General features: G+C 38.2%; 2 protein-coding genes, 1 long non-coding RNA gene and 1 pseudogene across 14 annotated transcripts; 2 read left to right on the forward strand and 2 right to left on the reverse strand.

Annotated features, from left to right (window-relative positions):
• Nucleotides 1–1,234: 1,234 nt before the first annotated feature.
• Nucleotides 1,235–334,935, reverse strand: NTNG1 (netrin G1). Of its 12 annotated transcripts, none has more exons than XM_019457677.2 (10): nt 334,841–334,935; nt 325,417–326,172; nt 151,709–152,349; nt 85,996–86,168; nt 72,816–72,842; nt 62,223–62,288; nt 59,828–59,887; nt 52,073–52,240; nt 46,519–46,653; nt 1,235–3,046 (listed from the first exon to the last, which is right to left on the reverse strand). In XM_019457677.2, the coding sequence occupies exons 2-10, from the start codon at nt 325,660–325,662 to the stop codon at nt 2,817–2,819; spliced, it is 1,746 nt and encodes a 581-aa protein (XP_019313222.1). In that variant the 5' UTR covers nt 325,663–326,172; nt 334,841–334,935; the 3' UTR covers nt 1,235–2,816. The 12 variants fall into 12 exon arrangements, with proteins under 12 accessions (XP_019313222.1, XP_019313220.1, XP_019313221.1 ...); XM_019457675.2 differs by lacking the exon at nt 334,841–334,935 and adding an exon at nt 333,165–333,583; XM_019457676.2 differs by lacking the exon at nt 334,841–334,935 and adding an exon at nt 332,840–332,964.
• On the forward strand, nt 300,858–301,132 carry LOC128773843 (LYR motif-containing protein 4-like; annotated as a pseudogene).
• Nucleotides 334,936–404,479: 69,544 nt separating the features above from the next.
• PRMT6 (protein arginine methyltransferase 6) lies at nt 404,480–410,128 on the reverse strand. The gene is made up of 2 exons (XM_019457674.2): nt 408,867–410,128; nt 404,480–406,572 (listed from the first exon to the last, which is right to left on the reverse strand). Exon 1 carries the CDS (start codon nt 410,088–410,090, stop codon nt 408,963–408,965), a length of 1,128 nt encoding a protein of 375 aa, XP_019313219.1. The 5' UTR covers nt 410,091–410,128; the 3' UTR covers nt 404,480–406,572; nt 408,867–408,962.
• Nucleotides 410,129–410,174: 46 nt separating this feature from the next.
• On the forward strand, nt 410,175–432,350 carry LOC109271954 (uncharacterized). The gene is made up of 5 exons (XR_002082186.2): nt 410,175–410,268; nt 413,014–413,160; nt 417,175–417,235; nt 423,193–424,069; nt 430,522–432,350. It is a non-coding gene; the product is annotated as an uncharacterized LOC109271954 (long non-coding RNA).
• The last annotated feature ends 83,011 nt before the right edge of the window (nt 432,351–515,361 follow it).

Consider the following 515,361-nt stretch of genomic DNA (forward strand, 5'->3'; position numbering starts at 1 on the left):
AATTGGGACCTTAAGTATGTGAACAACTCAGTACCCACTTTTCACCCCAATCCTGTTCTCAAAGGCATAATATTGCAGGTGGAACCCACATGGCAAGAATGCTGGAAAGCAGCAGATGAATAAAAATCCACTGAGTTGGGGTTTCTTCAAAGGAATAAACCCTTTAAGAACTTGAGAATCCAGATTAAAAAGAACATTTCATTTCCATTTGTTATATACCTAAAAGTGAATTTTTATTAAAAGCAGATCACATCACTTCAGGAAATTCAGAAAACTATATCTAAATACATGGAACGCAAGATATTCCTCATCAATTTAGATTCTTATAGCCTCATAAAGATAAAATGCAGATGAACTGATTTAGATCAAGCCTTCATTAAATTTTAGAATTAGATTTGGAGTCCCATGTATTGAAATGTGTGGAGTCTGATTCCTGAGCACTGTGACAAAGCCATGAGTGGATAATGATAAAGTGCATCGTTGCTAGAAATAACACAGTCTGCCTTTGGTTTGTGCTAATAAACTATAAGACAACCTAAATTCCAATTTTAATATGAGGAATCCACCTCATTAGAAGTAATCACAAACTCTGTATGTTATCAGCATTTTCATGTGTATTCTTTGGTGAGTCTGAAATATAATTTGCTGTTTATGCTTCTAATGTAAATCTCCAATTTCTGGCACTAACCCAGAGCTCTAATTTATTTCCATCTTTCCTTATTTCTTACATCAAAAGAGACTGTTGGTTTGAATAACAAACATTCAATCGACTTAGACATGGGGTGGCAGGCAGCACAGGCATTACCTGTTTACCTTTTATTGCCTTTTTTGAATTGGCTTTTCTGGGAACAAAACCAGTAAGACATGATGTTCCTTCATCTAGTTTCTACCCAGGTTATCAGAAGACACCCCCCTCCCCGCCCCATGGTAGGGTAAAGAATTCAGACTAGAAGCCGCTTCCAACGTAACACTATCATGGATTATTGCTCTGCCGAGTCAGGTAGGACTTGGTTGTCCTTAAGACTCTGGCTTGGGCTGAAAATTGTTTTTGATTCCAGGAGATGCTGCTGCTAACACGCTTGTAACCTGTAGGACAACAGTGTGCCGGGAACGGAACACACACTCTTTGAGCCACTGTGAAAGTTTTCGAAGGTTCTCCCGCACCCACCTCCCCTTGCTGCCTTGCACAGTAATTGGCCTGATAAAAGGCAGAAACAATTTATTACACCTCGGGTGGTACTTAAAACAAACTTTATTCTCAGGAACAGCAGTCATGTCTACTTGCTGCTGTATATTTTGATATTTCCTCTAAATACTAAGTCTGAAGATATTCAAATTGCTAATCACTCAAATTCCCTGCGAATTTCCTGGTTCTCCAGGTTTTCTCTCATGATACTCCATGTAAACACTGTATTTGCAAAGATACATAGATCAGCATCCCTAGAGTCACACGATCACATCAATCTGTGAAAATAGCATGACTTAAAAAATCAAAGTCTCTTAGTACTCTGCCAACAGGCTTTGGCATAATCTTGGCAATCATTTAGACTTTTTTTTTTTTTTTTTGCTGTTATAATTTTTTCCCAAGTGGAAATAGTCTCATGTTTTGCAGAAGTTGTCCAAGCTAGTGAACATCAATCCATCTTCCTGGGTACTAAATTCATCAGCTGAATGTATTCAGTCCACAGAGAAACCAGTAAAGTGAGTGTGGAACTGCTCGCTGGCTGCTCCATTCATCTTAAGAAATTGCAATACAAATTCCTGAAATCATTTACGCAGGAATTTTTATTCTTTAAATCTTCCAGTGTTAAAGCAACAAGAAAACACTTAGAATGTCCTTTGGTGGAATCTTATTACACTTGTTATTATATGTAAACTGATATTCTTTGATGCCAGCACGTTCGTTGCCCTTACAGAGAGATCTCTGCACAATGAAACAAAACAGAACCGAAGAGGACAAAATAAAATGTCAGTCTTTGCTGATTCGAATTAGATACATCAACAGATTGTCTGGTAACACAAATTGGCAAGAATACAAAAAATCTACATATTACAGTATTTCAAGAAAAATAACTTCATTTGAATACAAAAGGATAGATACACTTTCTTTTTTTTTTTTTTTTTTTTTTTTTCTTTTTTTCCTATAGCCACTCTTGGACAGTGGATGTGTGCTTGCACTGGGATAACTCAGTGCTGCTAAGATATACAGGGTATGACTGGCTTGAGCTTTTGGAGGGGGTTGTTACACATGTGCATTACTAACATCAGACAAAGAAATCTTTCAACCAACAAGGGTTACAGAGCAACGTTCACTAAAGCACAGGTTGGAAGGGGTTCAGGGACTGAAGCAGGCCAATATGGCAGCTTGTAACAGATTTCCTTATACCCACAGTGCACTGCCAGCAAAGAATGCTTCTATTTGGTTGGTCCACACACCGGGCCAGTGGTGCTGGGGCACCCCGCGGGCGAGTAGCGAATGTTTTTAGGTTGCTTGATTTGTTTGTTGTCCTTCCTGTTTCAGGGGCTGTCACAGCCTTTCCGATCGGCAATAATGCTCTGCAGCTGGCAATGTGATTTGCGGTGATGGTATCAACAGCTGCCAATTCCTCTGGAGTCAGAAAGTAACAGTCTTGACTCGGGATGTGCTGTCCACGGCTGATAAATATGGCTTAGTTCAGTTAGGCCTTCTTAGTTTGTACACGGTGTTTGAGTGGGGTGTCTGAGTGTGTGTTTCCTATGTTAGCAGCGAATGCTCGCGTTGCGTTGGCTCCCCCTCCCGGGCGGGCACGCGCTCCGGCCGGTGGCTGGTGGCCCATCTAGAACAGCAGGGGGCTGGCTGTGCCCAGCAGCGCGGCCAGCAGCAGCAGCGCCGGGGAGCCGGGAGGGGGCGCCCCCTGGCCCGAGTCGGAGCCGCAGCTGCCCGCCTCCTCGCACCGCAGCTTCTCGCACAGGATGCCCGTGTACGCGGCCGGACACAGGCAGCGCACGTTGTTGTGGCACGTCCCTCCGTTCTGGCAGTGCAGGAGCTCGTTGTCGCAGACATTCGCTGCAGAACGAGGGGTGGGGGTGGGGCGGGGCGCGGGGAGGAGAAGCAGAATCAATTTAAGTTCATCTAGTACATCGTGTTTTTCAGCTTAAAAAAATCTCTATCGATCTTGTGCTTCCCCCCTCCCCTCCACAAACTAAGCATGTGACTCCAGTTTCCAAACGAATGTAGTCCGCTGCCTTTTTTTTTTTTTTTTAAATTATCATATTTGTCCTTTTCGTATAGATTTTTGCTGCTATCCTGGATGGTATCATTGTCCATTTCAGGCTATCGAATACGAAGGAATGTAATACTCCTGGTTTGGCAGTATCTTCTCTTCATAGAACTGGGACCTGTTGTGACCTCCCGGGTTTTTAAAGAGCGAGTGCCCCGTACAAGAATGCAGAGTTTTAAAGCCAGGTGAATGGAAGTTAAAATGCAAAGCAGTATTGCTGAAATGACCAAGAACCTCTAAGGGGTGGGCCATTCTCCCTGCAGGTGATTCCAGCCACTGCATGCAGGAAGACCGAGCCAACAGGGAAGCAAGAGGGGAGAGGGGACCGGTCAGGGGACAGGCAGCATGCTCCAGGCAGGCGGGCAGCCAGATCAGAAGAGAGAAAGTGGTTTTGTGGGAGGAGAGGGAGGACGAGCGGTCATATTTACCCCTGACAGCCCTATTAGGATATTCATCGCCATATAAATATGGGAAATAGAGTCCAAGGTTACCTTGATTTCCCCGAATAGTAAAAAATGCGGTGATGAAACCCTGATTACCAAAATTTCACTCTGTCCATCAATTAATAGAATCCGTTTGAATAAATCAAGCAAGCAATTCCAGATACTGCAATTCATTCATGGTCCCTGTCATGTAATTTTCATCTCTAATAATTACTTATTTCAAAGTTCTGGTTATCCTCATTAATTCCATGTCTCCTATTCTTTTAGATAATCAAGGTTTCACTGATTTAGCAGAATGTTAAATAGGACCCAGGGAAATTAAAATAATAACAAAGAGTAAAAGCCAAGAACACTTCCCAGCAACATATGCTGCTTAAGCACTTAATATATAGAACCACTCTGGAGTTGGGGGTAGGGGCAGAGCAGAAAAAATAGATTCTTATAAATTATAACATTTTTCATTTTTAAAAAATGTCATGGTCAAATTTCCCCAGGGGTACCAGGTGAATTAAACACAGACACACACATACACACACACACACACACACACACGCACGCACACACACACTTAATATTACTATCAAATGCAAAGTATTAAAAAAAAAAAACCTCCCAAGTAGTAATTCAATAGAGAATGTTGCTTGTCCATTAATCATGTTCAGCAGTCATGTCACCTTCAAAAGAAGCTTCTTACACACAAATGTGCTAATGCCCTGTGTGCAAATGAGCTGAGGAATGATGGTAGCGGACACTCACAGAGTTCATAACAAAGTGCCCTAAACAAGGCCTTCTTTTACCTTCTTCCACAGTAACTCTTTGGCAACCTCTAAGGCAGCTGCATCACTCACTGGTATAATTTTCAAATGTACCCACATTTGCTGTCTGTAAATGTCAGAAGTGACTATTAAGGCCTACCAAATCCTTGAGGCTCAAAATATTGATATACACGGTAGTGTCTCAGGGGTTCTAATGATTATTTAAGCTACCTCTCATTGGGTGGTAGAAATCTTGAATATTAGACCCAAATGATGGTATTTTATGTGTCATGGTTAAAAAAATGCCAAGATCTGTGGCTGCGAGGCAAAATCTACAAGGGTAGAATGGTTACACCCATGGTCAGAGATGGTTGTTGTTAATTTGAGAAGCATACCTAGGTTTTCAGGATTTTGTTTTGCTTACACTTCAGGAAATATCTGTTTAATTGGGGCAACATGGAATAAACAGATCCAAATAACTGTTTCCATTTAAAGTTAAAGATTCTCAGCATTTCTTGTTCCAGGCAGCAGATTGCTGAATGGGATATTTCCTTTCATTTGGGCACTGGAGGTAGGGAAATATCTGTTCCATCAATATCGATAATTGCTTGCCTTGAATAATTGAGAAGAAATCAATAGTTAATTAAATATTGCTCCCCTTAAAAAAAAAAAGCTATTTTTCTTCTTGGACTTGAATGTAAATCAGTTGAACAGAGGTTTCTTTCTTTATTTCTTTTTTTTCTTTTTTCAAGAAGCTGGTGATTAAGTTCAGATTCAATACCTTTCCTACATTTAAATAATCTGCTAGTTGATGTTGGGAAGTGTGAGAAATTCAATAAATATGCAAGGAAGAGATGTAACCCAGGATTCATAATACCGTGAATTGGGGATATCTATTTTTCTGTAGGAGGTAAACAGAAAAGAAATCAAACCTAGAATATATTTCATCACTTTACAATTCACTATAAGACATTTTACATTTAGTCTCCCGATTGTGCTATTCAACAAACACAGAACTTCAGCGTATGAACAGCACTTTGTTGGAGTCATGTGCTAGAAGCACGTCTAAACCTAACTACAGATCTTACCTGCTCTTCATACATCTATTCTCCAACTTCATGTCTTTTTGAACCAAATTTGTGATGCTTAACGAATAAACTAGGTGGTTAACAAATATCACTGAGCTCTTCTTCAGCATATGAAGCCTTGTACTGAACACCATGCAAAAGTTTTAAAAAAATATTATAAAGCGTGAACTCTGCTCTTATGGAGTTCAAGTCTGGTTGGGAAGATAAAATATGTACAAGAAGTGATCTAATATTAATTTCATTGACATGCCTTTATTGATTCCATCCATCTCAGCCAACATCTGTTGTGTGCCAGGCACCCTGCTCCGTTCTATGGTTGTAACTCTACCTGCCCTAAAGAAGTTCACAGTTTGGCAGAAAACAAATAAAATGAACATACACAAGTAACTGTGAGACCAAAGAAGACTAGAAAGGAAATATTTGCAAAATGCTAGTGGAAATAATTATTTGGGGGAAAATTAGAGAAGATTAGAAAGGAGATTGTATTTAAACAATGGTGTACTCCAGGCAGATATTGGTTGGAAGAGCATTATGGATGGGGAAGCTGTATGAGTATGGATAAGGAGACAGGGAAGTGCAGAGTGCTGGTCATTAAGCAATTGTCTCTCAACTCTAAACCCACCCTTCCTTCTCCAAATTGTCTCCTGGCTTCCACCAACAGGGGGCACTAGAGGCACTGGAGAAGGTGAAGAGATTTCCCTTTTCCCATTTGATGGCTCTTCCTAACATTGTTGCCCCACCATGGCCCTTCATCCCAATAGCAGCATTTGGTCCCAGTGCATAGCTTTACTCAGAACCAGCTTTATCTCACCCTTAGAAGGTCCCTGCACCAACCCAGCAGCATTCCTTCCCTAGAGGTTTGAGCTTAGCTCCAAGGGGCCCTTGCCCATGTTGCAGAGGTACTAGGAGCAGCCAGGCATTACATCTCCTCAGAGATGCACGTCCCATGTCTGTGCGGTCTCCCCCTATACTTCTAGTTTCTAATAACCCATCCCCTTGCCTGTAAGCCCTCTGCCTGGGAGTGGTGCTGCTCCCTGCTTACACAGTTACTATCTCTGAGTGACTTCAGGGGCTCTCATTTCTAAATTCCAAAACACCTGTTTAATGATTTCCTTTGATAAATTCTGTCAAAATGCCTAGTGTGGTTTCAGTTTCCTGACAGGAGCCTGAGTGAGAGATGCATGGGACACGCTAGTGAATGGTGAGTGGACTGCAGTGGCTGGAATGTTGGATGTGCACAGGGAAAATGGAGACTAGAAAGGTAGGTTGTGGCCTGATGACTGTGTAAGCTCTACATAACACACAACACAGCGTTTAAATAACAGGCAATGGGGAGCCATCAAAGACCTATGACCAGGGCAGGGTTTTAAGGGGGAAATAGACAGATGAGGCTTGGCCAGAGAAAGGACAGACTGGAGGCTGACCTTTGCATGGAGCCAGCCATGCAACCCAGATGCTTCAGTACAATGGGCTTGGTCTGGTTAGAGCACTGGGGAGAGAGAAGGGGAAGATTTGGACATAGGTGATTTGAAATGGGTAATTTTCAGTATTTGGATGCATTATAATGTAATTTATTAAGAAATGTAGACTGGAGGAAGACTTTGGTCAGGGATGAAAATGCACTTTTCTTGGACCTATTGACTCTGAGGGGTCTGTAGGCTCTTCTTTAGGGGTCTTGTTATTAGTTGGAAAAATTAATTAACCATTCAGGAGGTGGGTCATCTTGGAGATACAGGTTTGGAGCAGGAGTGATGGTGGTCATCACCAAGACCTGATCTTGGTGGAATACACAGCAAGGAGAAATGAAGGAACCAGTTGGAAAACTGAAGAATATCAGCATTTAGGTCATAGGAAGAGAATGAAAGATCATGAAGCGTTCTGAGAAGAAAAGATGTCAACAAAATGCAGTGATCATATGAGGGTATAAAATTAAGCCTAGAAGTTTTCCTGCTGTGGTTGACTCTGTCTAGGGATAAACAGACTGGCAGAGTATGAGAGGAAGGGCACTTTGAGTTGGGTGAAAGAAATTTAAAAATAAGCATTTGATTCTTGATTGAATCTGGTAAGAAGGGATTTCAGAATAATTTAAAAAAGGATTGAAGAAATTTAAAGAGCTAACATTTCACCGAGGTCTTTGGTTGTCAGTCTAAAGCAGTGGTTTTCCACAGTGGATGACATTGTCTCCCTGCAGACACTTGACGATGTCTACAGATGTTTGGCTGTCACATCTCAGGGCCCGCTACCGGACAGAGGCCAGAGAGGCTGCTAAATATCCCTCAATGCACAGGACAGCCCCCACAACAAAGAATCTCTCTTCAATTAACGCTGATGGTAACATGATGAATTTCTGAATGGGGGTGTCAGCCAGGCAATGAGGAGGAGTTGTCTTTACACATACTGGGCAAAGGAGAATGAAGATGTCTTGGTGATTCTAGGTCACAGAGGATTTTGAGTTTGTAGGTGTGCAGCTCGGGAGTTAGAGGCAACTATAAGTACTTGAAGTTGAAATGTAAGAGTGGATTATCCTTGGAGGGGAGTAAATACAGAAGCTTGGGATCTAAGACAGACCCTTGAGTGCTGTACATAATTAAAGAGTAGGAGAGAGGAACCAAAATCAGCCTTGTCATGTAATTTGTTCTACTTTGCCCTGTTAGAAACAGTAAAATCAGAGCTTGAGGAGACTCCAGAAACTAGGCAAGTTCTAGATGAGGAAACCAAATGCAATTTAGGGAAGAACTAGAGCTAAATCAGGTCTCTTGATTTGCAGATTACTGCTCTTTACATAGAATAGAACATTCAGGAGAAAAGCAGTAAATGGTGGTGTACAGTGTGCACCCTGTGCTCCTCAAGACAATATAATTCACCTCTGTAATCCTCAGTAGGTTGTCACTTGTATTGACCTTCATATTGTATTGTCGGCTGTTCTGCTGTCAGACCACACTGTGCCTAGGTTGAGGTGTTTGTTGACAGGATCGAATCTCACATCTTCTAGACTTCTACCGCATTCTAGGAGAGCCCCAAATACCAATCAGCTCAGACATAAATATAACCAAAAATAGCAGAGGTCTGGTTTGGGAACAGCAAATATGCTGCATATGCTGCCATTTCCTCTTCCTCCATGGAGAAGACATAGCTACTTATCCATGGCACTCTCTTGCATCACACTTCCGGATTTCTTGCAACATAAGGTTTCAGGCATCCACCACCAGCTGATAGAACTGGCATGAGGATGAACAGCCATTTACAGTCCTGTCATCATCGCCATCTTGTCTGGCATGTCACTGCAGATTAAAAATCCAACCGGGGAGTTTTTGCAGTTATCACTTCCTTTACTTGGTGCCCTTCTGTGTGGATTTGTCCTTATTTTGGGAAGTATTTACATTAAACATGTTCTGATTTTTTCCTTACCGCTATTGATAATCTAAGAGTGTGTGACCTCGGTAAACAGGGAAGGTTTGTTTTTCAATCCCTTTTCCAACACTTGATCCAGTATTGGATGCAAATTGCTATTTGTTAGACACCATTGTTTTTATTATGATACCTTTTATTATGATATCCTTAAATACTGGATAAGCTAATCCTTCTTTGGTAATAGTTTGGCCATATTCTGAAGGATAATTTTACAATTGATAAAAATAATTCATGTATGGTGTGTCCAATATCACACCATATAATCTATAACCCCCTGACATTTCAATATCAGGAATGCTTTCAAGTAGAGTGACCCAAATGATCTGTGGCCCTTGATAGAAAGGTTACAATATTAATGTTAGACCCGAACAGTTACACGGCTAAAAGATGAAGTGTGGAATCCTGGTGGAAAGTTTGTGGTTGGCAAGGTGTTATAATAGCTCTGATCACACCTTCAGTAAGCAAGCTACAATGGTAGATAAATAGGCTTCCACAATTGCTATGAGTTTCTAAGAACACTCAGAATTTTCAAAGTGAAAAAACAGGAATGCGCAGCATTTCTTCCTCCCTTTTTTGCTACTTATTTTTTTTCTAGCTTGAATAATGAGTCACTGGGATGTAGTTAACTATTCAATTTTTTTAAGTTTTTTGTTGTTGTTGTTGTTGTTGTTGTTGTTTTTTTTGAGAAAGAGGGGGCAGGGGAGGGGTGGAGAGAGAGGGGCAGGCAGAGGATCTGAATTGGGCTCTGTGCTGACAGCAGAAAGCAATGCAGGGCTCAAACTCACAAACCGCGAGATCATGACCTGAGCCAAAGTTGGATGCTTAACTCACTGAGCCACCCAGGCACCCCCAAATTATTCAATTCTTTAACTTTTTTGTAGGTTCCTTGTCATACACATTTCCTATTCCCCAACTGCAATCTCTTGTCAAAATGTGCATTATGAGAGTTTGATTCCTTTTCCCTCTATTAGTCCTTTCTGGAAGGAATGGAAAAGCAGACATAGAGAAGGATCCCTATGCTCAAAATGGGCACCAGCCAGAACTTAATGCTGCTGCTTGCTCTAGTCTTCTTTTCTTTTCTGACCTGAAGGGTCACTTATTCCCGTTATGGTCATGATGATCCATTACATTACAAAAGGGAAGTTTTCTTTTCTCTGTTTGGGTCTTGTTCAAAGCTATACATTTAGGTTCACCCTGTCAGTGAGTTGCTATGCTTGAGCAATGCTGGGTCTGTATTTATAGACTTGAAAGTTTCTCTTTTTGGCTTTGTCTCAGGCACTTCAAGGGATCGATGCAATGCGTTGCCATGACAGCCTTCCTTGATGGTTGTATTAATAAAGTGACCTCTACCTTCACCACCTGAAACAAGCCCAGGATTGCCGAGGGAAAGATGTTCCAAATTGTTCCCGTCCTTTTCAAAGAAACGTCAAAGAGTGAATAACCTCTACCAAACAGGCTAATAACAAAGGCATGTGTGAAACATTCAATTCTGATTTAGACATTTGAGATTTTGTGGCAGGGAGATGAAGAGCTATGATTATGACCCATTTATTCAGCCTTGGTGGCTGTTATACTAACTTGTGAGCTGGGAGCTATAAAACTGAACCTACAGGTTAGCTCCTGGGGTATAGAAAAAACTTTGCAGACCATGGTCTAATGGGCTTTTTTTGAATTCTGGGTACTCTAACTGCATTTCCCTCCATCTCTTCTCACTTGTGTCTGGCTATGACTGGTAGATGTATGGTGGAGAAAACATTAAGAGGCATGAAACATGAGTTTTGGGTCTGACTAGCCATAATTATGCTGTGAGGCTTTGGACATATCATGAAGCCACTTAGTGACATCCACCCATCCATCCATCCATCCATCCATCCACCCATCCATCCACACATCCATCCATCCATCCATCCACACATCCATCCACACATCCATCCATCCACACATCCATCCAACCATCCATCCATCCATCCATCCATCCATCCATCCATCCATCCATCCATCATCCCACCAGTCACTGTTCTCGACGATGGGCACATAGCGGGAGCCAGGTGGACAATGCAGCTGCTTCTGGGGAGCTTACATTCTGATGACAGCTACAGAGTTAGGGGAAGAGTTTGACATAGGTATTTCTAAAGTTCTCTTGAACTTTATGATTTGCATGCATATTATCATGGTAAGCCTATTGTCTGAAAAGGCAAAAAGTGAGGAATTCCTCTTCTTTTTGATGAAATACGTGATGATTGTTGGACGTCTCCAGTATTAGTCCTGGTGATGACTCAGGTGGCTTTTTTTGCTTGACTGGTTTTGCTTGTCAGTCTTGTCTAGTGCAGGAATAATTTTTCTCCTGACTTGTACTATAAGCATGAGATGGTATGAAGAGAATGAGGCAAAGAGAACTTGTGATTCAAGACTGGTCTCTGTAGTTAATGGGCTGCGTGAATTGGGGAAATCATTTAACCTCTTTGTGGCTCTCTTTCTTCATTTCTGAAGCAAGAGTAATAACGCTTGTCCTGTTCACCCACCTCACAGTTGTTGGGACCCTCAAGATAAGTTATGTGGAGGTGGTTTAAAAAAATATAAAACATAACCTAAGTATACTTTGTTAATGTTCAGTACCTTTCCAATCCCTTCCAAGTGTTAGAAGCCTGGGTTGAAGAGTGAGCTGTTGCTCCTGTCTCTGCCAGATGAGGATTTCATCACTACCTATTCAATTCAAGGCACTGAAGTGAAAATGGAAGCAAATGTCCTCCCTCAAAGATGCATCTATGTGTCCCCTGTGGGGTCAAATGTGCAGTCCTTGAATATTTATTTATATCCAACTGTTGTGTACTCCACAACAGTTCTGTGAGTTGGCTTGGGTGCACAGTTCCCGTCTGTTCAAAGGTGACTTGTGTACTCACAATGTACCTTCTCGGGTACTGATCAGAGTACAGAAGGTGTGTTTTCAGGGGAACAGGGAGGGTACCACCCCACAGCCCACCTTTAGCCTCTGCTTTGGTGAGGCAGGGATAGATACAGATGCAAACCAGGAGCTAGACTGCAACGTGGGGGCCATCCATTGGAAACATTTTTGCCTTCCTGCTATCAGCCTACCCTGTGTGCTGCATCTCTATCCATCTGGGGACAGTGGTGCTGGTGGCAAAATGCCCATGTGACAGCATCCAGTCTACTTGGTTTCGGTGTAATGAGGCCAAGGAGCAGAGCTGAAGGGGCCGTCGGGAACAATGTGGGAGCTGTCAGCTGGGTGCTCAGACATGTGTGGGTAATGAAGTACAGCAGGTTCTGACATCAGAGAGAAGCCGTTCTATTCATATTCATCTAATCTCAAGGCACTGATTATGGGAGTGACACTTGCTCTTGTCCAGTTCAAGGAAACACTGCTCAAAACATCATAAAAACAGCCACGTTCATTTTGAAGGAGCCTATGTTTGCAGCTTGCAGCAACACAGCCAGCGTGAGAGAAATCACAGATGACTCCAATGCAGGAGCGAGAGGCGCTGCCCAAACACCCCCCAAGTTTTCAGCTTCTGCAACCACCCCCTCCAAAAAAACCCCTCCGCTGATGTTGAGAAAGAATTAATTCACTGAGAATCCCACAAGCCAAAGGCTGGGTATCTTTTCCCAAAGCGATCACTAATGATGTATTGAAATCCTATTTAGGTCAACACCTTCAGACAGAGACACAGGCAAGGTGCTCAAAAGACCGTGCTGAGAAATCACACAGTTTCTCATCTGGTATCAGAAAACACACTTGTCTAGTTTAATAAAAAGGTGCAGCCTCTACTCTTTTGCCCGAGGTGAAAGATGGCTCCTGTTGGGAGGCTTAGTCACACACGATGCAACACACATCAGGGTCTAAACCACCATTTCAAAGGGCATGACGCTATGTCAGGAGGAAAAGCAGCACAAATGTTTATCCAGCATGATCTCCATAAGCACAGACATACACCCCTACACGTGCCCTATGTAATACAGACCTTAGAAGAAGTACTAGAACAAACTGTACCAAAATGCGACCAGTGTTTATCTCTGGCTGGTGGGAGTATGGGTGATTTTAGTAATTTTAATTTTCATCTTTAGACTTTTCACTTTTTGCAAAATGTCTAGAATATATAGTCCTTTGAAAGTATTAAAAATGTTAATAAAAGGAGCTATTGTTACTTGAGAACATAAAAGGCATCTTTTACAGAGATGATAAAGGTGATTCATGTAAGAAATGATCCGTGTGACCAAATTTTGCCACATTTCAGTATTTGTGCTATTCATATATATTTCTAGTCAAACTGCTGGTTATCTTAAATGTCTCCAAAAATTATCTCGGAGTATGTTAACTAACTGGGATTTAAATAAAAAGTTGAAACTACAAAAACAAATTATCTCATAAAAGAAAAAAGAGTTCCTACACAGTCCCACAATCCTAAGAAGGCCGCAAATGTTTTCACTCATGTGTGGAATTTGAGAAACTTAACGGAAGACCATGAGAGGAGGGAAGGGGAAAAAATAGTTTCAAAAGGGAGGCAAACCATAAGAGACTCTTAAATACAGAGAACAAACTGAGGGTTGATGGGGGGAAGGGGAAAATAGGAGATGGGCGTTGAGGAGGGTACTTGTTGGGATGAGCACTGGGTGTTGTATGTAAGCGATGAATCATGGGAATCTACCCTGAAAACAAGAGCACACTGTATACACTGTATGGTAGATAACTTGACAATAAATTATATTAAAAAAAAAAATAAGGCCCCAAGCACTGAGATTCCTTGCCTTGCCAAAGACTAAACAGTGCCAGGTATGGATGGAAGCTGTAGAACCCTTGGGGTTAAAGGGATCTGTAGCCTGAGGGCCTGCTCACTGCTAACTGGTGCAGATGATATGAAATGCATGGGCATTCTTGTATTGGCAGATCACAGTGATGACTGTAACTGAATTCTCTACTACCATCCCAGTATAGGGGCTCAGAGTCCAGCTTAACTGCCCTGGAAGAAAACATATTTCATGTGCCTTGAACCTGTGGGAGACACTTATGGGCTCCCCTCGTATGTGTCTGCACCACATCTAACATGCTCACTGTGGTTATAAGTCAGTAATGGGCACTGTCCCTGGCACCAAACTGATGCCCGATAAATTATTTACTGAACATGTAAATACAATGTGTCTTTTGTTCTCTGCCTTTTTCTGAACAGTGGGCATATATCTATTTTAGTAGACAGACAAGTAGATTGGTAGATAGATATTGATACACATGCATATAAAGCTTATTGGCTGGAATGGGAAGTGGAGGTAACTTTCCCTTAATGGCCTCATTTTGTTTCTGGGCAGTAGGAGGTAAGACTAGCTCCTGAGCTCAAGGAGACAGAGAGAGGTAAAGCGAGACATTGAAGGTAGGGCTGGAATATTTGGTAGGGAGTAGGACAGGGAAGTAAGACAGGAAGCTAACAGGGGACACCTGGCAAAAGTGCTGAGCAGCTTTGACATTCCAGCTCAGCCTGCATACCATGACTGGTCAGACCTTTCCTGCTTTCCTGATGGAGAACACTAGAAGGAAAGGCATGGTGACTTATTTGGGGTTTCTTCCTTCGATGATACAGTTTATGCCTGGGGAAGGGATGGAGGGAGGTGAAGAAGCAAGAGTGGCCACCTGAGCTCAGTCATCAGAAGCACCCCCCTTCAATTTTCATTAGGCAAAATGTATTGGCCCTTAGTATCATCTTGGCATGTGAGTAACCCAAAGGTGGAAAAGACATGGCCCTGAAGGAAATTAGTGGCTTTCCATTTTTTTTTTTTTTTTATAATTTTGTTTTAATGTTTATTTATTTTTGAGAGAGAGAGACAGAGTGCGAGCAGGGGAGGGTCCGAGAGAGAGGGAAACACAGAATCTGAAGCAGGCTCCAGGCTCTGAGCTGTCAGCACAGAGCCCAAGGCCGGGCTCGAACTCTCGAACCGTGAGATCATGACCTGAGCTGAAGTCAGACGCCCAACCGACTGAACCACCCAGGCGCCCCTCTTTTTGTTTTGTTTTGTTTTGTTTTGTTTTGATTGGAAGGTGACTAGACAAATTCGGAACATAGGCTAAAAAAACATCCAGATGGAACTGTTCTATGTGGAACTAGGATGGAGGTGATACACCATCACAGGCATATGGAAGAATGCAGGTAAAAGGATTTGGTGTTCTTTGAAATGATGAGGGAATTGTGAAAGACAATCCATATAGCCTCATTCCATGCTGAAGGCAAATCTGTAAAACAGTCCACATTCTGAGGAGAAGGTAGAGCAATACTACAGTAGGCCTTTGATATTTGGCATTAAGAATCCAAGTTATCTGCGACTGAGAGGAGATAATTGTGTCATTAATTCACATGCATGTTTTTTTTTTTTTTTTGAGACAGAATTTCAATGCCTTTGAGCACTGTGTAAAGCTAAAATATAATTTGAGGTTCCTGTTTGTCAAGCTATAGCTAAATGACTCCTTAGAGACTTAATTTTTCCTATATATATTTGGCAGGAGTGTTCTAAATATGGTCTAAGCCCTCTTAGGATTTTTAAACAGCAGGGATATTTAAGTATGAAAAATAGCTACTGAAATCACACAGCAGTAACTTTTCTTAATGATTTTTTTTTTTTTCCCTGAGAATCACTGTAATTCACTCTTGTCTGTTGTGGCCTTGCTGTCACCATAACCACCTCCTGACAATGTCGAACGAAGTCTTGGGAGGTGATTTTATAATTGGATGAAGCAAAGCCATTTCCCTGTTAATGCCAGTGTCAAAGCAAAATGAATTGGTGTCAATAAATTCAAGGTGAGGAAAACAACATTATGGAATCAAGAGAATGTGCAGAATGATGACAGGAGTCATTTAGGGATGCCAAGCTCCAAGTAAAAATGACTGCTAATTTTCAAAAATGTACTTGCTACTGCATCAGGGACCAAACATTTAAGTGTCCTAAAGTACATTAACAAGGTTCCAAACAGACAAGGGGTTACAATTATAGATGGGTCATAAGCATATCTTTTCAATAAAGTCATTGGTGACCCATTGCAGTTCACATTGTCCTTTCCCATTGATAAAGTCCCGAGACATCCAAAATTTGAACTGCAAAATTTAGTGTTTAACTGTTTACTTTGGTTTTGTCCAAAAGCCTACGTTCGAATACTGACATCACCACTCATGGCTGAATTTCTGAGCCTCTATTTTTTCATCTGTAACAGAAGCCATCTCATAGGGCTGTTGTGAGCATGAGAGATCATTCAGCTCAATGATTATTATTAAGAGTTTTGTAAGTGTGGGCTCTGTTCAAAGTCCTGCAATAAAAACATAGACTGGGAAAGCCACAGGAATGGTGTTTATTTTTGTAGGTCAATGTATTCCTTGGATAATGTAACTTCACATGGGGTATGTTCTTGTGTCTTCTAGTTCACTTTAATCATTAATAATTTCTAGCTTCTGGGGCACCTGGGTGGCTCAGTTGGTGAAGCATCTGACTTTGGCTCAGGTCATGATCTCACAGTTTGTGAGTTGGAGCCCCTCCTCGGGCTCTGTGCTGACAGCTCAGAGCCTGGAGCCTGCTTCAGATTCTCTGTCTTCCTCTCTCTCTGCCTCTCCCCTGATTGTGCTCTGCCTCTCTCTCAAAAATAAATAAACATTAAACAATATTTGAATAAAAAAATTGTTTCTATCTTCTTTGGGGCTTAATAAATACCTGTCGATTAAAAAAAAATCATCTTTCCCACCTACAGTTCCTTACACAGAAAAAACAACTGCTTACCCATTGAAAAGAAGATCTATTTGCTCATTTTTCTTTAATGAAGAGAAAGAGGGACAAAGCGTGTTCTGAGGAAAATGTTTTGGTAAGACAGGAAAGCTAGACTAGCTCATAAGTAATTTAAATAATTCTGTGCAACGTAACTTTTACCAAACCTAAACTTCAAACATGATGCAGAAGGTAAAGTTACTCAGTTCTTTCTTAACATCCAAGGGAATCTTTTCTTAATAGGTTAATAAAAAGGTGTAGGGATGAAAACAATCCAGAGTGGATGATTTGAAAAGGGGAAATAAAGTCATTGCAGGTATAGAGAAGGACATTTTAAGTCTTCTAAGAAAAGCATAGATGTGTCTCAGGAGAGAGGTGAGCTAGTCAGCCCGAAATCAAGAGGCTAGCAAGCAACATGTGTGAGCTGTGCCTTCTGGGGCTTTCAGATTCAGAGGCAGAAAGAAAAAAAAATGTAGGAATTGGTTTGGATACAGTTGGGAGGCTGTGAACATTATTTAAAACAGTGAAAAGATGTTAGCCCTCCTCTTTGAAGCAGACTAAGGCATACCCAAAGTTAGATTAAGCAGGAATGAATATGATTTGGGTGGGCTGGTTAAAGAGAAATCACACAAGAGCCTTTGAAATATACCTTGTTCTTTTTTTTTAAGTTTTTTCTTTTTATGTTTATTTATTTATATTGAGAGAGAGAGAGAAAGAGAGAGAGAGAGAGAGAGAGAGAGAGAGAGAGAGAGAGAGAGAGAGAGAAAGCGCATGAGCGGGGTAGAGGCAGAGAGAAAGAATCCCAAGCAGACTCTGCACAGCCAACCTGGAGCCTAATACGGGGTTGAAACTCACGAACCATGAAATCATGACCTGAACTGAAATCAAGAGTTGGACGCTTAACCGGCTGAGCCACCCAGGTGCTCTGAAAATATCTTGTTCTAACACGTTTCATTTTCTTGGACATTTATTATTCTTTTTTTGAATATACCATAATTTTATATTAATAATGACTTATTCTAGACTATCAACGGGATTTTGACTGTTTTGTTCCTCAATGCATGTGTGATGCCTAGAACCATGCCTAGTACCCGACTGTATTCAGTGGATGCCTGAGTATTCTCAAGTGAATGAATACATGAATTTCATAGAAAAAAGTCATATATCATATCCATTCCTCCCTTTCTACTTCTAACCTACCTTCCCACTGTGTCTATTCTCTCTCCCCAAATCAAATGCGCAGAAGTGCTATGGCCAGATTGAACTCACAGAGCTTACATGATACCCCTCGCTCACTGGGTAATGTTGTAGTCAGAATCCTTCACAATGTGCTGAGAATCTCCCTATCGTCTGTTTTTACTCCCCAACATAAACTTTCCAATGTTGGCTAATCTACTTACTGTCCTAAACACATACATATGCACAAGACAAACAAAAATAAATTATAATTAAGATACCTTTGCATATGTCACTTTGCCAAATAATTCCACTGGCCTGGCAGGATAGCTATTATTATTATTATTATTATTATTATTATTATTATTATTTCCATTTTATGGGAGATGCGTGGATTTTACCCAAGCCCTACCAGCAACCCAGCAGCAGAGGCAGGACTAGAACTTAGGCCTCTCTGGCCCCAAGCACCATTGGTCCATTCTGACCTCCTGTTCCTTGGCTGCCACATGCTGGCCCCTGAGTCAGAGCCTCTACTCCTGGTGTGTCCTTCCCTAAACTCGCACCCATCCTTAAAAAGCCAGTTCATGGACAACCCCACCATGAAGATTTCTGCCTCAGCCTTCAGACACCAGCCCTGCCTTTGATGCCTAAGATCTAGATCTAGACATAGATCTAACTCTAACTGTAGATAGAGTTTGAACAGCCTGGATTTAAACCTTGGTTCCACCAAATACTTGCTGGATGCTCTTATGAAGTCGCTCAACTAATCTTTGTTTTATTCACAACAGGGAGCTAATTTAATACCCGGTATCCACTTCATAGGACTGTTATATACGTATTAAAGGAGTTAATACATATAAGGCAGCCACCACAGTGCCTGACACACAGAAAGTCCTTCAGTAAATGCCAAGGTTTATTTGACTCTTCAAAACTTACAACGAACACCCCGTTTCCACATGCATTTCTTGTCTCCTCCGTGAAAACACATGCAATTTGAGGGTAGGGCATTGTCTTGTAGCTCTTTTCTTTGTCTGCACTGAGCAGCATGGGGTGCTTTGCACAGAGTGGAAGTCTAAACATTATTTCTTGAGGGCAGTGAACATCTCTTATCTTTGTATCCTAAGCACCTATTCTACTGCCTGGCACATAACAGGAGATTCTTCTTGGTGTGGTTTTTTTTTTTTTTTTCCCCCTTCTCAAGCAATTCTGCATTCCTAAGATCATGTGAGAGTTAAATCACTCTTGAGAATATAACTGAAAATAATCTGGTTTCATTACTGACTCCAAATAGTAGTTTCAGCAATGTTCCTTTCCTCTGTAGTTTTTAATACCTTTTGTTTCTGTTTCTTTTAATTCTTTGGAGTGAAAGCAGCAAAGACAGGGGGGCAGGGAAGGAGAGAGGGAAGGGTGATGCAGGGTTGGGTTGATCTGGAGGGAATACCACACCAGAGATGTGGTGCTGGCCCTCCTTGGGGTGGGGGTGGAAGGTCTCCAGCTCTCCTTGTTTGGGAGTATGTATTGCATTTAAAGTTTAAAGCCTTCCAAAATCTTAAATTAAAACTCTAGCTCAGCTTTAGCCTCTATCCTGGCTATTTTATTCCAAGGATGAGAAGGATGAATACGTTACATGTACTCCCTATAAAAAAAAGTGCAGAAGGGCAAACAGGTTTTTCACTCCACAAATTCAACTTTCCGACTTCTCCTTAGGCCAAAGCCAAGACCCTGACTCCAATGAACACGTTTCTTCGCACTGGATGTGCTGCTTGGTATGCTGTGTGATCCTACGTGGGTCAATTTATCTGGCTTTATTGTCCGGGGTTCTAATTGTTTTGTACCAGTTGCTCCGTGTAGGTCTCTCAGTTAATCTAAAGTTCTTTGCTCCACTCACCCCTCTTCCTCTGGGTTCCTGCTACCTGTCACTGCTGCAGTAGACCTTTCATCTGTGTCCAGGTCACTCATTTCCATGCAATGCTTGCTTTCTACACCAGGTGCCCTTAACTAGTCACATCTTCTGAATATCACTTCAGTGTATTAGAATGTTTTAGGCAGGTCTCTGACCTGTTCAATCAGGCAATTCCTTTGTGGTAATGATTGTTGGTTATAAATCTTTGTGCTTGTCAAATGCCCCTACAGTGTTTAAATGCTCTAATCTAAAGGTGCGCCTATGGCTGGCCTGGCTTCATCAAGACAAAACAGGGCAATTTATAAATAGATTGCAAAGAAAGAGAAGAATCATGAGGGTAGGGAGTGGGAAACAGAGGTTTTCTGACAATGTAATCATTTTCCCATGAGAATTCTTGGATTTTTTTTTTCTCTTGGCCTAATGCTTAAATATCTAAAAATGTCTCAATTAATGTTATGGGTTGTTAGTGTGCCGTTTTATTTCATCAATTCTCTTTTGTGGGAACAAGTATAAAAAGAAACCCAAGGAAACAAAGGTACCATGAATTAAAATTGTGTCTTATTTTTTCCAGTATTACATAACTAATAAGATGAAAGTTTATGACAAAAATTCAGTCAGTAAAGAAGAATCATGCCAAAATTTCAAATAAATGCGTTTGTATGACCAAACTACATGATATAGATCTTCTTTACAATGCTAACATCAATAGATCCTTAACTATATGGCCAAAAGCAATTATGTGAGAATAATGTGAAAAGACTGAATGGCCACATGAAAAAGTAAAGGATTTCCAGTGATTTCCAGCCTTCATGAGTTTATTTCCTAAGAAGCACACAACAAATTCCTGTTGACGATGGGTACTTGCCTAATGGCATTAAAGTGTGTCATCAATACGCACTAACCAGGCTGGGAATCTAGTCCAGGACATCCTTGATTGGAGACCAGTCAAGACACAAATGAAGACCTGAGCTTGCTGGCATGGGGGGAAAACTAACTTCCTGGTTTGTCTGATGGATCTGAGAGATCGCTGGAAGTCACCTGGTATAGTTTGCCTCTAACCCACTCTTTAGGAGAAAGGGGAAAGGCTATGATGTCATACAAAGCTGGGTCACATTTTGGTTCTTCAGCTCTTCAGCTCACTAGTTGTGGGAACTTGGGAGGGCAAGTAACCTCCCAGATCCTTCCAACGTTGTAAAACAGGCACATAATGTTTTCCCAGCAGAGTTATTTCCGAGGGTGCAAATAGAGACTGCATATAAAAAGCTTACCAATAAATGGTAACTATTTTGATTACAGTGAGGTCTAAATGAGATATAATTGTCTATGAAACATCTGTCAAATAGCAAGAGCTTCTTCAATGTTAGTTCCCCTTCTCCTTTTAAGAAATTGAGAAAATCTCTACACAGTCTCTCTTCCTGTTTGGTAACTTAAAAGAAAAGCACATGTTGATATGTCATTTGATGTATCATTTGGTCAGGGCGGGGGAGCGGGGTGAGAGAAGGGGGTTTAGTCAAACCATGATAATAGCAAAAGCTAACATTTATTTATTGAGCATTATTGAGTGCTTTTCATGCATTAATGTATTCAATCGTTTTTTAACAATCTTATAAGGTAGGTGTTCTTATCCTGATAGTTTTATTGTAGATGGAGAAACAAAGACTCAGGGAAGGTAAATCATGTATGGAAAGTCACATAGGTAGTGGGTGGCCAGAGCCTGGGATCCCACCCAGTTTTGGGGACTTAGTCACTTTGTCTAATCTCTAGGCATTACATTAATATGCTGGAATGCTGTGACAACTACTACTTGTGTCCCTCTGTTTCCTTCTCTACCAAACAGAAACCAGTACAGCCCAACTACAAGGCATCCAGGTGGTGAGGGCAACAGAAAACAGAAAATACAAAGTTGTGTTGCAGACCACCTCAAAATTTAGATTTAACACTGAGTTTCTCAGCAAAGGCAGGCACAGACTACAGCAGGTCGTGAATCCATCCACTTTCATTACTTGCTTTGCTGCCAATCCAGTTCATGCCACCAAAGCCTTCTGCCTAGACTACTGTGGCCTTGTTAGTTCAAACCTCGCCCTCTCTCTTTGCCCCCTCTACCATTCATTGCTCTCACTGTAGTCACAATTATTTATTATTTTTTAATTGAAACCCCCATATCATGTCACCCTACTGCCTAACATCCACTGTGCTTAGAAGAAAAGCCACACCTCTTCTCCTGGCCCTTCAGGGACAGGTGAATCTGGTGTCCAACTCCCTCTCCCACCTCATCTCAGACCCTCTTCTTCTGATTCACCGCACCACACTTTCTTCTTCCCACTTTCTGAACTGGGCAAGCTCCTTCCTGCCTTTCTGCTTTTGCAGGACGAATTTCTTCTTCCCTGGAATACTCTTCCTTCAGAACTTCCCACAGTGGGCTCTTCTTGACACTTGGGTCTCAGCCAAAGTGTTACCTTCTCAGAAAGGCCCTCGATAACCACTTGTCTAAAATGGTCTACACCCACTGTTCATTCCTTGCCTTACTTCCCATCTGCCTCCCACCAGCATATGAGCTCTGGAGAGCAGGGGCTGCGTATGTCTTCCTATTACCATACCTTCAGCACCCAGAACAGCGCCTGGCACAGCATTCGTGCTTAATACATGTTCAGTGAATAAAGTGAAGGCGTCTATGGCTTGTTTCACCTAGTATCCTTCCTTTAAGGACCTAAAACTATGACGGGAATACTGGATTTTGTGGAAGCTCTCCTGGCTGAGATGGATTTTAATTGCTCTCCTACTCCAGGATTAGATAAACTCTTCAGACTTTCTGGGCTTTAAGGCCCGACGATACCTCTAGAACACAATTAGCACTCCAGGCCCTCTAGAGTTACATATCATGCGATATGTCACAGCAGTGTCGTTTTATGCAGCCCCCCTCCAGTGGAATATTATGCACTTGGCAATCTGGTAAAAAATTCTCCTCAGAGAAAAGATCATTCCTCATGATGGATGAACAGTTTCCAACATCAGTTTCCACAGCTAGGCTACCTCCTAATTTCTAGTTCAGTATAAAACTGAGAGCTGAGGAATGTGGCTGCTTCCGAAAGAAAGAAAGAAAGAAAGAAAGAAAGAAAAGAAAGAAAGAAAGAAAGAAAGAAAGAAAGAAAGAAAGAAAAGAAAGAGAAGAAAAGAAACAAAACTATCAAATGATTACAGCTATTATTTCCATAGAAGTGCCTTTTCCCCCAGCAATACAGCTAAGATGCTAGGAATATAAATATTTGTAAGAAGTCAATATGAAACCACGGGCCATAGAGGAAATAATTTCATATCCCAAATAGGAACTATTGGATTTCTTTGTGAGATTTAATTGCCAAAGTTATTCCAAATGGTAAAATCTGTCCTGCCTGATAAATTATTATCAGCTCACCTCTTTATGAGTAACAGAGCAAAGGAGGGATGTCATGGTAAAAGAGGCTGCTAATGACCCGAGAGTGCACTCCTGGGAGCTGCCAGCTTGGCCCTGTGCAGAGGCACGGCTTAGTGGCATGGCACCGGGCAATGAGGCAAGCGTCATGACGAGAGCCAGGGCTAGCCATCTGTGACGCTGAGATGGGTCTCAGCCTGCATGGTCATTGTGCTGAGAACTGTGTTTTGAGGTTTTTCTCTCCTGGCAAAGCAAATTGTTTTCTACTCTCAATGTTCCAAAGACACAGAAAAGAACAAAAAGCAAAATCAGAAAAGATGAGCCACCACTGTACTTGAACCCATCGATGCATCTCTGCTCCCCTGGTGTACCTCTGGCTAGCTGGGAGGCAGGGACCCTGATTTGTGGTTTTAAATTTCTCACTGTCAAATCCACAAGCAAATGATTTTCCCTGGGAGCACCTGGTTGGCTATGTCTGAAAATGCTGCTGTGAACCCTTTCCTTCAACATTCCCTAACTGTGTATTGGAACAGCTCCCTTGTGCCAAGTTCTAGGTTAGAGCGTTCCATCCCCAAAGGTGTTCTAACAAATTATCCCCTGCTGGCTTCCCACTAGCATCACTGCATAATGGGTTTTGTCAGAAGAAACTAGTGGGGAGGCTAAGGCCTACCCCCATCTGTAAGGAATCATTAATCTTTATTGTGAATAATTTTGCAAGACTTGACTAAATAGAAAAAAGCTCAAATTGAAAGTGTAGTTTTTTCTCTTGGCAACTTATTTTTCACTCCTGCCTTGCCTCTGTCCCCCTCCTCCTCCTCTGCCCTCATTCCTTTCCTTTTCTCAGGCTGACATCTATGTATACTGGCAAGGGTATTTGTGAATACTCTCCAACAGCAATGAATGCAGAGAATGGGATCTTCAGAAAGTGTATATTTTACTTTGCAGCTGAATGAATGGCATAACCTGAAGCTGGTAGCCTCTGTGTTCAGAAAACAACACAACACAACAGAACATGTTTGTTTTTTAAACAAAGTTTTGGGTTTTACAAAGGACATAGGAATAAAGTTATCCTAAGTTTAAGACTCAGACCAAATTTATCCAATTTCTAACTCACTCTTCTTAAACAATGTATCTTTGCAAAGTTGCCTTAAAAAAGGCAATAAACTGCTCTAACCATTTTGTCTTCAGTACAATTCAGGCAATAATAGATAGTGTGAGCCACTGCTAACTAAAAATCCAATAATGACATTTTTTAGAGGCCAAGGAGATTAATAAAAATAATCAAAGAATATGCATTGAGAATGACTTTAAAAAAACATCTTTCTGCTCAGTCGGTTAAGCATCTGACTTTGGCTCAGGTCATGAGCTCAAAGGTTGTGGGTTTGAGACCCGCATTGGGCTCTGTGCTGACAGCCAGGAGCCTTGAGCCTGCTTTGGATTCTGTGTCTCCCTCTCTCTGCCCCTCTCCCGCTTGTGTTCTGTCTCTCTCAAAAATAAATAAACATAAAAAAATTTTAAAGCAACATCGGTCCTGTTTTGGTGCCTTTTGAAATTATAGAAAGTACAGCAAAATTAGGCAAAATTGAATCATATTCCTTTGTAAGAAATAACACTTCCAATTTGAAAGTAAAGTTTACATCTAACAAATAGGATTCTATATATAGGAACATTATAGAAATTGGAATGATAAATTTGGACCACTAGTTTTTGGCATGCAAAAATGTTATGCAAGAACCCATCATATGGAAACTATAACTATAGTAATAGTAATGGTAAGATATTACAGATTTATGTTCTTTTTTTTTCCTTCCAGAGTTGTTCAAAAAGGGCTCAAGAAGGCCATCAGGCTAACTTTTCAGTAACTGTTTCATGAAGACTATTAATTTGTGAACTAACTGAATTTGGAGGTCTTTAAAAGAGGAAGCTGTGGACCCTTTGCTCATTTCTGTCCGTGTCATAAATGATACCTATGTTTTAGTTTTAAGCCAGATGGTCAATGAAGGCAGTGACCTCAGTAATAGCCAATGTAATTACCTACTTTATTTTCACTGAGAGTGAAACTTCACTGAAAATAATTTTGTCTCTCAGTTTATTTATAGTGAAAAGTGCTTTTTACCTTTTGAACTTTAAGACTACTGGGCTGACTATAATGGCTGGAGATCTCCTTTAATCGTCTCTAATGGCTTCAGAGCAGGATGAAGTTAAATTTAAAATGATATAGAGTTCTTTGGCTTCCCCCAGATTGGCAGTACCTAATTTTAGAAGGCTGCCAGTGGAGTGATAGAACAGTGGAGCCAATGTGCCATCCCTATTAATCTGACTAACGGATTTAAAGTAAGGGGACTTTTTATTATACGGTGTTTTTTAATATTTGACATCAGACGCATAAGGACTAACACTCCCAAACTTCCATATGAAGACAGATTCTTGGGCTATTAGGGCAAATGAGGTCAACTTTTAAAAGGAAACTGAAACTTTTCCTTGAATATTATGAATAAAAACATACCATCCCGGGGATGGGCTCATTTTCTAATGTCACAAAGGAGTCTGGGATAGATAAAAGTCTTCAGAAAAATTTCCTTACACTACTCATAACACAAAAAGCCAAGAAATTAATGTTCTGTTTCCTTAGATATTATGGTGAAGTATTAGATTCATAATTTTCTAATACTTTAGGAAGGCGAACACATCCTCACACTACAAACTCATAAGTCTATGGATATAAATAATTTATTCTGGCAGCTTATGTATGATTCAAACTGTAATATTTATAAAAGGATGTTGCAATTTTCTTGTTACAAAAAACTTAATAAAAGATAAATTATTGTTAGATAACCCCCCAAACAAAATAATCTATTTGCCTCTAAGAACATTACATGAATAGCTGATAGACACATGTATGTCATAATTAAGCATGATATTAAACAATATTCCCAAATTTTGTTAATTGAGCATAGCACATTCAAAGTAAGCATGTTGAATGAGTGCTCACATCTATGTATATCTACAGCACTGAACACAGCACTGTGCACATGAATAAATATGAAAGGTGCAAATGGAATTCAAATGCATTGCTTCCAGACTTTTCCAAATATGTGCTGCCATAAAGTATTGGATAGAGGATTTTGTACCAAAAGAACCAGAAATTCATACTGGAAAATAAACTGAGTGATAGATGTGCGGTGTTTTCTTTCCAATCTGGATGCTGCCTGCTGGCCTTTATTTCTCTCCAAGAATGCTTTTCTAATGAAGGAGAACAGCCTGGAACAATTCTAAGTGCACGCATCTAAAACGGCACAAAAAGAATTGCGCTAGCCATACAGCCTGAGGCTTGAGATTTGTATTTTCCTCAAATGATACATCTTAGATGTGCCAGTAATTAGATTTGTGATAGAACAAAAAGGAAGACATTTTGTATGCAGAATTTCTGCAGACAGATTATTAATTCATCTGTACCTTGAGTTACACAGCACACAGTACTCCAAATGTGTAAATCTGTGGACCTACAACTTAGCATTCCAGTGCGATCTTACAGAGAACAGTTGCAGGCTAGAACCTCTGACAGCTAACGGTACATCAAAGCACACATGACATCCAACTGGGGGATTAAAGTCTTGCATCATCATAAGGCAACACTATTACAATGTATAGCCAGACAAAGGTATTTGCAGACCAATATGAAAACAAATGGAACCTGTAACCCTGGGGTATAGGGTTTCTTGGTTGGTACCAGATACCCTAATCTACTTTGGGCATAAGGATTAGATGAAGTGCAGTGTGATATCTGCAGATACATCAAAGGCTATTCTAAAGTCCAGTTAGGAGTCCCAGTAAGCAAACAAGGTGGGCTCCTTGGGGGGTCGACTCACTTCTGGTGGCAGCTCTCAGAAAAGTTTAGCTGATTTATTTGACCAAGGGTGATTTTATAATACCAGGGTCTTTGGGAGTAGGCATGGACCTACAGCAGATTCCAAAGCCAGTTTGGGTGAGAGAGAACTTGCTTATGCCTATTTTGTCTAAGTCTCACTCCCTCTTCTAAAGTTTGAAAGCAGGGAGGTGGATATCTTCTTGGTGTCCAAGGGGTTTCCATTTTGTTAAGCCCAGGCAGCCGAATGAGCCAATGACTTACCAGAACAGCCCATGGAGGACATAATTCTATTGCCTTACTACGTACTGTAAGTAATCACTCACAGCCCCAAGTGATTTTAGGATTCCCTCCATTGCACTATTTCATTTCCCCTATCCTTCATTGCTCATCCTCCTTTTCATGAGATGGTTTTCAGTTTTTGAGATGACATGAGTCTCCCATCATGATGGGTCACTGTGTTCAGGCATGGGCAATATTCTTATCTCTTCTAGAAATGGGTGCATCTTTCCAAACCTGATCGGAGATTATTCCATGACAACTACCCACGGTTTCAAAAATCCCATTTATAGCATGTGCAGCCACTATATGGAGCCATCTCCATTTCCTCTCATACACACTTCCGAAAGAGATGACAGGCACAGGACACAAGAGCTGAGACAGTGTCTGCTACCAGCAGCTAATGATTTGATGATGAAGAGATTCTTGCTATTCCTTGTCTCCAGGGCAACAGAAAGAGCCTGACCATGGAGCACTGACATGACATCATGAAAGCTGCTACCACAATCAAGGCTTGTCCACGCATTGTTCCTGCCATGCTACTCAGTGCTGTCACCTTATTTCACTGGAATGGTTGCAATGCAACAGCAGTTACTTGCCCTGCCCATCTGAGAATATTGGACCCTTATAGTGAATCAGGCATTTATTACTTTTCACAAGCACTAACACAGCTGGCGAAGAATAAGCCTGCTGCTTTAGAGAAGATGGGCGCCTTCCTGTTTCCAGCATCCAACATTCTGTTTCATTTGATCCTGAGGAGCACCACACTAGGTTAATGGACAACATTGTGAATAATGACTCTTTACTGCTCCTAAAAATCATCTTGCCAGTGTCTGGTGTTCAACAGTCTGCCTCCTCACACCTCACTTCTCACCTCACTTTCTCTGCAAGGCTCACCCCCGAGTGCCGTAGCTCAATGCTCTGCATGTGGCACTGGGCGGTGAATACACATTGGTGGCCTAGAGAGGAAGCGAACTGGGTTTGAGTCTCATCCTTTTCTTTTCTAATTTTGTGACCTAGATAGTTGGGTTCACCTCTCTAAGTCTGTAAAATGCAGAAGGTGATATATTCTCTTACAGGGATGCCGTGAAGATTATTTGATCTTCTGCTTGGTGTCCACATAGTAAGGCAACAGAATGATGCCCTCCATGGGCTGATCTGGTAAGTCATTGGCTCATTTGGCTGCCTGGGCTTAACAAAATGAAAACCCCTTGGACACCGAGCAAGATGATGCAAACGGCTTGTCATGATGATGATGTCGGAATAAGATGATCTCTTTGGTCAGATAGGGCCAGTGACTAAATATCTAACAGCTGTTTATGTACGCTGTTTCCTTCTTTGAGGTATTCACATGTGAAGTGACGTGGGATCAGCTACAGTTTGATGTCTTTATTTGAATTTCTGACTGGCTTGAGGAATTGGTCAGAAGGTATTTTCATGACCAGTTTGAGTGATTTTTCTGTGTGAAAAGACACAGGATTTTGGCTTGAATTGAATGATTTGCAACCTTAGAACCCATCCTCTTTGTTAACCTCCTCCCCTACATGAGATGCTACCTCTCACCAGTTTGTATGTTATGGCAGCGCCTCTCTGCACGCTTCTAGGCGCCGACCTTGAGAGCTAGGGATCTAAGAATATAGTTTCCTCCTTCCAAGTGAGCATGGGTGGATGAGCTGTGGATTCTGGGAAATAAATTCGCTGCACACAGAGGACAGTGAATAAACATTTGCTGCCATTGGCACATGATAAAGTGATACTGAGACACAGTCAGTAACCTTTGTCTGTCGATGCTTGTTTTTGTCCAGAAGGCTTTTTCTCTGTTGTGTGGTGGTGTCTGTGTTCATAAGCACTCCCATTAATGAGGACCGAGGATTGTTTCCATCTCACTGAAAGCAAACTGATCCTGTGGCTGGGCTGTGGTCCAAGACTACGACACCGCAAGTTGCTATTACCCTCCCAGTTCTGAAGGAGGATTGAGCTTAAGACTGCATCTATTTTGGACCCACAGCACTGAGTTTGCATGGCAAATGGGACAAGGAATCAGATCTACATCTTGGTTTTATAATAGCTCTATTGCCTACCAATTGTTTGACCAAATTTAACTCTCTGAGCCTTAGTTTCCTCATCCATAAACTGGGTATACTAGCACTTCTTTCAGGGTTATAGGGAAAGCTAATTGAAATAACATGTGTGAAGTGTTCAAGCATGCTTATGGCACATGGCATGTTTATTACTGAAATATTTTGAAATACACCTATTTGTAATAGGGGTGTATTTATTTGTAACACTCCAGTGAATTTCCCTATATGGTATTCATCTTTCCTGTTATTAAAGTCATAGCAGTTTGAAAAGAGGGACACAGTCAGTGGGAAAAGCTTAAGAACATTGCAGGCATAGAATTGGACTTATGCTGGGCCTGAGGAGAGCCCCTGGGGGTTTTAGTCATGATCTCTAGTTGTGTTTTCAAACACATTTTTCAGTGAGTAATGCATACTCTTGAGCTGGAAACTAGGCACCTGCTGAGGGAAAGAAAAGATCCCCAGTGAACACCTGTCTTCTCTTGAAAAGAAATGTGTTTTCAATGTCCTTTTTGACTGTCAGTTTCTGGATGAAGTTTTTTTAGACAGAAATCCATGCTCTAAAGGAACATTATTTTCTGTACTGATGTTAAATTTGGAGCTAGGAACAGATAGTGCCTGGCCTTTTTTTGATTAAAAAGTGTAAGACTACCTTTACCTTCAGATTTATTAACAAATTTGAAGCTGACTGTGCTATTCCACAAAACAATAAAATTCTCATTTGAAACTGGGTACAAAGGAGAACTCTTTCTTCTACCACACAGATGATGGCTAAAATTCTGATGTTTTGAGATGCTAAACTCATACCAGAGAAGTTAGCCACAATGAATGGAAGCTCTAACTTCTCCCTCAAAGACCGAAGGGGGAGTATCCAACAATCTTGAGCAAGGGTAGGAGGTTCAGGCATTTCATAGATCCTGGTCACTTCCCCAGCACAAGGGAGAAGACCTGTGATGTCAGATACCTCCTGAATATAGAACAGAATTTTCAACTACTTATCTTTTCCACATCCCCCACAAATGAATTTCAGAACATCAGGGAATCCACGTAAAGTTCTCTGTCCCCACCCAGAGACTCCCCACTTTCCCTTGATGGCTTCTGAGCACACATGATTAATTGCCTTGTCAAATATTGCTTAGAAACCAACATTTATGATTGGAATCTCCATTTATAGCTGTAATGGCTCATTGACAGCTGCAAATCCTTCCCAGCTCTTCATCAATTGCTGTTACCTACTGCAGTTTGCTTACAGTAGAACAATCTCAATAACAGTGATCCTTCGCAGAGCTCACTGGGCCCCAGGAACTGTGCTCAGTAATACAACCATTTCATTTAATTTCCTGACAACTCTATGAGATGAAATCATCTCTTTTTTTTAGAGAAGCAACAGCTTGGGCAGAGAGGTTATATAATTTACTCAACACAGGATGAGGCAGGGCCAGGATTCCAACCACTATTCAAGACAGAGCTACTTACTCAGCTAGAATAGACCTAGAGTAGTTTTCAGTTTCCTTTTACAACCAGAGTCATTAGGAGAGAACTAAATATTCTGGACAGGAAACTTCATTTAACTCTCTAATTTATGTGCTTTACCCCAATTTCGAGTTTGATAACCTCCTTGAGGGCACAGGCTGTATTAACCTTGCTTTACATCTTATATAGCACCTAACATGATGCAGGGTTCATAGCAAAAGGTCCATAAATGTTTGGTTATTTATTGATGAATCCCTCAACCCAGGGTCTTTCCTCCAACCCTGCTTATTTAGAGCTTGGTACTTTCACACCTTTTCTCCCTGCCCTGATAAATACTTCCTCAACAACTAGTACACTCATGTTAAAACATAAATTAATATGCCAATACAGCGTACAGAGGGACAGCACATTTCAAATGCACAGACTAAACCAAGATTGGTTGACCCTGGCAGTGAGTCCCCTGCTTGTTGTGAGGGACAGTCACACTTCCCTCATGTCCTCCTTACCCTTTGGAGGTTCTGTTTCCTTCTTATTTTCACATTTGGTAGTGACATTGCTAGGGCTGAAGAAATACCAACTCATCCTCTGTGCCTCAATGCCTTTGATTCACTGTTAAAATTCAGCCTTCCTTCTTTATGGGCTGGATGACATGTGGTTAAACTGTTACTCATATTATTTCTTTTAATCTTCTGCAAGAAAAAAAAACCTTATTCCCTTAAAAGTAAGAGTCTCAACTTGAGCATCTTTGTAGTATAAGAAGAGAAATCTTTGCTGAAAAAGATAGCACATAGCATGAATTTGCTAAGAATAGCAATAATAATACTAATAATAAAGTCTCCTGAGGAGTTCTAAAAAAAGGGGTGGGGGATCTGAATGTATTTCTGACATACAAATCCCTTAGGGTGTCAATAGTCACCAAGCTGAAAATGATCAATTATCACATCCAATAGGTCTGATGATGGCACAATTGATTGTTAAGTGTCCAATCATCATCCTGAGAAACTGGTTTATGTCCAACCACAGAACCCAGTCTGCTTTGGGTTGGATTAGGGGTCACCATAATTCAAGACCTGGCTAGCAGGCAGGCATTTTAGCATTACAGGATACTTTCTAGGATTTAAGACGATCCCAAAATTGATGAAGAAGTGCTGCTAAGGTTAGGGTGAATCTAATGGACAAAAGTTTATAGTGAGAGCTTTACTTCTCTATTTGGAAACTGCAAAACTAAAAGGCACTGATGTTGGATAAAATCGTAACTAAAATTTTGCATTCACAGGGGGTGATGAGGACTTGAAAGAACCACAAGAAAATGACACACTAAGTATTAAATCCCATCCATTTTTGAGGTTTTTTTTTTCTTTTTTCCAGGTAGCAGCTGTGACTAGGATTGCTTTCATTCTCATGTCATTTTGTTTGTAACTTGACTGCTTTCTTAAATTTGTTGATCCAATTCCCACCATTTTCTTTTTTTTCTTTTTTTTATTTTTTTATTTTTTTTATTTTTTTATTTTTTAATATATGAAATTTACTGTCAAATTGGTTTCCATACAACACCCAGTGCTCATCCCAAAAGAATTCCCACCATTTTCAATGAAACTTTGAGGGCGGGAACCATCACGTAGCTCACCTTGTGATCTTACTGTGAGATAGAAACCGGGTTAAATATCGTTATATTATTGAATTCTCACAGATAGTGAGATGGATCTGATTCTTAGCGTCATTTTACATCAGCAAATTGAGGCTGAATAAGGCTAACTAATGGTACAGGACTGTAATGGCTGCATATAAAATGTTCGATCGAGTCTATAAGGACTCAGGCACATTAGCCTAAGTTGCAAATGTTACATTTTGTTTCATTGTCCTTAAATTTCTGTCACTGCCCAACCAAATGTTCTTCCTTCTTTATCCCAAGATTTAAAAAATTAATAGGTGTTAATGTCTTTTAATAATCCTACTCATTTAAAAAAAATAACTGAATATAAACATAATTTTTTGAAGAAAGAATATAAAGCTATCAACAGGAATAAAGCAGTCATATTTTTTATCTTCTTATACTTCCTTTCTCTCTGTCTCAGAAATATTTTATCAAGACACGTATGCAAGGAGGAAGTTGATTTAAAAAAATGGTAATTGGGAACCTGATAAAATATACTTCAGAGTAATGCTAATCATGTGTGTCAAGATAAAGGAAATTAAGGTAGCTTAAGTTTTCAGTTCTCTTCGGAAAAATCAATTATAAAGCAGTTACGCTGCTGACACTAAACAATAAATCCCTGGATTTAGTTCATAAAAAAAAGCCTCCCACTTTTTGAAGGTTTTTTTTTTTTTTTTAATCCAACAGAAGAAACTCATAACATTGATTTTTTGAGAAAGAAGGGGCTATTTACATCAGGTATCTTGAAATCCAGATACATTCTTGATCTTAGCCTGTATGGATTAGAAATCACTTGCCATCTAGGGAATATGTCTTTATAAAGCTGCCATGGTTTACACTGCTCCTGGCCTTGGTTGAATGCCCTCTTACCTCAAACTCTAATGAAGAATGGTAAACTGGAACCCACCTTGCATTCACTTGGGGTTCAGAATATCGAGTCAAGTTCAAGGCTGGATGAAATCTCTCTGACAACATGCAGTTACTGAAAATGTAGCCCTCAGTCCTGGCTGTATATTGTAATTGCCTGGGAAGTTTTGGAGAATGCAGATGCTTGGGCCTGCCCCCAGGAGAATCATACTTATGTATGCTAGAGGGGGGCCAGCAATAACTATTCCATTTCAATTGCAATTAACCTTTATACAGTTGCTGAGATGTTCACAGTCTTGTCACTTTCTAGTTTTGGATGATTAGAATCTTGCTGTCATTCTTTCCCTTTTGTTCTCATAAAACCAATGACACAAAGGTTAAAGCCACTGAGAGGGAAAGTTTTTCAACAAGTGCGGTTCTGCTCATCGCTTTTCAAATGAGCAATTAATAATTCATAACAATTAACTGAGTTATGAGTTTCTCTTTCAATACGTTTCCAAACATGAATAGATTAAGTGGTAATTGCCATCAAATTTTATGTTCTATTTCATGTGCCCAATAAAAGTTTATCTTTCGGAACTCACTTTGTATTTCCTTTTGATATATTCATAACCAAATGCAATATACTATATTAAAATATTTATTATTAACCTATCAAATATTAACCACTTTTAAATTATATGGTGAAAGAAAACAAATAGGCTACTTGTTTAAGTTTTCATGATTCTCCTTCTTTTAATATGATTTGGATTTGTAGAATACATGCTGGTAAAAACTGATGACATGAGATACTATACGAGTTCTGCCCCTTATATAATTTTTTCCAACGTGTGCGTATGCCCTTGATTTCCCAGCTACCATCATTCTGTGAACACTAAGTCATAAAAACAAATAAGCAAAACACCTGGGCTGTAGAATCAGCCCGTCCTAGGTTAAAATCTACACTTACTATCTCATCCCCTAACTTCTCTAATTTTAATGCAAAATGCATATGAATCACCTGGAAATCTTGTTAAAATGCAGATCAGGAAGTCTGGGGGAGGGCCTGAAATTCTGATTTCTAACAAATTCCCAACTGCTGCTGAGGCTGCTGGCTGAAGGATCGCACTTTTAAGTTGCAAGAATCTAGACGTGCAGGGTACTTCGCCTCTTTGAGCCTCGATTCACTTATCTGTAAAGCGGGGATAACCGCTAATGGGATTTTATACAGATTAAACAAGTCAGGGTAAATGGCTTGGCATAGTTCCCGGCACATGGTGCCTGCCCACTTAATAGTGGCCACTGTCATCATTAGTAAATGCAATAGGGAGAGCTTATTAAAGCCCTGAACAATTTAAAGACTAAACAATTTTCATCTATGACTGAAAAATAAGGGCTAAACTAGAAAACGTCTACGACTCAAATCATATATAAGATCTTAAGATTAGAGGTTGAAGGAGAGATTCCTGTGACCAGAAAAACAAGCTAGGAAAGTGGTACAGGAGGTCTGTCTTCTCAGATTCCAACTAGAGTGGAGAACCCTCCTTAAACTGTCAGCCCTTAGAGGGAAGGGATCACATTTTCATTGCCTTTGGTGATAAAATTTAGCACAATTCCTGGTGCACAGTTGGGCTTTAATATTTTAAAACGAATGACAGTATGAATAAATGAAGGAATGGATGGGTGAATGAATGACGGCGTGAACAAGTGAATGAATCAAACAATCCTCTAGCCAGCCTGGTTTGCTGGGGAGGAAAATTCAACAGATTTTGCAAGACTCGGTTAAGAAGCCTTTCTATCACCTTGGTTAAATCGAATTTAGTAACCAAAGATGAAATTAAGGGTATAGATTTCCTATAGAGTATGCTACAATCTGACCCCATTTGTTGTATATGAAGGAACATACTGACCATGATTGATTTAACCCATATTAGATGGGCCTTGTCAATAGGTGAAACAGAAACTCCTCCATCCCAAGACTCTGGACAGTCTTGAGTAAAAATGTGACTTCAGAAATTTTAAAGCCTGATATAATCAGACAGAATTCATATGTCATATCTATGTGTCTATACATAGTTTAGCATCCTTGGTGCAAAATCAGCTCCTTTAATTTTTACTTTAATTGGAAAGAAGAAGGGTGTGATATCTCAGTAAAGACCTCATAATATATCCAAATATCTTCCATGTGGGCACTAGTTAAAGCTGGATTGGCAAGATCATTGAAAATGCAGCCACTGTGACATTATATCACTAATAAACTGCCAGATTAATCCTGGTAACAAGCCTTCCTACAAACTCCCAAGCTTTGTCTTTTTGTACTCAAAATCATGTGAACAATGTAGTTGTCTATATTATTGATTTTCATGATAAAGACTACAGATTAACATAAGACTAAGTCCATAGGGTCCAAATACTAATTAAAAAGAGGTCTCAAGGTGATTCTTAAAAATAATTACATCAATATTTCATTATTTTTGTAGTTTTGTCTCTGAGACATACACCCATTTTCCCCAAAGAGTTGTAGCACAGAAGAAACAGCTGCAATACATAATATTAATCCTGCACTTTTGTAGAACATGGGAAAGAATTTTGTGAAAAATACATTTTTAGCAATTGTTTCTATTTTAAAGCATCCAGCAATGTCTGGATGATCTTGACTGCTATCTATGAGGATGAGTCGGTGACTGAAGTTGGACGTGGAACAGATGAATCGTGTACGGGCCTGAATTTCTGCGTGTATGTGCCTGTTTTCAATGAAATCCAGTCTTATTGGAATTTACATCGAGATAGTCAACTGCGCTGTATTAACGCATGCCTCTTCTCCCACCTTGCAGCAATGGAAAACTGAAGGTTGACTATAATTTTTAAAAACAGAAAATTTGACAAAGACGAGATGAAGAGCATATAGCCCTTAAGTAAGGATGGTCATGACATAATTCTGTTCCTGGAGGTAGAGCCACATGATCCAGAATGCCCTGGGTTCAGTGGACTCAGTCACACTCAAAAGGGCATTGGGCAGAAAAGGCAGGGGTTTATGGCCCTGACATACACTTTATTTAAAATAATTATCTCTGACATCAAAGCCGATGGTAGAAAAAAAAAATTCTCAATGGGTTCTGTATGTTTTTCCTGCACTCTCCGTGTTGTAGGTGGTATTATTACTATAATTCTCCCTTAGTAGAGCTTTTTGCTGATGTTCAAGGTGATGGGTTGTTCCTGTAGAATGCAACAGAATGATTCCTTACACCAACATGAGCAATCCTGATTGTATTATGGCCACCCTGATTCCTCTTTCATTAGTTGCTGATTGTACTAAATTGATGCTAAATTGACTCGGCTGGCTCGTAAGCCTTTAAACGGCTGGCAATGACTACGCCTGTGATCTTGTCCTGGAAATTATATGATTGCAGCCTTGATGTTTCTGGAAATCCTAACTTTCTTCTTAAGGTCAATTAGGGCCTGGTAAATATGAATCAGTTAGACCAGCCCCCTGTGATACCCATATCAAGATAGAAGACACACTTTAATGAAATGTGTGCGTTTTTTCTTAATGTCCTCTTCTGTCTCCTGCTTCATACTCTCTCCGCTTTATTAAACAGGTCCTCTGTTTTTTTATTTCTAACTGCTGTGTGAGCTTGAAATAAATCAAACTATGGTCTGCAGGCCAAATGGAGCCTGTCTCCTGTTTACTATGGCCTATGAACTAAGAATGTTTTTTACATTTTTACGTGATTGAAACAGAATCAAAGGGAGAATAATATTTCATGGCGTGTGAAAACATATGAAATTCAAATTTTAGTGTCCATAAACAAAGTCTGATTGGAACATAGACACACGCATTCATTTCAACATCATGTTGGGCTGATTCGGGGCTACAACAGCAGAGGTGAGTAGTTGCAACAGACTGTGTGGCCCAGGAAACCTGAAATAATTGCTATCTGACTCTTCCTAGAAAATGCATGGTGACCCCTGGAGTAAATCACCAAAGTCTCTGTCTCCATGTTCGAAGTAAAAATGACAAAATCCTATAAAATGCTGCAGCAAACTCAATTAATAAATATTTGCTAATAACTGGTTTGCCATTTTGGCGGGGGAAGGGATTGCCCTCTTTAAATCTCGGTTTTTCTGTCTACAAAATATGGAAGATAATCTTAACCTCCCTTGTAGAATGAGATAATGCATACGTATTCCTGACACACATAAAATGTACAATAAATAACAACTTTTATTATTTTAAAATAGTTATTACTCCTCAGAAATTGGCCCAAATGCAAGTAGGTCAAACCATTTGTGAGGTTTCAGGATCACAGAATTTCAAACCAGCAAGGAGCCTGAGGATTTCACAGGAGATGCACAGAAAAGGCTGAGGTGTGGAACAAACATTCCTTGGAGAGCTGGTAGCAGTCACACCCAGAATTAGGATCCCTGATTTCATTGTGTTGACTTCTAAAATTTAGTTATCAGGAACCCTAGCTACCCTGGTTTATCTGTGGCTCCTCTACCCCAGAATTCTGTTTGATGGGGGCTGAGGACTGATTTTTCACTTATGTAAAATTTTTTCTCCCACAAATTTCAAGTGGGGCGGCCCTTTTACAATTGGGCTGACTTACACACATAGGCATTACCTTTATATACACAGCCTCAGAAGATTTTGAGATTCTCTTTCTCTCTCACACACACACACACAACACTCACTAGTGGGTAAAGAGTGGCTCAAGGTGAAACTCCATTTATGTATTGTCTAAAGTAAGGAAAGAACTTCATGTATTGTATTTCTTCTTGGCCTCTCGATCATCTCACTATCAGATAGGACCAGGCTGTTGCTTCGAATCTGGGACACTAGTAGATAGAGTTGTACCCGCATTTCTCCATGAGTTTTGGCATTTCACACACCTTTCACTGTTGAACTTGTACAGTGGTGTAAAATTGTAGAGTTTGGGCATTCTTGTCATTTTCAAAATTCTCTTCAAATAAAGGGGGAAAATTCATATGGATTGCCAAGTAAATATGGAATGTTTCTTATTGAGGTCAGAACTGAGGCCCCTCTCTGAGCTGAGCACAGGGTAGCTGAGTAGCAGGCAAACCTCAGAATGTCAGGAAGTGGTCTGGAGTTGCTGTTAGTATACCTACCGTCTGTATCTGTCTTATGCCAAGCTCTAACAATTCGAGAGTCACAGGTTTTGATTTTGAACATACTTAGGATATGATCCAACTGTGAGGGGAATTCTGAACAAGGCACTCCTTTCAAGCTGCCCCAGCCTTTGCCTCTAATGGTTGCTCCAAATGGAGTCATTAGTAATGTGAAGGGGGACAGCACTTTCCATGGCATGAGGGTAAGCCTTGGCTCCCCTGTTCATGGGTGGCATCAGGTCCCTGGTGTACTGGAGATTGGTGGGATTTTTCTGCCAATCCCAAATTAAAGTTATGCTAAGAATGGAAGGGAAACAGGACTGGAACTGGAAAGTGATGGCTATTAGCATGACGGACTGCTGTGACCACGTCCTGCTGAATCAGGAGAAATTTCACAACTGAGAGCAACCCTGGGGTTTGCTCTTCTAGATGACAAAATGAGCCTTTTCTCCCCAGGAGGACTACCAAGCCTATTTGTAATGCCTACAAATTGCCACTTTCTATCTTCTGTCGTCCTAATATTTTCCTTTTTAAATTACCTCGGGGAGGCTCCTACTGGTTCTGTTTAATGAGCACTTCCTTCCCACCCTTAGGAGTTGAACAACAGTAACATCAAGTACCCTTCCAACTATTTACTTTTCATCACTGTTATGTATGTGGTGCTCAGCAAGGGAGATGAGACTGTTGTTCAAGTTGCTAGCAAGAAAATTAAAAACTTGGATTCAGTGATGCCATTCACGTTTAGTGATACAGATGCAAGAGCCAAAATGAGTGAAATCATATGTCTGGGCCTGCAAATGCGCTGAAGCATCACGGACATCCTTGTTTAAGTGATGTGCCACCTGTCAATGGATTCAAAATGTGAGGTCAACTGGTGAAATGTGAATTGGATGTTTTAATGTAACACAGCAAATAGCAGGTCACTGCAACTGGAGGCAATTGAAAAGTTACAAGTTAGGTTCACAGTATTTGTCCAGGGAGGTATAATCTTCATCTCAGTGAAGCAATTGGAAGCATCATCTTAATGATCACAAGTTGGCAGGTCTGTAGACGTTAATCTCATACAAAACAAAACAACAATCAAAAAAGAAAATAAAAGAAAGCATCCTGATCTATAGTAGGAGAAAAGTTAGTTTCTAGAAAAAAAGGATTTACCAAGAAGTGAGGATGCAGAACATGGCCCGTGAGAAGCATGAGAATCTACCCATTGGTAAGGAAAGGCAAGAGCACAGAGGACAGCTGAATGGCTAAACTAGTTCTTAATACAACTTGAGGTATCTCATGATGCCTTCCCTTGGCCCACTGACTTGGTCTACTAGAGCCAAAAAGCTGGAAAGGTCCTAGAGGTCCTTTCACTCAACTATTCATTCAGGCAGAAACTCTCCCAAAAGCATCACTCACAGGAGCCCATCCAGCTTCTCTCTGAACTCTTCCAGAGTCTGGGGATTTATCATTACCCAAGGCACTCTCCTGTATGTTCTTAAAACAGCTGGGGAGAATAGTTGTTGGAAAATGCTGAGACTCACCTCTCTCTTTTACCTACTGGTCTCCATTCTATCTTCCTGAACCAACATGTCCACTTGTTACATAAGAGCCCTCTGAACCCTGGTTGACATGTGTCAACCTGCTTCAGCTTGCTTTATGAAAATCCCTTCACCAAAGATGGAACTCTCCTACATCACTATCTGCTGCATTATTATGTGGTCTCCCAGGACTAGACTCTTGACGTGGGCTGCTTGGGGCACATGTCAGAAGGACTGTAACTTCTTTTGGTCTTTGTTCAGCCTCAAGTTGTGTTAGCTTCTTTGCTGCTCATGACATACTGCTATCTAGAATTGAGCTTGAATGTGAGCTGAGATTGCCACATCTTTGTGACCTAAGCAACTGTGAACACAACTTTATACCATCCTACATTTTTGCAACTTCTATTTTTTAGCCTTAATTTGCAGCACAGTGTATGGCACACAGTGGGGACTAAGTGTTTGTCAAAACCCTGTTGGGAACCCTTGGATAGCCATGTTGGTTATTTTAGAAGTCTTCTATTTTGGGTCATCTATTGGGAACAATTTGTTCTTTTATTTCTTAAAAAAAAAAAAAAAAAGAGCGTGTGTGTGTGTGTGTGTGTGTGTGTGTGTGTGTGTGTGTTTAATAAGGGTCTAAGATCTTACTCCTGCCCCCCAAGGATATTTTGAATTTTTCTTAAGGTTTGGGACAATGTCCCTTAAAGGTTTTTATTAACATTTCTTCACTTATGTGATACTACCATCTCTGTACTAACCCAGTGGTAATACTAGTTTCCTGACTCCTTTTTCCACTCTTGTCAATGCAAGTCAACAATTAGTAGACCACATCTTTTAACAAATATCTTGGTATCTGAATTCCCTCAGTTTGGAAGATTCCAGAGCATCTAGATTTTCTAATTTGGCTTTGAAAAATATCTATATCTTCCAAATAGCTGTGTGGTCTATAATACACTTTACAATACCTTTTCCATAAGCTTCTTGGTCTTGACTGAAAAATATTTCACTGTTTCTATCTTCTACTTCATAATGTGAGTCTATACCTTCTTGACCCATGGCAATCTTTTCTAACCCTATAATGTATTTTTTCAAGTTAGTTTTATTCTTGCATATCTTTATTCTGAGCATGAGTTACATTCCATCTCCATGATGCCTGCGTATTTATCCTTGGCATTAAAAAATTGACATTATCAATGATTATTGTGGTAGGCAATGTTGACTGTCTTCTCAAAGATGTCTATATCCTAATAACCTGTTCTTTTACATGGCAATAGCAACTTTACAGAGAAATTACATAAGGACCTTGAGGTAGTGAGATTATCCTGGATTATCTGTGTGTGCCCAATCTAATCATGAGTCCTTAAAAGTGGAGATCCTTTCCCAGCTGTGGTCAGAGAAAGATGTAATAATGGAAGAAAGGCAAAGAGAGATAGAAAGTTCTTGGCTTTGAAAGTAGAGGAAGGGGGGCATGAGCAAAGGAATGCAGGTGGCTTCTAGAAGCTAGAAAAGGCAAGGAAAAAGATTTTACTGCTAGAACCTCCAGAAGGGTACACAACTCTGCCAGTAGCTCGATCTTAGCCCAGTGAGATTCTTGTTGGACTCCTAAATACAGAACTTTAAGAGATACACTTCTGTTGTTTTGAGCCACTAAGTTTCTGGTAGCTTACTATAGTAGCAGTAGAAAATGAATATAACTATTGTGCTCTCTCTGGGAAGGAAAACATCTAAGCCATAGAGTATTGTTCCCCAACTTTCCCTTATTCTTCTGAGAATAACTGTTGTCTTCTTTTCTTAACTCTGTGGTTTGCCACAGTGTTCAGTTTTTACAGTTTTATAAAGGTATTTTCACAATACCCTACTCAAACTTAATTAAAAATCTTCTTGATCAGGCCATTGCGTCTTCTGCTAAACACTCATTTTTCTATTCACAGTAATATATGTACTGATCCCTTCCAAGAACCCATATTCTGATATTGTAGGCCATGATCCAGCAACTGAATCTCAGCCTTCCCCTTGCTATATGTACTTAGTTCTTGATTTCCTACATGTTCTGTTATCTTCCAAAATCATAACACTGAACTATGTTACCAAATCTTTGGACTTTAGTCCAAATATTCAGACTATAAGTTCTTTTGAAAGTACCATTAGTATTCATACAAACTAGGTAAAAATGGGAGATACTTGGTAGCTTAATATACACTGCATGATATTCTAATGTGTCTTATATGTCCTCCAGGGAAATGACACACCTTCTCTTCAGTCTCATTGGTTCTATGTGTGGCTATTTCCATTAAATTTTCCAAACCAAAATACCCCCAACCTCCTCTATGTCCATCTCCTTAGAACAAGTGTTTCATTACTTCCCAATACATGTTAACCCTCCGTGTTTTATGTGAAGCATGGAACGTGGTTTCCTTTTGGATGATTTAACTTTATTCTCTGGGATGTGGTTCATCCCTCTTCACTAACTTCAGAGGGGCACATAAAAAAAACCCTCCTTCTCCTCAACATCTCATTCTTCTATTAGTAACCTCAACACTAATTTAGATTCTGCTTGGTGTCCTTGAAATCTTTTTCTTTCTCCTTTCTCTCCTAGGTTGGGTGTGCTCCATGCTGTCTAAAGACCATTCATTCCAATGGTTTTCAAGTGTTTCACCTTTTATGTCAGAGAGAGCAGCTTACATTTATGGAGCACACAATCGGTGGCCCCCTGAGGCAGAAGGTTCACTTATGAACCTAGAGTTCTTCATTTTGCCTGCTGAAGCCATAGCATTGTTTTTGGGGTCAGCTTTGCTTCAATCTCTTAAATCAGCCTTGCTTATCATAAAGGGCTTTTTAGAACTTCCTAAGTCCACAGTTTGGAATTTCAATAGTGGCCCAGCTTGCTGATGTTCTGCACTATCACTGTACAATAACTTTTAAACACAGATTCTTGCCTAGCATTTTCACACATCAACATGTGCTTGGAATTAAATAATAATAATCGAGTGCTTACTATGTACCATAAAGTCCACATTCATTACTTTCCTTGAATTTTCACAATTATCATATGTGTTAGGTCCCAGTATACCCCCATTTTAAGACGAAAAACTGTGCTTAGAGAGTCCAAGTGATTTCCTCTAAGTCTTGCAGGTAGTAGGAGGTGGAGGTGAAATTCAAACCCAGAGCCTAAGTGTGTCTGCTTCCTCCCTGCTCGTGGCTACCAGCACCACTGCCAGCCCTATTTACCACTGCTTTCTTCTTGGCATTGGTTTCTTGTTGTCAGGTTAATTACTACCACTGATAATGTGGCTAACTCAAGGATGGGTTCATCTCAGTAGAAGTGTGGGGGGTAGGGTGGGGAGGAGGGTGGAGGGAAGAGAGAAAGAGAGAATTGACTTGAGGGACTTATTTTTAGTACATTCATGTGTGTGCAGACACAGAGTGATATGAAAAATATTTGTCAACCTATAATCGCCAACTAATTAGAATGATATCTTTTATATAATACTGGTGCTGGAGGCACCTTACTATGACAGGTATTACCCTAGTAGTTGCTGGATCTTGGGGGTGGTCTGAGAGATCCTGGGGAAGGCACTTAAGGATCCTCATGCCATAGCCATTTATCAACTGACAGCAGAACTTCTATATTTTTATGTAGAATATCAGCCCTATGTGGGTGGGTCTGAGGGAAGGAAAATATATTTCAGAGTGAGAAAAAGCTACTGCATACTCAAAGGTGTATTTGAAATATGTTAAATTTATATAACAAATCCCATCTCATCCTGTTCCAGTCCTTCCTTTACAGAGCAGCCAGAATAATCTTTCTAAAACAAAATCTGACAACTTCATTCCTCTGCTTAAAACTGTATGATGGATTCCGTGTCTGTCTCCTCCCCAGTGAGAAGAAATTCCTCAGCTTACTGTTCATGAAGCCATATGATCTGGTCTCTGGTTGCCTTTTCAACATCTTCCCTCCCTCCCAACACATACACACATGCATGCGTGTGCACTCACACACACACACACACACACACACACACACACACACACACCTCATCCCCCATCACATCAAAACTATTTGGTATTTCTGGAACATAGTGGGTTAGCTCATTCACTTTTACTCAAGAAATCCCCTCCTGTAAAGCTCCTACTAATCCTTCAGTACTGAATCAAATGTCACTTCTTTGGGAAGCCTTACAATTCCCACCCGGGCTTCACTAAAAGCACGCCTATAGGTCTTTCTTAGTTCTGATCACCTTCTTTCATAATCATTGGGTTGCAGGTTAGCCTCTTACCTCAGATTGTGAACTCCATGCCCATATGTCCACAGCAGCTATCTTTCTTCATCCTTGTAGCCTCTACTGTTACCTCAATGCCTAATTCATGGAAGGTACTCAAGAAATACTCAAGAGGATAAAGCATTTGCTTCCATAATCTCATTTATCCATACATACCAAGGATGTGAGATGCTGGAGCTGAGGTACAGAGTTTTCTATATTGCACAGCCTTTATGTGGTAGGGCCATGTGTAATACAGTCTTCCAATTCCAGAAGGGAAAATTTGATGACATTATATTGGTTTATAATACTCCAATAATTAATACAGAAAAATCAAGTTAGGACCTTTTTGGGATATATTTCCCCTAAGGCTAGATTAGTTTTCCTCTCTAATGTCTTTCTCTGATTATACTACAGGAACCCATTCCTCAGGTCCTGTTGCATCAGGAAATTTACATGGATCTTTCTTTTAGAGAAGTGTGTCTTAATTGTAAAGTCTTATGCCTTATGCCTTGAGTCTTGGACCTATTTTGGGTCCTTCCTTTGTCTGTCCCTCCTTCTCTCCTTTTGGCTGCTGGCATTCTCTGGACCTCCACATCCAGATGTTCCAGGACCAATGACTGTCTGCTGAGTCCTGGCTCCTCATATGGTCCTTGGGATCCACCAAGTCATCCATACCCCTAAGGTGCCTTCTAGGAATCTATAGCATGTAGGATTTTTAACCATGGCCTTATGCAGAGCTCACGTGCAGTTGTGTTGCATGACTTCTGACTATTTGTCTTCTAATGCTCCTCTCCAGCATGGCTGGAGATGCTCACCTCCAGCTCCTTGATCCCATATTAACCTTGGCATACTCAATGGCAAATTTCTCAAACTATCACCACAGTTTTCTGCTGCCCATGACAATAGGATGGCAGTTAATTTCACTTTGGCTTTACATTACGTAGAAGGGTAGCTTACAGATAAGTATAAATTCGACAAGTGGCTGGTGAAATATTCTGTAAGGCCCTGGACTTAGCTTTAGACAGTTCCTGCATGCTGACATTGTTTTCAAGTGAAATGTAAGCAAAAACAAAAACAAAACAAAACAAAACAATCCCAAAAAGGCAGAAAAACAAACAAACAAAAAGTGTCTAGAGCTGTGCTGTCCAATATGGTAGACACATGTGGCTATTAGGCCTTGCAATATGGTCAGTCCTAATTGAGATGTTCTGTAAGAATAAAACACACACTTGATTTCAAATACAGTATGGAAAAAACATATCTTTAATAGTTTTGATGTTGATTTTATGTTGAATGATACTATTTGGGATATTTGGGTTAAATAAAATAAGACGTTAAACTCAGTTTCTTTTTCAATGTGTGTAACAAAACATTTAAAATTCCATATGTGGCTTGCACAATTTTCTATTGGACTGCACTGCTCTAGAGGATTTGCCTGGTGGCTCTTTAATATTAGTAAGCTAAATGTGTATGGATAGACTCACAAGTTAGTGCATAATGAAAAAGCAGAAAAGGTTATGAATGACAGAAGGAAGCTTCTGCTCAGATTTTTAAATTTCTGTTCCCCGAATACACCGACATGCCACCTGCCTGACAAGCTTTTAAGAAGGTCTGATAATCCTCAGAGAAATGAGGCTGAACCAAATGGCATCTGTCTAAGTCTCACTGCATGGTGCCTAACCTCAGAGGCTTAAAATCAATATTGATTTTTTTCATTATTTTACCCTGGCATTTAAATATCCCTTAGATTTATTACCCTTAGGTTTCTGGTTAAGATTCAGTGATGGGTGTGAGAGCAGGGGTGGTAATAAGTTATGTAGATATCATTTAATTTATGAACTCTGGAGCTTTGAGGTAGCTTTCAGTTCAAGAAATATATTAACCACATCCACATCACCCTTCATTTTGCGGTAAGGATTTCCACGCTGGGTCCCTATTGTGCCACTTAATTTATGGTCTGGCCAGGTACATGGATCTGAGTACAATATTTCAATGTAAGTTGCTCCTGCATTCAGAGGAGAAGAAGATGGGCTTCAAAGAAGCTGGCTGGACAGCTGATGGATTGCTCTTTCTCCTATACATAGGCTGGGGCTTTAGGTAGCTTTTAAAGCTTGTCAGTGGCTTGGGTCTTTTTCTGCTCTGAGAAGCTGCACACACCGGCCTGGACAAGCAGATCAGCCATGCTGCAGCAGGCAGAGGGCAGCTCCCAGAGTTACTTACGTTGACAGCCGTAGTGCCAGGAATTTCCCGGCAGACACTCATCACACTTAGGCCCTGTCGTTCCCGTCTTACACTCACAAAATCCTGAGCCATTACAACGATCATGGACTGAGCCCAAAGGGTTACAATAACACTCTGTAGAAACAAGACAACACACAGGCTGGAGACAAGTCTGCATGGCTTATAGGTTATCAACACAGGAGCGTCACTTAAATGCATCGCTTACTTAAAGAAAGATGTCCGCTAATGAAATGCTTTGGCAAATACAGCTATCTCAGGCCCCTTTATTTATTTCCTCAGCCTTCTGTGATGCTGTTTTTATGATATGGGAGGAAATTAACTGAAAACTTCCCGGGAAATAAGACATTATGCTCTTCATGGCTAACAGATCATAATAGAGATTCCATTTGTTAGGGCATTTTTAGATGGTTTAATGAACACCATGAGAAGTTTGTATATCAAGGATAAATCAATATGCCATCAGTGTAAAATCTGTTTTAAATTATTCAAATGGCCTTATCTGTTACACTCAATACTTGAGAACTGCTGAACGTTTTTAAAGTGCAATATGAATGCACTTTGTTCACTCAAAGGCATTTTTACTTTATGATATGGGAAAGCACTTTAACTTATTTATATATATACTGTTTGGTATGAGCTTTTAGATACTCTATCTGCTAGGCATGTTAGTACGGTTTTTATGCAGCCTAGATTAACAATCATGAAAGAAAAATAAATTTTGTAATCCCAAGTAAATTTCAACACAGGCATAATTTGAGACATATATTTCATCATAATGTCTCCTGGCAGGACAAAACAACTTTGTCCAATGAAGAGTAAATAGAGTGTTTTCTGGATTCCTCACATACTCTTATACAGGATACTTTTGCTTCTGAAACTCTGTTTAGCTGAAAGGCTGAACCTGAAGTGGGGATTCCTTAGGTTTCCATTAGTTTGAAAGGTAATAACTGCTAGTTTGCAGCTTTGGGGACTTGGGGGCCAAAGTTTCTTTCCTTGTTACCCCACTGTATAATCTTGGACAAGTCATTATGCCTCTCTGTCTCTCAGTTTCCTTTATACTAAAAGGGTCCTATTAAAAGGTTTTCTGGTTAAAAAACAAGTAAAATCATACCAGCCAACCAACCAACCAACCAATGGAAGCCCTGAGAGCTTAGCTTAACAGCATCAAGTTTAGTGTTTTAGACTGGCAACAGAGATTCAAGGTTTAACGTTATAGAGAGGACTGGACATTTTGTTCTGGTTTTACTACAGGAATTAACTAGAGAATGTCTTCAGAAAATGTGGGAGACCTTACGATTATGATTTATTTCATGTTAGTCAATTTTTGAGTTCTGCATTGTGGTGATATAAGCATTGATAAGACTAATAGTGATAGTGACATATGCAGGTAAAAATAAAACTAAATAAACTAAAATGTTCCTTCCTTGCCTGGCTTGGTTTGTATTTAATAACTAGAGTTTTAAGTCATCATTTTCTATTTTAATGTGTGTACAAGGGAGTTGTTTAAAAAGGTTTTTTTTTTTAAATAGTAATTTTGTATGGCTTTAAAATGTTTTGTGTACATATTTATACTATAAGTCTGTGCTTATACTTATTCAACATTTAATGTTTCTTACTATTTCAAGTGCATAAGTTGACAGTGAGTCACCAGCATTTTGCAAACCAGGGAGTAGAGTTATATCTAGCCAACAGGAATCCACACACCAGTCTAGTCATTTAGCCCATAGCAATTATATTAATATAAGGATTTAGATGCAAAGAAAGTAAATTTTTTTTTAAACATGGGACACCTAAACCAGTGATTGTCACAGGAAGGGTGATAAGTGTTATGTTATACAAACAGTAGGGAAAATAAGTGACAAGGAGAGGTGTGGTCTATTTACCACCTTATGTACAAATAACTTAGTTTTTAAAAGAATACCATGGTCAATGGTAGATATTGGTGATGGCCTTGGAGTACTGTATTTTATTACATTCAACCAGGAAGAATATGCAGGACTGTTAGGCTAAAAAATAACATGAAATATTTTGGAGGTTTGATTAAAAAGTTACAGTACAATTGATTTATAGGTACTAGAAGTATCCTGTCTATAGAAGGTACCTCTGACTACCTGATCTTGGGTTTCAAGGGGAATAAAAAGACAATACTTCATAATTTGAGATACGTTTAGTAGCAAATGCTGAACCCTGTGTTTCATTCTGATGTCAAGCTTGTTACCAGAGATTATTAGCAGTGATTACCCAAGGTCACGAACCACATATCCTCTAACTTCCTGCTTAATGCTTGAGTTTATATAAAACAGAAGCATGCAAGGGTGTCATCTTCATGTAATTGCTGCGTAATACAGGGTAATTACATGCATCTTTGGAGACATGGCTGTGCTTGGAATTTGTATGAAAATGGGGAAATTCACCAGTAACCAATAAGCAGCAACCACTGTGGCAACACGGAATAGCCTGCATTTTATATCTGTCATAATATAAAATGACGCAAATAGTTTACGACATGTACTTCAATGCAGTCTATATTTTGTCGAGATTTGGCCTGTTCCCTCACAGCCAGTGTGGTGGATTTCATTGTCATTTGTTGAAGAGATGGCCAAAATGCCTCTTTTCCCCCTTAAATTTAGAGAAGACTTAGATGAAGTTCAAATTTTCTGAGATTGGTGCTTAATTCCGTGAAAGTGAATTGGGTAAATATCCATTCATTTTCATTAGTGCTTTCTATACAAAAAGGTATTAAACTCAATTATTTGTGACGTATGCTCTTCAATTTAATTCTCAGTCCTGGCTCAAGCCCTTTGGGGAGCTTAACTGTGGAAAAGAGTGAATAAGTTCATGCTTTCCCTTAGGGCAAACCTTGGCAATAGGGAGCCACAGGCTACCAATGGCCCTCAGAGAGCAAACTCCAGCCTTAGCCTGGTGTGTAGGCAGCTCTTCAAGTGGGAAAAGTGGAACCCATAGCTCTTATAGGACATAGCTTTTATTGTTATTGATTCATTGTACATATATATAGACTAAAGACAAAAGATAGACTATAGCATATATCAGCTAGCTACATTTTCCAATGCATTCTTTACAAACAATTTTACGCCTTAGAAAAAAGGCAGCAATTTAAGGAATTTTGGTATGTGGGGGAATATTATAGCCAATTTTAATGGTACCTAAAAGTTCTCATCTTTGTGTTTACCAATTTACTTGGTTTGGAAAGTATAAAATACTGAATAGAAACATGTTTGCTTCAATAAAATAAAATTCCCCAAAGATTTATAATTTTAACTAACAAACTGTCTAGAAATGGAGATAACAAACGCTCTTGATTTTTTTCGGCAGGAGAAGAAATGTATATTCAGCTTTTTCATATTTCATCACTAGTTGATGTTATTCAAAAGACAAAAGCCAAACAGGCTGCCTTCCTGCCTGTAGATAATCAGAAATAGATTTACAACAGGACTAAACCTCTTAAAATTAAATAGTAAGTGCAGATTTTATACTTCATAAAATTACTTTAGGACTGGAAAAAGGCCAAAGCTTATAAGAAAGAATACTCTGAGTAAAACACTTTGGGATATTGTTAAGTTACCTGCTATTAGAAATTTCATGGAATAAAATCTTTTCTTTTAAGGCCTTTTTCTCTGATTTGTTTAAAATACTATGAAATTAACACTGTAAAACATGTTAATCTTAGGTATTTTATGAAAATGATTTTTATTCCTGCATACCTATTTATTTTACCTTTTTTCTTGTTTCTGTATTTACTGTATGACATTTATATATCTTTACAAATGACATTCAGTGAAGTGTAGCTCTGCATTCAAAATTCAGACAGCTACATGTCTTTTGGGTTATTAATAGCCTCAAATCTTTGTAACCCCGATTGTTATAAAGGCCACTGAACTACTGTTCACAAACTCATGGTGGAATTGCTACTGTCATCCAAAAAGCATACCGTTTAAGTAAGAAGTCTGACAAGTTTAGTTTTGCTAATTATGTCAGGGTAGCTGGGAGAAGATGTTCAAGCTCTGAAGTCAGGAAGCTAACTCTTTGCTAAAGCTGTATAATTTGGTTCATTTCACCTTACTTTTCTCAACTAGAAAATAGAGGAAATTATCAGTGGAATACTTACCCCCCCTGGTTTTGTTAATGAGGATTAAGTAAAAACAAAACAAAACAAAACAAAAACAAAAACAAACCATATTTGCAAGTCAGTTCACAGTTTACCAAGTGTTTCCTGGGCATTCCATATGATCCCAGTTTGTTTGACTGGGAGTTCTGAAAGGACTTACCTAAGACATACAGCTATTAAATAGCAAAATGGGACTTGAACCCAGCTCTCCGGTCTCTAAGTCCAGTGATCTCTCCACTAATTCACAAATAATAAATAAGGAGGCACTTGGAAAAATAGAACATACTGTAGACATTAACAGTATTGTGTAAACTTGGTCTAACTGAATTCACAACAACTTGTAGACCTAGTTTATGGGATTCTGGGCAAGTAGACATATGATCTTGATGACCTAATCAGAAGACAATGATCTCCGAATTGCAGATTAGATTTCTTTTTTGATGAAAAAACCACCTGTCATTTTTCTGCATTTTTAAAAAATTTACATTAGTCTTTATGTGAAAAATTCTATTTTGAAAATTAGTTGCCAATGTTTTTACCTACTGGTATGGTAACAGACACACAGGTACCTTGACCATTTCAAATATATGCATTTCTTCAAAGTAAATTATGAAGTGAAATTCCATTTATTGTTTCTTATTTTTCCATCAGCTCCCTTTCTTAAAGACTGGTTCCAGTGGGAGAAATTTTTTGTCTGTGAAAACAGGTTCTCTCTCCAGTTGACCTGAGCAGTAGTCATGGTGGGTAGGGGATAGTGCTCAAGGGAATCCTGTGGACCCAGTTTTTCCTTATTTACCTTGGAAGCTATGAGAATTCATTGCCTATAATAGTTCTGAGAAATTGCTTCTGCTTTGGGGGGCTAGGAAAATTAAATAAATGGAATTTCCTTGCTATGGATGGAAAAGTCAGGCAAACTTCTATATTACCAGTTGCTAATGATTTTCAATTCCAATTGGCAATATTGTTAATCAATCAATGTTTGTTGATTACCAGTTATGTGCAAGAGTTTATCCTAATTTCTCATATCTATAATTAAGTCCCATATAATGAGTTTTCATTTTAAAAGTTGAATGTACAACATAAGCCTTTAAGATCAGTTTGATATTACCAGGTTTTAAGATTTCATGCAAAAAAAAAGGAAGAAAGAATAATTGATAGAAAATTCTTCATCTTCTAACCAAGATTTCCAGATCATCATATTTAAAGCAACAAAAACATAAGGATTCAGAATATATTCCCCAATTCAACCGGCACAAGAGAATTTTAAGTCTACCACAAGGATGTTTTCTCCATTGAGAAAGTTCATTCTGGCTCAGCCGTGGTTCAAGTTAACAGCCTCTTCACCTTGAATAGCTCCCCATAGCTCGAAAGGCACAGAACAATAGCTGAAATTATAATGGAACTGACCTATGCACACATTCTCATCGTCCAGCTGTGCAGAAGCATTTCTGAAGTAGCCCAGCCTGCATAACTCACAGTGCTGCCCTCTAGTGTTGTGTTTACAGCTCACGCAAATGACTGTATTTAGCAGATCGATATAACTGCATCGATTGGAGTGGCCGAAGCATTCACAATCTTGCAAGGAAGAACAGAAATGTATACAGAGTGTATACAGTAGCAGAGTAATAGCACACTACATGCTTGGATAAAATGAGAAGTGGAGAAAAGATGGCAGAATGGCATTACATCTATGTGATGCAACATGACACATGGCGACCACAGGTGGTTGTGACTGGCATGGAAGTAGCATCTGTTTCAAGCAGGATAGAAAGGTTGGACATTCAGAACATGATCGAAGAGTGTTAATTCTTGGCATACAATATGAACAGAAGCATTTGCAGGTGTACACCTTTTAAAATTTGGGAAGGCTCGGTCGCCATTGATGCAAAAGTCTAATTTTTGCACAGTGAGAACTTTACTGTCTTTACATCACTTCCCCATTTTTTTCTTCATATTTGCACTCTTAGAAAAAGGGAGGGAAGTATGTGAGCATCTAGGGCCTGAGCCTGCCATCACCCATGACTCCTTTGTTTAGTGTCATTATCATTTATGTTAAGACAGTAGCTCGGTCAGTGTTTCACAGAAATTGTGGCAAATTTAATAGGGATCTGGAGGACTAAACAATTCTCTATTTTTATTCCAAATGCTAACAGGAAAGACAGGCTTTGTAAGCCTTTCATCAGGCTAAATATGATGTTTGTTTATGTGTGAGAGAAAATACAAAAAACAGAGAGATGATTTGTATGGGAAAAGTGCTCTGAAGATTTCCTTTTCATTCAAATTTCAAGCTGAGTCCACTACAAAAGAAGGATTAGGCAGCTAGTGATTACGCAGTACTCCCAGATTTCCATTCTTTGTTTTCCCAGAATGTTGGAGATGCCTCTGAGGCTGAGGTCCTGATGGTGAGAAGAACTAGACAAGGAGATGGGGAAAGAGAAGGAGAGCAGGTGGGGAAGGGTGGGGAGTGATTACATTTTCTCTTGGTTGCATCTCAGCTAAAGCAAGAAGTTGTTCATCTAATTCAACATTTTTCAAAAAAGTGGTAAAGACAAAGCCTTTACCGGTAGCAATCACCATCAAATCAGATAGAAAAAGAAAAAAAAAAAAAAAGACGGGAGAAGTAAGTAGGTAAGTAAGTAAGTAAGCTAATTTGTCTTCTCAAAATATGGGGGCAGGTGTAGCTGGATATTAATGAGGAAGGTCAACGGTGATACTGCAAAACCTTTATTTAGTTTATCCAAAAATACTCCTCTTTTTAATGTCTGACCTTTATTTTACCTCACTAGGAAGCCAAAGACAGCCACTACTTGAACCCATTCATTCATTCATTCATTCATTCCATATTTTATTGGGTTGATCTACCATGTGCCAGGCATTATGCAAGGGACTGAGTTACTCTTTTGGCTTAGATAAACTTTGGAAGTATCGCATTTGATGAGCAGAGTAACAATGAATAAGCACTGTCAAAATGAATAACGAAGATTAAGGAAGAGAGACTGGATTTTTTTTTAAACATGCTGGTACTCATCGGAATGGTGTGGATTTATTTAGTGCAGAGCCGATTGCTATAGCAGAGGGTCAAGGTCCTGACAGAATAAAATAAAATGGGGATCAAAGCAGAGGAGGACACTGGATGTAGTGACTAGTGAAAAATACCAAGATTAGGGTCAGCACCTTGGGGATTCTAGATACTCAAAAGGGAAGCAATAAGAAGGGGAGGCTCCTGAAGACAAGCTGGTTCCTTTAGGGGAGGATAGCTCTGTCGTGTGTGTGTGTGTGTGTGTGTGTGTGTGTGTGTGTGTGTGTGTGCGCGCGCGCGCACTGCGCGCATGTTGGGGGCTGGGATCAGGAGGAAGCAGAGGGAGAAGAGCAGAGTGGGAAGGAGGCCTATGCAGTAGTTAAGGTATGCCATATTAATAATAATAAAACAATAACAACAAAAATAATGGAATTACAGATCACCAAATTAAATTTTCTTAGAAAACAAACATATCACTCCAATACACTATATCTCCCTGAGTTACACCTGTTTATGCTGGCAATTCTGACTTGTGAGGAAACGTAAAAGGGCTCTAGAGCCTTTCTTGGTTGAGGATTTGGAACAGGGAAAACCTTTCTGGCCTAGAGCTACCCAAGAGTAGCGGTTTCAGGAAGGAGACCCAAGTTCCAAATCTAATTGCTTCCTAAGGACTTCTTCAGAGCTGCCTGGAACTGCTGAGGAATGGGCATCAACAGCCCTGTCCTCTGGCTCTCCCTCCTGGAAGACGTTCCTTGGTGGTTGTTTCTCATATTCCCCATCCCAGGCTGGCCCTTGGTGCACCTAATATAATTTATCCAGCTTTGAAAAAAGCTGGAGCTACAAAGAAGCCCTTGTTGTCAAAAAACTAGTTTTGTGGGTAAGACAAACATATGGTTAGAATAACTAGAAAACAAAAGAGCATGTGCTAAGAAAGCCAAACAGTGACACAAAGTGATCTAAGGAGAAGGTCATTTAACTTGAGGGGAATTAGCAAAAACTACCTTAACACTGGACTTAACAATGGGTCTTCCATGAGGGCAGGTAGGGTTTGTTAGAAAAAAGAAGTTTGGGGGAGAGAGGATGAGCATTTCAGGTGAAAAGGGAATAGAACCTGCAAAGGTATGAAGTTGGGGAAAGTGTAGAGAATAAGGCTAGAGAAGTTTCATAAATCATTTCCTTTGTGGGTATTTGAAGGGTTCTGTAAGATCTGCGCAATGGCAAGAGTACATGCTGAGCTCTATCTGACAAAGTTTTATCCAAGAAATAAAACATATCTATAGATATCCAAGTTCAACACTTTCAAGACTCAGCCCATGAATCTCCATGGACACATCAAGTGTCACACTGTCATCTACTATTACTCTGAATTCAATGAGTAGTATACATTTCCACAATGACATTATTTGTTTCTGGGTCTTGTTTGAAGACCGATTTATTAATTTTGGTAGGAGAAGATAAATAATGTAAGTTGTATAATTATATATAGAACCATACCAGTTAAATGCCCAATATTAATAAATTTATTTTAGAAGATAAGTGGATATTTAAATATCTTTTAATCTAGGAAACAGGGTAGCAACTTGATTCTTTTAAGACTTCTAAGATTCTTCTGAGACTTCAATAAAGCTGTCTTCTCTGGCCACGATATATTTGAGAATGTAAAATGACAAAAAGATCTTTGAAAATGATTTGAAAAACATGAGAGCAGTGTATAAATGCAAGGCATTTCAAATGTAATTATTAGGCTGCTGTATTATTTTTCAGTATTCTGTTAATCTACCACTCTTTAGGAACTAGTCTTTCCACACAGGCACAGAATCCTTGAATGATTATTAACAATGTAGTCTGAGTTACATTACCATATTAAGACCCTGCAGGGATGATACTAATAGTTCAATAATTCTTTGATCTCTCAACTCATTGACCTGCCATGTCCTCCTTTCCCTTCTTACAAAGTATGGAGTCCATGGTCCGTCCTTACAGTGACTTCCTTTCATACACTCTCATCTCCCTTGACCCCGAGTGTCCACTGCAATCAGTCTCCTGGGAAAACCTGATCCTGCTTAAATCCACCTCTCCATCTCTCCATGCCTACACCCCAGCAGCTAAATGTGGCTGGAGTTTTTCTCCAACTATTTTGAAATAAGTCTCATGTTAAGTTTATAACCATAAGTCTCAAAGGGACCTTTAGGGCTGCCAGGAAACCCTTCCTAAAACAGGGGACTTCTGGGTCACCACTTTCTCTTGCTTCTTCTTCTTCTCCACCCATGATTGTTTTTCCCTCTCTTTTCCTCTTGGTCCTTTCTCCTCACAGGTACTCAGGGCTTAGCTCTTGGAACTCTTTGCTCTTTAGGCTCAACCTAGAGCCTAGGGCTCCTTACCCAGTCTCCGGACTTTACACATCATGTAGATGCTGACCTTTCCAAAATAGTTGTTTCAGCCTAGATCAACTCCCCAGTTAGTGAGACTTCCTCCAGACTGACATACTGACATACTCATCTGCATTCTTAGTCTCCACCTGGACATTTACTAGATATCTCAACTTCAACATGTTCATAACAGAGCTCTTAGGTCAACCTTACCAAACCTGCTACTCACCCAGGCAGCCCACCCTATCTCAGTAAATGGCAACTCCATTCCTCCAATTGCTTAGCTCAAAATTCCTGATGTTGTTCTTGACATGTCTTTTTTCCTCATCCCTGACAACCAGTCAATCAGCAGATATTCTTGGCTATGCTTTTAAAATACACTCTAATCTCACCACCTCTTACTCTGTCACCTTGAGTTAAAGGCACTTGGATTATTGCGATTGTCCCCAAACTGCTCTCTTGGCTTCCATGCTAGTGATACCTCCTCTCCACACAGCAGTCAGAGTGACTCTTTCAAAACTTAAATTCAGTCATGACACCCCTTTGTTTATAATCCTAATGGCTTTCCATGCCATTCAGAATAAAACACAGAACTTATATGCATTCATTCCCAATTGATCTGGCCCCTGGCCTCCCTGGTGGCTCACTGCAATCACTTTCCTCCTTGCTCTTGTACAAAGCCTCCATGTTGCTCTGCAAACATGCCAGGGACTTCCCTGGGGCATTTGCTCTTGCTGTTACCTCTGTGTAGAATCCTCTTCCCCTAGACATCCCTGTGACTTGCTTCCTCACTTTGTGCTTAGGTTTCTGCTCAAAGAAAATTTTGTGACCACTCTATTGGAAATAACAGCAATGCCTAAACATACTAATCCTCAATTTCCTAATCCTACTTAATTTTTTGTAGAATTTATAGTATCTGGAAAGTATATTTAAAATAATTTTTCCCCCATACTCTGAGTATAAATACATGAGTGTGGACTGTGTTATGTTTACAGATGTAGCCAGAGAACTCAAAACATCTGTCACATGCTAGGCACTCAACGAACATTGTCAAATGAACGTATCTGTGAATATGTGATGATTCTAAAGGTGCCCTTTTTTGCAAAACACAGGCAGACACAAGAGGAAAGTTATGCTTAAATTCATGCCTCCCCCATTTGAATTCCATCAGAGTCTGGCTACATCCCATATACCCAAGAGTTTAGAAAAACAACAGCCACACCAACAACGTGTAACTGAGTTACTGATTATTTTAGCTGAAGGTTGTCTACCCGTCTATGCAGATCATTTTGGGAAGAAAAAGAGGAGACTTGTAAAAACTTCTATGGTTTTATGTAGTTTTTCAATCTCAGATTACACTGTAGATGATTTTTCATTGCTGCCGTGTAGACGAGCTAGTGGGGTCATCTAGAACACATGGCCATGGTGTGCAAGGAACTGCTGGCAGTACATATTTCCTGAGAATCACCTCATACCAGGGAACGACATGAGCCAGTCTTGCAGAGTCTAGGGTGGTTTCTCAGCCTTGGCACTATTTCCACGTTGGGCCAAATAATTCTTTGTTTTCCTATATGTTGTAGGCTATTTAGAAGCATCCCTGGCCTCTACCTACTGGATGTAGTAGCAACCCCCGAGTTGTGACAACCAGAAGTCCCCTGGGGGGTAAAATCCCCCATACGAATAGATGAGCTCATATGAAACAGTTATGATAAGATACTACAATACTTAGCAATTGGCTAGTTAAGACCAATTAAAGCTAGGGATACTTTAGAAGGAGTATTTTAGGAGGAGTGGTTGGTCTAGATCAGGAACGACCCAACCCTCTTAAGTAAAGGTTCTTTCTGACTGACACTGGCTGGAGAAGGGCTGGGCAAGGAGGAGCTGCCAGAAGCAAGAGGTTGGAGAGAAAGAGAATGGAAGAAAAAGAACGTTAGAATAGGAGGGGTTAAACTTCCCCTGGGTGTCTTCTTTCTTACTGTTCGCCATGTTGCCTTGCATCATATGTTACATGGCCTATGTAAATATAAGATCAAGTCCTCTGAATATGGCACAGGTCATTTTTCTTTTTGGCCAAATTAGGAAAGCTGATGAAAATTCATTAAAAAAGAAACAAAACAGATTTGGGGAAAAGAGTTTAGATAGAAAGTAAAGGAATGAGAACTCTCAAAAAGTATTTTCCTCTCACTACATTAATAGAGTCACCATGCCTCTGAGGGGCCTCCTCCAGGGGTGGCAGTGAAGTGGCTGTAGCATTTTGCTGGTCCTTACTCCATCCCTCCCCTATTTTGCAACCTTATGTAGCTTTTGAAGCTACATACATCATTTGATGACGATATGGATTTTTTTAAATGATAAGTCATTAGGTGGCTTCTTCCTGCCTCTGGAGATGTGTTTGAACCTCATTAGTGCTATGACCCCAGGAAACTGTAGATTCAATGATGCAGGGTGAAATTCCAGATCAAGAGGCCCTTTGTATTTCCAGTGTACTTGACGGGACATAAGAGAAATGAAATCTATGAAAGTCCCTAATGCTTCTCTGTTTCCTCCACTTCCTTGGTTTCTTTGTGTGGGTTTGCATTTTGGAGATAAAGAAAGATCTTCCCCCTGTGGCCTTAAGATGGGCACACTTGCCCAGATAGGCTTGATACTCTATGACGCTGTGGCCGGTCTGTTCCAAAGAACTTAGTTTCCCCAAATTCATATACATTTGTATTCCCCTCAAAAGGGCACCATTAATGTTTGATATGTAAAAAGCACATTGTGAGGAAAGTTTAAGACATGGTTTGAATACCATCCATTTCCCTTTTCCCATCTTTGGACCAGTTTCATCTTTTTCTCTATACGTCACAGAAGGACCAACTCAACATTAATTAAAATCTGGAAAATGATCTGACTCTATTCAATAAGGAATAAATAAGCTATTACGGTAATTTTCATCAAGTGGGTCAAACTGAATTTTGATTTTGTTAATAAATATATTTCTTTATAAGAGGTGTTTCATGAAAAAACAAAGAACAAAAAAAAACCCCACAAACCAAAAACATGACATAAGCCCAACAGTCAAGGGTGGAAAACAAGACACACCTGTCACAGAAGACATTTAAAGGAAAATGGTAAAATAAAAACAGAAGTCTTTATGTTTCCTGAAAAATCTTCATTCTGTGAATGACAGATGCTAGCTGGAATGGACTATTCATGAGTCACAGATGAGATACTGCTTGCTTGCATTTAAAGTAAGTAATGTAATTATTATTTTCAGGTCATAATCAATGCTAAACCCAGTGTAGATCTTCACTGGTATTCATTCAATTTCATTTCAAACAATGGAAATAGAAAATATAAGCTATTTCGTTTGTCCAAAAGTCAAATGGGCACAAAACATGGAATCTGCCATTCTGTTCTCATGAAAAGCATCCTTGAAACTCACTGTAAGTGGGTTTCCTTATTTTCAATGCCAATGAGCAACAATGTTAATACTCTAACATTCATGTTCTAAACAGGATCCTAAGCTGTTTGAATGTTTATTCACGTGTTAATCTTTCAGAAAACAAATGTTGCAGCAATTTTAATTTGCAGCAGTGAAATTTCTGAGTGAAGTTTTTTGTCTCTTACAGATGACATTCTCAGTACTATTTGATGCATTGATTGGTATCAGTCAACATGCCTCACCGATAAGCTGATGGGTACACTTCACAGATATTCCAGATTCATACAGTGCAATGTTTCACAACACATAACACCATGAAATCACTGTATGAATCCAAGAATTCCTACCTCTCTTGTGGTTTGCAACTTGAACAGAAGAAACTGTTGACAAAGCTAATTTGGGAGCAACTGGATAGGTTTAAAAGAATGAACAGCACATTAGAAACAATAGTGAAACGTTCAAACTGTAATAACTTATCATCAACCCACTTGAAAAGGTAGCCCTAAATGAAGAGACTACTTGTATCTGTTGTTTCTGGGAGATGGTTTCAGTCCCAAAGGAAGTCTTGTATTTGGCTGAAAATGGTTTTACATTGTCAGTAATAAAGTTTAGAAGCTTTATTTTCAGAGGCAAAGAGAATTACCATTTAAGAGTCCAGTTATGCAAGGATTATTCTGGTAACAATATGGATATTAGGATCCCCTATTGACCCTCTCTTAAAATAGTAGTTGTGCTGAGATAATTAGCAATCATTGCCTCAATTCACTGTCATTTTCTCTGTGTAACCAAAAGCTCGTCTGTGCCTCAGCCAGTTAGATTATTTTTGTTGAACTGATTAGACCTCACGGAACATAATCTCAGTGGCCAACCATATGGACCTTAGTCTCAGAGTCACCTTGAATCTGTCTACCTTTGAAAAATGTAGTCTCCTTCTCAATATTTATTACCTTTGTGGTCATATCAGTTTGTTAATGGCAGAGATTGCTCTGTTTCGCTGTCTGCCATTTCTTTTCCAATTATTCATGACGAGTTGCTTGCGAAAACAGCAAAAGCAGGTAGAGCCTGACGTTCTTTGCAGATGTTGACAAGATAAATTATGGCTGCACAGAACTGGCCTCTGTTAGAAAGTGCACCTTGAGCTAAAATTTCAAGTTTAAGCACTTTATCCCGTGCGCTGCTTCTCAAATAAATTCATTTGAACTCATTACCCACATTCTAAAAAAACTGCACCTGGTATTAGCTGAAGGTATTTCTGAAAGTTTGCTGTGCAGTGACACTGAACAGAAAACACAGCAAAATAATTAAGCAGGTGTGTTTCAGGTTTTGAACAATGCATAATCTTGTTCATCTCAAAACTCACTGTGGAGAAGTGTTAAATCTTAGATCCTGTCTTGTATAATTTGTTGAACTCTGAAATTCAATGGGAAATACTGAGTGACATTTCACTGAAGATGCTCTCATTGAACTTGCCAAGGAATAAAGCCACTAAACCTCCCCCAAATCCTCACAGAATTATACTAATAGGGGTGAGCTTGAGCTCTATTTCTTCTTTCACATATGTATGCAGAAAGTTGAAAAAATTCATTTGGAGCAGATGATTAAGATAATTCTATTTGCTACTAATATATGTATCTAGGACAGTCTCGATTTCATCACCCTGATCAAGGACTGAAAATGCAGCCCTTCCAATTTGACTCCCCAACAAATTGCTAATATATTTTGTTTGCTTAGCAGCTATTTCCTGGTTCCTCCTTTCCCTCATTTCCTCCTCCATCTGTATTCATTAGAGTTTAAAAGGAACATCCTGTATGTAATGAAAGAAGGTGGAAGCCAAAAATGTGCCTTTTTTTTTTGAGAAGAAAGAAGGCAAAAGAATACAATTTTCTATTAAAATAAACTCCTATTTATACATGTCTATATATATATCTATAGGCTGAATGTTAATGTGAATTTAACATTGCACTGCCTCTTATGAATTTCATTGCCCAGTTTTTAAAAGTTCTATTTCTTCCTGTGTAATCACACTGCTGTCAGTCTCTCTCTTTTATTTATTTACTTATTTTTGAGGTTACAAGTCAGAAAATAATTACTGCTCTAAAGACAGACAGAGAGCAGGTTGTTCTTAATGCTGCTAGAAATAATTGGTAATTTGTAAAGGATTAAAAGGGGAAGCCCCAACAGAGAAAATATACTGTGATGTGGAAGAGAGAGAGAGAGAGAGAGAGAGAGAGAGAGAGAGAGATACACAGAGAGAGAGAGATTCAAATTTCTGCCAGTCAATATGGAGAAACAGTAAAAGAAAACAAGTCTGTTAGGGGTTGCAATACTGCCTTTATGTATTTTTCCCCCGACCTTCAACACAACTGACGTACTAGTCAGTTTCGTTAAGAGGAGCAAAAGGGAGACATTGGAAGGACACCTGCAGCACTCAGAAGTTTTTAAGGCTTATTATTTATATTCTAAACTGTGATGGCAGCAAAACTCTAGGCTTCTCTTGGGAGAGACATTCAACCTAAATTTGATGAAGTGCTTGTAACTTCTATGCCATCTAATTTTCCCCTATATCTTTCACTCTAATATTTCCAGGGCACTCTTCATATTAGAAATAATATTTGAATCAGGATTCTTTCAAAGACATGGCATTCACAATAATGCTGTTATCCAGTGCTGAAAAACAGTATATGGGATTTTCCCCCTAAACATGTGGGGTTTTATATTGCTAGGAATTTTACATGCTCCTACCTTGTTTTGGGTTAGAAACCTCAAGGGAAGAAATATTCGGCCATATCCTATTAAACTTTGGAAGATCTGCATGCATCAGGAAAAATCAGGGTATGTTATTTTCAGCTATAATGTCATTTGGTCTAAACAGAAACTTATATGGACAAAGACACAAACCACACATCTGCTCTTTAACTTGGCTGTGATGCACTTAACAAAACATGACTCCCGCACCAAACAAGAGCAAGCAATTGATGATTCCCAAAACATTGAATGGACATTAAATAGATAGCCCCTTCGCTAACAAAGCTATATACATTTACTTTTGCAATAAACTAGAGTGTTCTTACAAATAACCAAATAGGGACTTCGGCATTTCAAACTGTTATATAAAGCTGGTGCCTGAAACTAGAAGATAACGTGAAAGAAATAATTTCTCACTGGAGGATTCCATTCTCTGCAATTTATATTTACAGATATGAACTGGTTGCATTAGTCTTTCATGAGAGATTCTTTGGGGTATGTTTTAAGTGTGAGCCATTATCTCTGCAAAGAAGTGGATTTATTTCCTATTTTTATTTACGCCATTTCTCAGAGAAAGAAAGGGAATACTGGTGATTTCTGGCTTCTTAGTATAGCTAAGGTTTGTATGTATGGATGTGTATATGTCTTCATGATTTTTTTTTTTTTACTTCAACCTATGTTTCTAGAGTTTTTGGCTCCAATCCAGAGGTAATTATAAGCATTGTTACCTTGAGAACTGATGTTCTTTCTTTCTTAGATTCACCAGTATATACATATTTAAAAAAAAAGACTCTGGAAAAGCAGAACATCTAGGTTTAGGATTGGATGCTTTAAAATTATTTTTGCTAAGGTGCATAACTATTAAAGCAGGCATTTTAGGACTCCAATCTACCACCCATTCAGATCAGCTCAAAACTACACCTTCTGTGTGGTCCTTTGGGACTACCCAAGTCCACAAAAAGTGCTCTCACCTCCAAACTCCTATAGCATGTTACTGTCTGTGCTCCTGATTTCTCATTGATATGGGGATAAGGCATGAGTTTTAATATTGTTAATTCAAATTTCATAGGTCTATTTCTCATCTCTGTAATTAGATTGGATCTCTTTGAGGAAGGGCAAAGCCTTGCAGGAGGCCTCAGTAAATATCTAATAATTGAATAATTGATATCAAGTGGCTAGGCCACTGTAAACAGGTATTATCAGATTGTTTCCTCCATAATTAGATTATAGCAAGTAACATTCTTGTAAGACATGGTACTTTCGTTATAACTTTGGTATTTTAATATTTGTTAGAAAAGCTGATCTACTGTGTGTGTGTGTACACAAAGGCAGATGAAATCTTAATATTGATATTACTCTGTCAAAACTGTGGAATGAAAAAAGTGTAGTAATATTTTCCACATTTGTACCCAACTGTTACTAAATATATAGATACTTAGTAACATGTATAGGGAAAGTAGGCAACTAATGTTGCTGTTCACCTGAGCATTTTGGTGCTGGGTAGATGCTGAATTAACAGAACAAGGCTACTTAAACAGTGCTCATTACCTCTGAAAAACTATAAATTTGCATTTTGAGGGAATGAATATGATTTCTAGAAATTACTTGGAAAAAAATTGTGGGTTTATATAGAAAATATATTCCTTCACATTATTAGCTTCAAATTAAGAATATTTTAGTTTGTTGAAATGGTTCTCTCCATATTTTTGTTACAGGAGAGGCAAATACAGGTCATAGTGGGGCTGCTGTTTGTAAATTTGATGTTAGGTATTTAGTGACTTGATGAAATTAAGCAATATGATTGTTTGGTTAATAAGCTCTGCCAAGAAATTTAAGTAAAGACCGGCATTTATACTAAATCAATTTAAAAGTGAGTTTTGAAAATTAGCTTCATAAATTAAACTGTATCTCATATTCTATTAAATATTTGTTTATGCCTATTTTTAGCATACTCTTTTCCTAGTGTTTTATAATTTTTCCCCCTAGGATTCTGAGGTTCCATGTTAAGGAATGTATAAAATATATAAAAAGTTAACATAGGGCATTCTACTTTTGAATCGTTAACTACCTGACTGTATGGAATTATCGAGGTAGACAGCTCAGTCACAATCTGATCCGTACCTGGAGTGTAACTTTCTTCTGTATTGTGTACTTCAGATGGCTTCTTGGGGGGAAGGGGAGAAGGTAGCCCTTGTATTTGCCTGGGAATGTAATTAGACATTCCACCCCCCTGCCGCCCCCAAAAGTTCCATTATGTGGGATGCCTAACTTTCCTGAACACTCAAAACTCAGAACCACCAGCAGTGATCCCATTGGAAATCCCAATCTAATCTACACATATCTCTGATGGGACAAAATTTTATGTGCTGTTTTTCCCTTGGAAGGAAAAATGTCCTGAAAAAAAGGCACTGAAATTTGTGTCCTCCCTCCCCCCAGACTCCTATAGCATGTTACTGTTTGTGCATGCATGTTCCAATATTTGGTCCCCAGGAGTTTTTAATTTAATATCTCATCTTATTTTTTAAAAATTTGATTTTGTCTTATAATTGCAAGGCTAAGTAAGAAAACAATATTAGGCAGTTACTCTCCATTTACTCTTGTTACTCTAAGATCCTGGCTCAAATAAATATTTAATCAATATTACTAACAAATGTTTAATTCCCAGGAGTAAATTAGGCACATTGAAGGTGATTTTAATAGTATAATTGAAACAAATTCTATGTTATCATAGCCAATTCTAATGAAAAATTTTTGCATAACATGTAGCTTCTGATAATTTTTAGCCAGGGGGCCACTTGTTTTGAGTAGGTGGAAATTGAAAATAGAAAAAAAAAATATCTATCTATATCTATATCTATATCTATATCTATATCTATATCTATATCTATATCTATATATTGCATTAAAACTATTGTATTGCCTCTTTGGGTGACCTGAGGCAGAATTTATTAATTTCACTTTTTGACATATTAACTAAGGTATATCTTTGGGCCAACATGAAGGTCTTAAAGTGGTGCCTTGTTGCAGGGCAAAGGTCACCGTGAGTCAGAAGAATCAGGTTTGGTCCCAGTACTGCTACCAAGGAATTGCCTGGCTGTTAATTTCTCTGGACTTCCATTTCCTTATAAATAAAGGTGCGGGACTAAAAGATCTCAAAGGTTTCCCTTAGGTGTTAATTTCCATCCCTCTAGGAGTTCTCCAATGGTCTAGCAGGGCCCCCACTCAAGTTCATGGGAGGATGAGGCCTATTGGGATGAGGTACACGTTCTTTGGAGACTCTAGAGGACTAAGAGGGAAGGGAAAATTATTGCTGCATGTTTTGACAGTGGACCTTTCGACTGTCATAGTGAAACCCAAACTGGAGTTGAGAAATTATTATTGGGGTGAGGGGAGGGATCCCTCCATGTGTCCAGTGGGGTTGTAGATGGCTAGTCATTCAAGAATAGCCTTCTGTGGAAATCCCTATTTCTTAAGGATGCTGGCACAATACATCTGGGAAAATGGACTGGACTCATTTTGATAATCTCCTTGACTAGATTCCAAAGACTGGCTCTAGGAGTATAGAGACCATAATCACATACTCCATAGCTGTCCCCTTACAAAAAACAAAAATATCTGGAATGTCCATCAGATCCAATTACTCTCATTGTTGAATTTTCAAAGTGCATCTATGGGAAGCTTAGAAAATAACTATTTGGGGAAAATTTTTTGAGATATGGTGCAGGTAAGTAGAGTTTGGGCTGGATTAAAATCCCAGCTCTACCACTTGGACAAGGAACTTGTCTCTTTCTTGATCAAAAAAAAAAAAAAATAAAAAAAGGAAACTCTCTTTGTCTTTCTCATCTGTAAGTTGGGGATGATGACACTATCTGCTGGTTGTTTTCAAGACTCAATGAGTTAATACTTGCTCGATATTGTGAGCATTTAAAAAATGTTAGCCCTTATGATACCATTTGTGGTTGCTATTGTAACAAAAATCAGATTACTGTAGTATTAACAGTTCTTGCTGAATTGAATTAGAGAAAATAATGTGCTCCCCCTATTTTTTGCAATCTTAATTATTCCCAAAGTGAGTGGCACTGATAGGTAAAAAAGCTCACTTAAGATGTAGTTTACTTTAGGCCAGTTTTAGGGTCTCTATTGATTAATACTATTGTTCAGAAAGCAATGGAAATAGTTTGGGATACTGTGAAAAAGATTTGATTTTTAATATTAATAGTTAAATATATAATGTTAACTTTCAAATTTCTTTCAGTTTGGGGGCACATCAGTTTAGACTATGAATCAAATATATATGTCATCTGAATTCTGTTTTTCATCAGGGAGAGAATTCAGAAAACACTTTGGTTGTGGCACTTGAAACTCACTTTCATGAATCAGAAAAAATGAGATTCTAGTTACAAGAGTGAAACTTTGGAGGAAAATTTTTCTCCTCTGTGCCCCAAGGAAAACTCTGCACTATACATTGGAGGGGACTATGTTAGAATGGCTGAAATTGACCATCTATTGCTGATGCCATAATTTGTCAAACTGGAAAGCAAGCTTGAAGCAGAAGGCTGAAAATATGTTATTCACATCAAGAAAGCTTTAGAGGTAGGGTTGTTTTAGAATATTAAGTTGTCCTCTATCATCCATAGCACTCAGTTTGCATGAACTATAGGCAACTTTCAACTCACTTTGTGGGCACCCTTTAAAAACAGAGTAAATTGTGACCATGATTTCCCATCTTTTTCTAGAATGGTGCACCACATAGAATTTCATACTTTAGTAGTTTCATCAAATGAGAAGGTGAGTTCTAATATCAGGGTAGAATGTGAAGAGTCCTAATCTGGAAATTGGATATTGAGCTGGAATCCTACCTTGGCCACTGCCCCGATGACTTAGACATTTCATTTAAGCCTTTGTTGCCTTATATACTGTAAAATGATGATGTTGAATGAATTCTCTTTAAGTTTCCTAAAAATACTAATTTTTAAATAATTTTTTGGTTCTAAAATATGGTGGGAAGCCACCATGGGTGCCACCATGGATATGAAAATCCACTCCTGGGGGATGTTAGTGAGCCTTCATTAAACATCCTTCTTCAAGGAGTGTGAGAGGGAAATATCAGGTAGAGGCAAAGTCACAAGGTCCTTTGGGCCTTATATAGTTAATGCTTCTGTTACTCAGGGAATCTGGAAGCATTATTGATGCCTAGAAAGGAATCTACAGAAAACCCTAAAGCTTTCCAGAAGAAATCTCTAGGGCCTTGGAGGTAATCTTACCATCTTTATAGCAAGCTGCCTACCCTCAGAACTACCATGTCATTAAACTGATGGGGAAAGATATAGTTTAATGTGATAGTGGTAGGTCTGTCCTAGAGATGACGTATAGAATTTTATTTTTGCTATAAGTGACTATTTCAATAAAGAAAAAAATTTGGATTTTTACTGTCATACAATATGAACAAACATGTTTCATAATTTGCATAGAAAATTTCATGAGCTGTCTTGCGATCTATAATATACCTGACATCTATACATCTCCCCTCTTGCTTAGCATACTGAGGATGTTTAGCGGTAGAGGAAGGGCATATATTAACGTGGAGGTCACAGTTCTCTACCCCTTCTACTCAGACATGATGCTGGTAACTTCTGTTGACAACACAGTGAAGTACCAGAAAATGAACTTCTGTTTTTCTCCGGAACACTAAATTTCTCTGTGCAAAAATGGGTCAATTCAGAGATCAACAGGTCTAAAGTGCAGTGTGGTAGACTAGAAAAAGTCTGAGTTAAGAGTCAATAAATCTAGAATTTTTCCTTCTGAGCTCTTCCATTTGGTGTAATGTTATGAGCATAACTTCTGGAGTCAGATGGGCCTTCCTGCTTGTATTACACTGGTCAAATGACTCGGCCCCTCTGAGCCTCAGATTCACCATTTGTAAAATGGAATTCTGTAGATATGTGGGAACATCTCCCTCCGGTTGTGAGCAAAAGCACTGCCTAACTCTTCCTGGGAAGTGAAACACTTAGTTGACCAGCTCCATATCTATACTCCAAGAAGATGTCAATGATACCCACACTCTTAGCACAGGAATTCACAGTTACATGTTTGAGGCTCATCATGGGGCCTTTCAGAGATCTTGCTAAATCTTTGTTTATGCTAGGAATTTCCAGATGCCCCTACACAGAGATAATAGCAAAGGTGCAGATAGCAGCTCACACTTAAAAACTGGTCTGGCACTCTAAATTCACCTGGGAAAAGGTTAACACATGAAAAAAGTCAGTTTGCTCAAGGTGGGTGATTTTTGATAACATTACTAAACTTCCCAATTCTTTTTTCTTTAGGTAGGGGGTACTTTGCCTCCTTCACTGTAATACTTGATTTATTCTTCAGGATTAAAGCAGCAGCTATATCCTAATGTTCATTCAATTTTAGGATAACCACAAAGGTTTCATGAATGTGAAATGCTAGTTACACAAATATGAAATGGATCTGTGATGAGGATACTGGGTACATGATATAACAAAGTCCCAAAGGCATTTCACCTGGGACCTGAGCTTTCCTTCTAGAACATCAGCAAACAGTTCAAAATTAATGTAGCACACCATGCAATTTGCCATATAGCTACACTAGCCTGATAATTTTTTTCCTCATTATATAAAACCTAATTAGTTAAAGGGCAATTCAAATGAAACTTTTATTTGGGAGATTTAGAAGTATTAAAGCAAAGGGGAAAAAAAACAAACACTGCAGATGTCTAGATAGATGAACATGATTACTAATAACCCTTGGGTGGGGAAATGATTAACCTCATTATTTTCCTCATGATCCAGGTTTCTACAGCAAATCGGTACCAAACAGAAATATCTGGATGCTGTATGGAACAAACTTTTACAAGGTCTCCAACTGGCATCAAATATTTTCAAGTATGAAAACATCTCTGGGCTTTCTCAACAGGCTATTGGATCCCTGCAGCTAGCATCTCCCTTGTTCCACAGTCCCGTCAGTTAAATCAAATTAGAGATGAAGTTTAACTCCATGATGAAGGGAATGCTCATTATAAGAGAAAACAGGAAAATGGAATATTTCCTGTAAGTGAACCATGATTTCTAATTGAATGAGGTAGAGAGGAGAGGATATCCAAACACTTCCACCAGTATTCTATGCTTTATATATCATGGTCTCAGCCACTTAAAAGTAATTTAAAGAAATAATGTATATTTGGGTTCACAGAATGTTTACATCTCTCTTTTCTTTTGTTGCTTTTCTAAAAATATCTTTACTTATTAAAAATTTTCAAGTTGTCTGAAATGGTGTTTCCTGATGTGATCTTCCATTTCAGTGGCTGGCCTACCTTTAACCTCGGACTCATCTGTCATCTGCTTTCTTAAGTGATAATAACCCACACAAAGCTATGTGCACATTAGGCCAGTTCTTATTCTAATTATGGTCTGTATAATGTTTAACATATTAGGGAAATCACTTGCTTTTCAGGACTAAGGATCAGATAATATATGCTAGAAGGTAATCATTAGTTTATCACTCTAGCAAAAACATCCACACCAAACCAACTCTTAATTTGCATCATCAGCATCAACAAATGTTCACTTGGGTAAAATTGTGAATGTTTACTTATCAGTGTGTGATACATTTTATTAAAAAAGAATGAAACTTGAATGAATTACTGCCCCATTAGGTAAAGTAGTAACAGAGATCACAAGGCTCAAATGAATATAGATATATTTTTGGGATTCATTAATTGCTGACAATATCACCAGTATTTTTTTCAGCCATGGTCAAAAGCACATCAAAATGACCAAGTTTTAAATCAAGTACCTTTGAAATGATTGGGAAGCCTATTTCCTAATAAATAGACAATGGCAGGTACAACAAATGATCTTAATGAGAAATTTGTTTCAAAAACATTTTTAGCAGATGATCGGAAAGGATGACCACTCTGTCGATGCATTTGAACCGTAATACTGGTATTGACAGTTTGAGATCTATACTGAAATCTATCAGGGCTTGAAAATCTTTAGCCATTGTGTATATAGCATACGTATGTGAATTTATGGTTACATAAATCAATAATTTACATCAGTAGTATATATCATTCCCTTTCCTTGAAATATGCTTTGGTGATGGGAGTCTCATGGGTATTACATCTGTTATAATGGCATTGTCTATGTACTTGGTGGAATTATGCTCATTGCTTCTTTCTTTGGGATAAAGGCGAAAGAAAGCCCTGGGAAACACCCAAACTTAGTTAAAAACCCAAGCAACTCCCTCTTCTCTAGCTTATACCTTGGAAACCTCCTTCCTGAACCCTGTGGAATAGGCCGTGAGTCCTCTATGCAGGAATTCTTGCCCTTTGGAGAGGAAAGGAATACACTAGTGCACACAAGGAACACCTTATGAGGAGCACCACAAAGAAGGAATGTGCAAATGCCATTTAAGCAGCCTAGAAGATACAATCATGTTTGATGGTTTTATCGTAAATCTCTTGACTTTAAAGCCAGCAATAGGCAAGCTAGTTGTGTGTGATGTTGGGTGACTCCTGGAAGCTTTTACATCCTGTTTGCTGGAGAAATCTGAGGAAACACCCACTGGGCTCCAAACGGAGCTGCCAAAGGCACAATGAGGTCAGGTTACAAACTATCACTTTGTTAGAGGGTTTTCACTAGGCATTAAGGAGTTAAATTTTCCTAGGCTCCTGATTAAAAAAAGGTTGATACATTTGCCAAAGGCACAACAAAGCATCCTTTCAGGTCACCACCCATTTCAAAATAAAACAAAGCCAAACAAAAGTGGGATTTCCTGAATCAGGGTGTAAAAGGTCAACATCTGCTGATGCTCAGAGATGGGGCATGTGGCGGAGGCGGCCGAATGAAATGTCCAGTGAGCTGTACAGTCAGAGATTCCATGCAACACATGACTGACACCGTGAACAGAAACACACCCCAGCGCCAAAGAACTACTTTCCATCCATCCATTTCTGAAGATTGGATAGGCCAGACTGCCACAGCAGCCTCAATAGTCTGTGCCAGCTTGCTTCCATTTGGTTCCCTTTTGCTCACAAATGCATATGCAAATGAAATTGTCAAGGCCTGAAAGGAGCCTACTGTGGGGTATATGTATGTGTATACACACACACACACACACACACACACACACACACACACACACACACAATTAGGCAAATGCCAGAGGAGATTCTAAAGCAGAACCCGGAGACTACTAGAGCTGAACTTTCTCCATCTGCAAGTCTGTAGCACTGATGCCGTTTCAATAAGATCATAAAGGCCATGCTGTAGCATTAGGCCGGTATCTAAAAGGATGTGGACACTACTTCTATTTACAGAGCTGCTGATTTTCATGGCATTTAATATGCCCCGTGCTTAACAAAGCTGTGTCTGGGCCTATTCACAAGCTTAAGTACACCGGGTTGCTTTACAAATTGGAAGACCTGCCTGTGCATTTGTAAGAAGGAGGAAGTTGTTTTTATCCAAATGATCAGAGTATTGCTTTCACGACGGATGTTGGGTTTTGCAACACCTCAGCGGCTGTTGTTTACAATGCAATCACCCTGGGTGGCACAGCACCCATGAGGAAGTCTGGGAGGGGTGAGACCACAGTGAAAATTCTTCCCTTCACTTACAGCACATAATCTTGGCTTTCTCAGTATTCTATTTTGAATCAGTTAATCTAACAATTGTTCAAAGGTTTTAGCCATCAGAGCGAAAGGCTGAGATATATAAAAACCCTGCTCCACAAAGCTGTGGGGCATTTCCTTAATGAGCATTTCAGGCTTGGTGTTGGGGTGTCATTGTTTTCTATGTGAAGAAGGAGCTATAGTCTGTTTCTCCTATGACAGCTGGGAGGATGCTGTCTGCCATGGTAGTGGGAGTTTCAGTTGCTTCTATTTCTACTAAAAGATTTCTTGCAGGAATTCTAGTAGCCGGATTCCTAAATTCTGCATATATTTTTTAATACCACATTCTCTATCAAACTTAAGCCTAAGTAGTCAGGAAAAGATGGATTGCTGTATTTTAGGAGGGAGAAATGGACATACATTCTTTCATTCCTCCAGAAAACTAATGGTCGCCAACCTGCCTCTTTCAGGCCTTCACAAAGACTGGAGTGCAATACATTACTAAAATTCCCTCCCCCTGGTTTTCTTGGGTTCTAATAAATATGCCTAAAGCATTTGTTGGTATTCACTCTCTGCTTTTAAAAATTACAGTAGAAATCCATACCCAGTCCTAAAGAGAAAGTTGAGTTTGTTGTTGGTTACTGAGTATGAGTACACAGGACTATTTATACTTTTGCTCATGAGCTATGGTTACCTCAGTAACTGCACCTCTGTAAAGGTAGCCTTCATTGATTAAAAGTAGTCAGGAAAACTGTGGTATTAGAGGAGTTATACATGGATAACTGTTTTATCTGTGCTCTCACCATATCTGTGCACAGAACAAACACAACAGTTCAATTCACAAAGAAAATACCCTTTCCATCAGAAATGGACACTGGGAAAATAGGTCTTAGGAGCCCAACAAGAAAACAGAACTAGCCTAGACTTGGTTTGGTGATTTTCTTTTTTTTACTTACTACCAATACTGGAAATACTGGGGATACCTGGAAAGAAAGAAAACAATAAAGAAAAATTGTTAGACAGTTATTAATACATGATATCTTTAACTTAATATAAAAATCTCAGAAACTTAACACTAAATAACATTCAGATCATTAGGAAATATGCACAGAAACAGAAAGACATATATTCATCCATCAAAACCATTTTTGCTTTCATTCTAGAACTCCTGAACTTATCAGGGTTGGGAAATTAATGCTCAACTTCAACAGCTGGTTCAAGACCGCTTCATGACATCAAACATTTTGTGCCTGCCTCTAAGGTCAATAAACATTTTGTGGCACTGTATGTGGTTCAAAACAGATTTTAAGCTAGGCTTATGTTCCGGGCATAGAGTGCCAAATATACACTGTGTGGACCTGTGTAAATATCTCCACACGTGCAACAGATCTCTTTACATGTGTTATGAGATGCATATGTTACCTGTTGAAAGTCATTTGGCCCTTTATTTGATTAATTTTGCATAACCATCATTTTTAGCCCTCTTTTACTTGTCAGATATGTGGATTAAACTCTGTAATAGAAACTTAATTGAGCAGAATAATTCAAGAATACATTAGGTTGTTCATATTGATCATGCAGTTCATCAATTTTCTCAGCTTCCACTTTAATTTACAGGTTGTGCTAAGGTGGTGGCACCATTGCAGAATGCAATGGACTTGGTACAAACGTGGACATGAATTTAGTCTGTCCCGAGAGCAGGGGCATGGCAGCCAGGCTGCCTGGGTTTGAAGCTTTGCTTTTACACTCACTGACTGTGTGACCTTGGGCAAGTTGCTTACGCTCTCTGTAGCTTGGTTTCCTACCTCTTAGGGTTGCTGCAAAGATCACTCAAATTGATACATGTAAAATACTCAAAATGCTGCTTGGCAGGTAGTGTGGACTACATCCGTCTTTACTATGATTACTGTTATTGATATAGTGGGTTCATCAAGCAAGCAATACAATGAAAGATACTGCTAATTAAGAGTCAGAGATTTATATCTTCTCCACTAAAGTTGGGTAGGGGTATGGATGGGAGCATGAGATGGGAATCAGACAGAACTGAGAGGCCAGCTTTGCAACTGATTAGCTGGGTGATGACTTCAGGCAGGTTCCCAGCCTCTCTATGCCTGTTTCCTCAACTGAAGGGGGCTAATACTACCTACTGCATAGGGCTGCTGTGAGGATTGGATGAAACAATCCATAAAAATGTCTGACACATGGTACACTGTCAATAAGTGATAGCTGTTAAGGGGCTGTTCAGACTTGTTCTCCACATCACTGGAGTGTGCTCCAAACAGGTGGTAAATGTAGGAATCATTAAACTTCTATTTTAGTATTTATCTTTGAACAACTGCCCTCTGCTTGTTTTAACATCTGACATTTGGCATAACCTACTTAATCATCGTAACTTACTCAGAGATTTCTAGCTGTGTATTCTTTAAAACCAAGAGCCGTTTTCCTATTTCCTAATGGGGAGGGGTATGAAGGAATTAAAGCGTACCATGATTTTTTAAAAACCTTGGAAGGAGTGAAATTTTATTTTCAGTTATTAAATACATTCCAAATCTCTTGATTTTTAAATGCACAGGGTTTATGGCGCTTCAGCTTAATTACTGATCACTCTTCGACCCAAACTGGAAATCTAAATTTCCATTTCTGTGTTTTAACTCTGTCCTCTGAACTGAATTTCATGCTGAAAGCAATCTCTTCAAAGGACTGCTGAGTTCCTGACCGATACTTTGGCAGACTATCTTTGCTGCAGCGTGACAGTGACTTGGTACTGAATCAATCTTTCTTTCTTTCTTTCTTTCTTTCTTTCTTTCTTTCTTTCTTTCTTTCTTTCTTCTCTCTCTCTCTCTCCCTTCTTTCTTTCTTTCTTTCTTTCTTTCTTTCTTTCTTTCTTTCTTTCTTTCTTTCTTTCTTTCTTTCTTTCTTGCCTTCTTTCTCTTTCCTCCCCCCCTCTCTTCCTTTCTTTCTTTCTTTCTTTCTTTCTTTCTTTCTTTCTTTCTTTCTTTCTTTCTTTCTTTCTTTCTTTCTTCCTTCCTTCCTTCCTTCCTTTCGTAAATCCCCTGTTGAGTGAGGTATAATGGCACCATCACAATTTTAGTATCAATGGCAGAAGCTCCAAATTCCCCTATGATTGAAAATCCTGCTCCATCAGAACTGGTTGCCTTTTGTAATCCGTCAAAGAGAATGGAAGTTAGGATGGCAGAAAGAGACTTTTCGGGCGTTTTGAAACTTACATGGAGTTAGAGGGCCATGCATAATGCAAGGCGGAGTTCTCAGGATGTTTGGCCAGGCAGCTGGAGAGAGAGCGAACCTGCAAGACTATTTAATGCAGTACTTGCTGCAGCTGAATACATTAGAACGATGCAGAAATGTTTCCATTCCTTTGGGGATGCTAGCGCAGGAAGAAATGTTCACTGCAGCTGTACAAAGCTTGCCAAGCAAGGCCATTCTGAGATCTTATTTTCCTCATGAAGATGTTTTCCATTACCTAACATTTTGGATGCTTAAAGTTCAGCCCCTTCCTCATTTTGTGGCTTACAATTTTTTGGGGTAGTGTCAGGTGAGTCACTTTCTATTCCATTGCTGTAAAATGGGAATTCCTTAGAAAAGCCTTTTAAACTGTTTGCTGGCATAAAGATTTTTGAAGTAGAAAATATGTGAACACCAAGGGATAGCCATTAGTACATTTTCGAATGTTATTATTACTATTATTTTTCCAAATGTTCCTTATTGTACTGTCCAAACACCTTGGTCTGGGTTCTCCACAGACAACTAAAGAATTTAATAAACCCATTACAGTCATTAAAAAGAGTAAGGTAAGCCATGAGAAGCCTTCCAAGAGTAAGACAAGAGGGCTGTCATTCATGAAAGGTGGGCTTCTTTGGGGTCTGTAAAGGATGAATAAATGAATATAATTTCATCTGACAACACAGACAATGCCCATGAACCACGGGGATGAGAGTCAGATTATCTAGACACATGTTGGCAGTTCTTAAACACTCCCTGTGAAGTAATAAGTATTAGGTAAAGAATATTTTTACCCTTAAAATTGAGCTTGGAAGTTATTCTTTCCCTTCTTTTTTCATCTCCCTGATGTGAAATAGCCACTCCCTGTGATCACACACCTCTTTGTACAGGCCTCCCTGAAAAACTTATCAACTTATTTATAATTGTTTGTGTGTCTGTCTGAGAGGTCTGAAGGATAGTCACCATGTCTCATTCCTTTCTGTATTTCTAGTATCTGCCTGGGACAATGCCTGGTACAGAAAAGCTGCTCAAAGTATATTTGAGCAAAACTTTATCACTTGTTACCAAAACGGTTTCTATCAAATGAAAATACTTTTGGCCATAATATGATCTTGTCCCCTATAAAATGTTCAACTGAGATATTTCTCAGAGTTCAGAGTTAATGGGTACTTTTGTTCTCTCTGAACATTTACTTCATTCTGATAGCCAGAGTTATATGATATTCCTTGCCTTCTAGAAAGTGTAGTGGCTCAGAACACAACCTGGTGCTCAACTGGGTAAACTCATTTAATATTTGGCTTATTTGCCTTCCATTCCTTCTTTCACATCTTTTTTTAACCCTCTATTTGGATACTCTTATTTGTATTTGTCTTTTCCCCTAAGCCACCCAAGGGAAAGTACAGATTTTGTGGAGGTCTAAAGCATATTCAAATCTGGGAGCTCTCTTTGAGAAAAAGAATATTAACTTTAAAATATAAAATTAAAGATAAAATTTATTTTTTTAAGGTTAGAAGGATTCTGATGAGGAATCCTAAAACTCAAGCTTCATTAGGTTAAACCTCACCTCTGAAACAACCTCAAAAATACTTGGGAAAGATAAACAGATGATAGGTAGACAGACAGGAAGCACGATACCAGGTAGGCTAATTCAGAAAGAGTAATTTAAAAATGAAGAGCAGACAGGGAGTTAAGAAATAATCTCATCGAGCTTTTCATTTTAGAAAAGAGGAAACTGAATGCACAAAGAGAAGAAAGAGAGAGCCTTGCCCAAGTCAACACCTTTAAATTCAACATTGGAACAGTTAATTCCTAATCCTTGTCTGATTAGACACTGCTGAACTTGCACGGAGGAAATGAAGCACAGGTATGCATGAGTTTGAGAGGAAGGTTCTGCAATACATGGTATATGAGTTTAATACTCCTGCTTCTAGAATAGAAAATGCTCCTTCAGTCAGAGATACACACACACACGTTGAATAAGCCAAAGGGTTTCGTGTATCAAAAGAATGAGAAGGCACTTAGGGCTAGTCCTTCCTCAACTGTAGGCACTTATGGCTAGTCCTTCCTCAACTGGCCCTTCCACTCCTGTATTTAGTTTAATGTTTGTTTTAAAGGAATTTGCTACAATTAGGGGGATGAGAACTTAGTAGAATTATACAATCATTTTCTTCTTCCCGTTCTCCTCTTTCTCCTTCTCCTTCTCTTTCTGTTTTCAATTTTACTAACCCTCCCACCAAGTAAATGGCTAAAGGGGGCATAGTTAAGCAACATGATGGAGATCGCAAAAATAAACATCCTAATCTTCCAAAGCAGATTAATGCAGTGCTAAGAGTCATAACTCCTTCTGAGAATCAATGCAAAGTCGGCAGCTTTTCATCAAGAGGAAATCAGAAGGGACACAGATTTGGCATGCCTCAAAATGAGAGGAAATATTACCACTGTTGTGATAGATGGTTTGAAAAAAGCCCATCAAGTAGATGGCTAGATCTTCAGGGGAAGCCAGGCTGCGGCCATCGGGAGCTATAATTTCAAAAAACCCAGTTGAAGAAGAGGTGGGTGATGAGGAAGAAAACACTCTGCAGCCTCATTTGTATTCTGGGGGAATAATTTCCAATGTCCTTCCAGCCCTAATCCCTGGTCCCACTGTGTTGATAGGAGGCACAGTGAGTTGTCTGCCGGGAACTTGAAAGTAAAGGAAATAAGGTTGCCTTTATAGAATTATAGTGTGAAATCACCATATAAATGATCCAATCAAAGATAGCTAAAGTCATCTTACAACAGAAGGACCTGAGTGTATGTGATTGACTTGACATAGGTGACATCAACCTGATGTAGCCTATTGACAGATCTGAAGAATGGAAGAATGGCCAATCAGAAGGGGGAGGCCTAGAAAGGAGCAGTATCCCAAGGCATATGGTAGCACTGCTGGCCCAGCACTGTTTCAGGAAGAGGGAGGGGCAACCTGAAAGCTTTCAGTCCTGCAGTGTTCTGTTGGCATTAAGGAGGCTGACTCTGTGGCAGGATGGATGTGTCAGGATGTTTCAATCTCATGTTATTAGCATTAGAGTCATTTAAATTTCCTGATGCCATGCTCACCAAGCAACCTTCTGATTATTATCTGGCTCTGCAAGGAGTCTCAATTACAAGGGAGAGAATATACTGGTCATGAGGACTTAAATATTCTGAATACCATAACAGTTATTTCATATTCTACATGAATAAGCTGGGACCTGGACATAATTTATCTCCCTACATAGCTGTTATCTCCAAAAGGAGGATTTACACATCCGGCTGGGATGAGTCCATGTGTTAGATCTCAGTGAAATTATAATGACAATAGCATCTCATTCCATTGTGTGCTTACTATGTGTCTGCCTCTGTTCTAAATACCTTACATGCATTTGGGGCACCCGGGTGGCTTAGTTGGTTGAGTGCTGACTTCAGCTCAGGTGATGATCTCATAGTTTGTGAGTTCGAGTCCCGCTTTGGGCTCTGTGCTGATAGCTGAGAGCCTGAAGCCTGCTTGGGGTCTGTGTGTCCCTCTTTCTCTACCCCTCCCCCACTCGTGCTCTTTCTCTCTCTCTCAAAAATAAAATAAGAAACATTAAAAAATGTAAATACCTTACATGCATTAATCCATTTAATTTTGATGACAACATTATGAGGTCAACACTCAGGTTTATTCTATGGATGGGAGAAACTCAAAAACAAACAGCTTGCCTAAGATCATCTCTTAAGGAAACTGATTTGAATCCAGAGATCCAGGTTGCAGAGCTTGCACCTGTAACAACCACTCTATACCATCTCTTAATTTATTTTAGGTCCCTATCTCTTATCTCCAATCTTCAAACAACAACTCTGAAAATTAAAAGTTTTTTTTTTCTCCCAAATTTACCTCCAGCACAACATAACATGCTCTGAACTAATTTGGTGGTAAAACCTGAGTGAAAGGGGCATGAGGTGAGAATAATCAGAGGTTTGCTGCAGAAATATTACAATGTTTTCAAGTGGTGCTACCTCATATTGTGCTGTGAAAATGGTTATAATATATGTCTACAATATATGTATTACCTTTTAAAATCCCAACAGTTTTGAATTCCAAGTCATATTTGGTCCCATGAGCTTCAGATAAGGACTGTGTGGATTGATGGTTATACATGAATAATTTGGTATTCTGGTTTTGTATATTGGGCTGACAGCTTGGCATGCATATATATATATATATATATATATATATATATATATATACACACACACACACACACACACATACATATATATATGGCTCTGAGAGGAAAGTCCTCTCTTATTGTGCTGTAGAATCAGGGGTCTCAGCCTGAAAGGCTGGTGGGCAGAATCTGACAGTGCTCAAGTCAGTGAGGCCATGAATGACATTTGCGGAAGTCTGGGAAGCTCAGCCAGCCAATGTGCCATCTCTAGATGGTCAGATGGGTTATGAGTACCCTTGAAAAAAAATGAGTCTTTTCCCTGTTGTATTTCCTCCAAGATGGCTGGCTCTTCCTGTAGGAGATTGAAGACCTTTGTGTTAGAGCTGCTGAGCTGTGAAGACCATACATTCCAGGAGACAGGGGAAAATGGATGGGAGGTCAATGTACCGCATGCACATTACAGCCTTATTTAGGTTTTCTTAGTCATTCACAAAATAGTTAATTCCACAAGCATTTATAAAGGCCAGAAATACAGTATGGTACTGTTCTTAAATTGCTAACATTTTAGCTCCTGAAGTCATATAGACCTGAGTTTAAATCTTATTCAGTAAATCAGGACACTATAGATGCTGGAGAGGATGTGGAGAAACGGGAACCCTCTTGCACTGCTGGTGGGAATTAAAACTGGTGCAGCTGTTCTGGAAAACAGTGTGGAGGTTCCTCAAAAAACTAAAAATAGATCTACCCTACGACCCAGCAATAGCACTGCTAGGAATTTACCCAAGGGATATAGGAGTGCTAATGTATAGGGGCACTTGTACCCCAATGTTTATAGCAGCACTTTCAACAACAGCCAAATTATGGAAAGAGTCTAAATGTCCATTAACTGACAAATGGATAAAGATGTGGTTTACACATATAACGGAATACTATTTGGCAATGAGAAAGAATGAAATCTGGCCATTTGTAGCATTGTGGATGTAACTGGAGGGTATTATGATAAGTGAAATAAGTCAGGCAGAGAAAGACAGACACCATATGTTTTCACTCTTATGTGGATCCTGAGAAACTTAACAGAAGACCATGGAGGAGGGGAAGGGGGAAAAATGTTACAGAGAGGGAGGGAAGCAAACCATAAGAGACTCTTAAATACTGAGAACAAACTGAGGGTTGATGGGGGTGGGGGGAGGGGAAAGTGGGTGATGGGCATTGAGGAGGGCACCTGTTGGGACGAGCACTGGGTGTTGCATGGAAACCAATTTGAAAATAATTATATTTTTAAAAAGTAATAAATCTTGTTCTGTGACGTATTTGCTGTGTGACCTTGGAAAAACTTACTTAGTGATCTTTGTGTGCCTGTGCTTTCTTATCTGTCAGATGGAGATAAAAATAGCACACACCCCATGAGGATTGTTATAAGAATTTAATGCAAGAAAGCACTTCACAAACTATAAAAGCCTGGGGTAAACTTAATAAATAGAAGCTACCATTATTATTATTACAATCTTGGTCATAGAAAGTCAACCAACTGTAAGTGTACACACGTTATCAAAAATCTAGAGCGAAAAGAGCAGTTAATTTTGCGTGGGAGAATCTAGGTAGGCTTCACTGAGGAGTTGACATTGAGGAGCAGTTTTGAAAAAGGAGAATTAAAATAGAAAGTGAGAGAAAGGCAATTTGGAGAAAGGAATAAATTCAGTGTCCAGCATGTGGACTTTGAGATCTTCATAGACAGCTGGAAAAACCAGTGTGGATTCATTAGAGCAATTCTAGGCTGTAATTGGCTGATTACTATCAAACCAATAATACTAAGAGCTAAAACCACAGGAATAGACAGGAATTGTAAGGAAAAAAAACTGTAGACTGAGAAGAAGCAGGGGTGGGGAGCTTGAAAATTGAAAGCAAGGGCAGATGGGGAGTCTCTGAAGGCAAAGAAATAACAAACAGAAGTCTAGGAAGAGAAGTAGGAGAGACCAGGTTTAGAGAAGACTGACTTGTTTAAGCAGGTGTCAGAATGTGCATACCCCAGTGGAGAACAGAGGAAGTCATTAAACTTTAACCTGAGAAGCAATATAGTACAATGTGCAGTCCTTGGAGTCAAGATATATGTGGGTTCAAATCCTCCTGCTCACCGTGACTAGTCATGGAAACCTTAATACTCATCCTCAGTAGTCTGCAAAATCCATGTCTGTAAAATGAAACTAACAGCATCTACCTTATAAGAATGTTGTGAGTTAAGAATGAGCTAATGCATGTAAAGCACTTAGGAAATTGTCTGGATAATGACACACACATGTGTACACCTGGGAAAATATAAATTGGTCAATGTGAATTTAATACTAGAGAAAATAACAGAACGATCATCAAATTATTTTCCATTACTCAGAGGAGACCTAGATATTGTGTAACAATTCAAGTTGGATTTCTGAAAAAACAAATAATGTCAATGTCAGACCAATTTAATTTTCTTTCTTTGAAGAATATTAGACTGTGTAGGTAAGAAGAAAGTGAAAGATTGAATACAGTGGAAGTAGATGGGCTTTCTGTCTGTCTTCATGACATTTCTATCACTAGGCTGTAGAAATTGTTTAGTGCAGCAGATTCCCCCAAAGAGTGTTTTACAGAAAGTTATTAAATGTTCCATGAACAGTTAATTTTGGGAAACTAGGGGTAAAATAGGTTACTTTACTATAGGATTCTCAAGTTTTTAATAAGGTAATATGAATATCTTAAGAGTCAGTATAGTTTATAGCATTTTCCAAACTTATTTGACCATGGAATTCATTAAAGGGTCATAGAACACACTTTGGGAAGCAGAGGTGTGGATGGTATTGTACTATCTTTCTTACAGTTATAGTTCTTAAAAGTTAATTATTGAGTTTTTAGCATATATATGTAGAAAAATATTGTGTTATTCCACAGGGATCAGAAATTTAAAGATGTGGTACTTAATACTTTTATTCATGAGCTGGACAATAGCAATCAAGTGAATCATGATGAAGCATGAAGTTGGACAGAGTTGCCATCTACTTTGAAGACAGAAAAGAAATTTAAAGGACGCTGAGAATACTATCAAAAATAGAATGAAGATCAATGGGGAGAAGATGCCTTACAGAGAAAACATAAGCTTTGTAGAAAAACAAGGAAAACATTCTGATATATATATTTGGCTTTAAAAGACCAAGAAGAAAACACACTGGTCTTGAATAAAAAACATGGTGAATAAAAATATAATCACAAGAATTATTACTTCTGCCTCTACCAAGCCTATGGCAGTGAAAAGCATAGGGAAATGTGATGTGTCTCACAGATTATAGGGGTGGCTCTATTTTAGAATGTTGGGGATCTGTATTCTTCTCTTCTGGCTCTACATGCTCCTTACAAAAGTGGCCTTGGAGATGCTCCAGAATTCAGGACTTCCAAAGTCATAAAATTCCCAGCAAACTCCTGGTTTACAGTACCTCTGGGTGATGGGTTAATTGTCTGTGAATGGAGATCTTCTAATTTTCTAGTTTAATGAAGTTCTCTTAGTTCTTTTGCTGAGAGTGGACAGGAATTGACCTTCCTACTAAAAAATTACTCTGGGGGCACCTGCGTGGCTCAGTCAGTTAAGTGTCCAACTCTTGATTTCGGCTCAGGTCATGATCTTGTGGTTCATGAGTTCGAGCCCTGCATCAGGCTCTGTGCTGACAGTGCAGAGCCTGATTGGGATTCTCTCTGTCTCCCTCTCTCTCTCTGCCCTCCCCTGCTCTCACTCTCTATCTCTCAAAATAAATGAAAACTTAAAAATTATCCTGGCTGCTGACATTCTGCTAAATCAAGAGATTATCCAGATTGCATAGCCTTTCTAAGCCATTGAGGAGTTGATGTTGAGGGCTCAGAGATTGTAGCCACTCTTTTTTTACTTCTTAGGTTTTGTACTGTTGTATTAGGATATGACATATCCTAAGTGTTCCTCTTAAATAACTGATCTGTGATGCACCACCTAGAGTTGTGTGTGTGTGTGTGTGTGTGTGTGTGTGTGTGTGTGATGCACACAAAAGCACGTATGCATGTGTGTAAGAAAAAGCCGGTATGAATAAGAATCACAACAGTGCCAGAGTCTTGTGCTTGGCTGACATTTTCACACTAAAAAATTAGATGACTTCTAGGGCAAGCAACCCCATAAGAGACATGAAAATCTTATTATATGAAAAAGGATGATGATGTTAACCTGGAGAAGAAAAGAAACAGGGATCATATATTCTTTCACTACTTAAAGAGAAAAAAACCCACTGGAAATTAGGAGATAATATTGATATTAATAAATAAGTTTTATAACAATGAAACTGTCCAATAATGAACAAGCATGCCTTATGAAAAAAATTCCAAAATCAAAATTATTTTTGAACACTTATTTGGTGACAGGTGTTATGCTGAACACATTACACGCAGTAGGCCATTCAATTCTCTCAAAATCCCTATGAGGTAAGAACTGTTATTATTTTCACATTACAGGTGGGAAACAAGTGTTGGAGAGGTTAGTTTAACTTTTTCAAGGTCACACAGCTAGTGAATAGATAAACTGTATTTGATCCTGGAACCTGTGTACTAAACCACTGAATTGTTTATTTCCATCTTTGGACATTTTAAAGCACAGTCTGATGTATCAGAAATTTAATTTAAGGGGTTCTTTCCACTGTAAGGCTTTTCCATTGCAAGACTGAACCACTGCAGTCATCTCTAAAATCTTTCATTTAATTTCTGCATACTAAAGACTGAAAGAAACATTGACTTGAGCCCCCTTGGGCATTATGACCCCTGTCATCTTCCTACTGTAACAAAGATGGGGAAAAGTCTGCAAGTATAGAAAAGGCCAGTTGAAGACTAAGGGGTTGATAAGCGATAGAATCCACAAAGAAAATTGGAAGAGGTTGCATTCCTTTGGCCAGGGAGTAATTGGTGATCTTCTGCAATGTGCAAAAGATGATGGGTAGGTAAATCATGTCCATGGAGAATACAAGAAACCCATCACAGTGAGAAAGCTTGGCTAGCACAAGAAGCTCTTCCCAGTGAAAAGGTCTTGAAATAAACAAGACTTCGAAGCTCAGTTACAAGCAGAAGAAGTCATGTTAGAATAGCAACCAATGCCATTAGTAGCAGCCCACTCCAGCTGCCTTTCTGGTAGCCTTGTTAAGCTGGTCAGTCCTGAGGATGAGGTAGAAGGCTGGCAGGTGTCTGTGAACTTTCCTCTGTTCCATCTTGTCCCACTAAAGAAGCAGCAGACACCAAAAATGAAATCTGAGCCACTTTCATTTTGGGAAACCTTTAAAGTAAATATGACAAGTGTGGTGATAGGGACCCTTGGTAGGCAGCCACAGGGTCTCACAAACAAATAACCTTTTGATTCCTTCTGAATTCATGAGTCTATGGCCCTGAACAATTGAGGATGGCCAAAAGAGTCTCTGTGAATAAAATCACCTTGAAAAATCAACATTTCTGTTCAATAGAGTTTTATGTATTAATTTTAGGAGCTAGACTGTCAATTTTTCTTTAACCCAGAAAGAAACTGAATACCCTTACAAATAGGGATTTTTAAAAATCTTTTGAAGAATTTTTTTTCTGCCTCATAGAAATTTGATCATAATTTCATGCCCCCTTACTTCATGGCTTGTTTCTCGCTTCATTACTCTTACATTTAACTTGATAAGGTCCTGGTTCCTGTGATACTAGTTTTTAGATTTTGGTTTCTCACAGCTGCTGCTTTGAAGTACCTGATAACATTCTTAGCCTTGCACAGAGTGAGTGGCTTTTCAAGCCCTCATTCTCCCACTGCTCACTGTCCTGCTATTTCTGTTATTTCTCACTTACTAGGTATATTCTCAACCTCACCCCTCCTCTACTTTTGAAAGAGGGCAAACCTTTGGCTTTTACAGGTGGCTAATCGGTCCACCCATGGAATTGGGCAGTTTATTCTGAAAGTAATCATTTCTCTGCCTGAGCGTGTCAGAGTGTGTTTTCCTATGGATGTTCAGGGATTTTAGTGGGGCATACACATGAGTGGTAATGGGGCACCTGTTATGGTTCCTGTAAACACAGATAAGGCCGATGCTCTTTTCACATACACACAGACGTTCCTTAACTTAATGTAGCACCTGCAAGGCCTACAATCACACTCTGTGTCAAAAGGTGACTTTTGCTAACAGGATCCATGCCAAGCATGACCTCAACTGCTGGAATTTGGAAAAAGCCAATTATTTCACTGGGCATAGCTAAGGCTATGCTAAGATCAGACAGGGAAGCATCTTCTGGACAAAGCATCTCTCAGGTTACCCAGTAGGGGAAATGGGATTATAAACATTTAGAGAATTTCTGGAGTTGTTTATGGTTAAAATTAAGTTACCATTGGGAGTTTTGAACGCTGTCGTTATTTTAATTGGAAATTAATTTGGTGGAGAAAAACAAACATCTCCTGTTTCATCCACTTAGCAAAATTTCTCCTGATTTCCTTCATTTCCCAACACATTTGATGTGAATGTTGGAAGACTGAATTGAACAGATGAGCCAAGTGTGAAAATGTGCTTACAAGTGGTAAAATAGGGACTAGAGCTTCAGCTGCATTTTGAAGAGGAATGGGACAACGGTAAGAATAAAAACAAAAAAAGCACAATCGCAAGTGAAATTGAGCAGAACTCTCAGTTCATCTCATCGTGCACAAAATATGGTGTTACAGAGCAAAGCTACTCACAGGTATTTGCAGTGCCCTTGGGGATGGGGAGATAGGAGCCTGGACTCCAAGGCCGGCCCTGATAATTCTTCTTGCATTTCCCACAGTCTGGACCTGTAGTGTTGTGCTCACATTCACAGGTCAATTTGCTGTTGTCATACACACACACAGTGGCGTGGAGATTACATTTGCACCTAAAGAGAGGAGAAACAAGAGTTCATTGTTAAGTCAAGTTGGTGATCACAGAGGCTTTACCCATCTATCTCCTGGGTGGTAGTTCTCACACCCTGCTGTGCTTGGATACCCACAAGCTCTTGGCAAAATACAGATTTGGAGGCCCTACCCTCAGAATCTTTTCAACAAGTGCCCTTGGGGGAAGAGGTGGGGTTATGATACAGTCTGTCTCCTCCCACACTTTGAGGAATCCTAATACCAGTCAGTCTGTTCAATGGGGACCTGAATATGAGGTAAGACAACTGTGCTAAAAAATCAAGGGCTTTCCAACAGGTATCCAACTACTTAGGGAGCAGTTTTCCTATAATATTATCAAAACTATGACGATTTCATCTGGGTTTGAAGAACAATTTTATCTTCTGTTTTTCCTTAAATCAGAAAGGCAATCTTTCTTTGTTGAAAAGGAAATGTAACCATTAAGACAATTTGCTATTCAGACCATTTTATAGACCCAAGGAGGTCATAATAAGATATTCATATTCCGGGCTCAAAAATGACCTTACCCCAGATCCAAAGTTTTCTCACCAAGGCTTCTACCCAATCTGAGTAGTCCTTAGATTCCTCCCTCACAGCAAATAAGACAATTACAAAGTTCTCTCAGGAATGGTTCAAATGACTCAGAAAAAAAATGCTTAGAGGCCTAGAAAACAAAAACCTATATGTGGCTGGGTTATTGCCTTTGGTGCCTATGAATAAAACTGTGATCTATGAGAGGCCACAATGAAATATGCAATTTCCACAAAAATGCATCCCCCTATCCAAAATCCTGGACTGTAAAATTGCAAAGGCCAACTGGATATTTGTTGAGGTAGCAGATTATAAATTGTAACTTCTCAAGCACAGGTCGCATCCTGTGGAAAAGTAAAACCTAGGTTGACAGGATGACCATGGCCAGAGGCCAGAATAGTGTATGCAGGACGCCATGCATCCACGCAAAGGGGAGAGCTAGGACACCCAAGCTGAAGGATAAAGGGTCAAGGTATGTCAGAGTCAGAATCGGGAAAATGTAATTTGTGTGTGTGTGTGTGTGTGTGTGTGTGTGTGTGTGTGAATTTTTAAATGAGTCTGGCCTCTCCCAAGAAGTAGGACAAAAATATAGAAAGCCAAATTTCATAAAGACAAAGAAATATTGTCGTGCTTTACATTTGTTTTCCTTTGTGGAAAGTGTCATGAATTAGAAAAGGTAACAGTAGTCTTTCTTAGGTAGGAAAATAAGGTTCTTTAAGAACTGATGTGGGTTTCTATGTTGTCTGTACAGCAACATCCAAGGTTCTCCCTTGTGCACTGATGATCTGTTTGGTAGGCTGGCCCACACTTATGGCAAGGAAGCAAAGGAATGGCTAAGACCATTACTGAGAGCTGTTGGGTTCTCTTCTAACCAAAAGGCGTGGCCCCTAAAGCAATGCCCACCCTGCCCCCCTCCCTCAAACCTCCCTGGGTAAAGACCACACCTCAGCTTCCTCAGGGGTCTAGCACAATTCGTAATACTTGTAGCTACACTCTGCCTTCTGTATACTTATAAATTGTAGTAAATTGAAAGGCTGCTGTTTAAACAATACCTCTTCAACTTAGATACATAAACAAAACCTTTAAAATTAACATGTATGCAGTCTCATAAAAAGATAAGAGAAAAATAATTCGGTTAAGTGAAATAGTGTTTAATTATGAGCTAGGTCTTACAGCAATCTCCTCTATGCAGGGAGGGAGTCAATTGTGCCAAGTTGTATATGGAAGGATCTTTATCCATCAACATTAGCACCTTTATTTATGGGTGTGTTTGTATATATGGAAGATGTTAGAAACCTAAGTGATAGAAGCACCAGCTTATACTGATTTAGCACCCTATCTGGTGTTAAAAATTCCAAATGGGGAAAAGAATAATGTGACCCCAAAGGATATGCTGGTTTCATGTAGGAAGACCAAGAATACAAGAAGTAATTGTAGGTTGGATTAAATGTCTTGTAACTGTTAATGCCTTCATATACTTGTAGTCACTTTCTGTGTTACAGGCAATTTCCATTCTAAAGACCTTATATTTGCTGAGAAAATATTCTTTGAATAACAAAAGAAGGTGAAAGAGGAACGGATAAATGTTTAATCTTATTTCTCTCAGATTTCTTTCAATTAATGGTTCATCCTCACCTGTCCAAAAGCTAATCATTCAAAGGCTCAACTCAATTCAAACTCTTCCCAATCACCTATGCTACCAGTGTAGGCACCCTGAGCTCTATTCTTCTGATCCCCTTAAATGCTTCTGTGTATTTGGTTTTGTCAGTTGTTCCTTAAGGCTCTTTGAGCTTTTAAAATGTTGACTCATTGCACAAATCTCTCCCATCTTAAGCGGGGGTGGGTGGGGGGTGGGGGGGTGGATATCTATCCTGTACTTCTTTTCTACCTTGTCTTCATTTCCAGCTACTTCTTTAACAATCTCCTCTCCCTTCTTGAGTTTCCTGTACTTGAATTTTCCATTTTCTCATCTCCCACTCACTCTCACCACCACAACCTCTCTTGCCATGACCTCCTTGTTGAAAATCCAATGGATACTTCTCTTTACCTCATTTGACCACCCAAGGGTATTTGAATCTCTCCCTTTGATTGAGGTATTGACTACTCCCTTTCTCCTGATACTTTGTCCTCACTGGATTCTCAAGTGCATTTTCAGAACCTTCTTCTGTGTGTTCTTTTTATATGCTGTTCTTGGGGTTCTGGCTCAGAACCATCAGCCTAAGTGAGTCTTTTCAGACACTCTTACAAAAGGCCGTCCCTTCAATTTCCTCTGTGGTCCTTAACTACCTTTGGGTTACAGCAAACTTGCATTCTAAAACAAACTTCCATAATCTTCCCCACCCTGAAATAATAAGCACATGAAAGATAAGCTTTAACATTTGAAAACATTTTAGGAGATTCAGAGATTCTTTGTTACCCACAGAGATTGATAGAACCCTTCCCTCCACTAATTACTAGGTGAAGATTACCTGATTGACATATTGATAAATTCTGGATCTATCATGGATCTCTCTCCTGGGCATGTCAAACTCCACAGATCCTGAACTGAAGTCTGAGCCTCTCTTCCCCACTGACTCCTCCTTCTGAGATGTCTGTCTCAGTAAACTGCATCACCTTTGAGGCAGTTGGTTAAGAATGCCTCTCTTCCTTTCCTATCACATCTAAGTTGTCATTGCTCCATCTCTCACCAAATTCTGGAATTCCTTCCTCTTTGATAACTCTCAAATACACATGGTTCCAGCCACCCATTGTCACTGCCCTAGTTAAGCTTGTCATCATCTCTGATCTGCTTTATTACAATGGCTTCTCAACAGACCTTACTGCCTCCAGTCATGCTCCTCTCTAGCCCAGTCTCAACACAACAGTCAAAATAATCCTTTACACAAAAATATTGGGGTCACTGTGGCTTAGAACCATTTAAAGACTTGTCACTATTCTCAGAATAGAGTCCAAACTCTGTCATGTGGCCTCCAAGTCCCTTTGAAGTTGGTGTCTTCTCCCTTCTCTAGATTCATCTGCACTGCCAGCAACACTACTTAGTTTTTCAAACTTTGCCTTCAGGTAATCTTATAAGCTGTTCCTTCTGCTTGCAACATTCTGCTCTACCATTTCTATTCCTTTCATCTGCAAAATTCTTACCATTCAGGTGTCAACTTGGAAATTTCCGTGTCTGGCTGCTAACTGACATTCAAAAAACATCTGCTGGTCAATTATCTGAGTGCTTCTCTGACCCACCAGAATACCTTTCCCATGTGCTCCTGGGACACTGGGTCAGGCCAGTCACATGATAAAGCCCACACTATCTCTGCCTTGCTGCATTCTCATAGTTTCTTCTTCTAGCATGTTTACTAGAGTAAACTCCTGGAGGCAGCAGTCATGTTTGCCTTATTTATTGCAACATCCCCAGCACATGTCAAGGTGCTTGGCACGTAGTAAGTACTTAAAAAAAAAAAAAAATATATATATATATATATATATATATATATATATATTTGACAGATAAACAAATGATTGTTAAACAAGTAAACTCTCTGAAAGCAGGAACTTCATGGGTCTTTTCTACTATGTCTAGCACGGTAATGGACTAAAAACAGAATTAATAGTATTGTAATAAATCAAAAACTCCTTGACATGTGCTCAAAACTACCACATGCCCTTATCATTGGTTTACATAACTAACCTCATAATGGGCAAAGAGAACTCTATAAAATTGGTAAGACCTTGTAAACACTATTCAAACTCCAGCTAATTTGCCAAATGCTGGAAACCTAACACAAGAAAAAAAAAGCCCGAAAATAAATGCCTCAAAGACTCAGGAAAACAACACAGTTTAGAGGAAAAAGAACAAGATAAAACAAAAACAAAGCATTTGTGTAGCATAATTATTCTGGAATGTTCATCTTTTGGCTTCAACTTCTCATGGAAGAATGGCCACCTGGTTCAGGTTCAAGTTTGGCAATCTTGCTTGAGTTCTGGCAAAAACTGGAACTTGTCCAGTATTCATTCTGCTGACCTAGCCTAGCTTCTGGACTGTGTTTCCTCCATCCTGGTGATGACTGTTGTACCTGGGCAGCACAGGTGAAAGTGGACATTGAGGTACCACAACACTGGCTGGTATTTGAAAATGATTCTCTTTCCTTCTCTACAGCTTGGTTTATTTGCATCAGCCCATTCCAACCAGCCACTAAGATTCTTTATTTAGAGCCCCTGCCAGAGTATCTTTTCCTCCAGCAGAAAAAAAAGAAGAAATGGATGTCACAACGCCAGGAAATTGCTCTCAATTCCTGGGAATATGACCTCCAGCCTTGTGATGGGATGGAGGTCAGATTTCCAGGGCAACCACTTGTCTCTGACAGATTCATTATCTATTTCCATGGTCATCCAGCTCCCACGTCTACCATTACATCAGGCAGGGAAGGAGCTGTACAAATGGAGACCTAACAGGCTTTGCTAACAGTGAAATATCTGATGTTCTGGAGAGCTAAAACCTATTCACTGATTCTGTTTACACACATAGAACTCACACCAAGACACTCTAGATGGAATTGACTTGCTTGTACCTCAAAGATCCACTTGTGCATAAGTGACAAACTACATACACTGTCAAATAAAGGCATTGCTAAGACGGACTTACAAAAAAAGCGAGCTCTGTTCTTTGATGCGAGTGATGAAAACCAGTGTATTCTTGCTTTCAACCAGGTCTGCACTTCCTGTATTTTAGTGACCAGCTGTCATGAGTCAATTTAATCCTGCTTATAAAAAGGCTCCAACATTTAGATGTGTGCCACCTGCCAGTAGGTACGAAAAACCCATACAGTCTGCCTGGTTTTTTTTTTCAAGATAATTTAATATATTTATTCTGGGAAACATGTTATCCACCAGAATTTCCTGTGAGTTAGAGATCTATATATATAATCTATCACTAGTGTTTCAAATAGAGGCACCAAGACACAGAAGTTTGAAACTGGCCCTTTCTGAAGCAAAACAGGAAGGAAAGCCAGGCTTGCTGCTTTGCAGGTCAGGGATTTGACTACTTTTGTGCCAGAGGAGGATTCACCATGAAGCGAATGAAGTTTAGCATCACGGCCTTTTCAGGGCCTTAAGGAGGACCCTAGCAATGCTCTCATGTGGTCATGTGCTTTTGTATAATTTTCACAAATAAGATATTTTTGCATTTTTTAAGTAGTGAAGGCTTTCCCTTAATGAGAGCACCCTTCCATTCCCAAAGGTTGTAAATTTTGGGCATGACAAAACCTGGCTCAGTCTCTGGTTGCACCCTCTGGCTTGGATTGGCAGCAGCCACACAAATGCTTCTAGAAAATGAGTTCGCACAAACACTGGAGCTTTGAAGATGTCTTTTTCAAAAGGTGATAAATTACAAAATGCCTTTCACATATTTTTTATGCCTCTGCAGCCCCTTGACCTTTCTCTTTTCACTTTGACACATGAATTGTTGGTTTCTACCTCAACAGATTATTTGAAATAGGAGACCCGCAGCAACATAATTTAGAAATTATGAGTTATTGATTATTAAGTCAGATAGCCTGGGTTCAAATCCCACCTTTGCCACTTGTGAGGCCATTGGATAAATGACTTCACAAACACACACGTAAACAGAACGTGTGGAATACTTCCAAGTAGCGGGAACGGTGCTAAGCATTTTTTTTTGTATAGTTCACACGGACCTCACAATAATACTGCGGGATTGGCATTAATTATAGATGATGTATTTGCATATTGACCAGCTAAGAAACCAAACCCATCTCTCTAGCTAGAATGAGACAGAACAGAGATTTAGACTGTGGGCAGCCGGCCTCCAGAACTCTGCTCTTACCACCAAAAGTGGAAGGCTGTCTAAGTATGGCTAGGTCTCAGCTGCCTCGTCTGTAAAACAGACACAATAAATGGATGTGTTTCAAAGAACGGTTTTGGGTATTGAATAGATAATGTATGCGTGCCTTTAGGATAATGTCTGACACAAAATTCTTAATAAATGTTATTACTTCTATAGTCACTACTGCTACTACCACGACTGAAATGGGCTTATTCATTCTGTAAGACTTAATTAATAACATATTCTTGGGTAGCACCATGAGAGGGCCCATGGGATTCAAAACCAGAAGATGACAAAGAGTCCTAATGTCCAAGAACATACAATTTTTGAGTAAATAAGATGAAATACACATAGACTACAAACCTTCAAGAGGGCAATACCGAGAATGCCAGGGACCATGGGAACAAGCCCCAGGTGAAAAACATTATATACCTGGGGCATTTCATGTTGACTATTATTGCTAAGCTGCTTCTCTTACAGTGCAGAACCGGGATGCAGACTAGTATACAAGGCTGACTTAAAAACAACAGCCATAGCTATGTCCTATTGGCACAGAAACAAACAGGAGCCACAAGCCTGAAAGACCCCAGCTCCAAAAGACACCAATAAACTGTCTTAGTTGCTTGCCAAAATCAACCAGTCAGGACAAGGCACTTTTCTATCCTTTATTAGCATAATGGACCTGGCAACTTTCAGGGGACTTTATATAAGCAGGGCCTCCCCTTTGTTTGGAGAAGCCAGCCTAACTCCTGTGTGTTCGTGATGTGTCTCCTTCCAGCTAGAGCTATAGCCCCAATAGAGCCTTGCCTGTGCCTTGGTCTGGCCTCATTTCTACCGTTGTGGGGCCCAAGATCTGGACTCCAGTAACAATGCTTGATCTAATCATGACAATATAGGAAAGTAGGGTAGTAACACTCACTTGTCCCTCCACTGATAATGCTGTATTTGCACAAAACAGAGGGACAGCCCCTAACGCTGAAGGCGGGTAGAAGAAAAAAAACAACACTTAACCACGTCCTAATATAGATCTGGAACTGTGATAGATGCCTTATGTATGTTATTTCACCTCCTCCTCATTACCACTGGGAGAAGGAAGTATAAGTATCTGTAATTTACAGATGTGGAAAGTGTGGTGAAGAGCAGTTAAGTGATTTGCTCAAAGAAGCACTTCTGGTAAGTGGTAGTCAAGAGTCAATTCCAAAGGCCAGGTTTGAGCTAGGACATCAGTCTATTTGAGGCAGAAGAAAGCAAATTGGTTTGTAGAAGGAGAATTAGACTCATGGTTCCCAACAGCGATATTAATACTTCTACTAACACTTGCTACCTAAATTGAGGTCCCTGGATCAGCAGTTTCAGGATCACCTGAGGGCTTGTTAAAAATCTCAGGCTTTTCCCAGACTTGCTGAAGAAGAATCTGCATTTTAACCAGATGGCCAGGTGATTTATATGTAGAGTAAGGGCTAGAAGCACTGCTGAGTCACCAGTGTGTCAAAATCCTGGTGAACAGGGGTGCCTGGGTGGCTCAGTCGGTTAGGCGTCCGACTTCGCTCAGGTCATGATCTCACGGTCCGTGAGTTCGAGCCCCGCGTCGGGCTCTGTGCTGACAGCACAGAGCCTGGAGCCTGCTTCAGATTCTGTGTCTCCCTCTCTGTCTGACCCTCCCCCGTTCATGCTCTGTCTCTCTCTGTCTTAAAAATAAATAAACATTAAAAAAAAATTAAAAAAAAAATCCTGGTGAACAGGAAAACTAAAATCATGGGTGTGATCCATATACAAACCTTACTTCTGCCTATATTCTGTTGGGCAGTCTTTGGCCTAAAATCTGAGTAGTACTAAGGTGCTAGCTGTACTCACAAACTGAATTGACCATTTTTGTTTGTGAATTCTGTCAAGGCTATCAATCTGCAGATTCATATATCACGGAATACTTAAATAATTCAACTATATTAAAAACTGTTTATACTTACTAATCAAAATCGTATTTCTATCCAGAATATATAAGGAGCTCTTACAACTTGAATAATAAAACGACAAAAAAAAAAGTTAGAAAACGTGTAAAGGATCTGAATAGATAGGTCTCCAAAGAAGATTTATACAAATGGCCAATAAGCACAGGAAAAAATGCTCAACACCATTAGTCATTAGGGAAGTGTACATTAAAACCACAATGAGTTACCACTTCACATCCACTAGGATGGTTATAATTTAAAAAGATGGTAAACACTGATGATGATGTTGGTAGGAATGTAAACTATAAAAAAATTTTAATGTTTATTTTTGAAAGAGAGAGAGAGAGAGAGAGCAGGGAGGTGCAGAGAGAGAGGGAGACACAGAATCCGAAGCAGGCTCCAGGCTTTGAGCCATCAGCACAAAGCCTGACATGGGGCTCAAACCCACAAACTGTGAGATTATGACCTAAGCCAAAGTCCGACGCTTAACCGACAGAGCCACCCAGGCGCCCTGGAATGTAAACTTTTTTAGCCGCTTTGGAAAACAATATGGCAGTTCCTCAGAAAGGTAAACATAAAGTTATCATAGGATCCAACAATTCCACTTCTAGGTATTTACCCAAGAAAATTGAATACATGCCCACAAAAAACCCTGTACACAAATGTTCATAGCAGCATTATTCATAATAGTCAAAAAGTGAAAACAATCCAAACATCCATCAACTGATGAACGGAGAAAGAGGATGTAGTATATCCATATAATGGAATATTATTTGGGAGGAAAAAAAAGGAATGAAGTACTGGTACATGTTACAATATGGAAAAAACCTTGAATACATAATGCTAAATCAAAGAAGCCAGACACAGAAAGCCACAAAATGTATGTTTACTTTTGTATGAAATACTCAGAATAGGCAAATCTATACAGATAGAAAGTAGATAAGTGGTTTCCAGGAGCTGGGGGAGGGGCATACTGACAGTGACTGCTGATGGATGGGGTTTTCTTTTAGATTGATGGTAGTGTTCAGGAACTCAATAATGGTGAGCGTTGTACAACTTTTTGAATATACGAAAAACCACTGAATTGTACATTAAATAAATGAAAAAGTAAACTAAAAAAATATGGTATTTGTCCACAGAGATGGCAGAAAAACGGTGGATAAGAGTTTGGGCTCTGAGGTCAAGTAGTCTGGCTTTAGCTGGAACTTAGGCAAGTTCCTTAAGCTCATTTTATTCCTCTGTAAAATGAGGATAATTAAAATACCTACCTTAGGGGTTGTGGGGGCCTTAAATTATAGATTACAATACAGCAGAGACTGCTAATTGATGTATCTTTTCTTTTTCCATACCACTACAGTGTTAGCTGGGTGCACAGTCACACGTATTAAGACTATGTTTCCCAGTACCTCCTCTAGCTAGGTGCGGCCATGTGACTATGTCCCACCATTGGCATATTAGTGGGAGTGATGTCTGTGTGTGACATTCCTGTTGGACTACACTCCTTCCTCCATTTCTAATTTACTTCATGGAACACGAATGTAGCGTTGATCCACTTTGGACAACATGGACCATGGCAGTAACCATGACTAGTGGAACCTGGGGCCTCAGGCAGCCTTCACTGCGGTCATAGGGAGGTAGGTAAAGATAGAGCCACCATTCCAGCCATGGAGGACCTACCTCCCAAGAGAAAGGAGAGAGAAAAAACTTCTACTTTGTTTAAGGCTCTTATTTTTTTTTTAATATATGAAATTTATTCTCAAATTGGTTTCCATACAACACCCAGTGCTCATCCCAAAATATGCCCTCTTCAATACTGTTTAAGGCTCTTAGAATGTGAATCTATCTTACACACATCTGAACTTATATTTGAGCATAGCCCCTGGCAAGTAAGCAGGTAATAATTATAAGCTATTACTATTATCACTTCTATCTCATAGCAAAAGGCCAGATTTTCAACTATCAAATGGGTCTGCTGATCCTGATCCCATGAAGAAAGAGAGAGCTCAAATCTTTCCAGCATTCTCCTACTCCTTCCTCCATTAATAAAACCTGCTAATTGCCGTCTGACAGTAGTTACCACTGGTGAGCAAAAATGTTTTCAGAAGATTTATTGTTATAAACTATGCAATGGCCAAAGTTCGATGTGAAATAGATATCTACTTACAACAATTTTTGGAAAGCAGCCACACACTAACATACTAACAAAGAGTCTGGGCATCTAACTTGGGTTTGCATTCCTGTATTATAGGAGAAGCATAGAAGAAAGAGAGGCGCTAGGACTGTAGGTATCCGCCCTGCGAACCCAGAGGACAGATTTCCACATAGCTTTTGAGCTCATTCTTTCACAATATATTGAGTATCTAATATGGCCCCGTGTTGATGGTGGCTTTCCTGTCCTGAGGAAACTAATTGAAAGAATTAGTTTTGAAAAGTTATTGGTACAGATCTTTTTTTTCTTTTTTCTTTTTTTTTAAGCAAAGAAATATACAGTTACACAGTTTTCTCCAGGAGTGTGAAATAAAGCCTGAGACCCTTATCAAGTTCTTCACAGACACTGGGATCTTACCATCTTTTAAAAAATATGTAATTTATTTGCTCCAAAAATTGATGGAACAGGGGCTAGAAATCCTTCTTGTACATTTAAGCAATAAATGACTTAGACATCCTTATGACATTTAAGAAACCCTCTAAAATTACACTTAAATCTTGCTTGAAACCCTAAACCGACCCGTAGTGAAACCTCAGATTACATGACTCGCTAAACTACTGGTTCTTTTAGATAATCTTAAAAATAGCTCTTTTCTATTTCTAAAGCTTGCCAGGGAGACTAGCATACCATGACTGTAAAATAAAATAAAAATAGGAGCTTATAAATTTGAGATAATGCATTCTCTAAGATTGGAGTAGGTATATGATGGTGCTCTGTGACCTGTTTATTACACTCATGAGGAATCTGGTTAGACAAGAGGTGCTGAAGGATAAAAGACATAACAAGATAATTATCTCAATTGAGACTGCCACTGTTCTCTGCACAACCAATCAATCTGGAGATTGGGAGGTAAAGAGCTTGTTAAATTAAAACTAAACTAATCCAAGGCCAATTAGCAACTAACAGATGAACCTAGATGTTTAATATATCCATGGTGAACCTTTCCATTCTAATTCTTTTGAGAAAACAGAAAATTTAGGGGTCTCCAGTTCCAGAAATAGAGATGATCATTGTTCAAGGAACCAGATAAGAGAGACAGGGCAACATGGTGTTAAGAGCTTGGACTCTGGAGACAAAGGGTCTGATGTCAAGTCCTAGCTCTGCCATGAATCTGGTGGGTGTCTCCATCTGAGTCTCAGTTTCCTCACATATATTTTTGGACTGTTATTAGTACCTATCACATAGAATTGCTATGATGATTAAATGAAATAGTTCACGTAAAGTATGTATCACAGATTCTGGTAAATACTAAGTATTCAAGCTGTTATTATGGAGAGAGATGGGAAATTCATGGCTTGGCCATCTAAAAGTCCTTTTCATCCCTTTCTCTCTTGTTTTTTTCTACAAAACATGTGAGAAAACTACAATACTCATTTCCCAGGCTCCCTGACTCTATGGTTGACCATGTTATATAGTCTGACCAGTGGGATGTGACCAGAAGTCACTAGGTGGGGTGTTCCGGAAGGTTTTTATTTTTATTTATTAATTTATTTATTAATTTATTCATTCATTTATTTTAAAGTTTATTTATTTATTTTGAGAGACAGAGAGAGTGTGGGGGCGGGGCAGAGAGAGAGGGAGAGACAATCCCAAGTAGGCACCACACTGTTAGTGCAGAATGCCATGCAGGGCTCAAACTCGAAAATGGTGAGATCATGACCAGAGCTGAGATTGAGAGTCTGACGCTTAACTGATTGAGCCACTCAGGTGCCCCTTGAAAGTTTTTAAACAGGGACAGCTTAAAAAGAATCATTCCTTCCCCTTTCTTTTTTCTTTTTTCTTTTTTTTTGCCCCCTTTCACTTTGCCATTTCTTCCTTCTTGTCTGGGATCCAGACAGAAATGCTAGGGGGACTCCAGGCTTTGCAACCACAAGAATGGAAGTTCCATTTAATGATGGGTAAGCGGGAGGCCAGAAGGAAACTAAGGCCTGATGGTGCTCTTATACCCTGAGCCCCAGCCTGCCCACCTCCCATGTGTTCTCACTTGAAGAAAACACACTTCACCATGTTTAAGGCAGTCAGCTATCCTGTTTTTGGAAACCAAATATATTCCTGATATAAGAAGCCATTATAAAGGTTGTTGATGTAATCAAGTTATTATTTTCACACATATTCATCCATTTTGCGGTTTACAGTAAACAACTGCTAAGTTACATTTCTTTTTTTCTCTTTATAGAACTACATAAGTGAAATATTTCTTTCACCTATTTTTTACTTCCAGTTGATTTGGACTATACTATGATAATTTCTTATATACTTCTTGGATTAAAAAAATATAATTCTCCTTTTTTCTAGGAGAAACTGGGACAAAAGAAAAATAGGACAGGAATAAACCTAAAGTCCTCTTGTGCTCTGCAAAGCCACACCGTTCAGTAAAACTCTGGCTATAGACCTAAGAACCCTCTGACACTGTAGGATTCCGCTATCAGGTTAGATTGTCAGGTAAGCTTGGGGGCCTTTTAACTAAGTACACTCATCCATTCAAAAAAGGTCTTATTTCCTCAAATAGTTACAGTAGAGTCTGATTAAAAACGAACCAGGCTGAATAAACAGTTTTATCACATAAAAAATAAAGTCACACCTGTGCAAAAGAATACACTACAGCAACCTGATTCTATATTTTTACTTTTCACTACAAAATTTGAGAGGAAATTGAATTAGATTCCCATGGGTGGTATGGAAAATTGGGGGAAATAGCTTTCTTCTAATTCTCCCTTTTCTGAGAAATAAAATAATATCCAATAGAGAAGGGTACACCTAGCAAAGCCTTTGTTTTTTTCCCCTTATTTGGTGGCCTACTTTTGTCAGCAAGCCTTGAAAAAGTTGAAGTTTAAAAGTAAAAAAAAAAAAAAAAAGAAGATAGAAGAGAGAGAGAGAAACAGAGAGAGACAGACACACACACAGAGAACGGAAAGAAAAAAAAAAAAACCCATCTGTTATAAGAGACTGATCTTACTTGCTGTGGCCGATGACCTGAACTGTATGTCACTTAAGATTAGACACAAAGGCTTTAAAGCAAAGAAATAAAGAACTCTGAGAATAGAAATGAAGAACAGCAATGAACTCTCAAAAGATCCAACAGATAGGATGTGGTCAGGGAAAAATAACCAGATGGTAGCTACGAGATTAATAATATTGTCCCCATCACCATCTCTTCACTTATATAATGAAATATTCAGAGGTGGGGTCTGCACCAAATGTATGAGAAGTGAGGTGTCGTGAGAAGTGAAATTTCAAATAATGTAATATGGATCATGGTCATATTTTAGAGTTAAGTGATAGGTGATCAAGAGACCCGGGCTTAATCACTAGGTGATTCACTTTGGGTGGGTTACACTGGCTTGAGGGACTAATTTCCTTGAATTGTGAAAAGTTTGGTCTGTGCTTGAGAAAAGGCTTATGTTGGCTGTGTGATTTACCCAACCTCTGGCAATATCTAAACTGAAATGGGGGTGCACATTGCAGTTTTTGCACCCCCAAATTCCTACTTCTTTTTCCTTTGGTAACAACGCTGTGGGGCTGCCCTTTTTCATCTTCATGTTGGGAGGTCGAGGTGGGGGATTCCAACCTACAGCTCCAGGGATGAGCAGAGAGGCTGAGCCCAGCCTACCAATCCATTCCATCTTCTTGGACACATGATGATTTGGTCAAGGATGGGAGTAGGACCTAATCCCTGTGAAAACGGACCCTTGGGCCTTTGCTGAGAGTATGAGGGTAAAAAAAGTCCTGTTCCTTGTGGTACTGATACCCTGGTAGCAGGTGGCCTGGAACTGCTCATGGCCATCTTGTCCACGACATGGAGAATCTCAGCCTAGAATAAAGCCAAGACGGAGGAGAACAAGCCAAGAGATAGGGACAATATCCTGATGACTTTGTGTAGCTCATGCTGTCAGCCTGTCTGAATCTAACTGTGTCCCAGATTCCTAACTATGTGAGCCAAAATAGTCTCTATTTTGTTTAAACTAGTTTGAATTACTTATTTATTTATTTTTGGCACTAGCAACCAAAAGATCCTAATACAATATGCCATGTTAGTTCCCCATGATTCTTCCACCTCCCAAAATGATTGAACTAGACTGGACCTATTACCCATAAGCAGTCATTACAGAAATTGCTCAACAACCCAAAATTTATGGCCTGGCTTGGAAAAGTCTGGCCAACCAGATTTTTCTGCCAAGGATTTAGACTTGCAAAACAGACATATGTTATCATTAGGAGGTAGGCATTAGAATATGCTGGATAATTTCAAAGTATGCTGGTTCTAACCTTACATGATTTTTATAAAAAGTGTTTTGTTTTGTTTTTGTTTTCTGTAAAATGAACTGACTTTTTAAGTTAAGGTGCAAAAATCGTGCTGTATTTTGGAGTAGAAAAGACCTAGATTTGAATATCCCTATGATCACTTTTAAACTCTTTGACCTTAAGCTAGTTCCTCACCTGTAACATAGAGATGAAAGTGAATGACTTTGTTAGGCTTTATTTTATTTTTTATTTTTTAATTATTTAATTAATTTAATTTTATATCAATGAAACTAAGAGCTGGGTCTTTTTCTCTTTTTTTTTTTAATATTTTTTTAACGTTTTTATTCATTTTTGAGACAGAGAGAGACAGAGCATGAATGGGGGAGGGTCAGAGAGAGGGAGACACAGAATCTGAAACAGGCTCCGGGCTCTGAGCTGTCAGCACAGGGGCCCGATGCGGGGCTCGAACTCACGGACCGCGAGATCGTGACCTGAGCCGAAGTCGGCGCTCAACCGACTGAGCCACCCAGGCGCCCCTGGGTCTTTTTCTCTTAATGTTTATTTATTTTGAGAGAGAGTGTATATGTGTGTGTGTGCCTTGGGGAGGACAAAGAGAGAGAGAGAGAGAGAGAGAGAGAGAGAGAGAGGGAGAGAGAGAGAATCCCAAGCAGGCTTTGTGCTGTCAGTGCAGAGCATGATGCAGGGCTCCATCCCATGAAGTGTGGGATCATGACCTGAGCCGAAATCAAGAGTCACACACTTAACCACTTGAGCCACCCAGGTGACCCTTTATTTTGACTTTTGAATGAGATAGCATGTCAAGTGCCACCATGAACAGATCATAAAAGGGTAAACTTGATAAGTTTTAATTCCCATCTGTCATCATCAATCATTATGAAATATTTGTTAAATGCTTATAATACATAAGATCCGGTGGCTAAGCTTATACTATTTCTGAACGATATCAGAACAATAATCCACAGAAAGAAGGGACCTGCTGTCTCACCTCAATTACTCTAAGGTCATGAGGTCTTCTCATTTTTGTTTTATATTTAACAGAAGAATGAGAAGAAACTTGAGTGCGTTGTGAGGCACTACAGTGTGAAGGAAAGGGATCAGGACTCTGAACTTCATGAGGTCAGGTGATGGGCAGGCTAAACCCCCAGTTCCTGAACAGGACCTGTTATGGTGCCTGGTCTGGAGTAGGCTCTTTGTAAGTATTTGTTGAAAGAATTATCCAGTCCCATTCCCTCACTGTGGAAATGTGGGAAACACAGGATCAGAGAAATAATAATAGCAATAATAACAATAAAATAATAAATTGGCTAGCAGCTTTTGAGCTTAATTTCTGTGTTTAAACGTACATTCGTTAAGAGTACATTTTTCTGGCAGTGTTTTATTTCATCTGTATGGCAACGTTGTAAGAGAGAGGTGGGCAGGTATCACTCTCCCCATTTTATAGATTAAGATAAAACTCAGACTTAGAGAATTTACATGTAGTAATATATAAAAGCAAACTTGTTTTAATATTCCCACTAGCAATACTTTAAACAAATTAAGCCAGTATTTTTTTCTTCAAGTTTTCAAAAACTGAGCTCTTTCTACTTTGCTTTTAGTTCCCAAAGATTTTGGCTCTGGTTTTAACAGGTGATCAAAGCCTCTCCATAGGAAGGAACAGAGAGGGGGATAGGACTTGGGGTGTGAAAGGATACAAATGTATATAGTAAAAGCATCATCATTGTCCCTGCAATGATCGTCATTTCTTGCCTCCGCATGCTTGGTACTTGGCGAGCAAATTTTACAAGGGAGAGGTGAATTAACTCCCCAGGAGCAACCCCTGGGTGTTTGAGGATAAATACTCCAGTTTCCCTGCCTCTTAGGGAGCCAGTTCTGGGAACAGCACCCTGATTGACTTTAATCCCTGCTCCATTTATTCCCCATTTCCTCACAATGCTTTCCTGAATTACTTCCCAAATATATCATTTGCATCCAGATCCTTGTCTTGGGGGACTCTGAACTAGGAAGACAGAAAAGCATTCGTAGACTGCAAGAAGAACCACAGAAAGGGACACTGCTAGATTGTTGGGTCAGTGTTGTCCTAGTAGTAAGAAGCTCTCTGCACACGTCGTGTATGTCTGTTGATCGTTTAGTTAGCACATCGGAGTGTGTCTTGTTCCTTATGTAACAGGGTTTTACTGATTGACTACTTTTCCCTGGGATTCTGAATCTCTCCTGGGGTGTTCAGGAAGGAATTTTATACCTCTAGAGGCTAACAGATCCAGCCTGATAACTCTCTAGAAATAGGATGGGTAATTAGTGAAGTACCCTCATTGTATATACAACTTGTCCAAATGCATTAGGATCCAAACTTGTATTAGGATCTTCTGTCTCTCAAGTTCCAAAATGCCTCAGTTTGGTTTCTGGCTCTACTACTTGCTTGCAGTGTGACCTTGGGCAGGTTACCTAACTTCTACATGCATCAGTTTCATCATCTGTAAAACTGGATAATAATAGTACCTGACTCAAATGCCAAAGTATTATCTTCAAAGCAGTTTTAAAAAATATTTATTTATTTATTTTGAGAGAGAAAGAAAGAGAGAGGGTGCAGGGTGGGGCAGAGAGAGAGGGAGAGAGAGAAAATCCCAAGCAAGCTCCACACTGAGAGAAAATCCTGACGCAGGGCTTGAGTTCATGAACTGCGAGATCGTGACCTGAGCCAAAAATCAAGAGTCAGACAACCGACTGAGCCTTCCAGGCGCTCCTTCAAAACATTTAAAAACAATGCCTGGCACGCAGTAGATGTTGGCTGTCATTATCACCATCTTCATCATCACCATCATCTTCATTATTCTTGTCATCATTTTGGTTGTGGGAAAGGAACTAAAGAGGCACCAGAGAAAGCCAGACCTTCCAGATTCCTAACTTGTAGAGTTACATAACTAGTGCCAAATTATCACACAAAAGATTTCTGGGTCCATGTGGCTGACAGAGAGCTCAAACTCTTATTGATAACACTAATATTTTCTGCTCTCACACAAATTGCGTAGTTTGGACAGGATTTTAAACTTTTGGGTGCTTGAACTGAATCTGAAGAATGAAGCTGTTGATCCCTAAACAATAGCACTGGAGGCAGGGAGTGAGGATTTGTCATCTGAAACTGAGGTGGAAGGTTCCGGAAGTTGTATAGGCCCACGGTCCTTAGATTCTATAGAGATGGCCATAGAAATGAAATGACCTGTGCTTTTTCTCATAAAAACCACATGATGGTGGCAATAACTACCACAATGCAGTCTTGGGCTTTGAGGTTTCCTTTCGTTTGGGGGCCCGCCCAAAGAGCATCTCTGCAACAAAAGTAAATAAAAATTGCTTCTCCTGCAGGACTGGAAATATCAAATGCAGAGTATGGTGCAGCCTTTTAATCCACAGGGTAGCAAAGTAAAGGTCAATTACCTCACTTAGAGGAATGAAAGGCATGTAGTAAAAGTCAAATAGATATGCCATTAGATAATATATTTCAAGCATGGAAATGAGGATTTTCTATTGCAGGGTTATATTTAATGCACTGGTAAACACAAGAGCTTTATGACAGAGAGTAAGATACGAGGCTGACAGTGAATCTGCCCGACAGAGTGCCCTCTGTTCGATGAAGGTGTCTGTGTGGGACCGAGCGGTCACCATTGATTGGTGTCAGGACCCTGCCGGGAAGCAAGCAGGCTGGCCCCACAACCTGCCAGACAGAGCCAGGAGGAACAGGTGCCTCTGCAGTGGCTCTAGGGATTTAAGGCTGTCAAGACACTCAGCTGTGCCAGACTAGTCTCTCTGTCTCTAGTCTGTCCTGATCTGTGAACCTCTACCTTTGTTTTTCTCCTTCCCTGATATTCTACTTGTGATCCTGACATTGGCTCAAAACCCAGTTCTGCATTCCTGCATTGGCGCATTTGGTTTAACAACCTTATTCCCAGTTCCCAGGGCTGTGACTCTATTCCAAAGCTGTCCCCGCCCCCCCTTATGCATCTAAGATTCTAATCTCCACGTTTAACCAGGATTAATGTGCATGTATCCTGGTTTCTGAATTTGTTGACGATTTGATTTGGAGTCTTTGACCCTGATGTATTCATTCTGATCACTTCCAATACCCTTGTTCTTTAGGAAGGGCTCTTTCTCCTAAAGCAATCACATGGCTATGTCTCTAGATTGAGCTTCTCCCCCTAGCTATGGCCTCAGTTTTTCACCTCATCAAAAATATCCTTCAGGGTCACAGGCAATATGCTGAGAGGCTGTGTGTTTCCGTTGCTGACACAGGCAGTCCCCATGACCTGCCATTTTTTCACTTGGGGAAGCACCTTGTTTATTGGCCACCGCTTAAGAAGATGTGCGGCTTTAGAGACGTTGTTTAATTTCTCTGAGCTTCAGTTTTTCACATTATAAGCATTCAAAAGAGTCTCATTTTTCATTTTTTAAAAATAAGTATTTACATTAAATTAAGATATTTAGGAGGAAAGGTATGTTAATACTTATTGAAGCTGCAAAACGATCACCTGGGGCCTCAGCTAGAAACATCTGCAGTAGATTACATCTACATAGCAAAATCTGGAAAGCACACTTTGGTGAACTTTTCATTCATGAAGAGGAATGCCAGGACCTGCCCACTGTTTTCAGGAAAGCTTCGATCCTGTGAAATTAACTCAAATGCAGATGCTTCAGCTTGCTCCAGTAAGATTTCTGGTTGGTGTAAATTTGGTGTGTCACCTGCAGATCCAAGCCTTTGAAGAGCCTCCCCACTAAATCATAAGTCATGCTCACTTGCCCCTGGGAGACATGTGTATCCTTTCGCCCAAGCATTTGCTCGTAGGAAATTAAGGGAGTATATGAAACAGGAGGAATGTGGTGGTCTGACCTCTTAAACACTTTCGGGATAAAATGGGGAATGGGACAAACTGGGCACACCCAACATGACTGGGTGTTGGTGCCATAAAGATGATGTTATGGAGGATGAGGCAGACTTGAAGACACGCACTGTTGGACGGCTCATCTGTTTTCACAAGGGCCAGGAGGTGTGATCACATTCTCTAGGTAGGGGTGGGAATTTCTCTTGAAGGAACTGAATGTTCTCAGTCTTCCTGAGGCAGGAAATTAGATGGGCTTTGGAGAGAGAAACGAGGTTTTTCTTCCCTCTCTGCAGCCAGGAAGTGGGGAACTTGGAATGTGAGCTGTAGTGGTGGCTGAAGATTCCAGCTGGTGGTGACAGAGATGCTCCTCTCTGCCCAGGCCACCATGTTGCCTCTGAGTGACGCCTTTCGGGAAGTGGGAGCCACTTAAGATTGAACATGAACTCTAAAACTAGTCATTCTCTCTCAGTGTGATTCTTCAGTATTCTCCAAATCTTCCACAGAGTGCTTTTAAATTTAACAACTTTGTTTTAAGGGAGACGGTGTCCATAATTGAGGGAAACGGGTATGTAGCAAGCACCTGATGAGCCCCTTGTAAGCAGGTGAGAGGGGTCAGAGGGACCCCAGATTCACATATATCAGCTCAGGGGACTTTAATCTCCTGGCAAAGCTGCATCTTCTAGCTCGCTCTGCCTCACTGTTAGTCTAACTGAGGCTGTGCTGTGAAACTAATAAATAAAGGGGAAAAGAAGAGGTATTATTTAATTGAGGAAGAGGTATTCCTCCGATAGTTCTGAGTGAACAGAGCTGTGACTGTGAAGAGCAGGGGACGAATGTAAAGAGCAAGCACTTACAGGTGCCTGGGTTGCCAGCTGGGGAGCAGCAGGAGAAGCCTAGAGGTTGGGACCGAGAGAGCCGAGAAATTATTGAATGAAGTTCATTTGTTCAGCAACCAGGTTAGAAATCACCTCATCATACAAAATAAATTCAGAATAAAGCATGTCAGAAACTCAGAGAAAAAGCAGACTTCATGATGGATATACATTCTGAAGTGCAGAGGATCTGGGCGGAAGGTAACAGAGCAGAGTGGGTTGGGGCGTGGGCACCAGGGCAGGGTTTCCTGTTTGGAATGCCGGCCTTGGACAATCCTCTTATCGTCTCAGTGCCTCAGCTTCCCCTTTTATAAAATGGGCATAATAATAATATTAGTATTATATGGATGTTGTGATGATTAAATGAGCTAATAAGAGTAAGTGCTTACAAGAGTTACTAGCTCAATATAAATACTTAATACACATTAACCATTGCAATTACCATCATTATTTTCTAGGCAGAGATGAACTAGGAACAACTGATTAATGGTCAAACAAATGCAGAAAAAGAGGAAAAGGAACAAAAAGAATGGGACGAATGGAAAATAAATATCAAGATATTAGAGTTCAACCTAACCATTAAATCCAAATCACAACATCCGATCACATTAAATCTAAATCCTAACAGCCTATTAAGATACAGATCAGGGGCGCCTGGGTAGCTCAGTTGGTTAAGCACCGACTTCAGCTCAGGTCATGATCTCACAGCTGTGTGTTCAAGCCCCGCATGGTGCTCTGGGCTGACAGCTCGGAGCCTGGAGTCTGCTTCGGATTCTGTGTCTCCCTCTCTCTCTGCCCCTCCCTCGTTCATGGTCTATCTGTCTCTCTCTCTCTCAAAAATAAACAAACATTAAAAAAAGAGAGAGAGATCAAAAAGAGCAACTATATGCTGCTTACAAAAGGAAAGAAAAAGATGTATCCTGCTAACACTAATCAAAAAGAAGCTGGGATGGTATGTTAATATCAGATAAAATAATACATGTGAAAGATCATAAGAATGTTGTTACACAGTGCTCAGTGAGTGCTCACTGTTAGTATGTCACTTATGTGGTAGTTCTAATGAGGGAGGCAATGAATCATAGCAGACTTAGAAGTCAAACATAAGAGTAGACCAGGAGTCTTAAATTCAACTCGTAGCACTTTATTTATCATCTGTGAAACTTTAGATAAGTTACTTAACTCCTCTCAGCCCCAGTTTCCCTACCTGTAAAATGGGGTTAGCAACAATGCTTACCACACAGGAATGTTATGAAGGAAGGTGAAATAAGCAACATGTATTAAAAAATTCTGTCACCCATTCTTTTTCCTTTAGGTAAAGGAAATTAAGAAATGTGGTATTTTGCACACCTGAGATTGTGGACTGAGATTCATCCCAGTTGCACACACTATATTCATGTGGTGGAGAGGGGAGGGGAGGGAAGGGAAAAAAGAGAAGAGAAGGGAAGGAGAGAGGAGAGACACAAGGATACACCAAGGGAGGAGAGACACAATGAAGATCATAGAAATAGGAAAATGGAACAAAAAGTAATTAGGAGATAGAGAAATTCTCTAAGAACCCTGGAAATGATGTATTTGGGATAGAATAAAGGGTTTCCTACTATATGTTGGATGGATGTTTTGGCCATTTTTATTTAAAGATCTAGTATAGAGTAACTAGGGGATACCTAGATGGCTCATATATATTGGTAATATATTTTGTTTTATTTATTATTTTATAGTTTATATTTGTACATTTATATTAATATATATTAATAAATATATAAATATAATATGCTATATTAAGTTTATAATTTATAATCATAAACTTGCCTGTTTTACAAAAGAAAAAAGCTGTCATTCTGTAAGAATACATTGATATTCTTGGCTTGTGATACACTAGGAACTTATATGTACAGTGATATTCTAGCACAGGAAAACATTTTCCTGAGGGTAAATCTGGTCACGGTTACACATAAAGTTTGCTAGGCCATAACAATAATGGTTCAGTCAACAATTATTTGTTGGGTATCTGATATGAACCAGGCATACTGGTGTTCAATATTCAGAAGATTCAGTGCCCTTCTTCAAGGAATTTCAAATCTGCATGTTTCTACTTCCTACCTCCATTTCTTAGGGTCCTGTATATTTAAAAAATAAAAATCGTTTCTGGGCAACTATTAAGATCTACACTTCCTGCTTTGGGCAGGAACAAGTTTCAAATGCCCTAGTCCCCGTTCAAGTTGCAGTTCCTTTTCCAATTATATCTGTAGGACAGTAGTGATTTATCATATGCCTTAATGTCATTAAACATTTATTAAGCACCCATAGTGTGCTAGACACACAGAGAACAGCTGAAAGACATTGTTCCTGCTTCGCAGCTCTTTGTAAAAGAGGACTAATGAATATATGCTTATTCAATAGATCAAGCAAGCAATATACATTTTAAGAAATTTATAAATATTCAATCAAGATGCTGTACAGTTACTCTGACAGAGAAACCAAGGCTTCTTGGATTACAAAAGTGGATTCTCAATGACTAAAAATGTAAAGGTCTACAGCTTTCATGGACAAAATGAGTTGAAAACATCTTGAAATAGGTATGTCAAAATTATTCCATATAATTTCTCCTAATTTCCCAGAAAAAAAAGTTAAAAATTAGAAAACATCTTAAATCCCCAAGAGACAAGATGAATTAACTCTGCATCGTTTCAATCTAGATATAAAGTATGGAAGATTTCCTATTATCCCAGTAGCTTATATGTTAATAACTTGGAAAAGATTTGAAGTCTGACTTTATCCTTTCATTCTGAGTGACTTTAAATATAAATACTCCTACACGTGTGCGCACAACCCCCCCCCCCCCCCCCGGCCTTACTGGAGCTTTTGCCTACAGATCTATAACCCTAGGTTGGCATTTTGTGACCCTCTGGAATATCATCCTTGACTCTAAACCTTTTTGTTCTAAAGTTAATTTTAGCTATGAATTTCCAGGTCTCTGGAGAGAATGTGTCACAGCAAACTTTACTTTGAGACAGATTTTTGGGTCTATATTTAATTAAAAGTGCCCTTACATCTGCTCAGTAGCCATCCTATAAAAGTCCTTCTGAGATGGGAGTGATGACCCAAAACTTCCGATCTATATTTGTAGGTAGTATTCCATAGCAGCAACTGCCAGCTGGTACCCTGCACTCTTCTCCCTACCGTGCCACTGAAAGGGAACAATTCGTTGTGTGGGAGGTCTAAAATTGTAGAGATTAAATTACCATCTGACTGGACATGGTTACAATACCATTCAAAATCTTACTTAACTCTCTGCTATGTTTTTATTCTGCAACCCCCTACTCCCCCAAAAGAACTACCCAGGAGAGTTGTTACAGATCTAGGCTGACTGCTATTGTTGACTAGAACAGAAATGGGTAGCAGGATCTTTATCTGTCATCAGCTTACTGAAGAGGTAAAGTAGAGAAGGTACTTTGACACAGTGGGGAATATAGTACATTTATGAACTGAAAGAAAATTGAATTTCTGTTGAATTGTTTACTGCTGCTGGAGAAACAAGAGAGGTTAATTTCATACTGTTTAATATAGCTTTGAAAGAATGTAAAATAAAATAATGCTTGAACATAACAGTGGTATGCTTAAAATCTGCCCTCCCCCAAGCAAAACAAACTCAATGTAGTTTTAGACCTTTAAAATACATTTTAAATTCTTATGAATTCAGATCCTGAGGGATTATGTTAAGTAGTTCTTACAAATCATACCTTATGCCAAGTGGCATATAGAAAAAATATGCAAAAATATGATTATGTTTCATTGAAGATTCTGTCTATTCCATATTATGGCTGAATTTGAATTTTTTTATTTATAGGCATCATTACATCACATATGGTAAGTGATGGTAAAATATGCATATATAAAGTTTTATTGGTTTACCTATATGCAAATGAATAAATATATTCATTCATGTGTATAATTTTTTTATTATAGTTTGACTTCTCAAAAATAGGGCCCTTTTCTTTTTTCTTATGGGCTCTGGACTGCCAAGAAGGATTTATGTGTAGCATCAGTAAATCATTCACCACTGTGGTGGTCCTCTGGCTGTCTTTTATTGGTAGGTATCATCTTTTGAAATTTTTATTTATTTTTTTGATGAGGGAAGAGACAATTCTTATTGCAGGTTCAAGTTACGGAGTTATAGTGTGAATGAAGACAAATTCTAGGATTGACTTTGAACATTTTGAATGAAGTTTTTCAAGAAGAACTATGCTCCATATTCCTAGCCAATACACTGGATCTCAACTGTTTTTTAGGTCAGTACTTTAAAAAAATTTTTTTTAATGTTTATTTATTTTTGAGAGAGAGAGAGGCAGAGCGTGAGCAGCAGTGGGGCAGAGAGAGAGGGAGACACAGAATCCGAAGCAGGCTCCAGGCTCTGAGCTGTCAGCACAGAGCCCAATGAGGGGCTCAAACTCACGAACTGTGAGATCATGACCTGAGCTGAAGTTGGACGCTTAACCAACTGTCACCCAGGCACCCCTAAGTCAACATTTTGTAATAAAAATGTGGCTCACATCACAAACGCAGACACAAACACTCACATGACAAAGCCACAGACGCAAACCACATATATAACTTAGAATTTCCTAACTAGCTACATTCAAAAAAGTAAAAAGTAACAGGTGAAATCAATTTTAATTATATTGTTAATCCAATGCTATTCAAGACACGATTGTTTTAATATTTTTTAAATACTCATCAAAGTGAATATATAACTGCATTGTGTAAAAATTTTTTGCTTCCCATCAGTGCTAAAGGTGCTATATTTTGGAAAATACTTTTTGAAATAATGAGTGTGGGTGATAAAAAAAAAAAAAGAGAAATTATTAGGTGTGTATTGGACAGATCTGGATTGGGACTCCAGGTTCTGTATTTGACGATATAATTGACCTTAGGCAGGAATGTAGTGCTCTGAGCCACTCTTACCTGTAAAAGCATAATAATAATAATACTTGATTCAAACTGGATAATCAATAAGTATTCAAAGCACTTAGAACATTGCCCAGCACAGACAAATTGCTCAATAAATGCTAAGAATAAGATGATGGTGACACTTTCTTGATTGGGAGGTAAATTGTGGTCACTCCTCCAGAAGCTTCCCTTGAGAGTACTCTATATCCTGCGCTACACATTGTAAATGGTTGTATAAGCCCCTTGTAAAGCAATACATAACACTTAATATGAATATTAAATGTGTCTTCTTACCAAGTCAACTCATTCCTAGAATGTATCTGAACGAAATAATTCAAGTGAAACAATTAAAAAAAAAAAAAACCAACCCTTTGTTATGAAGGTCTTCACTGAAGTGTTACAAATGAAAAATAAATGGGAAAAGGTCAAAAGTTTAATAATGAGTGAATAGATTAATAAAACTATGGTTCTCTCATAAAGGGAATATTATGCTGTATAGTATTGTACAGGTAACATGATAATCATGGAGATTATGTAAAATTACTGAAGTGATTATGCCAAATATAAATGAAAATTCAGAATATGAAATGTAAGTACATTCTGATAATGATTATATAAAATATTTATAGACGTGGGAAAGGCATGGAAGGTAATTTGCAAAGGTAGAAATAATTGTGTTAGAGTGAAGTGACTTAAACTATTATTTAATATCATTACATCACACTTTCAATACAAGAAGTGTAAACAGTTTATTACATAAGTCCTCATACATTCTTATTATTCAGTTAAGCACAAAGATTTATTTAGCATCTATTCTATCTATGTACTTCCCTTCACTGGTCACAGTGGGGCAATCCAAAAGAAAAAGAAAAAAGGGAAGTCCTCTACAAAATAACATAGTCAAAACAAAAATGAAAATTGTAAGATAGACATGTCATTGTGTCTTATTTAGTGATAAAAGCATTGTATATAATGTCTCAGGAAATATATATGTATCTATATCTATACAGATGTAAGATGGTAAAGTTCGGGTAAGAAGGAAGAACTCAATGCAGATGGTATCTCTGGGTGGAGATTAGCTTGGAGCTGAAGTTTAAAGTAGGCAATCTCTGTATAAACGGAAAGAGAGGATCCACATTCTATTGGTGGAAAAAGTGAATAAAAGCATGATGTGAATGGAATTAATCAGAAAATAGACTAATGATATTAGAAAGTTTCTTTTTTGACGGGGAAAGAATAGTGGGATAATTATTCAATTTTCTTAGCTAACATTTATTAAGTGCAAACTATAGTTCAGATAAGGAGTCACCAACTTAGGCAAGATATGGAAAGTAGGTTATGTCACAGGTTAAATCATGTGTCCTGTGTATTCTTGATCCGTGATCAAGTTGGACTGGATGGCCCTCCATACCTTTCATGATTACGAGATTCTGTGAGGATACACCCCATGCCAGTTTCTGACGCAAAGACTATGTAATGCAGTATTCTCTTCATAGGATTATGTCAGGATGATGTTCTACCACATCTGTACTTGAAATAGGGCTTTTTTCCATTGAGTTCTCCAGAAAACAATCCAAAATATAAGCCCTGCCTTTACTCGATCATATGCTAATGAAATTTATATGAGAATACACTTTAGTTTGAGATGTATGATTAATGATTAATGTAGATGACTTATATTTACAAAATAAAGAAAAAAACTAACTTCACTCATTTGAGTAATTTTTTCAAAGAAGAAACAAAATGATGGAACAGTGATGGTTAATTTGACAATATACACAAAAGGTTCTTCAGGAATACTTGAAGTCAACTTCCTGCGTGACCAGAGAAAGCCCAGAAGAAATGCCAAGGCACATAAAGGAGGAAGAAGGTGAGACACTGAGATAAAACTCATGCATTTGTTCAGAAAAGTCTCCTGAGAAACTCAAGTAATCAGCCATAATAAAAACAGATTGTCAAAAAAGGTAGAGAAACTTTAAAAAGAAAAATCTAAAAGAGGATCTTGAAATCTTCATCTGCCCTTATTCTATTTTTGCTTAAAATGAAAATAGCATCATTTGCCTTGTGCTTTACAGTTTACAAAGCATTTTAACATATATTCTGTGTTTAGATTTCACAACAACTCTGTGGGATTTTACAGATGACGTTAAGAGTCTCAGAGACTGAGGGACCTGTCCCATGCCTCTTTTTCCACAAGCAGTGGACATGGAGGGCTCACCTAGGTCCTTGAACTCCAAAGTTCTTTCCACGGCACCACACCAGGTGCCTGTCAGCTTTGGCTTCACGTGGGCTGGGATAAGGGACAGAAAAATTTACTTTCCTACTTCAGTTCCTGTTTCACTGTAGTGGTGGCTAAAATGAGGATTAACTAATGAATATCCAGTCTTCAGTAATGAAAGTAATAGAACTGCATAGCATTTACCATGTCCAGTCAGGGCAGTAGGCAGTAACATGTACTTAATAACCACACATTAGACATCACATGGTGGTATTCCAGGGGGATCAAAAGGCATCTTGTCTGTAACTCTCTTATGTTGCCTCCTATTGCATCTAGAATGTCACCATTCAAGTTATTCCTTTGGAGAAGGTATAAGCACCTCTTTTAAAAAGCAGTTATGTTATTGAATGGAAATATCATGGCAAACAGACTTGGGAAATTTATCAGAGAGAGGGCTCTGAGGAAAGCGGATAGAGGTCAGAGTAATTCTGATGGATGGGTTTCAGGGGTGGATGCTTTTGAGAGGAATATTCAATAATACCTTATATTATTGTATAATATAATATATGGTTATAATTATATTGTGTATAATATAATATGTGGTTGTACAAGAGCACTGCATGTATGACGTGTGGATGTGAGACGATTCTTTCTGCAATTTTGTTCAGGGCTTTCCCTGTCCCTATCCTTGTCTCTGTCATATGTAAACCAGCCTGTTCTTGCTCAGTGTTCCATGGACCCTGCCGGTCACACTCAAAGATTCTACAAAATAGGGTAAGAGAAGCCATGATGCTAATTTGCTACAGCTCCACAATTATGAAGTGATCCTCAGAAGTGAAACAGCAAACACGATCTTTTATTGAGTTACTGCAGTAGGATGCAGACTTGTTTATCACTTCTTCCATATAGGAATCATTTCCTAAGCATCAAAAACAATATCAGCTTTCAGCAGGATGAGGAAGTGCTGGCAGTGATTAAAGAATCTGTTTCCTCAAACTCATTTCAAAGTTCTTTTGCCTTTTTTTTTTTTCTGGAGCTGTGAACTTTCATATTGCAGTATGCTTTTCTTTAAATCAAGGTAATTAATAAAAGAGTAAAAGGAGTGACATAGGAGCTCCATTAGAAGCAGGTTTATGTGTCATAGTTATTGATCAATAACAAAACTAAGGTTCTTAATTTGTTTTTTAATAATAGGAAGAAAAATGTAACAAATGTATTTTGGAGACATGGCAGAAAATACTCAGTGACAAGTGAATGGATGTTAGAAAATGGTGTCTAAACTTTTTGAGCCAGGCACTATGTATTAAGTAAACTTTATATTGTGAACAGAACTTAGCATAGGACTTTGCACACAGTAGGTGCTCAATAAATGTTTCCTAACATATTGTAACTAGCTAAGCAGATTAAGAATCCAGCTAAAACTTCAGGAGCATTATTTAATTTTACAAATATTTTAGGAATTTAAAATGAGTTGAAATATTTATGTACAAATAATCCAGTGAAGAAATGGGCAGAAAACATGAATGGACACTTCTCTAAAGAAGACATCCGGATGGCCAATAGGCACATGAAAAGATGCTCAATGTCACTCCTCATCAGGGAAATACAAATCAAAACCACACTCAGATACCACCTCATGCCAGTCAGAGTGGCTAAAATGAACAAATCAGGAGACTATAGATGCTGGAGAGGATGTGGAGAAACAGGAACCCTCTTGCACTGTTGGTGGGAATGAAAACTGGTGCAGCCATTCTGGAAAACAGTGTGGAGGTGCCTCAAAAAATTAAAAATAGATCTACCCTATGACCCAGCAATAGCACTGCTAGGAATTTACCCAAGGGATACAGAAGTACTGATGCATAGGGGCACTTGTACCCCAATGTTTATAGCAGCACTCTCAACAATAGCCAAATTACGGAAAGAGCCTAAATGTCCATCAACTGATGAATGGATAAAGAAATCGTGGTTTATATACACAATGGAATACTATGCGGCAATGAGAAAGAATGAAATATGGCCATTTGTAGCAAGGTGGATGGAACTGGAGAGTGTTATGCTAAGTGAAAGAAGTCATACAGAGAAAGACAGATACCATATGTTTTCACTCTTATGTGGATCCTGAGAAACTTAACAGAAGACCATGGGAAAAGGGAAGAAAAAAAAAAAGAGAGGGAGCGAGCCAAACCATAAGAGACTCTTAAATACTGAGAACAAACTGAGGGTTGATGGGGAGTGGGAGGGAGGGGAGGGTGGGTGATGGGCATTGAGGAGGGCACCTGTTGGGACGAGCACTGGGTGTTGTATGGAAACCAATCTGACAATAAATTTCATATTAAAAAACAAACAAAAAAGAAATATTTATGTACCACTTATGAATAAAAATTATCGATTTATTACCATATAAGTTAAATTACTTGATTTTCTTGCTGAAAATCTTCCAGTGGCTTCCCCTTGTCTTGAAGTAGCCTGTAAGACCTAAGCAATCTGGCACTTAAGTGCTTCATCACAGTGTATATCACTTTCTGCCTCCACTGCTCCACACTGGTCTACTTCCTGTTTCTCTTCAGGGTATTTACAGTTGCTACTCCTCCTTTTGGAAAGTTCTTCCCCCCGATGTTTACAAGGCTCACTCTTTTACATCACTTAACTCTTGCTCTGATATCCTGTCCTCTGAGAAGTCTTCTTAGACCATTCCTAAAGTGGCTGTCCTGTGTTCTCGCTCTGTTTCCTTAACTGAATTTATTTTTCTTCATGGTATGTATCGCTGCCTTAAATTATAAAATCTTTTGTTTGGCTTGTGTCAGGTTCAGTACCTGGCATATAATAAGTTACATTTCAGCAACCGTTTTCCTCAAAAAGTCAATGTTTCCAAATCAATCTATTGGATGGTGTTAGACCACGGCGGGGGGGGGGGGGGGGGAGGGGGCAGGGAGGTGTCACAACTCAACTGCCTTCAGCTGTCAGGTAGGTAAACACACCTTGTATCAGACAACAAGGTGTGGAGGGAGATGGAACTACCTGGAAAGTATAGGCTCCATAAAAGGGCATTCAAATTTTAAATATAACTAAAACACTGTGTTGGCCACATAAAATACATCTAAGGACCAGACTGGGCCTTACCTTTTTGAGTTTACATAGTATATGAATTTATAGATAATGGTAGTTGGCTTTGGAGAAAAAATATTGTTTCCAATAAATATTTATTCCCATTTCTCTTCCTCCCTTTCTTTTGTCTTCTTTACCTTAGCATTTTAAGTTAGCACAGTTGATGTGCTTAATTCTTGACTATTCAGCAACCTAATGTTATAAGCAGTGACCACAAATGAAAATATCTCTAGCTTTCTAATCACAGAAACAGGGAGCTCCAAACTCAAGAACACAGGGTGAGTTATAAAAATGAGAAGGGAAGGGGCTTGCCAAACACAGACAGAAAACAGAAAATGCCACCTCTAACTTCTGGTACCTACTCTCACGTCTGCAGAGAAGGCTAATTGCCAGAAGAATGATCATCTTATAGGTATGAATAGGGCTAATGAGGCTATGAAGGCTTCACTGGACAACTGGACCCGTTCACTCCGTATTCGTGTGGTCTCTTCCTAGGAAGCTAAGATTGATTTTAGGTGGTGCTTGGATTTTCTGATGTCTTAACTGGTCTGTGATAGGGTTCAGATTGAGTCAATCAATCTGTTATCATCTGCTATTCATATTTCTCTGCAATCAATGTCCATGCCACGTTGCTTCAGGCTGTGATTCACAATCATAAACAGTGGTTTATAGTTATCAACCTTGGTTATAAGAAAAATTGAGCAGGCAGGATGTAATTACATTGTCATAAACTACTAGAAGACCAACACTGAGGATCACAGAAGTCAGGCACATTCTCCCCATTAGCTCCGTGTGTGTGTCCACATCTCTATTTCCCCACCAGCCTTGAGGGAGCTGCAATTTCCTGTGGTTTTACCTGCCTTGTTCAAGTTTCTACCAAATGGGAATAGCATTTTGTGATAGAGATGTCAGCATTTTCAATAGTACTTTATGATTTTTTTGCAAGACAATGATCAGGCTTGTAGTAGTCTGCCATCATTTAGATTAATTTATGGCGGAGCTGTCAAGCCTAGAATTAACAGGGAAAACCTAGCAAAAAATGAATCTGTCAGTTCAAGGCACAGACCTCAATCCTTTAATCACAGCTAAACTCTTACTTCTGGGGCACCAAAGCTGTCCCCACAGCAGGGTGCTATGGCAAGTTTATAATGTCTAAAGGGTAGAAATATGCTCAAATTTCAGTTTGTATTGTGTGTTTTCAAGCAACCTCAGCTTGCGGATATTGTTAAACTCTCTGCCTTTTTTTTTTTTTTTTTTCCTGGAATGATTTGATTACCATCTCAAGGTGCTCTTTAGAATTCATTACTTTCAAAACAGATATTCGAATTTAAGCTTTTACTCATAGGATATTACTTTGGGAAAAGATGACCACATTTTTAGTGGGCTAAAGCAACACTAGAGATATAGCAGATGAATTGGAGATCAAGAAAAATGTTACTGTTGACAGAGTCATCCAGAACAAAAGAACAGAAAGCCCCCAGTAGTGACCAAACCTGTGTGCAAGCTGCCATGTGCTGTTGATTAATTCTAGCTTCTTCACAGACGTCAAGAAAAACAAATTACATCCTAGCTCTTCACACCCATCTATTTTCCAATGTTCAACTGTGTGGAGTATCACCTTTATCAACAAGACTTGATAAAGTAAACTTTAAAAATAACTCAAATTGAGGTGCTCCCTGAGTCAAGAAGACAGTATTTTCTCCCAATTACTTTTTTTCTCCACAAAGATAGAAAAGCCATATTTTGATATTTACTTTCAGATTTTGCATATTGTTGTACCCCAAATCTCTATCACATTCTTAGGATGTGTAAATATTTTCTCACAGAGTTTAAGATGGAGTTCACAATAATAGTTCATCTAAAATTCAATATATCTCAAAATCCTAATCTTATATTTGAATGAAATAATGTATTCCTTAAGAGTAGTCACAAATTTAAAAGAAGTAATTTGCCCTACATAGTTGAGTAGGTTATAATGCTATAGATTCTACCATTAGAGTTTCCAAATGTTTCTTAGATATGTGAAATAAAGCACAGCTTCAATATTCTAACTGAACAACTCCATCTATATTTCAAATGTTTTCGATCAATATTTTCCTTCATTTCATATTAACTTACCATTTTAATCACATATGATTGAAAAGCTTAGGATCGGATAACCCGTTGTAAATAATTTATAGTTGTCTCTGTGAAAAACAAATTGTTATATACCATGAACAAAAACATTATGTTTATCCCTTTGTGTTAAAAAATACATTTTTGCCCAGTGTCTCTCCTTTTCTCTTAGCTTTTAAAACCGGCCCATCTTCTTTCTTTCAATGTAAACTTTGTGATCTAGAATTTCTGGTCACTTCTCAGTCATATACTTGACTAGACCAGTCAAGTAAAGAATGAAATCATTTCAAATTTTTAATAAACCATGAAATGTCTATAAAAGAAGTAAAGTAGTGGGGCGCCTGGGTGGCTCAGTCGGTTAAGCGGCCGACTTCGGCTCAGGTCATGATCTCACACTTTGTGAGTTCGAGCCCCGTGTCGGGCTCTGTGCTGACAGCTCAGAGCCTGGAGCCTGCTTCGGATTCTGTGTCTCCCTCTCTCTGACCCTCCCCCGTTCATGCTCTGTCTCTCTCTGTCTCAAAAATAAATAAACGTTAAAAAAAAAACTAAAAAAAAAGAAGTAAAGTAGTTAAAATTTAAACTTGGCTAAGCTTGTGTAGGGATTCTGGAGCCCAAGACTGCCAAATAGATACTAGGATTTAGGGGCCCAAAACAGATGTTATAATCTGGAATCATTTTCCACCACTGTGGAAAACAGTATGGAGGTTCCTCAAAAAATTAAAAATAGAACTATTCTATGATCCAGTATTTCCAGTATGATCCAAAGAAAATGAAAACACTAACTCAAAAAGATATATGCATTCTATGTTCACTGAAACACTATTTATAATAGCCAAGAGATGAAAAAAACTTAAGTATACACCAATAAATAAATGGATAAAGAGATTGTGGTGTGTATGTATATATACATATATATGTATACATATACACATATATACCATATATACACATATATATGTATATGATACATACATATATATGCACATGTATAAATACACACAATGGAATTGTACTTGTATTTAAAGTGAAAGAAACAGCCATAAATATTTATAAAGATTTCTGTTTCTGCCATTATGGCAGTCTAGTATACACTAGCCTTACAACACAAGATCTAAAAATATTTGATACATATTTTTAAAACTGTAAGAGTATAGAGAATCCACTGGAGTCAGGAATAAACAAACAAACAAAAAACAAGGAATCAAGTGAATATCGGCACCACTGGATTATTAGATTTCTATGTCCTAGAGATTGAAGGTGGTGGTGGTGGTAGAATTAGACCAGTACTGAGACAAGACCTTGAGCCCGGTGGATCAAAGACTACCTTAAATAAAGATGGAATCCAAAAAGGATTAGGGTCTTGCAGAAAAGGGTAAATTCATGCGTGCATATATATGCAATGGAATTATTCATCCATAAAAAAAAGGAAATCTTGCTATTTGCAACAACATGGATGGACCTTCAGGGTAACACAATAACGGTAAGTGAAATAAGTCAAACAGAGAAAGATAAAGTATGGTCTCACTTACATGTGGAATCTAAAAAAGCCTAAAAAATAACAACAAAAAGAAGCTCATAGATACAGAGAATGGATTGATGGTTTCCAGAGGTAGGGAGTGAAATGGGTGAAGAAAGTCAAAAGTTATAAAATAAATAAGTCACGGGGGTATAATGTACAGCATAGTGACTATAGTTAATAATACTATATATATGAAAGTTGCTAAGACAGCAGATCTTAGAAGTTCTCACCACAAGAAAAAAAATTCTATAACTATGTATGGAGATGGATATTAACTTGACTTATTCTGGTGATCATTTTGAAATATACACAAATATTGGACCATAACATTGCACATCTAAAGCTAACATAATGTTATATGTCAATTATACCTCAATAAAAATAAATAATTTTTTATTTACTTATTTTTTTAATGTTCATTTATTTTTGAGAGGGAAAGAGAATGTGAGCAGGGGAGAGGCAGAGAGAAAGGGAGACAAAGAATCTGAAGCAGGCTCCAGGCTCTGAGCTGTCAGCACGGAGCCTGATGTAGGACTCAAATTCATGAACTGTGAGATCATGACCTGAGCTGAAGTTGATCACTTAACTGACTGAGCCACCAAGGCACCCCAATAAATAAATAAATTTTTAAAAATAAAAATAAATAAATCCATCACACACACACACACACACACACACACACACACACACACACAGAAATTGGAGATTGATTCTGAGCCCAGATGAAATAGTCAGCTTTTAAAAGGAATTCTTACAAGTATCAATATGAAATGGAATGGGTCCAGCTCTAGCAAGGCTGATTTATCTATTTTAGGCACTCTAGTATACTAGTTTCTGGTGTGCTGTAGCATAGTCTGTGAAAAGCTTAAGTAATATTGCCTATTGATGTAATAATAAATATATTTACTTAGATATTTCTTTGTCCAGTTCATACTTTAATTTCTTAAAGAATAACAGATGATGTCAACTTGTTTTAGATCATTTTTAATTAAAAATGAGATTAATATTAATAAATGTCATTGGATATCTATGAGATACCATACGTTCTATTTTCTACTTTATTTCCTAAATTATATTAATAGATTTATTAACCTCCTAATATTGAAAGACCTGACATGTTAGAAAATCAGCTCTATTAAGTATGACCAAATCACCTCCCATTGGCCTTGAGAAGATAAGCAACATAATAAATATGGTCAAGCAGGCCTTGGAATGTTTGCCTTTTCCTATCACTCCATTTCCTGCTGCATATAGCGAGCGCTGCTGAGTAAGTTTTTACTATATTGGTTACTTTGACATAATTATATTTGAATTGATGTGGGATGATTCTTTAAATAAAACTCCCTTTCAGTAAGAAAAAGAAAAAGAAGTTGGAATATTCAGATCAAATACGAAATAAGTATGTTTGATAGCCTTAAGAAATAAAGAGAAAATTGAAAACACAAGTTGGGAATGAGACTATCAAAAGCATTCAGGTAGGTCTGGGGAAAAAAAAACTAAACTAAACACAATTTTAGATAATGCTCATTGAAATAAAATCAATGAGAGTTTTATCTAGAGAAAAATCCAACATAAGGCAGAAGTAGCATTGCATATCCAAAGGAAAAGATGAATGTTACACACTAATCGTTCCAAGAACCCCACAAGGCCAGTTATTATTCCCATTTTACTGATGTGGAAAATATAGCTCAGAGAGACAAGGCATTTGCCCACATTATCCAGAGGTAGTAAATGATGGAGAAATGGATTTGAGCCATTTCCAATGGGTCTGTCCACCTACAAAGATGACCATTAAATAATACAAATGGTGTGACTCTGGTGTGAACATTCTGTTCTCACTGGAAATCTCCTCTTCCTGCTTGCTCTGTCTTGTTCTTGTTTACTTCCTTTGCCTTTGTCCCTAGTATATGCTGCAACTGCTTCTGGTGTACCATTTCTCAGGGTCAGTGCACCCCTAAAGAAAGAACATGTTTTTTTTTTTCTAGGGCAGAAAGAGATGATGGCAGAAATAAGGGACTAAGATAAAACTCCTACTACGTGTAGGTTCTTTACATGTGCAAATACAAGATAAGAAAGTCCTGGCTGTTATGGGGCAAGATTAAAGACATAGTTAAGCAATTTGGAAGGCATGTTTTAAATAAAGATTGCCTCGCAATAACTTCCAAATGCTATTCTGGTCCCCTAAGCCTGATCAAAGCTTCTTTTTAAACCAGGCACTGAACATTTTATCTTGGATATAAATTTTTCACTTGTTTTGACATCTCTGAAGATTTTTTTTAAAACTTGCCAAAAAAAAATCTAAATATATAACGCATTTGTGAGTGCACCTTGAGAGAAATGTATTCTGTATCCAGAACAGCCATCCCACCCCGTGTAGTCAAGCTGTTATCCAAGGAAGGGGCCACAGGCCGTGCCTGTGCTGCTGCCTGGAACACACTTTCGGGCTAACCTCTCACTTGACATCTGGGCTGCTTTCAAATGACTGGTCATCTTCTCAGCCTGCAATCCCCAAGGATGCCAAAATGGCTTATTCAAGCCCCATTTTACCCCTGGCCAGCCAACTATACTAAATTCATGCTTAGAGCCAAAGAAATGCAGTTTCCTCATAGACCTGGTGTTTCCAGGGAGCAATCCTCTCCCAGAGCTGTGTTACTGATGGAGAAAACCTTCAGTCACTTTAGGTTGGCTGTAGGTCAGCATTTCTCATTCTGAGACATATCTCCTTTTTGAAGCCTATGTAAATTGCAGTGCCTGGGAAAGTCAGACTGCAGGACATCAGCCACACACACAGGGAGACTCCAGATCCCAGCCCAAATCCAGGTTTCTAAAGTGAGCCTGTTTTGTTTGTTCCTGGTTGCTACAACTGTACTTTTTCTGATGTCCTGGGGCCTATGCAGCCTCAGGAACCCCTTCTCAGAAAACAGATCAGCAAATCACACAATGTATGCCAGGAGAACATCTTCAATTCTAAGAAGACTATACATACCCTCAGTCTAGAAATGGGAATTGGGTATTACTCACCATGTCAGATACATGATCTAGAAATAAAAATCTTTCAATTCAGGAAGTTTTTTATTAAAAAAAAATTTTTTAATGTTTATTTATTTATTTATTTTTTTTTCGAGAGAGAGACAGAGACAGAGATAGAGTGCGAGCAGGGGAGGAGCAGAGAGAGGGAGACACAGAATCGGAAGCAGGCTCCAGGCTCTGAGCTGAACTGTCAGCACAGAGCCTGACATGGGGCTCGAACTCACGGAGTGTGAGATCATGACCTGAGCTGAAGTCGGATGCCCAACTGACGGAGCCACCCAGGCACCCTCAATTCAGAAAGTTTTTAAAATAAAAAGAAAAGCACTAATGTAGGGCAGTTAGCACACTTTTTATATGGGGATTTGTTTGGGGGAAGAGTCTCCAAGTTCCCTAAAAAATCTGCATTCAGACTATTGGCTATAAGGATAGTTATCCATCTGCAGGTGGGTCTTCTAGAACAATGGTTCTCGCTTGAAGCGTTGCCATCATGAATAATAGGAAATGCCATCTGACATTCTCATCCCAGAAAAATGGCATTTCAAAGGATAAAGCCAAAGTAACTTGATGCCCCTTGCTGCTGTGTTCGTGACTTCTATGCCACAGCATCTCACACCTGTCCAGTGACCTGCTGATCATTGATCCTTACAGAACTGAAAATCACCCTCTGGGTTCTTTGGGTTCACACAAAGAACACCAAGGTTTGGTTATTCTGAACATTACATAACAAGATGGAGTTCCTGCTTATAACCTATTTTAAAATGTTAGCCACCCCCCCCCCTTTAAATAACTAATTCTGGAAGCAAGCAGTATGGAGATCAGATACTACCCAGATTTTCCATATAGCTTCTGAACACTGGATTTTAATTCCCAGATAAATAAATCAGACTAACTCAAACATTTGGAGAGATTTTCATGATCAAATCTATGACACAATGTGTGATCCCTATTCTCTCTTGGAACTATTGAGTCTTACCCTTCTTAGAAAAAAAAAATTAGAAGGGACATTTTGGAACTACTCTATAACTATCAGTGTTTGAATGGTTTGGGACTGCTTTTCTTTTTAGTACAACAAATATACTGTTTTGATCTGTTTTAACTAGATATTTTCCTCACAGGTCAACCTTTCCTGCTATTTTAAAGCAGAATATCACATTGTAAAGGACACGGCAAGGTTTTAAAAACATTACTCTTATTATAAAAAAATGAATAAATGTCTGCCTTCACCTAACTAGACAACTTGAACTTGATGACCCAGAGGAGTTTTCAGAACGAAAGTGAGATAAGTATTTTGGAATTGAGGACATTGCCAGTATAAAAAAGTATTAAGAGAGGGCTATGAAATTCTGCTTTGCATCACTGAGATACCTTTGTGCCCAAGAAGCGGGCTCAAACCTCCAAAAGACAACAGTGTGACAAGTTTGCTGACAAATACCTCATCAAGTGAATTTGAAAAAAAATTAAACCACCAACAGATGGAATGTGTCTGAATGCCCTCCCTGCTGGTGTGTGTGTCACTGAATATCAGCACAGTGTACTGGGGAGGCCCCATAGGATCCTGCCAAGAAGGAAAGCAGCAATGACCCAAATGCACTTCCCTATACAAAACACTCAAGGTTGATGAATACCATGTCTCTGCAACTGGCTTTTGTTGGCTCTTCATATTTCCCTGGGTGCCCTTTCCTCTCCTTAAAAAACAAACAAACAAACAAAAAAAACAAAAACAAAAAAAAACCCACCACCACCAACAACTCCAGAAAATCAGACGATAATTTTGGATCAAAGAAACTTTCCATTTATATTTCCATGAAAAACTGGTAAATATCATCTGTAGGTTTAAAGAATCAATCCTCCTGTTCCCTGTAATTAAGTGGGAAAATGAATTAGTGAATGTTTCCAAACACAAGCATTAAAAACAATAAATATGCCTCCATGGTGAAGTTTTCCTTTTGGAGGGGAAGAAGTAACAAAATCTAAATTAAATTAAAGTGGTGTTCTGGGAGCCAAAGTGGTACTACAGCTCAATAAACTAATGTAATTAGACAACCTAAGATTTTTTTTTCTTCTAGGCTCCAAATCTAAAACATGGGCTTTGTAAAGGTTCAGGATCATTGTTAGAATCCAATTCAATATTCGAGCTTCTCAAATTCACAGCCGGCACACTCTGCCTTTAAGGTATTGCCTGTCTGATTATCCTGCCAGTCTCCCCATCTCCTAATGGTTTTGTGTAACTTTCAAGTGCAGCAGCCCCCTTTGGAAACTGACAAGTGTTCATTTGGAAATGGAGTCATCAAATGCACGCAGCCTTCAGGAGGCTCCTCTTTTCATGAGAACAAACAAAGGGAAATGTTTTTAGTACAAAATCCCTTTTTAACAAATAAAAAGCCTGTATTGCACTGCAGGGCTGCCCACCTCCACAAAGCCCCGGCTCTTTTTGGTGGCCCTCAGAAGCAAGCTTTTCATTGTATAATTCATCCACGGATAGAGCATCTGCTGGGCTAATGAGCTCTCCTGCAGCCTCTTCTCCCGCAGGCGAATCCCCAAAAGCACAGTCTTAAATCAGATACTGTAAAAGCCAAAAGAGAGAGGAGTGGGGGTAGGGAAGGAGAAAAAAAAAGTAGGGTAGAGAAAGCCAAGTTAGCAGTAAGCCAATAATCATACCTCGCATCTGGCTTTAGTGAAGTTGTATACTTAAAGATTTTCATCCACACAGTTAATTTCTAAGCTTGTTCTTTCATGGCCAAAGTTCTATTTTGAGTATTGTATCACTGGAGCACACCTCCAATGGAGATTAATGTAATAGATCATCATGGCAGCTGGCTCTTAAATATACTGATAGCAACCTTGACCAGGAACTGATTAGAAAGGGGAGGATTAAGGAGCATTACCTTTTTGCCAGAAAGTGGAACATGACATTGGAAACCTGATGGCTCTGATTCCTGTCCTATTACTAATTTTCTCATGTTTTACACTGTCATCAGTGAGTCTGGCGGACATTATTGGGAAGCTATGTGACAGCATCTAATAAAGTATGTTGGGAGAGAAATCATGGCTCCCCTTTGCACTGATGATCTTTTGGAGAAATACAGTATTGTGGATTATGGGAGGTGGAGGTTGCAAACACTGATGATACCCATGGCAATTCATCATCAGCCTGCAACTCGCCAGTGATCTACAGCTATAAAGGAATACCTTCCAGGAGGGACGGGGATGGAGAGTCTGTCTTATTCATGTTAGCAAAGATGTTCTAGAGAGGATTGTCTGATTATTTATTGGTTGTTCTAAATCCCTGAACACAATTTTAGGACACTGTCCATCTCTGTGCAGTGTGAAGCCTCTGTAGAATGTTCTGCCTTTAGAAGTGTCCAACGGGGTTGCATTAAAACAGCACAGACTGTGTTACGAGTGGTTTAGTGATGAATTTGTAGGATTCAAAAGGCCAGAGGAGCATTAGTAATGTTGGGGTTAACAGAGGCAGCTCATTTTAGAAATGTGGTATTTGAGTTTTTCAACATCATCCAAAGTAGGTTCACCACATTCTTTTTAACAAACTCTCCAGCACAGAGCAGATGGTTCCTCTATTAACAACCATTTGCATTTAACATATTGCAATGATTTATGTACCACATGCCACTGAGCAAAGCAAAAACATTCAGTAGCGACTAATTAGTTGACTGTAAAGACACATATCTCAATGTACAGAGCCCTCCTCTATGTTTTTTTTTCATTTTTTATAGTTTAGTATTTTATCTGTGTAAAGCATTTAAATCTGAACTATGACATTCATCTTTCAATTATGGTAATGGTGTAATTATGGTTTTATTAATGCCTTTGTTATACTCTTTTTGGGGTGGGTGGTTGAGATTTGTATGTCAAATTTCTCTGGGGACTGATCGGTCTGTCACATTTTATTGCCAAGGTGGTAGAACGCTTGTAAGTTACTCCCGAACCCACCAAAATGCTTATTTTAAGAAGTCCACTTTGCCTTTAGAATAGAATAGAATAGAATAGAATAGAATAGAATAGAATAGAATATATACTAGAGATGAAATAAGACTACTAGTCAAAAAAGATGACTTACAAAAAGTGATTAATTTTAATTGGATTTGAGTGTCATTTATTAATACACAATACCTTTTGTATCAGATCTTCTCCACTATATTGTCCACCTTAGTGAGCTCACATAATTTTCTTCCCTCCCCTGCTAAATCCCTGCTTCAATTCCCTCACAACTCATGGGTTTGCCTCTGAACTGGATGTGGTTCTTAAGTTGGTAAGCCCTGAACTTCCCCAGGACACAAGGGGTTTTGCTGCCTTTTAAAAGCAGATTACCTGAAGCCAGAGAAGAAACTGAACTACAAATTGTATTAATTCTTGCATTCTATGGAAGAGAAGTCTTAAACTCTTTTTCTGTCTTAGATGATCCTGAGACATTTTCGTCTCCTTTTTGCTGACCAACAGGGTCAACGGACATTACAATACTGTCACTGTGTGTCAAGGTGACAGCGTTAGGACTGTAGGATGAACCAATGAATCTTTAATACCTACAGTTTTCATTCTCAAGGGTTATCCATGCAAAATGTCAAAGTAGGCCATCCATCATCGGGAGGATAAATGCATGTCTGCAACCCAGAGGAAATGGGGTATAATATAACTGCATTTAGCCAGGACTCAAGGAGCCAACCTTAGAAAACCTGAACTTGCCCTGCTCTTTTTACAATTCCCAGTTTTAATTTTCATGGTGATCTCTACTGACAGAGAACCCTAGAAATATGGTAATGATAAATTTAACCTGCTTAAGTCTTTAAAGGGAAAGGAAGCAATAAAGACAGAGAATGTAAGTGCATTAATGAAGGTACAATAGAATATGAATTATATATTAGTATAAACAGTCCAGCAATATAAGAAAGTGGAAAGAATTAGTAGACAAAAAAATATTAATGACTGAAGTCTATCAGGTACCAAGTGGAAGAGCTTAGATTTGAACCCAGGTCTTTCCTGCTTCAAGCCCCCTCTACTGCCTCTCCATGTAAACCAGAGTTGGTTAGAAGCATATGCTTCAACTTAATATTTTCTTATTTTAGTTTGTGTCAAAAACTCAACTGTGGTGTGATTTCCTTTGGCATTTTATTTTGGTAGTAAAATAATATTGGAATCTTTAGATATGCTGTTGTTAGTAGCAAAATCTAATAGAATAATCAATATCAAGGAAAAGAGCAAATAATCAAATTGCAAAGAAGACTCTTGGTTTAAATTCATCAATGCTAAGCAAATATAAAGTGTATAACCCTGAGAGATATCTTTTTTGCTTCTGCAGGACTCTAGTTTTCCATAAATAACATTTATATTTAATGAAAACAGGATTAACTTTGTATTGAAAATTGAGCCTGTCATTCAGTCTGATTAAACAACATGCGGTCTTGCAAATCCACATTTTACTCAGTATTTTTGTGTGTTTCTACTGTGAATAAATTTTCTGGATATACCTATATTAGGGAAAGAAGAAGGAAAACATGTCTTTCTAAGTGTGTACTGGTACTTAAATAGGACACTGGACAATTTCACCCATTAGATAATATTCAACCATTTTTAATCAATTAATAACAACTTCATATGGTTCAACCTAATATATGGAAGTAATTGTTTAGAAATAACCCTGATGCAGGGTGCCTGGCTGGCTCAGTCGGTTAAGCGTCCGACTTCAGCTCAGGTCATGATCTCACAGCTCATGAGTTCCAGCCCTGTGTCAGGCTCTGTGCTGACAGCTCAGAGCCTGGAGTCTGCTTCAGATTCTGTGTCTCCCTCTCTCTCTGCCCCTCCCCTGCTCACTTCTGTCTCTGTCTCTGTCTCTCTCTCTCTCTCTCTCAAAAATAAATAAACATTAAAAAACAAATTAGAAATAACCTCAATGCAAAAGAGACTATCAGAAGGTCCTCTAGAAACCTTCTCCCATCCCACCCTCCTCCTCCTTACTAGTGTTACTACAGTAATCTTATCTGTATCCCTATCACTACACAGATCACATGGCCTTATAATTTTCTTTGTGAAATGTCTATCAGTCCGTGCAGATGGTAGCAGTTTGAAGACAGGGACTGTGGCTTTTCATTTTTGTATCTACAGGAATTGGCACACTATCAGGAACAAGTAAGAACTAAACATTTAAATGCTTGCATTTATTTGTATTGCATTTTGTGTCTTCTTCTTCTTCTTCTTCTTCTTCTTCTTTTGTATTTTTTTCAATTCTTGAAAGGGAGGTAATATAGGTATCATTATTTCTCCAGTTACAGTGCTGGAACTAGAGTTTTTGTGATTCAATCCTCAATTAAATGATCTTTTACCCTTTTTTTCTTACATATTGTCATGTTCTCAAAAAGACTTGTAATATCACTTGTACTTAACTAAATATAACTAGTTTTTCTATTCACTTTTAAGATATAAGCAAATTATTATTAAAACTGCAAAATGTCTCCATTGCATTAGCATGTTTAATCAAATGGTTATGCTATTTCCAAAAAGGACTCCTTTCCTTTTCAAATTACCATATATTTCTGACATTCCCGTGGCTATTTGAAGTTTTTGTTATGCTTTATGGGATTTTGCACATTTTACATTCTATGTAGTGCTAAGGTTAAATAAGTGGTTGTCATGCTCTCATTTAATATCAACACTACATACTTTTCAACATGCTTTATCTCTTCCTCTAAATGGGTGACTCTGGAACACAGCAAAGGCCCCACCTTATAGACTATGTTCTTCTGACTCCCAATCTCATAATGACTAGAGAAGTGGGCAGAGCTGTGAGAAACAAAGAGCATTTGAATGGCTCTGGTGAGTTGGGGACATTCCTCTCAACCAAGACGGCCATATGCTCTACCCTTTATTCTCTCTGATCTGTAATCAGCCATGAAGCTGGCCTATAAAAAGTGCTTCTGAAGTGGATGAGATTTCCCAACTGATCTGCTCATCTTGGGTAGGAGTGCAGAAAGATGCAACATGCTATTAAAGACTTGCAAGTTACAGCTTTCCTGAGAAACACCACAATTTTTTTTTCTTCTTTTTAAAATGTTTATTTATTTATTTATTTTGAAAGAGAGAGAGAGAAAAAAAGAGGCAGAGAGAGGGGGACAGAATCTCAAGCAGGCTTCATGCTGAGTGTGGAGCCCAACATGGGGCTTGATCTCATGACCCATGAGATCATGACCTGAGCCAAAATCAAAAGTGGGACACTTAACCAAGTGAGCCACCCAGGCACCCCTAATTTTTTTTCTTTACAAAAATTTTCCCAAAGGAAATAAAACATTCCATTCAAAATATTTTTGTAATATACTTTCCATCTAAAATCCTATTTTTTATGCTTATGGTATGCTTATTGGTATACTTTCTAGCTGAGCTGGAAAACTCATTGAAGAGTCCAACCATTGCCCTAAATACCAGTTATTAATGGTCTGAATGCATTCAAGGTTATACACAGGAAAAGAATACTTTCTAGGTATTCTGGTGTCATTCAGAATTACTGGGTTGCAATCAACAAAGATATTAATTATTGCTATCTGCTTGCTTCTAAAAAATATTTTTCCATTGATGGAATTTTAAAATGTAAAATAGCAATCTATTTTATTTGTAGGTCATCAATAAGCCAATTTGCTCATGTAGCAACTAACAAATACTTATCATATCATATCATATCTATTTCATGTTCTTACAGTCTCATGATTCCAATTTCCTATAGGTCATTACCACGTTAAAAAAATTTTTTTTTACATTTTTATTTATTTTTGAGAGACAGAGAGAGACAGAGAACAAGTGGGGGAGGGGCAGAGAGAGAATGAGACACAGAATCCAAAGCAGGCCCCAGGCTCTGAGCTGTCAGCGCAGAGCCCGACGCGGGGCTTGAACCCACGAACCATGAGATCATGACCTGAGCTGAAGTCAGACACCCAACCGACCAAGCCACTCAGGTGCCCCATTACCACGTTTAAAAAAAAATGTTTTTATTTATTTGGGGGGGGGAGGGGCAGACAGAGAGGGAGACAGAGGATCCAAAGTGGGCTCTATGCGGAGAGCAGAGAACCCGATGTGGGGCTCCAATTCATGAATCGTGTCATGAGCCAAAATTGGACACTCGAATGGACCACCCAGGCACCCCAGGCCATTACCACTTTTGAGTTAAGTTAAAATATGAGCTCACTGTAGTCTTAAATAGGTGTCCATTTCAATTTCTAAAATATTAGTAATGGCCCCATGACCCTTCTAGCTCCCTGGGATGAAAAATTTGGTCATACATTGTAGATACCTCTGTCTCTTTCTACACTTCACCATTGATGTCCTCAGGTCCCCGCAGAAAGGGTTACTGCCCTGCACTCTGACTTTAGAAGGTCCCCTATATCACAGTATAGAAACATTTTTAAAAAATGTTGTTTTCTTAAAATTTTTTGAAAGTTTGGTAACAGATCAAGCAGTTAGGAATCATGGAGGGGGACTTGAGATTTTACCTGAACCTCATCAACATCTCACCAGAAGATTTAGGGCTGAGAGAGCTTCAGTAGCTATGTTGGGTGTAGGGGGAGTGGAAGGCGGGAAGAAAAATCCAAGCCTCTGCTTGTATTTTTGTTTTTACTTTTAAAAAATACTGCGCACCCCAAATTACCCAAAGTAGATGTCTAGGCAGATAGGCTCCCCAGATAACTGTGCTTCTTCCCTTTCCTGACCTTGGGTGGTATAGTTTTGTCTTGATTACATATTCCATAAGATTTACATTTCAATTTGTCCATTGGTTTTTAAGATATTAAAATTATTGAATCCTATTATTTAATTATTGAATCACTGAGTTATTGTTACTGATAATTCTTCTAGAGATTATAATGTATACCCTTAGTTTTTCATTACCTACTTGGAGCTAACACTGTACCACTTCATGTCAAATGTAAGAACTTGCAAACATATAGATCCATTTATCCCCTCTTCCCATGCTTTATGCTGTAGTTACCTTATGTTTTATATCCACATGTTATAAACCTCATATTAAAATGCTATACATTTTTTACACAACCATATATTTTAAAGAAATAAAGTGGAAAAATATTCATATATTTTCAATTTCCAGTGTTCTTCATTGCTTCCCAATGTTCTAAGATTTATCTGGTATCACTTCCTTTTGGCCTGAGAAGCTTCTTTCAGCATTTCTTCTAGTACAGGCCTGCTGGCGATGAATTCTCTGGTCTTCTTTTATCTTTATTATTCTTTTAATAAGCCCTCATTTGTAAGAGATATTTTCACTGGACAGAGAATTCTGGGGTGAGAGGGTTTTTTTCTTTTTCTTTTTTCTTTCAGCCCTGTAAAAATGTTCTTCCCCTGTCTTCTGGTCTTGCTTGCTTCTGATGAGATTTTCAGTGGTCATTTGAATTGTTGCTTGCTCATATGTAATGTGTCTTTTCACCTCTTTCTGCTTTCAAGATTTTCTCCTTATCATTTGATTTCAGTGGTTTGCATATGATATGCCTAGAGGCTGCTTTCTTGATGGTCCTCTTGTTTGGGGTTCACTGTAACTTTATGCCACTGGGAAAATTTTGGACATTACTTCCTCAAATACTTTTGCTGCCCCATTTTCTCTCTTTTATCTTTCTGGGACTCCTATTACATATCTATTGGACCTTTAGATATTGTCCTAAAAGTCCCTGAAACTGGATTCATTCTTTTTTCTACCTTCTTTCTCACTGTTTTCTGATTTGGATAATTCTACAGATGTATTGTTAAGGTCACTGATGCTTTCTTCTATCAGCTCCAATCTACTCTTAAGTATATGTGGTAAAATTTTATAGAAAAATATGCTTTTTCAGTACTAGAACTTCTGTTTGGTTACTTTTTATATTCTCTGTTTCCCTGTAGGTATTTCATATAATTATTTATTAACATCACATTCTCCTACATCCTTTGGTATTGTTATAATAACTGCTTTAAAATCCTTGTGTGCTAATTCTTATACTTTTGTCATGTAGAGTTTGGTCTCAGTTGTCTATTCTTTAGAATGTGGGATATCTTTTTCTGTCTTCATATATTGTGTAATTTTTAAATTGTATCTGGATATTATGAATGATACTTTGTAGAAACTCTAGATTCTGTTATGTTCTTCTGAAGAGTATTGATTTTACTTATTTGTTTTAGGGGGCAGGGACTGTGACTAAATTCAAACTGCACACTGTAAACTGTTTCCTATGTGATATGAGTCAAAATCTCAGTTCAGTTCTTTTAGCTTTAGCCACGCTGCTTGGAGGCTGTCCCATGCATTAGGGATTCAGGAGTTCACCAGAGATTTAGGCAGAGTTTATATATACAGTATTTGAGGTTTCTCCATCTCTGCCTCTCTCCTTTTCATATTTCTGTCTTGACATTTTAGTTGTTGTGGTGGCCTCAACCTGTCCTCTGGTATTTCAAGCCAATAAAAGAAGAGGATTTTCCATCCTGGTTTTAACTAAACCCCGTTCCCTATCATGCATGGCACAGACTGAGGCCTGCCCTTAGGGGAAAAACTGAAAAGAGGTGAAAGTCCCTCAATGCCTTTGACTCCCCTCCAGTATCTGCCTGCTTCTTATCTCTCTCTAAAGTCTTCAAATAATTGTTTTTATTTTTAGTCCATAGTTTGTAGTTATTACTGGCAGGAGAGTTAGCATGATAGGAAATGCCATTACCACAAGGAGAGCACTTGGTGTAATTTTGGGAGGTTCTTAGAACTACCTGGAAATCTTGGAATGGAGAAGTGAGAATGGAGAGAAGAACCTTCTTGCATTGGTTTGCTCGCCTGGGTAGGTTTCCATCCCAAGTTCAGGCAGATCAGTCACCACTTATGAGTCTTGGACCCAGATACAGTGTCTACTTTCCTCCAGCAGTACCATGTTGCCATCAATCTTTCACACAGCAGAACTGTCTGGGTTTAGATGGTGGCTCCTTTAATTACACATTGGAGAGTGGGCTATGGGGTCCACGGTGGGAAAATGGGCCAGTCAGAGGTGTAATTCAATGTATAACATTATTATTTAGGCATATAGTATTTCATTTGTATTCTTTCCCCACCTTGCAAATATTAGGGACAGACTTGGGTATTATTAAAACCTATTTTTCATCTCTCCTTCTATTCTGAATGACAGCTTTGCTAGGTAAAGGATTCTTGGCTACATATGTTTCCTATTCAGCACATTGAATATTTCCTGCCACCCCCTTCTGGCCTGCCAAGTTTCAATGGACAGGTCTGCTACTACCATTATGTGTCTACCCTTATAGGTTAAGGCCCATTTCTCCCTAGCTGCTTTCAGAAATCTCTCTTTATCTTTGTATTTTGCCAGTTTCACTACGATATGCCATGGAGAAGACCTATTCTGTTAAATTTGAAGGGAGTTTTCAGTGCCTCCTGGATTTGGATGTCTGCCTTCTTCCCTAAATTAGGGAAGTTCTCAGCTATAATTTATTCAAGTAAACCTTCTGTCCCTTTCTTGCTCTCTTCTTCTGGAACTCCTATGATACAGATATTATGTTTCATTGAATCACTTACATCTCTAATTCTCCCCTTGTGGTCTAGTATTTTCTTACCTCTCTTTTTCTTGGTTTCATTGTTTTCCATAATTTTATCTTCTATTTTTTTTAATGTTTATTTATTTTTGAGAGACAGAGAGACAGAGAAAGAGACAAGGCACAAGTTGGGGAGGGGCAGAGGGAGACAGAAACACAGAATCAGAAGCAGGCTCCAGGCCCCAAGCCTTCAGCACTGAGCCCGATGCGGGGCTCAAACCCGCAAACTATGATATCATGACCTGAGCTGAAGTTGGAAGCCTAAATGACTTAGCCACCCAGGCGCCCCCATAATTTTATCTTCTATTTCACTTATTCTCTCCTTTGCTCCCCCCACCCTTGATGTCATGCATCTAGTTTATTTTGCACCTCATTTATAGCATTTCTTAATTCATCATGAGTATTTCTTAGTTCCTTGATCTCAGCAGCAATAGATTCTCTGCTGTCTTCTATGCTTTTTTCAAGCCCAGCTATTAATCTTATGACTATTATTCTAAATTTTTGCTCAAATATGTTGTTTATATCTGTTTTGAGCAATTCTCTAGCTGTCATTTCTTCCTGGAATTTCTTCTGAGGAGAATTCTTTCGTTTCATCATTTTGGCCAGTTTTCTGTCCCTTACGTGTTCTTTAAATTTTTTTTTTTTTAACGTTTATTTATTTTTGAGACAGAGAGAGACAGAGCATGAATGGGGGAGGGTCAGAGAGAGAGGGAGACACAGAATCTGAAACGTGTCCCTTACGTGTTTTAATAGCTCATTATGTGTCCTGCACCTGCAAGCACTATTATATTAAAATGGGGTCATACACTGTCTGGGGCCTGGCCCTCCAGGAGGTGTTTTTGGAATGTGTTGCTTGTTCTCTGTTGTTGTGACTCTGGTTGCTTTATCTCCCTACTCATAGTGGTGGTTTGGACCTACCACCAAGTGTGCTTTGATTTGTTTTTTGAAGTAACCCAGCTATATGACCTTGAGAAGACTACTTCATGTATATGAGCATGAGTCTCCACCTCTCAGCCTCCTGGAAGTGACTGACTAAGGTTTGACCCGACTGGGGTATAACTTAGGGTGCAGGCAGCCCAGGGTACTCTGGCCTGGATGCTGCCTGTGGGAGCTGTGTAGGTGGCCAGAGGAGTGCACAGCCCCAACTCAATGGCTCTGCCCATTTCCCTGTGCCTCCACCATGCCGGCTGAGGCTTCCTTTCTACTGTCACAGTCATCATCTTTCATGATGGTTATTGCAACAGTCAATAAGGTTCTTCTTTCAAGCCATTGTACACACAGACAGTAGTATAATCTTCTTAGTGTTTTTTAAAATATTTTCATCTTCCCCAATATACATTATACACAGACCTACAGTTTTTCCTCATTGCTTACTTCAAGCAATGAAATCAAAACTCAGTCTGATATTGAATATCCTCTACTACTATTACTGTGCCTGCCCTTTAAGCCCACTTTTGTAATTGCTCTCCATCTCTCCTGTACACAGAGAATCCCCTCTGCCCATTAACTATCTGTTTGACAAAATATGGTTTCCTCCAACTAGCATGTATTCCCTTCCTCATGAAGCCCCTTACAAACTCAAAACCCTGCTCAAAATCTTTCTTCATCTCAAAGCCAAGAATAATATTAAAAATAGCAAAGGGCTAAGAATGTTAAATATGTTAGAATTTCTGTGCTTTACTTGAGTCAATAGGTTTTATGTTTTTGCTGTTACTTAATTTTATTTACTTTTTACGTGGTAAAATACACATATCATAGAATTTACTATTTTAACTATTTTTAAGTGTACACTTTTGTGACATTAAGTATATTCTTATTGTTGTATGACATTCACATTTGTTGTTGGATTGTAAGTTTGTTATATTTTCTGGATAACAATTCCTTACCAGATATATGATTTGCAAGTATTTTCTCCCATTGTGGGGGTTGCCTTCCACTTTTGATAGTGTCCTTCAATATGTGAAAGGTTTTAAATTTGATTTTTTCTTTTGTTGCTTGTGTTTTTGGTATCACATTCCAGGAATCATTGCCAAATCCAATGTAATGAAGTTGTCCCCTTATGTTTTTTCCTAAAAGTTTCATAGGTATAGCTCTTATATTTAGGTCTCTGATCCATTCTGATATGGTTTAAGATAAGGATCTAAATTCCTTTTTTTTGCACGTGGATATCCAGTTTTCCCAATACCATTTGTTCCAAAGGCTGTCTTTGGCCTTTGAGTGGGATTGGCACCCTTCTCACAAATCATTTAGTTATATGTGCAAGGGTTTATTTCTGGACTCTATTATACTCAATTGCTCTATAAGTCTATCTGTATGCTGATATGCACTGTTTTGATTACTATAGCTTTGTAGTAAGTTTTGAAATAAAAAAGGATAAAACTTCCAACTTTGTGCTTCTTTTTCAAGATTGTTCTGGCCATTCAGAGTTACTTGAGATTCCCTATGAATTTTATAATGAGTTTTTCTACTTTCGCAATAACTGTCATTAGGATTTTGATAAGAGATTGCACTGATTCTATAGATCTCTTTGGATAATACTGACATCTTAACATCTTTCAACTCATGAACATGAGATTTCTTAATCATTTCTTTGTCTCCTTCAATTTCTTTCAGCAATGTTTTATAGCTTTTAGTGTTTTAGTTTTTAGTTTTTTAGTTTTTAGCCTTTTTGGTTAAGTTTATTCCTAAGTATTTTATTCTTTTTGATGCTGCTGTAAATGGAACTGTTTTCTTAACTTATGCTTTGGATTGTTCATTATCAGTGTATACAAGCACAACAAATTTTTGTGTGTTGATTTTGTATCCTGTAACTTCTAAATTTTAACTTTATTTTTAAAACTAATTTTATTCAATGATATGTCCTATGAATGAAATGTGAAAACTACAGAAAAGCACAAATAAATAATATTACCCACAATTCCATGATTCTGAGCTAGCCATGCACTATGTTCTTTCATTTTCTTCCCCCCCCCATCATAACTATTAATAGTTTTAGTCCCATTCTGTTACTTAAGAGCATATAATGAACTTGAGTTATTTTAGTAAAGACATATGTTCATAAAAGGTCACTGCCTGTCTCCATGTCTCCTCAGCTCAAATTTCTTGAAACCCAACCCTGACTCTATCAATATTTAAAGGCCTCATTTACAAGTTGTAAGATGGTTTTTATATAATTTTTAGCTCTTTAGTTGTGGAACCCAAGAGACAAACCTCATTTGAAGACAGCTTTGGGACACATAGTGATATTGTAATTTTACTAAATATTTCTTAAGGGTGGACAAAAGGGTCCACTTCTTTTCATGGACTTGTTCTCACCCAGGGAGGAAATTATGAGTCAGAATTTTTGGTCTTAAAGCACGAATCAGACGATAATAAAAGAAACGTGTGTGTCTGGGTAGAGTGATACTCATTTATCCCGAATAGATATATGACTCTGATATCTGAAATAGATAAATTTTATTCTCTATCTTTTGACAATTGGTTGAAGCTTTGCAATTTTGGTGTTTTAGAAAAGTGGCATTACCAAAAATTTGGGCTTGGCTCCAGTTCCCTTATGGTCTTATTAAGGAATACACAAATGTGGTCAAAGGATGTCAAGTGATCGCTTCTTGGCCTTTTGGCTAAAATCAAGTGTAGGATGTCAAGTGAAAGGGTATAGATGCTTAGAATTGTTGTTTTACATGATGTTCAAAAGGGTATTCCACAGACATTCATTCATTCTGTCAATAAGTATTTATTGAATCCCTACTATGTGCCAGGCCCAGTTCTAGTTACTGGAAACAGGTCAGTGGATAAAATACAACAAGTTCCATCTGGCTCTAATTCCTGATTATGCAACAGTATCATCCTTGGCTAATTGACTTAACCATTCTGTTTCACATTTGAAAATGAGGGAGTTAGATTATATTATCTCATGGTTTCTTTCAGTTCTAAAAGAAATTATTTCATAGTGCTATGATTCTGACTATTTGGCATACACACTGCCCATATAATTCCAGTTCAGGGTTCATAATGCTATCTACTCCCAGTTTGACAAATTGTTGACTTCTCCTCCCATCATCTCTTGGCCTACCCTCCGCCTATCTGTTCTCTGTTCCCAGCAGCACTGGAAAACCTATAATTACACATGGATATCACCAGTATGTTATAATAGCTTCACTTCCCTGATGTTCTGCTAAGACCAAATGAGTAAAAGCAGACAGGGCAGCAACACAACTTCCAGACAAGGTGATATCCCTTAGCTGTACACTATTTTTATTTTTACTGGGCTCTCATTTGTTATTCATTAGCACTCTTAAGGGACAAAAGAAAGGCAATATGCATTTAACTAAAATCAGCCCGTGGTTTCAAGAATATCTTCCAAAGCAAATGAAAAAAATAAAAAAGAATATATTAAATATGAGTTAATCTTATTTTCCTTTAAATACATGATTTTAGTTTATTGCTGTAATTAGAGTTTGAGAAGTTTACATTTGAGAGAAATAGAAATCTTCCAACATCTCTATTTATCTCTGAAACATACCAGATTGTACCACTTGGCATTTCATTTTTTACATCTTTGCTGACTCTTCCATCACAATTTCTCAAACTTAAAAACAAAACAAATATCCCTATCTATTCCAATACTGTACTTAATTTCCTATCTTAAAGAACGATACACAGTACTCCCCTAGGTTCAAAAAATAAGAGCAACAGTTAAAAAAAGAAAGGCACTCCCTATCAAGGCCATACTTTCCTTAAGATAGTCTCATTTTTTCACTCAAGGTAGCAACAATATAGGAAAGATGATAGCTAAAATTAGACTTTGCTGGGAAATATCAATCTGTTCTCAGCACTGCAAATAGTTCAAACACACACACAGACACACACACACATGATGTTTTCATTTATTTCCTTATATCATACAAAAAGTCCAATAATATTAGAGACTTAAGTGAAGAAATTTTGCTACCCACATGATTTCTACTGATGCTAGTTATATGGGGTATTAATAGAGGCTTTTTGGCTAAGTTTGGGAGGCTCTGGGTAAGTAAAATGGAAATGTTTTCCTTATTATAGGATAATCTGCTAATACATATTGTGATTCTCCTAGAAGGAAATACTGCAAACATTTCCAAAATATATTTGACCATTATGGGCTTTATTTGAAGAGTAATTCTCAGAAACTAATGTAGTGTAACATTCTTACTTTGTAGATGAGGAGACTTTGCTCACAGTTGCTGGGGCTTGCCCTGAGCTCACACAGTTATTAGCATAATAGAGCTAGAACTATTTCTCTTGACTCCTAGCGAATGTTTCCTTCTAAAGAAAGACAAAAATGATTTGAGATCCTAATGTTTTGTCCTCTGTCATCTCAGTATATTCCTAATACAATATCAGTTGTCTTAGTACCAGTCACAAAGTTAGCAAGAGTTGACACAATAGCTATCCTAATTGAACAATTTTCTGGATTGGGATCTGTGAACCAATGGGATTTGTGAAGCTCCTATATCACAGACTTAAAACCTAGTCTATCCATTCACTCAATGATTTTCAAGTTGAATTTCAGGAGAAAATTCATTTCCCCAAACATAAGTATTTAAATTTCTTCCTTTTCCGCTTGCCACTGATTCAGTGACCTTATTTAGATAGTTTTCTTACCTATAAAAAGGAGGCAGAAATAGCAATGATTTATATGTGGTGTAGTCAGTTCTGGTTAAACTAAAATATTTAATTCTAAAAGTCACTTAATTGAAATATAGACCTATATTGCAATGAAATCAACATATTTTACATAATCAAATCACTATGATAAAACCCATTACTATGAAAAAAATCCATGACATTAATACATTTATTCTTGTATCTGGAGAATGAATGGAAATAGTGTCTCTACTGAACCATTGATTACATAATTCCACACAAACTCTTACACTAAATATCAACCAGTGGCCATGACCTCCTAATTTGTCAGGAAATACCTGTGATCCTAGGGACAAAAAGTCTAAGACCTTCCAAAGATGCCTACCACGGAACTAAAATGAAAAGCATAGCCCCAGAAGTTGGACATAAGAGCTGAGTGCATCCCTGTCTTCCATTGTTCGGGCATGCAGATGCAGCCAGAATGTAGCTTTTTCTACAAATGCTAAACTAAGTGAGGGAGGAAATTATTTTACTTTTTAATTATGTGGTATTTTGCCTAACTATCCTTTTGTTTCTTAAAAAGGAGACAACTTTCCTTTAATGACCCACTAGTTTAAAAAAATCTACGGCACTGGGGAATTAAGGATAAGGAGACAAGCTCTTAAACTGGGTTGTTTTTCTGCACACTAATGAAGTTCATAATTTAATTGGAGGAATTATTAGAAACATTCTCTCTTTATAATGGTGCAAACCTCAGAGGAAAATGAGCTGCTTAAGCATATATTCTCCTTGTAATTCAAGAGATCCTCAAGGATTTAAGAAATATGTTCCAAATCAGAATGGCACTCAGTTGTCCACTTAAAATGGGTTCATACCATAAATCTTGATTCTAAGCATTTCCACTGGAGTTAATGCTTTGTGTTGTTTTTTATTTTCAATTATGGTTACTAAGCTTTTCATTTGAGTGCTCTTATTTACTGAACTTCATTCTCCCTTTGAAAGAAGAGGAAATTAAATTTTAAAAATTTGGATGGTAAAATGTTATTTATGTATTTAACTTGAATAAAAGACTTAAGGATAGAATCATTGACTGCAAATTTATGAAATGCTATCATATGAAAGAGGTAGTACACTTATTCACTATAGTTACAGAAGAGCTAATGTAGTCTAATACATGGAAGTTAAAAGGAAAAGCAGATCATTCTCAATTGAAAGGTAAACTCTTAAAATAAGCTGGTGTAGTTGGTAATTTCCAAGCTTATCCATTAATATTTGTGGTTTGTTTTCATGTTTGAGGATGCACCTTAAGCAGAAGTGGTTGTGGGTATTAAAATTTATGGGAAAATATGGGGAAAAATTAACATTTAGAAAATTCAGTGCATTTCTTTATTTTTTTCTCCCCTTAGAAAATGAGACACTACCATGAGAATTTTATTTTAGCAGTGAAGCACCTAGAGCTAACACAATATGTCAAATAAGCCCAATCAAACATATAAAAATGAGTTAAGAAGTTAGGATTCAGATAAACACAGTGATCTGATACAGTGAAATACACCATATTTCAGCTGAGAGTCATGGAGAGGGTGACTCCCAGAACATTCCAAGAAGGGCAGAGCCATAATTTAAATTGTGTCCATTTAAAGATGGCTCCTTTAGGAATATTCTGGGTCTCCTATATGGATTGAGCTCACTACAGGCTAGTGTGACTATATTAGCACAATGCAGAGAGCATGAGGTTTGTAATTAGCAACATGACTTTGTCACTTTATTATTACATATGGGATGTTTAAAAAAACAAAGTCATGGAACTTCTCTGATCCTCAGTTTTCTCATCTGTAAAATAGGGTTAAACAATACCTTCCTTAAGTTTCTTTTTTTTTTTTTTTTTTAAATTTTTTTTTCAACGTTTTTTATTTATTTTTGGGACAGAGAGAGACAGAGCATGAACGGGGGAGGGACAGAGAGAGAGGGAGACACAGAATTGGAAACAGGCTCCAGGCTCCGAGCCATCAGCCCAGAGCCTGACGCGGGGCTCGAACTCACGGACCGTGAGATCGTGACCTGGCTGAAGTCGGACGCTTAACCGACTGCGCCACCCAGGCGCCCCTAGTTTCTTTTTTTTTTAAGTTTATTTATTTATTTTGAGAGACAGAGAGAGAGAGAGAGAGATAATGAGCTGGGGAGGGGAAGACAGAGAAGGGAACAGGATCCGAAGCATATTCTGTGCTGACAGCAGAGAACCTGATGCAAGGCTTGAACTTACGAGCTGTGAGATCATGACCTAAGACATGAAGTCACGATCTGAGCTGAGAGATCGTGACCTGAGCCAAAGTCAGACGCGCTTAACCAACTGATCTGCCCAGGTACCCTGCCTCACAAATTCCTTATGAGGATTAAAAGAAAGAAAGAACCTGCCAAGAACCTTGTAACTGAGTGCCACACAAATGTAAAGGTTTGTTACTTAAATATTCATGGGGGCTATTAGAATTACTTAATTCATTCCCCCCTTTTCTGATTTCCTCCTAGTTCTCAGATTATTTCAAAATTTCCTTCAGAAATTACCTCTTAAATGACAGTATTCCACAGAGTTCTGTAAATGTTCTGTAAGTGACCACAGTCATTTATAACTGTAAGGGAAAACACCATATCATATCATATCATATCATATCATATCATATCATATCATTGTCATCCATTCCTTAAACTTCAACCATTACATGTAAGGCATAATTTTCAAACCTATATTTCTAACTCAAACCTCTTTCTGCAACACCAGAGCAGTATTGTTAAATCCTTGACTAAACTCTCTACTTGGATTCCTACTGAAGTCTTTCCTTCAGCCCTTCCTTCCTCAAAATCTGATTGAGGCCATCAAGTTCTATTGACTTTGCAAGCAAATCTCAAACCCTCATGTGATGATGGCTTTTGTGGAACTTAGAGAGCTTTTCTGGACTCCTCATTTGGGCATCAGGACTTGGAGTTCCAGCTTCTCCACCACTGAGCAATGTAACAGCTCTTCTTGTCTCTCCCACAGTTCCCTGCTAACCACAGCTGCACTGAAATATCCTCTAAAACCATTGCCTTAGCATGTTTCTCACCTGCAGGGGTGCCTGGGTGGCTCAGTCAGTTGGGCGTCTGACTTCGGCTCAGGTCATGATCTCGCAGTCTGTGAGTTTGAGCCTGCATCGGGCTCTGTGCTGCAGCTCAGAGCCTGGAGCCTGCTTTGGGTTCTGTGTCTCCCTCTCTCTCTGCACCTCCCCCACTCGTTCTCTCTCTCTCTCTCTCTCTCTCAAAAATAAACATTAAAAAAAAAAAAAAAAAAAGAATGTTCCTCACCTGCGCTTAGTTGATATATGAGAATCCAAATAATCCAGTGAAGAAATGGGCAGAAAACATGAACAGACACTTCTCTACAGAAGACATCCAGATGGCTAACAGGCACATGAAAAGATGCTCAATGTCGCTCCTCCTCAGGGAAATACAGATCAAAACCACACTCAGATACCATCTCACGCCAGTCAGAGTGGCTAAAATGAACAAAGATGTGGAGAAATGGGAACCCTCTTGCACTGTTGGTGGGAATGAAAACTGGCGCAGCCATTCTGGAAAACAGTGTGGATGTGCCTCAAAAAATTAAAAATAGACCTACCCTATGACCCAGCAATAGCACTGCTAGGAATTTACTCAAGGGATACAGGAGTCCTGATGCATAGGGGCACTTGTACCCCAATGTTTATAGCAGCACTTTCAACAATAGCCAAATTACAGAAAGAGCCTAGATGTCCATCAACTGATGAATGGATAAAGAAATTGTGGTTCTTCATTGTGGAAATATACACAATGGAATACTACATGGCAATGAGAAAGAATGAAATATGGCCTTTTGTAGCAACGTGGATGGAACTGGAGAGTGTTATGCTAAGTGAAAGAAGTCATACAGAGAAAGACATATGTTTTCACTCTTATGTGGATCCTGAGAAACTTAACAGAAGACCATGGGGGAGGGGAAGAAAAAAAAAAAAGAAAAAAAGGTTAGAGAGGGAAGGAGGGAGCCAAAACATAAGAGACTCTTAAAAACTGAGAACAAACTGAGGGTTGATGGGGAGTGGGAGGGAGGGGAGGGTGGGTGATGGGTACTGAGGAGGGCACCTGTTGGGATGAGCACTGGGTGTTGTATGGAAACCAATTTGACAATAAATTTCATATTAAAAAACAAAAAACAAGCAAGCAAACAAAATAAAGAGAATCCACATAATTTTAGATTTCCTATGACATGGAGGGCTCAGAGGCCAAGATACAGGATTCCTTCAATGTTCTTGGAGATCCAAAGAAAGAAGATCCACAGAGAGAAGATGGAAGGGCATCTCCCAGGATTTGTCCATCCCACCAATTCCCAACTATTCAGAGGTTCTTAACATGCTGTGTTGTTCTTAAACATAATTTTTGACCTAGAATATACATTCTGCCCTGGCTACTTAAAATTCCGAAGCACATATTTCAAGATACCATGCAAATGTCATATCCTCATCAAAACTTTTCTCAGGCTTCCCAGATTAAATTAGTATCCCCTTCCCTGTCATCAGGGCACTTTACACTTTCACATGGTAAAAGCACTTAAACCAAGCCATCATCATTTTTTGTTTACACCTCTGTGCCCACTCTGGTTTCAGCTCCTTGAGAACATTGACGATGCCTAGTACATCTCTGTTATACTCACTGTCTATCCCAGCGTCTGTCCCAGGGTGGAGAAGGAGTATTTTTTGGTGACAGAAAGAAGGAGGGTGTTATAAAAGCAGAATCTGTTAAGTAGTAGTACAGCCCAACCTCAATAATTAGGACTAATTGAGAAGAATGAACGAATGCCAGGTCCAATGCTTCAAAAGCGCCTTGCAGGATGCCTCTCACAGGAGAAGTGAAAAGTAAATATTGTGGTACATTTATTCAAATTGTGGCTAGGAAAAAGAGAACTTGCAGGGTAACTGGTAAACCTTTGGTAATTGGCAGACCACTTTCATATTACATGATTTTTCCAAATTATTTGAGAAAAATTGAAGGGATGCCCTACTGCTTTGATACTTTTAAACTTCCCTAGTGTTCTTGCTTACCTAATATCACATGTTTCTGCACTAAATATTTGAATGCCTAGCTTTAAGAAAGTGAATTCCAACCTCACTTCATACTAAGTACAGCAAATACCAAGGCAGTGACATTCGAAGAGTAAGCATTTGCAAATAGATCTGATTCCTCCTGAGGGTGAGAGTGTAGTGGGGGGAGGGGGGTGTCTTTCTCACTCCAGACACCTAGTTAGAGTGGTTCTGTTCCTCTACCTTTGCAGATCTTGGGATTCGGTAGGGAGGGTGTAGGGAGGGAGGGTGTGGTTACGAGCTGGAACAACAATGAAGTGAAGGAAACACCCAAAAAGGTAGCACATGGAACTTCTGAGCTAGCACCCCCTGGCTCCTTCCTTGGAGATAAAAAATAAGGGGACAGAAGGCAAAATCAATTCTGTAAATAGTAACAGACAACCAACTACTTGTGAGGTGTTTGGGTAGGTGCTGCAACGGGTAAGGAATGAATAAGCACCAGGGAGAAAAAATACATTGATAATTATTTTTAGAAATATTGTGTAACAAGGCGAGTAATGGAGATGTGGGTTAGAGTTTTCTAGGCCACTGAGAAAAGTTCTGACAATTCTGTCCTAAAGTTTTTGAGGTCAAAAATGATTTTCTAGGGGCACCTAGTGGCTCAGTCACTTAAGTGTCCAACTTTGGCTCAGGTCATGATCTCACAGTTTGTCAGTCTGAGCCCCATGTCAGGCTCTGTGCTGACAGCTTAGTCTGGAGCCTGCTTCAGATTCTATCTCCCTCTCTCTTTGCCCCTCCCCCACTCACACTCTTTCTTTGTCTCTCAAAAATGAATAAAAACATTACAAAAATTAAAGAAAAAAAAGAATATGATTTTCTATTATCTTAAGTCTGAAACCAGTACCCCGATACATTGCTGGTAGCAAATCTTACAGATAAATGAGCACATTATCAAATGTTCATTTGTCTTTCAGATTTAACAATTATTACAATGAATCACATTACTTCCTTGAAACTGTTCATCTCAAAGAAACAATAAATTATGCTGAGTTTATATTCTATAAAATCTACACATCTGACAAATGTGATGTTCAACTTTTCAATTAATTTAGTTACGAAAGCTTGGAAGAAAACGAAACATTTAAAAATCAAAACTTCCAATTGTGCAACTAAGAAAACATTTTGGACATTATCTCTATTTAACAGCCTGTGACTTGAACTCCCTGTCTGTGTAAAAAGATGTTCAGAACAAATATCTACTCTTCATTTCTCCTCTCACCCCTCATCTGGGTAGATTTTATTTATGCATTAGATGACCTTTTTGGCCATTAGAACCATCTTGCTTCAGCAGTTAATTAACACAAGTACCATAATTTAATACAGTTAATGCTACTTGATGCCCTTTAATGTACCTTCCATTAGTGATATTATTGTAGTATTACCCTGTAAATTAAAATGAGATCAAGTCTAAGAGAGCCACTCTTTAATTAAGGTACTGGCACACTGTACTCGTCTATTATTCACTAGAGAAAATCACCCTGATTTACTGAAGTAGGACATCCATAAGTCAGAATTAGTCCATGAAGATTATGAGGTTTATTGAACAATGTAAGTACTACAGAGTCGCTGAGATTGCCAACAGCCATGTTTCCTCTTTTCCTTCCATTATCTTAATAAATACACAATGAGAGGGAGTAAATGGAAGCAAAATAAGTATGTGGCCAAAGAAGAATAAAATTTTTATGATGGGATTATAGTTTTTGTCACCAGTAAAACAGGTATGAGGTGTATCACATGCTAAAAGGAACATAAATGCTACATTAGTCTAATAACAATCAAAACATCACCTTTACAGCAAACAATACTAGTGTAAAACATAAAGGCCAGGGAGCCTGGTTCAGTCTGTTAAGCGTCTCACTCTGGCTCAGGTCATGATCCCATGGTTCATGGGTTCAAGCCCCATACTGGGCTCTTGGCTGCCAATGCGGAGCCCACTTAGGATCCTCTGTCCCCCTCTCTTTCTGCTCTTCCCCCACTTGTGTGCTCGCTCTCTCTCTCTCAGAAATAAATAAACATTAAAAAAATCCATCAAGGCCACGTGCACATGTTGCACAAGAATTGAGAATTGGAATTCACAGTCAAGTCAAACAAAGACTCTCCTGTTTTTGTTTCATAGCTTCATATACTTCCAGGTGAAAAATCTTGTATTGCCTGTCTACTCTTCTATGGATATTTGCCCACTTTCCCCAAATAATAATGTCAATTCCCACACTATGACATGGGTGGTAGTAGAGTGATAAGTCAATAAACATCATTATAATGATAAGATATGGACATGAAATGACACATTAAATATTGCGGCCATTTAATGGATGGCCAAGAGCAGGTTCAGGGCAACAAAGGGCTTCTTATACTTTGGAAAGTTTATAATGATGAGGTCTTGGAAAAGGAACCCTTAGAACTTTCTTTTGGACATCATCAATTAATATTTAATCATTTTGTAGATGATTTGTTCTATAAGAAAAAGTTAACCCTACCGAAGTTTTCAAGTATAAAATGTATGTATCAGCTTCTGTGCTGAAAGGCCTGTGTACCAGAGGCAGCTCAACAGCTCTCTTTAGTGCCTCCATTTCCCTTATATAACTTAAAAGCTGGAGACACGCCTGAGCCATCAGGCCTTGCTTCCTTAGTCCCTCCCCTAAGACTAAAAATACCCCAGCCATCTGGTGCCTAGCACAGTACACGCCAGCATCAGTTTTGCCCTGAGGAATTTGGACAGAGTTTAGAGGTGACAGAGAAGGACCTGATGGAAGGAGCTCACCTCTATTGGACCTTTCTCTCTTGCCCAGCTGCTTCCTCACTAGCTTACATTTGGTGAACAGGAAAAGGCAGAAGAGGGGAGTCCCAGAGAAGGGAGGATGGTTCCTGCCAATTTCCCAGTCACCAAAATGCAGTTGGAGAATTCTAGTAGGACCAGGGATAAAAGAAAAGTGGTAAGTCTGGTGGGAGTCTACATTTCAAACATGCCACTTTTAAGAGATAGTATGTCTGACCTCAGTAGAGAATGCATCAAAAATGCCTATCACTTTATGGGGCGCCTGGGTGGCTCAGTCGGTTGAGCATCTGACTTCGGCTCAGGTCATGATCTCACAGTTTGTGAGTTCAAGCCCCGCGTCGGGCTCTGTGCTGACAGCTCGGAGCCTGGAACCTGCTTCGGATTCTGTGTTTCCTTCTCCCTCTGCCCATCCCCCTCTTGTGCTCTGTCTCTCTCTGTCTCTCAAAAATAAATAAATAAATGTAAAAAAATAATGCTGTCACTTTAAAGTGTGTTTATACTCTCTTTTTTAATCAGAGGAAACAAGAATGAATGTGCAGTAACAGAAGTAAGTCCCAACAATGGTTATATCTTAACCAAAAGCTGCACAAGATTGCCTTCTTTACAAGTGGAAGATGACAGTGTTTGCAGAAGTTGGACTCTAAGGATTTTGGCTTGGATTAAAATTTCTCAAACTGCAAGAAAACTGAATTAGATGATACTATCTAACAGTGCCGATCACACTAGGATTCAAATTCAAATGTCAGTTTATTAATTCTGTAGCACTCATTCTTGTAGATGAACAGAATACTTGTTACTTTGTTGTGGAATGCTATTGTTAATAATACCAACATCAATTATTTTTATATATTATAGTCCCCCAAAATAAGAACTGGAAACTGATTATCTTTTGCTAAGATATTTATGAGTATGATAGCTACCTTTTATTATAAATAGCAAATTCATATTTAAGGCAACAGTTCCAGATTGCCCACTCGTGGTGCCCTGCTAATACATAAACATTCCTCTACACCCTAGAACCCATAAGCTCAATAATGTACCGATACATATTTCTCTCAGAAATACTACTTTGTTCTAAAGATATCTTCATCATATGTCACCAAGACCCTACTTAAAAGTTTTTATTTGTATTAATTAATTAATTAATTTTAAAATATTTATTTGGGGGGAGGTGGGAGAGTGTAAAGGGGGAGAGGGACAAAGAGAGCGAGACAGAGGATCTGAAGCGGGCTCCGTGCTGACAGGCTGACAGCAGTGAGCCCAATGTGGGGCTCAAACCCACAAACTTTGAGATCATGACCTGAGCCGAAGTCGGATGCTCAACCGACGAGCCACCCAGGTGCCCCCGGCCTTAGTTAAAAGTTTTTATTTTCTATTTATTTACTTATTTATTTTTTTATTTTTTTATTTTTTTAATTTACATCCAAGTTAGTTAGCATATAGTGCAACAATGATTTCAGGAGCAGATTCCTTAATGCCCCTTACCCATTTAGCCCATCCCTCCTCCCACAACCCCTCTAGTAACCCTCTGTTTGTTCTCCATATTTAAGAGTCTCTTAAAGTTTTTAAAGAGGTGCCATTGCTAAAGATTCTAGACTCTTCCAGGAGTAACATGAAGCTGGAATAAAATTGAGAGTAGGTGGCCACCAGTTCCTGCTACTTCCCACAGTTAAGATTGTGAAACCTTTACTACTATACAGAGGTCATGTCCACCACTCCATTCTGTGTGCCTGCTATGGTCTTTACCTTAACATCAGTGACCTCTTCTTTCTTCTCGTGCACAAGTACAACAACACTATCAAAAGATAGGTCGAGTCAACTCTTGGAAAGACCAGGGAGTCTCAATTCTTCTCCAGTTTGTGAGGACAGGGTTGCCTTAAGGGATGCTGAAAGCCAGTAAACCTAATGGAGCCTGCCTTATTTGTTTGAATTTTATAATTGTTAATTAAATCTACATGATTTATGTACCATTTATATTCTTAAGTTCATATATTCTGACTTAAAGCTATCTTGGCGTTGTTAGAATGATTATTGCTTTGTTTTGCTGTTTTTTCCATTTTGCTGTGTATTTCACTCATCTTTAGTTTTCCCAGCTAATTACCTCATGCTTCAATTCCCATCAGTTGGTTATTCGGATAACATACCACACTTAGAAATCTGGTTGAACAGCTCTACATTAGTAGCCCTGGTTCTTATTACTTGAGGTTTTCATTAACACATCCTCAAAATTCTCAGAAACTTGCTCATGTGTGTCTCTGATGTATTCTCAGAACCAAATATATGCTCAACTATGACCATTCAGGTGTTTAAACTCTGGTCCATCTGTAATTGACCCATAAAATGAAGCAAGCCTGCCTCAGGTCCATATTTAAATGGCAGCCTATCTTTTTAAGACAGTAACGACCAAAAGCCTGAAAAGTAGAGCTACTCCTTTTTAATAAATGTGTGACATTCCTATTTGCATTTGGCTCTGATTTAATATATTAAAGGAATATAACTCACATTTCTGAAACTTTTTGGGGGGCCATACAAGAAAACAAAAACAGAGTTGTACCATGCTGAAACCCTCTCTTGCACTTGAAAACAATGGAAAGACAAATTTCTTATCTTTCAGTGTCTTTTATAGAGCAGCTGGCTTTGTTTCCCCTGGTTTCATTGTCTTAAAGACTTAAACCACCCCCTGGTCTAGTGAATTCCTTGGTCTCAAATAAGATGCTATTCTTTTTTCTTTTGTTTAAATTCTAAGAAATCCTGCCAGGTTCAGGCTCAGTGACAGGGAGTCTGGGATTGCAAATGACTGCTGAGTAAGAAGGGTCTCAAATTTCCCCAAACCTACCTCCAGACTGGTGTTCCTGAGAAAATGGTGTAGTAGAAAGTGACAAATGTCACTCTCCAGCTGTGGGGCCAACACACTGGCATTTTCTTTGAACAACCGTTCTCACTCAAGTCACACAGATGTTTTCTTACCTTCCGTGAACCTTTATGTCTGAGATCGCATAAAAGTAGCGTGCCAAGTGTAGCTCATCTACAAATATTTCCCCAACCGCTGGTCGCAAAAGCCGTATCCTCAGGTCTGTGACTGTAAAGAAATCTCTGAGTTTCTTGGTTGTATCCAGCTGTCCGTAGAGAGAAGCCATATTGCGTAGCCATGGTCCAGCAAAAAACGCAAACCTGTCTTTGATTTCAAAGTGGATTATTTTGCTATTTGTCATATACCCCGTAGAGTACTCTTCAGTGCAAATGATTTCTAAGACAGTATGCTGTGATAAATCCTTCACGGATTTAGGGTCCATGTGAAAAGCGTCTAAGCAGTCTGTGGCATAATACTGATAGGGCTGCCATGTTCGTCCATAATCAAGAGATTTCTCCAGGATCATTTGGTCTGGACGCCCCGATTCGAAGGTAATAACTATGTTGTCTGTGAGCTCAATGGTTTTGCTCCAAGACAGAGTGATGTTAACCTGGAGAGGCTTGGGATATTCCTTCCAAGTAGCAGACTGCCAAAATGTGGATGGATGTCTTCCTTCAAAATCAAACATCAGCTCAGGGGGATGTGCCAACTCGGGGGTACTTGCATCACACTCATTATTGCACATGTAGGGGTTGCCCTATGGAAGAAGAACAAAAGAGGGTTCATCAAAACACTGGTTTGACACAAGTCTTGCCATATTGCTGTTGCTGAGTAAAAAGCTAGGAAAGAAAGAAAGGGGGGGGGGAACCCTGTCTGCAGTAATCATTTTTATTTGCCCTAACTGGATTCTCCTTTTTAATAGCTTTAAAAAAAATGAGGCAATATGGTAATTTTCTTGTCTTGTTTCCTTCCATGGGCTTTAAGAAATGAAAACAGTTTATTTATCCCATATGTGTTAGACCCATAATGCGGTCCCAGAAGCACAAAGACACTGAGCAACTGTCTAACAGCTCAATACCTCTGTGTCCTCTTAGAAAGATGCTATAGAAAAGCAAGGAAATTCCTCCATGCCTCAAGGACGTTCCTCAAGAGCATAGTTCTTTAAAAAGTCATTTTTCAAGCAAACCTTTAGAATTAGCAACGAACTGTAGATACCTGTGTCCTGTTTGGGAAACAATACCCCCCTACAACATCCAGTTTCTTTTTGCTTCACCTCAAATCCATCATACTTAACTAGGTCTCTGCTTCATAAAGCCTTCTCTTAAAGCATTTACTTTGTTCACCACAAATCATTAAAATGTGGTATACTACAGGCTCTGGGGCTTGGTCCAAACATCTGCCATCCTATTAGCTAGAGGCAAGGGGATTGCACAGAAAAGACTTGGGGCAAGGGTGTGCTCCAAGTTATCAGGACAGGACACCCCAGTACTTAATTAGAAGTATAAGCCATGGCTACTTGAGGTGTTACTCTGGGCCGGCCCATAGTCAGCTGTCTGTCCATGGATGTTGGCCATTACTATAATTTCCCTCTCACAGAAGCTAGTTCCTTCACAGTCCACTCAGACAAGAAGCTGGAAATAAATCTTGTATCACAACAAGTTACAACACCACTTATGCTACACTTAATAGCTGCTTTCAAGCTTTCATCAGATGATTCTTTGGCAAACAGCTGGCTCCCCGATTTTTGTTTATTTTGCATTTAAGAAAATAAATGGTATCATTTGGAGCCAACTATCCAGGCATTTCTCTCTAATCCTCTATTGGGTAATTATAAGCATGGATGGGTGAAAGAATCGACCCTCTGACATTGTCCTCAGGCTTTCTCTTGTAATTACAATTAGATTTTTTTTTTCTTTTTCATGAACTGAGAACTTTTCATCGTATCTGCAGGATGCATGGGCCAGGTCTCAAATAATGAACTTACACAATGGACCTTGGTGCTCAGTTACCAGCTGACTCCCATGAAATGTGAGATGGACACTGGAGAATTGCTTTGGCCTCCCCAGAGGCGATTTCTCCTACCCAGTCAGCTAATACTCTCACTCTCTCTTTCCCATTAGTGCAACTGAATCCTAAAGCTGGCAACAGGTTTGGGGGACTCAAGTATAATTGAGATGGGCAAGAGAAAGGAGAGAAGGTACATTATCTGAGGAACAGAACTGTTTTAAAAATACATCCGAGGCATCAGTGATAATGGAAATGTTTCTGTACTTCTCTCTCGAATTTCAATTCCCTATTCCTGATCCCAGCGTCTGTGGCACTATTTATAGTAACCCCTTCAAGAGGAGCCAAGGGGGGAAAATACGTTTCTGTTCCAGGTGGAATAAATCACCAAATTTATTATTATTTAAACTCTCTTAAGCATACCAGAGAGCCAAATGCAAAGCTCTGCAAACTGGCAAAGGCTTTTTATGGAGGGCTATAAATATTGTGGAATCTGTCAAGATTTATAAGTTCTAAATATATGTAAATGCACATTTTACTGGAAGGGGTCAGGTTTACACAAATCACACCTTCATTTGAAATTTACTGAAAAAATACGGTCACTTCAAAATCTACCAGCATGTAGCCATCTGCACAATCATTAACTTGGATGCTACCACCTTCCTCCTGACAAAAGCATCTTCATCTGAGGTCAAGGGTATCAAAACACAGGAAATCAACTCTGCAGGATACACCAAAGTGAGTTATCAGGCATTTGTATTAAGTCATGTTGAAAGATAGCATTTCTTCGACTTCAGCATTGATGTGCAGATCTTCTCAGATGGGCATAGGGTGCCGAGACAAAGAAGGAGGTACAGTAGACTGATTCTGGGTATGGGTCGATACTAGCAAACTCGTCTTAGGAAATATACTTGAAGGTATCTATCTAAAAAGCATTCATTCCTACATTCAATAAAAGGCGTTGACAATAACCACCATTTATTTAGCACTTATGGGTCACTTTACATCCATTATCCTGGGTAGTCCTTTGCACCCCTGCTATATGGAAGAGAAAACCGAGGCATAGAGAAGTGTTATGCAACTTGCCCAAGGTCACATATCAAAGTGAGTAAGGGACAGAGCCAAGACGAGTTCCTTCTGCCCCTGCCCTGACCTGCTTAATTCCCAAGTCAATGGAGTTACCTATGATGCAACCCAGTCTTAGAAACACAGTTGGCTGGTTAGAAAGCAAGGGCCTAAAATCAAAATAGGTTTGGGAAACAGCTTAAGATCTTCCTGCCTTAGAGAGCCCTAATGAGCATTATCATACATCTCAGATGTTAAGAATCTTCCTCAGCTTCATGTAAGACCTAGTTTCAGAAACTTAATTTGACCATGGAGCCCCTTTTTGCTTTAGTAACCCCTATTTATATGCCACAGAAGTAGTGTTCTGGAGAACATCCTTTGAGATTCCCTGCTTTGTATTACTCTTAAAATTGTAAACGTGTGGATGCCAGAGAGCACTGCAAAACTCAAAGTTTTAGTCCTTTAGTGAAGACATGGCCATACAAAGCACTTAGTCTCTGCTTTTGTTCCATAAGGATACCCTTCCACAGGGGCTCAGCAGGACAGCCAGCTCAGGATAAATGCTTATATTTACATCAAATTGTCAGCCATCAAAATGCATGCCAGGACAAGGAGACAATTTTATTGCTTTGCACTGATCTGGTGCTGTAGGCACCTGAAAAATGAGAAAAAAGTTTCATGCATGCAATAATTATTTATTGATTGCCTACTATACTACTATATTTAAGGCACTTGTCTTGGCTTTCAAGAGGCAGTAGCGAACAAATCCAAGTCCCAGCTATTAGCATGGCTTCCATTTTAGTTGGGGGAGATGTACTAAACAAATATATAATGTTCTATAATGTTACATGGTGATAACTACTAATAAACCAGTTAAAGGGGAAAATGATGTTGGAGGAGGAATACTGATTGTAATTTTATACTGGGAGGTCAGAGAAAGTCTCTCCTGGATAATGTGACATTTGAACAGATTAAGAGCAATTCCCAATTTACACTGGAGATGATCAGAGTTTGACCAGAATGACAGTTTTGTCCTTCATCTGACTCTACTCTTAGAGATAATTTCAGCAGCATAGCAATTTATTGAAATGGATGAGTAAACAAATCATTTCTAAGGAGATTCTACACCAAATGGCTCACCCCCCCCCCCAAAAAAAAAATTAATTGAACCATTCTTATTTCATAGACCTCATGCTCTTTTAGGAGATTCATGATTTGATGACCATTAACATAACTTACTGAGAGACAATGATACTGAAAGAAAATTACTAGAGAAAAACAAAGATTTCATTTTGCTCCCCTCAGAAAAAAGCTTACATTTGTGGTGAGAGAGAAAAAAAAAGAGAGAGAGAGAGAGAGAGGCAAAGAAGCTGAAAACCTTACTATTCTAGAAAGAGGAAGCTAGAGGAGAGATTATATGCTAAAATATTTCGTGTAAATATTTCACAAGGGTGTGATTGGTAATACTGTTGTTACAGAGAATTATCAATATGAAAACAATTGCTGTTAAAAGGATTAGATTAATTAAATTTTCAACTACTTCAACCCCACCCTAATCCTCCCTAATACCATTAACAATGAAATTTATATAAGAAAAATAACTTTCCCCTACTTGTGAAAGCAAAGAACACTTCTTGTTGCTAAATCTAACAGATTCAGGCATTAGCAAGTGTAAGTAATTATTTTGTGGCCAGCAGGCAGCTTTAAATAGATCTTAATTTAAGTCCTACAAGTAACAGATCCTTAACTGATTGTCTATGGACAAAGCAGAAAATATTTATGACTGTGCTGATAATATTTACACCATTAAGAGATGCCTAAATAATTAAACAGATATTGCTGCTAAATGTTTTTGTAACAATTAGAAGATGAAGATTGTGATGCTTAATTTCATTTAAAAAATGTTAATATTTTACCTCTGGGAGAATTGAAGTTAGTTATTAATTAACACTTTGTAGCCAAAGTGGAACTGTTATTCTTCCTTAATGCGCTTTCAGAACTTAAAAGGATAAATAAAATTTGAGACATGTTTCTATTGATGGAATTACCTTCCTTCTGTCAAGAGATACTTTGACAAGAATAGTCATTTCAACTCAGATCTGCTAGACCCTTCTGAGTTAAAAAAGAAAACCTGCATAAGCAGTAATCCTTGTGGTTCCAACCATTTTGAACTTCTCCTTCCAAGTTTTACCCATTGGGAAAGACAGTTGGAAAGGTAGGGAATTCTCATGAGAGGTTTGCCACTGAACTGTACATTACATGCCAAGTAGGCATGTACTTACAAGTGGTCGTGAGAAGGATTTGGGTTCACACTTATACCGATTATGAAAAACAGTGAGACAGAGCTGCCTCACACCCATTTGCATCTGGCTCATCCTTGCTTGTTTTAAGACTAGGTGCCATTAAAAAAAAAAAAAAAAAAAAAAAAAAAAAAAGACACATAGGTAAGGGAGCAGACACAGTATTCTGGGATAGCACTCCCAACCTGTTTCTATTGTGATTTTGAAATAGATATTACTATGTCGTTGCTAATGCAAGGCTTTAAAAGGGTGAAGAAATAGGTAGCATAGTCTACTGCTTGTCTCTCAGAGAGATGAACCATGAGCACCATGTTTTAACTGCTAGGCTGGGCTATCATCTTGAGGAGATGGCTTCCTTTTCTTCCCTTTCATTGGTGTAATTTGTGGTAGTTAGGAGCCCCTACTCCCCAGTCCCTTCTTGGGACTTCTTCATCACTCCTTTCCCTGAGTCCTCAATTCTCGGTTGGCTATAACACAGAAAGGCCCCTCTTTTATGACTCCTTTTCTGAGGAGCCCCTCTCTGATTTTTATGACTACTCTGAGTCTGAGAGCTGATCATTGTTCAGGCTGAGGTGCCCCCTCCAGGTCTTATAGCTTTGTTACTCGTGATAGAAAGAACAGGAAGAAATCAACCAGAGTTGTGTATAATTCAAGATGGTGGATACCTTCTCCAGAAATCTGAAAAGTAAGTGTCAGCATCATCAGTACTGACAGGTCTTGCTGACCACAGCTATGGGGATAAACTCTTCATGTCCTCAGGTAGGTCCACAAGGCAGCATGTTTCCATTATCCCTCTGTACATAAAGGGCAGCAATCCCTACAAATGACAGTGTACTCTCACTTATAACCTGCCCTGTTAATTGGCATGTTGGATCCCAATGAGGGGTACACACAGGGCAACAATATAGTCTGAATATTTTGGGACTGTCCAAACTTTAGTCTGAAAATGTCGGGACAAAATTACCTATATATTTGTCAGAGCATGAGTGCCAATTTTTGCTTTGGAAAATATGGCCACTCTAAGAATAATAGAGGAGAAAGAGTTTTGTTTTTGTAACTCTGCAGTTAAACACCAACTGCCCTGTTTTCTAATGGAACCCTCTGTTCATCACAAAGATTCCTTTCTGGCATAGACACAGGCTTAAGGCCTGATTGAAGCCATTGCTTGTTTCAATCTGCTCCCTGACGATACTAACACCATGTGGACTTTTTTACTCAGGAATAAAGACAGGAGGGCTTAACCTTTCTGCAACGAGAATTCTAGAGGCCATATTACAGAATATGGGCCATAATACACACCTGTGTAAATCCCCACAGAGGATTATGGCCAGGATTTTCAAACTGGTGAAGGCTGCACAGATCAAGATGACCAAACTTTTAAGAAGGAGCCAAATACATTCTCAAGCCACAGTAGCCACAAAAGTGGATTCTTATATACCAACCCAAATCATTATTTTGCATGAACTGGAGAAGAAATAAATATTCATGGAGTCGAGTTAGTTTGAAAGTGAACGTCTATAGAAAAACACTGTAGTAATGTGACACTTTTATAACTGGTAGGGAAATTGCTTTTTAAAATTTATTGTCTTAAAAAATATTACTTAAAAATCCTTGGCATGGTGTTTTGCCTTATAGGTCATCTTGAAACAGAACCTAAGTGTTGATAACACCAAGTTGAAATGGACTTTCAGCATTTTGTTAAAGTAACTTGAGGGGAGTTTAAATATCATGAAGGTGGGAATGTTCTGAGTCTGATACCATCATGCACTGTGAGAGTTGATTTGAACATTTTGAATCCTGAAAGTTCTGACTTGATTCTCAAAAAGTGGTTCCTTCCTCTCTCATATGAAAAAAACAAGTCCAAGACCCACTTGAAGTCCATTTTCTGCAAGCCTCCAGCTTTCCTGTAAGAGAGTATAGGAAGACCAAAGCATTCTCTGTTGAAGTGATCACTAAACCATGAAAGGCATGAAGAGAACTTTCTAATGTGGCACTTTTCAAAAGTGACTGGTTTCTGGTGAGTCTATTCTGATTTCTCATACTCTCTATTTCTTTCAAACTCCTCTCTTCCAAATTCATTAGCTGTTTACTGGGAACCTACTCTGTTAAAAACACTGTGAAGAACACAGAAATTATACAACAAAATGTTTGCAATTTGGTAGTGGAGACTAGATCTGTACGCGCAACAATCATGTTTTTCCAATTGGTTATTCATGCTCCTAGAGAGAGCACTAGGTGCTCTTGAGGGGAAAAAGACTCACCAACAACATTGTGTAATTTTCTGGAGGGTCCATTTCACTACTTGCCAAATAATTAAACAAATATTTATATTAAAAACAGACATTTTAAAGTATGGAAAGAGCCCAAATGTCCATCGACAGATGAATGGATAAAGAAGATGTGGTGTAAGGGAAAAACAAATCAAAACCACACTCAGATATCACCTCACGCCAGTCAGAGTGGCCAAAATGAACAAATCAGGAGACTATAGATGCTGGCAAGGATGTGGAGAAACGGGAACCCTCTTGCACTGTTGGTGGGAATGCAAATTGGTGCAGCTGCTCTGGAAAGCAGTGTGGAGGTTCCTCAGAAAATTAAAAATAGACCTACCCTATGACCCAGCAATAGCACTGCTAGGAATTTACCCAAGGGATACAGGAGTACTGATGCATAGGGGCACTTGTACCCCAATGTTTATAGCAGCACTCTCAACAATAGCCAAATTATGGAAAGAGCCTAAATGTCCATCAACTGATGAATGGATAAAGAAATTGTGGTTTATATACACAATGGAATACTACATGGCAATGAGAAAGAATGAAATATGGCCTTTTGTAGCAACGTGGATGGAACTGGAGAGTGTGATGCTAAGTGAAATAAGCCATACAGAGAAAGACAGATACCACATGGTTTCACTCTTATGTGGATCCTAAGAACCTTAACAGAAACCCATGGGGGAAGGGAAGGAAAAAAAAAAAAGAGGTTAGAGTGGGAGAGAGACAAAACATAAGAGACTGTTAAAAACTGAGAACAAACTGAGGGTTGATGGGGGGTGGGAGGGAGGGGAGGGTGGGTGATGGGTATTGAGGAGGGCACCTTTTGGGATGAGCACTGGGTGTTGTATGGAAACCAATTTGACAATAAATTTCATATATTAAAAAAAAAGAAGATGTGGTGTATATATATATATATATATATATATATATATATATATATATATATACACACACACACACACACACACACACACACACACACACAATGGAGTATTACTCAGCAGTCAAAAATAATGAAATCTTGCCCTTTGCAATAACATGGATGGAACTAGAGTGTATTATGCTAAGCGAAATTAATCAGTCAGAGAAAAACAAATATCTTACGACTTCACTCATATGTAGAATATAAGATACCAAAGAGATGAACACAGGGAAGGGAAGCAAAAATAATATAAAAAGAGGGAGGGGGCAAAACATAAGAGACTCAAATACAGAGAACAAACTGAGGGTTGCTGGAGGGTTGTGGATGGAGGGATGGGCTAAACGGGCAAAGGGCATTTGGGAGGACACTTGTTGGAAAGAGCACTGGGTGTTACACGAAGGAGTCGTATATGAATCATTGGATTCTACTCCTGAAATCATTATTGCACTATATGCTAATTAACTTGGATGTAAATTTAAAAAAAAAATAAAAATAAAAAAACAAAATAAGGTAAATGAAAAGTGAAAATAGGCATTTTATGGAGTAAAATGCAAAAAGTATTTGCAAGCAAATTTTTAGGAAAACACACAAAAACATTTCATGCTTGGGGCAAATTTGGAGGTATGTGTCAAAACCACTGAACTAGAGAAGGAGGATCTGGGGGTTTCTGCTCAGTGACAGTTTATTCCATTCCACCACCTGCCTGCATATGATACTTCATCCAAACCACCTTGGAGAGGTTGTGGCAATACTAGCTTTACCAACACTGAGAATGGTGATTTAAACAGTCCCAGCATCAAATTCCAGCCTGAAAATATTTGCTGCACTCTACCATGGCAATCTGGGTGGGTACTGCATACACTAAAATCTCTATACAAAAAGAAAATTTGCCATCCTTCCATCAAGTTGAACATACAGTATGTACTGTGGTAATATACAAACTTTAAGGTGCATAAGAAATACTTGGTGAGTCCAATCCCCTTCCATCAGGAATGCCACTTCAATAGATTGGGTGGACCCAGGAGCCTAATTTGACAACTACCCTAGATGAATCTGATGCAGACAACCTCTGGACTACACTTCCATAAACACTGGTGTGATGTTTCTAAGAATCATGGCTCTGGGTTAGATCTGCTTAGGTTTGAATTCCAGGCCTACACTTAGTTATTAAGTAATTTTGGACAAGCTAATTGACTTCTTGAGCCTTGATTTCTTCTTCTTCAAATTCCATATAATATGTACTTCATGATATTAACGTGAGAAAAAATTACATAATGCATGTTAAGTGTTCAGCATCTCCTTGAAATGCAGTCAGTGCTCAATAATTAGTAGTTAGCATTAAAAATGCTCCTCCTTCTGCATTTCTTGACTCTGAGAATGACATCAAATTCTTCCATGTCATAAGCAGGAAACATGGAAATCATCTTTTTTCCTTCTCTTTCCTCAATCTGTTTACCAGCCAAGCTCTCTAGAACCCATCACTACAGCTTTCTTAACACTGCCAATGTTTTCTTTAGTTTTTTCATGTTTTAAATATTTAAAATCTATTTTTGTCCTGAATTACTGTAACACCTTCTTAAATGAACTCTCTCCAGATTATACTATCCTCTTACAATCTATTCTCTGCGTAGTTTACAAATGTACTTTTATTATGCCCCCTTCTTAAAGCTCTTTAATGGGTTTCCATTACCTTGAGGGCTACAATTCAAATTCCTTAGCCTAGCTTGTAAGATCCTTCAAGATCTGGCCTCTGTGCTTTTTTTCTTTTTCACTCACTCATGTTCACACCTTATGAGTCAATCACACCAGCCCATGAGTGTTTATATATATGCATTATTATGCAATTCATCATATTAAATTCTAATTGTTTATTTTTACGTCTTTCCAACTAGAGTTCTATGAGAAGCATTGGCACATAAGAAGCAAACAACACAACTTTATGAATATAAGAAAAATAATGAAAGCAGAAAGACAGGAAGACAGGGAGAAAAAAGGATAAATTAAGTTGGTTTGACAGTATGGAATAAGATGGGAGGGATTTGCCCATAGGTTGGTGATTAGGGATCAAATAGACCACCAAGCTTAAAGGACTATCTAACATCCTAAGTTGTAGATGAAATTAGTAATGATGTAATATATTGGGTAAAACAAAATAAAACCAGGAAAACATCAAGAAGTCCAACTCCAAAGTGCAGAGTGCCTGTGTCTGTGATTGATATAGTTACTGGGACTTCTGGTGAGGTCGGAGGACAAAGACAAATGGCATGACTACAGTCATGTCCCAGTCCTTTCCTGGTGTTCATTTCATCTTCATTTTTCTCCATCAGTCACAGCAGTGTTTCTTCTAGTGGCTTTAGGCTGAAGACCTCTTTTCCTCATCCCACCTTGCCTCACTTATCCAACCTATAGCATCCTTCTGAGTTTACAGGAGTGGCTGAACATCAAGGGTTTGATTGGGCAATTATGGAGAATAAAATAAAAATTGAGGGAAGAAGCAGTGAATGGGGAGGTTATAATTTAACAATGCTCAGGCATGGAAATGGTGCCTGGTGCAAATCCTTGGGAAATGTAAGATGTGGTAAGTGGAAATGGGTGAAGAACCAGGAAGCAGCACAGTCTGTTACAAAACAGGAAATGGTCTTCATTTATTGTGCTGCAGCTTACATGGCTCTCCTAATTACAGAGGTCCTGAAACTTCTACCTGGCTCCAGAGGCTGACTCATTAGGAAGCTAATGAAGCTTATACCTCAGAGCCACTCAATTACACTAGCTGCCTCTTAGGTCTAGTACCTAATTTTGTGTTTGAAGCTTTGCATTTCTCTTTTTAAAAAAGGGCCCCCAGAACTGTATAGGCTCCAGGCTCATAAAACTTGGTCTTACCATGGTCTGGGCCATAGGTAGTGTTTCGGGGCTTGCTGAACTAAAATAACTCTCCCTTCTTCCTTCCTTCCTTCCTATTTCTTCTTTTCAATCGATTTCCTTCTCTTTTCTCCCCTAGAATGTTCTTTTCTCAACATTTCCAACCTTGAAATAACTTTCTCTATTTTTTTTGCCCAAGTTCACACTTGAGGGGTGTGTGTGTGTGTGTGTGTGTGTGTGTGTGTGTGTATGTGTATGCGTGCAAAATAACATACCAATATTTGTTATATTAACACTCTTGGTATATTGTCAACAATAAATGTAATTCATTTATTTGTAAGTCTGAATGACAGCTTACCAGAGCCACCATCATGAACCAGAGTAAATTAAATGACAAAAACTATCAAGCAGCTATCATGTGCCAAGCATTATGCTAGCTCTTATAGATTAGTTTATAATAAGGTTGATTCTTCCTTATCAGCTATAATGTAGTGGCACGATAAAGTTAAGGAAGGTGTATCAGTTGAAAAAAAGAAAATGTATTATAGAGGGCTATTTTGGGTAGGTTATATAGGAATGAAGTAGCAGCTAATAATATTCTAATATGCAGGTAATATATGCAAAATGTATTGTTAAAAAGAAGTATAAAAGTCAGGCAGTCATGATGAAAGAGTTAGAGTAGGCAGAATCTTAGTTTTCAAAGATGTCTCAGATTTGCATAGGTGAGGAAGGCATTCTCTTCCTGGAATAAAGAAGGGATCAATGATCATTGAATACCTTTTATGGTTAGGAATTGCAAAAGGGGCTTTATATGTGTCCTCCCATTTAATCCTCACCATTACCCATACAGCAGGTGTTATTCTAACTTTACAGATGAAGGAACTGAGGTTCAGAAATGTCATGGAATCTATTCCAGATAAATGGGATAAGTCTGTCTGTAAAATGAAGATGAACCTAGTGTTTGAGAGGCTGGAAGGTGTTAGGAGAGAATTTTAAATATACAATGTGAAGTTGATTTTAGAGAGTACTAAAATCTGGGTAGGCGTATTTGTGTGTGATTAATTGGAGAATAAAAAGCTACTGGTGGTTTTCAGAGTAAGTGACCTGTACAGTTAGCTTTCTTCATTAGTTTTCCAGATTCCTTTCTAGAGAAAATATCACCTTGAGTCCAATATTAGGAGTTAACTCAATCAAGTCATGAAGAAGAATCAAAAAGCAAGAGTTACAATTCTCAGAGTGGGCACGCAAATAATTCTGGACACACCTCATTTATCTTTGTATCTAGCACAATTCCTGGCACACGGTAGACAGTCAATATATGAGGAGCTTACAAATGAATGTAAAACAAGCTGCTTCTCTAACTAGCTTTTCTGTTTAACAAAATAAGAAAATTCTCAAAAATGAAGAAGAAGCAATTAAATGTCTTCTAATTCAACTATCTGCTGCGTAAATCACTTCTGGGACTTCAGGTAAAGAAGAAGCATGATCTTTGATTTTTCTCTTTATCTAGAGAGATACTGCCCAAATCTCAAACACTCGTTCGTATTTCACCTACAAATCAAGAGATTCATTATGGAAGTGGAAAGGGTCCAGAACTGACTTAGGGCCTGATGACTCTATTTCCAATGAAGTCTAGGGTATGGACTGAGACAGCCTCAGAAATAGCAGAATGTCACAATAACTGCAGTGTGGGATATAATGAAAGGAGGTAAGACTGGAGGTAAGGAAGGAAGCTAGGAGGTAGCTTTAATAATGTAGGTGTGAGAACAAGGAGCTGATTAAACTGAACAGAAAGGTAATGGAAGAGTCAGCAGGAATTAGACTGATTGGAAGCAGAGAGCAAAGGAAAACAAAGAATCAATGGTGACACTGAGTTTAATGCCTGCAGACAGTAAAAATGGTGGTGATAAAGTTTTCGACTAAAACTAGTATAAGACTGGGACTCTTTTATTGCCCCATCACAGCAAAGTTCCAGTTGCAAAATGTTAGTGTGACATCTAACATTACTGAAAAACCAATTACTGAAAATGCCACAGAGATTCTATTCATAATGTACAAGATATTTAATTTATTTTTTATTAAAAAATTAAAATTTTTTTAGCGTTTATTAATTTTTTTAGAGACAGAGAAAGAATGTGCGTGAGGGAAGAGCAGAGAGAGAGGGAGACACAGAAGCTGAAGCAGGCTCCAGGCTCTGAACTGTCAGCACAGAGCCCAACGCGAGGCTTGAACTCACAAACCACAAAATTATGACCTGAGCCGAAGTCGGACGCTTAACCAACTGAGCCACCCAGGTGCCCACAACATGATATTTTAAAGCCCTCCATTCTCATCTCTCTCTAAATAGCCAACATGCGTACTTATTGATCTCCAAATATTTCCCACCTAACTTTAAGTTCCCATTAACTTGGTCCCAAACTTGGTCTGTACAGGCTTCCTCATCTCTCTTGGTTTCTCCTCCTTCCCCTCTTTATCTTCTTTTAGTTGCTGCTTATTTCATTGCAAATCCAGCTATTCTCCTATGTACAACACTAGTTTATAAAATGAAAGCCGAGGAGCCTAGAGAGAGCAAAATAGAACCCTTAGGAGCCAGTGCAAGAAGCTGTGAATATTATTAAGGGGCAAAGTGGATCCAACTGTATTTTAGACAAGAGGCTAGAGCTGGGAATTACAACCCAAGGAATGAACAAGGTATTTTATCTTCCCCAAAGTAGTCCACAAAAGAGTAAAAGGCCAAGGATAAATGTCCAAGAGGAAGGAACTTGGGTGGAAGTGTGACTAGGGCTAAGTGTTAGAAAGTAGAAACCAGTAAAAACAGGAGCAATAACTTAAAAATAAGCCCTGTTAGCTACAAACTAGTGATGCATGGGGGCATTAGTGCTGGACAAAGAATCAGCATTTTCAAGCCTGGACATCTGGAATAAATAGTTATTCTGTCAAGGAGTATCAGCCTCTTCCATAGTGAAGATGAGCACATGTAATTAGAATAATAAGGGATACTCTCACAGCATTTTTGTGAGGACTAAATAAGCTCATAAGTAAAAAGAGTTCAAGATGGTGCTTGGCCCATAGTAAGACCTCAGTACATGTCAGCAATTACTATTATCATCAACATTGCCATCTCTATGACCCTTACAACTTGTCGCCTCATAAAAGCCCTCCTTTTCAGGGTCCATTGTGCCACCAAATAACTCAGCACTCAGTTATTCAATGTGAGCTGGTAAAATGGAGGTGTGAAAGTTAATCTCCTCATAGAATTCATACGATAAGTCAACCTCTTAGGGATGCACATGCAAAAATACCATTCCTATTATTTACAGTACAGCTTTACAAGGTCTCAAGGTACCTTTCGTAACAAATATAAAAATACCTCCAGATGGCTCTTATTTTTAGAATCTTTTTTAATGTTTATTTATTTTTGAGAGACATAGAGACAGAGTGTGAGTGGAGGAGAGGCAGAGAGAGAGAAGGAGACACAGAATCTGAAGCAGGTTCCAGGTTCTGAACTCTAAGCTTTCAGCACAGAGCCCGATGTGGGACTCGGGACTCACAAACTGCGAGATCATGACCTGAGCCAAAGTTGGACTTTTAACCGACTGAGGTACCCATGTGTCCCCCAAGATGGCTCTTGTTGAATGCAATATCTACGTCTCAGGATCAAACCTGTTGTAGTAGCTATGGTCAATGTAGAGCAAACCCAGAATCCTCCCAACCGGACAGCTAACTCAGAACCCAGTGTAATTAAAATGAGGATGGGAAGAGGGCAAGACTGAGACTGCATCCACACTCTTGAATTTATGAGAAGAATCAACCTGGGGAAATTATCTAACTTTTCTGAGCCTCTGTTTGCTCAGGTATACACTAGGGAGTACATCTCACTACCTGGTGAAGATTAGAGTATCCAACACATTAAATACACACACACACACACACACACACACACACACACACACACCATAGAAAGTGAAATAGAGCTGGGAATAGAGATTAATTTTCCTCTTTTTATTATTTCTTAATGTTTTATTTATTTTTGAGAGAGAGAGAGACAGAGAGACAGAGTATGAGCGGGGGAAGAGCAGAGAGACAGGGAGACACAGAATCCAAAGCAGGCTTCGAATCCACAAACTGTGAGATCATGACCTGAGCCGAAGTCTGATGCTTAACTGACTGAGCCACCCAGGTTCCCAGAGATTCATTTTCTTCTACTTCTATCCATTCTGTCTTCTTTTTAATGGTTCACACCTATGTTTTCCAATATGGTAGCCATGAACCCCATGTGCTTATTAAGCACTTAAAATGTAGCCAGTAGGCAGTCCAAAATGAGATTTGATGTAAGTCTAAATCACACACTGGATCCCACAGACATAGTAAAGAAAGAAAAAGAATATAGAATACCTTGTTAATAATTTCATATTGATACATGTTAAAATGACAATTATTTTGGATATGTTAGGTTAGATAAAACATATTATTAAAAAATTGTTTTAAGATTATTTATTTACTTTGAGAGAGAGAGCTGGGAGGGACAGAGAGAAAGAAAGAGAGAGAATCCCAAGCAGACTCCACACTGCCAGCATGGAGCCCGATGTGGGGCTCAAACTCATGAGCTGCGAGATTATGACCTGAAGTGAAATTTAGAGTCTGACGTTCAACTGACTGAGACACCCAGGCACCAAATTAAAATCATTTTTACCTGTTTCTTTTTACCTGTTTCTTTTTACCTTTGATAAATTAAATATTACTTATATGGATACATTATATTTCTATCAGACAATACTGGTTTAAACAATCAACCAGATGTGATGAAGGAAACAAACATTTGGCAAGTGAAGGTTCATATGGTCCTTTTAACTTCTCATAGCCTAGATTGAACTGACTTTTGTCATTGATGCCAATAGGCACTTGAGGTCTCTTTTGGGCAGGCATCCAGAAAGGAGAATTAAGCACCCTGCCCACACACAAGATAACATTAACATTAATAATAATAATAATAATAATAATAATAATAATAAATAGAAGTATGAAATGGCATGGAAGGCACAGCCCGACCAACTGGTGAAAACAAAGCCTGAGATGAGAACAGAGTGACAGGAGTCTTTGAAAAATTGTCTGAGCCTTGTGTTTTTCATGATTGTGAAGACCAAAGACAGATCAGCCACCAAGGACCAAAAAAATCTTTAAAAATTACATGAAAAAAAATGAACTGGATGCTAAAAATGAAACTGCAACAAGAATGCATTTATGCCTACAGAAAGGTAATTAGAAATTCTTCGACTACAATATCAGCAAGTTATTCCAGAATTTAGGAGTATAAGAGGGAATTACTCTTTCTGGAAGAACCTCTTCTGGACCCATCATGTAGGCTATTGATCAACTCTCTTGGAAGAAGAAGAAAGAGTCCATGTATTTTGTCATAAATGTGAAAATACCATTTAGTTAGAGCTGGTTTTATTGGCAGCTTACAACCCATATTTGAGTTAATAAATGTAAGTTAGGGCTCACTAGATATTTTAATATATGTACAAGGAGAGAAATAAAAATTTAATCTGACCTCCAAGAAAATGAAAAGGCAATTCAATATCCTAGAGAATAAAAAACAAACAAAACAAACAAACAAAAAACTTCAAAATGCCAGAAAGAAAAAAAAAATTGTGTGATCAATAGTGCCAGATACTCAAGAGAAGATAAGGAGCAAGAAAAATCTTTTGCTCTGTCTTGTAAAGGGTTGTCAGTGACCTTGGAAATACTTGTTATGATTGATGTTGATCCAGAGCCATTTTACTAGAGAATGTGAAATGCTAAAAACAAAAAGGGAGAGAGAGATTCAAAACACTCACTGGAAAAGTCTCAAAACAAAAGCAAGCAAAATGAGATAGCTTAAATGGGGAAGAAGATTAAGTAATGCACTTTTAAGAATGATCAGTGTTTGGAAAAAAAAAAAAAGAATGATCAGCGTTTGCTGACAGAGTGCAAAGAAACGTAGCACAAAAAGAAAGAAGGGTTAAGTGTGAAACCAAGTTGCCAGTACCTACCCTGTAATTTTGGAAACAAAGGATATCTTCTCAATGCAAAAAACTTATGGCTAGATCTTTTCAGTGAGTAGCCAAGATGCTTTACAACTAGAATTATTGGATGAATGTCTCCTTTGTTGCTCACCTTCTAATTTCATTAATCTGCTGTGGTTAAGGCTCACTAACAGGAACCAATATAAGAATTGATTTTAAGCAATTTCAAATCTTCCTCAATATTAGTTCAGGACCATATCAGCGGAAAATTTACTTGTCCTGAATGGATTGCACTGGTCTACTCAAGTGAGTTCAGAACTGGGAAGTCAGAGATATTAAGTTTTAAATATTAGATTATTTTATATTGGACTTTGGATCTAATATTAGATATTAAAGTGTAAAATCACATTGTCCTTATTGCTAGCCTTCTTTTTTATCTTGCTGCAGGATCAGTATTATTTTAGTACAGTATTTGATGGCTCATGAGCCTACAGGGTAAGGGAAAATATTTACACTACTTACTGACTGGTGGACGACCTAAGCTTTAAGATAAATGTTGCCAAACTTCAAATGCACTAATTTATTAATGTCTGATGACCAAATCATATTTTACTATTGTAGCAAAAATATCAAACAAAATGAAACAAATCCCAAGCTAACTTAAAGAAGTAATGAATGTGTTTATGAGTCATTTGTAATGATGCTTTCAAAAAGAAGCATTCTGCATCTATACAGTCTGGTATGCTGACACCATAAAAAAAAAAGGTAGTAAACAAAAACAAATATAGAACAAAATTATGAGGATCCAAACTTCAAAAGCAAATTGGGTCAACACTACTTTTCAACTATACTATTGTGAAATATATTAAGAATAATCAGTATTAAGAAATACTTAAAATTGGGGCGCCTGGGTGGCTCAGTCAGTTAAGCGTCCAACTTTGGCTCAGGTCACAATCTCACAGTTCGTGAGTTCAAGTCCCTGCATTGGGCTTTGCGCTGACAGCTTGGAGCCTAGAGCCTGCGTCAGATTCTGTGTCTCCCCCTCTCTCTGCCCCTCCCCTGTTCATGCTCTGTCTCTCTCTCTCTCTCAAAAATAAACATTAAAAAAAAACTTTAAAAAGAAATATTTAAAATGATTGAAAGCAGAAACAAAACATGCAATTTTAGATCCTCAAATGAAACACAAATACCTGATTTTTATTGAACTGCAAAAACAGCCCAAGTCTCTTCAGAAAATACCCAATGCAATTGTTTAAAACAACAATAGTAAAAGTTTTTATTATATTATTATATTTATTGTGGACCTATTATGTGCAAGGACTGTTCTAAGTACTCTATTTCAAGTACTCTACATGTATTGAATCATTTGTCTCAAAACAAACCTGTGAGGAATATACCGTTATTCTAACTTTGCTGATGAAGGAACGGACTTAATTGCCCTGCCAAGGTTGCATAGTTAGTAGTGCAGAATGTGGATAGACCAAATCTAAGTTGCTGTTGCTGTTGGGCTTTTTTTTTTTTTTTAATTTTGTTTTGTTTTTTGTTTTTTTGTTTTTTAATGACCAAAATACTGGTACACTACAGTAGTTCCTGAACAGAAGCTAACTTACATTTTACTTTGTTTGAATTCCAGATACTCATATTCCCTGTATAGCAAGGATTTAAAATATTTTTCATGAAATGGTCTGATACCAGGCAGGTTAGCAATCACCTGGTTATCATCACTGGAATAAAAAGTGGGGAACGGGTCTTAGGAATAAGAAGGCTGCCAAAATAGGTGTTCCTATGCATGATCAAGACTAAGCAGGAAAAGTGAATTTGTGGTGAGTTGAATTGTGGAGTAGATCTATTTTAAATCCCTTTAACCAGTACCAAGATTCATCCTAGAAACTGGAGTGAAGCTAGGCTCACAAGTTTTGTCAAAAGCCAAGATAGACTAGTTGCATGGATAACAGGAAAGCTGAGGCTATGATTCAAGCAGGGCTTATTCAAAAGCATATCAGGTTCTGGGTGCAAAGGGGAAAACATGGTCCTAGAAAAGAAGGAGACAATAAGTGAGATGAAAGGACAAAGAGGTTGGGAATTGGTAAGCAGGATCTTTTCAGATTTATATGGGAACCCCATGGAAAGAACTGGCAAACAGCAAGCAAAGATGATCTTCAGGAAACTTGAATAGATGGGGGTTTCCCAAAGGAATCTTGGAGGAATACTAGCCCTATAGTTGTTCTCCCTTGTAAGGACTCACAAAGAGTCATCTGTATTAAAGATGGGAAGTCACATGGCAAGGAAACCTAACTTTAACCTAGCATTTCCCAAACTTACTTGACAATTACACCATTCCTCATACTTATGATGACATTAAGCTGGTGTTGCATAGAATAGACTCTGGGAAACACTGAAATGGACACCATTAAGAAGAGGGCACCAAGCCTATAAAGGGAGTTGAAGAAAATACTGGAATATCTATTTCTACTTGTGTTATCCTTTAAAATTTCTTATTTTGGTATGTTTCATAATGTACAAAATGTATTAGTGCAGTAGAACATATATTCCATTTTTATATAAATGAACATATGTATACTAGAGGCACATGTCCCCTACTTCTTACTGATTAGGTGCACATCAAGTGGGTTTGGACACAAGCAGGAGAGGGATAAGACCACTTTTCTGGTGAACATTCCCTACCAGAATGCAACCCTAGTCTATACAGATGGGGAGACTGATCTTTATTCTTCCTCTACTTCTATTTCTTTTGGTGTTTGTCCCGGATGAGTTCCAGCCCCCCAGAGTACCACCATCAGCCACCGAAAGCTGTTGGTAATAAGGAGCAATATCAACCTAACCAATGCTTTCAAAGAGAAGAATTTTTGTTCCCTCAGAGGAAATATGAAAATAAATCTAAACATTACATGGTATTTTATTGTTATTTCACTTTTTAAAGAAAATAAATAAGCCAATAATAGGACTTCTGAGTAGACACCAAGGTTACTTCTTTTCTTTCTAATACTGATATCTACTTAGGGTCTAATAATGGGTTTTAATTAGCAAAAAACCTTTTATTTTTTAAAGTATTTATCTCAAAAAGACCCCAGATTTTAGGTAGAAAAAATGAAAAAGAAAAGAAAATCCATTCAGTTACTGTAGTTATTTGGACTTAACAAAAATCTCTTTCCTCCCAAAGCCTTTAAAATTCCCTCTAGTAAGTTTGCTGGTGTGCATTTTATTTTATTATTTAAAAAAATTTTTTAATGTTTATTTTTGAGAGAGAGAGAGAGAGAGACAGCCTGAGCAGGGAGGGGCAGAGAGAGCTGGAGACACAGAATCTGAAGCAGGCTCCAGGCTCTGAGCTGTCAGCACAGAGCCTGATGCAGGGCTTGAACTCATGAGCAGTGAGATGATGACCTGAGCATAAGTTGGACGCTTAACCAACTGAGCCACCCAGGCGCCCCTGCTGATGTGCATTTTAAAAATATAATCTGGATTCTCAAGAATATTATTAACCTTTAAATATCCAATTGTAGCTAGTTACTAAATCTCAACATTTTAATGTTGATCTGACATCAGGGTACCAACAAAATGTGAAAGTAGAATATAAAATCTGTTAACTTTTGAGATACAAATATAACTCCCAAATTTAGAAAGAAGTGCTCCACCGAGCACTTGCTTGATCTGGATCCCTTAAAAAACACAAAAACAAAAACAAAAACAAAAACAAACCTACCAATATAATTCTGAACATCACAAAACAGATGTAACCACTGCTTCTAACTTAAAAAAAAAAAAAACCTAAGAGTTTACGATTTGTCATAGTTTATGTTTTCAAGTACATGGCTGTCTGAATTATAATAATCATTTAGGTTTGAGGTCCCAGATCGAAAGCCCAGAGAGGGGCCAGGCAGGCAGAATCAACCCATGAAGTGCACTGGGTGCAAAAGGAATGGAGTGTTGGGGTTAAGTGAACTGGGGAACTAGAGCAACCGATAGGTCCATCGCACTGTTGCCATTTAAGAATTAAGATCCGGTTCTGCCCCAAATCCAGACTTTAGGGCATCTCTTAGTATTCAAACCTGACACAACTGTTAAAGAAATCATTGCATGTGACAGACCCACCACATATATAGACAGAATTGAACTGCAAGCTGCCAGTGTGTAACCTCTGCCCTGGCAACATGCTTCCCTTTGGCAATCAGTAATTGTATCTAATTATCTTTGATCAATCAAAGACCATTGGCTTCAGATGCACCTATATTTAAGTCTGCAGTCTTATTTTGCCACATACTAGTTCTGGAACTTGGAACAAGTTACCTATCCTCTCCAAGCCTTTGTTTCTTCAGCTGTTGCACAGGAAATTGGTAATGAAGCCCCACTGTGATGATTAAATAATATTATCAGCCCGACTCTCCTTTAAAACTGACTACATTCCTTTTCTTTTATTTCCTGCCATTGTTGGCAATAATGGGAAATTTGTGCGGTTGTGCGTGTGTGTGTGTGTGTGTGTGTGTGTATGTGTGAAGGATCTGCATATCCACGATATTGTTTTTTGTTGTTGTTGAGACCATACAAAGTAAAAAGAATGTAGAATAGGATTGGACTATATTCTATCACTAACTTATTACATGCTTCTTGCTAAGATACTTAAGTCCTCTGGGCTTCAGTTCCTCATCCACATAAGTGTGAAGGGAGCACCTCATCCTAAAGTCCTTCAGAGGCAGTGACAGAGTGATGACGGACTTGGCCACTGGAGTCAGACTGCCTAGATTTGAATCTTGGCTCTGCTACTTACTAGCTGTGAGATATGTATCACATTACTTATCTTCCCTGTTTTCAGTTTGCCCCTCTGTAAAGTGAAGATAGTAAGAACACCGTACTTTTAAGAAATAAGTAAGATATGTAAGGCCCTTCAAAAAGTGTCCAGAACATAGCAGATGCTTAATAAATAATAGTTATTTCTATTATTCATAGAATATAAGAAATGCAATTGTATGTATCTCTAAAGAAGAAAAAAATCACTTCAAATTAAATTGTGACACATGCTTTCTCATTAGAATTTTTATTTTACATTGAACAAAAATGGTTTCTAGGTCTTTTGTGCATCACATGCTACACTTTTGCATATATAAAGAGAAAAATATAAATTTAATTGACTAGATTGACTTTGCTGAATCAGTGCTTTTCTACCCAATATCATCTTCTGAGTAATGAAGAGTATTAGGAATGCATATCTCCTCTCCTTCTCTTCCTGCTCCTTCTTCCGTCTTCTGATTTGTGAAGACTTTTCATTTAAAAATATTTCCAAGATGCATATTAATAGAGAGAACAGTATAATGAACTCCTATATACCCAAAACCCAAGGCAACACTCAACAAAGCGCTTTTACCATCTGCAGCTTTTTTCCCAAGTCACTAACATCTATTTTGCAACTTCTGATGCTTACTTTTTCTTGGTCTTTCTAGGAGATGCAAATAGAAGCTTTGTAGGCAAGAATCAGGACTCATATTTCTTCCTCTTGTTCGCCTCAAATGGTTTGTTTTTTGAAACATCAAGGGGCTGCCCTTATTCAGTCATGTCAACAGGAATCCCAGCCAGGTTTGTGCAAGGGCAGGAAATGACAACTCCCACCTGTCACACAGCAACTGTAGGACATCATTTATTAGAAGACACATCCTGACTTCAGTGATGTTAAAATGAGGTGGGGAAGTGCAACTTAGGTTCAATATAGTAGAATATTATCATAAAATATGACCCAGAGGATATCAGACCCTTTTCTTGATTTCTCTTCAGTGACTTTAACTATTTGTTACCAACTTTGGCAAAACATGTTCTTGGGTAACATATTCTCTGCTACATTACATATCCGAGGATGTTTTTTTATATGAACAACTCATGATTTCTCTGTAGGAATGCTAGAATTAACCCAAAATGCAAATGAGGCCCATGAAGAAAGGTAATGATAACTCCTGTTGAAGAAATCTAGGCTTTTCTGTTCTGAAACTTATGGAATTCATCATCACCTTCTTCTGTAATTTAGAAATTATAACAAGAAACAGCGTGTGTCATTACCCTGATTACTAAGTTACCCAGGCCATGATACAGTTTTTCAGTTGCTATTTTTTGGGTCTCTTTTTTCCCCAGAATTGTAAAATACATGTTATTACATCTTTAATGATTAATTTTGATCCATTTGTTGAGTCTATAAGCTTTATCTTCATGACTGACCTCTAGGCCCATTATATTCTGTCTCATCTTTTAAACCCATGATTTCATTTTCTCAGTATTCTGGGTATGGCTGATTTGATTATCTGCAATGTCAGGTCTGCTTTTTACTACTTTCAAATAAGATTTTTATTTCAGTTATTGTCATTTTCATTATGTAGTGTGCTCTTCTTACCCAGGCCTGCTTTTCCTCAACGAGACAATGTCCTCTTTTATTTCATTAGGAATAAAAAGTAGATAATTTCTAAAACCATGTCTTCTATTTCATGAAATAGATCAGATTTATTTCTGAGCCTCTATAACATGGCTCTGTCTGTGCATCTTTGAGATGGATGCGTTGATATTTCTATCCGGAAGTTAAGGTTTTCTTTGGATGTCTCGAGTAGCAATTGTTGTTTCGGTTAGAGATAGATATGATCCTGCTATCTTAAATCTCAACCAGTGGTTCTTAAATATTAAAGCACACAAGATTCACCTCGAGAGCTTTCTAAGAATGCAGAATCCAGGGCTTTATCCCCAGGGGTCTTGATTCAGCACAACTGAAGTGGGGTGCCAGGAACTGTTATTTATTAAATAGTTAATATGAGATTTTCAAACATACACTAAAGTAGAAGAACAGCATAGTGAACCACCCTGTTCCCATGATCCAACTGTAATAATTATCGATAGCTTACTCATCTTGTGTCTTCTATCACTGGTGCCCTTACTTTATCTTTTTCTGGTTGTTTTTTTTTTTTTTAGTTTTTATAATTTTTGCTACACTAATTTAGAACATATCGCAGACATCAGTTATTTCAGTTTTAAATCTGTAGAATGTATCCCTAACTGATGAGGACTTAAAAAAAAAACAAAAACACATAACTGCAATGATGTTATCTCAATGAAAATCACAACAATTCCTTAATATCTCACATTGCATGATTGCATTTGAATTTCCTCTTGTGATTAAAAAATTTCTTTCACAGTTCGTTTGTTGCATCAGATCCCAACACCATGCATAGTTTGCATTTGGTTATGTTGGTTATATTGGAGCAGCTATTCCTAAAACTTGTCCTCTAGAACCTGGATAAGATGCTGGCATAGGATCCTTCCAGAAGTGAAATGGTTTCGTTCACAACACAAGAAGATAAGAAAGACAAGGTTTGTCTTTAGCCCTGATGAAGATGGACATAGAGAGATCAATTCAAGATTTGAGTCAAGGAACACTGTCCAGGGGTGCTCAGAGAAGGAACTATCAGTTCAGAACAGGCTGTAGCACAAAGGATACTTGCTATTCACCCCTCATGCTATTAAATGATACAGTATATAAAATGTGCTTAGGATGACCTAGCATATGGTAAGCTCTCAATAAAATGCTAGCTGTTGTTATAATTACTCGGTGGGACACAAAAAATAAAGTTTAGAGGCCTGGTCAGTGACTGAAACAAAACAAAAAAAACTAATCAGCATTTAAATGTCTTCAGTGATTTAGAGCAGAGTTTAATGGCAGGTGGCAGAGGGTAAGTGCAGGAGAGAGAGCTGAATGGAGAAGTGGGTGACTGGTTCTATAGTAAAAACAAGGCAGGCCCAGAAAGTGCAACACGGGCAATGAATAGAATTCTCTATGGTGTCCATACCTGTCCCGTTGGTATTTCAAGCACAACAGAGACACAACTTAATTCTCATTAGTTTTTACATATGCTGCTGAAGCATCTTTACTTAGTGTCTCATAGGTAGTTTAAGTGGAGTGAGGAAGGTGGAATGCCATAATTAATATGCAACACTGTGTGTTTTCTAGGCACTGGAAATGATGTGGGATAAATGATGTGAAAACAAATGAAAGTTTGCTCTCAAGGGGCTCATGCCCCAGTGGCAGAGAGGTAAGTGAGAATTTATAAAATAATGAGACTTTATGAAACAATGTGATAAATCTAATGCAGAAGGGAGTGCAGAGGTCTGTGGAGACAGAAAGTAGGGCATGCTTAGCTTGGCCTATGAACAAGAGGAATTTAGGTAGAGTGATCAAATAATGTATCGTCCAATGCCCTGTGAGTGAAAGGTGGTGCCAACATTAATCACAGGGAGACAGCAGCGGTAAACTAAGACAATCCTTGACAAACTGGAATGGATGGTCACCTAGATTAGGCCAAAGAAGTCTTTATAAGTCAGGTGATCTATGAGCTCTGATGGGAGAGAACACAGTCACCAGGGAAGAGTGTCTTTCAAGTGCAGGAAGAGTGTATATAAGGACAGAGAGGTGTGAGAAACCTAAGATGGTTATGGGGTCAGGATATAGCTTAGAAGTGGAATACTGCAGTATGAAGGATGTAGAATGGGCAATGATGAAAGAAGAATCTAGAGTTAGGGCCAGGCCATCAGAAAATGAAGTCAACTAAGCAGCCAAGACTGAATTTTATCTTTAGCGTTATTGGGCATCATCAAGGGGAATGTGGCACAGTCAAATTTGCATGGAAAGGTACCAGTAAATAAATTTTACTAAAGTGTCTGCCTATCATATACATTTCCAAATTTAATGTTTCAACCACCTGACAATATGCATATAGCTATCCCTATTTCACAGCCATATACAAGTTCAACAATTTGCCCGTGAGAGATGGAACTGGCAAATATAGGTGTATCTAATCTAAATGTAGGTGTGTCTACCTCAAAATCTAATCTACACTCAACTGTGACTGAAGGTTTGAGAACACTGTGGTGAGGAGCCAGGCGAGTCCAGTGAAGTGCCCGCTGAAATCCAGGTAGGAATCATGACAGGCATTACATGTGGAACAGGCAGGAGAATGACTGAGAAAGAAATAGGCATGCCATATAAAAAGAAATAAAAATCATAAGACTTGGTTTCTTGAGTGAGTAGGAGGGGCAATAAGTAGATTCAAAGAGTCTAGATTTCTAGTTTATATGTCTGAGTAAATAGTGATACCACTCACCAAGATGGCCAATTCACTGAAGGCAGACGTTTTATGAAAATTCAATAGGTTTTCTTTTAAAATGTTGGTATAGGATTATTGGGTGGTACTTAGTCAGTAATTGGATATATGAAGCTGGTGTTTACCATTGAATTAACTGTCAAATCCATGGAAACAGATTATATAAAATGGAAAGACCAGAAGGTTGAAAATGAAACTTGGATAATACCACCATTGAGAGGATGAGCTGAAGCAGATAAGAAAATAAAAGTTACAGGGGCACCTGGGTGGCTCAGTCGGTTGAGCATCAGACATTGGCTCAGGTCATGATCTCACCATTCAGAGTTTGAGCCCCGCAACGGGCTCTGTGCTGACAGCTCAGAGCCTGGAGCCTGTTTTAGATTCTGTGTCTCCTTCTAGCTCTCTGCCCTTCCCCCACTCATGCGCTCACTCTCTCTCTCTCTTTCACTTATAAACATAAAAAATTTTTTTTTTTAAAGTAACAGAGATAGATGAGCCAAAGGGATAAGAAGAAAATAAGAGGAATGACTCAAGAGAGTAGGAAGTTTTGAGAGAGCAAAAGTGGTTGACAGGGACAAATACTGCAGTATAGTAAAGCAAAGATGTTAAAGTGTCTTCTGAATTAGGCATCTAGTAGACCAATTTGGGAACCTAAACTGAATACTATATCTTTGTACCTGTTAAATGCAATACTTGCTGAAACACGTTTGAATCTCAATTCTGTCATCTCTTATACCAGCCAGCTTTTTCTGCTTTGTGTCATCCATACACTTTATACATTAATACCTATTTTACTTATACATTCATAATAATAGATACAATTCATAAAATGCCTACAGTATCCCTGGTTCTTCATATAAATTATCATCTAATTTACAAACAAGCCTGCAAAATCCATATTCTCATCTCCATTTTAAAGATGAAGAAATGGGGTGTTCCTATAGCTATGATTCAAAGAAGAGGGGAAGAAAGCTAATTAGGGAAGATATTGAGGCCTGTTCTCTATGTACTTACACCACAAGCCCATCATTCTCTTCAGGTTTCAACTGCATTAAGCCCATTTCAAATGTATCTTCTTTATGGCACAGGAAAACTGGTGACAAACAGCAAAGTTATTTAATGTTTCCATTCCATGGAAGAAAATGGATTATTTAATCTACTATAGAAGCAAGAGGATCTGCTAACTGAAGCAAACATGGAGATACCCACATCCACAATGAATGAACAAACAGAATGTACCGAAGGTACAGGTAATGAAGCTTAAAATAATCACATCTAAAGGGAACCAGAAGAAAAGAAACAGGGTTGGGTGAGACCTACAGGAAAATCAAAGTGACACAGCTCGCTCCATTGGGCTCCTTTTTAAAATGGCAAGAGCACAAATGATTCTTCCCGCACATCCCAACCAACTCTAAGGTAATTACATAACTGCTTCCTGACACTAAAAACCGAAAACAGTGCAAAATCCACAGGATGATTTTAATTAAAAGTTATTTTCAAAGACAAACATGAATGGATTTTACAAAAGGGCAAGTAAAAAATCAGATGTGTAAGGGTTGCAAAGATTTCACTTATTGGGTGCACTTAGGTTGACACTATTTTGGATGGAAAAAACTTCTCACTCCCATGGGGTCAGCTTCATTTTATATGTTGTAACACCCTGAATTTCAGGTGAACTCATCCCTAATAAAGCACATTATGTGCTTCAGGTAATGTTACAAAACAGTGGACAAATAAATGATACCAATGAAAACATAAGGAAAATGCTGAGGGGTTCCAAATGAACACTAAACAACCATGAACTCTCACTAATCTCTATAACTCTGTTGGAAACGCCAGAGTACCCTGCCCTCTTAAACATGAACCCATTAAACTGATGACTTTTTAAGATCACCTGCTTCATCTGATCTTCATCTACCACCATATATAGCAGTCAGGTCTCATTTCTTCTTCAAACATGCCCTCTTACTGTCTAGCAAAGGTACTATTACTGACTTACCAATAACAGGACGTTACGTTTGGGGTTATTTGTTTAATAGTGTGTGGGGTGGAGTGGAGAGAGAAGGGAGGAGACAATTTGTTCCTTTCCATTCATGCTCCAAACTGGCCCAGTCTTGGTTAGACATATGGCAACAAATGGACATGTAGCCTGCAGGCACACAAATGGCTAACTAGGGAAGTCCCTTGGGGATGATGTCTGGAACTTTGGCCTCATTAATACCATGCTTTAGCCCAAGGATTCTCAAATTTTGGTGTGATTTAGAATCACAGGTGGGATAGTTATTAAAAATTCAAGCGCTTGGATCCCACGTCAGTCCTACCAAATTAAAATCTCTGGAGGTGGGGCCCTGGCATCTCCACTGTCATCAGGCTCCACCGTTGACTCAGACACACATCACAACTGCAGAACCACTGCTCTGGCCACCAGGCTGCACCTCATCAGCCAGGACTCTGACTACTCGCTGTGTGGCAGATGGTGCTGGCTGACAGTTGCTCTGTCCTGGTGGCCCACGTCCTGGCTTCTGCTGCCGCCTGTCTGATTTACATTTTCTTTTCAGAATCCTTTGTCTGCTTTCTACCATATGGAAATGAAACCAAAACAAAACACAAAACCGGTATACTTTAAGAATTATGAAAGGAGAAAAAATTACGAAAGAAAAAAAATCACATAATTGCAACATTCTGAGATAACCACTGTTAATGCTGCAGTCAATTATTTTCACTGTATATTTAGACAGTTACAACCATCCTTTGGAGGAATCACGTGCCTCATTAAAAAAATAATTTTTATTGAGTGCTATGTGCATTGCGCTAAGTACTTTATATTCATTATTTCATTTAGTCCTCATGGCATCCCTGTAAGGAATGCACAAGCATGTCCCCTTTTATAAATTAAAAAAATTGATAGCATGGAGAAGTCATAGTAGATGGGGGGAAAGTGCTGGTTTCAACCCTGACACACAGTATCTTGTCTCATTCTGACATTTCATATATGTGTGTTTCAAAGATATTAAAAACACTTTGTAAATAACATGTATAATGACCACATACTCTTCTACTTCAGGACTCTACCATTTGCTCACCCAATGCTTAGAATCCAACTATGGAGTGTAAATTGCTCTAATGCTGCAATACCTTCATAAACTTAGCTTTATCTGTGTTTCCAATGATTTCTTTAGGAGAAGTGCCTAGAAAATGAATCACTATGTCAAAGAGTATAAATATTTAAAAAATATAATTCTTGGTTCACATTACCAAGTTGCTTGTAACAGAAAATTGGAAAAATTTCTGCATGCTTTTTTCATTTGCCCTGGCCAAAATGCTTAGGGTAGCCGTTTCTCATTTTTCCTGATTGTAAATAAATCCTAGGTGACTATATTTGTACATTTATCTTTGCCTACATTTCTGATTATTTCTTTAAGTTCCATTTCTAAAAGTGGGATTGCTGGAGCAGTGGATACACATATTTTAAAATCTGTTAATACTTATGGTATTGCTGAACTGTCTGCCAAAAAGATCACAATGATACTCCCACTGGCAGGGAATGTGAGTGACCATTTCACACCCTTGTCAACACAAAACATTTTGTTTCTATTTGAATTTTTAAAAGCTGAGGAAGTAGAACAGTTTTTCACATGTTTATTGACCTACTGCTTTCCTCTTTCTTTTTTTCTTGTAAATTTTTAAGTTTATGTTCTTTGCCTTTATTTAAAAAAAATCTTTATGTTCAAGTCTCTTATTAATCATTTATTTGGAAGAGTTCTTTATATTAAGACTATTAGCTCTGTCAAATCCATTGCAAAATGTCCCCTGTTTCTCATTTGCATATTTCTTAGTAAAGTTTTTGATGTAGTACAGTTTAAATTTTAATATGGTCATGTCTATCAGTATTTTCCTATATGGTGTCTACCTTTGGTTTTATGTAGAATTTAGAAAATGTATTCTCACTGCACTAAATATGAATATTCACATATATTTTCTTTTATTTATGGCATCATTTAATCTTTAAATCATGTGGAACTTTTTTGGTGTAGGGTATAATATAAAAACTCTAATATATTTCAAGTAGTTAATAAATTAAGTGAGCAATATTTCTGGAAAAAATATTTTCCCTATGTGAAATGCTATTTTTGTATTTATGAAAAAGACCCATGCATGTACATACATACAAATTGTGCATGTGTATGTATAAATACACACACACACATACACACACTTGTTTATATACATATAAAACACTTAATATCTTGTGCGTGTAATAAATATTTTAAGCACCTAATTCATTGATTCATCTATCTAGACTTTCATTTATTTATCCCGTGCATATTCATGAATATATTCTACATGTAAGCACATAATTAGATGCTTTAAACTCAGTCTCATTATTATTGTATTGACAGGGAAGAGGTCTTACCATTTAATGAGAAGTTCTACTTTTCTCTAAACTCTATAGCACTGATGGTCCCTTCTGTTCATTAGGCACTTAATCATCTCAAGTACAACAGCATGTCTTATTTAATTTTAGACTGTTTTGGTGTGGGTCCATATGAAGAAGATAAGCTTTGTGGAAAAGGACTTTACCTATCATCTTAGTATCCCTTACAATGCTTCAGAAATGTATGCTTATGGGGTCCCTGGGTGGCTCAGTCGGTTGAGCATCCGACTTTGGCTCAGGTCATGATCTTGTGGTTTGTGAGTTCAAGCCCCATGTTTGGCTCTGTGCTGACAGCTCAGCCTGGAGCCTGCTTCAGATTCTGTGTCTCCTCTCTCTGCCCCTTTCCCCCCAGTCTCAAAAGTAAACAGTAAAACATTTTTAATAAAAAAAGAAATGTATGCTTATATGCACAGTACATTTTTGAGACAAATGTATTCTCTTAACTAAAAGTTAAGTGTAAATCACTTACACTAATTTTACAAATGAAGCAGATTCAAAGGGGTCAAATGACTTATCCAAGATCATACAGCTAATCAATGATCATATTAGGATCAGGACCCTGTTTTTAAGCTGTCACTTTAGGGACCCTTCTGTCACCACATTCTTTTTTTTTTCTGGCATTTTACTTGGCTCTTCTAGATGGGCTACTCTTCTAAAAGTCTTGGCATAAAGGCAATGCCAGTGGCTCTTGAGCCATGAGTGAGTGTCAAATCATGAGGAAACTCTCCTGGGTTGTGAAACAATTCTGTTCTATATTTTAATATGTGTATACATAAGCATTCTGTGTCTGGTTGACTAAGTTATTAGTAGCATAGAAGAATTAAATACACAAACTGAAAAATTAAATACATATGGCAAAGAGATAATGCTTGTGAAAGCAAATATAGAAATGTTAAGGATGGTTATATCATATGTTGAGGTCAACACTTTCTCAGTGGAAACATATTTGAAATTATAATTGTGCTTAGTGAGAAAAATGACTTCATATGAAAATATTCCTTGCTTTCCTCCTAAAATGAATGTAGAAAAATCAATTAATGTAAAAATCAATTAAATATAAATTTATTCTTTTGATAAATTACATTATAATACATGTACTAAGGAATCTATTAATGAGAATCTGCAAAGAATATTCAACAAAAATTTTCTGAATGCTTACTCTATGCCAGCTTTACTCTATGCCAGACTATATGTAGTATTCACTATATAAGAATGAACAGGACATATTGCCCTTTCTTTATGAAACTTAGAGTCTCTTAGGAAAGAACAAGAAGTGACTAGAAGTGTAGTAGGTATAATAAAGAAAAGTTTCAAGTCTAGGACTGAGACTCTTATGAAGAAGTGATGTTGAAGACTGAAAAGGTGAGTATGAAGAAGCTCGAGGGGTTAGAGAGGTTGGGGGCAGGAAAGAACATTCTAAGTATGAACATTTTAAGAAAAGGCAGAAGGTAAGAAGTGGTGTTATATGTAAAAAGTTGGCCAAACGTTATGAAGCTACAGAATTAACATCAACTTCTCTATAAAACAGGAGCTGGAGGAATATAAGGAGTAAAAAAGGGGGGAGGCTTTAAAAAAGTGTAGTAGAGACCTGAGCTTGCTTGATGACTGATATAAAGAGGTCAATGTGAACTTGCATATATGTGAAGTGAGGAGATGACTCAGCACAGATTCTGGAGAAGGAGGGAGGAGAGAAATGCTGTGCAGCAGGTGCCGGGGTCTGCCTGCTGCATTGTGAAAAGGGAAATGGAATAACCAGGAGACTCAAAGGCACATACGTTTCTAGATTTGATGGTGGGAAGTGGAAAGAGTCAGCATCTCTGCTGGCTTGTGTTTTCTCAATGAAGTAGATTGCCTGATGGGAATGAAGAGAAGGAAGAGAAAGCTGGAAGAATGCAGAAATTTTGAAATAATCATTGATGGTCAATGGAAGAGACAATGTGAGGCTTCTTGTGTGTATACCTGTATTACACAAAATTTAACTTGGCTTTAATCTATGAGGTCATCTGAGAAATTGGGGAGAAAAAATAATACAAAGAAAATCATTGAACCCTGATTCAAAAATCACGTCAAAACAACCCAATGCGATTGAATGTATATACTTCTTGTAAAATAAATCAATCAAACCTCCTCAGAATATAAACGTTTTTTGAGCTTCCACTCACTACCAAACTTCTTGAAACAATATTTCATACATGTTTCTAACTCATTCCTCAATCCCTTGCAAGAGCAATTGAAGTTTTCAAAGGATATAGCTGAATTAAATGAAAATTCTTCGGATTCATCCTACACTGTCTTTCCTCAGAACTTTACATCCTTGAAACTCTCTTCTCTCCTACCATCTTGAAATGTCCTCATTGACTCTTAAGATTATTCTTTGCAGAAATTTATGTTTACAATAAAATTGAGAAGGATGTCCCATAACTCCCCCACTCCCCACATTTATAGCCTCAGTCTCCTCCATTATCAACATCACTTACCAGAATGGCATATTATTTCTAATGTTCATTTATATTTGAAAGAGAGAGAGAGAGTGCAAGTGGGGGAGGGGCAGAGAGAGAGGGAGATACAGTATCAGAAGCAGGCTCTAGGCTCTGAGTTGCCAGCACAGAGCCTAAAGCGGGGCTCGAACTCACACACCATGAGATCATGACCTGAGAGGAAGTCGGACACTTAACCGACTGAGCCACCCAGGCGCCCCATAGAATGGCATATTTTTTTTTTTTTTTGCCAAGGATTACCAGAATTATTTCCTAAATTACAGGTGTAATCATGTTACTTCCACATCAGAATCCTCTTATGGCTTCTCATTAGTGATAGCTGTCATTTATCAAGCTCTTCCTTTCCTAAGTTCCAGTCAGTTTACAAAGCTTGCCTAATCTTACCATATATTAGTTATCTGCCTCATCATCACCTAAGAGTATCATCCCCATTTTGCAGGTGACAGTACTGCAGATCATACAGCCCAATTAATAAGAAAGCCAGAATTAAAACAAAGCATTAGATTAACTTTATTTCCTTGCTCCTAACTCTGACTCTCCTACCTGGAGAACAAAGTAAAGGTAAATTCCCTGCTTCCCATTCAAGGTCTTCAAGATGGGTCTCAAATACACATCTTCATCATTTTGTTCTACTTTCATTCTTCCCAACTTCATTGAGTTTAACTACATTTCTGGCAGGGATCTCAAGCACAGGAAAATCTTTGAGGTGCTAATTCTCCAAAGAACAAGTAGTTATTAACCAAGGGCTATGAAACTTCAGTATTCTATGCTACGCCTGATTGAAATAGTGAAGAACTGGTTATACTTTAGGCCAAATATTTTTAACAGTTTATTATCTCTACCTTTTTTACTTGAAGGGATATTCTAAAAGATGGTAAATAATTATTGTAATACTTTATGCAGAGTAATATTATTACACACAATGCATATTTTGCTGGGCTTCAGCTTCCACAGCTGGTAGAATTTGTTCTTCCTTTTATAGATGAATACACCTATTACTCCTTTGTATCAATAAAAATTCTACATGCGCAAGAGGAGTCTCCAACATGCTCTAGAAAATCAAATGCTGTAAGTAACTATACAGATTTTAAGAGTTTTTAGAAATGTAAAAGCATCCTTGTACCTATGTGTGAAGGATACATTGCTTAGTGTCATTTGAACACCTCAAATCTTGGTTGGCCTGAAAAGTGTATTAATATTTTGCATAAATTTGGATGATGAGATTTACATTTTTTTTGGCAAAATCTCTGGAGTTGGAATAAGAGAGATTATGGATGTCATGATGAATCACATCAATAACCAGGAATTAATATTTATCTGCAAGCTTTTCTATACAAAGAAACCTACTATCAGCAGACAAAAGATAGCAGATTTACAAAGGCATTTACTCTGTTGAAATATTCACCCTAAGGAAGTGAATTTATAATTCATTTCTCTCTTCTTGTTTCCACCCATTTATTATAAAATCCTATTTGCTTCTCAAAATGTATAGCTGCAACAAATATTCATACAACACTGCTGCATAATCTGTGGGAAATCAGATATAAATTACAGAAAGACAATGAATGAGAAGCATGCAATCCTCCATGGTGTTCATTAATGGGTGCTTGTGACAAGGTATTGTCAGCTTTAGTTTGCTAATTTTTCCTTGGATGGTTCCTATTTCTTCAGCAGAAGTCACAGGCATTGCTAAGTTAGCTCACCATTGGTAGCAGGAGTGAAATGACTCTCGTCAGAATGGACATGCTACAAAGCTTAGCGGTATAACTGAAAGACATGAATGAGGTCCTCAGGTCTCACTCAGTTAGTGAGTAGGAGAAAACTGTATACCAAATAATCCTCCTTACACCTTCAGCCACTTCTACACCATTGAGTATTTCTCATTTTCCCACAAGCATTTGGATAATTACAGAATTAGCTTGGGAGTGGCTCCTAGATAAATCCAGATATAGAAGCTGAAACATAAATAACTCCCGTGGCCTTACATCCTTCCTGAAAGGAATTTGCAACAAACACCTTCACAAATGACAAAGCGATTACAGGTCTCTATCTTCACAGTCTCTTCAGTGTGCTTCCCTCTTTTAGGAGGAAAAGCTGACATTTATTCTTTATTGTGAATTCTATTGCTAATTCCACTGGGTAGAGGTGAGAAGCTCCACAGATCCAGATGAAAAAGAGAACAAAGGCAAAAACAACAAATGAAGGTTCTTTCCCTCCACTTGGGATCTTTGAAAGGTACTGCTGGGATTGTCTGCAATTGTGAGCGTTATTTGTGGACTATTGATTCCACACCTGTGGATTCCATGCACAAGTCAAGTTTCTAAAATAACCACAATTTCATGGCTGATCATAAAGCTCTCATTGTTTTCGACAATTTCTGACCTGCTCCTATGCTGCCAATATGTCTACTGCCATTTTTAATAAGCTTTAGAGCTGGTGGATTAACACTGAATGTCAAGCACCACAATTGGAATTGCTGATCGTATGCAGAAACACTATTTTCATATATTAAAAAGCTGCCTTATTCTTGCCATAAAATTCAGCACTCACTTCTGTTGTATTTGATCATTCTTACATGTACTTTTTAGCTCTCAATAACCCTTGTGTGAATACAAGCCTTTGAAAGGGAAAGAGAAAGTCAACATAAATAAAACTGACAATCAGAAGTGGAACCTAATTTCCTTTCACTTTTCTAAAGGGCGCATGGACTCTTTAGCTGTTCATTTTTCCTATGATTCATCATCAACAACCACATAACCCAAAACCTATAAAAGAGCACATTTGAAAGCTGGACCTTGACAGAGTACAGTACACTTCCCTAGCATGAGTTGGAGTTGGACTTCTTATATTCTCAAATTATGGAGTATATTTCTCTAGGCAGGGGTGATGTCACTTACCCACTCTACTTCAAATTATTCTAGATACTCATAGAAAACTGTTTCTGCATTTAATCCATATTTTTCTACAGCATCCAGTAGTATAAACTCAGTTTGGGGGAGAACTCAGCATTTTCCAACTATCTCACAAAAACTTTACATATGTCAAAATATTTTTGATATGTGTGAGTGGCAATCAATGAGATACAAATTACTTATGGAGATGTCTCCATGACTAATTTAATGAAAAACAGATTTAAAGCAGAATACTATACTCCTCCCTGAGGGACTCCATTCTCTGCCATTCCAAGTCAGAGGACTAATCAACTTAACAATAGCTATCAAAGAGTTAGATTTCTATTGGATATTTTTTCTTCCCTTTTAATCCATTTTTTAAATACAGTATTGTATATCCACTAAAGAAAACTTAGAATATGCAAAATACTATAACAGAAAAAACACTCATCCCTGTGGCACCACACTTAAATATTAACATTTTAGAAGTATTTCTACCTTTCTCTCAAATCTTTTCTTATGCATATTTACAAAACAATCACAATTAAACTATACATACAATTTTTATCCTGCTCTTTTCACTTGCATTATGTAAATATTCTTCACGTTTTTGTAAACTATGAAGTATAATTTTTAATGGTGATAAAATTGACCACAATGTGAATAAATTATTAGGTCAATTATCTTAAGCATAGGTTTGGTAAAGACTCAGAGACAAAACAAGCATTTCTAATTTTCCTCAGTTCAAATACTGTTATTTGCATGCGTATATTAAAGGCTTCTGAAAAGTATCCGTAAGTAAATAATTTAAGATAAATTATTGGAAGGGTGCCTGGGTGGCTCAGTCAGTTGGGCATCTGATTTCATCTCAGGTCATGATCTTACAGTCCATGGGTTCAAGCCCCACATCAGGCTCTGTGTTGATAGCTCGGAGCCTGGAACCTGCTTCGGATTCTGTGTCTCCCTATCTCTCTGCCCCTCCCCTGCTTGCTCTCTTTCTCTCTCTCTCTCTCTCTCTCTCTCAAAAATAAATAAATATTTTTTTAAAAAGATAAATTATTAGAGGGGGGGATGCTCAAGCCTGTAGTTCAGTATCATAAGAATTAAGTTCTGTCACCAAGAGTGGCCCCTTTTTACTCCTTGCTTTAGTTCAAACTTTCACAAACCTACTTCATTAAGTGCCCATCTTAATATTTACTTTCTTGGTTCTTCCTTAGTATGTAACAATCAATAAGTAACTCACTATTTATTGAGTGTTTTCCATATGAAAAATATGTTAGCCACTATGAGTGAACACTGATGCATGAAGAGGCAACCCATGCCCTCAAAGAGATAATACCAAAAAGAAAGGAGATAAGTGCACTAATAAGTAAGAGGAAATTAAAGTAAATAAAGAAGTTCAAAAGAGAGAAAGATCACATTTGGATGATCTAATCATATGAGGTTGTCCTAAAGAGACATCTGAACTGAGCTTTGGAGGATGCATAAAAACTGAATCAGTAGAAAAAGGGAAGACACATATAACAATAAGAGCAAAATTAAACATGATAATTAAGGGAATGTGACTAAATAACTGAATTAGCCTAGAGTGTAGGAATCAGTGGCTGAGTTAATGATGTAGCTTAATCATCAGGCAATGATTCTTGGACTCCGTATGTTATGCCATAGGGAGCCACTATAGGTTCTTCAGCACAGATATAAGGATTCATGCAGCAAATTAAGAAACTTAGTATCTCAGGAGTACATACCTTGGATTGAGCAGAGAAAAAGTAACAAGATATTTAGGTCAGATCTATTGAAATGGCCGAGGTCTGACAAGGCCAAGTCATTGGAAATGGTAAGAAAGCAACTGATCTGACTTACTCATTCCAATGCAATTGTTAAATACAAAGGAATAATGTTACCATAAAAGTGAGTAAGTGACAAACTAAAGAAGTTATTTCTTGTAACATAACTCATGTTTCTTTGGCATTCCTAATCACAGGTATTGGGCAAGGCAGAATTTACAGATTAAAGATTTGCAAGGCTGGAGCAGGATCTATGAAGTTGTCCCAAGCAGTGCCCTGCACCAAAAAGGCATCCTGGGAAAGATGAACAGGTAGGTACCAAGAGAGAACAGAGCTATAATACCTGAGAAAGGTCACAGAGACTTTAACCAAGTTAAACTAGGGTGTAGCCTGTCCAGTCTTATGTGAACTGAGTGGTAAAAGTCTGAGGGAAAGTGGTCTCTATAGAGAAGGATTACATGCTGTTCTGTGAATGGAATGCAAAGATGGTAAGAGCTCCATTTAGAAAGTAGGCCATTCCAGGATGGTCTAGAATGAAACTGAGGACAGGACCACAACATGACCTCTGGAATCTGGAGCTAGCTGAAACCAGTGGTAAACTGGCACTAGACAGTGAGCTATGGTTTGGGTGGGTTTTATCCCTAGGAGAAAAAAGTGTTCAAGACAAGAACCATGGAACTCTGAGTGCCTACAGAAGGGGGCTGATCAGTGCCTGGTTATGCCATAGCTGTTTTCAGGAGCTAGCATCTGCTCAATGGCATTGCAAAAAAAGATGGAGAGATTATTTCCAAACTCTGAGAGGACTTACAATGGAAGACAGATATTGATATACAACTCACTACCCACATCACTATCAAAATACACACAATGGTTTGTAGATGTCAGAGTATTAGTTAGCATTAGCTGACATGAAGTCTCAGGATGGGAGCTCTCAGGAAGAGATCTAGGACAGGCAAGGGTTGGCAACAAGTAGAGTTCTACAACAGTTATGGCTACTGTCTCATTGGCAACTTCAATGGTTGTTTTCTATTGAATATATCAAAGGAGCTTATAAGGTTTTGCCAGACTGAAAAATAACAAAACTTGCACTGTGAGAAATTAGTAAAGTTCCCTTATTGCTTTATTAATGAGATAAGTAACTAATCATCCTATCTGTGAATGATCATGGTAGTTTTCAAATTTCATTCCAAGGAAAACATGTGTCAGATACAACATTTCTTTAATGCCTTATCTGCTAGGCACTGTTCTGATTTCTATCCGTCTTCTCAAAGTGTGGCCCAAAGATTGGTGCTAATCTGAAGACTGTTACTTGTCTGTGATAAGATAAGCAGCTTTTCCCAAAATGTTAATCAATGCGCTACTTCTTTCATTGAAAAATCTCATTAGGAAAAGATGTCAGTTAACTATGGCTATGCTTAGTAACCTAACTGATTTATATTCTGGAACAAATTCCTTATATCATCATGAGTAGGTAAAAAATAACTCATGGACATATAGTAATCCACAAACCAAATTTTAAGGAGGTTTGATTTATAAACATTATCCCATTTAGCCAAGTAAATGAGTCAAACTGAGTTGAGAAAAATGCAGGGCAACACAGACTTCTATTTACATTTCTTCAGTCCAATACCAACAATATGAAAATTCCACAACTCTAAACATTTGTTTAGTGGTTCAAGTTTCTCAATTATTTTGAAAACTTGAACATAATCATTGAGTTTCCCAAAAGATAAAAACCAGCAAACAAATGCATTTTTTCTTTTGATTAGGAAGACTAGATATAAAAACTATAATTACTTAATAGAATTATATTGATTTAAGAAGCTTCTACATCCATGACACAAGAACAGAATACTATGAAAAAGGAACAAGTGGGATATAATAAAGAGCTCTTCAGTTTTAAAAATATATAGTCAAAATGAAGTCAACAAAAGGGTTGGAAATAAAGCTAAGAAAATTTCTTGAAGATTGAGTAAAAGGAAAGACATATGCACACATGAGAGAGAGAGACAGAGAGAGAGAGAGGTTAAGTGATATAGTTAACCTGGGTTAAGTGAACCCAAGACATCCAAAGAATGTCCAATAGAGTTGCAAAAATAAGAGAATGGAAAACATGTAGAAATCATCAGAACATAAGAAATTATCAGAAATAAAAATGAAAACTTTCCACAACTAAAGAAACAAATTAACCTTCAGATTGAGAGGTTTCAAAGAATGACTAAAATAATGAGTAAAAAGTCCAACACCATGATACATCTGCATATCTTTAAGAAATCTAAGAAAATCAAGACTAAAAAGATTATCCAAAAAGCTTCCAGATTAAAAAAGAAACACACACACACACACACACACACACACACACATACACACACACATCTACAAAGGAACAGGAATTTAGAAAGCACCAGACTTCTTTTATTAGCAACAGGAAGGCCAAAAACCAATGGAGAATGCTTTCAAAATTCTAGGGAAATATTATTTTCAACCCAGAATTCTGTTATCAGTCAAATGATCAATCCAAAATAAAGAGAAAATAAAGGTTTTTCATTCATATAAAGTTAATTTCCAAATTTCTCTTCTGAAGAAGCTAAAGATGTAATCTAGAAAAATGAAAAAGAAACAGAAGTCAGGAGAGTAAAAAAATTATTAAGTCATCCCAGGAGAACAGAAAGGAGGAATCCCACCGTGATGGATGTGCTGCTGTCTGAGAAGTGGATTGTTCACACTGAACTTGGTAAGCAGGGCTGCTAGTCTGTATACACTAGAATGCCCTGATTGGTAGTTTATCAAGGTCCTCTTCCTTGATTGGTCAGTGATGATAACATGTTAGGTGTTAAAATAATTTGACTCTAGGATGAATCCAAGAGGGAGGTCAACAGGAAAAGAGGGGTGACAATATGCAATAGATTTCATTTTATATTTTATAGAATGAAAATCTTCAGGCTATGATAAACAATTTCTATTGTCAATAGGAAAGCAAAGAAGTAAAGGAAAAGCTGTAAACGAAAACATGGAGATTTTATATAAAGCAGATATGAACCAAAAAAAAAAAATGTGGCATAATCTTAAGCAGTTAGAAGTAATTTGAAAAGAATCTATTTGACTTTGTGGTAGAAATGCTCTTCTCTGAGTGACTGAACTGTCATGACATTGGTGCTCTAGAGAATGAAATGTAATCATAGTATTCAGTTTATCCATGATTAACATCAACACAGCCATAGTGACCCCAATCTACTTGAATTCTAACTTTTAAAAGCAACTTAGGGGTCAAGCATGAAAGCCTTGGTTATGGTTACAGCACAAAATGTAAATCTTTAGAATCCTGACAATATAAAAATAATTGGAAGGTGATCAATGCAATGAGAGGAGGAAAAGTAAAGAAAGTTTCAGGGCATTAAAATTCTCACATAGGGTTAATTAAGGTGCTTACTGAAGTTGATGGAATAAGAAATCAAGAAATACACATTTTTTTTAAGTAACAAAGATAAAAAATTATTAAAGGTACAAAACTAATCAACCAAAGACTTAAATTAAAAAAATCACTATCAAATAATGGGAAAAAAGAACACTTAGTAAAAATAATGATTTATTATTAGATCTTTATATTTCATAATGGGGAATGAGTAGAAATTGTCTAAAACTTCTAATGAAGAAAGAGAGGTAAGTGCATTTTAATTATGTAGGTAAGACCACCATAAAAATGAAAACAGAAATAATTAAAAGAGGCTGTCTCTGGGTAGGTAGTGAGATAGAATGAATTAAAAAACCCTCAAACTCATGTTTTTTTGGTCATAAACACTTATTTGGATTTTAAAAAGGTAAAATATAAACACAACAAAAGCATTTGTTGAGGATCTACTGCAGAATGGGAATACATTCCCTGAAGGGTTTTTAATCTAATTACATGACACAAGACATAAAACAACTTTAGGAAAAGGAAACCTGTGATTGAGTGCCCAGCATGGTTGTGAAATGTACCTGTATAGGAGTTAAAGTATGCAAGTACCTAGTGACATTATTTCCTCTTAGTTTAAAAAAAAAAAAATTTGGGCGGGTATTTATTTTTTGAGAGAGAGAGATAGAGTGTGAGCAGGAGAGGCAGACACAGAATCTGAAGCAGCTCCAGGCTCCGGGCTGTCAGCACAGAGCCTGAAGCAGGGCTCGAACCCACAAGCTGTGAGATCATGACCTGAGCCAAAGTTGGTCACCCAACTGACTGAGCCACCCAGGTGCCCCTATTTCCTTGTAGTTTTGTAGCTTCTAAGAGAACAGTTTTGTAGAAAAGGCTTCATAAAAGAGAGTAGTCTACCAGCTCAAGGTATCTTCAAGGAAGTAATGGGTTCATATGGGTTTGGAGGAAATAAAAAGGCATTTTTCAACAAGATGAAACCCAGGAGAAAACAAATCCAAAGAACAAGGAGTGAACATGTGGTTGAGTGTGGGGGACAAGTAGAGTAGATACTGAACAGAGAAACCATATCATGTAGTTTTATTAGCACAACTTTCAATAAGTTCTACCTATATTATCTTGAATCATTTCTTTCTGGCATGAAAAAATGTTATATGAAATAACAGTTGGGTTTTATTTATTTATTAGACTTGAGGTTGCTTCTAAGACAGACTGGTTTATTTATAAGAATGCAAATTTAAAAAGCCTTCTGGAATTTAGAAAAGGCTTGTCATTTAAAACCTCTATAAATTAGATATGCTCTATTCTACACAACAAACTTTTACATGTTCTTTCTCACAAGATATGCAGCATCAACAATTTGTTAAATGTGATTCTTCTGAGGAAGCCTTTTGAATTCAACCTCTAAAATCCAGCAAACTATGACCTTAGTCAAACATCTACTCACTAGAAACTGCATGTAAAAAAAAAAAAAAAACAAAAACAAAGAAACCAAACTCCTTTGATTGTTCTCTGAAACAATTTCCTGTAGTATTTTAAGTTTATTCAGTTAAGAATTTTATTTTTCTCTAAAATGTCAGAATTAGCTAACAGCCGAAGCATACCCAAGACTAAGTAACCTGAAATGTATTTAAGATGCCCAGTGCATTATGTATTGTTCTATTATTTAAAGCCTGTTTCATGTATTTAAAATATGTTTTGCTGCAAATCTGTAGAAGGGATAAAGAACCATCCCTACTGCATCAAGAGTTCCAAGCCTTCGTGGTCACCATGAAAATGTGGGCTCTCATATCTCTAACTGCAGGGAGTGTGATCAACCAAGAGCCTCAGCTGTTGGGCTCTAAAATCCATCTTTGAGTTTGACCAGGGAGTTTACACTTCCCAAGATCTGCTCCTAGACAACTGAACACAGAGGGGCAATAAGGCAACCAGTTCGTGGGAGATGTAGAGCTCCTCTGTTGGATGACTAGTGACTCAGAGATTCCCCACTAACTTTGTTGAAATTTTCTTGGAACTGCACCATTGTCTAAACCTTTTCCTACCCATCCTTCATGTCTTCTCTTCCTCCTCCACAGGACACCTGCATGGTTATCTGACAAGTCTTCCAGCCTTCCCCAGCTTCCTCTCCTTTTCCCTCCATGCAAGTTCTCCCCACTAAATTGTTAATAATAATTAGGTAATGAATATAATTGTTAATAAATGAATATAATTATTATGTATGTTAATTATGCATCCAATAATTATTGATTACTTACTGTGTCAAGTACAGTCCTAGGTGCTTGAGATGCAGAGGTGAATAGGACCTAGTCCTTGCCCCCTACAATTTCACTGGCTGGCAAGGAAGGCCAGTCCTGGATAAACAGTCAATGGATAAACTCTAATGGGAGTAGGTATCCAGTATTATGGGAAATCTTATGAAGACACAATTGATTCTTCTAGCAAGAGGAAGGTTGAGGGTAGAGGTTCAGTAGTCTGAACCGTGAAATTTGAGTAGGAGTTCACCAAGCGGAGAAGGCAAGAGGAAACATTTCCAATCAGAGGGTATGGTGTAAGCAAAAGCTGGCAGCCAGACTAGTTCATGTGATATGTGAGATGTGGTGAATAGTAGGTGTGGCCAGAACTTAGAGGGGTGTTTGGGAGGGCACTAGAACTGAGAAAGGGGACACTAATGGTTTGATGGCACAATGACTGACTACTATGCTGAATTCTAGTAAATAAATGTCTTGATACACTGTCTTCCTCTGCACACAAGGGAGGATGCCATTGATATGGACTTACAGAGTCTCCTTAGGATGGAATCAGCAGAGAGTGTTAGGGGCACAAAAGAAAAGGTCTGATCCCTACCCCTGATGTGCATGAGACTTCACAGGGATGTATTTAAATACATACACTCAAGATAACTAGAGAATGAAACAAAATTAGTTAATATCTAGATCTTATTTTGTCCAGAAAATGTTTCATGTGACTAACCTGATTATATTTAACACCTTCTATATTCTAAGCTTCCTACTAAGTTCTGGGGGATTCATTCATAGGAAAATAAGAGAGAAGCTCTTCTCCTCTGTCATTAGAGCTCATCCTTTGTGGACAGAATGAACAAAGGAGATACAAAGGCATGATGAGAGCTATAAGGATGAGGACCTACTGGTTCCTCAGGGAACACAGAGAGGCATCTATCCCACAGGTAGGAGTGGATGGTCAGGAAGCTTCCCAGAGAAAGTGTCTAAGCTGAGCCTTAGCACAGTAACTTCTATATATAATGAAAAGCTAAATAATAAATGCTTAGGATAATGTTAATGTTACTCTAATACCTGCATAGACTCGAGTGTAAATTCCTCAGCCAATGCATCTAGTGCCCTCCACAATTTGTCAGTAGTAAGAGATAACCTGTGTCAAGTGCTTTCTTATTCATTGCCCAGAGAAAGCCTTCATATGGCAGAATATGTTTGATTCTTTCTAAACTTCCTAGATACGGCTCTCATCTGGACAATCTATCCCCACTCTTTGCTTTTCCTCTAAACCCTTTTCTCACTGGCTGGGAGACCTGGACAAGTTATTTAACTGTCTATGCTTCAGTTTCCCCATCTGTAAAATGGGCATACTATGTGCCTGTCTCATAGAGTTATTGTGAAGCATACATGAGTTAATTATAAACAACTGATCTCTGGTAAGTGCTATATAAGTGTTTCATATTATTACTATTGCCCTTACTTACTGTTCAAACTCAAGTTCTATCTATGCAACCAAGTCTATCCAAATAACATGTCCACAGAGGCATTTCATTTTTTTGAAATCTGATGGTGCTTTAAACATTCTGTGTGGACACTTAGCATATAACACCTTATAGTGTTACTTGTCTTCCCTGAAGGGGCCTGAAGACAGCCTGCTGGGGTTAGAATCCCAGCACCACCTCCTGTGGCTTTGGCAAAGTTACTCCTCAAGCCTGAATTCCCTCATTTGTAAAATTGTGAATAATAATAACGTCCACCTCCACGGGTTCTTGTGCAATCCAAGTGGTAAAACATACCCAAAGTCTAACAGGGTGGCTGGCACATAAGAGGTCACTAAATGTTTGATATTAATAAATTGTAAGTTCCGAGTGCACAGAGTGTGCCTGAATTCTCAAATTCCCAGCACCTGGTCGAGTTATTGATAATAATGATAAAATTGTTGTAATGGTAACAGGAGAGGAAGAAAGCATTAGGGAAAAAAAAGTCATTGAGAAGTAAGATGCCAAAGGTTGGTCAGTTTATACTGAATGCATTCCATTCAGTTAACAGGTACAGTGAGCACTGACTGGGGCACTCTGGAGGACGTTGACTGTGAGTGATATACAGTCACCAAGAGCCCCACAGACCAACATATGAGATGGCCCGTGTACACCTAAAGCCATTATAAGGAGGTATATAATTCACATTCCAAATTGAGAAAAACATTCAGAATTGTGAGGAAAAAGAAAACTTTACTCATTTTTCAAATATTGTTTCAGCACCTATTAGTCAGAGTTAGAAGGCACTCTCATGGAGATTTCATGGAAAGAAGGAAGGGGAAAGAGGGCAGGAATGGCTGCTGTTCCAGTCCCACAGGTTTTGTGTTTAAAAAAAAAAAAAAAAAAAAAGCAAAGCAAATACATCCTCTTTGCCACCAAAACATCAAATCAAATCAAAACAAAAAACAAAAAACAAAAACTACCAACAAAAATAACCATGATGCTTTAGATTTTGCACTTCCAAAGGCATACCTCATATAATTTCCTTAAAAATTCTTACAGGTGGGGGTGCCCTGGGTGCCTCAGTAGGTTAAGCATCCGAACCTTGATTTCAGCTCAGGTCATGTGAGTTTGAGCCCCATGTGCTGACAGTGTGGAGTCTGCTTGGGATTCTCTTTCTCCCTCTCCACACTCCCCCCCCCCGCCCCCTGCTGCTTGCACACACAGGCTCTCTCTCTCAAAATAAATAAATAAATATTTTAAAAATATTCTTAGAGGTGGGTATGAATTTGTAATAACTTTAGGGAGTGTATACCGTGCCCTAATTTACAAATGAATAAATGCTTTCACCAGGATTCAAACCTCCTAATGTCTGAATTCAAGTTCTCCCTTCCAGTTCTATGCATTTTGTTCTACATCACTCAGCTGTTCTCTTCCCTCAGGTCCCTCACAACCTTCCTGCCCTTTTCAGGACTTGCTTGTCTTGATATCTGTCAGCTCTGGGTCACCCCCACCATTTATCAAGGCTTTATACTGTTAAGAGAGAGAGAGAGAGAGAGAATAAAAAGAAATAACCTTCATAGAAGAAAAAAACAGATAAGCATTTTATTCCTTTACCAAGAAATGGGAAATTATTGATCTTTACTTCTTATCATCATATAAAAAGCAAGCTGCTTGAAATACAATGATAGTAAGGCATATGCTAAGTAATCTTTAAGTATTTATGATGCTGTAGATTAGTTGTGTACTATAGACAATTTTACTAGAGCTTTTAAGTGCTTCTGACTTTAGTGTTCTAAACTGCTTAAGCATTTATACTTAATGGTCATATGATGATAATGCCTACTCTCTTGATACAACAGCACTGAAAGCCAAATTCATACATTACAGATCACTTTTAAAGACTGGCTTTTCAAGTGACTTAAGTGAACACTATCAAACCTCAACACCATCCCTCAACAACTTTTCCTTAAATACAAATTAACTTTCACTTGCTCAAATATGTACATATGGGGGAAAATGGTTCCTTCTGGGGTTTATGGCTGCCTCTGAGGGTTTCCAGGTATTCCACAGAGCCATGCTAAAACACATAAATAACCTTCCCAAGGGTGAACTTCTTCATCATTTTGCTCCATGTACCTATGGGAATTCACCGTAACAAAATGCCCTGGAGGGCTGATTTGAATACCATTTCCCAGTGGAATTCTCTGTAAAATGCTCATTTATTAGCCACCGAGGACACTGATGCTCAGATCAGTCCAGCAGAGAGCTAAAAAGTTGTGCAGCAAATGCAGACAGTCATTAGTTTGTAATATAAACTCCTCAGGGAAGAAACAACACCCATTATTCTATATTCTGAAAGGAGCTGCAGAGAAGGAAACATTTTACCACGTTAAAAAATATTCAAAAACAATACTGAGTAACTGCTTTTAGTTCCTTTAAGAATACTAGAATTAGTATCATTATTCAAAAAGCTGGACGACGCTATTGTTGATGGTAATAAGTAACTAGGTCATCTGTAAAGGCACAGAATTGACACTAGGAGGCACTCTATAAATATTTGTTGGAGAGTCCCTTAAAAATATTAAGGGTATTTTACTGAAACTGATTTCCATTTGACTTTTAAAAGTTCTCTACATCACTATTTGGTCAGAAGGGAGTTTTAACTAGAAGAGACGGTTTTAGCTTAAAATTCTGAATCATTGTTTTTAGAACAGGTACTAAACTTGACAGAACAAGGTCTTACCTCCCCATAATTCCTTCTTTTCATTAATGTCATTTTTTTCAATGCATTTAAAAGACAGTGCATGCCCTAGATTCTGAAGTCACTAATATATATTCATGAGCCAAACATGATTGGAGTGTTATCCTGCAAAGCTCTATACCTTATCACGTTCTTGTCTCAGATTAGCAGCACTTTTTTGACCCAAAGATGGGGAAATGTCTATTTAACCAGACTCTGGAGGGTCAACAACACATCTCTGTGTCATGTCCTTGTTCATGTTAACTTTACCTCCATTACCTAGTTTTAATTAAATATCCATCCATAACAAAATAACTGTTTCATTGGAATATATCAGTTTGATACTGTAATTAAGTTATTTAGGATTCCTAGTCATCAGCAGGTTGGGTTTCTTGAGGTTTTTGGTGTCTGCCAGTTACCAAAACATGCTTTCATTATTTTTAAATACAACCTCTGAGTATCTGGTGTTCATTTACCATAAGCTGAATCTGTAATAAAATGGAAAAGGGAAATTTGGAGGTTATAAACAAAAGTAATAAATGCTTGAAGAAGATAAATGTTTAGATCCAATTTGTTGATTTCTAACTGGTTTTGTCTGATAATAATGTTTACAATCTCAATTAAAATATATTTTGAATCGATTTATGCTACCTAGAGACTAAACTCATAATCTGTGTTTGTATAAACAAAGTGATTGTAACCATTTAAATTTTCTTAGTTTTAGATTTATGTCTAAATATTGTGGTAAGCGATTAGCCTTTCAAATCCTTTTGGTTGAATATGTAGAACATCTTCTGTTGCTTAATCAGTTCTTCAGCACTTGTAATGAAATCGACGGATGTGTAGTCCATTTCCTCATTATTAGAATCATCCTATAAGGTGTATGCTTTTTATAGGTAAAGGGCGCTTTTGCTATATGAGGGCCTTCTCTTAAAATAAATCATATTTATGCAAGTAAGGCAAACCTAGGAGCATGCTAACTTGTCTTCTTTTCAGAAGACACACTATCACTGAAAAACTTAATTCTTAATTTCAAAGAAATATGTCAGGCCTTGACAAGGAGAAAAGAGAAGACGCTGCATTTTACAGGGTCAAGTCAATGCATTCAGGCTGATAAGCTTCATTTAGGAAGGGAGCAAAAAGTGTGCATTTTAGAGGTGAATGCAGCCCCAAATTAGGAGCTTTTAATAAATAGTCTTTCTGACAGTATAATTAATAATAACAGAAATATTAAAAAATGCATATTAAATACTAGTAAATGCTATATACCATTTATTTCCATCATCGTAACAAACTTCCTCTTCCCATTTCATAAATGAGGAAACCAAATTTTAGAAACGTTATGTAATTTTATGACTTTGCGGAGATGAGAATTCAAAGAGCGTTGTTACAAGCTGAGATCTGCCTGATGACAAAGCCTGAGCTTTGAAATCGCGATAGTAAATTAGCAAATAAGGCATCTATAGCAATCTACAATGGGATTTTTATATTTTACAAAACTATTTGCAAGAATGATAAAAATGGTTCTGGTTAAAGCATGAAAAACTAAATACAAGTGACAGGTAGAAAAATGTTAAAACATAATACAATAAAATGTGGCTCTAACTGGCTGAACGCGTTAAGTTTGTTTTCTGCTTTGGAAAGTTACTTGCTGTTTTGCATCTGTCTTCCCGCTTAAGGTGACTTGGATTTGGTTTTCACCAAATTTGGAACAGTTTGCTGTGCTGAAGCCCAACTTGAGATAAAATGGCAGTTGATGATATTTCTCATATTGGCATACTTTGTGTAATATTCAGTGGCTTTTCAATGGCATTTGGAACATGAGTAGAAATTACAGAACCAGCCATCCTAAAAGCAAAACAACTGCTTAGACCACCGTTGTGAAGGCATTAATATAAGGCAGCTTTAAAGCTGCTGATGTCTACATGCTTAGTTAAATTGATGAAAGTTCAAGGCAGAAGTCGGAACAAGGAAAGAAAAGAAAAAAAAAAAAAAAAAAAAACCTCTGTAAAGAACTCAGAGAAACTGCTAAGTATTTTAAAGACATGAAATGTAACATGCCCAAGAGTGTGTACATGCTAGTATATTTGTGCTGCAGAGCTAGAAGGAATGACTGATATACTAGTCTCCCATGGTGAACTAAGGGCCTCATTCATTCATTTGTTCATTCAAAGAATGTTTTTCCAGGGGCGCCTGGGTGGCCTAGTCGGTTGGGCGTCTGACTTTGGCTCAGGTCATGATCTCACGACTCGTGAGTTTGAGCCCCGTGTCGGACCCTGTGCTGACAGCTCAGAGCCTGGAGCCTGCTTCAGGTTCTATTTCTCCCTCTCTCTGCCCCACCCTCTGTCTGTCTCAGACCCTCTGTCTGTCTCAGACGCTCTGTCTGTCTCTCAGTCAAAAATAAACATTAAAAAAAATTAAAACAAAGAATATTTTTCCATCACACTCTATGTACTAGATATTCTTCTAGGTGTTGGGGATAATAATAAATGGGGGTGGGGATGGGCACTGTAAAGGCCCCGTCATCACAGAGTTCCCTTCATGTGGATAAAGGAAGACAATAAACAAACAAATAATGTATCATGAAACAGTAAGTGCTATGAAAAATAATAATAATAATAAAGCAGGGCAAACAGAATTGAATAAGCCAAGGGTAAGGGTGGGAATACTAGTTTACTTAGGTGATCAAATAAGATTTCACTGAAAAGGTGACAAGAAAGCAGAGAACTGTGGAATAGGAGAGTGACCCATGTCAATGTGGGGGGGGAAAAAAATTCCAGGCAGAAAGAGTAGCAGACACAAAGGCCCTGGGGTGGAGGAATGCTTGAGTGTGTAGTCAAAGCCAAAAAGAGGCCTATGGGGTTGCAAACTAAGAAAAGGAGAGATTAGCAGGAGGTAAAGTCAGAGAGGTAGTAATGCCACCATACAGACTTTAACTTTGACCCTTATTTCTTAGAGACAAGAAAAAACTGGAAAATATTTTAATAGAGGAATGGCACATTATGCTTTACATTTTACAAGAATTGCTCTGGATGTCATCTTGGTAAAAGACTATCGGGTAGAAACAGTGAGACCAGACAGGAGGTTACTGTGATTATCCATATGGGAGATGACAGTGGCTGGGACTGTTGGATTCTAGATGTATTTGTTAATAAACTGGCTGTGATAAAGAGAAGAGTCCAAGGTTTTGGAGGTGATGGGGAGAGGTGATTTAAAAAGAACCCTAAAGTTTGGGGACTAAGCAACTGGCAGAATAGAGTTGCACTGAACTGGGGACGTATGTGGATGGAGTGGTTTTGGGTAGGAAGTGAGAATTGGAGTTTTGTTTAAGATAGTTCAAAATGCTTAATAGAAACTAAGCAATAAGAAGTTGGCAGTAAGTAAGTACTAAGTAAGTAAGTAGTAAGTAAGCAGGAATTCAGTGGTGAGGATGAGATTTGAGCTGTTTGGGGCTTATCACTCACAAAGGAGAGTGAGAAAGAGTGATAAGAGAATCAAGATAGAACAGGCCAATAAGCCAATGGAAGACAGTGTTTCAAGAAGGGGTTAGTAATCAACTAAATCCACTGTGTCAAAAAATCAAGAGAGGTGAAGCTTGAGATCTTATCATTAAATGTGGCAATGTGGAGATCAGTGGTGATTTTGATAAGAACTGATCTGTAAAAATGGTAGGGACAAAAGTCTAACCAGTGTGATCAAAGAGAGAATGGAATAAGATGTAGAGAGAAACACAGTATAGACAACTTTTTCAAGGAACTTTGTTGTAAAAAGGAAGAGAGAAACAGGATGATGGCCAGAAGGGTGAGACATTAAGTTAAGGTAGTTTCTTTCTTTCTTTTTTTTTAAAGATGGGATGTAGTTTAGCATATTTGCATACATGATGTTAGAGAGGGAAAGTGATGATGTAGGAGAAAATGTAGAATGTCTGGCACAATGTTCTTCTTTGGTGAGAAGGGATGGGATCTATACATGTAGAGAGAAGTTCGTTGTGGATAGAATGGGGGTCAACTCATCATCCATAGTAATGGAAAGAAAGGCAAAGTTTGAGGGTTAGATACAGGAATATTGTTAGACATGGCACTGGGAACTTGTGGAAATTGATGGTTAGCAGAGTGACTTTTGTGCTTATACTGAAGTGAAGGACAGAGAGAGATAAACAGGCAACCAATACTATACTAAAAACTTACTGGAGAAAAAGCTTCTAGGTGCAAGTGTATGTGTGTTTAGTGTGTGCTCAGTGTGGAGAAGGAAAGGTGGCTGGAGGCTAAGTGTTCTATGGTTTTTTTTTTAATGTTTATTTATTTTGAGAGAGGTAGAGAGAGACAGAGAACGGTAGGGGGAGAGAGAGAGAAAGAGAGAGAGAGAGAGAGAGAGAGAGAGAGAGAGAGAGAGAGAGAATCTCAAGCAGGCTCTGTAATGTCAGCACAGAGCCTGACATGGCGCTTGAACCCACAAACTGTGAGATTATGACCTGAGCCGAAATCAAGAGTCAGATGCTTTACGGACTAAACCACCGAGGTGCTCCCCCCCCATAAGTGTCCTATGTTAAACAAACAGGATGTTCAAAGCCCTTGGGGCAAGACAGTGAGGGACACTGTTGGGACTGAGAGCAGCTAAAGGAATCATGGCTGAAGAGAGGTTCTGGGAATGGAGGGGTACAGTAAGAATTGAGAGGACTATGTAAGTTTGAGACACATTTGGAAGTCAAAATTGATAGAACTTGGTAGTGAATTGAGTATTAGAGTAAGTATGAGGGGAAGAAAGGAGCTACAGTTGATACCCAGGTTTCTAGCTTGAGTACTGTGTTTATCTTGATGATGGTATTGATTCAGTTACCTCTGTGCCTTCTTCATTTATGCTTTACCTCTACGCAAACTTGGCTTCTGCCTCCATATCTAATGCACACTCTAAATCCCTGATAAAACCCCACACTGACTTTTCTCTTCCTTGGATAATGATCAAAATTGCTACCATTGGTTGAATGTCTTCCATATATCAGGCATCCCGTTGGTGTTTAACATGCATTTCCCATTTATCTCTTTACGGCCCTATAAGGTAGATCCTGTTATCCCTTTTGCAGAGGGAAGACAATGGAGGCTGAGTGTGGACATTTTAACAGAGGTCTACATGTCTTGCAAATCCATGCTGACTTGGTAAAATGAAAGCAGCGGAGGAGCAGTCTCTGAACTTCTACTCTATTTGTTGTACACCGTACTACAATGGGTCATGACTATAGTCAGACTGTACTTTATGAAGGTGCATCAATGCCCTTTAACTCATCATAGCACTGTGAACATACTAGGAATTCAATAAATGTTAACATGAAGGAAAGGATATTTGTGGATGAGACCCCATATCTTGAAACTTTAGGTAAATCGATAATTTTTGCGGACATATTAAGGTTAGGGAGGCGAAAGTGCACTTCCACTGGCTAAAATGTTAACATGATTATAATATCAATTGAATAAACATGTTAAAGATCTGAAAGCAGTCCATACATCATCTTACTTTTGATTCTTTGTAACTATTCTCATCTTATAAAATTTTTAAAAAATATTTATTTATTGAGAGAGAGAGAGAGAGACAGAGAGTGAACAGGGGAGGGGCAGAGAGAGAGGGAGACACAGAATTCGAAGCAGGCTCCAGGCTCTGAGCTGTCAGCACAGCGCCTGACGCAGGGCTCAAACTCAGGAGCCGTGAGATCATGACCTGAGCCAAAGTCGGACGCTCAACAGACTGGGCCACTCAGGCTCCCCTTTCCTCTTCTTATAAATGAGGAAACTGGAATTCAGAAGGCTAAATGGCTTGGCCATGTGACAAGAAAGCTAAACTTGGAACAACTGCACATCCAGCACACTTTTCTGATATGCCATTTTATCTCCCAAATCACCATCAACTGATACTTCTCAGTGGTCCCCATCCCAGCTAACACATACTGGATATTTACAGGCAGAAAAACATTAAAGACATGCAGAACCTCACATTCCAGCAAAGGGAAAAAGATGTGGTTAAAACAGCATTCTGAAATGTGACGAACACAATTAGAATTATCTACAAAATATTACAGACGCACAGAGATTGGACAGATTAATTTTGCTTGGGGCAAGGGAAAGAGAAATGGAGGAGGTTTCAATTTGTCCATTAATTCCAAGATGCATTCTCAAATATATTGATCATTTCCAGTTACTGAATTAAAGAAAAGCACCCACTAGTAGTAGGCCAATCAGAACACCAAAGAGGAAGCTCTGATTTTTTTTTTTGCTATGCTTTCATAGTTCTGCTTTATTTTCTTATGTATTTCTTAAACAAATAATTTCTTGTACTTCTAACAAAAGAGAAGCATGACTGAAAATCTTAAGACATATTTGGGGCTCATATTTCTTACTCCTTATATTAAAAATTTAACAGAAAGCCATTTGGCCTAGAGTAAGTTGTAAACAAGTGATTTCAAAATAACTAAGGGTATTGACCAACCAAATCACCTAACAGAAAGAACGTGCTCCTTTTCAGAAGTCTCCATGTGATATTCATCTCACTGTTTAGGCTTGCAGCCCTGCAAATCTTAATTCATGGCAGAGAATTTTCAATGCCTTCGATTATTCTGTTAATCATAGTTAGCTGACTACTTGGTTGACTCGCTTTCAAGAAATCTTCCCACTTCCAGACTCTCACCATTCGGAGGAGTGCTGTATTTGAATTTTCATTAAAGAAAATCCTCTAATTTCTGAAAAAGTAATTTATAGAGCCTGGAGGGATGAATCCATAACAGTGTACCAGTCTACAGACACAGAGAATTCTGGGTTCCTGTCCTTGCGCGCCCTCCCGCCCGCCCTCCTCCCCGCCCCCGATTTACTATACATTTTCATCAGCTCTGCTCTTCCATAATTCTCCAGGGAACTCAAGGAGGCAGTCTCCTGAGAGAGGGCAGTGAAATCTAATATTGGAATAATGAGAAAACAAGCTATAATCACCACCCCAGGATTAGTCCTTCATGCAACACTCATTCATTTGTACATCCATTCATTCATTCATTCAGCAAATATTTGTTGATGCCTGCTGCACAGGACACTGGAGAGAAAGGTGAGTGAAGACACAGTCAAGGAAGGTGTTCCTCATCTTGTGAAAGAGGTAAATCGGCAAAATTCTCACTGCACCCAAGACACATGAAACATCCTGCCTGAACATTTGATCAAAACCTTCATGTCAGTGGAGGCAAGCCATGTGTAACGGGCAGTGCTTCCCAAGGGAATTTCACAGGTGCACAAAGGGACTGAAGTCTGGACCCAGCCACTGCTTCAGCCCTCCCTTATCACAAATGCGGCCAAACACAGAGATCAAACAGAAAAAAAATGAGAAGGAAGTGACCCAAAGATGCTTTAAACTAATGTAAATAGAGAAAATGTTGAGATCAGCCCAATAGACACAAAATGATTTCTATTTTTAAATCTGCCAATATATAAAGAAACAAGAACAAAGAGCTATAGCCAGGAATTCTGCTCAAAGAATAAAACATGATATGGTATAAAAGTCCAAAGAGTATTTATAAAAAAATGAAAGAAAAATCCATATATAGTCTTTTAACTTCATAAGGAAAGAATGGGGGGCATCAATTACCATAGGATAGTGAAGGATTTTATTCTGTAGCTAAATGGCTTAATCCACTAGAACTCTGGGGTTGCTTTTTTAATGAAGCCATTTCTATAATGAATGGCCTCTTCAATCCTCACAAAGGAAAAAAAAATGGCAGGGAGGAGTAAACCTCCAATAAATTGTGTGGGAGGTAAGATGATCAATAGGACCGTCACCTTAAGGAACAACCAGCTACAGAACTGCGCAACAAGGTGGCAAAATGATATTGGAGGTGGGGGGGGGGGGTGTGGTTAAGGATTCTGAAAAACAGAAGGGTGTGTGTGTGTGTGTGTGTGTGTGTGTGTGTGTGTGTTCTCCAGGCAAAGGGAAAGAAGGTGCTGTGGATCTGTGCAAACAAATAACAAAGGGATTCTAGATTAATCTCCTGTCATCCACTAACAAATATCAAACAAGACAATTTAGTATCTATAATGCCTTGGAATGTTTGGCAAATTACGATAAGAAGACTCCTAAGAGAAATACTGTATTTTTAAGAAAGGTGTGGAGTTTTGTAATATTTAATTAAGATGCCTTTGGTTCATGATTCATATACCTTACTTCTATTATTTTTCTATGAAATTCCAACAATAATCCTTAAATCTAACCCCAGATTCTTGAATTCTCAAACGTTAAAGTGAATGTTAAAATGGGATTTTTTCAAAAATATTAATAAAGGCAAGTGCCGTAAGCATAACTCTCAAATACATCTTTCCCATAGGGAATATCTGGGACTGCCTCGGGTTATAAGGCTTGTAGGGAGACAAGAAACGCTAAGTGGGAAGTTACACGTACAAGACTTGGGAAGCATTTTTTTAAACTTGCCTTGTTAAAGCTAATTACCATAGATAAAAAGTGCTAGATAACTTAGAGTATTCATTAACTCTCTCACTCTGCCAAGCAGCCATCCCCCAAAGTGCTAATATCTTTCCTACTCCATTCTTAAAAGGTTTCATAGTCACTATTCATGATTCACGCTTTGAAAAGACCAACTTCCTGATTAATGCCTAAATGGAAAGAGTAAAAATGTGCCTCAAAAATTAGTACAGGCCTCAAAGGTCAAAGCCTGCCTATCTTAAAGGTTTCCAGAAAATTTAAAAAAAGAAGAAGAAAGCTAACTGAGAGGTGTTACTAGCTTTCTCCACAGCTGCCCTCCCTCTCATATCCATACACCCATTCTCCCAGGAGCCTTGGCGGCCACGTACTTGAGGTAAACAATTGGGATTTGCCAAAACTTTGGGCTATACGTACTCCCATTCTCCTTGGCAACAAAGGCAACATTGATTCCAAGGCTTTTTCCCCTCCTTGATCAGAACCGTTTGCAACAGTAATTCACACATAAGTCAATGGCTAACTTTGCATTTTTTGTGCTACATAAGGCATTCCAGTCCTTTGTCGCCATATCTTCTAAATGGATGGATTCTCAATCCAGTCATATCTATAGCAGTTCCCTTAATTATGAACATTCACAGACATAAACACAGTTGTGCACCAGAGAAAGTGTTTACCACCAACAGATGGACTTACAAACAGCCCTTTATTTTGTCTTTTACCTCCCTCCTTTTTGGGGTGAAGGGAGGGATTCTTTTTCCTTCTTTTTTTTTTTTTTTTTTCTTAACAGAAGGTCAATATGCTCCTGGGAAATGTGCATACCATATGCTCAAGTCAACATAAGTGATTTTTAAGATATTCTAATTCATGTGTCCCTTCGAAACAGCATACCTGTATCCCTTGGATAAATACCAGGTCCCAGTAGTTCATTTTTGCTTTTGTTTCCCTTGTCTCCAGTGACGTGTTGAGTAAGAAGTTGCTGCGGTCAAGATCAAAGAGGTTTTTGCCTGCTTTCTCCTCGAGGATTTTGATGGCTTCCCATCTTACATTTAGGTCTTTCAGCCATTTTGAGTTTATTTTTGTGTATGGTATAAGAAAGTGGTCCAGGTTCATTTTTCTGCATGTCGCTGTCCAGTTTTCCCAGCACCACCTGCTGAAGAGACTGTCTTTATTCCATTGGATATTCTTTCCTGCTTTGTCAAAGATTAGTTGGCCATACGTTTGTGGGTCCATTTCTTGGTTCTCTATTCTGTTCCATTGATCTGAGTGTCTGTTCTTGTGCCACTACCACACTGTCTTGATGATTACAGCTTGAAGTCTGGGATTGTGATGCCTCCTGCTTTGGTATTCTTTTTCAAGATTGCTTTGGCTATTCGGGGTCTTTTCTGGTTCCATACAAATAAATGGAAGAAAAATTTTAATTGCCAGCCGTTCTTACATGATGTTAATGAATTAATTTATTGTTATCAAATTGGCTTCTGTAAATTGTCTGGTGTTTTACGAAAATCTTAGATGTTTACATGGCATTTATCACATACATGATTAAGTAATCCTGTATTTATTTGCCTAATGTCTTTATTTTGTACTAGACTGCCCATTCCATGAAGCCAGGGACCATGTATACCTTATTTCTTTCCATATCTCCAGTACTTAGAATAGTGCCTAGCACAGGCAGGATGTCAGTAAATATTTGTAGGGTCAATGAATTAGGAATGAACAACTTTGAAATATGGAATGAATTAAAGAACAACTAATATCACCAGGACTCCTCTTCTTTGGGTTCTGATCCATTGTCACTAGAGTAACTAGAGTTCTTCAGATGTACTTATTTGGGCTGAGGGTTCTCAAAATCCCTTGACTCACTTTCACGCTCCCCATAAACAAAACTTGGGAAGTGGTGCCAACTGGGACCTCCTTTCTCTATGTAAAATACTGGCTTTTAAATGGTTTTGTTTGTTTGTTTGTTTCTTTGTTTGTTTGTTTTTAGAGAGCCAGTGCAGGTGGGGGGGGGGCAGAGAGAAGGGGGACAGAGGATCAGAAGTGGGCTCTGTCCTAACAGCAGTGAGTCTGATGTAGAGCTTGAACTGATGAGATCATGACCTGGGCCAAAGTCGAACACTCAAACAACTGAGACACTCAGGTGCCCCTAAAATACTGGCTTTTAAACACTGACTTCCAGTTACCTGGTCTATCAGGCAGCAGAAGCAGCAGAAATGCTGACAGAACAAACCAGAGCAGTGTGTGTGTGGTTTGAGAGGGAAATCTCAATTGAGTAAGTTCTGGAGATTCCTAATCACCAGCATCTTGACAAGAGTATTGCCAGCTGACAATGGTGGAGATGCTCTTAGTTTGGAGCCTGGAAAAGCTAGACAGGAGGATGTCAAAACAGAGGTAAGTCAGCCCTGGCATTCTGAGCTGTAATGTGTTCTGGAAATGATGGTAGTGACTGCTGCCAAAGATCCTGTTCACAAGTCAGAAGCTTCAGTGGGTCTATTACCAGCTGTAGTTACTTTTGTCTCGCTGCTGATGCTCCAACTGAGTTTCACACTGTGAAGGTCATTGTTGCTACTACAGCTGTTGGAGGCAGGGTAGACCCTCTCCTCACTGAAGAATGTCAGAGTGAAATGGGGATCTTCTTGTCCACACATTTAGCTTCTGAAGTAAGAAAAGAGGTCTCAAAGCAGCCCCCAAAAAGTATCGAATAAGAATTGAATCATCTTGTCCCCATCCCACAAAGCATCTTTATAGTCCATATTAGTAGAAATTGCTCTTGTCAGGGACCAATCCAAGTAGGCTATTTGGAGAGCTGGGAAGGTCAATAAACTCATTCATTTTTATATGATGTTATCACAGAAAACTACTATTGTGAAATGATCAAATGAGTGTTTTCACTTTTCAACTATTGTTTACTATCATGGGTACATGGCCAAAATTTTAATTTTCAATGTGTGCCTTTTGCATTCCAGAGTTATGTTTCCATAACCTAGAATTTGCATCCAAAAGGAGAAAATGAAGTGTTCACACAATCATAGTTCTGTGGTGTCTTTTTCTCATCTAGCTTAGTTTCTGACCTCAATAATAAGTTTTTGTTATTCTGGAGTTTGAATCAACATGACTATAATTAAAAATAGCAGAATTTAAAATTATATTTCTGACTCAAGATATCAAAAGAATTATAAAGATTTTAATAATTATTAATAAAATACAGACTTAGTGAAATGAAATCAGTCTAAAAAAAAACAAAAAACAATAACAAAAACCCCCCAAAACTCTGGCATCTAAGGCACACACTAGAGAGAGGTAGTTGATTGATATTTGAATGAAGCAAATAGCAAGATTGAGGTTTTTATCTTGTGGGGGACATATAATGAGGGTAACATAGAGGTAGCAAGCATAAATTATTCATTACCAGCAGAATAATAATGTTAGAGAGGGAAAATCAAGAGTAGAACTTAAGGGAAATAGACCTAGAAATGAGTTCTAACACATTCTGGATTTAGATCGATGAAAATTAGGGCACCTGGGTGACCCAGTCGGTTAAGCGTCTGACTTCCACTCAGGTCATGATCTCACAGTTCACGCGTTCAAGCCCTGTGTTGAGTTCTGTGCTGACAGCTCAGAGCCTGGAGCCTGCTTCAAATTCTGTGTCTCCCTCTCTCTCTGCTCTTCGCCTGTTCACACTGTGTCTCTCTCTGTCTCCCGAAAATGAATAAATGTTAGAAAAAACTTTGTATCTATGAAAACCACGCAAAGCAACAAGTTCAGAGTTCAAATAAATGACTTTAATAAGTGTTTTCTGTGTCTAATTTTAATGAGTATATGGGTTAGTAAATCAAAGCTATAATACATTGTATGCCTTATACAGTATGATTCCTAATATCGAGGGTCCATTCCAGGACCTTCGTCAATTTATTCCCGTTATGGATAACACTGTTTTCCACAATGAACATATTTGTTACCTTGACCCAAGTGAGATTTTAGTGTGAAAGGTCCAGTGATGCACATGGAAACAACTGGAAGTTGTAAAATTGCAATCTGCTTTGGAATTTTGGTTGCATAGAAATATACCAGAAAACAGTGGGGAAAAAGAGAAAAAAGGAAAAGAAAGAAAGAAAATGGCAATAATAAGACTCGTATAAAAATTATTGGTTTCCTTAGAAACTAGTGTTTACAATTTTAATGGCTTTCTGGTTTTTAAAACCCAACGAATTTTTATAGTGCATTATTTTAAGACCAGCATTTCCTAAATATTTTTATTTCCTGTCCCTAATTCCAATCAAATTTTGGTCACCCCTGTTACAGAGCTGATTAGTTTTTAGAGCTCCTTTGAAGTATTCCTTTGCTTAGTGTCCTTCCCATTTTCCTGTTGGGTTTCTCAGATGAAACATTTTGTGTTCTCTGAATCCTTTTTTGTTGTTTCCTCCATCCCAAGGATCAAACCAAATAAACCATAACAACAACAACAGTAGCAGCAGCAACAGCAAAATGGCTTACTTTCTTTGTACGAAGATGGTCACATTATCAAATGAAAGTCTTCTGCTGTGTAGATCAGGCTTGCCAAAGTGTGCCCACTGCTTGGAGTCTGAACTCTCCCTCTAGGCAACAGGAACTTGGCGAAGCAGCCCGTTGGAACCTGTGAGGTGGGCCCCTGAGATGCGATCCCATTCTGCCACTCAGTTGTTCATGAACTCCAGTGAGTTATTTAACTTCTGTGCCTCAGTTTCCTCATTTGGAAAGTAAGGATAGAATAATAGCAACTTTAAATAGGGGTTTCTTGAAGAAGTAAATGCTTGGACAAGTAAATGGGCACATTAAATTGCCATGTGAGTCTTTGCTGTTGTTATAAACTGTATCTGTTTATGCGTGCCCCTGAAAAAATCTAAGTTGACACCCCAATTGTTTCTCCTTTTTAAATAAAATAGTCTATTATGGAGCTGTTTTTGTTTTTATTTTCATTCAATTTTTAAAAATTATTTTGTCTAGGGAGTAGATGAAGGAACATGTTTTAATTCAGAGAGGGGAACCCACATTATTTTTAAATACTGACAATTTTTTCAGCAACATCAAGTGGACTTTTTTCCTCAGCTACTATTAAAGTGGAAAAGAAAAACAAAAACACTTCATAGAGCTATTAAAACATTTCCTATGAGTAGCCCTGAGCAAAGCATTATATAAAAGAGCATACAATCCCAGTAAGAACATTCAACTTAACAAGAGTCATCCTATAAACCCAAATATGGATGATCCTATCTATACAGGGCAGCATGGACAGTGCCAAGGTAGAGAAGGGATTAGTCTGACAATGTCTTTCATGTAATGCTTTAATCCCACTTGTCCAAAATTGGAAAATGGGAACGGAGGCCCTATTAACACTGATAATGTCCTAAATAACAAAATATCTTGGGGTAAAAGGCTCTTTGTGTTGCCATAGGCCTGAGGCTACTGAAACAGAGGAAGCATGGGAGGGATGCTGGATTATTAAAGTGAAAATGCAGGATACTTTCTCACTGCTAAGGTCATTAAGAGAATAAGATATTTGGTTCAGTGAAATTCCAGAAAGCTGTGTCTACACCTTTGTTCTCTGCCCTGCTCCACAGGACATTTGTCATACAGCTTTGCTTCCCTCCTTGCTATGTGTCTCCACAACTAACACATGGGAAAGGTTCTTTCAGTGGGGGCCCGGACAAAGAGGGCTCTAATCCTCCCGGACCTGAAATCCTCCACTATCCTTACAGCATGTCAATGGATAGGGATCAAATTGTGTATGTACAGTCAGGCTGGTATTTTGGGATATATTCACAATCACTTCTAAGTCAAGTGAGTACTACAGCTGAGTAGCGACTCAATGTTTTCATTAAGATGTCCAAAATAACTGTATTGATGGCTTCTGGTCTTTTCATTGTTTTAAGTACAAAGGGGGAAAAATTCTCTATTTCTAAAGAGCTGACTGGGACAAATATGAAAGAGATAAGATGCATTCCTTAAATGTAGACTCTTATTTCCTCATCTGCAGTGGAACTACAAAATAAATACCTGAAATGAACACACATCAAAAGACAAATTTTTCTCAAATATTTCTGTAGACCTAGTTGTTTTCTAGTCTTAAGAAAATTTTAACAAAAGTGGATTTCAGTGATATTCTGAGCAACTAAAATATCTTCTGTTTTCAGATTTATGAATTATGACCTATACTGTTTTCTAAACTGATTTATTGAATCCAAATAATTATAAAAGCAGGTAGTTAATATATGAATAGCGTATCATCTTTTTAAAAATCCTGTACAATTATATGTTGAAGCAGATTCACCTTTCTAATTTAACATGGGGAAAGATATCAAGCAGGTAGCTGAGGAAGGAAGATAGAAGTTAGAAATTCAAGCGAGAAAGAAAAATCTCTCTATCTTTGAGATAAGCAAAAACATTTCAAAGTCAAATCTGTCAGAAATGGAAGCCAGCTCAGTTTGGACAATAAAAAATAAAAAAACCAGTTTGGACATTTTGACAGGTAAAGAAAAGGCGTAAAGTATGGCTGATTAATTCAGTTAGAATATGATACTAATTGGACAGAAGTCATTCTCCTGATTAAATCCTTCCTTTGCTCTCCAGTTTCTGCAGAATGAAAACCAAATGCATGGCTCATAGGACCGTCCCAGTCTTGCCCTACCTTCCTTTCTTGTCTCCTGTCCATCTTCCTGCTCCTCTAGGTTTAAGGAACATCTCAAGCAGGGTTCTCTCTGCAACTCCAGCAAATGCAACCAGCCCTCTTCTGCCTGGACCACCCTTCCCTCAGCCCTTCCTCTCCAAGAGCTTTTACTATGTCCTCCCCAAGGATGCTTTCGCTGACCTCTCTGAGCTCTGTTAGGCTCATTCCAAACACTATGCAAATTGTTTGTTCCTTTGCAGCTGCTCTCACAAAACCCTGAGTTCTTTGAAGGTAGGGATTATAACCTTCATCCAAACAGAAAATAAAAACATGGGTTCTGGAATCTAGTAAGAATTTAATACATTTATTCATTGACTGAGTGAATGAATGAATGAATGAATGCTGCCCCAGAAAACACCCAGTAATCTTCAACCTGTTTAGTGTCCCAAGAGATATCCTTCGTTACATGATGAAATTGATGAGAGGACACTGTCCATAAAGGGAAAAGGCAATTAAACCAAATTGTGGGTCGAGAGTAACAATGAATCAATAATGCCATTTTTTGTTTTGTTTTGTTTTAAAAGGACAACCACATTTAGCCATCAAATAATTACAGGGATCTTTAAAAGTCTGAGGTGTGACCATAAAGTAATGAAATGATTTTAGTAAACAATACATGGAAATGAGTTTCATTAATTTATAGATACATTTAGCTCTTACAAATACATTTAACATGCTGCTTTTATAATTAAGACAACAGCTAAAACACTCCGGTGAGGTTCCAAACACATATTTTCAATTTCTCAGAGTTGAATAATTCAATAATATCAGCAACTTATTTATTAAAATAGGTCTGAGTTGTGAAAGTTATAATACTATATGAAAAAGACAAGGAAGATATTGGGGATACTTTGAAAAACAGGGTTCATTTCTCAGGATTCCAGTCTATTTCTAAAAATGCTGAACTTAAGAGTTTTCAAACCATGGATAATTTGTTTTAAAGCAACTTTATTCCCATAATAGTCTCAGCCCCACTTCCCAAGATACCAGTCTGTCAGAACTGAGGGATTTGGGGCCTGAAAACTTGAATTACTAGAATTTCCTACTGGACTTAAGAAGGTACCCACAAAGAAACAACAGGGCAGTCAATGAGAAAGGAAAATGTTTAAAAAAAAAAATTAATTCTTGTCTAGTTCCAGTTTTCAAGTCACAGAGGAAAAGAAGAATTTAATCAAAAAGGCCCTAAATATATTTTCAGCTGGGCTAATGCATTTCCTCTTATTTCTAGTCTTTGTACCACTGGAGAAAGCCAACCACCCCCCAAACACTGCCCATCTCTCATCATCTTCTCATTTATCAATGTCCCATACCTGTACTCTAGGCTATTTCTCCTTTGGTAATTACTCTACCTTATGGAGGAAAACTATCTTTGCCATAACAACATAATGATTGTGATGTTTAATTGTCTTAAATTCAAAATGATGTGAAATGCTAAAAAATACTTTGTGTTTGCAAATAGCTTGCCTCCTGAAGTCTCAAGCCATAACGGAAGACTGATTGAAACATGAGGCAAGTCTTATTTCATTTTCATTATTTTACTATTGTTTTCTAATTTACCGGGATGCATGTTAAAATGCTTGCTTAGTTTTAATCCATAATATCGCAAGCCTTAAGCACTTTCAGAGGCTTATTTCTAAGAATCTGTGTTATTGTAGTCGTTTATGATTACAATTAATAGACCTAAATAATAAAGTCAAAAGAGTAGGAAAGAGAGTAATATTCTTGAATCTCTCTCTTCTGGGGAAAGATATAGTATATTCAGCAGACATGTACGTAGCTTCTTTGGGTCCTAAAATTGTTTGTCTAATACAGCCATAGGCATTCAAAGTCACAGATAGGTGTAACATACAATTATGTTCAAGCAATGTATTTTTTGGTCCCCAAATAGACAGATTAGTCCAACCTTCCACTAAACAAAAGGCTGCTCTATTTTTAATCCTTAACGCATTTGTTTCTTTCAAAAGTACTTTTCTATTTAAATTTGTACAATTCCCCCATTGCAACAAAATCCTATTATCGTAAATCCTTCCCTAGTGCTTGCAGTCAGCCCTCGAACACAGAAGATAATGCGTGCTCTTATGCATCACATAACCCCCTGTAGTTTGCTATCGCGAGGCAAGCACCTCAAAGGGCTGCAGTATGGGCTCTTCAGGAGGGACCAGAGGGCTCTCAAGCCCCATTGCAAGGGGCAGACTCGTATAGCAGTAGTACCTGCCATGTGACAGCCACTGGGAAGTGAGGTATATGACAGTCAAGAGGTAAAATAACAAAGTCACAGACCCTGTTTTTTTTTGTTTGTTTGTTTGTTTGTTTTTTTTGTTTTTGTTTTAGCTTACTGGAGACCAAGAACATCCTGGGAAGTGCTTATTCACCTCAATTTTAGAGTCCAAGTGGTGTGCTGGGTTTTCAGATTGTATAGTCTGTATTAACTCAATTTTATCATTGATTGTTTCTCCTGATGTTAAACAGATCTGATGGCTACTCTAGCCACCACTGTAGGTGTTTATTTAAAGAACACATTTTTTCCACAGCCTATTCTCCATTTTACAGCTCTACTGGAGCATTCTCATGTCAACCCAGCCCCCTGGGCTTTTAGAAGTGATGAATCCTAAAAGATGTTTTCCCCACAGAAACCACAAGGTAAATGCAACAAGTAATCAATCTTCTGAGCAGCAATCAGGCAACCACTTAACGAACATACGACACAAACAAAATAATTAATCTAAGCACTGTCCTGAATAGTAATTAATCTAATCGGCCCCAAATGATGTGTTTGTTCACGGTACACTATTTGGTTTCATAGTTGTCATAGTTAAAGGTGTCAGAGACAGTACAAATGTGTTAACCAGTTTAAAAGAATACTAATTTCAGAAGGAAAGTGTGACACAAATGTTTATGCAGTGTGGGATGTTCATTCCTTTGTTTGCAGAGAGGAACAACACATATCACTGTCAGACTAAAACAAAAGGGACAAATACTTTAAAATAAAATAGGAAACAGGAGGGACACCACCAAACATCAGGCAAGCCATTAAAGAGCTTAGAAAATTATAATATGATCTAGACCAATAATTGCCTCTTGGGGAAGAACAGGTAAATTTAATTTTAAATCTCCTGATGAATGGAAGTGAAATGAAATGGAATGAAAAATACAGACAGCCAAAAGAATCTCTTTCTCTAAGATCTCTGACACACAAACTGGGAAGAATTTGTTGCTTTTTCTAGGAAAAATGGGTTGCATGCAAACTCATTCTGATAATTTAGAATAAAAGGCTAAACATAAATCCCTTATTAGTGGTTTCCTTTTTTTTTTTTTTTATCCTAAATTCAGTAATTTCAAATGCTCTCAGCTACCTCTTATTGTTGAACTTCACTTTATGTCATGAAGACCAAACCTTTATTGCAGGGTGGCCACTGCAACAGTCACAAGGAGCCACCGGATTTTATTTGTAGCTGACATCTGACCCGGGAGTGTGATATATAGTGGTAGTCAGCCTCACTGTAGGTCAGACTCTCTTGAGTAACAGGGTCTTTCTCAAGACTGTATTTTTAACCTCTGAAAGCTGAGTGAAGCCACCTTCACAATTTTAAGCTGTTTTTGAGAAATTTCCATTAAATTAGGATTGTGGGTTTCAAATGCTCGGTTATAAATCATTTTCCCATTTTAGTTCTTCTTGGTGAGAAAGTGAGTAAAGAAGAGAGGAATTTTAGAGGAAAACACGAAGACATACCTTCCTACCGCAAAGGTGGGAACAGGTTGTATGGCCATTTTGTGGTGCCCATACCACCAATGCCCATCTCTGGTATTGGGGATATCCTTCCCCCCACCACTAACCCGACAGGAGGGCTATTCTAAGTGGTCATATTTGTACCAGAAAAAGCTACAGTTTTGACTATAGCTGAAAAAAGAGTGAACCCTTGAGACAGGGAACCAGACCGTAGTCTGATCAGAGCCCTTAAGATACTCTTTCCTAAGAATTTGGAATTCAGACACTGAGAGATTGAGTTTGTTAGTTGTGGGGATCCCTGATGCTAAACCAAGTGGTGTCCAGGTATAAATCAGTGCCTTAGCAAGCTGGGCCCACCAATGTGCAAGGATATCGGGAAACGGCAAAATCGAACAAACAGAGAAAATCAGTCGGCTGAGAGAACTAGGGTAAGGGCCCAGGACCAGACGAAAACAGCATGAAATGCCCCAGAACTGGAAGGAGAAGTCTCATTTCAGTCTAACCCCATATGGTCTAGCTGTCTGTAATTTCCTGTTTTTAGAAGTTGGTGTGATTGCCTGTTAGATCTATTCAGTGAGCGTCAGGTTTACATACATTGGCTTCTGTGACTTTCAATATAACATTTCTTAAATTAGAACAAAAAAGAATCACCAAATAGAAAATCCGGGAGCAGGCATACAATTAGCAAGTAGCAAATCAGCTGCTAGGTTTAAAAACAAAACAAAACAAAACAACAAAACAAAAACAGTGTGTTATGGACCTTCAGTAATAGATTTCACACAAAAAGGTATTTCAGTGAAGAATTTAACTTGGCCTGGAAAAAAATAAAACAATAGCCAACATTCATCGAATGCTTACTTTAAGTCAGGTATGCTTCTAAGCATTTACTTACACGAACCATTTAATCCTTATAATGTCCTCTGACACAGATGCTATTATCCCCACTTTACAGGCAAGGAATCCCCATTAAATTGGCAGAAGTGAACCTTGGAGACATATAAGCCCAAGGCATCTGTTGTTAAAAGTAGGTAATGCGAAAAAAACACAATATAGAAACATAAATTATGACAACTTTCCCCAAAGTGTATCTCTTAATACATTATACTTACATAGTGTAACTATTAATTCCAGGAGACACTCTTAGTTGTTCTTTTACAGGAAAGGTCTTGGTAGCCAGACAAATGTGGAACATTATAGGTCAAATGATGTAAAATAAGTTCATATATATAATAAATATATGAACTAATAATATATATGAGCTAATAGTAGTGCAGATTTTCAAGAGGGAGATGTTTTATGTAGTGAAAAAATACAAATTTATTTGTCCACAATATTCTTTTTTAGGGTAGTCTCATCAAAATAACACTTTTTTGGGAACTTAAATCTTATAGAATAATTAAAGCAGTAATGTCTTATGAGATAAAGTCCCAATACATGCATAGCTCCCCAAGCTAACTTTCTAATCTCAATCAATATAATGTCTAAACTTCTGATGAAGTAAACCGGGAACATTCTTAAAATTTTAGAAGAAGCTAGATATATGCACAACTATCCCCATTCTCATTCATGAAAGGAAAATACGAAATTCAGCACCGTGGATATGAAGAAACACTGTCTTCCATTTTTAACACTCTCCTGGACTTGGGATGTGACCAGAATAAGAAAACTGAATAATAATTGACAGGTTAATAAAATTGCTTATATTGTGATCATCATTATAGATTCAGTGAACTCAATTTGATAGCCACAAGCAATGAAAACCGCTTGTCTTAAATCACAGAAGACTTGAGGACAAGTGGATAGCGAATATACATATATAATCTTAGTTCCTCGGTAATATTAACCCCTCACTACCTCTCACATCTGCTGTAGTGCCACATTCGTAATGGCAGCTAAAAATCCCAAACTTCCCTAAACCAAAGCTATCTTTACCACTTGTTATGCCCCTCCTAGCAACTGAAGAAGTCACCATGTTATATACTTGAACATCTCAGTACGTACATGATGCTGCCACAGACCATCACTGAAGTGATCATGAATGAATCCCCACCATTCTCCCTCTGGAGGGAAGGCCTCAAACAGAAGCATCCTGATTGGCCAAGTCACAGTCATATGATGGAGCCCTGGCTGCCAAGAGGACTTGAAAAACAAGGTTCATTTTCCTTTCTTGACTTCTGTACTCAAAGTACCATATTTTAATAATATCATACAGAGTGGGATTTTCCCTTTAAATAGAAAGGCACATTGGCAGTACAAAGGCGAAAAATTGACCAAAGTTCATCAGGGTGACCAGGGACCATTCTGAGTGACAACCTCAAGTTCTGCAGGAACCTAGACTATTGACCTAAACAAAGAAACATTTGGTAGCTGAGGTTGTGTCTCAACCTTATGCATGGAGCTGTAGCCTCTGACTTCCTGGTTTTGGCTATACTTGAAAAGGTGGATGCCAGATACATATTAATTGAGCAGAGAACCGCAGCCCTCCTCAAGGCCTGGCTGGTTGGTGGAACCCACAGCTGAGACCCTTGCTTCACTTGGCATTGATACTGTTTCTCTTGTAAGAGATGTCATTTGATAGAAGTAATTAAGATCCTCTTAAATAGCAGATGGTTGGCATTGCAACTTTGACATTTAGGAAGCCAACAAAGAAAAGCTGACCACATGATCTGGAGGGAAGGGACCAGATGAAGTTCTAAGACTGGGACCTAATCCCATAGCACCCAGGCAGAAATCCACGCTTCCAAGTATAGATCTGTCTTGAAGTCATCAACGCACACTGAAAGACACCAAGCTTATAACTATATGTATCATCTCATTTAATCCTCCCAACAGTAAGATTAGGTGGGTGTTATTATTATACCCATGTTACAGAAGAGACTGAGTCTTAGGTACTTGAAGTCACTTGCCCAAGTTGTATAGTTCCTTAGTGGCAGAGATACCTTTCCTCTCCTGACGCCAAGCCCTGTGCTGGCAATCAATGATCCCTTTAGCTCGCTTCTCTCCCATTCATGGTTCTGAGACCTCATTTTAAACATATGACTGAGAAAGAAACAGAGAAAGACAAAGAAATGACCAGCTAATTAAGTAATGATTATTTCTGGTAGGACTGAGGGTGCAATTGTAGTGTGACTGACTAATGGAACAACACTTCGCATTTTGTATTCAGGAAACGACCAGTCTGTGCAGATGGAAAGCCTCAGAGGTATAAGACTGTTCTTATGGAGAATTACCCTTTCAGCTTCTTCCACCAGAGTCTCACAGTGGTCTCCTGAAATGTACCTCAGTGAAAAATCAAGCAGAAAGGCAGCCTCATCTCTGAATTCACTGGGTTTCTAGGGTGACAGTCACATCAATAAAGCCATGGTGAAGTGGCAGAAAATGTGACACGTCTTTCTAGGAATAAGCCAATGCCTAGCTGAAAGCTGTAATTCTCTCCAAGAAGGAAGCATACAATAGATTTTAAAATTTACATGTAGGTGTTGTATATTGTGAAAAATTAAACTTACTATACAAATACATTTGCCTCTTATAAAAGGGATCTTGGATTTTATCAAATCCACTCGAAAGCTCTTTTAAGTGGCCAGTTTCTCTATTATAGGTAAATGGGCTTTGTATAACTTAGTACACAGGGGCCCTGAGATAACAAAATTTAAGATTTTATCATTAACTGCTACTGCAGGACAAATTTTAGCATAAATAAAAAATAATACTTTTTAAATTATAATATATAATATTACAGGAAAGAGGAGTACATGAGATAAATCAAATTTAAACTCAGTCTCCCAAGATTATGCCTATTCTATGAATTGAGGTTTAGATCTTTTTCCCTATTATAAAACAAGGATTAATAAATTTATAATAGTATTCCTTTATGAACAATTGCCTTTATTTAAGCTTTTACTTCCCAAATGGGCCTTTTTTGGCTTAAACAAAACAAAACAAAACAAAAACTCTAATGTAGACACTAAGATACAAACAAGTTGAATGCACCTAACATGCCCCTAGGTTATCTACCTACACACAAATTTGCATAAATTTGTCATAAAGCCATAATTAAACAGCAATTAGAAAACCAGTGTTTCTAAATACTTTAGAGCCCACTACTAAGAGTTAAATAACTTCCCATATAGAAAAACTTTTTTTAAATGTTTATTTTGGAGAGAGCAAGTGAGCATGTGAGCAAGGGAGGAGCAGAGAGGGGGAGAGAGAAAATCCCAAGCAGGTTCCATGCTGTCAGCACAGAGTCTGATAAGGGGTTGAAACCCAGGAACTGTGAGGTCATGACCTGAGCAGAAACCAAGAGTTGGACACTTAACCGACTGAGCCACCCATGCGCTGGTTGAAATAAATGTTTTAAACTACTAACTTCGGGATTTAGAATTTACTGTTAGGCATATAAAATCAATATTGTTTTAATAAGATAATATAAAAAATACATATTATTTACTAAACGCTTAGCATATGCCTAGCTCTAAATTAGGCTCTTTACATTCATTATAAAATTTAACACAACCACTTGTGGAATAGGTAGGACTATTCCCCTTTTGTAGATGAGAAGATAGTAACTTAGTATTACTGACTAATTTACCCAACAGCTCATGAGAAATAATACCATGTGAGAAGCCATTCAAACCCTGATGTGTTTCTATCACCCTCATTCCCTACTCATTTGCTCCTGGCCCTGCTCTACCTAAGTGCAGTGAGAGTATTTTCCTAGGTTAGCATTCTCTGAATCATTCAAATCATTTGATGCATAGCAGCATCAAACTGGAACAAGAAAATAGTATTGATTACAAGCATGGGTAAAAATCAACACAATAAATGTGAACAAAAAGAAATATATATTAATGGTGAAAAGCAAATTAAACTTGAAAAATCATTGCAATTTAAAAACTAAGCAGTGGTGGTATGAGCAGAGATTTTTTTTTCTTATAATAGCTGAGTAGGCTGATGGCTCATTTCATTGTGCAGCAATATTCTGATTTTTCTCCTGAAGCTGGAAATGCCTATTTACCAGAATGAGAAAAATACTTACACTTATGTAAACTGCAGTGGTAAATTATGCATGCTCAATTAATCCGCAAGTACAGCTCTGGGTTTGCTTAAGGTTTTTTTGAGGCATAAGATGCAGGTGCCATAATGATAATTTATCAAACCCTGGATTTTTAGTCATCTATCCAGATTAGGCTGATTGTATAAGAAATGCTCACTGCTTAAAACAAATTGGACAGGTAAATTCCTGCAGCTGCCCCTCCCCCACCACACAATTCATTATTGAGCTCCATGGATGTGAAAGATGAACACTTCTGGGTCTCTTTTGATATAGTTCTGAGAAAGCACTGTTAGCTAACAAATCCAGTCCATAATAAATCTTTTTTATTTACTGCCCACCTGGCTATGGCTCTATCAGTATCAGCAGGAGAAAAGATAAAATCTTATCAGTAAACTGCGCTGACACCAGATGCAGTTTCCCTTTCAAGACCTGGGGTATGTGAACGGCATACTAGTTCCAGCAGGCTCCAAAGTGACAGCTAAATTCTCCAGCATGAGATGCACTGGCTGGCATGTGCCACACGAAAGGTCCTGCTGCCTCCTCTCCACACCCTTCACCTTATTCCGAAGATCTAAGAACGGCATATGTGTCAGAGAGAGGCTGATAGAGACAGAGAGAAAGACAATGAGCCAGCAAGCAGGAGAAGGAAGAAGAAAGGGGAGAGGGGTAAGAGAGAACAGAACCCCTAAATAAAACAATATACAAAATTACTGAAATAAAGGATCACTTATTCCATAAGGGAAGCTAAAAATGGAAACACAGAGTGGAAAAATTTAAAGCTCTACCACAATCACACATAATGGTCTTGTCTGAGAATAAAAGGGGGTGTATTATTTCTAAGAGAGCAGTATTGGTTTATATGGAGCAGCAGATGTGGGGACATAATACAAGATACCTCACGTGGCACATTTTGAAACAAGTTAAAAGGATGGGGGTGTGAAGGGAAAACCAAATAGCCAACACTTCGCAACTTTTCAGAATTGGGAGTTTCTGAAATTATGAGCAACATAAAAGAAAAAATAGTTCAAAATTTTAAAGTTTTATCTATTTAACTAGTATTTTTATCTCCATAGGTTAACTAAATGTAGACAACACTCACACTCTTATTTACAAATTTATATCTACATAAAGAATATATTTAAAAATAGATGACCTCGGGGCGCCTGGGTGGCTCAGTCGGTTAAGCGTCCGACTTCGGCCCAGGTCATGATCTCACGGTCCGTGAGTTTGAGCCCCGCGTCGGGCTCTGTGCTGACAGCTCAGAGCCTGGAGCCTGCTTCTGATTCTGTGTCTCCCTCTCTCTCTGACCCTCCCCCCGTTCATGCTCTGTCTCTGTCTCAAAAATAAATAGACGTTAAAAAAAATTTTTTTTAAATAAATAAAAAAAAATAGATGACCTCATATATGAAGTTATTAACCTACACCCTATCTGCAATAATAGGTATACCTTTATAATTTATTTATTGCATCAACATATTTTTTTCTTCTGGTAATTATTGCCACGTATTGAAAAATGCTAAATGCTTACCTTCAAGATATTTCCAGAATGGAAGCTGGCAATTTATTTTGCATTTCTAACTAAAACAAAACCTTCCTAACTTGTTATATATCCATACTTCCACTTCACTGGACAAAATGTCAAGTTTTGATGAAATTTGGTATATAAATAATATACTTACAGAGTGAAGGAGGTGTAAAGAATTGAATAGCTCTTTCTTTTATCTATGTATCTATCTTTATATTAAAATAACTCAGCACAAAGTGTCATACAATGAGAAACAACTCTCTGAGTCTCTTGAGCCCAACATCTTTCCCTTGATCAAAAGCAGTGCTACTAATTTATTATGTAATTATTCCAAATAGATTCTATGCATATGTACACAACAATATTGAGTGAAAAAATCAAAGTACTTAACAGTGGGGCAGTTTTTTTTTTCATTCATTCATTCAGTATGTCTTGAGGACTGTTCTGCTCTTTTAAACTGGTAAATAGAATTCCACTTTAAAGATGCACCATAATTTATTTAAGTAGTCCCAATTCATGTTCATTTAGGTTATTCTCAGTCTTTTTTGAGCTTCAGCATTTTTAGAGCCAAGTTTTGGGGTCACTTTTCTATTTCCAAAACTTACTGCTTTTTCTAGAAATGCTCAAATTCAATTCTGATGCTACAACAAGTATAAAGCCTGCACAAGAATAGTTGTAAAGCTACAAGGAGAAGCATACCACATGGAATATAAATGTGAGCAAAAAACATTTTGTATAATTTTTCAAAGGAATAAAAGTCAAGTTCACAAGTTATGAGGATTTTCAACAAACCCCTTGATGTTCTGATCAAGCCTTAGAAATTTAAATCAGAAACCCTCTGGCAACCTTAGTTCTAAGTAATCAAAAGCTCACTTTCCCTGTATATGACATATTGACATATGGTAACCTCTTATTCCAAAAAGTTATTTCTTCTCAAATAAGGCTTTTCATTATTTTGTTCCCTAGTTGCATTTAATCCTTCACTACAAAATCTCTTTTCTCCTTTAATTTGGAAATTCAACAAAACAAAGGTATTTCTGAAGCACAAATGTTCACTGAAGTAGCTCACTAAGATCCAGACCAGACACAACATTGAGTAGATGAGGTGGTCAGGTGGCGAAAGGAAAAGATCTTTTGTTTGCTGTAGAAAGCAAGTCCTACTTTTTATTCATTTTTGACACAAACGATACAGCAACCAACTTGTAAGTACCGAGCAAAGTTAGGATCAGAGTGAATCCAAAGCTCGAGATATGTTCATCTTGTAGACCACATACATAGAAAGCACAGGCTGGCTTGTGTTAATTAACATATCTTACATTTTTTACAAAAGCTCTTTGGCTTTTGTAAAACGCAGAAGCTGATCTGAATTTGTCATATGTTTAATACAACCGTGTGATAGATAAGACTTTCTCTTGCCACAGATTTCTAAAGCCTTCGAGTTAGATGTGATTTGGATATTTGTCATTTTTTTTTTTTTATACCAGTTATACATGACAATATACAACTACCGTGGTGCAGGCGGTCAAAAGTTCTTTAAGTCCATTTAGACTTTTAAAGACAACTATATGAATCCCTTCCCCTTTTTGCCCTAAAACATGTTCATGGCATCAAATAATCCCCCAAACTGAGTCAAGCAATCGGTCAAATCTACTTAGGGCATGCTTGGAGTAGTAGTAGTAGATGGAATTTTCTTGAGGAAAGAGGGTGGGTCTTCTCTGGAGAAATGTGGTACATACTGATATTTTGTTGGTTTGGTCAGTACACTGCTTTGCCCCGTGCAAGCTGTTCTAGTTATAAATGCCGGGTTTAGTGTGAGGCTCTCCAGACGACTTTTAGTATGGCTCAAAGACCGTGGTTTACGGTTTGCCTGGCCCTGCCTCTTTACTGATATCCTATCACAACCTATCCTATCCTATTCAATTATATTTGGACATTCTTTGTATAGAACCTTCACCGAAGGCAATTTTTTTGCATAATAAACATCACTGCTTCACCCTTGCCATTTATACTCAGGCTCAGCTGTTCCAGGAGGTCTCCTGTCCAAGAACCCATTAATTCATCAAAAGAGCAAATGTCATTATGCAGGAAGCCACGGGAACTACTTTGCATTTGATTTCTGGTTCTGATAGCATTATTATTGATTTAGTATTCTCCAGCATGACATGGGCTAGACACAACAGATCACTGTATTTCTGAACTGTCAGTCACAAATGATCCAAGGCTTTCCAAAATATTTGAACATATGAGAGTCAAAGGTCCATCTCACAGCCTGAAAACGATCAAACTTTGAAATTCTCCAGCCCCCAAAGGATTAGTAACGAGTTGCTTTATTTTCTGTTAAGAAAGAAAGAAATTTTTAAAAATGAAATCTCAGTAGTTTCTAAAAATCTTTGAAGCAAATGAAGAATAAAGTAAGAAACTGTTGGAAGAAAAACAATGCAATATAATTAGTTCTTTAAAAAGATAAACAACAACAAAAAAAGTGACTTTAAGGATATTTATTTTGAACTTCTTATCTTCCTAGAGAAGAAACTAAAAACAGAGAGGGCAGGTGAAAATTAAGGCACTTCACATAATTTCTAAATTAGTGAGAAATTGAGGAATTTTCCCACTATTTGGTAGTAAATTTATTTTTAATTTTTAGTTGGTCAAACATACCTCAATTTCAGTTATTAAAAAACAAAACTCAATGTTTTTATATTATACAGAGTTTTCTCACTTTTTTTCACAAACTGAACAATGAAAAGCAAATTAGACTCATGAAAATCAAATGTTTAGCTGGGTATTAATGGAAAGCATTGAATGGATATGACATTTCACAAAGATCAAGGTGATGTGAATGTCCACATTTTTGATAAAAGTGATATTATAAAATATCTAACAATTGCTGGTGTCCAAGCAGAATGCTCAGATGCTGGCTGTAAACATCTAGAGGTGCCCATGCCCATACCCACTGGTGGCCTCTCAATCCTGGAAATGGCTTTTAGGGCTATGTTGGAGCCCAAAGGTCAAGTGAACAAACTTTGGAACTAAGCACCCTGACTTCAACTCCTGATTCTACCATCTTACTACTAGTATGAAGTGACTTGACTTCACTAAAATTAAATTTCCTCATCTATAAAAATTAGGATATTCCATTCCACTTGAAAGGGGGAAATACCCCTACAGATATTTGTTGGTAACGTCAGACAATTATGCTGTAAGAGCTCTACTAAGCTTTACTCCTCACTGCCAAAATAAAAAAAAATTTAAAGCTGTTTTGCAGTTGTTTCTGGGAGATAATAAACTGCATTTCTCTGTTGTGTCATTACATCCCACACACCTTGAAATACTACCATTTAATAGAACTTCCTGCGTGGATGGAAATGTTTGATTTTTCTGTGCTGTTCAACATGGTAGCCACTAGAGATATGTAACTATTGAGCACTTGAAATGTGACTAGTGCAACTGAGGATGTGTTTAAATTTATGTAGTATTTTAAAAATGTTATTAAGTTTTTAATTTTAATTCCAGTATAGTTAACATACAGTGTTATATTAGTTTCCAGTGTACAATATAGTGATTCAGTAATTTTATGTCATTTTAATTAATTCAAATTTAAATTTAAATAACTAGTGACCATGTTTTTTGACAGCACAGTTATAGACAGCCTAGTATTACAGGGCTAGACTCAGTTTCCCTCATATTGAGCTCCTCCTCCACAAAATCAAATATAATTTTTGCCCTTTTACCATCTGTCCCTTAAATAGATCTAAATAAATAAACAAGTCTGAATCTTGAGTGCCCATCCCATCTCAACTCTAACCCAACCTGATCGCCATGTCATTAGTGGACTCTTTCTCTCTCTCCAGTCCCATGAAACACCAAGCACCAAAGGTCACACACCTATTATTAGTCTCTGGTCTAATGGCCCTACTAACAGATGATGAACTCTCATTTCACTGGATTTCAGTTTACACAATTGAGAGATTTTTTATCTGTCATTACTGTGGTTTTCAGAAGGATAGGACTCACTCCTGGCCAAGAGTTAATGTTCCTCCACAAAATAGACTTCTAACTCCAGGATCAAGAATGCTAAATTGTTTCCATCTCAGATGGTAATTTTTTAAAAAAATGGTAGTATCAACATGAGTAGGTCATAGTACTTAAACTCAAAATGATATGTCAGGACCTGTCCTACCCTTTCATTTCTATTCTGATCTAGTTTTCTTATTGTGTGATCTGGCCTTTGGGCCCTGAGCTACATAATCCTTGGGACTGACTTGAGACAAAGTATGAAACATTCATACAGTTTGCTAAACCAGAAATTGCTAATGCTCCATGTCTGCCATTCATGTTGCCTGTTTAGGTTCGCATCTGACATGTTCTATTCCTCCTTCTAGTCCTAAATCTCATGGAGCTTTCCTTCACAATCTGAGACATGACTATTTGCTCTCTCACTTCTTATTTTATAGCACTTTCTACACTTTATTTCAGCAATGATTACATTGCCTGGTATGGAGAAGGTACTCCGGAAATACATGTTGAACAAATAAATGAACTTAGATGTGTTTAACTATGACTTCCTAAATGTATGGACCATATTATGTATTCACCTTTTTATTCCTAATAGGAAACAGTGCATGGAACACAGTGAACATTAGAAATCATCTTTTCACCTAAACGACATGCAGGGGGTTCCAACACTCTTTTCTGTTCCAACTACTATCTGACTAGGTTCTTCAAGTCCTAAATATCTGGACTCTACTTTCTGTGCTTTCAGTGCCCTGGTTTCTAACTCTCTGCCCAGATCTTTAATGGCTTGAATGTCTTTGTCTGTCTGCCTATGTGGTTGCAAACCCACTGCCAGACCTTATTCAATAAGAATTTACTAAGCACCTACTTTTTGGACTTTGCCTTACTAATCATAGTTAAAAAGATATATTTGCCTAGTCATCTTTTAATAATTTTTAATGTTTATTTATTCATTTATTTTATTTATTTTTTGAGAGAGAGAGAAAGAGAGAGAGAGAGAGAGAGAGAGAGAGAGAGAGAACATAGGAGGGGCAGAGAGAGAGGAGACATAGAATCAAAATCAGGCTCCAGACTCTGAGTTGTCAGCACACAGCCCAATGCAGGGCTCAGACTCACAAACAGTGAAATCATGACCTGAGCCAAGGTCAGATGTTCAACCAACTGAGCCACCCAGGAGCCTCTCTCTTTTAATAACTGTATATTTGATTGAGCTCAGAATCTTAGTTCTGTCATTTTGAGCTTTTAGGGAAACAAAGTAGAGACATCAGTAATGTGATTAAAAACACACCTTTAATCTTGCCTCACACTTCCTCATCTCATCTTTTTCTGTTTTCTATCCTCCTAACATATCAATTATATTTACTTTAAAATTTTTTCTAGTGTGTTGTCCATGTTTCCAACAAATCCATCTTCCAATAATACGACATACACCTAGCTTCATATGTAGTACAGGTACCTACTTTACAAGGGGGCTTCCCGATCCCTCCCTCCCATCCCTGATGACATTGCTGCCTTCATTCCATTTATCCACATGCTATAATCACTTGATGCACTTAAAACATTGTTACTATTATTACCTTGACGTTAACTTTTATATTAAGAACAAAAACTGAATATCTTTATTTTACCTTTATTTATTCATTCGTCAACACTCTACCTTTGTTTATGTAGAATGTAGCTTTTGACCTGTAGCATTTTCTTCCTGCCTGAAGCACTTCTTTTACTTATCCTGCAGGGCAAATCAGTTGGTGATAAGTTCTCCCAGTTTTTGTCTGTCTGAGAAAAGTGCTTATTTCTCCGCTACTTTTGGGGAATAATTTTGGTGGATACAGGATTCTAGGTTGGTGGATCTTTTTTTTTTCTAGGAACACTAAATATCTCACTCCATACTCTTCTGTCTGGCATGACTTCTGATTGGAAGATTACTGTAATTCTTGCACTTGTTCCCCTGTAGGTAGAGGCAAAGTATATATCCCCCTGTCTTTTTTCATAATTTTCTCTCTTCGACTTACTGCAGTTTGAACATAAAATGCCTAGCTATGCATGTGTTTGGCATTTTTTTCTACTTGGTGTTCTCAGGTCCCTGGGTCTACTATGCCATTGGTACTTCAAATATGTTTTTTTGATCCCTCCCTTCTCTTTCTGGCATTCCAATTATGTGTATTTTCCACCTTATGAAACTATCTCACAGTTCTTGAGTCTGTTCTGTTTTTTATTTGTTTGGTTTGGTTAATTCTTTTTTCAATGAATTCTTTTTTAGTTTTTGTGTTTCAGTTTGGGAAGTTTTTCTTGATCTATCTTCAAGCTCACTGATTCCTCAGCTGTGTCAAGTCTATATATGAGCCCATCAAAAGCATTCTTCACTTGCATTATAGTGGTTTTTATTTCCAGTCTTTGATCTTTCTAAGAGTTTCCATCCCTCTGCTTGCATTACCTATCTGCATTACTATTCTATGGTTGCCTTAACTAACAAACTATATCAAATTTAGTAACTAAAAACAACACAAATTTATTACCATACAGTTCTGTAGGTAAGAAGTACAACACAGATCTCACTGGACTAAAATCAAGATGCAAGAAATGCTGTATTACCTTCTGGAGGCTCTAGGGAATCATCCCCTTCCTTCCCTTTTCCACTTCTAGGAGCTGCCTGCATTTCTTGGCTCATCGCCTCCTTCCTCCATCCTTAAAATTAGCAGTGGTGGTCAAGTACTTCTCATACTGCATCACTCTGACTTCCTCTTTTCTCTCCCTCTTCCACTTTTAAGGATCCTTCTGATCATATTGGGCCCACCTGGATAATGTGGGATAATCTATTTCAAGACCCTTAATTTACTGACTTTTTTAAAGTTCCTTTTAACTATATTCATAGTTGCTGGGTATTAGGATGTAGACACCTTGGCATGGAAGGAGGGCATTATTCTGCCTCTTCTACCATCTGTTCTTGCATGCCATATACCTTTTCCATTAGAGTACTTCACATATTAATGATAGTTATTTTAAATCCCTTGTCTAATAATTCTTGTATCTGTGTCATCTCCGAGTCTGGTTCTGAAGAATACTTTGTCTCTTCAGACTGTTTGTTCTTGCCTTTTGGAATATCTTGTAATTTTTTTGCTGAAACCTTGGATATGTTGAATCACAATAGGAACTGATGTAAATCAATCTTTAGTGAGAGGATTTATGTTAATCTGGCTAGAAGTAGGTCTGTGTTTAATGTTTTCTATAGGTGGCATGTGAGTAAAATACATTTGAGTGCCCTTGTTTTTGTGTTCCCTCTTGACTTTAAGAGTTTGTGTCTTGCAGTTTTTTCACTTGCAATCCATGGTTATTATGCTGGTTGGTGTACTGGCAGGGTGTGGGGGAGGGAGAGCATTATGTAACATTCAATTACACTCAGTGTTTTAGTGGGGTCTTCCCACTTGGGCTGTGTCATTAACCCAGTAGCCTAGCTTGTTTTCTCCCCTTTTTCCTACATCTTACTTTGGTTGCAGTGCTCCTAATATAGTTCCTTGAAGACTTGACCCCAGCAAACAACCTCCCCCCCCCCCCCACCCCACACACACACACACATACCCTTTAGATGAGAATGGAAGGCTAGAAGGATCTGGGATGGGAAGAATGCCCTCTCCTTAGCTGAGCCATAGATAACAGCCATTGTTATGGAGAAAGATCTTGGCATATTTCACAATTACTCCCTGCCAAAGCAATGACGGAATGTTCACTATGAGAGTCCCATGGGATTTCTGGAGGTAAAGTCCATTGGATCTGTGTAGAACTATCTGAGATTAAAGTCCCCCAGAATTTCTCACACTCATGCTAGTCCATAGCTCACTCATCAAAATGGTCATTTAAGTGTTCCTACTGGCTTCTGCTGTAAGTATGCAGATCTCCTATGTGTCTCTCTGAATGAACTTGTCTTTTTAAATTTGGGGGTAGCAATTGGTCCTGTAACTTCATCTCTTATGAGTTCAAGAAAACTCACTGATTTTCAGTTTGTCTGAATTTTTCTTATAAGGACAGAAGTGATGACTTCAAACTCTTTACTTCAGGGTTAAACCAGAAGTCCTAGCGCAAAGCCCTCTGAATTCAGACAAATTGAGTTCTGCCATTGTCTTTCAGCAGCTATGTAATCCTGGGAAAACTGCCTAACCATTTTAAACCCCAGTTGCTGCATTGATAAAATTAGAATAATTATAAGAAGCTAACATTAAATAAGGCATTGCATTACATTGGGTCTAGCACACAGAATTGCTCAATAAAAGTTAGCTGCTGTTATTTCCCAAGGGTAGCTTTCATTTGTGCTTATCCATGATCCTTTGCTGGAGGCCTTGCCCCAACTTCTTGCAACCTGCCTCTTTGTCCCACATGTGAGGTTTGATACTGCATGAGCAGTTTCAGTATAGACAAATTTGGAAGCTGTGGGCTCAGTAGCAGTGTCCTCATTTTAATCATTAGCTTTCATCCAATGGAAGATAGTAATTCCTGACTATCAGTGTTTTATCTATGGGGACCCATTGACCTTGGGCTTCTCCAGGCATTAATGTGCTGTTAAGAGTAGGTGGAGAAGAGAGTCAAATATTTTTTCTGTCATTTTCAGCTATATCACCTTAGGTATGTTACTTAACCTTTCTTTATACAAGTTTTCTTGTCAGTACAACAGGGTGGAAATAGAGCCTACTTTATGGAATAACACTACGGATCAAAAGATGTAACAAATACTGAATTTAGAACTGAGTAAGAACTCAATAAGCATTAAGTATTATTTTCATTGACCATATACATCTGAAAAAAAAAGTAAGAGGGCTTTCTTGAACATCTAACATTCCTGGACTATTATTTCATTATGTTATTAAACTTATAAGTAATTCCTTCTCTATTACAAACATTTATCCCATATAAAGATAAAGATCAATTACCTAAAAGGCCTATCTACAGAGTAGAGAGTGACAGAACAACATAGACAAAATTAGCATAGATAGTTCTTTGCCCTTTGACCTAATGCACCTCTAACTCTGAAACAACCTGTACTTCTTTAGAATACACAGCAGTGAGGACAGGAATGTAATATGGAAAGGTGGTTCTCATTTGATGGCTTCCAGTGAGTAGAACTCCCAGGAGCAAAAGAATGGGAAAAATGCCGAAAACCCAATGCTCATATCCATTAACCATCCTGAACAGGCAACAGACTATTAAGTAATTAATCTGTGTGATGAGTACACTCCCTAACCACTGTATTTGAACACTGTCTGGGGAGGAATTCTTGCTTCCAAGTGTAGGGAATAGTAAAAGACTATGATTGTCAGGGAACACACTAAAAGAACTTGACTACCATGCTTAATGTTTTCCAAAGTTCCATGAGCACATTTCTTTTCCAATAGAGGATGTATTTTATCAATTGTTGATATTGATTTTCTCAGTACAGCTCCTTTTTGGATGGACTTTGAAATTATACCCATCACATTTCTTTTTCAAAACCATAATCAAGGATGCTTGCTTAAGGACCTAAAATTTTGAATGCCAGTAAATGATCCAAAGGCTACTTTCAGTAGGATACCTGAGTTTAATAGACTTCATATAAAACAACAATCATTGTGGAAATATTTAAGCTCAATGAAATTTTTTTTCTGAGACCCATAAAGCATAATAAATAGGGAAGTGCAAATGTTTAAAAAATAGTTGATGAAGTCTTCTACTTGCTGGTAATGTTTCTTATCTTTTATCTCCAGGGTCTTGCTGATTTATACAAACCTGAAATTGAAATCTGTTATTCTCAGCACAGGTCTATATGCTTTAATGTTTTCATAATCTCATATTGATGTATTTTAGGCAAATGCATTAGTCATATCAGAGACAATCTTGAAACAAAGGTAAAAGTGTGTGAGTGGTCCCTGAAAGGATATGTAATTAAAATGATAAAAAGTTAATAAAAATTATATTATTATCCATAAAGTAGTAAAAATACATAGTCTGATGAGTTTTGTGTATAAGCTTCATCCTAAATAAAATAAAGCCTAATATTTGAGCTTCCAACCTTAATTTCTGCCTCTGTAATCTGAGCTATACACACTGTCATTATCAGATAATGTCTATGCAGCTGAATGCTATTAGTACTCTCCATTCTGACTAGACTATTATATTATAAAACATGAGATTGGGCAATTTTACATCTACTCCTTTTATTGATTCTGACTAGTAAGTAGGCAATCAATGGTGATTACAAGATGCAAAGCATTCTAGAGTAGAAAGAAAATTAAATTTGGCTCATCACTTCTGTTAACTATACAAATATAATACCTTCAAGATGAACAGCAGGCAGACTTTAATATAAATAAATATACCATTTAAGATCCCAAATCAGCAACAAAATTTATGAGACCACTTCAAAATGATGATGCATTTAAAAGGAGATTATATTTTCAAAGGAACTGCTCTCTTTAAACTGTTAGCAATATAGGCACATGGTGACACTAATTAGTGGGTGAGAGAACGCAAGGAATATTTATTAAAAGAAAAGAGAGAAATCAGGGGAAGCACAAGACCCAGGGCTTCTGGTTTCCACAGAAGTAGGAGAAGATATGCAGAGAAGAACTGGTTTCAGCAGATCATTCAGGGCTTCCTCTAAGAATGAGAAACAGCCAACATATTGTTGACTGTTTTTCACCTTTAAGAATTCTGTTCTAAATTAAATATCCTTTATATGTTGTTTCTCTGGATCTGAACTTTGTTTCACTTGAAAATATATTCTTACAGTAAAAAGGATTTTATCTTAAATGTTTTAGTAGCTATGAAATGAAGGTTACATATGGTAGCCCTTTATTCCACTCACCTTGATTTAATGGCAATAAAGACCAGATGAGACTAATCCTGAAATTCAGTCTGTTGAATGTTCACACAATATAAGTCTTCCATCCAGAGTTTCTGAATCAAGAAGCCATTATTCTTTCCTTCTATAGGAAAACTGTCCAAAGTACAAATTACCCACAGATATATGGAAAATGCCTGGTGAGTCTTTAGACTGAGTTCTTTTAAGGCTTCCTAATGAAGGGATCAATCTATAGAACAAATGTGTTTCTTCTATGATAGCCTTATATTAATTTCATCTCATCTTCTTTGGTAACAGTATGCCTTCCATGACATAGCAGGATCCCAGATGGAACAGACATCACTGAGGAGGACCAACTAATAGATATTAGGAGTCTGATCTACTTCAATCTGCACAGTTCATTGGCCTGAAGTGGCCAGGTACCACTCAGGGGTGAATCTGTTTATTCACCTTCTGTTTATACACTTCTGTGTAAGGCACCATCATTTAACAAGAGGTGAAGTTCTCAGAATTGATTAATTTGGTAATATAGGGTAACTTAGTGAGCTTAGTGAGTTAATGATTAGCCATGTGAAATGAATTAGCCTCTAAATACAATAAATAATCCTAGAAAAAAGTACGTGATCCGGTGTAAAAACACACAGAAATGTATTCAACATAAATAACTTATCTGAATTAACCAGCATTTACCAGTAGTAAATGCCAATCAGGAGCTGAAATCAGACTGCTGAAGCCTAAAGCCTGTTTATTCACTTGACCTTTGCATTTCAAGATGTGCCAGAAGGGCATATCAAGGATGAAGAGGCTGGAAGTGGGGGTAGCGGTGGGCATCTCTGGTTGTTTATGCCAGCATCGGAGCTTACTAAGTAGCGTGAACTTTCATGGCCATCATCATGGCCATCATGGTCCTTGTATTCATCTTTTATTATACAGGTAGTTTATGTACATTATCTCTTTTAAAAATCTGGAAGATAGGGATATTTACCTTTTTTTCTGCAGGTCAGGAAATTGAGGTTCTGAGAGTCAAGTACTTTGTCATACATTCAATAATTGCCAAATCTGGTTTCAAACCCATCTTTATTTGATCCCAAAGTCCAAACTCCAGTGACTCCAAAGTTCCCACTCAACGACAATACCTCTTTCATCCATTAGAAGTCAAAATATGTATAACACATTAAAAGTTATCCATTCTAGGAGGCATCCCATATGGTACAAGGAAAGCTGGACTCACTGATTTTTGAAATTCATCAGTAATTGTACCATAATGCCATGTTATCTACCAAGGCCAACTAGTGGGTTAATGTTAACTAGCCTACATTTCTAGATTCTGAATATTAAACTAATATGTGTTCAGTTTTTCACAGACCTGGAAACAGTAACTCATTTTTTCTGATACAGTTTAAAAAACATATTCTTAAAAAATATATAATTTGAGTATCACAAAAATTCATCAATTATTATCATTAACAACAATGTTATTATATAATATAATATAATAACAGGATATTATTACTAATATCCCCATTTAAAAATTTTTTAATATTTATTTATTTTTGAGGGGGGGAGGGGCAGAGACAGAGGGAGACACAGAATCTGAAGCAGGCTCCAGGGTCTGAGCTGTCAGCACAGAGCCCCACGTGGGGCTCAAACTCATAAACCATGAGATCATGACCTGAGCCAAAGCTGGACACTAAACTGACTGAGCCACCTAGGCGCCCCTAATATCTCCATTTTATATATAAGGAAACATACTCAAGGCAAAAAGAAAAAGAAAAAGAAAAAAAAAAGTGGGGACCCAGAATTTTAGAACATTTAACTCTAAAATACATACAGAGTCAGTACTCAGTTCTACTCTACTGACTCAGTCATTCCAGAATCCTAAAAATGCCCAGCCTCCAGATGCCCTGTACCCACTCTTCAGCCTACTCATTCTCCTAGAGCCCTCCCTGGTCTTCCACATGCAACAAATCCCACAAAGACGCGGACTTTCTAGGAGTCTGTCTGCCGGATATAGGCAGGCCCTCAGTGACTGACTAGAGCCTGGAAATAAAGGATACCATAGTTCTCTTTTCTTTCTGCAGTAATACTGGCACCTTATATCATTGTGAGGCCCAGGGATGTCCAGAAGTAAAAATGTCTTGTGATGTCACTAATTCTTAGGGATTTGGGCTTTCATAACTTACTTTTATAAGGGCTTGTAAAACTAGTACAATAAACAGGTGTAATAATCCAACAAATAATAAGAATCAGAATAAGAAACTATGCATATTGGGATCAGTACTGGCATTATCACTCATGTTTCATACTCAGTTTCCTTAATTTATATTCCATATTTTGCCTTAGTGATGAATTCTAGGATGAGTCTTACCATTTTTACAAATAAACCAAATTCCCAGAGACCACAGAACAGTGTTTCTTCGGAAACAAATTCACTTTCAGGGTCATTAACATATTCCCATGGGTCTGCAGAGCAGAGCAGCTCTAAGGGAAAATGCATTTCCTTCCTCTAGGAGAGAAACCACCATATTTTTTTCCAGCCCCTTCTCAGAGGATCATCATCATTTCCAATAGAATTCACAGCAAATGCAGAAATACACAATATGACTTAAGTGAAGGAATCACTTGGGATTCTAAAAAGAGTATTTGTTCAGCCAAAAAAATAATCTTAAAAAGTTTCTGCAAACTGTCATGGCAGAGAAAACTTTTTAGCAGTGGAAGGAAAGGGGAGATATTACAGGGCTCAGCTTCCCCACTCCTCACAGAGCAGACCAACACACCAATACCTCCACCTCTGAGCCTTTTTCCAATTGCTTCTTCTTTCAGAGCAGAATCCTTTTCAGAAGTTCTCATTTGAAAATGAATGAAAACAACTTTGAAATGTACTAAACACACCCTAAGTTCCTGCAGTATAAATAAGCTGCTTGGGACAGGCAGGATTAAGAGCCTGTGAGGCCAGCAAAGGGATCCTTTCATTGTGGCTTCTGTACTACTTGCTATCTTTGATTGCTCGAGAAGGCATACTTGATGAGAGAATGACATCAAGTGTATACAGATGTGGCTGGAAAGGCCAACTCTGGATCAACTGAGGACATGCTCCTATTGAGTGAAGTATTGATTGTCCTTCAATCAATTAGTAGTGGGACTGCTAATCTAAAATGGGGCTGCCATCCAAAGAGCCCTTTTCCGTTTGTAACATTTCCACCTCCTGGACTTGCTGCCAAACCCCAAGTCCTTGCTCAATACGAGCAGTTCCATTCTGTCTGGCCTCTTGCAAGGCTGGTTGTGTAGCGACCCTTCCTTTTATCTAGCGCAAAGCCCGTCTGAGCTTTGGTATCACTGCATCCTCAAGGCATTCTTACCAATTCGCTAGTTAGAAGGAGGGTCTTGCTCTACTCAGGGAGGTTACTTGGATAGCTCGAGCCTTGATCTGCCTGACAAAGGTGCACTGGGGAAGCAATGCTCCCATGCCTGGTGGGCTGACCAAGGCACACGACCTCATTCATTACACTGTACTCCGGCCACTATGTCTATGTCCCCATGACACCAAATAAACTCCTCATGAGAGTGATATTTTTGGTTGCTCTAGACCTTACAGCCTCATCAGAAGCCACACCTGTGCCATATTTAACTTCCCTAAGCCTAGTTTCCTCATCTATAAAACAGGAATAATAACACTACCTGCCTCATTAGTTTATTGTGAGGTTATTGTCAAGTATTTAGCCCAATGGGTTGCATGCAGTAGTCACGCCGTCAACAATAATAATTATTATTGTTGTGTCTCAGCTTCTAAGAAATTGTGCTGGCTCCAAGTGGCTGAGATAACTTAACATGGAAATTAGAGCCATACTTTCATAGGAATGAATTTTCTATACACATGGAAGGGGCTTACTATAACCGAGATGGCAATTTTCACTGATGTGTTCATCAAAAGAGATTGTATAGATACATTTTATAGTCCACGAGATAACAATGGAGTCTGATCACACAGATTTAAAATTTCCTAGTATGTAAAAAAGCAAGCACTGAAACAGTGCTTTCTCAAATTTAGAGAGATCAAAAAAGTAAGAAAGAGAGAAAGGAAAGAGATTAATACCTAGGTTCAAATGAATTACTGGTGAAGGGGTTAATGTTTCTGTCTTGGAGGTGTTGCTTCAACTTTACTCTTAGAAAAGAATCCTTGTGATCATGTCTTACCGAGAAAAAGAAATTAAATTACATCTTTTAAAGTTGATGCAAGATTAGCTTATATGGATTACCTGCTGCTTACTTGAATAAGAACATGAGAAGCATAGATTATCTACTATCTAGAAGCCATATAAATAAGCGTTCTTTAATAAACAACTGAAGTACATGTTTTCATTAGCCTTGAATTCTGGCCTCAGGTAATTCAAGAAGAACCAATTAACAACAATGACAGATTATTTGGGAGGTTTCATGTAGGAGACTATCATCTCACAATGATGTTCTGTTGAAACTCCAGTGACAAAGTATCTTTGAAAGAAATTTAAGAAGTCAAGTGTACAAAGTTGGTTTAATAAGCAAATTATAATAGAAGGTTTCTGACCTGCTGAAACAATGTTAAGTCTTTGCTTGTATATGAGAGTAGGGGAGAGAATGCTGGTTTGCGCCTTGAACCAAAAGTAACTTTAGCCAAGAATTCAAACATACAGACTTATCTTGGTCTATTTGGATGCCTGCTGGAACAGTCCCAATAGGATTGATATGCTGAAGGGAACTGGGGAGCTGACCAGCAAGGGAGAATCACAAGGAAGGAACAGTAAGGCACACACACATAATTTAAGGTTAGTGCCACAGAGTTGGAGAGCAGGGCATTTCTGAATAAAGCCAAGTGCTTCCTACTTATAGCATCTTCCAGTTCATCACTGAGTCCTAAGGAGAGGAGCTACCAGTACAAATTGAAATAGCAGATTAAAATCTCTGCACTATTCTGGGAGCCTAAACCAGTTTGAGCCCAATAGGACCAACATGTACTGAATCTTTACTCTGGACTGGGCCAACCCCAAGAGGTAAGGACTATTGGTAGCCCCACTCTATGAAGTGAAGAAGAAAACCCAGGTGAAGAAACCTGGGCAGAGAGAGATTAAATAATTGGCCCCAGTCACACTGCAACCTGAAGGAAGGGCTGACACCCAGACCCAGGGAGAGGGCAGTCTGACCCCAAACACCTACTCTAATCTACTACAGCTTATGAAGCAAAATCTTCAAGTGGTGAACTGGATTTCCTGCATTATCCAAAACATACAGAAGTAGTTTTAAGACTTCAGAAATTCCAGAGAACACAGGAAACCATTGGTGCTTCTTAGTTGCTGGGCTCTGCAGTACTCTTAAGACTACATGTCTTTGCTAGAGGCCCCAAGAATGGAGACAACCTCAGAGACATCCCCAACCTTCATAGAGCCATGGCCTCAGGAAGTCTGAATATACGAGGAGAAAACCAGTTGGCAATCTGATATCAGAGGAGACTGTGAGTAAATCTCCTTGGAATAACTGAAGGAATCCTTACATAGAAATGGAGGACTAGAAATAACGAATGGGCAGATACACCAAGAAATACTGTTACTAGTGTCCCAACACTTACTTCACCTTTAGTGTGATAAGGCCTGGTGAAACCTATTTAGGTGATAAGGAAAGTAAGGTTACTACAAATACAGTCAAGGAGGAAATTGCCATTTGTGTGCCTGCTGGGTGCTGAACTCCACATCAGCACACAATTGCCCTAGAGGCATGTGAATCTACCTGTCTTTTATTCCTGAGAAATAAAACTTTTGTCACATTAATGACAAAATTTGTCTCTTACACAATGAGAGACGGAAGAAAAGGAACACGAACATGGCATTTATCTCAGATGCAACATTTTACTTTCTGTGTTAATGATTGTATTTGAATAGCAGGGGGGCGGGAAAGACCTAAAACAGTGCATGGCATTTAGCATTTAACATCTGGGATCAATTCAGTCAAATTGAGACTCACAGAGTTCACTGGGATATCATGGTGGTTCTGTTGTTGTTCTACAATATAGTCATAATATATTACATTTGTATTTCCTACAGCATTAACAGTGGATAAAAAGTGGCTTTAAAGACAACTGACTCTAGTTCAAATCCTGCCTTCTCTTGCAAGCTGTATAACTTTGGGCAAGATACTTTATGTCTCTGAATCCCATTTTATTTGCCGATAAGGTACATATGATATTTGCCTTTCCCATAGCATTAATGTGAGGTTTGCCTCAAACATTACTTGCCCAGTGCTTAGAACAGTACTGGGTCAACAGTGAGGGGTATGGGAATAGGGTAATGAGTGTCTCTTACTGTTTCAAGAATATAAGAATACTTAACTACATGGAAAAACATTATTATATGTTTTAAGTAAAATACAGTATAAATCACCATGATCCTATTTTTTTGTTTAAAAGCATTTGTGTACACACAGATAAGGGATTGAGGAATATATTCTAAAATAATACATAGATTATATCTAACTAGTTGCAGTATGGTGACAATTTCATCTTTTTGCTTTAACATACTGATTTTATACAAAAATTAAATAATAAATGTTGCTGTTGAATAGTGTAATGAGTGAGAAAGATTGGTATCTCTGGGATAAGGGGACTAAAAGAAGGTCTTTATATATTTTTATTATTTTTTTAATCTTTATTTTTGAGAGAGAGAAACAGAGTGCAAGTGGGCAAGGAACAGAGACAGAGAGGGAGACACAGAATCTGAAGCAGGCTCCAGGCTCTAAGCTGTCAGCACAGAGCCTGACGCAGGGCTTGAACTCATGAATCCCAAGTTCATGACCTGAGCAGAAGTCAGACGGTCAACCGACTGAGCCACCCACCCAGGAGCCCCTTATTTTTTTTTTAATTACAGAATACGTCTACAGCTTTTAGACAAGGCAGAGGCAGAGTGAGCTGGGGATAAAATGCTGGAAGAATCAATTTGGAATTGTGTCAGATTAAGTAGTGAGCCTTGGAATGGAGAAGAAAGTCATCTTGTGAAGGAATGGGAGGAAAATAATAATGACAGCTTGCAAAATAAAGGCATTATTTATATCCAAATTTTGAAAATGATAGTTCAGTTGTTTTCAGATGCTTTTATTAGAGAACAAAGTTATGGATTTGATCCCCTAATGGGCCAGTTAACTTCTCCCTGTTCCTAGAGGCTAAATAATTTACCCTAGTATCACCTGCCTGTTTTGTAGAAAGATGCCAACTACCCATTGTTAACGTGCTTCAGTCTGACACAGCAACAAACCTTACCTGAAGATCTGATGACTCTGGGTTTGAGGCTCATGGTCTAGAGGTTGCTCTCCCTGAAAAGCACTGCCATCAAACATTTGCCCAGACCTAAGAAACACATCTTCCAGAACACTGATGCGTATGTAGACTTGCACTGGTCACTGATTTCTAAGGGTGGCAATTCAGGACATCATTTCCAACATAATGAACCTCAGTTTCCTGGGTATTTAGACTGCCTCATCTTCTCTACAGCATCACCACACAGGGAACTCGTCAAGAGGATCACGGAGCAAAGCCCCCTGAGAAGCAGCTATTTTGGGAAAGCTTCTGTGGTCAGACATTTGTTGGTCCCCAAAGATTTTACTAAATGGGATTTGATTCAGTTTTCTTGCCTGGAATGCTGCAGATTTAAATGCTCCCTACTGGATTACTGTCTGCTCTTTTTTCTGAGGTATTGTGTGGTATTTAACAGAAGCTGCAGGATTGCAGTGTGCTTATTTAATTATGCAAGAATAATGAGAAATTAAATCGCATCTTGGTTTGTATTTTACAACCGAGGAGAAATCTATAGCACTTAAAAAAGTATGGATGTTTATGTCCTACAGAATCCAGCTTGAGACCCACTTCTGCAAATTGTTAGCTCTGAGACTGTGGCTCAGTTTCTCATCCAGTGTCTAATAGCCACTTCCCTTATAAGGCTACAGCGAGTAGTGAATGAAATAACACATATTTACCAATTAGTATAGCACCTAGCAAACAGTAAATGTTTCATAAATGTTAGCGATTACTGCTTTCACTTCTACTACTGCTCTTAGTGGATATATCTAGAGAATGCCTCTGACAAAATAAAAGAAGACTGTCCCAAGGGAAATACTAATTTACCATTTAACCAGAACATAAGATTTAGAGGGGATGAAAATGGAAGAATTAGAAATTTCCTTTAGTGGCCCAAGATTCTGGATAAAAGCTTGATTTTGGAAAGGGTTTCTCAGGGGCATTTCAAGGATCATCAGATACCACAAAGATATTTACATCCATCTGTTCGGTCAAAGGCAGGTGAGAAGCTCCTATATATAGGACAAAGGAAAATCGAGTGCATATTAAAAAAAAACAAAAAACAAATCTTGTCTGTGTTCAGTGATAAATTCTGTGTAAAAATATGTAAATATACCAGGGCAGGCTTCTGGGGGGTTGAGACAACATGGATTAAAGTTTCAAACCTGATTTTGGAAGTAAACAGATCTGGGTTTGAATCCCAGGTAAATCACTGTACTAGCTATAAGCCCTTGAGCAAGATATATAACCTATAGTAAACCATATCTTCCTCTTTTTGTGGGAATTAATTTAGATGCTGAAAGCAAATTAGCAGAGAGCATGGCATGAGCTAAACAATCAATAGATGTTAGCTCTATTTTTCCATGTATGAGAATGGGACATTGGTGTGTATCCAAGCACATAAAACCTTTCTATCCCAAGAAAGTTATCACAGGTGTCAAGATAAAATTAAGAATTTGTATTTTAATCCTCAATTACTCACAGCTACATCTTCCCCATTTCCACAGGCATTGTTTCAATCATCCAAAAATATGTGGCACATCTATTATGTGCTCAGTAGCATATGGTGTGGGGACTCTGGGGGGCGTGACTGTCACTACCAAGCAAAGTTTTAATGGGTGCTTATGATGTTTTCATTACATTACAAGCCTCGTGCTAAGAACTTTAAATTAGGCTTTGTTATTATTCCCATTATACAGATGAGGATGCTGAGAGTTAGCTAGATAAGGTAAGTTGTCCAGCGTCAATCAAGTATTAAATGGCAGGAACCAGGATTCGCAAGAAGGCTTACATGTAGCTCTCAATCCCCACTTTGAACCAATAGCTTATTTAGTCGTCACTCTGCCAGAGCTTTCATTCTGCAGTGGTTAGGAGGTGGGTACAGAGAAAATGAAGCGGAGGAAGTGTTAGCATGTGGGAAATATGGGCTACCATGGGAGTACCCAGGAGAGACATGATCCAGACTTGGTGGATGATAAGCAGTCAGAGAAGGCTTCTTGCAAGAAGTGATGCATCAACCAAGATGAATGATGAGCAGGGGTTGACTAGTGCTGAGGAAAAAGATATTCAGGGCTTATGTAACCACGTGTAGAGACATTTGAGACTCAAGGAAAAGCTTGGCAAGTTGTAAGAACTGAAATAAGCTTAGCAGAGTTAGACCTTAGTGTAGGGGGGTGCATGGACGCAGGGGAGGAGGAGAAGGAAAGGCAAGAGATAAGGCTGGAGAGCTTAGAGGGAACCTGATTGACAGTATGCACAAGTTCAAGCGCACATGGGTTCGAGAGAGTTCCAGATACTAGCCATGGGCCAGGCACTGTACTGAGTGTGAGACCCATGCTTTGCATTTTACCTTCCACCTGCAGTCCTCATGCACCCTAAGTTCTAACCAAGTAAATTACCCGCTCTGTACATTCCCCCCACTCTTTCTTTGCCCCAAATGTTCTCTCTACCTAAAAAGCCTTTTCCTTGCATTTTGATAGGTAGACACAAGGCATACCTCGGGACCAAGCACAGGTGTCACCCTGTCTGGTAGCAACCCTGGATTGACCAGACAGTGGTGGTCCACCTCTGCTGAGATTATCCACCACTTAACCTGTGCCTTCATTAGGGCACATATCAGTTTTGTCTTACAGATGTTTGTTTGCTTGTTTTTAAAAGAATGTTTTCTCTTGCCTAAAGGATTGTGGCCTCCCTGCGAGCTAAGACCCCAGGGTATTCTGGAATTCATCTAGGAACCATCACAGCCTTGCCCAGCCTTATCATCAAAGCTAATACAAATTGACTCTTCTCATTCCTCTGTCTGTATGAAAGCGACTTAACTCAAATATGGTGGATATTGGCAATTTCATGTGGTTAAATTCGAATATAGGCCAACTACTGAATTAAGCAATTTGCATGTGATATCTCAATTGATCTTCACAACAGCCATATGAAGTAGACACTATAATCATTTCCATTTTACAGACAACGCAACTGAGGCTTAGAGAACTTAAGTGATTTTGCTCAAGGCTACACTGACAATAACCGGAAGAGTTTAATTAAGCTAAAAACTGATTAGAATAAAACTGCCTCCTGCTGGTGGGAGTAAGGGAAATATATACTGTTTTCACTCAGTTTCTGTATTTTTCTCTTCTCCATAAGAGGAGTATAATGCCTGATTGTAAATAAGAATGCTATTAAATTAACTGAAAAATGCATAGTTGTAATAATTATTTTATTTTATTCAGCACTTACCTTGTGCCAAACACTACTCTACATACTTTAAATCATTTCATGCTTATAATAATCCTATGAGACAGAGTCTGACAAATGAGGAAACTGAGGCTAAGAGGGCAGAGACATTTGCCCAAGGTCATACAGCTGCTAAGTGGTGGGGCCAGGCCTCAGCAGGAGTCTGACCTCAATCCCGTTCACTCCACCTTTATGCCATGCAGACGTACAAAAGCCCGCACCATATATAAAGGAGATATTTTAAATGGCAAGAAACACAAACATATGTTAATCTAAATCAAGGTTTAAAATGCATGCAAAAATGTGAATGAATTTGATACTTTAATTCCCCCTTGCTATGGCTGGCATAAAATCACCGGCTGGCTCCTTTTAAAATGTTCCACTTTCAAAGGCAAAATTACTTGTTTACTACCCTCCTCAAAGAATAATGATTAGAAAAAACATAAAGGCATAGAGTCATACTGAGGCACGCTTGATGGCTGAGAATCTTGAATACAGAAGTTATTTCTAACTCTGCCACAGGAATTTGTCCGCTAGACCTAACTGGGTCCAAAATGTCACGAAGGAACTAGTCATAGCTAATTTAGTAAGTGGCCTAGGAGGATAAACCAGGCAGGTGAGGGCAAGGGAGGGCTTAGCGGGTACCTAGAGAGCAACCTGTTTGGGGGAAAAAGCAATTCCCAAGTAGGGCTTTAGGAACTACCTTCCATGCACACTCCAGCCCTCAGTCTGTATTTCTGTCTGAGATGTGGAATACAGAAACAGAGAAAGCAAGGCTGAAGTTTTATAGCTTATGGTTAGCCAAGTCTTAATATATGTCCTTTAACATGATTTCTTGTGGCAGTCTCTTTAGACAAGCTGTTGTGCTTTTCATAGCTTCCAGATGTTAGAGCCATGATGCAAAAAATTGAAACAAGTGTAATGGGCTTGATTGTGCAAAATCAGATCGATTCAAATTAATGAGCCCACTAAACATTAACAGTCAATGAGTTTACAAGAGATTAAAACTGAAAACAGCACTAACTACAGTATTTCATGACAGAATAAGGAATGTAACAGCTAAAATGAAAATATTTTATTTCACTTTTATCTAGCAGCAATTTTCAAATCACTCCAGAATATGCTCCACTAAGAAGCATATTGGCATTCACCACCATGTCTTTTAAAAGCAGAATCCAAGGTAAGCGGGAGCATTGCCCTGGGATGTTCCCAGTAGGCATTGCCTCTGAAGGGCCACCTTCATCACCCACATAGCTTGCTTCAAGCGAGTTAATACATGCAAAATGCTGAGCATATAAGGGGCACATAGCCAGTGTTCAATATGTAATGTTTTCTTTCTCCTTTGCCTTATACCACAGAAGCTAAGAAGCCTTTTCCTACTTTCTGTAGAAACTACTGGACACAAACAAATATATTTCAGGGTAAATGGAATCATACGCAGCTGGAGTTTTTCTTCTGTAAATTCATGGGAAGGTGATTGTTTGGGCTAAATCCAGAAGCTTCAATGAATAATTCACTGCTCAAATCTCAATAACGTCAAGATTTTCTTTTAAGAAAACAAGATACGTCTATGGACTTTTCATACATTCAGTGACATTGAATTAACCAGCAGAAAAATGGCTTGACGTTACTGCTCATATAACAAAATTAAATGAGCATGGATTTTAGAGCCAAAAGGACTTGGGTTTGAATCCAGATTTCAACACTTACTAGCTATGTGACCTTGAATAAGTCCCTTAATCTGTCTGGAAGTCATTTTAAAAGGGATAATCCTTTCCTTGCAGTGTTGTTATAAGGATTCAAGATAAAATATGTAAAGCACAGTATAGTCTCTGGCAAATAATCAGCACTCTTAAATGATATCATATTATCACAATGGGTATTTAAGCATACTCCTTACTATTAACTTCTTAATTGATAAAACAGCAATATCACAGATTTAAAAGTTTTCAACAAAAATGTGTGGGTTATTGTCACTGAAATAAGAACAAATGGGATTACTTGGTCTAAGGATCTGACCAACCCTTAAGCCTTCTAGTTCTCATAGAATGCTTTCCTCCAGGAAAACAATAATATCTAGTGCTGATTTTCTCTATAGAGATTTATGAGTATTAAATATATTTTAATATATCTATAAAGAGATTTAAGCTCTTTTTGGAAATAAAGCTGAGGGAGCCATTGATCAGAATTTGACGTGGGAATAATTTCACTGCTGGGCTGCCTTTTTCCAAATACATTTCTCCCCATAAACTGATGGGAAATTCAGTCTTTCATTTTCTGAATATTGCCCAAATGAATTGTGGAAGTCCAGCAGAAGTGCTTGATTGTACTTTCATTAGACTTCTTTTCCTTTAGGCCATACAGGTGCAATGAAAGAAGAAAGAAAATTAATTAAATTTATGGGCATGTTTATACCCTCCAGGTGTCATAAAATGTACTGGCTCAGACATTTTTCAAGTAATTAAGCAGACATCTCTGTGTTTCCTAATGAGTTGCTGCCCTTCCCTTTTTAATCTGGTGAGAGATCTCATCACCTGCCTTCTGTCAGCTGATGGGCTTATTCCCTGGACAAGCTCAGCCTTTTCCTCTCACGCTGCAATGTGCCAATGGGACTCCATGGATATGAATATGAGATCCTCTTTTCCGCAAAAATCTTTCCTAGGGTCAATTAGTGGCTTAAAGATATTAAAAGTTGACTGGTTTGTCTCTTATATGTATTATTAGAGATGCTGGTCCAGATTATTTGAGAAATAATATGAATGAAATATGTTCATATGTTCAAATATATACACATATATATGTGCTCAAATATGTATTATAGATTGTATTATATGTATTACATATTTTATATATGTGTATATGAAAAAAGCGTGACTACTATTTCAGTCTGGGGCTTAGATGAGACAAAATTTAAACTCCAACTTAGAGGATTTATTAATTTGGACAAAGTGAGAGTTTGGCAGGATTCTAGTAGAGGTGAAGACCACATATAACTAGTTTGTTTGTTTGATGTTTATTTATTCATTTTGAGAGAGAGAGACTGAGAGACCACAGGGGAGGGAGGAAGAAAGACTCCCAAGCAGGCTCTGTGCCACCAGCACAGAGCCCAATGTGAGACTCGAACTATGAACCGTGAGATCATGACCTGAGCTGAAATCAAGAGTTGGATGCTTCACTGACGGAACCACCCAGGCACCCCCACATGTAACTAGTTTATATGATGCTCTGTAAATCACCTAGCACTGTTCCAGGCACCAAAGGTCTTTACGGAGCACTAGGTTCAGTTGCGAAAGCAAACTAACAAACATAAAATAAATAAGGCTGTAAGTAATAGAGAACATGCATAAGTGACAGCGTTTCACAGCGATTGTTGAGTCCAAGTGGATGTTTGGAAAAGATACACAAAGGCTACAGAACAGAGGATGGTATGGAGAAGGAAGGCACCCCAAAGGAAGGGAGGTTGAGCTGAACTCAGCCACTGGATAAATAAAGAAATGGGAGAGGGCATCCCAGAATAGGGAGTATTATGAACTTAGCATCTTCAGGGGCATGGAAGGTACTGCTCTCCCTAGAACAGAGTGTGGCATGGGAAGGAGCTACAAATAAGATTAGGGAGGCACAGGGGGCCATATTAAAATGGAAGGCTTAAGAGCCAGGAAGAGAGGTTAGAATTTGAACCTTTTGTGTGGATTCCTCGGCAGTGACATATAATCAATTCTTTTTAAAAAAAAAAATCACTTGAAGAAATCTTAAAGATCAACTAATCTAAACCTATCCTCCCTGCACAACCTTTTCACAGATGAAGAACTATACTGAAAATAGTGTTTTATTAAGATTCATCTGGCAGTGACAGACGCCTGAGTTCCCGGGCACTCATCGTCCTCCAGACCTTCTCTATTTCCGGTATTCCCCATCTTAGCCAAGGAGCACTTTCACCCAGGGGTACCCCAGTCCTCCTTCTCCCTCTACCCAATGACCCTACCCTAGAAGTGTTATCCCTTTATTCCCTCTTACAGCTGTCCCTCTCCTCTGTCCCCAGGGCCACTACCCCAATTCAGGTCTTCATCATTTCTGACTGAAGTGCCACAGGAGATGTTTACCTGTTCTCCTTGCCTTCAGTTTTGTCCCACTCCAGCTCGTTCTACAGATGACTGTGAGTGAAACAAGATTAGGGTGCCTGAGCCATACTTCTTTTGTAAAAATGTATATTTTAATAAAAACTCGATATTAATGTGTTCAAAATGATGATTTGATATCCATCCACATAGTGAAATGATTACTATAGTCAAGCTAATTAACAGGTCATCTGCTCATATAGTTACTATTTTTTCACGTGTGTAATGAGTGCACCTGAAATCCACTCTTAGCATATTTCTAGTGTTCGATACCGGATTATTAAGTATGGTCACCAAACCATCATTCTTAAATATCTTTTTTTTTTTTAAGTTTATTTATTTATTTTGAGGGAGAGAGAGAACAAGTGGAAGAGGGGCAGAGAGAGAGGGGACAGAAGAACTGAAGCGAGTGGGCTCCATGCTGACAGCACAGAACCTGACAGGGGGCTCCAACCCACAAACCGTGAGATCAGGACCTGAGCCAAATTTGGACACTTAACCAACTGAGCCATCCAAGCTCTTTATCAAGCCATCATTCTAAAATGCATTATTTTATTATTGTCTTCAGAGTAAAACTCCAAACTCCTGTGCTTGACTGCCCCTAACTGCTCCTCTTACATCCTCTCAACCGATTTCCCTCCCCCATCAGGAACGTCCCCACTGTTGATGTTTATATATTAATGCAGCCTTTGCTCAAAGGGTTTCTCCTTCCTGGAATGCTCCTCTCCTCCTCCTTGAACATGAAGCTCTGGCATCAGGTCCTTTAGGAAATATTTAAGTCACACCTCTTTTAGTTGCGAATGACCAAAATCCTAACCTATCCAACTGAGAAGCTCAACCAACTTAAACAACAACAACAAAAGGGATGTACTGACAGAGAGGACTACCATGGACAGGGCACAGGCATTGCCTGATCTAATGACACACCTCTTATCAGATCCCTCTCTGGACCTGGGACTCCTGCCCGATCCCCCATTATGGGAATGGTTTCATTTTATGCTCCTACAGGCAGGCTTTCTTCATGTGGTAGCAACACAGCTATAATCAATTTCTTCTTGAACAGAGATAAGAGAGAATTCTAAGGAAAGTTCCAGGGAAATGTGTTCAGTTGGCCTGACTTAGGTCCTATGTCTATTCCTGGGCTTATTACCGTGGGAAGTTGGATGGGGTGCACGAAATCGGCTCAACCAAGGTTGTGTGTTAGAGGCTGTCACTGGGAGGTGATGAACAAATGAGTACTGAGCACAGGAAAAGCAAGAGCCAACACAAGAAGCCTTTCTTACCTGTCCAGGCTGAGTCACCCCCATAGATGCCCCATTCACACCTTTTCCATTCTGACATGTCACCATTATATCATGATGCTTCCTTTTCTGCCTCCCCCAAGGATATACTCTGAGGCATATCCTCACATGACTGCAGTGCTTAGCATACAGTAGTCTCTTGAAAAAAACATTTATTGAATGGACAAAAAAAATGTCAAAATTTGTGACTAAAAGAGAATAATTACCACATAGTGGTAATCAAAGCAGTAAATAAGGTTTCGAACAGAGACAGACCAGAACAGAGGAGCAAGGATCCAGGACTAATGGCATGAGGGTATGTGCTGTTGAACAGAGTGAGGAAAAAAAGTGAATTCACCAAAGAATAAAAGGCAAGCAGAAAGTTATTAAAAAAAGAAAAAAAGTAACAGAAGAGTTTGTGATATCAAAAACCAAGCAAAAAGCTTGCAAATACAAAATGTAAAATTTTTAGGTTTATTTGTTTGTATCCTGAATAACTGGGAATGTTTTCTAATTTCCTTAAGCAGCTGTATTTCCTGGCTAGAACAAGAATCTCACAAATCAGTTGGTGGCATGTGGGCAGGGGCATGGAGGCAGTAGTGGTGGTGGAGTCCCAGAAAAATCCTATAGAGGCTGCAAGCGTTGTTGAGAGCGGGCAGTCTGTCAGAGGAACTAGGGGACAAACCCCCACAAGAGACCATCTGGCTGAGAGACTTAAGGCGCCTTCTAGGAGTGAGATGGCCCAAGGGACGGGGAGGTGAAGCAGACAAGCCTAATCCAGGACGAAAGCCTGGGTTGGTGGAAGGAAGAAAGTCTGGGTCAGCACAGCATAGTGCTGGTCACTTACATGCCTCTCAGGCAGCTCTCTGGGAATAGGGGATAGGGACAACAGATGGAAAATGACAGAGTTCCCTTGCTGTGCTGCTTGGGGACATACATGATAAAGGTTAACGTTGAAGTGAGCAACGAAGCTCTCCTGCCACTTCCGCATGAGTCAGACTCTGATCTTAACGCTTTGAGGTCTTGAGACAACACACAGTCCTCTGGCATCTTCGGGACTTCAGCATCAGCTCTGTCACCCCTCCAGTCAAGGTGAGGAGGCGGGCAATGGGATGTCCTGCAGAAACCATTCTACTATGGATTCCAGAGGCAATGACAGCACAGTCACTGGAACCAGAATTATATCTGTTGATACCCATTACCTCATTTTCAGTAGGCAAAGTTTTGAACCATTTTGAATATTAAAAACAAAAATTAAAACAGGGGTGTCTGAGTGGCTCAGTCGGTTAAGCATCTGACTCTTGATTTCAGCTTAGGTCATGATCTCAGCTCAGGTCATGATCTGGCAGTTCATTGGTTCAAGCCCCACATCAGGCTCTGTGCTAACAGCTTGGAGCCTGCTTAGGATTCTCTCTCTCCCTCTCTCTCCACCTCTACCCCACTTGTGCTCTCTCTCTTTGTCTCTCTCTCTCTCTCTCCAAATAAATAAACATTAAAAATGAAAACAGCTGGGGCACCTGGGTGGCTCAGACAGTTGAGCATCAGACTTCGGGTCAGGTCATGAACTCTCAGAGCCTGGAGCCTGCTTCGGATTCTGTGTCTCCCTCTCTCTCTGCCCCTCCCCTGCTCATGCTCTGTCTCTCTCTGTCTCAAAAATAAATAAATGTTAAAAAATTAAAAAAAAATTAAAACAGCTAGCATTTATACCCCAGACACTAAACATATGTATAGTTTCTCCACAGAAAAGTTCATTTTTGTCCTTAATTTTTGAAGAAGTTGATGGAAAGAAAAAGCAGAATCAAGAGACTCTTAAAAATGAATAATGAAGTACACGATGAGAACTCTCGCTAAGCACCGTAAAAACCTTGGCTTCATGCCATCTCCTTCCCAGTTACAGTATTCTTCCTTTAGAAGGTGGTGATTCACAACTGGAAAGCATTTCTTTAGCATGCATACCTACTGTAATACGTATCTGACTCCTTAGAGGAATTTTTCACAGATACAGGAGGAAAATGGGAAAGTGTTTCAAGCAAAATGAAATCTCTAGGTCTCATAGTTACTGCTAGGAAGAGTGTCTCTTCAGAGTGCAAGCCACAGAACTACTATTATAGAGGATAATAAAGCTGTGTCGGACAGAGAAGAGGATTTCTCTCATAAAACCCATACTGACACTTATGACTGTCCAGGATACCTGAGAAATTAGGAACCAAGTAATTGGATGTTTCATCTCCAAAACATGCTCCATACCACTTTTGAAAAAAATGTCAGTGAAAAATCTTTTTTCTTCCTTCTAGAAAATTACAAGACATAAATCTCTCAAGACCAAATTTCAAAGTGGCTGCCATGTTCATATGCTTAAAGTGCTATGTATCAGCTTCTGCCCATCCAGTTGCACCAGAAAGGTGGGAAAACAGAGCCAAGGAATTACACTTAAGGAAGGTTCATCTGAAACTAGCACTTAAGCTAGGCTGGTACATGATCTAAAATCTCCCTGAGTAAAGGAATTATCTGATTCACTCATATGATCTCCCACAACCCAGCCTTACATAGTAGCCAATACATAGCAGGTGTTGAACAAATACTTATTAATTTTTTTTTAAATGGTTAAAACCTAAAACTTATATACTTGATTCTCCAGGAATAATGTTTGAGATGGCTACCAGGTGCAACCTCTAGCAGGTCTAGAAGCTGAAAGCCCCATATTCATTCACTTAAGCAGGCATCTGTGTAATGCTGCATGAAAAGCATTAGAAGACTTTGTAGCAGACTTTGTGCAAAGGTGAATGATACAAGTCTTCTCTAGACAGAATTCCCAGCCTAACTAGGAAAACAGACTTGATTAAAAGTTCATCATAGGGGAGCCTGGGTGGCTCAGTTGGTTAAGCTTCCGACTTAGCTCGGGTCATGATCTCATGGCTCAAGAGTCTGAGCCCCACAACAGGCTCCATGCTGACAGCTCAGAGTCTGGAGCCTGCTCAGATTCTGATTCTGTGTCTCCCTCTTTTTCTGCATTCTCTGTCTCTCTTGATCTCTCTTTCAAAAAAAAAAAAAAAAAAAAAGTTCATCATTATAAATGGTACCTTCAAACGGCCAGAAAACATAAAATGCTCAATTTTATTACCCACCAGGGAAAGGAAAAGTAAAACTACAGCAAACTATCACGATACACTCCAGAATAGCAAAAGTGAGAAAATATGAGATATTGACTGTTGGTATAGATATGGAGCACCCAGAATTTTCATGCATTGCTAGGTGGTGTGGGCAGGGTGGGAGATGAGGGAAAAATAGGTGTGGTCACTTCAGAAAACCACCTGTCTATATTGAGGAAAGCCAGAAGTAAGAGTAAGTTATGACCCAGCAATTACACTCCTAGGTATACACATGTTCACCCAAAAAACACGTATTAGAAAGTCCCAACAGCCCTGGAAAACTACCTAAGTCTTCATTCACTGTAGAATGGACACATAAATTATCATATAGTCACAAAATGCGCAATGAGAATGAACAATCTACAACTAACACAATAAGGCAGATTAAATCTAAAACACATAATGTTAAACTAAACAAGTCAGATGTGAAAGTATGCATATTGTAAGATCCCATTTCTATGAAGTTCCAAACAAGCCAGACTCATTTATGCTGTAAGAAGGCAGATTAGTAGTGAATAGTAGTTATCTTCTGGGACTGGGGGCAGTTAGGAAAGTGTTAAAGGCAGTTGAATGGGGAATGAGAGGTATTCCTGGGCATATTGGTAACGTTCTGTTTATTTATCTGGGTGATAATTGTGTAGGTGACTTTTTGTTTGTGAAAATGCATTGTTCTATATGTGATTTGTGCACATTTCTGTATAAATATTAGACTGATACAACAATTTAGCAAAAAGCCTCTTTTATATACTGAAAGAGAATTATAAAGAAAGTGCTCAGGGGGTGGTTCAGTCAGTTAAGTATTGACTCTTGATTTTGGCTCAGGTCATGATCCCAGGTTAATGGAATTGCGCCCTGCATTGGGCTCTGGCTGAGTGTGAAGCCTGCTTAAGATTCTGTCTCTCTCTCTCCCTCTGCCCCTCAATCCCACTCTCTCTCTCTCTCTCCCCCTCAAAAAAATAAAAAATAGAAAATAAAGTATTCAGGATTTGTGGTCAAGGGGGTATTATAATTTCATACTTTGGGGCTCAATATCCAAGTCCAAACATTGGACAATAACAGATAAATTTTAAAAATCATTATAAAAATTTTAAATAAAAAAGGAATGACTGACCTGTGGTTTTAGCTCTCAAAGAGCTTAGAAGTCATCACTCCCATCCTTATAAAAGAAAAAAACTGAATAAATTAAAAACCTTTGACTTTTCTTGGATCTGTCAGAGAACTGTGGTTGCATGGGAAACCACCACGCTGAAATTTCCAGAAAGATACTGCTTAGATCCAGAAAGACACTGCTCAGATCCACTTACCTGGGGCAGAAATCCCTGAAGCCATAAACTGATAGAGGCACTTAAAAGGGATTGTTGATGGATGTCTGGAGGCTAAGTGTGGACTAGCATTAAGACTGAGACAGTTCTGGGGGCCAGAGCCTTAATGGGGTCTCCACCCTTCCATAGGCTTTATCTTCAGAAATCCCACCAGGTTCTCAAGATTCTCTCTGACTCTGATAGGGGAAGGGAAGATAATCTTTGTGCAATGTGCCCAGAACCTGCCCCATAGAATACTTAATGTTGAGGAAAAGACTGTCAGAGCATTACTCCAGCTGGAAGAATGGCATTTACTCCCACACAGCCCTCTCTAACATTCCCAGATTACCTGACAGAGGAAAAAACATAGTCAATAGGGGTGAGGACTTTGTGGAAATAGATTGGTAACACTGCAGCCAGCAATGGAGCAAGAATGGGGGTGGGGAAAAGCTATGCCATGAGAAAAACCCTTCTGAAGGTTACAACCCCAAAAGACATAGGCAATGAAAGACACAGATTTAATCAGAAGATCAGAGAATTCCCTTTCCCTGACACTTTACGATCACAACAGTGCTGCTGTATAAAAATGGTGACTCTTAGTTGAGAGAGCTCCAAGATTCAGTTTTTCTCTGAGAAGGAGTAGTTAGGGAAGCCCAAGATCAAGAGGGGAAACAAAAATAAGAACACTAGAGAAATCTGAAGCTTCTAATTCCTACTGCTACAGCAAACATTAAACACAGCCCAAGTCCTAGACAGATTAATGTAAACACTCACACTAAAGAACTATTTACCTCAGTTCTTATTACCCAATGCATCAAATCTGGCTTTCAACAAAACAACACATGGCATACCAACAAGGCAAAACACAGTCTGAACAGACAAAGGAAGCATCAGAATCAGATTCAGATATGACAGGAATTATCAAAGAATTTAAAGAACTATGATTAATATGCTAAGGGTTCTAACAGAGAAAGCAGACAATGTGCAAAAACAAGCAATGTAAGCAGAGAGAGTAAACTCTAAGAGAAGAAAATAGAAATGCTATATATTCTGAAACCACTACACAGGTATCCTAGAATGCTAAAATTAATTCTAGTTAATTTTAAGATTAAGAAAGTGTAGAAGCGCCTGGGTGGCTCAGTCAGTTAAGCATCTGACTCTTGATTTTGGTTCAGGTCATGATCTCATGGTTCGTAGGTTCGAGCCCCCGGTCAGGCTCTGTGCTGACAGCGTGGAGTCCATTTGGGATTCTCTGTCTCCCCTTCTCTCTGCCCCTCCTGCACTCACTATCTGTCAAAATAAATAAGTAAACATTAAAAAAAAATTGTTAATTAAGAAAGCGTATAGCAGATAGTGGAAGACAGGTTTCTCACCAGTAGAGTGGGAAATTACAGATAAGCAATGGGAGAATGCTAGTGGGATTTGTGTGCTAAGAGATTAAAACTGGAAACATTAGGGGATCCTGGGTGGCTCAGTCGGTTAAGAGTCCGACTCTGATTTCGGCTTAGGTCATGATCTCAGGGTTCCTGAGTTCGAGCCCTGCATTGGGCTCTGTGCTGTCAACGGCAGAGCCTGCTTGAGATTCTTGCTTTCTTTCTCTCTCTGCCCCTCCCTTGCTCTCTTTCTCTCTCTCTCTCTCAAAAATAAATAAATAAACATAAAAAAAAAAAGAACTGGGGACATTAGATGAATTCATGTTTAGCTAATATAGATATAGATGGTTTCCTACAGAAATAGTTATGAACACGTGTGTATACAGGGGTTACTCTATACATGACAGTTTCATCGCTTTGTCAGCTGAGACGGCCTTGAAGCAAAAACAGTCTAGTAGCAATAAACATACCTTAGCACATAGATCTTGGTTTCTAATACCATTCTCCAGCAAAAAGGGCCAGGCTGCTTGGGGAAATGGTTGATTTTAGGGCTGGAACTGGAAATACACTTTAAGGCATCTTGTAGTGTCAACAAGTAAAGAAATGTTAATACACATGCCATACACACACACAATGATGAGTGTATGTCAAAGGAACCTAGGAGCCAACTGAAGGAGCTCCCAATGGTCACACTTGTACCAATTTATGTAAATACTTTACCCTCAAAGAAGTGAAACAGAACTCCGGATCCTTAAGCAGGGGCTATGCGCAGTTAGTTTCTTTTTTTTTTAGTTTTTTGTTTTTGTTTGTTTGTTTTTTAAATGTTTTTAAATATTTATTTATTTTTGAGACAGAGAGAGACAGCATGAATGGGGGAGGGTCAGAGAGAGAGGGAGACACAGAATCTGAAGCAGGCTCCAGGCTCTGAGCTGTCAGCACAGAGCCTGACGCGGGGCTCGAACTCACGGACAGTGAGATCATGACCTGAGCCGAAGTCGGACGCCCAACCGACTAAGCCACCCAGGCACCCCTAGATTTTTCTTTTTAAGTTTATTTATTTTGAGAGAGACAAAGACAGTACGAGTAGGGGAGGGGCAGAGAGCGTGGGAGACCAAGAATCCCAAGCAGGCTCTGTGTTGACAGCACAGAGCCCAATGCAGAGCTCAAAGTCACAAAACTGCAAGATCATGACCTGAGCTGAAACCAAGAGCCAGTGCTTAACTGACTGAGCCACCCAGGTGCCCCCTGTTTTTTTGTTTTTTTTTTTAAATTTATTTAGTATTTTTGAGAGAGAGAGCACAAGCAGGGGAGGGGCAGAGAGAGAGGGGACAGAGGATCTGAAGTGGGTTCTGTGCTGACAGCAGAGAACCTGACTTGGGGTTTGAACTTTTCAACTGTGAGATCATGACCTGAGCTGAAGTTGAATGCTTAACAAACTGAGCCACCCAGGTGCCCCAGTAAGTTTATTTCAAAGAATACAGTATAAAAGAGGGATCAAAGAATAACTTTATAGTACAGAAGTCTGACAAAGGCTACGTTGACCAGGTGATCAAGGTTAACAACAGCAGTGATAGGTATGTAAAGTACGTAGTATGTGATCTTCATATAATGTGATCAGAATGGTAGTTTATCTTTGTGGTCTTCCTACCAAAATACATAACCCCAGTCTAATAATGAGAAAATTATCAGGCAAATCCTATCTGAGAAACAATCTATAAAATGCCTCACCAGTATTCCTCAAACTGTCGAGGTCATCAAACACAAAGGAACTGTGGGCAACTGTCACAGCCAAGAGGAGCTTACGGAGACATTGACCACTAATGTAATGTGGTATCCTAGATGGAATCCTGGAACTAAAAGGGACATTCGGTAAAAACTTCTAAAAAATCTTAATAAGTTATGAACTGTAGTAATAATTATATACCAAGACTACTTCATTAATGGTGAGGAACTTCTCTCACTAATTAGACATGTTAATAAGAATGAAAACCAGATACAGATATATAGAAACTACCTTCTTTACAATTTTTCTATAAGTCTACTCTATTATTCTAAAACAAAAAAATTATTTCAAAAAAATGAAAAAGAAATCATATGATAGAAAGGAAAAGAAAGAGAGAGAGCACAAAAAAAGAGATATGGCTAATCTCCCAAATAAGCTAAACTACTGGGGTCAGAAATGAAAGAAACACAAAGAGTAAATGCGACTGAATCTGAGAGTTTACTGTGTTTCAAGTCTGGAAACCAGCACATGTGACTGCGCAGGTTTCTTGTGTGGTGGCTGGAAGTAAAGTGCCTACACAACAAGAGAGACTATACACAAGCATGGCTCCCTCCATCTTGGAAGGTGGCTCAAGAATCAAAGCTGGTGCTCACATGAAGTTGAAAACCTAAGGAGTCAGGAGGAAGCAAGCACAACATGGAAGCCAACTCCTGGGCCAAGCTGCTTTTGGCTCAGTGGCTTCATCTGCAGTATCTCCAGTATCACCTGTAGACAGGGACCTGAAAGCCTAGGGGTGGACTGGTGGAGTGCGGAAATTTAGTGGAGTATCCCCTAAACCAGTGGTCATGATGAGTGTGTACAGAGAGTATGGGACAGGGTAGGAGGCAGGAAAAGCCAGATTCAAGATAAGTCATGTTTCCATTATCTATTGCTATGTAACAAAGTACTCTAAAATTCTGGCTTAAACCAATTAACATTTTATTGTATCTCATAATTTTGAAGTTTAGGAATCTGAGCAGGCCTCAGCTGGGTGATTCTTCTGCTCTACCTGGTATCAATTATGGTCACTTGATGATATTAAGATGGTGGCTAAGTGACAGGAGGGTCAGAGACAGCTTTGTTCACATGCCTGATTCATTAGGAGGGACACATCGAAAACCAGAATACACTCCCTTTCCACATAGTCTCAGGGCCTTTCCACACAGTCATTTGCATGTAGTTGGACTTCTTACATAAAAACTCAGATCCATAAAATGACTATTCCAAGAGATAGAAAGTACCCAGAAACTGGCTCCGTATTACCCCCATTGCATCTTGGTCAAAAGAGTTACAGATCCCACCAAATTAAAGAAGAGATATATATCCACCAGTTAGTGAAATCTGTGACCATCTTTAATTGACCATTGTTCTCGATCCAAAACTCTAAAACAGGTGATGACAACTAAAAATTTCAACCAAAGAAATCAACAAGTAGGCTATAAAATGTGTTCCAGATGAAATGAAAACAAGAACATCTGATAACTTCAACATAAAAATGTTTGGGATATTCAAAGAGATACAGGAAAATAGCATCAATAAAAAGAAAACCTAGGGGTGCTGCGATGGCTCAGTCAGTCAAGCATCTGACTTCAGCTCAGGTCATGATCTCACGGTCTGTGAGTTCAAGCCCCGCGTCGGGCTCTGTGCTGACAGCTCAGAGGCTGGAGCCTGCTTCCAATTCTGTGTCTCCCTCTCTCTCTGCCCTTCCCCTGCTCATGCTCTGTCTCTCTTTCTCAGTCTCAAAAATAAATAAAAAAATTAAAAAGAAAAAGAAAACTATATCACAAAATACAAAGTAGCTAAGAAGAGTAAGCAGATTAGAACACTTGAGTATTAACCTTGTTTAGTAGAATAAACTTTATAAATCTTGTTTAGTAGAATAAACTTTATAGAGTAAATGCAAAAATTAGTGAACTGAGAGATACTATTGAGAAATTCACCCAAAATGCAATGCAGAAAGTTAAAAATATTTTTTAAAAAGTTTGAAAAAGCAGTTAAGAGACATAGATCAGTCGAGACTCTCTGACACTTCAAAAAATAATTCAAAGCATAAAACAAAAAGAATGGATAAAAATTTCCAAAACTGAACAAAAATAAATGCTCTCATATTGAAAGTATGTGGCCAAGCTGACAAACTAAAAATAAAACCATATTAAATAGAGCTTATCAAAATTGATGAAGAATAACTATAATTATATACATATATTCCATAGGGAAAAAATCATTGTCTACCAAAAAACCCCCCAAGATTGATAAAATTTGCAATAAATTGCATTAGTAACAATAGGTGTCAAGAAACAATAGAGGGGCACCTGGATGGCTCAGTCAGCTGGATGTCCAACTTTGGCTCAGGTCATGATCTCACGGTTTGTGGTTTGAGTTCCATGTCGGGCTCTGTGCTGAAAGCTCAGAGCCTGGAACCTGCTTCGGATTCTGTGTCTCCCTCTCTCTCTGTCCCTCCACTGCTCACACTCTGGCTCTCTCTCAAAAATAAACAAACATTAAAAACATTTTTTTAAAAAAAGAAATGATGGAAAAGATTCTTCAAAGATGGATGGAAAATTAATGTCAATTTGGAATTCTATCTCTGGATATATTACTAAAGAAATAGAGGGAGAAAAGACTTATTCAGACACAGGCTACAAGAAATTAGTACTCATAGATTCCTACTGAAATAATTTTTAAGGAATGCATTTGAGTTTCAAAAAATTGTAAATTCATGGATACCTGCGTGGCTCAGTCGGTTGGGCATCTGACTCTTTATTTTGGCTCAGGTCATGATCTTACAGTTTGTGGAATTGAACTCCATGTCAGGTTCCTGCTCACAGCATGGAGCCTGTCTGGGATTCTCTCTCTCCCTCTCGGTCTCCCCTCCCTGGCTCTCAAGCACACCGATGCCCAGCTTAAATAAATAACCTTTAAAAAAAATCGTAAATGCAGAAAGATAGAAGGATGAAAAAATGAATATAAGTAGTCAAAGGAATTGGCAAACTCTTGCTAAATTTAATTACCTGCAAAAACAAAGAAATACTATTACGTTTTAAACTGCACAATCAAAATTCTAGACAATAGCAAAAACAGAGAGAAGGATGAAAGGTCAGAGGGTAGGGATCTAAGATCTTTTTCATTTAAAAATAGTGTGGACATATTGAATAATTTTTTAAAGTTTATTTCTTTATTTTGAGAGAGAGAGAGAGAAAAAATGTGTGCATCCACGAGCATAAGCAGGGGAGGGGCAGACAGAGATGGAGGGAGAGGATCCCAAGCAGGATCTGTGATGTCTGCATGGAGCCTAACACGAGGCTCGATCTCACTAACCTCCAGATCATGACTTGAGCAGAAACCAAGAGTCTGACGCTTAACAGAGTCACCCAGGCACCCCATAAATTTTTATTTAAATTATGAATAATTTTATGAATAAAATTAAATAAAATTTAATAAATTTAAATTTATTAAAATTATGAATAATTTTAAATTTGGATTGAAATTTTTGCAATTAAGATACATTTGATGTAGCTTCACATGCCTTCACAAAAGGCATTAATCTAAGTGAAAAGGAAGCCAGTCTCAAAATACTACATGCTGTATGATTCCATTTAGATGAAAAAGGGAAAACATTTGAGACAGAAAACAGATTTGTCACCTTAGATGGTGATAGGAAGGGCTCATGGAGGAAAGACAATTGATTTTTGAAATGAAAAATCAAGCCCTCCTTCACATCAACAAATTATGTGAAGAAGCACTGCGCTATTAGAAAAAGGCGCAACCAGTTCTTCTAACTTTAAAAAGGCTTTGAAAATTTCCTCATCAAAGAGTATTAAAAAGACAATGAATTACAAAGACAAAGAAATCTTCAAAGTGCTGGCCAAGAAAGAATGGAGAATGATTTGGTCAAAAAACTCCCTTGGAGGAATATGGGGGAGGAGCCAAGAGGGCAGAACAGCATGGAAGATTTTTGTGTGTCTCGAGTCCATGAAATACAGCCAGACCAACACTAAACTGATCTGAGGATTAACACAACTATCTGCACAACCTAAACACAGAATTCAGCAGGTGCATGGCGCCAAGAGGTGAACTGGGGGAGAGGCCGCAGAGGGCAGGGAGTTGTTTTTGCCTGTGGAGAGAGGACAGAGACCGGGGGCGGGGGGAGAATACGGGAAAAGCACCCCCCCAAAGCAGCTGGAGAGAAAGTGCAAAAGTGGAAACAGCCGCAGAGACTGAACTAAAAAGAGAGAAAGGAGGAAGGCGAGGGTTTAAATTCTATTAAGACTATAAACAAGGGGAGCACAGAGTCTGAAACTCTGCAGCACACTACCTGGCAGTGCTCTAGTGGGAAGGGCGAATCCTCAGGAGCACAGTGGAGTCCGGGGTTCTTCAGGGCACATGGGGAGAGGTGGTTCCCCTGGTAGAAGAATACCTGGTAGAGGCTTTGTGGGTTCCCCAAAGGCAGGGCCCCCGTGGACCCGGGAGAACAACCACATTCGCTGGTGCTGGAACAAGGTAGTTAAGGATGAAGCCTGGTGCCAGATGTGTGTTATGATTTTCCACAGTCCCTGAAATGCTGCTGCTACATTATCGCATAAATTTTTTCTATGGCAGGCTGGCACCTGGCCGCAGTCTCTGGCTATCAGCAGCAGCACAGTCCCGCAAACGTTCCTGGATGCGGCGACACCCGGCCATTGCTAGGTGAGACCCTCCGGCAGAGGGGCAGAACGCGTCAAAGCCGCAGTCCCTCAGAAGTAAGACGTCGGGAAAAACAGCCGCATCTGAGATAAAACTCAGGAGGTAGGTGCTGCCTGGGGCTTGGTCACGGACTGTGTAAAAGTGGGGAGTTAAAGGAAGCCGGAGACAAAGGACGGGTGCGATATTGCTGATCGGTGAAAACAGAGTTCTGATACTGAAGACTGGTTGGCTGGGTGCAGCCATTTTCACCCTTCCCGCGCATGCGCATATGCACCTACAAGCGCCGCAATTCACCCCAGTAAGCTAAGCAGCGCCACCTAGTGGAGAAAGGAGCTATTACACAAGCCCCGCCCAACTTGGCCAACCTTGCTCTTAAGGAACACAAGTCTCTCCACCTGCTTAGCTTATGGACTATAAAGCGCTTCATAGTTTGACTTCTGGGGGAAAATGAAATAATTTCAGTAGTATTTCAGTCCATTCACCGATCCATCTATTTAATTTTCTTTTTCATTTTTTCTTTTTTCTTTTTGCTCTTTTTTGTTTCTTTTCCTTTTCTTGAATACACAGAGAAAGAAAATTCGTTTTTATTTTCAATTTTTATTAAAAATATTTTTCTTTAATTTTTCTACTATATTTTTTATTTTGTGTAAATTTTTTCAAATTCTATTTTTCTTCCATCATTTCATTTTAGTCTAATTCAATGTAATCATTTTTTCAAATTTTCAAATGATTTCCTTTTTTATTCTTTCCCCTTTTTTCTCTAACAGATCAAGCCCCTGTCAACACCCAGACCAAAACACACCTAGGATCTGGCATCATTTATTTGATTTTTTTTGTGTGTTTGTTTTTAATTTTTTAATTTTAATATTTTTTATTTTAATTTTTTTACCTCATTAATTCCTTTTATCCCTTCAAAATGATGAAATGAAGGAATTCACCCCAAAAGAAACAGCAGGAAGAAATGACAGGCAGGGACTTAACCAACACAGATACAAGCAAGATGTCTGAACCAGAATTTAGAATCACAATAATAAGTATACTAGCTGGAGTCGAAAATAGATTAGAATTCCTTTCTGCAGAGATAAAAAAAAAAAAAGTAAAACCTAGTCAGGATGAAATAAAAAATGCTATAACTGAGCTGCAATCTCAAATGGAGGACAAGGAGGCAAGTATGGATGAGGCAGAACAGAGAATCAGCGATATAGAGGGCAAACTTATGCAGAATAATGAAGCAGAAAAAAAGAGGGAGTTTAAGGCAAAAGAGCACGATTTAAGAATTAGAGAAATCAGTGACTCATTAAAAAGGAACAAAATCAGAATCATAGGGGTCCCAGAAGAGGAAGAGAAAGAGAAAGAAAAGGGGGTAGAAGGGTTATGTGCGCAAATCATAGCAGAAAACTTTCCTAACCTGGAGAAAGACACAGACATCAAAATTCAGGAAGCACAAAGGACTCCCATTAGATTCAACAAAACCAACCATAAACAAGGCATATCATGGTCAAATTCACAAATTTGAGGCAAGGAGAGAATCATGGCAAGGAGAATCATGGCAAGAGAATCATGAAAGCAGCAAGGGAAAAAACTCCTTAACCTACAAGGGAAGACAGATCAGGTTTGCAGCTGACTTATCCACAGAAGCTTGGCAGGCCAGAAAGGAGTGGCAGGATACATGCAATGTGCTAAATCAGAAAAATATGCAGCCAAGAATTCTTAATCCAGCAAGGCTGTCATTCAAAATAAAAGGAGAGATAAAAAGTTTCCCAAACAAACAAAAATTAAAGGAGTTGGTGACCACTAAACCAGCCCTGTAAGAAATATTAAGGGGGACTCTCTGAGGGAAGAAAAGAAAAAATACATACATACATACATATATACATACATACATACATACCTAAAGCAACAAAGACTAGAAAGGACCAGAGAACACCACCAGAAACTCCAACTCTACAAGCAACATAATGGCAATAAATTCATATCTTTCAGTACTCACTGTAAACATCAATGGACTAAATGCTCCGATCAAAAGACATAGGGTAACAGAATGGATAGGAAAACAAGATCCATCTAGATGCTGTTTATAAGAGACCCACTTTAGACCTAAAGACACCTTCAGATTGAAAGTCAGGGGATGAAGAACCATCTATCATGCCAATCGTCAACAAAAGAAAGCCAGAGTCGCCATACTTATATCAGACAATCTAGACTTTAAAGACTGTATCAAGAGATGCAGAAGGGCATTATATCATAATCAAGGGGTCTATCCACCAAGAAGACATAAGAATTGTAAACATTTATGCGCCAAATGTGAGAGCACCCAAATATATAAATCAATTAATCACAAACATAAAGAAACTCATTGATAGTAATACCATAGTAGTAGGGGACTTCAACACCCCACTTACAACAATGGGCAGATCATCTAATCAAAATATCAACAAAGAAACAATGGCTTTGAATGACACACTGGACCAGATGTGGACCACTTAACAGATATATTCAGAACATTTCATCCTAAAGCAGCAGAATATACATTCTTCTCTAGTGCACATGGAACGTTCTCCAGAATAGACCACATACTGGGACACAAATCAGCCCTCAACAAGTACAAAATGATTGAGATCATACTGTTCATATTTTCAGACCACGATGCTATGAAACTCGAAAATCAACCACAAGAAAAAATTTGAAAAGGTAACAAATACTTGGGGACTAAAGAACATCCTACTAAACAATGAATGGGCTAACCAAGAAGTTAAAGAGGAAATTAAAAAGTTCATGGAAGCCAATGAAAATGATAACACCACACCCAAAACCTTTGGATGCAGGAAAGGCGGTCATGAGAGGAAAGTATATAGCAATCCAGGCCTTCCTAAAGAGGGAAGAAAAATCTCAGATACACAACCTAACCTTATGCCTTAAAGAGCTGGAAAAAGAACAGCAAATAAAACCCAAACCAGCAGAAGACAGGAAATCATAAAGATTAGAGCAGAAATTAATGCTATCAAAACCAAAAAAAAACAAGAACAGATCAATGAAACCAGAAGCTGGTTCTTTGAAAGAATTAACAAAATTGATAAGCCACTAGCTAATTTGATCAAAAAGAAAAAGGAAGGGCCCAAATAAATAAAATCAAGGGTGAAAGAGGAGAGATCACAACTAACACAGCAGAAATAAAAACAATAATAAGAGACTATTATGAGCAATTATATGCCAATAAAATGGACAATCTGAAAGAAATGGACAAATTCCTAGAAACAAACACTACCAAAACTGAAACAGGAAGAAATAGAAAATTTGAACAGATCCATAACCAGTAAATAAATAAAATCTGTAATCAAAAATCTTCCAAAAAGCAAGAGTCCAGGGCCAGATGGCTTTCCAGGGGAATTTTACCTAACATTTAAGAAAGAGTTAACACCTCTCTTGAAGCTGCTCCAAAAAATAAAAGTGGAAGGAAAACTTCCAAACTCTTTCTATGAAGCAAGCATTACCTTGATTCCAAAACCAGACAGAGACCCCACTAAAAAGGAGAACTGTAGACCAATTTCCCTGATGAACATGGATGCAAAAATCCTCAACAAGATACTAGCCAACCGGATCCAACAATACATTAAAAAAATTATTCACCATGCCCAATTGGGATTTATACCTGGATGCAGGGCTGGTTCAAAACCCGCAAAACAATCAATGTGATTCATCACATCAATAAAAGAAAGGACAAGAACCATATGATCCTCTCAATAGATGCAGAGAAAGCATTTGAAAAAATACAACATCCTTTCTTGATAAAAACCCTCAAGAAAGTAGGGATAGAAGGATCATACCTCAAGATCGTAAAAGCCATATATGAATGACCCAACACTAATATCATCCTCAATGGGGAAAAACTGAGAGCTTTCCCCCTAAGGTCAGGAACAAGTCAGGGATGTCTACTCTGGCCGCTGTTATTCAACATAGTATTGGAAGTCTTAGCCTCTGCAATCAGACAACACAGAGAAATAAAAGGCATCCAAATCAGCCAGGAGGAGGTCAAACTTTCACTCTTCGCAGATGACATGATACTCTATATGGAAAACCCAAAAGATTTCACCAAAAAACTGCTAGAACTGATTCATGAATTCAGCAAAGTTGCAGGATATAAAATCAATGCACAGAAATCGGTTGCATTCCTATACACCAACCATGAAGCAACAGAAAGAGAAATCAAGGAATCGATCCCATTTACCATTGCACCAAAAACCATAAAATACCTAAGAATAAATCTAACCAAAGAGGTGAAAAATCTATACACTGAAAACTATAGAAAGCCTATGAAAGAAATTGAAGAAGACACAAAAAAATGGAAAAAGATTCCATGTTCCTGAATCGGAAGAACAAATATTGTTAAAATGTTGATACTACCCAAAGCAGTCTTCATATTCAATGCAATCCCTATCAAAATAACACCAGCATTCTTCACAGAGCTAGAACAAACAATCCTAAAATTTGTATGGAACCAGAAAGGACCCCGAATAGCCAAAGCAATTTTGAAAAAGAAAACCAAAGTAGGAGGCATCACAATCCCGGGCTTCAAGCTATACTACAAAGCTGTGATCATCAAGACAGTATGGTCCTGGCACAACGACAGATACTCAGATCAATGGAACATTATAGAGAACCCAGAAATGGACCCACAAATGTATGGCCACCTAATCTTTGACAAAGCAGGAAAGAATATCCAATGGAATAAAAACAATCTCTTCAGCAAGTGGTGCTGGGAAAACTGACAGCGACATGCAGAAGAATGAACCTGGACGACTTTCTTACGCCATACACAAAAATAAACTCAAAATGGCTTAAAGACCTAAATGTAAGATGGGAAGCCATCAGAATCCTTGAGGAGAAAGCAGGCAAAAACCTCTTTGATCTTGGCTGCAGCAACTTCTTACTCAACACGTCTCTGGAGACAAGGGAAACAAAAGCAAAAATGAACTACTGGGACCTCATCAAAATAAAAAGCTTCTGCACAGTGAAGGAAACAATCAGCAAAACTAAAGGGCAACCGACAGAAAGGGAGAAGATATTTGCAAATGACATATCAGATAAAGGGTTAGTATCCAAAATCTATAAAGAACTGATCAAACTCAACACCCAAAAAACAAAGAATCCAGTGAAGAAATGGGCAAAAGACATGAATAGACACTTCTCCAAAGAAGACATCCAGATGGCCAATCGACACATGAAGAAATGCTCAACATCACTCATCATCAGGGAAATACAAATCAAAACCACAATGAGATACCACCTTATACCTGTCAGAATGGCTAACATTAACAACTCAGGCAACAACAGATGTTGGCGAGGATGCAGAGAAAGAGGATCTCTTTTGCATTGCTGGTGGGAATGCAAGCTGGTGCGGCCACTCTGGAAAACAGTATGAAGCTTCCTCAAAAAATTAAAAATAGAACTACCCTACGACCCAGCAATTGCACTACTAGGTATTTATCCAAGGGACACAGGTATGCTGTTTCGAAGGGACACATGCACCCCCATGTTTATAGCAGCACTATCAACAATAGCCAAAGTATGGAAAGAGCCCAAATGTCCATCAGAGGATGAATGGATAAAGAGGATGCGGTATATATGTACAATGGAGTATTACTCGGCAATCAAAAAGAGTGAAATCTTGCCATTTGCAACTATGTGGTTGGAACTAGAGGGTATTATGTTAAGCTAAATTAGTCAGAGAAAGACAAATATCATATGATTTCACTCATATGAGGACTTTAAGACACAGAACAGATGAACATAAAGGAAGGGTAGCAAAATAATATAAAAACAGGGAGGGGGACAAAACATAAGAGACTCTAAAATACGGAGAACAAACAGAGGGTTACTTGAGGGGTTGTGGGAGGGGGGATGGGCTAAATGGGTAAGGGGCATTAACGAATCTACTCCTGAAATCATTGTTGCACTATATGCTAACTAATTTGTATGTAAATTTAAAAAATAAAATTAAAAAAAAATCTCCCTTGGTTACACCTTCCCTTAATATACTGATGGGAGTCCTCATGAAAATAATCCACATGAAAGCACCTTCAGAAAAGAACTACAGACACAATGAGTAAGACCATGCATACTGTTTGAATTCAACCACACAGCATGTGATTAGTTGATATGCTACCAAGGATAACCAGATTTCATAATATTATGTTATTTTGAAAGTAGAGGTTGCTGAGATTATCTTTCTTACTCTTGCACTCACCCAGCACACAGTGGATTTTAAAAATATCACACACAAAAAAGGTCTATTGAATGAATGAATGAGTTAGCTAACAAGGAGCCACAGTAATGTGTCAGAGACAGGAGTAAAAGAAAGAAATGGTTACAAAACGAGTGTCCAAGAACCTGACATGGTTACTGGAGTACGTATCTGACTAAAAAAGGAATGGATATTACTTGTCATGTCAAGTACTTCTAACAGGTTGATGGAAGACCCCATGATTCCACCAAGATCAAAGAGAAATTAACCCTGAAAGACTCTGGATAAAAGTATCATTTCACAGACACCATACACACAAATCCTGGTCCAGAAGGTTATTGATTGATAAAATGGATTATCACAAACATATTGAGTAAGCAGAGAACATTTGTTTTGAAAAGCGATAATGGATTTCATAAAGATATTCCATTACGGCTTTGCTGAAATAGTCACTTCACTTTACGAGGGCCTGAGTTGGGACTCTGAATTAATTATGGTAATTTTGAAGTATCTGTGCAAGAGGAAGACTGTGTGTATGAATAAGTAAGTGTCTCTTAGTAACATTTTCTGATGAATAAATCAGTTTAAAATTGGAAATCTGTGTCCTCTGGTAATTTGTTCTAAGCCTTCTTTCCTGTGAGATCCCTTTTCAAAATTAACACACCTAGAAGACATTCATTAAACATTTGTTGAATGGATGAATTTTGATGTGACATTGAGATAATACTTTTAGCATCACTATAAAGTAGTGCCCAGTGCATATTTTTCATAAGCAGATGTTTTGCAATGATTATAGGACTGCAAAGAAATTGAATCCTTGGGTGGAAGTTACAAACATACAGGTTTGCAGTGAGTTAGGGTTGCACTTCACATAGTCAAAAGTCTCACCTTTGTTTGAAAAAACATGACATAAATACAATATGCATAATGTATGCCAAACTATGGAACTAGGAGCAGTTCAAAAAAGAGACAATAAAATTGGTGAAGAGGGCAACGTCCTGCTACATGAGAATATATAAAAGATTTTTTCAAAAAGGCTAGGGACATAGCTGAACATAATACAATCATAAAATGATATATAGACAGTAAATATGGGATTATCCTGGAATCCTAAAATGAGGATTTGAATTTTGAAAGTTTATTTAAGCACCACACCAAGGATATTGTTCAACCTTTCAAAGTGGAAAACAATTTCTATAATTCGTTGACTAGGTAATAGCAGTAAAAAACATCAACCAGTATCAGCATGACTTAAATAATAAATTCATGCACAGGAAGCATCCATAGGAAGCATATAATATTTTAGTATCCTATTCCTAATATCTTTCAGTTAAAATCAGTGGTTCCCAGAATAGAGCCCATTGCTCCATTACTGGGGACAGAATAAAGGTTAAACACACCATGAGCCAACTTAATGGTGGACTTGGAAAGCCTGCATGTGATATCATCAAGTCAAACAATTTTAGAGCTGAACACCCTAAGAGACTACTGCAATGTTTTCATTTCACATAATGAGAAAACTAAGGCCTGAAGAGATTAAGTATTTTGCCTGAGGTCACATAGCTAACAAAAGGCAGAGACCTGTTAGGATTAAACTCTTTTGAGTTCCCACTTCTAAGTTCTTTCTATTACTGTGACTCTCCCAAATGAACATGAAGGGTAAAAAAAAAAAAACAACAAAAACAACAAACAAACAAACAAACAAAAACAAAAAAACAAAGCAAACAAGTATTGGATATTAAGGCAAATGTTATTTCTGTCCTCTCAATATAGTCATTAAAATGGCTCAGTCGGTTAAGCATCTGCCCCTTCATTTCAGCTCAGGTCATGATCTCACAGTCATGAGATTGAGCCCCACATTAGGTTCCATGCTGAGTGTGGAGCCTGCTTGGGATTCTCTCTCTCCCTCTCTCTCTGCCCTCAAAATTAAAAAAAAAAAACCAAACCTTTGATTTTGTGATACAACTTTATTTAATTTCTGTATAATCAATCTAGAGATTGGAAATCAGGAGTCTAGTTTTAACTTTTTATTATGCAAAATTTTGAGCATAAATAAAAACAGGCAGAATAGTATAATGAAAGCTCCACGTACCCTTCATCCACCTTCAAAAATGATCTCATGGCCAATATCATTTTAGCTATTTCCTACCTAATCCCACCTCCTCTCACAATGTAATTTTGAAGCAAATCCAAGAGCACATTCATAAGTATACCAGCATGTGCCTCGAAATGTGACTACAATTACATTATAATACCTAAAGAATTTCTAATAATTCTTTAACATCATTTTAAAGCTAATGTTCAAATTTCCACTTGTTTCATACATGTCACTTTTAGAATTTGTTTTGAACTAAAAATAAGTTAAATTTTACTAAGTTATTAAAAAAAAGAATAACTAGATAAGCTATAGTCATGAAAGTCACAATAGAATCTATCTTTGATAAAAATAGTATATCACTGCACCTTGAAAAATGGGGAAATGTGTACTATAAGGGTCTGGGAATAAGGTCATTATTTTTGTATAATCAAATTCAGTGATCCAATTTAATGCATAGAAGAGTATTTTAATAGAGATGAGTATATGATTAAAAATGCAGTGGCCAAATTGATGGCAATGTTTACGCACTATGGTGCACCAAATTATCAATTATGTCCATATATCCAAATGATCCCGGGCAAGGTGCCATGCAGAGAAAATGAAACGGATCCTACCCTGTCACTGCATGCCTGTGTATTCTAACAAGTCATGGTGGGGATTAGTTAGGGTACACTGCAGGAGAAACTCTGCAGGAGAAGAACCTGCTGAAGTTGGAATCAGGGGGTTGAAATTCCAGCCTGGGCTCAGCCAGGATGTAGTTGTGTGCAAATCTGTTGAACTCCTTGGGGTTCAGCTCCTTATGGCTATATAACAAATAGTCAAGATGACCTCTGAAGTCCCTTCCATGTATAAGAGTTGATGATTTTAAGTATCGTCGACTTATTCCTATGTATTATGCTGAATTCAGATACCATAATACTACTAAATTGAACATTGAAAAGTCACTTCATTTAGCACACAGTTTCTGAAGAACAAATCCCAAAGCGGTGACTATTACGATCTCTCATTAGATGGTTTAATGGCAGGGAGTCTATGACTATGTAATTTGCTGAGGTAGAGGGTGGCATTTGGGAGTAGTAGTAAGCAAGCCGAGACTGACTCAGTTTCAGCATAGCTGACCACTCTAGCTAAAGGCTGCAGAAACAATGCCATCCATCATATTTCCTTTATCACACATCTCTGGGTATCATACAGATATACTCATGCCCCCTGCAGGTTTGCAAGATTTAGCAGATGAAAATACAACATGCTAAGGTAAATTTAAGTTTCAGATAAACAATGAGTATTTTCATACTAAAATTTTATATACTAAAAATGCCCATTGTTTGCATGGGTTTCAAATTTAACTAGATGTTCTGTATTTTACGTGGCAACACTAAACCCCTAACCCATGCCCTTGGGAGGATTTATCTTCATTTTACAGATGTGGCGATGGAGGCTTAAGTAAACTATCCATTAACAGGGAAAAAATAAATGGTGGCAATGGAATTCAAATCCAGATCTGCCTCACTCTAAAACACAGGCATTTTTCACTACCTCTTCATTATTCCCTAAGCACCTAGGGAAAACAATTTAAATTTCCTGTAAATATGCAAAGAAACTTCAAGAAATTCAAATGTAAGAAGACCACAGCTTGCATAAGGGCTATGCCTCAAAGTCTGTAAGGCAGCTATTTAGAATTTGGAAGGCATCTTTCCCACAGAAATTCTGACAAATGGTTGTTAGCTTCCAGGTCAACCCATAAAGCCCTGTATAAACCACATTCTAGCTGAATCACCATAGATATTCTTAATCAAAAACACAGTAGAAACTAAGTATGTTAGTAATAGCCATATTAGTAACTAATAAGTGCGAATTAATAGGAAATATGTTCTTATTTATGTTTTAATAGTGATGTAGGAAGTAAAGGAAATCATACTGAGACAGAGAAGGTAATGAAAATATTGTGGAGACTTGAAAGAGCCTTCTAGAAAATTTTAAACACATTGCAGATGGATGCTGTTTGTGTACTCTGCCAGTGTCACTTTTCAACACGTTAGATTTTCTTTTCTTGGAAACAGATGTTGACTTGCACATATGAACTGTAACTGGGGCTGTCTCTGAACTCAGATGAAAGGATACGAGGGGAAGAGAGAAAGAAAGAACAAGAACACTGACAAGTATTCCTCCATGTGCCTGAATTAACTGGAAAGAGTTTTAGGAGAAAAGGGCGGACTGGTACATATTTGTGTTTCTGTAAGGTGGCTTTGATTTAAAATGTAATTAGTTAAGGAATGATAAAGAAAAGCCAGGACATTGCTGTGAATGCCACAGGGGAACAAATTTCAAATCAAAGTATTCCTTGCACTGGTCAGCACCTGACATCATCATCCAAGAGTATTTGGTTATTGAAGAAGCTCAGAGTATCACAGGAACAGAGGGTAGTGGTGGGGGTGCATGGCAGGGTGAGGGGACTAACCCTCCAGAGGAGGAGTGACATTAAAGTTGAGTTCTGAAGAATGATAGTAGTTAGCCAAGAAGACAGGACTTCTGGGCAAAGGAAGAAGTGTGTGCGAAGGCACAAAAACCAGAATGCATGATCTATTGACAACTTCAAGCAGTTTGGTATACGTGGAAGCTATGTGTAAGAAAATAAATGATGAGACACAATCCTGGGCAGGATTTCGGGGACCTGACCATAAAGGGCTAAGGAGTCTGGATTTGACTGGGAAGCCATGGTGGAGCCTTTGAAAAGTTTAAGCAGGAGAGAGACAGGATTGGTCCTTTTTTCTTTTCTTTTCTTTTTTTTTTTTAATCACTCAAAAAGGAAGGAAGGAAGGAAGGAAGGAAAGAAGGAAGTCTCATAGCAGTAAAGAAAATGAATGTATGTGGTCAAATTGAAGGCATATTAAGTGTGGGAATATTCCAGGTGAAACTTTGCTGACTTGAACTAAGATAGTAGTAGAGGAAATATAAAAGAGAGATAAATTCAACAAACATTATGATGCCATAGGACTTAGAGACTATTGGTAAAAGACAACATCGAAGATATGAGCCATGTGGTCTTAGTGCCAGAGCGTCTTCAACTGGAAGTCTTAGGCAAGCTACTTCACATCATTCAGAGAAGAGTTCCTCAACCGTAAACTGAGGATATAATTAAATACACTTCCAACAGCTGTTTTGTATAAAAGTGCCTGACACAGAGTGAACACTCACTAATACTAGTTACGACTTGCTTTTAGTAGGAGCGTAAGGAAGGCCTTCTGGCCAGAGAAAGATAGGGAATCCAGGAAAAGTGGGCAACAAGGAGGAAGAGATTGAATTCAGTTTAAAGTATCCAGAATTTCAATGTGTCCTGAGATGGAAATGTTTGGTTGGCAGTTGGTAACCAGGGCTTGGAGAACACAAAAAGGTTGAAGTGGAGGAAATAACAGCAACTAGGCAGAACTTGTAATCATAACAGTAAGACTGTGAGAAAAGAGAAGAGCAGCGAGAAAGAAATTTAATATGAGAGATAACAGCACTGAAGAAGCTGTGGAAGAAGTTCTCAGAGAAGTAAGAAGACTACCAGGGGAGAAAATTATCCCCCCATTCAGGAAAGTTCTGTCAACAAAGGAAAAGACAATTTGGCCACCTATGAAGGTACTTTTAATTTCTGAACATAAAAATTAAGCAATTAATATATGTTTAAGGGCATTTGCCTTATATTTAATACCAGGATATTTTGAATTATAATCCTCCTATACCTTATCTCATTTTACCTATTAGTCTCAGTTTACTTTGTTTATGATACACATGGAATTTAAAAGGAAGAAAATTTAATTCTTTGAAAAAATTGTCAGTGGTTCTCATTTTTCAGGAAACCACTGTAGTCTAACTCCCATTATTCAGAATTAGTCAGATTTTATTGTATAATGTGAGCCAACTGAATTAAAGTGAACATTAGAACCAAATCCCATGGCATCGCCGGTAATTTCCGAGCATGCAAAATGTAGTCACACATGTGGAATAGCAATTGTAACAAAGACCATTTCATCCATCCAGGAATAGCAATTGTATCTTAAACTTTAAAACTAAATACACATTTTGGAAATAAAAGGAAAACAAGATGGGGAAGATGTGTCAGAAAAAGAGTAAATACAAGTAAAGAGAGGGAGATTACAGGCTAATATATGTGTCTCTAGACCCCTGAGTTGGAAGGAGGAGGGCTAACTTCCAGACACTGACCTTTTGGGCTAATGGTTGGAATCTGGGTCTCGGGAGTTATGAAGACTTCTGGGAAAAAAATATAGTGAAACACACTGGAACTGAAGTCATTCCCTGGGATAAGGCTTTAGCACAAAGTCTACCCACTTTCCTCTTAGGAAACCCCAAGTGATCTTGTCCATCCAGGATTGGTGTCTGAAAAGAAGGAAGCCAGCAGCACAAAGTGGGAATCAGACATGAGGGACACAGACTGAGTAGAAAGTGAGAACATACAGAAAGATAATCGTGGACTCCTTACTTCTTCCAAGGCACCTTTGTTGTTGTTGTTGTTGTTGTTGTTAATTGTGGCAAAATATACACAGTACATTTTAATCATTTCTGAATGTACAGTCCAATGGAATGAAGTACATGCACCTTGTTGGGCAACCATCATCATTATCCATCTCCAAAACTCTCATTTTCCCAAACTGGAGCTCCCTATCCATTAAACAATAGCTCCCCACTCCCTGCTTCTCCCAGCATCTGACAGTTACTGTTCTACTTTTTTGTCCCCATGAATTTAACTATTCTAGATATTTCACATAAGTGCAATTATATGATATTTGTCCTTTTGTGTGCAGCTTATTTTACTCAGCATAATATCTTCAAGGTTCGTCAATGTTGTAGTATGTGTCCAAATTTCATTCCTTTCTGATCATATTCCATTATATGTATATACCACATTTTGCTCATCCATTTCTCTGTTGGTGGACATTTGGGTTGTTTCCACTTTCAGCTACTATGAATAACACTTATAAATATTGGTGTATAAAAACCTGTTCAAGTAAGGCACTTTGTTTTCTTAAGTTTTGACTTGCATTTACCTCCTTGGTCATAAGTGTTTGCTCCCACTGTCTTAGGACATTAAGAACTTTCCATTTTTAGATGTGTTCAAGCTGGAACTGTCTATCTGTCCAGGGTGATATATAGGAAATTTTTATACCAGATATGAAGCTGGAAAACTGATGACTTATATGCCTATAAGGTTCTTCTAAAAAACATATAATATTGCAATCTCTTATGAACCTACCTATACTATTAGAGTACTATGATCAAATGGCACAGACAAAAAAATTGATATTCGAGCAGCAAAGAGTAATTTGGCAGGGCTGGGAAATTTGACTCCCATTTTTATCTTTAGAGACTACTCATTGTTTATTTTCTTTAAAAAAAAAAAAGCTAAGAATTACAACTTTGTCCTTAAGCTCCATTTACATTTCTAAATTCACCCAAACTGTTAGAGGCTCCAAAATATGACTGGCTATCAATGTCCATTCTGTCATAGGAAGCCCCTCATATGGGATAGAATTAATACTCTTAAAAATTTCATTGATTTGTATGCCACTAACCAAAATGAGATTACCAGAAAGGACCATTTTAAATTTAAATGAATGCTGCCTTAGATGGAATAACTTACTCTTGATCCTCACATTTGTAATCAATAGGGAACTCTTCGGCTGCATCTGATTTTTCACATTTTTCAGCTAGGTCAGGAATCCTAATGCAAAAATCTGCTCTGTTATGTGGATTTGTGAACTGTCTAGAGGGCTCTGGGTCCATTAACCAATGGATAGATTACCATGAGACATAAATATAATGTTTTTGTCTCCAACCGAGACAGTCTTGCTCCAATATTATTCATGCGATTTCAAGAAAAGAGGTTGCTGTTTTCTTTAGACTCACACCTGGAAATTAATAAAGAGCAAGGCATTTCTCTTGGTATTAATTCAAATTACTAAAACAAAATTAATTACACATGCACTTTTAAAACTCTGCATCGTAGAGCTGGCAAGGAGAGCATCTTAGAATATATTCACTCAAAACCCCAGAATGCATGTGCGTAATAGGAGGTATTATTCCTACAGGGTGTGAACCAATTAGAGCAAATGGGCCCACAGTATAGACTTGTCAGTTAAATCAGAGACACATTACATCCTGGCCATGACCGAGACAAGACATCTAAGCACCGCCCTTTGTCTGAACACCTAGTGTTGCAATCAGCCAACACGTCAGGACTTTCATACCCAATGTGATAAATAAAATCCCACCAAATGCTATGAATTCATTTGGATCTATTGCCAGATTCACACCAGTGTGGGACTGCTGATCAAAAAAATATTTTTTTTTAAATTTAAGGATTGTCAAATAAACTACTTTCAGCAATGCTGAAAGTGGCAGATATTGATTTAAAAAATAATGCCTATGTTATTCCATATTACACACAGAAGTAAATAATTGGACCAATTATAAATCAGTCTTTTGTGTGATCATTCAGCATAGAAATCTAACAAATATTCTCAAGGAGATTTCTCTTCCTAGCCAAAGCTGTAACTGAGCATTTTTACGCCTAATGTGAAATATTAATGGCTTTTTTCCCATCTCCTTTTTTTTTCATTCCTTCTTGCTCCAACCCCTGCCATCCTTTCCATATAAAGGATAAAACAAAGTCATCCTGCCCTTGCTTCTGAATCATATGTGTCCTCGCCAACACCTGAGGCAGAGGAAAAAAAAAAAAAAAGATGAAGAAATGACAGTATCTGGTCTCAGTGTTTCTCACTACATTGTTGTAGAGATATCTAGTATTTCAGATACAGCATTAACTCTTCATTGTCCTTGTGCAGCTGTGAGAACAGCTTTGCTCTGAAACCTCGCCAATGTGCATGATGATCTTTTTGGAGCTAAAGCAACAGGGGCTTGTGGAGAGAAGGAAAGCCCCCACCCTTTTGGAAACCAGTTCCGGTGGGGGAGCCACCATGTTCTTTGCAACATTCATTCATTCATTTAGCCATTCAGTGCTTAACTTTCCGGGATCTTATGAGTCACTTGTGAAACTGCCGGCTGAAATCAGCCCTGTGGTGGCAGTATGAAAATTCAAAAGAGCTATAAATCAGTCCCCAGCCCCTACCCAAACCTAGTGGCTAAACATTTACCAACACTTGTGTAGGGATACCAACATAAGTGTAGGGATCTACACTTATTTATCAAATACTTATTAAGTATCAGATATGTGCCACACACTGCGTTGGATGCTGGAACACAACTATGAACAACAAAAAATTCTTTGATACTGGTGAGAAAGATAGGCAATAAATAAATAGACACATACTTAAAAAATTACAGAGAGTGATCAACAAAATGAAGAAAATAAATAGGTTCTATGTCTAAGAATAAAATAAGGGACACATCTTTCTGGAAAGGCAGCAGGGTCTAGTGGTAGAGAGGGCAGTCTCTAGAGTCAGATAGTCCTGGGTATAATTCTAAACTCTATCATACCTGGTATATGTTACACAGCAGATGGTAGTATGATTCTGGGAACATTATTTAAACTCTTAACCTAAGCCTTAGTTCTCTTATCTGTAAAATAAGAATGATAATAGTACTTCTTTCAAAGGCTGTTATAAAGATTTAAAGAGATAATTCAGATAGAATGACTAGGGCCAAAGTCTGGCAAATGTTTTGAGATAACTCAAAAGAATGCTAGCCATAATTATTATCATCACTATTGTCTGAAGAGGTAACATGACACTTGGAGTGTGCAATATGTGAGCCCTAATGAGGAACCAAAAGAGAGAGATTTCAGGTAGAAAAAAAGTACATGTGCAAAGTCTTTGAGATGCCAATGTGGTTGACTTGGTCAAAGAATGGTTAGAAAGCCTGGGTTGCTGGAGACAGTACATAGCGAAGAAGAAGTTATCGTACCTTTTTACTGAGGCACTTGGAAAGACAGGTTGGGGAAATATTATGCACAGCCTCTTAGGCCACTAGGAGACATGTGGATTTTATTGTGTATGCAATTGGAAGCCTCCAAGGATATTTAAAAAGAAGATGATATGAGTCAATTTATAGTTTTAACAACTCTCTTCTTGTATATTGGTGGTGAACGGATTAGAAGAGGCACAAGTAGGTACAGAAAGATTGGATAACAATCTAACACAGTAATTCAGATGGAAGACTATGCTGCTTTACATGAGTGGGTGGCAAAGGAGGTAAGTGGACAGACTAGGGGTATATTTTGGAGGTAGAATCAATAGACTTTGGTCATGGACTAGATAAGGACATGGCAGAGTGTGTTTTTTAAAGATGAACAGAACAACACCTCATAACCCGCCTTCTTCTACAATGTGGTCCTCAAAGTCTCTCATTAATAAGTGTAGTCTAACTCTTCTACCTTTAAGCCTAAGTGAGCATTATCGTGACTGTGTCAACCAGTTTAAGAACAGCACAAGTGATGCTATGTAACTTTCAGACAATGTTATAAAGACAGCATAATTCCAGTTGTACTGGGTTGAAGAGTGTCGCACAAAAATTCATATCCAACTGGAACTTCAGAATATGACCTTATTTGGAAATAGTCTTTGCAGATATACTTAGTCAAGATGAGGACATCATGGATTATGGTGGACCTTAATGCCAATATAGCTGGCATCCTTCAAAGCTGAGAAGACGCAGATACACAGAGGGAAGAGGCTCATGTGGCAAAGAAAGCAGGGATTGAAGTGATGCAGTTGGAAGTGAAGGAACACCAAAGATTGTGGGCAAGTACCAGAAAGCAGGAAGAGTAATGGAAGGATTCTTTCCTAGAGCCTTCAGAAAGAGTACAGCCTTGCCAACATTTTGATTTCAGACATCTAGACTCTAGAACTGAGACAATAAACTTCTGTTTTAGGCCACCTGTTTTGTGACATTTTGTTATAGCTGCTACAGGAAACTGGTGCACACTTTGTTGGCTATGACGCTCACTTTTGAAGCCCTGAGCTTTGATGTAGAAAGTTCAACTACGCTGTGTCAACCATGCAGTAAGAAAACTCTAGGCCATACAGAGATCCCATCTCTCTCCTGGAGAGATCTCCTATGTGAACAGCCCAAGAGGTCCCTACTGCTAGCCAGCATCAACTGCTAGATATGTGAATGGAGACACCTCAAAACGATTCTAGCCCCAGCTGTGAAAATGTGCCCAGCTACTGAAGACTCCCAGCTGAGATCCTAGATATTGTGGTATAGATAAGCCGTCTTTATTGTACCCTGTCTAAATTCCTGATCCACGCAATCTTTAAGCATAATAAAAGGTAAATGGTGCCACTAAATTATGTGGTGGTTTCTTACACAGGAACAGAAACTGAAACAGAAATTTCATGTCAGAATTGAGTTCTGCCACATCAAAAGCTTAAAACATATGGCATTACCTTTAGGACTGGACAGTGGACAGAAGTCCTTAAGGAGATAGTAGTTCAGAGTAAGTGAAAGCTAGTGAAGCAAACAGATGTTAAAAAGGACTTATGAGGGGGCACCTGGGTGGCTCAGTTTAAGCGTCGGACTTTGACTCAGGCCATAACCTCGCAGCTGTGCTGACAGCTCAGAGCCTGGAGCCTGTTTCAGATTCAGATCTCTGCCCCTCCCCCGCTCACGCTTTGTCTCTCAAAAATAAATAAACATTAAAAAAAAGTTTTTAATGAAAAGAAAGGACTTATGGAGTCCAGTGACAGCTAGGATGACAGAGAGGAAACTCTTATTGGAAGCTGGGAAAATACTGACCTCTGCTTTACAGCGGCAGAGAGTTTGGCAACCCCATTGCCTGTATTAACATAGAAAATAAAAAATGTACCTAATAGGGACACCTGGGTGGCTCAGTCAGTTAAGTGTCTGACTTCGGCTCAGGTCATGATCTCTCAGTCCTTGAGTTTGAGCCCCGCATCAGGCTCTGTGCTGACAGCTCAGAGACTGGAGCCTGCTTCAGATCCTGTATCTCCTTCTCTCTCTGCCCCTCCCCCACTCATGCTCGCTCTCTCTCTCTCTCTCTCTCTCTCTCTCAAAAATAAACATTAAAAGAATTTTTTTTAATAAAAATAAATGTACCTAATAAACTGGTGAATTTGTCTAAGGATACTTCTCAGGCAGGATACTGAAAGTGTCCATCTATTTCTTTTAGCCATGTGTAAGGCACAGATGCAAAGACATAAGGAAAAAAAGTACTGGACAACTTCTAAGCAAGCTTTAAAGAAAATATAAAAAGACTTAGTGGGTTTGAAAAAAAAAAAAACAAAAATTGTTCTTTCAGTGTCTCTTAGTAGAAGATTCTCAAAATAAGAAAGGGCCTCAGTGCAAAGATCAAATCAAGACCTATTAGGAAAATGTCTCATCGTTAAGATGAAGACAAGAGTGTGGCTGTAAAATTTTTCATTAAAACCTCAGGAAGATGTAAGATGGTGCCTCATAAACCTTTCAAATACATACAAAGCTTCTGGATTTAAGGGCATGCCTTTTTAAACAATAGACACCTAGACTCTTAAGGGTTTGTCTTATGGCAGCTTCACAGGGAGTCCATGGCAGAAAAAAGCCTATAAACTGAAGAGATTTCTAGACACATTTTTTTTTTGTTTGTTTGGTCTAATATGATAGATTTCTATATTAATACATTGGAAGCCGAAAAATTTTAAAGGAAATGTATCAGCTTGGACTGAAAGGAGTAGATACACCATAAAATAAAAGGGGTTTGGTCTTTGGACCCATGGACTACTTTGGGCAGGAAGCAGGATGAGAAAACTACTCAGCTGCAAACATGGAAGGTGGAATAACTCAGGGAGTGAAACAAAATGCTGAAGAAGGTGGATCCAGCAGCTGGAGAAAACAACGGCTAAGAAGTAGATTCAAGCCCATATCAAGGAACTGGCAAGATGTGCCCAACCAAATTTCAGAATTGCTATTGGACAGTGATTCTGTGTGCCTCCTGCTCCTCCTCCCTTTTTCAACAAGAATATTTATAGTGGTTATCCTGCACTGCATATTGGGTATATGGAAGGAAGATCATTGGAGTCTCTTACTCACAGCTCTTCAGAGAGTGAAAAGAACCATGCTAGAGGAATTGCATCCAAAGAACCTTGTTGGCACTTGGAATTGATTTGGATGACCACGTCCTGGACTTCAAGTACTAAGATGAGACTTCGGGAATTTTGAGGGAGGGGTCAGATGTCTTTTGCATGTGGAAAGGATGTGAATAGCTGTGGACAGAGGATAGACAGCAGTTGATAGTATTTTCCAAAAATGGCTACAATATCTTTCATCCCCTACTCTCTTCTACTTTATACAGCAATAAAGTGATTTGTTATACAGAAATAGTACTCAGACCATAAAGATGAGAGAAAAAGGGGACCAAGGATGCCCACTAGTGTTTTGACTTACACAAATGGGGGAACGGTGATACCACTTGCTGAGATGATTAGTAATAGTTTTTGAGTGAGGGGAAGGGAAGTGGGCAGAATGGTAAATCACAGTTGTCTTTTGGCCATGTTAGTTTTGAAATGTGTATGAGATATTCAAATGTAATCTCTTTAGTTCATTCAGGATTGTGAAATCACAGTAACACTTCTCCAGTGGAAATAGCTCACCAGTGACATTTTTATGAAGCATGGCACTACAACCCTATTATGACATTAACAAATATAAAAGACTGATGTCGTCCAAATGGCATAATCATCCCAAACTAATACAACTAGGTATAAGCTGCCCCAAATTTTTAATATTAATGTTTGTTACTTTAAAGGTCACCATTTGGCCCTAATGAAATAAGTGCAAAAGAACTTCATTATTTGAAAACGTTTGAGTGCTTGAAGTGGAAAAATATCTTTCAAGAATCATGCTTGCAAGAAAAACACAATTTGAAGTTGACCTAACTGGTCACTGGCCAAAAATAAAATCTTGGCCAGGATTCCAGTTTCAGTCGGATGTAAATGAGGGCTATTCAAAAATGGTGTTCCTTAAGGGGATGCCAAAAAACCTTAAACATTGCAGTACGCCAGAAACAGCCATAAAGGACAGAAGTAGTTGCTTTCCTTCACAGCATTAATCACAGGAACCAGACAAGAATAAACAGCAGTTGGGGGAAGGGGTGCCCCATGAACAAGGATAATAAATGCTTGTGATGACCTCTTCCACCAGTGAATTAAAGGCCTTGAGAGACACGAAAAAGTTGAGCAAAAGAATCAATTTAATCTTTTGGTACCTGTGTTGAAACAGTGTGCAATTTGTATGAAACCTCTACTCACAAACAAACCATCCCAGCCTGCCAGACACCGTGCTCCTGGTTACAATGTCACCCTGATACCATAGAAATTCTACTTCATTTTGGGATGTTGTGATTGATCCATGACACTAGATTTGCTGTAATCTTCTACAGAATGCCATCACTTGCTCAGGGGGCAACTGAACAGCGATAAATCAGCAAGTGAGAGACTGAGTCTCTGACTCCTCTGTTCCCATCTCTCCTGAGAAGGATAAAGGAGGCTGCCATCCACAAGATGCCATGTTTCCCTTTTGTCAATGCACCAGTGGTTCAAACTGAAGGTGAGATTGTGGGTCAGATTGCACCCCAGAATCCTGAAGAATCGCTCAAGTGCATAAAAAAAGCCCTACATCACCCCTGCCAAGGAAATGGTGAGCGCTTGGAAGATTACTATGACTATGGAATATTAAGACTATAGGCCAAGGAAAGAAGGATATTTTATTGTTTTTCTTGTTCCTATCACAGGAACTCTAGAGACCGGCAGAGCTCTACCCACAGTAGGACATCATCAATAAACTTTTTTTTTTTATAATGATAGGGCTATTCTTAATTGGTCATTGCTTCTCAAGAGAAAATGCAAGGCAAAATTTCATCACTTGGATTTGACCATCAAGTAGGGAAGAATTTATTACCAGCAGTATCTTCTAATCTGTGGCATGTTCTGTTGCTAGGAAATTTCTCTAAAATGAGATTTAGGGAGACTCAAACGTTGTACTTGTGCCTGTATTTTTTTCCCACTCCCTCCTCCTTCTCATTCCTAATGTTAGATATAGATCATAAATAAATGTCTCATTTTGCATTTCAATAAAATATATTTATGTATTCAGATCTTTCATCAAATGTTAAAGCTTTAAATATTTTAAACACAAAGGGGAAAATCACATTGGTTTGGGAATTTGGGGGTGTTTAGGATTTTTTAAAGAGGAATTGCAAATGGTGCAGGACAAAATCTAGGACAGCAATCAAGCATAATTCCCCTAATAATTATTATTAATATAAAAAATTGGGGGAATGTGGAGAGTTCTTCAGTATTTTTTCACCTAAAGGAGACAACCAGAATGAGATGCAAATCAGTGCTCTTATCTAATGAATAATGCAAATGAGTGTTCTGCATATAGCAAGTCAGTCTGCAGGAATTCTCTCTGCCTCACCTCACATTTCTTGTGGATTTAAGCACCGTGTGTCACAAGAAATTAGAGAAAGGTATTGCCAAGTAATGACAGAGGTTTGGAGCCCCAAGTCAGTGTAGACCGCAAGGACATTAAGATGCATGGTACAGCAAGGGAGGGAGCTGACATCTCAGTAAAATGAAAATGTTGCTATTTTTCCTTCACCTGGTTAATGGAGTTGTATGACACCATAATCTGTGATTATTTGTGTGGCTATTACTTAAAAGAATCTACAACAACACTTCTTTGGAAGGGTTCTGGAAAACTCTAAAAAGCAAGCCACTATCTTCCCAACCCCCAGTAGAGGTAGAAAAACCTAGAAGTAGTTTACTTTCTCTTTTGTGTAAGTTAACCAACACTTAAGATTTTTCAGTAACATGACGGAATCCACTTAAAACTGTGCACTTTCTGCAACTTTTCTTGCTACTTGAAAGGTACTCAATTCCCCAAATAACAATTGAAAACAAACCCTCATTTACTCAACATATAATCAATTGATGTTAACCATGGGTGTGCTCACAGTTCCTTTTCGGTCATGGGTTATTTCACTGCAATGTATTTTTGATTTAGAATTCACTGCCATTGTCTCTGGTTTTCTAAGAAAGCTGTCCTGAATACAGAGTTATTTTCCTTGTATAACATAACACATGCCTCATGTTTTCTGTTGAGTCATTTGCTCTGCCAGTCCCAGATTTTAATCAATCTTAAAAGAGTGCTCAACTTAATCTTGTGCAAATGTGATACACTTTTTTTTCTTTACCAAAATATTTAGGAGAGGTTCAGCCACAGCCACCTGGCAGAGGGGAATCTGTAGCACAGTCCTTGGACTATTTGTTTCTAGCCATCCTTACAGCTACCTCAACACATAGAAGTGGACCAAAATTGAGCAACAACACTTAAATCTTCTTAATGAAAATTGTTTGATGTATGTTGCAAATCCCATTCTCCCTCAAACAAGCAACCTGACCATACAATATCCCAATTAAGACAACGACCACATATATTCATTATTACACTAAGCAACCATTGGGGTCAATTCTTCATTTTAGTTTTGTAGGTTTTCCTTTAAGTTTGAATTTTGGAGAAAATACACAGATAACAAAGCTTGCTAAGAATTGTTATGTTAAACACACATAATAAGACTCTGAGCTTTAAGGGGCACCTGGGTGGCTCAGTCGTTTAAGCATCCAACTCTTGATTTTAGCTCAGGTCATGATCTCATGATTTCCTGAGTTCAATCCCCTCATCAAGCTCTGTGTTAATAGCGTGGAGCCTGCTTGGGATTCTCTCTCTCTCCCTCTCTCTCTCCCCTCGCCCCCCAACTTGCACTCTCTCTGTCTCTCTCAAAATAAATAAATAAACTTAAAAAAAGATTCTGAGTTTTAAAATGATGTTAAAAAATGAAGAAAATATCTTTAGAGTAGGGAATTTATGACATTTACTTGAAAACCCAGAGAACATTTTTATTTACTTCATAGAATTTCTATAGCACTGTTTTATATATGATAAAATATTAGTGAGTCATAAAACACGTCTAGTAAGTGTTGATCAGAATTTTAATATCTGAAATATAAAGGAAAATATAAAATTGGTTTGTATATAGTATGGCATTTTGTGAATTTTTATTTCCATTAAGTGCATATTTATGTTTATATGCATTACTGAGTCTTAATGTAAAATGCATTACAGTTAATCTTAGATTAAAAAAATGTGAAAGCTTGTGCTCTAGGGCCCTTCATCAAATCATCTAACATTCACATTGACATTGGGAAAGAGCACAGACAAGCAGACCAGCTTAATTATTATGCTTACTAAGTCAAAGGGTTGATTGAGTCTTCTATACCAGTATAAAATACAAGCTTTGTGAAATCCACAACCTTATAGAAATGCAAATACATTTTCATTTCTTAATGGGCTCTTCAAAGAGAAGCAGGCACTTTGCAATTCGTAGCTTATTCCCAAGGGTGGGTATCAATCCATGTTCATATCTTTGGGCAGGAAAATATATGGCACTCTCTGGAGTGTATCTAGTAAGGGTTAGAAAAAAACCTTGAATTAAGTGTGTGAGCAAGGGTGAGGCTCCTGTTTGGACACTGTAGTCTCAAAGTGGAGTCTTGGCATTCTGGTCTATCAGACAGACATCACCAGATATACTGCTTCTGGAGGCCAAATTAGACTAATTCCTTCATAGTGCTTCTAGTCAGAAATTCTTTTTTTTCTTTTTTTAATATAATTTATTGTCAAGTTAGCTAACATACAGCATATACAGTGTGCTCTTGGTTTTGGGGGTAGATTCCTGTGATTCGTCGCTTACATACAACACCCAGTGCTCATCCAACAAGTGCCCTCCTCAATGCCCATCTCCCATTTTCCCCTCCCCCCACTTCAACCCTCAGTTTGTTCTCTGTATTTAAGAGTCTCTTACGGTTTGCCTCCCTCTCTGTTTGTAACTATTTTTTCTCCTTCCCTTCCCCCATGGTCTTTTGTTAAGTTTCTCAAGTTCCACATATGAGTGAAAACATATGATATCTGTCTTTCTCTTCTAGTCAGAAAGTTTTGAAAAGACAGCCAAGGTAAACAAGCAGAAAAATGCACACTGAAGGAAATGGAGATAATTCAGGAAATAGAAAAGGATATTAAAATGAGCAGATTCATCTACTCAGAGATTCAAGAACATTTTATATTCATAAAACAAGAACAAAATACTTTGAGAGAATAAAAATCAAAACAATAATTTGTTATTGTCAAATTTGTTTAAAGATCAATTGAAAATAAATGTCTCAAAAAATATCATAAGGCAAAAAGACAAAATAATGGAATATATGTCTAAAAAATAAAAAAGATAAAAACATACATATAAAAGCAATTCAGGTGGTTCAATTTCCTGGAAGAATGAGTGAAAAACAGGAAGGAGGATTTACTAAAGAAAGAATTGAGGAATCTTTCCCACAAGAAGGATATGAGTCTTTGGATTATAAAGATCCACCAAATGCCTAGCATAATGGATGAATAAAAGAACCATCTCAATACATAGTCATAAAATTTCAGAACTCTAAGAATAAAGAGAGTAAACCCTAAAATTCTAAAATGTGGTAGAATATATTATTATTCCTATTTATTCACTGTCGCTCTGTATAAGGCCCATCCCTCAGACCCTTCCCTGGGGCTCCTTCCCATGTGATGGATATGGGATGCTGGAGAAGGAAGACTTTTGGAGGCAATGATTCCTGCTCCATTGGTGTCAGGTTTGGATATGTGACTGGTTTCAATGTGAATGGTAATAACGCTAGCAGGAGCTTGAAATGTCAACATTTTTTGGTTCTATCATAGTTCCTTTCTCTTGTCAAAAGTTGAGCATTCTCTGCTAGGGATGACTTCTGGAGTCTAGATCCCATACTTAGAAGACAAATGAGGCCAAAATAGAGATACCCACAGTTAACATGTGACAAGCTACTGACATTTTGGCACTGCATATACCGTAGCCTAACTTATTGACACCAAATACAAGAGAGAGAAATATGTCAAGAAAACATGTATGCCTTTCAGCAGCCCTGGGTCTAACTGTACCTTTAGAATTGTAAACAAAATTATTTTTAGCTTAGAATTTTATGTTCAACCTACTGATCAGAGTGAGGGTAGAAGAGAGAAGTTTTTAATCACTCAAGACTTTTTATTTGTAAGTTACTTGCAGCTATACTCTAGCAAAATGAAGATAAAACAAAAATTACAAAGACATGGGATTCAAAGCAAAAATCACAAAGACATGGGTTTCGGGCATCTGTGGGTCCAACCTAGGAAAACAATGAAGAGAAGCCCTAAGAGTGGGGTTGGGCATGTGGGAAAAGAGATTAATCAGCATGATAAATGTGAGGATATGGTGAAGAAAAACAGACAAGCAGTGCAAAAACAAAGCAAATAAAAACTCACAAGATCTAATGCACAGTGTGGTGACTATAGTTAATAAGACTGGACTGTAAACTCAAAAGTTGCTAAGAGAGTAGATCTTAAAAGTTCTTATCACAAGAAATGAACAGACTCTTAACTATAGAAAACAAACTGATGGTTATCAGAGGGAAGTGGGGGGATAGGTTAAATAGATGATGAGGATTAAGGAGTTCACTTGTCATGATAAGCACTGAGAGATATATGGAAGTGTTGAGTCACTATATTGTGCACCTGAAACTAATATAACATTGTGTATTAACTAACTGGAATTAAAATAATGACTTAAAAAATAAAAAATAAAAAAGTTCTGGTTGTAAGAAAAATAGTATAAATATGTATGGTGATGGATGTTAACTAGAATAAAACAAAAACTCACAAGAAAGATATGGGCTATTTATGAATCAATGTAAAATATGCCATGATTTTTCGGAGCTATAAGAATTGAAGAAAGAAGTTCTCTGACACTAACACTGATCTTTCTCCTTCAAGTGAATCAAGGATCATGCCATTGAACAATGGAGAAGGAAATAAAATTATAGCTCTATACTTGACCTGGTAGGGAGAAATGTTTGTATTGTCATAAAATGTAAATTTGGTTTATTGGCTTTCAACTTAAAGGGTCAAGCTAAGAATATGGCATAAAAGACTTTGTTGTATTTGCAAGAAAGAATGAAAATGTCAACATTGTAAATGGGAACATAAATAAAAGTATAGCTGACAGAAGGTGGATATGGAAAAAGAGGAAGATAAGGTAAAAGCAGTGAAGCTCCCATCTTACTAAGTGGGAAGGTTGAGAGATATTATCAACTTGGTCTCTATCTCACTCAGCTTGAGGGGGTGCAACACTGTGGTCTTGAAAGTTGGTTGACCAAAAATATATTATCTTTTAAAGATTACCATGTATGACTAGAAATAATCACCTACATGTCAAAAAATGGAAAGGAGAGAGGGTAAAAGCCAAATTATATACCTGAGTTATAACCCCATCTTTAAAACAAATAGCCAATAGATTTTGCCTAAAATTGATAAGTCAAATAAACAGAAGTGTAACTAAACCTAGAACTATGGAGAAAACTGCTGGAAGTAAGTCAGAAACAAAGTTTTTAAAGTTGCCTCTCAGGAGAGAAGAGAGGAATAGAACAGGAGGCCGCTTTTCATGGCTCTTTTGTACTCTTTTACTCGTTAACATGTGCATGTAGCATTCTGCTAAAAATGAAACTTAAAAAAGATAGGGGTGAGGGGGATAAAGGTCTGAACTAGGGTAAAAAGTCACTAGAAGTTTAGGGGCACAGGAGTAACAGAATGAAAGCAAGGCTTAGAACCATTAAAATGGAAGCTATCATGAACAGAAGTGAGACTGAGGAAGAATATCTAGAAACCTGCCTTAGATGAATTGTTTTCCACTGGGGCAATTTTGCCTCCCAGGGGGACACGTGGCAGTGTCTGGAAATACTTTATTTGTCACAGTTGGGGGTGTGTACTCCTGGAATCCAGTGGGTAGAGGCCAGGGATGATACTCAACACCCCCGCAATGTACAGGACAGCCATTTCCAAGGAATTATCCGGCTCCAAATGCCAACAGCACCAAGGCTGAGAAACCCTGGTTTTGGCTCAGGTCATGATCTTGTGGTTCATGAGATCGAGCCGTGCTTTGGGCTCTGTGCTGATGGCATGGAGACTGCTTGGGATTCTCTCTCCCTCTCTCTCTTTTCCTCCCCCCCCAAAATAAATAAATAAACTTAAAAAAAAAAAACCAAAAAACCTCTGCTTTAGACTATGTACATTTGTTCAAATGTAAGGTAGAAAGTCATCAAAATAGGCAAATGGCAGTAAGAACTGAACAGAAGAAACATGAGGAAATGGCATTTGGAGCAACCTGGATGTGTTACATGAAAATCAGAAACCCTTGCAAATACAGAGTGTGAACAATTACATTCCTTTTATCCACTTTAGTGAATTCCCTATTGTAGTACAGCACTGTATTTAACCTGCGAATTTTTAGTATATTCCAATTCAGATAAATACCATGACATCCTTAAGCTTTACTGTAAGGAGTATATGCAGTTCATTCCTGTCAGCTAATAAACTTAATGGTGATGTTAAGTACACACTTTGCTAATAAATGAGTATAGGTAATCCTTAAATTCCTTAGTTGAGAATCAATACAACTGAGTTATTTATAAGAGTTAATTCAGTAAAAATCTTCCTCCAAGGCATCTTGGATTCAGATACCTAGAGTAAAGGTATCTAGACACATAGATATCTAGATACATAAAGATCTATGAAAATGCTTAGTGATTTTTACCTTATTTCAGAAACAAATAATGTATAGAGTAGACCACCTTATCTGTGGTTTTGCTTTCTCAGGTTTCAGTTACCCTTGGCCAACTGCAGTCCATAAGCATCAGATGACCTCTTCCTTCTGACATATCATCAGGTCAATAGTAGCCTAACACTATGCCACAATGCCTGCATCATTCACCTCACTTCATCTCATCATGTAGGCATTTTGTCATCTCATATCATGACAAGAAGAAGGGTGTCTACAGTACCATAAGCCATTTTGAGAGAGAGAGAAGGAGGGAGAGACCACATTCATATAACTTTTATTATGGTATACTATTATAATTATTCTTTTATTTTGAGTTATTGTCAATCTCTTACGGTGACTATGAATTAAACTTTATCATAGGTATAATACAGATAGGAAAAAACATTGGGTTTGATACTGTCTGTGGTTTCAGGTATCCACTGAAGGTCTTGGAACATAACCCCCACAGATAAGGGACGCCAGTATCTTTCTTATCAGATGAGTTGCTGACTACAGTTGAATGGGGGAAAAGGGGTATCCATAGGGAATGGGCAGTCATTTGTTTTTCCCTAAATCAATCTCCCTACCAACGTGCTACTCTATAAGCCATTAGTTTCTTTGCAAGAAGACTTGACTTTATAATCAAAAGCTGTCACTTTCCCATGCCAGAGAAAGTTCTTTGAGGGTAGGAACCTTGCCTTACTCAACTTCCTTTCCCTCTCAGTGCCCAGCCTTGAAAATAGACGGTCCTCAATAAGTAGTTATTGATTTGTACTGAATTGGTGAATTTAATTTCAAACTGCCCCCAGCAAGAATCTGTACTTGTCAACACTAAAATTACTTATGATCCTATGAAGAACATAACCAACTGACAAAGTTATGAATCTTTCCCAAACTGGCCTTAGAACTTCTTGTGATTCTCACCATGCATGTTGTAAATGAGTTTGGAATTTGCATGCCAAGTTGAAATATGGTGACCTAGAGAATGTCTATGATTGATCTCATTCAAGCAAATTTACTCGTTGTCCCCCAATACCTCACTATAATTAGACACTGGCTTTTTGTTTCAAATTACGTAATGGTTTTTCATAGGAGACATCTGTCTTGTAACTTGCCTGATTCTCTTAGGAAAAAAAAAAAAAAAAGAAAAGAAAACAAACTGAAAGGAAAGGGAAAAACAATACCTTAGTGACATTAATTATACCAGCATGTTTTCCAGTGCTTTGAAAGGGGGATTCTGAGCATTGACTACCATTGAAATGAAGCCTAAAGGGTACACTACAGTTCTGAAAACCCCACTTAATGTTCTTATAGCTCCAAGAAATCTAGTCATATCCTGATGGCTACCTAGCGTGACAATCAATTTCTCCTATTAAGTTGCCCAAGGCAGTAGCCTGGTGTGTGCTAGTGCCAGGATCCCTCTGCAGGTTGTTGAATTCCATAATGCCTCTTGCTTTCCAACAAAAATTGAGCAGGATATAACATACCAGTAGGTAAAGGTCCTTCCAACCCCAGGATAGACTTGAAAAGAAACCTTACACTCTGATTGCAGTATTGTTGTACTTCATTCATCCCAATAAACTGCTGCTTCTTGTGTTTGGAGTTTTTATGAAGCATCCAAGAAGAATTACTGTGTTGAGGTCTGCTGGGCAAGTACAGCTTAGTTGTGAAATTCAGAAAGCACTAGCTTAATTTGAAGCTAGTAGTATAAGTGCTCTTGAATACTTTATAGTATTTGAGCATTCATACATTCATCAATCAAACATTGATCAAATAAATAAATAAAATATTTATAATGCAAAAGTCAGGGTAGATCAACATTTTAAAGTTCATTCATTCATTCATTCATTCAAGCAACCACTATTAAGTAACTATTATATATCAGGTATGGTACTAAATTCTATGAATATGGCTGAATTATCCTTGCCCTTGAAAAATGTATAGGCTGATATTTCACCCTCAACTCTGAACTTGCTTTAAAATTACCAGAGCAATTAAAAAACAACCTGTGTACTTCATCTCCAAAGGTAGGTCCCAAACACTGGCACTGCTTTTTTTTTAATATCATTTTAATTTATTTAATATATTTTCAAGTGCTTTTTTTTTGGAAAGCATCCATCATCTCTTAACCATGTGAAACTTAGTCGCTTGAAGGGGAACTGGCTCAAAATAACTTCCATTTCACCTATATCTTAGAAGTCTCTAATTGTTAGAAATATTAAATATAAAATTAAAAACAAAAGAATCTTACAAAACAGAATATGCAAATACATTTAAATGATTGACTTTAATATTTATATTTTTCAAGAATATCTGCAGTAGAATATAATGGTAGAATTATAGCATTAGAATATAATGAATAAGAATAGAATAAGTAAACAGCATTTAGAATCACATATTTGGCTTTGAGTCAGTCAGCCATTAATTATTGGCAATAAAAGTTCAAGCTAGTTTAATAATTTCTGTAAGGATTTAAACATTGGCATTTAAACACCCCAGCAGAGAACGAAATCCTTGCTCTAATAGGTGAACTACACAAACAAACAGATCATAGTATAGAGTAGTAAGTGCTATCACAGGCATAGACAGGGTGCTTCTGGAGCACTTTGGAAGGCTGTAAAGATCAGCCTTGCAGGGATGGGGTGGTGGTCAGGGAAAGCTTTATCAATAAAAATAGATTAAAGCTTCTAAAGAAGAGGAAAAGTCCTTCTAAGAAGGGTCAGAGAAGGAGGGAGACAAGAAAGCAAAGAAATGAGAAAATAAGCAAGAAGAGGGTCACCTGGGTGGCTTAGTCGGTTGGGTGGCCAGCTTCGGCCCATGTCATGATCTCACCGTCCGTGGGTTCGAGCCCCGCATCGGGCTCTGTGCTAACAGCTCAGAGCCTGGAGCCTGCTTTGGATTCTGTGTACCCCCCTCTCTCTGCCCCTGCCCCACTCGTGCTCTGTCTTGCTCTGTCTCTCAGAAATAAATAAAAGTAAATGTTAAAAAAATTTTTTTAATAAAGAAAATAAGAAAATAAGCAAGAAGACATGCATATTTTAGCATATTTTTGAACAAAATATCCAGCCAAATTGATGGATTCTGCAGTGGAAATTCATGGAATTCAGCTCAAGCATCAGTAGTGTATCCCTACACAAGTCACTAAACTTTTTTGATCCTTTATTCATTTATAACTTGAGGACAATGATAGATACCTGACGGGGTTATTATAAGGAACAGAAAATGTAGCATGAAACACTCAATAAATGCCATCATTAAGCAGATAGAGATGATTCAAAAACAAATACTATTCAAATATTGTTGTAGTGATTGGATTAAAATTATAGTTTGTTAGTTTAGAAGACTGAAATCTCGGGGTACCTGGGAGGCTCGGTCGGTTGAGTGTCCGACTTCAGTTCAGGTCATGATCATGTGGTTTGCGGGTTTGAGCTGCACGTTGGGCTCTGGGCTGACAGCTCAGTGCCTGGAGCCTGCTTCAGATTCTGTGTGTGTCTCTGCCTCTCTGCCCCTCTCCCACTTGTGCTCTCCCTCTCTTTCAAAGATAAATAAACATTAAAAAAAAAGAAGACAACAGAAATCTCAAGATCAAATAAAAACAATCTTGACATACTTTTCTCCAGTGAAATATAGTACATATTACTTTTTAAGCTACATTAATCCTGAACAGGACTCAATTTTCCTCTTCCAATAGTGATATTGACTAGTGTAATGCACTGATTAATCAAGATCAGAAAATTCTGAAGGAATTAGAATGGAATTTAAATGCTATACAGAAATGGAATTCTAAAACTCAAATCTCTCTTCCAGCACTGAGAATAAACATTCAATGTGACACTGAAGTATTTCGATGCTTAAGATTTGCTTATCTATCTTAGGATGGTGGGCAAGAATAAAGAGCTATGATTGTTGTCTCATTTTATTTCACTGCTCTAAACAAGAATTTCTTAAACATCTCACACTACTTCACCAGATGGGTATGGTCTTCCTTAAAATCCAGACAGCTATAAAACTTTACTTTCTAGGTAGCAAATGTGTTGGAGCATTATTAAAAGGTGTTGGGCATGGCATATAATTTTTCAGGCAAAGCAAAGTGTTATGGGTCATATTTTGTTGTCAAAGAAACACTGGCCCAATTCTTTACTTCTTCCTTACCCCTAGCAACAAACAAAAAAACAAACAGATGAAAACAAACAAACAATATGACAGGATATTCAATTGATCTATTACTGAAAAAGAGAAACACCAATCCCTTTCAATCAGGGCTTTGAAATTGGTATTTCTAAAGAATCACACAAGTCTTTCTGTATTCTAGGCTACGCTATATCCAACCCTAGAAATAAGTAAGTAAATAAATAGATAAGAATAAAGGGGAAAAGGAACAAAATAGAAAATGGAAAAGACTTCTAGAATAGTGAATTATGAGGAAATTTTAAGGTGCTATGGAAAAAAAATGCAGTATGGCTGGATATATCTCAGTAAATCTATGGAGCACACCTACTTTTATTCTTTGATACATAACACATTACGGCTTACAAGTGAAGTATAATTTCAATTCCTACTCCTGAGCCATTATGATGTTCTTGGGGACCAGTTAATTTATTACTGAGCTTTCGTATACCAATCTCATACCAGTCTGGAAACAGAAAAGTCCTCTCTTCTGAATAAGGTGATTTCTGTAGAAACACAGCTGTTCTCAAAAGTTCACAGCACATAGATCGCAGGACACTACCAAGTTCTCTACTTTAGAGTTTCCAAGAAAAATTATTTTCACATACCACAAACATTCTATCAAGTACCTATTGCTTTTTAAAATGCTAGGTTTTTTTTTTTTCAAGTATCAATTAGTGAATTTATGTTTATGAGAGTCCCTAGTGAGAGGATATGGGAAAAGCAGTCTACAATTTAAGGCAAACCCTTTTCAGATTGGTTTCACAAAAATTCCTTTTCTCTTAAGACAACTTATAAAAACAAAGCCAATGGATGCCACATTCTGAGAATGGCTGAACCAAATGACTGGTCACTTTTTTTTTTTTCCTAGTAACAGTATAGTTAAGTATATGTTAAGTCTTGGATTCTAGAATTTTGACTTCATGAATTATGCCATAGTATACAAGTTAAACATAAGAAGTTTAAACCAGACTGCCGAGATTTTTGCTAATTTTGTGGCTTTGGGCAATGACATAACTTTTCTATGCTCTACCCTCTTCATTTGAAAAATGGGACACTACCTAATTATGGAGTTGCTATGAGTTAGCACACCTAGAAGTTCTTATAATAGTGCCTCACACATAGTAGGCACTCATTAGAAGTTAGCTTTTAATATATTATTGCAGTCTCCAAGAATTCGCTTGGCAGAGTACAGGTTTTGGAATTAGGGATGAATCCCACCCTAGTCATTCATCAGCTTTGTGATGACAGACAAAACTATTTGACCTCTCTGAGTCTCCATGTTCTCAAGAGTAAAATAAGGACAATAATACCTACCTCATACTGGTTTGAGGATTAAACAAGCAACAAGCAATATGCTTGCTATATAGTCAAGTGGCTATCTGAAAACCATACAACAACTAAAGCAAATAAATAGCATATATACTAGATTGTCAAGCTGGTAAAGGAAGGAAAGAAAAAGACTGAAGAATAAGTTAAACATTTGGTTCTAAAGACTCCTGGATCTCTCATCTACCATGTCCCCTCCTTTCCCCACTTCCCCAAGAAAATCCAGGCTATTGATAAAAGTATTTCTATGCCCCAAAGTGAATGTGATACTTGAAAATCAGTCAGGAGTATTGCCAGCCTTTAGCAATCATACTGAATCGGACAAGGTTAATCATGGTCACTTTAGAGCCTCCAGAAATACCGTGGGCCTTCAGAGGGTGGGTGGTCAGTCATGTCTATGAGGGTCAGGGAAATGGAGTTTAGAGTGATAGACACAGCAGGTGTGTAGTGACTAATGCTGGGAACTGCAGCACTCACAGAGCCCCACGGAAGCTTGGCAAAGAACAGCGGGAGAGCCTCTAGGCCTCTGCCGGGCCACTCAATGGCAGACCAACGCAAGCCACTGAGACTCAAAAACAATCCAGTGTCTTTGAAGCAGCCAGACACCTTGAGGGAAGAAAAACCTTAATCCCAAGTCTTAAATCTCCTTTCCGTGCCTTCTGCCAATGATTTTGAGAAGATGGTGAAAGGCCAGTGGGGAGGAGAAATAGATGTTTCTAAGTCCAAGACTCAGAGCTGGTACAGAATGATTAGAGAAAATTAGGAAGTGTTTAGTTAAACGTGTACATAATGAGAAAAAAAATTTAAATACTTGCTGAGCATTTTAAAACATCAATAACTCAGCCATTTATATTTTTAAATATTAAAAAGGGCACAGAGTGTGGTATTGATTTGAAATACAGGAATGTCATGCTAAAAAAATGTATCTGGTTTTGAACTGACAAAATAAGACCGATCAATCTGGTTTTATTCACATACTAAGGGCTACATTTCAACATAATGAAATTTTGCCTTATTAAAATGTAGGTTAGGATACTCAATATTTGTATGGTACAAGTAATAATGGCCCCATTATTAACCTCCTATTCTTTAAAAAGTTCCAAAAAAAGAAATAGGAATTGAGAGCCTAGATGTATCTATAATATGACAAACAGTTGCCTATTATCTTATTTTGGGGTCAGCAATGGTAACTCAATAAATTGTAATGTGTTTTATAAACCTGAACTATAATTGCTGTTTTAAAACAAAACATAAATAATACCAAATGGTACATCCAATTAATTCATTTCCAACTGGTTTTGATTATCAGCACCAATAATTATGTTCAGTTTGTATCTGGTTATTAGCCTTAATGATACTATATCTGACATTTAAGTAATTACTTTTTTACCAACATCATCAGTAACAATAATTTTTTGCTTGTAATTAGTTGATTTGTCATTCATTAAAGCTGCTAAATTATCCTATTAAATCATCATCCACAAGATGATCATAAAGATAAAAAAAATATTGCATGGGTACTGAAACCTGTCACTCACTTGAACTTTGAAGTATGACGTAGACTTGGCCTAAGAAAAAAAGAAATAATTTATTGATCTTCTTTAGGCTCTAATACGCCCTTTAACCTCACTTCCTTTACGGCTTAAAGTATATTTTTTAAGTAAAAAACCTAAATAGCAAAACACTTTGAAAATAATTTTCTTAATTTTCTTAAAAAGCAGATGTGATGGTCTTTTTGAAGTGTAAACTCACTATGCTACAGCCACCAGTTATTCAAACACTAATTTAGGTGTTGCTATGGAAGTATTTTATAGATATGATTAAAACCCATAATCAATTTGACTTTTAAGTAAGGAAGACCACCCTAGATAGTCTGGATAGGCCTAATTCAATCAGCTTAAAGGCTATAAGAGCAGAGGCAAGGCTTTCCTGAAGAAGAAATTGTGACTATGGAAAGCAGCCTCAGAACATGCTTGAGAGTTCAAGCCTACCCTTCCTGATAGTCTACCTTACAATTTTGGACTTGCCTAGCCAGCCTCCATAGTCACGTAAACCAATTCTTTGCAATACTTTTCTTTTTTTTTTTTTTTTTTATATGAAATTTATTGTCAAATTGGTTTTCATAGCACTGGGTGTTGTATGCAATACTTTTCTAAATACAGAGGCACCTGAGTGGCTCAGTTAGTTAAGCATCCAACTCTTGGTTTTGGCTCAGGTCATGATCTCATGCTTTCCTGAGTTTGAGCCCCACACCTGCCAGCACAGATCCTGCTTGGTATTCTATGTCTCCCTCTCTCTCTTCCTCCCCTCTACTCATGCTTTCTCTCTCTCAAAAATTAATAACCAAACCTTAAAAAAATTTTTAAAATACTTTTCTAAATATATATCTCCTACTAGTTCTGCTTCTCTGGTTGGACTCTGATACAGCACGCTAGCACGAGGTGGCTTGGGTGTTGTATCAGACAGAAGAGATAGATAGTAGAAAGTACTCCTTGACCTAAAATGGATAGCTTACCATTTAAAATTTCATTAGTGGATAGCCATTCACTTCTTTGTGTGATCCCATAAAAATGTAGATGTTTCTAGAAGGGGTAGCAGCATAAATATTCCTATTAAGACCTTCCCCTTTAAAGGTCCTCAATTCCCATGTGAGGCACTAAGAGGATAGAACCCATAAGTTGTAAAGATCAGGGGAGGAGTAAGCAGCAAATGGAAGTGTTGCTACCTCATAGCTTGGCCAAGGGCCAGTCTTGTCAGAACTAGTATTGATCCATTTAAGTTACTGTAGATTTCTGCTCCGTTATAAACTTGCCTTCTCCCAGGCAGGCAAGACCTTAAAGAAATGTACACACATTAGGATTCCATTATCAAAAGAACAGTCACACCATGTTTCAAGAAACTCTGGAAGAAATCTGGAAAGAACACAAATACATGGAGAGTAAATAACATGCTACTAAATAATGAATGAATAAACCAAGAGATCAAGGAAAAAATTTAAAAAATACATGGAGGGACAGTGCTCACCAAGGCCGATGCCTGGCCCTCTAGCAAGACCAAGCCCCACTGCATTTTATTTTATTTCGTTCGTGGTTTTGCATAGACTAAAGTTTTGTGGGTTAGGTTCAACTCTGGACCTCCTTAAAGAGGACCCATTTTTTTTTTCCTTCCAAAATGACAGCTTCCAGCCATGTACTAGTGTTAGATTTGCACTGGTTGATGCTGAGAGATAGCAAGCATTTCAGCTCCTATAATTACAGAACTTATGTGGTAAGGAGGATAAGAGATGACTTCAGAGAAAATAAGAAGGTAAAGGATCCTGTAGAAATTCAAACCCTAGTGAATAAAGTCAAAATAGGCCTCGGAATAATCCATTGCAGGTCCACATTGGCCAACTGTATTTGACTGACAAGTTTATGAATGAGAATCAAGAGAAGTCCAGGACTTAGGGAGCTGGCACCAGGCACCTCCAACAGCTGTAGACCACCTTCAGCATTCATTCTCTGCTTGGGATGGGGGCTCTCAACAGAACACAAGTAGTCTCTTACATCATCTTAAAACAGCTTCTTGCTCTGTCTGCTGTAGGAGCAGCTCAGTCAGATTTCCATTCTTCTGCAGCCTTAGTGGAAAAGGATGGCTCTCTCTTGGTTTGAGTATTAGAATGAAGACCTGAAGCTCACTCAGAATAATTCTGTGTATTATTGTGTCACTCCTCTTTTATATCTCATCATCACCTGTTTAGAGCACTCCCATACTTTGTTTTTGCTTCATTGACAGTAAACAGAACTGTCTCTCTAAAAAAAAAAAAAAAAAAAAAAACATGGATACAAGTGAAAATGAAAACACAATGGTCCAAAATCTTTGAGACACAGCAAAAGCTATTCTAAGAGGGAAGATTAGAGCATTATAGGCCTATCTGAAGAAGCAAGAAAAATCTCGAATAAACAACATAACCTTACGCATAAAGGACCCAGAAAAAGTAAAACAAACAAAGCCCAGGGCTAGTAGAAGGAAGGAAATAATAAAGATTAGGGAAGAAATAAATGAAATAAAAACTAGAAAAACAATGAAACCTGGATCTGGTTCTATGAAAAGACAAACAAAATTAATAAACCCTTTAGTCAGTCTCATCAAAAACAGAGAGCGAGAAAGATACAAAGGATAATAAGAAAATATTACAAAAAAATTGTATGTCAACAATTTGGACAACCTAGAAGAAATGGATAAATGCCTAAAAACATATAATCTTCCAAAACTGAAACAGGAAGAAATAGAAAATTAGAACAGACTGATTACTAGCAATTAAATTGAATTGGTAATAAAAAAAAACTCCCAACAAATAAAAGTCTAAGACCAGGTGGCTTCACAGATGCATTCTATTAACATTTAAAGAGTTAATACCTATTTTTCTCAAGCTGTTCCCAAAAAGAAGAGGAAGGAAATCTTCCAAATTTATTCTATTAAGTCCGCATTACCCTGATACCTAAAACCAGATAAAGACACCACAATAAAAGAAAAATACAGGCCAATATCTCTGATGAACACAGATTCTAAAATCCTCAACAAAATAGTAGAAAGCCAAATCCAACAATACATAAAAAAATCATTCACCACAATCAAGTGGGATTCATTCCAGGAATACAAGTGTGGTTCAATATTTGCAAATCAATCAACATGATACCTCACATTAACAAGAGAAAATATAAAAACTATGTGATCATTTTAATAGATGCAGAAAAAGCATTTGACAAATTACAACATCCATTCATGATAAAAACTTTCAAAAAAGTAGGTTTAGAGGAAACATACTGCAACATAATAAAGGCCATATATGAAAAACTCACAGTTAACATCATATTCAATGGTGAAAAATTGAGAGGTTTTCCTCTAAAATGAGGAATAAGACAAGTCCACTTTCACTACTTTTATTCAAAATAGTAGTGGAAGTCCTAACGTCAGCAATCAGAAAAGAAATAGACATCCAAATTGGTAAGAAAGAAGTAAAACTTCCACTATTTGCAGAGGACATGGTACTCTATGTTGAAAACCCAAAAGACTCCACCAAAAAGCTATGGTAACTCATAAATGAAGTAAGTAAAGTTGCAGGATAAAAAATTAATATCCAGAAATTGGTTGTATTTCTATACACCAATAATGAAGCAGAAAGAGAAATTAAGAAAACAATCCCACTTACAATTGCACCAAAAATAATAAAATACTTAGGAAGAAACTTAACCAAGAAGACAAAAAAGATCTGTCTTCTGACGACTATAAAACATTGATGAAAAAAGTTCTAGATGACACAAACAAATGGAAAGATATTCTATGCTCATGGATTGGGAGAATAAATATTGTTAAAATGACAATATTACCCAAAGCAATCTACAGATTTAATGAAATCCCTATCAAATTATCAACACTTTTCATAGAACTAGAACCAATAATGCTAAAAGTTGAATAGAATAACAAAAGACTCTGAATAACCAAAGCAATCTTGGGAAAGAACAACAAAGCTAAAGGTATCACAATCCAAGATTTCAAGATATACTACAATGCTATAGTAATCACAATGGTGTGGTAATGGCACAAAAACAGACACATAGATACATGGAACAGAATAGAGGGTCCAGAAGTAAGCCCACACTTATATGGTCAATTAATCTACAACAAAGGAGGCAAGAAATATACAATGGAGACAAGACAGTCTCAACTGATACTGGGAAAACTGGAAAGCTACATGCAAAAGAATGAAACTGAACCACTTTCTTACACCATATACAAAAATAAATTCATAACAGACTAAATACCTAAATGTGAGACCTGAAACTATAAAACTCCTAGAAGAAACCAGGCAGCAGTTTGTTTGACATAGGCCATGGAAACATTTTTCTAGATATGTCTCCTGAGGAAAGGGAAACAAAAGCAAAATTAAACTATTAGGAATATACTAAAATGAAAAGCTTTTGTACAGCAAAGGAAACCATCAACAAAACAAAAAGGCAACCTACTAAATTGAAGAATATATTTGCAAATGATATATCCAATAAGGGGTTAATAACAAAAATTTGTAAAGAACTTACACAACTCAACACCACAAAAAACAAATAATTCAATTAAAAATGTGCAGAAGCCCTGAACAGACATTTTTCCAAAGAAGATATACACATGAGTTTCTTAGGAGCCAAACTTAGGAGTTTCCTCAAAAAATTAAAAATAGAATTATTGGACAATCCAGTAATTCCACTATAGGGTACTTACCCAAAGAAAATGAACACTTAATTCAAAAAGATATATGTGGGTGCCTAGATGGCTCACTTGGTTAGGCACCCAACTCTTGATTTTGGCTCAGGTCATGATTTCACTGTTCGTGGGTTTGAGCCCCATGTTGGGCTCTATGCTAACAGCTCAGCGCCTGCTTGGGATTCTCTCTCCCTCTTCCCTGCCCCTCCCCCACCCTTTCTCCTCTCTCTCTCAAAATAAACATTTTTTAAAAAAGATATATGCTCCCCTATGTTTATCGCAGCATTATTACAAGAGCCAAGATATAGAAGCAACCAAGGGGATCCATTGATAGATGCATGCATAAAAAAGATGTGAGATACACACACACACACACACACACACACACACACACACACACACACTATGGAATATTACTCTGCCATAGAAAAAGAATGAAATCTTGCCATTTGCAACAACACGGGTGGATCTAGAGGGTATAATGTTAACTGAAATGAGTCAGTCAGAGAAAGACAAATACCATATGATTTCACTCATATGAGGAATTTAAGAAACAAATGAACAAAGAAAACAAACAAAAAACCAGACTCAAATACAGAGGACAAATTGTGGTTGCCAGAGGGGAGGAAGGTGGGAGGATAGGTGAAAGGATAGCAGAGTACACTTATCTTGTTGAGCACTGAGAAATATATAGAATTTTTGAATTATATTGTATACCTGAAACTAACACTATATATTAATTATGCTTTAATTTAAAAATCTCTAAAAATACTCTATAAAAATACCCACTCAAGCAAACAGTTTGATACACAGACTACAGAATCAAAGAATATATATCTAGATTAAACTCTTTTAAATGGATAGTTTTGGGGTGCCTGGGTGGCTCAGTCGGTTAAACGTCCGACTTCGGCTCAGGTCACGATCTCTCACTCCGTGGGTTTGAGCCCCACGTCGGGCTCTGTGCTGACAGCTCAGAGCCTGGAGCCTGTTTCAGATTCTGTGTCTCCCTCTCTCTCTGACCCTCCCCCGTTCATGCTCTGTCTCTCCCTGTCTCAAAAATAAATAAACGTTAAAAAATAAATAAATAAATAAATAAATAAATAAATGGATAGTTTCATTTTTGCTATACCAACAAATGTGGGTATGGGTTTGGTAGGGAAAAAAAAAAAAGGCAGCCTACATAATGGAGGACTTCATGATGGTTTCAGTAAATTTTGGACTATCAAAAACATGATGCATATTTAAAATTGGTTAATTTGATCAATTTTTTTTAGATATTTAAGATATTTCTATAGATTTTGTTTCTCGTCATTTCTATGATCAGCCCTCTATGGTTGAGCAAATGACAGACCTGTCCCAAGATTGGAGGATTCAGTTAAATAGTAGAGAGATCAAAGACCTTGCTATAGATTTGGGGGAAAAAATTATACCATGTGCTTGTGCTTATGTCCACCCAGGATGCCATTCAAAAGAGAATGATTTTAAAATAGATTTACCACTGGGTTTATTTTGTTGACCTTGGGAAATGTCACCTCCATTTCATTCCACCTCTATTTTCCTCAAAGGAGCAGAGCTGCTCACGAGCAGGTGAAGGCAGAAACACGTGGCCAAGTTAACGTAAAGATACTGCAAGTTTCTACACAGAGAGAAACATTTTCAGCTATCCAGAATGTTAACAAGGAATAGGATTTGTGTATCAGAAAAGTACTCTCCTGAGCATAGTGTCTTAGTTTATAGATTAGTGACTACTTCATTATAAACACAAATTTAGAGCTTTCTGAAATTATTTATGTTAGAGTCTAGTACTGAAGTCTTTTTTTTTCCCTTGACATTATTCTAAAATGGAAGGGAGAACATTACCCATGATTTCCTATGATAATTTTGGACTTCCACTCAAGAGAAGGAAAGAAAAGCAAGCAGAAGCAACATTTGAGAACTGTCTTCCTCATTTCAGACTGCGACTACATGAATAATCTTCTATTTTCACAGTAAAGCTCCCATTAGTTATACTGTGAAATTGCAGGCTACTTTTTCTCCAGAGATCTCAAAGTTCTTTTCTGGTATCAATTTGTCAATAGCCCAATGCCTCTGATTGTATGGAGCCCACAGGAATCTGAGAAAGCCTTTCATAGGCTTTATGACAACCAAGCTAAGGAGTATCAATAATGACTGCAAAGTTCTTTTGCCAAGTGCTTACTTAACTAACAAAAGACATTTCCATTAAAAGAAAAAAAGTATGGCTTTGAAAAAAATTGAAAACTCAAGGGCGACATATTTACATCCTTCTTAAATCTACTCAAGCTTTCATTCAAAGATTAAATTTACGCATGTTACACACTTACACAGTGCCTGGTAAAGTATACCCAATAAAATTCATTACTATTAACTTTACAAATATATGATAACCTAACATCTATTATTTATTAGTTATTGTGACTTAGAAAAAGTCATTAACCTTTTCAGATCTCAGCTTTCTCATTTATAAAATGGGGCTTTGCCACCTACATATTAGGATTAACATTATTCAAGATGTATGAGATCATTTTTAAGTTGTTTTTAATGGAAATATGAATTTTTAGTATAATTAGCCTGGGATTTGAACTTTAAACACTTTAGAAATTCAACACAGATAATAATGAACTATATGTAATAGCATTATATATCACAAATATTTAATAAACTGGGAAAAATGTAACACTGATGTTCTACCATTTATGGCTAGATTCCTTCAGAATAAAGTTTTTCTTGGTGACCACGCATAAATTCATGTCACTTTAAGGATGGCTGTAGGCAGATTCATGGAGTTATGAAGATTTGTTCTGGAACATTCTGAAGCAAAATTTAAAAAGGCATTTAAGCAGTCTTATAAATGCTTCTAACTGGAAAACAATGGTAAAACCAATAGTCCAGTGTGCCAGCGAAAATGTCATATAGTCTTAAATGAGTATTTTGGGAGAAGAAGGAACATTGGGGTTTGGGCTAGGATTATGGAAGACCCTCTGAGCATCAGAACTTATAGACATAAGCCAGGTTAGGTTGCTTGTATTTGAATTCTGTGTTCACTGTGATCTTTCTGACTACTCCCACATCTGAACAAGGACACAAACCCATGATACTCAATGACAATAGCAGTGACTTTGATATGTAATCACCTATTGTTAGGAATTATTATATATCTCACTTATGTAAGTGTCATCTCTCCAGCAAAGCTTTTGGTATCAAAGGCCTAAGTCAAACCAAGGGTCTGGTATGTATTGAGTGACTTTTTCTTATACCATATTTTACAGGTTTCAAAGTTAATGATGTCAGTGAATCTTCACAAAAACCATGCAAAAGAACCCGGAGCTCTGAAAGGTTAAATAGGCAACTTGTCCAAAGTTACTGGGGTAGGCTTCAATAAATATTTATTGAATTGAATCTCCATATCATCTGTTAAGTACCATGATTTGTGATCACTGAGCTTGCAAATACATAATAAGAGTTATAGTGCCTTGTATGGCACTTTCCCCTGTTTTATATAGTACTTTGCATTTTATAAAGTGCCTTCACCCACATAATTGTGTTTAATGATTGATATCTTAGAGAGTGGGAGAACATGCCAAGTGTAAGAAATGATGTTCCAGTATTATGTGGTAGGAAACATAAGGACAGCTGAGCAGGATTTAGATTAATTCATGGATGGCACAGTCATAACATTTGTTACTGTTGAGATAGATCCACAAAAGGAAATTATTTGAAAGGAAAGCTAAAGACAGGGCTTTGCTTATCTCCTTAAGCTATAATGTCCTTCTCTTTCTTCCTCCATCTCAGAACAGCTTACTCTTCCTTCAAAGCTCAGCTTAAAGACCATCTCCTCTATGAAACTACCACTGAGTTCTCTGAGTTTGCAATGAATCACTTCCCTCTGAATTCTCACAGCTCTTTAAATGTAGCTCTTGCATAGAATTTATTTCCTTCTGCTTAGTAAGTAACTGTTTATAAAGCTTCTTGAAAGCAGAATCTCCCGTTATCTCCCATTTTGCCCACCACAGGGCTCTGGCAGTATTAAATGAACTGGAGGGAACCCACTATTTAAAATACTGAATACTCCCACAAAATATCCCAAAGGGTGGTCTCATGCCAGATTCTGCATGAGGTTACTTTGATATTGTAAATGATAGCAAGGACGGTAGAAAGAAGAATCGAAGAGGCAGAAAAGATTATTGAGAGACAATAAAAAAATTAAAAAGTAAAAGTGAACAGAGCAGAGATTTGGGAAAGCAGACTGTTAGAAGAAAGCTCATCTCACAGTTATATATTAAGTGTCCACTATATCTCCGGCACTAAACTAATTTCTGTGGATGAAAAACAGAACAGGGCTCTGTCTCTGTTCTTCAAGGAGCTTCCAACCCAGTGTGGAAGGCAGTCAAATAACCCATAATTACAAAACTAAGTGCTAAATGTATTGTTAAGGGTAACTACCTATTATAATGTGGCAGTTGCAAGTCTTGAAAATTCTTGTTTTTAAATTGCCTTAAAAATATGAGGAAATGGGCTGGCTGGGTGGCTCACTCAGTTAAACATCTGACTTTGGCTCAGGTCATGATTTCCCAGTTCGTGAGGGTGAGCCCTGCATCAGGTGAGCTTAAGCCCCACTTTGGGCTCAAGCCATATATATGCATATGTATGTATATATACATATACATACACACATGGAAATGAAGTTGGGGCTAGATTTCTAGTCTTGTGATGACAAAATTATTTTACTGTAGGAGTTTCAATAATAAAGTTGCATGTTTCCTATTTCAAAGAATATACTATGCTAAACTTATAACATCATTGAGCAAATCTAGCACTTGACAACATCCAGACTTTCTTCAGGAAGAATCAGTTTTACTTTCCTATCACCACCAGCATTATGATTATATACTCTCAAAGGAACTTTAATTTCTTCCTTGAAACATTCATCACTGTAGTAATTACTGGTATACTTGTGTCGTGTGTTTCTCCCTGCTTTGATCATGATGAGCTCTACGAGACTGGGAAATGTGTCTGTCTTGCTCATCCTTACAGCCCTAGCTCAGCACCATGCACCTCCTACAGGCTCAATGAGTATTTGCTAAATTGGTTAAATTACTAATATTTGTTACTTTTGTCATTCAATAACATAAAAATAAAATTTCTCTATGGCTTGCAACAGCTTTTTCCCCACTGTGAGGTGCTAATTCCAAAATGCAGTGTGAGTCCAGAACAAGATCAAATTATAACTGAAATCCACATAGTGCACAAAACAGCAAGCACAGTTGGGCAGCCTGTGCCCAACACAAAGAAGCCAACCAAGTCTTAGATGGGGGCTGAGATCCAACCTATTTTCTCTTTTCTAAGACATGGCGCAAGGATGCATTTCTTGGAAACAGAACCTCTTCCTGATTCACATAGTAGCCTTGATAATACAACTTGTTGGCTGCCCTAATTGAACACACTATCCAAATACCATATGTACTGAAATATAGTGGGAGAAGGTGAGAATCATGGATCTAGGTTTCACTTAACAATGTTATTTTTAATAAAGGTATAATTGACATACAACATCATATTAATTTCAGGTGTACAACATAATGGATCAATATTTATATAATACTGCAAAAGGATCACCATGATAAGTCTAGTTAACATCTGTCACCATACATAGTTACAGAATTTTTTTTCTTGTGGTGAGGACTTTTAAGATATACTCTCTTAGCAACTTTCATATATGCAATACAATATTATTATAGTCACCACGCTGCACATTAATTACATCCTCACGACTTGTTTATTTTATAACTGCAATAACCCCCTTTTGACCCCCTTCAACCATTTCTCCCACCCCACATTCCCAGCCTCTGGTAACCACCAATCTGTTCTCTGTATTTATCAGCTTGGTTTTTTACTTTCTTTTTTTCTTTTTCTTTTAGATTCTACATGTAAGAGAGATCATATGGTATTTATCTTTCTCTGCTTAACTTATTTCATTAGTATAAGACCCCCAAGGGGTCCATCCATGTTGTCACAAATCACAAGATTTCATTCTTTTTTATGGCTGACCAATTTTCCATTATATATATATATCCAGTGTTAGACATTTAGTTTGCTTCCATATCTTGGCTACTGCAAATAATGTTGCAAGGAAGAATGTTTCATTTTGTTGATCAGGACTTAGTGCAGGTGGAAATCCATTGGATATTTTTGAGGAAGGAGATACTGTAGGTAATATGGCAGCCAAGAATATTGATTTGGGATCCAGCATTTCCATTTCTCATACTGAATTTCTCTCTTCTACTTCAAAGCATCCATGAGAGCCAACATATTGTGCCCATTCCAATATTTGATTAATAAAATAGCTTTTATTTAATTTATTTTCACATAGGTAATATTTGTTAACATTTTCTTTTTGTTTTTAGACACAGTGGTTATGCTCTCATTAGACATGTCTAGTGCATTTGTTAAAACACTATCCATTATAATCTCAGTGCAAATGCCATTGCATCCATGAATGATTATTTTAATACTTTGTTATTTAGAACACCTTTCATTTATTTCAAAACCACAATTGTGAAATTGTTATTTTAAATACCTCATTTGGAGCCAGACCCTCATAAGCAGTTAGTTAATAGATGTCATTGGTAACATCAGGAAAGGCCAGACAGTTCACAGAAAGGGGAACTAAAGGGAAAGCCTTCAGAACATCCCTTCAAAGCAGAATATGAAAATCAAAATGCCTTTAATTTTTTATCAACAGAAATGATCATCACAATGATAAAAATAATACTTATTGGGCATCTCCTATGTGCCAGACACTGCTAAGCACATCATTATCTTACTGTCCCTCAGAACAAAAAAGTGAAATAACTTGATTAAGTTGGAACTTGAACCTGAAGACTGTTTGAATTCAGTAAAATAGCTTTAAAGGCATGTACTTTCCCAAGTTAGACAACTCCACTTCTAAAAATACCTGGTTCTAAATGCCCAAGACCCAGGGATCTCGGAAACTTCCCATCTAGAAGGGGCAATAGACCCTTTCTTAGGAGGCCATAAAGAAGTACAAAGCTACTCCTTTACTGTTACTACTTCTAAAATAATCCCAAGTTGCCCCAAACAAACAAGCAAGTGCATAAAATATGTACCAACAGTGTACCTGTACTGTCAGTCTAAATGGAAACTTCCTGGCTGTGGTTTTAATTGGAAATGGAACCCTTCCCTTGCTGCCCAAATTTATTACAGTTACACATCACCCTCAGGTTTTCATCTAGGAGACAAGTCATTCTGGTGATGGATGAGGCAATATTTATATATCATCTTGCAAAGTAAGCAAGGAGACTTCCAGTTTAAAAGCACTATCGGCTATTGTTATGTTCTAATAATGAAAACAATGATTTTGGGAAAAAGATTACTTATATATAAACAATTTTTTAAACTGCGAATTTTGTATTAGTCATACAGATCAGGGCATACCTATCAATTCAGGTGGCCAGATGCAAGATGTTACTCTTAAAATTCATTGCCCTCTGTGGAAAGATCTAGTCAAAGAAGGTTCTCATAGTTTAGCTCAATATTTATTCCTCCAAATTTCATGCTTCCTCCTGTTGATTCACCATTACGAATATTCATTAGCTATGTTCATACAACTTCCAAGTGATTTACTATTAAATAATTAAAACAAAAATGAAAGATTAAGAGCCATGGTACATACAGTTTTATCAAAAATCCTGTTAATTATGGTTGCTATGATACATCATAAAATCCAACTATGAGTGCCCGGATAACTAAAGCAATCAAATAAACAGGATTTTTAAAATATTTTTCATTTAATAACAAGAGGAAACATATAAGAAAACAACACAAAACAAGACTTAGAAGAACCCTTATAATCTGCTGGTAGGAATGCGACACAGAGCAACTACATTTGATGAAAATGCCCACACTCTACAGACCACAGATTGGTTTCTGGGTGCACACCTTGAGGTAAACAAAACAAAATGCAACAACTCTTGATCATATGCACCAAGATCTAGGTACAAAGGTGGTTCTTGTAGAGTGGATCGTAACTGCAAAAATCTAAAACTAAAACACACACACACACACACACACACACACACACACACACACACAAACTTGCTAAATTCTCACAATTGAACAATGTATTTATCCAGTGGAACAGGTAGGTAGGTAGGTAGGTAGGTAGGTAGATAGATAGATATGGATACAGATATATATCCTTTTAATATGAAGGAACCATATCATATAGATCAAACAGATAGTTTACAAAAATAGTGTTGAATGAAAAATTTAAGCTACAGAATAGTTTTTTCAGGATGGTAACATTAAAAAACCCAAAGTCAAAACCATAAGCTGTTTATGAGCATATATGCTTCACATAAAAAATATATATTAACATTGAGTGGAAGGAAATACACCAAATTTATGATACTGGTTCCCTCTGGAAAAGGAAGGCATGGAAGGGATCCGAGGATGGAGACAAGATGGTTTCAACTCAGTCAGTAATATTTATTTTTTAAAATCCTAAGAAAAACAATGTAACGTCATCATTGTTAATTTTAAGTGGTGGTTGTACATACATCTGTTATATTAAGTACCTTTAATTTAAAAAAAACTAAAAAAGGAAAATATTTATGATACCTTCAAGATTAAGGACCTCCAACATAGCCTAAATACTTTAAAGAACACGTATATATTAGAGCAATAATCTTTAGTATGAATGCCATCATCATATTAACATATCTCTGTTTTAGCAGCTCATTTATTCATTCAACAAATATTTATCGAGCCCACCATGGACATAAGACAAAGTTCCTGCTCTCTGGAGTTTATATTGTGGAGGAGAAAAGAGACAGAAGCAGTATATAACATAATAAATATCCAGTCATTAGAATGAATGTTCAATCAGATGGTACCCAGTAAGGTATGGCCACTAACGTCTTTTCTGATTGGTTTGTGTTGATTCTGTCCCAGTTGTTAAATAGTTTGAGTATCTCCCTTATAATAAATTCAATGAAGAAAAATTAAGCAGACTCAAGGAATGGATAAAGGGTGTGAAAGAAATGCTAGTTTTTAGTTTTTTTAATTTTATTTATTTTTGAGAGAGACAGAGAGAGCACACAAGCAGTGGAGGGGCAGAGAGAGAGGAGACAGCGAATCCCAGGCAGGCTCGCCACTGTCAGTGCAGATGTCAATGGCGGAGCTCGAACTCACCAAACACGAGGTCATGACCTGAACTGAAGTCAAGAGTCTGACACTTAACAACTGAGCCACCCAGGAGCCCCAAGAGATGCTATTTAAATAAGGTGGTCAGATAAGCTTCTTTGAGAAGGTATTCACAAGACAGAGTCTTGAATAAAAGGTGGGAGGGAGCTACGGGAAGATTTTGAGAATGTGGGTCCAAACAACGAGGCAAAAATAAACTTAGTTTTATGCGTAACACCAAGAAGTTGCAGGCAGAGTGGTCTGAGCAAGGTGGGAGTGATCAGAATGGACTCTAGAGAGGTATTCAAAGACCAGACTATATAGTACCTTTCAGGCATTAGTAAGACTTCAAATATAGGGGTGCCTGGGTGGCTCAGTCGGTTAAGCATCAGACTTCAGCTCAGGTCATGATCTCATGGTTCATGGGTTCAAGTCCCACCTCAGGCTCTGTGCTGACAGCTCAGAGCCTGGAGCCTGCTTTGGATTCTGTGTCTCCCTATCTCTCTCTCTCTGCCCCTCCCCAACTCGCTCTCTCTCTTTCTCTCTCTCTCTCAAAAATAAATAAACATTAAAAAGTTATTTTAAAAAATGAAGAGTTTGGATGTAATTCTCAGTGGGACATAACAATTGAGGAGGAACTTGAACAAGGAAAGGACCTGACTGATTCAGATTCTTAAAATTTTATCTCTATGTATATTATATAATTACATATCTAACTCTATAATATTAATGCTATACATCTATATGTATAATTTTTATATATTATAATATTTATATTGTGCTCTATATTATAATACTATAAAACCTATGTGAATTTGGTAACAGGGCAAAAGTTAGGGAATACTGAAGAAGTCTAGCCTAGGTATAAAGCTGTTTGGGACCTGGTTGTTAGCAGTAGAGAGGGTGAAAAGCAACTGATTTGGGATATATTTGGAAGTTTAGCTAACAGGACTTGTTGATATCTGTTGTGAAGGACATAAAGGAGTTAAGGAGGATTCCTAGATTTTTCATCTTGAGCAACTAGATAAATATAAGCTGCTGTTTATAGATATGGGAAAGACTACAGGCAAAATCCATTTGGGGAGAAGAAATCAAGAGTTCTATAATAAATGTGTTAAGTTTAAAATGCCTACTAGACATCCGAGTGGAGACAGCATGGAGGGGGTTGGCTATATAACAGTTGTTATTGATAGTGTTAAAAAAAAAATCAAAAGCATCATGCTAACTACTTTCCTCAACACCTCCCCCACAAGAATATGATTTTGTTAACTAGCCAACAGTTGCTGACTTATTATTCTGGTTTTAGATGGTGAACACAATATGTACTCTGCTCTGTATGATTTCTAACAGCTTATTTCCATTTATATGAACACGTTAATGGAAAAGAAAGCAGGAATGGAAACAAACACTGTTGATTGGTTCTCTTATCCCTGAATGAAGACACTCATCACATAATGTGTATTTCCAACATTCCACACACTCTGTTTACAGAATCCAATTTTCTGAGGTTATTTCAGATAAAAGGCATTTTAAATAACAAAATCATAGTATTGTGTTCATAGTCCAAATCATAAATGTAATTTTAAAAAAGGTTTTTGTGATGGTTTTATCCCATATACTACAAACAAAATTAGGGAGGAATTTATAGTATGGTTTATGAGTAGGGAATGCATGTCATACTGTCTGGGTTTATATCCTGTTCCGACTACTTGGTTGGAAAAGTTATTTAACCTCATGCCTCAATTACTCCACCTGTTAAATAAGGATAATGATGGGATTGAAGGTTATATGAACCAACAAAGGCTGATGCTTAGTCAGTACAGTGCATGGTACCATGTAAGCTCTTGATAAATATCAACTACAAACATTATTTGTAAAAACACAGCACACGTTCAGTTCAACAAGCATGCATTAAGTACTATTATCTGCTTCACACTGTGCTAGGCACTATTTAAAGCACTGTCTCCAGTGATGGCTAAATAGAACACTATTCTGAGTCAGACAGTAGACACATTGATGAGAATGCTCCCTAACACCACATATATTATTAGTCTTCTAATCTTTGAAATCAAAATCCTTATGGAGTGGTCCAGGCATCACAGCCAACCTCAGATTGCCTACCAGCTCACTCTCTTTATCATGCACATATCCTCCTCTTGCAACTTGAGTTGACCATTTATGTTGAATTCTCCTTTCCCTTGAGGGAGAGCTGCTTGGAAGTGTATTTGATTTCTTCCTTTCATCATTTCCAAGAAGGAAAGAAAGCAACAGGAAAGAAACAAAAAGTTACATGGAATGGTGAAAAACCATTGTTCAGACAAGACCTGATTATAATGTAAGCTGCTAGACTTCTCAATGGACATCAACCCTCTGGAACAAAAAGAGCTATTTCTTTGTACCGAAGCAATATCCAGTTCAATTCTTCATTTAATATTTTAGAAGTCAGTTTCAAAGTAGGTCAAAGAATGAAAACCAATTCTGGCTCTTTCTTGGCTCACATCTTTAATTTTCATGGAACTGATACTATGTGAATCTATCTATTCCCAGAAAGATGGGAAGAAACTTACAACCTGCCAATCTCAGTAAGTTCTTTTCCAATATTATGCGTGTGAAACAACTTTCAGCACTTTCCCCTTTTGTAAGAAAAGAAATTCTGAAATCTAAAAATGGCACATGAAAAACCAGTCTGCCCATTGGTCTGGTGAAATAAAACTAAAGCAGATTTCACACCAGCCACTTTATACAATTAATATGTTTCAGTATGCAACTGTTTCCAAAGGATGATACTAAATGAAAAGGGGTGCTTTACTTAGGGTAAATAACAACTTCTCCAAGCTCTTACATTAGGAACAAAAGATATGAGGGGGTACACAGATAAATTTTTCTCGGCTTTGAGATGATGACACCCTGCCACCAAAATCTCCTGCAAGAATATATAAAATTTCCACAAGATGAAGGGTGTGCAAAAGACCCTGAAACAAGACCTATTCTTCTGGAAGAAAGGATACTCGCAATTTTAACTTAATCAACTGACAAAAAAAATGGTATCTGTTTAAAAGGCCCAAATATACATATTTTTAATTGCTGGCTTCAACAGAAAAAATAGGAGGAAAAAGGCAATAAGTGCAAAAACTACTACAATTGGGAATAAGAAATTTTAAATGGCATAGAAACATTAAAAATCAATCTAAACATTAAAAAAAATTTTTTTTGAGAGAGAGAGAGAGAGACAGAGCATGAGCGGGGGAGGAGCAGAAAGAAAGGGAAACGCAGAATCCAAAGCAGGCTCCAGGCTCTGAGCTGTCAGCACAGAGCCGGACAAGGGGCTCGAACTCACGAACTGCAAGATCATGATCTGAGCTGAAGTCAGAGGCTCAACCTACTCAGCTACCCAGGTGCCCCTGGCCAAGAAACATTAAAAATCAGTCTAATCAAGAAGCAAAAAATACATCCTTAAAAAATTAAATGTAATCTCCCCTTCCAATATTTCCATTTATCAATACAAAATCACATAAGTTATTACCTCGGCAGAAAAGATGGTGGCAATAAGGATAATTTTATCATTATTCTTTTTGGTAAAGTACATATTTTCACTTATCTGCTAAGGCCCTACATTAGAAGAATATTTAAGAATTTCCAGTTGAGAATCTCACGCCTAGCACGTTTTTTTTAAAATGCTTAAAAGCAGAGTGTGAACTAATCATCTTTCTGGAGGACAATTTGACTCCAGTCAAGAGCCTTAAAATGTAAAAATCAAACAAACTAAATGTCTAGAAATAGAAGATTGATTAAAGAAAAATCCATATGGTAGAATACTACATAGCAGTAAATCTCAAACACATAATGTTGAATTTAAAAAAGGAAGTTGGGGCACCTGGGTGGCTCAGTCGGTTAAGCGTCCGACTTCAGCTCAGGTCATGATCTCGTGGTCCGTGAGTTCGAGCCCCGCGTCGGGCTCTGTGCTGACAGCTCAGAGCCTGGAGCCTGTTTCAGATTCTGTGTGTGTCTCTCTCTCTGCCCCTCCCCTGTTCATTCTCTGTCTCAAAAATAAATAAACGTTAAAAAAATTAAAAAAAAAAAAAGGAAGTTATACAATGATGCGCACAGAATTTTCCCATTTATTCAGAGTTTCAAGAACAATCCTACCTATAATCTGTGGATCACAATCAAAATATGATTTTCAATTATTTGTTAAAGGTGAAGAATAACTATAAGGGGAGAAAAAATTACCAGAGGGCATAGCACCCAGGAAGGGTAAGTACTTTCTTTGTGAAGCTTTTGTTTTGGTGGTGTATATGGAAAGCATGTGTTTAATGAGCTGTAATATAAAATGTGTTTCTCACTGAGGATCAATTTAAAGCAAGTTTTAAAGCCACAAGTACTGTTTATACGATGTAATTTGCCCATTTTTAGCTTGTTGCTCCCAAAGAGGTCCCCTGACTTTGCTCTCTACTGTGTGGCAGAAACTGTCTTTCTCCTATCTCTAGAAGCTCTCTCAAGTCCACGTAAAGAAGAGCAAGGCCCAGAGAGGGGCCTGCCTAAGTCACACATGCTGATTTCAGTCCCCCTGACTGACAAACAGAATGTCTATTTCATTCCACTCTAGGGAATGCAAGAACATAGCCCTACTCTATAGCCTCAGCCAAATACAATATAAGGAGCTCAACAATCAAAACACATGTGTGGGTGCCTAGATGGCTCAGTCAGTTAAGCTTCTGACTTCAGCTCAGGTCATGATCTCATGGTTCATGGGTTAGAGCCCTGCGTCAGGCTCTGTGCTGACAGCTCAGAGCCTGGAGTCTGCTTCAGATTCTGTGTCTCCCTCTCTCTCTGCTCCTCCCCTGCTCATACTCTCTCTCTGTCTCAAAAATAAATAGACATTAAAAAAAAAAATTTTAGGGGCGCCTGGGTGGCTCAGTCGGTTGAGCATCCAACTTCAGCTCAGGTCATGATCTCGTGGTCTGTGAGTTCAAGCCCTGTGTCAGGCTGTATGCTGACAGCTCAGAACCTGGAGCCTGCTTTGGATTCTGTGTCTCCCTCTCTCTCTGTCCCTCCCCCGCTCATGCTCTGTCTCTCTCTCTCTGTCAAAAATAAATAAACATTAAAAAAAATTTTAACATGTGCATTTAATATGGGAGGTTTTGAATGTGGGAGAAGAAGGATATGTTCAATAAAAAAGACTACATTGATATATGTTCACCACCGCATGTAACCGATAATATATAACCAATAGAAAAGAACATTAAGCTGTCAAGGTGAGAGGGTAATTAAATAAAATATTGTATATCCACATAATCAGATCTTTATAGCTATCAAAACCATATTTCCTAAGAATATATAATGATACAAGTAAATGCTATAAGTGTAGCAGTAAATGGGAAAAAAAAGATGAAAAAAATGTATGTGATACGATTCCAATTTTGTAAAACAAAATATATATTTAGAGAGAGAGAGACTCATAAGAAATATGACAAAATCACTTCAATGTTGCATGTGAAGCTCTTCTAATTTTTTTTTCCAAATTTTCTATTTGGAAAAATACATTTCAAAGATTCAATGAGAAATGGAATTTAAAAATCCCTTATATACGCTTTCAGTGTTGGAACTGTGAGTAGATTTTGCCTCTCTCACCTCTCTTGAGAACATCATCATAAGCTGCCCAAGTACAGCAGCCAAACTTTTCCAGTTGTTTCTTAATTTACAGAGGAAACAGATTCATGATAAAAGTTCCCAAGAAACAGAAAACATTCTAGAAAATCAAATACTACATTGAAACAACTGATCAAGTAATCAATTAAAAGCATGCTATTATTTATTTGTTCCCTAGGAATATGTTAAATGCTATGAAGTAGGAAAGCAATATAATGCACAGTCTCTGTTGAGTCCCGGTAGGCTTTCTTACATATCATCTCATTTAAAGAGTGGTGATCCAGATAAAGAATCAGGATACAATAAACACACAAAACAAATGTGCATGTGGGTGTATTAATCAGTAAGATGTAATAAGTGCTAAATGGTACCACACAGTGCAGTACACAGGCAGGGCTCACATATATACTCAGTCAACAAAATGATATGTGCTGAAATTGGCAGGAAGTGCATATAAAGAAACACACAGACCTTGAAGGATGGGTGGAATCAACACAAGTGCAGAGAAGCACAGACGATTCCAAGCAAGAGGAATGTCCTCTGCTTGTCCTCGCAGGGAAAACACATGAGATGAGGGACTTCCTGTGTGATGACACTAGTTTTCAACATCAGACGATCAAGATGCCAGCCTAGGACCCGTGTACAATCCCAAAGCTCGGAGAGCAAGCCCACCTCACCAAAGTCTGGAGAATATGCCTGAGAGACCCTAAAACAATCTGGAAGGGCTATGGTATTTTTAGGATATTGCTTTTCACACTTTTCAGTGATATTCCCCTCCACAGAGAGCAGATAAGATTACTCCTTGGGGGACTGAAGAGTGTTTCATCTTTAAAAATCTTGCATTTGTGCATTCAGTTAAATGCTTCTCCTAATCTTTGTGTAAAATTGGAGCTCCAGGTAGATGAGCCATGCTTATCTTAGCACACTCCAGCATCAACTAAGTTAAGAAAAATACATACATACATATATTATGTATGTATGTATGTTACATATATATACACACATGTATATATGCATATTTATATATATATGGCATATATATAGGTCTAACTCAACACGTTTTATGATTTTCCCTCCTATTCCATCTTGCCAGACATAAGGAGCCATTCTACCATTAACCAGGCCACTAGGCTGTCATTTAAACACTGTGCTTGCATCTGACCCACCCAGCCTTTTTCTATCTTTTTCAGACATTGTTGAGCATCAGGCACTTGGCTACCAGATAGTATTCTCCAAGTGGCCCTTTGATATGCAGCAAAATAATGTTCCACCTTTAAATTCTGAATGCTGGCTTTGCTGCTCTGCTCCCCCAGCCTCTGAGTACACACTACTTTTTTATTCATTTTTCTTAGGACTCCTTGATTTCCTTTGGAGGCAGGGAACACATGTTATTTGACTTTGGTTCACACCACCACCTCTCAGTTTTGCATGTGCTGTATGACTCTGCTCACTTCACTCTGCATTCAAAAGTCTGGAATACTACTTGTGAAGCCTCAGCCCAACACAGACAGAGGCACTTGCGCACACAGAGAACACTATCTGAGAACATTCAGTGACATGACGTGGTTTTAAGTTTTGTTAGCCCCACCATAATCTTTACCAACTCCCTCCCAAGCTCCCTCCCCATAATATTCTGTTCATGCCATGCCACTGAACTTCAATCCAAATGCAGTAGCCCCCTCCCAATCAGATCATTAGCCATAAGTCCCCTGAAGGTGCCATACACAAGGTCCTAGTGGGAATGGGAAAAAAGGTTGAATACAAGAAGATTTAAAACCCAGCTACAGTACTTTAGACTCGATGCAACAGACAATAAGGAGCTATGGTAGGCTCCTCAACAAGGAAATACTTGATACAGTGATAGATCAAAAAGATCGATCTCCATGAAACTGAATTCATTTCAAACGTGAATTAAACTTTTCTAAGAAATGAGTCTAAATAACGAACTAAATAACAATGAAGTGTTAGTAATGAAGGAACTGATGGTTTTTATTTTTTAAATTCCATTCTGGGATAATTAAGGGATAAATCAGTTCAAATGAAAGATGTCACTGTTATTAAAACTTCATTCATTTATTGAATTACATTTCATGTGAACAGAGTTATTTTAAGATTATTTGATTATCATATAAGTCAATGTCATTTCCAGTTTTTGGAAAATTGATATTAATGCCTTGTCACTGAAAATGTAACTCAGTTTATCAAACTAATTTCTCAGAGGCCACCTGATAGCCACCAGATGGCAACCTGCACTGATGTCAAATTCGAAATTTAAGTTCTGGATTGCCCTGCAACTATGCATTACCCCTCACCATCCCGCTGGGTTCCGTTAAAATCATAAAACCCAAAGGCTTTCCACTACTTTCCTAAATTCCATTTGAACAAAATGAAATATGTTCTATCCACAATGCTTACGATAATTAAGGTATTTTTTTTCTTAATAGGAGTCTATCTGGAAATAGCACAATATGGAACGATCATTAATAGGCCTGTTATGGTACTTGAGTAAACGCCTATCAAGAGCAGGGGCACACATTAGTAAATTTCCTAAAGAAAATCCATTTTCATTTCAAATTCTGACATTTTATTTAGAAAAATTACATCCTTTCTTTTAATTATTTCAGTAAACATAATGAGGGTATTGCTAACTACACCTCAGAGTACTTTATTTTCTCCATTTTTTTTAGTAATATGAGTCTACTTGTAATTAAAGGCGCACTGCATTCATGATGCCGAGGGTCTCCAAGGGAAACACTTAATGTCCACCTCATAATATTATGCCACAATTACATGCACAGAAGACTTTTTAATAATCTTTGTTTCCTAATTTAGTTTTGATTGGCTCTGAAATCCACAGCAGCTCTCAAGGGCTCCCATTTCCACAGTCATCAGCACTGCTGCACCATCAATTGTACAAATGCACATGACTTCTTCCGTCTGTGGGCTTCCTTTCAAAGCTTCTGTTTAACTTATCCAGAAAATTAGCTGCAGGCTGGAGATAATTGCAGATAATTTTGCCATTTTTAAGCCACTGGGGTGTTGCGTGCAGATATGACAGCTAAGTTTGTCCAAACACAAAGAACAAGTCATAGCTTTGTGTTGTCACTTCAGCTTTACACACGGGTTCAGATCATCCTATTTGCTCTTTATGCAAATTGAAACAAATTGTCGTCACTGGATGATCTGTGTTTTCTGACAAAGCTGTGCTATGTGAAGCTTTTATGTGGCTGGAAGAAGGACATGATCTATACTAACATATTACCCCAGCCTAAAAAACAAAAAGCCTAATCTATGCTTCTATGCTTCAGATTCTTCCTCCTTAGCAGAGATATTTCTTGGGCCACCAACAACTTAAAAAGAATACATTAAATTAAAAAGAAGATGTATGGTCTCAACATACACAATTCATATATATTAGTCTCAATATACACAATTCATATAGATGTGTGTATATGTGTATATGTTTCCCCTATTTTACTGTCATAAATAGGAATGGCAGAGTTCTCCCATAAAATTTATGTTCACAAATACTGGTAGTACTAATATACAGCAATTTAAAACCACTATATATTAAAGAGTTATTAAACAGGTCATCTGGGTTAGCAAGCCGAGATCTATTGTCAAACAGAATCACGTGGCCCTTTTTTCCCTAAAATTTCACCATAAACTATATGCTGCATTCTCGGATAGTCACAGCCACATAATGATGGAGCAAGTGCAGAAAGCGGCAACACTGACTCTTAACACATTGCCAATGAACTTCAACTTCATACAAATCAGCCAGGGGAATTTCAGGGTATTTCTCTCACCAAATGTGCCCTTAGTGTTCAGAATTGTTATACTCACAGCTAATAAGGGTGTCAGTAACTGAGCAGGTGATTTCTGAAACCATTTTGCAGCAAACATTTACATATAAGGGCTAAGTAGTGATTGCGCTTATGTGGCAGCAACGCTGATGTAATGGGCCATAACGACTCTGAGGGAGCAGGAAGGGATGGATGTGTGTGTCAAGGAGGAAAGTGTGAAAATCATAACACAAATGACTTTATGGATTCCCATTAGACCTTGGGCTAGGGAGCACCTAAACAGGTCTGATATGACAGCATCCTGAGACATCTTTACAGCCTGGTGTCAGGAACCCTTACACTAAAGAGTTTTATGGAAAATCCAAAACTACAGAGAGGAAGTGTTGCCCTATTAGGCCATTATCATTGACTTGGCATATAATATGCATACAAATAGCCCCAAAGTATGTGCTTAAAGGATAGATTATTAAATCTGTTCTGCCAATCATATGCATATTAAGGAGTCCAAATTAGGCACTGATAGGTAACATGGCACAAATCCTACACTCTCCCTTGAAAAACGTTTCTGCTCCGTGACAAGTTTACATGCACCAAGGCTTCCAAATATCTGCCTCATACTCAGATGTAGCCTTTGAAAAGGCGGTCTTGTGGATCTTGGGGTAAACATACAAAGTATACATATTATTGCACTTGAGAAAGTTGAGGGATATCACTTTAATTCTTTTTTCTCTTTTGGTCTCTAACATCACAAAGCTAGGGAACTGGTAGGGAACTGACTTGCTTAAAGACCTTATACCATGTGCTGTGAAAGGCAAGCATGAGAAGTTCTGTAATGTGCCCTTTCCCACTCATGATCGGAAAGAGAGGCACACTAAAGACACCCAGTCAATAAACCCTTCCCCAAAAGGACAGGAACAGTGCCGAACTTGCCTTTTCTTGCCAGGGGCTGAGATCAGGAAAGCTGCATATTTAAATTACAGGTTGAACACACTATACAGGACCTATGCAAGTGGAAACGGCACACTGCAGAAAGATGTCTGCTCTTTTACTTCAATCTGTAAATTATTAAACAATTCCAGAAGAGGCATATTGCTACAAGTGTCATACAAACCAATATATAGAGCTAGAGTGTTCTTCATAATATGAAGAGTTGGCCCAGAACTCATTCTCTGCTGTGAGGAGTGCACAACTTATCACCTGCACAGCAATTTCCCTCCAAATTTGCAATGAGATCTTAAATTTGACCTTTTATGAGAGATTATCAAAGACCTTACACAAAGCCAACAAATGTCCCTGCTCTTTTACAGATTTATTATAGTTTTGCTAATGTGTTTGAATGAAGTACTCTTCTAGAAGTCTCTGGTTTCTAAAATGTACGTTTTTTGGTTTTTTGGTTTGTTTTTTTGTTTTTTGGGTTTTTTTTGCAAAGCACATACCTGTTTCCCAGAGAGACGGGTCCTCTCTTTGAAATATTTAGTCTTTCAGGGCACTTTAGTCATTGTGACACCTAATAGCCAAGATCTTTTTCTCACCCTCCACAAAATCAGGTTTAGACTATAATTCAAACCAGTCCCCAAAGGCACTTCTGAAAAGTGGCAAGCCGTTAGCTTTTAGGTAAAAACACTCTTTATTGCTCAAAATTGTTTCCTGTTACAAAACCTTTTCCACAGTGCTAGGTCTAAGATGATCTTATGTTAATTTAACTCACTGGGGACTGTGAACAGATGCTACTTTGATTAATAGTTTCACTATCCTGAAAATGCCAGGCTGGGTTCAAGATAATAAAGTCAGATAAGAATACTATTAAAATCTGCCATATGATTATATCTGTTACATGGGGAAAAATGGGATCACAATTCCTCTACCAAATAAAGACCGCCTGTAATAAAAAAAAAAAATGACATAAACTAAATGAACACACTATCTGGACTCTCTAGCACCTTCATTTACATCAGCTTAATCACCAAATTCGTGACTAATACCTTTAGGTAAACTTTCAACCATGTCCTTAGTGAAAATCCCATGTGTCACTCCAAAGTTCTTCTTTCACATAACATTTAACTTTTCACCCCGGAAAAGACTGATGTACACCACAAAAACAATGAATTCTTTAACTTGGCCTCTCAAAAGGATAGTGTCTGAATTTGTATGCCAAGGTCACTACTTTTCAGCAAATATGCTTTCAACATTCCAACATTCGTATTTAAAATACCCATAGAAAACCAGGACCCTTGAAAATAAGGACCCCACATGAGTTGACAAACAAGACTTTTCTGGAGGCATTACCTCCTCTCTTCTTTGCTTTTCTTCTCACTGACCTCCTAACCAAGGACTTCCACATCACATCAGTTTCCTGATGAGGAAAACCATGAACTCTAACCTAGCCTTGAACAATGAACCTCAAGGGTGGCCCTATACAGGCATGTGAAGAGAACTTTGTTTTTCTAAAGTTGGTTTACCAATGGATTTTATCCTTTACTATAAGACATTTGGCCTAATCATATTCCCAGACTCCAATCTGAAACTGAACCCTCAGCCTAACTTTTTCTTTTCTCAGTTATATACAGTATGCCTGTTTCAGTGGAAGCTTCGGTTTGTAAGGAAGGCAGAAGGCACGTTCCAGTGCATGAATCACCCTGCGAATCGTAATCCCAGGTCCTGCAAACCTCCACCGAGAAGAAAGCTAGCCTATTAGCACCAATCTGCCACCAGCAGATTCAGCTCATTGCTTGAGTTTTCACACTCACCACATCTGTACACGTAAATGACATGCCTCCACTTAATATGAAACATTCTATTCAAAAGGGTTGCCTCACCATTGCACAGAATGTCTCAGGAGGGTCTCCACAGGTAATGTCCGGAGGATCCAGTTTTACTTTCAGATATTTGGTCATGTCCGTGGATTCCGGCTGACAGGCCATGTAATCCCAAACTTTCCCTTCTTCTGTGTAAATCTGAGTCTTACACACATCGTAATGTCCCCATACCAAAGGGTAGGGCTGCATCACTGAGGACACTGTAACCCAAAGGGCATGAATTGACAGGAATCTTGACAAATACATCTCTAAATTCTTGGCAATCTTTGTGGTAATAAAGCAGGGTTTGCTTATTTGTGATCTATGTCCCTTCTACATATACATATATGTGTATATGTAGGTAAGTCTATATATTAAAAAAAAAAAAAAAAAGAGGATGAAATCTCAATGTAGATTCCAAATCTAAAAGCCAAGGGTTGATATTGTGCGTGTTCAGGTATATCAAGGATTTGGGTGGAAGTCTAACATACTTGTGCGGTAGGCATCACCAACAACGTGCAGCTTTTTCGTTGTCCTAGAACGTATCTATTACACTCAGGTCTAGTTTGGTTTTTGTAAAAGATGTCCAGGAGCAAAGGATGATTTAGCGATGTGATGGCTCTGCCGTTGTACATCCGATAACCCTGGGTGATCCTCAGTGCTCGTGGCTCACAAGGGATGCTCAGATGCACTGATAGTATCTGAAGCAAAAGGATGAGTGTCTATAGCCCGGTGTCTGCTTCTCATCAATCATTCTTTCCTTCTGGCACCAACACCCTTTAAGAAACAGGAAGAGTAAAAGTTATTGCCCCAGAATCGATGCATTACAAAATGTTTGATATGTTGACATTTGGGAGGGTTGATGCAATATAAAGCAAATTGGTGTAATATGGATAACCTTTACGCCGATGCTTTGCTAGAATGAGCAAACCACAGAAATCATTCACATTGGGGAGAATTTTGATACGAAGGACTTAACTCTTCCGTAACAAAGACAGATGTGCATGTTCCAGGTGAGTTACAGGTTTTCGCTTCAAAAATCATATTTCCATCTTGACAAAACTGAGAGCAAGCAGCTAGATTTAAACATTTCTCATGGATTGCAATGCTAGAAAATCTTACAGGAGAACAATGGGGGAAAATGAACGCTTTTATAACAATGACAAAGAAGTGACAACTACTTGTATGCCTTTTGTCTATTGGCAAAGAGACCCTAAAAATCTCTAAATTCCGTGTACATTTCTTAGCTTTTGTTAGCCCGAGTGAAAACTGGCATTGTTGGCACAAGGCTGTCCCTCTGGATTTGCTCATTATATGGAAGAATTTAGCCTCTTTTGTTTAGTTGCATTTAGTGATAAAGATAACTTGGCTCTCTGGAAAAAATACTCAAAAATAAAACCAAAGGAGGAAATTTTCCTTTCATAAGAATTTTCTATTTTCTTACATCTTTTTATAGCCATTACATCTGCATTTGCACTTACTTTCTGTAACAGAAGAGAATTTGTCCCAAAGGCGAATATTATACGCTGTCTTAAAACTAAAAGCTCTGTAGTAAAATGCACAATTTAAAATGCACATATAAAAACAGCTGAGGGTGAGTTAACAGGCCATGAAGCAGAATAATATGACACTAATTCTAACAGAAAATAAAAATTACTGTTTAAAAAGTACTTTTGGTCAACCGATAATGCAGCCTACATAACTATGAGTACTAGTCATTGGTGAGTTTAACTGGCAACTTTTCTCTTTAGAGATCACTGTCCAAATCTAAACAAAAAATAACATTTGGAACCCAGGTGTAAAAAAGAGGTATTTGTGTAATTAGTTGGTTCATCGTGTCACAGTCCCAATAATTAACTATTTTTTAAACAATTGCAAAGGACAAAAAAGCCCACAGTTTAGAAAATACCATTACAGACCCTTTAATTCACATTAAGCAGTTTAAATAGGGAAGTTCACTATCTTCAAACAATCTTGTAAAAGGAATTCAATATATTTAAATAATGCACCATCTTAAAATGAACTAAGCCACAGAGACTATGAAATGCCAAGGGATGGCTGAATAGTGTTTCCATAGCAAAGTAATTTATAATAATTGTTTTATGGATGCAAGTGCAATTTTCATTATATTCAATTCATAAAATGTTATCATCCAGCTGCAATTTGTGATATTTTCTATTAGGAAAAGTGTTGAATATTTGGGTTCCTACGAAGCAATAATTAGCAGTTTGTCTAAACATGTATAAACTGCTGATTTGAATCTGCCTCCTCCTTGTAACATAAAGACTGTACTATACCGTGTTGGGCACATTTTGATATCTTAAGCTAAAAAGAAAAAAATCGCAGAGAAGCATGTGTTGTGGCTAGCACAGCCTTCTGCTTTTTCAGATTTGGTGGTAATTTTAAGTTGATATTTTAAGAAACATCCAACAATTTGACAATTAATAATCTGAAAAGGTTGTGAAAATAATACACATGCACATTTTCTAGATGCATTTTCATCTGTGTGTACTACTTTGTTATCACAAGAAGACTCTCATGGGGTGTAGGGGAGCTGGGCATCACAACAGACAGCAGAAGTGTAAAATCTACTAGACTAGAACTTATTAACTTCAATTCTTAATTTCAAATACTTAGCAACTTATTTATCAAGAACAATATAATCTTGAAGGCCAGGAATGGACTGCTCTGAGTGTGAACCAAGTGAAAATTATGAATTAGTTTTTAATACTGTTTTTCAAATGTGACCTTAAGTATATATTTGAATGCTCTCGGAGCTTAATCTTCAGTTTTTTTTGTTAAACAGTAAATGTTATCCCCTAATCTATTTATGTCTTATATCCCTTTCTTTATCCACATTTGCCTTACTACAACCACAAAATAAAGGATGACCAGGTGGCTGTACGTGAAAAATTTGGACACTAAGGAAATGTATGTGAGCCTGTTACTGTTTCCTGATACAACAGCAATCCCAATAGAACGAATTCTCATTAAAGTATAGCAGAATTATAATGATGGTCATTACACAGAATTATGGACTACACCATTGATCGAATTTAGAGCACTGACAAGGAAAAACGCAGAGGAGTGCAAGATATTTGAATATTAGGCAGTTGCAGGACTGTGCGACAGACATTCTTGACAAGAAGCAGCCAATTATAGCTTAAATTTCTGGCACATAACCAGTTGTGATTAATAGTTTTCCATTACATTACAGACATATTATTAATGTATTAAAAATGTCAAGCTTTGGCAAGCACTAATATGGCATGGCTCAGTTAGTCTGCAGAATTTACATTTAATGAGCTCCCATTGACACAGAAAAAGATATTGACCACGCATATTACAGATCAGGAGCAGAGGGTCACTAAGCTGTTCTTTAACATAATTGCTTAATTTCATTCTAATTTTTGTATTTGTAGCATGTATTCTAGCGTGTGTTCTTTATATAAGGTCTCCTTACTTTTTTCAGTGCCACATACACTTCAAAGAAATTCCTCTTAATTTAAAATTAGTAAGAAATTAAATTTGTGAACTGTCATGACACACAGTGGGAAAGGAAGCCTCTGTCAAAATGGAAAAGTTGCCATTAAAGTATAATTATGGAGTTTTCAAAGAAAACAAAATGATATGAAAATAGAATATTGTTTACCCCCTAACCTCTATTGTCTTAATGGCACTGGTTCCCATCTGGCTATGCTTTCAACCAGGTTAAAATCATCAATTGCTTCTTAAAAGCTAGGTCATCACAGCAAATATCGAAGCAAATGGATTATGAGAAAGACAGTCAATGACATATTTGAAGGTTTAATATAGTAAACCAACCCCTTCTGGCCCATAACTGAACTGATTGCCAAATAATATGGGCTTTCAATTGTATCAGGTGTCTGCATCACCTAAATGTGAGCAGCTTCAGAAGAGCTCTGGGCAGCCCCAGTTCTAGTTCTTTGCTTTGCAAATCTTGGAAACTCACTGTACTCAAATAATGCCATCATCTCTACCTACACACTAAAGTACTGAGAAGTCCTCTTTGATAAAAAATAACCACTAATATGCTATGAGAACTCCAAAGACTCTCACTGGTATATAAATGTGCAGAGCCAATGTAAAAACATAAAATTATGTCATGTCCTCAAGTTGACAGATATTACTGATCTGTACTAAAATGGGCTATAACATGGCTTTGCATCCATGAGACATCTTTCTCCAGGCTTCTGTAGCTAATTCCCTTCCACCTTGGATTAACTTTGCATAAGATCCTTCACAGGCCCTTTCCCTCACTAGAAGAGAAGCCTTACAAAATATTACACGGAAGTAATAATGATCAAAATTATAGACAATTATATTCTAAAAATAATCGCCAATTTCATCAACTGAGAGGAAAATATTGACAGTAAATCTGTTAACTCCAGCTCATTCGTTTTATTATATAATTTCACTAGGAGGTGGGGTTGGTGGTAGTAGGCTATTTATTCCATAAATATTCAGCTCTTCGGGGGCACCTGAAATAGACAGCTATTGACTCATTCCTCATAGACATTAAGACTTTTATAAATATGCATGTTTCTGAATGGGAAGGAACAAAAAGAACATGGACTATCATCACATTTCATTGAGTGAAAAGTATAAAGAGATAAAGATATGACCCAAATTCTATAACCCACCAAAATTAGCAGATTCAAACACTGTCATAATGAGATGGACTAGACAAGACATTTAAGATATGCTGAATGCTCTTTGCATTTATTTATTTGTTGTGAAGAAAGCATTTCCTAGTCATCTTAATGGGAAACAATTTGCTTCTATCCTTTTGCTAACTGTCTCTCAAAATGTAAGGAATTTAACATGTATTACAACGCCATTGGCATATCTTATGCATTCTTGATTGGGTATTATGAGCAACTGCCTATCATGAGATTCTTAATAAAACCGAATAGCACACCTTCGTATTTGAAAATCTCGGTTTTCACAGACAGAAGAATGATTAGAGAAATCAGATAGCATATACTTGGCAGGATGTTTGGGGATGGGATAATACATAAAATTATTTCAGAATCAGTTAAGCCTAGAAGAAATCTGGGGTTTCATTCCCATACAACAGCAAATCTTGCCTTCTTACATAGGGAAGTTCAGACATCCAAGGTTTCAAACACACATTTAAGAAAATGTACACCCACCTGAAGTTCTGAAACAAAACTCTGGATTCTGAAGATGAAATTATTTTTTTAAAGTATGCTACATCTCTTACTGACCTATAATATGATACACACACACACACACACACACACACACACACACACACACATTTTTGTTAACACAATAATTGACTTTCTGAGTTGCATGAAATTTTTTCTTTCCAAGCGCCCTGATGCTCTTGTAACTCCAAAACTCTCCAAATCTTTACAACACTTAGAAAACATATCAACTAAATGTGTAATGGTTTAATTCTTTGACATATTTTTTTTCAGAATAATAATGGAAGCAGACAAGTAGTTGCACCAACTGCAAATATACAAAAGGAAACTGCAAAATACATTGGCTTCCTCCTAAAAAAGCTAACCTGAATCACTTTAACACACATGCCATGTGAAAGCTGACAAAACAAAAATTTCAATAGAAAAAAAAAAGCTTTGTGTGCAAATAAATTGTTTTCTTACAAAATTTTAGGATTATATCTCTTAAATTTCACAGTAGGAAATGTCACCAAATTAATAGCCAGTATGTGGAATTCTGAATGCCCTCATGTTGGTCTTTAGTGGCGAAACAGATGTCACTTCATGGTTCCAGAAGAGAAAAGGAAATACATCCCTTACGTTTATAAACTGTAACAACATTAAGTGTAAAACACTTGATGCATTTTTTTCCCCTTTGTATCCTTATCCACATGCAAAGGCCCAAATTTTATCTTCATGAAAAACTGAAAGTTGCTTATCTTCCAAAAGAATCTTGGACAGTTATTGAACGGCCTTTCCTTTGCCAAAGAGAAAGGGGGGGGGGGGGGGGGAGGATAAGACATTCAAAGTGATACAGTTCAAAATACTTAATGAAATCTGAGGTTGCTAATTCCCCACAGGTTAGAGATACTCTCAAGGTCTAGGCAAATCAGAAAAACCTGGTCCCGTCTCCGGAAAAGACAATTTCTGGGAAACTTCTTCTAACAAGCTTAACCATTATGTAAATTTGAATAAAGCATTTTGTTGGAGGATCTTTCTGGGTAGTCCCACCACCACCACCATTTCTGTAAGATAGGAAAACTTTTAGTGTTTTCAGTCATAAAATAGGGCCTTATTTCTAGAGCAATACGAGTGCCAGATATGCCATATGCTTGGTGGAATTCTGAATCTTACTCAGAATTTTCCATTCCAAAGACTGACAAACTGTTATGATAACGAGGGGCTCCATTACCGTTCAGAGTGCAGAGAAGAATGGAGGGGGAGTTGGGTAACAAAAGCCTCTACTCTCTGGAAATCTATACCTGATGCGACGATGGGAACGCAACCTCCGACTTCTCCAAATAAAGTTCCTTTAAAATCCCCGCTAGGAATTTTCCTGCAAGCCCTGCAAGATGACAACGTAAGTGGATGGGGTGGAGGGTGGAGGTCCCCGGGTGAGGTTCCTAGAATAAACAGCAGAGGGCGCAGTTTCTTTTTTTATCGAACTTTTCGCGTGTATGAATCACTTAATTGGTTATTTTGGGCCCAATAATATTCGGGATTATTTGTATTATATATAGATATCCACAGATCCATATAGGACAGGAATTCAGTGTCCCTAGACGATTGCACCAACCGGTTAAAGTAATGCCAGCAAAGAATCTGAGCAAAATATTCCACACAGCATTCCTACATCAAGTCTTTCCCTCTTTGAATTTTCCCTTCTCCCCAGCTGCACACCATGGGATAGTAATGCTTTAATCTCGCACCAATAACGGAGATTAAAAGAAAGAGACTTCAAAAGCTCTCAGTGTGGTCACCGGCTCCACAGGGCCGGCAAGAGGGCAAGTTTTCTCCCCAAGCAAAGACAATTGGCAAAAGGAAAAAAAGAATCCTCTGGCGCGTTGTGTGTGGCCAGGTGTGTGCGCGTGAGAGGGGGAGCGCGCAGGGTGCCGGTCCGTGAGTCCGCCGAGGCACAGACCCCGCGCCCGGGCTCCGGAGGCAACACTCACAGACACGTAACCCACTCGGGGCGCACACCCAGGAAGACTCGCGTGTGGGTGTGAGAGTGTGCGGGTTGTGTGCGCGCCGCGGCTCCGCGCGCTGCCTCCTCAAGGCGCTTCGCAAAGTTCCTCGCCCACCCGGAGCCTCCCTCCCGCCTGTGGATCGCAAGGGCGGGGTGGGGGGGAGGGGGCGGAGGGAGGGAGGGAGCCCGGGGTTGGGGGTTGGGGGAGAGGGGCCAAGAAGAGACGCGCGGGTCTCCGGAGGAGGGGGACGCCGGCTGCACTTACCGTGTGGCCCGCTTGCCCTTGCGCCGGCCGGGAGCCGACCGACGGCGCGGGGCGGCGGCCCTGCCCAGCCGGGTGCGCCTCGGGCGGCGGCCGCAGCAGCGTAGCCCGCGGGCGGCGCGCGGGCGGCGCACGGGCGGGCGGCGGCAGCTCCCGCCGAGCCTCCTCCCGGGCGCGTGGGGACCGAGAGGGGTGGGGTGTGGACCTGAGCCGCCGCCGCCGCCGCAGCAGCAGCCCCGGGGTCCCGCTCGCGCCCGGCCCGCCGTGGGAGAGGACTCTGCGGACCCCCAGCCCCGCGCCGGCCCGCCACTCCCCGCCGCTTAATTACCTTGGTCGCGGGCCCCAGAGGGGGAGCCTCCTGTGCGTCGCCCCCTCTCGGAGCCCTCGCCGAGAGGGGGAATTCCTTTCCGTTGACGTCCTCTTCCGAAATGCAAAAGATCAGTGACTTTGACAGGTAGATGAGGGGGAGGGAGCAGGGGTGGGCGGAGAGGAAGAGAGGATGAGAAAGGTGCCTCTCCCTCCAAAAATATAGTGATATTAATAATGAAATCGCAGCCTTCGGGAGGTCTTGCCAGCCCAGTTCCCCGCTTGCCGGCTCTCCTCCGCTCCTCCTCGCGCCACTGCCTCTGCCACTTCTCGCCTTAAACTTTTACTGGGGGATTTTTTTTTTTTTTTCTATTTCTATTTTTTTTCTCTCTCTTTTTTTTTTTTTTTGTATTTTTTTTTTTTTTTTTTTCAGCTGCAGGACGATTTCCTGATTCCTGGGGATCAGAACCAGCGGCCGGGCGGTTCTACCCCGCTTGGCACAGCTTTCATTTTATTTCAGATGAAGACGTTGAGCTTAGTCAGAAGGGACATAAATCAGGACAATTAGCATTGGCGCCAAGAAGATCCTCTAGTAACAATTTCGCCCGGGCTTCCTTCGCGCATTCCTCCACTCAAGTCAGAAATGTCACTGCACATAGCGTTGATGGCTGTGAGACGCGACGCACCCAAAGTCCATTTGATGAAATATACATGGCCCACGACGCTTCTGGATTGCGGTTCCCGGGCTCCCCGCCCCCGCCCGCGGCGCCTGGCCGGAGCGGCTCCGAGCGGGCAGCAAGCTCTCAGCAAACTTAGGGGTGCGTGCAAATTAAAGAGTGAGCGTGAGGGCCGGTGAAGAGAGAGAGAAAGAAGCGAGCCCCGGGAAGCCGCAGCCCTCAGAGGGGTGGCTCGAACGTTTCACTTAAAAGCAGATCTTCTGCAACTGCCAGCAAGTGGAAGGATTGCAAACCTTACGCTACCTCGAGACCTGGGCGCTCCGAGCGGTCCTAACTCCGTCCCGCTCGCTGTTGCTGCGGCTACTCCGCCGCCCGTGCCGCCGCTCCACGACCTCCCAGCGCTGAGGCTCTGAGACCACCCTTCACCTCCCCACCCCCAGCTCGCCCACGGAAGCGCCCTTTCCAGTAACTCTTCACGTACCATCCACTCGAGCCCCCGCCCGTCCCATCCCTCGCTGCTCCTTCTCCTCCCCCAAACCGTTCCTTAAGCGCACCCCTCGCCCCTAGCAGGGATCCCTATTGAGCTTTTCAACCAACAATTCCCTGGCCCTGCCAGCGGCCCCTACAGCGCCAGCCTTGAACCTCCTCATTTAGAAATCCATTCCCCTTTGGAAAGTTGAAGTTCAAAAGAAAGCTTGTCAGATCTCCTTGCCTTTCCCGAGAAAAACGCAAATACCCCGACCCCAAGACTTCATTCCCCACCAGTGGGGGCTCAGACTTACCTGAAATCACTCTTAGCTACAAGCTAACGTCAAAAAATAAAATAAATACAAAATCCAGACTTAGATAGGGAGACACTTTAATTAGAAAGAAAGACTATTGCAATATAGAGAGAGCTCTGATCTCAGAAATCTGTAAGCATCTCAAAGCCAAACAAAAAAAGGCTTGATACGGTTAAGGGGAATACGTGGCAAGGGAAAGTTGGGCAGAGGAGAGGAAGTAGACCGAAGGCATGACTGACCTGCGGGGTTTGACAAGAATGCGTCTCTGTGGTCCACGGATTTGGGGAGTAAGCGAACAAGGAAACATGTTGTGCATTTTAGTGCTTGCTCAGATTTGCAGGCAAGCTAACGTTCAGGGTTGGGTGGGGAGGAGAGAAGCCTGACTCAAGTTCAGTCAAGGCAGAGCAGAGGGTAAGAAAGGGGTATCTGTGAGCACTTGGGTCACTAACTACACACCCAACTATGAAGGCACAGAGCTAAGAGCAGAGAGATCACTTTTCTGCAATGGCTGGGGGGTGGGTGTGTCAGAAGAGTGTTAGCGGGAGAAGTTTTTTGAACTGAGCCTGTAACCAGACCCTCTTTGGCCCCCAAGCAGCCAGAAAGGAGGCAGGAACCCCAGGCATCCAGCCCCTAGACCGTCTAACAGGGAGAGGTCACAGTGAATCCTCCTTCCCTTGACTTTCTCCAGTGCCTGAATCTTGTGTTTTCCTTGCTTTCCTTCTCCCCGCCTCTATTCTTAAGCACTGACATTGCCAAAAGGGATTACCTAATGGGTGAAACTCTTTAAAGGCATGCTTAGACAGTGGCCATTTCCTGGCTCTTCATTCAGTCCCTGTCTATGCTCCTCCAGGATTGAAATATACTGATTATATGGAGATACTATTCACCATTGCACCCTTCCTGACAGGCTCCAGGAAACTAGAACCTTCAGGGAAGCCAGTAGGAGTTAAGAAACAACACCCACAGTGGTGCTCTCACTTCTCACAGCTCCCCCCCCACCTTTCTCAACACTGAATACAAACAGCTCTCAGCCTTACCTCTCCCTCTTGTTCTTTCCACTCAAGCCAAGAAAACCCCTTCTGAGTTTCCATCCCCAGTGTTGTCTGATATTTTAAGGTCCTTTTCTGGGAAAAAGTAAAGAAAATTTATCCATGTAGAGATTAGGAAATTCCCTCCTGGGATATATGAAGATCTTTGTGATATTGGCTCCCAACCTGGAGAAACGTTCCTTTCCAGATGTCAAAGTCTCAGAACTAAACCCCTTCCCCTCTTGCTTTACTAAGACCCTCTCTCATCGTCAAGGCTCCTTTAACTACGAGGCACACACCAGTCCCAGAAGAATGTATTTGTAGGGGGACCCTTTCCAGTTAAGTAGCCTCTTCTGCTCCAGGAATGGGAGAGTCTTCCAGAGGTGAATTTTTTTTTTTTCCCAAACATCTGCTCTGATCTTTTCACAGGCTCAGTAAATCACCAGTTTTAAACATGTGGATTTAAACTTTGGCCAGGAAATCAGAATCGTCAGAGGAGACTTTTCAACATTAAAATCCCTTCCTCTCCAGATCATGATCCCTCCTCTAGTGGAGATGGAGTGGGAAGGACCTTATCTCCAAAAAAGTACTTTGGGTGGATCTGATATACTCCCTCAAACAGAGAACCCTTGAATTTATCTATCAAAAGAGCTTTCCTGAATGTATCTTTGCACATTTGTTTATATAATACAATCAGATATTTACTTTAGATATATTACAATTGTATTATATAATACAATCAAAAATTTACTTTAGATATATTCTTGGCATCAGAGAAAATAAGTTAGGGCATACTTACTTTTCCTACCATCCTTTGCCTTCTCCACCTACATATATATTTAACTTTCTTTGGAAAGAACGATTTTTCTGTTTTTATTTAACCTTTCGACTCTACTTTTTTTTTTTTTTTTCCTCTCTCCTTTAGAAAAGAATTGTTTGATCTTTCAGTTCTCCAGCTTCAGATCTCTGGCAGATTTCCGTGCATTCCTCATTCTTCAACTTAGATTTTCATTTATTTGTAATCCCATTAGGTCTCTAACTATTGTTCATCTTGCTAGGTTATTAGCTTCTTAAAAACCTTCTTTTTAGAGATTTGGCAAGGCTGTTCAATTACTTGTAACGTCAACATGCCAAACTGGTAGTAGTGACATATTTGCAATATATCTAGTCCAAAAAGATATGTGTCTTCTTATAAGTACTCTAAAGTACTTAACATAAAGTAGGTATAAGATCAAGATTCGTTTCAGGTGTGAATAATTTTGCCCATTTTCAGGATTCAGCCATAGCCTCCTTGGTAACAGGAACTAACTCCCACTATGTTAAATTAAGACTTCCATGTCCGAAATACCCAAATCAGGGACAAGTTCTGTGTGGCCAATTGTGTACTACGTGATAGATGTTTTTTATAACTGCTGCTTGTGTCCCAGTAGAAACATCCTAGCAGTTGTAAAACCTTTAGTTGTTTCTTGCCTCCACTCTGTGCTCGGGGACATGTTTTATTACAAAGCCATTAGCAGTGTAGTTTTGACAGGTTTTGAAGTTACTTACCTAACAGGATTTTTTAATGCTTAAATATTTTGACATTTAAACCTCTCACAAGCCCTAACCATCTGGTCTGGGCTCTATCACTGGACTATATTGGCACTTTCCTGCTGTTGTAGGTGTTCCAAGTACACTTACCTTCAAACTTTAAATTTACAAATCCAACGTATCCAAGTATCAAGCATGCCCAGCATAGATATATCAGCAATCTCATTTAGGTTTTCTGAGGACTGATAGTATACCAAAGGGCATATTGTTTAATGTAAGAAAACACACATATTTACTGTGCTACTGATTCTAGAACATGAAGAATAGCAGATGGTATAAGCTATTGATAGTTAATGACTAGTGCAGGGAACGTGACCTTTGATATCCATGTGCTTTCTAATATATGGCACAGTATCAAATGCTCTGGAAATAATAAAATAAACTGCTTGGTTAGGGTAATATAAAAATTTAACAAAATGTAGAATCTGATATTTTTTTTTAGGAGAAAGCATTCTAACCTAAACGATAACTGTTTTTAGTCAAATATTTCATGTCTTTTTTCTATTTTGACTTTCCAGACCTAGAAGTGTTTGAGGGAGAATAGATTTATTATTTTTGTTTACCTAATATCACCCATAAGAAATCACTTCTTTTTTTTTTTTAATTTGAGAGAGACTGCATGCAAGAGGGGCAGAAGAGAGAGAGAGAATCTCAAGCAGGCTCCACGCCTAGCTTGGAGCCTGAGGCAGGACTCGATCCCACAACTCTGGATCATGACCTGAGCCAAAATCAGGAGTCGGGCGCTCAACTGACTGAGACTTCTAGGTGCCCCACTTCTTAGTTTTTATGCTTTCAGAGTCTATTACATTAGATGTTTTTATCCAACCAGTAAAATCTGTCAAAGTCATGACAACTTGAATTTTTTTTAACCTATTTCAGTGTTTTTGAGACTCAGAACACATAGTCAATATTTGTTAAACAGTTTTTCTGAGGCTACAAAAAGAGGGCATCCCACCAGCAAGTTTGGATAATGCTATGGTCTGAACAAACTCAGGGTCTATGAGCTTGTATTTTGTTGTAGTTTGTCTGTCTAAGATCATAAATTTACTTCTTGAAAAAAAGGAGATCTTGCAATTTATCTAGTGTGCTGGCTGGAAAATTCATCTCAAAAATCAACAGCTGTGCAGATTTCTTCAAATGTAATTTTCATATTTTCAGTTATTTTTCAACAACAAAATCAGGATCCTTTTCAAATTGAGAAAGAAAATATATGGAGGAAGACTGAGTAACACTCTTTGCCTAATTTAGAGATCTTTCCATCAACTCCATCTCAATGGTTCTTCTCTCCAATTCAATACATATGGATGGAACCCACACCACCTTCGAGGAACTGTATTAGGTGCTGGAGGCAATGCAAAGCTCTCAAGACAAAGTGTAGACTATCATGTTGGGAAAACAGAGTTGGATTAATTGTAACGTGCATTTTTAATGTTATACTACAGATTGCTAAAAGCAAATGTAGTTGTAATGGTCAAGTCTGGAGACTCTTTTTGTACCCAAAATGGGACAAACATGCACACAACTCAGATGATGGCGTCAGCAATCTCTAAGAGGCCATTGGCCCAAACTAGATTAGAGTGTAGACTGGTTTAGCAGCCTCTGCAAGAGGTTCCTGGACTCTCATACAAATGCAATAATGGCTGAGCCAAAATTCATTGACCCACTGCAGTCAAAATATCCATGATGAAAGAAATTCCAATAATAGAAAAACAGTAGACAAGGAAGAGAAATCTAAGATCACAGGGTGCCATTGGTTTGAGTTATACTCTATCCAGATGTTTCTCCCCACTTTTCTTGACTCCCTGCTTCTGGGTTTAGTTTCAGGTTTACTGTTCTGAAATGATTACCTTGGTTGCTGTTTTTATCAGCTTTATGGCTCCCATCCTTTAGCTTCTATGCTGAATGGAGGCAGTGGACATAAGCTGGTGTTGGCTTCTGGTGAGTAACATGGATTTGTGCCAAGCGGCCTTTACTTTGGCAAGAAGGCTCCCTCTCCTACAGAAGATGACTAATTCTCTTAAATTCTGCCTCTATTTGTAATGGAGAAGAATGAAATCAGAGGCATTGTGAATTCTCTTCTTTCTCCCATAAGCCAGGAAGAAAACTCAATTATCAGTTCTCCAAACTGTGAAATTCCATAGAAAATAACACAACTGTAAGATAGCTATGATATCATAAGAATTCTTTCTTGTCCCCCTCTCTCTTCCTTTTTCCTTATTCTCAAACATGAATTTAACACCTACCATGTGCTAGGGACTACATTAGAAATGATAAGATGAATAAGGCAGTCTCTGTCATAGTTTACAATCAATGAGAGAAAACAAATTTGTAAACTACCAATGTGATACTACTACAGGAGCTGAAATTGAATCCACAGGGAGCAGGTGAACCCCAAAGGAAAATACCATATGATTCTTCTTGGAGAATCCAGGGAAAAGCTAGGTAGATTAAGTGGTGTATGATCTACAAAGAGCCTCAAGAGATGTGTAGTGTTCACCCAGCAGACAAGGGAGCAAAAAATGCTTCTGACCAGGAAGCAGGGGGTGGGGTGCAAAGTCAGGAGTCCTAACCCAATAGGGCATTTTTTTTTTTATCAGTAGTTTGGTATGATTGAAGCTCACTGCCCCACACAGATAGCCTTTGAGGTGCATGCTTACAAGCTTTCGACCCTGAAAATCCGTAACAAGACTTGAGAACAATAGGAGAGAAAATCAAATGAGAGGAAGTATCTTATATTATTTAGGCTGAGACTATGAACACGCTGATAATTTACCATTACCGACCACAGAAATGGCAACTTTATGTGTCAATCTTGCAGGACCAAGAACTTCCCATTCATTTTTCTGTAACCTCTGTGAAGGCAAGAGCATAATCTAAAACAAAAAATAATTTTTAAAGCTTCTGTATTTGCTTTTGGAGTACATTATATGCCTCTTTTTGGCAGGAGATCTACTTTCCTAATGAGGTTTTTGTGCTTAGATTGGTATTAAAATTAGTCAGATTTCCCTGAGTAAGCACTGAGAGCGGGAGAACAGGGCTGCAGAGCAGACTGGTGACCAGGAAACCCAAGGTTCAACGATGTAACCAGGGATAAGCTACACATGAGTAATGGAAGTTGACTAATTAGTAATTATAGATACCAATTGAGCCTTAGATGAAAGAACCAACCCCCAATCATTCCACCATGGTTTACATTTTTGCAATCCTAAATAAGTGTATTTCAAATTCCTGTTGGGGAATAACTATTTTTTCAAAAATAAAGGGGAAGAAAATAAAACAAGCTAGAAAAAGACACTAACATTCAAGAAATTTAGACATCATTATGCATAATGGAAAAAAAGAGCAACAAATTGCTATTTACGTGAACGAGTTCTTGTCTAAATCAAAGTAGAATTCAGGTTTTTTTTTCTTTTTTGGTGAAGATGGGACCGTTAATCAAGCTTTTTACTATTTATGATTAGAAAGTCAGGAGGTGTATTGATGAGGAAAAAATGAATAATCTATTTTTGTTTTTTTACCTGCCATATTCCCAATTACCTTCTGCATCTATAAATCTTAGTTTTCTTGATATCTATGTAAAATGAGACTTAAAAAAATTACCCCTCTCCTCAGCCACTTCCCTGAAACTATATTTTCCCCAACTAGTAATCTGAAGGCTGAGTTTGCAATGAAGAAAGAGAGCTAGACTGTTAGTTACTGTATATCATGGTATACACACCACTGTTAAATGTTGCAGTTATCCTCATATTAAGAACCGATTGAGGGGTGCTTGGCTGGCCTAGTCCATAGAGCATACTACTCTTTTTTTTTTTTTAATGTTAATTTATTTTTGAAAGAGAGAGAGAGACAGAGCTCAAGAGGGGTAGGGCCAAGAGAGAGAGGGAGACACAGAATCCGAAGCAGGCTCCAGGCTCCAAGCTGTCAGCATAGAGCCCAATGTGGGGCTCGAACTCACAAACCATGAGATCATGACCTGAGCCGAAGTCGGACATTTAACCGACTGAGCCACCCAGGTGCCCCAAAACATACTACTCTTAATGTCAGGGTTGTGAGTTCAAGCCGAACATTAGGCATGGAATCTATTTAAAATTAAAAAAATTTTTTGATTAATAGACAAAGATTGCTGAATGTTCATAGTTCATTTAAGCATTGAGAAACAGAAGCCCAAACTTCGGCAATAGAAAATCTGAGACTGATATATATATGTGAGTTTAGCTTAAAACTATTATATGTTTGGATCCTTCAAATAATTTTTTTCAGAAAGTCCACTAAGATATAGTGTCAGTCTGGGTGCCTGGGTGGCTCAGTTGACTCAGCATCCAACTTTTGATTTTGGCTCAGGTCATGATCTCATAGTTGTGAGATCAAGCCCTGTGTGGGCTCTTAACTGGGCATGGAGCCTGCTTAAGATTCTCTCTCTCCTTCCTCTGTCCCTCTTCCCCACTCATGCACGCTATCTCTCTCAGAAAAGAAAAAAAAAAAAAAAAAAAAAAAGGAAAGAAAGAAAGAAAGAAGAAAAAGATGTAATGCTAAGTAGCATTGGACCAGGAGGAGACCAAAACCTTCCTAAGACACTTTTTGCTGTGAGAATTTGCATAAGTCACTTTACTTCTCTACACCTTAACTACGTAATCTGTAAAATGAGGAAGCTGATTTAGATGAATCTAAGGGAGTAGTTGCTAAAATGGGCTTCGTGGACTTCGTGCCTTAACATAACTTTGGGGCTTTCTATAAAGCAGGTCCTGAATCAGCACCTCGATAGGTGATTTTTATTTAAGCATATTAAGTTTCAAGGATCACTACTAGCCTAAGGTTTCTTCTAGCATTTGCATTTTGAGTCTTCCTTTGAGGTTGGGCTTAATTTAAATGAAAGCTGAGACAAAAATAAATGTATCCTTCAGATTCTTGGATAATAGAATAGGAATTTTGATTTCTAAAATATTTTTTTACACTTCTATACAAACGTCTATGTATTAGAATTAAGTGGGGTATATGTTTGATTCCCTGCAAGATTAGATGGAATGAAGGCCAAAGACTTTGAAACCATATTGTTAGGAAAGGAAGAAATCAAGCATTTGCTACATAATACAGTTCATTTGTAACCATGCTAACTGAGGCCCAATTTCTGGAACATATGTATTAGCTATAAGCTGCCATAAATCTCTCCTAGAGGTATATTCCTCAACTTGTAAACATCAGTTCTTTGAAACCTACCATGAGATCTAGTCATGAGGTGTTAAAAGCTTTTTTAAACATTTTATTAAGGCTGAGTTTCTTCAAAATCAGTCAGTGATTATTGGACTTTCTTTACCAGCAGTAACTAATACATGTATACAAAATGTCCTAATGAATTATTACCATCAGCTTCCATAAAAGTCAGAACTTCCAAAACAGTTTAATTAAAAACTTAACAAACTGTATATAAGGATGTGCATACATTATGCGTATGTATACATTTTCTGTGTATTTGAGTCAAAGTCATTCTGAAATATAGTAGGATGTATTGATAAATCCTTGAAGACCAGCATTCAAGTCCTTATTACATTGCTTAACAGTTGCATGGCCTTAGGTAGCTGACTTAATCTTTCTGGGCCTCTCTTTCCTTGGCTATAAAATGGGAATAATGTTGAGTATCTTATAATACTGTTATGAAGAATAAATATATTTGGTTAAAAAACACTTTGTAAATGTTAACTATTATTTACTTCTCATATTATAGGACTGAAACTTCCATTATTAATGTCAAGATTAACTTATTTATTAGACAAGATTTTTGGGAGGCCATCTGAGTCTAACACTGTACCAAATAACCTGGAAAGTAAATATAGAAGAAACACACACTGTAATTTTTGTGCCTAAGGCACTGAAATTTTACTTGAGGATTTCACAGAGCAATATCACTGAGTGAAGGATAAAAACTGAGGTACATATTTTAAAAACTGACTAAAAATGAATAAAATTGGTCTTCAAAGATCAAAGAATGTTTTATGGGAAGGGAGGTAGAAAGGTAAGAAGACCTTTTAGGGTTTGGATGGGTAAATGATAGAAGGAATTTCATCAGGGGACTGAACAAGAGCAAAGGCAGCTGAACCAGGAAAGTCAAGCCATTTCCAGGAAATGGCAGAGAAGCAAATTACTTGGAAGTAAGGTATTATTTGAGGGAATTGTGGGTATCTGCTTAGAATTTAGGTGGGAGGACCATGGGTCAATGTTCCTTGAATCCCCAGTGAAGAGTTTTAAAATTTATCCAGAAGATGTTATACAGCAGTTAAGACTTCTGAGCGGGCAGTTGTAGGGGTGGGGGGAGACCCCCTGGGTGGGTCAGTTGGTTAAGCGTCCAACTTCGGCTCAGGTCATGATCTCAGGGTCTGTGATTTCAAGACCCGCGTGGGGGTCTGTGCTGATAACTCAGAGCCTGGAGCCTGCTTCTGATTCTGTGTCTCCCTCTCTCTCTGCTCCTACCCCACTTGTACTTTGTCTCTCTCTCTCTATCAAAAATAAATAAACATCAAAAAAAAAAAATTGAGAGTTCTGAGCAGGGTAGACCCATGAATAATATGGCAGGATTCTTTATATATGTATGAATTTATCTGGATATCAATCAGAGCAGGGAGATACTAAAAACAGGGAGAGCAAATAAGAGGCAGACAATGATTTGGTAGCTGTAAAATAGAAAAGCAAAAAGTGGATATGTGAGGCAATGCTGAGATTATTGACACAAATTATTTATTAAAAAATAATTTTAAGCTAACCGATTATTTTGCATCAGAAAATGAAAATAATTCAATAGAACCCTTATATTTTCATTTCTCTTCAAATGTTCAAAATGCACACACCTTTCCTTCATTCAACCAAATATGTGTTGAATGCATAAGACAGGCATTGTTCTAGAAGTTTGGGATTCAGTGGTGAGCCAAATAAAGATAAGACTCATAGCCTTATATTCTAGTTTGGGGATCCAAGTGATATAAACAACAAATATAATACGTTATCTACTATCTTTGAAAGAGAAAAATATATGGAAACAAGGAAAGTAGATTAGGACATGAGAGTGATATGTTGAGGGTGAGTTGTACAGTGAAATAGAGTGGTCATCACAGACCTGCAAAGGTGATGTCGAGCACAGCATTAGGGAGGAAAGAGAATGAGTCTTACAGAGAGTTGGAGGAAGACTGTTTCAGGAAGAGGAAGCAACCAGTGAAAAAGCCCTTCACCTCCCTGGCATGTTGGAAGAGGCCAGCATGATTGCTTTTAAAGTCTGACAATTTACAGCAAATGACATTAATTCATATTTTTGCAATTCTTTGAGACTTAGCCATACTTGTACTGTTTTAACTGTGTAACACAGCCCTCTACAGCAATTTTGAGCCTTTAGGGAAAATTATTTTATTTATATATAAAATATGTATAAATAATAAAATTATTATTATTTACATATTATATATATGTATATAAACCATGGAGAACAGTTCTTTTCACACTTGATGTCAGTTACCATTATTATTTTTTATTAAATCTTATATGATTTCTGTATGGTGATTTCATTTCTGTAGTTTTCTGGAAAGTGGTTTTTAAACTCCCTTGCCCATTTTTAAATTTGTGCTACCACCATATTTCAGAGAGGATTTAAGGCTACTTACAAGAATACATAAAATATGACCCCCCAAAAAGAGCAGAAACAAAGGAATGGGGAATAGGGCTTAAAATGGATGACACAGTGTCCATGAATATAAGGTTTTCCCTAAGCTGACTCGTGGACAATGAACACGGAAAAAAATCTCATAACCTAATTGACCATATCTATGAGATTTAAAAAAACACAACTAGATATACCATAGAAAAATATAACTGTTCTTTTTAATAAGACCGGGCATGCATTTTTCCTAGGGGTCCTGAAAAAAGAGGATACGTGATGAAATAACATTTTTTACAACATCCTTGCCAATGATATGAATAGAGAGGAAAGAATGTTTCATAGGAAAGGCAGTTTAATTCAAGACTTCAATTGATTATCCTGAGCACCTCTGGGAAAGGTAGGGCATACACATGAAATAATATTTGTTTTAGCAAAAAAGAATCTCATTTTCTCACTTAGGATGTCACATAACTATGTGTTTACAAACTCAACAAATTACGTCTCTGCCCCTTGTTCCATATTAAGATCCTGAAATCAAACCAGGGAACCTCTCTAACAAACCAGGGATGGGATTTCTTGTTTTGTTACACACCTTTATAGGAATGCTAAAGAATAAGAGACTGGAACATTTTGTCTGGGATGCTGGTAATCCTCTGAACCGGCAAACCACAGAACCTAGAAACCATAACGTCTCAACCAGTGGAGTGCTTCCTTGTCTCACAGTCCCATTTTCCCAAATTTGTTAAATCTAGGGTGTGGGAAATATTAAGTATCATTCATGTATGTGGCCAGGAAGGAACAACCCATTAACACTTCAGAATAATCAGAAAATAGTATCAGTAGCTGTAGAGTTGATGCAGAGCAGCAGTAAGATAAATTTCAGAAATTAAGACCCCCTACCCACTATCAAACTCTTACAAGTTGTTTTGAGGCTGTAGAAAATCTTCTCAGTGATATTAGAGCATGCATTTGATATGGTGCCCATTACATATCTGTCATGATTTATAATGTTTGCCTCACTATCATCTCTTAATTATATTTCATGGATTAGATTTATGTGAGAATCTCTACTCCCTGACCACAATGAGGGCACAGAAGACCACTTGGATATGTAAGAGAATATTGAACGAACAAGCAGGAAATTCCGATGAACCTGGTTTCAGGTCAGAGAATGACAACACACAGAAAGTACTCCAAGCTTCTGTGAGCCCAAAGGTGAAGAAAAGTTATCTCAGATGGCTCCCTGTCTGATCTTCACAAATACAAGTTATCTGAAATAATGCATAGCATATGGAGATCTTCACACCTTTGACAACTAACCATGAGTCGTGGTTTGTGGTACCACTACAAACCAGTAAAGGGCAGCAACAGCCAACAGCTTTGTAACATGAAACAATAAAGCTTAATTGTTATTTCAAGTTGTAGATAAAAGACTGACACTGTTATATGTAAAGGTGTTTACTAAAAAATTAATTATATTATGCTAATAGTTCTGATAGGCTAGCTTTAAACAATATCATCTTAACCCAAAACGCATTTATAATCAATTTGTCATTTCAGAATCAGTTCATTCTTACAGAACTTAGAGGTAGAAATTAAAGATTTTTCTCCAGTGATTCTGGGAACATTTAACAAACAAAATATCTGCTCACCCTCTAGTCTGTCATCCAAAAATATATTACTGAATAGCAGAAGCATCCAAACCTGTATTGATCTGAAATTGAAAATAAAAGAGTAATCACATTCAATGAAATACCAATTGATAGAGTTCTAAATTCAATGAATTCACGTTCAGGTATCAGTTCGGATCATGACTGGAACTCACTTTGGCCATAGATTCATAAAGTGTGCAAGGAAAGGGAACACAATCTTGCCACAATTTTACACTTTGCCAAGGCTTTCTGATTAAATTAATTTGTTGATGCACTATGTTAAAAGGTGGCAGGAGGGAAGGTGTTTATCCTAAGTGATGAAAATGAATCGAGCAAGGGAAAGGAGACTTGGAGCCAAGTCTCACTTTAATTTTCTTTCACTGGTTATAAGCACGATGTGAGGATTCCTACTGGCTTTAAAAATTCCAGGATAGCCATTGAAGACTTTGTCTAGAGTTTGGGTTTGTTTTGTTTTGCATGGAGCCCAAACCAGGGCTTGAACTCATGATCCGTGAGATCAAGACCTAGGTGCTTATCAACTGGACTACCCAGGTGCCTCTAGAGTTTGGGCCTTCTTAGAGGGGACATCATAATCTCTGGAGGCAAACGACTTTGTTTTGATCTACAGCTATTCTATTTAAGACCTGTGTGATCCTCAGAAGTGACCTCATCCTCTCTAACATCGGTTTTTGTGGATTAAAAAGGCGATATCACACAACGCGTACAGTTACAAAAAAAGGATTAAGTCACATGGCCTATGCGGGTAATAATGTTGTTAATGTTTTTTGTAACATAAATATAGGAGCAAATCAAATAGACAATCTATTATTTGACTTCCATCACTTTGGATTGTTTAAAGATACAGAACATTTGTAAATAGAATATTTACACTTAAAACAGAACCTTTATTTAGTGTAATAAGACACTGTGTAAATTGTATTCACTATTACAAAATAATTGTTGCACATACTTATAAACTTTTATGTCATTTGTCATATTTGTTTTCTTATTAAAAAGCTTCATGTGATAATGTTAAAAAAGAAATAACTGGGAAAACTTTGTTGATCTTTACAAATCATTCGTTGTAACAGGTTCCAGAGAAACAAAGCATGAGGATACTGTGCTGCTCACCCACAAGAGCCCAGCAGGGTCATTTATTTGCTGTGGCTCTGCCTGCCTTATCACATTTCTCTCTCAGTGTGCACATCTAGAGTGTGTCCGCTCAGTAGTAAATGAGCATGTCCTATAACATTTGTGAAATTTTCACAACTTGAAATAGTCTCTGACAGAGTCATTTTCAAATTGCCCCATGAAGATCCACACTGTGGATAAGAGATTGAGCCACGGTAGTCATTGTTCCCATTACCTAGTCTTTCTTTCTGTCCTTGTCATATGATTATAGCTGAGGACATTTCCTAGCCTTCCTTAAATAGTATGCAGAACTTCCAAGAAATCCCCTTACAGGAAATGAGTCATCCTATGTTCCCCTTTTCTCCTTCCTTTTTTGAATACAGATGTGAAGGTCAGAGCTGGAATAACCATCTTGAACCATGACATAGAAGCTAGGTGTTGAGGGCTACAGAGCAAAGGATAAATGGTCCTGGCTTCCTGACATAACACACCAGCACAGGAGCCCTGGACTGCTATGCTCTGATGATTATAGGAGATTATTTCGGGTCTCCTTGCAATGGCTAAACTGTACCTTAATGAATAGAGCTTCTGTTGCATCAGGAAAGCGCCTGTATAATTCACAGAACAATCACCATGTAACTGAAATTACCACAAATCATATTCAAGTATTATAGTAAAATTTGTTTTTAAAATGTATAACAAGTCATTTAAGTATTTTATATTTATTCTATTATTTGGATCTTCTAACCTACATGGTAATTTAATTTGTTCTTTTTCTGTCCACTTAAAAAATTTCTTCTGCCCTGAGACTCTCACTTTTTAAAGTTTCATATAGTAAATAATTAAGAGGAAACTGTTATATCTTTTCCTAGTGAACATATTCTAAACTCTTTGACCTGAGGGTTTTAAAAACTGGTTAAAATGTGTTTTCCTAGGGGCACCTGAGTGGCTCAGTCAGTTAAGCGGCCGACTTCGGCTCAGGTCATGATCTCGCGGTCCGTGAGTTCGAGCCCCGCGTCAGGCTCTGTGCTGACAGCTCAGAGCCTGGAGCCTGCTTCGGATTCTGTGTCTCCCTCTCTCTGACCCTCCCCTGTTCATGCTCTGTCTCTCTCTGTCTCAAAAATAAATAAATGTTAAAATTTTTTTTTTTTAAATGTGTTTTCCTATAAAACATAATCAATTACTAAATGCTTCCTACTATAGTCTTACTCACTGATTTGCTATTTGGTTTTTCCCTAGTTCATGAGTTATGGAACCCGAACAGCATACCTTTAAAGACCGTGGTCAGTCTACTGATTTATGATCAGCTTATTATAATCCCAACTACTCATACTCAAAGCTTCATTTGAGTGGGCTTAGCCATGATGTGTTGAAGTGAGTAATTCTGGGAGGCTGTAAGTGCAGTGAAGCCAACTCCAGCTTTGAAGTCAGATATGCCTAGCTGTAAATCTTTACATTGACACTTACTACCCTATTTCCTCTGGGTTATTTCTTTGACTTCTCTGAGCCTATGTCTTTAAATGGGGGTAATAACACCTATTTTACAGTCCAGTTGAAAATAGTGCTTCATTCCTGGTAGGTGTTCAACAAATGTTAACCCCTTTCCCCTACTAGAGTGCTCTGACAGAATGACCATACGTGAGCATGAGCATTTTGACCCTTATTTCTTAGGACTTGCTGTATTTGCCTATTGCTGGGTGCACAGAGATATTGCTGGCTTTGCTCAGCAGCCTTTTCAGTAGTTGAAACACTCACTTCCTTTTAAAGTTGATTGCAGCTGAATTAGAATGAAATCCACTGGGAATGGAAAAAGAGCAACTTTGCATCTTCAGATGTCCTACAGATGTGCTCTGTTGCTCTCCTCTTCCCCTACCCTGTCTTGTTATCTCTTGGTGGATTTGACACAAATTTCCCCAGGTGCTTGACCTTCTGTGACAAAAGGTGTCTTTAAGTAGATCAGCTACAGCTCAGCCCATCTAACTGAAGATGGGATGTTGTGTAAGTGGGAGTCCATGGATGCGTACTACCATTTCCATTCAGCCACTGGCTAGGGGTGTGTCCCAATCCAAGGGAAGAGAGGCAAAGAATATACACTGAGTGCTTATCATGCACCTTGTCATGTGCTAGGCATTGGTGTCTTAATTTCATCCTTAAAAGGGGCCTGCGATGTAGGCACTCTTACATCCATTCCAGGTGAAGAAACCAAGGCTTCCCTGCCCTGAGTACTTGCACGTAATTATGAAGCCATGAACTGAACCCAGCACTGTCTGGCCTCGAAGTCCTGCCTCTTTTGCTATAGAATGCTGCCTCTTTGACCTGAGTCTCCTTTTTTCCTCTGTAAAATGCTGTAGGATAGATGCTCTCTAAAGTTCCTTATATGCTCAAATCCTATAATTCCATGTTCTTTACTTTGAATGCAGGAATACAAAACATACTAAGCTTTCTAAAGACTTAAGTCTTCCTCTGATAAATGTTCATACTACACTTGCCTCAGTACAGTAGTCACTTTTTAATGTAGAAGACAGAAAGAGTAAATACATATAATTGGCGGTAAAGAGTAAGGAATTAGGTACTTATCACTTTTTGTAGACATAAATTTTCAGTAAATTGCTGTTTAAAATCTAAATACTCTTATCCTTTTTTTTTTTTTATATAATTCTGATTATACAACAGAACACAAATGAAACAATTCAGAATCCATGCTGTGTTCAAAGAAGAAGGGGTTTCCACAGGTACAATTGAGCCCAACAGGAGATGCAGTTATAGACATGTTACAGCTGAAGGAGCCAGGATACAAAAGATTGTGTTGAAAAGCCCCTCCATTATTAGCTTAACTCCACTTTAGTCTTCCTGGGTTGGCTGGGCAGTTAACACAGCCAAATCCAACACTTGACTTCCTTCATTTGTCACATACATTTTAAATTTGAAGATGTCAGTCTCACACTGATTTATTTAAAAAAAAAATCTTACCTTCTTTGGTATCATAATGCTTTATTTCTTTTCTCTCAAATAGCAAGACCAGTTCTAGGGAGATTTTGCAGGGCTGTGCTGAAGCTCGACTATAATACCCTTCAAGTGGCAAATTCAGTTTTATATTTAATGGATAGATCTGCCTTAGTCATAATCGGTAAGCCTCCTTCTGGGTCACCAAGAAATGTTGCATTTGGTTGGGATTTATTATTCCTATTCATTGCTCTTTGTGTACCTCTTTGAACAATAGGGGGAGGATACTCTTTTCTTTCATTATCATCAAGTCTGTGCTTTTGTGAAACACACATTTGAATTTGCATTTTTGCTCTAGTTCATAATATAGTAATATTGCAAGCTGCTAGGAATTAAAGGTATTTAAGAAAGCGACAGGGTACATTTTCTCAATTATTCCATAAGCTGGAGAGGCAGAGTCATGATGGAATGGGCATTTAGGTAAAGTGACAGAGGTGCAGAGGCTACAGCTTCTGAGGCAGATGCTCTGTGAAAATGTAACCTGGCCCATTTAACTGCAGTTTCTTTAACTGTACTATTTACGATATACTCTAGCTGACTCACTTTATGGACGGTTTTTTTTTTTTTTTTTTTTTTTTTTTGCGGATGTAAAACTCAGCATTTTGATTCCGCATTCCAGGTTTTATTGCTGCCTGAACCTCCGTGGCACGATGTACGATTTTCATGCACATGAGGTTTCCACTGGTGTCATGTGCAATGTGAACTTCGGGCAAGGACAAATGACTCAGCTCTCCCCTGGAAATGGAATTGCGGGGCCCCTTACGCCCCTTCCAAATGTTGCAATTAATCAGCCCCACAAATATGTTTTGGGTGTGGACTATGTGCAAGGGTATAAATACCGTGGAATGGCTTCTGGGGTTATTTGATGTACCAGCAGCCTGCTTCAATTCTCCCTAGCCTACCCCCAAGTTTTGACCTAATTAAACACTCTTTAACACCTGGTGCTTAAAAAGGAAGGCTCACTTAAAAAGTGTGCGAACAAAAAGGAAAGGATAGAAAAGACACCACTTCTCTTCCCCTAACACGCCATCCCTGCTTCCAATATGGAAGGCTCTCAGAATCCAGGCAGTTGGATATCTCCAGAGGGATGTGGAGACCACAGCCTGTGATGTCAGTGATCTCCCTGGGATTTAACACTGGTGCTGGGCTCCCAAATTCATTTGCTTTGCTTATTTTTCTCTGATAAAGTCAAGAGGGGTGCACTTGGGTCTCCAAGCATGGTCTGAACCAGATAAATGTGGCGCTCCAGCAGCCCCAGTCTTAACTAGAGCTCAGTCCTCAGCTGCATAGGAGCCATTTTATTTAGGCTAACACCTTAACAAGAATATTGCAAAGTAGCGGGTTAACATTTTGGGGACTGTTTCCTTCTCAGTGAATGAGGGAGGTTGGAGGACTCATAAAGGGGTGGATCCCAGACAGGAAGGGAACTGCTGCCATCCACATCTTGTTTATTCAGAGAAGGGCTTTGAGACCCAATTTCATCCTTCTTGACATTCCCTGTCAAAACCACCATAGCAACCTACAAGGGGGAACACACAGAGAGTTCAGGAAAAGCCCTACCATATAGGTTGCTGCCTCTGTGCCCTTTCTCTTTAAAACCATGGTCGAATAATTGCAACTGAACTTCAAAACTACCCTGTAATAAGTGTGACTGACACCCAGGCATATGATTTGTTCGACGGATCACATTATAACTTGGTCAGCATGGTGCTTTAAAATGTATAAAGGATTTCTATTTAACAATCATAACAGTAAGTAACACTTAATGGGACTTTACACCAGGCCAAGTGTGATTCCAGCATTTTATGAGCATCTTCTCATTTAATTCTTATGGCAGCCCATGCAGGGAGAAGCTGTCAGGGTCACATAACTTGAGTTTAATCTTAGCTCCTCGCTGTGTGGCCTTGCTGCCTCTCTGTGTCAAAGTTTCCTTTCATCTTCACGACTACTGTGTGTGCCGTAAGTACAATTTTCCTGCCTTACAAATGTGGAAATAGAGTAAAAAATACTAGTGTAACGCTCTGCATTTGAATTCAAGTCCCCGAAAGAAAATCTCACATATGTTTGCCTGCTCTCCCTCTCTACTACCAGAAACTTGTTCAAACAGCTATTTTCACCAGACCACTGCAGTAACTATGAGTCTCCTGGCGTTCACAGATGCCCAGATTCCTAAACTCCCACCAATTCATTCTTGACATGGCAGCCAGCATGTTTAGAAGCACACCTAATTGTATATGTTATAAACATATCTCATCCAATATCGAATCTGTGATGAACCTATCTAATCATGTCATGTGCTGCTTTACACCCTTGGTGGCTTTCCATTGTTCTTGAGACGAAAACTAAACCCTTAGCATGACCTGTAAGGAAAGATTTACCTACAGGTGCCTAGCCAAACTGATCTCATGACACTTTGCCTCTTGCTCTCCTTACTGAGTTAAGAAAGATAAGACAAGTAAGTGGACATCTTGTCAGCTGAACTGCTTTGCAGGGACAAGACCCAGTACAGAAAATACTAGACACGACCAGCTCTCCTCAGGCACTTTTCACAAACTGCTTGATTCAGACTGTCTGTAACTAATATGTGCATATATGCCTCAATTTTGGAGGGAGGATGCATGTTCCCATAGAGTCAGAATTATAAAAATTAGTTTAAGTTCCTGTTTTGCCTATAAGGTAGCAAAGCTATTGTCAAATTACAATATTTGACAAAATAATGACAGCCAATGCTTATTTAGTACTTTAGAACCTACCAGGTGATATTTTCCACATTTGGTATATATTTACTCCCAAAATTTATTAACTCCCCCCCCCAAATTTATGTGGTAGTTACTATTATAACTCTCATTCACAGATTTAAAAAATTAGACACCTCGCAAATTCTAACCAGGAAAAAAAATGTAAGAGATGGTAAACTACACCATAGTTTCAATAAGAAAATTCATATTCATATTCTTCCTCTTTATACCTCTAACATTAGTAGGATAGCAGTTTAAGTTTTGGTAACCGAACATAGTTTTGAAGATTTTTTGCTCCCACTTTCATACTTTGAAAAGAAAAAAAAATACAATCATTTGCTGATTAAGAATTCAGTGCTTGTTTCTCAGCCTTTGAAAATTCTCCCATAACTATGACAATAAAACAGTTTCTGCTTATTGTTGATTTACATTTTGCTTCTGTCTATTCAAACCTGTGGTAAGATACCCACCATTGTGATCCACTCACTCAACAATGTATGTTAGTGTCTGACTAGGTAGTGGGACGGCACGCACACAGCCCTGTATCTATAGCAGAGTCAATTTCCTTACAGCCACCCCACTTAGGACATATTCTCTAGGAATGCACAGATATAACAATCCTCAGTGTCTTACAATTGTCTAGTTCTTTCTTCTACCAAATTGGGATGACTTCCTACTGCATGGGGCTAAGTCTCTGTTTAGATTTTTTATTTTTTAAAAGCTTAAGCAGATTCTTCAGGTTTAAGAGATCAAATCTCAAGTTATTAATATTTGAGCAACTACAAAAAATTAAGCTAAAATTCCAGACAGTATCACTGATTCATTTTTATCTATTGACTTTGTTGTTTCACACTTTGGGGAATATTTGGCTGGGGTCTGTTTGATTTGAGGAGATTATTAAAATGTGTTTTCATTGCCTACAATGATTTTCAATAATAGGTCAGCAAATGAAGGGATTTAAATACATGTTTTATTGAAAGTTGAAAAATATTTTGGATTTAAAGGGATGCCCTCATATAAAACTGTAATGTTTTGCAAAAACAGAACTGTTTCTTAATTGTGAATTAATGTAAGGAAGGTAGGTAATTAAACAGTGCTTATGTATTTGATATTCTCAACATAGGCTATAACCAAGGAACACGTGATCTATTACTTCATTCCATCCTCTGTCCCACTATTTCCACAACACCATGGCCCCCATACCATCCTGGTGCACATTTCTTCCAATAAATATTGTAAATACACCATAATACAAAAAAAAGATGTAATGTGATATTTAAAAGAGTCTCTCTCTCTCTCTCTACACACACACACACACACACACACACACACATATATAGATATAAATATGTATATAAATGCATAATATACATGATAAAAGGAATATTTGAGCGGTGATTTCTAATCTTAATAATGGGCTTAATAGACTAAGACCCTTCAAAATATCAAAATGCTAAACAACCAGTATAGCTCAGGTCCTTACCAAATAGAACCAACATGGGCTCCTGTTTAATGCTGTGTCAACAATTAAAACTGCAGTTGTGGAAAGACAGGATATTGCAGAGTGCTCACTGTAATGGCTGTTTACCAACTAGTGCAAAAGTATTTCAACATTTTAACTAACTGAATGTCTACAGTGGCGCATTATTTACTGGGGGGGGAGGGGGTCATCAAGAGGATGTGACCTCCAGTTAACCTGTGAGCTGGACTGTGGAAATCAGAGGCTTTCCATCCTCTCCCTTGTCCTTCGAATTTGCACTCTTCTCACCTTCCCAGCTCACAGAAGCTGCCCCAGGGACATAGCCTTGGGATAGTGATATGGTGTTGAGACCATCTGGATGGTACACATGACTCAACAGTACACATGCCTGAACCCTTTTAAGGCCTCTATAGAAACTTTTAAGATCTGGTGAGTGGGTGCATAGATCCACTCATCTTGCAGCCACCGAAGACAAGCCTCATACGTAAGTTCCCTTGTTTACTGCACTTGCCACCTACCAAGCTAGCATGGCCTGGGTCTTTCTTCAGTCTCTCCTCCCTCTGTGTATGGAGGCCAGTTTCAGATTTCACCTGGGAAGCTCCCGAGGAGGTTGCCAACGAAGGCCCTGGCTTATGAAGGTGAGATCAGCTTGTGATATACAGCATAGGAAACCCACCACTTTGCATTTACCATTTTACAATCCTGTCTTTGCATTACTATGTGAGAGCCTAGTTCTAGAGCAACACCTCCAGCTCTGGCTTACAAAGGAGAGTCCACACCGAACACCTCATGCTGCCGATGACCAGCGTATTCCTTATTGCGTTGGTGAAAGAGTATCTCAGAACATAAGTGGTGGGTGGGTTTTTAGACTTCACATAACATAGCCACTTCTATACACTCACTTCTCTGAGCCCTTTTTTCCTTCTTTTACCAACTGCCATGGCAATGCACCCTTCTACTTAACGTGGGTCATTGCACCTCCAAGCATGTAAGCATTTTTCCTGAAGGTCCATGTCAGGATGCTAAACCCTGTATTCTAGGAGAATGAGCTCACAACAACACATTCTTTCTTACTTAACTTTATATCCTGCCTCTCTTGATCCAGCATCCTTAACATCTGTTTTACAGACATACTCTTTTAGTTCCTTCTGGTATATGCTGACCAAGTCCTACATCTTCTTTGATAGTCTTTTTCCTCACTTAGTGCTGAGATCTAGCCCTTTCCTAGCCAAGTTATGTTTGGTTCTATGTGGTTTCAACCTTAATTATTGTTCTGGAGGCCAGGATAAATCTGGAGGGAGTATGAATGTGGTGTCTCATACTGAACCAGCTTTCGCATCTCCGCCAAGCAATGTGCTATCCTCAGAGAGGGAAAGTGGGCAACTTCTGCAGATCTAGATGGTTCACTGGAAACTAGGGATTTAAGAATTTCAAGTGCATCTTATTTCTCATGATCTCATTCTTCCCCAGTTAAGGTCCTAACCTTGACATCGCTGACTTGCTTAGGTTGAGAACTCAATCTTCTTTGGAGTTCTGCTGTTTTTTAAATTCAATTTGGGGCCTAGTTCTCAGCATTTCTTTTTCCAGCCAGCTCTATGAGATGAGAGTCTCTCTATGCCATCAAAGAGGACATCAGGCTTGCATAGCTCCCCCTTTATTGCTCAGAATTTTATTACTTTTTTTCAGAGCATCAGTTATTCCCATCAATAACCAAATAATACCATTATCCTTATAATTATAATAATTAATACTTTTCAAACACCTGGTACATTGCACCCACTTATGCATTTATTTCTGTTATACCAATTCTATTCGCCGCCAGGGAGCAATTTAAGAGTTTCACTGCTAATTTTTGCCAGGACCTCCATCTGCCATCAGTAACAGGGTCCTCATTGTCAGGGGACAGGCAGGTGGTCAAGCTCCAATATCCCATCTTAGTGTTTGAACTTTCTGGCCACTCCTGGTATCAACTATTACCAGTTGACTTCCTAAGGAAGCAGAATGTGAAGCGATGATTAGCAATGCAGGATAAACATCCACTCCAGAAGGAAAGCAAACATAACTGGGAAAAGAGGGAATTTGGGCCACAAGGCAATGCAGTCTCAGTAAAGGTTTCAACTGACATGGGGCATGATAAAACTGGGGTAGCCCTTTAGAGTTGCTCTGAGTTGGGACAAAGAGGTAGAAAGGAGTGGGACTTTGGTCAAGGCAATTCTTATTAATGTGAGTCAATGGCTCTCAAACTTTAGCATATATCAGAATCAGAACCCAGGAGAGCTTAATAAAATCAATACTTGGGTCCTACTTCTAGAGTTTCTGATTAGGTCTGGGATGTTGCCTGAGAACTTGCATCTCTGACAGGTGACGCCAGTGATCCAACTGATGCTGATACTGCTGGTCTAGGGATCATACTTTAAGAATCGCGGATATGATTCATTTCTTGAGAGGGCTTGTCAACTGGCAGCACTCCAAACATCTGGGGGAACAGGTCCTACAATCCTGAGAGGGGATGTGGGAAGTATATCACAGCATCTACTACCAGCATAGACTCAGGAATGAAGTGTATACTATCAACTCTATCACTTACTTTTCTAAGTGGGAAGTTCATAGTTAGGACAGTACCTATCATAGTTATTTTCTCTACCAAAACTGCAAATGATTTAGAAAGTTTCATCTTTTAAACAATTTTTTTTAATCCTAATGTCACTGGTAAAGATATTAGTAGCATAAAAATATTGCAATTTTATAATCTACCATGGAAATGAAAACCATAAATAATACTGCAGGAACATAATAATCTTGCCATAATTATTGTTAATTTATTTTTCAATTATTATTTAGTTATATTAATGATTAAGTCAATTTTTAAGTATTGATATAACACTTTGTGACCAGTGTGTGCTTCATAAATTCAGCAATTTTATTATATATATATATATATATATATATATATATATATATATATACCTATCATTGTTTTTGCAAATGAAGAAAGAGTTACTTAGGAATAGCTCAAAGGCAAGAAAGAAACAGAAGTCAAAGTCTGAGTTTTTAACCACAGGAATCACATATCCCAGCTACATCTACTTCCCATGAGAAAGAGAAATCTGTATCACAATCCATGGGAAATAAAAAAATTGCATCATTTTGGGTAAAACATCAATAGAAGAAATCATAAGCCCATATAGTGTAATAAGGTGGATAAATTTCCGTTATGGTACACAGGAGAGTCTTCTGTTTACTTTCTCCATTAAGGATATTTTCTATTTACTATTATATCAGCCTAGTCACTCAGCACTGCTTTACATCCTTCTCTTCCTATCAACTGTCAAAAATCTCTTCAGAAAATTTCTGATGGAACACTTCTCCCCAGGGTGTATGGGGACTTTATAAGTATCAAGTTATAAAGTTCTTATGGTGTCAGATTGGTTAAAGTGAACTACATTTCCCAGGATTCTCTTTCCTACATGTTTCCAGTTACAATGAACCCAAGAGATATTCCTTTGAGAGATTTGGAGACATAAATGAAATGGCAGCCATTTTGTAATTCACACACAATGACAAATCTGCTGATGCACTTTGTGAAATTTAAGAAACAAAACAGATGAACATATGAGAAGAGAGAGAGAGGGAAACAAACCATAAGAGACTCTTTATGATAGAAAACAAACTGAGGGCTGATGGAGGGAGGTGGGTGGGGGATGGGCTAAAAGGGTGATGGGTATTAAGGAGGGCACATGTTATGATCAGCACTGGGTGTTAAATGCAAGTGATGAATCACTAAATTCTACTCCTGAAACCAATATTACACTATATTATAACTAACTAAAATTCAAATAAAAACTTAAAAAGAAAAAAAGAAGGCTATGCTCTGGGTGATCAAATATTTACAGCCTTAAAATATTATGGTAAAAATACAGAGCATAATGGGATTGCTTGGTTGCTTTTAATTGCTGGAGAACTTGAAGCACAAGGATAATGAACTCATAGTGCTTTACATTCCCATCTCAAGGTCTGCATAAAGGACCTTATATGACTACTCCAAGGAAAACCCCTATTTTCTGTAACAGTGGGACTAAGATTGCTAAGAACTAGACCCATAGTCCAATCCTGTGTGTGGCTAAACTATAATGCAAATTGAATTCTCAATCTTGAAGTGTCTCTTCTCTGAAAGTTATGGCATTGATTTGGCAGGAAGGAGATCCTGAAAATGAGAAGAATGGGGCATATGGGCAGATTCTGATGACCCAATCTCCTAAAATCTTTTGAGTCTTCTATGGGGGTGGAAGTATCCCTTCCACCCCTTCCCAAGTAGGTGAGTCTTTCTTTTCCTGAGGAAGCTGTCATGGCCTCCCCAGATATAGTTGCCTTGTAATGCACTGCTGATCATCCTCTTGACCTACCCTTGCCACCCTTCCAGATACATAGCCAGACTCAAGTTCCAGAAGGTCCCAAAGGGTAGGGCACAAATCATTACCTGTGATAAGGTGAAATATTCACCAAGACAATTGCATAATTTGCTAATTTATTTTGACACAGACCTGAAGGATATGTGTAAGAATAGATATTACAGGTGTGGAATCAAGGTAGAAGGAATATAAAGTTGTATCAGGCCTAAAATATTGCTATAGGTCTGCTAAGGAGAGAGTCTAGATTTAATGTCTTAAGCAGAGAAGCTAGAAATGGCCCTAACTTTTTTTTGTAGGCTGGTTGAAATATGGATCTGAAATATCCTATGCCAACTAAGTGAAAATGCCATAACTTTCTTGGAATACTGTAGAGGAAGGCATCCAAAGGTGTAGGGTGATTAGAATATTAAAGTGTTTTCTCATCTAAGACCTACTCACTCAGCTCTAGAGGGTTCCTAGGAGGTATTTTTCATGAAGTTATGAGAAATAAATTTGTAACGAGACCCTAGGATCCCTGAAAAGTTTTGTGGTAGCTCTTCTTCATAGGTCGGAAATTATAGTTAGAACTGCTCCCATAAAACTGGGATGCTGACATGCAATGGGGTTGATGTTATCACTGGGACCAAGTAGCAGTACTTAATCTCCCAAAACAAGCTGGTGGCATGGTTACTATAATGGACACTGGAGCCAATGCAGTCATTAGAATGGACTATCTCACCATTTGGCCAGATTGTCATGATGTCCCAGAACTGAAAATGATGTGTAGCCTAATAAAGTCTTACTTACTTAATCTTTATAACTGGAAAAGTCCTAGTGAACAGAAATCTGAATTGAATTTCCAAAACAGAGTCATAACTCCTCCATTGATTCCCAGTTTTGAGCCAGCTCACACAACAAGGATCCTTTGAGAAAAGACCCTGCTACACTGACAATGAGTTATACTGTTATTCTTTTTCCCAGAATTCCCCCAAGGGGATCTGTGGCCATTTTCTCAGTATGACTATAAATTGTGAGGGAAAAATAATCAAACTTTATAAATATTAATGAAACTGGCTTAGACCTAATACCTACTCCTGTAGACATAAAACATTACTGTGGTCCACCAGTTAGAGTGGGGTCTTGTGGAAGTTAAATAATCAATGAAGTGGACCCTTTGGTGCAGGTTACTCTCACAGTGAAACTTGGGGTCTCTAAACCAACTCTGTGATTATTCTCCTTGTTCTAGAATGCATAATTGGAATGTGCATATTTAGTGATGGGAAGGATCCCCACGATGGTTCCCTGACCCATGGAATTAAAGCTATTATGATAGGAAAGCTCAAATAGAAGCCATTATAACTGCCTCTAGTTATGAAAATGGAAAACCAAAAATAATACTGCATTGCTGGAGATATGGTGCCATAAGCAAGGACTTGAAAGACTTAGGGATGGTTATTCCCATTTAACTTTCCTGTTTGGCCAATGTGGAAGACAGATGAATTTTGGAGAATGACAGTGGATTATTATAAACTTAACCAGGTGGTGACTCCAATTGCACCAGTTGTTCTGCAGGTTTTTTTTTTTCTTTTATCTGGGCCAAACCAACACATCCCCAGCACCTGGTATACAGCTATTGATCTGGTGAATATTCTTTTTTCTCTATACTTGACAGTAAAGACCAGTAAAGAAACAGTTTTCTTGCAACTGACAAGGCCAGCAATATACCTTCACTGTCTGATCTGAGTGGTATGCCATTACTCCAGCCCTATGTCAGAATTTAATCTGCAGAATACTGATCATCATTCTCTTCACAGGACATTGAGCTAGTCCATTACCTTGATAAAATTTTCTTTGTTGGACCTGGTATGCAGAAAGTAGCAACTATCTAGACAAGCTGGTAAAACACTTGCATGTAAAAGGGTGGGGAATAAAACCTATAAAAATTCAGGAGACTGTCACATTGGTGGAATTTCTGAAGGTGCAATGGCTTGAGACTTACTAAGTTATCCCTTGCAAGGTGAAGGAAAAGTTGCTGTAACTGACCACTGAGAAAGTGGCATATCACCTAGTGAGCCACTTGGGTTTGGGAGCAACGTATAGCCCCATTTGAGCATGCTACTCTGACCCCGTACTGAGTGATCCAAAAAGCTGCCAGTATTGAGTGAAGTACAGAATAAACGAAGGTTCTGTAATGAGTCTACACACCCTTGGTAGCTGCTCTGCCACTTAGGCCATATGGCCCAGCAGATCCTACGGTACTTGAAGTGTCAGTGATGAATAGAGATGCTACGTGAATCTTTTGGCAGAACTTTATCATAGTGAATACCCTTAGAATTTTGGAACAAAGCCATGCTGTCCTCTGGTGATAACTTCGCTTTTAAGAAACAGCTTTTATGTTACTATAGGTCTTTAGGAGAGACTGATCATTTAACCATTGACTATCAACTTGTGACCTGAACTGCCCATCATGAACTGCATGTGGTGCCTTGTTCAAACCATAAAGCTGGGTGTGTACAACTACACTCCATCATCAAACAGAAAAAGTACATACAAGGTCTCGTACAAGCTGGCCCTGAAGGCACAAGTATGTTACACAAACCCAGATGCGCTTTGTCCCTCTACCTGCTACATTACCTTCTGTTTTTCAACATGTACCTGTGGTCTCATAGGGAGGTCCACAAGACCAGTTGATTGAGGAAGAGAAATCTTGGGCTTGTTTTATAGATGGTTCTATGTAGGTATGACCCCAAAGAAGACAGCTACAGCACTATAGCCTCACCCTGGGATGACCCTGAAGGGTTGTAATGGAAGAAAATCCTCCTGCTTCAAGAAGTGCCCCTGGATGTCCGTTTTTCCTGGAATAAGGGATGTCATGACATATAAATCTATACAGATTTATGAAGTAGAGCCAATGGTTTGACTGGAAGGTCAGGGGCTTCTAAGGAATTGACTGAAAAATGGATTAGTAGGAGTTCTAAGAAAGAACTGTGTGGTGGACCATTCCAAATATGCAGAAAAGTTAAAGATTTGTGTCCCTTATAAATGCTCATCAAAGAGTGACTGTGGAAGAAAATTATTTTTATAATCAGGTGGATAGGATGACTAAGTGTGTGGATAAAGTTAGCTTACTTCTCCAGCCACTCCTGTCCTTGCTTAGTGGGCTCATTGATACATGGAGGTTATGCATAGGCTCAGCATCATGGACATTCTCTCATCAATGCTGAACTGGCTATCCCCACTGATGAGTGCCCAGTTTTAGCAGAGAACTGCTACAGAGACCAAAATAAGCCCCTGATGTGACACTATTCCCCTGTGGGGTCAGGAAGCTTTGGCATGTTATTTACATTAGGACACTTGCATTATGAAAAAAGTATTTATTTCTTACTAAAATAGATACTTAAACTCTGGATGTAGATTCGTCTTCCCTAATGCATCTGCCAAAACTATCAGTCATAGACTTCAGGATTCCTTATCCACCTTCATGGTATTCCACGCAGGATCACTTCTGACCAAGGAAATCATTCTGTAGAAAATGAAGTGTGGCAATGGGTTCACGCTCATGGAATTCTCATTATCTCAAAGGAGCTGGCTTAATTGGGAAGAATTTGAAAACTTGTGCTAGGGGGATGGCAACACCTTGAGGGACTAGTGTGATTGTCTTCTTGGATTGGTATATGCCTAAATCGGCATCCAATGACATTATTTTCCTAGAACCAGGATTCATGCATCCATCCAGGAATCCAATAGCAGAGGTAGAAGTGATTTCTTTCAGTACTCTAAATGATCTCCTAGCAACACTTTTTTGTTTCCCATGTCCACGTTCTGTTGGGGACACAAAAATGATTCCATTCCAACTGCTGCCTGGATATTGGTTTCTTTAGGCCTCTGAATCAATGGGCAAAGGAGAGGGTTATTCCATTGGCTGGTGTATTTGACCTTGACTATTAAGAGGACATAGACCACTACTATACGATGTTCTAGAATCAGATGCAAAGTCAACAGCCTTCCAGAGACTACTTAAACAACTTGAGCTTCCATATTATGTAAGGTCAAATATGTAGAACAAAACTCTATATCTATCTGTTTATCTATGCATATATCTATCTTTATCATGTATAGTTTCCTGATAGTTCTGCTTTTTATTTTGACCCTTATACAAAGTGTAAATGTAAATAATTACAAAGTAATTACAGTGGTACTTTCTAATAAGAATCAAATCCTTAAGCCATTAGAGAAGATGAGAACTACTTTAGGAAAAGGGCTTTTGGACTAATTGCCACTAAGGTCAGATTACTACTAAGGTCAGAAAAGATATTTTCCCAGTAGGATCTAGTAGGTGTTTTTCACTGAAACAATGTGTGTTAACCTAAATAGACCTGCTACTTTATTTGCTAAATTGGCAGGTAGCTTGGGTGAATCTAATTAGTCTAATAGCACCAAATCTTAGGAAAACATTTTCTGTGTTTCAAAGAAATGGCTGCAATATGACCTCTAGGACAATCTATTATATATTGGGGATTCTCTATGTGAGGCATTCTATAGAAAGAACCAGAAAAGGTGATCGTTCAATAGAAGGGAAGAAAATCAAAATGGAATTTCTTTGAGAATGTTTCTTTCTGATAAGAAGACATTCTGTACTATCCCTTGGCCTGGGAGAAATTGACAATTTTCTTCAAACCTGTTTAAGATCAAATTTTCAGATCTGTAAACAATAATGAAGATGCGACTTACTCTGTGATATCATGTAATTACTGTGATGAGATAGTGGGATCAAAATTTCACTAATACAATGAAGATTCAGCTACATTTTTCAGTGTCAGTGAATCTGAAACATACAAAGATCGTCCAGTAAAGGCCATGGGACTGCATCACGAACTCAGGATGAAATAGACTTTGAATGTGGCTCATGGCCCTAGTGTCAAGACTTAATCTGTGATTATGGTAAATAAATGAGGCTGCCTAATGTTAGCTTCACAGTCACTTCACAAATAACCTATTGTATCTCAGAATTTATGTAAACAATTTATTTTTGTCATTTAACACTTTCATGTTCAAACTTCAGCCATCCGCTTTTATCGGTTTCTAGGGCTTTCTGTCCTCAAACTAGAAGCAGGTGTGTGTGTTCCATGTTTCACCTCCCCTTTTCAGTAACAGCCTCTTTTAATCGCTTCAATCCATCACAGTCTAGCTATGATTAAAATCGTGTCATGAATTACCAGTTGTATGCTGGACTCCAGGAAACAAGTAGCTTGAGAAACATTTATACTGAGGAGCGCAAAATAAAATATTCAGCCCCCTTGTCCTCACTGTCTTCTTGAGTCAACGAAACTGTCAAAGCACAATAGCATCTGGAAGATTCATCCAAGGATTCATTTTCAGAGGATGCCGGAATGGCCTCCATCCTGTAGGAATTTCTAACTCCAGAACTATATTTCCAAAAGGCTTACAAGCCTCCTTACCATATTTCTTTGAGTATAATATCCCCTGGTATTTTCCATCCCACTTCAGTTTTAAGGAACAAATATATTTTTTTATTTGGTTGGTTGGTTTTTACTCCAAGTTATTTTCACAGCAGTGAGCTGCTTTGGTTGTTGACAAAAGTAGTCGCTGCTCTGAAAGAGGCATGAAAGACCCTATTTGCGGAAAGAGAAAGCAAGAGTGTGTACAGACTTGTAACAATGCTTGAGTGATTTGATACGCAGGAAGTTTAGCTGTAAACTGCCGTGGCTGTAGTCCCTGGGGCAACCATAATCTATTCCTCTAACTTGTATTTTCTACTGACCATCTTCTCTGCCTATTCCTATTTTAAAAATAAAACATTCAGGGGCACCTGGGTGGCTCAGTCGGTTAAGCTCATGATTTCACGGTTCATGAGCCTGAGCCCCATGTCGGGCTCTGTGCTGACAGCTCAGAGCCTGGAGTCTGCTTCGGATTCTGTATCTCCCTCTTTCTCTGCCCCTCCCCCGCTCATACACTGTCTCTCTCAAAAATAAACTTAAAAAAAAAAAAAAGAAGTAAAACATTCATTTATGAGGCCACAGAAATTAAGCCCCGTGTACACACAAAGTGTGGGAGGGACTAGGGTCATAAAGCAATTCTTGTTTTGAAGACTTCCCTCAGTTCAGAGATTTCAGAAATGATTACAGAGCTCCAAGCATTCAGTTCATCTCAGCAATTTAAGAATTCAGAAGGTAACTTTCTCAGTATGAAAAATATAAAATATATTTTGAAATAAAATCATTAGAAATACTGTTTTCTAATACATTTCTCAGCTTATCCATGCTGAGCCATTTAAAAAGGGGGAGAAAATACAACTAAATGGCGTTTTGCCCCTGACCATACTGATTATTAGAACATGATAAGACTAGTAAACAACTTGTGAGTTGCAAATGTTAATGTGCTCTAGCACATTATTATCAGTTGCCATTGCATTTATTTAAGCTACTAATTAGAACTGTAACCATTGCCAAATAAAATACATATAGCCTGGTGGCTTACAAGCCAAAGTCATTATGTAAAGGGCTATGAGAAGGAGTGTTAGAGAAGTCATTTTGTGTTGTCTTTTCTAATCAGTGGAATATGAATGCAATACAGCATGAAAAATGAGTAAAGGAAAGATGATATTGATATAGAAGAGAAAAAAGATATTTCTACCTCATTGGAATCCATTTGTTTGTTTATGATCTCTGTATTCATTTGGGAATTTACCAAATCAGAAGATATTTCTGAGTGACAAAAAATGCTCTCTTCTGTTCTATGTTGTAAATTAAAAGAATGCTTGGTTCTGAATGTACACAGTTCACTTATTTGATAAATGAATTGTGGTAAAATTCCTCTTTAGTGGCCACAAATAATAAAGACTATTTGGTGTGGTCCTTCAGAACATAAGCCGCGATGACAAACACAACTGGCTATGAACTTCGACTCTGCTACTTACTAAATGTGTGACCTTGGGCAAATTTCTTGGGCTGTCTGAATCTTAGTTTCTTTATCTATAAAATGGGGCTAAAATGATAGTCTCTATTCATAAAGTTACGTGAAAATGAGAAGCAGTAATATAGAGAAAATGCTTAGCACAGTGTCTGGCACATAATAAAAGCTCAATAAATGTTTGCTATTTTTAAAGTTGCAAGCTTATATAACCTTGCAATATTCAGAGTATGCTTATAAAATGTAGATCCATAATAGGTTGGTCTTTTAATGGAGCAAGGACCCACAATTTTAGATATAGTATGATGACGTAACGAAACTTTAGATTGGGTCAAATGAGTTCATTGTTCCCTGAAGGTCCAAATGAGATGAATAGGGACATCCAGAATTACACATGAGGCTAATCAGCTGATAATCTAAGCCTGAAGGTAGGTAACAGTAGAGAAGAGCTGTTGAGGCAGGAATTCCTCTTAGGAACAGGCACAGGGTTAGACAGATAGGGATGGAGCACTGGTAAAATATACAAAATCTTCAAGGATACGTTACAAGGAGGGATTGCTACATCAGATCACAAGACAATTATATTGGAGTCAAAACCTGGAAGAAGAATCAATCACCAAGCAATAGTTGAGAAATGAAAGCAAACCCCGGAAATGGACCAAAGGGCTAGCTGACAACCACATCGGCTGAGCCACAGCAAGGAGTAAGGGACACACTGATGGTAAGCCCATCTATTCACTCACCTACTATGTGCCAAACAAAACGAGTTAGGAGAATAAAACAGTATATTCAGAGAGAGAGAGTGTTGGAACTCTAAAGCATTTCTCAAATATGTTTACTGACCACTTATTTTGTGCTAGGCTATGTTCTAGACACTGACCATGCAGTATTAAACAAAGGCAAAATTATACTCTAGTGAGAGAAAGACAGACGTTTAACAAAAAGTAAAATACATTACATGTGAGATGACAGTGAGTGCTAGGCAGGAAGGGAAATAAGAAGTGCTGTGGGGGATGCGATTTTATATAGGCCTTGCTGAAAAGGGACCCTTGAGTAGCAACTGGCAAGAGATGAGGGAGCACACCAGGTGAATATCTGAAAGGCAGCATTCCCGAGGGATGTGAATGCTGGTTTGAGAGCCTGCTGGCTTGCTATGAAACCCACTGTGTCAGGGGCTGCAAGAGAACCAGCAGTCTAGGCTAGATGAAAGGTCTGATGACACCCAAGATGTCTTCAGTTAGTGGAAACCACACTGACATTGAGAAATCAGGCAGGACTACCAGGCTATGGCCAAACCAGACTAAATCATGGGCACTCTAGTCAGAAACTGAATCACAAACATCTCAGCAGTGCCAGTATATCCCTTGTTGGCAGATCCAAAGCTAGACCTGCACGCAGGCACTAAGCCTCATCTCCTCTGTCAAGTCCACAAGGACATAAAGGCCATGAAACCCTTCTCCCTCTTCCAACTCCAACCACATACCCGGACAATATTTAAGGGCAGGGTTCTGAATCACTGAGTATTTTTATCTAAGAGAAGCTGGACCCTACCTAAACATTATAGTATACTAGGTTATGTAACTTATAATATATAAATTATATATGAATTCTTTAAGTGGAAAAAGCTTTAAACTGAAGAGCACATTTTATTTTTTTGGCTTATTTTCCTCCTTCCTTCGCCTACCCCACATCAGCGGGTGTGGCCCCAGAGGAAGACGTCGGAGTTGTACTATGAGTAAATGTACGACTCCAATGCATTTAGATTATCAGAGGAAAAATATGGGGATAGATGTTTCTTCAACTGCTACAGTATAAAAAAAGACTTAAGTGTTTTCTTCTTAATTATCTATAAGTTTGTTCTAATTGCCCTTTTCTTTCCTCCCTTAGACATATGTTTAATCTTTTTATTTTTCCATTTAACTATTTTTATGTTCTTGTTCCAAGATGAGTTTTGGAATAAGATGTTCTAGCAGCAGTGCAAATAACAAATATTATTTGGCTCATTCAATACTTTCTATTCTTCTGAAGAGGATACCTTTTCCCTTTCTGATTGGTGTGATTCTAATGGGAACTTTGGTGATGATGGTGATGATGAGGAGGATGATGATGGTGATGATAATTTAAAAACATTACTGGGGCGCCTGGGTGGCTCAGTCGCTCGGACGTCCAACTTCGGCTCAGGTCATGATCTCGCTGTCCATGGGTTCGAGCCCCGCATTGGGATCTGTGCTGACAGCTCAGAGCCTGGAGCATGCTTCAGAGTCTGTGTCTCCCTCTCTCTCTGACCCTCCCCTGTTCATGCTCTGTCTCTCTCTGTCTCAAAAATAAATAAACATTAGAAAAAATAAAAAAAAATTTACTATTTTGTTAAGCATTTTTTAAAACAAGTTTTTTTAATGTTTATTTTTTAGAGAGAGAGAGAGAGAGAGAGAGAGAATGCCAGAGGGGGGGCGGGGCAGAGAGAAAGGGAGTCACAGAATTGGAAGGAGGCTTCAGTCTCAGAGCTGTCAGCATAGAGGCTGATGCAGGGCTCAAACTCATGAGCCATGAGATCATGACCTGAGCCAAAGTCAGATGCTCAACCGACTGAGCCACCCAGGAGCCCCTTTATTAAGCATTTAATATGTACCAGATACTGTGCTAATTGCATTAGGTACATTAATTCATTTAATACTCACAAAAACTCTGTGAGTTGGGAGCTAGCATTTCTTCTCTGTTACAGATGGGGAAATGGAGACTTGGAGAAGTTAAGTAACTTTTCCAACATCACAGAGCCAGTAAAGTGTGGGGCCCAGACATGTTCTTGTATCACCATCTCTTCCTGGGGGCAGGTGCTTGTTCTGTGGTAGCAGCCAGCACCAAACTGGCCCAAAGATCTTACCTTCCCTCAAACCTCAGCTGACTGTTCTAAAGGGAAGCACATGACCCAAGCCAGTCACTTGTCTTTTCCAAACTGGGGATGAGGAGGAATTAGTGGTACTAGGGAGAGGAAGTGGAGGAAGATAGTTGAGTTTTAGGTGCTATTGGCCGCCATGTTTTCTATCAAATGGAAGAAGCAGGACTAAGAAAATGAAAACAAGATCAGAGATTTAGAGAATGTGGGAAGATTCTATTGTTCTAGCCTTAGGCTTCCACTGTCCCTGAGGTCTGGCAGCATCCCTGCTATTACATAATACGGTTCCAGTTGGGTTTCTTTTGCCACCAAAAGTCCTGAACAAAAGCAAATGGACAAAAAAAAAAAGGAGCTTAAATGTTAAATGCCTCACCTTTGACTGTATTTGTGGTCATCTAGTAACTTCAGAGTTTCAATTTTAACATCATGCTACACATTAAGATTTTCATTATTTCTAGTAAAGGTAATACTGCTTTGTTCAGTATACTTGATGGTCAGGATCTCAGTATATATTTTTGAATTATAATATGTGAAGGGACTTGGAGAGGGCATCTTTGTTCATCCAAATCTGCAAAAGATTACTCATCTTTCAAGGTCTAACTCAACACCCTCACTGAGATTATTTTTTCTATGTTCTATGTTTCTATGTTCATTCTTCCTATTATCTTTAAAATATTTTTTTCTATGGTACCAATATAGTATCTCTTATATGGGTATTTGGATAGGTTTATAAAATGTATGTTGTAGATTTTTGTCTTTGTGTTTTTACATTTAGCATATACCTAACATTCTCTAGATACTTAAGACACATATATTACATGAATTAAAAAATTATTAAATTTAATAAGACAAGGAAACAGATAAAAAGGAGATGTATGGAGAACCTTAGAAATCATCTGCTGCAAACTTCTTAGTTTATACATTTGCAAATTGAGGCCTACAGAGTTGAGGTTTTTCTTCCAACCTCACATAACTAATTATCGGCAAAGTTAAAATTAAAACACAGCTCTCTGTTCAGCTATGCCAGGCTGTATCTCCAAGACGGTGTTTTCTCAAATTAAACCCTGTGTGACACACTTCTGGTTTGGGAGAAAAGAGAGCGCATCTACCCAAGAAGCATGGCCGTCTTCATCCTCCATAGAGTTCGACAGAATGGAAACTCGTTCTCCCTCTTGATTTGTCATTTGGTGAAAAATGCTTTGGCTTCATAACCCTGAAGGGTGAATAGTATTCTGAGCATGTGTCATCTGGTGGCATACTCTCTATTTTGTGTTTGAAATATTTAATTGCCATACAAAAAAAATTGGTCTATGTTGGAGATATTTAAAAATAAGATATTTATCACAATAAGTGTATTCTTAATCTCCTTTATCTATTTTGCCCATCCCCCCATCCACCTCCCCTCTGGAAACCGCAGTTTTTTCTCTATTTGTCCAGTTTTTTTGTTTGTTTGTCTCTTTTTTCTTTGTTTGTTTATTTGTTTCTTAAATTCTATATATGAGTAAAATCATACTATATTTGTCTTTCTCTGACTGACTTACCTCACTTAGCATTATACTTCTAGGTCCATCCATGTTGTTTCAAATGGCAAGATTTCATCCTGAGTAATATTCCCTTGTATATCTATATCATATCTTCTTTATCCATTCATATATTGATAAACATTTGGGTTGCTTCCACATCTTAGATATTGTAAACAGTGCTGCAATAATCTTAGGGGTGCATATAATACTGTTTTTGTTTTCTTCGGGTAAACAGTAGTGGAATTACTGGATCATATGGTAATTCAATTTTTAATTTTTCGAGAAACCTCCATACTGTCTTCTAGAGTGGCTGTACCAATTTTCATTCCCACCAACAGTGCACAGGGGTTGTTAAGAATATGCTTAATCATGATGGGTACTGAATAATGTCTAGAATTATTGTATCATTATATTGTACATTATTTCTAGTAAAGGTAATTTAATATGTACCTAAAACACCTGAAACTAATATAACACTACATGTTAATTATACTTCAAGTTTAAAAAGAAGATAAGGTATATAAATACAATGGAGTATTAGTCAGCCATAAAAAATGAAATCTTGCTATTCATAACAACATGAATGAACCTAGAAGATATTACACTAAGGGAAATAAGTCTGACAGAAAATGACAAATACCATGGGATTTCACTTATAAATGGAATATAAAAAAACAAAATGAACAAAAAAACAGAAATCAATTCATAAATACAGAGAATGAACTGATGATTGTCAGAGGGAATGGGGATGGGGAGGATAGCCAAAATAGGTGAAGAGGGTTAAGAGTTACAAAGTTCCATTTATAAAATAAGTCACAGACTGAAAAGTACAGGAAAAGGAATATTGTCAGTAATGTTGTAATAACTTTGTATGGTGACAGATGGTAACTACACATCATGGTGAACATTCAAAATGTATGTAATTGTCAAATCACTATGTTGTATACCTGAAACCAATATAATATTGTATTTCAGCTATACCTCAATTAAAAAAAAAGATTAAAAAATATGTAAGTAGTAGTTATGGGTATGTTTTGGATGTTCCAAATGTGTTTCGCAGATTTGATCAGACTTCTTGGTAAGATTCTTGCATTTTCTTTTATTTTGGAGCATTGCATAATTTTCTTTGTAATTAGGGTAGAGTTATATCTGGGAATCTGTTTTATTTCCATGTGTGCTATGTAGGACCCATGTAATCTTGGTGTTCATTTTTTTTTTACGTTTATTTATTTATTTGGGGGGAGAATGGGCAGAGAGAGGAGAGAAAATCCCAAGCAGGCTCCAAGCTATCAGTGCAGAGCCTGATGTGGGGCTTGATCCCATGAACCATGAGATAATGACCTGAGCCTAAATCAAGAGTCTGAGCCACCCAGACATCCCTGAGTCTTCATCTTTTGTAATGATGATGCATATGGAGAACACTATGGCACTGAGCAGGAACTCTGATAATAAGAGGTTGATTGCACATTGGCCCAAGTGGAGATTGCCAACTGTTGAATGTTGAAGGTCTATAAACTTAAAGAAATAAATGTACTTATGAGGATAAACACCTCTGAATTGGGAATAATATTTCCCCTGATTACAGACTCAGATATTGTGGTTTGTAGATGCAGATCACAGAGGAAATGAGAAAAGGCTAATCTGAGAGTGGATTATAAATGAGATACAACACATACAAGATTACTTCTATGAACTTTCAAAAAAGCTTACTCTTTTGAACTAGAGTTGAGACATGCATCATCTATTCCCAAGTTGTTTGTGAATCATACAGTTCTTAAATTCTATAAAGTGGGTAGGACTCTTGGAAACCTTATGGGGACTACAAATACTGCAAGTATTAGGTATAAATTCTGGTACCAGTCACGCTATATGACAATCAGTATAGTTGCTGAGATTGTAAGAAGGAGACAGATAGATACACTTATCCTTTTGTGTTGTCTGTGACCTCTAAGACATTAAGGAGAGAACTGAATTCCTACATTTATATCAGAGACAGTTATCAAACCTAATTTTTATTAGAAGATTTCCTTTCTCTTCTTTTATATTTTTTGCCACATTATATCAACAAATTTAAGAAATATTTTTGTTCATGTATGAGCAATATATTTTGAGTACAGCTCTTATTAAATATTTATAAAAACACAAACACTTTTCTGTACATGGTTATTAGACATTTTTTTCTTGGTATATATTTAAAATGATACATTTTTTAAAAAATTATGAGAGCATAGACTTCAATTTATACTAATGCTCTTGAAGGAGAGAGATTAAAACTCATATTCCAACTATGTTTGAGAAGACTGACATATTTTATGTTTCTTAATTATCTTTAAAGTTCCCAATTGCATTACTGTTGAAAAGACTCAATTTACTATGTGCCAATGAAAGAATAAAAGAACCTCCCAGACAACTGCTATTTCAGATGAGAAAGTATTTCATTCCTTTGTGCTGTCAGAATATAAAACTTTCATGTGAAGGGCGTTTTTAACCTTCTTTTGTTCTACTCAAAGTCATGGCATCGTTTGGGTCAAGACTGACATTCAACACAAGTTTAAAATATTAATTTAATAAAATTTTCCAGTACATAGATTTTCTGCACTTATTAATTGGCAATGCCTTTAGGACTTTGTCTCTCAAAAATATTTTAAAATATATGAAGGCAATCTCAAAACTAGCTTGACAAAATTGATCAATCTCTTGAGGTCTTTTACTAGCCTACTGAGATTGTTTTTTAACCCTTCCACATTTCCTGTTCTTTCACCAGAGGGTCACTTCATTCAAAATCTTATATTGTACCCTCTGTGACCCTTTTCAGTATGTGCCTTTTGGAACTACTGGGGAGAGTTTGATGAATCAATAGTAGCCTGGAGGAATGGATGCTGAATTTTTTCTTCACTTAAATGGCTCAGTAACAGAAAGCCTACCCTCTTCTCCATTTGCATGTGGGCAGATTTCAATCTTCTGCAAACTGTCATAACTATAAACCTACTTGCATGTTCATTATATAATTTTTTGAATTTCTTGTTGGTTATATTGGCTTTTATCTTTTTGGATGGCTGTACAGAGATTTCTTTTAATCACAGGTCTGAGTTCAAGGCATGCCATCACCATCAGTGCTCTTTTCTTTTTTAAATTGTAATTAATTATCCCTCCAATAGCCAGCCGCTTGTCTCATTCCTCTCCTGTCCCCTCCTCCCACCAAAGACACTATTTTTTTTTAAGATATTGTTCATTTGTATATCCTATCCATGTTGTTTTGAATCTTTTTTTAAAAAGTATGTAACTGGTATTGTACTATAGATTATAGTTCTCTTTTTGTTTCTTACACTTTTTAAAACTCAGGCATCTATTCATGTCCATCCATGTCTGTGAATGTACACTTACTTCATTGCTTCTAACTGTGGTATGGTATTTCATAGTGTGTGTTCACCATATTTAATTATCCATTCTCCCAGCAATGGACAACCAGGTTGTACCAACCCACCATGATCTCTCGGAGTTTGAGGGGTGGAAGTAGGAAAGAACCATGGGTGGAGGAAATGCCCAGGACCTAGACTTTCTTCCTGTATACCCTCTGTCATGTCCTCCATATCATAAATAGCTTTGAACGACACTCTGTTTTGCCTCTACCATCCCTGGTGCTGGCCAGAGATACTTTTCCCTGTGTCACAGTGAGGAAGGAGCCAACACTGATGTACCTGGGGTTCTTTTTTATTGTTAATTTTTCAGTGAAAAATTTTATCTCACTTCTGTGGCATATCAGACATTGGATATCAATAAAGGGAGCTACCAGCCTATTCCTAGTGTTTCTAGGAACCATAAATCCATAAATATTTTTAGAAGACAAATTCTTGTTTATAAAATAGGGATGGGTTTAAACCTTTGGGAGATACAGACTTGAAAATGTACTTTCATTGGGCACTTTTAACATGCATATGTACTCTAGATAAACATGAGTGCTGTTAACCACATTAAGAACCACAATCCTCATAGGAAAGAATGAATGGCGGTACAAATGACCACAGATTTATTTGAAGTAATAAGGGGAAAAAATGACTGTGGGAAAGATTTCTCAAAATTATTGCAACAATATATTTTCTGGTCATGTTCTCACCTTCTAAGCAAATTTTGATCTTTGTGATCTCTTTTATGCCTTTGATCTCATACTTTGAAACAATTCCTTTTTCTTGGTAGAAGGAACAGGACTTGACATACAAGCACTCATCTTTCTCTGCTCAGTGAACTCTGACTAGAACGTTCTAACACTGCCTAGAGTCTTTCAATGGTGGGAGGGGGGAGGTGGGGGAGGAAAGAAAAGAAAAGAAGAAAGGAAAAGGAAAAGAAAAACAAACAATAAACAGTAAGATATTTTCCTTAATCTCATATCTCCCCTTGGTTACTGTCTTATATTCTTCACAGCCCAATTTCTTCAGAGATGTCTTCCCTTCCCACTGTGACCTGTCCTTAACACTTCACTAAAATGAATGTCACCCAAGGGGGTCAAATTCAACACTTCATTCTTTGCTCTACATTTTCCCATGTCAGCTAACTGACATTATGAACTGCTTCTTCCTCCTCAAACTCTCTCTAAAACCCTGTCTTTTCCAGTTCCAATTGCTATCTCTTGAGGAAATTCCTGTTTCCTTTGTCTCTAACACCTCCAGCTCAGAATGTTCTTCAGCCCTCTGTCCAAGGAGCTCCTCTTGTCACTCTACTCTCCCTCCCTGGACAATTTCATAAACTCATCTACCACGTGTCTATTTTGTCAGGAATTTTCAAATCTGTATACTCAATCCAGACATCTGTATGTACAACTATATAATAACTCTCACCTTGGATAATTCATAGGCATGTCAAGCTAAGCTTGTCCAAACTGAACTTAGGATCTCTCCAGCACCCCACTCACACTCTCCAGTCCTCCCCCACATCCTCACTATTCCTTGTACAGTTTGCTGACATGTGCCCTGTTGGTCACAACCACCTCTCCAGTCAAACATATATAAATGGATGAGCTGTCTTTTAAAATGCCCTTTCGGGGCGCCTGGGTGGCTCAGTCAGTTGAGCGTCCGACTTTGGCTCAGGTCATGATCTCGCGGTCCATGAGTTCGAGCCCTGCGTCGGGCTCTGTGCTGACAGCTCAGAGCCTGGAGCCTGTTTCAGATTCTGTGTCTCCCTCTCTCTGACCCTCCCCCGTTCATGCGCGCTCTCTCTCTCTGTCTCAAAAATAAATAAACGTTAAAAAAAATTAAAAATAAAATGCCCTTTCTTTTTTCAATCTTGATAGGTAATCAGTCACCAAATCTCATCAATCATATTTCCAAAACGTATTTAAAATATATCCACCTTTCCCAGTGTTTCCTCACTTCCATTCTTGTGTCCTTCCACACAGTGGCCAGAGTGAATTTAATAAACACTGTATCAGATTTTAAAATACTTTCAGACGGTTCCATAGTCCACATGATACCATCAAACTCTCTATGGATTAGGCCTTACCTTTCATTCATAATTCTGCTCAGCACTATCTTTCTTGTCATCAGACTTGCCATATGGCAGTTCCTTGTGTTCTCCCACCTCTCTGCCTGCCGAGGTGACTTTCTCTCTGCCTGGAATACTCTTCCTGTATCACATTCTCCCACTTTACATGAATAGCTCTTACCCTTTAGCACTTGGGTTTTTTTAATTAAAAAAATCTTGCTCACTTTAGAGAGAGAGCGCAAGCAGGGAGAGGGCTCTTCAGCAGGCTCCCTGCTCAGCACGGAGCCCAACACAGGGCTCCATCCCATGATTCTGGGATCATGACCTGAGCTGAAATCAAGAGTCAGATGCTCAACCAGCTGAATCACCTAGGAGTCCCATTACTTGGTTTAAACCTTACTTCTTCAGATTAGATAAGAATTCTTTTTTGAGGGGCTTATATAGACTGCTGTACTTCTCCTTCATAACGTTAACTTGTTATTTGTTATTGTTTGTCCATTGACTCTACCTGCTACAAGTTAGCTATTTCTTTTATTTTCCTGGTATAGGTGCCTGACACCAAAGGTGCTCAAAAATATTTGATGAGTGAATGAATTGGAAAAGTGGAGTCTTTAAGCATTGGCTTGAAGGGCAAACTGCATCCTTTGAAATTCACTCACGTATAATCTCCTCAAGAAAGCCTTTCCTTAACTTTCTGTTTTGGTGGTGCCCTTCCCATTATATTACCATCACGCTTTCCATGACTCTATATTATCCATTTCTAAATGAGAGTGAAAATATCTGCTCTGGGGTCTGCAATCACTAAACTCTGTCCTACAACCTGTAGTTTTAATTAGAACCGACTGCCTTGGATTGAATGCCAGCTTTGCTACCAAATAGCTATGTAATTTTGGATATAGTCTTCCTCAATTTCCCTCTACATAAAAAAGAGATACTAACAATTCTTACATTGTGGTTTGTTGTTAGAATTAAATGACAATACACATAATAAGTGTTCAATAAATGTTAGTTACTATTATTATTAACTTTGTGTATTCTGTGTTGTTTTGCTCTGAATGATAAGGCAAACTGCTTAAGGCAGTAAAAAGAGAGAGAGAAACCAAATTACAATTTAAATTAATCCATTTATTCTTTTATATAAAATATGTATTTGAGTACCTATTTCTAAATTCACTTCAATTCATCTTCCACACTGCAAAATTATATTGTAAAAATGCAAGCTTTCTTTTGCTACTTCCTTCATCAAAATTTCTTCTGTAATTCCTTATCACTTATTTAAAAAAACACAAAAGTTTTAGCATGGAATAAAATGGTCCGTGCAAACCTTTTCTCATTTGCCTCCTCAAAAAACTTTTCCATCCTTTAGTCTCTCTTGCTTCAGCCATATTTATCTGCCATTAAGAGAGAGCGGAGGGGGGGTAAGAGGCAGAAAGAGGAGGGAGGGAAGGAAGGAAGGAAGGAAGGTAAAAATAAATCCAATGTTCTCTCACTCAAGCACATGATCTCTACATGAACAAATTCTCCTTCCTTTTCAAAGTCTTTCTGAGTCTCTTCTACCCTGTCTCCTCACTCAACAGAGAATTATATTTTCTCTCTTCCAAATTCTCATGACGTCTTATGAAGCCCATATTATGATACTTGTCACATTTTATTATTATTATTAATGGGCTTATTTCTCTACTGGATTAGGAACTCCTTGAGGGCAGAGATTTCGCAGAATATAGCAGATCAGAATTCAGGCCTTGCATTTTAATTCTAGCTTCATCTCTTCTAGGCTCTGTGATCTTCAGCAAGTTTACTTTGACCTCACTAGAAAATAGGGATCATGTTAATACTTACCTGAAAATTAAATAAATACTTAAGACCTAAGAAGAGCTGAATAGATGCTGGCGATTATTAGGCGATTATTATTATTATTATTAGTTGTTGTTAGGGTTACCTATTGGCACATAGCAATCCCAAACCCAGTAGTTTACCCCAATAATGTTATACCCCAATTATGTTATAATGATGTGGTTAGAAACCTAAGAAGGGCCTGGACAATTTCCTACTCCTTGTGGCACTAAGACCAGCTATTTTGCAGGGTCCCAGACAGCTTCATTCAACATCTGATGTTTTGGTGAGGATGGCAGGAAGACTGTGCTTAGCACAACAGTTGACTGGAGTGCCTACACATGGTCTCTATACCAGGCAACTTCAGGGTAGTCGGACTTCTCACTTGTTGGCTGGCTTCCCCCAGAGCAAAAGTTTCAAGAGGACCAGGGAGAAGATGCATTGTCATGTATGACTGGCCTCAACATTCATGCACTTTCATTTCTACTACCTTCTTTTATTTTTTTATTTTTATTTTATTTTGTTCTTGTTGTTTATTTATTTTTGAGGGAGAGAGAGACAGAGCATGAGCAGGGGAGGAGCAGAGAGAAACAGAGACAGAATCTGAAGCAGGCTCCAGACTCTGAGCTGTCACCACTGATGCAGGGCTTGAACTCATGAACTGTGACATCATGACCTGAGCTGAAGTCAGACGCTTAACCGACTGAGCCACCCAGGCGCCCCCATTTCTACTACCTTCTATTGGTTTTGAGCAAGTTTTAAGGCTAGCCCAACTGAAGAGCAATCAGAGCCCACTTTCCGACAACAGTAGCCCCGTCACATTATGGAAAAGCATGTGGGAGGCAAATATGTCTGCTGCCGTTTTTGGAAGATAGAGTTCACCACAGCATTATCAGTGGTTAGCAGGAGAACCAGACACTCAATAAATATTTGAAGAATGGATAAATAAGAGATTCTAGGAGAAGAAACAAAGTAGAACACAATCCTTGCTTTTTAGGATATTTTAACTCTGTTCTTGCTAGCTGCTGGGAATCAGAGATAATCACAGTCTGCGTCTGCGTGAAACTGAAGAAATGGGCTCCATCCTTCTTTTTTTGTCTTTCACTTCTAAAATAAATCTCAGTGCATAGTGTTTTGAAACTGGAAATGAAACAGAGCTTTTTTTCCTGGTCTGACATCCAATGTTCAACCCCCTCTCCCATAACTACCATGTTTTCAAATGTAATTAAGTTTTGTAACAGTTGTCTTACTAGTTTAACACAAAGAAATAGTCTTTCTCTTTTACAGGGAATATTACAGGAGGTTTTATGATAAAGCATTTACTACTTAATTATCTGTATGAATGAAAACTATAATTTTAAGATAACTAATGAAACTTGTATCATAAACTGTTTCAGAAGTCCAAAATTATATTTTTAAATGAATAAAAACTAAAAATCATTTATTTAAAAGTCTCTGATCAAATTCTTCATGCAAAACAAAAACCCTTAGAATAAAATATCCCGTGTCCATTCATGGAATTCCCTGGCCCATGTGCCCAAGTGAGTGTGTTTGTGTTCCACTCTCTGATGGGGGTATTGCTGATAATTACACTACCAGAGAACATATATTTTCTAAGTTCATAGTTAGTATACAAGATACTATATTGGATTTGGAAGTAAGTTTTTTTTTTAATTTAATTTTTTTTGAATGTTTATTTTTGAGAGAGACAGAGACAGAGCATGAGCCAGGGCGGGGTGGGGGTGGGGCAGAGAGAGAGCGAGACACAGAATCTGAAGCAGGCTTCAGGCTCCCAGCTGTCAGCACAGAGCCCAACGCGGGGCTCGAACTCATGAGATCATGACCTGAGCCAAAGTCGGACGCTCAACCGACTGAGCCACCCAGCCACCCCTGGAAGTAAGTTTTTTGTTTTGTTTTGTTTTTTTTAAATTCCAGCAGTATCAATAGAAAATACTGATCCAAAGATATATAGTACATGATAAAACGCATGTCTAAGTAATGGCACAACAACCTGAAATGTAACAAGACAAAAAAGAATTATTTCCCAAATTGAGTATGGTGTCCCATGCCCAATGAAAACAAGCTCGTTTCATTATTTACACGCACTGGTTAGTTGTATCTTTTTTAAAATCTGGAATGTCTTGCTGAGCAGTAGATAAGCCAAGACTCTAAATTCAAGATTTTCCTTTCTCCTGGACCACAGCCCAGCTCACTGAAGTAGAGAGTTGCATTTATTACAATTCAACAGCACCTAAGGGACTTAGATGAAGAATATGCATTGATTTAATGTGACTATTGGCTGCTATGATTTGGCAGAATCTAAGGAGCACAGAAATTATACTACTTCTTTAACATAAACTCAAGCAAATGCAGAGGAAAGCAAACCAGTTCAGTGGTTTGAAATTTAATGATATGTTTTGCTTAGTTACTTGTTTTGCTATTTAATCTCTGCATTTATCATTTAAACTGAAACTTGGTGAAAATATACATGTTTGACCTTTCTATTGATTGTATCTAATTGTGTTTAAACATAAACGAGTATAAACAATCCCTGAATGAATGTGTTCAAACAATGAATATGGATGTAACTAGTTTCTGAGTGAGATTCAGTCAAACATTACTGGGTCCTTGAGATTTAAGCAAGTACACATAACTTCTCAAGAGATGCTAAAGAAACTCAACCAGGTATCTGTTCAGCAGAACTATCTGACCATGCAATGAATGTTGGAGACATTCTACTCATTTGTCATTGAACCATCCCCAGGTTAACTTTATGCATGGAATCCCTGTCCTCCCTCATGCCTTGGAACAAAAATCAAATAGCTTGTGGCCATGATACATCTCATCATTAAGTCTGAAGAGAAATGGGCATTGGTTTGATCTCCTTTCCTTTTCCTTTCTCCCTCCCTCCCTCCCTTCCTTCCTCTCTCCCTTCATTCCTTTCCTTTCCTTTCCTTTCCTCTCCTCTCCTCTTCTCTCTCCCTCCCTCTTTCTCTTTTTTCTTTCTCTCTTTCTTTCTTTCTTTCTTTCTTTCTTTCTTTCTTTCTTTCCTTCTCTTTCTCTCTCTTTCTTTCTCTTTTCTTTTCTTAGTTCTTTAGTTTTCCAAAGTCTCAAGTTTATCTTTAAGGTATAAAGTACTCTTCATTAATAGATGAGTATATAACTTGATCATGAATTCAGAGAACATTATTGAACTATTATGTACCAGGCACTCTAGAAGGTAGAATCATTATTCTGGGTGTCAAATTATAAACAAAAGAAAGCCATTAAACTTTAGTTGCTCATGTGGGGGGCAGACAGGCACTTACATTGGCAATTGGTAATTACAGGCAATCATATTGTGCTGTATATGATAAATATGTGACATACACACCCAAGTGCCTATATTAACCATAGAAGCCCATAGGAGAAGGACACTTATTCTTTCCCTGGAAAAAAATTATTTTTAGAGAAGATAACAATATGTGGAAGGAAGTCTTAGGAGATACAAGGAAGGATCAGAATATGCTTTAATGTCTTTTACTATTTTATTTTTAATCAATATCATTTTATTTTTAATCAATTATTTTCAAACAATTTTATTTTTAATCAGATAGTATGTATTGCTGAATGGAAATGGTCCTTATTTCTCCATTATTCTCACCTAAAGAGTTAGTATTAGTCTGCAAACTTTCTACTTCCTCATCACCATTGGAAGAAAGTGTGTACAAATTATATATGGAGTTTGTGTGCGGTGCAACATAATTGATTTTTGACATTTTAGAAGTTAGTTACTTGCAGCTGAGACAAAGATGGGAATGGAGGAGAAAGCTATTAAAGAAATCATAATGGCTTTTTTTTTTTAATCACCATTTAACTCACTGGTTCTACAGTGACAGAACAGGAAATGAAGTCATTTGGCACCATTTATTTTATTGGAAAGGTCTTCCTTAAAGGCAATTCCTAGGTGGCTCTTCTTTCAAGAAAGCAGTCCCCAAGGCCCTTTCTATTAATATATATTTCCAGATAGTGATATCAGTTGTCACTCTTAAATGTTTTATATCCATTTTTCCATTTATTCATTTGATGACTATTTATTAAGAGCCACCAGGTCAGGCACAGTATCAGGTGCTTGGGATACAGTAAATATTTAATAATAGTGAGAGGGAGGGGGTCTTGATTTGTAGCACTTGCTGCTTTCCCTGGTGTAAATACTCTCATGATGGTTGATTTCAAGTTGCCAACAGGATGCCACTGAATGAAGAGTTGGGAGAAGATGTATAGGATCAATTGTTGTGAGTTTGTGCGAGCTGACTTCAGCACATCACTGGATACACCAGTGAACAAAGTACACGAAAATCGCATCCTCATGGTGTTGCAGGACTTTTTTTTTTTTTTTATCTCAATGCCCGGGGTTGGCTGTCTCGCTGCTTCCAAGAATGAAGAGGTGGACACAAATGAGCAGCAGCCAAAAGCTTATTAGAGTATAAGATTAGAAAGGAAGAGTAGTAGGAAAGCTCTCTTTACTGAGAGGGGACATTCAAAAGTGAATGCTCATGACTATAGGCAAGGGTCTTTGTTTTATAAGGTTCTGGTCAGTCCTTCCTTCACTTCCCCACGGTTCTTTTCAGGTCCTACCCTTATTGCCTGGATAACTCTAGGTGCTGTGTTGTCCATTCCTGAGAGGCTCAATTCCATTGTATGAGCAGTGAACTATGGCCAAATTGCTCCTTGTTTGTGGAGGGTTTTATGGCCTGCTACTTATTTTTAGTCAGGTCTTCTGTCAAATTCCTGAGGGGAACCTGAGGGGTAGTAGGTGGTGTCTGTTACATTCTTAAGAGGAAACTTAAGGGGTTTCCTCTTTAGGGGTTTGCTGTGGTCAAATGCTCCCAGCATTGTTCCAAAATATGTGTTTTTCCACAGCCAGCGATCTCAGGTCCTGTCCTTTCCCTCTCTGCCTACTGAATCCTATCTTTTGCTATCATAATGGAACTAACATTGTACATTGAACTATTTAATCTTGGGACCCTGCCACACCCCTCTGAAATATTAACCTTCACAAACAGGAAGCACAACCAAAGATGTTAAGTAACTTGAACTAACTCACACAGCTAAAAAAGTGTTGAATCCAGGACTCCTCTCCAGAGTTTCCAATTGTGATCACTGTGTGTCACATTGTGTAACCAATTCCTCATGATTGATCATTGCAGTGTTTTGAAAACTCCGGGGTGTGATCAGTCAGCATTATTAAAAATTTTTTTAAATTAAAAAATTAAAATACATTGGTATAAGGGATAAGTATTGTTTGTAAAACTTTATTTTCAATTATGAGTGAATATTGAATCAGAAATTAAAATCTGCTTTTTCCTCTGGGTTACAGTCCAAGTAAGTTTGAAAACAGCTTTCCTGACTTAAGCCTCCTAGAATTGCCCTTTAATTGATGTGGTACAAAGGAAATGCCCAAAGGGCATAATTATTGAGCACCCTAGTGAATTGAGTGTCCTTTCTTGGGAGAGCCTTAGAAACACAATTGCCCACGTGAGGTCAAAAGGGCAGCTTCTCTTCTACCTTGAATCCACATTTAGGCCTTAATTATATCAATGTCACTATCTGAACCCCTCTCAGAGTAGCAGGGGAATGCTTTGGTTACAGAAAATGAGTCAAAGCCTCTGTTGTAAGAACATTTGCAGGCTTTTAAATTTTACCTCCTGGCTTTGCTGTTGACGATATTGTAATTCAGTGTTAGCAGTGAAAATATTAAAAGAAATTGAAACAGCAAGAAAGAGGAAAGCCTATCAAGGCCAAATTCATCGTATGACTAGTCTTGAGGAATGAGGGGGAGATTGGACAGTGGTTCTGGAACAGAGAAAACAAAGCATTGCTGAGCTCTGCGGCTAAAAGGGTGACCCAGAGGAGAGTGTCTGGGGCTGACCCTGACTCAACTTTTGACACAGAGTTGACTTTACTGTGAATTTCTTTTGGAACTCTCATTCTACTTGACCAATTTTCACATAAAATAACACTCAATGAAGTGAATTTTGTGACTTTTCTGGTCATAAATCTCTGAAGAACAGAAACTTTGCCTATTTTGCCCCCCACCATCTCCTCAACACCAAGTTAATAATAGCCATTCCAGAAATAATTGTTGATTGAATAATTAATTATATGCTTGAATAAATATAAAAAAGAAAAACTTTGGAAACTTTGTATATTTTTAGTATAGCTTTTAGGCTGTGAATTTCCTAATGATAATGGAATACTAACTTCTTTGATTTTTTTCTGGTTTATTATTTGCTAATAGTGGGTGTTAGGATGTCCTTGGAACCACAGTAGAGGGGACGGCCATCTTGCCCGCGCAACCCAATGAAAAGCCCCTAGTAGCGTGCCAGAACGAATTGGAGGTCAACCAATCACCAAGCGACAGGACGACCTGACTGGAAAAAAGGCCCACCTGGACCTAAACCCGGAACCGCTGCAGCTTAAAAACCCCACCCCACCACACCTGGGGGCGACTTCCCTGACTCCTCTCTCTCTCTCTCCCTGAGTCACGGAACCTCACCTGAGACCTTAGTTCCCAAATAAAGCCTTTGACTGCTAAAATTTTTTAGCCTCTGACTCCTATCTTTACCCTGCCTTATGCCTGACCCTAACAGTGGGTACAATATTTTATTTCTTTCTTTTTTAATGTTTATTTATTTTTGAGAGAGAGAGAGAGAGAGGGAGACTGCAAGTGGGGGATGGGCAGAGAGAGAGAGACTGGGTCAGAGGATCTGATGTGGGCTCTGTGCTGACAGCAGACAGACCAGTGCAAGTCTCGAACTTATGAACCATGAGATCATGTCCTGAGCCTAAGTTTGACACTTAACCGACTAAGCCACCCAGACACCCCTGTGATTACAATATTTTAAAAACATAAAATTGAAATAGACTCTGTAACAGTTTTCTATTGTGGTAGGTCCCCTCCCTAAGGAAAGAAAAAAACCCTCAAGGCAACCTGGTTATACGCATATGTGACAACATCCCTCAGGACCTTGTAATATGAGACCACTTATTCAGATTACATGTTTGTGTGGTACCATATATGGAAGACAAAGAAGTGGAAAACATACGTAAAAACTATGCCACATGGTGTTCAGGCCCAGTTCTTCGGATAGGAACAAACTGAGTGGTGCCGGCAGGAATAAAGTTGCTTCCTGAAAAGAAAAGCCTGTGTCATGACTCTGAGAATCCTGCTGCATTATGGCTGCTATAACAAATTATCACAAACTTAGCAGTTAAAAAAACAACATAAAGGTATCATCTTACATATGGGTTCTAAAGTGTACAATATGTTTCACTGGGACAAAATAAAGGTGTCAGCTGAGCTTTCTAGAAACTCGAGGGGATCCTCCATTTTCTTTCATTTTCTAGCCTGTAAAGGCTACCTACACCCTTTGGTTAGTATGTTGCCCTCTTCTGTCTTCACAGCCAGCAATGGCCAAATAAGTCCTCATATCATGTAAGGCTGACACTCACTCTCCCGCCTTCTTCCTCCACATTTAAGGCCTCTTGTGATTATGTGGGCCTGCCTAGATAACCTAGGATAACTCCCCATCTGAAGGGGATTAGGATTGTGGTGCCATTATTCTACCTACTGTAACTAAACACTGGGATTGAAATTCTTGTTCTGCAGTCAGCAAGGGGTAAATTCAATAATAGCATCTTGTCCTTCATTGGCTCATCCATCCAATCTGAAACTTTTACAGAATCTGAGAGGTTTGGGTCACAGAGTTGGGCTTCCATCCCAATTCTGCTCCTTCTAGTTTTGTGACCTTGGGTGAGACAGCTAAACTTTCTCAGTGTCATTCTGAGTCTGTGAAATGGCAATGTGGTGTTGCAAAAGTTTTGTGAGGAATGAAGAAATATGGGTAGAGGCAATATATATATAATTTATAGGCTTATTAAAATATTGATTTATTCTCACTGTTAGGAGAGAATAGAAAGAATGAAAGAGAAGCTAAACCTCTTGGTTCTTGCTTCCCTTGCCTCAGTGGTAATTGATAGCCACTTTAAAGATCTATCTGAAGCCATCTTGAAATTTTTTTTCCAAGAAGAAGACGGGGCTGCTCAGGAAGGGGAGAAATGGAAGTGAGCATCTGAGAGGATGACAGAGGTGGCCGAATTCTGAGCCTAAGAGGACACAGGTATTGTTAGGCCAGTAAAAGAGTTTTGTTTTCCCTTTGTACTAACACACTAGGACCAGGTAGGACCTCAAATGGTGATGGCTGCATGTATCCCAATGGAAATTAGGATTCATGAGGGAAATCATGTACTCACACTAGCCAGGTTGCCTTCCCTTATCTTGAGGTCTATCCCTTTAGGGAGGGGACTCTACTCCAGTCACACCTGACACAGTAGTAAAGTATGTGCATGCCATGAAAAGCACCCCAAAGATCTGGGCAAGGAGAAGGGGCAGAGTGGTTCTTATAGACTTCACTATTCTTGAATTGTAGGATGAGGAATGGATTGAAAATTTTTGATTTCAGGGGCACCTGGGTGGCTCAGTCAGTTAACCATCCAACTCTTGATTTCAGCTCAACCCATGATCTCACTTTGTGGGGTTGAGCCTTCTGTCAGGTTCTGTGCTGACAGTGAGGGGCCTGCTTGGGATTCTTTCTCTCCCTCTGTTCCTGCCCCTCCCCTGCTCATACTCGCTCTCTCAAAATAAATAAACATGTAAAAAATAAAATTTTAATTTCATAAAATAAGGGTATTTGCTCTTTCTTCTTTTGTAAAGCTTCTGATTATATAAGAAACTTTTTAAAAAGTAGCATTTACTTAATTAATTTTCAGTCTATGTGATCTAATTTGATTCTTTCCAAATACTATCAGGCTGAGTGCAAAATAATAAAAAAGTTTCTGATTCCTTTGAATATTTTTCCATCAATGTCCTTCGTAAATAAGGCTTCTTGAAAACCAAATGGCAACAGGTGCTGGATTTTTACTCTTCATGAAGCTAGTCAGGTAATACTCTCTTTTTATTTGAAATCTTCATTCCTGTTCCTGGCGTTTGCCAGTGCCAGTGTACCATTTGCTATTTGCTATAAAATGCAAAAGCAACATTTCCGAAAGTCTCACTCAATATGATGAAGAATGTATTTGAATGGCTCGAAGGACACTCACTCTATTTAACCAAAGTGTGTATGCATTTTGATATTATTTTATTTTAATTTTTTAAATGTACATTACTTATCCAACCAATTGGAACTATTCTAGTATGCATTTATTTATGAATGCTTTTAAAATTCCAAATGGCTCATAATAGCATATTTGAAACTACTAGAATTGGTGCTGTAAGTGAATATTAAGACTCATAACCCAAATGAAAAGCTGTTATTGCAGAACACTCAAGTCATTTTCTAGAGCATAACATCTCAGCAATTTTAAAGACGTTTATTCAAAATACCAAGAAAAATTAGACAACATGATGACAGTCCCTTTGCAAACCTCAATTGTTAAAATCACTCTTGAACCATCCTACTGGAAAAGATCAACCAAACCCAAAAGCATTCATTAGCATTACAATAAACAAATGTTGACTATGGTAATAAAAATGCCATAAGAATTTTAATAGCTAAGAAAAACAATCTTCTAAACAAAAAAGCCTCAACACTCTAGATATATAGCTAGATTATTCTATAAAAGGTGAGGAGGTATAAATCTCTTCTATGGGCTTGAGAAAGACAGTCATCTGGTTAATACAGTTCATGGGGTTTACCACCATACTGTTCTTGGAGTATCATTCTCCTCACTGGAGAATGTTCTACATAGTAAATATCTCATTCAGTAATATGTGTATTCTATGAACCATCTCATCCTATTTTTAATACAGTGCATGATTTTTGGGCTGGAATGTATTTTTCTAGTAATTATTAAATATCAGTTTTAAAGAATGTATACAATCTTCACTCTGTTTGAATTCCTTTTAGAGAACTAAAACTTGCCAAGCAGTGGCTCTAAATGTGTGAGTCTCAACCTCGGGGGGGGGGGGGGGGGATTTTTGCCTTCAGGGACATTTGGCAATGGGTGGAGACAGTTTTGTGGGTCAAAATTGGATTGGGGGTGGGGCTCCTGAGTGGCTCAGTCAGTTAAGTGTCCGACTTTGGCTCAGGTCATGATCTCAAGGTTCCTGGGTTCAAGCCCCATATCAGGGTCTGCATTGATAGTGTGGAGCCTGCTTGATATTCTCTCTCTCCCTCTCTCTTCCTCTCCCCAACTTGTGCTTTCTGTCTCTAAAAATAAATAAAATGAACTTTAAAATTGGATTGGTGATGTACTTCAAGGTCCTGAAGGGTAGAAATCAGAAATGTGCTAAACATCCTACAATACATAACATAATCCCCACAACAAAGAATTATCCAGTCAAGGATATGTGAATAGTGACAAGACTGAGAAACCTTCCTTCCTTCCTTCCTTCCTTCCTTCTTCCTTCCTTCCTTCCCTCTCTCCCTCCTTTTCATTTTTCTTTTCTTTTCTCTTTTCTTCTCTCTCCCTTCCTCCCTTTCTTCCTTCCTTTCTTCCACCTTTCTTTCCTTTTTTGTTCTTTCTTTCTTTCTTTCTTTCTTTCTTTCTTTCTTTCTTTCTTTCTTTCTTTCTTCTTTCCCCTACCTCATCTACCTCTCTTTCTTTCATAATACCAGATAAGTCCAGCAGGAATTGGGAGCTGACTGCATTTCTCTCCTTCAACCATGCAGGAAGAGATGCATTGTTTTGCCTTAGCCCAGTCTTCTCAGAACCCAACTGTCCTATCCAGAGCTCAGGCAGCACTGCTAGAATGTGATAACCTGGCCATATAGTAATAGATGGAGATGGGAAGATAAACTGCTTCTAGAGAGGACACAGAGGAAGCAGATAATAGAAAAGTATTGCAGGGCGCATTCCAAGAAACCATTTGAAAAGAAATATTTATTTATGAGAGTTCCAGAGAAAATGTCATTTATTGAATCTCTTGATTTCCCTGCATAGATATAGTAGAGTAAGACCATTCAATCTGTTTTAACGTGGGAAGTTAACACTTTTATTTTTCCTCCTTTTCTTTGCTATCCTGGGACTGTTTCAGATAGCCTGTATTTATATTTCTAATGATTTCAGATCTTGTTTTAGTGGACCAGCACTGTCGATTATTAAAGGAGAAGATTAATTTATTTGAATAGAAAATCTGGTGGTGGGAGAATACATGGGGCATGGACCATAGGAAGAACTTTGGAGATGAGAAACAAGTTTGTGCTTTTGGAAGTGGAGTAGTCAACAGATGAGGTGCCTAAAATTTAGGAAGTACTTCCGGTAAAACTTTCAAAAAGCAAGAAGAAAAGGAAGAACTTGATGGGTGGGCATAACAGAGAACGGCTGATGAACTGGAATCTTCCAGGGGCTTGGTCTCAGTTCATCATCTGCTCGTCTTTCAATCAAGAAGAGCATCTCAGGGCCAAGCCCCGAGGGACTACATTGGCTGAATCTCGTGAAGCCCTAAAGAGAAACTTTTATGGCACAACTGTCCACTTCCACTTTGAATATCCATCAAGATAATGGCTATTCTTGATACAAATATTTATTTGGTCCTGCCATGTTCTGTGCATACACATACAATGTCTCAGAACACCCGCCAGCCCATAATCTCGCTTTTGTGGGTTTGAGCCCGGCGTCGGGCTCTGTGCTGACAGCTCAGAGCCTGGAACCTGCTTTGCATTCTGTGTCTCCCTCTCTCTCTGTCCCTCCCCTCCTCCCACTCTGTCTTTCTCTCTCAAAAATAAATAAACATTAAAAAAAATTTAAGCAGGGCTTGAAAGAGAAACAAACACTTTTCTGGGACAAAAAATGGCATGAGCACAAATATAGATTTTTTTTTAATGGTGGTTATTTTGCAAAAACAAACAAACAAACAAACAAACAAACAAAAAGGTGAATAAATCTGACCCAGTAGTGATTTTATTGACAGTAACTAGAAAATTATTTCAGTCAATTAAGGGATACTTATCTTACATAAAGAGAAATTAGTGATTTAACTTATGCAATGCCAAGTTTTGGCATTGGACTCCCCTGAGTGCAAACGGATGAAATAAATTTAGGGTACCTCACAACATTGCTGCTAAGTGCAGAATGTTATGTGGCTGGCAGACATTCTATATCTGTGGTTACTTTTCCCAAACTAAAAACAAAACTGAAAAAATTAGTAATAAAGGCTGGGATATGAAGTAGTTAAATATTTCTCAAAGGAAAAAACAATCACTTTTTTGTTCCCTTTGGGGAAAAAACAGTTATATGAAATAAGCATTTCAACAAATAACGTTATAGTATCCCCAAGCAAAAGCTTTCCACAAAAGCGTGCATCCCCTTTCTATAGTATATATTTGTATCGAAATATGGATCTAATTTTCCAGGTGCTATCTGTGAACACTGGAGAAAGTCTTGCATATTCAGTTCATATGTTCTCTCAGCTTAGACTATATGCACACTATGGCCTGTGCAGTTTGTTGATAAGAATGCCTGTTGCAAAAATATAGATTTGCTTCTGCAAATGCATGTCTGAATAAAAGCTGTCAATAACTATTCATCAATATGTTTTACTGGCCAATTTTTTTTTCAGCATATGCAGTTCCTGTAATTTGTTGTGATAATGCCGGTTTAAAATAGCTATGATTCCAGTCAGTTCACATTAATAGTAAACAAACAGACGGCTCACCAAAAGATGGATCTTCTTTTTCAATAGCCCAAATATGCCACATTGCTTACTTTTCTAAATATGAACACCTATGAAAATTATCTTCTGTGATGGTTATTTTTTTTGTCAACCTGGCTGGGCCACAGTGGCCTGGTATTTGGTTAAATATTATTTTGGATGTTTTCTGTGAAGGTGTTGTTTGGATGAGATGAACATTTAAACTGATAAACTTTGAGTGAAGTGGATTACCTTCCATAATGTTGGTGGGCCTCATCCAATCAGTTGAAGGCCTCAACAGAACAGAGACTGACCTACCCCCAGCAAGGAAAAATTCTTCCAGTAGGCTGACTTTGGACCTGAACTGCAACTCTTCCCTAGTCTCCAAACTGCCAGCTTACCCCATCAGATTTTGGACTCTTCAAGCTGCCATAATTGCATGAGCCGACCTTTTAAAGTAAATTCCTCTCTTTCTCCCTCTCTCCAAGGACAGATAAACAGACAGACAGACAGATAGATAGATACAGAGATAGAGATAAAAATATGTTTCCTCTCCAATGTCACTAGCTTTCTTTACCTTTCTGTTTACTCAGGCAATGACCTTGATATTTTGGACTTCTGAAAAGCAGTGTAAGTCTATTTTCCACCAAAGGCACAACCCTCTCTGATAAAGCAAGAAGATTTGTAATCCAATTATTTCTCTTAAAGTGACCAGTTTCTTTTCTTTTCTTTTTTATCTCTTCAACTGACATATTCAAAAAATCACTTCCAATTTTCTTTGGGTCCTTAACTAGTTTAATTGCCTACCCAAACTCTTTCCTTTTTATAGAACATTCCTATAATTCAGAAATGTTAGATAATTTAAAATTAGTCAGAATTTATTGAGTACCTAGTACATCTAAGAAATTGTACTGATTAGGGATACAACAAAATAACATGAGAATACGCATCGGTCTTCAATTAGCAACTATGTCGTTACATGCATCAGTATAGAACTAGCCATATCAAGTATAGGAGGGAGCCCCTCCCCCACTGGGAAGGAAATGACTGCTGATTACCCAATTTGGAGCCAAATACGAAACATGTAGTTACAGTTTTATTTCGTTTTTCTTGAATGGGAGAAGAATTTTGAACAATTCTGTCTGATGCACTGAAAAATCAGCAAATTAGAATTTCATGATTATTGCTAGCAAAATAACAGGAACAAAACTGTTAAGTCTAATGGCATCAACATAGGTAGCCATCTGTCAATTTTAATTTAAAAAAATAAGACCTACTGAATGAACCTAATATGTTTGGGCCCCAGGTTTCTGTTTCAAATGATCAATAATTGATGTTTTTGCCTTCTAAGTTCTAAGATACCTAAGTTCTAAGTTCTAGACACCTTAAACATGGTAAGTCTTCAATCCATGCTTGCTGAATTAAATGGAGTCTTGCGAGAAATGAATTCAGAAGACAGAGCAGGAGGTGTGCGAACCTCCTTTCAATGGTGTCCTAAATGCTCCATTTAGTTTACATTTTCATGCTTACCCATACAACTTTTGTGATATAAGAATTAAATTCTAAGTCAAATAAAACTGATAGATCTGGGGATAGTGCTTTTTTTTTTTTTTTTTCAATGTTTATTTATTTTTGAGAGAGACAGAGAGGGACAGAACATGAGAGGGGAGGGGCAGAGAGAGGGAGACGCAGAATCCGAAGCAGCGTCCACGCTCTGAGCGGTCAGCACAGAGCCTGACACAAGGTTCAAACGCCCAAACTGCAAGATCATGACCTGCACTGAAGTTGGTCACTTAACCCACTGAGCCACCCAGGCACCCCTGGGGATAGTGCTTTTTAATGTCTGTGCCTTACTTTCTTTTTCAGAAAAATGAGAATAGTAAACTTTGTCTCTTCTAAAGGAAAGATTATAGGAAAAAACTTCTCAAAATCTGTGAGCTTTGCATTATTCAGAGGCAAAATATTAATGTTGTTATTTGTAGTATTCAGGTAACCACAGTAGACCACATCCAGAATTCAGAGATATAATCAGGTGTTATCTTATTAAAACAAAATTAGTTAAAAAAAAAAAAAAAAAGGAAAAATCATCATGTAGCTGATATTAACTACCTCTAGAAAGAAACCTCTCTATCCCTTAGGAGACAGTCTGCCAATACTCTTGACTCAAGTTATTTCCTGGATTAAATAAACAAAATCCAGATTACTTCTGTGAATATAATCAAAGTAACCAAAATGTTTGTTGAAAAATGCAACCTATTTGATAGTATTTTAATAAACAATCCTATTACACTTTCCCAGTAAAGTCATTTTCTCCAGATAACTATCTCATACCTCTCAGTCCTCCCAAAGAGAAGAGACTGAGACACATATCCACATCTATGATAAAACTTTGGTTCTGCATTGAAAGATACTCCCAAGGGTTTGTACCCCTCAACACAGAATTCAAGTACACTAACTCTTTATTGCTGCCACTTACAGCCCTAAGTCCTAAGCCTCAAGATAGGGCTGGAGGATTTTAGTCCAGGGACAATACGCTTTTGCCCCTCTGATGTTTGTGTGAGAATTTGAATCTACACAGCCTTGAGCTTTCAGCCATTATAACATGCTAATGGCTTGGGAGGTGATGAGTGAAATATTATTCTGTCTGGAAAGTGAGACTGTTCTATCTTAATTGGAATAAAGTAGCTACTTTTATGGGGCTCTGGGGTGTTAACTGATGTCACTATTTAGGGACAAATGCTCATCTAAGGCAACACAAAGAGTCTATCGCTTTTACATACTTTTAAGTGTACTTCTTCACAACTCGTTAAAAGATGTTGAACATTTAAATCCTTACTGCACAATGAATTTCAAGCAGCCAGCATAACACCCACTGCATCACCTCAAAAGAAACATTTTCTTCTAATCAATTCGTTTATTATATTTGACTGTAATTGAATTATCACTCCAAAATCATGTGTTTATAAATATCAGATGTAGGAAACTGACCTCTCACTCCATCTCATCACAAGGGGAAGGCTTCTTTTCATCCTGCCCCCATTTTTTTTGGTAGCAGACAGATTGGCCCTTTAAATGGAATTTCACAGTTACCTCCCTTGGTGGAACAATTCTCAAACCTTCCCTCACCAGCTGAGTCCTCCACTCGCTGCTCCCAGAACTAAGGAAATAGAGCTTTCAAAGCACATATGCTTCATGATCGCTCTGCAAACTGACCCGCCAGCCTCCACTGGTACCCATCTTTCCTGCTTTCCCTTCTGTATGCCCAGAGAAGTACTCTGCCACCATGAAAGTCTCCTCTTTTGCTGTAGAACCTTATTGGTACTTTGCCCCAAATTTCCTACCTTCCTTTAACCCTTCTTCATTACCAACCCTTCCCTCTCCACCAGATGATTTCTGTCAACAAATAAACATATTCTCTTATCTCTTGTCTTGAAAGGAAAACACCTCATCCTTGACCCACGTTGTCCTCTAGCCTTTCCTTATCTTCACTGCTTTTTACATTGTTCACAGAAAAGCTCTGCCAAGGCACTGCCCTCATTCACTGGATCCATTTCATTCCCCCAAACCACTTTAGTTATGTTGGAACTGCTCTTGTATACATCACTGACTTTATCTTTGAGGCCAAATACAATGCATACTTTTTCTCTTGCTTGACCCCTCAGCCACACTCAACATAGTTCATCCTTCATGTCTTCATGACTTTCTGGGTGCAGCATTTGCCTAGCTTTCTGGACTCTTCACTCTCAAGTCAACCAGGATGCTTCATCCTCTAAATTTGGAAGTTCTCAGACTCAACCATTCCTTGGTTTTAGGTCATGTCTGTATGCTGATGACTCTCAAATTCAGTGTCTCAGTTCTCTCTTTTCTGGCCTCAACATTCTAACTATCCATCTGACAGCCTCCCTAGAACACCTAATAGGCACTTCAAACATATTAGACCTTGAGGCAGGGTGAATAATGGCCCACCAAAATGTCTATGTCCTAATCCTTAGAACAGTGACTATGTTACCTTACATGGCAAAAGAGACTTTGCAAGTGTGACTAAATTAAGAAGCTTATCCTGGATTATTATCCCAATAGGCTCAGTGTAATCAAAAGGGTAAGAGGGAGTCAAGAAAGCCAAAGCCAGAGAAGGTGATGTGATTATGGAAGCAGAGGGAGAAAAGAGGATGTGATGTGAGGTCACAAGCCAAGGAATGAGAACAACATCTTGAAACTGGAGAAAGAAAGGAAACAGATTGTCCCTTGGAGGTTCCAGAAGGAGCTAGTCCTGCTGACACTTTACCTTAGCTCAGTGAGACTGATTTTGGACTTCTGACCTTCAGAACTGTAAGACAATAAATGTGTGTTGCTTTAAGCCACTGAGTATGTAGTAATTTCCTGTAGCATCAATGGAAAACAGGTCTCAATATCTGAAATTGGGTTTTTAATCCATCCCCAAACCTGTTCTTCTGCAGTCTAAGTGAATTCAGCAAAGGGCACCATTATCTAACCAGTTGCTCAAACCAGCAACCAAGGAATCACCATCGATTCTTCTCTTTTCCTTCAGCTTCTCCATCAATTCATTAACAATTCCTAATAAAATAGATCTCAAATGTGTATATTTCTCTCCCTCTCCACTGTGACCACCTTTGCTAAGTCATTGTCATTTCTTTCCCATAGGACTTAAATGATCTTCTAAAAATGATTTATCTGGGAAAATTTGTCATAGACACAAAATAAAGAAAATAGTTTAATGAAGTGCTGTAATAGCTTGCTGTAACACTGATCAGCATATGTTGACCTCCCTTCTTCACCCTTCCTTTTTTTCCCCTGGACTATTTAAAAGCAAATTCCATATATCATGTCATTTCACCCACAAGTACTTTATTATATATCTCTGATATAAGATTTTTTTACTAAATTTTTTTTAATGTTTATTTATTTTTGAGGGAGAGAGACAGAGCATGAGCATGAGCATGAGCATGAGCATGAGCATGAGCAGAGGAGGGGCAGAGAGAGAGGGAGACACTGAATCTGAAGCAGGCTCCAGGCTCTGATCTGTCAGCACAGAGTCGGATGTGGGGCTCGAACTCACAAACTGTGAGATCATGACCTGAGCCAAAGTTGGATGCTTAACTAACTGAGCCACCCAGAAGCCCTTTGATACAACAATTAAAAAAAAAAAAATCTCATTGTCATTTTCATGTGTAATGTAAGGATAATTTCTTTATTTTTGATACAGTCCATATCTGAATTTCCCTCATTGCTTCAGATGTAATTTTTACAAATTGTTTGTATCAGACACAATTAGGTACTCGTATTGTATTTAGTTGTTATGTCTCTTAAGACTCTTGTTCTATAACAAACCACACCCATCATCTCTACCTTTTATACACCATTGGGTTTTTGGAGGAACTAGGCAGTTGTTTTCTTGTAGAATACACACATTCTAGATTTGACTGGTTGCTTCCTCATAGTGTTGTTTAACTTATTTCTCAATTCCCTATATTTTCCATAAATCTCAAGGCCTGACTAGATCCAGGTTCAATATTTTAGGCAAGTATACTGCCTATTGCATTCATCATGTTTTAAGACACATAATAACTGTTTTTCCTACTTTAGAGATTAGTACAGTTGATGGGTTCTGAACATGGAAGCCTGTTTCTTCCTTATACAATTATCCATTAACCACTCCCCTCCTAGTGTTTGCAACTACAGATGATCATCACAAAGACCCATTATTTCATTATGGGTTGCGAAATGATGATTTTTAAATTCTATTATTCCCACCACTTTATTTGCTGGAATTCTATAAATGAGAACTTTCTGTCATCAACTATTGTTTATCCTGACATGCAAGTGAGGAGGCTATTGTGACGGGCTTGGCCAGACTTTTCAGTGGCATGGACTGAGGTGATGGCACACTGATGATAAAAAATAAATTTTTTCAAAATATATTTGGGTAGTAAAACCTTCAGGGTTCACAACCAATCAGAGGTGGTGAAGAAGTAACACGAGTTACAACTGACCTCTCATTTTTTGGCTTACATAACGAACTGGTGGATGGAGACTCAGTGGACCCAAGTGGGAAAGCTTTGCAGAAACCAGCAATGGGAGAAGACGAGATCACTAAGTAGATGTTATTGGAACAGAAGAGAAAGGGAGCCTTTGTACCCGTTTCTTATAATGACATTTTAGAGAAAAGGAGTTTCCAAAACAAGAAATGGCTTTTCTAAAATTTTAGAAACATAGGAAAACTGTTCAGCAAGTATTCAACCAGTTTTATATATGAAATACCACATCCAGCACCCAAATCGTGTTGCCACACTGACATCAGCAAATGTTATTACAGCAGCACATTCGTCCTTCCGAAGTTAAGGGTCTGTCAGTATTTCCATTATAAACTCCCATTTTCAGCGGTTTATAACTTGGCTATTTTAAAATCACATCAGGCTGAAACTTGCAAGTAATAAAACATTTTAAAAAATAGATTTAATGCATTTTTGTCAAAATCTAGTTAAAATATTGCCTATTTTTTCTGAGATAAAGTGACTTACAGTTAATATATTGTGAGGCGAATGTTTAATTAAAGACACTTTCATTTCAAAGTTTCTGGAAATAATTACACTTTATAATAATGTCACATTTCATATGTATAGATTAGATAGGGATGGACCATAAACATTATACTGAAGCAGTTTTAATTATAATTATTTAATTATAATTTACTTTAATTTTATCAGAAACTGGCACATGCATTGTTTTGAATGAATTTCTTCCCAGTAAAACTTGTAGATTGGTTAAGGTCTTCATTTTTTTTGAGGGATAATAACATGTTCAATTTTATTTTTTAAATAGTTACTTTGCTATTTTGTTAGAACTCAGTCTCACAGTTATTGTTCAATTAAAAATACACCATCTTTTGTTTGGGATAGAGTATTTTGATGCTCTTTTAGTCATAGAATTTTCTAATATTATGGATGCCAGGTTCATCTAAGGTCTTTTGTAGAATCAGTTAAGCCAGGAATTCTGCCTTAAAGTACAAAAAGACTTTCTTTCCTTATAAGGAACAGGAAAAAACATATTGTTACAGAATAAAAACAATCAAATACCATATGTTGGGTAAGGTAGAGCATGTAAAGATAAGTAAAAAATGTGCCCTGCCCTTATAAGACTTTAAAACGAATTTAAAGTAAACCTGGGAAGTCTCCAAAGAATAAAGCAAGTAGAATATAATGTGAAGTTGTGAAGAGATTCCATCCATCAGGGAGAATGAAGAAAGACTTGGTATGGGGGTAGAATTTAAGCAGGACCCTAAAGGTTGGACACGGAAGGAAAAGGGAGAAGATGGGCATTCTAGCTAGGCAAGGGTGGCAGGAGTAAAGGAAAGGAGCTACAGAATTGCATGGTTTATTGGGATGATACTACCATATTGCTCAGAAATTGTATCACATTTCCCCAATAGATGTTTGCTCTTGGTCTGTTTCAAAAGTTTCCTAAGGGGCGTCTGGGTGGATCAGTCGGTTAAGCATCCGACTTCGGCTCAGGTCACGACCTCGCGGTATGTGAGGTGGAGCCCCGCATCAGGCTCTGTGCTGACTGCTCAGAGCCTGGAGCCTGTTTCGGATTCTGTGTCTCCCTCTCTCTCTGACCCTCCCCCGTTCATGCTCTGTCTCTCTCTGTCTCAAAAATAAATAAACGTTAAAAAAAAAATGTGTGTGTGTGTGTGTGTGTTATTGTGCGTATTTGATGGAACACGATAAATTAGATAAATGCAAAATGGACTCCACTAGGTAAGTTCCTTGATGGCCAAATTGAATCCTAGAAAGAAACTTTCACTTTGGGGGAAGTTTGCTCATGGATTCTTCCTTGTGGTGACAGAAATATTCCAGTCTAATATAGAGAACACTGATATCATAAAAACAGGATTTTTCAGGGCTCCTGGGTGGCTCAGTTGGTTAAGCATTGGACTTTGGCTCGGGTCATAATCTTAAGGTTCATGAGTGCAAGCCCCATATCGGGCTCTATTCTGACATCTCAGAACCTGGACCCTGCTTTGGATTCTGTATCTCCCTGTGTCTCAGTCCCTCCCCTGCTTGGACTCTGTCTCTCTCTTTCAAAAATAAATAAGCATTAAAAAAAAATAAAAACAGGATTTTAAAATATTTTTAAAGTTTATTGTTTAATATACACAAATTGTGTCAATATATATTTTAAATGGCATTGCATTGTAAACATAACCCAAATGACTCAGTATATATAAAATATTTGTCCCATTCTGTTTGGAAGAGTTTCATTCTTGATTGTAATTGCATTGAAGAAAACCTTTATGTGTGCAGAAATAAGGTCCATAGGATGTGTTTGCTCATATCATTTAAAGATAAATTAAGCACTGAGACTAACAATGAATGAAGAGCACCCAGGTTTGTGATTCCTTCAGTGGCTTTTGGGCAATTTTGTGGGATCTTATCTACTCAGGCCTGGTTGGCGAGAGAGGACTGGCAGATACCTACCTGTCAAACAATAACTGGGGAGAAATCTGAGTAAATCGTTGTCAAAATAATAGCTTTGAAAAAAGGATTTCATCAAACTTAGTAAATTATACCTTAGTTTCGTTTTCATCCTCTGTCATAGTTTTTGGTCTTTCTCTTTTGTTCATGGAAATCTTGAGAAATAAACCAATCATTCTGAAAGTCTTATCAACTCTTATATTTTTCTTATGCCTTGCAAAATTTTACTTCTAGAGATCCAACCGAGTACTCTTTGGCAAGGTTTGTTTTGTGTACTCAAGCAATACTGGTAGACCCAGGAGACGTCTTACCGGCTATAAACTCACTAGAGATTATTATAATGCTGGCAAGCCCAATCATTTGCACTGTCCATCTGTGATATTTTCAGTATGTCAGGTATCACTGAAATTTTCATCTATAGACTGTGACTGAAAAAAACTAAGCACTTGTTTTTTCCATCCATTGTCCTTGCCTAGAATGTTTACTCTGCCTTCTTACATAAGTTGCATTTGGTTTACAAGGCCCATTTACTTAACAAATATTTATTGAATATCAAATTTGTGCCAGATAATGTTTTAGGCAATGGATAGACCATGGCGAACAACAGAGACAAAGTTCCTATTATCACAAATCTTATATTGTGAGAAAGACAATAAACAAGTAAACAACTGACTTTCAGCCAACAGGGGGAAAATGGTATCTGCGGTGGGGAAGAGGACTATTTTCATTATGGTAGTCAAGGAAATGTCACTCTCAGGTGACATTTAAGCAGAGAACTGAAAGAAGAGAGAGACTGAAGCATACAGTCTAAGGAAAAGACATTCCAAGTGGAGAGTAAATAAGATAGAATCTTGACATGATCGAGAATCAGAAACATCCAGTTCCATTCCTCCATTTTCAGTGAGAAGCTCTGATTTCCCCATCTTTCAGTGACAATACCCTTATAATCGTACTTGTCCGTGTGACTCATTTGGCGTTGAATGTATGTGTTGTGTTATAATTCTAGTTATCTTTGAAACATTGAGAGGCTAACTCTCCACTTAAGACTCCTCTCCTCCAGGCTCAGGACCTTGCCCTATACTTCTTGACATGCCAATATCAAAAATAGTAGTCTTATGCAACAGGCATTCAATAAACACCCATGATCATTAATCTGATGTAATGATTTGTGCTATTGTTGAGTCCTCAGGAAGCATATTAACCCTTGACTAAAGATTGAGTTGAGAAGAGGATTAAAGTTCTGAATATTTAAAAACTATGTTTAATAAATATATATTGGTTTTAAAAAACAAGCAAAACTTAAAATATGCTGCTTAGAGATATACACATATATGGCAAAAATTATGTATATAATTATATACATGTTATTTATGTAGACTAGTTTGGTTATGTTAGGTTTGAGATGGCTATCATGTCCAAGTGGAGATGACAATTAAGCAGTGGTACATATGAGTCTGAGATGCAGGAGAGATGTCAAGGATGACGATATAAATTTGGGAGTCATTGGCATATGGATGGTACACTACTTAAAATAATGTGACTGGATGAGCTGAGCTCACCTAGAGAAAGAATAAAGTGAAAGGTGAGTATAATTTGTAGTAGCAAAGAATTGCAAACAACTGCCTACCAATAGAAAATTGGTTGGATAAATTATGGATTATACTATTAACATTTTCATATTGCTATTAATAAGAATAAATTATAGATACATACATTGACCTCATGGGATATTTAGCATATGTATTTTAACCCTCAAAAAACAATTTTCAGAGTAACATGGGTAATATGCCTACACATTTTTAAAAACAACCGCGTAGGCTGTATATAAGAGAATATAGTAGAAAGATACACTCTAAACTGTAGGGAATAGGTTAACTTTTTCCTTCTACATATTTATTATATTTATACCTTATTCATGCAGCTTTTAAAAGACTAATGAAAGAGGGACATAAACAAACAAAGTGTCTGTAACTATTTATTTAGAATGTAAGGGAATCTTAGAAAAGATATTTATGGCAGGAACAATATCCTATCGGTGCTCCATTTATTCCCCATGTGTGCCACTTGGCATCCCTTTTCTTTCTTGTATATGTGCTCCTCCAGTATCTTTACCATCAAACTTCCTCACTGGTAATCTTTAGCTGGGGACTGTCCTTAGGCTGTGAAAACTGCTGCACCCATCCACAGGAGAGCAAGCAAGTGCCTAAGAATTTACGTCTCTCCAGGGGCAGGAATTAACCAATGTCCGGTGGGTGAGAGGGTATGAATGCTCCAGCTCTCTTGCTCCCTAACTGGGGATAGTCTGAGATGTGATCTATGCTGTCCCCAGAGCATCTCTGCAGGACTGAGCCAAAGTTCCCTTTCTTAGGATTTGGTTTAATGTTACACTCTAGTCTCTTCTCCTTCCCTTCTTTTCTGCTTCTCAACTGCCCTTCTGGCCTGTTTGGGGAACACCTGATAAACACCATTGTATGTATCCTTGTCTCAAGGCCTGCTTCTGGGGATTGTGGCTTAAGACAATGACCAACCTATTTTAAAAGACTATAGATGTAACCTTAACTCCTGAGAGCCCAGGCATCATAGATAGTATAGTGTAGTAAGTCAGATGCTCAGACTTTAGGAGAGGAGTCTGGAGCTCTGTCACTTACTCTCCCTGTGGCCTTGGGCAATTCACCAAACACCATGCCTTTGTTTTCTCATCTGTAAGATGGGACTGATAATAGAACTACTTCATAGAGCTATTTCAAAGAGTTAAATAAGATAATGTACTTAAAATGCATATAGAACATTAGGCATTCAATAATGATTTAAAAATTAATATGGATGTTTTATATAAGTATAGGGACTATCTCTGTGTGCTGTGGCCTGTCTAACAAAAGGAGGAGTTTCTCTTAAATGAAAACTTATGATAAATATGGAGCTTTCCTTAGGATGAAAGCCACTCTTTGAAGAACGTTATTTTATTATGTGTTACTCATGTGAGGTAAACAAAGTTAATACATCATTGATTTCAATGGGACTTTGCACAGTTTAATATACCATTATTGCATAAAAGCATTCTACGTGCTGAGAAGTAGTAGCTGGTGCATTTGAATAGTGTTTGGTCTAAAGCTTCAGCATATGCTATTTTCACTACATGCCTCCATGCAGGCATTATCATCCGGTATACAATAAATCAGATAATGAATCAAAAAAAGAAAAATGGTACCTCCCCAACAACTATATCACATATTTTAGCACTGAATATCATTTTAATGTCTTCAATGACATCACTGTGACGATGGCACAATGACCACATCTAGTTTTACTTTTACAAACCTTAACTGATTGCTTAGAGTAACTCAACTAACTGTTCTCTTATCTATTTAAGAACTTACCATCCTGAAGCCAATTTTTCTTGGGCCCAATACCATGGAATTAATTGATATGTGAACCAGTTTTACAACAATGTCTGGGCTCTGTAATATCCCTCTGATTGGGAGATCAAGCAAAGCTAGCCGATACTGAATTCTATTTATTACAAACAGCACATTTCCTGGTAGTTTTTCATTTCATTTTGTGTAAAAATCCCCTTGTAATTGCTGTCATTCTCTTTATGTTTTCCCCTAATTATTCTGACTAAATTCTCAATTATTCAGGGACTGTATAATCTGTAGATTTTCCAAATCCTCTCTTTTTAATTCTTTTACTGTGTACATTCTTAACCATTTAAATGTCTCCTATTTTTATAATTCACCAGGTGATAAGTGATGGTAGAGTGAGAAGCTCATACTAAAATAAGCAGTTTGTGGGGCACCTGGCTGGCTCAGTTGGTAGAGCATCTGACTCTCAGGGTTGTGAGCTTAACACCACTTTGGGCATGGATCCTACCTAAAATAGTAATAAAATAAGCAGTTTGTTATTTCTATTGAAATTCCTGGTAAAAGGTCTGATTCCAACGAATGCATAAAATGAAAGTTTTAATCATTTGTGGATCTTAATCTGTTCTCCAATACTGTTTATAAAGTTAGAACCCTACACTTTGTTTTTTTGTGTGTATCAAATTATTCACGTACACTTTTTTTTATGTAGTTGACATACAATGTTACATTAGTTTCAAGTGTACAACATAGTGATTTGACAACTCTATACATGCTTGCCCTGCTAAATATAGTCACCATCTGTCACCAAGTAACATTATTACAAAATCACCATATTACCTATGCTGTACTTTTCATCTTAGTGACTTATTTTATAATTGGAAGTTTGTACCTTTTTTTTTTAAAGAACCCAACAGTTTATTTTTTTTTTATTTTTTATTTATTTATTTATTTTTTTAACGTTTATTTATTTTTGAGACAGAGAGAGACAGAGCATGAACGGGGGAGGGGCAGAGAGAGAGGGAGACACAGAATCGGAAGCAGGCTCCAGGCTCTGAGCCATCAGCCCAGAGCCCACGCGGGGCTCGAACTCACGGACCGTGAGATCGTGACCTGAGCTGAAGTCGGACGCCCAACCGACTGAGCCACCCAGGCGCCCCTAGAACCCAACAGTTTAGATATCATAATTTTACCAAGAGCAAAGCTGTAAGTGGGTTGTTTTATTTTATTTTGTTTTATTTTTTTTAAGGCCTAATGTCATCTCATTCCATACAACCCATTACTAAACTGCACATAACTTGAGATAATGGAGGTTGGTGGTTTTGTTCACAAATTTGAAAGGGTTGAGTTCTTAAATAGAACAATCCTTGAATCTGTTTAGAAATTAAGCTAAAATGAGAAGTTAAAGGCAAGTATCAAAATAAGCAATAGTTTGTAATCTATCAAAACACTCTTGGTTATGTTCTGAGCCCATGACTTCAGCAAAACCTTACCCTAAGGATATGGTGATGTGGGCAAAACGTATGCATTGGGATCCTGATCTTCATTTATGAGCTTCTCTCACTAACCTCATGCCTCCTTGACCCCAAGATATCTTTTATGTTGTCCTCTGACTCTGGAGAAACACTTACTGTCCTCAATCACATTATCTAACCATCTTCTGAATACTCAACTCTTCCTTCCACTCTACACAGGTCAGCATTTCTAGTCCCCTTTCCTGTTGAACTTTTCTAGTGACCAAAATAGTAAAATACATAGATTCATACTAAAGGATAGTTTTGTGACCTGTAAGCCTCCCCACCTCCTTTCCATTTTCCTTTTAAGACAATTTGCATTAAAAAGAAAAGCTCTATGGGGCATCTGGGTGGCTCAGTCTGTTAAGCATCTCAGGTCAAGAGCTTGGGTGGGTGGGGTTCCTGAGATGAGCCCCACATCCAATGGGGCTCTGTGCGGACAGCTGGAGGCTGGAGCCTGCTCACACTCTATCTCTTTCTCAAAAATAAACACTAAAAAAAAAAAAAAAAAAAAGTTAAAAAAAAGATCTACAAACCCAATGGAATTTCAAATTGGTTTAATTTCTGGAAATAGAACAAAGGACAGAATGTTCTGTCATGCATGTTTCTATAAATGAATAAACTCAAATGGTATTGGTAAGTAGAGGAACAATGTCAGAACATAATGTGGACGGACATTGGTTAGTCGGTTGACTCCTCTCACCAGGCAACAACCACCTGACATAAGGTATATGGACACAGTTGACGCGAGTCAAAAAACCTGTCACACCCTATATTCTTCCTCTTGGCACTGTTTGGCCACATGCTGTGTCCTGAAATGTTTATTACACCTTCAATCCATTTTTGTGCATTCTGCTTTCTCAGTAACTCTTCCTTTTTTTCTTCCATCACACTATCTTATTTACTGCAGTATTATTAGGACTAGCATCTTTTTTTTTTTTTAACTGCTGCTATCTTTATTGGTATTCTTAGTACTCTTGGTTACAAAGTTACATAAGTTTTAATTGTCCACCCAAACTAATTTTCCCTGAAGTTCGCCATTTTTAGTGCAAAATATTACAGACTGGGAAGGTTTTCACAAGTACCTCTTTCATCTGATTGCAAGAACACTGGTAAAGCACTTTAAAAAAGTGTGGGGAAGATTTACCTCCACCCCACCTTCCTTTTTGTGCAGGGGGCAGCATGAACAAAGGAGGAATTTTTTTCCTTCCTTACAGCTTTCTGCATTTGTTGGAAGTTAAAAAGCTACCCAATCAACTAAAAAATTCATCAGGCTTTATTCCAAGTTATTATAAATAATGAACTTAATCATCAAAGCGCCCAGAGGAGCACAATTCCAATGTTACTGGTCATGTCTTAGTTTTTATTACAATTTTGTGCTTAGGTAGATCCAGATTTTTTGTTTCAAATGTCTCATCCTACATGCATATGCAAAGTTTTGAGGAATAGTCTCATTATATCATCTTCCTCTTTACATCATATCTTTCTGTGAGGTCCTCATAATCTATGTGATAAGTAACATAGAGAGGAATTCTGCACTTGAGAGGAATTTTAAGGTTACAATTGACAAAAGGGCTGGCTTCTCATTCTTGCTTCAGCAGAGGTTAAGATTTAGCTGGATTGAATTCTTCCAGGTTAAATAATGTATGCAAATTACTGGTCTAGGTGATTTTATTCCCCTCTTGTATTCCAGCTGAGGGTAACATTTGCTTATTTATCATAGAACTTGTTAGATAGTTGGTGTTTATGAAATCATTAAATTAGTGAACACCTCATTGGATGCCTCTCTGATCTCAAGCACAAAGTACCTATAACCAAAATGGCAGGATGTATCTACTTTTGTTTGCTACTGCATTGAGAATTTTCTCCTGGAGGCTTCAGAAAGAATGCCACACTTGATTAGCCCTCTTAGGGAAACGAGTACACGGTATGTTTCACAAGTCCCTAGTAATTAGTAATTGTCAACCTTGAGATCCTATGTTGGCTCTTTGAGGCCTATGACTTATATCCCAATGGAACCTTCTTAAATTAAGAGGTTGTTTGGGGGTAGGAACTGAAATACTTGTGTTCAACTGTCAAGAACTGGCTATGTAACCATAGGCATCATTCAGTAACAAAGTCTTTTTCCTACTATGTAAAGTGACCTGCCTTTCCTAACACTTACACCACCCCAAGTCTTTAGCCCGTTATCATTTATGTATTTTTCTTTCTGGTTCATCCTATGAACACATCTATTTGGAAGCAAAAGCTATGTTTTATTGGTTTGTATCCTAAGTGCTTCTCACAATGACTGTTACCTGGTATTCTCAATAAAATGTCCATTGGTCCAGTGAATGTAAATATTTGGAAAGTTTCACAGTGCTAAATAAATGTAAGCTGTCTCAAAAAAGCAGGTAGAACTTCACCGTTTCTTTCTCTTCTTAGGGCTGACAGTTCTTCCTGTGGCCCAAATGACCCTAGGCAATCAGTGCCAGTTCACACAGAGACTGAACAGTGCCTGGATATTGGAGCAGGTCACATTCTCATCCTTCTGGAAATGTTGTCACTCCAAAGGGCTTGGACTTCCTTTGGATCATCTGGTGTCCAGTCATACATCGCTCATCATACAAAGCCATGCTGATACTGCCAAACACCTGTAAAAAAAATCAAAATGTTGAATATTTATTCTGTGGTACATTTTATAGGTGTCCAAATGCTTCAGGTTTGCATAGCACTTTTCTGTAATTACAACAGCTAGGAATCACTAAGATCTTACTGTGTACCAGGCATTATATCCTTACATGTATTAACCACATGTATCACATGTGTCACATTTCTATGGAGCATGCATGATTGTTTTACATTTTGCATGAGAACACTGGAGAGGAACAGAAGTTAAGTATTTTGCCCAAGTTCACAGGGTTAAAGAGTGGTGGAGCCTAGGTACCAGCAGGATATGTCTGGTTCAAGTCCTAGCTTTTAATCCTATGCTATGCTGCCTCTCCACTAATTGCTTTAGTAGCTATATTTTTTTAATTACCATTCATTTTTCTTTTGGGAAACAGTTACAAGAATATTACAGCTTACTTTGCCTAAGTATGAAATCATTTCCACTTCTATGGTTACCCTAAGTTTTAATTGGTGTTCTTTGCATGCTTACACTGGTGATGAGAACTCTATAGTATACATAGATTTATAAAAGATATACTATATTTAAAAAAATGGAATTCGGGGAGAATGCTTTTGTTTGCCCAAACAGTAAAGGGATTGTTATAGGAAGTTAAAAAATATTAGAAATTTATTCAAAACCATACAATAAAATTCTAAATACATGTTCAACTTAAAAAAAGCTGTTCACCCTAAAAAAAAAAAAAGGACCTAGATTAGATCTCCAGCTTAAATCAGGCCCAGCTTGCTATGACTGTTCCATTTATATAGACTGTTAACTATCAAAATGGTGACAACTATCACTACTGTTGCTTGCTATTCAAGGATCTTATAACGTCATGATTTTGTATGTTTCCCTTCATAACTGAAGATCTCATGTGTTAACGCTAAATTTTAGCAAATTAGTTATAATACTTTAGTACCTTAATATGCGATGAATAAAAGAGAAAACTTGGTTACAATGAACAAAAAACTATGTTAGACTATTTCAGAAGACCACTTTTTCACACCTGTTTTCTATTAGCATACAAGCTACCAGTATGAAGAAAAAAGCTACATCAAGCATAAATTACCCTTAAACTATATTCTGAAGGGGTTGTAACACTCTTAAGAATTGACAATATTAAAAAGGCAAAAAGCATTATAAGTCACAGTACACAAGACTTCTTACTTCATCTATAAAAATAGAATGAATGCCAATGTTTTATTTGCCACAGGGATAAGGAGGGAAACATCCGTGAAATAAATTTGATAACATGACTCACACTTCATTACAAATGATTTTCCTAAATTCACAACTTTCACATTTGGCTGAGCTAAAAAGAAAGGAAAAAAAAAAAAAAAAACCTCTAAAAAAAGGAAATTTCATTTGATGTAAGTAGGCCAGATCACATGATCTCTTTAGATGAGAGTTTAAATGAGTGCACTTCTCCAGCTGGGAAAATATTTTCCTTCATTTAGAGAGGCTAAATAATTTACCCCAAATGATGAATAAACCCTTGGGTCAGGTTCAGAAAAACCTTCTATCAGCCTGTTTAGTAAGAATCACACAAAACTTTATTATGTAACAAATATGAAATAAAACATTTCCTTGTTTAAGTCTTAAAAGATAAGAATTAAAAAATCCATACTAACTTCACCATCTTTAGATCTTTTCTCCTACATCTACCTTCTAGGTTTCTTGGGTATGCCACACAACTGTATACAGCCAATTTTACTCAATGGAGAAAAGTGTTCCAACTTTTTAGCACCCTATGGAAGTAGTAAGTGTAAGAACAGGGTTATTCAAACTGCTTCCTCTTTCTCCTCCCTCTCATTACCAGCAGCAAAGTTTATTTAAAAAACAATGAGGGAGAAGTACTGAAGCCTAGAGGCACCTAGGAAAGGAGGGAATTCAGAGAATGATAGAATATGGCTCTGGAGAGCTATTTAAGTCATACTGGAAATTTATGTACTCTAACAAAACCCTTTACTGTTCTCCCTGGCTACAGATTTAAATGTGAGGTGTCAGGGATGTGCATGGAGCCTTCATAAACTTATATTTTCTTCTGTGTTTTTGCTTTCTTCCCGTGTAACAAAAGAAATAGAAATACAAGTGCTTGGTACCACATGCTTTTAAGGCTCAACAAAGCCCATTGATAAACAAGCTGTTTCCAAAGTTGGGGGCCTCGGGATTTGCTTTTTAAATAAATATCGGCAGAAGAATCTCGAAGAGAGGCAAGTCACTCTCCCTCCCCAGAAGCCAAGGGGGAAAAAGGAGACAGAAGGTATAGCCCCCTACTTGCACGTGGAATCTCCCTTTCTCCTCCGAACCCCCCTCCGCCTCTACCACGCGGGTCCTGCAGATTCGGGAGGTAGTTGGGAGAAAAGGCAACGATCAGTCCTCCATGGCAAAGTCTTTGGTCTTCTCCTCCTGGTCGCCTACTTTGTAGCGCAGCAGCACGCGCAGGAGACGGTGGTTATCCCGGGAGGGCAGCAGCGTGATCTCTCCGGAAATGTCCGTATCTTGTTCCACTTGCACAGGTTCGTTCAGGTAGAGGAGTGCCTGCTTCCAGTGCGTGACCGGATGAAAAGGCGAAGTGGACAGCACCAGCGGTTTCTCCGAGTCCCCTCCGGGGAAGGTCACCTGGAACCAGATGGCAAAGCCGTGCATGGGCGCCGAGCCGTAGCAACTGAAGCGGAAGCGTCCGCCCACCCCAGCCTCCAGCTCCTGCTCCAGGCCGGTGCGGGCCAGCTCCAGCTGAGCAAAGCGCTGCGGCCGGGCCAGTACATCCTCCCCAGACAAACCCTGCACCACGATCTCCGAGTGGCCCATAAGGCAGCGCGTGGCGAAGCTCTCCAGGCAGCTCATGTCCACACCATAGAGCTGCTTCACCTGGCTCCAGAAGCCTAGGCGCAACTCCAGCATCTGGTCGCTGATGGGCGCCACGAAGAGCTCGGCGGAAGCCGGCAGGAGAAGACCGCCCTCTTTCAGCCATTTGGTCCGCGCGTGGAGCACAGAGCTCAGCATGGACTCGTGCAAGAGTCCGTAGCCCATCCACTCGCTCACGATGGCATCCACCTGCTCCGGCAACTCCACCGTCTCCACTGGCCCCGGCAAGACGTGCACCCGGTCCTCCAGGCCGTTGAGCCGCACCACCTCCCGGGCCTGTTGCCAGATGGCGCTGGCCTCCACCGCGTACACGCGCCGGGCCCCGGCCTGCACACAGAAGATGCTAAGAATGCCAGTGCCCGCGCCCACGTCCAGCACAGTCTTGCCCCGCAGTGCTGACCAGTTCCGCAGGATGCCCAGGCGATAGGCATCCGTGCGGACGCGGTCCGCAATCATCTCCTCGTGGACGGATATGTCCGAGTAGCACTCGTAGTACAGCTGGTCCCGCTCCCGCCTAGCCCTCCGGGGTCGCGGCAGGGCCGCCTCCTGCTCTCCGCCATCTTCCTCCTCAGCTCCCTCCCCTCCTTCGCCGCCGCCCCCCGACTCAAGCTTTCTTTTCTTGGGCTGCGACATCTTGGCGGCTCCGACCGACTCCCAGCGGGCGTTGCGCCGCTCCTCGCGGCCTCCAGGAAGCGGGGGCTTCTGGGACTTGTAGTGCGCGCCCGCGCCTCCCACTTACTGGGGGTTCGCAGCACAGGTGCCAGCTAGAAGCCTCCGAGCTCTACTCAACTCTTTTAATTGCTCCTTGGAGGTACAGGAATCTCTTTCCCACCCACCATACCCAGATTTTACGAACCTGTACCTACGCCTCTTTTCCTTAGCTCAATTCCCTTTTGCTTTCACTCCCTTCCTGAAGCCCACACGCGCACAAGACTAAACATCCATGTTTGTCTTGTCTGCTCAACTTTGTCTTGTCTGCTCAAGTGTCTGATTTTATTCCACCGAATCATCCGGGCGACGCCCTTCAGATACTGCCACCTCACCTGGACCATTACTACTCTTAAAGTTCTCCAGGTGGATATTTAAAAATTGCACTCACGTTTTCTTTTCTGTTTTCAATGGCGTTAGGGTGCAAAGAAGGTGTAAATACAACAAAAACCTCTCACGGTGTAAAACTTTGGTTCTGATTCCGGTGAGAGCACAACTTAACTGAAAAGATTAAGACGGATTGTGTGACCACTCTTGCCTTTAATTACCCACCCACACCAGCAACAAGGAATCTTCATTGCAGTCTGAGAATTATGTTGCTGGTCTCTATTTGAGGAGAATACTTACTTAACTCAGTCTTGCTCTGGTAATTCAGTGGCTCATTCAAAATTTAAATCTTGGAAGGGTTCAGAATGAAGAACAGTTGAAAAGCAAGGGTGATTTGATACAGTGAAACCCATTGCCAATTGTATTCTGGTAACCAATTAAAACTTTTTCCCTCAGAAATAACTGAGTCCTTCCTCCTTTATGCTCACTTTTCCACTGCAACTCAGTTTTTTTCTGTGTGATATTTTGTCTGGACAAGATTGATACTCTGCCTCTTCTGTTTTTCTTTCAGTCACCTATCAGCTATTAATTTCTTCCCTTTGTGTTGTTCATAGTAGCAATAAAATAGCTTTAAAATGTGATTTCTGTATGAGTGTCTGTATTTTTAACACTGTGAGAATAAAATTTTCTCGCAGCTTCAAAAAAATCACATTGAGGAAAATTGACTTTTATTTTCTTGTAGTCTCAAGCCATGTCTATCTAAACAATGGGCCTATATGCCTCATCTGGGGAAAAAGTTCCTTTACCTTTACTTCCTTCTACTAATCTCTTATTTAACGAAATAGGTTTGTTGACCAGACAAACCTCGGCTCTACTTCTAACTCAGGGCTCTCACTTCTTGCTGCTCAGTAGAATCATCTGTGTAGCATTTAAGAAATACCTATCCCTGTGTCCCACCTCAAAGTTACCAAAACAGAACCATTTCAGTGGAGCCTGGGCATATAGTTTTAAAAGCTTCCCAGGGAATTTGAATGTGCAGCCCCTGTTTCTAAGATGATCTTAGTTAAATCTTGCTTCATTATTTTCATTGGGTAAAATTATCTTTTTTCAATGGCCTGGGCTCAACCACTTAAGACCACAAGTCCTCAAAGCAGCTCTTCTATATTTCTGCCCAGTTTGATAGCTTGTTTGTTGTTGTTTTAAATAGAGGCACAGAGCAAGCCAGGGGATTAGAGTTTTAAATGTGACCACTTTAATGTATGACTTCTAGGTTGTTACTTAGTGCATACCTCTCCTTTCCTTCCTCCAAATCCTTCCCTTCCCCTTTTAAATGCACGGACTCCTCCAACCAATTTTCAATGCACTTACTTATAGTCTCTTTTAAGAAAATTCTGAATATAACTTTCATTGGTTCTCCCTCCAAAATATATCTTGAGCCCATCTTTTTTTCCTTCTCCCTTGCCAGCACCCTAGTCTAATCTTCCATCTTTCCTTTGCTGGAAATCAGTCTCCTAAAAGATGGCTCAGCTTCTAAACATACCAGTATCCAATCCATTGTCCACGTAGCTATAAGAATGAGCTTTACAAAACCCAAATTAGACCATGTCACTCTCCAGTAACTTCCCATTCTAGGTCCTGAAACAATCCAGTAACTTCAGATAACTTCCAATCTCATCTCATGATACCCTTCCCAACTCACTGGGCTCCAGATGTTCTCTTTCCTGGCTCAGGTCTTCACTTCTGCTCTTCTAGGCTTGGAACGTTGTTTTTCATGTTAGTACTTAACCTCAGTGGCTTCTTCTCCTCCATTAGGTCTCAGCTTACATATTGCCTTCTGATAAAGGCCCTCTTTGGCTACCTTAAATATTATTTTCTAATACTGATTATTGCTTTATTTTCTGTGGTTTACTGCTTTTATTATTTGTATGTATTAGTTTATTTCTGTATTTGTTTTTTTGTAAAATATAAACTCCTAGAGGCTTGGACTTTTGTTTCCCCCCTATTGTAGTTCCTAGCACTAGCACAGGTCCTGGCATATAGAGTGCTCAGGAAATAGTCTTCAATGAAGAGTATTGTGGAAATAGATAGGAAATAGTTAAATAGTTAATTATTCATAGGGGAAGCAGAAGAGTTTTGTTTTTTTTGTAGTTCGTAGTATGACAATTTGACTCTGATAAATGCTGAGATAAATCCAGATATAGATTGAATTTAGGATGCTCCCAAGTGTGAGAGTTGCTTTATTTTCAAACACTCTTAACCCTTCTAGACAGAATAATGTTAAGCTCTACATTTTATGCCCAGACTAGAGAAGAAATGGCCTGTGGCTCTCTCTCCTCCTGCACATTGGCTTGATATAGAGAGGGATTTCTTTACTCATCTTTTCTACCACACTGAGTTGTTTTAAGTAGGAAAGGGGCATAGATCATCGTTCTCCTCTACGTCTTGTAGCTCTAGCAAACCACCTGGATGGGAGGAGAGTTGGAGCTCAGCTGACAGAGCATTCTTTGTGTTTTTATTTCAGTGGTCTACTCACCACATCCATTTGATGCTCAATCCCAATGTCTTTCAAATGAATGGATCTTCAAATTGATTTAATACATCTTTACCAGCATTAAAAAAAAAAAAAAAAGAAGAAATAGAAAATCTCAAGTACATGAAATGAGTACAGGTGAGTTTTATTTCAATACTCACTGGTTTCACTTAAGTATACTATATATGTATTTCTTGCTCCAGATTATGGTTTGAAAGTTTGAAATCCACAGCTTGTTCTCCAAAGGTGCTGTTAATTTTACATTTCTGTACCTTTCCTTTGGGTTTGTCCACTCACTCATCTATTTAGATAATGTTCAAATGTTATCATTTATTTGTAGCTTTTTTCAACCAGTCTGTGACTGATAATACTTACATATAATTCTTTTTTCACTTATCCCATTGGACCACAGCTACTTACATATCTGGCTTTTCCATGTTAAATGGTGTATATTTGAACACCAAGAGTTTATGTTTTTCACTTTGATGTTGAGAATCGAGTGTATTGTGCTGGAATCTGAACTGTTTTGACATTCTCAATTGTTGTTCCTGAGTGCTCATGGCATCATAGATGTGTTTTGTATGACTAGGAGAAAGATGATTGATTTTCTGTATCACACGCATTGATGTATTTATCCATTTATTCAATAAACATTTGGACTTCTCCTCTGCATTAAATATTCTAGAAACAGGGGCTCCTGGGTGGCTCAGTTGATTAAGCATCTGACTCTTGATATTGGCTTGGGTCATGATCTTGAGGTTGTGAGATTAAGATTGAGCCCCACATCAGGCTTGGTGCTGATAGCATGGAGCCTGCTTGGGATTTTCTCTCCCCCTCTCTCTCTGCCCTCCCCATGTCCCTCTCTCGCTCTCTCCCTCTCTCTCAAAATAAATAAACATTAAAAAAAGATTCTAGAAACAAAGAACATATCAAGAAACAAAAGACAAAAATCTCTACCTCCGCAGAGCTTATATTTTTGTATTAATATTATTTTATTTACCATTCTTACATTACCTTACTTAAGCAAATTATTATACCACTTTTAATTCTCACATTTTTTCCTATATTAATTTATTTGTGGAATTTGCTGGTGTGATTGCCTCTCACAAATATTTAAAAAATTTTTCCTCTTTAATTTCAAGGTCTGTTTAAAAATGTATTTTAAAGCCTGGAATTAGAATTGAAGGCAGTTAGTTCCTTCAGGATTTCAGGATTTCATTGTAGTTCTCAAAGTGTGTGTTGGGAAAGGGTAAAGGAGCAATGACATGAAAAATGTTATAAATATCTCTTTGATATGAATATTCATTAAATGATGTAGTTCTTACCATTCCATAGTTGCTTGGAAGCTGTCAGCATTGAAAAAGGCACTTCTATCTAAACAAACAAACAAACAAAAAAACCCAAAAACCCCAAAACAAACCTTTGTAGAAAATGAAGGTAAAAGATGGGGCACCTGGGTGGCTCAGTCAGTTAAGCGTCCGATTTCAGCTCAGGTCATGATCTCACGGCTTGTGAGTTTGAGCCCCGCATGGGGCTCTGTGCTGACAGCTCAGAGCCTGGAGCCTCTTCAGATTCTGTGTCTTTCTCTCTCTCTGCCCCTCCCGCACTCACATTCTGTCTCTCTCTGTCTCTCCAAAATAAATAAAGATTAAAAGTAAGTAAATAAACATTAAAAAAAAAAAGGAAAATGAAGGTAAAAGATGATGATTTTTCTGTTTAAACAAATTGAAACATCAAACATAAAAAGCATAGGTATATGTAATTCTCTTGATGTACATAGTGTCTTTCCATGGTGTATTGGCCCAGCTATTAAACCAAATACTAAAACAGATGAATAGCAAATTCATAGCTCCCTGATGATATTATTTAAAAAAATTTTTTTTTAATGTTTATTTATTTTTGAGACAGAGAGAAACAGCGCATGAGTGGGGGAGGAACAGAGAGAGAGGGAGACACAGAATCTGGAGCAGGGTCCAGGTTCTGAGCTGTCAGCACAGATCCCGATGTGGCACCCAAACCCATAAACCGTGAGATCATGACCTGGGCCGAAATCGGATGCCCAACCAACTGAGCCACCCAGGCACCCCTCTCTGATGATATTATTATGAATAGTTGTAATTCTTTTAAAAAATGTTTGTGTTAAATTATTTAGGTAGTCACAACAAAGATATTATGAATGTAATCCATAATTATCAATTTGGTTTAAAATTTGGTTTATTGAGCCCTCTTAAAATATTGAATGCATCATTTTAACAATTTCAAGTACAAATATTGGCTATGACATTTTAACTATTTCTGCTACAAATCATGCCACTATAATGGAAATAGTACAAAAACCCCCAGGAATGTTCGTTATAATATGGGGAAAAGTAATATATCAGTGCATCTATGGAAATTTGCTCATCTGCCACAGGAGTAATAAGAATCAGGTAGCTTGAAGAAAATTAGATATTAAACTTAACGAATATTATTTAATAAGCTCTTCCTCTCTATCTTTTTTCTTTTATGAAAACCAGTATAAAGAAAGTCAACCATTTTCTTCAACCAGATGCTTATGATCTCATAGTATTTTGCTATTGAGGACATTTAAAATGCATAGAAGTAAATGTAGTCACAGTAGACCTGTGATTCTCAAAGTATGGTTTCTAGATTAACAGGTTTTTTTTTTTTTTAAGTTTATTTATTTCAAGAGAGACAGCATGAGCAAGGGAGGGGCAGAGAGAGAGGGAGAGAGAGAGAATCCCAAGCAGGCACCACACTGTCAGTGTGGAGCTGGATGCAGGGTTTGATCTCACGAACCATAAGATCATTACCTAAGCCAAAATCAGAAGCCAGATGCTTAACCGACTAAGCCATCCAGGCTCTCCTCGAGATCAGCAGTAATAGTATCACCTGGAAAATCACACAAGCGTGGACCCCGCTCTATATCTAATGAATTAGAATCTCTGGGGTTAGGGTTCTGCAATCTTTCTTCTAATATCCCTTTAGGTAGTTCTGGTACATCGAAATTTGAGAATAACCACACCAATTCGAAGAGTGCCAGGACCAGTGTGAGGCCAGGTGGAGTTCATGGAATGGAAGGTCTATTTTTTCCCCCTATTGCTATGAAACAAATTATTACAAATTTAGCAACTTAAAACAAACTTTTTTTTTCTTTTATTTCCTAGTGTCCATGAGTCATGAGTTCAGGCACTGCAAGGCTGTACTCAAGATGTCAGCCCAGCCACATTCCTTTTTGGAGCTTGGGATTCTCTATCAAGTTCACATGGTTGGCAGAATGCAGTTTCTTGCAGTTGTAGGAATGAAGGTTCCTTCCTCTTCCTGATTATCTGATAGGGGCTACTTTCAGCTTTTAGAGGCTTCTGGCAATTCCATGCCATGCCCAGTCTTTCTCACAACATGACAGCTTACTTCTTCAAGGGCAGCAGAAGAAGCTTTCTGACCTTGGAGAGGGCTCTAGCAAAAATCATTCTCTTGTTCCCACCCACCCCCATCTCCCTTTTAACTAACTAAAAATCAACTGGGAACTTCAATTCCATCTGAAAATAATATTTTTCAGCTGCAGAAAATGGTTCTGGGTAAAGAGACAAAGGGTGTGTTCCTACTGAAGCTTCATAAATATTGTGAAATATCTGTAAATAAGTGTATGTCTCAGAGAACTATGGGTGTAGCTCACGGCATGTGGAGATGACTGTATCAAATAGATCAGAAACAAAGTTTTGAACAAGCTGTGACCATATCTGAGCAGAAAATTTTAATGCCACTAGCTGCACACATTGCCTACTACTGTTGAGTTTCTGAATCCTGCTAGGTGAGGAAGCACACTCCAAATAGTGACCACTTTTCTAGTCTGGGTCCAAGAAGTGAATACTTTCAGAATAAAGCCAGGTGGAACTGGGCCTAAGTAAACCCAGGAGAGCCAACTAGATTGCAACTCCCATGTGGTGGAAGCAAGGAACAAATTCTTTTGTTACAGTGAGCCACTGAGATATTGGGGTTGTTGCTGCAGCAAAAACAAAGCTGACTTATACAATATATGTACAGAATGAGGTCGTTAGAGAACCACCACCCAGGTCAGGATATTTAAAACACCACCAGTGACAGAAGTGTCCCTGTGTCCCTCCAATTCTGTACTTTTCCTCTTCTCCACAGGTATATATCCTGGTAATACCATAAAAAGATTCAGTGAACTTCCTGTACATCTGATCACACAGTATGTGTTCCCTTGTGCCTAATTTCTTTTGCTCACCATTATGGTTGTGAGATTCATCCCTGTGACTATGTGTAGAAGTATTCTCTTCACTTTCATTGCTTTATTTTATAATATTCCATTGTATGAATATACCATAATTTGTTTAACTGTTTCTGCTATTGTACAGATCCTCTGAGGTGGAAATAATCATTCCTACAAGGAATTTTGTAGTGTTATTTTTTCTTGTACAGTTCTTTTGACCCTTAAAGTTTTCTACTTTATATAAATAACTTATTTTTATCATCCTATTATATATTAAGTGCCTAATAATAGTTAAAACTTATTGTGTTTAGCATTGCCTAAATGTTTTATATGCATTATTAATTAATTAATTCAACAAATATTTTTTAAATTTTATTTTTTTTAATTTGCATGCAAATTAGCATATAGTGCAACAATGATTTCAGAAGTAGATTCTTTAATGCCCTTACCCATTTAGCCCATCTACCCTCCCACAACCCTTCTAGTAACCCCCTCTGTTTGTTCTCCATATTTGAGTCTCTTATGTTTTGTCCCCCTCCCTGTTTTTATATTATTTTTGCTTCCCTTCCCTTATGTTAATCTGTTCTGTGTCTTAAAGCCCTCATATGAATGAAATCATATGGTATTTGTCTTTCTCTGACTAATTTAACTTACCATAATACGCTCTAGTTCCATCCATGTAATTGCAAATGGCAAGATTTCATTCTTTTTGATTTCTGAATAATACTCTATTGTATATGTATACCACATCTTCTTTATCCATTCATCCATCCATGGACATTGGGGCTCTTGCCATACTTTGGCTATTGTTGATAGTGCTGCTATAAACATTGGGGTACATGTGCCCCTTTGAAACAACACACCTCCATCATTTGGATAAATACCTAGTAGTGCAATTGCTGGGTCATAGGATAGTTCTATTTTTAATTTTTTGAGGAACCTCCATACTGTTTTCCAGAGTGGCTGCACCAGCTTGCATTCCCACCAGCAATGCAAAAGAGATCCTCTTTCTCCGCATCCTGGCCAACATCTGTTGTTGCCTGAGTTGTTAATGTTAGTCATTCTTACAGGTGTAAGGTGGTATCTCATTGTGGTTTCGATTTGTATTTCCCTGATGATGAGTGATGTTGAGCATTTTTTCATGTGTCAGTTGGCTATCTGGATGTCTTCTTTGGAGAAGTGTCTATTCATGTCTTTTGCCCATTTCTTCACTGGATTCTTTGTTTTTTGGGTGTTGAGTTTGATCAGTTCTTTATAGATTTTGGATACTAACCCTTTATCTGGTATGTCTTCTCCATTCTGTCAGTTGCCTTTTAGTTTTGCTGATTGTTCCCTTTGCTGTGCAGAAGCTTTTATTTTGATGAGGTCCCAGTAGTTCATTTTTGCTTTTGTTTCCCTTGCCTCTGGGAATGTGTTGAGTAAGAAGTTGCTGCGGCCAAGATCAAAGAGGTTTTTGCCTGCTTTCTCCTTGAGGATTTTGATGGCTTCCTTTCTTACATTGAGGTCTTTCATCCATTTTGAGTTTATTTTTGTGTATGGTGTAAGAAAGTGGTCCAGGTTCATTCTTCTGCATGTCGCTGTCCAGTTTTCCCAGCACCACTTGCTGAAGAGACTGTCTTTATTCCATTGGATATTCTTTCCTGCTTTGTCAAAGATTAGTTGGCCATACGTTTGTGGGTCCATTTCTTGGTTCTCTATTCTGTTCCATTGATCTGAGTGTCTGTTCTTGTGCCAGTACCATACTGTCTTGATGATTACAGCTTTGTAGTATAGCTTGAAGTCTGGGATTGTGATGCCTCCTGCTTTGGTTTCCTTTTTCAAGATTGCTTTGGCTCTTCGGGGTCTTTTCTGGTTCCATACATATTTTAGGATTATTTGTTCTAGCTTTGTGAAGAATGCTGGTGTTATTTTGATAGGGATTGCATTGAATATGTAGATTGCTTTGGGTAGTATTGAAATTTTCATAATATTTGTTCTTCCTATCCAGGAACATGGAATCTTTTTCCATTTTTTTGTGTCTTCTTCAATTTCTTTCATAGGCTTTCTATAGTTGTCAGTGCATAGATTTTTCACCTCTGGTTAGATTTATTCCTAGGTATCTTATGGTTTTTGATGCAATGGTAAATGGGATCGATTCCTTGATTTCTCTTTCTGTTGCTTCATTGTTGGTGTATAGGAATGCAACTGATTTCTGTTGATCAACTGATTTCTGTTGCAACTTTCTGTTGCAAAGTTGATCCTATTATGCAACTTTGCTGAATTCATGAATCAGTTCTAGCAGTTTTTTGGTGGAATCTTTTGGGTTTTCCATATAGAGTATCATGTCATCTATGAAGAGTGAAAGTTTGACCTCCTCCTGGCCGATTTGGATGCCTTTTATTTCTTTGTGTTGTCTGATTGCAGAGGCTAAGACTTCCAATATTATGTTGAATAACAGTGGCGAGAGTGGACATCCCTGTCTTGTTCCTGATCTTGGGGGGAAAGCTCTCAGTTTTCCCCATTGAGGATGATATTAGCATTGGGTCTTTCATATATGGCTTTTATGATCTTGAGGTATGATCCTTCTATCCCTACTTTGTTGAGGGTTTTTATCAAGAAAGGATGATGTATTTTGTCAAATGCTTTCTCTGCATCTATTGAGAGGATCATATGGTTCTTGTCCTTTCTTTTATTGATGTGATGAGTCACATTGATTGTTTTTCGGATATTGAACCAGGCTTGCTTGCCAGGTATAAATCCCAGTTGGTCATTGAGATAATTTTTTTAATGTATGTTGGATCTATTTGGATAATATCTTGTTGAGGATTTTTGCATCCATGTTCATCAGGGAAATTGGTCTATAGTTCTCCTTTTTTAGTGGGGTCTGTGTCTGGTTTTGGAATCAAGGAAATGCTGGCTTCATAGAAAGAGTTTGGAAGTTTTCCTCCCATTTCTATTTTTTTGGAACAGCTTCAAGAGAATAGGTGTTAACTTTTCCTTAAATGTTTGGTAGAATTCCCCTGGAAAGCCATCTGGCCCTGGACTCTTATTTTTTGGGATATTTTTTATTATGAATTCGATTTCTTTACTGGTTATGGGTCTGTTCAAATTTTCTATTTCTTCCTGTTTCAGTTTTGGTAGTGTATGTTTCTAGGAATTTATCCATTTCTTCCAGATTTCCCATTTTGTTGGCATATAATTGCTCATAATATTCTCTTATTATTTCTTTTTATTTATGCTCTTTTGGTTGTGATCTCTCTTCTTTCATTCTTTTTTTTTCAATATATGAAATTTATTGTCAAATTAGTTTCCATACAACACCCAGTGCTTATCCCAAAAGGTGCCCTCCTCAGTACCCATCACCCACTCTCCCCTCCCTCCCACCCTCTTCTTTCATTCTTGATTTTATTTATTTGGGTCCTTTTCTTTTTCTTTTTGATCAAATTAGCTAGTGGTTTATCAATTTTGTTAATTCTTTCAAAGAAACACCTTCTGGTTTCATTGATCTGTTTTGTTTTTTTTTGTTGTTGTTTGTTTCGATAGCATTAATTTCTGCTCTAATCTTTATTATTTCCTGTCTTCTGCTGGTTTGGGGTTTTATTTGCTGTTCTTTAAGGTGTAAGGTTAGGTTGTATATCTGAGATCTTTCTTCCTTCTTTAGGAAGGCCTGGATTGCTATATATTTTCGTTTTATGACCGCCTTTCTTGTGTCCCAGAGGTTTTGGGTTATGGTGTTATCATTTTCATTGGCTTCCAATACTTTTTAATTTCCTCTTTAACTTTTTGGTTAGCCCATTCATTCTTTAGTAGGATGTTCTTTAGTCTCCAAGTATTTGTTACCTTTCCAAATTTTTTCTTGTGGTTGATTTCGAGTTTCATAGCATTGTGGTCTGAAAATATGCACAGTGTGATCTCAATCTTTTTGTACTTGCTGAGGGCTGATTTGTGTCCCAGTATGTGGTCTATTCTGGAGGATGTCCATGTGCACTGGAGAAGAATGTATATTCTGCTGCTTTAGGATGAAATGTTCTGAATATATCTGTTAAGTCCATCTGGTCCAGTGTGTCATTCAAAGCCATTGTTTCCTTGTTGATATTTTGATTAGATGATCTGTCCGTTGTTGTAAGTGGGGTGTTGAAGTCTCCTACTATTATGGTATTACTATGGATGAGTTTCTTTATGTTTGTGATTAATTGATTTATATATTTGGGTGCTCTCACATTTGGCACATAAATGTTTACAATTGTTATGTCTTCTTGGTATAGACCCCTTGAATATGATATAATGCCCTTCTGCATCTCTTGATATAGTCTTTATTTTAAAGTCTAGATTGTCTGATATAAGTATGGCTACTCCGGCTTTCTTTTGTTGACCATTAGCATGATAGATGCTTTTCCATCCCCTTATTTTCAATCTGAAGGTGTCTTTAGGTTTAAAGTGGGTCTCTTGTAAACAGCATCTAGATGGATCCTCTTTTCCTATCCATCTGTTACTCTGTGTCTTTGATTGGGGCACTGAGTCCATTGACATTTAGAGTGAGTACTGAAAGATATGAATTTATTACCATTATGTTGCTTGTAGAGCTGGAGTTTCTGGTGGTATTCTCTGGTACTTTCTAGTCTTTGTTGCTTTAGGTTTTTATTTATTTGTTGTTGTTGTTGTTGTTGTTTTCATTTTTTCTCCCCTCAGAGAGTCCCCCTTAAAATTTCTTGCAGGGCTGGTTTAGTGGTCACCAACTCCTTTAATTTTTGTTTGTCTGGGAAATTTTTAATCTCTCCTTTTATTTTGAATGACAGCCTTGCTGGATAAAGAATTCTTGGCTACATATTTTTCTGATTCAGCACATGGAATATATCCTGCCATTCCTTTCTGGCCTGCCAAGTTTCTGTGGATGGGTCAGCTGCAAACCTGATCTGTCTTCCCTTGTAGGTTAAGGACTTTTTTCCCTTGCTGCTTTCATGATTCTTTCCTTGCTTGAGTGTTTTGTGAATTTGACTATGCTATGCCTTGTTGATGGTTGGTTTTTGTTAAATCTAATGGAGTCCTCTCTGCTTCCTGGATTTTGATGTCTGTATCTTTCCCCAGGTTAGGAAGTTTTCTGCTATGATTTTCTCACATAAGCCTTCTACCCCTTTTTCTCTCTCTTCCTCTTCTGGTACCCCTATTATTCTGATGTTGTTCCTTTTTAATGATTCATTGTTTTCTCTAACTTTTAAATAATGCTCTTTTGTCTTAGTCTCCCTCTTTTTTTCGGCTTCATTATTCTCTGTAAGTTTGTCCTCTATATCACTGATTCTCTGTTCTGCCTCATCCATCCTTGCCGCCTTGTCCTCCATTTGAGATTGCAGCTCAGTTATGGCATTTTTTATTTCATCCTGACTAGCTTTTACTTCTTTTATTTCCACAGAAAGGGTTTCTAATCTATTTTCAACTCCAGCTAGTATATCGTAATTCTAAATTCTGGTTCAGACATCTTGCTTGTATCTGTGTTGGTTAAGTTCCTGGCTGTCATTTCTTCCTACTCTTTCTTTTGAGATGAATTCCTTCATTTTTCATTTTGAAGGGAGAAAGGAATTAATGAGGTAAAAAAATTAAAATTAAAAAAAATTAAAATTAAAAAAAATTAAAATTAAAAAAAATTAAAATTAAAAAATCAAAAATAAACACACACACACAAAATTGAATAAATGATGCTAGATCCAGGTATGTTTTGGTCTGGGTGTTGGAAGGAGCTTGATAGATTAGAGAAAAAAGGGGAAAGGAAAAAGGAAAAAGGAAATCATTTGACAATTTGAAAAAATGAATACACTGAAGTAGACTGAAATGAAATGATTGAAGTAAAATAGAATTTGAAAAAAGTTACACAAAAGTAAAAAATATAGTAGAAAAACATTAAAGAAAATAATTTTTAATAAAAATTGAAAATAAAAATGAATTTTTCTCTTTCTGTATTCAAGAAAAGAAACAAAAAGAAAAAAAAGAAAGAAAATTGAATAGATGGACCAGCGAACAGACTGAAATACGACTGAAATTACTTCGTTTTCCCCTAGAAGTCAAACTATGAAGCACTTTATAATCCATAAACTAAGCAGGTGGAGAGACTTGTGTTTCTCAAGAGCGAGGTTGGCCCAGTTGGGCGGGGCTTAGCGTAATGGCTCTGTTCTCCACTAGATGTCGCTGCTTAGCTTACTGGGGTGAATTGTTGCGCTCGTAGGTGCATATGCGCATGTGCGGGAGAGGTGAAAATGGCGTCACCCAGCTACCCAGTCTCCAGTACAGGAACTCTGTTCTCCCTGATCAGCAATGGCACACCTGTCCTTTGTTTTTGGCTTCCATCCACTGCCTGCTTTTACACAGTCCGTGACCAAGCCCCATGCGGCACCTTCCTCCTGAGTTTTGTCTCAGATGCAGCTGTTTTTCCCAACCTCTTACTTCTGAGGGACTGCGGCTATGACACGTTCTGCCCCTCTGCAGGAGGGTCTTACCAAGCAATGGCCGGGTGCCTGACGCAGCCAGGAAAGTTCATGTTATTGTGCTGCAGACGATGCCCAGAGACTGCATCCAGGTGCCAGCCCGCCCCAGAAAAAGTGCGGGAGACAGTGTAGCAGCAGTGTTTCAGGGACTATGGAAAAATCACAACACACATCTGGCACCAGGCTTTACCCTTAAGGACCTTGTTCTAGCACCAGTGAATGTGGTTGTTCTCCCGGGTCCACAGGGGCCTTGCCTTTAGGGGACCCAGACAGCCTTTACCAGCTCTCCCTGTGTGGCCTGAAGAACCCCGGACTCCACTCTGCTCCTGAGGATTCGCCCTTCCCACCAGAGCACCGGCAGGTATTGTGCTACAGAGTTTCAGACTCTGTGCTCCCCTTGTTTATAGTCTTAATGGAATTTAAACCCTCTCCTTTCTCCTTTCTCCCTTTTAAGTTCATTACCTGTGGCTGTTTCTACTTTTCCACTTTCTCTCCAGCTGCTTTTGGGATGAGTGCTTTTTCCGTATTCTACCTGCCTCCCCCTTTTCTGTCCTCTCTCCACACGCAAAAGTGGCGCCCTGCCCTCTGTGGCTTCTGTCTCCCCCAGTTCACCTTTCCGTGCCGTGTACCTGCTGAGTTCTTTGGTTCAGGTTGTGCAGATTGTTGTGTTAATCCTCAGATCAGTTTTCTAGGTGTGCAGGATGGTTTAGTGTTGGTCTGGCTGTATTTCATGGACACGAGACACACAAAAAACTTCCATGCTCTCATTCAACAGATATTTAATGAACATCTGATACTCTGTATCAAAAATGTAGGGGTAAACAAGACAGGCAAAAATCCTTGTTTTTATCGAGATTACATTTTAGAGAATAATCTCTAATTCTCAAAATCTATGGAATATTATTACCCCTATTTTCACAATTTGGGAAACTGAGGCACCTAGCAGCTATTCCGTTTCTTATTTATCTTTTGCACTGGATTGTAAACTCCTTATAGGCAGGAACCAATTCCTTGTATATGTCCACAGTGTCTAGTTGAGCAACATTCGTGTAATCATAATATTAATTATTTGATGGTTATTAACATTTATTTCATGCTTTCTGTATGCCAGACATAACTCAATCTTCACAAACCTATGCAGTGAATATTATCATTAACCCCATTTAGAAATCAGAAAATAGGCAAAAAGAGGCAAAATGACTTGTCTTTGCTCTACATTATGTGTATTGAAATCAATCCATGTGGTTGCATGTAAGTGTCATTCCTTGATTTCCATTGCCATATAGAATTCGGTTCTTTATTATCTCTACAGTGACTATGGTATACACTGTGCTAAACCTAAGAATGACTTTGCATAGGGAATGTAATTCAGCTTCTCCTTTCTTCCATCTCTGTTCTGCGGCTACTATATTTCTATACACCAAAGGAAAAAAAAAGCATGACAGACATTGTGTTTTTATCTAATCTGTACATGTGTTTTACTCAGAAGCGTTGTGATGTGGGAATTGTTAGTTATGCTGTAGTAGACTGTATTGAAGAATCTTAGTTTGTTCACTTAATATTGTTGAGTTTCTTCCCACATACCTAGGAGTGTGATGGGCTTTAAGAAAGGGAGGAGGAAGCAGTCTCAGTTTCCATCCTAAGGAGCTCCCAATTGTTGGAGGAGGTCATAGAGAGAACATGAACACTGGTTGACACTTGAGTTACATCAGGGCAACCAGAGGCTCCTTACCCCTCCTTGTCCTTAGAATGTATATTCTGCCCACTGTTCCCATAGCTGGAGCCACTTCAAGAGTACAGTTTTGAGAGTGTCATGTGTTGTTGAGACCATCTGGACTATATCCAACAGAACCCATTCGAGACCTCTATAAACTGTTAAGATCCTGCCAGGGGGGTGCAGAGATGGACCAGTCCTGTGGCAGCCCAACACAAGCCTTGTATGTAAGTTTTCTTGCTTATCAAACCTACCAGCTACCAGTCTCCTTTCTTCAGGCCCTCTGTGACTGGGGGCAAGTTTCAGATTTCATCTAGGAAACTCTCAAATTTGTGAACCAACAATTGGCAAGCAAGCCAGGAGGCCAGAGAAATGAATCTTGGGAAAGAGGCATGGGAGCAGAACTTCCAAGTTGGCCATCAATCTGTAAGTGAGGAGGGGCAGCATGTACGTTAGATGCTTGTGGACCCTGTATGAGTACAGCAATGCCTTCAAAATGTGTTGGTTTGAGGACCTGGCAAAAAAGGGAAGTGAATGATTGCTGCAGTGGGCTGTTCTCTACTGTGAGTACTCTGGCTGGCTATCAGCGACAAATTAGAGACTGAAGCCAATTTAGAAAGCTGAAAGAAGAACTGAGTTAAAAAAGGGTATGTGGGTGCCTAGCTTCAGGGCTGGCAGAGAAGGTGGGGGAACAGGACAGTAAGTTGGAGAATTTAGCATACTATTTTGCAAAGCTAGGAGGGTGCAAGCCTCTGTGGATTAAGGTCCAAGTTCTTATGACAAAGCCTGATTGGGGCACTAAGAGGTGGAATCTCCGAGAAAGCCAGGAGAGTGAAGAGGAGGATGTTGTGGTGATTGACAGTGAAACAGACAAAATGTTCCCCGCTGACCAACTCCTAATACAAACACAACAGCACAGTGCAGCCAAAACAACCCCAGCCAGCAGGGCAGACCCCAATTCAGGATACAATCATGATGAAAGAATATACTCCCACTGAGCTTATTGATTTAGCTGCCAAGTTCCAGCAAAAGGCCATGGAAAGTACTCTGGCGTAGTAAGTGTGGCTATGAGCTGGGGGATTGGGGGGCAGTGATGACATTTTTCTGACTATGTAGGAGGCACAGAAAAGGAACAACATCACCACACACCCTGTACTCTGGCAGGGCCTGCATGGTGCTCTGGTGTTCGAGATACTCAGTCTGTTATAGATTGGATTGTTCTAACCCACAGGAGGCCTGGCCCAATAAAGGGAATCTCTCTGGGCACATGACTGCTGGAAATCTATAGAGGAGGTTCAACAAATTCTTAGGAAGTTGGGAATGAGATAGGCCATCTGTACTCCTGTTTTTGCAGGCTCTCATTGGGCCACGTTCACTGCAGGAATGGAAGCCAATATACTTCAGTCTGCGCCCGGGACCTGGTATGGCACACTGGTGTCCATGCTGAGCCCTGTCATGGGACAGGACATTTATGATGTTGGGCAATCCATTGCTAATCTGGGGGACACTAACAAATCCTAGGAAATTACCAGCTATGGGAAAGACTTGAGACAGAGATGGAACTTGAAAAAACAGAAAGCTCTCCCAATCAGCTGTGAAGGATCCTGTAAAAGTAACTTGGAAACAAATGTGGTTTGACCTCCTGGCTGCCGGACTCCACCTATAAAGGTAGACTGACAACCCAATGCTGTGTTGGTCAACCTGCGGAAAGCCTTAAAACCTGAACAACAGTTCAAACCTGTCCCACCTGCTCCTATCATCCCTGATGCCCCCATCTGCTCCAGCAGGGCCTCAGGGGTACAGTCCTATTTGGGGTGGGTGTCTCCCACACCCCAAGTATAAGATGCAGGCCAAGATTGCCTCTAGGTGAGGGCCATTGGGGGTGACTGGAGGCCTCAAGTTGAGTTCACTATTCACTGATCCCCCTGAAATAAACAAAAGGTGATGGCTCTGGTTGACACGGGGACCAAATATACTCTAATACATGGTAATCCTTAGACGTTTTCTGGCCCCTTCCTCACCATCTATGGTTACAGAAGGTGAATATCTATGGTCAGGAAGTTTCCTTTAACACTGCAAGTTGGGCATCCCCCCCCCCCCCTTTAAAATATGGAGTTTTAATCTCTCTAATACCAGAGAACACACTGGGCATTAATATTCTATGAGGGGTGTCTGGGTGGCTCAGTTGGTTAAGCACCTGACTCTTAGTTTCCTCTCAGGTCATAATCTCGAGGTTTGTGAGTTCGAGGCCCATGTCAGGCTCTGCACTGAGAGTGTGGAGCCTGTTTGGGATTCTCTCTTTCTCTCCCCATCTCTCTGTCCCTCCCCTGATCTCTTTCTCTCTTTCCCACCTCTCAAAATACATAAAATTAAAAAAAAAAAAATTCTATGAGATCTGCAAAACTCTATCAGTGAATTCCGCCTCTGGGTTAGAGTAATCAAGCCAGTGCTGAAGGGAAACACCAACTGGGAACCAGTTAGTCTACTACCCCCATGAGAAATGGGAACTGTCAAACAATATAAATTACCTTAGGGCCTAAGAACCTAGGAAAAACTGTCCAAAAACTGCACCAAAGGGGTATTCTGCACCTTGCTGATAGCACTTTCGGTAGACCTGTATGGTCAGTGAGAATCGGATGGTTCATGTGAAAACTGTGAAGTACTGAGAATTGAAGAAGGTAGTGCCCCCCATCCCTGCAGCTGTGCCCAACATTGCCACCATCTTAGATACATGGCTATGATCCCAGGAGTGTTCCATGTTGGGCTGGACTTAACAAGTACTATTAAGTACTTTTTTTTTTTTTTTTTTTGGGATGAGTATTTGGGCCCACACGGACCAGAGGTGGTTTATTAAGCGTGGAAGAGAGGAAGGGAGAAAAGGGCAGTTGTGCCCCGCAGAGAAAAAAAGCCCAGGAGCTCCCGGGTGCTGCCAGGGAGCCTCTCTGAGCTCTGACCCCTGCAGCCCCACCCTGTCTTCTTGGAGGGTTGTGGAGTCAGTGGACCTGATAGGCCAGGCCCAGGTAGGCAAGGATGAGGCTCTCAACCAGCTAGGTACAGTCCAGTGGTGGGAAGGCAGCCAAGGGTACTGACCCATGAGGCCCTACACAGCAGTGGAGCCATCTCGGAAGTCTGGCTGATGAATCACAAGATCGGTTTGCCTTCACATGGGAAGTTTAACAATGGACTTTTCAAATGCTTTCCCAGGTTAACCTACAAAGTTCCACCATATGTCATGAGGCCTGTCCGTGTTCTCCTTCCCCACATCAGTAAAATGGGCCCATTACATTGATGATATAATGTTAACATGTGAAGACTTACCTTTGCCATAGGGCATTCTGCAGGATTTGCTGGAAAATATGTGAGGGAGAAAATAGGTCATGAGATCCCGAAAAGTTCAAGGCTGAGACACCACATAAAGTTTTTGGAAGTCATATGGTCAGGTAAGACATGCATTGTCCCAGAAGCTATGATTGACAAACAACATACAAGCCTACCCAATCCTTAGAAGCACAAAAGAGTTGCAAGCTTTTGAAGGAATTTGGGGTTTTGGAGGAGTTTTATTACCCACCTGGCATGGTGTCTCCATCCCTTGTACCACTTGGTAAAGAAAAAGCAAATGTGGGATTGGTGATTGAAGCAGCAAGCCACCTTTGGGAGGCCAAAGGAACTAATGAAACACTCTGGGAATCCCCCAAGCAGGGCTACCACTTGAGTTGATGTGTCTGTGACTCTGGAAGGCATGGGCTGGGCACTGTGGCAGAGACAGTAGAAGGAGAGAGTATTCCTAGGATTTTGGTCCCAGCTCAGAAATGTGATGCACCCCCAACAGCTCCTAGTGGTGTACACAGCATTTCTCCAGGTAGACCCTCTCACAAAGGAGCAGCATATCATGGTAAGACCTTCCCTTCCCATCAAGGGATGAGTTGAGAATATGTTCCATCCACCCATCTCTGGCATGGCTCAAACTTCCGTGTTAACCAAGTGACAAGCCCATTTGCAATAGAGGCAGCCTGTGCACCACTGTCTCTAGAAACTCAGGTCCTGCTGAACCCAAATGTCCCATCAGTTTCCTCTGGTATCCTGTGTGGCCTGTAGAAAGGAGCTGGGGAAATTCCTGCTGATGCCTAGAATACAGGTGGATCTAGTCAGGCATCTGGATAGAAAGAGGAACTAACTGCAACAGGTAGTGGACTGAACTCAGAGCCATTTGGCTCATACCACTCATGATCCCTAGCCATTAATGCTTTGCACTGAGAGTTGGGCTGTTCTAACTATATGGCTTGGACAGTGGGAACTGAGGGATGGATGACCATGAATCAGCCCTTGTGGAGTCAGGATATATGGAAAGACATTTGGGTCTGCCTGCAAGAAACTGAAGTGGTCTTCACTATCTGCCACATCCCGACTCATAAAGTCCTGACTACTACTGGCAATCAGGAAGCCAATGCCCTAGCTCAGTATAAGCTCTAGCAACTGACTGTTCACTAGATAGTAGATTGGGTGCATAGAAAGAGTGGCTAACATAGTGCCTGGATGAAATGGCATATTGCTAGGGATGCTGGATTTCCTTTGAAATACAGTGACTTGGTAAATGCAGTAAAACATTATTTTATGTGTTCTAAATAATGTCCAAGGCAACTGCCAAAGAATTCTGGGGCCATCATCCTAACTCGTGAGGGATTGGCAAATTGATTATACTGACACCTTCACTCTGAGTGAGGGTTCTAAACATGCTTTGGTTTATGTGAACACTGTGTCTAGCCTAACCCAAGTTTTCCCTTGTCCCCATGCAAACCAGGCTGCTACTATTAGAGGATTAGAGAACCTGAGTACCATGTGTGGATAATCTCAGCAAACAGATAGTGGTTGGGAGGTCACATTTCAAAGGTCATAATATGCAAGACTGAGCAAAAGAACATGACATTGAATAGAGGTCCCATCACCCCTATAACCTATAAGCAGCAGGGTTGGTAGAAAGGAGAAATGGAATATTAGAGCAGCAAATAAAAACACGCATTAACTGTGGGAACTAAAGGATTGCCCCAAGCTCTAATACATTTGAATGCTCATCTAAAATGGCCTGTTACCTCATCTTCCAGACTGCGGACCCTTGCCAAGACACACAAAAATGTAAAGGTATGGAAATGACCATTGCCCAGATCCTCACCAAGGATCAAGATGCTATGCTGCTGAGAACACCAAGCCCCAAGATGCCTGGGAAAGACATTGTCCCCTGGAATTTGCAATGGGATGGCCCTTGGGATGAATGGGTTACTTTGGATCTCTCGGTGAGGGGGAACTAATCAATTTCCACTGGGATCCTGTTGTCTGGCTGCAAGCCAGAATGAAACATGCACCACTGAAGAAGGGAAGAAGGTGGGGATCCTGGTCTGGCAAATCCCACCCCCTATCTGTCTTCTCATGCCTGACGGTGCTGCTTGCTTCAGCCAACATGTATGGTATGCATAACTAAGTCAAATTCCTAAAACTGTAGCCATCTTAACATCTAAGGATCAGGCCACAAGTATAATTTTTAGAGAAGGGGAAGACCTTCCCATACAAGTTCCTATTAAATGTCTGTCTTTTTGACCTTAGACTTCTGCTGCTCCAGTGGTATCTGGTCATGGACTGGGTACAGGATGGAAATATCTTTCTGCACTGGGTCCCTTCATATGCCTGGCAAATGAATCATTCCAACCGTTGGGTACGTGGGAAAGATGCCCCTCAAGCTTAACAGGATTACCATGGTGGGTATCACCACTCCAGGGAAGGGACTGGAAGGCCTAACACAGTACATTAAAGAACAAGGTAGGTCTAGTACTCTCGATTCAACTGGTACCACCAGTACTGATGCAGAAACCTGGCCTGTGATACACACCTGGCCTGTGTATCAATAACACTGGGTGTAGGTAGTCCTCTTCTGTCACTCAAATTATACACCCAGTCCTAAAAATACCACTAGTAGAGCCATGGGTGGCTACAGTCAGATTTGGAATGGGTTCATCTGGCTTATAGACATTTGAGTCTTGGATTATAGACATTTGAGTACCTGGATACCCCTATTTTGGAAACAGAAGAATCAATTTAAACATAACTGGCTCAATTTAAACATACTGGAGTATGGGATGGATGTCACTGGCCCATTCTGTCACATTACAGGATAGTGACTAGTTTGGCACTAAATGGTCACACTGCCTAGGTATTTCTTGGGTAGTCCCAAATGGGGCCACATGGGTGTGTGACACAAATCTTTGGCCATGGCTTCCACCTGGTTGGTTGGGCCACTGCAACCTAGGTTTTTGGTGGGCACAGGGGAGAATCTGCCCCATGGTAGTGAAAATTGCCAGCCTTCCTCTTTGCAAGGTCAAATGTGCATATTCTGTTTTCCACTGGTATAATCATTTGGCTGCCGTCTTTGTCCCCTCCAGTGACCTGGAGGACCAGTACACAGAAACCCTTACTACATTCACCCAACAAGGCTTAAATGGTAGCCAGCAAGCCTGTCTTTACTGAACCCTGAAATGTCTTTAATGAGAAAAGCTGTCCTCCAAAATAGAATGGCTTTGAACATTACTGCTGCCTTGCCAAGAGGTACCTGTGTCATTATCCAAAAAAGAAGGTTGTGTGTTCATACCTGATGAGTATGCTAATGTGTCATCTTTATTAAATCATATGAGACACAGTGAATGTCCTGAGTGATCTGACACCCAGCTTAGGGGACTTAGTAAATCAATGGTACGGATCACGGGGCTTTTGGTGGAAAAAGCTGTCACTGAGTTGGAGCATCGTTGTCTTAATCTGTGTTTTCTCTTGCATGTAACTGTATTATTGGTATGGTATCTTCCTCCAGGCAGCCAGATAGCTGCCAAAGGAGTCACCTCCATGCTAATGAAACACCTTGCAGACTGCTCAGGTCACACTATAGAAGAGGGGGACATATGAGATTATAAGAGCCAGTATAGAGGAGTGAAGTGTTGGAGGAAGTCATTGACAGGATGTGACCACTGATTGACTGAGGAGCTGGACCTCCACAATGGGAGGCTCCTGTCTTTGGAATGTTCCCTCTGCTCACTGTTCCCACAGGTGGAGCTATTTTATTTTATTTTATTATTTTATGATTTTTTAAAATGTTTATATATTTGTTTTGAGAAGGAGAGAGAGAGAGAGAGTGCGAGTGGAAGGACAGAGAGAGAGAGGGACAGAGAGAGAATCCCAAGGAGCCTCAGCTCTGTCAGTGCAGAGCCCTATGTGGGCTCATAAACTGTGAGATCATAACCTGAGCCAAGCTAACTGAGCCACCCAGGCGTCTCTAGGTAGAGCCATTTTAAAAGGACAGAGCCTTGAGCAATGTGTTGCTGAAAGCATCTGGAGGGCACAGATGAAGAAACCCAGTTAAGGCCTCTATACAAATTTTCATGATTCTGGAAGGCAGGTAAGGAGATCTGTTCATTTCACAGCAACACAAGAAAAACCTTATAAGGTCTCTTGCTTATTCAACCTGCCATCTACCAATCTGGAGTGGCTGGCCTGTTTCTTCAGTCTTTCCTTGGCCTCTATGAATGGGGGCCATTGTCAGGTTTCCCCTGAGAAGCTGCCACAGGTGCAAACCAACAATACCAAGAACTCACTGTCCACTGTTCAGTTTTTTAACCCAGGCTCATCTATGGTTTGCAAATGATGCTGAGTGCCTTTTCAAAAAGGCGAGGATAATTCTTGTATTATCCAGATATCTTTCCTACGTCTCTGCAGATATTTAATTGGCATTGAACCTTGTTGCCGTTTTGAGGAACTATTGTGCTACTCTTGTGATGAATACTGTTATGGGGTCTGCTTAGTTTTATATGCCTTAGGATATAATTGGATAGTGTAATGGCCGTACTTAAGAATTCACTTTTATGTATATTAAAGCCCTTTGTAAAGTGCTATGAAATGACAACATAATTGTTATTGTTGTTACTCCCAACGACTGTTGAGCTGGTGCTTTCTCAGCATAGTCACCATGAGGAAATACCTGGATGATTGAATCCATTCTTTGTCTTTAAAATGTCCATTGACTTGAAGACTTTTTCCAAGGACAGGAAGCAAAATTTAACACATGCTTCTAGGCTTCTCTTTATATACTCAAGTATGGTTTACAGCCTTGAGCATGGTTGTCCTTTCCGACAGAACTATCTTTTATCTTCTTTTTACAAGATAAGATTGATCTATTTTTTAAGCTAATACACCACTGGCTTTATATCCTTGTTGTAGGCTTTGGGAATAGGTTAAAGCTTCTTTGTGTTGCATTATTTACTGTGCAGCTACATTCAAAAACACAATGAGTATACTGAAATTAATAACTCTAGGAGGGTGCAAAGTGATAGTATTCACAGTCAATTATAGAGATGATCTATTACATTAATATAATACTGATGCTATTTGAATGCAATATAGTGAAGAAAAATAAAGTGGCAGGCTAACAGAATTTCAGTTTTTGAGTTCAGAAAAAAAAAGATAAATGGTTAGCGGGTGTGGTTTAATAGTTCAAATGCATATGCTATAAGCTCTTATTTCAATGTCAGCTCTTAGCAAAGGACACCAGGCAAATGAACTTGAATATCCATTTGATTTACTAGCTTCTTAAAAACTGAATAAGGTTTTATACACTTTGTAAAGACTTACTAGCAAAAAGGATAAGAGGGTGGGTTTTAATGGAGGTAATCCTCTAAGAAATTACTCCTTAGCAGTTAGAAATACAGAAAAGCAAGATAAACTTGAAATAAGCCTGATAAATCCTATCTTACTCATTGTCTTCACTTAATAGGTACCTTGGATCTGGATTAAGCTGTGCTCAGTAGTCACCCTGAGAAATTCTATTCTTTATGTATTCTCCTTCCACTCCTCCTCTTACTGAGCTAATGATTACTTTCCCACCTACAAGTTATGAATGAAGTCACTGAATGCAATTATTGGGTGGAGTTCTTGGATTAAGATCACGGATCTTTAATGAGCCTTCATGGGTTCTATAAATGGTGATTCTCAGACCTGCCTGGGCACCAGAATCACCTATGTAGCTGGTTAGAAATACACATGCCTGGGTCTCCTTCCCATAGGATTGATTCTATATATCCGGGAGGACCCAGGATAGATGTAGTTTATGATACAGAAAGAGGATTGAGAACCCTTACCATTGTTGGTTCAAAGTACATTTTATTAAGAGGTGGGAATTGAAAAAAAATAAGTATGCTATAACATTGATTTGAATTTATATTATTTTATATATATTATGCATATAAATTAATTTTTATTATGCAAGTATACCTGTATACTGTAGAAGCATAAGAAAATACAGAAGCACAAGGAACAAAATAGTTTCAAATATGACCAGTTAATTTTTTAAAAAATACAGATGGACACTGAGATTTTAACTATAGTAAGAGAGCATTTGCCTTTGAAATTAGAAATAGAAATCCAAGGGTGCTCCATAGAGTTGTTGTTCTTGTGTATTGGTTGATATTCTTTACTGAAGGGAAGATCTTATCCACCCTTTCTTCCTCTACCCAAATATTTTTCTGTTTTTTTTTTTCTTCTTCAAGGAATTGGCATATATGAGTTAATAAGGGGGTTCAGCAAAGCTAATAATGGGCTTTTGGAATTATCAATTCTGGAGACAGACTAAGCTGGTGATGGCAGTTCACTCATTCATTCATTTATCTATTTGACAAATATTTATTGAGCACCTACTAATATGCCAGACACTATGCTATGTGTTGGGAATATTCAATCCCTTCTCTGGAGAAACTTCAGACTCTAGTATAGGATATAGACAAACAGACAAACAGACTGTTTATGTGCTGTGAAAGATATGTATAGGATGTGTTTAGTACACAGATAAGAGATATCTAAATCAGAATGGAGAGTCAAGGGGGATGAATATAAAGAAGGGACATAAAAGCAGGGTATCAGAGGTAGAAGACACAGATGGCCATTTAGAGATTTTGGAAATCTTCATCAAGGGGTTTTCACTTACTCTATTTACTGGGAAAGCTCTTCTTTGTTCCCTGATACTATTATTATTTTTTTGTAGTATTTTGGTTTCTTTTTCATAGATGCATTATCTTTTATTGTATTTCCAAAGGTCTCAATAATATTTTGAAATTTTCTTTTCCTTGCATAGTTTGTTTCTTCTGAGAAGCATTTTTAGTTTTGTTTGTTTTGGTTCCCGTCTTTCACGGTAGAGGTCACATAGTTCTGAGAAGTCTCTTGTAATCTCCTGCCAGATGAATTATCTATCTGCCTGACTTTCAACTTCTGTGAAGGGCAGGGGGTAAGAACATTGGGGGTGCAGCACTCACAATGTAAGCATTCACCAGGGAAAAGGGGTCACCAGCTAATCTGGTTTTATAATGGTGGGATAACTGGTTCTTAAAAAGATTTTCCACCAATTTTCATATTTTGACTTTATTTTCACCTACACCTCAGGCAGGGGTGGGAGTGGTGCAGTCACATGGTGTAAATGAGGCTGCTTCTGAAAGCCCCCTTACCTGTTTTGGATTTTGCCTTCCTGTGCCTGCTATCAGTTACCATTTGTCAGGTATTTACTTTCTGGCTTCAAAATGTTTGTTATTTTTCTCTAACTCTGCTGTTCTCTTTGTCTTTGTAGCTTTGTGTCTTAAAGCAAAGCAAAACAAATAAAACACCACCATTATGAGATGGTTTCAGGAAGGGGAGAAAGTGAATTCATGTATTCTGTTTGCCTTTTGACCTGCACCTAAGTGCCTCGTTTTTGTAGGATACTGTGCTAAGAATTTAATTAATAATAATTCTAGGTAAAACAGGCATTATTATCGTATTACTTTTGCAGATTGGGGAACTGAATTTCAGAGTGATTAAGTGGCCAAAGAACAGACAAATGCCAGAGCTATGGCTAATAAGTGGCTCTCCAATCTGTGGAGTGGTTCACAAAGATGATAAGATTTTGGGCTAGCATTGCTTCACAGACAAGCTCCTTATCCTGTCCCTTATCAGGGTTAACCCTGATCCCAAACCCAGTTTTGGGGACTATGATAGTGAGGGCCTGTGAAGAGAACATTGGGCGTGGTATGCCATGCGAGAGGCCCTGTTCCCTAAAGAGCTGACTTTAATCACGTCTATCATTAGTATGGATCGGACTGTTTTCTGATACAAATTCTTTCTTTTAGGAACTTGACAAAGTTGCATTTTGATGATCTATTTTAGTATTTTGCTAATTATGAAACACAGACCACCTGCTTTCAAAATAAGGTGCTGGAATGGAGAATAATAGAGATGTAAATATGGTGCCTTTTATGGGCAAAAGCAGATTTTTTAGCAGCATGTTTTAAAAAATTAGAAATTTAACAGCTGTTTTGCAAAATAAGTGAAATGCTTCCATCTTGCTAAAGAATATGCACAGGTAATTAATTTTAAAGAAAAACTTGTGACCTCATTTGACAGTATTAGCATCACTAAATTAATTAATAAACTAATTTTATCTGTCAAATTATCGACTAGATTCTGAACCTCTGTTCACTAAAAGCACTGTGTTTTTTTTTTTTAATGAGAAGTAAATATAATTAATAAGACCAATTTTCTGATGGAGTTTGTGAAATTGACCTCATAGTTTTATGCACATAACTGGTATGGAGTGGAATATACATTACTTTTGTGGTAGGGGCACCTGGGTGGCTCCATCAGTTCAGTATCCAGCTCTTGATTTCGGCTCAGGTCATGACCTCAAGGTTCGTGGGATTGAGCCTCACATCAGGCTATGTGCTAGGGGCCTGCTTGGGATTCTCTTTCTCTCTCTCTCTGTCCCTCCCCTGCTCACACACCCTCTCTCTTAAAATAATAAGCTTTTTAAAACAAATACGCTTTGTGTTAGATGATTTTTTCCAAGTGTAGGCTAATGTAAATGTTCTGAGCAAAATTGAGGTAGACTATATTAAGCTATGATGTGTGGTAGGTTAGATGTATTAAGTGCATTCTTAAAAATGTTTTTTTAAATGTTTATGAGAGAGAGGGAGAGAGAGAGGGAGAGAGAGAGGGAGGAAGGGAGGACCGGGGGAAGGACAGAGAGAAAGGGAGGCACAGAATCTGAAGCAGGCTCTAGGCTCCCAACTGTCATCACAGAGCCCAATGCAGGGCTCAGACTCCCAAAACGTGAGATCATGACCTGAGCTGACATCAGTCGCTTAACCAACTGAGACACCCAGGCCCCCCAAATGCATTTTTGAAGTATATTTTCTACTTATGATGAGGTTATTAGGTTGCAATCCCATTGTAAGTAAAAGAAGATCTGTACACCAAATTTAAAATACGAAAGAGGAAAAAGAGATACTTGAAAAGTCCTATCTCTTCCTACAAGCTTTCCATAATTTCCATGCAAATTTCTTAGCCAGCAAGCAGTTTACCTTGGCCCCTTGTGTGGACAGAATGTTTTTGTCCTCGCAAATTCACCTTTTGAAGCCTTACCCCATGATGCCATGGTGTTTGGAGATGGGGCCTTTCAGAGGTAATTAAGTTTAGATTAATTCATGAGTGGTGAAAGTCTTATGTTGGGCTTAGTGCCTTATAAGAAGGGAAAGACAGACGTGAGACAGAGACAGAGACAGATTGCCATCTCTTGCTCATGTGAGTTGACAGAACAAAGAAGAGAGCTTTTACCAACACCTTATCATGCTGGTACCCTGATCTCAGACTTTCAGCCTCCAGAGCTGTGAAAAAATAAATTACTGTATTTAAGTCATCCAGTTCATGCTATTTTGTTATGACAACCCAAGCTGACTAATATACCTCTCAACATTGCTTTTTGTCTTGTTCTAAGCTTCCTCTGTTCTCAGGGTAAAATATATCCCAAGGAACCTGAAAAACTTCCTCTTGTCAATACTTGGTAAACCTCTATGTCCCAAATTTTGAGGAGAAGTTTTGAAAATCCAGATTTTTGTATATACTTTTAATATAGAAATATTATCCTATAATATCTTTCTATGCTGGTCTACCCACAAACAGCACGTTTACAAATTTTGTTTCATTGTGTATGTCCTATCTCCTAAGATCCTTGAAGGGAGTGTCTGTGTCTTATTTTTATTCTATCATTCCCAAAGGTCTAAAATGATTGATAATCAAATACTATATATTCTAGTTGATGCTGAATCTACTTGCTCTTTCTCTGATCACTTTCTTCTTTAGGTAAATTATTCTCAATTACATGCATTCTTCCATTCTTCTTCAATTTTTTTTTTTTTTAATTTCATTTGGTTCTTTGATTTTTCAGATTTTGGTGAACTTCTGTTTGGAAACATACTGGGGAAAATCTGATTGTCCATACTCACCACTTTTTAACCATATATACACTTTTGGACCCAAAGGTGGGAGCATTGGCGTGGAGATCTGTTTTCACACGAGGGCCTTGAATTGTACATAGAAAGGAATTGACAGATACTAAATATAAGGAAGGTTTTCTCCAGTTCTGCATTTTCTTTCTGTTTTCATCACCCACTATCTTGATTGATATTTCAACAATAGTGCTGTGCTACTGCTCCGTGGTCCAATTTCTCTCGCTCTCAGTGGGAAGGCTTCTCTTTTATTTATCTATTTGTTCCTATTATGTAGAAATTAAGCTTTAAGTGGCTATACACCTGTTTATTCATTCTGAAAGTGCTATTGCTCACTGTTACTGGTTGTTTTTGATGCTAATACTGCTTCTTGCCTTGTTTTATTTGGAGTCCTGACATGTTTGCAGGTCTACAGTAGCTAATAAATAACAATAATGAATTCTTTACCAGTTTCTGTTCCTCCCTCACCACAATCTTCCTGGAGTCAAAATGGAGAAATGTTTTTCCCCCTCTGGTTTCATATTTGTTATCTACAAAGTGTTCAATCAGGGTGTTTATAAAATGAAGTTAGTTGGCATTTCAATGATGTAGTGCTGATATGATTTTCTTATGATCTATTTTTCTGCAACTGTTTTCCATCGTTTGATTTCTAGGATACATAATATGTTTTCATAGTTCAAAATTATATAAAAATGCAAAAAGATACACAGTAAAAAGCTTTATTCCCACCTTTTCTTCCCGTTTCCCCAATCCCTACCTCCAAAGTCTACAGGTAACTACTTTTATTAATTTTTTTATGTATCCTGCCATGTTTATATACATGTAAGTAAATACAAATATAAATATTCTTATTTCTCCTTTTCTTAAACACAAGTTACCATTGTTTTACTTCTTTTACTTTACACTTAACATTACATCTTAGAGCTTTTGCCATATCAAAATACAGAGTTCCATATTGTTTTGTACAGTTGAACGGTATTTCAGTTGATGGAGATGCCATCCTTTATGTAACTAAGGTCTTACTGATGAACATCTGGTTTGTGTCCAGTGTTTTACTAGGATATGTTACCTCCCAACAAAAAACCTCTAACAGACCTTATGTCATATGTATCCAAACAGATTTGTGTATTATAAATCCCCAGAAGTGATAATAATGAGGTCCAAAGGTCTATGCATTTGTGATTTTGTCAGATTTTGGTAAATTGCCTTCCACAGAAGTTTTACCAGTTTATACTTTCAGCAGTAATGTGTGAGAGTGCTATTAGAATTCTCAATTTATCAAGCTTTTGGATTTTGTCAGTCTGACGTGTAAATGTGGTATCTCAGGACAGATTTAATTTACATTATGAGAGTAGTTGGACATCTTTTCCTATGGTTAAAGCCATGATTATTTCCATTTATGTATGAACTATATGTTGATAGCCCTTACCTATTTTTTCACTGGGTTGTTAGATTTGTTTGACAAGAATAAACATTTATCTGTACTATAAAAATAAAATTGCTTTTTGGTGATTTGAGATTTTTCTTGGCTTATGGTGTTTTTCTATGCTTTTTTTTTTTTTTTAGTATTCGTTCACATTTATTTATCTTTGTATGGATTTGGGGTTTTGAGATACAATTGAAAGCCCTTTCCTACAAAAGCCCTGTCTCCTGCCCCCAGCCTAGAGCACAATTTTCTTCCACCATTTTATAATTTAATTTTTTTGACATTTAAATTTGTGTTTGGTTGATTCATTCATTAAACAGATGTTTATTGAGTGTCTCTCATGTACTAGGAACTATTTTAAGTACTTGGAATGTATCAGTGATCAAGACAGACAAATATCTTTGCCTTTATAGAGTTCACCTTCTAGTGGAAGGAGATAGATTAGAAACAACAACAACAACAACAACAATAACAACAACAACAAAATGAGTAAATTACATAACATGTCAGAAAGTGATGAATGCTGTTAAAATTAAAATAGGAATAATCCATTGAGAGGAACCAGAATACCAAGTGGTGGGTATAAGTTGCAATTTCAAATAAGGTAACTGGTACCTCAGGGAGATGAAAGTGCTAGGTTGAGGCTCTAGGTCAGGAACATTCCTGAGAAAGAGCAAGAAGCCAGTGGGACTGGAGTGAAATGAATGGGAAAGAGAATAGTTGAAGAGGAAATCAGAGCTTTCTAGACCCTTGTAAAGGCTTTAGCTTTTACTTGAGTGAAATGAGGAATCACTGAAGAGGTTTGAGCAGAATGATAAATAGGGCATATTTTAAAAGGATAATATCAGGGGATGTAATTATTGAGAAATTAGGGGAAATAATCCAGTTCATACAATAGGTCAGCAAAAATGAGGAGTAATTAGTGATGTAGTCTGATGACAATAGGTTCAAACCTGGGGTGTTTAAGGAAGGAACAGTCTGAAAGCAGCAATAAGGACTGAGGGTGACCTCTATCACTCAGCTCACTGATAGCCTGGTGGCACTAGAGTTATGGGTCAAAACCAGCCATCACTTGAGAGAGCTGTAGAGAATGCAGGGTCCACTGGGCAGAGCCAGGTTTCAGTTAGGTGAAGAAGGTGAAGGGAAGAGGATTTTGCTGTTAACAGAGTAAGGAATTTCAAAGGGTGGAGTAGAAGAGTTTTGGCCACTGGATGGCCTGGGAGAATGAGACAGAGAAGGGAATGTAGGGATTCTGTGACTGGAGTGTGGGTATTCTGAGTGTGGTGGTAGTCATAAATAGAGATGCTTCATGAAGTAAGTTGAGAATGTTTAAGGCAGGGAGCCCCTTCAGGACTTAAGAGTTTAAACTGGAGAGCAGGGGGGTGGGTGAGTTTCTGATCAAGGGGATAGAGGCCCTAGGAGGTATATTTTTAGACTCTTGACCTTGATTGGACTGAAGGTGGTCTTATATTCAGAATGTGCTATGTCTTGACTCCACGTGGATAGTCTTGAGGGCTTCTGGGGAAGCAGAGTGTTACACAATATATTGGCTGCTTCACTTCTGATTATTAGGAAATTAATCCTGTTTTAATGTGTGAAGTGTGGAACCAACTTCATTTTGTTCTAGACAATTACCAAGTTGGCTCAAAACCTTTTTTTGGATAATCTATATTTCCCCCATGGATTTGAGATGGCATTTTAACATACAAATTCCTGTATGTATTCTGGATTTTGTGCATCAATGTATTAATGTATTTACAGTTATTATGATTGATAAAATAAATCTCCTTTAAGAAGTGTTTACATAAGTTATAGAACCCTTTTCTTAACGTGATTTTCTCAAAATGGAAGTCATAAAAAGGTACAACTGTTATTTATTGGAGGGACATGTTAAGTCATTAACATTTCTTTGTTATAAAAGAACTCTTATACCAAAATGTTATGAGAATAACCTTCTTCATTATTTTCCTTCACTGAGTTTATAAATCTGCAGATGGTTGGTCACTGTTTGTTCTGTGCTAGCATGGCTTTCACCATCAAATAATGATACAGCAACACAGCATAATTCCCAGGATTAATCTTATCACAAATTGCCATCTGCCATAAGGTCAGTTAATAATGCAAGGTTGAGCAGGTCTTTCTCTAAAGTATCCAGTAGACCCTGGCAGGGGCCAGTATTACAGTTTCACCTGGAGCATGGTCTTTTTGTGCTGCTATCAACAAAGTGAGACTTACAAGTGATTAGTAATAGTGACAAGGGTAGTAAAAACTTACTATAGTAAAAAATTACTACCACTACTACTACTACTTAAATAGGCATCATTTTTTGAGTCCCTTATTAGATGTTTGTTAATGTGCCATGGCTGTTGATGGCGTATGTTTAAAACAATAAGGACTTGTTATTTTGGTTTTACCAAAGAGTACTAAGGCTCAGGTAAGTTCGGTACCTTGTGGAAGTCACGTAGCTGGTAAGTGGCAAGCCAGAACTACATAATGTCTGTAGTCTACTCTGAAGCAGAATTTTTTTTGTCTCTTCTCACTTTACTACCAAATATTGTTAATTAATTTATTTTTTAAAATGTTTATTTACTTATTTTGAGAGAGAGGGAGAGAGAAGGGGAGGGACAGAGAGAGGGAGAGAGAGAATCTTAAGCAGGCTCTGCACCATCAGCACAGAGACATAGACGGGGCTCAATTTCATGAACTGTGAGATCATGACCTGAGCTAAAATCAACAGTAGGATGCTCAACGAACTGAGCCACTCAGGCAACCCCTAAATATTCTTTAGATGAGATAAATGATAGAGAAAATCTCATAAAAGACTTTCAAAGCAATTAACATAAGTACACCTTATTTTAGTTTTGCAAAAATAATTATGATTGCCATTTAATGTTCATAAAATCAATGTACGTATACTTTAATTCATCTGTCATCTATTTATCTATCACCTGTCCATCTGTCTATCCATCTGTCCATCCATCACCTATGATAGAATAAATTTGTATAAATGATTATAAAGATAGCAAACACATGAAGTAAAATATATTATTCTTTTATTTTTTTTATATTTTAATGTTTGAGAGAGAAAGAGTGCACAAGCAGCAGGGAAGGGCAGAGGGAGAGAGAGAGAAAATCCCAAGCAGGTTCCATACTCAGCGTGGAGCCTGACATGGGGCTCTATGCCATGACCCTAGGATCATGACCTGAACTGAAATCGAGTCAGATGCTCAACTGACTGAGCCACCCAGGAAACCCTAAAGTAAAGTATTCTAAAAAATTGTTTTTAAAAGTGTTTTGTTTGGACCTTGTAAAAACCAAGATTATGGAAACACCAATGTCAAAATATATAATCGAGTGTCTTTTACCTGGTTATTATAAAACACACACTCAAGAGACAGCAGCTGTATTAATAATGCTTAAGGGAGCTTAAGAATGAGTCTAGTTTTATCAGATTGTGAGGTCTGTATTCTGATTTCTCACAAGTAATGAGAGGATTTGTAAGAATTTTTTTTTTTTCATTTCACATTAAATATAACTTGGATTTTAATTTTTCAGAGAAAATGTGTTAATTTTCTAAGGCATCAGAAAAAAAAAGCAGTGCCTTTGTTTTTGTTTTATAAATCACAGTACTGTTTTTTCCTTGACATAAATGTGTTCTGCATATTGTTCAGATTATTGATTTTTACTCAGTATGCTTATGCATTTTGTTCAAAGGCTTTTCTCTTTTTGCATTGTGTTGGGCAATAGGCATTTTTGCCCAGTGTGGGGCAATGTAACAGTCATGGACACATGAATTCTAATAGAAGATGGATTCCCCATTGTGTTCTAGTTACAAGTGCCTCAGTTCTGTTCCTTGAATATGTTAATCACTCTCTGGCTTTAGGGAATTTGTATTCGTTTCCTGGTCCAAGAATCCATCTACCCCAGATACCCACATCTCTCTTTCCCTTACTTCAGTCAGGATTTCTTTAATCTTTTAACTTTCTGGAGTCTTTTTTGACTGGACTTTCTAAGAGTGTCTCCTTACTCTGCAGTCCCAAATCTTGCTCTTCTTTGTGAACATAGTACTATCTCATGCTTTATTTAGTGTATTTATTTGTGTGTTGATGTCTTTTCCACTAGAATATAAATTACCTTCTCTCACAGGTTATTTTTTGTACACCAATGTGTCTATAGGACCTAAAACAGTGTCTGACACCCAGTGGACACTCCCAAAACACGAGTTAATTGTGTTCTTTTTGAAATGTACAAGCACTTGTGGGTTCTCTTCCTTTCATTTCCATTTCCCAAATATATGATCCATGGAGAGCAGCTTTTGATTTCTTTTTTCTTTCCTTAAAACAAAGTACTCATATATTGTATCTTCCTTCAGTGGTTCTTCTGCAGTGACATATGGAATCAAATGATTTCCTGAAACAAATTGTCAGAATTTCCACCAATCCTTATGTTCTACCCAACTTGTAAAGAATTGTAAACATGTCATTGAAAAGAAATAAAGAGAATATTTATCTCTGCATAAGAATCTTTAAAGCATCTATATTCCACTATTTATTGAAACATTTGAGATTCATTAGGATGAGTAATGCTTATGAAAGCAGTTGAAGTTCTTTTTAGTTATAAGATATTATTGTTATTTAACATTTTGGCTGTAGTAATTTAGAAAATGCCTCTTGAGCCAATATTAGCATTTTATGTCTGTTTTTAACAGAACACTTTATACTGCTAAAAGCTCACTTCTAAATATTTAAACTTAAAATCATACAAAGTATGTTCTTAAGAGATTTGAAATTTCATTGTGTAGGTTATTTGCTTGTTTTGGTGATATATTCTAAATATTTGAACTTAAAATCATGGGGGAAAACATTCTGAGGCTAGTAGTCTTTTTTACTGATAGGTAGTCTGTCTCTGTTGGGAGTTGGTCTTTGTGCAAAGTCATTTAGAGCATTTAACAAGAGAGCAAACCCATTAAAAATATGGAAGCTCTTGGAAAACAAAATCCAGTATACTAATTAGACCTATTATGGCAACTACAGAGCACTATAAATGATGCAAAAGTTATGTTGGGCTCCTCATGGTACCAATGACAAAAAGGCAAGGAGTTCCTATTTTTTCTAGAGATAAAGAGTGTGGATGATTAATTTCAGCACCATTGAGTTAATTTGCAATGAGTCAACAGCAGAAGACATTTCCATGGGCATAGAATAATGGTAGAAGATGGTTTGTTTTTATCACTTGATAGTAATACAGCTATTTGTCAGAGAATGCTTTAGTAATGAAGGGAAAAGTAAAACCACCTATTGACAAGAAAGAAGAAATATAAAAAGTTTCCTGAAACTGTGGTTTTTAGTTGCAACCAAATCTCTGAGGTTTCCTTGACTAGCATGCACATTTGAGAAGATTGTTAAATGCTACCTTAATATCTTTTGATGGGTGATCAAAACATTATGATCTCTGTTTCAGAAGACAACTTCAGGCTGACGAACTAGTAATAGGAATTTTAAATCTGTTCCTTGAATGGCACTGATAATTTGTGTGGTGCTATGGAAAACCACTTCATTTAAGGAATATAAAAATGAAGTTGTGGTCAATAAAACTCTAAAGGAAATTTTATCCCTATAGACTTGTGAGAGACTTTTTGAGTACTTAAAAAAAAAAAAAAAGGAGAACATCAGTTAATGTGTATAAGCACTCTGAAGCAACCGACACAGGGGATTTAACTCTTCAGATGAACAATTGAGGCAGAGAAATGAAGAGATATCATTCCCTAGGAGCTTTTAGTAAGGGAAGAGAAATATTAGATCAGGACCTGTCCTTCCAAACACCTAGTCTGGCACAAGATGGCTGCAGTGAGGTGGTCCCTGATACCAGGTGATTGTTTCCCCAATCTCAGTTGCCTAAATGATTTTTTAGTTGAGTGTGCCTTGAAGCATCACACATTGCAGAAGTGTATTTATTATTATTCACCAAATTACAACAGATGTGCAAAGTCAGCTAGGGCCGAATAAGCGTGAAGGAAGGACGGCCAACAGCGTATGTGCAGATGTAATATCTATTAGAGTCCTCCTCAGTGTTTTTGCCAGGGGATGGAGTCCATCAGCAGATCTGCTTGAGGCTGCAAAATCTCATACAATGCCCCCCTCCACAGCCAATCACAGCAGAGCAACTTAGTTGTTTTGGTTTTGCATTAGTGATTGTCATTTCCTTTTAATGTGTTCATAAAAACAATGTGTATGCATTTTAATTGGTATATGCCCCATGACAGAATAAAGTGGTATAGGAAGATGAATCCAAACTGAACATAATTAATGGACTGTTTTAACCTCGTAAGATCCAGGACTTAAGAATCCCCGTTGCAAAAACATAGCTAATTGAATTGCTTTTCCCCAGTTGCTGCAGCACACATTCTTTGAGTGGATATTTCTTAACTGAGGTCTTATGAAACCTAACAACTTTGTTTTATTCTTCCAACAAGATGCAGATTAATAACATCGTAAAATGAATTCCTCAGCCTATGGGCTGAACAGTTCAGTTCTTGGTCTATCTTCAAATTGCCTGTCCCACAGAGTTCATAATCTTAAAATGTACTGGCCATATAAGGCTTTTTGCTAAGTTTCCACTGAAACTTAGGCTGAGAATCCACTGAAAGCGGAAACTTTCTATTTCCTCTTTTTAACACTCTTGCTTAGTATCACACCACAGGTATTGAATAAATGGTGCATGAACCAAACAACTTTATATCAGATTGATTAACAGTCAAAATATTGAACAAGAGAGTGCTAAATGCAGTTCTGAAATGGCTAACTAGAAAGAGGACTATGTCTTTGGAGCAATTACACAGACATGGTAAAAGTTGTAGAAGATTATTCTGATTTTACTATTTTTTTAAATGTTTATTTATTTTTGAGAGAGAGAGAGACAGAGTGTGAGCTAGGAAGGGGAAGAGAGAGAAGGAGGCACAGAATCTGAAGCAGGCTCCAGGCTCTGAGCTGTCAGCACAGAGCCTGACACTGGGCTAGAACTCACAGACTGCAAGAACATGACCTGAGCTGAAGTTGGATACTTAATCAACTGAGCCACCCAGGTGCCCTTAATTTTACTATTTTTAAAGGATGAGTAAAACTGCTGAAAAAGACCTAGGGAGCCTGTCTAGAGTCTATGAAGCTTTGGGTTCTTATTTCTCCATATAAGGTATAGGCTATGAAAGAGAAAGGAGGATATGTTCATTTAAGAACTTGATTGCGAGGGCACCTGGGTTGCTCAATTGGTTAAGCAGCTGACTTTAGCTCAGGTCATGGATTTGAGCCCTGCATTGAGCCCTGCACTGACATTGCAAAGCCTGCTTGGGATTCTCTCTCTACCCCTCCCTCACTTGTGCTTTCTCTTTCTCTCTCTCTCAAAATGAATAAATAATAATAATAACAATAATAATAATAATAAATCCAGCTTGGTTGCTAGATGATGTCATTGCTAGGGAATGGTTTAAGATTATTAAAATTATGTGCTCATAATGGAAAAGTGGAGCTCCAAAGATTGAGAAAATCCACTCATTTATTTATTTTGAGAGATTGGGGCGGGGGGAGAGAGAGAGAGAGAGAGAGCGAGTGAGCATGTGTTTGAGGGAGCAGGGGGAGGGGCAGAGAGAGAGGGAGAAAGAGAGAAATCCAAGCAGGGCCTGCACTGTCAGCCCAGAGTCCAACATGGGGCTCGAACTCACAAACCATGAGATCATGACCTGAGCTGAAATCAAGAGCTGGACACCTAACTGACTGACCCACCCAGATGCCCAAGATAATTCATTTACTAAGAGATCTGCCAGCTGGATCAGTTGAAAATAGATGAGGGATTTTTTTTTCTGGTTGGAAATTATTTTATTTATTTTATTTTTTTTCAATATATGAAGTTTATTGTCAAATTGGTTTCCATACAACACCCAGTGCTCATCCCAAAAGGTGCCCTCCTCAATACCCATCACCCACCCTCTCCTCCCTCCCACCCCCCATCAACCCTCAGTTTGTTCTCAGTTTTTAACAGTCTCTTATGTTTTGGCTCTCTCCCACTCTAACCTCTTTTTTTTTTTTTCCTTCCCCTCCCCCATGGGTTTCTGTTAAGTTTCTCAGGATCCACATAAGAGTGAAACCATATGGTATCTGTCTTTCTCTGTATGGCTTATTTCACTTAGCATCACACTCTCCAGTTCCATCCACGTTGCTACAGAGGGCCATATTTCATTCTTTCTCATTGCCACGTAATACTCCATTGTGTATATAAACCACAATTTATCCATTCTTCAGTTGATGGACATTTAGGCTCTTTCCATAATTTGGCTATTGTTGAGAGTGCTGCTATAAACATTGGGGTACAAGTGCCCCTATGCATCAGTACTCCTGTATCCCTTGGGTAAATTCCTAGCAGTGCTATTTCTGGGTCATAGGGTAGGTTTATTTTTAATTTTTTGAGGAACCTCCACACTGCTTTCCAGAGTGGCTGCACAAATTTGCATTCCCACCAACAGTGCAAGAGGGTTCCCGTTTCTCCACATCCTCGCCAGCATCTATAGTCTCCTGATTTGTTCATTTTGGCCACTCTGACTGGCGTGAGGTGATATCTGAGTGTGGTTTTGATTTGTATTTCCCCGATGAGGAGCGACGTTGAACATCTTTTCATGTGCCTGTTGGCCATCCGGATGTCTTCTTTAGAGAAGTGTCTATTCATGTTTTCTGCCCATTTCTTCACTGGGTTATTTGTTTTTCGGGTGTGGAGTTTGGTGAGCTCTTTATAGATTTTGGATACTAGCCCTTTGTCCGATATGTCATTTGCAAATATCTTTTCCCATTCTGTTGGTTGCCTTTTAGTTTTGTTGGTTGTTTCCTTTGCTGTGCAGAAGCTTTTGATCTTCATAAGATCCCAGTAGTTCATTTTTGATTTTAATTCCCTTGCCTTTGGGGATGTGTCAAGTAAGAAATTGCTACGGCTGAGGTCAGAGAGGTCTTTTCCTGCTTTCTCCTCTAGGGTTTTGATAGTTTCCTGTCTCACATTCAGGACCTTTATCCATTTTGAGTTTATTTTTGTGAATGGTGTGAGAAAGTGGTCTAGTTTCAACCTTCTGCATGTTGCTGTCCAGTTCTCCCAGCACCATTTGTTAAAGAGACTGTCTTTTTTCCATTGGATATTCTTTCCTGCTTTGTCAAACGTTTGTGGGTCTAGTTCTGGGGTTTCTATTCGATTCCATTGGTCTATGTGTCTGTTTTTGTGCCAATACCATGCTGTCTTGATGATTACAGCTTTGTAGTAGAGGCTAAAGTCTGGGATTGTGATGCCTAGATGAGGGATTTTAAAACATGTGAATATATTGTTACCCTAAACTGACCTAGAAGGAGGAATAATATGGAGAATCTTCCCAACAGGTCATATTGGAAAGGAAAAAAAAAAAAGAAGAAGAGAGAGAAATATTTAAGATGACAGAAAATGGCATAATATGATTATATGAATCTAAAGATATTACTGAGATTTAGTATGATAGGATTGACTGCTAGAACTCTGGCTATAGAAAGATAAAGATAAGTATTATTTAATAGAACTATAATATGAGCCACATATCAAATTTAACATTTGCTAGTAGCCACATTGTATAGTAAAGAATTTGGCATGGCTCCAGGAGAAGATTTGTCCTTTCTTCTAGGACTAATCTATGTTATACCTGATAGGAGTATCTTTGTTTAGGGTGGGGGTCAGCCACACCAGATATAAGGTGAGACCAGCTATACCCAGTAGTCTGAGAGTGGGGGCTGGCCCTGCCAGAAAGACCAACCAGGTAATTTAGGGTGGGGACTTTGGGTCACATGGTATTTGTTTACCTGAAGCCTGAATTCAACCATGTAGGACATCAGTTAATAAATCTTGCCTTTGTAATGAAGCCTCCATAAAAAATTCTGGACACCAAAGCATGGGTGAGCTCCCCTGCTTGGCAAAACTCGGTGTGTATTGTCATACACTGATGCCAGGAGGTGGTAGTACATCCTGACATGAATGGAAACTTCATCTTTGGAACTTCCTAGATTCTGCCCTATGAGTCTCATCCCCATTGCTAATTTCACTTTATATCTTTTCCATGTAATAAAGCATAACTGTGAACATGATAGCTTTCAGTGAATCTGCAAACTCTTTTAGTGAATTACCAAAGCTGGGAGTGGGTTTTGGAAACCCTACAGACTTGTAGTTGATGCCTGAAGTGAAGGCTGTTTCCCCTCTAATATTTAGTTGGACTGTAACTCCTTGCAGTTGGTGTCAGAAGTCTTGGGCACATTTGTCAGTCTGGAGGATTGTGCCTTCAACTTGATAGTTTTGCTAATTCTGGGTACACATTAATAAAGTAAAAAAGATAGAGGTGAATTAATATCACCAATATATTTTATTTGTCAATATGTCAAAAATATTATCATTTCAACAGGTAATCAAGTAAAAATTATTAATTGGCATATATATACTATAGTGTACTAACTAAGTGTATTGGCTACTGGCTTACCATGTCAGATCGGGAAGTTATAGATAATTCAAAAATCACAGAGCTTTAAGCCAGTGATATCAAGTACTGACATATGTTAAGACAACATTTACCTACCATAAAAACTCATGGACAGTATTGAGGCTCTGAGTAAAAGGGAAATAGAATATAAGTAACAGAGGACTGAGATGCTAGGTCAAGTACATGGATTGTATATCCTTGAATCTGATTATAAATCTGGCATGCAGATTGGGGGACTTTAGCTATCAGATCATCTGCTGATACTCTCATTTAGCTAAATGCAGTAAATAGGATAAATTCTTGCTATTCACAGGAATCTTTCTACGTCTCTGCCTCTCTTTCATCCTTTTCTCCCATTTTCCCTCTTCCCTCGCCTTCTTCCCTCCCTTCCTTCATCCTTCACTTTTTAAAAATTAATTTCCATCCTTTCAAAAACTATTTATTGACTTCTTATTTATGTGTCATGTATTATTTTTGCCCTAACAATTTCAAATCCTGAACCTAGTGGACATCTGACTATATCTGAAGACATTTTTAGTTGTTGTTACTTGGAGCAAGAGTGCCCCAGGAATATAGTGAGTAAAAGGCAAGGACAGTGCTAAATGTCCTTACAATGTACAGGACAGTGCCCCACCACAAAAATTGATCCAACCCCAAGTGTTAATAGTGCTGAAGTTGAGAAGTCCTTTCCTAGAATATTTTAGAGATAAAGGGAACCAGTTTTTCAGGCATAATTTTGATTAATAAGGAAAAAAGTAGAAGTTTAAAAAGTCTTTAGAGAAAGTAGTAATTAACAGTAATAACATAATAGCTAACACTAGTGTGTTTACCATTTTACAGGAACTATGATATACATGTTACTCATAGTAACCTCTTTAATCTTTGCAATCTAGTAAATATGTATTCCTATTATCCTCATTTAATGGAAGAGGATCCTGAACCCTTGCCCACTGCCTGAAGCTGCAAGTGGCGACATTACCATATTAGAACAGTGGGAGAAAAGGACGATTGAATCACCTGAGTGTTTACCGTGGACACTAGAGATATCAGTTTCAAAAAATGGAAGGAAAGATAGTGGGATTCTGTGATCTGAGGCTGTAACAGGGGATGTCTTGGAAGGATTTGGAATCTCTGAAAACACATTCTAACAATGATTTAGAAAATGATCTCATCCAAATAAAGAATGGCTGTTTTCTAAAGAGATGTATTAATCCATCTTAGCATGTTGTAGTAGATGGATTCAGTATCCTTGTTCCTGTCTACGGGACACATATAGGTCCTGTGCTTGCAGACCTGACTCAAGAGCTCTCTACTATAAACCCCTGAAACTCTTTGCTTGGGACTTTTCTCGGGAAAGTGGAGAGTTCTTAGCCTACGAGATGCAGCCTAGACATGTTTTTACAATCAGTTTCTTTGGGAGAGCCTTCACTGATAGCTGACAAGAGTGTGCATCACACGTCTGCTTCTTTGGCCCTCTGTGGTGGCCTCTATGCAGTTTCCTAAGCTCCTCAGCAAAATCGAGCCTCTGCTGTCCACCCACAGTGGTATCCTGCTTTTTTTTTTTTTTTTTTAAACACATCTTACATTGAATTACATCCTTTCCCTGCCTCATTTACTCTGTCTTCCATGGCTGCTTCCCAGGATGACCTTGTACTCACAACCTTTCTTAAAGTCTTCTGGCAGAACCCAGCCTAAGATGGGTATTGTCAGATTGGGTCAGATTTTGGAAGAACATGACAAAACAAAAAGTGAGGGACAGCCATGTAAGGATGAATATGAATAAACCAAAGAACTGTAAAATCTAGAATAAATTAAGTCTTATGAAAATTGCTGTAGACAACTGAAATGGCTGTCTTAGGAACTAAAGGAAGAATGATAAAGATTTGAGAAATATAAGTTCCAATGTCAAAGAAACAACTAATGTTGCTTCTAAGAAAAAAATTAGCTTTATTTTTAATAAAAAATGTAGGACAGGGGCACCTGGGTGGCTCAGTTGGTTGGGTGTCTGACTTTAGCTCAGGTCATGATCTCACAGCTCGTGAGTTAGAGCCCCGTGTCAGGCTCTGTGCTGACAGCTCAGAGCCTGGATCCTGCTCCGAATTATGTGTCTCCCTCTCTCTCTCTATCCTCCTCCGCTCATGCTCTGTCTCTCTCTGTCTCAAAAACAAATAAACACTAAAAAAAAAAAAAAAATTAAAACAAATGTAGGACAAATATCAATGAAAGGAATTGAAACCCAAATTTCTTGGAGAGGTGTAGACTTTTCAGTCTGAATGGGGCATTCCAGACAAATTTGAGTTAATCTATTTGGGGAAAACCTTCAACTAATGATTGACAAGAGTTTGTGCATAATGGCCCAGCTTTCTTGCACCTCTGAAATGCCCTCTGTGCAATCTCTGTGTGAGTTAGCAGTCTAAATTCAGAGAAATTATTTTGCAGGAAATATAAATTTGAAAACGATATTGTTGAATTTCTGTCAGATATCTTACAAGAATCATGAAAAATATGTACAAATAGATATAATGTATATTTTCATAAGGGTAAAGATATTTTATTGATCAACTATATTTCCCCTAATGCATCTGAGCAGGATTCTAAAATGAATTATTAAAAGAATAGTTTGTGAGCGTTTGTCAAATAAACCTATAATCTTTTGGAATCTATGTGGATTTTTGACAATTTCTATTTTACCTGGATTTATAGAAAGTAAAGAGAACCAGAACTCTCCCTATCCAGTGTCAAAAATTTGGTAACACCAATTATCACCCCATTACAGTTTTTAAATGATGAGAAAATTAGAAGTATATATTAAACCACAGACCTGACCTTTACCTCACAGAAAAATGGCAGTATAAAGGGTCTTAAGTAGATGGACATAAGTCACTTACTTTAAAAAAAAACAAAACAAAACAAGCTTCAAAAGAATTAAAAGGAGTGCACTTTGAAACTTTATTTCATTTTATTTTTTCCCCTGTTGATTGCTCAGAGTTATACCCTAAAAGAACAAAGGAAATAAATTAACCCAGCAATGAAAGAACTACATTAATTATAAAATAAACCATTTGAAGTGATTCTCATTGTATTATCTTAAATATTAGTATAATGATGCAACTTAGAATGATGATTAATGTTTTCCAACATAACATTAGTGACTGGAATGTCTGGTGACAGAAATCATAAATAATGGTATTCTACTGTTACTTTTGTGCCCTGAGTTTTAAACTCATTTAGTTTAGACATCTTTGCATTTCTTTTGAACTGTGCGGAAGGAAGTTTCTGTGTGCATATTTATGATTTCGTATGAGCCCTCTATACATATTAAATATTAATCTACTTAAAAGAACACACTGTTCTCACATCTTGTCAGACATATTCCAAAAGAGGGGATCCAAGGAGTACAAACAGCTATGCTTCTCATTGCTACATTGTTTTCCCTATGACTTCCATCACAGTTTACTCATCTCTAAGTGTCTATATTTTAGTTTTTAAATGTCTGTATTTTTAGTATTTCCTGGTGGTAGTGGAGATAGGAAAGAATGAGGCATGGGTGCTGGTGCACATGGCGGCAGTTAGAGCTATCAGTAATATGTCAGTAATTTAAAAAATTAGGTAGAGGAAATTAATAATTTAGCCACAAAGGGTTCAGAGATCTGCTTCTCGTCAGCACATAACTCAGAGTGGGGCTGCAGCCAAGTTGGTATTCTCCTTTAATGTTAAGTCTCTAGTGGCTGAAAATCATCATCTCATGAATGCCTGCTAGTGGTTTTTAGAGCTCCATGTTCCTCTTTAAGCTCCTCCCAAGACAGAGTATATGTAGATAGAAACTGGTTGTAAGCAATCCAACAATTTACTATCTCAAGTCAGTGTTTTGTAGGATCTTCTTCAGAGGTAAAATTGTTGAGCCAACAGGAAGGTCTTACTTTGTCAACACATTTCAGCTAATTAAGTGTTATTTGCCCTGTGGACATATTAAACATTATGTGGGTCAGTTGTTTTCTGTTTCACTTTTCATAACCTTTGTCAAAGCTCAATCTCAGATCAGCCTGGTAGCAGCTTTCTCAGCAGTGTGAGAAAATGGAGGGTTGGATTACAGGAGGAGTCTCTCCAAATGAAATTAACCCAAGTATCGATTTCCAAGTAACACAAAGGTAGAACAAGGCTTCCTTCCTCCCTCCCTCCTTCCCTCCCTTCCTTCCTTCCTTTTTTTGGAAACTTCTTTCCTTCCTTCCTTCCTTCCTTCCTTTTTTTGTCAATGTTGCAGTTTTAAAATTTTAAGACAAATTTCAAATGTTGAAATGTTTCAAATGTTCATCAAATAATTAAATCACTTTAAGAATCAAACTAATTCAATAAATTAGCTTTGATGTAGAAAGCATTAGTCTTCCTCCTCTTTCTCTTGTCCATTTTCCCCTTTTCAGAAATGTCACTTTCACACCTTATGTCTAGAAGATAGATATTATTAAGACTAGGGAATTTTATCCAGAGCTGGACTGTAAAGTAAACTGTGAGTTACTGTAACACTACCGTTGAGAGTCCAAGGCTATTCTGATTCCTGTTCCTTTGAATAAGAACTCTTTCTTTTTATCCCCTCTCTGGAAGCTTTTAGGATTTTGTCTTAGTCCTTGGTGTTTAGAAATTTCATGGTGATGTTCTGTAGTGTGTCTATATTTTTACCATTTTTCTGGGACTTGGTGGCCTTCTCAATAAGTTCTGAAAATTTTTCTTTTATTCTTTCCTGGATGATTTTTCTCTATGTTCTTTTTTTCTATCATTTGAAGTTTGGATCATCTAGATTGATCTCATTTTTCTTATCTTTTTTATCCTGTTTCCTTCCTTCCTCTTCCTTCCTTCCTCCCTTCTGCCTTCCTTCCTTCCTTCCTTCCTTCCTTCCTTCCTTCCTTCCTTCCTTCTTTTCCCTTTTCTTTCTTTCTTTCTTTCTTTCTTTCTTTCTTTCTTTCTTTCTTTCTTTCTTTCTTTCTTTCTTCTTCCTTTTCCTTCCTTCCATTTGTGGCATAGGTACTCAGTGTTAGCTATTAAGTTTTGTACATCACCTATCATATATATTTTTTTATCCCTAAGGATTCTCTTTTTGCTCTGTGAGTGATCCCTCCCCCCCCCCCCTTTTTTTTTTTTCAAAAAATGATATTCTATTCTTGTTTCATGGTTGTAATACCTTCATTTATCTCTCTGAGGATATTGATGATAGAGTGTTTTTTTTTTTTTTATCCTCTTTCCACTCTGTAGTCCATTTTCCTTCAAATGGCTTTTCCTGTTTGATTATTGTGATCTCAACTTCTTATGTAAGACATTTTCCTTAGGTACCTGCTCTCTGTTGTTTCTTATTCAAAAGTAGTGACTTGAAACTCTGATTGGGAGCTTTGAGACTATGAAGGGAGTTTACCATTTGTGAGCTTTGCTGTAAGATGACCTGACTGGACTGTTTAGTTGTGAAGACCCTGATATATCCATCTTTAAGGCTTTTACCTTAGGTTGTTCAGATTCTGCAGAAAATGATCCTCTAGTCGTCTGTGTGGAGATGAAGGATGGCTGTTAGCATTCTGAGATTTGGAGTTTTCCACTCCCAAACTCTCTGGAGATTCAGAGATACAAATGGGGTGGGCTTTCAGCTTTGCCCAGTTCCCATTTAGGATTCAGTTGTATGCCACTCTTCCATCTGTTTCTGGCCTCCAAACCTTACAGCTATTGTCCTCTCTCCCATACTCCTGGTTACTATGGGAAAATACTTGAGAAAAAAAATCTAGTTACTGCTGCTTTGGTGGGTTTTGGAGGAAAAAAAATTAGATAGGTGTGTGCAATTTGATATTTTTTTTTGTCTGGGATCTTACTCTTTCTGGAGTTATTCTTTAGAGACTGAAGTTAGAAATCCAGAGATTATCCAGGCCATGTTCAGGCTTTCTGAGGAAGCTGTTCATAAATACATCCAGTCAGATAGCCATTACTCAAAATTAAAACATATTCAAAAAGCAAGATTGTCTTTGTGATGATAATGGTTGAAATTGGGTAATACATATATGTGGGTTCATTGTACATACTCTTTACTCTTGTATCTATTTGAAATTTCCCATAATAAAAGGTTAAAAAAAGGTTATTGTACAGTCCTCAGTAAAAGTGTTTCTAAATCCAAGAATCAAGTAGTTTTTTTTTCTCTAAATTTTACCTGTCATATATGTTATGTATTTAAAAGAATTTAAATTATGTGCCCTAGGCTTTTGGGATGAGCACTGGGTGTTGTATGGAAACCAATTTGACAACAAAGTTCATATATTGAAAAAAAAATAAATTATGTGCCCTAGGAAAGCTGTGGACTTCAATCAAAACATCACCAGTCTTTTTGAAATAAATGAACTTCCTAATAGTCTAGTGTGCCACTGTTATTGGCTTAAGTAGACAGTTAATTGCTTATCAGTCCATCTTTTTAAGAACTACTATTTCTTTTTCTTCTCTTCTGCTTGTAACTCTAACTTAAGATAGTCAGTCTCCTTTTCAACTCAGTCCAATATATTTCTAGTAGTCCAATTTAGGTGATCAATTTTTTTGCCATTCACTGCTTGCCTTCCATGCCAACTGAAATATGCAAAAAATGAGCTTGGAAAGGGTTTGATTATACCTTAATAAAATAAATTCAAGGTCACTTTAAAAAAATCTGTGGAATTACAATTTGTCTAGGAAAAAAAATCCTCGTCATGGAATACAATTTTACTTTAATATTTTATAAAATTTGATTTTTTAAAATATGGAAGTTTTAGTATTCTACTCAGAATAGTACCAAAATGTAGTTATGATATTCTGTAGCAGTATTGCTAAAAGTAACTCTTTAGACAATAATGCACCTGACTAAAATATGTCATGGAGATTAGGAAATTTTGGCTATTTATAGCAATTGCTTTAGGACTTGGAAATTAGAAGCAATCAGGCAGAAATTCAAGATAATAACAGTAGAAAGAAATGTCAAATTTATGAAAATGCTCTTACCAATCACACTATGTCAACATTTATTAACAAACATTCAGTTCCACTGGCTGCACTTAGAACTTTAGTTATGATCTATTGTTTTGTCTCTCCAATTTAGTTTGGTTTAATTGATCAAAGCCCAAGTATATTTATAAAATGACATTTTTTCAACATGAGAAGTCTGAGAATATTGATGATTCTATTTCAGGAGCATGTCTTATTGAAATGGAAGAATCAGGACAGGCTTTTAATTTTTTTATTTTTTTATTTTTTTGTTTTGTTTTTGTTTTGTTCTGTTGTTTGTTTTTTCATTTGGTATGTGGGAGATGAAAGAATCATAAGATTAGAACAAACCATTAAAACCACTTAGTCAACTGATTCAAAGCCAGGGTTATTTGAAATGTATTTGGGCATTTTTCATTGTTAATATGACTGAATGGAAGGGGCCCAATGGGCAGTTAGTAGGTAGGGATTCAGAGATGATAGAAATCTCACAATGTTTGGGATAGTTCAGGATAATGAGGAATTGTCTTTCCAATTTCTGATCAGACCAGTTACCACCTGATGCTTGAATTCTTTCCACATCATGGGCTCACTTTAAGAATGATAAATAGGAGGGTCACCTGGGTGGCTCAGTTGGTTAAGTGACCGACTTTGGCTCAGGTCATGATCTCATGCTCCTGAGTTCAAGCTCAGCATCAGGCCCTGTGCTGACAGCTTAGAGCCTGGAGCCTGCTTCAGATTCTGTGTCTCCCTCTCTCTATGCACCTCCCCTGCTCGTGCTCTGTCTCTCTGTTTCTCTCTCTCAAAAATAAACATTAAAAAAAGAATGATAAATAGGAAATTCAGGTTTTAAAAAAATATTGTTGAAGCATAATTGACACAGGATATTCTATTATTTTCAGGTGTACAATGTACTGATTTGACAGTTCTGTACATTACTCAATGCTTACCATGATAAATGTATCATCAAATAGCCAAAGCCATTTTGAGAAAGAAGAACAAAGCTGGAAATATCATAATCCCAGGTTTCAAGATATATTGCAAAGCCATAGCAATCAAAGCAGTATGGTACTGGCACAAAAATAGACACATAAATCAATGGAACAGGATAGAAAGCTCAGAAATAAACCCACACCTATAAGGTCAATTAATCTATAACAAGGGAGGTAAGAATGTACAATGCGGAAAAGACAGCCTTCAATAAATGATGTTGGGAAAACAGGAAATTTAGTTATAAAATTACAACAATGCAATTCTGAGAAGTTAGGGAATAGCTGTTATAGCAGAGAGCAGCACAAATTTACTAGAATTGAAAGGTCACATAATAGAACAATATCATCTATCTACCTATTCCCAAGGTTTTCTGAATATCTTTGATTTAAATTTATTCAAATAGATTAAATAATTATTTCTTTCAAATGGAATTTCCTTTACTCTGATTAATAAAAAACAAAACAAGCACCTAGTTTCTATAAATAATCCAGAATACAGAAAATCACAAAGAAGGGACAGCAATGACTATTAATTTTATTACTCAGAAACATTATTATTAACAATGAAGATGAAGGTTTCTCAACATTAGCACTATTTAAATTTTGAACTGGATAATTATTTGTTATGGAGGTTGTTCTGTGCATTGTAGGGTGGTTAGCAGCACTCCTGGCCTCTACTTACTAGATTCCAGGAGCACCCATACAGTTTTGGCAACCAAATATTTCTCAAGAAATTGCCAAATGTGCCCTGGGGGAGAAAATCACCCCAAGTTGAGAACTGCTAGTTAAATGTATAATCTTTCATCCGTGTGTGTGTGTGTGTGTGTGTGTGTGTGTGTGTGTGTGAATGGCATCAAGAATTCCAATATTTAACCAAACTAAACAAACTAGCTAGATGCCATAGTATATTTTGAAACATTTTTCAGGGCTGTGACTTACTTAGTGGGACCCCTGTGGCCCAGTGAATTACATGCATTCTTTTACATATGTGACAGGAGGGCCTTCCTACGGTTTATTCTTTATCAGTTTGCTCACATTTTAGACGTGAACTAAGTCAGCAAGGATGATGATCTGCATAGGTGAGCCAGCTGAACTAACCTCAGGGAACATCGTGTCACACTAGAGTAATTTAGTTGAACTGCTATTGTTTTTCCTTTTCTCTGCATATTCTCTCCATTCTAGGCTGGCGTCCATTTTAACTCAGGCTGAATATCATCCATTGGTGGTTCTGGGTGCTACCCACATGAAATGAAGATGTTTTTAATATAACAGCACACATTTCCTCCTGTACTGTATTGGCAATTTCATATTCAGTTTTGCTTAAGCTGGTCGCTAGGCTGGTTGATGAGAATTCATTCTCTGAAAGAGCATGATAACTATTTTCTACTTTTTCCAAGAGACTCAGACTGTGAATGCTGTTTTGTGATTTATTAAAACATGAAAAATATATGTTGGCAAGTAATAACACGTGGTAGATTTACAGTGGTGCATTCTAACAATGTGCATCAGGACTTTGTCTTTTTTAACTCTTTTGCGTCCGTAGAGCTAGACTTACATGACAAATTCTTTAGATAAATTAAAAGAACCCCTCCTGCCTGAGCCCCACATTTCATTTCCTTTGTCCATGAAAAACGAGGCAGCCAGGCTTCAACTGACAAGCTACTCACCTCCACCCTGTCTTCAGCCTAACTCAAATTATCTTGACAAAAGTAAACTTTACTAAAAACTGTGTTACCAGGTTACTGGGAAATTCAACGTACTCTAAGAGTAAGAGATTCTAAGATTGTAATGAAGCCACACACACACACACACACACACACACACCACACACACAATGCTCTTTCACAATGAACAAAACTGTAACATTAGGAAATCTCAGGTTAAGAGAGAAAGTGTGAACATATCTTCAGAATTTCACTCTTGTATCAGATATGAGGAGTTTTAGGGGCACCTGGGTGGCTCAGTTAGTTAAGCGTCTGACTTCAGCTCAGGTCCTGATCTCACAGTTTGGAAGTTCGAGCCCCACATCTGGTTCCTCACTGATAGTGGAGAGCCTGCTCGGAATTCTCTATCTCTTCCTCTCTCTCTGCCCCTCCCCCCCCAACTCTCTCTCTCTCTCTCTCTCTCTCTCTCTCTCTCTCAAAATAAATAAGCTTAAAAAAAAAAAAAAGAAATGATGAGCTCTCCACTACTACTCATGCACTCCTCTATCCTTCCTAGCCTCTCTGGCATGTACAATCGTAGCCAGTGAAAGGTGAGTGTACCCCTTGCAGGATGAAAAAGAGCCAGTGAGCTACCTCATCCTTATGATTTCCTGCTGTGGTAACCTTAGAGCCTGCATGTTCTGGATTACATGGCTATAAGATGGAAGCAACCTATGGGGCGCCTGGGTGACTCAGTTGGTTGATTATCCGACTTTGGCTCAGGTCATGATCTCAGTGGCTTGTGAGTTTGAGCCTTGCCTCGGGCTCTGTGCTGACAGCTCAAAGCCTGGAGCCTGCTTTGGATTCTCTCTCACTCTCTCTCTGTCACTCCCCTGCTTGTGCTCTCTCTCTCTCTCAAAATATAAATAAACATCAAAAAATAATTTAAAAAAAAGATGGAAGCAACCTAGATCTTTGAGTTACCACATGGAAGAAAACTATGCCAATCCTGACCTAATACTGGAATAAGAAATTATTTGTAATTGCGGTCTGGCCTCTCCTAGCATAAGATATCAGTCAACCTTAAAGGATTAGAAAATGAGAAGGAGGACATATGATTCAGACACAGCCAAGTAAGTGATGTAAAGCAGAGCAACAATGACTCAGTTTGAGAACTACAGAAACGTTTTAGGCAACAATTGTTTTCCTTGGAAGCAGAAACACTGATTTTGTCTCAATCTATGGTTTGTGGATGGAAATAAAATTTCCCAGAAAATTTCTGGGAGAAGAACTTCACTGTGTTGGTATTTAATGCTTCTGTTTAAATTTTAAACAACTTTTTTTGTTTTGTTTAGCATATCTATGTGAAAGAGTCCCCAAACAGAATCACAATCTCATAATCAATGATGACCTTTTGTGTCTATTTTGTCATGATTCTGTTTCTGTGTGCTGGGAACTTAAAGCAATGATTTACTTACTCTCAAAATTCAAATCAATCCTCACTCTTTTACAAATCACACAAGTTAGAAAAAAATAGCTTAAATTTTTTTTTAGTTTATACTTGGTTGGGCTCTTCCTTTTCAACTTTGTTATATCTTACACATAAGTGAAACCTCCAAGGCTAGCTCCATTGTTATTTTACAGTTTTGTCAGGGATTTACTGGTATTGTAGCACTTGATTTCAACTAATTACAGAGACAATCAGAAGATTGACAGAAAGTTTAGAGATCCCAGATATTTTCACTTTGATCTTCTTTAAAAACAATCTTACAACATTTCCAAAGTTACAGGGAGGAAGGATTCCCCTACTTTGTCCTTCTCAAAAGTTGACAGAAAGAGTTGGCAAATGGATTAAGCCTGGGAAGAAGGCCACCTGGCATTTGTACATTAGGCAAGAAGGAATAAGTCAAGCCAAAGGGATTTCCCCATAAGGAAACTGTGGTAGTGAGGAGGATTCTCGAGGATGGATAGGGATAGGGAATATAAGAAGCTGGAATCTAGCCTAGATCCACACACAGTTTGAAGAGTTTAATTTCACACCAAAATGAGCCAAGGATTATTGGAAGCTTTATACTTTAGAAAATGTCAATTAAGTTTCAGATTTCAGAAAAGAGCCTAAAAGAAAAAACAGAACATTGGCAATGATGGTGACTGGCTGGTAATGGCTGCAGATAAGTGGTGGCCACAAAAATTGCATTACCCTTCCTTCATCACTGAGTCAGTCCGTGACGCAGGGGTCCATGTTTAATTTGTGAAAGTGTGTAGCACTAGAGAACATCATGTGTTCTTAGCTCTTTGGATGATCTTCATATTAAAAAGCAAAGACTCCATTAATGATTTAAGAAATATAGAGGAAACTGAAGGCTTTTTAGAAAGCATCTATTTAGTTACCCATTTATTTTATAAAAAAATATCTTGCCATCCACAATCAAACAAACAATTAAAGATTCAGTCAGCTCTTGGCCATCAGCTATAAAAATCTTTCCCTACAGCAGCTGTATTGTAATAAGGTAAATTGGCCATTTGAAGAATTTTTCTGGGCAATAAGCAGGTGTGTTAAATTCAAGAATTTGGGTGTGTAAGAGTAGGGATAGGCAGGGAAATGTCAAGTGCAGGCTAGTAAGCACATCCTCTACTGAGGGAGGGACCAAAGTTTTAAAGAGAGAAGCAAAGCTTTTAGATTTAACTCCCGTGTCTTGGCAGAACCGTTAAAAATACACTGGCAGGGGTGCCTGGGTGGCTCAGTCAGTTAAGCATCTGACTCTTGATTTTGGCTCAGGTCATGATCTCACAGTTCATGAGATAGAGCCCTGAGTTGGGCTCTGCATTGGCAACATGGAACCTGCTTGGGATTCTCTCTCCTCTCTGTCTTTCTCTCTCTGCTCCTCCCCAGCTTGTGCTTTCTCTCAAAATAAATAAACAAACTTAAAAATACACTGTCAAACAGACAACTTCCTGTTTATCATCTGTAAAATATTTGCTGCTTGTAGCCTATGAGGTACATCTTTAAGAAAGTGACCGGGACAGAGGAAAAAAAGTAAGAAATAGTTGGAGTATTAGATTCCAATGGATATTCCACATTTTTGTCTGTTGATTAGAGCAAATTGCTATTCTTCAGTGTAATAAACATTTAATATCACATTTTAGGTTTTAACTCCAGTGTTTTTTAGGTTCCAATGTGATGGACCTTCTGTTTAGCAGACACATAAATATTGGTCCCTTCTCTTATGTGGCTGTTTTGTGGGTTTTCAGAGACTCTTCGTCATGAGGGAACTCTTCCTCCTCATGCCCTAACATGGGAAATGCTCTTTCTACCACCAGAGAGATGTTATCTCTCTCTCTTCAGGCTCTGTCTTCTGGTAGTTCATCCTTCACAGATTTTCCTGTTGGGTTACTTTGCCCCTCTGAGCCTCTAGGGTAAGGGGGGTTTGCTTAAAAAACCACACGAGTTTGGCTTTCCACAGATCCATGAGGCCAAGTGACAACTTTCTGCACCAAAGCCCAATCTATGTGCCCTGACATCAGGGTGGCTCCATGTAGCATCCGCCTTCAGACTTCTCAAGAGAGAGTCAGGTTCCAGCAGCTTCGTGATCTGCAAACTCCAAGTGTAACGAATTAGTTTTCCAAGTGTTTGTGCAAGTGGCCCCTAATTCCAACTCACTTGGCTTGGTAAAGATGGGGCAAAGGGAAAGTGAACAGCACTGCAAAGACAACATCTTCCAATGAACTTTCCAATTCTGATCTACTGCTAATGAATCCCTGGCCTTCTCTCATATGGCCTGGAGGTAGCCTATGTGGTAGCAGAACAGGTTTACAGATTCTTCATAGATGATCTAACATATCTGTTTTTAAATATGGAGATACTTGCATCTATTGCACTTGTACATATTGGTGGGAATGCAAATTGGTGCCATCACTGTGGAAAATAGTATGGAGGTTCCTCAAAAAATTAAAAATAGAATTACCATATGATTCAGTAATTCCACTACTGGCTGTTTACCCAAGGAAAATGAAAACACTAATTCAGAAAGATGTATGCATCGTTATGTCTATTGCAGCATTATTTACAAGAGCCAAAATATGGAAGAAACCCAACTGTCCATCAATAGATAAATGGATAAAGAAGATGTGGCATATATATATATATGTACATATACATATACATATATATGAGTATATATATGTGTATATATACACACATATATATATGTATATATACATATATATATACATATACATATACATATATATACATATACATATATATGAGTATATATATGTGTATATATACACACATATATATATGGATATTACTCAGCCATAAAAAAGAATGAAATCTTACCATTTGCAACAATATGAATGGGCCTAGAAGATAGAACACTAAGTGAAATAAGTCAGAGAAAGACAAATACCATATGATTTCACTCATATGTGGAATTTAATAAACAAAACAAATGAACAGAGGAAGAGACAAAAAACAGACTGTTAACTATAGAGAGCAAATTGATGGTTGTCAGTGAGGAGGTGGATGGGGGGATAGGTGAAATAGATAAAGGAGTTTAAGAGTACTCTTATTTTGATAAGCACTGAGAAATGTACAGAATCTATTATGGAAGTACTTGTGTCTATTGGCTGTGGTCTTGGGGTTTTCTAAGCTGAAATTCTAAAGAGAGAAAGACTCCCATTTTAATCATTGGTTACACATGTCAAACTGCTTAAAGGAGATTATAAACATGAAAATAATAAAAATGGAGGGAACAACTCTCAAACCAGGTAGGGAAGGAAATGGAATAATAATAGCTATAATTGTAGTAAAAAATAAAATTGATGAATCCAAAAGAAGGTAGGAAATGACAAATACCAAAGAATAGAAATAAGGCTAATAGAAGTAACAAAATGAGACAATGTCCAAATATAACTATGATCACAATAAATGTGACTAGATTAAACTGCCAGTTAAAAAAGTAGTCAAACTTGAATTTGAAAAAAAAACAACTATATGTTATATGTTATTAAGAAAAACAACATACTTAAATAGAAAGACAAATATTGGAGGTGAAATAATAAAAATGTACAATAGACAAATATTAAAAAAATGAGGCTGCTATATTAAAATCAGACAAAATAGACTTCAAGGTAAAATATTATCAAGCTATTAAGACATTTATGTGTGGTGCTGGAATAGACAAATAGAATAGAGACCTCAGAATCAGACTCAGAAACCTGATTTATGACAAAGGTGGCATTTCCTATCAGTAAGAAAAGGTTAGAAAAAATGGTACTCAAACAATGATTCACCCATAAGGAATAAAATATATATTGGATTCCTACCTGCCATCATACCCAAGAGTTAATATGAGTAGATTAATAAAACCTACTGTACAAATTAAATCTTTAGATCTTTTAGATGTTATCAAGAACTACTCTGTTAGAAAAATCTCTTCTAGAAAGACAGATACCATATGGTTTCACTCTTATGTGGATCCTGAGAAACGTAACAGAAACCCATGGGGGAGGGGAAGGAAAAAAAAAAAAAAAAAAGAGGTTAGAGTGGGAGAGAGCCAAAGCATAAGAGACTGTTGAAAACTGAGAACAAACTGAAGGTTGATGGGGGGTGGGAGGGAGGGCAGGGTGGGTGATGGGTATTGAGGAGGGCACCTTTTGGGATGAGCACTGAGTGTTGTATGGAAACCAATTTGACAGTAAATTTCATATATTAAAAAATTAAAAAAATAAAATAAAAAAGAAAAATCTTTTCTAATAATTCTAGGAGTGGTATATAATAAATAGGACCCCAAAAGAATACACTATAAAGAAAAAATTAAGTTTTATTATGTACAAATTAAAATGTTAAAAAGTATATCATAATAACAATAACAGAAAAGGAAAAGTGTAAGCCATATACTAGAAGATAATTTCAATGCATATAACCAGAAGAGAATTAGGAAGCAGGATTTACAAAGACTGCCTATAAATCATTATAATAAAGATTAACAACCCAATAGAAAAACATGATAAGATATCTCAACTTAAGAAGAAATTAAAATGCCCAAACATGTAAAAATATGTTCAGCCTAACAAGTAATTGCAAAATGCAAATTAAAACCAGAATGAGATGTAATTTTGCACCTATTAGATAGATAAAAAACCCTCGAAGATACCATGTGTTGGAGAGGATGCTGAACCACAGGAGCAGTCATAACTAGTAGTTGAAACACATATTGATAAACCACATAGGGGATTGTTGTGGACTGAATGTTTTCCTCCCAATTCATATGCTGCAGCTGTAACCCCCAACGCGATGGCATTTGGAGGTGAGCCCTTTGGGAAGTACTCAGGTTTAGATGAGATGTTGACAATGCCCTCCCCACCCCCACACCATGGGATTAGAGTCCTTGTAAGAAGAGGAAGAGATACAAGGACTCTGCCATATGAGATCACAGTAAGAAGGTGTCCATCTGTAAGATAGGAAGACAGCTCTTACCAAGAACCAAAAGGCTGGCACCTTCATCTTTGACTTGGCAGCCTCCAGAGCGGTGAGAAATAAATTTCTGTAGTTAAAATCACCCAAACTATTGTATTTTGTTATGATAGCTCACATTGATTAAGATGGAGATCCATTTCACAATGTGTGGTCAAGTTTAAGATGCACAGATACTATGTGGTGGAAATAATGAAGGCGCCGCAACATTCATTTCCACGTTGGTGCCCTGTGCCATTCTGTTCTGTCAAAGTTTGAGAGCTGCAATCAACATTTCTCAGACTCTCATGAAGTTAGACATCTAGAAGCACATTAGGTTTTGTCAACTGATATAGTTGGGCAATCTATAAAGAGTAGAAATGATAGGGGGGCAGTTCCTGAAGTACTGTTTCGGATGGCAGGCAAAATCATGCAGACATTGGTTCAGTTTTCGTTTTTTATTTTGTTGCAGCAGCAAATGTCAAGTCACTAGGTTCATCAGAGTTAAGAGATAGCTGTAGTTCAGAGGTTATGGTTTCCTGATCCTGGGACAGTGACAGTGGTTTGTTTTCCAATTTAATGGTTCCAGTAATGGCCTATTGATTTCCTATCTTCTTGGTTGTAGCCATGGTGAAATTCTTTGGATGGGTTCATTTGATGGCATGGTTCTGAGTCATTCCCAGAGGTCTGGGGCCTAGTCTTTCTGCTCCTTCAATGATTTTGCAATCACTTAATACTCTATATGTCATACTTCTCTCCTTAAATAATTGGAGTTGTTTCTGTTTCCTACAATGGAACACTGACCAATATACCTTCAACCTATGAATTCCACATTTAGATACATACCCTAAGGAAACTTTTGCATATGTACCCAACTTCTGGATAAGGAAAATGTTGTGTATGTGCCCAAGGAGACATGATGGAAGAATATTCATAGTGGCATGGTTTATAAAAGCAAAATATACTTGACAAGAAAATAGATAAAAAAGTAGTATAATCATGCAACCCCTTGCATATTTTATAATAAATTAAAAATAATAATGAAACACAAACACACAAGACATAATACCTGTTCTTGGTTAACTTAACAAGATAGTGGCCATTTTTAAGTGCAAGACTTTGGAATCAGATGATTTAAAATGAGTTTTCTCCTCCTTAGTTCTTAGTTACATATTCTTGAGGGTTTTTTTGTTTGTTTGTTTGTTTGTTTGTTTTTTAATCAACTTTCTTCTTTCCATGCACACTCTTCCAGGCCTTCTCATTCACTCGTATGGTTTTAAGTACATTGTATGTGTTGATGATTGTCAAAGATATATCCCTGAGTTTCCAACTCGTATGTCCAGCTGACTACTGGGTAGCTCTCCACTTATGTGTGTTGAAGACATTTCAAATTCAGTGTGGCTGCAAATGATCTTTGTTCCAAGATCAGCTCTTTATTCTCCATTCCTTATCTCAGTTTAAGAAAAATGCTACTCTTTATTACCATAAACTAGAAACTTTGGGATTATCCTTGTCTACATTTTTTCCTGAACCCCAAAGACCCTCACATACAATGACTAAGTCTTGCCAGTTCCTTCTATTTCATATTGTTAAAGTTTTCCTCATCAACTGTACTGTCATTTTCTTCACGTATGTACTCTTGAAAAGCCTTTTAACTCATTGTCCCCTTGTTTTAAATCTTACCCTACCTATCCATTCCACACAACACAGTTTAAGTGTCATTTCTAAAGCAGAAACATCATTATGTCCTCCTCCTGGTTAAAATCCTCCAGTGGTTACTGATATTAGTGGTGAAATGGAGGTTAAAATCCTCCATTATGTCCTCTCCCTGGTTAAAATCACTCCTAATCATAATATTTAAGGCCCTTTATGACACAGTTTCCAATTACTTCTCAGTGTTCCCACTTACCTCTTGCCTTTCAAGCTCTGCAATACAGTTATACTGTATCTTTTGGTTTCTTGGCTACAATGTGGTCTTTCTGATATTCACAGCTTCCCATGTGCTATTTCTTTCATGTGGAGAATGCTTCCTTTCCCTTCCTACCCAGTTAGTAGGTCTCAGGTAAGACATTAATAATTTTCAGTAGCATGTATCCCTGACATTCTCCTCCTTCCTCACATTACATTCCCTTTTCCACAGTCTGTATTATAATAGATAAGCCCTTTAAAAAATCATCACCATTATCACATCTACCGTATTTAACAATTATTTCTCAATATCATCTAATGTCCAGTCTGTGTACAAATTTCCCTGATTAACTCAAAATAGTATATGGTTGATTTGCTTGAATTAGGATGAAACAAAGTCTACATGTTATAATAGGCTAGTATATCTTAACTATAATAGTTCCCTTTCTCATTTTAATGCCATTTTTTTTTTTTGGAAGAAACCCGTTGATTTTTCTGATGGAATTTTCATATACTATATTTCACTAATTTGTCTCAGGGTGACATTTAACAAGTTTCTCTACCCACCACATTTTCTATTAGTTAGTAGTTAAATCTAAAAGCTTGATTAGATTCCCATTATAATTTTGGTAAGAATATTGAACAGATTGTGCTGTGCATTTCCTATTGAGTTCATCAGGATCCATGTATTAATTGGTTGTCTCTCTTTAAGGGCTATTAAGGTTATAAATCCAGTTCAGATGGTTCCAGCCCCATATATCTTTTACAAAGTTTCCCATCAACCTTTCATCCAATGGTTTTCACAGTCATTGATGATTATTGTCTAAACCCAGTATGCCATGAGAGCTGCAGTATGATGTTGCTTCTCATTCTTTCATTTTTTCTGCATTTTTGTTATTCTGGAATATAACTGATATAGGGAAATGAGCATGAATGTTTGATTCTTTCTCTTCATTTACTGATTTTAAGAATATTGGCTTGGTGCATATCATGGTCATCCCATGGGAAATGGGCTCAACTCTCTACTCATAATTTGATTTAATGTTGAGACTGATAATGCCACAAATGTGTCAAGAGGGTATGAAGAGTTTGTTATTCACAGTCTTTCTGAGGAGAGCAGAGCAAGCTCTCAACTAGGTCTGAAAATAGCTTTAGGGAGAGCAAGGAGGGCGTGACTGGCTTTGAGTTCTGTTGCGGTTTGGGAGTGGGGCTGAAGTGAGGTAAAGAGTGAGTAAAGAGGCTGGGGCTTGCCTGGTGTAAGCATTGCAGGAAGAGACACCTGGGCTTGCTCAGAAGCGGGACAAGAGAAGAAGGCATGTGTGGGGGGAAGAGTAGGATTTGAAAGCTGTCAATAATCAAAAATAAAAGAATCGAGTCAGACTCTTTACTACCATTCACCTTTGATATTTGACTGACAATTGAAATATATCATGTTTTATTTAATTACATTTGAACTTATTCCAGCCAGGTCTGGCATTTATGAGGTCTGAAACCTGAGACTGCTAAGGGAGGTGAAATTTCTACTGAATGCCTTATTCAAGAACCCAATATTGTATATTCTGAGAAGTGAAATGAGTGTCTTTACTTCTTTTCTAAATAGGTCTTGTATAATACATTTCAATCCTTAAAGGCTCTGTTTTAATTTACATTAGACCACATTAATTATTTTTGACCAGGGGGTACATGGAATCCAATTTTATCAAGCTGATTGTAAGTTCTAAAGATTAATTTTATTTAAATTTATCACTTGCTGGGTCTGAGTGCCCATGCCCATCCTGAAATATTTTAGGACAATGGCTGCTATGGCTATGGAGAATTTAGGCATGCAATACTTCTGATGGCCAAGGTGAATCTTACCTGTTTGTCCTGTATTCTATGTATGGTGACTACCCTGACTGTATACAGTATACATTATTGAAACTTATTGGGTTCTCAGGTATAACTATAATTTGAATCCCAGTATAAATTAAGGTATGAAGATTTGTCAACTTGTAAATTTTATCATATGTTAAAATTAACCCAGAACCTATGCTATGAAGACACAAAAGCCAATCAACATGCTTTTATATTGGGAGGAGGAGGATTTTTTAAAAATGAACTTTATTTATTTATTTATTTATTTGAGAGACAGGAAAGAGAGAGAGAGAGAGAGAGAGAGAGAGACAATGCATGCAAGTGGGGAAGAGGGGCAGAGGGAGAGACAGAGAGAGTATTAAGTAGGCTCCATACTTACTGTGGAGCCCAACATGAGGCTTGATCTTATGACTGTGAGATCATGACTTGAGCCAAAATCAAGAGATGGAGGCTTAACTCACTGAACCACCCAGAAGTCCCTATATAAAATTTATTTAAAAATTTTTTAACATTTATTTATGTTTGAGAGAAAGAGAGACAGAGCATGAGCAGGGGAGGGGCAGAGAGAGACAGAGACACAGAATCTGAAGCAGGCTCCAGGCTCTGAGCTGTCAGCACAGAGCCCAATGCGGAGCTCCAACTCACAAACCGTGAGATCATGATCTTAGCTGAAGTCCAAGGCTTAACTGACTGAGCCACCCAGGCACCCCTTAAACTTTATTTTTTAAAGCAGAATTAAACATAAGCCACAAGATTTCCTACTTCTCCTCCCCCAACACATGCATAGCCTCCCCCATTATCAATATCCCCTACCAGAGTGGTGCATATGTTAAATGATGAACCTATATTGATACATCTTTATCATTCAAAGTCCATAGTTTATGTTTAATGTTGTATATTCTATGGGCTTTGGCAAATGTCTAATGACATGTACTGCTATTATAGTATCATATAGACTAGTTTTACTACCCTAAAAATTATCTGTGCTCTGTCAGTTCTTTCCTACTCACCACCCAACTCCTGGCAACCACTAACCTTTAAAACATTTCCATATTTTTGCCTTTTCCAGAAGGTCTTATAGTTGGAATCATACAGCATGTCAGCCTTATCAGACTGGCTTCTTTCACTTAATAATATGCACTTAAGATTTCTCTATGTCTTTTCATGGCTTAATAGTTCATTTTTATCACTAAGTAATATTCTGTTGTTTGGATCTACCACAATTTATTTACCTTCTCACCTACTGAAAGACATCTTGGTGGCTTCCAGGTTTTGGCAATTATGAATAAAGCTGCTATAAACCTCCATTGCAAATTTTTATGGATAAGTTTTTAACTCCTGTAGATAAATACCAAGAATCACACTTGTTGCACAGTATGTTAAGAGTATGTTTAATTTTGTAAGAAATTGTCAAGCTGTCAAGTGGCTATACCATTTTGTATTCCCACCAGCAATGAGTGAGAGATCCTGTTCCTCCACATCCTCACCAGCATTGGTGTTGTCAGTGTTTTTGATTTTGGCCATTCTAATAGGTGAACTGCGGTATATCATTATTGTCTTAATTTTCAATTCCCTAAGGACATATTATGTTGAGCATATTTTTGTATGCTCTTCCTTGGTGAGGCACTGCTCAGAACTTTGGCCCATTTTTTTAGTTGGGTTGTTTATTTTCTTATTGTTAAGTTTTAAGAGTTCTTGGTATATTTTGGATAATAGTCCTTTATTGGATGTGTCTTGAACAAATATTTTCTACCAATATGTAGCTTGCCTTCTCATTCTTCTGACAGTGTGTTTTGCATAGCAGAAGTTTTTGATATTAATGAAGTCCAGCTTATTTATTTTTTCTTTCATGCCTCTAACATTTTTCCTTCATTTTTCAAAAAAGTCATCGCCATACCCAGGTTTTCTTATCATTTTGAAGTTTTATAGTTTTATATTTCACATTTAGGTATAAGATCCATTTTGACTTAATTTTAACAAAGAATAGAAGTTCTGTGCCTAAGCTTTCTTTATTTGTTTGTTTGTTTTGTTTTGCATATGGAGGTCCTGTTGTTTCAACCATTTATTGAAAAGACTGTCTTTGCTCCAATATATTGCCTTTGTTCCTTTGTCAAAGCTGACAGATATTAAGACTCTATTTGTGTGGGTCTATTTCTGTGCTCTCTATTCCGTTCCATTGATCTGTGTTGGCAATTCTTTTGCTAATTCTTTTGCTAACAGTCTTATCTTGGTTACTGGGGTTTTATTTATTTATTTATTTATTTATTTTTTTAATTTTTTTTCAACGTTTTTTTTAATTTATTTTTGGGACAGAGAGAGACAGAGCATGAACAGGGGAGGGGCAGAGAGAGAGGGAGACACAGAATCGGAAACAGGCTCCAGGCTCCGAGCCATCAGCCCAGAGCCTGACGCGGGGCTCGAACTCACGGACCGCGAGATCGTGACCTGGCTGAAGTCGGATGCTTAACCGACTGCGCCACCCAGGCGCCCCCGTTACTGGGGTTTTATAGTAAATACTGAAGTTGGGTAGTGTCAGTCTTCCAACTTTGTTCTTCTCTTTCAAAATTGTGTTGGCTATTCTGGCTCTTTTGTCTCTCCATATAAACTTTGGAATCAGTTTGTTGATGTCCACAAAATAACTTGCTGTGATTCTGAGATTACATTTAATTTGTAGATTATGTGGGAAGACATCTTGACAGTATTGTCTTCTTACCTACGAATGTGGAATATCTCTCCATTTACTTAGTTCTTCTTTTATTTTATCAGAGTTTTGTAGTTTTCCTCATATAGTTTTTGTGCATAGTTTGTTAGATTTACTTTGAAATCTGTTTCATTTTGGGATGTTAATGTAAATAGTATTGTGTCTATGTTGATGATCATGTTGATTGCTAATTAACAGTTTTACTTCTTCCTTTCTTATCTAGATGACATTTATTTCTTTTTCTTATCTTAATGCAGTGGATAGAACTTCTGATACAATCTTGAATAAAAGGGATGAGAGTGGACATTCTTGCCTTTCAGTGTTTCACCATTAACTATGATGTTATCTGTAGGTGTTTTGTAGATGTTCTTTATCAGGCTGAGGAAGTTCCCTTCTATTCTCAATTTGCTGTCATTTAAAAAATCAGAAATAGATGGATTTTTGTCAAATGCTTTTTCTGCATCTATTGAGATGATGTTTTATTTGTCTATTGCTATCTGACAATAACATAACAAACTTAGCAGCTTAGAACAACACATATTTATTATCTCACAATTTGGGTGAATCAGGAGTATGGACCTTGCTGACTTAGCTTAGTCTTTTGCTTCAGAGGCTCACAAGACTGCAGTCAAAGTATAGGCCTGGGCTACTCTGATGTGAGGCTACAATCAGAAAGGATTGTATTCAAATTCAAATCCAAAGTCAAATGTTTGCTGGAAGTATTCAGTTGCTTGCAGGTTGGAGGACAGAGGCCCTCACTTTCTTGCTGGCTGTTAGCTGAAAGCTGCCATAAGCATCTCTCTGAGTGGCCCTCTCCCAATGGCAACAAACAACACGACAGTTTCTTCTTTGAAGCCAGCAGCGAAGAGTGTCTGTTAACTGATATCACAATTTTATGTGATGTAATCATATACACATAATCACATACATCCTTTCATCTGTGCAACATTCTATACATTAGTGAATGAAGCCACAGATTCTGTTCACACTCAAAGGTAGGGAATTACACACAGGTGTGAAATGTCTTCTGGTCAGGATATTGGGAACCATCCTAGAATCTGCTCATCACAGCTGGTCATATGGATGATTTTATTTTTAATCAGTTACTGTGATGAATTACACTGATTGCTCTCAAAAGTGAAATTAACCTTGTATTCCTGGGACTACTCTACTCCATTATGATTTATTATCCTTTTATATATTATTATATTTGATTTGCTAAAATTGTGTTTAGAATTTGTACCTAGTGTAGTTTTTTCCATATTTCTGGTGTTTCAGATGCATGTGTGGGTTTATAGTTTTAAAATAATTCGAAATTTTGGACTTGTTGGGGGGGATTTTTTAATAACTCTCTGTCTCTGTCCTCTGCTTTGGGACTCCTCTTATATGTATATCACATCATGTGAATTTTCCCCACAGTTTACTAACACTGTGCTTATTCTTTTTATTTCTTTCGTTCCTCTGTGTTTTTCATTTTGGATAGTTTTATTGCTATATCTCCATGTTCTGATCTGCTAATTATCCCTTCCAGTATTTTTCTTCTCAACACTGTATTTTCATCTCTAGATGTTTACTTTGAGTCATTTAAATATTTCCTATTTTTGTACTTAATTTTTGGAACAAATAGAATACAGTTATTATAACAATTTTAGTGTCCTTGTCCATTAATTCTAACATTTGTGTCTGTTCTGGATCAGTTTTGATTTATTAATTTTTCTCCTCATTGTGAGTTATTTTCCCTGACTTCTTTGCAAGCTTATTATTACTTTTTAAAAAATTAGACTCCGGACATTGTAGATCTTTCCTTGCTGTGCACTGGATATTTTTGTACTGCTCTAAATATTCTTGAGGTGTGTTCTGGAATGCGATAAAATCACTTGAAACAGTTTCATCTTTTGGTCTTGTCTTTAAGATTTGTTGTATGGAAACAGAGCAGCATTTAGTCCAGGACTAATTTTGCTTCACTACTGAGAAAAAATCTTTATGAGTACTCTGTTAAATGTGATGTTTCCCAGCTTGACTGGTGGGAACAGGCACTATTCCCAGCCTTCTGTGAGCTTTGGTACTGTCCCTTCTAGGCTAGCTCTTTTTTAGGCGTTAGGGCCTCAGTTTCCTCACACATTGTGGATCTCTGGAGTTTCTGCTCTCTGTGGCTCTTTTTACAGTGTTCCGTCCCGTGAAGTTTAGCTTTTTTGGTGCCTGGACCCACAAATCCGTGATTTTACCTTAGGGAAACATTGTCTTCTGCCTGGGCTCCTCCCCACCACCCCTTGTCATGCCTTGGAAACTTCTCAAGACAGTAAGCTGGGACAATCTTCAGGATCATCTCATTTAAGTTCTATTCTTCAGGAATTTATATCCTTCATTGTCTGATGCCCATTGTCTTCAAAACCATTATTTTATGTATTTTATTCAGTTGTCTTATTGCTTCAGGCAGTAGGATAAATCCAATATGTTATTTGAACTTGGCTGGAAGCAGAAGCTTCATAGGTTCTTTTAATAACTAAATGAAATAGCATGTTAAAATATGTTTGAATATAAAGCTCTCTACATATACTCATTATTTATAGAACAGTGTATAAAGTGTACATATCATGTTATTGCTCAAAAAGCAAGTATGAAATTCTATTTTAATATAGTTTTTTATTATAAAACCCACAATATACATATTGTAGATTATTTGGAAAATAGAAGCACAAAAAGAAATATTAAAATCACCTATAATCACACCACCCAAGGTATAATCACTGGTGATATTTTGGAATGTATGCTTCTAATGTATATTTTGTATATATCGGGATCCTTCTCCCCATAATTATGTAATGATATTTCTTTTGGTGATATGAACTATTTTTCAAAACATGATTTTCAATGGGTGGATGAAAATCTATTTATAGATCCACAATTCTTTATGTAACCATTATACTTTTGTGGGGTTATTTGGAGAATTTTGAAATTTTGTTATTATAAATAACATATTTTACATAAATTTTTGTTCATAATTCTGATTATTTCTTTAAAACTGATTTTTAGATAGATAATTACCAGTTCAGTTTTTGTTAGAAAGAAAGGAAACTGATAACTTTTGTTTGTAAAAGTTACTTCTGCCTCACCTTAGTAGATGGAATATTTTATCTTGTGGGGTTGGAGTTGATTGATGCTAAAGATCATTTTGCCATACTGCATTGTAACACTATAGGTATAAATAAACTTCATTTAGTCAAGACACTTCTCCGTATTCATGCTAGTTAATTGAAAAATCCTATAACCAGGAGGAAGATTCTGAAAGATTAATGAAGGTTGTCAAAGCAGCTAGCAGACAGTGATCCAGATGCTGAGATAATTTGTCCTGCTTCCTTTTCTACTTTAACCATGTTAGAATAAGTACATCAGTGGAAAAGAGATGACTTCAGCAAAAAATACATATTAAAAGACTTGTGTGTCTATAATGAACGGAGTTATGATCTATGATCACACCATCGGTATTCAAATTCTGGCCTTTTCATTTATTAGTTATGCCAACTTATTAATCTTTTTGGGTCCCAGTTTTTGTTTCTGTAAAATGGGCATAGTGTAATACCTCAAATGGTTTTTAGGATTTTACTTTTATTTTTGTCAATTAGGTGTTCTAAATGTATAGCACTCAGAACACTGCTTGGCAAGTAGTGAAGACTTAAGATTCAGTAGATATTATTAGTATCCATCCTTTGTAATACTTTTATAAATAATTCACTTTTCTTTAGTAAATAATTATGAAATATATATGGATGAAGCAACTGATTAGTTTCTAGTACTATAAAAAAGTATATATTATAATCTTATAAAATCCTTAGATTTTACTTAGTCTCCTTGTCATAGACTTTATTATGAATCAAAGACTTCTATATGGGAAATTGTAATTTCCTGTCTACAGTGAGAATCCCTTTTAAAGTATCTCTGACAGTTGATCTCACCACTCTCATCTGAGAACCAAAGCTGAGTTCCTTCTTGAAATGGTATGCTTCATTGTGGGGCCGTGTAGATTAGAACAAAATGTTGCTCATGCTATATATCCCTAATCTCTACTTTGGCCTTTAGGTTCCACTTTGAGCAAATCAATAACCTCAACTTTTATCTACACTATAGCTTAGTTTCCACTCTCCAAGCAATTCATTAGATTTACTTAATCCTTTTCTAATATGGATAAGATTTCCTTATCTATTACCACCATCTGGATCAACTTTTCCCTGAGAAAAGCAACCTAACTCCATAGATAGTTTTTAGCTTCATCATCAAGTAAAAATGACAGAAAACTTAAATTTAGCTACAAAAGGCTTCAAATTGATCTATTAAAGAGACGTTCTATTAAAATTATATATTCTTCATGTAAGTGAAATAGAGATTTATCATGGGTATAATTAATATTCATACATTTGTATTTTTGAATAGTCATTTTCAATTCCATAGTGATATATTTTATCACTAAATCTATTTTTAAAACTGAATTTTGTTTCTTAGAAATTGTTTTTTCTTTCAACAACATAAAATACTGGAACAAAAATTTTCTTTAAAAATCAAATTCTTGCTACACGCACAAGATGTTATATATGAACCTAATGGTATCCACAAATCAAAAACCTATTATAGATACACAAAAAATAAAGAGAAATGAATCCAAGCATAACACTAAAGAAAGCCATCAAACCACAAGAGAAGAGAGCAAGCGAAGAAAGGAACAGAGAAAAAAACCCCACAAAAACAAACATAAAACAAGTAACAAGATAGCAATAAGTACATACCTATCAATAATTACTTTAAATGTAAATGGACTAAATGCTCTAATTAAAAGACAGAGGGTGACTGAGTGGATATAGAAGAAAGACTCAGCTATAGGCTGCCTACAAGAGACTCACTTCCTTCCTATTCTTTAATCTTTTTTCAAATATTTAATTACTTGACTTCAAGGTTCTTTTCCCACACATCTTTTATAATAAATGTTAGCCTCTTCAACTTCTACTTTTTATGGACTTAACATACTTACTCTGAACATCTCAATTTCATTTCTACAAACTTGGAACCTTGTCATCACTTATAATATTTCTGCACCTTTCTTTAACCTACACCTATGGCTCACCTATTTCCTCTTTTCCATTAGACCTTTTTTTTTGTTTTCATTGCATCTACTATATCTGTTCATATTTTGCTCTGTACCATCTGAATTCCATAATCAGCCATAGTAAATGTATTCTAACCCCCTCAACCATCTACCTTCAGGACTTTCCTATTAAGTAATAAACCCACATTCATTTTCTTTATCCCTAATCCCATTTGGTCAGACAATGAATGTTGAGAGGTTTTTGTTTTTGTTTTTGTTTTTTTGAGTGCAATATGTACTTATATTTTTACTCTCAATCTCAGCAATGAGATGAAGGACATATCATTTTTTCATATGCTTTATCTCCTACCTAGGAGGAGTGGGACATGACATTGAAAGGGTATGCCAATTGCCAGTCATATATTTGACATTATTTACATGCAAAAATCTACCACTACAATGCAGATACAAGATAATACCAGTACCTACAATGTTCCATTGTGCTCCTTTCTGGTCAGTCTCCATCATCTATGCTTGGCGCTTAAAAATCTGCTTTCTGTCCTGTGAAATACTATATTTTCCTTTTTCTACATAAAATTCCTTATAATTCCATATAAGTGGAATGTAGCCTTTGTGTGTGGCTTCATTTACTTAGCACAAATGTTTGAGATTCATTCATATTGCTGCATGTGTCAGTGACTAATTCCTTGTTAGGAATTAGTGCTGAAAGGCATTCCGTTGTATATATCACAATTTGTTTATCCGTTAACCAGTAACTACATGTTTGGATTGCTTCCAGTTTTTTATTTTATTATAAATAAAGTTTCTGTGAATATCTACAAAAAGTCAATTTTAGAATATTTAGATACAGAATAATGTTATATGTCTTATACTCGGTGCCATGAAATTGTAATAGTAGATCTAGGAATAAACCAATTTGATTCTCTTATTTCTTATAGCATCTACCTATTTTGGTTTTTAAACAATTAGTATTAGTCTCTTTGTTCACTTGGAGTTGGAAAAAAATCATTGCAAAATTTTTAAATTATCTAAGCCAATCCATTCATTTTACAGATGAAAAAAATGGAGGCTCACAGGAGTTACATCACTTGTCCAATGCCATCCAGCTCTTTGGAAGCAGAACATAAATCAGAAATTAGATTTGACACATACAGTTATCACTAGTATTTTAGAGAAGATTTTGTTTTCAAATAGCTTGTTTGTAGCTATTCCATAATAATTTTAAATTATTTTCAAGTTAACGAATCTTAAGTAATACTAATTGCTCAGCCTTAAAGGGGTACTCCAAGAAAGCCTAAGAAATTGTTTCCCTACACATAATACTCTTAACAGGGAAGAGAGATGCACAAAATAATTAAGAAGGACTTTGAGGTAAAATATAGTGGCAGATGGAACTGGGATGTGGTAGGTTGAAGTGAGGATTAGTTGTAGAGAAAGGTGAGGATGATAGAGCAATCAACTTGAATTAAAGCAGTTGTTAGAGAAACCTTTGGGAAAAAGTTTGAATATTAATGGATGCATCTAACCACCAGCCTTTTTCTTATCCTCCTGGTGCTATGGAATAGAGCTGGAGGAAAACACCAAATAGGAGAAATGAGGTAATTATTTACTCTTTGACTCTAAGCTCAGCTGTAGATCAAGTTCCCAACAATCTTTTAGATTCCAATCAACTTTTTTCTGCAGGTGCAATCAGGTGCTTTTCCAAACTTTTCTACACTCAGACCCCCAAATTTACACACCTCTCACAGTTGATTGATGCTGAAGATTAGTTTTGCGGTTTGGATTGTTATAACTACAGGTGTAAATGCACTTCAGCTAGAAAGAACAACACTGTATTCACACTAGCTAATTGAAGCGTTCATAAGCATTAGGAAGAATCTGAAGGACTAAGGAATATATTCCTTTCATTTAATCCCAAGTAGGTGACACCGCCAGGACAGAACTCTTCACTTGCTGCCTTTTTGCCCCATCACTACCATTTGTTTTCTTTAACTTCATCTGTCTCTTACACCTCCTCTCTCATTGCAGAGGATGAGGTAATCCTTTTTGTCTAAAGTGAATCCATCTACTTGCTTTTGAAAGCTGCTTCAAGGATCCAGACCCATTAATTATTTTCCCTCTTTCCTATGTTTTTAATTTCTTATTCTTTACTGGCTTCTTTGTACTACATTTGCTCAATGCTTTCTCAGTTTTATAAGGGAAAATAAATCTCCATCAAGCCTGTTTGCTTTCTATCTAATGCTGAGCTCTTTCCTTCCATAGTCAATTTTCAAGTTACAAACTCTGCATCCTTAGCAAATAGTCACTGTGTTTTAAAATAACTTTATTAAGATATAATTTACAGGCCAGAAAATTTACCGATTTTAAGTATATGGTTCTGTGAGTTTTAGTAAGTATATTGAGATGTGCAACCATTATCACATTCTAGTTTTAGAACACTTCCATCATCCCCCACCCCCACAAATTTCTCTCATGCCCTTTAGAGTTAACCCCATTCTCACTCCCAACCCGACACCACTGATCTGATTCTGTCTTCATAGTTTTGTATTTTCTAGAAGTTTCAAATAATTGGATTTGTATAATAAGTAGTTTTGGTATCTAGGTTATCTTGGATAGCATAGTGTTGTTAGGTTCTTTTGTGTTTTTACATGTATCACTTTTGTGTTCCTTTTTATTTCTGGGTGGTGTTTTATTATACAGATACACCACAGTTTGTTTGTTTATTTATTGATAGACATTAGATTGTTTCCAGGTTTTGGCTATGACAAATAATACTTCTATAATCATTCATGTACAAGTCTTTATCTGGTCATATGCTTTCATTTACTTTGGAAGATACCTAGGAGTGGAATTGCTGCATTGTATGCTAAGTGTATGCTAACTTTTTAAAGAAACTAACAAACTTTTTCCAAAGTGCTTGTAACATTTTTACATTCCTACCAGCAGGTATGAGAATTTCAGTGTCTCCACATTCTTTCTGACATTTAGAAAGCCCTTTTGATTATATCTATTCTAGTGGGTGTTTAGGTATTTTTTTTGAGTGTGTGGTTTTAATTTGCATTTTCCTAATTACTAATAATGTTGAGAATTATTTCATGTGTATATCTGTCATTTGTATATCTAATTTGGAGAAGTAATTATTCAAATCTTTTGTCAGTTTTTGCTATTGGGTTGTCTTCTTTCTGTTGAGTTGTAAGTTTTTATATACAGTAAAATCTTGGATTGCAAGTAACTTGTTCTGTGAGTGTTCTGCAAGACAAGCAAACATTTCTAATAAGTTTTAACTTGATAAATGAGCAATGTCTTGCAATATGATTAGTACGTGATGCTGAACGTCACATGATCACAACTGAGCCAATGGTCCTTGAAATTTGCTTTGATGTACAAGTGCTTTGGATTACAAGCGTATTTCTGGAATGAATTATGCTCACAAACCAAGGTTTTTGTATCACAAACACAACACAGCTTTAACATTTCTATGATTTGCAAATACTTTCTCCAAATCTATGGCTTGCCTTTCAATTTTTTCAACATTATTTTTAGAAAAACATAAGTTCATAATTTGGATTTATAAAAATTATAAAATGTTTATTTTAAAGATTGTGATTTTTGTTGTCATGTTTATGAAATTTTGCCTAACCCAATGTCACCAAGATTTTATCCTTTGCTTTGTTCTAAAAGTTTTCTAGTTTTAGGTTTTACATTCAAGTATATGATCCATTTTGAATTATTTTTTGTATATGGTGTAAGGAATGGACCAAAATTTATTTTAACGTATAGAATATCTAATTTGAAACAATTTATAGAAATCTGTATTTTTTCCCCTGACACCTGTACTTTGAAAGGAAGTTTCAGTGCACAGCTAATTCTTAAGGAGAAATTATGCTCCCTCTTCTTTAGGATAAAATATCTATAAAATTATTTGGAATTTTTCTGCATGAACATTTTATTTGTTTCCCCCATTACTAATTTATTTAATCATTCATTTATATCACTATAGACTCATGAATATTTATTTTATACCCTGGGTTACAATCCATTACTGTTTTATTTCCTTCTTCTGATATGCCAATTATGGACAAGTTACACTTTTGGAAATTGTCTTGTATTTTCTAGATGCCTGTTCTATTTTTTTAAGTTCTTTTATTTTCTTTTCATTTCAGTTTGGGAAATTTCTGATGACTTATCACAGTCACTGATTCTTTCCTCATTTGTGTTGCATCTGCTGATGAGACAATCAAAATCATCCTTCTTTTTTGTTAAATGTTACTGATTTCTCACATTTTCTTTTGTTTTTTTCCTAATTTTTTAACAAAAATTTTAAAAAATGTTTATTTATTTGTTGAGAGAGAGAAAGACAGAACACAAGTGGAGGAAGAGCAGAGAGAGAAGGGGACACAGAATCTGAAGCAGGCTCCAGGCTCTGAGCTATCAGCGCAGAGCCCAATGCAGGGCTCCAACCCACAAACCGTGATGTGACATCATGACCTGAGCTGAAGTCAAACACTTAACTGAACGAACCACCCAGGCACCCCTATTTTGGTTATTTCCTAAGAGTTTTCATCTCTTACATTGGCCAGATGTTTGTTTTCTTTTACCACTAGATTAACATGTTACTCATTAAGTTCTCCTTGTGATGATTCCAATATCTGTGTCATATCAAGCCTGGTTCTGATGACTGCTTTGTCTCTTCATTCTGTAGTTTTTATTGCATTTGCCATGCCTTGTACATTTTTGTTAAAAACTGTCCATCTTGTATTAGGTAATAGGAATTGAAGCAACTAGGTCTTTCATATGAAGACATCTGGCTAGAAGTCTGGCTAGCTAGAAGCGGGTGTGTTAATGTTTTCTGTAACTATAGATGACATAGGCTTCACCTTCTCTAGTGTCCTGCTTTTGTCTCCCTTCTTGACTTTGGGATTTCCTAATATCTCCTCCTTAGAGAGAGTCTGTCTTGCAGTTCTTCCAGCTGTAATTCACTGTCATTATACTGGATCCCTGCTGGTATGATGTTGGAGGGTGGGGAGAGAGGCATTCCATAATCTTCCAATTAAAGCTCAGGGTTGTAATGGATTTGTGTCTTAGGTTTATGACTTTTCCAAGTATTTCTCCAGTGGTATAGTATTTTTTAATTTATTTTTCCTTTGTTGCTATCTACTCTCTTGAAATCTTGACTCATGTTGAGTACCTTTTTCTCTTTTTTTTCTGAGATAGAAAGGCTAGAATAGGCCTGGGGTAGAAAAGTATCCTTCCTCCAACTGGGATAGGCTTTGGCCAAATATTTTCCTCTGGAGAGGAGTTTGTTCTGATGAGGTTCCAGACATAGTTCACGAAGATTATTAGTACCCCTGCCTGAGGTATAAGATCAAAAACTAATTTATGTCCTTTCTTGGCAACTGGCAAAATCAGGAGGGCCTTGAATGGCCTAACCCAATTCGCCCTCTCTTTAAAGGTAGCTGGGATTTGTTTTAATCAGACATGGTGAGACATGCTGTCACCAACATGAGTGTCCTTCAGGAAGAAGTCTGTATACTCACAGATCCCTAGAACAGGAGGCACTGCACACAACTCTGCACTCATGTGGAAGCACTAGGGTTGATCAGCAGACAGAGGGAGCAAGGGGAGGAATGTAGACAAGGGAGAAACAGGCAGGGCAGGGTAAACAGGCTTATATTTGACTAGTTGGAATAATTACAATAGGCTTGGGGATATCGAGCCTATCCTTAGTTGTCTGGCACCTGATCCTGGGGTGACTAGAGCTAGGGAATAATGGCCTGAAGTATAAGAATTTAACAAATTCAGAGAGCTGTGGGCTTTGAATGTGTTGGTTTGCATATAAAAGGTACACTCCCAGGCAAGTCCTTTACTATCTGTAGGAATTGGCTAGCCCTAGGAGGGACAGTGTCTCCAGGATCAGCAGGGCCCAGGTGTCAAAGCATCCAGTACAGAAACTAGAAAACCTGATTATATCCTCCTCACTCTGCTCCCTTGGATAAAATCCCCTACCCAACAACCCTCCCTATCAAACGGATCACATGCTGTTCCTGTTTATCTGGAGTAGTGGGTTTCAGTTCCCTGACAGCTCACAGACTTAATGAAACAAGCCAATTACATCCTTATGTAGAAACTCAGGGTCACTGCACCCTTTTACTCCTACAAAGCTGCCTCCTACAGCCCTTGATTTTTCACTCTTTTCCCAAGTGAAACTCCCATGAATTCCTACATTGCATGTGGTGTTCTCTACTCTTGGATTGTGAGAATATGTGACTAATAAATTGCAGTAAAATTCATATGTCAAGTGTCAGCTGTTGCGTGTTTGGCTATCCCCATAATCCTAGAGTGGAATCTCTCCCTCACCATGACTGGTTCAGGGAGAAATCTTTTTTTTTTAACGCTTATTTATTTTTGAGAGAGAGAGTGCAAGCGGGACAGGGACAGAGAGAAAGGGAGACACAGAATCCAAAGCAGGCTCCAGGCTCTGAGCTGTCAGCACAGAACCCTACGTGGGGCTCGAACTCATGAACTGTGAGATCACGACCTGAGCTGAAGTCGGACGCTCAACTGACTGAGCCATGTAGCCACTCCTCAGGTAGAAATCTTTACTGGACCATCACCTGGAAGGAGTGCCCACGATATTATGTGTTATGCCCAGAATTCGTGATCCCCAAAGACCACCAGGGAGCTGAGTCTGATGCAAAAGCAAAAGAGCCTTTATTCGAGCTAGCTGGAGCTCAATCCCCTACCTGCACCGACACAGCGGTGAGATACCGGAGAGAGAACGAGTTTCAAAAGGACAAAGGTTTTATTGGGGCCTAGGGGCAGTTGGTGAGGTAATGGCTGTGGCCTCAGCTGATTGGCTGGGGAAGGGTCCGAGTCCTGTTAGGCAGGTGAGCGGGAGGTTACTCAAGGGGAGGAGGCGTGGTCAAGGTGAAGGACACAGAACAAGATGGAGTCCGCCGGCGTAGGCCCACCCTCTCATTATGGACATTCCCAGGGGTTTCTCACACTCATGCTAGTCCATTGTCATCTTCCAGCAATTTTCCAAAATTACTTTTTAAGTGTTCCTATCAGTTTATGTCTCCAGTGCCTTCTACTTCAGATAAATATATCTGGTTTCTCTCTTCCTAAATGATCCTTCTCTCCCAATTTTGAGGTAATGATTTTCCCTGAAACCTCAGTTCTCTGGTAAGTTCAACAAAAGTTATTTATTTTTAGTTTGTCCAATTTTTTGGTTGTAAGAATAAGAGTGATGAATTGTAAGCTTTTACATGTTGGAGCTGAAACCAGAAGTCCTAATTCATTCATTTTTTTCTCCTACTATAATCTCATTTGTTTGCCAATGAAATTTCTCTTAGCAAAGTTATAACTATCTTCATTTTTAAATGTAATGGGCATATTTCTCTCCTTGTATTAATCTCTTTGTGACATTTATTATTTTTTAAGTTTTTTGTTTATTTAAGTAATCTCTACCTCCAATGTGGGGCTTGAACCCATGATCTTGAGATGAAGAGTCTTCTGACTAAGCCAGCCAGGTGCCCATCTTTGTGACATTTATAATTGTTGATTAATTCTTCCTTCTTGTAACGATTGCCTGGCTGAATTTTTAAAATACCATGATTATGTTTTTCCTCTTCCAGGTTCTGCCATTATCTATTCTTTAAATGTTGAGTGTTTTCCAGATTCCATCTTCAGTTTCTGTCACTTCTTCTCATATTCTCCTTGGGTGATGTCCACCCATTTTTCTTTTTTTACTGAAGTGTAATTAATATAGAATGTTAGTTTTGAGTGTATGACATAGTGATTTGACAGTTCTATATATTACAAACTGCCCACAATGATAGGTGTAGTCACCATTTGTCACCATACAATATTATTATAATATTATTGACTATATTCTCTATGTTGTACTTTTCATGCCTGTGACTTATTTATTTTATAACTGGAAGTTTTTACTTCTTAATCCCCTTTATCTATTTTTCTCACTCCTCCCCCCTCCCCCCACCCTGCCTACTTTCTCTCTAGCAATCACCAGTTTGCTCTCTGTATTTATGAGTCTGTTTTTTTTTTTTTTAATGTTTATTTGAGTATAGATGACATACATTGTTACATTAATTTCAGGTGTACAACATAGTGATCCAACATCTCTATGTGTTATGCTATGCTCACCACAAGTCTCTCTACCCTCTATCACCACACAATGCTATTACAATATCATTGACTGTATTCCCTATCAGATAGACCTTTACTTCTGCTCAGATCTCTCTATTGTCCTGCTATTCTGAACGTTTCCATGTAAATGTCCACCTTTTATTCCCATGACATATTCATTCCATAAATGGAAGCCTGTATCTCCCACTCCCCTTCTCCCATTTTGTCCATCCCTCTACCCCTCTTCCCACTGGCAATAGTTTGTTCTCTACATTTATAGATTTGATTCTGCATATTGTTTGTATATTCACTTGTTTTGTTTTTAAGATTCCACATATGAGTGAAATCATATGATATTTGTCTTTCTCAGTCTGATTTATTTCACTTTGCATAATACCCTCTAGGTCCATCCATGCTGTCCCAAGTGACAAGATCTCATCCCTTTTTATGGATGCATAATATTCCATTGTATATCTATACCATGTCTTCTTTATTTATCCACCAATGGGCACTTAGGTTGCTTCCATATCTTGGCTATTATAAATAATGCTGCAACAAACATCGGAGTGTATATATCTTTTTGAATTAGTGTTTCTGTTTTCTTTGGGTAAATATCCAGTAGTGGAATTGTTGTATCATATAGTATTTCTATTTTTAATTTTTTGAGGAACCTCTATACTGGTTTCCACAGTGGCTACGCCAATTTTCATTCCCATGAACATAAGGTTTCCTTTTCTCTACATCCTCGCCAACAGTTGTTATTTCTTGTGTTTTTGATTTTAGCCATTCCGCCAGGTGTAAGGTGGTACCTCATTATGGTTTGTGTTTATTGTTTGTTCACTTGTTTAGCTTACTAATATTCCACGTATAAGTGAAATCATATCTTCCTCCCTCCCTTTTTTTATTAGCTCTTCAACTTTAATCACTCCTAAGATCACCTTTCTCTTAATCCCTTTACTTCTGCTCAGATCTCTCTATTGTCCTGCTATTCTGGACATCTCCACTTAAATGTCCAATATGTCAGATTTGACACATGTCAACATGAAGCAACCATCTATTTTATATACTGACCACCCCAAACCTGATATTTTCTTATATTTCTATGTCTGTGAAAGGCTCCACTAGGCATTAATCACACAAATCATAAACCTCAAATGTTATTTCACTTTTTCCTTGTCATCTTCAGGTCAGTAACATCTGGAAAATGTGTTTTCTGCTCTCCAAATCCACAGCCACTAATCTTGTCTCCTACTATTCTTCTGCTAAGTCAGTGGTTCATAAACTTTAGTGTGCATCAATTGCACCACCATCTCCTGGAAGGCTTGCTACAGTGTAGACTTCTGGGATGGGGCCTGTGTTTTGTGATGTGGTAGGTCTGAAATGGGGTAGGAAATTTGCATTTCTAACAAGTTGCTAGGTGATTCTGATTTTGCTGATTTGGAGACCACACTTTGACAATTGTTGTCCTAGATTATTGCAATAACCTCTAATGAAGCTCCATGTTTCTATTCAAGACTTATTTCAGGCTATATTTCACACCTGTAATACAATTCGCTTAAAGGTTATATTTGCCGTTCATTGCCCTATGGAACCTAGCAAGTGCCTGGCACATACTAAGTGTTCAGTGTTTGTGTAAACAAGATAGGCATTAGAGAATGATCAGGATTTGCACTGGAGGAGTTAAGACACATTTTATGGTAGCATTGGAGTTGGGGGAAGGGTGGGACAGGGTATACAGCTTTAGTTGCAATAATATGTACAAGGAAGCAAAGCCTATCATGCAAATCAATTAATAAATAAGGAAAAAAAGTTGTATATAGACCAGTGAAGAAATCAGCTAAATTAGAGCAAAAAATGGTATTAGACTGATCTATTCAAGAACAGATAGGAACTCAGTCTCCTAAACATTTTATTTTGCTTCACAGTGTTAAAGAAATCTGGGTTTACTTTTACACTTTCACCCATCTCACACAATTTGAATATTTGTTCTAGCATTCCCCCATGTAGCTTTTTAGAGCTCAAGAAATATATATTTATAGAGTATGTCTACTTACTCAGTGTGTACGTGGAAACTTTTTCCATTAAAATTAGCTCAAGGACTTTATTTAGCTTGCCACCACAGTCGAGAATATATTTGTTATATCCCTAGAGTTTTCATATTATGATTTCTTTATGAAAAGAACTGTCGTTTGCTTGAAGCTTCCCCTTCAAAGATCTTTTTTATGTGCAGCATAGAAACTTGTTTCCTGAAATATTATTCCTCTTATTTAGGAAACTGCATTGCAAAATATTTGTCTCCTGTCCACAGAGGTGAATGCATTCAAGAAAAAGACAAAAGTAAAGAAGATATGGGTCTTCCAAGGATGATAGTTGATCATACTCTCCTGAGAACTGTGGATGTCAATTAGGGTCTGTATCAGAATCATATAAAAATACATATCTCCCTTCCTCTTCCTTCCACTTTCCTTTTGAGAGCTCACAACAGAAGGGGAGTGGCAGTGTCTATTTTGAAACTACTTCTAAGGGAATTCTGATTCACCTCTGGAAAAGGACTGATTTAGTTGCTGTATATGTGTGTGTGTGTATATATATATATATATATATATATATATATATATATATATATATATATTGATTGGGGGAGAACATGGTGTTGTGGAGCCTTAATTTTGAGCAGTAAGGGCTTTGGAATGAAAAAATAAACTCTCATATGATATCACCATCTCTTCCAATTAAAGGATATTTTAATACAAAACAAAGCTAATAGAACACACTCCCAGAATAAGGAATAATTCTTTAAATTAAAAAAAAATACACATAATGAAGAAACTCACCACTTTGTCCTCACTTTGTGGGGAACCATCGAAAACATCATTATGTACCAGTGCTTATTCTAGCATCAGAGAGCCATTGCCTTAGATAAATTAGCAGCTTCCAGGAAAGAAAGTTAACGTCACCTTTACTTTCTTTGCCCTTTATTTTAATTTGTCATTTTAAAGCTTTGCTTTCCATGTGTATCATAGTAGCCTATTTTGGTTCAATTAAGCATTTCCTTTCCTGTTTTTCACTGTTCTGCTCCAGGGAACCATCCTCAGTGCTAAGAATTCATGGCATTAGATCAGATGGTCCTTTTTCTGTCCTTCATCCAGTGGCAGGTTTAAAACCCTTTGATGATTCAGCTCTATAATATTTAAAGTTCTATTTCAAATCCTTCAAACTTAGGGTTTTAGGAAATAGCTAGCTGCGTGGGAAGGCAAGAGAAGAGTCTATTAAAATCTACAATCCTCTTAGTGACCCATTCACTGAGTCTCTCAACAAATCTGTTCAAGTTTTTTCCTCTTCTGAAAACAAAAGAAAAAGCAAATGGGAAACTAAAACTCGACCAAGACAAATCTAAGAAAAGCCCACTCAGAAATAAGCCTTATTAAGAGACAATATTGCAAGTGCTAGCTTTTTGTACAGTATGAACACCAGAATCTCAGTTTAACAGCTGAGTGAGGTCCAACCTATTTGGGCAACTTTCTTTTACAACAGCTGAAAGGACTTTTAGATTTAGGATTCTGTGAATAAGGACAGTAATAACTAAGGCTACATTCTGCACTAAGAGCTATATACTGTTTATAAACAGATGATAAACTTAAAAAAGGTTTTTTTACGTTTATATTTTTGAGAGAGAGAGAGAGAGCAAGTGGGAGAGGGGCGGAGAGAGAGGGAGACACAGAATCTGAAGCAGGTTCCAGGCTCCACGCTGTCAACATAGAGCCCGACATGAGGCTTGAACTCACGAACTGTGAGATCATGACCTGAGCTGAAGTCAGACGCTTAACTGACTAAGCCACCTAGGCACCCCCCCAAAATTTTTTTTAATGCTTATTTTTGAGAGAGACAGAGTGCGAGCAGGAGAGGGGCAGAGAGAGAGGGAGACACAGAATCCGAATCAGGCTCCAGCCTCTGAGCTGTCAGCACAGAGCCCAATGAGGGGCTTGAGAGATCATGACCTGAGTGGAAGTCGGAAGCTTAACTGACTGAGCCACCCAGGCGGTCCCAGATGACAAACTTTTAAGACTATATAAGATTTCTGAAACCAGGTTTCTCTTCTTCTTTGCTCATTGCTTTCCATAGGCTTTGACCAGGTGTGGCCAAGGGGATGCCTCTGTTCCAGTATTCACCTCCTGCACATGACATTTTTCTCATCCATCCAGGTCAGTCAGACCTCTGCCATTCAGTTTTAGTTTTTTGTTTATGTACTTGATCAAGACTAGTTATTAAATAATGACTCTTTAACAGCTAGTTTCTGTGGAAAGCTTTGCCTCCTTTTAACATTTTTATTTTTAGTTGGGCCTGTATAATCCCCAGCTGTGTGTATCTCTAAGCTGAACATTTTAAGTGTCTTTCTTCAGGCATCAATGTCCTTAACACTAGAGCAATGGTTTGTAAAGAAGGAAGATTAAATCCCTTTGACAAGAAGAATGACTTTCTATTTGAATGAAAGCTGGAAACACATTTACTTATTTCTGTGGGACCATAATTATATTAATGAAGTACCATTAAACATCTCTTCTCTAACATGGCCATCCCAGGCCTCCTGAATAGTAGTAGTTATGATAAGTGTGTTAACAAGAAACATTTCTACAGTGCTTCCTATGTGCCAGGCACTATTCTAATGCTTTATTTATTTATTTATTTATTAAGTTTATTTATTTATTTATTTATTTATTTATTTATTTATTTTTTAATATATGACATTTATTGTCAAATTGGTTTCCATACAACACCCAGTTCTCATCCCATAAGGTGCCCTCCTCAATACCCATCACCCACCCTCCCCTCCCTCCCACGCCCCATCAACCGTCAGTTTGTTCTCAGTTTTTAACAGTCTCTTATGTTTTGGCTCTCTCCCACTCTAACCTTTTTTTTTTCTTTTTTTCCTTCCCTTCCCCCATCGGTTTCTGCTAAGTTTCTTAGGATCCACATAAAAGTGAAACCATATGGCATCTGTCTTTCTCTGTATGGCTTATTTCACTTAGCATCACACTCTCCAGTTCCATCCACGTTGCTACAAAAGGCCATATTTCATTCTTTCTCATTGCCATGTAGTATTCCATTGTGTATATAAACCACAATTTCTTTATCCATTCATCAGTTGATGGACATTTAGGCTCTTTCCATAATTTGGCTATTGTTGAGAGTGCTGCTATAAACATTGGGGTACTAGTGCCCCTATGCATCAGTACTCCTGTATCCCTTGGGTAAATTCCTAGCAGTGCTATTGCTAGGTCATAGGGTAGGTCTATTTTTACTTTTCTGAGGAACCTCCACACTGCTTTCCAGAGCGGCTGCACAAATTTGTATTCCCACCAACAGTGCAAGAGGGTTCCCGTTTCTCCACATCCTCTCCAGCATCGATAGTCTCCTGATTTGTTCATTTTGGCCACTCTGACTGGCGTGAGGTGATATCTGAGTGTGGTTTTGATTTGTATTTCCCTGAGAAGGAGCGACGTTGAGCATCTTTTCATGTGCCTGTTGGCCATCCGGATGTCTTCTTTAGAGAAGTGTCTTTTCATGTTTTCTGCCCATTTCTTCACTGGGTTATTTGTTTTTTGGGTGTGGAGTTTGATGAGCTCTTTATAGATTTTGGATACTAGCCCTTTGTCCAATATGTCATTTGCAAATATCTTTTCCCATTCCGTTGGTTGCCTTTTAGTTTTGTTGGTTGTTTCCTTTGCTGTGCAGAAGCTTTTTATCTTCATAAGGTCCCAGTAATTCACTTTTGCTTTTAATTCCCTTGCCTTTGGGGATGTGTCGAGTAAGAGATTGCTACGGCTGAGGTCAGAGAGGTCTTTTCCTGCTTTCTCCTCTAAGGTTTTGATGGTTTCCTGTCTCACATTCAGGTCCTTTATCCATTTTGAGTTTATTTTTGTGAATGGTGTGAGAAAGTGGTCTAGTTTCAACCTTCTGCATGTTGCTGTCCAGTTCTCCCAGCACCATTTGTTAAAGAGACTGTCTTTTTTCCATTGGATGTTCTTTCCTGCTTTGTCAAAGATGAGTTGGCCATACGTTTTGGGTCTAGTTCTGGGGTTTCTATTCTATTCCATTGGTCTATGTGTCTGTTTTTGTTCCAATACCATGCTGTCTTGATGATGACAGCTTTGTAGTAGAGGCTAAAGTCTGGGATTGTGATGCCTCCTGCTTTGGTCTTCTTCAAAATTACTTTGGCTATTCGGGGCCTTTTGTGGTTCCATATGAATTTTAGGATTGCTTGTTCTAGTTCTGAGAAGAATGCTGGTGCAATTTTGATTGGGATTGCATTGAATGTGTAGATAGCTTTGGGTAGTATTGACATTTTGACAATATTTATTCTTCCAATCCATGAGCAGGGAATGTCTTTCCATTTCTTTATATCTTCTTCAATTACCTTCATAAGCTTTCTATAGTTTTCAGCATACAGATCTTTTACATCTTTGGTTAGATTTATTCCTAGGTATTTTATGCTTCTTGGTGCAATTGTGAATGGGATCGGTTTCTTTATTTGTCTTTCTGTTGCTTCATTGTTAGTGTATAAGAATGCAACTGATTTCTGTACATTGATTTTGTATCCTGCAACTTTGCTGAATTCATGCATCAGTTCTAGCAGACTTTTGGTGGAATCTATCGGATTTTCCATGTATAATATCATGTCATCTGCAAAAAGCAAAAGCTTGACTTCATCTTTGCCAATTTTGATGCCTTTGATTTCCTTTTGTTGTCTGATTGCTGATGCTAGAACTTCCAGCACTATGTTAAACAACAGTGGTGAGAGTGGGCATCCCTGTCATGTTCCTGATCTCAGGGAAAAAGCTCTCAGTTTTTCCCCGTTGAGGATGATGTTAGCTGTGGGCTTTTCATAAATGGCTTTTATGATCTTTAAGTATGTTCCTTCTATTCCGACTTTCTCAAGGGTTTTTATTAAGAAAGGGTGCTGGATTTTGTCAAAGGCCTTTTCTGCATCGATTGACAGGATCATATGGTTCTTCTCTTTTTTTTTTTGTTAATGTGATGTATCACGTTGATTGATTTGCGAATGTTGAACCAGCCCTGCATCCCAGGAATGAATCCCACTTGATCATGGTGAATAATTCTTTTTATATACTGTTGAATTTGATTTGCTAGTATCTTATTGAGAATTTTTGCATCCATATTCATCAGGGATATTGGCCTGTAGTTCTCTTTTTTTACTGGGTCTCTGTCTGGTTTAGAAATCAAAGTAATACTGGCTTCATAGAATGAGTCTGGAAGTTTTCCTTCCCTTTCTATTTCTTGGAATAGCTTGAGAAGGATAGGTATTATCTCTGCTTTAAACGTCTGGTAGAACTCCCCTGGGAAGCCATCTGGTCCTGGACTCTTATTTGTTGGGAGATTTTTGATAACCGATTCAATTTCTTCGCTGGCTATGGGTCTGTTCAAGCTTTCTATTTCCTCCTGATTGAGTTTTGGAAGAGTGTGGGTGTTTAGGAATTTGTCCATTTCTTCCAGGTTGTCCAATTTGTTGGCATATAATTTTTCATAGTATTCCCTGATAATTGTTTGTATCTCTGAGGGATTGGTTGTAATAATTCCATTTTCATTCATGATTTTATCTATTTGAGTCATCTCCCTTTTCTTTTTGAGAAGCCTGGCTAGAGGTTTGTCAATTTTGTTTATTTTTTCAAAAAACCAACTCTTGGTTTCATTGATCTGCTCTACAGTTTTTTTAGGTTCTATATTGTTTATTTCTGCTCTGATCTTTATTATTTCTCTTCTTCTGCTGGGTTTAGGCTGCCTTTGCTGTTCTGCTTCTATTTCCTTTAGGTGTGCTGTTAGATTTTGTATTTGGGATTTTTCTTGTTTCTTGAGATAGGCCTGGATTGCAATGTATTTTCCTCTCAGGACTGCCTTCGCTGCGTCCCAAAGCGTTTGGATTGTTGTATTTTCCTTTTCGTTTGTTTCCATATATTTTTTAATTTCTTCTCTAAGTGCCTGGTTGACCCACTCATTCGTTAGTAGGGTGTTCTTTAACCTCCATGCTTTTGGAGGTTTTCCAGACTTTTTCCTGAGGTTGATTTCAAGCTTCATAGCATTGTGGTCTGAAAGTATGCATGGTATAATTTCAATTCTTGTAAACTTATGAAGGGCTGTTTTGTGACCCAGTATATGATCTATCTTGGAGAATGTTCCATGTGCACTCAAGAAGAAAGTATATTCTGTTGCTTTGGGATGCAGAGTTCTAAATATATCTGTCAAGTCCATCTGATCCAATGTATCATTCAGGGCCCTTGTTTCTTTATTGACCGTGTGTCTAGATGATCTATCCATTTCTGTAAGTGGGGTGTTAAAGTCCCCTGCAATTACCACATTCTTATCAATAAGGTTGCTTATGTTTATGAGTAATTGTTTTATGTATTTGGGGGCTCCGGTATTCGGCGCATAGACATTTATAATTGTTAGCTCTTCCTGATGGATAGACCCTGTAATTATTATATAATGCCCTTCTTCATCTCTTGTTACAGCCTTTAATTTAAAGTCTAGTTTGTCTGATATAAGTATGGCTGCTCCAGCGTTCTTTTGGCTTCCAGTAGCATGATAAATAGTTCTCCATCCCCTCACTCTCCATCTAAAGGTGTCCTCAGATCTAAAATGAGTCTCTTGTAGACAGCAAATAGATGGGTCTTGTTTTTTTATCCATTCTGATACCCTATGCCTTTTGGTTGGCACATTTAATCCATTTACATTCAGTGTTATCATAGAAAGATACGGGTTTAGAGTCATTGTGATGTCTGTATGTTTTATGCTTGTAGTGATGTCTCTTATACTTTGTCTCACAGGATCCCCCTTAGGATCTCTTGTAGGGCTGGTTTAGTGGTGACAAATTCCTTCAGTTTTTGTTTGTTTGGGAAGACCTTTATCTCTCCTTCTATTCTAAATGACAGATTTGCTGGATAAAGGATTCTCAGCTGCATATTTTTCCTGTTTAGCACACTGAAAATATCGTGCCAATCCTTTCTGGCCTGCCAAGTGTCAAAAGAGAGATCAGTCACGAGTCTTATAGGTCTCCCTTTATATGTGAGGGCACGTTTATCCCTTGCTGCTTTCAGAATTTTCTCTTTATCCTTGTATTTTGCCAGTTTCACTATGATATGTCGTGCAGAAGATCGATTCAAGTTACGTCTGAAGGGAGTTCTCTGTGCCTCTTGGATTTCAATGCCTTTTTCCTTCCCCAGTTCAGGGAAGTTCTCAGCTATAATTTCTTCAAGTACCCCTTCAGCACCTTTCCCTCTCTCTTCCTCCTCTGGGATACCAATTATGCGTATATTATTTCTTTTTAGTGTATCACTTAGTTCTCTAATTTTCCCCTCATACTCCTGGATTTTTTTATCTCTCTTTCTCTCAGCTTCCTCTTTTTCCATAACTTTATCTTCTAGTTCACCTATTCTCTCCTCTGCCTCTTCAATCCGAGCTGTCGTCATTTCCATTTTGTTTTGCATTTCGTTTAAAGCGCTTTTCATCTCCTCGTGACTGTTCCTTAGTCCCTTGATCTCTGTGGCAAGAGATTCTCTGCTGTCCTCTATACTGTTTTCAAGCCCAGAGATTAATTTTATGACTATTATTCTAAATTCACTTTCTGTTATATTATTTAAATCCTTTTTGATCAGTTCATTAGCTGTTGTTATTTCCTGGAGATTCTTCTGAGGGGAATTCTTCCGTTTGGTCATTTTGGATAGTCCCTGGAGTGGTGAGGACCTGCAGGGCACTTCCCCTGTGCTGTGGTATATAACTGGAGTTGGTGGGCGGGGCCGCAGTCAGTCCTGATGTCTGCCCCCAGCCTACCTCTGGGGCCACAGTCAGACTGGTGTGTGCCTTCTCTTCCCCTCTCCTAGGGGCGGGATTCACTGTGGGGTGGCGTGGCCCGTCTGGGCTACTTGCACACTGCCAGGCTTGTGGTGCTGGGATCTGGCGTATTAGCTGGGATGGGTAGGCAAGGTGCACGGGGGCAGGAGGGGCAGGAGGGGCAGGCTTAGCTCGAGTCTCCTTAGGTGATCCACTTCAGGAGGGGCCCTGTGGCAGCGGGAGGGAGTCAGATCCGCTGCAGGAGGTTTGGCTCCGCAGAAGCACAGAGTTGGGTGTTTGCGCAGAGCGAGCAAGTTGCCTGGCAGGAACTGGTTCCCTTTGGGATTTTGGCTGGGGGATGGGCGAGGGAAATGGCGCTGGCGAGCGCCTTTGTTCCCCGCCAAACTGAGCTCTGTCGTCCGGGGGCTTAGCAGCTGTCCCCCCCTTTGTCCTCCAGCCTTCCCGCTTTCCGAGCAGAGCTGTTAACTTATGACCTCCCAGACGCTAAGTCGCGCTTGCTGTCGGAACACAGTCCGTCCGGCCCCTCTGCTTTTGCCAGCCAGACTCGGGGGCTCTGCTTGGCCGGCGAGCCGCCCCTCCGCCCCGGCTCCCTCCCGCCAGTCCGTGGAGCGCACACCGCCTCGCCGCCCTTCCTACCCTCTTCCGTGGGCCTCTCGTCTGCGCTTGGCTCCAGAGACTCTGTTCTGCTAATCCTCTGGCGGTTTTCTGGGTTATTTAGGCAGGTGTAGGTGGAATCTAAGTGATCAGCAGGATGCGCGGTGAGCCCAGCGTCCTCCTACACCACCATCTTCTTCCAGCCTCGATTTATTAAGTTTGTTTTGAGAGAGAGAGCGAGAGAGCGAGAGAGAGCATGTGCATGCACACAAATTGGGGAGGGACAGAGAAAGAGGGGGAGAGAGAGAATCCTGAGCAGGATCCATGCTGTCAGCACATAGCCCAGTGCGGGGCTCCATCCCATGAACCATGAGATCCTGATCTGAGCTGAAATCAAGAGTTGGATGATTAACTGATTGAACCACCCAGGCACTCCTCTAATGCTTTATTTTTATTAATTAATTTAATATTTAAATAACCTTCCCCACGGTCATGCAGACAGTGGTAGTGCTGATATTGTGAACATAGGCAGTCTTGCTCTAGAATCTGGTTCTGCCATCCATATTCTTTATTGTGAGAAGGCAAACATTTGCTTTTCAGTTACCTCATGCGTAAAAATTATGCTTGTTACAATGAATTTAGAGCCAAGACATATTATAATAGGGTTAATAATCAGCTTGCAAAATCTCTAGGTACCTTGGGGAAGCAGAATTGAGATAGCACAGATTTGAAATCGGACATATAAGGATTTAAATAGTGAGTGTTACTGATTAGCTGAGACTGTGGGCAAGTTTCGTAACTTCACTACTTCTTTTCCTCATAGTTATACAGAACAAACCCATTTGTTAGGGGTGTATGAGCTGGAGTACAAAGAGAGCACATCAGCTGAATACCTGAATTAATAGAGAATTTGAGTTCATATGCTGTCCTTTCTCACATGTGTTTATTTCACCAATACATGTATCACCTTTACTCTTCTGCACTGTTCTAGGTGCTTCATTTGTATCCACTGATCAAAGCCTCGTATAATAACTCCATGAAAAATTACCATTATCATTAAGCCTGTTTTACAGAGGAAGGTGAAGCACAGAGTGGTTAAATCGTTTGCCTAGGGTCACACAGAGCTGGGATTAGCAGAGCTGGGATTCAGATTCAAGCACACAAATACCAGTCTGTTTTTAACTGCTATGCCATGCTGCTTAATACTAGTTAAGCCATGGAATGAGGCTGTTTGGTATTCTAGCATTCATGCCTTTGCATAAAAAGGGGGGTAGGGACTGCAACCCAAAGTGCTTAAGAAACATTTTTGAGCATAAACTGAGTGGTATAGCTGGAACTAGAAGTGTTCTCTTATCCAGGGACAGCTTTTTGTTTTATAGTCAAGTAGTGACCTTAACTTTGGAACCTAAAGATAACATATAGAATTGATCAAGTAGGAATTTGGGAGTTTTCCAGAAAATGCAGGAACTAAGCTCACCATGATTATAGCATGCTGCAAATGATATAATCATTCCAATATCATATCACTGCACAATAACAGATAAGCTAAGCTCATATTGCACTGTATTCTTAGGTGGGGAGAGAGAGAGAGAGAGAGAGAGAGAGAGAGAGAGAGGCAGTGAATAAGACTGAAAGACTGAAATAAGATTTTCTGCTTGGTTTGTTAATGAAATATCTTGAAAGCACTTTCCGCAACAATAACGAAATGCTCCTGTTTTGGTAACGTAGACAAATTCCAGCTGAGTGATTACATTCCACCTAATTAAAAATTCTTTCTCTAATTTCAGATTCTCCATGTTTACGATGCTCTTTACCTTCTGTCCTAAATTGTTGTTTACTATGTTTTCCTGCTGCTAAATTCCTTACTGCATTTCTCCCTGGAGGTAGTTGTATACTGATAATGGTTAAAATAATTCTATATGTAAAATATGCTCAGAATATGTAAATATTTGTACTTTAACGCTGGAATAAATCTAAATTAAAATGTATAAATATATTGTTTTCAGAAACCCTCTCAAATGCCTCACACAGTCAAAGCTCCTTTTGAATATGGAGCTAAAGATTGGACACATAGTTGTAATTATTTATTAATCATACATTTAATATTCCCCAAGCTGCCATAAAATGTCTGAGGAGACGTGCTGCTAAGAATAACTTGCTCAGCATTGCAGTACAATGCAGACAATTTTCCACAGGGAAAGAAAAAAAGAAACATATCTTTTCACCTATTGCCAAGCAAATTGCTAACGATTTTGCCCATTTGAGCTAAGAAGTAATTAGTGGTATGGGATAGAGGCCAAGCATATCAAGAAACTTGAAAATGTGTTCCTACTTATGTACTGATATGCCCATTTTGGATTTAGCTGTATTTCTGTACATTTTATGAATTTTCTTTACTTCTGTCACAATGCTAATATTGATAACTTGCCTTTCCAAAATAGCAATTTAAAAATAATGGCCATATTTTCTATAGACACAAATTGTAATTGTATGAATAATAATAATAATAATAAACTAAGCCAATTAGGTGCACATGTTAATTTTGTGGGTCTGACAGCTTAATCTGACTTTTCTTTTTTCCATAGTAACTAAGCCCTGAACAGTACAGAGGCTCATATCAGCCTCAGAATATCATAATGCTTACAGCCAGTGGCAGTGGCTTAACAGGCTAATCCCTGGCATCAAAACCTTAGCAGTATTTTAAGGCTCTAAGTGGCTTCAAGGTCATTTGATTTCCTTTCCTGACGTGATATACAAGCATTCAAATAGTTCCCCAATCCAATATTTCAAACCTCCAGTGTAATGTGTCTCCCTGGGCAATTTTTTTCCTGGGGTTCAACTACTCTGAAAGTGGAATAAATATATAATTAAATGTATAATTTTGTCCTCTGTTTCAGGAAGACTGACAAGTCGGCTCATGCCCACTTTTGTGCATTTGTGTAATGTGTTAACTGGCATGGGTCACCGGAGAATCGTGGAGTCTGAGAACCAGGGAAGGTAGAGAGCAACTATTCTGGACACTTGAACAGCAGTCATCTAACCTGAGGGAGGAGGGACAAGAACATGATGGAGAAAGGTGGTCATGATCTCATCAGTCAGTCATGCTTGGAGTTACTGCCATTTCATAAGTGTATGGTCTTGACCCTGTCTGCCACTAATGGTGAGTCATTCTTGCAAAAAAAAAAAAAAGGGCATAAGTTTATACTTAACAACGCACAATACACAAAACTTATGTGTGGAGTTCCAAGACAGTTAAATGGCATTCCAAGAAACAGCAAATTCTGAAAACAAAATAAGTTATTTAATTAGCAATTTTGACGTGTGATATTCTGTGTAGTGCTGTCGCCTTGCTAGGCCATCTGAATAATCTGGTACTTGAATACAGCTCAATAATCTTCACTGTCATTTCCCAGGGTTTGAATGTTCTCTGTAGGCCACAGTTCTTTTAAATACTTTGTTATTAAAAAAACCTTTTTTTAAATGTTTACTTATTTTTGAGAGAGAGAGAAAGAGAGAGAGAGAGAGGCAGAGAGAGAGGGAGAGACAGAATCCAAAGCAGGCTCCAGGCTCTGAGCTGTCAGCACAGAGCCCGATGTGGGGCTTGAACCCACAAACCACGAGATCATGACCTGAGCCCAAGTTGGATGCCCAACCGACTGAGCCACCCAGGTGCACCTTAAATACTTTAAAGGAGGACAGGTGAAGAGAAAAAGTTGTGAACATTGTGTGGAATTCTCTAAATGAAATCAGAAATTGATTTAAACTCTGAATTAGCAAAAGCAGTATTAACTTCAATGACAAAACCAAAATCAGAGCAAAGAGAAAAGAGATTTTCACTTTTACAAAAGGAAATAAACTTCTATGAAAGAATATATACTACAATGTCTAACTTGAAGATACTTTTAGAGCCACTCTTAAAAATCCAATCAAGAAAAATGCAAAATGAAACATGTTTTATGTCTGGAATATTTTTACATAAAACAAAGGTCAAGATTATCAAGGAATTACTGCTTTGTGTATTTTATTTTATTCTATCTTATTTTTTTTAAGTTTATTTATTTTGAGAGACAGAGAGAGAGGGAGAGGGAACATGAGTGGGGGAGGGGCAGAGAGAGAGAGAGAGGGAGAGACAGAGAGAGAGAGGGAGAATCCCAAGAAGACTCCATGCTGTCAGCACAGAGTTTGACACAGGGCTGGAACTCACAAAACCATGAGCTCATGACCTGAGCTGAAATCAAGAGTTGAATGCTTCATCGACTGAGTCACCCAGATGCCCCTGCTTTGTGTATTTTAAAATTTCATTTTAAGAATAATAGCTTAAAGGAGCTTAAAGGATGACATCATCAAGATGTAATATAGGTCATTATACTAGTTCCTAACTTCAGTCCTTTTAATATGAAGACCAACTAGCCAGTATGCATAGAAAGGGCACCATTGTGAAACTGCAGCATCCAGGGATGGGGCTGTAGCATTCGCCTGTACCCCTGTACAATAGAGCCTGAGCCGGACTGCATTTGAAAGGTAAGAGGAATGGTTTCACTTTAATCACATTGCCCCTCCCTGGAAGGGCACAGTGCCATACTGGGAGGGTCTCCTTGGCCCTACAGTATCTCCAGTGGGAAAAAGAGGAACTAAGGTGGACATCCAACTTCCCCAGCATTGTGGGATGCTTCCTAGGAGGCCCACTTGGGTCCTTCCTCACAGGGATCATGAGGAGAATCTGTGAAGCTCAGCTACTGGGGTTAAGGTAGAGGCAGATAAGCAGAATGTGGCTTAAAGCATCCAGTATTTACATCTTGGCAGGTTTCATTCCTGCTTGCAGCAGCACCTGAGCAGAGATCCCAGCCAGCAGCTTTGTGGATCAGCAGACTCAAGCCAGTGACCCTGTCAGGCCAGGAAGGTTGGTTGGCATTTCAGCCTAATTTGGTTCTCCAGCCACAGGGCCACATTGGCTGTGAAGCACATTTTATGGCCTTGCCTGAACAGAAGAATAAATTCAAAGCAACCGCTGAGCATAGCATCCAGACCCACTGCTCTGGGGATAGTGGCCACAACACCCTAAATCAGCAGAAGATATCTTAGGGCTCTGCCTGGCAGGGAGTCATGCCAGCAGCCCTGCCCAACTGTTGAACATAGCCTCTAACCCCACATAGGCAGGGAGCCTGAAATTCCCTGAGGAGTTTTGGAGCCCAGCTTATGGTAACCACCCAGCTGCCAGGCCCAACCTACAAGCCTACTCAGTATTAGAGACACAGTCTGCTGCCCTAATTGCAGAACACAAACTGAGGCCCATCTGACCATGAAGTCCAGCCTGTGGCTGTGCCTAAATGCAGAGTCTAGGCAGCTATAACATCCAGGTTGGTGAGGACAGCCTGAGGTGCATTACCTGAACAGGGAGGATTGCAGAGTGTAGCCCAAAACCCTATCCCATTGCAAAATCTCACCAGTGGCACTGTCCTGTGGGGAACACAGCCTACAACCCTACCCAACCAGAGGTGACTGCAGACCCCAGAGAATGGCATCATCTAAACATGGAAAACAACCCAGAAGTCTTGCCCAACCAGGTAGTACATATAGCAGCACTACTTGAATACAGAGTCCAGCCTGAAGGCCAACTCAACCAGCGACAAACTCTATCCCGCCAAGGGGAAGGGCAAGGGCAGTGGCCTCACTCAACTAGACCACAGTGGCAAGCTCCATTTGCTCACAGATGCTACGAGCTGATCCAGTACCCTAAGCTGAGCTGGATGGTGAAGGCCTTTCCTGGATGAAACAAAACCTACAAAATCTGGATGAGGAGACTGTTTACTAATATGCAGATGCCAACACAAGGATATGAGGTAAGAGTCAAGTAAATATGACGCCACCAATGAGAACTAATAAAGCTCTCCTAAATGACCCTGAAAAGTGGAGATCATTGAACTATCAAAAACATTAGAATAATCCTCTTAAAGAAATTCAGTGAACTACAAGAATATAGAAACAGACAACTAAATGAAATTAGGGAAAGGATTTATGAACAAAATGAGAATTTTAACAAAGAAATAGAAATCATCAGGCAAACTAAGTGGAAATAGCAAAGCTGAAGAATATAATGACTAAACTAAAGAATTCAACAGAGAGCTTTGACAGCAGACTTCAAAAAGCAGAAGGAAGATCAATTTCCAATTTCTATTGGCAATTATCCAGTCAGGGGAGCAAAAAGGAAAAAAGAATGAAACACTGTGAAGAGAATTTATAGAATTTATGGGACATCAGCAAAATAAAATAAAATTTATGCATTATAGGAATCCTGGAAGGAGAAGAGAGAGAAAAAGAGGAAGTGAATGTATTTCAACTATTGAAAACCGGGCTTTCTATTGAAACACTCTGAAACTTAGGAAAATAAATGTACATCCAGATTCATGAGGCTCAAAACACCCCCAAAAGTTTCAATCCTAAAAAGGCTAAACTGAGACACATTATAATTAAATTGTCAAAAGTCAGATAAAAAGGAAAATTTGAAAGCAGCCATAGGAAAACAACTCATCACCTATGTGGGCACACCCAATAGGCCATGAGAGGATTTATCAGCAGAAACTTTGCAGGCCAGGGTGGGTGAGATGATTTATTCAAAATATTGAAAGAAAAGAAATCCTATCAACCAAGAATGCTATGTCCAGCAAAGTTATCCTTCAGAAATGAAAGAGAGAAAAATACTTTCCCAGACAAATAAAACTGAGGGAGTTTATCACCATTAGACTTGCCATATAAGAAATACTGAGCAGTGTTCTGCTAGTTAAATTGAAGTGATGTTAATTAACATTGGAAAAACAAATGTATAAAAATCATCAGTAAAGGTAAATATAGTTAAATCAGATTCCCTAACATGGTAATGGTGGTGTGTAAATCACAACTCTAGTTTAAAAGTTAAAGAAAAATAAACACTAAAAATAGCTACAACTGCAATAATTCGTTATTGTATACAAAGGATGTAAACTGTAACATTAATAGCCTAAAATGTGATGAAAGGGAAAGAAGTAAAAGTATATAGTTTTCATATGCTATAGAAGTTAAGTTGTTATCAGGTTGAAATGGGTTGTTATAACTATAAGATATTTAATATAAACCTCATGGTAACCACAGAATAAAAACCTGTAGTAGATACACAAAAGACCACTCTCTAATAATGTTTCCAAGTCCCAAAGTGATATTAGTCTTTGGGATTAAGGAACTAGAAATAATAATTGATGGTAATTTTCACAAAAATCCTAAGTTATTCTGTATTTTTCATAACACGTTATTTTGTGTTTTTAAATAATAATAAGTGACCATAATGGTAAATCAGTTTTCTGTGATAGGATTATACTAAAATTTTCATAGATTTTCTGTGGTAAGAAACTGTTATAATAAACACATGTTTATTATTATTATAAAGCAATAAGTTATGATAAGGTTATATAATTCAATTCCATGTAAAAATGGTCTCTACCATATAGACATTTGAGAACAAAAAACCTTAAATTAAAGCAATGTTAATTTAAACAGTTATTTAGAAGGGTGCCTGGGTGGCTCAGTCGGTTAGGCGTCTGACTTTGGCTCAGGTCATGATTTCATGGTCCGTGAGTTCGAGCCCTGCATTGGGCTCTGTGCTGTCAGTTCCGAGTCTGGAGCTTGCTTCAGATTCTGTGTCTCCCTCTCTCTCTCTCTGCTCCTCCCCTACTCACACTCTGTCTCTGTCTATCAAAAAATGAGTAAACATTAAAAAATTAAAAAAAAATAAATTATTTAGATGTTGAAATATAGTGCCAGAAATATTTAAAATTAAAATTTATTATTTTTTCCAATTTTATTTAGATATAATTGACATATAACATTAAGTTTAACATGTACCAGAAAATTATTTGACATGCATATATTTTGTGAAATGATTACTACAATAAGGTCATATCTCAGTTATATTTTTGTATGTGTGACGAGAAATTTTAAAATTTATTCTTTTAGCAACTTCCAAAATACAATACACTATTGTTAAATATAGTCACCATACTGTATATTAGACTCCCGGAACTTACTGGTCATATAACAGAACATCGTACTTTGACCACGTTCACACCGTTTTCCAAACACTTTTGCCCCAGCAACCACCAATCTACAATGTTTCTATGAACTTTATTTTTTAAATGACCATATATGAGGTCATACAGTATTTGCTTTTCTCTGACTTATTTCAGTTAGCATAATGCCCTGAAGTTTTGTCCATATTGTTACAACTGACAAGCATTTGACAAAATTGAACGCGCTTTGATGATAAAAATTCCCAACAAATTGTGTATAGATGGAACATACTTCAACACAGTAAGGGCCCTGTATTATAAACCCACAGCTAACATCAGACTCAACAGTGAGTAGTTGAAAGCTTTCCTTCTAAGATCAAGACTAAGACAAGGGTGCCCGCTATCACCATCTCCATTCAACCCATCACTGGAAGTCCTGGCGAGAGCAGTCAGACAAGACAAAGAAATAAACAACATCCAAACTGGAAAGGAAGAAGTAAAATGATCTCTGTTATATGAGGTACCTAGCCATAAGGACAAAGAGCAGAATAGAGTGTATTAGGGGTCCAGAAGAGGGAAAATGGTAGTTATTGTTTAATGGGCACAGAATTTCTGTTTGGAATGATGAAAAAGTATTGGATAATAGTTATGGTTGCAGAACATTGTGAATGTACTTAATGTCACTAAATTGATGGTTAAAAATAGTTAAATGGTAAATCCTATGTTGTGCACATTATGCCACAATAAGAATAACCTCCCATATTATTAGTTTACAAATGCTGGGCCAAAATATGATTTAACACATATAGCTATAGAAGGTACACTTATGTGTCACTTTGAGACACATGAGTTTTCATCTAGATCACATGATTCTTGTAAATTAAGTTTGCTGTTGGGGACTCTGGGTGGCTCAGTCCATTAAGCGTTTGTTTCTTGGTTTAACTTCAGGTCATGATCTCATGGTTCATAAGTTCGAGCCCCATGTTGGGCTCTGTGCTGATGGTGCAGAGCCTGCTTGGGATTCTCTGTCTCCCTCTCTCTCTGCCCCCCTCTCTCTCTTGCTCTCAAAAATGAATAAATAAACTTAAAAAAAAAACTTTGCTGTGGAAATTCTAAGATTTCCTGTATGCCTATGAAATGTGCAGTGATAGCTGTTCCCATGTTGCTTTCATAGTAGAATTTCATTCCCATTTAAACAGACACAGATGTCATTTCTATAGTAGAATAAGCTCATATACATTTATATCAGTCATCAAATTTCAAATTTAGAAATCAGCTATATTCTGGGAATGGATTGATTCTTTTTCAATCCAATTCACAGAATTTAAGTAAAACTTCTGTAAGTTCATTATATTGAAAGTGAAATAGCATTATTTCGAACATCTTTGTTAATTTATTTAACAAAAATTGTTTTGATGTCCATTTATTTTTGAGAGAGAGAGAGAGAGCGAGGGAAAGAGAGAGAGAGAGAGAGAGCAGGGGAGGGGCAGAGAGAGTGAGACACAGAATCCAAAGCAGGCTCCAGGCTCTGAGCTGTCAGCACGGGCCCTGACAAGGGCTTGAACTCACAGAGTTCATGACCTGAGTGGAAGTCAGATGCTTAACCGACTGAGCCACCCAGGCAGCCCACATCTTTGTTAATTTATTTGTAAAGGTGAACACTGAAGAGGTATTTTTTCATGGAGATAATATGATTACAAATTTTATGTAGTATAATTATATGGTAAAAAAATGTTTCCCAATTAATTAAGAAATTTATGGAGGAGCTATATACAGGAAATTTGTTATGGTACATTCATAATTTATAATTCAAATAAGCTATATAGCATTCTATTCTTTGAAATAAAGCAATAATTATCCAAATTTACAAATATTCTATACATACACAGGGAACTGAATTACAAAAATTTTTTGAATAGGGTTCCTGGGTGGCTCAGTCGGTTAGGCATCTGACTTCGGCTCAGGTCATGATCTCGTGGTTTGTGAGTTTGAGCCCTGCGTTGGACTCTGTGCTACAGCTCAGAGTTTGGAACCTGCTTAGGATTCTGTGCCTCCCTCTCTCTGCCCCTCCCCTGCTCATGCTTTCTCTTTCTCAAAAATAAATAAACATTAAATTAAAAAAAACACAAAAATTTTTTGAAAGAGTTGATACTGAACACACACATCATCATGACAGTCTATATTTTCTCTTCCTATGACACATCACAAATTCAATTTCAGGTATGTTTGAGCTTAAATTGAATAATTTTGTAAATCACTCTAATTGTCCTTTAGTTATATTGCTTTTCTTGTAACCAATTTTTCTAATATTTCATGTTGTTAAAAAACAATTAGAAGTAGTTAATCACAGCATTAGAGTGGAATTGCAACTTTTGAAGCTTTGAAGGGAACTGCAATTTTTGAAGACAAAACATGAAAACAGGTAGTAATTGCATTTTATTCCTACAAAGGAAACAATTGGAAAGATTAAATGATGAGAATGTAAGTGTTGTACATGATTTTGTTTTAAAATCCTATAATTGTATTTTAGAATATCTCATCTGGTGGGAAGAATCTTTTGACGGAGCTTCTAGTTTGTTTAAATTTATATTCTGTATCACAATAAAATGAAATTGAGAGGATCAGTGATTTTGGAGAATCCAAGTTTGGTGAAACATTCAAATGAATAATAAAAAGAGTCAACTTATTGACTATTTTCAACTATTTGTTGAACTTGTTACTTTGTTTTTTTTGTTGTTTTAAAAAAAACCTTTGTTTAATGTTTATTTATTTTTTAGAGAGAGTGAGACAGAGCATGAGCAGGGAAGGGGCAGAGAGAGAGGAAGACACAGAATCCGAAGACAGGCTCCAGGCTCTGAGCTGTCAGCACAGAGCCCAATGTGGAGCTCGAACTCACAAACCATGAGATCATGACCTGAGCTGAAATCAGATGCTTAACCAGCTGAGTCACCCCAGTGCCCCTGAACTTGTTACTTTGAATGGAGGTAAGAGATATTTGAGATGAAATATTTCCACACTTGAATATGAAAAATAAAATTCAGACCATCCACATTTAGCAGAATTTGCTGTAAACAGACCATATCTCTTAGTGCTTATAGACAGAATATTTTCTCAAATATTATGTTCTACATAGAACAATCAATTAGAGGTATCAACAATTTCAAATTTATTGGCCAAAAAATGTAATTTTGAGGATGCTTCTAGGAGATACTATGAAAAAAACATTTTACTTTGGTTTAAAAACACAAATATGTATTATTTGGTTTTAGATATAATTTATTTTTATACTATTTTTGTACCGAACTATTTTCTAGGTCTACCATTATAAATGAAACCAATTTTAGTGAATATTTCATAACTCATATGAGTTATTTTGATGCCTTTTTTCATTCTCAAAACTATCCCAATTTGAACAAAAATTAATTTGGACAAAATGATTAGGCAGATAATAATATTATAATTGCTATTTTAGATAAATGGAAATGGAGCCTGGAGAGGTTAAGTAACCTCAAATTCTACAGCTAACAAGTGCCAAAGTGATAGTAAAAAAAATTTTTTTAAGTGTAATAACAACTATTGCCTCTATTGGGCATCTCCTATGGACTGGGGACCATATTTGGTACATGATATGCACTACTTATTTCTCAAAGGAAGCCATAAAGTGGCTTATAATTATTGTTATTCTTGTTTTATGGACAAGGAAATTGAGGCTTATTGAAGTAAGATAATGTGCCTGAGATCAACAGCTGGTAAGTGAAGAAATTGGATTTCATGCTTCTGCTTCTATCTGACCACATGCTCATAGCTCACTCATTTCCTTTTTTTTTTCTTCCCAAGCTTTATTGAGATATAATTGACATATAACATTATGGAATTTTAAGTTGTACAGTGTGATGATATGATATATGCATGTAATGCAAGGTGTTTACCACAATAAAGTTAGTTAGCACATCATTTACCTCATATAATTACCATCTTGTTGTTGCTATTGTTAGTTAAACATACAGGGCAATATTGGTTTCAGGAGTAGAATTCGGTGAGTCATCACTTACATACAACACCCAGCGCTCATCACAAGTGCCCTCCTTCGTGCCGATCACCTGTCTAGCCCATCTCTCACCCATCTCCCTCCATCAACCCTAAGTTTGTTCTCTATCATTAAGAGTCTCTTGCAGTTTGTTTCCCTCTATTCTCTTTTGTTCCCCATTCCCAACTATATGGTAAACTAATCTTTGACAAAGCAAGAAAGAATATCAGTGGAAAAAGTCTCTTCAACAAATGGTGTTGGAAGGCAACATGCAGAAGAATGATACTGGACTATACGCATTCTTAATGGAAGTTTTAAAAGATTCTTAAGAAAACGTGAGATGCACAGGAAAAGAACAATAATAATAAATGATAAACAAACAAACAAACAAAATCATTACCTTAAAAGTAAAGAAACTAAGGTTAGCTAATCAAAAAGGACAAAGGGTGGCCAAAGTAGACCCTCCCCCTCCTTATCTGCTGTTTCACACTCTGTGGCTACAGTTACTCACATTCAGCATCAACAGTGGGGTCCAGAAGCAGATGATCCTCCCCTTGAATGGTCAGAAAGTCAGTAGTCGCCTAATGCTACGTCACAATGCCTATGTCATTCATCTCACTTCATCTCATCTCGTAGGCATTTTATCATCTCACATCATCACAAGAAGAAGGGTGAGTATAGTATAAAGTTATTTGGAGAGAGAGACCAAGGTCACATAACTTTTATTTACAGAATATTGTTATAATTATTGTATTTTATTATCATCTCTTGCTCTGCTAATTAGGCACAGTAAGTTTAATTAATAAATTAAGCTTTATCATAGGTATGTCTGTATGGGAAAAAAAAAAACCCAGTGTACATTGGGTTTGATACTGTGTGCAGTTTCAGGCACCCACTGAGGGCCTTGGAACATATCCCCATGGCTAAGGACAGACTTCTGTGTTGCCAGCATGTAAAGAAAATGAGTCTTAAGTAGATAAACATGAGTTAACGTTTCAGCTCTACAACATACCAGCTGAGCAATTTTGAAACCCATTTTCATGATCCATGACTTTCAGTCTCTTTATAAACAAAATGGGAAAAATAATGTCTATCTTAAAGAGTCATTTGAGGATAAAATAAAATAGGGTTTAGAGAATAAAATAAGGTAGCACTTTAAGAAATCTAGAATAGTGCTTCGACCATTGTAAGTATTCAGTAAATGTTATCTATTACTGTTATTGTTCACATTAACAATAAGGTAAAGCAGTAATTCTTTGAGAGATTACTCCATGTGAGCCCGTTTGCTAATACCACAAAACCTGTCTGCATCACTGTATAAATAAGACTTTGCTGCCTGTATGTGTATACTTGGAAAATAACTATCAAAATAAATGTGTGGTTTACCTGATGAGTGGAGAAGTATGTAGAAGACGGTGTTTTAATAGATAGGCCAAACCAACTACAATGCTTATCATACTTCCCCCTAAAAATTAAGGGGATTCCTCCTATAGCACATTATCCTATTTTAATGAGTGAATGGAAGCAGAGAATCAAGATGGTATACTTTGTCCCTAGATAGAATAATTTTAAATGTTTTTATTCTTATGCCAAGTTATTTGGTGGTGGGAGGGGGGTGTGGGGGCAAATTTGAAAATGTGACCTTATTACTGGTATCAAAGTTAATGTTTCTTGTGATTGTCTTTCAAGGGAATAAATGGCAAAGTTGTGCTTCTGCCCTATTTCTCTAAGGGTTTAAAATTTATTTTTTTAATATTAAAATCTTTTTTTGTTTATTTATTTTTGAGACAGAGAGAGACAGAGCACAAACAGGAGAGGGGTAGAGAGAGAGGTAGACACAGAATCTGAAGCAGCCTCCAGGCTCCTAGCTATCAGCACAGAACCCAGTGTGAGGCTTGAACTCATGAACCATGAGATCATGACCTGAGCTGAAGTCAGATGCTTAAGCAACTAAGCCACCCAGTCACCCCAAAAATTTATTCTTGAAGCAATGTAATACAATGCAAGGAACACTTGAGTATCTGCTATCTTATTAGAAATATGAATTTTACTCATTTCTTAGGTTTCTTTTTTTATTTTTTAATTTTAATTTTCATTTATTTTTTGATTTACATCCAAGTTAGTTACCATATAGTGCAACAATGGTTTCAGGAGTAGATTCCTTAATGCCCCTTAGCCATTTAGCCCATCTGCCCTCCCGCAACACCTCCAGTAACCCTCTGTTTGTTCTCCATATTTAAGAGTCTCTTATGTTTTTCCCCCTCCCTGTTTTTATATTATTTTTGCTTCCCTTCCCTTATGTTCACCTGTTTTGTGTCCTAAAGTCCTCATATGAGTGAAGTCATATGATTTTTGTCTTTCTCTGACTGACTAAATTCACTTAGCATAATACCCTCTGGTTCCATCCACGTAGTGGCAAATGACAAGATTTCATTCTTTTTGATTGCCGAGTAATACTCCATTGTATTTCTTCAATATCCATTTATCCATCGATGAACATTTGGGCTCTTTCCCAACTTTGGCTATTGTTGATAGTGCTGCTATAAACATGGGGGTGCATGGGGCCTTTCGAAACAGCATACCTGTATCCCTTGGATAAATGCCTAGTAGAGCAATTTCTGGGTCATAGGGTATTCTATTTTTAATTTTTTGAGGAACCTCCATGCTGTTTTTCAGAGTGCTGCACCAGTTTGCATTCCCATCAGCAATGCAAAAGAGATTCTCTTTCTCTGCATCCTTGCCAACATTTGTTGTTTTCTGATTTATTCATTTTAGCCACTCTGACCGGTGTAAAGTGGTATCTCAGTGTGGCTTTGATTTGTGTTTCCCTGATGATGAGTGATGTTGAGTATTTTTTCATGTGTTGGTTGGCCATCTGGATGTCTTCTTTGGAGAAGTGTCTATTCATGTCTTTTGCCCATTTCTTCATCGGATTCTTTGTTTTTTGGATGTTGAGTTTGATCAGTTCTTTATAGATTTTGGATACTAACCCTTTATCTGATATGTCGTTTGTAAATATCTTCTCCCATTCTGTCAGTTGCCTTTTAGTTTTGCTGATTGTTCCCTTTGCTGTGCAGAAGCTTTTTATTTTGATGAGGTCCCAATGGTCACTTTTGCTTAACTTTCCTTTGCCTCCGGAGATATGTTGAGTAAGAAGTTGCTACGGCCGAGGTCAAACAGGTTTCTGCCTGGTTTCTCCTCTAGGATTTTGATGGCTTCCTGTCTTACATTTAGGTCTTTCATCCATTTTGAGTTTATTTGTGTGGATGGTGTCAGAAAGTGGTCCAAGTACATTTTTCTGCATGTCGCTGTCCAGTTTTCCCAGCACCACTTGCTGAAGAGACTATCTTTATTCCATTGGATATTCTTTCCTGCTTTGTCCAAGATTAGTTGGCCATACATTCGTGGGTCCATTTCTGGATTCTCTATTCTGTTCCATTGATCTGAGTGTCTGTTTTTGTGCGAGTACTATACTGTCTTGATGACTACAGCTTTGTGATACAGCTTGAAGTCCGGGATTGTGATGTCTCCTACTTTGGTTTCCTTTTTCAAGATTGCTTTGGCTATTCGGGATCTTTTCTGGTTCCATACAAGTTTCAGGATTGTTTGTTCTAGTTCTGTGAAGAATGCTGGCATTATTTTGATAGGTATTGCAATGAATATGTAGATTGCTTTGGGTAGTATTGATATTTTAACAAAATTTGTTCTTTCTATCCAGGAACATGGAATCTTTTTCCATTTTTTTTTTTGTATCTTCAATTTCTTTCATTAGCTTTCAATAGTTTACAGTGTATAGATTTTTCACCTCTTTGGTTAGATTTATTCTTAGGTATTTTATGGGTTTTGGTGCAATTGAAAATGGGACCAATTCCTTGATTTCTCTTTCTGTTGCTTCATTATTGGTGTATAGGGATGCAACCAATTTCTGTGCATTAATTTAAATCATGTAACTTTGCTGAATTCATGGATCAGTTCTAGCAGTTTTTTGTCAGAATCTTTTGGGTTTTCCATGTAGAGTATCATGTCATCTGCAAAGAGTTTAAGTTTGACTTCATCCTGGCTGACTTGGAGAACTTTTATTCCTTTGTGTTGTCTGATTGCTGACTAAGACTTCCAATACTATGCTGAATAACAGTGGCGAGAGTGGACCTCCCTGTCATGTACCTGACCTTAGCGAGAAAGCTCTCAGAATTTCCCCATTGAGGATGATATTAGCGGTGGGTCTTTCACATATGGCTTTTATGATCTTGAGGTATGATCCTTCTACTTTGTTGAGGGTTTTTATCAAGAAAGGATGCTGTATTTTGTTAAATGCTTTCTCTGCATTTATTGAGAGGATCATGTGGTTCTTGTCCTTTCTTTTATTGATGTGATGGATCATATTGATTGTTTTGCAGATATTGAACCAGCCTCACATCCCAGGTATAAATCTTACTTGGTCGTGGTGAATAATTTTTTTAATGTATTGTTGGATCCAGTTGGCTAATATCTTGTTGAGGATTTTTACAGCCATGTTCATCAGGGAAATTGGTCTATAGTTCTCCTTTTTTAGTAGGGTCTCTGTCTGGTTTTGGAATCAAGGTAATGTTGGCTTCATAGAAAGAGTTTGGAAGTTTTCCTTTCGTTTCTATTTTTTGGAACAGCTTCAAGAGAATAGGTGTTAACTCTTCCTTAAATGTTTGGTATAATTCCCCTGGAAAGCCATCTGACCCTGGACTCTTGTTTTTGGGGAGATTTTTGATTACTAATTCAATTTATTTACTGGTTATGGGTCTGTTCAAATTTTCTATTTCTTCCTGCTTCAGTTTTGGTAGTTTATATGTTTCTAGTAATTTGTCCATTTCTTCAGATTGCCCATTTTATTGGTGTATAATTGCTCATAATATTCTATTATTGTTTTTATTTCTGCTGTGTTGGTTGTAATCTCTCCTCTTTAATTCTTGTTTGTATTTATTTGGGCCTTTCCTTTTTCTTTTTGATCAAACTGGCTAGTGGTTTATCAATTTTGTTAATTCTTCAAAGAACCAGCTTCTGATTTCATTGATCTGTTCTACTGTTTTTTTGGTTTCGATAGCACTAATTTCTGCTCTAATCTTTATGATTTCCTGTCTCTGCTGGTTTTGGGTTTTATTTGCCATTCTTTTTCCAGCTCTTTAAGGCGTAAGGTTAGGTTGTGTATCTGAGATCTTCCTTCTTTAGGAAGGCTTGGATTGCTATATACTTCCCTTTCATGACCGCCTCTGCTGCATCCCAGAGGTTTTGGGCTGTGGTGTTCATTTTCATTGCCTTCCATGTGCTTTTTAATCTCCTCTTTGACTTCTTGGTTAGCCCATTCATTCTTTAGTAGGATGTTCTTTAGTCTCCAAGTGTTTGTTATCTTTCCAAATTTTTCCTTTGGTTCATTTGGAGTTTCATAGCATTGTGGTCTGAAAATATGCATGGTATGATCTCCATTTTTTGTACTTGCTGAGGGCTTATTTGTGTCCCAGTATGTGATCTATTCTGGAGAATGTTCCATGTGCACTGGGGAAGAATGTATACTCTGCTGCTTTAGGATGAAATGTTCTGAATATATCTGTTAGGTCCATCTGGTCCAGTGTGTCATTCAAAGCCATGGTTTCCTTGTTGATATTTTGATTAGATGATCTGCCCATTGTTGTAAGTGGGGTGTTGATGTTTCCTACTATTAGGGTATTACTATCAATGAGTTTCTTTATATTTGTGTTTAATTGATTTACGTATTTGGGTTCTCCCACATTTGGCACATAAATGTTTACAATTGTTAGGTCTTCTTGGTGGATAGACCCCTTGATTATGATATAATGCCCTTCATCTCTTGATACAGTCTTTATTTTAAAGTCTAGATTGTCTGATATAAGTATTATCGTGATTCCAAAGAAGGCGATTCCTTCTTTCTTTTTTTGACCATTAGCATGATAGATGCTTCTCCATCCCCTTACTTTCAATCTGAAGGTGTCTTTAGGTCTAAAGTGGGTTTCTTGTAAACAGCATCTAGATGGATCTTGTTTTCCTATCCATCTGTTACCCTATGTCTTTTGATTGGAGAATTTAGTCCGTTAACACTTAGAGTGAGTACTGAAAGATATGAATTTATTGCCATTATGTTGCTTGTAGAGTTGGAGTTTCTGGTTGTGTTCTCTGGTCTTTTCTAGTCTTTGTTGCTTTAGGTCTTTATTTATTTGTTTTGTTTTTTGTTTTTTTTTTCATCTTTTCTCCCCTCAGAGAGTCCCCCTTAAAATTTCTTACAGGGCTGGTTTAGTGATCACCAACTCCTTTACTTTTTGTTTGTCTGGGAAACTTTTAATCTCTCCTTTTATTTTGAATGACAGCCTTGCTGGA

Source organism: Panthera pardus, unplaced genomic scaffold (genome assembly GCF_024362965.1).
Source record: "Panthera pardus isolate Hobbes unplaced genomic scaffold, ASM2436296v1 HiC_scaffold_11, whole genome shotgun sequence".
NCBI classification, from domain to species: Eukaryota; Metazoa; Chordata; class Mammalia; order Carnivora; family Felidae; genus Panthera; species Panthera pardus.

Bases quoted from the DNA above. Each gene is read 5' to 3' on its own strand.
- NTNG1 (XM_019457677.2), bottom strand. From the start codon at position 325,662: ATGTATTTGTCAAGATTCCTGTCAATTCATGCCCTTTGGGTTACAGTG. The intron at 86,169-151,708 runs GTAAGAAAACAT...TCCTCTCTTTAG, and splicing joins GACATAAAGGTTCACGGAAG to GTGCAAATGTAATCTCCACG. The intron at 46,654-52,072 runs GTCAGTTCCATT...TTGTTTCTACAG, and splicing joins CGATGAGAATGTGTGCATAG to AGTGTTATTGTAACCCTTTG.
- PRMT6 (XM_019457674.2), bottom strand. From the start codon at position 410,090: ATGTCGCAGCCCAAGAAAAGAAAGCTTGAGTCGGGGGGCGGCGGCGAA.